General features: G+C 43.9%; 4 protein-coding genes, 3 long non-coding RNA genes, 1 other non-coding gene and 1 pseudogene across 27 annotated transcripts; 6 read left to right on the top strand and 3 right to left on the bottom strand.

Moving 5' to 3' along the window:
* Positions 1 to 201372: 201372 nt before the first annotated feature.
* On the bottom strand, positions 201373 to 222926 carry LOC136794455 (uncharacterized). The gene is made up of 3 exons (XR_010841222.1): positions 222852 to 222926; positions 207868 to 207967; positions 201373 to 201752 (listed from the first exon to the last, which is right to left on the bottom strand). It is a non-coding gene; the product is annotated as an uncharacterized lncRNA (long non-coding RNA).
* Positions 222927 to 242852: 19926 nt separating this feature from the next.
* Positions 242853 to 306171, bottom strand: IFTAP (intraflagellar transport associated protein). Of its 4 annotated transcripts, none has more exons than XM_067039400.1 (7): positions 305928 to 306171; positions 288925 to 289079; positions 267733 to 267887; positions 263917 to 263988; positions 262535 to 262595; positions 251109 to 251248; positions 242853 to 243090 (listed from the first exon to the last, which is right to left on the bottom strand). In XM_067039400.1, the coding sequence occupies exons 2-7, from the start codon at positions 289064 to 289066 to the stop codon at positions 242932 to 242934; spliced, it is 729 nt and encodes a 242-aa protein (XP_066895501.1). In that variant the 5' UTR covers positions 289067 to 289079; positions 305928 to 306171; the 3' UTR covers positions 242853 to 242931. The 4 variants fall into 4 exon arrangements, with proteins under 4 accessions (XP_066895501.1, XP_066895502.1, XP_058924197.1 ...); XM_067039401.1 differs by having other exon boundaries at positions 262529 to 262595; positions 306049 to 306171; XM_059068214.2 differs by having other exon boundaries at positions 306049 to 306171.
* LOC131760710 (U6 spliceosomal RNA) lies at positions 278379 to 278486 on the top strand. Its single transcript, XR_009336809.1, has one exon. It is a non-coding gene; the product is annotated as a U6 spliceosomal RNA (small nuclear RNA).
* A 342-nt stretch (positions 306172 to 306513) lies between the features above and the next one.
* RAG2 (recombination activating 2) lies at positions 306514 to 308097 on the top strand. The gene has a single exon (XM_059068211.1). The coding sequence runs from the start codon at positions 306514 to 306516 to the stop codon at positions 308095 to 308097; it is 1584 nt and encodes a 527-aa protein (XP_058924194.1).
* An 11325-nt stretch (positions 308098 to 319422) lies between these two features.
* LOC131759290 (proline-rich protein 5-like) lies at positions 319423 to 533511 on the bottom strand. 10 transcript variants are annotated; one of them, XM_067036994.1, is made up of 9 exons: positions 533286 to 533511; positions 448372 to 448659; positions 446615 to 446695; positions 432051 to 432099; positions 419548 to 419605; positions 414125 to 414216; positions 410321 to 410461; positions 406024 to 406150; positions 319423 to 322568 (listed from the first exon to the last, which is right to left on the bottom strand). In XM_067036994.1, the coding sequence occupies exons 2-9, from the start codon at positions 448533 to 448535 to the stop codon at positions 319423 to 319425; spliced, it is 3858 nt and encodes a 1285-aa protein (XP_066893095.1). In that variant the 5' UTR covers positions 448536 to 448659; positions 533286 to 533511. The 10 variants fall into 10 exon arrangements, with proteins under 10 accessions (XP_066893095.1, XP_066893094.1, XP_066893097.1 ...); XM_067036993.1 differs by lacking the exon at positions 533286 to 533511 and adding an exon at positions 467600 to 467793; XM_067036998.1 differs by lacking the exon at positions 319423 to 322568 and adding an exon at positions 395470 to 399058.
* TRAF6 (TNF receptor associated factor 6) lies at positions 351653 to 377352 on the top strand. Of its 8 annotated transcripts, none has more exons than XR_010841217.1 (9): positions 351653 to 351895; positions 355987 to 356193; positions 357594 to 357914; positions 361655 to 361805; positions 362726 to 362884; positions 364212 to 364283; positions 373984 to 374061; positions 375412 to 376445; positions 377092 to 377352. XR_010841217.1 is itself a non-coding variant. In XM_059068207.2 (9 exons), exons 3-9 carry the CDS (start codon positions 356159 to 356161, stop codon positions 376279 to 376281), a joined length of 1686 nt encoding a protein of 561 aa, XP_058924190.1. In that variant the 5' UTR covers positions 351685 to 351895; positions 353580 to 353636; positions 355987 to 356158; the 3' UTR covers positions 376282 to 376331. The 8 variants fall into 8 exon arrangements, 6 of the variants coding, with proteins under 6 accessions (XP_066893090.1, XP_058924190.1, XP_066893093.1 ...); XM_059068207.2 differs by lacking the exon at positions 377092 to 377352 and adding an exon at positions 353580 to 353636 and having other exon boundaries at positions 351685 to 351895; positions 375412 to 376331; XR_010841218.1 differs by lacking the exon at positions 355987 to 356193 and having other exon boundaries at positions 351681 to 351895.
* LOC136794454 (uncharacterized) lies at positions 389967 to 400598 on the top strand. The gene is made up of 3 exons (XR_010841221.1): positions 389967 to 390469; positions 399631 to 399765; positions 400313 to 400598. It is a non-coding gene; the product is annotated as an uncharacterized lncRNA (long non-coding RNA).
* LOC136794453 (uncharacterized) lies at positions 466825 to 472795 on the top strand. The gene is made up of 3 exons (XR_010841220.1): positions 466825 to 467261; positions 468433 to 468946; positions 471352 to 472795. It is a non-coding gene; the product is annotated as an uncharacterized lncRNA (long non-coding RNA).
* Positions 533512 to 539834: 6323 nt separating the features above from the next.
* Positions 539835 to 552806, top strand: LOC131759893 (COMM domain-containing protein 9-like; annotated as a pseudogene).
* The last annotated feature ends 23910 nt before the right edge of the window (positions 552807 to 576716 follow it).

The raw sequence follows: 576716 nt of genomic DNA, 5'->3' as shown, positions 1-576716 counted from the left end.
ATATTGCCTCCTCCCTCACCCCAAGACTCAAAGAAATTCCAAAGTACAACTCTGAGTTCTTTTGTATTTTATGTCAACAATTGGTGCATCACACAGCTATCTAAATATCACACTCTCACGGAAATTCAAATAAGAATCAAAAATGAAAGTTTGTCATTCCTAATGATACAATGTTCATTTCTCTAATATAAGTTGCCATTTCTGCCTCTTCCCATGATAAATTTTTGATATATAAGTAAAAATGACATTGCATAAAATGCAATATCAGACCAACAACTGCCACTTTCTCTGAAAAGTATCTGAGCTGGAGTGGCCACACTAATATCAGACAAAGTAGATTTTAAAACAAAAAAATTATTAAAGATAAGGAGAAATTTTATAATAATAAAAGGGTAATTCCATCAGGAAAACACAACATATATGCACCTAAGAACAGAGACACAAAATTCATGAAGCAAAACCTGACAGAACTGAAGAGACAAGCAGACAATTCAATAAACTTAGATGAAGAGTTTGAAACCCCACTTTCAATGATGAAGACAATAGACAGAAGATCAACAAAGAAAGGGGGGACTCAAGCAATGTGTTCATGTAATCAAGTGTTTTTGTAAAATTTGTAAAGATATATTTTAAGTGAAAATAATTTCAGATCATCGTCTCTTTGCATTCCGACTTCTTTCTGTCACATTCACTCTCATGTTGGGTGGCAATGCAGTCACTACATTTTGGGAACCTAAGGAAGAGTTAAATTTGAGATGCACTTAGTCTGAGTGGAACGTATTTATGTGGCTTACAGCTAGCACTAGCTTTCCCGGGTTGGAATGGCTTTCAGGAATATTCCCACTGTGCACTGTGCCAACTCACCCAGCACCATAAACACAAGTGTACAGGGGTACAGGTGGTATTGAAAAGTGAATCTGTCCTATAGCCCCTGGCACCAGAACTATGTATGTAGTGGATGAGAAACCAGGTTTGAAATGGGAAAGCCAGTACCTAGTCTGTGGAAAATTCTTCAAATCATCAAAAACATAAAGTTGTAAGCAGAGGAAACAGGGAAGTCCTCACCTTTCAGTGAAATATTTAATAATGTGGCATTTGCAATTATAAAAGTACCATACTTTATTTTTTTCCTTTTTGGTTGGAAGCATGGAAAATAGAATTTATCAGAATTCCTTTATTTTTAGGGTACAAACTTATAAATGGTGAGTGAAGCTGTGAATAAGTCATATATATGCATCACTACTACTAGTAATAAAAAACAAACTTCAATCAACCATGTTAAGACAAAGTATTGCAAAAATCATGTTTTCACATGAAGAAATGCTCAATGTATGCAGTTGAAAAGTATACATGAAAAATCATATTACATCTTAGTCCACTCACTGCCACAACAAAACACCATACGCTAGGTGGCTTAAACAAAAGAAACTTATTTCCCAAAGTTCTGGCGTCTGGGAATTCCAAGGTCAAGGTTCTGACAATGGCTTGTAGACGTTGCCATCTCACTGTGTGCTCACATGACCTATTCTTTGCGCACATGCTGGGGAGAGATCATGAGCTCTCTGGTGTCTCTTCTTAAAGGGCACCAATCCCACTATGAGGATTCACCCTCATTACCTCATTTAACCCTAATTACCTCCCAAAGGCTCCATCTCCAAGTACCATCACATTATGAGTGTTAAGGCTTCAACATATGAATTTGGGGGGGGGGGACACAAACATATCAAATGTGTGTACAATAATTAAATTATTATGCACTTAATGATATTTGACAGCTCTTTAATATTTGCAATTTATTGTGATTTATTTTCTCTTTTCAAATGTACATTCAATTTCACACTAATTTTGTTTTTATAATTTTGTATTCTTTCTCTCAAAGATGATACCAGCCCAACAAAATCTGGACCCTCTCTTGCCCTTAACATCACCTTCCTATACTCCATATACTACAGTTCTGTCATATCTAAAACTGCCCATCTTAAACACAACATCAGTCTCCCTGTCTAGCCAACCATGCATTTCTATCTATTCGCAAGATTCTAAATCACAAATCTCAAGAATAAGTCTGATGGAAGCAACCTAAATGTCCATCGACAGATGAATGGATAAGGAAGATGTGGTACATATATACAATGGAATATTACTCAGCCATAAAAAAGGACGAAATAATGCCATTTGCAGCAACATGGATGGATCTGGAGATTATCATACTAAATGAAATAAGCCAGACAGAGAAAGACAAACATCATATGATATCACTTATATGTGGAATCTAAAAAAAAAAGATACATATGAACCTATTTACAAAACAGAAATAGACTCAGACGGAAAACAAACTTATGGTTACCAAAGGGGAAAAGGAGGGGAAGGATACATTAGGAGTTTGGGATTAACATATACACACTACTATATATAAAATAAACAAGGACCTACTGTATAGCACAGAGAACTATACTCAATATTTTGTAATAACCCATAATGGAAAAGAATCTGAAAACGAATATATGTATATATAGCTGAGTCACTTTGCTGTACACCTGAAACATTGTAAATCAACTCTACTTCAATAAAAAATAAAATAAATAAATAAAAACAAAGCAACTACAAGAACAAGTCTAGTAAAAGCAGAAAGAAGTTGAATAAGCAAACACTATCACTCTTAGGGAGTGATAAGAAGGATAAATTAGGAGCAATTATTTGTTATTCAACATATACAACTTACTCCACTAAAAGTTTGCAAATGGTTGAGTTACAGTCACCATAGTTTACCCAGTACCACTATTTTCCTCCAACCCTCAGGCCCTGTGGCTGAGTTCAGCTTACTTTCACGCAGGGTTGATTCTTTCCCACTGGCCCTACACTCCACCATGGCAATTTGGCTTCCTTCAGGCGTCCTTCAGTCAATGAGTCATGCCTGTGTGGATCTGGATTCCAGGTGTCAACCTTGTTTGAATTATTACTTTCCAAAAAGTCTCCTTAGCTCCAAAGTGAGTCAGTCAATATCAATAAATTTGAAGAGGGGGTGAGAACCAGCCTCGCACTCCCAAGTTACAAACATAACACACGTAGAGAACACAGCTCACTTGGACTTCACCAGGGCTCACTACTATCAGTGGAGAGAATGGCCATATAAACACAGAGTGTGAAGCTTTATTCTCTCCCCGAGAGTCAGAGGCAGAGTGATTTCTTAACAAATGCTCCCGTTGTGGCGTACAAATGATATCGATCTCTATAGGTGGCACTAAAAGCTAGAGCGGCTTTATGGCATTTTTTAAACTTCCATCTCTAAATCCAAGCTGGCAGTTTGGTGTCAAATACAGCAGAAGCCCATTCAATAGATATCTCACCTAAACGGTGGAGGAAAATCCTGATTTATAGGAATCCAGGTAACCATGGCTCTCAGTGCACTGGAATATTTTGCTTGTTACTCTGTTTCAGAGAAAGTCTAATCACCAAAAAACCCCAAGACAATAAAACAAACAAAAAACCCCGAAAGTCTTGTGTGTGCAGCTAGCAGCCCTGCAAAAGTGTCCTTATAATGTTTGGGGATTGTTGATTGTCTGTCTCAATACTCTACCCTTTTTGCAACTGCACCATGTCCTATAACAGCTTGCCATCAGTCCACTATTTTTAACAACATTCTATTGCTTAAGGCAGGAAAATGAATGTGAACTTCTTAAAAGGAATTTCACCAAGGGCTGAAGTGGAAATGATTATGTAAATTAACCCTCCGTGGACCAGATAATCCAATTAGCAAGTGTCCACGTCCCCACCAGTCTTTTCACTCCTCTGCCTCCGAGGCACATTCCTGCCTCCAAGCTTCTGTAATCGTAATTGTATTTTTACATTGCAAAGTTACTAATTTTTGAGGTCTGCTCTGAAACCAAATTGAAGTCTTGAGATTCGGACAATAATCAACAGGGTTTGTATTACTATTCTGTGTCAATATTGTTCATGGTAGAGCCAAGAAGTATTATCTGGTTATATTTTCTTTCTTATGCTGCCTCTTATTTATCTTGATGTTTCTATCGACCTTTATTATTTTCTTGCATTGTTTACCTTTATTGAATTCCTAAGTTCTTCCATTTCTCTGGGATAATATCAAATCTCTTAAATACCCACTTGGAGTTTTTTGGTTTTTTACTCTACTTGGACTTCTATAAGTTTTCTGCATGATTACCAGGCTTAACTTCCCTTTATTATTTTCCCAAATCATTCTTTCTTCCTAGATCCTAAATCTGCATGATTCTTGTTTACATCTTCAGTTTTCTAAGATGTACACACAAGTGGTTTCCTTAAAAATGCTGTGTGTTGGTAAGAATGTAAACTGGTACAGTCACTGTGGAAAACAGTTTGGCGGTACCTCAAAAAATTAAAAATAGAATTATTGTATGGTCCAGCAATCCCATGTCTGGATATATGCCCAAAGGAAGTGAAATCAGTATCTCAAAGAGATATCTGCACTCCCATACTTGTTGCAGCATTATTCACAATAGCCAAGATATGGAAACAACCTAAGTGTCCAATGGTAGATGAATGGAATAATATTCTGCCATGAGAAAGAAGTCAGTTATCACAAAGTTAACATGCTTGTGTAACTGTCACCTAGAGCAAGAGATGAACCATTACAGCACCCCAGAAGCCCCCTATTGCTCCTCCCCAGCACTAACCTTCCCTCTTCACCAAAAGTAATTACTTGCTGACTTCTATCATCAGAGACAAGTAATTTTGTCTGCTTTTGAAATATAAAGGACTCATTCAGATTTGGTTTTGCATCTAGCTTCTTTCACTCGATGTCACCTTTGTGACAGCCATCATGTTGTAGCATATAGCAACAACATTATTCATTATTATCAAGCATCAGGATACATTCTATACCATTAGATGAATAGATCACAATCTATGTAGCCATTCTGTTAATGAACACTTGGATCTCTAGTTTGGTGCTATTAATAATGATGTTAATATGAATATTCTTTTACATATCTTTTGGTGCACATATGTATGCATTTCTGTTGGGTATATCCCTAGAAGTGGAAGTGCTTGGTTATAGAGTATATGAACGTTAAACTTGATTAGCTACTGGCAAAGAGTTTTTTTTTGTTTTTTGTTTTTTTTTTTTGTGGTACGCGGGCCTCTCACTGTTGTGGCCTCTCCCATTGCGGAGCACAGGCTCCGGACACGCAGGCTCAGTGGCCATGGCTCACGGGCCCAGCCTCTCCGCGGCACGTGGGATCTTCCCAGACCCGGGCACGAACCCGTGTTCCCTGCATCGGCAGGCGGATTCTCAACCACTGCGCCACCAGGGAAGCCCTGGCAAAGAGTTTTGAATGTGATTTTAGCAGGTTACGCTCTCACCAGCAGTATATGAGAGTGCCAGGTGTTTTACTTCATTACCAACACTAAGTATAATTAGTCTTTCTAAATTTAGCCTTTTTGGTGAGATTTCTTGAAGTGAAGCCCACCACATATGCTTCTCACCCATTTGTACATAAAAACATAGTTATGACTATAAAAGCATAAAAATGTGAGGGTTACTGAAAGTGGAATTTTAATGCATGTTTATTAGTTGCAAAGCCCTCTACCTCTCAACTCCTCATTAAACTCCATCTACTTCCACTTTAGAGTATTGTGGTAACAGAGCAAAATCAGAGACTAGTCAACTCAAGGAACCTGAGATTTTGAGGCCAGGTGATGCCCAGTGGAACCCCATGGAGATAGACTTATGTTGTCTTTCATGCTTGACTGTCACCAAGTCAACCCACATCCCTTCATGAGCAGCATCAGAGGAGTATTCTGATGTTAGATTTCTTAGGATGTATAATCTTTCACACTCACCAATATTTTAACACAAGATTTTAGAAGTCTAACCATTCTTTTTTTTCAATACTCACAAAATTTATACTCAAGATTGTATTTCTGAAGATCCTAGGTCACTTAAATTTTATATCCCAGAAAGTAAACACTAAAGTACTATCAAAGAGACATGAAACACTCTTGATCAAATAATTTGACGTGTGGCAAAAGAATTATAATTAAATTAGCTGGGAAAAGAGAAAGATTTTTTAAACTATCAGATAAACATGGAGCCAGTTGGGATCTTTTTCTATTGATAAATATCAACTCGCTAATTGAGACAATAAAGAAAAGAATAGAACGGTTTATAAAAATATTTTTTGAATAGTTCACTCTGAATCTACTTGAATTTTAAGACTTCTTGTGGTTAATAGCAGACCTATACTATGAATGTGTACAATGCATGAAAGAACCATAAGTCTTAAAAGAATCATTTCACTGATGGACAAAGTGATGGGCTATACTTGATGAGAGAGAGAAAATAGAATTTTTCTTTTTAATATACTACTGATGCTTACTTATTTCCATATTGGGCAATATCACTCTAAAATCTAAACTGACAAATATGCAAAACAAATTGTATGGGAATTTATCTCTCTGGTCATTATTTTCATTTTCACAGCACTATACAAATGTACAAGGTATTGGGATATAATTTCTCTCATTTGACTCTAAAGCCTATCTGTATGGCATGTGTTCACATTACTAATCTTGCTTTATAAAATTAAAAGGTTCAGAAAGGTTAAATGAAAAGTCAAAGCTATGCATATTATAACTGTAGTAGATGAAACTAAAGCCAAGTTTCTTTTCTCCAATTTAAGCATTCTTTCTTCTAAGCAATGTTGGCTTTCTACTGACAGACAAAAGCCAGTGACTATTTGGAAATGGCATTAGCCTATGAGTATGGACATTAGTTGCTGAGTTTACAAAGAGATTTGACACAATTTACAAAATATTTGATCCAGTTCTCTTTTTTTTCTATCTCTATTCTCTTTAGTCAAGACAGAAATATAAATAAAATGACAGATGAGTAAGAAGGTAACTCCATGCCAACTTTATTTTCTCCAACTACTAAAACTAGAACAGGTGAATTTAATGGTAAGCAAATGGGGGTAGGAGGTAGAGCCTTGGGTATGACTGTGACTTGAAAAATCACTTGGGGAGGAAACAAACGATACAGCCAATCAACCACTGGGATTCAAAGGTCATCAAGAGACGGTGAAATTTTGCTTGAACTGAACTAAAGTTCTGAATGGACTAGTTTTAGATTTTATATAAGCAGACTAGATTGAATGTGTTGGCGATGCTTGTATAACCTGTCATGCCAGCCATGGGTGAAATTTAAACTCTACAGGGAGTGGTAGATTCTTTAACACGATGGGGCTGGACATGAAATAGTTTCCTCTGAATCCTGCATTAGATTTCCCACGGCTAGTTGGTAGTTTGGCACATTACTTTGCGTAACCTCTACAGGGACTAACGTCCCTTCCAACTCACCTCACACACTGAGCAGTTCCCCTGCGCCGAAACCTTTCAGGAAGATAAATAATTGCAAATAATTGAATTCCCTTTCTCTCTCTCTGTCTCTCTCTGTCTCTCTCTGTCTCTCTCTCTCTCTCTCTCTCTCTCACACACACACACATACACACAAAGGCTTTTGTGTAATAAACATTTGTCCAGTGGAGAGGAGGTAGCAAGAGAGATGGTATATGCTGAAATATATTTACTGATATTCAATTAAATGAAAGAAACTAGATGCAGTCTAGCTGAGCATGCTATTTTAAAAGACTGACTTCTCTCCAAACGTTTGTCCACATAAATTGTCAAGCTTGTTGGACATAATCAACTTTCCAATTTCAATAAAAATAAGCACAGCTGATTCTGTTTTGACAACTTATCAATAAATAATATTCCTGTAAAAAACTTCTGCAGTTGGTAAAATAGACACAAGACTTCAAACTCCTGAAATATTGAGTCCCTTCTTAATCCTTTCATCATTTTTTCACCACTGTGATGGCAGAGACCATATCTACCTTATTCAAAACTGTAATCCCTGTGGCTAGTACATTGTAAATATTCACAAGGAAGGAATAAGGACAGTACATCCATGTCCATAAGGGGTGTGTACGTGTGTGAGAGACACATTTCAAGGATTTTCCACATCTTCTACTACTTTTCGTATCTCCCTATTCTATTTATATTCAATCAACTATAAAAACCAATCAGTAATAGAACACCTTTATGAAGGCAACTTCTCATAACAGTTTATGAAAAAAATCAACATAACAAGTAAATTATGTAATATGACCTTTTTTTTCCTATTGTATAAAGGCGACCTTAGCCATTTAATCCCGATTTCGTCAACTCTGCTTCTCCTCACCACCAGCATTTCTCTGTATCTCTACTACTATCATTTTTTCTTCCTTCAGCATCAGAGGGGACAATGACGCAACTTTTCTCAAAGGCAAATCTCTCCACTTCATCTCCTAAAGCTCCCCACAGACTTTACTTCATCAATAGACGCCCTCTGTCACCAGACTGTTGGTCTTTTATTCTTCACTCTGAATTTTTCCTTTGCAAACTCTTTCACTATTGGTTTAAATTCAGGGTTACAGTCGGATCCAAAAATACAAAGTCTCAATAGTTAATCTGTCTCTCCCCGCCCCCCTCTCTCTCTCTTCTCTGTATGTGTATGTTTGTGTTCTGAATGCTTCTCGGTCTTTCCTTTTCAGACATTTTCATTGTCCCTTGTACTACCAATATCAGAGGAAAAAAAAAATCCTCTTTCTTAATGACTGCAGAGAAAGTCCCAGGGAGAGCTCTTAATCTCCCAGCTGGAGTCATGTGCTTCTCTCTGAACCAGTACCTTTGGCCAAAAGACAGAATGCTCTAAGGGACTAGGTCTGAGCCACATGGAGATCGTGGAGTAGAAGCAAAGAGAGAAGAGGGAATTACCTACTGCCACAGCACGTGGGCAGAGGCCAAAATAGAGGTAATTCTGCAAAAGAAAATTATGAAGCACAGAAAAAAATAACAGCCATACAAGTGCAAATGTAATTAACTCTCTTCACATAAAACATTTTTTTTCCCCTTCAACGGTGTTTTCCTTTTAGGATAAGGGTCTCTCTTTTTATGACTCCAAGTTTCCAAATGAAGAATGTGGACGCTACTTCCCATGCCTCATCCACTCCCTTCTTTGCCCTTGAAAACTGGCCTCGAAACTTCTCCAACGTTGATGCTGCCCTCTCAAAAGTCACTACTGGTGCGTTCTCTTCACCTACTACCTCTGTACAGCGTTTGGCACAGCTTAGCATTCCCTTTGTAAGTTTCTTCCCTCTTAAAATTTCCAGGACACTCAAATAGCCTCCTCCATTCACCCCTAGTCTTCTGTTTCATCCCCTCACGGCAGACACGTCTGAGGCCGTGTCTCCATCCTTCCTCTCTTCATTCCTCTTAGTTTCACGATCTCATACGATCATGCCTTCAATTAACCTCTCCAGTGAATGACCTTAAACAGCTACGTCTCCAGCTCAAAACTCTAGCGCGCTTCTTCACGGTTCCAGCTGGATGGCCCACCAACAAAGCAAACTTAAAATGCTTACATCTGACTCCGAAATGTTCATGGTACCATCACTTTCCAAGCAACATGTTTGAAATCTCAAATGCTTCTGACTCTTCTCTCCATGTTCAGTCAGGTGCATTTCCTCCTGATCGATCCTCCTTTTTTCACCTCATATAGTTTCTGCTCCCACTGACACTACCAAGCAGAAGTCCTTATTCCCTGGCAATAACAGCTTGAGTGTTTTCCCTGCTCGGGGACCTCCCCCATTTCAATCAATTTTTAATTTTCACATCGAACATATCACTCCACCGCTCAAACACTTTTCATGACACGTGCTTTCCAGTGGTCCACATTTCGCTGTTAGGTAGAACCAATCTTTTAAAGGTTTGCATGCCTTGGAGATGCTTTTTTTTCTTCTGTTCTTCCTTCTCAACCCCTGACTAATATGAGGCAACAATCCAGGACAATTATGTCTGATATGTAGACCTAAACTTTTTTTCTTTAATTTATTTATTTTTGGCTGTGTTGGGTCTTCGTTTCCGTGTGAGGGTTTTCTCTAGTTGTGGCGAGCGGGGGCCACTCTTCATCGCGGTGCGCGGGCCTCTCACTGTCGCAGCCTCTCTTGTTGCAGAGCACAGGCTCCAGATATGCAAGTTCAGTAGTTGTGGCACATGGGTCTAGCTGCTCTGCGGCATGTGGGATCTTCCCAGACCAGGGCTCAAACCCGTGTCCTCTCCATTGGCAGGCAGATCCTCAACCACTGCGCCACCAGGGAAGCCCTAGACCTAAACTTTGCCTTAGTTGGGATAGCCCAAGTTAGAGACTGCAGGATGGGTGGGAGTGTAAAGTATAGAGTGTTTTGGCAAGATTTTTTAGGCACAGGTATGGAATCCTATTTTATAATTAGTTCATCTCTTAATTGTTTTTGAACCCAGAAAGCACAGAAAGGAGTATTACTTATTTTCCTTCTGAAAAATGCTAACATGGTAGACTCAGATGTTCATAAATTTTTTTCACAACAGCACCTACACATCAATGACCAAAGTAAAAAGTCTGAACATCTCTTGAAAATGGATGGAGCACAAAATTTGCCTGCCTACAATTAGATATATTCAAGCAACAAGGAACCTAAAAGCATTTAATTCCACTCCATCCTTTTACAGATGAAATGACTTACCCAACTTCAACTGTTCATAGACTACATGGTATCTAGAACCTAGATTTGCCTATTTAAAATCCAGAGTTTTCTTCACTTTACACCACACAGCTTTCCAAATGGTGGCGGTCTGCCTTAAAAAATTATATTCAATATTTTTAATAACCTATAAGGGAAAAGAATCTTTAAAAAATATATATATATAACTAAATCACTTTGTTGTACACCTAAAACTAACACAACATTGTAAATCAACTATACTTCAATCAAAAAAAAAAAGCATGTCCCCCATGAAACAATCAACAATGCAGCAAGATGAATTCCCTATAAATATAGCTAGATTACAGCATTCAAGAAATTGCACGTGAATGGAAAATATCTCTCTGACTCTTTCACAAAGACTCTATTGTCAAATTATCCTTTCTTGCATATAAGGAAAATGTTCAAGAATTAGTTCCTTAAAACAGGGATTTATCACTTTGGCAGCCCAAACCACTATGTAAAAGAAAGCCATAATTATTAAAATTATGTGTTTAAATTATTAATAATAATTAAAATTATTAAAGCCTATTATTTATTAAAATGATTGAAGCCTTCACAAAATGTTTTAACTCAGAATTGTATGACATCCAGAATATGCGTAAATAGTCCAATGCACATCATGTTCAAGTCTGTAATATTTAAGTAATGTTTCTCTTGGTATGAACTGGTATCTGTAATTGACTGGCCCACCCAAACAACATCTACAGTCTTTGAAGGAATGAGGAGAAAACAGATAAGTCTATTATGTCAGGATGAAATGCTTCTTGTAAAATGACAATTTGTTAGAAATTTAATCAAACTGAAAATGAGCCTAATATTGGGCTGGCATTTGTTCCCACAGAAACTGGCTGGGTAATGGTCCTGAAAGGTTTTCCATTAAATGTGGCTCTGCTGGTGCATTCAGGTTCTCTCAGGTGTGAGAAGCAGATAATGCCTGGCTGAGAATGAGAGAAAGGTAATGGAATCAGAAGGTATTTCCTTTGAAGGGATACACAAAGTTAGAACTTAAAAAGTATTATTGAATAGTTTCAGGCACAACTGGGAGATGATCCGACCACAGCCACAGTTCAGGAAATAGCACACCCTATGGATTCACCAGCTGGACTTTGGAGTTAACTGGACCTAGATTCAAGTCCCAGTACTGCCACCTATTGGTCCACAACACTGTGCGATTCAAGCTGTCAGAGCCTTTTAATTTCCTCCTCTGTAAAACAGTGTTAATAATATTGCTTACTTCAAAGGGCTATTAAAAGGTTCACTGATGTAATGCCTGTTAAGCCCTCAACGAAAGCCGGTGGCTATTATTCCATGATATAGCAAAACATTTCTTTTCCTGTGCCTCCAAAGTGATTATATATCCAGCCCCAATTGGCACCTATTGCTCCTTAAGTCCACTTTTTCTGATATTCTCTTAATGGGAGTTTGTATCAAGGCCTAGGGATGGATAAGGAGTGTCACCAATGCTGTTAATATGCCTAATGCCTGATATACTGCATAATCCTCAACCACCCCTGAATCACTGACAGTCAACTCTATAAGCTGAGCTCATCTGAGCTCACAGAAATCAGAAAACAGTCACACTGGAAGACAGTGTGGCCATCTAAGGAAAACTCCTCATTTTACAAGTGGGAATGGTAGACATACAGAAAATAGCAGGAAAAGAGAACCATGTCTCTGATGTTCTAGTTACCCCACTACAACTTCTAGAAAATGCATTGACTATGGCAGAGAATCATTATAACAATAGTAACAGCAGTAATAGTATACACAACACCTAGTTAATATTTTCTCTGTTCTAGGCATTATTCTAAGCATTTTGCATATATTAACACATTTAATTGTCACAACAACCCAACAATTAGTATTACTCTTATGTCAGTGTACCTTGGCGTTTAAAAACACAGAGAAGTGGGCTTCCCTGGTGGTGCAGTGGTTGAGAGTCCGCCTGCCGATGCAGGGGACGCGGGTTCGAGCCCCGGTCCGGGAGGATCCCACATGCCGCGGAGCGGCTGGGCCCGTGAGCCGTGGCCGCTGGGCCTGCGCGTCCGGAGCCTGTGCTCCACAACGAGAGAGGCCACAGCAGTGAGAGGCCTGCATACCGCAAAAAAAAAAAAAAAAAAAAAAAACACAGAGAAGTAACTTGCCCAGGGTCACATGTCTAGTAAGTGGTATGGAAGGAAAAGAGTATTTGTATTTGCTACCTATTATACACCAAGCATATGCTAAATTCTTTAAGAAATTTAAAGGGAACTAACAATTATTGAGCACTTACTATTAACCAGGCAGTCAGAAGTTTTCTGTTGGCCTCTTCTGAAGAGTAAGGATGGCCCTCTTTCTAGGGGCATGGCCTCAATAAACTCCTCAGTTTTACAAGGGACAAATCCTACCTCTTAAAACATCTGTAAGAGGAGTAGATTGGGATCTTCCCTTGCTGGTCCTTCCTCCTATTGTGAAAAATATAAATCAAATTGAAAACTCATTGGATGGGTGTGATGATGTCAGTTTGATTGGGCCATGGATGCCCAGATATTTGGTCAAACATTATTCTGGGTATGTCTGTGAGGGTGCTTCTGGATGAAAGTAACATTTGAATCAGAAGACTGAGTAAAGCAGATTTCCCACCCTCATGTGAGCGATCCAATTGGTTGAAGATCTGAATAGAACAAGAAGGTTGGCCCTCAGGTGGGTAAGAGGGAACTGCCTTGAGCTGGGCCATCATATTTTCCATGCCTTTGGACTCAAACTGAAATACTGACACTCTTTTTGGGAAGATTATTACACACCAGGAACTGTGTCGATGTTCTTTCCACATTATTATCTCATCTTCTTTTCTTCACAACTATCCTCAGAAGTGAACATTATCGCACCCAGTTACAAGTAAAAGAAACTGCAGCCTGCTGCGCTCAATTACGTGCTGATGTTCCTACAGCCAGTAAACGGCAGAGCCTGAAGTCTACCCCTACCTTCTCTGAGTTTCTATCTTCACGTGACCCACACAGTTTCCCAGGTACAGAGAAGACAAGAGCGGCAGTGAAACTTGGGGAGAGTTCCAACTAAAGTCTTGACCCCAAAGAAAACTTCTGTACTCATAAGTCTAGCCATTCGGACCCGACCCAGTGGCTCAGAACTATGTGTAAGCCCCCTGGGGAAAATGAGAGGTGCACCTTCCACAGTGAAAGGGAAGGTTCTGTTCACATGTTCTGATTATCGTCAGATTCCTGATGTCAGAGCCCCCCGGCCACCGCTGGCCCAGAAGGTCGTTGCTCTCCCTCTTCAGAGGCTTCAGGGAGCCCTACCCTCTCCCCAGCCTTTACCCCTCCCAGCCTCCCTACAGAAGCTCGCCAGGCTTCTCAACTTACTGTTGAGAAGCGTCTCAAGGTAGAGTGAGAAAATCCTGTCCAAGAATCTGCCCAAGAAAACTGTGAGGAGAGAGGGAACTTAGGGATCTGGGGAAAACTTTGGAGGCCCACTGGCCACAGAGCACACAAGAAACAGAAATGAATAACTGGGGTCACAGACAATTTAATTACTTATTTACGGCATTAACTGACTATTGAAAAACCTTATCTCTTCATGGAACCTCCCAGGAAAGCAGAACCGAAAGCATTCGTGCACTGCTTTTGATTTTGCTAATCCGAGTCAACTGGTCACTCCAGTCTCTTCTTTGCATACCCCTTCCTACCTGCCCCCTGTCCTTCTGCAAAGGGCAAGAAGATGTGTCCCAGGACACAGCTCCAAGTCTGCAAGATGACTCCTCCGTGCGACTGTCAAGATGATGTAGTGAATACAGAGTGAAAAGGGAAAAAAATCTCCATTGTTTTGCACAAAAATAAGCCGGTGCTTAATCTAATGCAAACGTAATTACTTTTACTTAAACAAAAGGGGGAAACAAATAAAAGGAAAAAAACGTAATGTTTATAGCAAAGGCCGTCTGCTTGGAAATGAACAATTATGTGGGCGTGAGATAGCCACCACACGCTTCCTCTAGGCTGCTGCTCTTTGGAAACAAGTCTGAAACGCATTTAAAGAAACAGAAACAGGAGCTATGAGTCCTAGCTCTCCTTTTCTTTTCTTTTTTCTTTTTTTTTTTTTTTACATCTTTATTGGAGTATAATTGCTTTACAATGGTGTGTTCGTTTCTGCTTTACAACAAAGTGAATCAGTTATACATATACGTATGTTCCCATATCTCCTCCCTCTTGCATCTCCCTCCCTCCCACCCTCCCTAGCCCACCCCTCTAGGTGGTCACAGAGCACTGAGCTGATCTCCCTGTGCCATGAGGCTGCTTCCCACTAGCGATCTATTTTACATTTGGTAGTGTGTATATGTCCCTGCCACTCTCTCACTTCGTCACAGCTTACCCTTCCCCCTCCCCATATCCTCAAGTCCATGCTCTAGTAGGTCTGTGTTTTATTCCCGTCCTACCCCTAGGCTCTTCATGACAATTTTTTTTCTTAGATTCCATATATATATGTGTTAGCATATGGTATTTGTTTTTCTCCTTCTGACTAGCTCTTATTTTCTTATTGTCAAGAGTTCCCATTTCAGGTCCCTGTCCTTGGTCGTTTCTTTAGTTTGAATAGTAATATAAGGTTGGCACTTTGGGAAATGGCATTAAGGTTGGGTGTCAGGAATGGGAACATTTAACATGTTTTTCTATTGACCTTTACATGGGTTGACCCCTTTGATAGTTCCAAACAGAGAGTGAGTCACAAGGAATACTCTTTGATTCATCCAACAGATATGTAAAGCCAAACCGCTCTGTGACAGGTGCTGTGAGGTGAGCAACGCGGAAATGAGGGCTGTCCTAAAGCAGACAATCTAGTGGGAAGAAACCACATGGAACAAATAATTCTGCAGATAAGTACAGAAAAGTACATGTTGCTCCGAGAGCGACACAGAAGCCTAAACTGCTAGCAGGGCAGTGAAGGAGGGTTGTCAGGAATAGCCCTCCAGTTATTCCTGGAGGCTCCAAGGAAAATTCCTCTTCCAAGCTTATTCCGGTTTTGAATAGAATTCAGTGCCTTGCAGAGCCTTGACACGTGGGTCCCTTCAGGTTCAAGGCAACAATAGCACAGGGGATCCTCATATTTCAAATCTCTGAATTCCCCTTCCACTACTATCCTGAGCAAGATCTCTGCTTCCAAAGTCTCACGTGATGACATTCAGCTCCCCAGGATAACCCAAGACGAATTGCTGTTTTCAGGTCAGCTGAGTACTAATCTGATTTACATCTACAGAGCCCCTGTGCCACGTAACTTAACATGTTCACAGAAGTAACACCAGGGGTAGGGGTGGGGGGGCAGGGTTCATTTGGACTAAAATTCTGCCTGTCACATGGAGTATTTATAATGCTATGTGACGAAACCTCTAAAACACCCTCCAACTAACAGATTTACTTCCTGAGGAAAGGGTATATGGGAACCAAAGTTTTGTCCTTTTAAGCTGCAATCTCACAATTGTAACTTCTCCCCTCTCTCCCACTCTCCTCCTTGAACCCCGGCTCAGCTGCTTTACAGCTGTGAGACTTCAGACAGGCTACTTGAATTTGCTGAGCTTCAGCCTTCCTATCTCTAAAATGGGGATGATAACAGCAGCACGAACGCAAAGGGTTGTTTCAAAGACTACATATAGGAAGTCAGGATAACATCTGGCAGCTATCAAAGCTTCAGCCAGTGCACACGCAATTCGAATTAGAAGGGGCAGAGTCAAGAGCCCTGGTCCGGAGGTCAGAGGTCGCAAATCCAACCCTGGCTGCCAAGAGTTAGCAGAACCGTCTGGGTGTCCACTCTAACATTCTCTGACTAGAATTGAGCTAGACCCCTGCCCAGCCTGGCTTCCTATCATATTCTGTTCTGTTTCCCACTTCACAGACTCTCTTCCTCTTAGTGACCATATTCTTAAGATCCTCTTCCCAGTGACTCTTTCATGACTCAATGCACTGACTCCACCCTCCACAAACTATTTTCCAGGCTCCAAACTCTGGATTGAAAGTAGACCCTGATCTTTGTTGGCCTCTGTTGGACGTGTCCTTGATTCCTCTTCCAGCAGATACCAACCTCCCCTCATCTGGTAGGAAATAGTGGAAAAGATTAACAAAGAGATGTGGAATCTTCATCTCCAAAGGTCCTCAAAACCTGTCCAAAGCAGGAGCAATCCAAGCAGGGAGGTCAGAAGCTAGAAACCATTAGGAAATCTCAGGAGAATTTATCTAGACAGCTAAGCTTAGATAAACAGCCTTTTGCAAACTAGGAATAATCATTGGCCACGCAGAGACAAACACCTGTAGAACTTTTTTTTTTTCTTGTTAGAATAATCAAAAGAATGAAAAGTTAGCCTGTAGCTGGCTTATATGCAATAACATGACCCAAGAGAAGGCTTTCCTGGCTCAGACCAATGTATGACTGCTCTCCAGTGGCCTGGGGACTACGGATATCAATTACACTCATCGGTCCTCTCTGTGTTAAAATGCAGGCCATCCTGCAGGGGGGACTGGGCTCAAAATCCATTGTCACTACATAAATTCAGCCCAGAATGAAACTGGTTGCATGAAAGTGGATTTGAACATTTCTTTCCAGGTGAGCTCTCCATCCAACCACACACGTCACTGAGATAAAAGCACAATCCTACACCGCTTTCTTTCGTGTCGTCAATAGCTAAAGTCAGGTAAGAAAATAGCCTCTTTAGACAAGTTCATTTTTTTGCAAGCAAGCCCTATATTCAGCCATTTCCAGTGCGGGCCCTCCTGAACCAGCATTCAAGACAAGAAATTCTCTTGTACCCTGTGACCCATCTTACTTTGGCAAGTCTCAGCTGAATGACCGAGTACACAAATGGTGTGTCTACTTTCTATTTTACGATACTCTTGCTTCTCCTGAGAGTCCACTAATAATGAATAGAAATGTAAAATTCTCCTTCTCTTCCCCTTCCCAAACCATCAAAGTAATTGGTGAGTTTCTATGTTGAACTGAACTCTTACTGGACCGGGAGAGCCCCCTGAGCTCCTGGTACTGTCTTATCAATTCATGCTGGATAGTTCAATTCAAAGCAGCAATTTTGTGGAAGTTTACATGAAATCCAGACTATGTAACTGCTCTGCTCAACAACTTTATCGGCTGGGTGTCTCTCCAGGATTACAGGGAAAGGACCTGGGATCCCAAATGCATCTCTGCATTGTTGTTAGCTACGGTTCAAGCAAAGCAATCAGATTGCATAAAGGAAAAAGGATGAGAAATCTAGCATCTGACCATGGCTTTGAAGGTACTAGACTCTGATTTTACTTCAAACTTTAATTTGAGCAATGAATAAAGAAACGATAGGGCTTCTACAGAGGTAAGAATTGAGAAAGTTAGCATCCTTTGTTCTACAAAAGATGAGGGCTAAAGAGAAAGATCACTGGAATATTCAAAAAACTTGGACATCTCAGAGAGAGTGAGGATCAACAAAGCCAGAAAAACAAAATAGAGGGACATGGGATTTTTCCACTGTTTTTGTTAATGTTGCAAAATTTATTTTATCTAAGTTAAAAGTAGTAGTAATGCTCTGCAGAACTAAGGGGTATTTATCTTATAATGACTAATTTTTTCTTCCTTCCTGATGAAAACCAGTGTTTCATTTTATATTGATATCATGCTCCATTGAACATTTTATTAGTAATAATTCACTATTTAAAATGTATAGATCAGTAATGAAAAATGGACCACTAGGCTTAAAAGAAATCCAACTTATTTAAAATGAAAGAAATCTCCCTTTTAATTATGGTAGAAGTTTCTCTATCCGGACATGTAAAACACTTTCCAAAGAGTCCTTGAGTTTTTCTTTTTATTTAGAACTGTTTCAGATTTATAAAATTATAGTGAATTTAGTAAGAGAGTTCCCATATAGCCTGCGCCCAGTTTTCCATATTATTCACCTCTGAGATTAGTACGGTAGATTTGTTATAATTAACGAACAAATATTAATAACATTGTTACACAGAATGGATATTTTATGCAAATTTCTTCAGCTTTTCCCCACTAATCTCCTTTTTTCTGTTCTAGGGCCCTATTCAGGAAATCACTTTCCATTTCGTTGTCACATCCTCGGGCTTCTCTTTGCTGTGATCATTTCTCACGGTCCTTATTTTTGATGACCTTGGCAGTTGTGAGGAGTACCGTCAGATATTTTATAGACTGTCCTTCAACTGGGATTTTTCTAATGTTTTCCTCATGGTCAGGGTGGGTTAGAACACTTTACGAAGAAGACCACAGAGGTGGAGTGCCATATGCTCATCACAGCATTTTAAACGTGTATATATTATCGATACGATTTTTCCTCTGTTACCTGGTTTGGAGTAGTGGTACTCAGGGTCCTCCACCAAAAGTTACTCATTCTTTCCCCCTTTGCACGCCGCGCTGTTTGGAAGCAAGTCACCGTGGGCAGCGCGCACTTCCGGAGCATGGAGTAATGCTCCACCTCCTTCGTGGCAGAATACACCTATGTAAATTATGGATATTTGCAATTCTTCTATATAGGACGTTTGTCTGTTCTCCCCCCCTTTTATTTATTTCTTCAATCATTTATTTATATTAGTGTGGACTCAGGGACATCTATTTTATGCTTTGGGTGATAATCCAACACTGATGTGTTTATTTTGTGGGTCACATCGCCCCAGCTTTGGCCACTGGATGCTCTTTCAGTTGTGGCTCCTGTGTCCCTTTGACATACTCCCGTCGTTGTGGCATTTTTTGTTGCTGTTGTTGCTTTGAGCACTTCTTTACTTTCTAGCACTAGAAGATGCTCCAAGCAGATCTTGTATATTTCCTACTCCAGTCCTAAAACCAGCCATTTCTCCAAGGAACTCTGGTCCTTTTTATTGGAGAAGGATATATTTTTTAATTTGAGGAAGTGCCCCTAAGGAAGAAGAAATGAAAGTACAATTCAAGTCAGCTGGGATTGATACGTAACAAAAATATTTTCTATTTTAAAAATACTTCAGAATGCTCAAAAGACATGAATTTGAGCCGCACAGCCACCCTAAGTAGATAGTATTACTCTACTTTGCCAATGAAGAAACTGAGACCGTGAGGCTTTGTGTGATTTTCCAAGGCCACAGAGTTAGTAACTGGTAAGTAAATCCAGAACAAACATGCAGATTTTCTAGCTTATAATTCAGTTCTTTGGTGTCACTCCAGTATATACAGGTGAACAAATATAGGTTCCTAAATGGTGTGGCCAAACTCCTATTTGGTAGCACTATCGACAAGGTTTTAAGGAACTTTTAAGTATTCAGAGAAAATTGCTAACCTCTGATGTCACAGAAACAAAAGATTTTCCTAATATACTTCTTGGTCAGCAACAAAATATTGGGCTGTCTGGAACCTGTGAGTGATTTGTTGCGTCATTTCAATGAATAGTTTCAGTAGACGACATCACTTCTAATAAAGCAATGGAACGCTTTTGTATCGTAGTTTGAACTAAACATCCCAATGTTTCACCATCCAATAACCAAAGAAATTCAGATTCTAAATCAAGACTCAAGTATCAGTCAATTTTCAGCCTTGACTGCTTTTATCAATGCTAAAAACATCCACCTGAAAAAACAGGTAGGAGAATTAATGTGGAAGTGAATTTGAAAATTTGAATATACTGTGTTATTAGCCAAATTGAAATGTTTAAAATCAACTGTCCTGAATCCTGGGGAATGAAATAGATTGTTTCTATCCGATGTCAGAGTAAAAGCAAGAGCTGATGGAGGAGAAACATCAAAAATGTAAGCTCGGGCTTCCCTGGTGGCGCGGTGGTTGAGAGTCCGCCTGCCGATGTAGGGGACGTGGGTTCGCGCCCCGGTCCGGGAGGATCCCACGTGCCGCGGAGCAACTAAGCCCGTGAGCCATGGCCGCTGAGCCTGCGCGTCCGGAGCCTGTGCTCCGCAATGGGAGAGGCCACAACAGTGAGAGGCCCGCTTACCGCAAAAAAAAAAAAAAAAAAAAAAAAGTAAGCTCTTCCATAACTCTTAGTGAGTTCTTTAAAGTGAACAAAAGTATCACCAGAAGAGAAGAAAAATATAAAAACCACCCAAATAAGCCATGGAGTCTCAAAGTGCCTTCATATTTATTAAATTTCCTCTTTGATTTAAAACCCATGTCAGGTCACATAGTCACTCTCTCCTCGACGCCCCCAGTTACATATCCGTCCCTAAGTGCAGACTTGCAATGCTTAGAAAAGGCCCGTGGTGGGCAACTCCCCAAATGCTTATCGAATGAATGAGTCCCCGTCCTCACCCCACAGTAGCAGCAAAGATTTTCCTAATTAGCCCGTCCCAAACTAATGACCTCTCTTTGCAACAACTGTGCTAGTTATGTTGGAAACAGATACTCATTTGATACTCCTTACATAGTGCTCTATATTGTTATTTTACCACGTGTATGTACCTTACTCTCCCATCAGATTGTAAGTTCCTTGAGGGCTAAAATTAGAATCTACAGCCTCCTTACCTATAAGTTGAGGATGATCATATCTATCCTACAAGCCTATCATGAGATAATGCACGTGAAACATTGATTCACAGAAGAGTAATTAACAAAGATAAATTGGTTAGTGGCTTGCATTTCCTCTCCAATTTTACTTTTTTGTATTCCTCCCTGTTCCTATTATAGTGTTTTGCACATGGTAGGGGCTGAATAAATATAGTCTGATGCACTATGAGTGCTTCAAGTTCAAGAAAAAGTTAACGTTGGCCAAAGATTAAAGGGCAAGGCTTAGGAATCAGCGGCTAACTTGAGGAAGCAGGATTTCTATTCTTAACGTTGGCTTCTGCAAATGCATTGAATATTGTGCTGTTGTCACTGCTCAAGACGTTTTAAAACAAACTGTAAATGCATAATAGTAATATGGTGCCTTTAAAGGTCATCATAAAGATAGACAGCATTTTCAATAATAGATGTTAAGAGGGGGGAAGCTGGGATTCTGTTCAAACAGAAATAGAAATGCTGCTTCTACTCAGGGTTAGATGGTTGGCGTCATTAAGCAGAGTTTGGATTTTATTTGACAAGCAAGGATGCTAAGAGATACTTTCAGCACCAGGTACTGATCTATAAGCTGCGAAGTGCTGACATTATATACGACAGCATAGAGCTGGCTGTCATTTCCTCTCCACGTTGTCTACCCCACTGGGTAAAGCCTTCTTGCTCAGTGGCTCCACCGCTGGAGAAAGTAGTGGGCCTGGATGGATAATTAGGATTTCATACCAAGAACTTAGGAATCACAATCAAATTTACTCCAATAATATATTGCCAATTTTGTATTCCCTGAAAACCTACTAAAAATGAATAATGTGATAAAGAAACTCTCACAAATGACAATCTCAGAAAAATCATGCTATTTATTTCTAAAAGATGTGGGGATGTATGTATATGTATAGCTGATTCACTTTGTTATAAAGCAGAAAGAACACACCATTGTAAAGCAGTTATACTCCAATAAAGATGTTAAAAAAAAAAAAACCAACAAAAAACCCTACTTTGGCAAAGTCATCGTCGAGGCTTAAGATAAAATGGTTGAGGGCCACTGTTCTAGAAGACACCACGAGAGGAGAAATAATGAAGAGGAAAGGTGGTATCGGAGAGAACAGTTAAAATGAAAGCAAACATACAGAATCTGCGAGATGTATTTAAATTTCAGAACCAAACTAGCTCCACAGCGGGAGCCGCTTTTCGTCTTCTGAGTTGACACAAACCTTTTGGGACCTCTGTGGCTTTGACTTTCCATTACTGGTGAACACGGCCACCCCCCTTCCCCCCTTACCCGAGCCTCTCAGGTGCAGTGCCAGGGACAAAGCGCTAGGCCACTCTGTGATCGCTTGACGCTTTTACTGCTCTCACTTCAAAACCGGCCAGATCGTGAGAGGTGAGTCTTGCAAGAAAAGGCTTCTCTCTCAGCACCAGTGTCTTTGCTGAGAGATGTAATACATCAAAGCAGAGAAGAGATGCAATCATGCAGGGAATGATTTCAAAAACTTTAATGAACCATATAAAATAAACTCATTTGAAGGTAATTTAACAACACCACTTTTACAATTAAAACTACTATTGTAGCATGCAAATGCAGAACATTAGTCCCAAGTCAGGATGGAAAATAAAGTGAAACTGAGGGATTTTTGAAACATGAATGCCATCTCAGTAATTTCTCATCACTCCACGGCGCTCTGAGGCAGCCTAATGAAAGAATGAATTGATTTAAACAACATTTTGTTAGAGCAATGGGGTTTGAGGAATTAAATTAACTTGATGGTTAGTTACAATAGATTGTCACTAAAATTAATTTCTATCCTCTCCTAAGTTTTATTTGGGTTATTTTTCCCCTATTTATTCCTAAAGTGTCAACCAAGGGCTTCAGCAATTAGTAGAATACTGCATCAGTCCTCTTCGATGTATTACCATTTGCTCAAAGATGTATATGTGAAGGCAAAATTATACTCTCTGGAAAAACAAACTGGATTCCAACAGCTACCCCCAGGAATTGCAGTAGCAGCTGAGTCTTCCTTTGAAGGGTCACAGGAATGACATGCCAACATGTGGACTAAGCCAAGACATCAATTCTCAGTCTTTTCTTTCACCATGCAACAAATGACAGATCACATTCACATAATGAAACGGAGCAGGACCCTATGGTCCTCACCTCCCCATGTACTCAGCCTGCCTTTTGTCTGTGGAAAAACTTTAGCCAAAGAATAAGTTTAATCAGAGAAGTGAGAAAATGCAGAAACAAAGGAAAACCGTCAAAGGAGGCCAAATAATAATAGTTTAGTCATTAAGCATAGCCAAGGACATTTAGTGCCGCCTTAAGGGCTATAGATAATATTCCGAGCCGCATCCTGTGAGCTGTTTTGCAGGTACCGAAGCCCCCGGCAGGTGGAGGAGGATGACTGCACGATGACCAAGTTGAACCCGTGACAGAAGCTGCCCCACTTCACACAATTCCGAGAACTGGCCTCAAAGAAATGGGAACAAACCCTGGAACTAAAGATTAACTGTACTTACAACAACCAAGATGACGCCAATCAGCCCACCACGTTACTGTTTTCACGAGTGTCAAGAACTGACTATACTGTTCTGCTTCCTCCCTTTGCCAATACAACCCCGAGACTCCCCTTTAAAAGACCCTGTCCCCTGAGCAGCAATCGGGAGTTGGTTCTCCAACAGGAGTCCACCCTCTCCCCCAGTTGCCGGCCTCCGAAATAGAGCAACATTTCCTTTCCTACCAACACTTGCCTCTTGAGAATTGGCTTTTGAGCAGTGAGCAGCTGGACCTGGGTTTGGTAACAATAACACAACCATGGCTGTGCCAGGTTACAGATCTCAGCATTGCTAAGACAGGGTGCAGATTACGGGCAATTCTCAATGCATAGGCATCTGCATACAAGTTTCTCTCCCACTCAGGAAAGTATATCAGAATGCTAGTAAGTAGAAGTGACATTATTACAGACATCACCTTATATAAGCTCAAAATTTTAAAAAGTAGGTCATAAAATTTGTACCTTAATGGTTACAAAAAAGAAAATGGGTTAAAAAATAATAGATATTAACATGCCAGATAACATGTCATTGACATGCACATTTTGTGCTGCAAAGTATTGCTCTTTTTATAACTTTAACTCTAGTTTTTTAATATTAGCCTCAGAATAGAATGCTAAAACCAGAGGCTCTTTCAATAAAAACAGTTTTATTGGTAACAATTTTTACCGTGATTGAGCAGTACTGAATAGCTTGTTCCAGGCACAGAATTTGCATCCTACACAAACTTTCCAAGATAATATTCCCCATTTTTTTTTTTTTTTTCAGTATGCGGGCCTCTCACTGTTGTGGCCTCTCCCCTTGCGGAGCACAGGCTCCGGACGCGCAGGCTCAGCGGCCACGGCTCACGGGCCCAGTCGCTCCGCGGCATGTGGGATCTTCCCGGACCGGGGCGCGAACCCGCGTCCCCTGCATCGGCAGGTGGATTCTCAACAACTGCGCCACCAGGGAAGCCCAATACTCCCCATTTTAAGGAGAAGAAAATTAGGGTTCAGACTTGCTCAAGATTCTACAACTGGAAAATGGTAACTAGGAATTGATCAAAGGTCTATGTCCACTGTGACTGGATAGTCAAATGTCACCAATGTCCAAGGTCCCATGAAAGGAAAAAAATCTAGACATGAATATGGTGTTTTCATTTTTTTCTCTCATGCAAGACTTCATGATCCAAAGCACCATTCTCTTTCAAAGAGTTCTCTTGGGAGGCTACCCACATACTTCCACCAGAATGCATTACCTTAACACTTGCCTCTATAAAGAAAACCTTCCTGTCCAATTTATGAGTCACATGTGAAAATATCTCATTTCCTCCAATCTTTCTATGATTATACAAACATAAGTTTAAAATGGTACCTCCATCTTGCTCACCCACCTAATCTCTGTAGAAATATTTCAATGAGGACTTACAACATGTCTCTAGCAAAGACAGTATCTCTAAAACATGCACATCACATCTGAGGAGACCATTCTGAAGGGCACAACAGATGTTCAAAATTTTAAATTCTAATATATCTATTCTTTATAGTCTGCTTTTAGAGCAGTTTTAGGTCTGCAGAAATACTGAGCAGGCGGTACAGAAAATTCCCATATACAGCCTTTCCCCAACACACAGCTTCCCTATTAGCAACAGCTGCATTAGTGCTGCACATTTGTTACAACCGATGAACCAATATTGATACATTATTATTAAATAAAGTGCATAGTTTACGTTGGGGTTCACTCTTTATATTGTACAGTTCTGTGGATTTTGACGAATGTATAGTGTCCTGTATTTGTTAGAATACGATACAGAATAATGTCACTACCCGAAAAATCCCCTGTGCTTCAGCTATTCTTCCCTCCCTCTCTACCCTCAAGTCCCTGGCAACTACTCATCATTTTACCATCTCCACAGTTTTGCATTTTCCACAATGTCATACAGTTGAAATCACACAGAAGTCTTTTCAGACTGGTTTCTTTCACTTAGCAACATTCATTTAAGTTTACTCCATGTCTTTTCATAGTTTTGGTATAACTATTTTTAATTCAGCAACATGTTAAAAGTACAAAGATGGCTATTCTCCACCTTACATCGACATTTCAAAAAAAGGGGGGCATAGGGAAAAAGACTGGAAAGGGGTTGGCTAAAATGCATTAGGATGGTGGGATTATGGTGTATGGTTTCTTTTGCTTATTTCCAGATTTTGGTTTCTGAAATTTTACGAAGAGATATTTCTTCCAACACTGTTCAAAAAAGCAAAGAAGAAAAGCAATCATATCTCTTTATTATTCTTTTCCACTTGTTTGACATTCTAGGTAAATGCTTTTCTCTCCCACTCCTTTCCCTATGTCTTTTTTTTCTTCAGCTGAGAGTTAAAACTCTATGTCTCTTTTGACTGAGATGGGAAGGCAAGAAGGAGGAGAATACAAAAAAGTCAAAGAGAGGACCTTCAAGACAGCAGAAGAGTAAGACATGGAGATCAACTTCCACCCCACAAATACATCAAAAATACATCTACATGTGGAACAACTCCTACAGAGCAACTACTGAATGCTGGCAGAAGACCTCAGACTTCCCCAAAGGCAAGAACGCCCCACTTATCTGGCTGTGTGGCTGACAGGACTTGGTGTTCCGGCCGGGTGTCAGGCCTGACCTTCGAGGTGCGAGAGCCGAGTTCAGGACATGGACCACCAGACACCTCCTGGTCCCACATAATATCAATCAGCAAGAGCTCTCCCAGAGATCTCCATCTCAACGCTAAGACCCAGCTCCACTCAATGACCAGCAAGCTCCAATGCTGGATATCCCATGCAAAACAAGTAGCAAGACAGAAACACAATCACACCTACTAGCAGAGAGGCTGCCTAAAATCATAATAAGTTCACAGACACCCCAAAAAACACCACCAGATTCAGTCCTGCCCACCAGAAAGACAAGATCCAGCCTCATCCACCAGAGCACAGGCACCAGTCCCCTCCACCAGGAAACCTACAAAAGCCACTGAACCAACCTCACCCACTGGGGGCAGACACCAAAAACAATGGGAAATACAAACATGCAGCCTGTGAAAAGGAGACCCCAAACACAGTAAGTTAAACAAAATGAAAAGACAGAGAAATACAAAGCAGATGAAGGAGCAAAGTAAAAACCCAACAGACCAAACAAATGAAGAGGAAATAGGCAGTCTACCTGAAAAAGAATTCAGAGTAATGATAGTAAAGATGATCCAAAATCTTGGAAATAGAATGGAGAAAATGGAAGAAATGTTTAATAAGGACCTAGAAGAACTAAAGAGCAAACAAACAATGATGAACAGAACAATAAATGAAATTTAAAATTCTCTAGAAGGAATCAATAGCAGAATAACTGAGGCAGAAGAACAGATAAGTGACCCGGAAGATAAAATAGTGGAAATAACTACGGCAGAGCAGAATAAAGAAAAAAGAATGAAGAGAATTGAGGACAGTCTCAGAGACCTCTGGGACAACATTAAATGCACCGACATTCAAATTTTAGGGGTCCCAGAAGAAGAAGAGAAAAAGAAAGGGTTGAGAAAATATTTGAAGAGATTATACTTGAAAACTTCCCTAATATGGGAAAGGAAAGAGTCAGTCAAGTGCAGGAAAAGCAGAGAATCCCATACAGGATAATTCCAAGGAGAAACATGCCAAGACACAAATCAATCAAACTATCAAAAATTAAATACAAAGAAAAAATGTTAAAAGTAGTGAGGGAAAAGCAACAATTAACATACAAGGGAATCCCCAAAAATTTAACAGCTGATCTTTCAGCAGAAACTCTGCAAGCCAGAAGGGAACGGCAGGACATATTTAAAGTGATGAAAGGGAAAAACCTACAACCAAGATTACTCTACCCAGCAAGGATCTCATTCAGATTACATGGAGAAATTAAAATCTTTACAGACAAGCAAAAGCTAGGAGAATTCAGCACCAAAAAACCAGCTTTACAACAAATGCTAAACGAATTTCTCTAGGCGGGAAACACAAAAGAAGGAAAAGACTTACAAAAACAAACCCAAAACAATTAAGAAAATGGTAATAGGAACATACATATCGATAATTACCTTAAATGTAAATGGATTAAATGCTCCAACCAAAACACAGACTGGCTGAATGGATACATAAACAAGACCCATATATATGCTGTCTACAAGAGACCCACTTCAGACCTAGGGACACATACAGACTGAAAGTGAGGGGATGGAAAATGATATTCTATGTAAATAGAAATCAAAACAAAGCTGGAGTAGCAATTCTCATATCAGACAAAATACACTTTAAAATAAACACTATTACAAGAGACAAAGAAGGACACTACATAATGATCAAGGGATAAATCCAAGAAGAAGATATAACAATTGTAAATATTTATGCACCCAACACAGGAGCACCTTAATACATAAGCAAATGCTAACGACCATGAAAGCGGAAATCGACAGTAACACAATCATAGTAGGGGACCTTAACACCCTACTTTCACCAATGGACAGATCATCCAAAATGAAAATAAATAAGGAAACACAAGCTTTAAATGACACATTAAACAAGATGGACTTAATTGATATTTATAGGACATTCCACTCAAGAACAACAGAATACACTTTCTTCTCAAGTGCTCATGGAACATTCTCCAGGATAGATCATATCTTGTGTCACAAATCAAGCCTTGGTAAATTTAAGAAAATTGAAATCATACCAAGAATCTTTTCTAACAACAATGCTATGAGACTAGATATCAATTACAGGGAAAAACTGTAAACAATACAAACACATGGAGGCTAAACAATATGTTACTAAATAACCAAGAGATCACTGAAGAAATCAAAGAGGAAATCAAAAGACACCTAGAAACAAATGACAATGAAAACACGACGACCCAAAACCTATGGGATGCAGCAAAAGCAGTTCGAAGAGGGAAGTTTATAGCAATACAATCCTACCTCAAGAAACAAGAAACACCTCAAATAAACAACCTAACCTTACACCTAAAGCAATTAGAGAAAGAAGAATAAATAAAAAACCCCAAAGTTAGCAGAAGGAAAGGAATCATAAAAATCTGATCAGAAATAAATGAAAAAAGAAATGAAGGAAACAATAGCAAAGATCAATAAAACTAAAAGCTGGTTCTTTGAGAAGAACCAGAAACAAAACTGATAAACCATTAGCCAGACTCGTCAAGAAAGAAAGAGAAAAGACTCAAATCAACAGAATTAGAAATGAAAAAGAAGTAACAACTGACACTGCAGAAATACAAAGGATCATGAGAGATTACTACAAGCAATTATATGCCAATAAAATGGACAACCTGAAAGAAATGGACAAATTCTTAGCAAAGCACAACCTTCCGAGACTGGACCAGGAAGAAATAGAAAATATAAACAGACCAGGCACAAGCACTGAAATTGAAACTGTGATTAAAAATCTCACAACAAACAAAAGCCCAGGACCAGATGCCTTCACAGACAAATTCTAGCAAACATTTAGAGAAGAGCTAACACCTAGCCTTCTCAAACTCTTCCAAAAGATAGCAGAGGGAGGAACACTCCCAAACTCATTCTATGAGGCCACCATCATCCTGATACCAAAACCAGACAAAGACATCACAAAGAAAGAAAACTACAGGCGAATATCACTGATGAATATAGATGCAAAACTCCTCAACAAAATACTAGCAAACAGAATCCAACAGCACATTAGAAGGATCATACACCATGATCAAGTGGGGTTTATCCCAGGAATGCACAGATTCTTCAATATATGCAAATCAATCAATGTGATACACCATATTAACAAACTGAAGGATTAAAAAAAAAAACCATATGATCTTCACAATAGATGCAGAAAAAGCTTTTGACAAAATTCAACACCCATTTATGATAAAAACCTTCCAGAAAGTGGGCATAGAGGGACCCTACCTCACCATAATAAAGGCCATATATGACAAACCCACAGCCAACATCATTCTCAATGGTGAAAAACTGAAACCATTTCTACCATGATCAGAAACAAGACAAGGTTGCCCACTCTCACCATTATTATTCAACATAGTTTTGGATATTTTAGCCACAGAAATCAAAGAAGAAAAATAAATAAAAGGAATACAAATTGGAAAAGAAGAAGTAAAACTGTCACTGTTTGCAGATGACATGATACTATACATAGAGAATCCTAAAGATGCTACCAGAAAACTAATAAATGGATTTGGTTAAGTATCAGGATACAAAATGCACAGAAATCTCTTGCATTCCTACACACTAACAATGAGAAATCTGAAACAGAAATTAAGGAAACACTCCCATTTACCACTGCAACTAAAAGAATAAAATACCTAGGAACAAACCTACCTAAGGAGACAAAAGACTTGTATACAGAAAATTATAAGACACTGATGAAATAAGTTAAAGATGATACAAACAGATGGAGAAATATACCATGTTCTTGGATTGGAAGAATCAACATTGTGAAAATGACTATAATACCCAAAGCAATCTACAGATTCAATGCAATCCCTATCAAACTACCAATGACATGTTTCACAGAAGTAGAACAAAAAGTTTCACAATTTGTATGGAAAAACAAAAGACCCCAAATAGCCAAAGCAATCTTGAGAAAGAAAAATGGAGCCAAAGGAATCAGGCTCCTGGATTTCAGACTATACTACAAAGCTGCAGTAATCAAGACAGTATGGTACTACACAAAAACAGAAATATAGATCAATGGAACAGGATAGAAAGCCCAGAGATAAACGCACACACATATGTTCAACTTATCTTCGATAAAGGAAACAAGAATATACAATGGAGAAAAGACAGCCTCTTGAATAAATGGTTCTGGGAAAACTGGACAGCTACATGTAAAAGAATGAAATTAGAACACTCCCTAACACCGTACACAAAAATAAACTCAAAATGGATTAAAGACCTAAATGTAAGGCCAAACACTACAAAACTCTTAGAGGGAAACACAGGGAGAGCACTCTGTGACATAAATCACAGCGACATCCTTTTCGAGCCATCTCCTAGAGAAATGGAAATAAAAACAAAAATAAACAAATGGGACCTAATGAAACTTAAAAGCTTTTGCACAGCAAAGGATACCATAAACAAGACCAAAAGACAACCCTCAGAATGGGAGAAAATATTTTCAAATGAAGCAACTGACAAAGGATTAATCTCCAAAATAACCTAATCCAAAAAATGGCAGAAGGCCTAAATAGACATTCCTCCAAAGAATATACACAGATTGCCAACAAACACATGAAAGGATGCTCAACATCACTAATCATTAGAGAAATGCAAATCAAAACTACAATGAGGTATCACCTCACACTGGTCAGAATGGCCATCATCAAAAAATCTACAAACAATAAATACTGGAGAGGGTGTGGAGAAAAGGGAACCCTCTTGCACTGTTGGTGGGAATGCAAATTGATACAGCCACTATGGAGAACAGTATGGAGGTTCCTTAAAAAACTAAAAATAGAATTACCATATGACCCAGCAATCCCACTACTGGGCATATACCCTGAGAAAACCATAATTCAAACAGAGTCATGTACCACAATGTTCATTGCAGCACTTTTTACAATAGCCAGGACATGGAAGCAACCTAAGTATCCATCAACAGATGAATGGATAAAGAAGATGTGGCACATATATACAACAGAATATTACTCAGACGTAAAAAGAAATGAAACTGAGTTATTTGTAGTGAGGTGGATGGACCTGGAGACTGCCATACAGAGTGAAGTAAGTCAGAAAGAGAAAAACAAATACCATATGCTAACACATATATATGGAATCTAAAAACAAAAATGGTTCTGATGAACCTAAGGGAAGGACAGGAATAAAGATGCAGACATAGAGAATGGACTTGAGGACACGGGGACGGGGAAGGGTAAGCTGGGACGAAGTGAGAGAGTGGCATGGACATATATACACTACCACATGTAAAACAGACAGCTAGTAGGAGGCAGCCGCATAGCACAGGAAGATCAGCTCGGTGCTCTGTGACCACCTGGAGGGGTGGGATAGGGAGGGTGGGAGGGAGACGCAAGAGGGAGGGGATATGGGGAGATATGTACACATATAGCTGATTCACTATGTTATACAGCAGAAGCTAACACAACTTTGTAAAGCAATTATACTTCAATAGAGATATTTTAAAAAACAACGTAAAGGAAAGGCGAATATTTGGGAAGAGTTGACGCTATTTCGGTTAAGCCCGTGAGTATTCATCGCCCCTTTGTGATTTATAAACACTCACGGCCAAAGAACACAAACTTCGTGGCAATGAATTAAACGTAACTTAGTCCTGCAGCAGCTCCTATTCCGGGAAAGTTACACGTCTGAGACCAAAGCAGGTGAAGCGAGGTTCTCATTACAGCTGCCGGGCACCGAGCCCCGTCTTAAGTGCGGACACCGTGCCAAGCTCTGTGCGTGCAGCCCTCCTCCGGGCACTCTTACGAGACAGACGGATGACAGACGAGGCTCCGCCCGCAAGGAAGCCGGGCTCAAACCCAGACCTGAGTCAAGAGCCTGCTCGCGTCTACTAAATACTGCCACGGGTCACCGTCTGTGAAATCCATACGCCTTCTTGTCCCCCATTTTCTTTTCTCCTCCACGGCGAAGGGTTATCATGCAGGAAAGCAGGGAGGGTGTCTGGGCTGAAGACCAGCATTTAGACCCTTCCCAGAGGTTCCCCTGCTAAACGGGGGAATTACGTAATTAATGCATTTTAAGAAGACTTTGGATGGATATCCTTCCAAATCCTGGTACAGTGTTCAGGGGTTCGGGGACGATTAAAATCTGAGCTCCAACTCTCCATTTCCCATGTGACTGTTCTTATCTTCAATTGCTTCACCTCTAAACCGCGGACCAAGCGAAAGGATTACTGAGTAAGAACCCACTCAAGCGGTCCTTCGGGCAGAGACAGAAATGTGAGGCTCAGAACATTTGGCACTGAGGGCCATTCCTGCCTTGGTTCCTGACCCCACTGCCTCGTGGAGTGACCTTGAGCAGACATCTTAACGCCTGTGTCTCCATTGCCTCATACACATGATATGGGTAATAATACTGCCTGGCCCTGGAAGTGGCTATGAGGATTACGATGAGTAACTATACAGCAAGAGTAATACGTTACTCTTCTTCAGGTTGGTTTTAGTGAGGCTGGTTCTCCAAGGACTTGGGGGAGGGGCATGTAATAATCAACACGAGGTGGAGTAACTCAGAGGCCGTGCCTACCATACGAGTCAAGGTCATTCTATTACAATGTTGGCATAGCTGCAAGGACAGGAGAGTTGCAGGCGATAACCAGGTATTCTAGAGTGAAGAAGGTCAAGGTCCTAGTGAGGAGAAGAGTATCTTACCCACAGTTGCCTTTAGGGTGCATATCCTAAGCTACATAGTTTAGCAGTGGCTGATTGCTGGGAGACCCTGACTTTGGCATAAGATAAACCCTGGATGAAATACTGGTCTCACCACTTAGCTGCGAATTCTTGAGAAATTTACTGGAAGTTTCTGAGCCTCTGATTCCTAATCTCTAAGGTAGGAATAATAAGACCTCCCTGGTGGAGTTGTTTCCAGGATCAAATTAAGAGAACTAACCCATGTAAATCACCTAGAAAATGACCGGCTGGCCCAGCGTAGGCACTTACTAGTTTTTTGCCTCTCTGTGAGGGCTAATTGTGCCCAGAGGAAAAGATAAAAGACCTACAAAGCTCCACAGATCATCCCCGGCAGGAAAAATAATGTCACCACAGTCCGTCTCCTCTGCTCATGTTGGGAGCAACCTCGAGGCATGTATTTAAGAAAGACACAGCAAGGAATTGGCCAGCCTTTGCCTCTGACCCTGCATGCTCTCTCTTGTACCATCGTATCAATCAGTCTTCTCGGCCTTTCTTTTCTAATTGGGATCCGCTTTTTCGCAACAGACTTCCATTACCCCACTTTCCCTGCACCATCTGTAAGTCAGGGGACCCAGGGAACAGGGACACTCTGAATTTTGGTTTTCATTTCTGGAGCCAACACTCCAGCGCCCCTCCTCTCCACACCGGGAGAAAACTTCCCCTTGGCTCAAGAAACTCAGCTCAGCTGAGTTCAGTTAAACCTGTTCATTGAACCCAGTTTTTTCATACTTAATTTGAAAGTGAAGGTGAAAGCAGTCCTGGGTCTGTGAGAATTGCCTGGTGGCCGCCTTCCCGCTGAAGCCTCACCCCGTCTGCTTGGGTTTCTGCTCAGGTTGTCTGCGTCTGGGCAACAAGGTCTAGTTGTGAACTGTAACCAGTGGTCGGGTGAGAACGACACTTTCACGGGTTTTTCTCAGTCTCTTCTTTCAATATTGTGCCCTGAATTCACTTCCTTCGTATTGTGTCAGAATCTCTTGATCCAAGACCAGTTTTCCCACCTGTTGCCAGGAACTGCTACCTTTCCTCCTTCAGATTAACACCTTCTTGGGGAATTCAAAACAGACTAAACTTGAATTTCTCCCAAACTCCTAAAATAATCTATTCAACCTCACACCCATTAGGATGGTTACTACCAAAAAAAGGAAAAAAATAACAAGTGTTTGTGAGGATATACAGCCCCTATAGAAAACAGTACGGAGCTTCCTCAAAAAATTCAAGATAAAATTACCATATGATCCAGCAATTCCATTTCTGGGTATACACCTAAGAGAATTTAAAGCAGAATCTTGAAGAGATGCTTATACACCCCGGTTCATACCAGCATTACTCACAATGGCCAAAAGATAGAAGCAATCCAAGTGTCCATCATGGATGAATGAATTTTTTAAATGTGGTACATACGTACAATGGAATATTATTCAGTATTAAAAGGAAAGAAATTCCAGCACATGCTATACCATGGGAGAAACCTGAGGACATTATAAGTTAAACAAGCCAGTCACAAAAAGATAAAAACTGTTAGGATTCTACTTGTATGAGGTACCTAGAGTAGTGAAATTCATAGAGTCAGAAAGTGGTTTCTGAGGACTGGGGGGAGAAGGGAGTGAGAGATTGTCGTTTAAGGGGTAATTTTAGTTTTGCAAGATGAGAAGAGTTCTAGAGATTGTAAAGAGTGTTAATGTACTTAATACTATTGAGCTGTACACTTAAAAATGGTTAAGATGGTAAATCTCACGTGCCTTTTACCACAATAAATTTTTAAACATTTTTTAAAGTAATCTATTCAACTTGCCAGCTGGTCACTTTTTCCCCTGTGCTAACCAGAGGTATTGCAGCCCCACCGAAGTGTAACTTGGTCTACCAGCTCACCTTGAGGGCGTTCCCACCAGGCCAAGCAGCTGGAGCCACAGTGAGTTTGACCCTCGAGAAGTAAAGTGCCACCGAAGATAGAAAAAAAATCGTGGAAGAATTCATGCTATTTGTGAGGTTAAAGAAGGTTAAAGAATGAGAACAAAGTCAGAAACCTTAAAAAAAGAACAGTGACATAGGGCTCACAAAAGGAATTAAGGGAGAATGAAGAAGGGGTTTTCAGACACACTCAGAAAGAGTGCGGGAAAGTGGGGTAATGGAAATCTGTTGCGAAAAAGCGTATCCTAATTAGAAAAGGCATAATTAATTGAGCACGCCTCCTCCTTCATTAGGAAGCCCATTTTTTCCTTGGAAATGGAAAAAAAAAAAATCAGTACAGAGAAAAGGTAGATTTTAAGGAGGGAGGGAAAAGTCATCATGAAAGATGAGGTGGCTGCCTTTGAAACAGGCTCAGCTCTGAGTATGCGGCGGAGGATCCCCAAGAGCACAGAGCAGCTTGGGGTCAGAACATGAGGGACAAGAGACACCGGAGGAAAGCAGCAGGGGTCCCCACTGGTTTCTCCATCCACACATCCAATTCTTCCACCGTGTGTTATTTAGCATCTACTACGTACAGTGTCTAAGGGCCTCACAACAGACATAAAGAGACACCATTCCCATGTTCAGGAAGTCCACAGTGTAGTGGGATAAGTAAGCTGGTAATCAACACAGGGCAGTGCACAAGCGCTGTAATCTCAGAGCATATTCACTCTTTTGTCGACACAGCATGACTGAGTGGAGATGAGGGGAAAGGTGGAAGGTGAAGAGTAAAGTCACCGAGTGGGTCCTGGAAAAAGTGTCCTATGTGCCATCTCCCTCGGTTCTCCGTGGAGGAGAGACTGGAAGGGTCAGATTTCAGGCAGCGGGAATGAAGCCATGAAAAAGCAGGTCCTGTTGGAGACCCACAGGAAATTCTGTATCGTTCTAGCACAGGCTAATTGAGAGAAAGAGGGAAGGGAGAGGGGAAGTATGCCAAGTGTCATCACTGTATTTGCCTTTTAGAAAGAATATTCTAAAGGTCATAAATTACTGACTAGAGGAGTTCATCAGGAATATTAAATCGAGGTATTAAAGTGCTGACAACCTGAACTAAGGCAGTGGTAGTGATAATGGAAAATAGATGCATTACAGGAACTAGAACTGATAGAACTTGCTGATCGCTTATTTGCCGAAAAAGTGTAGAATGACGCTGAGGGTTCTGATCTAGGAAACTGAATGGATGATGGTGACCCAGGAGTCAGAAAGACTGAAGGAGGAAGGGAGTCAGAGGACAAGTCTCACAGATGTGCGAAGAGCCAGCTTCCCAGAGGAAAAGCAAATGAGCTCAGTTCACCTGAAAGAATGCTGGGAGGAAAGGACTATAATGATTGCAAAAGATTATTTTTATTATTTTCATTTGACACATTAATAATCTGAATATGATGCAATATTTCAACTGCTTCCTTTAACTGAAGGTCAACAGTGCGGCACAGGAACAGCATCAACAAGAGCTCCATAAATTTTAATGAGCTTTAAAAATTAGCTAAATAAGTGTCAATTCCTCTCAACAGCTGGAACATTCCCTCCTAGGGTTGCTAACCATTCACAAGGTATTTCTGTGGGTAGACGCAGGCAAGCTGAGCTGGGAGAAGGCCCTTCTAAGACTGTCCCGGTGCGTACTCTGCCCCTAAAGCTGGCCAGAATCTAAAAGAAATCAGAAGGTATTAACGCCATACCTCAGACCAAGAAACCCCCTATAATGGGCAACAAGCAATCAAGAATATCAAGAAAAGACCCCTCAAATCTTTGGGGATTTACAGAAAGAGGCCAGAATCTCGATGCACCGTAAGATAACACAAACGTGTAGTTCCAAGGCTGTGATTTCACAAGTCACCCAGGCTATCTTCAGACAGGTTGCCACACAACCATCTAACCTCCATGTAATTATCTAGCAAAACAAGAACAGAGTAAGAAGCTGCATTTATTGAAGGTTTGCTGTGTACACAGACCTATGCTAAATGCTTAATATCTACTATCACAATTCATCCTCAAAACTACCAGCCTGTGAAGTGAATACATTATTGCCATTCCTATTTCCCTCAGCTGAGGGAAAGATGAGGAAACCAAGGCTCAAAGAAAAGCAATTTCCCCAAGGTTTCACTGTGGCACAGCCAAGATTCAAGCAGGATCTCTTTGCTGCCAAAAACCAGTTCTCTTAACCCCGATGTTAGAATGTCTTTACACCTATATCATTCCAGGCCCAATTTTGAAGTTTGTCAGGAAAACTCTAAAATATGTGCCAACTTTGCTCAGAAACTAATGAATCTGGTTCAGCTTTCTTTTTGGGTCCAAAGACTTGACCATTCATTAAGCCCACCCAGAGACAACCTGCCAATAAACTTAAAATCCCACGCATAATTTTACGCTTTGGTATTGAAGCTATAAAGACAGGTAGATAAATATTACTTGAAGTCCTACAACTTCCGCATATTAAATATTTCTGTAATGTTTCCTCTAGGCTCCTCTCGGCAGTGATGTGTTTTTTTTCTACCATTCCTACAATTTTTGCCACTTCAATCTGTTCTGAATACAATATTCTGTCGGTCAGAAGTGTCACTTCCTTTTACAACCAAGGTTTCGAACAATGATACTAAATAATATAAATGATATTATATTTGATGACTGTTTTATGCTTTCTGCAGCCTCTGCTGGGACAAGACACTTGGGCTTCTCCTGTAAATCTTGCAGGCTCCCAATCTGCTGCCACTATCAGGTTCTCTCCTGGAAACATAAATCTCTGCTTAAAACATTAACTTCTTCTTCACTTAATTTTTTTGCGGCTAAGGGTTTCCAGCTAACTTTATGGCCCTGGGATGATTAATTTTTAATGCCTTTCTTTCTTCTTTGATCAACCCCCTCCATTTTCAATTTGAATGCAATTGTACCTTTCTCAACAGCATTTGTCACTTGCTGGTTTGTATATTTCAGGGAGCCAGAGGTGGCTGATGCAGAGTGAAAGGCAGGCATTCCTGCAAAGAATAACTTTCATGTGACTCCTATTGATAGCAAACTCTCTGTCATCAGTAAATCTTCCAGTTCTGGGTCTTGGCAGGCAATGAATTCCCTGAGAGGGTTATCTTACTAAATCCTATCACTGTCATGCACAAGGTATGGGCCGAGTCACGTCATTCAAACTACTGAAACTTCATTGTGGAAAACAAATATCTCTTAAAAACATAGCTTAACTCCCTCTTGCCAGAGCACCGCAATCACAACTCGCTGCTGGGCAACCATCAACAGGAAGACACTGGAGCTCACCAAAAAAGATGCCCTACATCCAAAGACAAAGGAGAAGCCGCAATGAGACCATACGAGGGGTGCAATCACAATAAAATCAAATCCCATAACTGCTGGGTGGGTGACTCACAAACTGGAGAACACTTATACCACAGAAGCCCACCCACTGGAGTGAAGGTTCTGAGCCCCACGTCAGGCTTCCCAACCTGGGGGTCTGGCAATGGGAGGAGGAATTCCTAGAGAATCAGCCTTTGAAGCCTAGCAGAATTTGATTGCAGGACTTCAACAGGACTGGGGGAAACAGAGACTCCACTCTTGGGAGGGCACACACAAAGTAATGTATGCATCAGGTCCCAGGGGAAGGAGCAGTGACCCCATTGGAGACTGAATCAGACCTACCTGCTAGTGTTGGAGGGTCTCCTGCAGAGGCAGGGGGTGGCTGTGTCTCACCATGAGGACAAGGACACTGGCAGCAGAAGTTCTGGGAAGTACTCCTTGGCATGAGCCCTACCAGAGCCCACCATTAGCCCCACCAAATAGCCCCGGGAGGCTCCAGTGTTGGGGGCCTCAGGCCAAACAACCAACAGGGAGGGAATCCAGCCCCACCCATCAGCAGATAAGCAGATTAAAGTTTTACTGAGCTCTGCCCACCAGAGCAACACCCAGCTCTACCCACCACCAGTCCCTCCCATCAGGAAACTTGCACAAGCCTCTTAGATAGCCTGATCCACCAGAGGGCAGACAGCAGAAACAAGAAGAACTACAATCCTGCAGCCTGTGGAACAAAAACCACATTCACAGAAAATAGACAAGATGAAAAGGCACAGGGCTATGTACCAGATGAAGAAACAAGATAAAATCCCAGAAAAACAACTAAATGAAGTGGTGCTAGGCAACCTTCCAGAAAAAGAATTCAGAATAATGATAGTGAAGATGATCCAGGACCTTGGAAAAAGAATGGAGACAAAGATCGAAAAGATACAAGAAATGTTTAACAAAGACTTAGAAGAATTAAAAAACAAACAAACAGAGATGAACAATACAATAACTGAAATGAAAACTACACTAGAATGAATCAATAGAAGAATAACTGAGGCAGAAGAACGGTTAAGTGATCTGGAAGACAGAATGGTGGAATTCACTGCTTTGGAACAGAATAAAGAAAAAAGAATGAAAAGAAATGAATACAGCCTAAGAGACCTCTGGGACAACATTAAATGCAACAAAATTCACATTATAAGGGTCCCAGAAGGAGAAGAGAGAGAGAAAGGACCAGAGAAAATATTTGAAGAGTATAGTCAAAAACTTCCCTAACATGGGAAAGGAAATAACCACCCAAGTCCAGAAACTGCAGAGAGTCCCAGGCAGGGTAAACCCAAGGGGAAACATGCCAAGATACATAGTAATCAAACGGACAAAAATAAAAGATGAAGAAAAATTATTAAAAACAAGGGAAAAATGACAAACAATATACAAGGGAACTCCCATAAGGTTAACAGCTGATTTCTCAGCAGAAATTCTACAAGCCAGAAGGGAGTGGCATGATTTAAAGTGATGAAAAGAAAGAACCTACAACAAAGATTACTCTACCCAGCAAGGATCTCATTCAGATTCGATGGAGAAATCAAAAGCTGTACAGACAAGCAAAAGCTAAGAGAATTCAGCACCACCAAACCAGCTCTACAACAAATGCTAAAGGAACTTCTCTAAGTGGGAAACACAAGAGAAGAAAAGGACCTACAAAAACAAACACAAAACAATTAAGATAATGGTCATAGGAACATACATATCGATAATTACCTTAAACGTGAATGGATTAAAAGCTCCAACTAAAAGACACAGGCTCACTGAATGGATACAAAAACAAGACCCATATATATGCTGTCTACAAGAGACCCACTTCAGACCTAGGAACACATACAGTCTGAAAGTAAGGGGATGGAAAAAGATATTCCATGCAAATGGAAATCAAAACAAAGCTGGAATAGCAATTCTCATATCAGACAAAATAGACTTTCAAATAAACACTATTACAAGAGACAAGGAAGGACACTACATAATGATCAAGGGATCAATCCAAGAAAAATATATAACAATAATAAATATATATGCACCCAACATAGGAGCACCTCAATACATAAGGCAACTGCTAACAGCTTTAAAAGAGGAAATCGACAGTAACACAATAATAGTGGGAGACATTAACACCTCACGCCAATGAACAGATCATCCAAACAGAAAATTAATAAGCAAACACAAGCTTTAAATGACACAATAGACCTGATAGATTTAATTGATATTTATAGGACACTTCATCCAAAAACAGCAGATTACACTTTCTTCTCAAGTGCTCATGGAACATTCTCCAGGATAGATCACATCCTGGGACACGAATCAAACCTCAGTAAATTTAAGAAAACTGAAATCATATCAAGCACCTTTTCTGACCACAATGCTATGAGATTAGAAATCAATTACAGGGAAAAAAAACGTAAAAAACACAAACACATGGAGGCTAAACAATACGTTACTAAATAACCAAGGGTTCACTGAAGAAATCAAAAAATAGCTAGAGACAAATGACAATGAAATCACGATGATCCAAAACCTATGGGATGCAGCAAAAGCAGTTCTAAGGGGAAGTTTATAGCAATATAAGTCTGCCTCAAGAAACAAGAAAAATCTCAAATAAACAATCTAACCTTACACCTAAAGGAACTAGCGAAAGAAGAACAAGCAAAACCCAAAGTTAGCAGAAGGAAAGAAATCATGAAGATCAGAGGAGAAATAAATGAAATAGAAACAAAGAAAACAATAGCAAAGACCAATAAAACTAAAAGCTGGTTCTTTGAGAAGATAAATAAAATTGACAAACCATTAACCAGACTCATGAGGAAAAAGATGGAGAGGACTCAAATCAATAAAATTAGAAATGAAAAAGGAGAAGTTATAACAGACAGGGCAGAAATACAAAGCATCCTAAGAGAATACTACAAGCAACTCTATGCCAGTAAAATGGACAACTTGGAAGAAATGGAAAAATTCTTAGAAAGGTATAACCTTCCAAGACTGAACCAGGAAGAAATAGAAAATATGAACAGACCAATCACAAGTAATGAAATTGAAACTCTGATTAAAAATCTTCCAACAAACAAAAGTCCAGGACCAGATGGCTTCACAGGTGAATTCTATCAAACATTTAGAGAAGAGCTAACACCCATCCTTCTCAAACTCTTCCAAAAATTTGCGGAGGAAGAAACACTTCCAAACTCATTCTATGAGGCCACCATCACCCTGATACCAAAACCAAACAGAGATACTACAAAAAAAGAAAATTACAGACCAATATCACTCATGAATATAGATGCAAAAATCCTCAAAAAAATACTAGCAAATGGAATCTAACAACACATTAAGAGGATCATGCACCATGATGAAGTAGGATTTATCCCAGGGATGCAAGGATTCTTCATACACAGATCAATCAATGTGATACACCATATTAACAAACTGAAGACGAAAAACCATATGAGCATCTCAATAGATGCAGAAAAAGCTTTTGACAAAATTCAACACCCATTTATGATAAAAACCCTGCAGAAAGTAGGCAAAGAGGGAACCTACCTCAACATAATAAAGGTCATACATGACAAACCCACAGCAAACATCATTCTCAATGGTGAAAAACTGAAACCATTTCCTCTAAGATCAGGAACAAGACAAGGATGTCCACTCTCACCACTATTATTCAACATAGTTTTGCAAGTCCTAGCCACGGCAATCAGAGAAGAAAAAGAAATAAAAGGAATACAAATTGGAAAAGAAGGAGTAAAACTGTCACTGTTTGCAGATGACACGATACTACAAATAGCGAATCCTAAAGATGCCACCAAAAAACTACTAGAGCTAATCAATGAATTTGGTAAACTTGCAGGATACAAAATTAATGTACAGAAATCTCTTGCATTCCTATACAGTAATGATGAAAAATTGGAAAGAGAAATGAAGGAAACACTCCCATATACCACAGCAACAAAAAGAATAAAATACCTAGGAATAAACCTACCTAGGAAGAAAAAAGACCTGTATGCAGAAAACTATTAGACACTGATGAAAGAAATTAAAGATGATAGCAACAGATGGAGAGATATACCATGTTCCTGGATTGGAAGAATCAATATTGTGAAAATGACTATACTACCCAAAGCAATCTACAGATTCAATGCAATCCCTATCAAATTACCAAAGGCATTTTTCACAGAACTAGAACAAAAAAATCTTAAAATTTGTATGGAGACATAAAAGACCCTGAATAGCTAAAACAGTCTTTAGGGAAAAAAAATGGAGTAGGGAGGAATCAGACTACCTGACTTCACACTATACTACAAAGCTACAGTAATCAAGACAATATGGTACTGGCACAAAACCAGAATTATAGATCAGTGGAACAAGATAGAAAGCCCAGAGATAAACCTACGCACCTATGGTAATCTAATATATGACAAAGGAGGCAAGGATATACAACGGACAAAAGACAGTCTCTTCAATAAGTGGTGCTGGGAAAACTGGACAGCTACATGTTAAGGAATGAAATTAGAACACCCCTTAACACCATACACAAAAATAAACTCAAAATGGATTAGAGACCTAAATGTAAGACCAGACACTACAAAACTTTTAGAGGAAAATATAGGAAGAACACTCTTTGACATAAATCACAGCAAGATCTTTTTTGATCCACCTCCCAGAGTAATGGAAATAAAAAAAAAAAAAATGGGACCTAATGCACCTTAAAAGCTTTTGCAAAGCAAAGGAAACTAAAAACAAGAGGAAAGACAACCCTCAGAATGAGAGAAAATATTTGCAAACCAGTCAACGGACAAAGGATTAATCTCCAAAATATATAAACAGCTCATGCAGCTCAATATTAAAAAAACAAACAACCCAATCCAAAAATGGGCATAAGACCTAAATAGACATTTCTCCAAACAGGACATACAGATGGCCAAGAAGCACATGAAAAGCTGCTCAACATCACTAATTATTAGAGAAATGCAAATCAAAACTACAATGAGGTATCACCTCACACCAGTTAGAATGGGTATCATCAGAAAATCTACAAACAACAAATGCTGGAGAGGGTGTGAAGAAAAGGGAACCCTCTTGCACTGTTGGTGGGAATGGAAATTGATACAGCCACTATGCAGAACAGTATGTAGGTTCCTTAAAAAACTAAAAATAGAATTACCATAAGACCCAGCAATCCTACTACTGGGTATATACCCAGAGAAAACCATAAATCAAAAAGGGTCATGTACCACAATGTTCAGTGCAGCTCTATTTATAATAGCCAGGTCATGGAAGCAACCTATATGCCCATCCACAGACGAATGGATAAAGAAGATGTGGTACATTGGGCTTCCCTGGTGGCGCAGTGGTTGAGAGTCCGCCTGCCGATGCAGGAGACACGGGTTCGTGCCCTGGTCCGGGAAGATCCCACATGCCGCGGAGCGCCTGGGCCCGTGAGCCATGGCCGCTGAGCCTGCGCGTCTGCAGCCTGTGCTCCGCAATGGGAGAGGCCACAACAGTGAGAGGCCCGCATACTGCAAAAAAAAAAAAAAAAAAAAAAAAAGATGTGGTACATATATACAATGGAATATTACTCAGCCATAAAAAGGAACAAAATTGGGTCATTTGTAGAGACATGGATGGATCTAGAGACTGTCTTAAAGAGTGAAGTCAGAAAGAGAAAAACAAATATCATATATTAACGCAGATATGTCAAACCTAGAAAAATGGTACAGATGAACCTGTTTGCAAGGCAGAAATTGAGAAACAGATGTTGAGAACAAACGTATGGACACCAAGGGGGGAAAGCGGCAGGGGGTGTGTGGATGGTAGTGTGATGAATTGGGATATTGGGATTGACATACATACACTAATATGTATAAAATGGATAAATAAAAAGAACCTGCTCTATTAAAAAATAAATAAAATTCAAAAAAAAAACTTTAAAAGCAATTCATACCTTCTCCCACCCACCCACCCAAAAAACAAAACCGAAGAAACTGAGGATTTGTTTTGCAAGTCAAAAAGTCCCTGGCTTTTTTTTTTTTTTTTTTTTTTTTTGCGGTACACGGGCCTCTCACTGTTGTGGCCTCTCCCATTGCGGAGCACAGGCTCTGGACGTGCAGGCTCAGCGGCCATGGGATCTTCCCGGACCGGGGCACGAACCCGTGTCCTCTGCATTGGCATGTGGACTCCCAACCACTGCGCCACCAGGGAAGCCTGGCTTTTTCTATTCACAGTATACAGTCATTTAAATATTGTAGAACATTTAATGACATGGAAAAAATGTTCACTATATATCCGAAGAAAGCAGGTTACAAAACAGAGAGTAGAGCATAATTTTTAAAGGTATATTTATGCATAAAAAGACTGGGAAAATGAATAATGGTTCTCTCTAGGGATGATAGAAATGTTTATTTTTGTTCTTTGCTTCTCGGTGACTTCTGTTTTCTATATGATTATATATTGCTTTTGTAATAAAAGAATGAGTTATAATTTCAAACAGAAGTTCCTTGCATTTAGGGTAGTAATTGAAATTAAATAAAGAACCAGAGACCAAATCCTTGAAAGTGTGTAAAGGAGAAATGGGAGATGTTCAAAATAAACTCATAATAATATTTATCAATATATTGAGGGCACTGACAGGAGCATCCTATTCTTAACTCTCCGGGTTGTAGAAGTTTTATCCACATTTCACAAGAATGAAACCTGGGGCTCAGAACAGGTACATAAAGTGCCCGAGTCTGCACAGACGAGGCTCAAGGCTGACAAATCCCAGATTCTCATGAGTTCACAATGCACGCAGTTTTTACAGTGCCACACTGCTTGAACGGCAGGACATTTCTACACACAATTGAGCTATACCCCAGAGATTCATTTATTTGATACAGGAGACACATTCACTCCCAGCCCCAGTGCTAAATCAATAGCATGTTTCTAAACCATTTTTATTCTTACCTTTAAAAAATACATGTGCATGTGTAAAATAATATATTAACTCTTTCCATTACAATTTATGAGTGTGTCACAGTTTATGATGCATGTTTCACCTCCATTAATCTTCCTAACTATTTGATTTATTCACTAGTTAACTAAAATATCCTCAAACTACTTAAAATATTTAACAACCTGTTTAGAAAAATAAATCAATATATAAATCAAAAATGAAAACCTCTGCTCCTATTTTGTCTCTACATAAACTGAACTATATATATTTTAGAACCAGTTACCAAGTGATGTAAATTGTAACAAAAGTTGTTTACCTGATCAATAATTTCTCCCAATATTATAAATTGTTGATGCTACCCTTTGTTGGATGAGGTTGTCACTAGCTGTCACATAGGCTCCACCTGTTAGACACAGTTTGACAGAAAACCACAAACCCTTCTAAATTGATGAGAATTAGCCCACAAGTAGTCTTAGGTAGGAACATCTCTTACCATTAGCAATGTGTTGTTTATGGTGCTGGATCCTTTCTCAGCTTCCGCTAAAGTAACAGCAATTATATTCAAATTTTTGCTAGCTCTTATAATAATATCTAAATGTTTTCTGTCTTCAATGGCTCTGTAATCAGCTAAGTCACAGAATATATTTGGTGACTTGTATATTTTATTAGGCCAAATTTAAGACTTTCAACTTATGTGCTTGAACCCTATGTTACACTTGCTTCAAATAACATCAGTTTCTGCATCTGTAAAATGGGGATTATGACGGTTACTACAGTACCTAAATAAGTCACTATACATGATGCCTAGCAGAGGAGCCCCATTAAACGTTAGCTCTCATTTTTAGTAAAATGAATACAGTTGGTACCCATGCTAGGTGGGCATTCCATGGATTTTCAAAGATTGAGCTCACTGAATGAAAACGCAATTTATTCCTCACGGCTTCCGCCATCCCCACAGCCTCTCTCTTATCTCAGGAAGGGCCCAACGTGCAGGGGATCAGCAGCGCCTGGCCATTGTTACAATGTCCACTATTTCTGTCACCCACCCCACCTTCCCATTCTTCTAATCTCTCCAAATCTCTTACACCCCAAATCCCATAGATGTTTCCGTTATAAGCCAGAACACAAAGGTGGCTCCGGGGTTGGACACCCTCTGCTGCAGTGGTCCACAGCTCCGCCTGGGATCCGGCACAGGTGGCATTAGCTTGTCAAGGTGTGAGCACCTCTGCCAAGAGTTCTAGCTTCCCTACCAAGGTCTAAGCTTGCTCTGGCATGGAGGAAACACAGGAACAGAAGCCAAGGGACAGGAGCCATCAATAATAACAAATGAGCGGGAAAGACTGTGTTCCAATAAAACTTTATTTAGTGTGCCAACTCCTCGGCCCTAACAGAACGTCCAGCACACAACAGATGCCGGGGGGCGCCTCGTGAAGCAGGGTTCTTCTTTCCTTAATTTTGAAGGAAGAGCAGAATCCAGCTCTGTCAATAGATAGAGCTTCTACCCTTCCCCCGTACTAACTGAAACACAAAGCTTGAAGCGGAGGGGGTACACATTTGCGTAAGAGCAAAAAGACCTTCTAGGAAGTAAAGTGTCAAGACCTTTTGAACTTTCTTCAAGGTTCAAAGTTACTGAAACATCTAAATATTTGTGGGGAAGACAGAGGGTGTCCCTGATCAAGGCCTATTGGTAGGAAAGCTCTAACAAGCCCCTGATATAAAAGTCACCTTAAGTGTGAGGGGAGATATTGTTTCTGGATTTGCCAAAAAGCTTGTCCCAAACCATGTATTCTAGCAACATGTGTACTTATAACCCTCAGGCAATGCGTTGAGCTAACTGAAAAATCTGGCTGGAGAACGCGCTATCCTACTGAGTCAGTGTTGGCATGAGGTCCCCATATCTAAGCGTGACTCAGGAAGGATTGTTCTTCTAATCCCTTTTACGCAGTGTCACCATTTAGCTTCCCCTCAATCCCTATGGGCTGGGCCTTGCAAGAGCCAGCCTTCTTATGAAGCACCCGGCGTCAGTAGAAAAACAGGCCTTTGGAGAGACAGACAGAACTTGCACTTGACCATCTGGAATCAGTTAGCACCCCAGGCTTCTTAGACCCACCATGAGAAGAGCATCCTCAGAGGAAAAGACTTCATTTCTTGCTACTCTGAGCAGATGGGATACTGAACATTGCATATTGGTGCATCCCTGTGAAATGACATTTATTTGTCTTAACAGACTAATAACTGCGGGTTCCCTCAAATTACAAATTTATCAGTAAATTTCACATGAAAGGATGAATGAATGAAAGCTGGAACACATGCCCTGTACAGAAAACCTATGTCCAAAGAAGAATTCCACCTCTTTGGCTTCCAAAAGCTCTCAGTCAAATGTCTCTGAGAACTTCCTCTGACCTGACTTCCAGTTCATGCCTTGTATGATTTTTGTGTACCGTGATGTGAAATACATGGTAATCTGGTTACACAAAAATTGACACAAGCTAACAGCTTTTAAAAATTTCTTTTTCACCCTCGATGAGCACAGCTTCACAGTCCATACGTCCCTGCAATCCAAGTATCCCCACGAAAATACTTTTGGGCATAGCTCTCAGTCTCTTCCTCTGCAGCTGTCAGGACCAAAGCAGTGACAGGGTCACGTTGCATTCTGGTGTGTCTGTTGGGTGTAACCCACTCGTTTTGCTCAGTAGCCACTAAATCTGCCTGTCAGTCTTCACAGGTTTCTCTAGGGCACCCACCCCATCACCCTTCCAGCCTCCAAAATCCGGAAGAAATTTCACCAAGCTCTGTCAAAGGAAATCATATAAATATTAAAAAGCCTGAAGGGCTGATCAGAACAGACATTGATATTATAGGATTTGTAAATCGATTTATGAACTGTGTCATATACGGCATAGGAATCAAGAGGCAATAACCATTTTATGGGAGGAGATAATAAACCCGACAAATGCTCTCTAAGAGACCATTCTGATGCCAGAAAGTGATGCTGTCGCCTCCTCCAATAATGCTAATGCATTTCTAATTTTATTATTAACGTTGCCTTTTTAATAGCCCCCTCCAAAAAAAGAGTTTCTTTTTTTCTGACATTTCCAATATAGTCATTTACACAGCTGGATAAAAGTAACTTCTCTAAGAGCTGCACTATAATTTTGACATTCTGCAACCCAGAATCCCTGAAACCAGCATTTCCAGGGGCCTCAGCCTGTTTTTAATCACTGGTCTCCTTATTCCTGTTGGATGCTTTTTGCCATTTGAACACTCATCTATTTTTACAGAAAGCCATATAAAATGCCATTCTGTGACACAGCAGTCCAAGAGCTCCCGAGACAACATCAGAACATACAGGACAAACGTGTCATCACGCAAAGGGTGCTGTCTGGCCCAGTATCTCTGCCGCGGGCAAAATCATGCCTTCTTGGCAGCACGCTGTGAGCTTCCAGCAGTATCTCCTATCTCTGTTGGTGTTTTGACAGTTTCAGTATCTATCAGGGTAAATGTATACACGAGACTCAGACATTCACATAAGCTGTTTGACCTTGGGCAAGTCACCGCATCACTCAGAGGATGCAGGTAAGTTCTAAGGCTACTGATACCCGCCGTTCCATCTAACAGGATCTGGGCAGCATCTAATGAGGAAGCAGATATAAATTCATTTTATAAACTGTACAAAGAAAGCAAAATAATACAGTAGACAGAGTGGGAGCTCTGGAGCCAAACAATCTGGGTTAGAATCCTGACTGCCTGTTGTATAACCAAAATCTATTTACTTCATCTCTTTGAACCTCAGTCTCCTACCCCTACAAGGGGACAATAATAATTATCTTACAGGGTTCTTGTAAGCAACTGTGTTGTATAGTAGGTACATAATACATGAATATACATACACATATATATTTCAAGTGGGGTTTAAGGAGAAAGTAGATACAAACGTGTGTTCAAACCTCTATATTTAACCAAAAGTCTTTTGCATCCTTTTTCTAAGCTTGCCTTCATGATTTACCCATTTCTTGCTGATATAAATGGGATGACAGTGTCTCCTCCTTCATGGAAGATATGATCTCCTGGGGGCTCCATTGTACCGTAAGAAGCCTTTGTGTGAAATTGAAGAAGCAGCCCCTCTAGGTAGACACAGCCCGATGGAGGAAGAGCTTAGATTTCAGCTCCCACTAGCCACCTCAACCAGGGGTCTTGTGCAAGACACAACCAGAGCAACTATAAAAAATAATTCTGGGAACCATTACACTGTGTGATACCCTATGAAATCTCAGGGCAAGAGGCAAGACAGGACCTTCAAAAAATGAGAAAAATAATGTGCTTCCTACATCCACACAGTAACCCCTGAGTTTGCCTAGTTAATGTAACAAAATGTCACCCAAGCGAATGTAAACTTGTGCAGCCACTATGGAAAACATTATGGAGCTTCCTTAAAAAACTAAAAATAGAACTACTAGATGATCCAGCAATTCCACTCCTGGGCATATATCTGAAAAAAAAAAATCACTAATTCGAAAAATGCATGTACCCCAATGTTCATAGCGGCACTATTGATAATAGCCAAGACATGGAAGCAACCCAAGTGCCCACCAACAGATGACTGGGTTAAGAAGATGGGGTATGTGTGTGTATATATATATATTATATTATATATATATATACACACATATATAAATATATATTTTACTCAGCCATAAAACAATGAATTTCTGCCATCTGTAGCAATGTGGATGGACCTAGAGAATATTAGTGGAATAAATCAGACAAAGACAAATATGATATCACTTATTTGTGGAATATAAAAATAATACAAATGTATGTATATGCAAAATAGTAACAGACTCACAGATACAGAAAACAAATTTGTGGTTACCAAAGGGGAGGGGGAAGTAGGGGGGGACAAATTAGGGGTATGGGGTCAACAGATACAAACTACTATATATAAAATAGATAAGCAACAAGGATATACTGTATAGCACAGGGTATTATGCCCATTAAATTATAATAACCTATAATGGATTATAATCTGCAAAAATAATGGATCGCTAGGCTGTGCACCTAAAACTAACACAATACTTTAAATCAACTATATTTTAATTTTAAAAAAGGAAAGCAAACAAAATAAAAAGTCAACCCATAAGTCATTAAAATGAGCTTCCACTTTAATCATTTCCGAATGAAGAAGTCTTGAGCTCTCATCCAACATTCTGAAGAGCTCCTTGATTTCCTAACCAATCTTGTTTGAGTGCCTTAAAATAAATAATGCTTTATTTCTTAGAGGTATTAATTCATTGCTTCTCTAGTGAAGCTGCAAAAATTAAGCCATATTTAGGACCAAAGGGAGAGAAAAGATAAAGAGAGCCTGGATAGCAAGGTCCTCAACGTACGGAAACAATTCTTTTTTTTTTTTCTTCCGGTACGCGGGCCTCTCACCGCTGTGGCCTCTCCCGTTGCGGAGCACAGGCTCCGGACGCGCAGGCGCAGCGGCCACGGCTCACGGGCCCAGCCACCCCGCGGCACGTGGGATCTTCCCGGACCGGGGCACGAACCCGCGTCCCCTGCATCGGCAGGCGGACTCTCAACCACTGCGCCACCAGGGAAGCCCTGAAACAATTCTTTTTTTTAGCTTAGCTCAAAAAGAATATGCCACAACCTCAAGAACTTGGTTACAAGTGTGGTTCTAGGCCCTTAAGATATAAATAATAAATGTATATTCAAATATTAATAGTAATAATAAGAATAAATGTCACTTGTTTCTACATAGGGATTGCACTTAACAGATATCTTCATATCCATTTCTCATATAATTCTCCCAATAACCCTACAAAAAGGAAGAGGAGAAACATTACCCCCTTTTGTGATGAAAGACCAAGACTCAGAGAGGAAGAATGACTTGCCCACCACTACACATTGTCATTAGTGGATTTAACTAAAGACTTCTGACTCTCAGTACCATGCTCTTTGGGCCACGCCACGACACTTCTGTCATAGTCTAGATTCTTTCAGTTATATTAGCGAGTCTCCCAAATGCGCGTTTCCATTTGTTTAATGAATGAAGAGCAAGCTTGGAGTTCCCACTCAGAACCCACTCAGCATTCTCCTGCCTGTACACATCCGCTCCAACTCTCCTCTTCATACATCCACCAAAAGAAGTCAAGTCCAAACCAGAGGTCAAATAAAGGCTTTGCACGTCACCCTTCACACACTACACACCTGTACCAAAGCAATGACTCCACCGCCGAGCTGAGCAGCTGTCCCACAGAGGGAAACAATGATGAACTAGATGCTCTTTCTTTTGAAGAGGGCCAGGGAGTTCATCACATCAGGCCAAATGGACAGACAGGAATATTCTTTGAAGACGTCAAATAGATCTGAAGTGCTGAAAACAGCAACTCTTAAGGACTCTTCAAAGACTCCGAAGTGCTAGCCATTGTCACAACAGCATCCAACATGGGAAACATCTCATTAGGGGAACCTACTGTGAACTTGATAACACAATGTAATGCATAATTCATCTTTGGACCCAATCATGCTGACAGCTTTCGGATTTAGCTTTTTTGAATCGGTTTCTCTATCACATTCACGATGAATTATACTAAATAGTTCACAGTGTCCTGGCAAAGTCAATGTACCATTTAATGACTCAGCAGCTGGTGTCTGCATGTGGTGGAGGCTACTTCAATGTCACTCTGAGGAAGGGCTATTGTGGTTGTTCCCATTTTGCAGATGGACAATTTTACAGCAATAAATTAGCTACGGTTACTCAGCTAGTCTGAATACTGAATCTGGCTAACTTTGTCCAAGATCTAGCCAGGTAACACTGGCCAGTCATCTAATCTCTCTGAACCTGTTTATTCACCAATTATACTGAGAGTGTGTTAGATAATCTCCAAAGCATTTTCCAAAAATGTTATTTTTAATTTTCTGACTCTTCTCAAACCATAATTTGGAAAAGTGCTGGATACAAACACAAGTGGGTAAAAGCCATGGAACCTCAATCTAGACCAGCACTGTCCACTAGAAACTTTCTACAGTGATGAAATGCTCTATCACTCCAATATATGTCCAGTATAGTGGCCACTAGCCACCCATAGCTAGTAAATACTTGAAATGTTGCTAGTGAGACAAATAAAACTGAATTTTTATTTGATTTGATTATTAATTTAAATTAAAATTTAAATATCCCCATGCTGCCATCGTCTACAACGTTGGATAGCACAGGGCTAGACAAAGACACGCATTTCTATGGTAAGTCTCAGAGGACTGCAAAGAAGAGGAAGAAGAAATAAGAATTCCTGAAATACAAGGAACTACTTTCTTATAGTTTGGATATAGTTCAAAACTTTCCGTGGCAGAAGCACTGGACCAAGTGGCAGATTCCCACTCCATCCCTTTCATACAGGACTCTCTTGTTATTCCCAACAAGAAAGCTATGCATAACAGTTTCTTGGGTAAGATACCATCACACAGAGTCACCATATAATACTTCATTAAAATTGTGATACTTTTGACAGTGAAAGGTGTCGTTATGAGTAATGATGACAGGAAAATAGGTATATACCAAGACCATCCAAGACAGACCTGGACGTAGAGTCACCTAAATTCAGGAGATCCTGTAATTGCAGATTCTCTGGCACCCAGGACTCAAAGAGTCAAAGTCAGGGCTTATAATATCAGACTATGTTCTACAAAGTATTCTATAAAATGCAGCACCTGGGGTGCTTCTTAAAAACTCAGACTCCTAGGTCCCAGCTTAAATCTAGTAATCAAAATCTCTAGAGGCATAATTATTGAATTACTGAGTAATTCTGAATAACTGAGTAATCTGTATCACTGAAAACTGAGTTTCAGTAAAATCTAAATGACTAATTCTTGTACACACAAAAAAAACATCTAGAGAAAAATACCATCTAGAAATTCTAGCCAATGAAGTAAAATTGAATACCACCACGTGACAATGGGGTGGGGCACTGTTGTTTCCAATTTGTATTAACAACAACATCTGTGAACTGTCTTTGACAAGTATCATTCTTGAATTCTGTGTTGGAGTGTCCACGCTCAAAAACGTTCTAAGCAAGGGAGTGCCCTCTTTGATTCTCAATGTCTCCAGATCCTTCTAACTTCAGCCTCCCTGAGACTGATCACCTCAGGGAGGCTGAAAAAGCAAAAATGACTTATCCTTCCCTATATTTTGGGGATTGGGATAGAGAGAGAACTACGAAAACAAGAAAACCAACATAATTCAGAGAAAGGTAAGTGCCATGAAGAAAATTAAACAGACTAATGGGACATTAGACTATAAGACACATGAAGGCAGGAATTGCTAGTTGTCTAGTTCACTACTTTATACTTAGTGCCTAGGACAGTGCCTGAAATACAGCGGGCACTCAATAAATATTTGTCGTATGAACAGACATAGGGAGGGGCAGGAAAGAACTACTTTAAGTGGAGTACATAGGCTCCACTTAAAGTAGTGGGAGAACCTTTCAACTAAGATTTTTACATAAAGGATCCAGGCTGGGAAGACCACGGCAAAGAACTTGGCAGAGAAAACAGCAAGTACAAAGGCCCTGAGGTTACAACAGCTTGTTCTTTTCAATAAGCAGGACACAATCCTGCGGCTCAGCATGGTGACCGAGGGGAGCAGTGTTGGGTGAGGCCAGTGAGATAGGCTGGGACCAGGTCAGATAGGGCCTCGTGGAAGCCAGTGGTTTCAAAGCAAGGGAGTCATATAATATGGTTTATGATTTACAAGTTCTTTTAACTATTCCATAGAGAATGACCTGTGGTAGCTCAAGAGTAGAACTAGGTCCATCACTTAGGAGGCTATCAAAAGACTGCAGGTGCAAGATTATGGAGACTTAGACTAGGGTGGCAGGAGAGGAGATGGAGAAAAAGGGGAAGATGATAGATATATTTTGGAGGCAGAGCCAGCTGAAGTGGCTGGTGGTTTGGATGTGGGTGAGAAGGCAAAGAGAGAAACACAGGTAGATAATGTCTAGATTTCTGGTCTGAACAGAGAATATTTTCCACGCCACATTTCAGTGAGATCTGGTCTTTCCTATGCTTATGTGCTGAAGACCTGACTCTACACCAACACCTGGGTTAAAGGTGCCCTCTCTCTCAATCTCACCTCCGAAGAAACACAACGGAACCTTTGTCTTGAGTGTGGAAGGATCCATGCTGTCAAAGTCAGAAGGGCACTTCTCAGGTTTGGAAACCTATAGTCTCAGCGGAGAGACCTTTCTTCGGCCGTAACATGAGTTAAGGCAACAAGGTCTAACCAGCCTCACCCATGGGGATGTTCTCCCCAACTTAGCCAAGTGGGGGAATGGAATTTTAATTAGTAAAGTACCAGTTGCTAGATAAGTACCAGATAAGCAAGTAGGGAGCTGGTCATAATTTACAGGACAGAGTTGTCAGGATGGTGTAGATGGAATTCAGGACCCAGCACTGAGATCAAATGGAAAAGGTGTCCAAAGCCATAGTAAAGACTGAGAACCAAGAATCTGTAACTAAAGAAATGGACAAAGTGAAAGGATCCTAAAATATGAGGAGAAACCACAAGGGTGACCCAGGGCATTTTACCAGATGGCTTAAATTCTACCCAGGAGCTCACAGCTTTTGTCCCAGGCCTCAAAGGCACTCAAAACACCTGGCTGACCACCACGTTAGCAACAGAGAGTAGGGGATAAGGCAAGTGTTTTCTATCAATACCAAATTAATTACAGAAAACTGACTCTGCTTTTACATTGCTTATTTCATCACATAGTAGTATTTAAACCAACAGAAACGAATAAAATTGGATACTGCCAATATGTCACCTTTGTGTATGAAAAAGACTCTGCTGGTATTTGAAGGATGTTCCTACTGATAGCCTATTGTTGTAGCCTGAGATTAGAGGGGCAAGAAAATACGGCTTCTGATTATTACAGCCATGACAAAAAAGGCCTCCAGTCACACCTTATTAATTTACTGTGGAAGAGAATGTCACATTGACATTTCAAATTATTCTGTTGCTTTGTTCACAGGATTATTTTGAGCTTAAACTCATTGGGTTTCTAGCGTGACTATTTATCTGAGCTAATGACTCTAATCTCCGAATGTCTTGACCTGCACACAAGACTAAATTTTACTATTTATAAAAATGATTAACTGCCCGATCTTGGGATCAAACAGGTGTGGGTCTCCTTGGGCAAGTGATTTATCCTCTCAGTGCCTTTAGTTTCCTCATTTCTAATAAGGAAAATAATATTATCTCCCTTATATGGTTCTTGGGAGGACGATGTGTGATAATATAGGAAAGGCCTTAACAACTATACGAACAAAAGGCAACTCACAATAAAATAAATAATGACGATAATAATAGGGAACATTTTTAGCACCCCTAGGAGCCCGGCCTTTATCTATGTAATTTAAATATATTTACTAACTTAATTCTCACAGCAAGTTTGTGAACTAGACACTATAATTATTATCTCCATTTTACAGATGAGGAAACTGAGGATCTGAAGGTTAGATTATTTGCCAGGAGTCCAGCCCAGGTGGTCTGGCCTCAGGGCCTGTGCTCATGCACCCTGTTGCTTTGCATCTATCCCAATTTCTTGACAAAGCTCCCTTTCCGCATTTTGATCTCCAGCCCAAACTTCACGCTGAAATCCAAGGTCACACGTCCAATATCCAACTGCTTTCTCATCACTTCTCCCTCAAAGTCTCACAGACTCTCAGATGGAAGAGGCTCCAGCTCAGCAGTGTCGCGTGAGTTCCTCAGCCACTGCCCGAGCCCCGAGCCAGCCACTGTGGTGCTTGTGTTGCTTTATGCCAGTTTCATCCTTCCAGGAATGAGCAGTCACTCCTCCTACCGCTCTGTCCAACCACACCTCCACTTCATTAGTAAGTAATTATTGGCTCTGCCTCCAACATACTCAGTATTCACCACTTCTCACCACCCCCTCCACAGCACCCTGGCCTAAGCCACCATTATCTCTTGCCAGGATCACTGCTACAGCCTCCTGACGGGTCACTCCAAATCTGCCCCTGTGCCCCTGCATTCAGTACACAACCCAGTAGCCAGAGTCATCTCAGTAACTTCCAATGACTCCCGTCCCAACCCAGGTAAAAGTCAGAATTTGTATGAGACCCTACATAAAACTGTCCCTGCCGTCATCTCTGACCTCGTCCTTTGTTATTTTCCCTCTTTCACTCTGCTCCAGCCACACTGGCCCCTGCTGTTTCTGGAACACACCAGAACACCACAACCTCAGGGCCTTTGCACTTACTATTTCTTCTTCCTTGAATGCTGTTCTGCCAGATATTGACATGGTGCCTTCTTTCACTTCCAGGTCTCTAGTTACGGAAGCCTTTACCTCCTTCCTCCTTTGATCCTATTTTCCTCTCTTGCTTTATTTTTCTACATCATTTTTATCACCATCCAACACACTATGTATTTTGCTAATTTGTTTTGTTTATTACCTGTCCTTCCCACTAGAATGTAAGCTCTGTAGGCGCAAGGACTTTTATCTATTTTGCTCATTTCTGTATCTCCCATACCTAGACCATGCCAGGCACATAGGTGACGCTCAATATATATTTAATGAATAAATGATTAAGTCAGTTCCCTCCCCACGAGGAGCCAAACACATACAGCAACATGCCAAGTATAATACAATGAACTTCATAATGGCTTCCCTGTCCCAAGTAGCCTCTGAAGGTTTACACTTTTCTTCATGTCCAATCTTAGAGATTCATTTCTTTGTGGTAAGTCTTATTAATTTACAAATACTCATGAGAAGGACAAAGTAATAAGCTACTATCAGCCAACAGTATCTTAATATAAATTGGTTTGTATACTTTTCCCCACCTTGTGAATTACCTAAGGACACGTTTACATACAAGTAAAACCAAACTGCTAGGAAAATGAACTGATGTCCAATACCCTGATGTGGGGCATATGGAATGTGACAGAGGAGGGGGAGAAGCGCCAGCACAGGGAAGGCACTACAGGGAAAGACGAATTTCTCTTTCCTGCGTACGTGCCTCAGTCTGGTCCGGAACCTTCAGGAAGAGATCTTTAGTCACTGGCACTACTTCTCAGACTCAAATGAGTACCTTGGCTTTTTTTTTCTTTCTTTCTCTCTACTCTTTTGTTTTGCTACAAGACCCAAGAGTTCATATTCTCTCCCTGTCTCTGCAAGGCTACCCACACCTACTATACCTCTCAGTATTTCTCTATAACCCACAACTGAAAATGAAGCAGGACAACATCTCCCCAACTCCCCAGAGCACAGGCCTCTGCGAGTTTAGTCCCTTTGGCAGCCTGGCATTAGACGGATATTCTCAAACTCATTGCATATTACAGTAACACACAGAGTTTTAAAAAATACTATTTTTTTTCTTTATTCTGGGCTGAGACCAAGGAGTTGGTGAATTCCCCCAGGCGATTTGAAGGTGTAGCCACAGCTGAAAGTGACCAGGGTAGGAGAGGCAAGGTCTACATGGAGAAGATCTAGGTTCAAGGCCTGGGCTCCAGCTCTCACCAGACATGACATTAGCAAAGTCACTTCACCTTTCTGAATCAGATCCCTGATTAGAAAAATAACCACTCTTATTTCTTGGCATTATTGTAGAGATTAAATAAGATCATTACATGAAAGTGTTTTTACAGGGCCTCACTACTTTTGGGTATTCAAAGCGGAAGAAGGAGAAGTTAGATATCTCACTTGAATAAAGAAAACACACAGCAATCCAGGGGATTCCACAGCAAATGGCTCTTTTTCTAACAGCCCTGACAACACAAGGAGAGCATCTCTGCATCACGATGCGAGAGGAAGAACCCCTACAAAGGAGATGTTCTAACACAAATATCAGCTGATCTTGGAATTTTCAAAATGATTTATTCACTAAACCACACTTATACAATACTGATAAGAAAAAGAGAAAAAAAACCCTGAAATTCATAATCCAATCACCCACGGATCACCATTACTACTATCTTGATATTCTTCCAAACTTCAACACGTAAACATACAAAAATATGCCAGACAAAGATCATACATGTTATTCTTTAACATCCTTTATTTACTCAATATGACACAAATATCTTTTAACATCAATTAATACAGATCTTTCATCATTGTTCTAAAGGGCACATAGTAGCCAATCTCTGAGCATTTATCACTTAGGCTATTTCCAATTTTCCCTCTCATATAAACAATTTTGCAGTATAACCTTGTATGGATGTCACTATTCACTTGTCCAACTATTTTCAGAGAATAAATTCCAAGTAACAAAACTGCTCAAACAGAAGGCAAAAAAAAGAATTACATTATAGGGCTTTTTAATTACAATTTTTTAAAATTCAAGCAATTTATGCTAGCTGCTCACTAAAATCTATGTTCTCTTCTTCTACTTGGGCACACAGCCAGACCAAATTTCCCAGCCTCTCTTGAAGTACAACCGTGGGACTAAGTTTTAGCCAATGGAATGTATACTAAGTAATAGATGGCGAAGTGCCAGCCTGGCCCACTGAAACCTCTCATGCGATCCTCCTGTATCTCTCTTACCTCTTTTGCTGATGGATGACAATACCTGGGGCCTCTTTGGAAGTTTTGTGTTGAAGATGACAGAGCCTCCATCAGCCTGGATCCCTGAATAACCATCACAAACACTGCCCACCTCCTGTTACACTAGAACAAGCTTAGATGATTCACCTAAGCGAGAAAAAAACCTTCTGTGTTTGGGATATTATACCCCTTGAGGTTTATTTGTGACAGAAATTAGACCTCCCTAATAGGAAGACATACTGAACTGTATACCTTAAAGTAGCATATACTGCCACAACACAACCCTAATGTATGTGGCATTGGCTCAGCGGTCAAGGAGCTGAAAGTGGTGGAGAATTTTTTTAACATAGGCTCAAAAGATAGAGACCCATAATACACAGCGACGAGACATTTGGTGAAATGTCTATCTTGGAAGGCCCAGTGCCTTCCATGCTTTAGCTGTGGGGAAGTGGTTAGAAAACAGATAATAGAGTATGTCGGCCATTACTCATTGCATTTAGGAAGGATCTGCAAGAAATAGATGAGCTTGAAAAAGAACTGGTTGATTTTCACAGTTCTTGGGGTGACTGACTGCTAACACCTTTGAGTCCTCTTCTGCTTTTTCTGTGGTCACATGTGTACATACATATACTACAAATATTTATGGATGCATACATTACATTACAAAAAATGGGATCACACTATCTACATTGTCCTGAGATACTTTTAAAGAGATTGAGTATCCATTGTAAAAGGACATACGTTAATGTGGCTAGATAGCACTCTAGGCCTTTACTAAAATAACAATGATCCAGCTTCAGCTGACAAAAGCTATGAAACAAACATTAAAATGTTTACTCTCGGGCTTCCCTGGTGGCGCAGTGGTTGAGAGTCCGCCTGCCGATGCAGGGGACGCGGGTTCGTGCCCCGGTCCGGGAGGATCCCACGTGCCGCGGAGCGGCTGGGCCCGTGAGCCGTGGCCGCTGAGCCTGCGCGTCCGGAGCCTGTGCTCCGCAACGGGAGAGGCCACGGCAGTGAGAGGCCCGCGTACCGAAAAAAAAAAAAAAAAAAAAAAAAAAAAAAATATATATATATATATATATATATATTTACTCTTTTCATAAACACTTTGTTTGATAGCCAGCAAATGAGATATCCAGAAATAAGGGTATTTATCACTGCCCAGAAACATGTAGAAATAACAAACTTCTACCCCAGTAACTGAAAGTCAAATCCACAGCAGAACTCTACGTGTCCCTATAGAAAACAGAATAGCCTCCGTCTGGCCCTCTAGCATTTGTCTTCTGAGGGTATTTTTTCCAGTAAGTCCAGGAGATCAGTATAGACAAAAGCAAGCAGACTCTTTTCATTTAATACTGTGTGAGAAGCACAGGTGCTGGTGAACAGCTGATGCACTTCCCAGTGCTTTTCTTAGTTGTCCATCCACCGTACTTATAGGTATTTTCAGACATTTCTTACTATTTCAATTATTGTCTCAAAAGGTAGTACTTGCCCTGGGATTGTTGGAATAATGTCACATTACTGATGGCATCTCTGAGTTTAAGAAGACTTGGTACCATCTCCCAGTTTGTAAAGGTCACATCTGTTTTTGCTCAGTCACTATTATACATTTCCCTATACGCTCAGCGTAGCTCACAGCTCAGGATTCTCAAACTGTCCTTCACGTGCCGCTTCCCCGACCATTTCCTCTCACCCTCCTGTGCACGGCTCCGAGCAGACTGCCCCCTTCTTTGTTCTCCTAGCGTTCGGCACATGCCACAATCCAATAACTCCAATTCATCATGGCCACTGCCATCACATTTATGAAGAGCCTATGTGCTAGATGACATGTAATGCACTTTCTGTACCTTATTTCACTCAAATCTAATATTCTATTTTATAAGGAGGAGACTGAGACACAGTTTAGTAAACAGCTAGTGTCAGACCCAAGGTTCAAAGCCAGGCAGTCTAACCTAGGAAACCATATTCTAAAGAGTCAGTAATAATAGTTGGTTTCGCTGCCTCTTTCTCTTCTCTTCTTCAACAAATATTTATTGACCGCCTGTTGTGCGCCAGGCTCACTTTCATAGGAAATGAGCACCTTGAAGTAAGGGACTGTGTTTTCTTCATCTCAGGGTTTCCAGTGCTTAGGACCATGTCTGAAAGATAGTTGCTGCTGCAAAACTTGTGAGATGCATCATCAATACAACGACATGTAAGCATATTCTCTGCCCTGCTTCTATGCGGTCCAACAGGAAGACAGGAAAGCAGTAAATACCCTTCTGAAACAAAATGGAATAGACTGACATTTCCCTGCTACTAGAAATATATCAAAGAGAGGCTAGACCCCCGCAGGTTAGGAGTCTTGACCCCTTTAAATAGAACTAGAAGTACAAGTACAAACACTGCACCGTGGTATGTTCTAGAGTCTTCAGCATTCTGGTGGTTTGGTCCGTTCTAATTCTGTGCTGTATGTTTTTCCATTTTTTTTAATGGTCCAGAAAATATAGAGATCATTCCAGGTTCAGATGGAGAGATGAAAATTCATGGGGCAGGTGGGGATTGAGATGAATTCTTGGAGAATAAGTAGACTTTGAATCCAAGCCAAAAACTGGGCTCTTTCCAGGCTAGGGAAACAACAGTGGGTCCATGGAAACAGAAATGGTTATGGTGTCATGGCTGGTATGGAGACTAGCCTTACTAAAGTGAAAAAACGGAAATCGATAATGATGGAATCACAATGAGATGATGGTGATAGACACATGATGATGATGATGTCTGATAGACAGACAGACAGGTAGACAGACAAAGTAGGTTCTGACCCTTAGAGGGGAGCATAAAAGAGTAAAGTTGGAATCAAGCAGTTATTTTAGGGTTGTTAACAGAAAAAAATTACATTATAAAAGTGGTATATGAAGCATATTGGCCTGGCACCTGAAGTTCTGAAGTTCTAAGAAGAGCTCTCTTCTTATTCTTTCCTGTTCTTTTCTCTTTCTTGTGCTGGAGACAGACAACCTCAAGATGATTACAATTCAGGAAAAAGAGCCAGTAGAGAAACTGGCCACAAAAGTTAGGCTGCAACCATAACAGCACTCCTCCCACAACTGAGTCTTTAGGTTTTGCTCCCTAGCAGAGAACTACAGTCACTTGGGAGGTTTCTCTTTACCTGAGGCAGACCCTGCGTTGTGGGTAAACCCCCTTCCTAGCTCCTTTTGCCAATGTCCACCACCCTGACTCCCAGGCCTAGCACTTCCTAGACACTTAACCCGAGAATTGACGTCTACAACAGCCCACTCCACCCCTTGCTCCTAAGTGAAGACCTTGCACTGCGCTGTTCACAGACACTCACGCCCACGCGTGTCCTCAGACCTTACTGGCTGCCTACATGGCTATCGGCTTTCTCCAGGGCTTCACACACGCACGTGGAAGGAAACCAACTTTAACTTTCCTGCCCTTGTTAACGCTGACAGTCATTGGCTGGCTCAGATTTACCTCATACTCATAACTCGCCTCATAGACTCTTTTCATCAGCCAAGCCAATTAGCCCACCGTAACCCTGTGTCTGCTCTCTATGGCTCACCCCTGCTCTGAATTTCATCCTCATGTCCTAGCCTCTACTCTCTTAACCATTCTACACAGTCCAGTTTTCTTCAATTCCCTTGACCCACAGAAGTCTCTACTTCCTTTGAACTCTAAAAATTGTTTCTGCCGATTTCTTAGGCACTTAAATTTAAACTCATATCATTTCTTAACTGTTCTTGTGAGAATGTCATTTCCTACCAATTTCTTTCTATGAGGTAAAGACTTTGCTGGAAGCTTTTGTATCCTTCACAGTCCCAGGCACCTGTAGACGCTCAACAGATACTCCCAAGGTGAGTTTTTGATTACTGATTATTCACTTAGACCTCTGACGAGGTGGCGGCAGGGGAAGAGATTAGAAATGGGTAATTCGTCGTTTCTCCCATTGCATCATATGCTGCAGAATTTTAATTAGAGTGACTCTTGGCATTACATATGCCTATTCAGAACATCAGGATGCAGTTTGAGCTCAAGGGTTTGGTCTGCCTGAAACTGAAGGTAGGTGACTATATTATTCTAAAGCAACCATACGTTGGACCTCAAAATAACTATTTTTGCACTCTGCTCATTAGTGCTTACCAGAGCTAGCTGGGAAGACATAGCAGACCAGCACCAATCTGACAGTTCATTTTTCACTACTAGTTTCTTCATCTATTGCAAAACAAACAGTGATTTGCTAAACTGAATTTTCTCTCTCAGTGAAATACGCCTGGTAGTAGCAGAGTCTCTCTAAAGAAAACTATGTGTCTTCCAACCCTACAGAATACAGCACATCCACACTTATTGCACCCAGGAAAGGCAAAACAAAGATAGCTGTCATTTTTTTTTTAAGAAAACTGAAGTGCAGTAACCTATCTAAACCACAAAAATTTTTAAAGTCAGGAATCGACTATTAAAATTACAGAAGAATTGCTTGCTTTACAAAAGAACATGCTGCAAGGAGCAATCAAATTCCTGGTATTTATGAACTTAACAATCACTGTACTCACAATCGAACAAATAATATGCATATATTATAGCATGCAAATATATGCAAATATATGCATATACTGTATGTGTTACAGAGGTACAAGTTTGAGTCACACATGCTGAAGTGATCCTTATGTACCATCTGATTTCACTCTATGTCAGAAACACCTTTGTCACGTAGGTACTATAACACCCCCATTTAACAGGTGATAACAACATGCGAAGTACATATTTTCATGGCATTCATAAATTTGGGCATTCCTGAGGCTGCCTGCTCTGTCTCAATGCCAGTCTCATTCTCAGGAGTAAAGCATCTCAGACACAAACTTTCTCTAATGAAATTTTCCTTCTGTTGGGCTTTGGATCTGTAATAATTTTTAATTACTTGGATCTGTAATAATAATTCAGTTAGTTGATTCATGGTTGACTCCTCCTCCATCTACCAATTTGCACTTTCATTTTGAAAGCTGTGATTTCTTAATCTAGATGTTTAAAAGAAATAAAATTTGTAGACCAGGATTTCGTAATGTAACATCTACTCCTTGACTTTAAACTAGAACTCTCTGGAAGCTGAATTAACCTTTAGACCACTAGGGTGCAATTTAAGAAATTATTGCTCCAATTGCTCCAATGGTACCCCAGTGGAATAAAAGATTACACTAAGCCTACGCTTTATTAAATTGTACCTTGGAGTTCTGTACTATTGGATAGTACCCTTCAGGTACCACAATTCAGCCGTTTATTGTTGCTCTCTGTAGAATTACCGGCAATTACCTATTAGCATGAGCTTAGAAGCCAAACATTTTAAAACCAACCTTGAGGGAGAAAAAGAAAGAGGTTAATTCTGTTTGAATGAACACAAACATCGCTTCCCTAATTGGTCCTTATTAGGTAATATTTAATGACACTAGGCATAAGAGACTAATTTCTAAAAGTATGTTAACATTTTACATAAATAAAAATGACTAATTGGCAGGTTCAGACGGATGTTGTTTTGTGTTTCAGGCGCCTCAAGTCGATGATATCAATTTACTTCCTGAATTTCGGACTCCTTAGAATAAGCCTTGAATCCACACACGAACTCTGAGAACTTTCCACTAAGTACAATAGACTCTTGCTGTCCAATACGGCAGGCATTAACCACACGTGGTTATTCCAATTTAAATTTAAATTAATTAAAAATTAAGTAAGATTTAAAATTCCATACCTCAGTCACTCAAGACACTTCAAGGGTTCAATAGCCACATGTGGCTAATATTGAACAGCATAGATAGTTCCATCACTGCATAAAGTTCTCTTGACAGTACTGCTAATGTCTACAAGACACTTTTTACAGTAAATGCTAAAGTATTTATTTAATAATAAGGTAACAGTGAATTATATCTGTTTATTATCTGTTTAAGACAGAAGAATTTGTTGCTTGTTTTTGTTTTCGTGTGAACATTACATTTATTGTTTTATGCTTACACACACTCATTGCAACATTCAGCAAAAATATGTCCTAGCTTCCTACTGTAATAGGGGCGGGGCAGGCGTGACCAATAGCAGTCCCGCTCAGCCACTGGTCAGCGTCACAGTGGACCCCTCCCCCAAGCAAGCAACGTTTAGCGAGCGAGCAACTGTCAACCAGCAACCGCTGGTGGACCCGCTCAGCCATTGGTCGGCACTTCAGTGGGCCCCGCCCCCTCCCCTTCCTCTGTAGAAAAGGAGCCCAAAATTGGACTGTGGGAAGACGGTTTTTTGAGACACTAGTCTGCCTTCTTCTTCTTCTTCTCAGTCCACTAGCTTTCTGGTTAAAGTCATTATTCCTTGCCCCAACAACTTGTCTCATCTCCCAATTTACTGGCCTGTCATGCAGCAAGCAGAGCAAGCCTGAGCTGGGTAACACCACCCGTTCCTGGCTCTGTGTTTGGCATTGCAGATGCACGAGTTCAATCTAGTGGAGGAGAAATTCCAGTAACAAATAATTACAATCCAATGAAATAGGAGCTATAATAAAGGTACAGAAGTAAAAACCCCTAGGCTTTTGTGGGGAAAGGAGTGACATTTTAGCTGGATCTCAAGCAGGATTAGGGATCCCAAATCCCATAAGAAAAAGATAGTGGGTGTTCAGGATGGAGGAAAAAGTTCATACAAAGGCATGAAGATATTAAAGTATAAGATGTGTTTGAGGGCTAAAAGAGGCTAAAACACAGCATGAAATTAGTGGCAGAGGGCTAAATGGAAGGTAATGAGATTAGAATTGTGAGTTGGGGCCAAACAGGAAGCACGCCATGCTACGGAGGCCGGGCCTACTTTGCAGAGGCTATGCAATTAATGAAGGTTTTGGCATATAGCAGTTATGCCCTGAAAAAAAAAATTAAACTAGCTCGTTGCAAAGGATGGCCTAAAGAAAATAAAAATGACTAAATGCATATGAGACAATTTAAAGTTGGAAATTTACACCACACAGCAACTCAGCACCAGATGCCAAATAAAAATAATGTTCCTCTGTACATATTCACATTTATATAAACACATACAAACATTTATAAACATACTTATTGTTAATTAGACTTATTCTGGTGCTATTTTGCAATATATACAAATCGTTATGTTATACTCCTGAGACTGATATAATGTATATTGATTATACCGCAGTTTAACAAAAAACATACTTACAAATTACCAAAAATGAATATAATTGTAGAATGCTAATGAGGCTATATGGGTGTATTGGTATGTAACCCAGCCTCCAATTTGTTTGTAAATCTGAGGAAGCCCAGGGACACACACACACACACACACACACACACACACACACACACACACAAACACACACACAAACACACACACACACACAACACACAACACACACACACATCATTTATTAAGCTCTTACTCTATGTCAAGGCCTGTGTTAACTGCCATTCCCATACTTTCTCATTTTAACCCTTAGCAACTACCCAGGAGATGGGAACTGTTTTCCCCGTTTTAAAATTATGATCCAGACAGGTTGTATATCTTATCCTAAGTCAGACAACTAGGAAGAGATAGAGGCAGACACTGTAGTCAGGCATATACAATTTTTTTAAGCCTGTGCCTTTAACTTCTAGTCAATATTGCCTTTCAGGATCATATAACATACTTGATTTCATAGCGGTTCAGGTCCAGCATTCTTGAAATATGCTTATAGAATGACATGAAATACAAAGAAAACATTAAAGAAAAGCTTTGATAAAACGTGCTGCTCTAATACGCTCATCACACCTCAGTAATGGCTTAGAGATGCATACACTGGACAAGGCAATCATTTAAACACAGATATATCGTTGGAGGAAGAAGGATGGGCCCCAGTGACCTGACTTCAAGGTTCTCTTCTAACGGCTCTAACCAGAGGTGCAATAACGTAGGATAATATTAAGCAGAGTCCTCTTTGCACACGTTTACTTCCATCTTGTCTCACCACGAGGGTACAGATGCCTCTAAAGTAACTGTCTCAGCCACCCCATCACCTTGCCTTCAGAGGCTGATTACAAGAGAAGAAGTTCCACCTGGAACCCTAAAGAGGAAATCAGAAGTAAATGAGCTTTGTAGCCAGCCCATGCGAGAGAGCACAGAGGAAGAAAGCCAACTACCCCCTAAGAATACTCATATTAAATGGGCAGGAGAGGAAGAGGAGGCTGAAGCGGTGGTGAAGGAGGAGGGAGAAGAAGCATAGTTCAAGAGCAGTGTTGGTGGGGGTAGGAGACTGAAATCACCCGTCATTTCACTTCTCAGCTTGAGCAACTAAGGCAATCAACATTATTTTCTTCTACTGCAAAACAACTACACTGACAAATATCTTTAAAGCTTCACTCAATCATTGGCAGCACATTGATAATTATCTTGATTGGCGGCTTGCTTTCCTCAACAGCCCATTAATACGGAGGAAAAGGCCACCCCTCTCGAGAGTTCCCCTTGGCTGGAAGTGATGATACTGAAGTGAGGCCCAGAGTCCTGGAAGACATCCAGGTTGTCCCTGGTACGGATGGATTTCACGATGACCTCTAAGTCACAAAGCCATGCCCGCTTCTCCGTCTAGGCAACAGCCGTGGCATCACACAGACCCAAAGCACCGTCATTCCGTTCACTGTATTGCAAATCCATGGTGTCACAGGGCAGGAGGATGGAGAACTGGGGTCCTTCCACAGGTGCAGCTTAAGGATTGCAAACGTCGAAGAGTTTTACGACGGACTTGCCTGTCTTGGTCACACAGCACGGCCCTCCTTCCTTAGGCTGCACTAATCCCAGATCTATGTGAAGCTCAAGGCAATTCATCCACATTGATCAATCTTAACTCAAGTCTCGGGTAGAAGGGCAGGACACGTAAGAGCTGCCAGAGCTGAATGCGATGCAAACAGCAAAGACAAGCATCTGTGCCAGAGAGACACAGTAAGGAGGAGCACGATAATCAGCTCTGGCTTGAACAAACAAAAATTAATTACTGGGCTTCCCTGGTGGCGCAGTGGTTGAGAGTCCGCCTGCCGATGCAGGGGACACGGGTTCGTGCCCCGGTCCGGGAAGATCCCACGTGCCGCGGAGCGGCTGGGCCCGTGAGCCGTGGCCGCTGAGCCTGCGCGTCCGGAGCCTGTGCTCCGCAACGGAAGAGGCCACAACAGTGAGAGGCCCGCGTACCGCAAAAAAAAAAAAAAAAAAAAAAAAAAAAAAAAAAAAAAAAAAAAAAAAAAAAAAATTAATTACTACTATTATGTCATAGGCTTTCAAACGTGTGTAGATATACATGCGTATATGCATTTAAAATATAAAACTAATTTTACCTTTTAATTCTAAACATCATACACACATACACATAAACACATGTAAACACACACCAATTTTCTTTGAAATAGCAAATTCTCTTTCATAAATGAATTGGAATTGGATTAACCTCTTAGACCTAAAAGAGACCTCAAAGATCATCTGACTCATCTGTCTGCATTATATTATTTTACAAATGTAGTCATGTTTATAGAGGTCTTATTGTGTGCCACACAACAAAAGGAGGCATCTGAGGACTTAAAGGGAATATCTTAAGGTAAGTTACCTAGGGGAAAAAAATAAAAAATAAATTAGAACAGTTTTCTGGCTTCCCACTATAGTATTCTCTCTATTATATCATGCTATCCTGCTCAGTTAGGAAGCAATTACTTACAAGAAACAAAAAATCCTCCCTGGAGCAACTAACAAGCTTAACCAAGTCACCTCATTTAACAAAAATTCTCAAAGTAGGTGTTAGTTCACCAGCTTAACAATACCAGGGCTGATGGGATATTCACTTGACCTTTTCATCATGTATGTCTCTAGTCACAATACGGCTGCTGCATCTCCAGGCATTATAACCTCCTTTCAATGAAAAGAAGGAGTATGGGGAAAGGCAAAAGGCTCTTCTGCCTCTACTGCATTGGTCAGAACTATACTACAAGGCTAGTAACCTGCAAGAGAGATTGTGAAATGGAGTACTTAAAACCACTCACATTGCTGCCTCCAAAAAAATTAGGAATCTGTAAGCAAAGAATAAGGGGAGAATTAATAGTGTGTGGGCAGTTTATACTTTCTTCACACACACTGTCTGCCCAAGGAACTGTTTCACCCTTCTTAGAGCAGATGCAAGATTTCATCTAAATTTAATGGAAAGATTGAATCCAGTTCTTTACTTGCCATTACCTAGGATGGTGTGAAGAAGTATATCTTCCAGCCAGGCTGTGCTGCTTCCCACCTACCTCACTCAAAACCTTCCCTTCCTATTGTCCTGTGGCTATGGGTATGAGGATACAGTCTAACTCCTCTGTGCCCACACATCACCCATAACCTGGAGGGAGAACGGACAGATGAGCAACAGGTGAACTGTCCTCCACGACAAAAGGTGTTTAGCTTTTGCTTCAAATGAGAAGTATCAATAGTAGAGGTAATAAATTATAAAAATTTGAAAGAAATTTTTGAAAAAATACTATACTATCATATAGCACTTGTTTTCTCTCTCACATACACACATGCACAAACATGCACACACACAAATTAAAATAACCCTCCTACCAGCAAAAGGAGGAAAGTCTTAGTATGGATTTGGAGACTAAAACACCAATTAACTATAATTCTTTGACAGAGAGGTGACTTATTCGTCAAATAGCAATGATCTTTAAAAACAAGGATCATCAACTAGAGATCTGAGTTCATCCCTCTTTGTTTTAAAGTTAAAATATAATAGACAAGCAAAAACTATTTTATATAAACATAATTAGTCACTTAGCTTCTTTAGAGCACGGTTGGTTTGTTTATAAAATGAGAAGAGTGCAGCAGTTGGCCTCTAAAGCCCACTAGACACTGACCTACCCCACGCAGAAATCACTTCTTTATCAAGGCAGGGAGTTGCCCGTTCAATTTCTTTTTCCTGCCTCTAGTAACAGGGTGTCATTACTCAATAAGGGAGCTGACTTCTTCTAGGGTGATCAGTTACCCTGGTTTGCCTAGAACAATGAGGTTTTCCAGGATTCAAGACAGTTGGTTCTAAAACAGGGACTGTTCCAAGCAAACCACTGTACCATCCCACTTAAAGCATGTTGCCCCCTGCCCTGACCTCATTCCTTCCACCCAAGTCCTGCCTAAAAGGAGAGGAACAAGGGTGGAGCCCTGTATGTAATCAGACCCGATGACTAAAATGAATTCCTGGTTATTCAAAATGTCCTTCCGCAGGTTCAAAGTCTTCATTACTGCTTATTATGCGACATCTGTTTCTGAAGGGAAACTTTAAGAACGTAGCTCATAAGATGCACTTTGCTGGAACTTTTCTCTAGATTTTACCTCTTGCTACAAAGCAGCAAGCCACATTTAGACAGCTTCCATTCCCACGTCTCACAGTTGTACCCAGTGGCCACAAAACAGATGTATCCAACACGTTTGATTTGTTTTGTCATTTGGGGCACAAACTTAATTATGATAAACCAACCCAGTTCTTTCTCACCTACCCTCCTCCTCAAAGTGGATCACACTGATAAAGTGTGATTTAAGTATATTTTTCCGTAATTCTAATAATTGACCCAGGGATATTAAAACAATATTTTCCGGGCTTCCCTGGTGGCGCAGTGGTTGGGGGTCCGCCTGCCGATGCAGGGGACGCAGGTTCGTGCCCCGGTCCGGGAGGACCCCATATGCCACGGAGCGGCTGGGCCCGTGAGCCATGGCCGCTGAGCCTGCGCGTCCGGAGCCTGTGCCCCGCAATGGGGGAGGTCACAGCAGTGAGAGGCCCGCATACCACACACACACACACAAATAATAATAATAATAATAATATTTTCCTGTTCTACTTGTCATAACCTGTTGAGATAGCTTTCAAAATGTGCTACTGCAGGGAAAAAAGAAATTTTATACACATGCTCTTGCTGAAATTTTCTGGCTCTCTGCCTCCCAGAAGACCAATGCATGAAATATTTATTCAAAAATGGAAATATTAAGAAGTAAATGAATTTAAGCCACCCTAATTACTTTATGGGCGTTTCTCCGCTGCTTAAAGAAACACCAAGTTATCTTCAATTCTGCACAGGCCGTGTCAACCAGCACATCTTGCTGAAAAAGTGCAAAACTCCTCTCAGATAGCCAACTTGACTGATTCAATTCTACTTAAGAATTGTTCTCAGGATGAAGTAACTGGATTAGTGCTGCAGGAACAAAGTAAGAAGAGATAAAGAAGTTTCAACTACATGGGACCTGGGAGATCATTCATTCTTTCACTGAACAAATATTTATTTATTGAGCATCTACCGTGTGCTAAGTGCTGCTCTAAATGCTGTGAACAAAAGAGAGTTTCTACCCTTGCTGAGAGACAGACAACCACCCCTGTGATGGTCATGATAAGTAAATATGAAGAAAAACGGCAGGGTATTAATGACACATTTTCTTATATCCTAAAGGAGGAGTGTCTCTCGGAGAAAATGACATCTGAATTGTGAGCTAAGTTAGTTTGGGAGAGGAGCTAGGCCTGTCCCCTACTACCATCGTCTTTATATGTCCAGACAGTGGCTCTGAAAGCACAGACCCCAGACCAGCAGCATCAGCACCACCGGGGAACTTACTTAGAGAAGGCACATTCTCAGGCCTACTCAGGATCTACTGAAAATGAAGCTCTAGAGGTTTTCATTAATAATCTGTGTTTTAATAAGTTTTGCAGGTGATTCTGATGCTCAAGTCTGAGATCCACTGCTTTTGACAATCATCCTTTAAGGTCTCATTCAACTGCTCCCTTCTCCGGGAAACCCTCCAAGGTCTTCACGATTGAGAGTGATTCTTTCGTCCTCTGAAATCCTGCAACACATTACAGAAAACCATCCTGAGGCTCTCTGGCCCTCCTCTCTGTATTACACTCTACTCATGTGCCTGCAGTCCCTCCATTTGCTAGCCGTCAGCTCCCTTAAGGCAGGGGCCATGGGGTGGTAATGCAATATGTCAGTTTGACTGGGCCATGGGGTACCCAGATATCTGGCTAAACATTATGGGTGTGTCTGTGGGGGCGTATCTGGATGAGATTAGTATTTGAATCAGTGGGCTGAGCAAAGCATATTTTGCCCTCCTGTGGGCGGGCGTCATCCAATCAAAAATCGCTCAGGGCCTGAACGGAACAAAAAGATGAAGGAAGGGAGAATTCACTCTCTCTGCCTGACTGATTGAGCTGGGATATTGGTCTTCTGCTCTCACACTTGGACCAGGACTTATACCATCAGTTCCCCTAGTTCTCAGGCCTTTGGAATTGGACTAGGGCTACAATATTGCTTTCCTGGGTCTCCAGCTTGCAGATGACAGACTGTGAGACTTATCCTCCATAATCACATGAGTCAATTCCTTATATATACATATATATAGATAGATAGATAGATAGAGAGAGAGAGAGAGAGAGAGAGAGAATACATATATATAAGGAATACTCTATTATTTAGGCGGGCCCTAAATGTAATCAAAATGTCCTTAGGAGAGAGAAGCAGAGGGATATTTACTGCACACAGAGGAGGAGAAAGCAAATGTGACCACAGAAGCAGGAACTGCCTGCAGTGTCCACAAGCCAGGGAATGTCAGCAGCCGCTGAACGCTGAAAGAGGCAAAGGAACAGATTCTCCCCCAGAGCCTCCAGAGGGAGAATGGCCCTCCTCACATCTTGAGTTCTGCCCGGTGAATATGGGTTTCAGATTGCTGATTTTCAGGACTAAGAAAGAATAAATTTCTGTTGTTTTAAGCCACGACATGTGTGGTGGTTCGTGGCAGCCACAGGAAATTAATACAGATAATAACCGCTAACAGTTGGTGATGGCTTTTTAATGGGACATCTTGGCTTGGCTGCAGTCCTGTTATTCACCCAGACATTAATCTGGGTGCTGCTGTGAAGGGATTTTGCAGGAGTACTTAAAGTCTCTAATAGTTGACTTTAAGTAAAGCACAGTATCTTGAGTGAGTCTGTCCATGTATGTCAGCTGGAAGGATTTAAAAGCAGGACTGAGGCTTTCACTAGACAGAAGAAATCCTGCCTGTAGGCAGTGGCTTCAGACCGTGCGGGTGAAGCTCCAGACTGCCTGTGATCTTCCCTTCCTGACCCCATGGTCATGGTCCCTGGGGTCAAACCTGCCCGTGATTTCCGCCCGCCCTGGTTAAGTCCTGGCTGATACAGGCGCTAAGCATTTGTTCTGCAGCAGGCATTTTACATACATCGTATTATTAAATCTTCACAACAGTCCTGGGAGGTAAGCATGACCCATTATCCCATTTTATAAATGAGACCATCTACACCCAGGGGACCGAAGTGAATGACCCAGAAGGTCGCACAGCTCACAGGGGGGCAGGGTCTTCACCTGAACGCAGGCCGCCTGATTCCAGAGTCTCAGGTGCTCTGCCAAGTGCTTCCCACCGAACTGTGAATGAGTATGAGACAGAGTAGAAGAGGAACTGCCAGGAAATTTCCAGTGCTCTTAAACGGGTCAGGCTAAGAAGGGGAAACAGCAAAGTAATTTCTTTAAAATGAACAGGAGTCCCATTAATTTGGAACGTTCAAGGCAGACTTGGACTGTTTACTAAGTAATCTGAGAATGCCCCACCGGGCCGGGCTCAAAGCGCCCCGACCTGGCAGGGCCAGTCAGCTGACCCTCATCTCACTTCCTCTCTGAGGCAGCAACCGGAACCGGACAGATGCTCCAGACAGCAGGGGGCGAACAGCCCTGGTGATAAAACAGAGAAATTGAGGAGCCCTCCACCGGGTTTCCATATACTCTCTCATAGTCAGGAGAAATGGAAGAACTTTATCAGCATTCGCCCCAGGGTGCCAATTAAGTATGCTAAGAACAAGATTTTCAGATCTGGCATCTTGTAGCCGAAAAGAAATCTGCTCACCGCAAAAGAGACTACTCAGCCCCGTTGAGAAGCTGTTAAACAATGAAGTCGTTCTAACATTCTTCACTACAGAGAATTCAGCACAGGATGGTTCTACGTCAGTGGGGATAAGCCAGTGCGGATGAGGATGTCCTAAAGAACCAGAAGGACCTTATTACAAGGGAGTTGATTCTCTAAGCCAGTCTTGCCAGTGTAAAGAGCATGGGCTTGGGAATGCATCAGAGCAGGGTTCCAGACTCCGCTCATTAAACACATGACTTTGGTAAATTACTTACTTCTCCACAAGGAAAACAGGCTATTGGGTTCTTCATCATTATTGCATAATGCATGCTCATTTAATAAATTCAAACAATATAGAGAACAAAGAAAACCAGTAAAGTTCACTCAAAATCTCACTACCCAAAGAAAACTGACATTAACCTTTTGTTGGGCAAGTCAGCTAGCCTCTTTTTGCCTGGCTGTGCTCGTTGATAAAATGGAAAGAAATGCAAATAGAGTCTGTCTGCCTCAGACACTGGAGAGGAGATGCATGAAATAAATCAGGTAAAACGTTTAGCACAGGGCATAGCTAACGAGGCTCTCCCACTCTAGTGTGGGCAACGGCCGGCTCGTCAGGGTCTCTCTTGGTTTCAGCCCTGAATGTCCCACAGCCTGGGAAACCCCTCAGCCTTGGGCAATCCAGGATGGCTGGATGCCACAGGCCTAAAGGAAGAAAGGCAGGCGTGAAGTATCCTATTTGTTGCAGTCCGGACAGTGCTGAGGGAGTCCATGACAGCTGTTTTAACCAGGAGGCATCATCATACAGTTCCCCTTAGACTCATTTTTATTATCTAACACAGGGTCAGCTTGGACTGAATGGTGGAAACCTCAGAGCCAGTAGTCCAATATCAGAAAGGTATCATCCCAGAAGAGAATTGTCACTCATCCAGAAGCGGTTTTGATTTCCAGCAAATCGCGTTTCTCTTCTGCCTGCCTACACCTTCCAGTTGCAGGAACGCGCCGGAGAAACCCCCCGAACTCCCCTGAGCTCGAAGTTGCTCTCGACAAGCGGAAGGGAAGCCAAGCTCTGAGCGAAGAGGCCCCCTGTGGGCCGCTGGTCCCCAACACCTCGCCAGGCCGAAGGCCACCGATCTCCTGGCTCTGTTTCCTTTCAGCCTTCTGACTGCTCACATCCTTGGATGACGCTGGCTCTGCAGGACACAGTCTCATCATCACGGTATCAGCTCTGCCGTCCAGAGCTCAGCCTTGCTCTGACTTTGTCAGTGAAAGCCGCAGCAGAGCCTAGAAAGGTATTTTCTTAAGCAGACCCTTGGCCTGCTGGTCTCTGCTCACCTCCGGGCGCGTGTTCATCGCTGACGTGTTAGATGGCTCGCTTTCTGTGCTCCCAGTTTAAGAAACCACCCACTTGGGGCGCCCTGACAGATGTTCCCATGATATTTCCTTTGGCTACAACTCCTCCCGTCCGTTCTAGTTACCAACTCAGCTCTTCTGTCATCTAAACAAAGACCGGCCAACCTCTTGTGAGTTATGACCCGACACTTCCCTCTCTTCCCCCATTATCCTTCACTTGGCTTCTCTCGATTACTCTTCTCTGCGCTTGCCTGGAGATACTTAATTATCTTGCGTCTGGTGCATTCAAACCTTTGGACTAACAAGTGCTCTGAGCTGTTTCTTTCCTTCTGGGAAACCAACTGGAAAGCCACCCAGATGTGCTGCCCCAACTATATTTCAAATAAGCACCAGAAGAGCTGGGAAAGAGCCTCCAACCTTCAAGGACATCTGGAGTGCCAACTGAGTATCCTTGAGTTCGAGTAATAACACACACACACACCACACAGACTTCCACAACCTGGGGGTCCAAGTGACATTACATTAACAGTGACAATAAAAATTTCTCTGTGCTTGTCCTGGAGGATGCCTGATCGTGCAGAACCTCAGCCTCTGGCAAAGACCTCCAAACCCCATGAGCATTTCTGGGGGTCCATTTATAGGTGCACATGCAAATCAAGTCCGTACCCCAGGGCTTTTTCTGGGCACGCTGCCACCCCACCGCTATTTCTGTCTCCCCTTAGGTACTGTATTCTCCCAGCTGACAGCATCACTTACACTCTGGAACAGTCAAAACTGAGAAGTGGTCTGTGGCACAGGAGGGTGGGAAAATCGGCACTGCCGGGACCCTCGGACGGAGTGTAACATACAGTGGAGAGAGTATGAATGACACGTTGCAGGTTTTCCTCTCTCTTCCTCCAGCTCAGCTCCAAGGCCATGGGACTGAGCTGGGCACAGCCCCGAGGGAACAGCACCACATTCTACTCCCAATCACAACCCCCAGAGGCACCAATGACCACAACCACACAGGTGGGTCAAATGCGTCACGCCCAGGTATTTCTCCCCTTCAGTTCCCACGCTGGGTGTCCCTCAAGCAAACGGATCTCCATCAGCTGCCCTCATGTTCCACCCCCTCACCCCCACCTCACCCACCCCAGATCCCAGACTCCCAGGCATGCGTAAACCCCAGATGGGTTGACTTCCACACGTGTCTATTATTTTTAAACGATTCCTCTCAAATCCTGAGCACAGGTCCTAGACACTGGGGTGTCAAAAATGAAAGAGATGCAGTACTACTGTCAAAAGGATGCATATTCCTAGATTGTTTTCCATCATCTCAGATGTGTGAATCCCCGAAGTACAGCATAGGACAGACAAAGACAGACGTAACAAGCCCAGGCACTGGCGTGCTATGTGGCATGGGCCCGTGTGTTTGCTTTTGTGAGTTTTCCCTGGAAAATGTCCGGTCACAAGACCTACTGAAACTATTAGAAGAAATTGACCCTAATAATATGCAGAATTAACATAATAAGGGAAATGGCTGAAACAAATGGATCTTGACACCTCAGTAATGGCTTCTTCATAGGAAAAAATGAATTCAGGAGCAAATAATGGAAATTAATGAAGGTACCATAGACAGCGCCCTCCTCCTCCTCCTCCTCCTCCTCCTCCTCCTCCTCCTCCTCCTCCTCCTCCTCCTCCTCCCCCCTCCTCCTCCTCCCCCCCCTCCTCCCCCTCCTCCTCCTCCTCCTCCCCCCCCTCCCCCCTCTTCCTCCCCCTCCCCCTCCCCCTCCCCCTCCCCCTCCTCCTCCTCCTCCTCCAAGGGATGAGTTTCATAGGGGCTGTGCTGACTTAAGATGAGCAAGGGTTTCTACAGAGAATCCTGGGGCCGGATGCACAGTTTGAATGGGAGGCGCAGCCACAGAGGCTCACAGGCTATGAGCAGAGTCACTCCTCCAGGGAAGTGGTAAATTTCCACAGCCTTTATAGATCATTTGGCTGATATTTCGATACCAACAGTCTATGTCTTTAAAGGATATTTATAGCTTTAATGGCATTAAAGTGATTGAGTTCCCTGGGACTCCTGAACTTTTATCTGTTAGTGAAAAGTATAAATCACCTTGACACCAGATTAGCCTATGGAGGTGTTTTCCCTAGAAATCAATAGCTCATCCTCAGTTATCTCCAGCTCTGGAGACTCAGGCCCAGCAAAGCAGCATCAGCCCCCAAGTAGGAGCGAACACTTTTCAAGGAAACGGCAGAAGTCACGCAGGGTGTGCAGGGAGGTGTGATAAGTGGGGTTTTTATCATAACTTCCCTGGTCGGGAATGTGCCTCAGGCGGAATCTGGGTCACCAACTTGCGATTTTCCATCTCAGACTTGCAGACACCCAGCGTTACAGAACTAAAACGTCCCATTCTCCCAGCACCTCCTTTCCACTGCATACTTTATGGACTTCCACAGTGCACGGCACTATCCGACCTATGTGAGCGCACAGAACGTAAGCCCCGTGACGCGAGGGCTTGCATCTGTTCTGTTCACCAATGTATCCCAGGGCCTAAGGTGGTCCCTAGGACATGGCAGAGTCACTAAATACTTGTTGGGTGAAGGAAAGACAAGAATCACGGAATTTCAAGACTGAAAGGGAACTGCAAAGCCATCTGATGACCAAGCCCCTTTCTTTCACTTACTGACTCTGATAACAGAGGACAAGGAGGGTTACATAGGAAATAATTCAATAATTCAGGGATGCAACTGGGAATGGACACAAGGAAATCGGATCTCCATGCCCCAAGGGGAAGGGTAGAGGAGGCCTGAGGACATAAATGCTCAGCCCCGTCTCGGTCTTCCTAGGGGGTCCAGCTAGAGAAGACGCAAGAAGATTTACAATGCAGTATGTGCTCCACAGTTGGTCAGTCAGCTATTTATATTTATATATATATTATATATATTTTATATTTATATATTTTATATATATTATATATATAATTTATATTATATATATTATATTATATATTATATATATATTTATATATAACTTATCATATTCTCAGAGATAGTACTGATCACTTTCCAGATGCCAAGAACTGTATTGGGTACAAGGGATAAATAGTGAACAGGACAGACCCAACCCCTGCACTCATGGAGCTTACGGTCTCTCGGGGGAAACAGCCATCCAACAGAGCCTTACAATTACGTGAGTGCTGTTAAGAGGAAGTGTCAGGTACCACAGGAACACGTAAAAGGGCCACCTGGGCTACATGCAGAATCAGGAAAAGCCACCTGAGAAAGCACCACGTAAGCTCCCCCATAGCCCTTTAATGCTTAAGATGCGAAAGCAAGTCTGAAGATAAGAGCCAAAGGAATAGGAAAGAGTATGGAGTAGGAGGCCTTGGAACTGGATGTTGAACCTTCAGCTTACTCTGTGGCCTTGAGCAAGTCACTCCACGTCTCTAGTTTCTTCGTCTTATCTGTACTTTCAAATTTTGATATTTTACCATTTGTGGAAGAAGAAACCAGCTAGTCAGTGTCCAGAAACATTAGATCAGGTGTGATTCTTACCACAGGGAATATATGTGCTGGGGATGAATCACCTTGGTAGCTGGTGAGAGAAGCAAACAGGACCGATATGAGAAGGGGCCTGGGACTGGGAGGGAAGGGTGACTGGGCTGGATGGGGTTGAGAGTTTTGCCCGGAATGCCCCTGGGAAGGAATTGAAAGACACCTGAAGCAAACCATTCTGACAGTAAATAATACTGGCTGGTGTTTAGAACTTTGATGCCCACACCATCTCCTTTAATCCTCTAAAGAGCCTGTGAATTATGACTGCTTCTGCTTTGCAGTTAAGAAACTGAGATTCAAAAGCACAGAATCAGAATAGGGCAAAGCAGAACGTGTACGCAGGCCTCCCAGCTCTAAGCCGCTTTCTGGAGGGGGCTCTGGGAAAGTTGGGATCTCAGATGGCGCAGAGGGCACCTGAGGAGGAAAAGGTCACTGCCAGAGCCTTAGCCGAAACAGGCTAATGGGAAGCTGCCAGCGGTGGGCGCGGGAGCAGCAACTGTACTGTCGGCCACTCCCCACGCCCCCCAGTAAGGAAGGGAGGCTCCTCCTCCTTCACTCAACATAATGGGACTAGGACTGGAGGAAAGCCATTCTTACATTCATTCATTCACTCAACAAACATTCACTGGCCGTCTACTAGGTGGGATCCTAGTGCATCACTAAAAGAAAGCCCCTTCCCTCAAAGTGTGCGCAAGGTGGCTTAACGTAATGAATAATGGCGCGCTCCACCTCCGTGTGAGTCCTAGCGCCCCGATTTACCAATGTTGTGACTCTGAGTAAGGCTTCTAAACTCTCCGCCTCTATTTTCTCATCAGCAAAATGGGAAGGATGCCAGTACCTACTCCGCCGGCGCCTGGGGATGAGGTGGCTGATGCACAAAAACCACTTGATACTGTCCTGGCCCATTTGAAGGACTCAGTGAACGTGAACCATCATTGTTGGAACATAAGATGTGTCTTGAAGGAAAGGCAGAAGTTTGTCAGAGAAACAAGGAAGGTAACAGTGAGGCCAAAATATCTATAAATATAATTTATAGAGTCTCAGCAGGAGAAGGCTTGGGACATTCGAGGAATCACAGAGTGGAGTCCAGGGTACAAGTTTGGCAGCAAGAAGAGATGGAGCTGAGAAGGCGAGCAAGGCCCAGTCCATAAAGGACCTTTAAACCCCACGGAGGAATTTGGACTTTATCCCTGAGACACTTTAAGCAAGCCAATAACACGATCTGATTTGCATTTCACCAATACACTGTCGTCTTCTGTCGCAGGCCGGGTTTCCCAGGAAGGGGCTTTTCGCTGGAGGTTAGCTTGCAGGTGTTTACTAAGGAGCGCCCAGCGCCTTTGAAAAGGGCAGGACGGAGGCTGAGTTGAGCGGAGGGAAGAGTTGGGCTGCAAGGCCGTCCGTGCCAACGCGTTCCTGACCCTCAGGGGAATGAGGAACCGGAGCACCCTGCACAGTCGTACCAGGTTGGGGTGAGCGAGCCAAGACCTGACACCCTGTGCCAGACACTCACGGGACGTGGGCCACACTGGGTAAGGGGACTGACCTTGGGTGCCCCCTGCACCCGAGGCACCAAAGCGCTGACAGCTGAAGGACGTTGAGGATATCAATCCCGACAGCTGGGGCAACCAGACCCGCTTTCAAAGAGGATCTGGGCAGTGACACTCCATGTCTACCACACCTTGCTTATTAAAAACAAAGAGGAACAATAACATGCCAGGAAACCAGGAAACCGAGCCAGAGGCCTCAGATGCCCTGCCAGGAGTATACAGTCAGGCAACGCAGCCTGCACATGGGTTCACTGTACACACACACACACACACACACACACACCAGTGTCTAAGTATAAGGGATTCCTGGGAGAGAGCATCAATCATCCTTTTATTCTGACTAGGTAGATCCCGCAACTTTTCCTTCCTCTCTAGGGCTTCAGAGCCTTTCCAGCATAGACAAGTTTATTTATGATACTTGAATGATACCTGAAAAGAAAAAGAGCCCAGCCAGGGGAAAATGAGAAGCTCAGCTAGGGATCCTCAAGGCTCCTTCTTACTCTTTTTCCGGGCAGAAATCTTCATTTACAAAACTCCTACAGCTCAATCTGTCTTATGTTAGTTTTTCATTATCCCCATTTTTTTAAGCACACACATGCTTGGGACAGATCACCATTGTCTCTGATTCCTGTGCTCAGTTCGTGTGGATGTGAACTTGAGCTGCCTGACCCGTGGCAGTGAGTAAATGGGCACCTCCAGTTCTGAAGTTCCCTAAACTTTCCAGTACTAACTTACCCCATCAAGGGCGTCAAAGGGCCGGCACAGAGGATGACTTCTTTTTTTTTTTTTTTTTTTTTTTAATTTATTTTATTTATTTTATTTTTGGCTGAGTTAGGTCTTCGTTGCTGCACACAGGCTTTCTCTAGAAGCAGTGAGTGGGGGCTACTCTTCGTTGTGGTGCGCAGGCTTCTCATTGTGGTGGTTTCCTTGTTGTGGAGCACAGGCTCTAGGTGCACAGGCTTCAGCAGTTGTGCCTCGTGGGTTCTAGAGGCCAGGCTCAGCAGTTGTGGCACACGGGCTTAGTTGCTCCGTGGTAATGTGGGGTCTTCTCACCTGCATTGGCAGGTGGAGTCTTAACCACTGTGCCACCAGGGAAGCCCAGGGAGATGACTTCTTTTTTTTTTACAGTACGCGGGCCTCTCACTGCCGTGGGCTGTGGCCTCTCCCGCTGCGGAGCGCAGGCTCCGGACGCACAGGCTCAGCGGCCACGGCTCACGGGCCCAGCCGCTCCGCGGCACGTGGGATCCTCCCGGACCGGGTCACGAACCCGCGTCCCCTGCATCGGCCGGCGGACTCTCAACCACTGCGCCACCAGGGAAGCCCGGGATGACTTCTTAATGTTTCTATCTGTGTGATCTAGAAGCCTGAGCGTTCCTGGTTTCCTTTAAGCTTGCAGACTTTCTGGGATGAGCTAAATCACAAGAGGCGGGTCAGGAGAGTAACACGCAGCATCCACATCACATCGGAAACGACAAAAACAAGGGCCTCAGGAACCTGCAATGTGTGTTGAAGAGCTGGAAGGTGTTTGGGACCATATATCCCATTCCCTCATTTCTCAAAAAAGAAAAACACAAAGCTGAGAAGGTTTGAGTGAACTACCCAGATTGCTCAGTGAGTGTTACGGCAGAGCTGAGACACAAATCTCTTGGCACCCAGTCAGCACAAGGACCTTTCTCTACTCCACCTACGGGAGAACAAGAAGGGAGTACTGGGACATTTGCTGGAGTTGGAAATATTTCAAGGCACATTTAGGCAGGAAGTTATCAGAAATGTATTATAATCATACTTTTTTTTCTGACCATTTAGTTAGTAAGAACAATTGTTCTGTCTCCAAGGACCATAGAAAGCAATACAAAAAGCTTTTAAGAGATAAAATCATGTTTGCACGTCCTTAGACTAGTATATTTCTCTTAACTCAGCTTCTTCCTCCCAACCAATCCTCACTGGGGTCGGGTAGGGAGGTCAACTGGCTCCATGGGACTGATGTCCACGTTCCATATTATCCTTCAATGAAGACTCCATAGGGTGTGCTGATCCCCAGAAATAAGTATCCCAAAGGAGCATGAAAGTAATACATTTTAACATATGTCTTATTCCATATAATATGGTCCTTCAATGATGAAGGCTGCATGGGTTGTACTTGCTCAAGGAGAAATAGTGACAGCTTGCAAATGTTAGGACCTGACCTCAAAGAATAGTAGAATAAGACAATGATGACCTTATTTTCCAAACCAAAAATCACACCATGTCTAACAAAGAATGTTTTCCACTTCTGAGAATTAGGCTGAGAGATGTAGTTTAAATGCCAAAATATCAGCATTTCTGAGACATTAATAGTATATGGAAACAACAGGATGGAATACTTGATATCACGACCAGCCTGAAAAGTCAAACAATATCATATCCTAAAAGAACTTGCCTAAAATACAGTCTTGAGACCCACGGAGACTAAAAACAGGAGGGGTGGATGGATGGAGCAGTTTCTAAGAGCTCAAGGAGAGAACAAATGAATCTTGAGTATCCTTAGGTGCAGAGAGAGGGGAATAAAACAAATAAAACAAATACCATTTACCCAAATCAACTGATTCTTTTTTTAAAACCCTCTGGTTTAAAAAAAAAAAAATTGTGTCAAAAGATTTTGAGGTAAAGAAATCAAAATACCCCCTTGATTAACTATTTAAATGGAAGATTAATCCACATATATATTTTCTGTTATGCTCTCTTATTTACAAGCAACAGAGACTGACTATTACCCTAAAAATGGAGGGTGTTATTTATTAAAAATGAATATATATGGATTATTAGACCTCTCCTTCCATTTCAGCTTTAATTCTGGCAGCAACCAACATAAACCAACAGCTGTTTCAAGTTTCAAATTTAAATTCTCAGAAGAATATCTGATTCCCACCCTCCTCTTATCTTTTCACACCCGTTCATGTCATGGGTGGCTGACCCAAGTCTGGGTTTTTGCCCACCCTGGTCTCATAAATCATGTACCCGAGCGGTAATCTGGGCTTTTGCCAGTTTCAGTAAGAGGGACGAGCAATGTGAACGTGTCCCGCACACTCTTTTTTTTTTTTTTTTTTTTTTTTTTTTTGCGGTACGCGGGCCTCTCACTGTTGTGGCCTCTCCCGTTGCGGAGCACAGGCTCCGGATGCGCAGGCTCAGCGGCCATGGCTCACGGGCTCAGCCGCTCCGCGGCACGTGGGATCTTCCCGGACCAGGGCTCGAACCCGTATCCCCTGCATCGGCAGGCGGACTCCCAACCACTGCGCCACCAGGGAAGCCCCCGCACACTCTTAAGACCAAGTTATGGATGCCCAACCTTCAAGGAGAAGTTTGCAACTCTTGTTCCATTCCAGGTTCACCCAGCTGTTCCAGATGTACCCATACCTGTCTCCAGACGGCACCGTCCATTCAGAATGTCTTTCAGGAGACAGGAGCTGGCTGTACTTCCCTGCACCCTCAGGGGGCACCAAAGCACTTGCTCTGCGCCTGCAATAGCTGGGCTATGGCACCTCCTCTTGTGTGTCCTCTCGGATCTGCAAAACTCTCATCGAGCCCATTGGTCTGTCCACCCTCCTCGAGGAGGCCGCCTGTCGCAGAAGCTATTGGTGCCCGGCTCAAGGGATCTCGGCCCCTCCCAGATCCCACCTGTGGTCAATTCCCACACTGTCAGCGACATCCCGTGACTCGCTGCCAGAGGGACTTCCTGGCTGGGAAGCACGCTTAGCCCCACGTGGCGAGACAGGCCCAAGTGCCAAGGACTGGCCCCCCACCAGTGAGAGACAGGTATTGGTGGGTAAATATTTCAGTGTCCTCACCTCATTGGTGAAACGGTTCTGGGTTGTGTTCCACACAATCTCTCGGAGGATCCGCTGTGGGGCTGAGTTCCCATTGCCCACAGTGGGTGAATACACCCTTTATTAGCTTACTCCCCTGCCCCTCTCACTTCTGCCCCAGTCTTCCTGCTGGCACCCCTCAAAGAAACCATTTCCACCCAAATCCTTGTCACAGGGTCTGTTTTTGTGAAAACAGGACAAAGGTAATAGTCAAGGGACCGCGTCACCCACCACCCTCAATCTGCTGACGCCTCCCACGCCACCATCTTGCTCTGACATCTTGCTTTGAAAGATCCTGAACACGATCCAAGCTCCTAAACTCAGACCAGTCCTGTGAAGACAGTTCTCCCCAGAACTAGTCCCTCTCCTCAAATCTTGCGTTCGCTAACCTGGATACCACAGTGGTATTATACTTCATTTAGTCTTAACACTTCTAAGCTTCCCCCGAAAGAATGAAGTTGGCTGCATGTTCTACTCCCGGAAGCTCACTGGTTTCTCCTGCCAGATGCTTCTTGCCGTGAGCTCTTCCCCAAGATGTCATGATGTCAGCGGTACTAACTGATGTCACCTCCATGCTAAGGGCACATGGAAGACACATTTAGCTACGTAACAGCCACTGCCAGCACCCCTTGCTTTCCCCCTACCACAGAAACCGAAAACGGTGGGAACTTGTATTTACAGGCTCTCTTGCAGCTAAGGGTTCCAAGGAGCCTATTCTTGCAAATAGACATAAGGGGATTCCTGAGATAGCTTTTTCCTCCCCCATAAAAGAAAGGAGAATGACCCTCAATGAGTCCTCCTCCCTCTCTCTCTCTCTCTCTCTCTCTCTCTCTCTCTCTCTCTGTCTCTGTCTCCCCCCCACCCCGTGTGTGTGTGTGTGTGTGTGTGTGTGTGTGTGTGTGTGTCTCTCTCTTCCCACCCCATTGTGTGTGTGTGTGCATCACAGACGCACATGCAGGTACCCTCCTGTCTTATCCTCTGGACACAACAAATACAGAAGAGGTTTCTAGGGCTACAGAAGAAATCCTGTAACCATGAGAAATATGATAAGCCAAGAGAATTGCGAGATGTCAACTCAATACGCTGACATCATGGAGCTAAGGAATGAACACCAGGACTGCCTCACTCCAGGCTTCTTCTTGGCACGCAAGTGTCTTTTGGGTTCCTCCACTGTTGGTGGAGTTATACTTGCAGCCAAACTCTTCCCAACAGACACAGGGCAGAACAATGCAGAAGCTTACAGGATTCTCCCTCAGGCAACAGCTATTTATTAACTACCTAGTCTTTGATAGCATGATAGGAACGATAGGAATAGAGAACATGTATAAAACAAAGTCACCTCACAGGATTAGAGAAATCGTGGGGCTTCCCTGGTGGCGCAGTGGTTAAGAATCCGCCTGCCAATGCAGGGGACACGGGTTCGAGCCCCGGTCCGGGAAGATCCCACGTGCCGCGGAGCAGCTAAGCCCGTGCGCCACGACTACTGAGCCTGCGCTCTAGAGCCCGTGAGCCACAACTACTGAGCCCACGTGTCACAACTACTGAAGCCCGCGTGCCTAGAGCCCGTGCTCCACAACAAGAGAAGCCACCACAACGAGAAGCCCGCGCACCTCAACGAAGAGTAGCCCCCGCTCGCCGCCCCTAGAGAAAGCCCGCGCGGCAACGAGGACCCAACACAGCCAAAAATAAACAAAAAATAAATAAATTTATTTTTTTAAAAAAGAAATTGTGACAAAGAGGCTGCCAAGTGGTGGGACCAGCCGAATGTGCTGCTGCAGGGGCTCGCAGGAGGGGAGGCTGCTGTGGACCGTGGCGGGAGGGACAGGCTTCCTCAGCTCAGAGGCACATAGGATGTACGGAGATGGAGAAGAGAATTCCAAGCAAGGGAAGTCATGTAAGCAGTGATGCTTGACATAATTTTGTAAGACAGCGTGGGAAAAGCAAGTCAACCAATGGGGCTGCGACACCCGGCTGGCGTTGGATGTCATTGAGGCCCCGGCACTACCGTCGTGAACGCCAAGGCCGCAGCTGTGACCGTGTGCTGGCAGGGAAGGGAGGCGGGGGCGTTGTCTCAGAAGGCGGGGATCACAGGCAGGTGTGGCCCGTCTAAGGCAATAATAACAATAAAATGACCATTTACTGAACACTGGAGTTAGTCACTACTGTGACCGTTTTGCACAAATCATCTCATGTAACGCTCAGTACAATCTGACGGGTGGGAATTACATTACTGGTTATTGTGGATAAGAAAACTAGGGTTTCAAACACGTCTTTAAAAATTACGCTGCCAGGGAATTACCTGGTGGTCCAGTGGTTGGGACTCGGTGCTTTCATCGCCGAGGGCCCAGGTTCAATCCCTGGTTGGGGGGCTGGGGGGGAACTAGGATCCCACAGGCCTTGCAGTGAGGCCAAAAAAAAAAACCAAACTGAAAATAAATTACACTGCTACTAAGAGCCAGAAGCCAGTTTCAGACTCAGGCCACCGCTTGATTCTGATCTTAATTAGACCTGGGCTCGGTGCCCTGCGCATGCGCTTCCCCAGCCCTCTGTGCTCCATGTGTCACAGCCCCCGCCACACGGGCTCGCTGGCTTATCTCCGCCCCTAAGGTCGGGCAACCTGGGGACATGCACGGCGGCTCATTTACCCAACGAACCCCACGCGCCCCCAGCGCCTCGAGGGCCCCCGGACCGCAGCCGCTGTGGTCAACGTTTGCTGAAAGAAGGCAAGTCTTCACTCGTAGGTGCTGCGCTGAGAACGTCGTCAGGCCTAAGGCAGCGCGTCCCGGCAGGGGCGTGTGAAGCGAAGGCGTGCGTGGCTGGCTCCGGCCAGCTGGGCTGCGAAGGCTCCCTCCTCACCGCACAGCCTCCAGCCTCACCGCCAGCCCGGTCCCAGACCGAGAAAGGGGCTCTCACACAGCGGGCGCATGGCCGGGCCGCCGAGCACCGGCAGGACCCTCCCCAGAGCTCCGCGGGCTGCTTCACATCCGCGGGGGACCCACGGTGCAAAGGGCAAGGGGGGCCCAGAAGGGTCCGCGAGGAGACGGCCGAGCTGTAGGCTGCTCTCCATCGCCAGGGGCCAGCCGTAAACACAGGCAGCTTAAATCTCGTCCGGGGGACTGAAGTCAGAGGAAAGGGAAGATATTTAGCCAAGTATTCTTGGCTGGCAGTTGTCTTTGTTTTCCTCCAGCATTTTGAAGATATCAATCCGCTCTCTCCTGGCCTGCAAGGTTTCGGCTCAGAAATCCACTGATAACCAGATGGGAGTTCCCTTCTATGTGATGAATTTCTTTTCTCTTGCTGCTTTCAAAATGCTCTCTTTGACTTTCGATTATAATGTGTCTCAGTGAAGACCTCTTTGGGTTGAACCACTTTGAGGACCAATGAGCTTCATGTACCTGGATGTGCGTCTCTCTCTCCGGATTGGGAAATTGTCAGCCACTTCAGCGTTCTACCACTTTCTCCCGCTTCTCCTTCCAGAATTCGCTTAACACATAAATTGTTTTGTTTGTCTCCAATAATTCCCATACGCTTTCTTCATTTGTTTTTCCCTTTTTCTCCTCTGACTGCATAGTTTCAAATGACTTCTCTTCAGGTTCACAGGTTCTTCTGCTTGATCAATCCCACGTCGAGGCTCTCTATTGCATTTTTCACTTTATTCAACGTGTTCTTCAACTCCAGAATTTTGGTTTGGTCCTTTACGATGTCTATCTCTCTGTTGAACTTCTCATTTCATTCATGTATTATTCTCTTGACTTTACTGAGTTTTTTATCTGTGTTCTCTTGCAGCTTGCTAAGTTTCCTTAAAACAACGATTTTGAATTCTCTCTCAGGCAGTTCATAGATCTCCATTTCTTTGGGGTCAGTTGCTGGGAAGTTAAGGTGTTCCTTTGGTGGGTCATGTTTTCTTGATTCTTCCTGTTCCTTGACGTCTTTCATTACTGTCTTCACATTTAAAAAGCAGTCACCTCCTCCAGTCTTTCTGACCGGCTTTAGGAAAGAAATACTTTCACCAGCCAGCCTTCCTAGGGATTCTAAGTTTTTCTCAGCCCTTTTTTATGAATGCACCCAATCCACACTTCTTGTTCCCTCTTGCGGTATGGAGGGGAATTCTTAAGATTCTCTGCCTTCTCTTGATCCCACGAAACCAGGACAGGTGGTAAGAGCCTCTTGTTTGCTTTCCCTGGGGGAGGCCTTGACATGCTCAAGTTGCTTTCTCCCAATCCCACAGCATCAGGTCAGCTCTCTGTACTTGCTCACTAGCTGTCTGCAAAAGCTCACGCTCGCCGACCACGGAGGTGCACACGGGAGGCCGGCCATGGGATGATGTGTGGATGGTGTGCAGAACATTCAGGGTGCTCATGGGCCAGTTGTGTGTGTGTCGGTGGGGCGTCCAGAGGTGAGGCATTCCCAGTGGCTCATGGGCAGGCTTCCTGTGATCTGTAAAGTAGTTAGCAGGACCCATGTCCTTTGAATGAGCTCCAAGCCCTGGTTGCTGTGCTCAGAGCCTCTTCCAGCCCCCAAAGCATGCAGATAATCCCAGTACTCTGAACTGGGCAGGAAACTGGGCCTCTTGTACAGTACCCTACACAGCTGAGGAAGCCAGCCCCTCAGTCCCATGCTCTCACTTTCCCCTGTGGAAAACACATGGGTCAAAGGGGTCCCTCTTGGCACTTAGCTGCGCCCCCTTATGAAAGGGATGGCATGGCTAAAGTGAAACTGTTCTTTTTACCCTCCTCAATGCACCTATATTGCACTTTTTTGCTCCAACAGAGTACTGGAACTTTTCCCCTGGACTCCTGGACTTCCACAGTGCTACCCTCATCAACAGGTGACTGTGAAAACTGACGTTCTGTGGGTGCGGACGAAAGAAGAAAACTACCATTCTGCCATCTTGCTAATGTCACTCTCCCAGAATCACTCTTAAAGACCGAATGAGAAACCCACGAAACATGCTCTAAAGATGCAGATCTTTAGGGCGTAATTTGGCATAAAGCCAAGAGCCCAGACTTTGGAATTAACTCTACTGAGATCAAATCCTATCTCTGCCCTGTGTTAATGATATGACCTTAGATAAAATGCTTAGCCTTCATTACGCATTCAACAAATTTATTAATTATTATTATTATATACCAGGTATTCCTCTAGAAGAGCTTGGGACACTTGTAAAGGAAACAGGCAAAAACAAAATCCCTGCCCTCATGTGGCTCACATCTGGAGGGAGAGAAGGATAAGGAATGGATAATAAATTATATATTATGTTAGAAAGTGATAAGTGCTTTGGAGAAAAAGGAAAAGTGCTCAGGTAAGGGGAATCAGGAGCTGTGGTTTGAAATATGGTAGTCGGAGTGGGTCTTACTGAGAAGGTGACATGTGAGCAATGACCAGAAGGAGGTGAGGGAGTGAGCCATGTAATTATCAACTGAAACAGCATTACAGCTAAAGGAACAGCCAGTGCAAAACCCTGAGGTGCATTCCTGATAGCAAAGAGGCTGAAGTAGTTAGACTCAGAGGGAACAGAGTAAAAGAGATTAGATAAGTAATAGGGGTGGTTTCATATAGGGGCTTGTAGACTATTATAAGGTCAATGGAGAACGCTCACAGGGTCTCGTGTGGAGGAGTGACATGGTATGACTTATGTTGAATAGGTTAAGGGTGAAAACAGGAAAATCAGTTAAATTTTATTGTTGTAATCCAGTGAGAGAGGCTGGTAGTGAGGACCAAGGTGGCGGTAGTAGAGATGGTGAAAAACAATCCAATTCTGGGTGTATTTTGAGGGTATAACAACTAGATTTCCTGAAAGAGTGTACAGTGGGTGAGAGAGAAAGAGGAAAGTTAAGGATCTCCTCAAAATTTTTGACTGAACAACAGGAAGGATGCATTTACCACCCATGAAGATGGAAAGACTGAGTGCAGCAGGCTTAAATGGAAAGATAGGAGTTCAATTTTGCACGTGTTTATCTCAGCATTTCTCCTAGACATCCACACGGAGATGTTCAGTAGGCTGGAGTTCAACACACAGATCTGGATAGGGGATAGAAATTCAGAAGACTTTGTTTTATAAATGGTATAATGAAGCTGGATAAGACCACCAAGGGAGTGAGAGTAGAGAAAGAAAAAAACGGAAAAAGGAGTTCTAAGGGATTCTAATGGCAGTAGGTTTCGAAGAAGTGGCAAAACCGGTAGAGGCTGAGTTGGAGTAATCTGTGAGGCAAGAGGAAATTGAGCTGGCCTCCTGAGAGCCAGGTGAATACACTGGATCAAGCAGGGCAAAGTCAACGGACTAACGCTGCTGTTAGGCCAGTGAGTGGAGGGCTGAGAACTGAGCTTCGGGTTTAGGAGATCACTGGGTCAGAAGTCACTGGCGACTTTGACAAGTAGGATTGGTTTAAGAAAGAATGGATAGCGTGGATAGCTAGGGGGAAGCAGCCGCATGGCACAGGGAGATCAGCTAGGTGGTTTGTGACCACCTAGAGGGGTGGGATAGGGAGGGTGGGAGGGGGGCAGACACAAGAGGGAGGAGATATGGGAACATATGTATGTGTATAACTGATTCACTTTGTTGTAAAGCAGAAACTAACACACCATTGTAAAGCAATTATACTCCAATAAAGATGTTAAAAAAAAAACAAAAGAAAGAATGGAGGAAAATAAATTAATTAATTAAATGGAGAAACAACAAGGACCTACTGTGTAGCACAGGGAATTTTGCTCAGTATTCTGTAACAACTTCAATGCGAAAAGAATTTGAAAAAGAATAGATACGTGTATATGTATAACTGAATCACTCTGTTGTATACCTGAAACTAACACAACATTGTTAATCAACTATACTCTAATATAAAATAAAAAGTTAAAAAAAAAACAACAAAGAAAGGATGGAGGAGAGGTATTGGAGACAATGAGCATTTTTGATTTGCTGTTCAAGGAAACTGAGAAATCGGTGATAGTTAGAAAGGGCAATAGGATTAATATGGAAGAAATAAAGTATTTTTTAATAGTAGTGGGAATTACCCACTGAAGGAGACGCCCGATGATGGAGGAGACAGAGGAATTGCTATAGCGATATTCTTGGGTGGGCTGCAGGGAATAGGACCTAGTATACAAGTAGAAGTATTTGTTCTATAAAGGAACATGGATATTTAATCAATAGTGAGAGTGTTGGAGCAGAAAGTATGGAAAGATGCCGGTAAAGGCTAAATGGGGTTGTGATTATCTCCGAGTTTCCATTCCCTCATCCGTAACATGGCAGCATTAGTCAGGCTGCGGGGAGGCTTACCTGAAATAATTTTGTAAAGTGCTTAGAATACATCACGTAGTAGGGGTTCCGCGTGTGTGAATCAGTCAAGGTGAGGTCAGGAAAGCAGACGCCCCTCACTCTATGGAAGGATTTACATACAGGTTTTAAAGGGTTACCTGCTCACTGGAAGAGCTCAGTGACTGAAGGTCAGGGAAGTACCACTGGTGAGACTCAGTTTGGGCGCCGACGTGAGGAAGGCTGCTTCAAACATTACACGAGACCACCTTTCACGGCTGCAACCGCCTTAGAACACTTACTCTGCCTTCCAAACCTGACATGCGGTGTCACTCACTGCAGACCGATTTCACTGGCAGAATTATACAGAAAAAGGAGCCTGGGAATATCCTTCTTCGCATCAGGCAACCCAACATAATATTTACAGCCACGTGTACGATGAGCACACCATTTGAGGCTCCAGTCCCTCCGGGGCAATGAGAGGAAGTCTAATAGCTTCTCAAGCATTAAGCATACCTCTAACTTCTAACTTGGAGCTGATATACGTTTAAATTTTTTTAACCCCTCAACTGTAAACATTTGTCACTTTAGTCCTCTTAAGTAATGAATAAGCCCAAGTGTTATTCTCAGAATATGACACTTTGGCAATAGCTCCTATAGAGCAAATATTTTTATTTCTATACAGTGTTGAAACACGTATACAAAGAAAAACTAGTGTTGACACTGAAACAGCCAGTTACTTTGCCAGCAGAATAGATTTACTCAAAGTAGCAGAGAATTGCAGCTCAGGACAAGCATGCTGCAGTAAAAACGATGCAAATCTGGAGAAGCAAGGGAGAGGGACATCTTTTCACAGAGGAAAAGGGAAATTTGAGGGGAGCTGTCGTCAACAAGGAGTCCGCTGGCGGAAGCTGGAGGTTGGGACTCTAGCGGCTTTTCGTTGGCCGAGCTGTGCCAGTCTCTCATGGGCTGCACTGTTGTTGGGCAACGAGAACATCTCCCTTTCTCTTGCTGGGCTAGTCAAGTAATAACCTTCTTCCTGCTTGGGGCCTGCAGACGGCACTGAGTGGTGGGTTACGAGAGCGCCCACTGCCAGCCTCCTGACTCCGGCCTAAGTGAGGTTTCCTTTATTCATTTCTCACTAGCAACAGTCACTAATGATCGCAAGCCCTGAATACCCACTTTGGGTTCATCTTACCTTTACAAAAATTCAAGGCGGAAAAGAATTACCCTTTCTGCATCTATGAAGTTTCCATTATTGTTTTAAATAAATACTTTGGCTTTTCCTATATTCCCATCAACTAGTATCTCACCTGCCAGAGAATTTTCTGGTTTGGATGGCCCTGTGGATACTCTTGTTTGTATAAAACAAATGATAAAAGAGTTTAAAGATAATGGAAACCATAAGTCATCGGAATAGAAGTAGGGCGCAATATTTTTATTAGACAGATCAAGCTATAACATATGTATAAAACATACAGCACAGATTGTAACAGTTCAGAGGCTTTATGTGGTAAATAACATGGCTTTCATATGTAAAATAAATGTTCAATATCTTGATGTGAGTGGTACTTTAACTGATATACATGTTTTTAAAATTGTACATTTAAAATTAGCGCATTTTATGTACTTAAAATTAATAAAGTAATCCTTAGATTAAAGAGAATATAGATGGCAAAAAAAAGTTGTGGTCTTTTGACTAACAGTTATTAAGCAGTTACCATGTGACATGCACTGCCTTAGGCACTTTATATGCATTTTCTAATTTGAACTTCTCAGCTACTTTAAGGACTAAGTATTGCTGTATACTTTTTTTGATGAAGACACTGAGGCTCAGAATGTTAAAATCATTAACCCAGGCATCAACACTAATAAGTGAGAGGAGAGTTAGAACTCAAAACTACTACTGAGTCCAAAAACCACAATTTTCACCACCACACTATATATAATCTCAATTTCAGTGCCAGAAAAAGTCTGCCTGCATGCTTTCATCACAGAGAGAGATGTCTTTCCCTTTTCGACTTGATAGCCAGGAAGCTCGTGAACAAATTTAGTGCACAATGTCATTAACTCTAGCCTTTCCTATATGGTTTCTATCTTCTCTTTTTACTTCTATGATCTCCTCCATGTAAAACTGTATATATTTCTGCTGACAATTATTACATATCATTAAATAATACAAAAGAAATATGTAGACATGTCTTCATTTCTCTTATTACTGCTCTATTTTAAGACACCATCATTTAGAACAACAAGAGAACATCATAAGTGATGAGAAGAAAGAAGAGTTTCGTTTCAAGTTAAATGTAGTATTTAATTTATAAATTATTAATTTTCTGATTACTATGCATATTACCTATATGCATACCTAGAGTGTTGCCTTTTAAAAACTATTTCAGGATAAAAATATGCACACAGGAAATTCTGTGATAAATAATGCACGTTGATCGTAAGTACCCATTCTGAAAACCCGTTAAATACATTGATCCAATTTTAAAAGAGAATCTGCTATTGATGGAGCAAAGTGACTCAATACTTACAAGAATAATGAAAACAGATGCAAACCAAATGAGACTCCAGGCATCCCAAGGACCAATGGAAAAGATTAAAGAGTGAATGGTATAGTAAGAACTAGATTATTTCTGCTTATACTGCTGAGTTGGTGACTTAAGGACCACTGAATGAGCCATTCTGATGGAATTGGCTGGTTGCTAGGACAGCCTGCTGCAATCGTTAGCAAGTACATCTAGAGCAACTTTAATCAAAGGGTGCCTGAGTGCGTAAAAAATATACTCCTGGTGATTTGGGGAGTGATTATATCCCCATCCGTCACCGTCTGTTTTCTATCTGGATGTCAGTTTCGTAGTCTGGTGCACTGTCTCTACTTTCAAAATGTTCATGGTTCTCCAAGACTTCTTCCAGAACTGGGAGTCTAAGTCACACCTGCTTGCCCTGGTCAATATTCTGGAGTCTTGTGAAGCCTTGCCTTGTGACATAAGCCCTGGACAGTCTTTTTAATCCAACTGACTTTCAAGTAACACCCAACTTAAATTCCCCATCTCTAGGGCCCCCCCTCCTATTACTGCCTCACTAAATTTCCTGGGACCCCTGCTCTCTCTTCCTACCTGTGCTCATTACTTGCCTAGACCACAAACTATCACTATCGTGCTCCCTGCCCGCAGCTGGAACTTCGACAGTTAGCACCTGCAACTGGCCGAGATCCTCAAACTCGGATTCTGCTTGGGAATCAGCTCTAGGAACAGACCATACCTTCCCTGTCTCCTTTGGTCAGCCATGACCCCAGAGTCCTTAAATGTGACTCAAGTGTTTTGTAACTCAACATATGCATTTCATTTTAGGTATGCCTATGATGCATTTCTTCGTCTATTTTATGCAATTTCTATCATGTTCAATTTTCAGATGAACATTTAACTTTGTTTTTTGTTTTTTGTCTTGTTTTTTTCGGTACGCGGGCCTCTCACCATTATGGCCTCTCCCGTCGCGGAGCACAGGCTCCGGACGCGCAGGCGCAGCGGCCACGGCTCACGGGCCCAGCCGCTCCACGGCATGTGGGATCTTCCCAGACCGGGGCACGAACCCGCGTCCCCTGCGTCGGCAGGCAGCCTCCCAACCACGGCGCCACCAGGGAAGCCCTGAACATTTGACTGTTTTAACTGCTATAGTCCTGTGAGTCTTTTCGCCCTCAATGTGTCTTTCCTACCGACTGAAACAGTCATCGGAGTCCTCGTCGAAGAGTCCATGTTAGTCACAGTGTACAGATTTGAAGTGACGTGTCAACCCCTCCGGGTTACGAACCCACCTCTCCCTCTGAAAGCCCTGGGGACACTGCAAGTTTGCTTGGGTCCTGTATGGTTGGAGCTTGATTGTATTCTTTTCTCGTACAAACCTCCCTTGTAACTATTTCTCTCAAACTTGATCCCAGTTAGATCCAGTTACCATCTCAAAACAAACACATTATATGTCCCCTCAAAACTGTGCATGTTTCTGTCTCTGTATGTACATTTTCCCCCCAATTTAAAGGAGGCAGCATGCCAATTTAAAGCAAAATTGGAAAGGAGAAGATGCCCTAAGTGTTTTGGAGCTATTGCACTGATCCCTCCTTTTTATTCGGATGACTTAACCTAGAATCGCGGTTGTATCTTTGCTTCCTCCAGCACGAGGTGCAGAGTTCAGTCATCCCTCACTAGGTGAGGCTACTTGCATCTGGCTTGTAACACTACTCACACTGTTTTACAGTTCAGTCTGTGCTTTCTATTTCTTCACTCATTAAATTCTTAGGCCAACCCAGTGAGACTCTATACTGTTAGGGTTCCACAGAAGAATTCCCTTGTGAGCTCTGGACCCCCAAGGAAATACCGCTGTGAATGAGACTTTGCCACAGTCAACTGTACTGTCTCCTAACTTAGTTGCAGCTGTAGGCCTTAATTTTTAAAAACTGGATGATACAACTTGAGTATTGAATATGATACAGAAGCTTGAATTTGGGCACAGGTGCCATGCCGGAAATATCAGAGTATGTCTAGCCTTTAGCCATATGAGAAAGCATGATTGAGCTACTTGCACGTGAACGGAAACTGCCCTGAAAGCGCGGCAGATCTTCACAAAAGCCATGAGTATAATCAAGTTAGTGCCACTGCTGTTACACCTACTGCAACCAGCTGACAGAACTGAAGTGTGTCCCCTGGCTGGGCAAAGTCCACCCGATGCCTCGAACATCTGTAAGCTACCAAGGCACTGACATTTCTTAAGGCAGATTTCGCTAATGGAGCTACCTTTGCTCTTAACCATGGCAGTATATGCCAAGCACACCTCCCCTAAAGCAGTGTTAAGATAGAGTCAAAGCCTTCGTGAGTCACATCAGGCCACGGGGCAACAGCACCGCTGCCCTGTGCGTCCTTCTGGAGGACATTGCTGCCTCAGGGGCTCTAAGCATAGATGAATTCTATAAAATCTGGCGCCAACGTAAGGATTCACTGTGCAGGATACAAAATGGAGCTTTACTGCCTATGTGCTGATTAATTGGGATATATCATTCCATAATAAAATTCCAAGTCAAATTGGTCTTTAGAATGGCGATTCTTCAGTGGAAACCTGTCACGGCCCGAATGTTGTTTCCCCCCAAAAATTCATACGTTGAAATCCTAGTGCCCAGTATGATGGTATCGGGAGGTAGGGCCTTTGGGTGGTGCCTAGGTCACGAGGGGAGCCCTCGTGAATGGGATTTAGTGCCCTTATAAAAGAGACCCCACAGAGCTCCCTGGCCCCTTCCACCGTGTTAGGGAACAGAGAGAAGGGACCTTCTATGAACCAGGAAGCCCTCACTAAACGCCAGGACTGCTGATGCCACGATCCTGGACTTCCCAACCTCCAGAACTGTGAGAAATAAATGTTCCTTGTTTATAAGCTACCCAGACGATGCTATTTTATCATAACAGCCCGAGCAGACTAAGACAGAACATTAACACTATAAAATCTGGCACCAACTCAAGGATTCACTGCGCAGGGTACAAAATATCACTTTACTGCCTATGCACCGGCTAATTGGAATATATCATTCCAGAATAAAAATTCCAAGTCAAATTGTTCTTTAGAATGTTAGTTCTTCCTAACCACTACGAAATTAAAGCCTTGCTCTACTTTATCTGGAAAAGTGGTCCTCTCTGACAGAGAATGTGGCTTTGGGGGGACACACATGGATCAGTACGGGAGAAAAGGGGGCGTCTATAACCAACCCAACCGTCCAAATCAACCCTGGAAATTAAAACGGTGACCTTTGTGAAAATCATATTACCCTAAATCCAAGGTCCTATTGAGTCAGCTTTTCAAGTGCTACTGCTTTTACCTCAATAAACACTTAATGAGCATTCCAGACGGCACAACAGTCAGTGGAAAGGTTTATTTAAAAAAAACTCTTGGGGGCTTCCCTGGTGGCGCAGTGGTTGAGAGTCCGCCTGCCGATGCAGGGGACACGGGTTCGTGCCCCGGTCCGGGAGGATCCCACGTGCCGCGGAGCGGCTGGGCCCGTGAGCCATGGCCGCTGAGCCTGCGCGTCCGGAGCCTGTGCTCCACAACGAGAGAGGCCACAGCAGTGAGAGACCCGCCTAGCACAAAAAAAAAAAAAAAAAAAAACTCTTCACCCCAAAGGTTGCAGGTAAGATTTTCTCCGGAAACAGATACAGGGATGAGATTTGCATGCAGGAGGTTTGTTGGAACATATTAATGAGATCAACACCCTGGAGAACATAGGGAAAGCAAAACTGCGCCAGGGGAAAAGTCAAACTGTATGCAGTCACTACAAAGGCTTCAGTTGATCCCACAGGGAGCCAGGGAGCTGGGATGACCCCTTAAAATTGCTTCAAGTTGAGGCAAAGCATCCAAGCTTTTATAAATCATTATTCCCAGAAAGGAAGTCATTAAAAGCTGTCAATCACCAACACTTCAACAGCTGGGGAAAGAGATACCTCCCTCCCGAAACAGGGCAGGGGAGATCTGGGTGGCGCACCACACATCCACTACAGCCAACAATACAGACCAGTTTTTGTTTTGAAGGAGGGCCCGGCAATTTTTAAGCCACACGATTCAATCATTTGAACATTAAAGCGTCTATGAGACCCTAACATGAATCACTTAACTTAAAACTAGATAATAAAAGCTTTGCTGTAATTGTGACTAATTTTTTTTTCTGGAATAAAATTTCTCAAAATCACCCTCTAAAGAATATGGAAGCAGATTTATGACATAAGCAAAATTAACTAAGTGTGAAATCAATGGTACTATAAAGTAGAGTTTGACCAATTCTCCTCACATTCAGGATTCCCCAAGCAAGGCATACCCTTAAACATGTAGGGCAAAGTCTTTTTCACAGCATCCTGAAATCACAGCCCTGCTATTTGTCCTTCGGGAGAACAAATGACCAGGAAAATTAACACCCAACATCTGCCGAGAACTTATTATGTGTCTAGTAATGTTATAAGGGCTTCGCATGCACCATTGCCCCTAATCTTCAAAATAAACTACATGGGGTAGATACTGTTATTACTACCAAAATACAGAAAAGGAAACTAATTTACAGAAAAGTTAAGTAACATGCTCAAGGTCACACATATTATGTGTGGCACAGCCCAAATTCCATGTCATCAGACCCAAAGAAAATCCATAAACACAGTTGTTTTGGATATTCTCCATTTTCCCCTACAGACCCCCTCTCCACCCTGTTCTGTGTTCCAGGGGGTCGACCTCTAGGGACTTCACCAACTAAAGCTCTTTTGCCTTCTGGTTACCAGTTGAGTTGACTTAAAGGAGTTACCAGCAAGAGATCTGAGGGTCGGAGGAGATCAAGATCAAGGTGTGTAATCCCTGGTTTCCTCTCTGCTGGGCCACAGGTTGGCAGTGACTCCGTCCTCTACCAAATGTTTTTCCTACAGCTAGAGATAACACTGGCTCCAATAACCACACCCTGCCTTCCGGACTTCAGATCATTGTTGCTGTCTTCAAGACACCTCTCTGTCCCTTGTTCATTTCTGTTAACGCTGCCAGCAGCTTTGTAAAGAGATCCTTTGTTAAACTTGTCTCCTATGGCATTTGAGGGCTGCATATGCCTCCTTCTGGGGTCCTGGTAGATTCAGGACTGTAGCTAGCTATCCTATGCAGTGACGTGCTCTCCATCAGAAAGGACATGAGTCTCGTGGACAGTGTCTTATACAAGACACTGGTAAGTGCCCAAATCATATCTCCTCCCTCCTTCCAAGCATCCCTTGGCCTCTTTTTTTTTTTTTTTTTTTTTCCCAATAAGCATCAGTGCAAATAGGGTTTCTCAATCTCAACTCCATTGACATTTTGGATCAGAAAATCTTTTACTGTGGGTGGGGTCACGGGTGTCCTATGCATTGCAGCCTCTCTGATCTCTACCCAACAGATGCCAACAGCAATCTCCCCAATTGTGACAACAGAAAATGTCTTCAGATGGGGAGCAAAATGCCCTCAGTTGAAAACCATGACCTAGACTTAATGGGGCAAGAGCTGCAGGGGGTAAATACAAGAGTAACAAAAGAATGGAAGGAGGGAGGGAGGGAGGGAGGGAGGGAGGGGAAGGGGAGGGAGGGAAAATAAATCAAGTGATATTTCAAACAATATTCTTCTGCTCTGTCTCTGCCACTGGTGACGAACGTCCCTCACTAAAGGTGCCCACTTTCACTTACTTGTTACTCCCCCTTCCAAGAAGCTGGGCGCTCTGTTCTCACAGAGGATCTGTTTCTCCACCAACTTCCTCCTTCGTCACAATCACAACCTTCCCAGACAAGCCACTGCTATTTTCTAAACCACACTGCCTTGCCTGCAAATCAAAGGCGTTGGAAAAGGTCATCTCTAACCTTTCTCCCAACTCTGACAAGGTACAGCTCCAAAGAAACACTTTCCCTGCTCAGAAACATACCCCAGATGGTCATCTCTCCCCCTTGCATCTGTGGGAGCTAAAAAAGCCAACCACATAGGATTAAAATGACTTTCCTATGCATATAGCCACTATCATCTCATTTTATTTCCACACTTTTTTTTTTGCATTTTCTCAAAGATTTCAGGACTTATCTCTAGAATAAATACATCTTTGTCATATTGAAAAAAAACAAAGGCCTGACTTGAGTTGAAGGGTAAAGCAATACCAAGGAATCTGAATGGTTTATGCCTGACAATGGCTATTTGGACCATGTTCAAGGGCCCACGGTAGAAATCCTTCATCAGCACCACATTTCCGTTATTGCTGGTGTCAGGAAGGAAAGTGCTGCAAGCACTTGGGAGCTGAGGTTTCAACAGTTGTCAAATGCAATTACCTAGACTTTTTAGCTCCAAAGTTGATTGGAATGCTGTCTTCCACTTCTCATTCACCGGATTCATAGGAAAGGAAGCTGAGGGGTAGTTTATAAAAGAGATGCAGCAATAACAACAGCATCGTGTTTGAATTAGAGTGACACGAATGAGTTTGTAATACTTGGAAACCACATAACCCTGAGAGCACTAAAAGGTCTACTAGCGCTAATGAGGCCAGTAGCTGTGCTGTTCCAACGAGAAGGAATGAGGCGACGTACCTATGAATCACGACGCAGTATGCAATCCAAATACAGTTTTCAAACCACAGATAAAATGTTGGCTTGCAGCACTGTGTCTGGATGACGCACAGAGAAGATCATCAGACGCTAAATTTCACTCTTGAAAAGACGAGCACTAACCCGCTCTTGAGAACAAGTAAGAAATAGAGGACAGGTTTCCCCTCAGCGTCGTCCCGACACCTGCCACTCTGAAAACTGGCCGCCAGACGCCCTGATAATCGCTCTTCCCGATGGAACTTCCAGCCCCATCTCTTGCAGCAGAACTCCCGTTTCTGCTGTTTCCTAGATTGGAAGTGTCAGCTAGGTTTCCCGTTTCGTGGCTCTTTTAAAAGAAGGTGCAAGTCAGGAACTATTGGGGACATTAAGCTCCACTTAGAGCAGGGTTTTCCTGGGAGCCCATGCTCTGTGACGTGGGGACGAGAATTTGCCAGAGAAAAGTGCCGCTGCTATTGGCCGGCGACGTCGGAGACGGTGCCCTTCTCACTTAGGGTCTCGACTGGCCTCACCGTAAGGAAAATCAGCACAAGCTAACCCTGTAGAAACTCAAGAGCAGCCACAGAGCCACAGGTCCTGTTGCTAAGATGGTAAAATATAAAGGTGGAAAATGCAAACTTAAAAAAAGGCAAAGCAAGGAATTATAAAAATTCAGTCCCCCAATTTTTTTTCATTACTTCAACTCCATTAAACTGGAGGGTCAAAAGTCATACCCTGGTGGCCCCATAAGCCAAATTCAGAGAGCAGATGCATCCAAGTTAGTTTTGGTGAAGAGGAGGTTTGGAGAAGCTGAACTGGAATGCCTTTATAGGAGGGGCATGCACTCTCCTCTGCCCTCTGCCTCACTACTCCCTACTCATGCCACCCACGCCAGGTATTTTCATTTCACCAGCCCCTAGGGCGTGTATGTTTACAAGCTTGTCTGGTCAGGTTTCATAGTTGCACAAAATAAAATCTGTTGTGATAGGTTTAAGCAGGGGAAAAAATGTGTTCAAAGAATTTTTTCAAGAGGAAAAAGAAGCATTTGTTAAAGGATACTTGATAGTTCACAGACTAGCTGAGAGGGTGAGGGGCCCAGAATAAGGAGGCACTCAAGCAGGAACAGTGGTAACCACAGAGGAGGCTCCCCTCCCGACGCTGCCCCACGCAGCAGCAAGAGTGCTCAGAACGGCACCCGCGCTTCCCCAAAACGGCTGCTCCCACCATCGCTCTGGGTACCAGTCCGAGGCCCTTGTACTGCCACCGCCTCCCTTAGCTCACTTCCAACTGCAGTTCGGCTCACAGAACCAGTATCCCGTTGACATTTGGATGAAAACAAGGTAGACCTACCTATTCAATTATAAAATTACCAACAGAAAATGTTTCAGTCTCTGTAACTAGGTTTTAACTGTGCAAGTGAAAAAGAATGAAATAAATATTCCTTGTTTAATTTCATAAAACTTTTTCTCAAGCATTTAAGAATGACCATTTCATAAACTTATCTATGAAACAGAAACAGACTGTAAGACATAGAGAACAGACCTGTGGCTGCCAAGGGGGAGGGGGGAGGATGAATTGAGAGTTTGGAATTATCAGATGCAAACTCTTATATATAGAATGGATACACAACAAGGTTCTACTGTATAGCACAGGGAACTGTATTCAATATCTTGTGATAAAGCACAATGGAAAAGCTTATGGAAAAGAATGTATATATATGTAAAACTAAATCACTTCGCTGTACAGCAGAAATTAACACATTATAAATCACCTATACTCAATAAAGAAATTTTTTTTTAAAAAAGAATGAGCATTTCCCCACCTACTTCCAAAAATGTCACACATTAAAACATGAAGGCACGAAAACAATAAAACCACAAAAAAAGATTAAAAGAAAATTAAACAAGTGCCACATAATAAAATGTGGAACCAAAAAGAATATAGCAGGTAAGTTAGGCTAAGGATAGCTACTATAATTGATCATAAAATAGCTGTGTTTCCTCATAGGCAAAGCAATGTTACACGTTTCTTATTGTTTATTAAAAGAACATGTACCCAGTTCTCCAAGGGAATATTGCAATTTTCTCACTTTGATGTGAAAAGAATTAATCATAATAAAAGAACATTGAACAACAAAAACCGATGATGTAATTGATAATGATTTTACAAAATCTTACAGATATAGTTCTATTCATGATCATTCCTTATTTCAAAATTTAGGGAATAATTTTAAATTGTAGTTTTGTCAAGGCATTTCTATAGAGAGTCAGAGTAATAAATTCCAGTAGGTGGCCAACTGCTGGTGTACTCTGAAACCAATAAAGCCTAGAGAATCTGGTAAAATAAATGGTTCAACTGTCTCTAAGATGGTAATACAGACTGTCTCAGCAGGGCTTTTGTCAAGCAATGTGCGGACAGTCAAATCCGCATTGAGGTCCTTCCACGCAAAAGCCCAGTGCTGCTGACTGAGAGGAGATTCGGAAGCTCCAAAACGTAGACAGCATCACTAGTATTTCACTAAGGAAATTAAAACTATTAGCTTGTTTTCTGACTGAGATACAGGTAGTATATCACAGGAGGCAAAAGGGCAAAGTTTGGGTTTTTTTCATTGTTGTTTTTTTTTCCCAATCAGTAATTTTGAATTAGTTCAAATACTCGAATGAGCGTTTCATGAAACTAGCAGGGTTCTGCATGTAAATAATGGGAGAAAGAAGCGAACCTAGATCTCGGATGAAGAAGACTGAGTTTTAGTCTTAGTTCTCTTAGCTAAGCTGTGCAACGTTGGTGACGAAGTCCACCACCCCAGGCCACAAGACAAGGAAGCAAGGTCGTGGCTGAAACTGACCTTGTGGATGGGACACTATTAGCTATGTGTTGCTACGTAACAAATTACTCCAAAGCTTAGTGGCTTACAACATCATTTTATTCTGATAGCTTCTACAGGGTAAGCATCTGGGCACGGCCTTGCTGGTTCCCCGGGTTCCCCTGCCCCTGGGCTCTCACACAGCTGCAGCCAGTCATCTCAAAGCTTAAATGGGGATGAAAGAGCCCACCTCTGCTCACTCACGTTCCTGTTGGCAGGATACAGTCCCTTGGGGCCTGTTGAACTGAACTGAGGACTTCAGTCCCTCGTGGCATGTAGACCTCCACATGGGGTAGTTCACACCACAGGAGCTGACTTCACCAGGAGAGCAAGTGAAAGGAAAAGAAAGTGCTAGCAAGATGAAAGTAACAGGCTTTTGTAACCTCATCTCAGAGGGGACCTCCTATCACATTTGCTGCACTATTCTATGTGTTAAATGCAAGTAACTAGGCCCAGTACATACTCAAGGGGGAGGGGGATACCTAAGACATACATCATACATAGGAGTGCGTAATGCCTACGAGGTCAATGCCAGCAGACAGGCATCACCGGAGGCCATTCCAGAAGCTGTCAACCACAGACACACGTATGGGAGCCCGGGAGCTGCACCCAGAGAAAGTCAGGTTCTGAGATACAAGTTAGAGTCATGGCCTTCAAGAAAATTTAATGGGGAAAACCTTTTCAAAGAGAATATTTAAAACAAGCGAAAGCAGAATTACTTTCCTCGAAGCATTGTGTAAGGCCAGGAGATGATGGGCTCTGATCCTTTTCCCCTAATCCAGCTGCAGCACAGGCCCAGGGCTGGGCTCCCTTCCTCCTGACACTCAGGGGTTTGGGAACAGCGTGGCAACACGGACAATGTGCACTCGTCAGCCGCCCGATAAGGAGCCAGAAGAGGAAGCAAACAGCTGCTCTAATTGAAGACGGAAGCAAGCCAGAGAACCACAGGTCATTTCCCAGCCCCTGTGACAGGCAAATAATGATGAATTTACGACGTATTTTCAAAAACGGAAATGCAAATCAAGCATTTATTAAACACCTAAAATCTAGAATTACACCAAAAATAGTTTGGAAATCACTGAGGTCAGAAACCATGTAACAAGTAGAAGAATGAAGCCGTGTGTAGCCAAGAAACAGAGATCTAAGAAAGCGAGTGTCTTTCCAATAGGAGAAGCCAGCAAATAGGAAGGTAGATGAATGGAGTTTGTGTTGAAGTGGTGCATCGGGACCAGGCTGGAGTGGGAAGAGGTTGAAAAAACTAGATCAGAAGCTCATCTGACAGTCTCAGCCCAACTGCTGGGCTTGGCTTGTCTGGGAGAACATTCCTGAAGCAATGAAACCACAGGATGGAAGTAGGCTTTATTTGGGTAATCATATGTCCTGTTTGCCAGGGCCATCTGGTGTGCTTCTGTCCTTGTCGATAGACCTCTTTTTCATTCTCACAAGTGTCCCAGCTTGGATAATAAATTATCTCTAACTTTTGTGGACCTCAAGCTTAAATGACACCTACCTTTAAGGACTGGGTTCCTTAAACTCGCCTCACCCATTATTCTTCTTCCCCTTTAATTTCCTTTCAAGCTGGGCTTTTACCGTGATTAATTCTCTGCTCAGTGATACCTTGAATCCCTTCTTCTAAAACATTTTAAAATTTTCCATTTAGGATTGAGATATAGTTAGATAGGGTTATCATCTTTGAATTTAATGTAAACTTGAGCTTACCTGGCAATTGATATCAGCAGGATTTTGATGCATATGAAGGTGGCCAAGGGATAATTGGCTCTATATCACAAGGATTCAAGCTCCATAAGAAGAGAAGAAGATCACTGGATGAGACCCTGAAGAGAAACACCAAGAAATGTCTCTCAATAATGGCTTGTGATGTAGGCAAAAAAATGTTTATACTAAGATAACTGGGGAAAAGGTTTATTGACTAGGCCTTAGCCTATGTTCATTTCTGAAATCTGAGCTGGGGTAGCAACATTCCGACACCCTCTCTCATGATGCCAGTTTTCATCTCTTGTTCAATAAATACATTTTCCTGTGAATTTGTGAGCTAGTTGCTCTTGAGTTTGGAGATCCCAGGGAGGGAGGCTAATCCAAGACACAGCAGGGCTAATCATAGCTTCCAGTGCTGGCAACGGACATTGGACAAAGTGGTGAACTGCTCTGGGCCTCAGTTTGTTTCTTCATACGTAAAATGAAGGTCCTGAGCTAGGTGACCTGGATATTTCCTTTCATATCCAGTTCTAAATTTCTACGTTTGCAACAGTACATTTGATCAAATATTTTTGAACAGCTTCCTCATGCCGGGAACTGTGCAAGTGCTGGGACACACATAAACAACATTCTATCCTTTTGTGCAAAAGGAGCTTAGTTTGGTGGAGGAGATAAGTAATGGAATATTACAAAATTTGAAGTAAAGTTAGATCTCCAAAGAGGACACAGAGGGAGCAGCTCCCTTGACCTGGGAAAATCAGGTAAGATTCCATGAAGGAGAAAGCCCCAGACCTGAGTCTTTAGAGGCATGAAAGAGTCCACCTGGAGAAAAAAAAGGAGATGAAAAATACCCCAGACAGAGAAAGCAATGGTGAGCGAAGTCTCAGAGGCATAACCAGCACTTTAGATTGGGGGAAAACAAGCCACGGCAGTATTAGAAGTACTTAGAATCAGGCTGGGGTGCTACGTGGAGGCCCCCGTATCACGGATAAGTTTAGCTGCACAGTAAGGACTGTAGATGATGGCCTGTATTTAAGGATTTAAATTCTGGATTTCTCCTCCAGACAAGTGTCTCTTTAATGTTTAACAAGAGATCAGATAAATATTCTAGGGTCAATACAATGCTTAAAAATAGGTAATAGCTGACAGAAATACAGGGAACGACAGAGCTATCTAACAGGTACCATTTTAAAAATTAAACTTTCCCAATTTGAAATGAAGAAATATAAAATAGGAGAATTAGAAAACACTTAGAGGTTTGTTCAGCCCCACCCTTTCATTTCAGAGAAAAGGAAAGGAAGGCCTTGGGAAGGGAAGTCGTTCCCTCCAGGACAATGCACACCTCTTTTTGGCATGTCTGCACCTTCAATCCCATCAGGATTGTGATGGGAGTAAAAGCACTCTTATCTGGCTTAGTTGATACCTGCAGAGTCAGTTATTTGGAAAGGTAGGCTAATGAGAACTCTCCAAATATACACACATACCTTTGACATTTTATTTTAACTTAAAACATATAAATGTACATTCATTCCCAATGTTTCTATCTGACTCAAGATGCTCCTTTCAATATATGGATGCACAGATTACATTGTCTTCTTTATATCCGTAATGCATCATCTAAGACTTACTTACTTTGATTTTTTTAAGTAAAGCAAGAGGTTGAAGACACTTGCAAAGAAATCAAAGCATGGCATCATTAAAAAAAAATTTTTTTTTCTTATTAGTCATCCATCCATGTACTTCAGTGTATACATGTCAATCCCAATCTCCTAATTCATCACACCACCACCCCCAGACCCCAGCCACTTTCCCCGACATGGTCTCCATACATTTGTTCTCTACATCTGTGTCTCAATTTAGGCCCTGCAAACCGGTTCATCTGTACCATTTTTCTAGGTTCAACATATATGCGTTAATATTCCATATTTGTTTTTCTCTTTCTGACTTGCTTCACTCTGTATGACAGTCTCTAGATCCATCCACATCTCTACAAATGACCCAATTTCATTCCTTTTTATGGCTGAGTAATATTCCATTGTATATGTGTACCACATCTTCTTTATCCATTCACCTGTCGATGGGCATTTAGGTTGCTTCTATGACCTGGCTATTGTAAATAGTGCGGCAATGATCACTGGGGTGCATGTGTCTTTTTGAATTATGGTTTTCTCTGGGTATATGCCCAGTAGTTGGACTGCTGGGTCATATGGTAATTCATTTTTAGTTTTTTAAAGAACCACCATACTGTTCTCCATAGTGCCTGTATCAATTTACATTCCCACCAACAGTGCAAGAGGGTTCCCTTTTCTCCACACCCTCTCCAGCAGTTGTTGTTTGTAGATTTTCTGATGATGCCAATTCTAACTGGTGTAAGGTGATACCTCGTTATAGTTTTGATTTTCATTTCTCTAATAATTAGTGATGTTGAGCAGTTTTTCATGTGCCTCTTGTTCATCTGTATGTCTTCTTTGGAGAAATGTCTATTTAGGTCTTCTGCCCATTTTTGGATTGGGTTGTTTGTTTTCTTAATATTGAGCTGCATGAGCTGCTTATATATTTTGGAGATTAATCTTTTGTCCGTTGATTCATTTGCAAATATTTCTCCCATTCTGAGGGGTGTCTTTTCATCTTGTTTATGGTTTCCTTTGCTGTGCAAAAGCTTTTAAGTTTCATTAGGTCCCACTTGTTTATTTTTGTTTTTATTTCCATTACTGTAGGAGGTGGACCAAAAAGGATTTTGCTGTGATTTATGTCAGAGTGTTCTTCCTATGTTTTCCTCTAAGAGTTTTATAGTGTCCAGTCTTACATTTAGGTCTCTAATCCATTTTGAGTTTATTTTTGTATATGGTGTTAGGGAGTGCTCTAACTTCATTATTTTACATGTAGCTGTCCAGTTTTCCCAGAACCACTTATTGAAGACACTGTCTTCTCTCCATTGTATATCCTTGCCTCCTCTGTCATAGATTAGTTGACCATAGGTGCGTGGGTTTATCTCTGGGCTTTCTATCCTGTTCCATTGATCTATAATTCTGTTTTGGGGCCACTACCATATTGTCTTGATTACTGTAGCTTTGTAGTATAGTCTGAAGTCCGAGAGCCTGATACCTCCAGCTCCGTTTTTCTTTCTCAAGACTGATTTGGCTATTCGAGGTCTTTTGTGGTTCCATACCAATTGTGAAAATTTTTGTTCCAGTTCTGTTAAAAATGCCAGTGGTAGTTTGATAGGGATTGCATTGAATCTGTAGATTGCTTTGCGTAGTATAGTCATTTTTGACAATATTGATTCTTCCAATCCAAGAACATGGTATATCTCTCCATCTGTTGGTATCATCTTTAATTTCTTTCATCAGTGTCTTATAGTTTTCTGCATACAGGTCTTTTCTCTCCCTAGGTAGGTTTATTCCTAGGTATTTTTTTCTTTTTGTTGCAGTGGTAAATGGGAGTGTTTCCTTAATTTCTCTTTCAGATTTTTCATCATTAGTATATAGGAATGCAAGAGATTTCTGCGCATTAATTTTGTATCCTATGACTTTACCAAATTCATTGATTAGCTCTAGTAGTTCTCTGGAGGCATTTTTAGAATTCTCTATGTATAATATCATGTCTTCTGCAAACAATGACAGTTTTACTTATTCTTTTCAAATTTGTATTCCTTTTATTTCTTTTTCTTCTCTGATTGCCATGGTTGGACTTCCAAAACTATGTTGAATAATAGTGGTGAGAGTGGACATCCTTGTCTTGTTCCTGATCTTAGAGGAAATGGTTTCAGTTTCTCACCATTGAGAATGATGCTTACTGTGGGTTTGTCATATACGGCCTTCATTATGTTGAAGTAGGTTCCCTCTATGCCCGCTTTCTGGAGCGTTTTTATCATAAATGGGTGTTGAATTTTGTCAAAAGCTTTTTCTGCATCTACTGAGGTGATCATACAGTTTTTATTCTTCAATTTGTTTATATGGTGTATCACATTGATTGGTTTGCATATATTGAAGAATCCTTGCATCCCTGGGATAAATCTCACTTGAACATGGTGTATGATCCTTTTAATGTGCTGTTGGATTCTGTTTGCTAGTAGTTTGTTCAGGATTTTTGCATCTATATTCATGAGTGATATTGGCCTGTAATTTTCTTTTTTTGTAGTATCTCTGTTTGGTTTTGGTATCAGGGTGATGATGGCCTCATAGAATGAGTTTGGAAGTGTTCCTTCCTCCACAATTTTTTGGAAGAGTTTGACAAGGATGGGTGTTAGCTCTTCTCTAAATGTTTGATAGAATTCACCTATGAAGCCATCTGGTCCTGGGCTTTTGTTTGTTGGAAGATTTTTTTTTTTTTTTTTTTTTTTTTTTTTTTTGCGGTATGCGGGCCTCTCACTGCTGTGGCCTCTCCCGTTGCGGAGCACAGGCTCCGGACGCGCAGGCTCAGCGGCCATGGCTCACGGGCTTAGTTGCTCTGCGGCATGTGGGATCTTCCCGGACCAGGGCACGAACCCGCGTCTCCTGCATCGGCAGGCGGATTCTCAACCACTGCGCCACCAGGGAAGCCCTGTTGGAAGATTTTTAATCAGAGTTTCAATTTCATTACTTGTGATTGGTCTGTTCATATTTTCTATTTCTTCCTGGTTCAGTCTTGGAAGGTTATACTTTTCTAAGAATTTGTCCATTTCTTACAGGTTGTCCATTTTATTGGCATAGAGTCGCTTGTAGTAGTCTCTTAGGATGCTTTGTATTTCTGCCGTGTCTGTTGTAACTTCTTTTTCATCTCTATTTGTATTGATTTGAGTCCTCTCCCTCTTTTTCTTGATGAGTCTGGCTAATGGTTTATCAATTTTGTTTATCTTCTCAAAGAACCAGCTTTTAGTTTTATTGTTCTTTGCTATTGTTTTCCTTGTTTCTTGTTTCATTTATTTCTGCTCTGATCTTTATGATTTCTTTCCTTCTGCTAACTTTGGGGGGTTTTTGTTCTTCTTTCTCTAATTGCTTTAGGTGTAAGGTTACGTTATTTATTTTAAATTTTTATTGTTTTTTGAGGTAGGCTTTTATTGTTATGAACTTCACTCTTAGAACTGCTTTTCCTGCCTCCCATAGGTTTTGGATCATCGTGTTTTCATTGTCATTTGTCTCTAGGTATTTTTTTATTTCCTCTTTGATTTCTTCAGTGATCTCTTGGTTATTTAGTAACATATTGTTTAGCTTCCATGTTTTTGTGTTTTTTACCTTTTTTTTCCCCTGTAACTGATTTCTAATCTTATAGCATTGTGGTCAGAAAAGATGCTTGATATGATTTCAATTTTCTTAAATTTACTGAGGCTTGATTTAAGACCCAGGATGTGATCTATCCTGGAGAATGTTCCATGCGCACTTGAGAAGAAAGTGTAATCTGCTGTTTTGGGATGGAATGTCCTATAAATATCAACTAAATCTATCTGGTCTATTGTGTCATTTAAAGCTTGTGTTTCCTTATTAATTTTCTGTTTGGACGATCTGTCCATTGGTGTAAGTGAGGTGTTAAACTCCCCCACTATTACTGTGTTACTGTCGATTTCCTCTTTATAGCTGTTAGCAGTTGCCTTATGTATTGAGGTGCTCCTATGTTGGGTGCATAAATATTTACAATTGTTATATCTTCTTGGATTGATCCCTTGATCATTATGTAGTGTCCTACCTTGTCTCTTGTAACATTCTTTATTTTAAAGTGTATTTTGTCTGATATGAGAATTGCTACTCCAGCTTTCTTTTGATTTCCATTTGCATGGAATATTTTTTTCCATTCACTCACTTTCAGTCTGTATGTGTCCCTAGGTCTGAAGTGGGTCTCTTGTAGACAGCATATATATGGGTCTTGTTTTTGTATCCATTCAGCAAGCCTGTGTCTTTTGGTTGGAGCATTTAATCCATTCACATTTAAGGTAATTATCAATATGTAAGTTCCTATTACCATTTTCTTAATTGTTATGGGTTTATTTTTGTAGATCCTTTTCTTCTCTGTGTTTCCTACTTAGGGAAGGTCCTTTAGCATTTCTTGTAGAGATGATTTGGTGGTGCTGAATTCTCTTAGCTTTTGCTTGTATGTAAAGCTTTTGATTTCTCCATTGAATCTGAATGAGATCCTTGCCGGGTAGAGTAATCTTGGTTGGAGGTTCTTCCCTTTCATCATTTTAAGTATATCATGCCACTCCCTTCTGGGCTGTAAAGTTTCTGCTGAGAAATCAGCTGTTAATCTTATGGGAGTTCCCTTGTATGTTATTTGTTGTTTTTCCCTTGCTGCTTTCAATCATTTTTCTTTGTCTTTAATTTTTCCCAATTTGATTACTATGTGTCTCAGCATGTTTCTCCTTGGGTTTATCCTGTATGGGACTCTCTGTGCTTCCTGGACTTGGGTGACTATTTCCTTTCCCATGTTAGGGAAGTTTTCAACTATATTCTCCTCAAATATTTTCTCAGGTCCTTTCTCTCTCTCTTCTCCTTCTGTAACCCCTATAATGTGAAAATATTGTTGCCTTTAATGTTGTCCCAGAGGTCTCTTAGGCTGTCTTCATTTCTTTTCATTCTTTTTTCTTTATCCTTTTCCTCAGCAGTGAACTACACCATTCTGTCTTCCAGGTCACTTACCCATTCTTCTGCCTCAGTTATTCTGCTATTGATTCCTTCTAGTGTAGTTTCCATTTCAGTTATTGTATTGTTCATCTCTGTTTGTTTGTTCTTTAATTCTTCTAGGTCTTTGTTAAATATTTCTTGCATCTTCTCGATCTTTTCCTCCATTCTTTTTCTGAGGTCCTGGATTATCTTCACTGTCATTATTCTGAATTCTTTTTCTGGAAGGTTTCCTATCTCCACTTCACTTAGTTGTTTTTCTGGTGTTTTATTTTGTTCCTTCATCTGGTACATAGCCCTCTGCCTTTTCATCTTGTCTACCTTTCTGTGAATGTGGTTTTTGTTCCACAGGCTGCAGGATTGTAGTTCTTCTTGTTTCTGCTGAGAACAGAATAGGCTGGCTTGAAAACAGGCCTATACAGGATCTCTATCTTCTAAGAGCTGTCCTCTGACTCACTCCTGAGATGCTGACAGCCTGTGTCTCACTGGAAAGTGAAGTCCTTTTAAATTTTTATTGATTTTTTTCTAATCCCTTTAAGTGATCTTACATCTAACTCAACAGTTTTATTAATTTTTCATCAACTCATCTTTATTAATGATTTTCAAGTCATTCAGCTTGTTTTTCAGAGAAACAATAACTGTTCTTAAAAATCAGATTCTGTTGGTTTATATGATCTTAAGTTACATAATACAGTACAACTGTAAAGGCATAAACAAGTATGGAACTAAGAACGCTGAGTCTTGGTAATCCTATAACTCTGTTTCTGGGACCACTGGTGTGAGTGGGACGAGAGAGTGGTCTTGTAGCTACTAGTAGTTAGCAGCAGTACCTGGGAAGACTAGTTTACCTGATGTGACTGTCCTGATGTTTTTAAAAATTTGATTACTCAATATCATTCTTCTGATATGATGCAACTCTCCTTCTATCATCCAACTGAAAAGAGAAGCTATCTCCCCACATAGCCTGTGACTACAAAGAAAAAGAACTCTATACCTTACAGCAACCAGACACTGACTGATAAATAGAAGGAGGTTAAAAACAGGGATTTTTACTACAGAGAACTCACTGTTGATTCATTTCTTTCCTACAGCTTTTTTTCTTTTCTTTTCTTTTTTTAGGTAAACATCTTAGATTAGAAGTCATACTTTCTTCTGACAAAATTGGCACCATCTCAGTATCTCTGCTTTATTGAAACACAGTACTTTAAGTGATGGCTTGAAAAATGTAGATTTCCTATCTGTGTGAACAGCATATGCCCATGAAATGATAACTTCATTCCTTTTCTGAAGACTCCCCAGTCACTTCCCTTATAATTGGCAAAAGGAAAACATGCTGGGCTCCCCTTCAGCAGCAACAAACCCAAAAGAAGGCAACAGATGGCACATATCCTCCTGACTCTTAAAATCCATGTGCAACATTGAACGTCTCAGCTTCAAGGCAATATTGAAAAATGATATGTTTCTGTCAACAAGGGCAACAAGATAACAGAGCATGCTAGGATTAAGAGATAAGATGCTCAGGAGAGAGACTAATAGTGGGCAATTTAGCCTGAGAAAAAAAGACCAGCTTTGGGAAGGTTTGTCATCACAATCCCATAAATAAGTACTGACAATTCAAAATCCAAGCCAAAAGCAGAGGCTCTCTCAACAATATACTTTTTCATGTTGACAATAATTTAAGTTGAAAGAATCCTTATTTTCGGAAGTTCTGTCAAATAGCTCTAGGGCAGAAATCGGGTCTGGTTAGGCAATGTATGACAAATGTTAGGGGAAGCAATAGGTACAATTCTTGATTCTACTTTAAGGAAATTGATGAGAGGGATAAAACTATTTGTCAGAGATCCAGAGGATAACACAGCCCCTGGATTAGTTTAACCAACATCTTAGATATCTCCTAAATGCTAGTTTCTATGCTGATGTACTAGAAATACAGAGATGGAAAATAATAGCTAACTGTTTTGAATACTCACTATCCACTACATACTGAACTTCAGGCTTATCATGCACTACATTGTTTAATTCTTCTACCAACACTAGGGAATACGTACTATTATATCCATCTAACAGATGAGAAAAATGATACTTAAAGATTTTTTCAGGGTCAGAAAACTAGCAAGCAACAGAGCTTGAATTTGAACTCAAACAATGCTAAGCCAAAGAGTGGCTGGATAATCTCTATTAAATATCACTACCAAGACAAGGTCTTGCACTCAAAAGGTTGCTATGTACTGAGTAATGGATAAGTAGGATTTGGCTAGGTAGAGAGAACCAAGGAAGAGAATACCAGGCAAAGGCAACAGTAAATGTTTCAAAATGACATTTCCAAACTTTTCCAACTTTTTCCACTAGGACATGAATGGAGCTCATACTAAAGCCATGTGAACAATAAGGAAATCAAGGAACTCAGTGAAAAGTATGATGATTACATGCTTTAAATAAACTGATTAAGTTTCTAAGCACCTAACTAAATATACCCCTTCCCATCAGTTACTGTGGGGTACAATAGGCACCACTTTAGAGGTTGCACCATCCAAATTTTTCTTCTAGAGTTTCTTATCAGGGAAACTTCCATTCGGGAAGCAACAAGTTGAGACAGAAAGAGCAAATAACTAGGAGCCAAGTGACTAAAGACGTATGTTTCAGATCCGACTGTGTCATTTACATACTTTATAATGTTGGAGAAAGTCACATGACTTCTATGAACTGTGAGGTTTATCTACCTGTAAAATGAGATTCATGCATTCTTTCAACAAACGTGTATTATGGATCTGCTAAAACAGGGGTCCCCAACCCCTGGGCCGTGGACCACTACAGGTCCGCAGCCTGTTAGGAACTGGGCTGCAGAGCAGGAGGTGAGTGGCGGGTGGGCGAGCAAGTGAAGCTTCATCTGCCAGGGCCCATTGCTCCCCCTCACTTGCACTACCGCCTGAACGATCCCCCCCAACCCCTTCCGTGGAAAAACTGTCTTCCATGAAACAGGTCCCTGGTGCCAAAAAGGTTGGGAACTGCTGTGCTAAAAGGTCCTAAAGACACAACAGTCATTAAGACACCAACCTCTAAAAAGAAGCAATAACAGTGTCTATTGTCAACTGAAAAAAAAATACACAAACTTAAAGTTGAGAATTATGTGTTATTTGGCAGACAAAACTGAGGACTTAAGGCCAGGATGCAGTCTCTCAGAGAGCTCTGAGGGACTGCTCCAAACAGGTAAGGGAGGAGACAGGACATACAGGAGTTTTTGCAACAAAGACCAAGAAGTTGGAACTTCAAATGACTACTGTTAATTAAAGAAAACCAGATATCTCAAGTTAATGAACTTAGCACTTTTCTAGGTATGGAAAGATGCAAGAGTGTGGGCGCGTTGAAATCATTTCTTTGAAATGTACCTTAGTTATCTAGGGCCAGTATACTGTTCTTCCCCATCCTGAGTTCCCTCAGGGCTCACCATCAGGTGGTTGTAATGGCTTTGATGGCTGCAACATCCTCTGTTTACTGATAAAGCAGACAACATTTTTCATTCACACTATCCGAGAGAGTTATTATGAGGACCAAATGAGGTCAATGGAGCGTTGTCCAGGCATTCACAAATACTTGATATTTACTGAACCAGGTGATACAATACTGAATAACAGAGAAGGTCTCTACATTGATGAAACTCACATTGCAGTCAACAGGAAAATGAAAACAAGGTTATTTCAGAGGTAACAAATACTAAGAAGAGAATTTAACTAAAAACGAAAACCGTGTAATGCTTTAAGAGTGACTTAGAGGATGGGGTTGCTTTAAATAGATTGGTCAGGGGCTTCCCTGGTGGCGCAGTGGTTGAGAATCCGCCTGCCGATGCAGGGGATACGGGTTCGTGCCCCGGTCCGGGAAGATCCCACATGCCGCGGAGCAGCTGGGCCCATGAGCCATGGCCGCTGAGCCTGTGCATCCGGAGCCTGTGCCCCGCAACGGGAGAGGTCACAACAGTGAGAGGCCCGCATACCACAAAAAAAAAAAAAAAAAAAAAAAAAAAAAGCTAAATAGATTGGTCAGGAAAGGGCTCTGAGGAAGTGACATGTGAGCTGAGACCTAAGTGATGGAAAGGACGTGGCCATGGAAAGATCCAGAAGCTTCCAGTCTAGGCAAAGCAAGCAGTAAGTGCAAAGTCCCCAGGGCAAAAGTCACATTCCTAGAAACAGAAATAATGCCATTAGGGCTGAAGTGCAATGAAGAGGAGGAGGAAAGAAGCTGGGAGAGGATAAGAGAGGGAGACATGGAACCTACCCTACACAGCCTCATGATTGGAGAAAGGATGTGTATTATACTCAAGTGTAATGGACATCAGTGGAGGGCTCTGAGCAAGTGAGCAACATGATCCGATTTACACTTTTACATGAAAAGACACTCAACACCACTAATCATCAGGGAAATGCAAATCAAAACCACAGTGAGATATCACCTCACACCTGTCAGAACGGCTATCATCAAAAAGTCTACAAATAACAAATGTTGGGCGGAGTCAAGATGGCAGACTAAGAGGACATGGAATTTGTGTCTCTGCACAACTAGCACCTATCAGGCACTGGTGGGGGACCACAGACACCTTAGGGGATAGGAGGAACCCCCAGCAACTGGCTTGCGGGATCATGGTTCCCAGGCCAGAGGTCGGGCACGAGCTCCTCTGATGGGAGTTCTGAGTCCCAACTGCTGGACTAACAGAGAACCTCAGACTCCAGGGAATATTAATCAGAATGAAGCCTCCCAGAGGTCCTCATCTCAGTACCAAGACCCAGCTCTATCCAACTTGCTGCAAACTCCAGGGCTGGATGCCTCAGGCCAAACAACCAGTAAGACAGGAATACACCCCACCCATAAAAATTTTTAAAAAAATGACAAAAAATATGTTAAGGACGAAGGAGCAAGGTAAAAATCTACAAGACCAAATAAATGAAGACAAAATAGACAACCTACCTGAAACAGAATTCAGAATAATGATAGTAAAGATGATCCAAAATCTCAGAAACAGAATGGAGAAAATACAAGAAACATTTAACAAGGACCGAGAAGAACTAAAGAGCAAATAAACAGTGATGAACAACACAATACACGAAATTAAAAATACTCTACAAGGAATCAATAGCAGAATAACTGAGGGAGAAGAACAGATACATGACCTGGAAGATAAAATGGTGGAAATAGCTGCCAGGGAGCAGAATAAAGAAAAAAGAACGAAAAGAATTGAGGACAGTCTCAGAGACATCTGGGGAAAATTAAATGCATCAATATTCAAATTATAAGAGTCCCAAAAGAAGAAGAGAAAAATAAAGGGTCTCAGAAAATATTTGAAGAGATTATAGTCAAAAACTTCCTTAACATGGGAAAGGGAATAGTCAAGTCCAGGAAGCATAAAGAGTCCCATACAGGATAAACCCAAAGAGAAACATGGTGAGACACATATTAAACTATCAAAAATTAAATACAAAGAAACAATATTAAAGGCAGAAAGGGAAAAGCAAACATAACATACGAGGAAATCTCCATAAGGTTAACAGCTGATCTTTCAGCAGAAACTCTGCAAGCCAGAAGGGAGTGGCAGGACACATTGAAAGTGATGAAAGGGAAAAATCTACCACCAAGATTACTCTACGCAGCAAGGATTTCAATCAGATTCCATGGAAAAATTAAAACCTTTACAGACAAGCAAAAGTTACAGAGAATTCAGCACCACCAAACCAGGTTTATAACAAACGCTAAAGTAACTTCTCTAGGTGGGAAACACAAGAGAAGGAAAAGACTTACAAAAATAAACTCAAAACAATTCAGAAAATGGTAATAGGACCATACATATTGATAATTACCTTAAATGTAAATGGATTAAATGTTCCAACCAAACGACATACACTGGCTGAGTGGATACAAAAACAACACTGTATATATGCTGTCTAAAAGAGACCCGCTTCAGACCTAGGGACACTTACAGACTGAAAGTGAGGGGATGGAAAAAGATATTCCATGCAAATGGAAATCAAAACAAAGCTGGAGTAGCAATTCTCATATCAGACAAAATAGACTTTAAAATAAGCACTATTACAAGAGACAAAGAAGGACACTACACAACGATCAAGGGATCAATCCAAGAAGAAGATATAACAATGGGAAATATTTATGCACCCAAAAGGTAGCACCTCAATACATAAGGCAAATGCTAGCAGCCATTAAAGGGGAAATTGACAGTAACACAATAATATTAGGGGACTTTAACACCCCACTTTCACCAATGGACAGATCATCCAAAATGAAAATAAATAAGGAAACACAAGCTTTAAATGACACATTAAACAAGATGGACTTAATTGGTATTTATAGGACATTCCATCCAAAAACAACAGAATACACTTTCTCCTCAAGTGCTCATGGAATATTCTCCAGCATAGACCATATCTTGGGTCACAAATCAAGCCTTGGTAAATTTAAGAAAATTGAAATCATATCAAGAATCTTTTCCAACCACAATGCTATGAGACTAAATATCAATTACAGGAAAAAACTACAAAAAACACAAACACATGGAGGCTAAACAATATGTTACTAAATAACCAAGAGATCACTGAAGAAATCAAAGAGGAAATCAAGGGGCTTCCCTGGTGGCGCAGTGGTTGAGAGTCCGCCTGCCGATGCAGGGGACACGGGTTCGTGCCCTGATCCGGGAAGATCCCACATGCCACCAAGCGGTTGGGCCCGTGAGCCACAGCCGCTGAGCCTGTGTGTCCGGAGCCTGTGTTCCGCAACAGGAGAGGCCACAACAGTGAGAGGCCTATGTACCGCAAAAAAAAAAAAAAAAAAAAAAAAAAAAAAGAGGAAATCAAAAAATACCTAGATACAAATGACAATGAAAACACGACAACCCAAAACCTATGGGACACAGCAAAAGCAGTTCTAAGAGGGAAGTTTATAGCAAAACAATCTTACCTCAATAAACAAGAAAAATCTCAAATAAATAACATAACCTTACACCTAAAGCAATTAGAGAAAGAACAAAAACCCCTCAAAGTTAGCAGAAGGAAAGAAATCATAAAGATTAGATCAGAAATAAATGAAACAGAAATGAAGGAAACAATAGCAAAGATCAATAAAACTAAAAGCTGGTTCTGTGAGAAGATAAACAAAATTGATAAACCATTAGCCAGACTCATGAAGAAAAAAAGGGAGAAGACTCAAATCAATAGAATTAGAAATGAAGGAAAAATAACAAGTGACACTGCAGAAATACAAAGAATCATGAGGGATTACTACAAGCAAGTATATGCCCATGACATGGACAACCTGGAAGAAATGGACAAATTCTTAGAAAAGCACAACCTTCTGAGACTGACCAGGAAGAAATAGAAAATATAAACAGACCAATCAAAAGCATTGAAATTGAAACTGGGATTAAAAGTCTTCCAACAAACAAAAGCCCAGGACCAGATGGCTTCACAGGAGAATTCTAGGAAACATTCAGAGAAAAGCTAACACCTATCTTTCTCAAACTCTTCCAAAATATAGCAGGAACACTTCCAAACTCATTCTACAAGGCCATCATCACCCTGATACCAAAACCAGACAAAGATGTCACACAGAAAAGAAAACTACAGGCCAATATCACTGATGAAAATAGATGCAAAAATCCTCAACAAAATACTAGCAAACAGAATCCAACAGCATATTAAAAGGATCATACACCATGATCAAATGGGGTTTATCCCAGGAATGCACAGATTCTTCAATATATGCAAATCAATCAATGTGATACACCATATTAACAAATTGAAGGATAAAAAACATATGACAATCTCAACAGATGCAGAAAAAGCTTTTGACAAAATGCAACATCAATTTATGATAAAAACCCTCCAGAAAGAAGGCATAGAGGGAACCTACCTCAACATAATAAAGGCCACATATGACAAACCCACAGCCAACATTGTGCTCAATGGTGAAAAATTGAAACCATTTCCACCATGATTAGGAACAAGACAAGGTTGCCCACTCTCACCACTATTATTCAACTTAGTTTTGGCAGTTTTACCCACAGCAATCAGAGAAGAAAAAAAATAAAATGAATCCAAATTGGAAAAGAAGAAGTAAAACTGTCACTGTTTGCAGATGACATAATACTACACATAGAGAATCCTAAAGCTGCTACCAGAGAACTACTAGAGCTAATCAATGAATTTGGTAACGTAGCAGGATACAAAATTAATGCTCAGAAATCTCTTACATTCCTATACACTAACAATGAAAAAATCTGAAAGAGAAATTAAGGAAACACTCCCATTTACCATTACAACAAAAGGAATAAAATACCTAGGAATAAACCTACCTAAGGAGACAAAAGATCTGTATGCAGAAAACTGTAAGACACTGTTGACAGAAATTAAAGATGATACCAACAGATGGAGAGATATACCCACGTTCTTAGATTGGAAGAATCAACATTGTGAAAATGACTATACTACCCAAAGCAATCTACAGATTCAATGCATTCCTTATCAAACTACCAATGGCATATTTCACAGAACTAGGACAAAAAATTTCACAATTTGTATGGAAACACAACAGACCCCGAATAGCCAAAGCAATCTTGAGAAAGAAAAACAGACCTGGAGGAATCAGGCTCTCAGATTTCAGACTATACTACAAAGCTACAGTAATCAAGACAGTATGGTACTGGCACAAAAACAGAAATAGAGATCAATGGAACAGGATAAAACTCCCAGAGATAAACCCATGCACATATAGTCAGCGTATTTTTGATAAAGGAGGCAAGAATATACAATGGAGAAAAGACAGCATCTTCAGTAAGTGGTGCTGGGAAAACTGGACAGCTACATGTAAAAGAATGAAATTAGAACACTTCCTAACATCATACACTAAAATGAACTTAAAAAGGATTAAAGACCTAAATGTAAGACTAGACACTATAAAACTCTTACAGGAAAACATAGCCAGAACACTCTATGACTTAAATCACAGCAATATCCTTTTTGACCCACCTGCTAGAGAAATGGAAATAAAAACAAAAATAAACAAATGGGACCTAATGAAACTTAAAAGTTTTTTCACAGCAAAGGAAACCATAAACTAGATGAAAAGACAACCTTCAGAATGGGAGAAAATATTTTCCAATGAAGCAACTGACAAACGATTAATCTCCAAAATATGCAAGCAGCTCATGCAGCTCAATATCAAAAAAAGAAATAACCCAATCCAAAAACGGGCAGAAGACCTAAACAGCCATTTCTCCAAAGAAGATATACAGATTGCCAACAAACACGTGAAAGGATGCTCAATATCATTAATCATTAGAGAAATGCAAATCAAAACTACAATGAGGTATCACCTCACACCAGTCAGAATGGCCATCATCAAAAAATCTACAAACAGTAAATGCTGGAGAGGGTGTGGAGAAAAGGGAACCCTCTTGCACTGCTTGTGGGAATGTAAATTGATACATCCACTATGGTGAACAATATGGAGGTTCCCTAAAAAACTACAAATAGAACTACCATATGACCCAGCAATCCCACTACTGGGCATAAACCCTGAGAAAACTATGATCCAGAAACAGTCATGTACCAAAATGTTCATTACAGCTCTATTTACAATAGCCAGGACATGGAAGCAACCTAAATGTCCATCAACAGATGAATGGATAAAGAAGATGTGGCACATATATACAATGGAATATTACTCAGCCATAAAAAGAAATGAAACTGAGTTATTTGTAGTGAGGTGGATGGACCTGGAGTCTATCATACAGAGTGAAGTAAGTCAGAAGGAGAAAAACAAATACCATATGCTAACACATATATATGGAATCTAAGAAAAAAAAATGTCATGAAGAGACTAGGGGTAGGATGGGAATAAAACACAGACCTAGTAGAGCATGGACTTGAGGATATGGGGAGGGGGAAGGGTAAGCTTTGATGAAGTGAGAGAGTGGCAGGGACATACATACATTATCAAAAGTAGGGTGGATAGCTAGTGGGAAGCAGCCGCATGGCACAGGGAGATCAGCTAGGTGGTTTGTGACCACCTAGAGGGGTGGGATAGGGAGGGTGGGAGGGAGGGAGATGCAAGAGGGAAGAGATATGGGAACATATGTATATGTATAACTGATTCACTTTGTTGTGAAGCAGAAACTAACACACCATTGTAAAGCAGAAACTAACACACCATTGTAAAGCAATTATACTCCAATAAAGATGTTAAAAAAAAGATGTGACAGATAGATAGATAGATAGATAGATAGGTATGTAGGTAGGTAGATCGATCAATGGAATACTACTCAGTCATGAAAAGAATGAAATTTCGCCATTTGCAGGAAAATGGGTGGAGTTGGAGGGCACTATGCTAAGTGAAATAAGTCAGACAGAGAAAGATAAATACTGTATGATATCATATATGTGGAATCTAAAAAATACAACAAACTAGTGAATATAACAAAAAAAGCGGACACATAGATATCGAGACCAAGCTAGTGGTTACCAGTGGGGGGAATATAGGTGTGCAAGAGAGGGAGGTACAAACTATTGAGTGTAAGGCTCCAGGATGTACTGTACAACATGGGGAACATAACCAATGATTTTGTAATGGCTGTAAATGGAAAGTAATATTTAAAAATTGTATTAAAACAATTTTTTTTTAAATTCACTCTGGCTGCTAGGGAAATGGGAGAGGATGAGCAGCCAAAAGTACAAGCCAGCGTATAATCCAGGAAAGAGAAAATGGTGTCTCCGGCAGGGTAGGAACAGTGGAGATGGAGAGATGTGGATGATTCTGTCCATGTTTCGTGGAGAAAGCTAAGAGAAGCACTGATGATTTAGACATGAGGCAGGTGAGGGAAAAACATCCGATAATATCTGGCTTGGGGCTTTGGTGACTGGCTAGGCTGTGGTGCCATACGCTGAAATGGAGAACAGAGTTCTGCTTTCGCCACAGTAAGTTCAAAATACTTCTTCAACATCTTGAAGATATTTAAGTGAAGTATGCTACTCGGGGGCTCAGGAGAGAGGTGACAGCTGATTATACAAATTGGGGTGCTCTACACAAACAGAAAGTAGTACAACTACCTTCTTAGATAATTTCAGTGATAAGGAGAAAAACTGAGAAGAAATGTGGAGAAACGGAAGGCAGCCTGTCAATTTTAGTGAGGCTCTTAGATGATTAATTCAGTCATATACATCCTGGTCATGCACCGTTATTGTAATTGCTCTACTATTTAATGCTTTTATGTGTTTTTACTTATTTATACTCCTCTTAGTTCGAGAAAAATGAATTTAAGCCTACGCTGACAAAAATGTATCATATGCTAAGAACTGTCTGCATATTATAGCAGCATTTTGCCTGTTTTATATCTCATCCATAAAACAAAGTAATAATTAGCCACTTACTACTGGTTACAATGTTGTGGTTTGACCTTAAGCTTAGTCCAACTAATTATTGAGGAATTCATCAATTTAAATTGAATTAATCAATTTCATTTTAAAAAATTAACTTTGTGATTGAAACAACCTGTCATAAGAATAAAGAAAGAACTGCTACTTTCTGATGCTGCCTAACTCTACGCTTTTCTAACTGAGGTATGAATACCCCAGGGGATACGTAGTGAAGTGTTCCAAAGATTCCAGAAGTCATGCGATAAACATCTTCCAGAAGCTTTGTTTTTCCTTGATAATTTGGGCAAGAAAAAAATTTTTTTCTATTAAAACAAACACAGACATATTACTGAGTCCGGGAAGGTCAACTTTGCCGTTGGCTTCCAAAAATTATAGAATGGGTAGCAGGCCGCTTTCGACTATGCTACCAGGCCCCTGGGGGCACAAGTTCTCGGTACTTTGCTGCTAAGGTGACTCGGGCAGAAATGTTTGAGAAGTGCTGGCTTCATTTTCCACTGTGCCCTTTGGACGGTAGTTTTCTCTTAGCCTTGCAGAGAGACAGGGGAAATTCATTCAGATTTCTCCACAACACACCGCAAGAAGGAAGTTTCGCAAGTTGGAAAATTCCAAGTCTGAACATTGGAAACGGCTCAGGACTCTCAGCTTATCTCACAAGTGTGTCTTGTCATCAGAAGAGATAAAGGGAAGAGAGAGAAAACAGGCTCTGAGTTCTAGCCCTTTCCTCTAAGCCCATCCTTGCCCTTTACGCTATGCAGGTTTGCCCCTCATTATTATTTAGCAGCAGCCGTTCGACTTGCAAGTCAGCGAAGGCCGGGCATTTATGGAGAAGAGAAGCCCAGACACGCTTGGAACATCGCGCTGCTCTCAAGTGGCTTTGCAGGCTGAGCAGCGCACCTTCTCCGGGCCTATCCTTGCTCAGGGGCTCTTCCCCTCTTTACACACCAGAGTAAGGAAACAAACAGCAGTGTTAAAAGCGGAGCGAGTAGTAGAAGAAAGGATTAGCTTGCCTTTTCTCCAGGTATTTGAGAGATGAGCCCTCAGAGCCTGTTGCCTTTTTTCTACTCTGGGCTTCAGCAGGGCTGGAGGGAATGGAAATCTGCCTGAATTTCATTTCTTTTAAACAGAGTCCTACAAAGGCTATCTCATAGCCTTACCCCATGGACTCAAGCACAAATAGCAATGTCTTGGCCAGAAATCATAAAATGAAAAAGGCTACAGAGGACAGATGTTATCAAATAAAACAAAACAAAAAAACATTTAAAGACTTTTAAATAACAGTTTCCCATTCCCAAGTCACACTCTGTGGTTTTTGCTCAGTACACACAGCAGGCTGAAGTCTTATTTCCTGCAAAAAAAAATTGGCTCTGTGAGATCATTCTCTTTGAAGGTATTATTTTTTCTTGCTTTGGACCTGAGGTGCATACACTTGGATTAATCACAGTAAATATTGTCATTGGGCAATGCATGGTCTTCTTTTATTTTATTTTTATTTATTACTTAGAAATGGTATACAAATGTATATTTATATAGGGAGACAGTTTTATCACATATATATTCTTTTTTTTTTTTTTTTTTTTTTTTTGCGGTACACGGGCCTCTCACCGCTGTGACCTCTCCCGTTGCGGAGCACAGGCTCCGGACGCGCAGGCTCAGCGGCCACGGCTCACGGGCCCAGCCGCTCCGCGGCACGTGGGATCCTCCCGGACCGGGGCACGAACCCGCGTCCCCTGCATCGACAGGCGGACTCTCAACCACTGCGCCACCAGGGAAGCCCCCTCACATATATATTCTTAAATAATATATTGTTTAGTCTTGTTTCTAAACATTATAAGGATGCCATACTACCCATTATCTTCTGGAATTTGTGGTTTTACTCATCATACATTACCGCCATTCATTTAAATTGTTGCATATTGCTATAGTTCATTCATTTTTACTGCCATGTAATACTCTGTTGTAAATAAATCGTGATTTGTTTTTCCGTTTTTGTCTCAATAGTCATTACGTTGTTTCCAGGCTTTGTGATTAACAGAGCTACCATAAACAATCTCATAATAGATACTTTTTGCAGGACCGTGAGACTGATATAAGCCATCAGGCTTGCTCTTTATTTCATCCCAGGGGGACACTAAAGCAAAGGATTTACTCAACTAGTTTCATACTCTTCCCAAGAAAAAACATTCAGAGAGTAACTGGTATGTAAGTTCCTGTTTCACACTTACTAAACATAGACAAAAGGAAAATTCCATCTGGTTTTTAATTCAACTTACTGAAAAACAGAGGAAGTGGAATCTCCCAGACATGCCTCAACGTATATCATGAAGTCCGGCCCACAAGGTTACATTCATATTCAAAATGGATTATTGGTTCATGCAAATCAGCAACTTGAGAGTGACGAAATGTTAGTTCAGGGACAAACTGGATGATCTTACTTTGTGGTTTTATGCAAATAATATACAAAGAATAGACTTAAAGACCTACATGTGCTACACACACACACACACACACACGCACACCATACTCGTATATTGTCCAGGTGCAAATGCTTAACTGAGTATATTTCTTCTCTTTAAGTTTCTGTGTTTTTGTAAATTTGCTCTCAGATCACACTGGGTTGGAGGAGGTCAGTCAAGTCAGAGCGGTAGCAGCAGTAGTAACAGTGACAGTAGTAGTGACAGTGGTAGTAACTGTAGCACCAGCTAACATTTCATGAGCGTTTACTACTTCCCAGGTATTGTTCTAAGCGGTTCACATGTATCTACTAATTCAGTAACCAAGCCAGCCTCATGAAGTAGCACCCCAACTGCATTTGCAGATGAAGACACTGAGGCACGGAATGTTAAATGCATTCCCTCTGGTTGCACAGCTGGGAAATTACAGAGGTGGGGACTCTGCTTCCAAAGCACATGTTTCTAACTACTGTATCTGGATACCACGCAAGCAGTGTCACCGATTATACTCTGCAGATCTTAGTCCTCATACTGGACTAGACCATCCCTATGTCCATGGACAAGTCGTTCACCCTCTGTAGGCCTTAGTTTTCTCACCTAAAAAGTGACAGAAATGTTCTGCATGATCTTTTAATATCCTTTCAAGCTGTGTTAGTCTATGCATTTAAGACCCTGGTACAATTAACCTCTGATCATCAGTTCTTGCATTTGGACCTAACAAAATTAACCTTTTAATATTAGGAGTCATGTCAAAACGAGGCTGTGTAGTTGAATGTTGTCTTGGTCCATTCGGGCTGCTCTAACAAGATACCAGAGACTGGGTATCGCAGACCATCGCACTGGGCGTTAGGATTTCTGCATACGAATGTGGGGGGAACACAGATGTTCAGACCATAGCAAATGTCCGTGGGCACACTGCACTCACCATTATCACCACTCTTAAGAGCTAACAAACTCGCCGAGAGACACATATCACAAAGGACAATACACAGCTGAGGGCCAGAAAAAGGAAACCGGGGTGAAAACCTAAATTGGATAGCCCCTTCCTAGTGACAGAGTTACAGTTTAAGCACAATAGCTTCCAAAGAGATCGAGAAAGTGAGCCCCACGGTTGTAATATGTGTCTGGAGACCACCTTTCTAACCCGCCCGTAGCTGCTGGAAGCCATGTGACTTCTGTATGTAGTACAGTCGGTATTTAGAACTCAATTCCGTAGGCGTATTTACACATAGTAGCTGTTGAAAGCTCCTAGCTGTGGAATCCCAAAGCTTCAAACTGTATTTATGTGCAGGGCTCCTAATCCCTGGCCCCAGCTCTGCTCAAGTCTGTAGAAACACTTCGTCTCTGTAGACAAGTCCTTGTAAATCTCTCCTTGTCGAAGGATTTAGTTCATTGATTGTCAACCATGAGCTACTTCATAAAACAACTCACAGAGGAATAGAACCTTCTGCTTTGCCTTTGGCAGGAACTTGTTACACTGGATAACCTTTTAATGACTGTATTCCACTTTAACTTGGCTCCAGAGAGGGAAACTAAAAATAAAGAAAAGATCCTTCCTTAATGCTATGCTTTTTGCATGTTGCATCCACTGAAGCAAATTAGAAAAGATGGATAGAGGTTGCTTCTGCCTCTGGGATCCCAGGCCCTTCCAACATAAAAATGGGCCAGTTGCTCACTGAAGTGGTTATGTTTCAGGGCTAAAGGACCCACTGAAATACGCAAAGACAAAGTTTCTAAACTGAAAGTGATACCAAATCCACGTCAATGCTATTTTTAACACCTGTATCTGGCTGAGATGTTACTTTTTAATTCTCTGTTACATTTTGCAACACTTACCTTCATTTTAATAAATTGAAATTAACATTCAAGAGAAAGAATATTGGTTTAAGGGAGCACAGATGTATATGCCTGAGCCTTTTTTTTTTTTAATTTGTGGAGAATTTATGTCTACTCTATACTGAATTAGGAGATTTTAGGGAGAATATTCTCTCTTAGGAAAGCACTGACTGGATTCTACACAGAGTGGAGGTAAAGTATTTCACTTTGATATTAGTTAGAAGACAGAGTTTCTATGAAAGTCAAATCAGAGTTCTGAGAATTCTTGCAAGAAAGTCTCTTAAGATAGAGATTTGAGGTTCTGTAGCATGAAATAAATAGTTCCCACATTAATAATGCCAAAAATTCAAAATTCTAGATGCAAGTCACCTTGTGCCAGGGATACCTATGTGACATCTACAAACGCTTGGTCCTAGTTATAATGTGCAAATCTATGTTTAATTTGGACCAATCTATGAAGCAGAAGGCCTCGTCGCTTAACCTCCACTTGATGTGTTTTCTGTATTAAGCAGACCTCTCCACTCCTCCGGAAAACGTCGGCGCAGATGACCTCACTATGTCTGTAACGGAGGACCCATGGGCCCCTCTCCGGGCCCAATGCTCACTGCTGTTCCCACTGTTAGAGATGGATACGCACCGCACCAGGGGTCAGCTGCGTTCATCTCTGGACAGACTTCTTTTTCTTCTAAGGGTTTTATTTTTTCTTTAATTTCAGCTTTATTGTGGTAGAAATGACTTATAAAATGGTAAGATATTTGAAGTATACATCATGGTAATTTAATAAACATGTACATCTCCAAACCAATTTATGGTAGTTTGCATCTGTTAGCATTGTATAATTTAATTAAGGACAGTGTAAATTGATGGCATGAATTAAACAAGAAAGAGAGATGTTCCTATGAAAAGTAAATTGAATGTTTGGAAAGACTTGATAAAGTGGAGTCACAAAAAAAATTACTGATTGTTAAGATGCAAAATATACTAGAAAAGAGTCTACTGGCTCCCCCTGGACCCCCTCCCTGTATACACACACCACCAAGAAAATAACTGGGGGAGGAATCAACTAGGTCTCTGCACTCCATTCACTTCTCAAGTATTTTGAGCAGAGGTCAGCAAACTTTTTCTCTGAAGGGTCAGATAGTAAGTACTTTAGGCTTTGCAGGCCATAGCGTCTCTGTCACAACTACTCACTCTATCGCCATAGTGTGAAGGCAGCCATAGACAATGCCTAAATAATGGAGCGTGACTATGGTCCAATAATAGTTGATTTATGAACACAAAATTTGCATTTCATATCATTTTTATGTGTTTGAAAGTATTATTCTTCTTTTAATTTTTTTCAACCATTTAAAAAATATAAAATCCATTCTTAACTCAGGGCCATATGAAAACAGATGGCAAGCCAGCTTTAGCTCAGGCTACGATTTGCCAACCCCTGATCTCGGGTCCTCACTCCACTAAAGAGAAGCAACAACTCAAATCATAGAAGGTATGATTTATATAAGGAAGAAGATGTAGAACTTCATTCAGCCAACCCTATTCAAAGAACATGTCTTGACTCTATATCCAAATATTGGTGGACAACTGCACCCGTGAAGTTAACATAGAATGGTGAAGGTGCCTGTGTACCACTTGGAAGATTTCCTGTCTTGCCCCCATTTATAATTAATTGTTTGTATAAATATCTGTTTCATGGCTGTTTAAGCTCAGGCAGGCAGGGGCCATGTCTGTCAGTTTCACTGCGGGACCCTCAAGCATGGCCAAGCGTTCTCCTAGTAGTTGCTAGATAAGGATTTCATTCAATACATATGCATCAAGTAGTTATTAAGCAACTCCACATGAGACCCTCTTCCTGGTTCTGTGGACACAATTGTGAAGCAGACAGGCAGTGTCCTTGTTTTCATGGACTTATATTTGTCTGGAAGATACAGGCAACATACAATTAAACAAACATTCCTTCAATAAGTGAATGTTCAATCACCATACAAGCCAATATTTTAAAAATCAACAGCTCGCTATGAGACACTCTCTCCCAAAAATATCAACCAGACTTAATAGAAATTCTCTTCCCTGCCTATCACAGCATCTCGATATACCCTAAACATCCAAGTATTCAGTGGTCCTTCTTTTTCTGATGGAGCTAAGTCAATACCCCTAAAGAGAGAGAAATTACTACTATACCACTATGACTTCTGGAAGAAGCAGTGTTCTGAATGAAACACACATGTGGCTCAGCCCCTATGAGATGGCTGATAACGTCCCCCGCCCCACCCCACACCAGGATGCCCACACCCGAATCTCTGGAACCTGCGTAGATGCTACCCACTACGGCAAAAGCGACTTTGCAGATGTGATGATGGTTAAAGAACTTGAAATAGGGAGAGTATCCTGATTATCCAGGCGGACCCGATCTAATCATAGGAGCCTTCAACTAGAACTTTCCTCAGCTGAAGTCAGAGAGGTGCTACAGAGGAAAAGGCAGGAGAGATTTGAAGGACGAGAAGGTTCAACCTGTCACTGGTGGTTTAAAGATGGAGGGAGCGCAGCGAAGGCATGTGGGTGGCCTCTAAAAGCTGGGAAAGGACCTCAGCTGACAGCCAGTGAGGACACAAGCTCAGTCCGACAGAGAAGGAAGCACAATTCTGCCCGCCACCTGAGGGGGCAAGGAAACGGATCCTCTCCTAGCGCCTCCAGAAAGGAAGGCGGCCCTGCTAACAACCTGATTTCAGCCTTTCGGGTCTCTAAACAGGGGCACAGTCAAGTCTGCCAGACTTCTGTTCCACAGAAACTGTGAGATAAGAAATTTGGGGCGATCTGTTCCAGCACTGATATCAAATAAAAACAGGCTCTAAGAATGCCTTTGAACATCTCTGCTCTGTCTGTGGAGAAAGGTGTTTAGGCCAAGAACATCTAGTCTGCGGTGCCAGGTAATTCATTTAGTGATCTCTGCAATGATAGTATTCTTTAAAGAAACGTGTAATGCTGATTACCACCTAATTATTTCAAACAGGTTGTAATCAGGGGCAATATTTCTAGAACATGCAATACACCTAAAGTTACAAAGTCACTTGGATTATGTGAGCAAAGCAACCGGATGATAAACATCATCTTGCTGAATCAAGATTCTCACTTAGACTAATAATGGATTAAGCTGTATGTAAATCACATAGCCCGGTTACAACTTGTGTTTGACATTCTGTCTGCTTTCAGGAGATCAAAAGCATACTTTCCTGGAAGTAAAAAATGTCGGTCTTCTGCAGTTGGAGAACAACTCACTCTAATCGCCCCTGCTTCTGATAATACCTTGTCCCGTACATGACTACATGACTCTTCATTTATTGTTGAGCCTGCTTGTTTGATTTAATGTTATTTCAAGAAGGGGTTCAAAAAGAAAAGCCACTTTGTTGAGTGGAGGAGATGGAGGGTTTTTGTTTACTTTTTACCTGAGGATATCTTTTGAGGAGGGCTGCTTCTCTATTGGACCTCTTGTTTTTGTTTTTACCATCATAGACTCAGGGAGAACTAGCACAGTCAGTACTCCAAGTGTCCAGAGTCTGTAGGAAATGGGGGAGCGGAGAGAAACAGCAAGACTGGATTTGGTAGGTGGAAGATAACACGTGAAGGATGCTATGTGTGGCAGAACCGAAAGGGAAATGAAAAACCAAGGAATGCCACTCTGAGATCTAAAGTCTGGAGGGGACACAGAAGCTACCTTAAGGAAAAGGCTAGTTTGTTTTCCTGTCTGTTTGTTCGTTGAGGGGTATTTGTAGGGAGGGGGGACTCCCTCAGTGGAGGCTTTGAGTCTATAAAGGAAATGCTCAAAGCCTGGTCCCAAAGGGAGAGGGTGAGCTAGATCGACGCTGAACTACCCTATAAAACAACGGAAGAGCCAGGGCCTTTGCACAGCCGACTCTCTGCCTAGACTGTCTGGCCAGTGGTTTGCTGGTGTCCACTCTTTCAAGCTCACACAAACCAGTGGTTAGCATCTATTCCCAACTCTGTTCAGGGATATCACACTGGTAGTTTGGAATTGGCTGTGGAGGGAGTATTTACATCATGGAAATCTGCAACCCCTACAAATCGGTGCTCTCACTCTAGGAGAGCCAGTGGTTAAACGTTAACCAGAACTCCCACGTTATCGCAGAAATCTTCCTTTGGCCACGTCCGTGCTTTATTCAAGTTCATCTCAGATAACCTTGCCTAACCACCTGACAGGAAATAGCACATACACTACCCTGCTCTATCCTCACGGTTCTCAAAACCAGCTGCACACTAGAAACACCTGGAGAGCTTTACCATCTAGCAACGCCTCACTTTAGGCCACTCGGATCAGAGACCCGCAGGCAATCCTAACCGTGGGGGTTCTTTAAAGCTCCCCAGGAGATGCCGGCGTGAAGCCCAGGCCGAGAGTCACTGCTCTCTATGCCCTTATCCAGCTTGTCCTTCATAATGACTACAACCATCTGCAATGATATCTTTACGTGCTGCTCTCCTACTAACAGAACGCAGGTGGCTTGGGGGCAGGGCTATCGTCTGATTGGTCAACACTAAATCTCTTGAACCTAGGATTAGGCCTTACGCATAGGGGTCAACAGATAAGGATTTGAGGAAGGAAGGAAGGGAGGTGAAGGGAAAGGTGGGGAAGGGGAGGGGAAGGAAAGCAATAGTTCCTACGGCGAGCATCTCTGGGAGGGTATTGAGTTGCTAACCGATCTACTTCTTCTTCAGGCAATTGGAGGAAAGGGAGATTCTGACCCGAAAGAGAAACTGGCCTTACAACATAGGGGCAGGTTGGGGGCCCGAGGCCAGAGACACACCAGCGAAAGAGAAAACAGCTAATGGTCAAGGTGTGAAGTAACAGCCGACGGCCCAGTTTAAAAGCTCTTGTTCTGTGCTTGCACAAACCAGCTTTGTGTCAGGGCTCTTTGGGGACCCAAGGGAGGGGCGCTTTCCGCACCTGGGCAAAGCCGCGCAGGGAGGCACGGGAGTGCCGGGTTGGCCAACTCCAGAGGCGGTCCCCACCTCACAGCCGACGTGAACAGCACGGCCTGGGGTTGAGCACAGGCCGCACGGTTGCGCCCGCGGCCCGGGAAGAAGAAGAGCAACCTGGAAGATACATTGTGGAACAGGCGGGGGAACCAGAGCGGGGCTCGGGGCAAGAGTCCAGAGTAAGAGGCTGTAAGGGGCAGGGACAGATGCGCGCGCCTCCCAGGGATCCTCAGAAACAGCTGTGAAAGGACCTAGACTTCTTGCAGTCGTGTGAAATCGGGTGCTTTACTTAGATGTCACCGTAAGGGAAGAGTGTCTCCAGGAAGATGAGGGCCTTGCGGTACGTCTGCCTGTTGTGACCAAAGCCGGGCAAGCGCACAAGCAAGAGGTGACTGAGGCTCTGCACGCAGCCGTGCCCTGGGTACCGCTGCACACACTTCGGGTGAAGCGAGAAGATGCCCAAGCAATTGGAGGAGTTTAGCTTAGCAGAGTGACGGGTTTTTCCACTTGTTCTTCATTTTTTTAGCTTTTAAAAAAAAAATCTATTTCACTGAAGTATAGTTGATTTACAATGTTGTGTTAATTTCTGCTGTACAGCAAAGTGATTCAGTTACACATACATATACATTCTTTTTCATATTCTTTTCCATTGTGGCTTATCCCAGGATATTGACTATAGTTCCCTGGCCACACAGTAGGACCTCGTTGTTTATCCATTCTCTACATACTAGTTTGCATCTGCTGACCCCAGACTCCCCATTCACCCCTCCCCCACTCTCCCCGGCCTTGGCGAGTCTGCTCAGAAGAGTGAGATCTTAAAGGACTAGAAGGAGGCCAGTCGGGAGCAACAAGGATGAGCTCTCCGAATGGAAAAAATAACATTTTAAATCGAGCCCTCACCTAGCGGAAAGAAAGGGCTCCATTGCTAAACTGGAAAGAAAATGCCAAATGCTATATGGTTTGGACGGTTCCCAGGTTCTCAACAAAGCCGTTCGTGTGTCTTGAGAGCCAGAGACCCAGGCCAAGGTCTGTGGGCATCTGGGCAGTATCAGAGAGCAGGTCCGTACGAAGCGCTCGGAACCACAAGCTGAGGCTTGTGCTCAGACAGACAGTATGTCACCGAACACTTCTGTGTCCATTTTCCCATCTCACACGGTAGCCGTGAGACTCCAAGTGAACGTCCCGTGTGAATGGGAGATGCCCGCGGGGACCAAACCGGCGCGGCCTTAGGGGGAGCCGACAGAAGCAGGGCGCTCCGGGGAGGCTGCCCGCAGACGCGATGCTAAGGAAGGGGGAACAAGCCTGCCCGGCCTGGGGAAGCGAGAGAACATTCACGAGCGACCACGAACAAAGCAGAAGAGTGTGATCCAGGGCTTCCGGAGCCCGTTTTGTGTTTTTGCACCTGCCTCCTTCTTTACAGAATCTTTGGCCCTTTCCCCAGACAACCCTCGAAGGAAAAGCCCTTTTATCACACACTTGAGCTGACTGTCCAATCAATAGCTAGCGGCCTGAAGGTGCTCCCTGCCGTTCGAAGCAGAGGCCCGGCGCCCGACACGTGTCTGCGAAAGCTGAGCAGTCCGCAGTCATCTGGGGGGCTGGCGGGATGGCCGGCGCTGCCACGCGGGACGACACATGAAGGAACACGAGCCGCAGGCTGCCCTGGGTCCTGTCCACTCAGGCCGCCTAACGGGGCAGGGGGACCCCCCAGAAAGAGGGGTGCAAACGCTAGATTTCCAGGGACTGTAGAAGGACCCTCCCGTGGAGCAGGAAATGCATGCTACTGCGCCAGAAACACTATGGAGCAATGCCGCCAGGATAAGTGCCTCTGAAATAAACTTCCCTGTCATCCCAGAGAGAAAGACTCAGCTTTAAGTAACCACCACCCCAAAGAGTGAGAAAGCAGCCTCAGACAGACGAGTCCAAGTAAGAGCTTTCCCATCCCTTTCCCACTCTTCTCTTTCACCACTGAACTTGGGAGGAGTCAGTAACTAGCCAGCAAGCTGGGGCAAAAGCAGCTTCTGGAAGGTAGAAACAGAGCAAAGACACCCACCAGCTCGCTGGATCCCTGCCAGCCACCAGCCCAGAGAGCTGAGAGCCAACACTGAGAGCTGACATTCTCATTTCTGCGTTAAGCAATCTGGGAACCTGTTACCTCAGAGGAATAAAAGTCACAGGCATAAGGAGGCAGGGGAAGGCTTCCCCCCCCTCTGAACAAATTTCAAAGGGACTATGGGAGACCAAAAAAAAAAAAATCATAAAAAAATAAAATTGTAGGGGCTTCCCAGGTGGAGCAGTGGTTGAGAGCCTGCCTGCCAATGCAGGCGATACGGGTTCGTGCCCCGGTCCGGGAAGATCCCACGTGCCGCGGAGCGGCTGGGCCCGTGAGCCGTGGCCGCTGCGCCTGCGCGTCCGGAGCCTGCGCTCCGCAACGGGAGAGGCCACGACAGTGAGAGGCCCGCGTACTGCAAAATAAATAAATAAATTAATTAATTAATTAAAATAAAAGTGTAGTTGTGTTACAATATCATTTGTCTTGTTCAAAAGACCAATTACATAAAATTTGGGAAAGCCTGTGCCCTCCCCCAGAATTTCTTTCTGCAAAATGGGAAAGGGAATGCAATACACTTAAGGAATGATACTTTCCCTACCTACAACAAGAATTGTGGTTTGGGGATTATAACTATGTATTAGTGCCAAGTGACAAGGCTAGGAGTGATGCAAAAGTGATCTGGGAAAGGCAGATATTTAGAAACCTTGGCTTGCACTACAGAACCAGAGACGACAATCCTGGATGTGCTAAGGAAGAACGTGGCTCTTTAGCATCTCTAAGATACATGTGCAAGAAAGAAGTAGTCAAATGTAAAGTGAAAGAGAATTCTCTGTCAGGTCACACTAAAAAAATAGCAAGAAGTAATTTCCCAAGAGCTGCAGGATTTGGCATAAATGGATACACAATAAGAAAATTCTCCAGCTGGATTAGGAAGAAATTTTCAAACATGATTAAAACCAATGATCAAAACGGGAATGGGAAGGCCTCCCCCTCTTTCGAGGGGTAGAGAACGGCAGGGCATGATTTTTCAAAATGATACAGAGAAAGCTCTCAAGGGAAGACTAAAGCCAGAGGCTTCAAAGAGAAAAATCTATATCCCCTGCTGTAATATACTTAGTGAAGAACTAGAAGAGACAAAAATGGCAAAATTGGAGCTGGAATAGTGAAAATCAAAGAGCAAGTGAGAAGTTTGTATAAATAGAGTGATAACAGAAGAAGGAAGACTCAGAAACCAAAAGATACCACCTACAGGGTCTTAAAAGCAGCAGGACTGAAGGGAGAAAAGATGGATGGGGAGCTAGCGAGGAACAAAAGCCACAGGTGGGGGTAACACTCACAGGGAATGATAGGCTAGTTCTGAAGACAAGAAAAGGTAACCTACAAAGAACTCAAGAGGACACATAGATAAATGAGGCATGTTCATGATGTCAAGATGCTTTTAGGATCATACACCACAATCAAGTGGGGTTTATTCCAGGAATTCAAGGATTCTTCAACATATGCAAATCAATCAATGTGATACACCTATTAACAAACTGAAGGAGAAAAACCATATGATCATCTCAATAGATGCAGAGAAAGCTTTTGACAAAATTCAACACCCAATTATGATAAAAACCCTGCGAAAAGTAGGCATAGAAGGAACTTTCCTCAACATAATAAAGGCCACATATGACAAACCCACAGCCAACATCGTCCTCAATGGTGAAAAACTGAAACCATTTCCACTAAGATCAGGAACAAGACAAGGTTGCCCACTCTCACCATTCTTATTCAACATAGTTTTGGAAGTTTTAGCCACAGCAATCAGAGAAGAAAAAGAAATAAAAGGAATCCAAATCAGAAAAGAAGAAGTAAAGCTGTCACTGTTTGCAGATGACATGATACTATACATAGAGAATCCTAAAGATGCTACCAGAAAACTACTAGAGCTAATCAATGAATTTGCTAAAGTAGCAGGATACAAAATTAATGCTCAGAAATCTCTGGCATTCTTATACACTAATGATGAAAAATCTGAAAGTGAAATTAAGAAAACACTCCCATTTACCACTGCAATGAAAAGAATAAAATATCTAGGAATAAACTTACCTAAGGAGACAAAAGACCTGTATGCAGAAAATTATAAGACACTGATGAAAGAAATTAAAAATGATACAAATAGATGGAGAGATATACCATGTTCTTGGATTGGAAGAATCAATATTGTGAAAGTGACTCTACTACCCAAAGCAATCTACAGATTAAATGCAATCCCTATCAAACTACCACTGGCATTTTTTACAGAACTAGAACAAAAAATTTCACAATTTGTATGGAAACACAAAAGACCCTGAATAGCCAAAGCAATCTTGAGAAAGAAAAATGGAGCTGGAGGAATCAGGTTCCAGACTTCAGACTATACTACAAAGCTACAGTAATCAAGACAGTATGGTACTGGCACAAAAACAGAAATAGCGATCAATGCAACAGGATAGAAAGCCCAGAGATAAACCCACGCACATATGGTCACCTTATCTTTGATAAAGGAGGCAAAAATATAGAGTGGAGAAAAGACAGCCTCTTCAATAAGTGGTGCTGGGAAAATTGGACAACTACATGTAAAAGTATGAAATTAGAACACTCCCTAACACCATACACAAAAATAAACTCAAAATGGATTAAAAACCTAAATGTAAGGTTAGACTCTATCAAACTCTTAGAGGAAAACATAGGCAGAACACTCTATGACATAAATCACAGCAAGATCCTTTTTGACCTACCTCCTAGAGAAATGGAAATAAAAACAAAAATAAACATATGGGACCTAATGAAACTTCAAAGCTTTTGCACAACAAAGGAAACCATAAACAAGACCAAAAGACAACCCTCAGAATGGGAGAAAATATTTGCAAATGAAGCAATTGACAAAGGATTAATCTCCAAAATTTACAAGCAGCTCATGCAGCTTAATAACAAAAAAACAAACAACCCAATCCAAAAATGGGCAGAAGACCTAAATAGACATTTCTCCACAGAAGATATACAGATTGCCATCAAACACATGAAAGAATGCTCAACATCATTAATCATTAGAGAAATGCAAATCAAAACTACAACGATAGATCATCTCACACCGGTCAGAATGGCCATCATCAAAAAATCTACAAACAATAAATGCTGGAGAGGGTGTGGAGAAAAGGGAACCCTCTTGCACTGCTGGTGGGAATGTAAATTGATACAGCCACTATGGTGAACAATATGGAGGTTCCCTAAAAAACTACAAATAGAACTACCATATGACCCAGCAATCCCACTACTGGGCATAAACCCTGAGAAAACTATGATTCAGAAAGAGTCATGTACCAAAACGTTCATTGCAGCTCTATTTACAATAGTCAGGACATGGAAGCAACCTAAGTGTCCATCAACAGATGAATGGATAAAGAAGATGTGGCACATATATACAATGGAATATTACTGAGCCATAAAAAGGAAGGAAATTGAGTTATTTGTAGTGAGGTGGATGGACCTAGAGTCTGTCATACAGAGTGAAGTAAGTCAGAAAGAGAAAAACAAATACCATATGCTAACACATATATATGGAATCTAAGAAAGAAAATAAAAATTTTTTTTAAAAGGTCATGAAGAATCTAAGGGTAAGAAAGGAATAAAGACATAGACCTACTACAGCATGGACTTGCAGATATGGGGAGGGGGAAGGGTAAGCTGTGACAAAATGAGAGAGTGGCAGGGACATATATACACTACCAAACGTAAAATAGATAGCTAGTGGGAAGTAGCCGCACAGCACAGGGAGATCACTTAAGTGGTTTGTGACCAGCTAGAGGGGTGGGATAGGGACGGTGGGAGGGAGGGAGACAGAAGAGGGAAGAGATATGGGAACATATGTATAATTGATTCACTTTGTTATAAAGCAGAAACTAACATACCATTGTAAAGCAATTACACTCCAATAAAGATGTTAAAAAAAAAAAAAAAAAGCCTCAGTCCTATAAAAGAAAAGAAAAGGGAAAGGAAAGAAAAGAAAAAGGCTCAGACCCTTAAGCTCTTACTCCTTTGTTCCCCCCCATGGAAGGAGCTGGTGGGGTGATCTGGTTGCATATACTATCTCTCCAGAGAAGAGTAAAATTGGGATTTTTGTCTTAATAAAGTCCTCTATTGCAAGAAACATAAAGAGAACAATCAGGGCCTTTGCTCATGTGATCCCTTCTGCACCAGCCTCTTTCCTCCTCACGGCTGAGAACCTTAGAAGCCTTCTTGAGATACTCATCTCAGTTGGACTCCTACCTCACTTCCACTCTTGGTTTGTTTCCTTCATATCCTGCATCTTATTACCTTTTGTTTCAACCTAACTTGATTGCTGTGTAATTTAAATACAGTAAAATGTGCCCATTTTTTTAAAAAGATGCTTTTAATCTGGACATGAAGGTCTATATACAATTACCTTTAATAAAAATTGTGACCTGAAAATACAGGAACACAACGTGAGAAAATGTGAATTGAAAAAAGTAGCCTTTGAAATGATCCTTAAGATATACATGGTTTGGGTTGGAGCAGAATTTAGGTGGGAACACTTGGGTGAAAGGTGTTCTAGAAATGGGGAGCAGCATGGATAAGGCAGAAAACGGTGAGACAATTTTAAGAGGTCTAACGTAGTCTGAGCTATTGTCAAATGCAAAAGAGAAAAGGTTTTTCAGCCAGTTAATAATTAACAAATAGATGATAAATTAAGTAGGATGATCCCACTATTCAACTCGAGCAGAGTTCCTGAGTAACATGGACTAATCACTAAAATCTAACAGTGCATTGAAATCATCTACCAAGATCATACAAACACAAATTCCTGAAGCCCATCCAAGGGAGATTCTAATTCAATAATTTTAGGGTAAGATTTTTGAGGGGAGCCAGGTAACCTTTCACCATACTTCTGAATGGATAAAATATGAAAAGACAAACGCAACAAAACAAGAAGATGCTACTGTGGTAAATTAGGTCATTGCTCTCAATTCTTCACAGTCTCTTGTAATAAGACCTTGCAGTGCCCAAGAGTGGGCAGAGCATACTTCTCCACTCTACTGATATTGGGTTTGGCCAAAGGAATGTGGATAGAATGACAGTGTCTAGTTCAGAACAAAGGCCTTAAGAAGATGTCCTATCTTTTAAGCACCCGCCATAGACCATGAGAAGAATATGGCCATTGCTTCATTCTGGAAGAATATGGAGACAGGTGGAACAGACCTAAACCCAACCTGGAGCCAAAGTAGCCAACCAGCATCCTGAGGTAGAAATGCCCCAGCTGACCTGCAGGCCTATGAATAAGAAAAATAAATGCTTATTGTTATAAGTTACTGAGTTTGGACATAGTTTGTTATACCACGTTATTACAGCAATAGCTGACTAATACAATAATTAAATTCAAGGCTACGCTGCATCCTAAGCTAAATTCCCATCCCAAATTAATGCAGTTACTCTATTCAAAATAAGTAGCTCCCCAAATGTCCTACAGAAATCAAAAGGCAGTATAAAAACACTCCAATATCAGAAAACAAAAGGTCAAATAGGACCACTGTCCATTATCAAATCTATAAGACACTTAAATTCAAAAATTAAATTCTTCGCTTCTTATAAATTAAAGTCCTTAGGAATTCCAAAGGCCAAAAACATTAAAGCCTAAACTTCTTTCTGTTTAATCTCATCCAGATGTGTCTCAATATAGTTGCAATTCCTTCAGCAAATGCAGCCTGAGCTATCTTCCACTGGAATGGTGTACCTCCATAACAACTTCTGAAGTTGAATTTCATCAGTCTCAAGTTTTCATGAGTCCAAATTACATTCCCACATTAAACAGAACACAAGTCAATCTCAGCCCCTACCTCATACTCAAAATGACATTCCCAAAAGCATTCCTGGAGAAATCTAACCCCATGCTACTGTTGACAGAGACCAGAACAGAGCCGCAGAGGTATGTATCTAAGGTAAGGAGGGAAGGCCTAGATGATCCTTTGGTTTCAACCCTGGCAGGATGCCAGGGAGTCTATCATAGTCTGTAAATTTCTACATTTGACCCTACACTCAAGTATGAGAAACCTCACATTAATATATAAATCTTTAGATGTTGATTATTACCCTATTGTCACCACACATGGTGAGATGGTTTTCTCCCCTCAGAGAATAACATTGAGATATTCATGTCTTCTTGTAAAATTTAAGAATTTGCAACGATGTCAACCCCAATCACAAGATTTTCCTCTAGAGATGCTTTACTATCTTATTCAGTAGATTTAAGTCCTCTTCATTTCTATTTTCTCTTTGAGCCCTGTGTCCCAGCCACATCAGTGCTGAATTAGGAGTGAGCCCTGTTGAGAGAGTTAGCCTTGAGAACACTCTTTCAGTCCTGTGCCAAAGGTTTTGGAATTGTTTGAGCCAATAAAACCTGCCTCTTTATACCCGCATTAGTTTTCTGCTTGAGAATCACCTTTAACAGATTCCCTAACTAAAGTTGTCATAGATGGTTCTAGAAACCTGTGCCCCTAAAGGCTCAGAGAGAACCAAACCTCTGCCATCATTATTTTCAAAAGCCTAGCCTTTGCTTGGCCTTTTAATGCTAGGCCTTGAGTAACCATTTCAAAGGCAGAAGAATATTTTCATATGTCACATCTTTTCCTGCAGCAGTGGGATATGCCTCTGGTATTCTACTTACCTCTTTTATTTCCCTATTCCTTTAAGAAAACTCAACTGTGGTTTTTTTTTTTTTTTTTTTTTTTGGTGGTACGTGGGCCTCTCACTGCCGTGGCCTCTCCCGTTGCGGAGCACAGGCTCCGGACGCGCAGGCTCGGCGGCCACGGCTCACGGGCCCAGCCGCTCCACGGCACGTGGGATCTTCCCGGACCGGGGCACGAACCCACGTCCCCTGCATCGGCAGGCAGACTCTCAACCACTGCGCCACCAGGGAAGCCCTCAACTGTGTTTTTAACAGCTTATCTGCCTTCTTAGTTTGCTGCCTTTCCTTCTCCACTGAGCACGGGGCAACCACTCTGCCCGAAGAGAGATACCTTCCAAGTCTAAAGTACCATAGTTTGATCCAATTCATTTCAACTGGTTTAAGGGGTTTGGGACTTTAATCCTTTGAGGTACTAGATACTAGATAATGTATAATTCATGAACAGCCAACCAAAGGGTTGAGTACCCCTTAAGTTAAGAGGCAAGTGAAAAAGGCAAAATGACAGTAATGAAAACTTAGGAATTTTGAGACATTGATATGCTATGTGTGTGAAAGTGTTCTGGGCTTTGAGGGTGAGAACAGAATATTTAACAACTGTAACTATTTTTCAAACATTTGGGAATCGAATATAGTATGATATATCACGGTGCTTTGTAAAGTATTACGTCAGAATAAGGGACTCTTGGGAGTCATCACCATTTTATAAGATGCCATTAATGATTGTACAATCATTAGAGATGGAGAGATGTGGGTGGAAGTGCTAGCATCGAGGAAACTTTCTGGATGAGAGGCTGTCCTTCCCTGCAAGGTTGGTGAGAGTAAATTGGCATTCATTTTCATGTCCTAAGGCTTTGGCACACACAGGTACTTTGGCAAAGTTAGTCCAAGGTTTTTCCGCCCTGAAAAGGAAATGTCACCTGGTCCCTGCCACTGGCCTGAATTTAGTCAACAAAGAGCTGCCTCCTGGGTCCGGGATAGAGAAGAATAACGGTGGGGATCTGGGCTGTCAGAGCTCAAGGCCAAGTTAGATTCACCAGCTGCATCTATACAGGGGCCCTCCTAGTTGCCGCCAAGAATAAATCAGAGCCTCCGACTCCAGAGCTTCCAGGACGCGTGCGGTGGGGGCAGGAGAGAAGATGATACGGAAGAGTCACCATCACCCTCTCGGGCACCACGGGATTGGGGTTGGACCATCCCTACTAACCTGCGCAGCCAGGCCGCAGCGGGAGCCTGGCAAGGACCAGCACAGACACTGTTCGGGCAAACCCTCAGGGCGCTCTGCTGTCCCCGCTTTTTCGCGCTGGATGAGGCAAATACCTGCCAAGGGACGAGACGGCAGGATGAACGCCGGCAGGCCCTGGAGTGCTTGGAGACGATCCAGGGAGAACAAGTGCCCCTCTGCAAAGCTACAGAGCTAGAGTCCGGTAGAAAGGCACGGTTCGTCTCCAGGCACCTTGGTGGGCAAAAAGCTCAAAAGTGTGTCACAGAAAGGTAATGAGGCTGCCTAGGGGTCAGCAAATCCATCAGTCAGAACTGTGGTCCAGGGAGCAGCTGCCCTGGTACTGAGAACCTCGATTTTCCTTGTTCACTGGGGACAGGTGACTGATCTACGTCCAGACCGCAGCACACCTACGCTGCCCAGCCAGACAGCCTGTGTTCCCTGACAAGGAACACTGAGCAATGATGGGACACCTGCCTTGGGAAAGTCAGAGTCAGAGCGCCTTTATGATACAGCTCCTTCTGTTTCACTTTCCCAGTGCTGCATACACTCTCACCCAGGGCTCACCCACCTGGCAAATACTGATTAAGCTTCATAGAATTCTGTCCTAGAAGTATAAACAGAAGCTCTCACGTGCATTTGAAAACCTGCAGAAAAGGGATTTTTCTGGCATTCACCAAGAAATCACTGCCGGGGCTCTGTCCAAGCTCTTACGTTGTGCTACAGGACATGATCAATGAAGACGAAGTGGATTTTTCTGGCATAACACAGTAGCCTAGAAAAACCCGAATTCCAGTCCTGGCTCCAACACTAGTGGAGTAACCTTAGCTAAATGTCTTCACTCTCTAAGCCCTTGGAAAATGAGGACAGTAACATTTACTCTGCCCATTTCCTACCTCAACAATCTACAATAAAGATTAAATGGAAAGTTCTGTGGCCAAGAAGTTAGCTGTTACTTTTTTAAACTTTGAAACACACACAAATATTAATATTAGTGGAACTATGTGTCTTCCTATGCTACATCCAATTGGAAGAACTCAAAGGAGTATAAAAGGTGAGACCAAATTAGACCAGACCCTCCCTCAAAACTCTTGGCCCCGGGCTTCCCTGGTGGCGCAGTGGTTGAGAGTCCGCCTGCCGATGCAGGGGACACGGGTTCGTGCCCCGGTCCGGGAGGATCCCACATGCCGCGGAGCGGCTGGGCCCGTGAGCCATGGCCGCTGGGCCTGCGCGTCCGGAGCCTGTGCTCCGCAACCGGAGAGGCCACAACAGTGAGAGGCCCGCGTACAGCAAAAAGAAAAAAAAAAAAAAAAAAAAAAAAAAACTCTTGGCCCTGAGGTAGTTCCTATCAGTAATTAATGGAACAAATGCCCACAGAATCATTGGCATTTATTGTGGAGAGGGAGCTGAGAAACTCTCTAGTAAAAACAGTATAACGTAACAGAGGAGGGTTTGGATTTGGAGTCAGACCTCCTGGCTCTGCTCTTCACTGCCTTGAGCAAACACTGGGTCTTGTTAAATCTCAGCTCCCTGTCTCTAAAATTGCAATGATAACTGAACCTGGCACATGGGGTTACTTTGGAGGTAGACCAAGGTAAATGTTATATATAAAATGCCTAGAATACTGTGCTTAGCATTTAATAAATGCTCGATAAATGATGGCTATCGTTGTTTAATAGAGGCCAATTCTGTCATGCAGAGAAACGAAGTGGTTTATGCAAACAAGAACCTGAAGCCACAGCCAGTTCTTGCTCCAGGAGCCCACACAGAATTGCATGGTTTCTCTACGATTCGGGAAACCTGGAACAGCTTTGGCTCGGCTTCTGGACATCCTCACCTATCACTGGGAATGTTCATAACTTCCATGTTCAGTTATGTTTCAGCTCAGGTTCAGTGCTAAAAAAGTTTAACGTGAATAAAACTAAAGAAAAAACAAAAAAAACAGACCAAGGCAAATTCACAAGAGAAGGCCAGCTCATGATAGCATTACGGATCTTCCTTGCCATCAAAGAGGCATTTTCTGATGCCAATTTTACACCAGTCTTAAGCAATATTAAAATGCCAAGAAATAATTTATCTTGAATTTGATCTGTTGCATAGGTGTCTCTATAGATTAATTACTGAGTTTTCTTACGCACGTCTTGGCACTGTCCCTGTCAGTTCAGCTACAATAACTGGAGAAACATTTCATATAAGGGCACATAATATCTCCAAAGAGATCAGCTTCCTTCCCTCCGCTGGCATCACGGATCTTATGGTACTCAGGAAGCACCTCTGCTTTGCTTCTTCACAGATCTGACATAAGTGGAAGGTCTTCTCTGTGGCCGGGATGGTTTATGAAGTAAGCAGGGTAAAAGGCCTTTTTCCTCTGAAGAAGCTGGAGCTCAACTAAAAAGTGGAGCAAGGAACAGTCTTGTATCTAAGCCCTGGAGTTAGCCTGGCTTCTCCTGGTCTCTGTTTGCCAAAACAATACTTCTCTGATCGAAAGAGACTGTTCTCTCTTCCCATTATTCTCCATCAACCCTGTAAGTCTAGAGCCAACTGTCTCTCTCTCACTGGGTTTTAAAGCATCAATGCACTGGGAATTCAGTAATTCTGACGCAGATGCTGGCCAGGGGCTCCAATTTATTACTACAGCACTGCTTCACTCAGGAGCTGTCCCTTCGGCATGGATACCTGAAGAAGGACACGCTCGTGTTAAAATCCTCCCGCGGGGATGTTTCTCTCTGACGAGCCACTGCACTCACTATCTGCAAAATGTGTTTGGGGACACAACTGTTTCCTGGTGCATCCATTCTATTGTGATCTCACTCCGTTGTTTAATTTTTCTGTCATTTGTCTCGTGCTTGTCTCACTGTACCAACTGATTTCAAACTCCTTGAAATCAAATTATGTAACGTTGTTATCTGCATTGAGGGTCTTGACAGTGGTGTTCAGCCAAAGTACGTAGTGTATCTTCGCCTTTATCAGTCACCCAACTAAAATCACACACACACACACACACACACACACACACACACACACACACAATAACTCACTGTAACTGCCTACATACAGATTTTGCCCTCATGTGTTTCCTATATTGTAGAAGAGATTCGCATGAATAAGAATTATAACAGAGTCACAAATAGGTTTCTGCTGCTTGTACCCACACCCAGAAGCCATAACACCTTAAAGTCCCAGAGGGTAACAGAGAATGGTTAGCTCAAAAAAGGTGGGAAATTATGTTAACCACATCATAGTCGGTCCACAGGAAGAGGTAAATAATGCCCAAACCTACTGTGAAAAGGAACTTTCATAACATTTTTCTCTCTCCTCCAGACTTCTCCTAACACCTAGATGATCTTCCCAAGGGAACAACAGAGGCTTCCTGTGTGTGTAACTACCCATGAGCCTCAACTGATCGTGACGTATTTTAGACTCCTTAGCCACCAGGCTTCTTTGAAGGAGGTCAGTTTGCTGAAATTTTATATTAACCAGCAGGCTCGTGGAAATACCTAAGGAAAGATGCAGAGAATAGCAAAGCTACTATAATACAATTAGTTAGGACATCAGAAGAAAGATATTGAATATATGATCCCTCACAGCTATTCTCTCTTGAGAGCAAGGATGATGGACCCCTCCCTGAGAATTCTGCTCGAATGGGAAATCTTCACGTGGTTAAGGGGCACCCAGCCTATTAATGCACTTCAACATTTCAAACCATGTCTCTACTCTGATCCTTTGGTGGTTGCTGCCTAGATTGCTGTCCTGGGGATTCTCATAAAAAGATCAGGTTCGACAGGAGAGTGCTACAATAAATTAGCAATGCCTGCCACGAACAAAGATGGCCACGTCAGCATGGGTGTGAGGACGTTGTCAGCCCTAAAATAGATGTTCCACACGGGAACTATTATAAAGTGCCATGGGAAGTCTGAGGAGGGGCATTAAAAAATATTCCCGGGCTTTCCTGGTGGCGCAGCGGTTGAGAGTCCGCCTGCCGATGCAGGGGACGCGGGTTCGTGCCCCGGTCTGGGAGGATCCCACGTGCCGCGGAGCGGCGGGGCCCGTGGGCCGTGGCCGCTGGGCCTGCGCGTCCGGAGCCTGTGCTCCACAACGGGAGAGGCCGCAACAGTGAGAGGCCCGCGTACCACAAAAAAAAAAAAAAAAAAAAAAAAAAAAAATATTCCCAAAGGGGGATCATATTTGAGTTAGGCCTTAAAGAGGGACAGGATTTCAGCGTGTGAGCAAGAAGGGTGATGTGGGCAGCTGAAATACAATAGCGCGAGCAAAGGCACAGAAGCAGAGAAACAGCGCATGGTCTACCGCAGGAGGTGGGCTTAATAGATGCTGCTGAGCCAGGGTCCAGGCCAGCGACGTCCAGCAGAAATACAATGTGAGCCACGTGTATAATTTAAATGTTTCCAGTTGCCACAGTTTTGAAAAGTAAAACTTTTAAAATTTGTTTCTTTCCTCTCACAAGCACTCCATCGTGGACAAATCGTTAGAGAACTTGCAGCAAAATTCAAAAGGCTTTAGATTAATAAGAACGGTAGAACAACTGAATTATGCCAGCTTGCATGGCAGACCCAAGGGGAACCATAAACTATGTGATCAAAACAGTGTCATACAATGAAAAGAAATACAAGGAAATCCCGAGCGCTCTGGTTCTGATTGGACTTGCCGATAACAGGAGAGGAGATCAAAAGGAGAGGAGAGGAGGGTATCAGCGCTGCAGCCTTGCTCATCGGGAACATGACAATGGCCTGCTTGGCCCCTGTGTACAGGCAGAAGAAATATGGAATTCATGTTTTCTGGGAGGATCTGAGTTATTCCTTGTAAGCGAATTACATTGAGGAGATTTTACAGCTGTTCAGCTGGATTAAATCTTCCTTATCTTTATTTAGGGTTCATCGTTTTAAAAATAAATCTCTTTACATTACAATGGGACCTTTACAATGATGATTAGTATTACTTCCTATAGTCTTCTCCCCGAAGCTTCTCCCTGCTACCATCTCTCATACAAAAATGCACCAGATTTGAAACCCCATGAGAAAGCTGGTCAAACTTTAGAGATTATCAGGCAGTTAAAAATGCTACAATTCCGCAGCATGACGCTGCAGAAACAGCACACACTTCAGAGTTAGTGCAAATTAGGTCTGAACCCTGGTTCTGCCACTTGTTAGCTGTGAAAACTTGGCTGTTTCCTGAGCCTCACTCAGTCCCAGCTTCATGATTCCTAAAGTGGGCAGGATAATGCCTGTCTTTTAGAGTTTTTGTGAGGATTAACTGAGCTAATATATGTAAAGCCCCAATACAGGATGACGCTAAAAATTCTTAAAAATGAGTAGTTCATTCTTACACTCAGTGAATATATATTAGGCACCTACAATATGCTAAGCAATGTCCTGGGTGCTGCAGACACAGCCATGAAAAAGATAAAGGCTAACGAATGTTGTTTTACAGTATCAACAATAATAATTTCCCTTAGTATAAGCTCTCAATACACCAAGAAGATAATGTGAGAGTTCCGACCAGCATGCCTATGCTAAAACGGACATAGACCCTCTGAAGCCAGATGTTTTCCTTTGAGATCATCCTGTCCTGCTTCTTTGTGAGAGCTATGAGGAAACAGCTTCAGGAAATAAAATGGCACTGAAATCTGGGGGTACCAAGATGAGTAAGACTATAGTCTCTATACTGAATCCTGTAATGCCACACCAGCATCATAACAAATAGTAATTCTTAGTTTTACTATTGTGGCTTTCTCATTCGTTCATTCATTCATTCATTGAACATCCATTAAAGGACACTGTGGCGCTGTGGAACTGACGTACACAATCGGTTACAGCACTTGCACTCACAAAGTTTACGGTAAGAAGGGAATACGGATAGGTAAAGGAGGAATCACAATACCGCAGGACACGCATTATGACAAGAGAAGTAGAGGGCTCACGGAAACACACAGGAACAGCACTTAGCTCAGTATTCAGGGATCAGGGAAAGTCTCCGAGAAGAAGTCATGTCCAAACATGGTCTTGAAGGATAAGAATGATCAATGCAGAAGGAACGGCATGTGCAATGATGTGAAGCTGAAAGAGAACATGGAATTTCTGAAGAACTAAATTTAACTTGTTTGGAGTATTAGGTGCAAGGAAACAAGTGGTAAAAGATGAGTCCTGAAAAATAATCAGGGGTAAGATGATAAAGGACCTTGGAAGCCCTTAGAGAGTTTAGATTTGATCCTAACAAAACTCAAAAGATGCGGAAGGGGGCTTCCCTGGTGGCACAGTGGTTAAGAGTCCACCTGCCGATGAAGGGGACACGGGTTCGAGCCCTGGTCCGGGAGGATCCCACATGCCGCGGAGCAACTAGCCCGTGCGCCACAACTACTGAAGCCCACGCGCCTATAGCCCGCGCTCCGTAACAAGAGAAGCCACCACGATGAGAAGCCCGCACGCAGCAACGAAGACCCAGCACAACCAAAAATAAATAAATTTATTTTTTTAAAAAAGATGTGGAAGGAAATGATGATGATGATGGTGATGGTGACGGTGATGACAGGAGGTTAGGTGGCAGCAATTTGTCATTACAGGACAAATAAGTGGTAGTAGACGTGGCTGCAGCAATAGAATGAGCGTCTCTTGAGCATCGACAATGAGCCAGACTCTGTGATCGGCAATTCCTTAATCAATAGTCACAACTCCACTAGAGTAAGCAGATAACTTCACTCTGGCTGCTGTGTTAAGAATGGATTAGAAGAAGCCAAAACTGGAAGAAAGAAGACCAAGTAGGACATGGCTTGCCGCTGCCGCTGCCATCTTGAGTCGGGATGTTGTGCAGCCACTCTGTGCTAGAAACTCTGGTCTGAAGGTGCTGGGTTAGAGGCCTCTGCAGGCCGCACCCCGTGAGCCAGTGAAACTAGACCAAGCACAAAAGATAAGACCAGAAATAGTGGCCTGGAACCGAACCAGCAATATCTTCAAGGTCTGCCTGTATACAATTTGATGAGTTCGGACATATGCAAACACTCCTGAAACCATCACCACAATCAAGTACTGGAAGGTCAATGTCTTTGGGTTCTGTGGAAACAAGCAACCATTGGTCAGGACCTCAATTTTGCCAACAGATCCTGAAAAATACACTAGCCTACCCACAATTCCTGTTTCCTGTGTTGCTTCCCCAATCCTTTGAGGTTGACCTCTTCCAGGAAGCCTTCCTGACCACCCCTCCCCAGCAGGTGACTCCCTCTCCTGTATCTTGCGTCACAAAAGTTGTGTATACAGAATACACATCACAGATCCATCTCTGAGGGTGAGAAATTAGAAACAACATAAACGGCCATCAAGAAGGACATACTAAAATATGGTGGGAAGCTGACATGGAAATGACTCTTTGGGAAAGGGATTTTCAAAGTGGACTTTGCTCAAACTCAGCAAATAATTAACTTTTCATCCTCTCATAAAATTGAGACTGTGGCTGGTTCAAAGCCCAGGACCCCAGGCCTCAATTGAATTAACTCGGTTTTCCATGCTTGTGAAGATCGTTCCAAACCATAACATTTAGCAAGGGCGGCCCTTCCTGGCGGGAACGTAAGTGTCCATTGAGAGGAAGATCACAGACTCAGGACCCTGGCACACAAACTGGGCCTGAGTGGAACATGGGACACTCTCCAAAGGGGACAAAGCACTTTCTGTTTCCTACACTTTAAATTTCGATTTGAATACATCTCCACACAACGCTGTGTCTCCCACAGCAGAGAGAGCGGCCAGTCCCCTGGGCTCCCCGGCCGTGGAGCACACCTGGCTCTTTACTCCTGTGCCTTCTCATCTGCCACTTTCCTCACCTGGCATGGATGCTCTCGCCTCGCTTCTCTGCGTGACTGTCTACCCGTCACCTCCATTCAGACCTCATTTGCTCCGGTCCTCCTTAGCTCTTGCGCTTTGATTTTGGCTTCATTCACGTGCGCTCTACATATGCATTTGCACCCCTCACTTCCTGAAACGAAATGCATTTCTGCCAACTTCAGATAAGAAGTTGTTATGCACAGAGGAAGTCGGAAAGGTCAGCGACGGAAGTCATTCTCCAAAGCTGATTGAGTCAAACAAAGTAAGACAGTGTTCTATTATTTGTACGTCCAACAACTGTATATACAGAGGAGCTAAAACAACAATGACAACACATAAAACAAAGGGCTTGCAATTAAACCGCAAGTTCCCTGAGGGCAGAGAGCCATCTCCTCTTGGTGAAGATCTCCGCTTGCCTTTGCGCACTGCTGTGCATGACTGAAACAATAAATACTTGGTGGATAACACATTGTCTGCAAACCAAGAATAGCACATCTCCCATGCCTGAAACCTGGCACAACTTAAATTCGAAAATATGGCTTTAAGTAAGTTTAAATTCTTGAAAGCAAAAAAAAAGAATCAATTAGGAGGCTACCACAGAATTCAAATTCAAGATCATGGTGGTTTGGACTAGAGTCGGTAGTCTAGTCCAAATGGGAGACTTTTGAAAAGTACCTATGTCTAAGACTCAGGACCCTGTGGTTATGACTGAGAATATCAATTCTTACTGTTTGATGTAATCTAGAGAATTTAGGCGATTGTGCTTCATCTGTTTCAAATCCAGACCACACACGTTACATGTCCTTGTTGGTTAAATCTTTATAAGGAATGTTTTAAACTCTTTCTTTCTTATAACAGTCAAATTCAGAGATAAAAAGCGTTCTGTCTTTTCAGAGCTCTAGTCTGCAGGATTATGATCATTATACATTTTCCCATCAATGGGGAATAAGCAGAAAGAATTAGATGCTCCCACAGAGCCCCACAGACTGCAGTGAGGTTGACCTAAATCCTTCTTCAAGAATTCCAGCAAATATCTGGCCTCCAGAGCACTGCTCTAAAGAGGGATATTGAATTTGCCAATGTAATTGCTGTACTCAGTGGGTGATACTGCATAGGGTGCAATCGTAAAGCGACTTTAGTCTTTCTCCTACCCCCAGCTCAGCTCACTCTGAATCCCCTCCCCCAGCCCGGGACAGCAGTCAAACCAGCCCCAGGGCTTCCCAGTCCCCTAAGGTCAAGAACGATTTCACTTTAATAATTAAAACAGCTTATCCAATAAAACCACCAAAACTCAAAAAAAAAAAACTTCATTCGATATAAACTTTCTTCCCTCTCGCCGTCCCCAGCTTCAGGCTTGGCTGGCCACCGTCGCCCTGCTGCTCCCCACCGCTCCCCACACAGGGTGTTTCTAGAAATGGTTTCTGGCTTTCTGGCCACAGGCCCAGAGGGAAAGCGGGGGAGGAGGAAAGGGCACGGTAGACACAGTCTTTGTGGCAGGGACGGCTGTATCAATAATTCGGTGTTGGGCCCCCCAGGCTGTGGGGCTGGTTCTTCCACGGGGCAGTTTAACAGCTTTTCCAGAAATCCTCCAGCTAGGAGCCTTCGCACTGCTCTTCTCCGTCTGCCCGCTCCACAGGGACTCCATCTAACAGGGTCTTTCTGTCTTTCCAAGCAGTCCTTTTGAGAGGAAGCCCCCAGAGCTCACTTGCACACCCACAGGCTGGCTCCTTACTTCAAGCCAGGAAACCAGGCGTCTTTGACCCATGCACCTCACTCCCCGCCCAGCCAAGCTAGCAGCATCACCCAAATAATGTCCTCTCTGATCTCTCCTCAGTCGAAGTCTTACGCTTTCTAAAGTCCGGAGATCACCTGTCAAGCTTTGCAAGAGTTCCCCTTGAAGCCCCTCTCACTGAGCCTAAGGTGAAGAGAAGAAGCAGCCCCCGGCCTCCCCCAGCATGGCTGGGGGAAGGCAGAGCCCCGACAACTCTCTCCGACCTCTTATACGGGCTACAGGTGGACGGACGGTCGCTAGTGCTGGCAAAGCCCATGTCACAGTCTCACTGGCACGCCCTGCACGGAGAGGCCGTACTTCACTTCGGGTGGCATTTGACCTGGAACCTATTTGTGTTTTGCTCCCCCTGTAGGACCTCTGCCCAAAGTCTGAAATAGGAAGAGATGCACATCAGATCTGTTATTTTTAAAAAGACTAGGAACAATTACTAGGAATTCTGAGTATAATTATGTTCTCTCTGATCCTGCACCCTGAACAGCACCCCAGAAAAGAGCACATTCTATGTGAATGACAAAAAAGGTGACTGTGACCTCTGGCCGCTCCGGCCAGCTCTTCAGCGATGACCCGGGACCCTCCCCGCCACGTTCCCTAAATGTTTCTGTCCAGCTTTCCTGTTCCCTGACTCCTGATTCTGTCTCCCATTTGCATCCCACCCACTCACTTCGTACTTGTTGACTGATCTTGAATTCACTGACTTATCCCCTCAGTATACACACCAAGCAATTTAGCCAAGATTTACATTTGTCTGGAAAGAAATAACAGAATAATTGCTCTAAGCTCAGGGCCCACTTTACTCACAGTTACAGGAAAAGGTTATGTATTTAGTGGGACATGTGAGACCCTGTGAAAATATCTCCTTCACCTAGTATCTAAAAGTCTTATATTAAAGATTGATTTTATAAATGTGTCTTAATCACCTTGTCTTAAGACTCTTTCAAATTTACATAATACTGATGTGCATTTAGCCAGTAATACATTTAGGCACAAGTTTAAGAGGATCAAGATTTATTCCTTTTAGCCTATAGTTTCATTTTCAAAATTATATGCATATATTTGAAAATATTTCGGTCATTATGTAGTTGCAGAGTTGAATTTTTGACAAACAACAAACTTTTTTTTAGTATAAGTATACGCCAAATAGTGTGTGGAACATACTTATATAAAATATATGTATTTATTATTCATGCGAAATTAAGTTTTGCCGGGTATCCTCTATTTTAATTGGTAAATCTGGCAACCCTAGTCCCCAGACCTTTCAGTCTGACTGTGCATATAGTGGTCCTCAGATGAAATAAGCACCTTCTAAAATACATCGACAAGTTTCTAAATGGCAGTGATAGACTGGCATAGTAATACGTCAAAGACTGATTCCGTCTCAATTCTGAATCCAAGTGACTGCTGCCATCTTTCTTCTGGTCTCCCTAAGAAAGGAAAAGAAGTCTGACTCCCGATTAGCCAATGTGGGAAAAGAGTATCCCTACACATAGTCTTCGCTGTAATTCCATCTCAAGGCTTCCCAGAAAGATTCTAAAAACATACGGGGTCATCAAGAGTGTCTTTGGCTGCAAGTAACAGAAAATGTGACTTGAACTGGCTCAGATAATAAGGAGGTGCCAGAAAGCCTATAACTGGAAGCCCAGAAACATAATGATGCCATGAAACCCCACGCCCTCTCTACCTCTCTTCTCTCGTTTCCTCAATGTCCACTTCCTCAAAGGGCTGCCTCTCTCCATACAGCAACATGGTAGCCAGTGGCTGCTGCAGCTGCGTACCTCCCTGTCCACATCCAGCAGGAGAGAAAGAAAAGGCTCTCCCTCTGACGGGGCCAACTCAGAACATTCCGCGCCCACCCCCTTAGACCAGTAAGTGCCATCACGGAATGCCGTGGGTTAATCACCTTAGAAACCAGGGCTCCTCCCGGAGCAGGGAATGGGAAGGAGACGTAAACAAAAATGGGTAAACTTTAACAGGAGTTGGAGAGAATGAAAGGCAGCCAGTAGGGCTCACTCAAAACTATCATTAGTTCTTTAAGTTTTTATTCAAATAGGCCATTAATTTGATGAAAAAGTTGCCCTTAGTGTGTCTATAAGTAAACTCACTCTGGTTGGTTTGACAAACCCCCGTGAAGCAAAACCAGATGAATTAAGTCTGCCTTTGGGAAAATATACTAATAGCTATATTAGAAACGTAAGTAAACACTTCAAGAACTTAGTATGAAACACTTTTCCTCTGGGACTGAGCAACACAGACACGTTCAAAGTCATTCCTGAATCTTCCTCTTATGAAGGATAATAATAACGACACATTAAATTGAATAAATCCTACTAGAACTATTTCTACATTAATTTCATTTGGGTCTCATTATAACCTAGAGACAGTCCCATTTTTTCGACAAGGAAACTGAACCCCACCCTGATTTAGGGACCTGAAATTGGAACGAGAGTGCAGTCCATTTTGTCACACCTTCTTGCTGCACACAATGGAGGCCTGTGTCTTTTTATACTGACGCAAGAGCTCTGGTCTCTATGCAACTTCTGGGCTCAGCATGGCAATGAAGAATGAGGAAGTTGGGGGAGGGGGATACTTCTGGAAATGATGCTACCTGTTTTGTTTTTTCTTTATACAGAAGGTTCTTATTAGTTATCCATTTTATACACATCAGTGTGTACATGTCAATCCCAATCTCCCAATTCATCACACCACCACCATGCCTCCCCGCCGCTTCCCCCCCTGGGTGTCCATACGCTTGTTCTCTACATCTGTGTCTCAATTTCTGCCCTGCAAACCGGTTCATCTGTACCATTTTTCTAGGTTCCACATATATGTGTTAATACACGATATTTGTTTTTCTCTTTCTGACTTACTTCACTCTGTATGACAGTCTCTAGATTCATCCACATCTTTACAAATGACCCACTTTCATTCCTTTTTATGGCTGAGTAATATTCCATTGTATATATATACCACATCTTCTTTATCCATTCGTCTGTCAATGGGCATTTAGGTTCCTTCCATGACCTGGCTATTGTAAATAGTGCTGCAATGAACACTGGGGTGCATGTGTCTTTTCGAATTATGGTTTTCTCTGGGTATATGCCCAGTAGTGGGATTGCTGGGTCATATTCTAATTCTGTTTTTAGTTTTTTAAGGAAATCTCCATACTGTTCTCCATAGTGGCTGTTTAAGTTTACATTTCCACAAACAGTGCAAGAAGGTTCCCTTTTTTCCACACCCTCTCCAGTGAAATGCTGCTACATTTAAATTAAAAATCATTGTATTGGGGCTTCCCTGGTGGCGCAGTGGTTGGGAGTCCGCCTGCCGATGCAGAGGACGCGGGTTCGTGCCCTGGTCCGGGAGGATCCCACATGCCGCGGAGCGGCTGGGCCCGTGGGCCATGGCTGCTGGGCCTGCGCGTCCGGAGCCTGTGCTCCGCGGCGGGAGGGGCCACAGCAGTGAGAGGCCCGCATACCGCAAAAAAAAAAAAAAAAAAAAAAAAATCATTGTATTACATTTTTAGTAGCCTTTACATAACAGAATAATATGGGTGGGAATAAAGTCCATGAAAAGGAGTCCTATACAAAGTCTTTATGGCTAAGCCTCTTCTTTTCACCCACTGCCACTATATGAGTTATAAATATTTTTATTAAACATACAGACACACACGCATACACACAATTCACAAAGTCAACACTAAACTGGTTTAGGCAGAAGTATAAATGCATTGGCTCACAAAACTTAAAAGTCTAGGATGTCTCAACTTCAGGGTCTCCAAGAAAGTCACCAGTGCCTGGTAACTTGCCCTCTCCTGGCTCTGCTGTCCTACACATGGGCTTCAGTCGCAGGCTCCACTTGAGGATACAGCAGCTGCCGTCTCTTCCAGAAGGAAACCTCTGAATACCAACACCAACACAAAGGGGAGTGTGCTTCTCTGCCAGCACTCCCAGAATTCTCTCCTTGTTACCCCCCATCTCTGCAGCGGTCACTACAGATATAATGACTATAGAATACAGGTCTCTGATCAGGCATGCTGGAGTTAGATGCCTACCTATGGGGCCAGGGCTGCAGTCAACTCCATCCAAAGCATACAGATTACATAGTGAAGGGGAAGTGGTTACCTAGAAGAGAAACAGAGTCCTGTTTTGTTTTGTTTTTTAATCTTTTTTTACACTTTTAATAAACTTAATTTTTTTAGAGCAGTTTTGGGTTCAAAGCAAAATTGAGCAAAAAGTTCTGAGAATTCCCAAATACCCCCACCCCCACACGTGCACAAGCTTGCCAATGTTGGCTTCCGACACCACAGTGATCTATTTGTTGCAACTGATGAAGCTAGATTGACACATCACTATTACCCAAAGTCCAGAGTTTACGTTAGGGTTTACTCTTGGTATTGTACATTGACTGGGTTTTGACAAATGTACAATGACATGTATCTACCACTGTAGTTTCATACAGAATAATTTCATTGTCTTAAAAACCCTCTGTGCTCCAACTCACCCTTCATTCTAACTAGACACAATCATTTTACTGTCTCCATAGTTTTGCCTTTTCCAGAATAACATATTTGGAATCACACAGTACGTAACCTTTCAGATTGGCTTCTTCCATTTAGCTATATATGTTTATGTTTCCTCCATTTTTTTTTCATGGCTTGGTAACTTATATCTGTTTAACACTGAATAATATTTCATTCTCTGGATGAACTACCATTTGTTTATCCACTCACCTACTGAAGGACATCTTGGTTGCTTCCGAGTTTTGGCAATTATGCATAAAGTTGCCATAAATACCCATATGCAGGTTTTCGGGTGGACTTAAGTTTTTAGCTCCTTTGGGTAAATACCAAGGAGCACAACTGCAGGGTTGTATAGTAAGAGTATGTTTAGTTTTGTAAGAAACTGCCAAACTGTCTTTTTTTTAAAAAAAATAAATTTATTTATTTATTTTGGGGTGTGTTGGGTCTTCATTTCTGTGCGAGGGCTTTCTCCAGTTGCGGCGAGCGGGGACCACTCTTCATCGCGGTGCGCGGGCCTCTCACTATCGCGGCCTCTCTTGTTGCGGAGCACAGGCTCCAGACGCGCAGGCGCAGTAGTTGTGGCTCACGGGCCTAGTTGCTCCGCGGCATGTGGGATCTTCCCAGACCAGGGCTCGAACCCGTGTCCCTTGCATTGGCAGGTGGATTCCCAACCACTGCGCCACCAGGGAAGCCCCCAAACTGTCTTTTAAAGTGGCTGTATCATTTTGTATTTCCATTGGCAATAAATGAGAGTTCCTGTTTCTCCACATCCTGCCAGTATTTAGTGGTGTCAGTGTTTTGGACTTTGGCCACACTAATAGATATGTAGTGGTATCTCGTTTGTTTGTTTGTTTGTTTTTTGGTTTGGGTGTTTTTTTTTTTTAATTGGAGCATAGTTGATTTACAAAGCTGTGTTAGTTTCAGTACACAGCAAAGTGAATCAGCTATACATATACATATATTGATAGCCAGGACATGGAAGCAACCTAAATGTCCACCAGCAGAGGAATGTGGTACATATATACAATGGAATATTACTCAGCCATAAGAAAAGAACAAAATAATGCCATCTGCAGCAACATGGATGGACCTAGAGATTGTCATACTGAGTGAAGTAAGTCAGACACAGAAAGAGTAATATCATATATCACGTATATGTAGACTCTAAAAATAAGGGTACAAATGAACTTATTTACAAAACAGAGGTAGAGTCACAGGTGTAGGAAACAAACTTATGGTTACCAGGGGATGGGGGGCAAGGATAAATTGGGAGATTGGGACTGACATATACATACTACTATATATAAAATAGATAACGAATAAGAACCTGCTTTATAGCACAGGGAACTCTACTCAACACAGAGTCCTGTGTAAGAAGAAGGGTGATTAGATGCTGGGAGACAAAAATTAATGTATCTATTACATTCATCAGCAAAAACAAGAACTTATTCAACATCATGTTAAACTACATTGTACCACTGCCTACGTAGTGCCTTTTCTCAAGTCTTTAAAGAAACTCAATTAGCCATCTGGATTATTCCCTTTTGGGTAACATTTGCACGGTAATCTGACTCAGGCACAATAAGACACAAACCCTGAGGTTTGAGGTTATATTTTCATTCAAAGAAACCGACTTTGAATGTTGGTTTAATCTACATTGCCATTCTTTATCTGATGGCTTAAGGACAATTAACTGGCTGGAGGAGACAAAGAGAAGAAAGGATGAAGCCCCATGCTTCCTAAAGGTTATCAGCATGAAGCAGAGAAGGGCCCTGGTTTATGCTGAGTGTCAGAAACCTTTGTCTCTGAAGCTGAAAGGATCTCACTGACAGATACAAAATCTGATCATGGGGAGTTTGTAGAAGAACTTGAGCAGCAAGGAAAATCAAAAGCAGTGAAAATCAAGCCAGAAAAAACCCAAAACACTTTCAGAGCTGGTCACCACTTAAGAGTTATTCACAAAAGCTCTTTTGTCCTCTTAGAAGAACAAACCAACTCCATATTAAAAGACGTGGTTACAATCTCACCGGCAGCCGTCAAGTCTGGGACTCTGCAAACAGCAGTCACCGTGGAGACGTTTCAAGGGCCCTCACGTGAGCCTGCATCATTTCAGTTCATTCTCTAAATCTAAATTTTGGAAATTTGGGATCTAAATTTTCTCTTGCTGGGTAAATTGCCTTCTTTCTCACCTCTGTGTCTCTCCCTCTCCTTCACCCATACTTTCTGCCACAATATTTTTTAAAAGGAAAAATGAATCCCTACCCTCTGAGGTTTCAGGCTCTGGACTAGAGATTGAACCAAGGGGAAGAAAATGAAATTCTCAGGTAGACACTATTTATAATAATATAAAAAGAATCAACTGCCAAAGACTATATCTAACAAAAGATATGCAAGACTTCTACACAGAAAGCTACCAAATATTGTTAAGAGAAATTTAATAAGGCCTAAATAAACTGAGTGATATTCCAGGTTCGTAGTTTTGTATGACCCAATGTTGTAAATCTGGAAATTCTCTACAAATTGATGTGTAAATCTAAAGCAATCTCTATCAAAATCTAAATCTCAGCATCTTTATTTTTAAGAATTTTACAATGTAGTTTTTTAATTTACATAGTAAACAAAAGACCAAAAATATCCACGATAATGGCAAAAAGGAAGAACAAAGTTGGAAAATATATACTATGAGATGTTAAGACTTATCATCCCAAGACACTATAAGGCTGCAGTAATTAAAGTGTAAGTATAGGTACAAGCATAGAAAAATAGAATAATGGAACAGAATAGGGAAACAGACTCCAAGTCTACAAGCACTGAATTTATGATAAAGATAACTTCAAAACAGAGTAGAGAAAGAGTGGTCTTTTCAATAAACAATGCTACTAGGTCAGTTGGGTATCCATAAAGAAAAAAAGTAAGTTAGAATCATAATTCACACCATACAGACAATTCAACTGCAGACAGGCTGTAAATTGAATGTGAAAGATAAAATATACATCTTTTAAAAGAATATGAATATCTTTAAGACCTTGAGGGCTTCCCTGGTGGCGCAGTGGTTGAGAATCCGCCTGCCGATGCAGGAAACGCGGGTTCGTGCCCCGGTCCGGGAGGATCCCACATGCCGCGGAGCGACTGGGCTCGTGAGCCATGGCCGCTAGGCCTGCGCGTCCAGAGCCTGTGCTCCGCAACGGGAGAGGCCACAACAGTGAGAGGCCCGCATAACGCAAAAAAAAAAAAAAAAAAAAAAAGACCTTGAGATAAGCAAAATCTCTTAAACAGGACAAAAATACACTAACCATAAGAAAGAAATTAATAAATTGAATGCTGTTTAAATTAAGAAATTCTGCTCACTAAAAGATACCATTAAGACAGTAAAAAGTCAAGGCACAGAGAGGGAAGAAATATTTTAAAATATATATATATATACATATCCTACAAAAGACTCATATCTGCAATATATAACTAATGTTTGCAAGAAAAAGACAGATAACCCAATAGAAAAATGGACAAAAATAATTCAACAAGCACTTCACAGAAGGGTTTATCCAAAGAGCCAGTATATATGAAGAGATGCTCAACTTCATTAGTCATCCAAAAAAATGAGAATTAAAACCACAATATGGCTAAAGTGAAAATCACTGAAAATGCCAAGTGTTGGTAAGGATGTGGAGTATGCAGAACTCACACACTGCCAATGAGATGATACATTGATACAACCACCTAAAACAACTGAATATGTGCCTATCCTGTGATCCAGCAATTTCATCCCCACGTAGATAGCCAACAAAAGTGACTACACACGTTCACCAAAAGACATGGACAAGAGTCAGCATCATAAGAGCATGGTTCATTACTGCCCCAAACTAGCAAATACCCACATACCCGTCCAGAGCAGAATTCCTGCAGTGGAAAATTGTATTATGGTGTCAATTGTCAGTATAGCTATTATTTTCATGGGACTAGTGATGACTGAGCATAAGGGAGGTTTCAGGGATGCTAGTAAAATGTGTACTTTTGATGTGGGTGCTGATTACACTTATTATAATTATGAACATATAATTCTATGTTCACTTGGTAAAAATTCATTTACAATCTATGCACTTTTCCATATATAGTTATATTTCATAAAGAAGTTTCAAATACTGGGGATAAAGAGGGAAAGGATGAAAAGGGAGAAGTGCTTGCAAACGCTCAGGAAATAAGTTAATTGAAACAAGTCCAATATTGGTAACTCTTTTCTGCCAACGGGACATGGCTTTGTGTGACATGCCATGCCAGGCAGAGAGCAGCCCCATCTTGAGGCAGCTCAAACATCAGTACCGAGCTAGGACGATGCCCACAGATGCAGAATACCAGCATTCTCTCTCAGGGTTTGAGGAAGATACAAGAAAATGTTTTCCCGGTCTGGTAAAGAGGGCCATTCTGCTAACATGTTGTTTTTGGTTTAGCAGGCAGGTCCTATCTACTCAATTACCTCATCCAATCTCACGGTTTCAAAGGACATCTAAGTGCTGATGATTCCAAAATGTATAAACCCAACTCAGACCTCTCCACTGAACTTCAGAATCATATAGCTCGAATCATACAAAATTGTCATTTTGGGGCTTCCCTGGTGGCGCAGTGGTTGCGAGTCTGCCTGCCGATGCAGGGGACGCGGGCTCGTGCCCCGGTCCGGGAGGATCCCACGTGCCGCGGAGCGGCTGGGCCCGTGAGCCATGGCCGCTGAGCCTGCGCGTCCGGAGCCTGTGCTCCGCAACGGGAGAGGCCACAACAGTGAGAGGCCCGCGTACCACAAAAAAAAAAAAAAAAAAAAAAAAAATTGCCATTTTTTGTGGGGCTAAGAATGTGTGATTTCAGATAGCTCAACTTATAAACAAACTGCCTAATTTATATTTCTAATAAGCATCTCTAATATAAATTATCCAAAACCAAATCTTCCTCTCTTGCAGCTGCCCACCTCAATACACGGCAATCCTATTCTTCCTTCGCTCCAGCTAAAACCCTGCAGCCATCATTGACTCCCCTCTGTCTTTAAAACCACATACTGAATCTATCAACAAGTCAACCCTGCCGGGCCTGCCTTCGGAGTATACCCATAGTCAGACAGCTTCTCCCCACCTTCCAATGTCACCCTGGTCCAAGCCACCGTCTCTGATTGCACGACTTTCTGCAGTAGTTCACTCTGCGTGCTCCCTTCTCCCTCAAGCCGCACATTTAGTTCCTCCCAGCGGCCAGAGCCATCCTCCAAAATGTTAAATCCGATTGTATCACTCTTCTGCTTAAAATCCTCCAGTGGGGTCCCATCTCACTCAGAGTAAAGACCTAAGTCCTACAATTGCCCAAAAAGCCCTACATCATTGGCTTCTCCCATCACCTCTCCAGTTCAGACTGCTCCCACCCCTCGCCTTGTTCAGTCCACTCCAGACACCCTGGCCTCGTTGCTGTTCCTCCAACACGCCACACAGACTCCCACTCCAGGGCTACCTGCTGTTCCTGTTGCTGGAAACACTACCAGATATCCATACTACACTTACTCCTTCCTCTCCTGCAATTCTTTGCTTTTCACCGGGATCTTTCCTAATAACCACGTTTAAAATTCAAAAATTCCCCAACAGGCAGTTTTTAACCACTTCCCTGTTCTATGTTCCTTCACAGTACTTATCACCATCTGACATACTATGTATTTTACTTATCTGTTGTTTTATTAGAAACAAATTAGTATACGTTTCATGAAGACATGGATTTGTTTGTTTTGTTTTCAGCTGTGTTTCCAGTATGTGGAACAGTGCCTGGCACATAGAAGACAGAAATAAATATTCAGTAAATAAATATTCAGTAATGAAGGAAGGAAAGAATACATCAGGCACCCAGAATCCTTCCAGGTTTCCACTCCTCTCTCCCTAGAATATGTCCTTGTCCTCATGGCCCAAGATCACTGCTCAGTCTTTGACATCTCATCCACATTTTAAGGAGCAGGATTCAGGAAGGAGGAAGAAAGACATGCCCCCTTCATTTTAAGTAGACTTTCAGAAGTCCACACTTCATTTCTGTTTATATCCCATCATCCATAACCTAAGCCATGCTTTCCCAGCCTTGGCATTATTGACATTTTGGACCAGATAATTCTTTGCTATGGAGAGACTGTCCTGGTACTTTGTAGGATGTTTAGCAGCATCTCTGCTAGCATTCGACCAGATGCCAGTAGACATGCCCCTCTCCCCACCTCCAAGTTGTAACAAAATGTCTCCACACATTGCCAAATTTCCCAGGGAAAGAGCGATACCCCTGGTTGAGAACCACTGACTTAAACTGAAAGAGGTGGTACATATCACAATAGTAAATATCAGGTGGTAAATTTGGAATTCTGTATTTTGAGATATGACAGGAAAATGGATGTTTGGTAAGTATCTAGCAGTCTCTGTTGAGAAAAAAAAGTACTCCTCCCCAGAGGCAAGCACTGTTGTCACTGTTTGGAGACAATTTCAGAGATATTCAATGCATAAAAAATTGGCTTACTTAAATAAAGAGTAGCTTCTGTCATACTAAGCTATGCCTTGCTTTTTTTTCTCTTAACAAGGCCATTTTTTTCTGGGATAGGATATGGCCTTTCTACCTATGGATTCAAGCATTCTTTTATTTCTGAAAAGTTCTCTTAAGTTTTAAAATTTCAATTTTAAAAATTATATCTTTAAATATTTGTTCAGTTTCCTTATTTAACCATCATTAACACCAATTATGGGTATTTTAGACTTCCTGTGTCTGTCTTGCATATCTGTTACTTTTGTCCTAATCATTTTAAAAAGTTCATGGTACTTTACATTTCACTCTCCTATGCCTTATGTTCGCCAGTGTCTATCCATTACAGTGTTGCGTTCAATCCTTGGTCGAACTTACTTTTCTCCTCCATCTCTTCCCAGAGCTCTGTCAGGTCACAGAACATCTCTTTCTGGCACCTCACCTTTTTGATCCCTGTATTCTGGAGGCAATTACTTCCTTATGACACTTTTTATTAATGGTGATATGTTTGATTGTAATTTTTGTATCTTGAAGACAATATTTTTCTGGTGGATAGTCTTTATTGGCTATTAGTTGCTTCAATTCCTTTTCTGACTTCTTTCTTCTAGCGTCTTTATATACTGGTCCTGTGACCATTCTCTTTTTGCTGTTACTCATGAGTAAGATGATTCTTAACTCAATTAAATATTTACAGAAAATATCTCGGGGACTCGCCAAGGACTCTGAGCCAAACTAGAAAGAACCCCCTTTTTATATGAAGCTGTGGGTGGCATTAAATGGTTTTAGACTTTTCTCTCCCCCAGTCAGCAGTGACCCACGGCCGTCTGATCTTTTCAGAATACACATTGTCACTCTCCCACCCTGCCTCATTTGCAGTTTGCTTCCTGTCAGGATGTCTGGTCTGTGTAATTTCTCATTCAGTCCTGCCTGTCATCCTCTTTACCACTGAGGCCTAGCAAAGGCCCTGTAACGAGTCCTGACATATTCTCTGTTCCAAACATCTGCTCCCCTGACACGCAGCAAAGCCAATCTATCGACACTGGGTTGTGTTATTGCAAGGTGCCCACAATTGCCAAGGAAGGAGAACGGGTAGTTCGTGTTCAAGAGACCCAAACTCCCCAACAGCTTTCAGGGAAGGATTTTGTGTGTGTGTGTGTGTGTGTGTGTGTGTGTGTGTGTGTGTGGTACACGGGCCTCTCACTGTCGTGGCCTCTCCCGTTGCAGAGCACAGGCTCCGGACGCGCAGGCTCAGCGGCCACGGCTCACGGGCCCCACCGCTCCGCGGCACGTGGGATCCTCCCGGACCAGGGCGCGAACCCGCGTCCCCCGCATCGGCAGGCGGACTCTCAACCACTGCGCCACCGGGGAAGCCCTCAGGGAAGGATTTTTAAAGGCGACATTCGGGATAAGGACTGTAGGGTACCTGATCAGCTTGTGAACATTCTTCTAATTGTTTGGTGGTGAGATGACCGATGGTACTTGGGAGTCAACATTATCAACCTTACAGTTCCAACCAGTCTGGGGTCTGTGTGCTGATTATCAGCATGCAGTTTACTTCTTCCACCTGGTGGGGTTTTTAGTATCTGCAAAACAACTCAAGGATATGGCTCAGGATATTATCTGTAGCCCTTGAGGAGGCACTGAAGGTCCTTGAGTTTGTTTTACAGCTAAACTATTATTATTTTGTCCTGTTTGACTGTTTTCCTTTGTTTCTGCATTTTCTCACTTCCCTGATTAAATGTGCTCTTTGGAACTTGGGGAAGGCCTAGGAGGCTAAAGCTTCTCTATAAACAAAAGGAAGGGGACACAAGGGTCTGTTCCCAGGAGGCCCCACAGTGTCCTGCTCAGCTTCATTATATCAGAACTTCTCTATTATTGGAGATAGCAGTATAAACTGCTAAAAGATTACTTTTTCTGGACTTTGCAGCTGTTTGTGACCATATAATCAGGTTCTAGTGGATATCTTTTGGAGGGAATTCTGGAAAGTGTCTATTAAAAAATGACAGACAGCTGGAGAAAACTCTTGTTATCCTCCCTTCTACTGCCTGGAATATGAATGTGATGATTGAAGCTCCAGCAAACTCCTGGATCAAGAGGTACCATAAGGATGGAAGCCACACACCAGGAAAGTGGGACCAAAAAGCAGAAAACCTGATTTTTTATAACAGTGGAGTCACTACACTGGCTCTGGACGGCAAACCTCTAGACTTCTCGGATGTGTTATTTTGGTCGTTCTGTTAGATGCACTTGAATTTAATCCTAACTGAAACAACAAAGCTTTGTCCCTAAGGGTGTATTATTGACTTTGAAGAACTGCTCTGCAAGCCTTGTCTGAGATCAGCAGCCAAAGACGTCCTCTCTTGTTGGAATAACCACTATTTGACTTTCACTCCTTTCGACATCCCTTTCTCAGATATTATAGTTCGGAGTTATAAGTGTTTCCTAGTGCGCTTTAAGCTGGGATTTTCGTTTTCTCGATGTTGAGTATTCTCCTTTTTCCTTAAATGAAGGAGTAGACAGATGGAATGCTTCTCTGTTCTACTACTTTAAAACTGGAAGGAGGAGTTTTTTTTTTAGATAGAGAAGAAACGGTTTGCAAACAGCAAAAGGAAGCATGAAGGGCCCAGTCTCTACTTCGAGGCTCTAATTTGTGAGACATACAAGCTTCACACAAAACCTCTGAAGACAGGGTGAGATCATCAGAGGACAGCTAATTTCTTTTAGGGTAAAAATACAGCATTTAAAGTAGATGCTCAATGATAACCTAAGAGTTCCAAAGGCATAACAAAAGATTAAAAGGACAAGGGAGCGCTCTGGGCGGTCAGAATTATTAAGGGTCATTAAGGGTCGAGGTGACAATGGGTGAACTGGGAGATTGGGCTTTTCTGGTGACAGGAAAAAACGAGCAAGTATCCTAATAGCCTCCAGAGGAAGGCAGGTTCATCCTTTCATACTACATTGGAGGATGGAGATAGATATATATATCTATATTTACATATTTATTTATATAGAGATATAGATAAGCTATAGATACAGATATAAAACCTGGGTCCACGCACTCACGTACACAAAGAGCTACTGTCTTCGGAGGTCTTACCATCTCTTCAGAGCCTTGATGTCCGACACCTTCAGCCCCTCAAGTTCACGGACATCTTCCGCCCACTCCCTTCCATTCTATTCAAAGATACTTAATTGCATCAGTTTGATGGCACTTATGGAAAACAAACGCCTGGAAGCAAAGTATATTGTAGGCAGCTTCTGCTTTCCACCTCAACACAACCCCTCCTGAGACAAGGAAACGTAACATCTGGGGGAACTGGGGTGGGGGGAGTGAAAGGGGGAAATAGAAAAACACAAATTCTTATGTCAAATATCATCTTACTCCCAAAGCACTCTCCTGCTTTGATTCTCCACGCAAGGTAACCAGCCCCCTTTCTCGGCTGTGACTACAGCCAGATCCTGCTTTTCATGTCGGCAGAGTAGTGACGCCTTCTTGGAGAAAAGTAGGGGACCTCAGAACCTCTGCACCCCCAGACATCTCCCCCTGCTCCTGGCCCTTACGGACTCCTTTTAACCCTCATTCTTTGAGAGCAAGGTTTTTGTTTTGTTTTGTTTTTGCGGTACGCGGGCCTCTCACCGCTGCGGCCTCTCCCGTTGCGGGGCACAGGCTCCGGACGCGCAGGCCCAGCGGCCACGGCTCACGGGCCCAGCCGCTCCGCGGCACGTGGGATCCTCCCGGACCGGGGCACGAACCCGCGTCCCCTGCATCGGCAGGCGGACTCGCAACCACTGCGCCACCAGGGAAGCCCACTAAAGATTTTTTTAAAAAAATATTTACTTATTTATTTGGCTGCACCGGGTCTTAGTTGCGGCATGCGGGATCTAGTTCCCTGACAGGGATCGCACCCAGGCCCCCTGTATTGGGAGCGCAGAGCCTTAGCCACTGGACCACCAGGGAAGTCCCTCACTAATGATTTTTCTACTACAAATAAACAAATATTTGTAATATATTATTTCCTTCTCTTTTCAATTGCCCTTTTTACAGTGATCTTTTTGTATATCTTATGATGGACATACTAATTTGGAATAGTGGTTCACATATGTAATTCATAAATAAATACATATTCATATTTTAGGGGTGCACAGCAAAAATATTTTTACTGCTAAGAGGATGTGGCAAAAATATGGTGTTTTGGGATTTTTTTTTTTTTTTTTTTTTTGCGGTACGCGGGCCTCTCACTGTTGTGGCCTCTCCCGTTGCGGAGCACAGGCTCCGGACGCGCAGGCTCAGTGGCCACGGCTCACGGGCCCAGCCGCTCCGCGGCACGTGGGATCTTCCCGGACCGGGGCACGAACCCGCGTCCCCTGCATCGGCAGGCGGACTCTCAACCACTGCGCCACCAGGGAAGCCCTGAGAGGACCGTTTTTAAAATGCTTTTCAAGGAAAATCTTATCCACACCTTCAAAACAGGAAACATATAGAGTGCTGGTGCTCTGGCTGAAGCAGAGGCAGGGCCCCCGAGCTCTGTGTGCTCAGCCACCTCTTGGCACTGCCGTCTGGGCCTGACCCTCCCTGCCACACACTCACCTCCGCTAAAAACCCTGGACTGTGGTGACCAGCTCACCCCAGTTTGCCCAGGACTTTCTGGGTTTTAGCACTCAAAGTCCCGCATCTTGGGAAGCCCCTCGGTTCCATACAAACCAGGGTAGCTGGTCACCTAACCCTAAACACACCTCCGTGAGGGTTTAAAAATCCCCGATTTAGAAAAAGTCATTGCCCTTGTCACAACATAAGCATCTCTAATAAACGTAACATTTTAAGCCATGGCTGGTCATTGCCAGCGTAGTATGAATTAGTTCATCAGCTACTTTCCAAATGGCAGCCAGCTGAAGAACGGGATTTGATGGTGACAAGGATGGGTACGGCTGCCTCTTAAGCATGCCCCCGTTGACTTAAAAAAATACATATGCACAACGTGAGAGTTGCGAGTTAAGTTTTATGTGAGGCAAAGTGAGGACTGCAGCCCGGGAGACAGCGGTTCAGGTAACTCTGAGAAATTGCTCCCAGGAGGCGAGGAGAGGAGCCAGGAGATACAGGAGTTTTGCAGCAAAGAGCAGGTAATCGGAACGTCAGAAGATTACTGATTTTTGTTTTTTGTTTTTCTAACATCTTCACTGGAGTATAACTGCTTTACAATGGTGTGTTAGTTTCTGCTTTATTACTGGGCATATACCCTGAGAAAACCATAATTCAAAAAGAGTCACGTACCATGATGTTCATTGCAGCACTATTTGCAACAGCCAGGACATGGAAGCAACCTAAGTGTCCATCGACAGATGAATGGATAAAGAAGATGTGGCACATATATACAATGGAATATTACTCAGCCATAAAAGAAACGAAATTGAGTTATTTGTAGTGAGGTGGATGGACCTAGAGTCTGTCATAAAGATTATTGTTAATTAAAGAAAACCAAATGTCTCAAGTTAAGGAATTCGGTGCTTTTCTGTGTGTGGGAAGATGCCAGAGTCTGGGCTCAGTGAAATCATTCCTTTGAGATGCACCTCAGCTCTCTGGGGCCGGCGTCCTGTGTTGTCACGTCCTGAGTCGCCTCAGGGCTCACCGGCTCACGTTGGAGGGTTGCAATCATTGATGACTGTGCCATCCTGTGTTTATTTATATGGCAGGAAATATTCCATTTATAAATATTCCATGCCCTTTATAAGTATTCCATTGATCACCCTGTTGGTCTTGTCAAAGTCAAACTCACTCACCCAGTTTCCCACAGGGACACCCCAGTGGGACACCCCGAAGCTGCACCCCCTCCACGCCCGAGCAGTGCCCTCTCTCCCCATGTGAGGAAAGGTGCAGTCAGGGCTGCAGAACAGACTAGAACCAAGGACCCACGTGGGGAATCAAGCCTTGACTTCACTAGAATAACCCTGTAACCGAACCAACCATCCATAGAGAAGCCTGCATAATTGACCTGGAAAAGCCTTCAGGCACAAAGTCTCTCACAGCATTGGGAACCGAGGCCCCAGCACCCAGCAGCGAAGGGAGCCGTTCAGAGGTACCCAGATGATCCGCTTTGCTGGCAAGGATGTCCAGATGCTCATGCCGTTCATTAAGCCCCATTCTAATTCATCCGAGACCTTACTGAGACTGTCTCCCTGAGCCTCTAACACCTCTCCAGATCCAGGCTCCCTTTCCCTCCATGCAGAATGTGAGGGTCTGCTTTTCTTACTAAGTTTAACTGAAAGATGAGTGAACCGTGGTCTTTCATAAACAGGGAATTCCCTACCAGCAGACCGTGTAGAACAGAGGGGTGACAAGGAGGCAGCAGAGACATGACACAGCTTCGACAGTCCGCACAGTGATGAGAGGCTGGGTCCAGCCTGGACCACTTCAAAGCCAACCCATCAGACCTCAGACGCTGGATAAACTGAAAGCAGCACGTTGTGTTTGGAACAGCCGCGTTTGGCGTGGCAGCGACGGCACCGAGGAGAGACGGGCTGCGAGCGCGAGGGATGTAAGAGAGGAGCACCAGTCCGCAGGGGTAAAACCCAAGCGCTGTCCTCAAACCCCGGGCTTCCCACTCGCAAGCCAGGGCACCCTGTGCGCTACGAACGACTCACGGGTGCTCCCAGGAGTTAGAGCCCCTCTGTACTGGTCGGGGCTGGGGGGAGCTGGAGATGCCAGGCCAGCTGCCTCCAGCTGCGGGCAGCCGTCCGCACGCCCCCCGCGCGCTGTGGGGATATAACCACCCTTACCTGGGCCGCGTTCAACGATGTTGACATCGGCCTTAAAATGTTGGGAAGCGCGGATAGGAATCCAGTCCTGACCCCCATCTAACTCTGAAGCCGCACCTGCCTTCTCTTCTATCAGAACAAGTACCCTCAACACCCACTAAGCAACAGGGTACAGAGGAGGCGGGCTGCTCTAGGAATCACCGCGCCCATATCCTATCAGTCTAGGATATATTCGGGTGGCCCGTTTTTCAAAGGTTTGTTTTCAAAACTTGAACGCACTTGGGTGGATTTGAGTACGCCACTCTTACCCCAACGCTTCTAACCAAAACGCGTCTATAGCCTCCTCTTGTTTTTAGGGTAAACATCAAGTCTTTACCAGGACTTGCAGGGCCTTCCAGGGTATGGCTTCTTTGGGGCAGGAGTCTTAGCTGCTCATGACAGACCCACTCTAGCTGGACTCAGAGAACGTCTGGGAGAGACAGTCAGAAGGTTCCAGAGCTAGGACAACAGCCGGCCTCACCCAGACTGCTCCGCGACACTGTCCCTCCCGCAGACTGCCCTGTTCGCCCCCCCTTGCCGAGCACCGGCCACCAGAGTCTCCCCCACGGCTGCCCCTGAAAGCCGCCGCCGCCGCCACACTCCCCAGAGGAGGAGTTCAGCACGGCTCCTGCTGCCTCGCCTTGCTCTCTTCTGAAAAGAAGTTGCACTGGCGGGGAGCCCCTAATCGTCAGAGCTTACAACAGGGCTGTGCCCTGCCTGTAAGGGAAGTGGGGAAAAGAGTATTCTGGCGTCTGCTTTAGGAAGGCGGAGTGCATGGCGCGGGACATTCCCCAAGCGTAGCAAAGACAGCCAACGAGGGCAGACAGTTACAGATCTGACGGACACCCGTTTGCTCCACTGCTCGCCACTGCAGCTTCCTCTTCCCTGGTCCTTTCCACCCCAGCTACTTGGGCTTCTCTCAGTTACTCAAAATATCACCATACCTCCTTAGAGTAGAATAATCCCCCCTCCCAAGGATGTCCACACCCTAATCCTTGAAATCTGTGCACATGTTGTCTCACATGCTGAAAGGAAGTTCGTGGATGTAATGAAGGACCCTGAGACAGGGAGCGCATCCCCGATTGTTCAGGTGGGTCCAATGTAATCACAAGGGACGCAGGAACGTCAGAAGCAGAGGGGCTATAAGAAGAAGAAGTGATAATGGAAGCAGAGAGTGGAGGGCTGCAAGATGGGGCTGCGAGCTAAGAAGTGCAGCCGGCCTCTGGGAGCCGGAAGAGACAAGGAACACACTCTCCACCAGAACCTCCAGAAGGAACGCAGCCCCGCAGACACCTTCACGTTAGCCCCATGAAACCCGTTTCAGACTTCTTACCTCCACGGCTATAAGAGAATAAGCCTGTGCTGTTCTGAGTCATTAAGTTTGTGGAAATCTGTTACCACAGCCGTAAGAAATGACTGCAGTCCTGCCTTCGCACATGCTGTTTCTGCCTGGAACACCTACCCTCAGATCCTCCTGCTCCTTCGTATCTCAGCTCATGTATCCCTTTCTCGTAGAAACTGCCTCTAACCTCCCAGACTAGGTCAGTCCCCCTTGTATCTTTTCTTACAGCCCCATGAACTTGTACTTTATGGCACTTATGACAATTATAATTTTATGTTGGAGTTATTATTTAATTCTACTCTCACCAGACTGTAAGATACCTAAGAACAGGGGCATGTCTAGTTTTGCTCTCCACTGTGTCTCCATCACCTGGCACAATACCTGGCACACAACAGGCGCTCAAGCAGTATATGTTGAAAGAACGGATGGATCTCGCACATGCACAGTCCACCCTATAGCAGCAAAGCACTTTACATGGCTTAAGAAGCTGCTTATTCAGGAAAAAACCTAGACACGGCTTCTATACACGGCAGAGCAAGCACTCGACAAATAAACACGGCAGAGCAAGCACTCGATAAATAAACATGGCAGAGCAAGCACTCGATAAACGCTGAATCGATGGACAGGTGCATGGACGCGCGGATGGTTACACGGACCCACGGAAGAATGGACAGACGCCCTAATAACCATACACATATTTTTAAAACTTGCTGGAGGATTTATCTTACAGGAATAAAATGTTGATCAATAGTTGCCTGTATTACAAAATACACAGTCATGGGGATAAAGTGTACAGCACGGTGACCACAGTTCATAATTACAGTTAATACACAATTAATGGACTGCATAGTTGAAAGTGGGAGAGTGGATCTTGAAAGCTCTCATCATAAGAAAAAAATCTGCAACTACGTATGGCAATGGACGTTAACTAGAGTTACCGTGGATCATTTTGCAATACACGCAAATATCAAATCATTATATTGTACACCAGAAGCTAATATAATGTGATGTCAAATGTACTTCAGGGAAAAAGAGTAGATGCTACTCTTACACCATGACCCTTGGACGCTGACTGTTACTCCACTCCTTAATCGCACTCCCAGCCTGTCATTTGCTCACTGCATGCAGAAAACCTTTACTGAACTCCTACTATGTGGCAAGCCTCAGAGACACCGGAAAGAGCAAACCAAGGTAAAGAATCCCCTGCTCTTCCAGAGCTACGTGATTCGTGCTTCACTCCATTTAATGCTCACAGGCTCTGTAAAAGAGACCACTTCCTGCCTCTTGCATCAGGCTGACAGTCGGCCCAGCCTTTGTGGACCCTGCTCTGAGCTCTGTTTGGATGAAGGAAGGGGGATGTCGAGGATGTTATCAGTTGGCACTTTCCAAACACTGCTCTGACAGGGATGTGGAATCCTGACCTCCTTTGTCCAGGGGCATTGCCTTTGCCCGACAGAAGGGCTACTTTGCCACCTAGCCCTTCGGTGTCTGTATCACAGGATCCTGAGCCCTTTCTGGAAGCTTCCTCTAACCACCGGCAGCCACCTCTCTACAAAGCAGAGACACAGACACCGTCTCTTGTGCCCTTCCCGTTCCTCCGCCCCTCTTCCCATGCCCGTCTGTGCCTTCCCCAGTCCAGGCGCCTGCTCTATATCCCACTCCCAAGGGCCTGGACACTCAGGGAGTTTCCAAAACGGTGACGAATGATGGCACCCTAGGTGTCCGTCCTCTCAGGGTGATTTAAATTTTGTAAGATTTCCCCAAACATTAAGTTCTTCAAAGTTAGAAGAAATTAATGGCTAAGGATGAACATTTGCGCATGATGCCTGATGAAGAGACAAAACGTTTTATGTTAAAGGCAGAGAGTCTTGATCAGCGCCTCCAATCGCCGCCCAGAGCTGGGCCACAACCTCTGCGCACCGTTGCACTGCCTGCTGCCCTAAGGGAGCCGAAGCTGAGCCGCGGCAACGAAGAGAGAGGGGCCCAATGACGCGCACAGCCCGGAGCTTCGTTACTGAACGCTGTTTCGCTCGAGACGGCGAGATGCACGCAAGCGGAGGACGAGGCAACTTCGGAACAACTGCCCACGGCCGCATCCGGCACTGGCGGATTCTGCGAACAGCTGCCGCCTTAAGCTTTGCTGGCTCGGCCTGGCTGAGAGCTGGGGCGGAACAGACTGCCCGGATCCCAAGGCTGTCCTCCAAGCATCTGGAATGGCTTGTTTTCTTTTAGGATTTTTATATCTAGATATTGAAGATACAGTGTGAAAATGAGACTCTATCATGTTTTACAAAAGGCCAGAAAGAACGGCCCCATCGATCGAGAAATCATTCCCATTAGTCACTTTCTAGCCTATTGCCTCCAGCTTACACTAGGCTGCCAGCAGAGCTGTAGGACCACAATTAATAAAACATCGTTACAGACACAGGCTGCGACCACAAGGGGCACGATGAGGACTCACACAGAAGCACAGCACACACCCTGCCCCTCGGCGTCTCCAGGCTCCGGTGTGAGGAACCTCCCAGCTCTCAAAACTAATCCAGTGAGAATGTAAACCCGCTACTAGTTCATGTGGGTGAGGTCAGACCTCTCACGAGAGAGACCCAGAAGACACCAGCTGAATCTGATAAACCAGAAACAGCAGGCGGTGTAAAGAGCTTGGGCTCTGAAATCAGACTCAGAACCAGGTCTGAATTGGGCTTCTCCACTTACTAGCTGTGTGACCTTGGACGGACTACCTAAGTTCTCTGGGCCTTGGTTTTCCAATCACTAGAACAGGGATGATAATAGTGCTTTGTATAGCTGTGGCGAAGGTTAGAGAAAACGTGTTCAAAACACATATCCCAGTACCTGTCCCTTAATAAATGGTAGCAATTATTATTGGTAATCGTGAGTATTGGTAATCAATGAGCATAAATGTGCTCTTGCTCTCTCCCTCTCCCTCTCTCCACCCTCCCTCTTCTCTCTCTCCCTCCCTGAAGCTGTACCTACCACAGTCTTACTGCTATTTTTCCCTTCGGACGCCTACGTGACCAGTCAGTCTCTCACAACGAATCTATCAACTCAGGCCAGGCTCTGAGCAATAAACTAGGTCGTGTTGGAGACGCCATTACTGCTGTGGCCAGCGATAACTGATTTCAGCTTCTGCACATGAATTTGGACATTTTGTGTTCTGCTGCCATCAGGGACCCCTCCCTCCCTAATGGAGACGTCTGGGGGAAGTGGGAGGGAATCGCTACAGAGCAAGCACAGGACAAAACAGCTGGAAGTGGCCTCCCCAGCTGGCATCGTCCCGTACTATGACAGGTTTATGGCAGATTATGATGGCAGGAAGGGGACACGCAGGGACCGAGTGGCAGACAGCGCGTCCTCAGATGGAAGTTTCCGCAGGCTTCCAGCTCTAGCTACTCCCTTTAACCTGTATGTTCATAGTGGCTCCAGAGCACCCTTCCCGGGGACTCCCAGGGCCACAGATCACTGTCCGTCTGCCTGCCAAGTCCAGCTCCACAGAAGCACTTGGGAAAGACCAAGCAGCTAACGACAGCAGGGCAATCAAGGGGAAAAGACAGCTGGGCTGGGGGCCGAGGGGACCCTGCGCTCCCATCCCCCCACCACTTGAACTTCTGGCGAGTTCTTGTTTCCCTAAGGGTCGCAGTGTCCTGTCGGCGAGGAGGCTGACCTGTATCCCCCCCCCCTTCCTATCAGAGGGGTGTTGTCACGGCCGCTCGCCTTGCTTATATCTGTAGTTTCTACCTTCTCTACACTACATACATATCTTTGAGGAGAGAGAGATATAATTTCTGAGGTTTCCTCCGATTGTACTGCTCAGATCTTGTCCACCCCTGAACCAATCAGCAATGTGTGTGTGTATAGACAGAGAGATAGACAGACAGATAGATAGATAGATGATAGATAGATAGACGGATTTGAGAGGTTGTAAAATAATGACTAATATACTAAGCTCATATTAACCGGGCACCTCCAATGTGCCAATCACAGTGTTAAATGCTTTACGTTCATCAGCACATTTAATCCAGCCGACAACACTGAGAAAAGCTGACCGGACACACCTGCTGCGGGCCGCCCAGCATTCACTTCCCTCTGCCTCCCGGTAACAGTGCTCTGAGTTTCCCAAGAGAAAACAGGCCTCCTCGCCATCTTACCCCATGTGATTTTGTGGCATCGGCTTCAGCCCCAGCTCTGGAAGTAGATCTTGATTGGCTTCATCATCAGTACATGCCCCCTCCCCTCGCCACAGTGACTGGTTCAAGGGCAGACCACACCTGAGCAGTAGAGTCGGAAGAAACCTCAGGAATTTGCCAGGGATGGGGAGGTATGCTGTACTACCTCCCTGCAGGACTTGAACAACGCGAAGCATATGGTCTCATTATGTGAGGTAAGACATTCTGGACATGTAAGGGGATGTACTTCCATGATGAGAGCCAATGCTGAAGACGCAGAGCTGAGAAATAAAGAGTGAGAAAACCAGGGCTTTGAGATGCTAGATCAAACCTTGCCTGAAGCTACATTTACTCCTGGAATTTATTGTTTAAACAATCTAATTTGAACGTTTTGGTCACATTTCATGTGACCAAAAGCATCCTTATCAATGTAGGCAGGTGTTATTATTATCCCATTTTATACATTAGGAAACTAAGGCTCAATGGAGCTAAGCAAATTGCCCTAGGTCACATAGCAAGTACGTTACAGAAACGTCACCTGAACACAGGTCCATCTGGGTTCTCTGTCTTCAAAGAGATTAGTCTTATTCCCAAAACTGAGCAAAATTACCTGCACAGAAGAGGTACTTAATATTGTTTAAATGAATGAATGAAGAATTCCCCCTAAGGGAAACATCTACAAGGTGGAAGATAAGGACCACTGAACTAGGAACGAGGGAATCTAATTTCTCACCTGGAGTTCTTCACTTGCTAATTACGAGACCTTGAAAAAAAGTCATTTATAATTTCTTTCTGCTCCTCGTGTTAAACATGGCATAATGAGATGAGATCATCTTTACAGGATCTAAGGATTAGGATACCATTTAGGAAAATTCTGAAAACTCACATGGACTGTTAGTGACTTACAGAGTTTCCTTCATGTGGGTGAGTGGATTCCTCCAAAAACTTACCTAGCCTCTGGGTGACAGTATTAAACGCATATTTGTTTTTGTCTTCTTAATTATCTCTATTTTCTAAACTTTCTACACTGACTATGAATTAATTTTGTGGAACATAATTTTCTAAAGAATAAAGTAATGAGTGAAAAATTACACCCCTGACAAAATAGAATTGCCACAAGATATTCTGACAAAAGGGAGATTCTTCCAGCCTGGACATGTGAATTTGTGGTAGGGTGAATAATGCCCGCCAAATATGTCCATATCCTAATCCTTGAACCTCTAAATGTTACCTTTCCTGGCAAAAGGAATCTGCTGAAGTTATTAAGGATCTTGAGAGGGAGAGATTTTCTTGGATTATCTGGACAGGCCCAAAATAATCACAAGAGTCTTTATAAGAGGGACACAGGAGGAGCCAAAGTTAGAGGAAAAGATAGAAGCAGAGATGGGAGTGATGTGCTTTGAAGCTGGAGGAAGGGGCCACAAGTCAAGGAATGCTGGTGGCCACTAGAAGCTTAAAAAGGCCAGGAAATAGGTTCTCTTTCTCAGAGCTTCCAGAGGGAGCTGCCTTGACTCTAGCTCAGTGAAATAAATTTCAGACTTCTGACCTCTAGAACAGTAAGAAAGTACATTTTATTTTTAAATAAACATTTATTTATTTTAAAATAAATATTTATTTTTGAGTAAATGTTCTTTAAGCCACAAAGTTTGTGGTATGTGCTATGGCAGCCATCGAAAACTATTACATCACTCTAAAAGAGAAGACTAACTGAAAAAAAAAGATTTTCAGGCATATCTCAGAGACACTGTGGTTTTGGATCCAGACCAGGGCAACAAAGTGAGTCATAGGATTTGTTTTGGTTTCCCAGTGCATAAAGAAGCTATGTTAACACTACACTGTAGTCTAGTAAGTGTGCAATAGCATTAGGTCCAGAAAAAAACCAAGGCATAAACCATGGTTTTAAAAATAATGCTGTTGGAAAAATGGTGTCAACAGATTTGCTCGACTCAGGGTTGACACAAACCTTCCATTTGTCACAAAAGCAGTATCTGCAAAAGGCACAATAAAGTGAAACACAATGAAACGCAGCCTGCCACTGCTAGTTTCTGAATTCAGTAAAGAAGCAGCAGCTGAGACCTTCAACTATATAAAGGATGCAAAGGGCGATAAACATCACAGTTTTCATTCTCTCAGCAAAGCGGCGTGAGGAGGAATTGGGCCAAAACGAATCCAAGAAACCTCTGGATTGGACGTAAAGAGGAAAGTGCTACTAGTCCGAGGTGGTAAGCACTGGAAGGCATTTCCAAAGGCAACTGCTGTGCAGAAATCCCTAGATGGGCTTCCAGGAGGACAGTGCACAGCAATGCCGCAGTTACACAGGGATTAGTCAGACTTGCTGGAATGCAAGCTGATGCCCCTGGACACCCCGTGCGGTTAGAAGAGGCTACAAGGATTAGACTCCCGTTCAGGAGGGTTGGGGAGCCAGAGGCGCCAGTGGTTTCAGCAGATGTGTCTCTAGCACAGCGTGGAATTCAGCGGGCCTGGCTGGCTTCCGCTTGTGGACTGGAGGAGGAGCATCAGCTATGAGTAAATGTTCCACCTACCGGCACCAGGCGGACCTTAGGCTGGTTTGGACGTCTCAGTCTATCCACGTGTCAAAACCAAGCAGTTCAGTGTGAGCCCATAAACAACGTCCTATAATGGTCAAGCATATCAGCTTTGAGATCAGACAGTCCTGAATTTGAGTCTCAGTTCTGCCCCCCACTCACTGTGTGACCTTAAGCAACTTAACATATTTATGTGCTTCAATTTCCTCCCTAGCAAATACTAAGTATCTACCCCATTAGGTTCTTGCGAGGATTAAATGAGATATTACCTATGAAGGAGAATGCCTAGAAAATAGTAAACATTGAAGAGGGCTTCCCTGGTGGCGCAGCGGTTGAGAGTCCGCCTGCCGATGCAGAGGACACGGGTTCGTGCCCCGGTCCGGGAGGATCCCACATGCCGCGGAGCGACTGGGCCCGTGAGCCGTGGCCGCTGAGCCTGCGCGTCCGGAGCCTGTGCTCCGCCACGGGAGAGGCCGCGGCAGTGAGAGGCCCGCGTACCGCAAAAAAAAAAAGAAATCGTTATTATTTCTAGCCATGCAATCAGGACTGGCTGGGAGTCAGAGCAAGGTAATCAGACAAGAGTGGGGGGAGTGCCACGTTAAGGACCCAGAGGGGCAGAGGAATCCAAAAAGCCGAGAGAGAACCAGGAACCAGGAAGCATGTGAGTGAGCAGCAATTTTCAAGGCGCCAGCACCCTGTAAGGACTAGCATTTGAGGCACTCTGCAGTACCACCTACGGCTGCCCTTGCACCCTTGCCTTGGAAGGACAAGGTAGGGACCTAAGAGCAACGTGCTAAAGAGACGAAGTAGACCCCGTGCCTAACTGAGGCTGTTCGGAGGGCTTCCTAGGGGTTCTCATCTGCTTTGATCTCTTTACCAGGGACGGCAAGTGCTTGGCTTTCATGCCATCATTTCCTCTCCTCCACTCATTCCTTTAACAAATATTTATGTGCTGTGTGTAGGGCACGTCTAGGTGCTGGAGCCCAGCAGTAAATACAACAATATATTGGTTTACAATATAAACCAATCCCTGCCCTAACAGACTCTATAATCTAGTGCTCACGGCAGACATCACTAATCAATGAATGGCGCACTTTCCCACGGAGGCCCAAAGCCCTTCAGTCCTTCTCAATATGCTGTCCGTTTCTCCAAAGAGCCACTGCCAATCAGTCAGAGTTGGTACTAAAGATGAAAACTCACATTCCTGCTTCGAGCTTCTGTGGTTGCTGAAGAGACACACTGATCCCTTCATAAGAATAGGCCATTATTTGTCTCACAGCCTGGGGCTAACAGGGAAATGAAACCCCCAGAGCAACAAAAGCCAGCGTGCACATTTAGAATCTTATGAAATAATTGCTTTGACTACTATTACTGAAATGGTTGACTATTTTACTGAAGCATCCAGTTACTACGCTGAGCTAGGCTGAATTTATAGGTGGCTTACGTCATAATCCCAATTTTCTTGTATTATATTTATGATCTTCTCTCACATCATAGCTCCAGATTCAGCCTTCGTCCACTGTTTTTCATTCTTCCCAAATAGACACACACACACACACACACACACACACACACACACGCGCGCGCGCGCTCAGGGGCCTCAGCAGGGAGACAGAGAGAACAGGTGCACATGCACGTGCACAGCCGGCGGCCACACGATGTGGCAGGAAGTCAACCACGACACATGCTGGAGTCAGTGGGGCTGGTTTTCAGGCTCAGCTCTCCCGCTGGCTCACTATGTGGCGCTTTATTCATCTGAAAACTGTGAATAACAAAATTCGTATCATGGTAGCACCAGAGCCAGCTTACCCCACACGGTTCTTCCGCGACTCCAACACGATCATACGTTACGAGTCAAGACTTGCAGTAGCCCTCACTCACTCAGGCACTAGGAGGAAGCGTGCCGCCTCCCGGCTCCGCACTAAGCCAGGGGGACCAGGTGCCCAGGGCGTCCCCAGCAGAGAGCTCATTAGGGGTCTGTTTGCCTTACGGCCTCAGAGGGAAGGGACTGGCCCAGACAAAATGCACTTTAACATCCCTCTCAATCTATGACCTGGGAAGCAGCCTATGAACTGACAGAAAAGTAAGAGAGCAGCACGGTCATTGGACAGCAGACTATGAGAAATAAATCTGCGAGTCCCCTGGATCCATTTCCTAGTGAAACCAGCTCTCAAGCTCAGCCCCTCTAACACCAAATAGGAGTATGTTCTCCAGCCTCCATGTTAGAATATAATTCTGTTTCAGACAGGAGCGGGGAGGTAAGGAGTCAGGCCTGGGATCAGGGTCTCCTGATTCTCACACCCGGTCCGGACAGGCAAACCAGCCATTTGACTTTGTGCCTCTGCCTTACCTCTTCCCTCTCAGGCTTTAGTAAGAAACTGTTTTCCAGTTAGGCTAGAAGGCAAAATAGAGTAACAAAAAAATACAGTGGCCACTAGCTACCAGTGGCTACTTAAATTTAATTAATGTAAATTGAATGAAATTAGATATTGACCTTCTCAGTTGTATAGCTCTACAGCCATATGTGGTTAATCACTGGACAGCAGAGAGAGAGAACACTTACGTGTCCTACCAAGCAGCACTGGTCTACACCATCAAGTAGTGAATGGACCACATATACCATTCAACTGCTTCACAATGAGCTATATTATGTTTTTATTAGAAAAGTCTGTGGAAAATAAGAAAGGCTTTCCTATGGCAAAACAAAAGATATTACATAAAGGGAAGTGAAAATTTAGGAGAAAATATTCACAAAATAGATTAGGAGAGTAATATGCTTCATAAATTAACCTAAGTGGTGAACAAAGCATAACAATAGATAATTCAAGGTAAAGAAATTAAAATGACAACAAAAATGCATGAGGTGATTCTCAGAACATCAATAATTTTAAAATGAAAATAAAAACAATGAGATAAATTCAATTAAACCAGCAAGTTACAGAAGTTGTTTTGCCTGGTGATAACATTTTTGTAAAATAGTACATATGTATTGTATATATGATCATGCATATAAAATGTGAGATAGATTTTGAAATGGAAATTTTTTTCAAAAACAAAGGTCTAAAGTGTTATATAAATTTTCTTATATTCTTATTATTAATTGACATCATGCTTTCAAATGATGGCCTGGCTTTATTTTCCTCTATTTATCATCACTATTATTTCTATATTAAACCTCTTCCCTGCAGCCAATAAAATCAGAATGGACCAGTCGGCCCAAAGCAAGAAGCGTCTTCAAAAGAATGTGGGAGAGTTAATATGTATGAATGTTCTGCTGAGGTTTTTTTTCTTTTTTCTCTGGACCTCCACACCCCACCCAAATTGCACATGTTTATTTCTCTATGAGAACATATTATTAGTCGGTACTTGAACTTGCTTCAGAAAAATAGTAAATTTATTGACTCATGGAATTGATGAGTCCAAAAATGGGTCTCACTTCAGGCTCAGTTGGATCCAGGGGCTCAGATTATGTCATCAGGGTTTTTTCTCTCCCAGTCTCTCATTTCTGTTTTCTGTTGTGTATGTTGGCATAATTTTCTCCATCAAAGATCTTCCTGCACACAGTCAGGAGGATGACCACCGAAGCCCCATTTCCCAGCGTCCCGGTTGAGCAATCGCAATGCAGAGGGAGTTTTTGTCTCCTAATTTCCATAGATTAATTCTAGGAATAGAGTCCGATTGGTCCTGCTGTGTCTCATACCCACTCCCCAGACCACTCAATTTCCAGGGGAAGCTGTCCCGTCACACAACACCAGGGGGCAACCTTCACACTGAAATCTACGTCAGTGGTGGCATTTGGCATTTGACTAGAGTTGTGCTGCATGGTGGCCCTGCTCCCAAGGATAGGATATTATGAATGGATAGGCTTGTGTCACATGGTAGTCCTGAGTCCAGGAAGGCAGTGTCTGTTTTCAGAAAAAGCAAATGAAGGGAAAAGTGGAGTGCCAAAATAAACCCAGAGCCCACCTTGATTACCATCCCAGTGTGAGAAGAAATGAAAATTCCACACCAACCCTCCCTATACCTTCTCTGTGTACAAGGGTAGGGCGGGTGAGGGGTAAACACAGCACTCTTTAAGCCCTCAGAAGAAATCAGTATGTGTCTGCAAGGTATTGCAGTGAGGAGGGGTCTCCTCTTCTTTAAGGAAACAAGAACACCACCACACATACATACACACACACACACACACACACACACACACACACACACACACACACACGTTGGAAAACCTGCTGCAGGTCTGCTACAGAAATGACAAAATCTAGCCTACCTCCTAGAACACAACTAGCCTCTGCTTCAAAAGCCACTTTTCGTCCTGAGAACATCTTTTAAAAGAGCTAAAACTCTAGAAATACGGCCCCAGGACTGGCTCGTGTTTGCAGCATCTCCTCTTTTCTAGTTGCCAACTCTGGGGGCTCCTGGGTCTCGGGATGTGCCCTTGAGAACCTGTGCATGAATTCAGAGGCAGCAGGGCAGCGTGGCCCGCCTGGGTGCGCCCAACTCCCTCCAACCCAACCAACCAGCCTCGCGCTCCCCCCGGTGCACCCACAGCTGCCAGAGAAAGGGCAGCTGCCGGGCGGGGGCAGGCACCCTCCCTCGATCTGCTCTCTGTAGTAAACAATGTCTTTTCTTGGCTTCCCTTTTGCATGTTGTAGAAAAAAAAAAAAACCTGAAGTACTTTTTAAAAATTCAGATTCCTGGATCTCCTCTCATACTTTATGATACAAACATCTAGACACAAATGCCCAGGAATCTGTATTTATTTTTAGTCCACTAAATTGATTTTTCTGTCAAGGTTGAGAACCACTGTAATCACATCTTTGCTTGGCCCCTGTTTGAGACTCAGGCATTACGAACAGAAATTACATAAAATCCTCGAGCAGCTCTAAGCCAGGTCTCCCTCCATGGTCTCTTTTTTGACTTACGTCACTGCTTTCTGCTCAGGCCCATTTATACTCTTAAACATTATTGAGGACAACAAAAGAGCTTTTCTTTATGTGGGCTATACCTATCATGTTTAACACACTAGAAATTAAAATGGAAAAAATTTAAATATTTAATAAACTCTTTACCTGCTAACATAAATAATATAGGTTTATTTTTTAAAAAACTTATTTTCCAGAATCCAAAAAATTGGTGAGAAGAGTGACATTGTTTGACATTTTTATAAATCTCTTTAATGTATGGTTTAATAGAAGACAGCTGGGTTCTCATACTTGCCTTTGCATTTGGTCTGTTGCTATTATCACACATCATGCTGTCTCTGGAAAACTCCATCAAACACTCACGAGAGAATGAGAGAAAGAAAAGCAAATAATGGCTTAGTATTACTAGGAACATAATTTTGACTTCAAGGAGACCCCCTTGAAAGGGGTCTTCAGGGTCCCCCAGTGATCCACAGACCACATTTTGAGGACCCCTGTTCTGCATCACCACTTCTCCTACATTCCCTCCACCTTCACGTACAGGCTCATTTCTCTAATTTCAGCATTGGTATATTTCAATGACTTTTTATTTTTATGACTCTTCACCTTTTTTCCCTAATTGTGTGCATATGAAAATCAACAGCTTTAAGAAACAGAAATCCTGGCTTCCCTGGTGGCGCAGTGGTTGAGAGTCCGCCTGCCGATGCAGGGGACACGGGTTCATGCCCCAGTCCAGGAAGATTCCACATGCCACGGAGCGGCTGGGCCCGTGAGCCATGGCTGCTGAGCCTGTGCGTCCGGAGCCTGTGCTCCACAACGGGAGAGGCCCACATACTGCCAAAAAAAAAAAAGAAAGAAAGAAAAAAAAAGAAACAGAAATCCATTCAAGCTAGGTTAAACCAAGGGAGATTTATGGTAAAGATACAAGGGAATCTCACAAAACTCCATGTGGGAGGTACAGCTAGGTTCCCACTGTGTTTTCTTCCCAGACTCCGTGGCTCTGCACATAGGCCAGCTCTGCCCTCTTCATACTGGGGTCCACTTGCAAGGCTCCTACTCTCCCAAGGAAGTTTCAGGTTACCATGAGGTAAACTGATGCATCACTTTAAAGCTCCATGTAGGTAACTTCTTACTATCAAGTCTTGATTCTAAAATCCTAGGTGAGAAAGTCTGGTTGGCCAAGCGTGAAGACGTTAACAAGAGGGGGTGGTGGAGACAGACCTTCAAGATGGCGGAGGAGTGAGACGCGGAGATCACCTTCCTCCCCACAAATACATCAGAAATACATCTACATGTGGGACGACGCCTACAGCACACCTACTGAATGATGGCACAAGAACTCAGACCTCCCAAAAGGCAAGGAACTCCCCACATACCTGGGTGGGGCAAAAGAAAAAAGACTAAACAGAGACAAAAGAATAGGGACGGGCCCTGCACCAGTGGGAGGGAGCCGAGAAGGAGGAAAGGTGTCCACACACTAGAGGCCCCTTCGCGGGCGGAGACTGCGGGTGGCGGAGGGGGAAGCTCCGGAGCCGCGGAGGAGAGCGCGGCCACAGGGTGCGGAGGGCAAAGCGGAGAGATTCCCGCACAGAGGAAAGGTGCCGACCGGCACTCACCAGCCCGAGAGACTTCTCTGCTCACCCACTGGGATAGGAGGGGGCTGGGAGCTGAGGTTCGGGGTTCGGAGGTCTGATCCCAGGGAGACAACTGGGGTTGGCTGCGTGAACACAGCCTGAAGGGGGCTAGTGCTCCACAGCTAGATGGGAGGTGGTCGGGAAAAATGTCTGGACCTGCTTAAGAGGCAAGAGACCACTGTTTTGGGGTGCACGAGGAGAGGGGATTCAGAGCACCGCCTAAATGACCTCCAGAGAGGGGCGCGAGCCGCGGTTCTCAGCGCGGACCCCAGAGACGGGCATGAGATGCTAACGCTGCTGCTGCCGCCACCAAGACGCCTGTGTGCGAGCACAGGTCACTCTCCACACCGGCCCTCCCGGGAGCCTGTGCAGCCCGCCACTGCCGGGGTCCCGGGATCCAGGGACAACTTCCCCGGGAGAACGCGCGGCGCGCCTCAGGCTGGTGCAACGTCACGTTGGCCTCTGCTGCTGCAGGCTCGCCCCGCACTGTGTACCCCTCCCTCCCCCCGGCCTGAGTGAGCCAGAGCCCCCGAATCAGCTGCTCCTTTAACCCCGTCCCGTCTGGGCGGGAACAGACGCCCTCATGGAGAGGCCGGGCCAAATCCAAAGCTGAACCCCAGGAGCTGTGCGAACAAAGAAGAGAAAGGGAAATTTCTCCCAGCAGCCTTAGGAGCAGCGGATTAAATCTCCGCAATCACCCTGATGCACCCTGCATCTGTGGAATACCTGAATAGACAACAAATCATCCGAAAATTGAGGAGGTGGACTTTGGGAGGAACTGTAGACTTGGGGCTTGCTTTCTGCATCTAATTTCTTTCTGGTCTTATGTTAATCTGAGTTTAGTATTTAGAGTTTATTATCATTGGTAGATTTGTTTATTGATTTGCTTGCTCTCTTCCTTTCTTCTTCTTTTTAAATAACATTTTTTTTCTCTTTTTGTGAGTGGGTATGTGTATGCTTCTTTGTGTGATTTTGCCTGTATAGCTGTGTTTTACCATTTGTCCCAGGGTTCTGTCTGTCTGGTTTTTTTGTTTTTATTTTTTTTAGTATAGTTTTTACTGCTTGATATCACTGGTGGATTTGATTTTTGGTTTGGGTGCTCTCTTCTTTCTTTTTTCTTCTTCTTTTTAATTTTTTTAATTACTTTTTAATTTTTTTATTTTTAATAATTTTTTAATTTTCAAATTTTAATTATTTAATTTTTTTCTTTCTTTCTTTGTTTCTCCCTTTTCCTCTGAGCCATGTGGCTGACAGGGTCTAGGTGCTCCAGCTGGGTATCAGGCCTGAGCCTCTGAGGTGGGAGGGCCAACTTCAGGACATTGATCCACAGAGACTTCCCAGCTCCACATCACATCAAACAGTGAAAGCTCTCCCAGAGATCTCCATCTCAACGCTAAGACCCAGCTCCACTCAACAACCAGCAAGCTACAGTGCTGGACACCCTATGCCAAACAACTAGCAAGACAGGAACACAACCCCATCCATTAGCAGAGAGGCTGCCTAAAATCATAATAAGGTCACCAACACCCCAAAACACACTACTGGATGCGGTCCTGTGCACCAGAAAGACAAGATCCAGCGTCATCCACCAGAACATGGGCACCAGTCCCCTCCACCAGGAAGCCTACACAACCCACTGAACCAACCTTAGCCACTAGGGGCAGACACCAAAAAAAATGGGAACTACAAACCTGCAGCCTATGAAAAGTAGACCCCAAACACAGTAATTTAAGCAAAATGAGAAAACAGAGAAACACACAGCAGATGAAGGAGCAAGGTAAAAACCCACCAGACCAAACAAATGAAGAGGAAATAGGCAGTCTACCTGAAAAAAAATTCAGTGTAATGATAGTAAACATGATCCAAAATCTTGGAAATAGAATGGAGAAATTACAAGGAACGTTTAACAAGGTCCTAGAAGAACTAGAGAGCAAACAAACAGTGATGAGCAACAAAATAAATGAAATTAAAAAGTCTCTACAAGGAATCAATAGTGGAATAACTGAGGCAGAAGAACAGATAAGTGACCTGTAAGATAAAATAGTGGAAATAACTACTGCAAAGCAGAAAAAAGAAAAAAGAATGAAAAGACTTGAGGACAGTCTCAGAGACCTCTGGGACAACATTAAATGCACCAACATTCGAATTATAGGGGTCCCAGAAGAAGAGAAAAAGAAAGAGTTAAGAAAATATTTGAAGAGATTAGGGTTGAAAACATCCCTAATATGGGAAAGGAAATAGTCAATCAAGTCCAGGAAGCACAGAGAGTCCCATACAGGATAAATCCAAGGAGAAACATGCCAAGACACATATTAATCAAACTATCAAACATTAAATACAAAGAAAAAATACTAAAAGCAGCAAGGGAAAAAAACAAATACCATACAAGGGAATCCCCATAAGGTTAACAGCTGATCTTTCAGGAGAAACTCTGCAAGCCAGAAGGGAGTGGACCACATATTTAAAGTGATGAAAGGGAAAAACCTACAACCAAGATTACTCTACCCAGCAAGGATCTCATTCAGATTCAATGGAGAAATTAAAAACTTTACAGATAAGCAAAAGTTAAGAGAATTCAGCACCACCAAACCAGCTTTACAACAAATGCTAGAGGAACTTCTCTAGGCAGGAAACACAAGAGAAGGAAAGGGCCTACCAAAACAAACCGAAAACAATTAAGAAAATGGCAATAGGAACACACATATCGATAATTACCTTAAAGGTAATTGGATTAAATGCTCCAACCAAAAGACACAGACTGGCTGAATGGATACCAAAACAAGACCCATACATATGCTGTCTACAAGAGACCCACTTCAGACCTAGGGACACATACAGACTGAAAATAATAGGACGGAAAAAGATATTCCATGCAAATGGAAATCAAAAGAAAAATGGAGTAGCAATTCTCATATCTGACAAAATAGACTTTAAAATAAGGACTATTACAAGAGACAAAGAAGTACACTACATAATGATCAAGGGATCAATCCAAGAAGAAGATATAACAATTGTTAATATTTATGCACTCAACATAGGAGCACCTCAATATAATAAGGCAAATGCTAACAGCCATAAAAGGGGAAATCAAGAGTAATGCAATCATAGTAGGGGACTTTAACACCCCACTTTCACCAATGGACAGATCATCCAAAATGAAAATAAATAAGGAAACACAAGCTTTAAATGACACATTTAACAAGATGGACTTGATTGATATTTATAGGACATTCCATCCAAAAACAACAGAATACACTTTCTTCTCAAGTGCTCATGGAACATTCTCCAGGATAGACCATATCTTGGGTCACAAATCAAGCCCTGGTAAATTTAAGAAAACTGAAATTGTATCAAGTATCTTTTCCAAAAACAACACTATGAGACTAGATACCAATTACAGGAAAAAATCTGTAAAAACTACAAACACATGGAGGCTAAATAATACGCTAGTAAATAACCAAGAGATCACTGAAGAAATCAAAGAGGAACTCAAAAAAATACCTAGAAACAAATGACAATGAAAACACACAGACCCAAAACCTATAGGATGTGGCAAAAGCAGTTCTAAGAGGGAAGTTCATAGGAATAAAATCTTACCTCAAGAAACAAGAAAAATCTCAAATAAACAACCCAACCTCACACCTAAAGCAATTAGAGAAAGAAGAAAAAAAAAACTCAATTTAGCAGAAGGAAAGACATCATAAAGATCAGATCAGAAATAAATGAAAAAGAAGTGAAGGAAATGAGAGCAAAAATCAATAAAACTAAAAGCTGGTTCTTTGAGAAGATAAACAAAGTTGATAAGAAGATAAATAAAGTTGATAAACCATTAGCCAGACTCATCAAGAAAAAAAGGGAGAAGACTCAAATCAACAGAACTAGAAATGAAAAAGGAGAAGTAACAACTGACACTGCAGAAATACAAAAGATCATGAGAGATTAGTACAAGCAACTATATGCCAATAAAATGGACAACCTGGAAGAAATGGGAAAATTCTTAGAAAAGCACAACCTTCTGAGACTGAACCAGGAAGAAATAGAAAGTACAAACAGACCAATCACAAGTACTGAAATTGAGACTGTGATTAAAAATATTCCAACAAACAAAAGCCCAGGACCAGATGGCTTCACAGGTGAATTCTATCAAACATTTAGAGAACAGCTAACACCTACCCTTCTGAAACTCTTCCAAAATATAGCAGAGGGAGGAACATTCCCAAACTCATTCTACGAGGCCACCATTACCCTGATACCAAAACCAGACAAAGATGTCACACAAAAAAGAAAACTACAGGCCAGTATCACTGATGAACATAGACGCAAAAATCCTCAATAAAATACTAGCAGACAGAATCCAGCAGCACATTAAAAGGATCATACACCATGATCAAGTGGGGTTTATCCAAGGAATGCAAGGAGTCTTCAATATACACAAATCAATCAATGTGGTAAACCATATTAAGAAATTGAAGGAGAAAAGCCACATGATCATCTCAATAGATGCAGAAAAAGCTTTTGACAAAATTCAACACCCATTTATGATCAAAAAAAAAAACCCTCCAGCAAGTAGGCATAGAGGGAACTTACCTCAACATAATAAAGGCCATATATGACAAACCCACAGCCAACCTCGTTCTCAAAGGTGAAAAACTGAAACCATTTCCTCTAAGACCAGGAACAAGACAAAGTTGTCCACTCTCACCACCATTATTTAACATAGTTTTGGAAGTTTTAGCCACAGCAATCAGAGAAGAAAAAGAAATAAAAGGAATCCAAATCAGAAAAGAAGTAAAGCTGTCAGTGTTTGCAGAGGTCATGATACCATACATAGAGAATCCTAAAGATTTCACCAGAAAACTACTAGAGCTAACCAATGAATTTGCTAAAGTAGCAGGATACAAAATTAATGCACAGAAATCTCTTGCATTCCTATACACTAACAATGAAAAATCTGAAAGAGAAATTAAGGAAACACTCCCATTTACCATTGCAACAAAAAGAATAAAATACCTAGGAATAAACCTACCTAAGGAGACAAAAGACCTGTATGCAGAAAAAAATAAGACACTGATGAAATAAATTAAAGATGATACCAACAGATGGAGAGATATACCATGTTCTTGGATTGGAAGAATCAACATTGTGAAAAAGACTATACTACCCAAAGCAATCTACAGATTCAATGCAATCCCTATCAAACTACCAATGGCATTTTTCACAGAACTAGAACAAAAAATTTCACAATTGGTATGGAAACACAAAAGACTCCAAATAGCCAAAGCAATCTTGAGAAAGAAAAACAGAGCTGGAGGAATCAGGCTCCTGGACTTCAGACTATACTGCAAAGCTACAGTAATCAAGACAGTGTGGTACTGGCACAAAAACAGAAATAGAGATCAATGCAACAGGATAGAAAGCCCAGAGATAAACCCACACACATATGGTCACCTTATTTTTGACAAAGGTGGCAAGAATATACAATGGAGAAAAGACAGCCTATTCAGTGAGTGGTGCTGTGGAAACTGGACAGCTACACGTAAAAGAATGAAACTAGAACACTTCCTAACACCATACACAAAAATAAACTGAAAAAGGATTAAAGACCTAAATGTAAGGCCAGACACTATAAAGGAAAACATAGGCTGAACACTCTTTGACATAAATCACAGCAAGATCCTTTTTGACCCACCTCCTAGAGAAGTGGAAATAAAAACAAAATAAACAAATGGGACCTAATGAAACTTAAAAGCTTTTGCACAGCAAAGGAAACCATAAACAAGACAAAAAGACACCCCTCAGAATGGGAGAAAATATTTGCAAATGAAGCAACTAACAAAGGATTAATCTCCAAAATATACAAGCAGCTAATGCAGCTGCTCAATATCAAAAAACAAACAACCCAATCCAAAAATGGGCAGAAGACTTAAATAGAGATTTCTCCAGAGAAGATATACAGATTGCCCACAAACATGTGAAAGAATGCTCAACATCACTAATCATTAGAGAAGTGCAAATCAAAACTACAATGAGGTATCACCTCACACCAGTCAGAATGGCCATCATCAAAAAATTTACAAACAATAAATGCTGCAGAGGGTGTGGAGAAAAGGTAACCCTCCTACACTGTTGGTGGGATTTAAAACACTAAAAATAGAACTACCATACGACTCAGTAATCCCACTACTGGGCATATACCCTGAGAAAACCATAATTCAAAAAGAGTCATGTACCACAATGTTCATTGCAGCTCTGTTTACAGTAGCCAGGACATAGAGGCAACCTAAGTGTCCTTCGATAGATGAATGGATAAAAATGATGTGGCACATATATACAATGTAATATTTTTACTCAGCCATAAAAAGAAACGAAATTGAGTTATTTGTAGTGAGGTGGATGGATGTAGAGTCTGTCATACAGAATGAAGTAAGTCAGAAAGAGAAAAACAAATACTGTGTTCTAATACATATATATGGAATCTAAAAAAAAAAAAAAAAAAAAAAAAAAAAGTCCTGAAGAACCTAGGGGCAGGACAGGAATAAAGATGCAGATGTAGAGAAAGGACTTGGGGACACTGGGAGGGGGAAAGGTAAGCTGGGATGAAGTGAGAGAGTGGCATGGACATATATACACTATCAAACGTAAAATAGATAGCTAGTAGGAAGCAGCCACATAGCAGAGGGAGATCAGCTCGGTGCTCTGTGACCACCTAGAGGGGTGGGATAGGGAGGACGGGAGGGAGACGCAAGAGGGAAGATTTATGGGGATATATGTATACGTATAGCTGATTCACTTTGTTATAAAGCAGAAACTAGCACACCATTGTAAAGAAATTATACTCCAATAAAGATGTTAAAAAAAAAAAAGACGGAAGAGGGGTGGTGGAGCATCAGATGTTTTATTTATATCCATAGAGACAGAGTGTACATCAGGGACCACACAAGTAATCAAATAATAAAACTTGGTTCTCAACCCTGGCTGTTCAACCCTTGCCTAATTAAGTGAGATCATACGCCAGGGTTACTACTGCATTGGGCTGCCCCATTTAGCCTGTGTGGCTTCACATAGAACAGTATATGTGTGGTAGAGGTAGCAGGCATCCCTAGCACAGACTGTCAGCGCTGTTGGCTAGAAATATAACATGAACCACGTATGCAGTTTAGAATAGTCACATTCGAAAAGTAAAAGTAAACTGGGGAAATCAATTAACATATTTTAACACAATACATCCAATATATTATCTCCACATGTCATCAGTATAAAAAAGCAATAATAAGAAATTTTACATCCTTTTGTACTAATGTCTTCAAAATCAGTGTTTATAAAATACATTCTAATCGGTACATTAAATTTTCATCAGACATACTTGATCTATACTTAGGGTTCATAAAATTTATAGCTGCAATAGCAAATCCATGTACCCAAGTTGTTCCACACATACTTAGATCTTTTCGAGTAGCTGAATCAAGTATCCGTTTTTTACATTTTAATTAATTATAATTGAATTGAATTTAAAATTCCATTCTTCAGCTGCATTAGCCACATTTCAAGAGCTCAACAGCCACATATGACTCGGGGCTGCATTTCAGACACTGCAGGACTAGACTGAGAGCCAGAATCTGGTCTTTTCTACTCTTTTGTGCTTCCCACAGCACGGGTACCCAGTAACTACTGTTGATGGAAACTGTCGGATTTAGAATTGCTGAAATCTAATTGCTGAAGGACGCTTAGAGGTTACACATAAAATTTTGTTTAATTGCATCATTTTAAATGCATTAAAGAACCCTGTTAGTTAAAGGAATCCTATAATGACTTAATTCATTCATCAAATAAATCAGCTTTCCGTCATTCGTATTAAAAAAAAAAAAGATTTTCTTATATTAGGTTTATTTTAGGCAAGGCACAAAGCCAACTGAAGGCCATTCGACAAATGAGTAATCTGAGGAGCCGTAAGTCACATCCTCCACCCTCAGGAAGCTGAAGCGAGTTTTGCAGAAGTACTTGAAAACCTGAAACAAAGATGTGTGATTTCTGGTTCTGTTTGTCTGATACTGGCTGCATTTCAGCCCACTGCGAGAGGTGATGGAAATTGTGCGCGAAGGTTGGCTAAGCGAGCTAACAGCCTTGACCTCTTTCCAACAGATGGCACTGTAATCAAAGGGACTGCTCCATGACCCCACAAATCCAGTTTGTATAACCATTTCTGAAATCTGTGCTTATTATATGCCAAAGCTAGCCTATATGGACACAGCCCATTTGACTGAACAGAATTATGTAAAGCTTCCCTTTGTTCAATCAAATAAGCATTTGAATGTTTAGTGTTAGCCAGACAAGCTGTGCATTTCTTCATTCATTCATCAAACGCTTTTTGAGTGCTATCAAGTATCAGGTGCCATGACAGGGATCTAGAAACACAAGGAAAAGTAAAAATAGGTCCTTCCTGTAAGGAGTTCACAGCCTGTTAGGAAAGTTAGACATACACATAAATAACTGCAAAATAGTGAAATTCAGCACCGTGAAAGAGAGATACGATTCTGTGTCAGGAGGGTGGAGAAGAGGAGAACTGAGGAATGTTTTTTGTGTAGGGACACCCTTGCGATGGGTATAGAAAGCTGGATAGTTGCCACCAAACAAAGGCGGAGGGGGGCTGGGCAATGAGCACCCCTGAAATGGGAACTAGACACACAAGAGCCTCCTATGCGCCCCTTGCTTCCACTCTGGCCCATGGGCTGCCTGGCAGTCACACAGCTGTCCTCATGGTCCTTTTAAAATGTCAGGTTCCATCCCTCCCTGACCTCAAACTTCCAGCAGCTTCCTATCACAACTGGAATAAAATCCGAAGTCCTTGCCGCGGTCTGTAGACCTTACATGACAGATCCATGCTGTATCAGAGACCTCCCTTCCTTCAGTGTTCACCATTTCAGCCACACTAGCCTCCTTGATGTTCTTCAAACCTTCCAGGCAAGCTCCTTTGCAAACGCCTTTGCGAAGTGCCTTCTTAGACGATACTACATACACCAGCGCCCTCCTATCACTCTCTAGCCCGTTGCCCTGCTTTATTTCTCTACACAGCACTCAGGACTATGATACTATACATGTACTAGCTATTCACCTGTGTAATGTCTAACCGCGAGGGCAGGGGTCTGATCTGTTTTGTTCACAGCTGCATCATCAGTGCCTAGGAGAGGCCTGGCACAAGGTGGGCTCCCCAAAAGTATTTGTAGAATGAGTGAAGAATCAAATGAGCCGAGGAAAACTATGTATATTTCAAGAGATTGCAAGTATCCAGCACCGCTAGCCCACGGGGGAGGAAGGCAGGTAGGAACAGCTAGGAGTGGATGGGAGCTCAGTGACCAGGTCATGAAGGGCCCAGTACTACTGACTAAGGGATTTGGGCTGTGTTCTGAGGACGGTGGGGAGCCAGTGAAGCCCGTTAAGGAAGCGAATGACGCAATGAGATCTGCATGTTTAAAAGATGAGTCAGGCTGCCATGGGGTAGGATGGAGAGGTATGGGAGGCAAGAAGGATGTTTGGATACTTTTGCAATCATCTCAGTTTCCCTGTCTGTAAAATGGAGAGAACAACATCATCTGAGTTGCAGGCAACGTGATGACTAAGAGAGTTAAAGCACACGAAACACTTACCACGGTACCTGGCAATAGGAAGCTAACATTACCCATTCTCCATTACCATCAATATTAGGGAAGCTTGGAGACGTCCACAGGTGACTGACTGCTTGGAGGGGGGTGCCTTTAATCCTGATAGGATCTACAGAAAGAACTCATTTCTGGGAACAGAAAATAAATTCTATTTTGGGCAAGCTCAGTTTGAAATAGCTGTGGGATATCCAGTGAGATCTATGGTTGGCAGTCTGATATAAAGGTCCGAAGCTCAGAAGGGAAGTTTAAACCAAAGATAAAGATTCAGAGGAATCCTTTACTTTACAGGCAATTGACTTGGTCCCCTGGAAGCAAACTCTGAATCCAAAGTACTCAAAGTAAACCCACCAGAGTAAAAAGCCTCAACAATAAATCATCTTGTTGAGCTGAAAAGCAAAATACCATGACAGGAATTGACTCTAATTCTGAGCCTCTCAGTAACTCCTACGATGTTCACAAAGTCCCCCTCTGCATTTCTTCTGGGCACAGAGAGAAGAGCCTCACGTATGTACAGTTTTTCCCACGTCCGGCTCCAACTTCCTGTTTTCCAATGTACCCATACAAGAAAAGGCTGAATAAGCTCCAAAAGTCTAAATATTATAGCTGAGAGGCCTCTCAGTTTTGAAGACATTTTCCTCTGAGCTGAATGAATTCTAAAACTCACAGTATTCTACTCCTGCTTCAAGGATCGGAGGATTCGTGTGTGAAGTATGGTGTATGGTGCTGGGGTGGGGGGGGGTGTGACTCCACTGAGTCCCAGGGGCTTGAGGTTTAAGAAGACAAGGATGGAGGTGGCTCTGCAGCGGATGCAGAAAAAAAGGCTTGAGGTTCGAAGACAAACAATCGACTCCGGTGCCACTGAAAGGGCAGTGGAACTAGGCTCACGCGTGCATTCACTCACTCGTTAAACAAATAGCCGCGTAAAACCGAAAATATTCCTCTGCCACCTGCAGAGGAAGCCAGAGTGAACGAGACAGACGTGGTCCTTCGTGGGGCTTTGCGTCCCGTCTCCTGTCTCCTGGAATCCTTGCGGGTATCTAAAATGTAAGGCAAACCCTCTTAATTTTCATTCAGTCATTCGACAAAAATGTTTTGAGAGTGCAGTGTTGCCCTCTAGGGTTACAATGTTGACTAAGACTGCGCAATTACCGTTCAGTTTAAATGTCATGGTGAAGCAAACACAGTGTGAAAGTAGAGGCTGTAGGAAGGAGTCTGTGAGAGGATAAGCTTGTCCACGAATTCTTTGGCATTGCCCCCCACTCCCCTGAGAGATGTCTATGTCCTCCTCCCTTCAGTCTGGCCTGGTTCTGAGACTGTGTTGACCAGCAGACTGTGACAAAAGTGATGCCTCACCCAGCCTTTGAAGCGTAGTGGTAGCTCCTCTAGAATGCGCATGCTCTAGAATGCATATGCTCTAGAATGCGCATGCTCTAGAATGCACATGCTCTAGAATGCATATGCTCTAGAATGCGCATGCTCTAGAATGCACATGCTCTAGAATGCATGCTCTAGAATGCGCATGCTCTAGAATGCATATGCTCTAGAATGCATGCTCTAGAATGCGCATGCTCTAGGGAAAGCCAGCTGCCATGTAATGGGTCTGACTGTCCCTGAGGCTGCCGTGCCGTGAGAAAGCTCAAGCTGGCTGTGTAGAGAGGCTGTGGGAAGAGAGAGGCCCAGCGAGCTCTGGTTATTCAGCTGTTCCAGCCAGGTGACGACAACTGAGGAAAGAAGCTGTCTTGAATATTTCATGTTGGACGGTGCTATGGTCTGAACGTTTGTGTCTCCCCCAAATTCATATGTTGAAATTCTGTCCCCAGTATGATGGTATCAGGAAGTGGGGCCTTGGGGAGGAGGTCATGAGGGTGGAGCCCTCGTACATGGGATTAGTGTTCTTATAAAAGAGACCCCCACAGAGATCTCTCATCCCTTCCACCATGTCAGGACACGGTATGAAGGAGTCAGCTATGAACCAGGAAGAGGACCCTCTCCAGATCATACTGGCACCTGGATCTCAGACTTCTAGCCTCCAGCATTCTAAGAAATATATTTCTGTTGTCTATAAGCTTCCCAGTCTGTGGTATTTTGTTACAGAAGCCCAACTGACCCACGACAGATGGGAAAGGCCTCTCTGAAGAGGTGGCATTTAGTTTAAGACATAAATGATGAGAAGAGTTTTGTTATGCAAGGATCAAGGAGAAGAGCAATCCAGGCAGTGGAAAGGGATGTTCAAAGATCCAGAGTTGGGGAAATCCTTGGAGTGTTCCAGGAGCTGAGAGGCAGCCAGTGTGGCTGGAGCTTGGAGAGCAAGAGGGAGAGCTGAAGATTAGACCAGTGAGACGACAGGGACACAGCAGGAAGGCCGTTGGCCATGGCATGGTATCTGAATTGTGTTCTAAGTATAATGGGAAGGCCTTAAACAATTTCAAACACAAAAGCAACATGATCTATACAGATGGCCAAGAGGCACATGAAGAGATGGTCAACATCCCTAATTATTAGAGAAATGCAAATCAAACCTACAATGAGGTACCAGTATGGAGGGTCCGCAAAAAACTAAAAATAGAGTTGCCATATGATCCAGAAATCCTACAACTGGGCATATATCTGGAGAAAACTATAATTCAGAAATGATACATGCACCCTATGCTCACAGCAGCACTATTCACAATAGCCACGGAAGCAACCTAAGTGTCCATCGACAGATGAATGGATAAAGAAGATGTGGTACATATATATAGTGGAATACTACTCAGTCATATAAAAAGAATGAAATAATGCCATTTGCAGCAACATGGATGCAACTAGAGATTATCATACTAAGTGAATCAAGTCAGAAAGAGAAAGACAAACACCGTACAATATCACTTATATGTGGAATCTAAAATGTGACGAAAATGAACCTATCTACAAAGCAGAAACAGACTCACAGACACAGACAACAGACTTGTAGTTGCCAGGGGGGAGAGGGGTAGGAGAGGGATGGGTTGGGAGTTGGGAGTTAGCAGATGCAAACTATGATATATGGAATGGATAAACAACAAGGCCCCACTGTATAGCACAGGGGACTACATTCAAAATCCTGCAATAAACCGTATCGGAAAAGAATATGAAAAAGAATGTGTATATTCATATAACTGATCACTTTGCTACACAGCAGAAATTAACACAACATTGTAAATCAACTATACTTCAATAAAATATTTTCTTAAAAAAGCAATATGATCTGTATTAAAATCCTAAGAGGATCCCTGTTGCTGCTATGCCAGCTCTGTGAGTACCAGCTCCGTGACTTTGATCACTGCTCTAATTCAGCACTGAATACCTGGCACACAGAAGGTGCCAACTCCCCAGCGCCCCCCCACCAAAAAAATGTTAAATGAATGACTTAAGAATAGATTAGAGAGGGATAAGGGTAAACGCAGGGACATGAGCAAGGAAGTCACTGTAATAACCCAGGTGAAAGACACTGGGCAAGGCTGGAGGTAGACAGAAGAGAGAAGTGTTGAGAAACAGTCAGAGGTAGAAGAAATTAGACTCAAGTTCCAGCTCTGAGATGTATCAGTCATATGACCTTGAGAAAATCAAATTCCTCGAGCTCCTAATTCTTCACCAGTAAAATCTCAATATTAGAATCTCTAATTCACATTGGTGTTGTGAGACTATTATGAGAAAATATAAGGAAAGCACTTTGTCTAACTGCATTGCTGGCTTGTATGAGGAGGCATTACTATGATTATTGCATTTTTTTCCCTCTGACCTGATGGATTAGTCAGAAACATTGTCACTGGTTTTTACAGTATCTCCTAGTTTTCTAGAACAGTGAGTACAGGAGTCCAATCTGTCTGGTCTCCGAGGCTGACAAGATGCTTTCATGAGCCATTCTGCCTCCTGAAGCTCTTCATCAAGGTCATTAAGAAGCCAGACATCTTCTATACCAGAAGCTTCTTTCCCCTTAGAGCAGGAGTTCTCGAACTTGAGCGCGTACCGGGAGCTCCTGGAAACCTTTAACCTTGTTAAAATGCTGACTTCTGAGCCCCACCCCCAGAGCTTCTGATGCAACAGACCTGAGAAGAACACCAAGAATTCCCATTTCTCGCAAGTGCCCAGGTGAGGCTGATGCTGCTAATTTGGGGTCAGCTTTGAGAACTGCCTTGGCTGGGCGTGCAATCAATTTCCTTTTCTGATTGGACAGTCTCCTCTATTTCTCAGATGACAGTCTCACAAAAATTCAAGAACCAACCAGAAAGATTTCTTCCAAGTTCTTAATATGAGATCGAGCTATTCTTGTTTTAAACAAGGTAGGTTTTAAAAGCACGGAGCCAAGATGCCTTGTTTCAAAACTGTGTATCAGCTGCATGACTGGGGCCAAGTACCTACCCTCTAGGATCAACATGAGGATAAAGAATAATGCACACAAAGCACTTAGAGACGCAGCTGGTACCAAGTAAGCACTTGATAAATGCTAGCTGTGAGCATTATTATTCCAGAGTGTGACTCATGTAATTGGTTGTATTACGGTTTTCACACAAAACCCAGTAGAAAGTGCAGCTTCAAATTTGTAACCCACCTCTAGAAAATGTATAGGACAGCACAGCAAACATTTCGGGAACAAACATCACTCCCAGCTTCATCTAGCTTTCAACTTACGTTTTCTTAGGACTCAAATTCCCCCACTTCACTTTAACTTTATTGAATTATTATATGGGTCTCTGTATGCCACTTTAAATCCTTCCTTAAATCAAGTGGATCCCATGTATAACAAAAAAGTTCTCCATTCATTTATGCAGCCACTCCACGAATAATCAAGGTGTTTCAGGGTCAAGATTCCTATACCCCAATTTCTTCAGGTACTGTTTTCCATTTTCAAGCACCTTAAGCACACAGCAATAATGGTAAACCATATATGCAAACCACACATAAGAATACGGTTGTTTCACATGTACCCACCCAATCAACTTTCTGTCCTATTGTTTCTTGGAACGATACAGAGTGTGTTCTACAAAGTCAAGCTGCCGTCCAACTTTTGCTGCCTTTCTCCTATTAAGATATCATTGACCTTCCACTGATGGAACACTGTCTTTCGGTTGTTTTTGTGGCACTGACTCATCCAAGAAGCAGTTATTGAATGTCTAGCACATCACACATCGTACAGGGCATCAGGGAGGCGCGAGTGCTCAAGATTCCACCTGTCCTCAAGGAACTTAGAATCTGCTCTTTGTTCTCAATAAACTCACTCTTTTCTAAAATACTTCATGTCTGGAACGTCTTCTTCCAACCGCGCATGGACCACAACACACATGCCTGGACCCTTCCTGTCTGAGCTTCTCCTCTGATGCCCCATTACCATACCAAGTACCCTTGGACCAAGGTATAAGAGACTCAGATTCCCTGTTACTCTGCTGAACACCTTAGTATAAGGTTGGTTACACAATCCTGAACCCCACCTGGTTCCAGCCACTGAAAGCTAGATCTCTGCTTGTAGATGCCATTGCTGATGGACTCCCTGGTCTTGTTTACTTGATCATTTTTTAATTGATGAACACACTCCCTCAACAGGATTTCTCACAAGAAACAAGTCAGTTTTTACTCCTACTCCTCTAACCAGAGGAAGTTAAACCCAATCCAAGGAGCCCAAAGGAAACTGGTACTAAACCATCACTTCATCTTGTTCTTGCCCCCAACCAAAATTCATCCTTCTATTCCTACACCCACACTCACATCCACGATTTTGGGAACATCTGAGAACAGAAACAAATACTTGGAGGAAAGGATGGCGCCATCAGAGTAATAGCACATGATAGGTTTTGTATTGGCAAATTAAAAGGTTACTTGCCCTCAAAACCCCAGGGCTTCCACACACACCCCCAAGAACAGCATCAGGAGGTGAATTTTCACCAAATCCTTACTGAAATAAGAAAAGGAAAAAAAAAACGAGTTTTTGTGAAATTAAATTTGGTCAATTTAAATTTAGTTTGGGGATCTGTTTTGATTAGCTACTGTCACAAATATCTTGGTGGTTTATTGCAATAAAAATAGATTTCTTACTGAGCTGGTAATTAAGCTATCGTATCTCTTCTCAAAACCCACCTTTTATACTCAGTTTTATGATGCTGGAGCTGGAATTCAGCGAACCACACTATGCTTTGTTTCCTGGAGTTTCTACCAGTACGAGGTCCCAGAAGGGACCTGCAAGGCTGGAGGAGGAATAAGGGATGTGCTCCTTCCTGGGCCTATCTGGGGGGTTTGCTTGTTTTTTCATGTTTTTGTGGGTTGCTTTGTTTTGCTACACCCATCAATGTCACCTGAGCACCACTTCTTACCTGGCGGCAGCAGCTAGTTCTAGAAGCAGTTGGTTCCGGTTTCCAGTTTATTTCCTCTTTCCCAGAAGAAGCCTCATCAAGCTCCCAGAGATTATCAGTACCACACTGCAGGCCACTGTCCCCTCCTCAGAAGTCAGAGTTACAGCTCCACACTCGCTCACTCAGAATCCAGTGAAAATATTCCGAGTTGACAGTGGCCTTCCGCATGGCCATGTGGGCACTCCGGCTCCTGTTACCCTGTGACTCAGCCACTACCAAGGAACACGATCTTTCGCGGGAAACTTAGCACCTGCCCCCACACATGGAGGATGAGAGTGAGGAGGATTGTGGGGAATGAAAGTGAGGAGGATTGTGGGGGATGAGAGTGAGGAGGGTTGTGGGGGTTTTTACTGGCCAGGGCCGTGAGCGTGAGCCTCACTTCCGTCCTATCCCCAGGGCCCATGTAACTGCAAGGGACGCTGGGAACTGTAGTCCATCTGTGGCTTGTGCTGAATGCAGGGCAGTCACTGCCCCAATGTCCTTCCAACCCTTGGATGTTAAAAACGTCCTTTCTTTTTTATTGGGAGGAGTTATCCGCGCGCTCCCGGGACAGCAGGGCAGGTCCTGGCACTCGCTGGTAAAAAAGAACAAAATAATGCCATTTGCAGCAATGTGGATGGACCTAGAGATTGTCATACTGAGTGAAGTAAGTCAGACACAGAAAGACAAATATCGTATGATATCACTTATATGTGGAATCTAAAAAAAAGGGTACAAATGAACTTATTTGCAAAACAGAAGTAGAATCAGGGATGTAGAAAACAAACTTATGGTTACCAGGGGATGGGGGCAGGGGATAAATTGGGAGATTGAGATTGATATATACACAGTACTATATATGAAATAGATAACTAATAAGAACCTGCTCTATAGCACAGGGAACTCTACTCAATACTCTGTAATGGCCTATATGGGAAAAGAATCTAAGAAAAAAAAAAGAGTGAATATATGTATAACTGATTCACTTTGCTGTACACCTGAAACTAACACAACACTGTAAATCAACTATACTCCAATAAAATTTTTTTAATGTACTTTCATAACTTAGAGTAATAGTAGATAACAGGCTTTGTATTGGCAAAATAAAAGGTTACTTGCCCCCAAAACACCAGCGCTCAGTATGTCCTTGAAATTCAAAAGGCTGAGAACTGCTGTTCCTTGCTAACACAGGTGGTCTCAGATGCCATTTTCATGCTCACATCAAGTGATGTCCTGGATCTCTTTATGCTCATTTCCAAGTTACACTCTTTCCTCCTGAACACAGTGATGCATAAAACATCTCTCCCACTAATGCACAGAAAACCTATATAAGTCATCCTTGATTCCTAACATCATGTTACGATTGTTCTCTGGTGAACTAGCATATTACAGGCTCCAGATGAGTGTTAAAACTGGAACAGCATTGGCCAAATTCTTTGAGCTCCCTGGAAGAATTTTTCTGTTAAAAAAAAAAGAAGAAAGAAGAATTACATAGTTTAGAATAGTCTTTAAGTTAGTTTTGGTATTATCCTCTTTTCTACCTTTTGTTAAACTTAGTTTCCAGATAGTTGGTTAAGTTAATGTAATTACACTTGGCGCTTTCATGAAGCTTTGCAAACTATGAAATGTTTTGCATGAATCCCTACCTAACCATAAGTTACTGTTGAACATATCAGGTATAGGTCACTGTAAAAGTATAGGTCATCTGACCTTTAGAAGGCAACTCTGATTATGAGACCCTCTTAGGATATCATCCTCTTGCCTACAAAATAAAAATGTGTTTAGCCTTTGGTGCTATTTCTATTTTAAAAAATAACAATGAACTAAGTTTTCAAGGTGAATAGACAGAGCCCTTGTAATTAGTGTAGGAAGAATTTTTTAAACCTAAGTCAGGACTGTGGGAAGTAAAGAGGCAATTAATAGTCTCTCTCTTTCTTTATATTCATAACAAAAACATTTAAAAGGAGAAACATTATGCCAGCAGTGTTTTTTAAAGACAGCTACTATTTTTTTCTTTTTTTGTAACTCTTGCAAATCCAAGGTGAGCTAGACTGTGCCTGACAATTGGTAGACTATCTTAAGTTCCGATTGCCTCATGAACATCAAAACCAATGCATTGAAGACCTCGAGAAACCTACACCTCTTCCATTTTTCCTCTCCTATTCAAAGACACATCAACATCCACCAAGTCACCAGAGCTAGAAAACTTAGAATCATTCTTGGCAGCCTCCCGTGTGCTATTTCTATACACGTCTATCATTACATGCATGACATTGCATTGTATGTATTTATTATCATACGTGCCTCTCCTTCCAGCTACTGAAACATGGGAACCATTCTTTAATTTTTTTTTTTTTTTTATCTCTCATGCTTACTACAGTGCTGGCACAGAGTAACCACCAAGTAAGTGAACTTGAAATCTTCTACTTCCCGAGCTCTTTTTTTAAAAAATAAATTTTTTAAATTTATTTGTTTATTTATTTATTTATTTATGGCTGCGTTGGGTCTTCATTGCTGCACGTGGGCTTCCTCTAGTTTTGGCGAGCAGGAGCTACTCTTCGTTGCAGTGCACCAGCTTCCCGTTGCGGTGGCCTCTCTTGTTGCGGAGCACAGGCTCTAGGTGCGCAGGCTTCAGTAGTTGTGACACGCGGGCTCAGTAGTTGTGGCTCGCAGGCTCTGTAGTTGTGGCGCATGGGCTTAGTTGCTCCACGGCATGTGGGATCTTCCCGGAGCAGGGCTCAGACCCATATCCCCTGCGTTGACGGGTGGACGCTTAACCACTGCACCACCAGGGAAGCCCCCAAGCTCTTCATTTTTGGTCACTAAGTCCTGCCCATTGTTTCCCTGAAATGTCTCTTGAATCCATCCTCTCCCTTCACATTCAGACCCTTGTCACACTCTCACTTGAACTATCCAGAATCTTCTATCACCTGTTCCCTCTGAGTCCAGACTCACCCCGCCTCTATCTGCCCTCCAGACAGTTTCCACTTTATCTTTCCAGAATACAAGTCCAACCAAGCTATCCCTTTGCCTAACACTTTCAGTTATTCCCTAGCATCTAGACTATCTTAGCATGATTCTCAACACAGCCTACCCCACCACGTCTGTCTCCAGAAACTTGCCCCTGTGTGTCCTAAGCTCTAGTCATTCCAAACAACTGATCATTTAATCAACAAATACTCCTTTGGGCCTCTGTGGTTTCTTCTTTCTCCTCCTTCCATTTAAAATTCCTTTCTGAGAAAACATTTTTTGCCTCAGAAAACTCCTAATCATCCATCAACACCCAGATTAAGTGTCACTACTCTGAAGTCTAATTCTCCAAACTTCTCTAGTCCTCTTCCACTAAATTTTGTGCCACCTAGGAATAGGAACCATGTCTAAATTATTATTGTATGCCTCGTGTCCAATTCAGTTTCTGACACCATCAGCATCAACAAATCTTTATTAAGAATAATTGCCAGCCAGTAGCTAGGATCCTTCCGTCTTCTGAAATCCTAGTTGGTATCTTCACTTCTACAAAGGCTGGAGCCCTACTCTGCAGGATGACTCCCCCAAACGTGTTATTAGAGGACAAACTGGAAACCCTCCAGTATCTCTGCTCAAAGCCACAGACACGGTAACAGCCCTTTCTAAGTAGCTAAGGGAAGTAAATTTACTTCTCTGCAAAAACAAAAATTAAAAACTGCTGGTTTTATAAATCAGAGATGAAGTTAACACATACTCCGTTTTGGACTGATCTGCTTTCTTATGAAGATGGATTTGCTAAGAGAAAGGAAGGTGACAAACTTCGTGAGGCAGGTAAGAAGCAAACGCCAAGACTCTGTGAGGATGCAAGTGTGTGCAAAGAAGTGGGTCTTATGTCTCGAGAACAGTAGGAAGCCTCTGGACTATCTGACGCAGGGAGGGGACATGATCAATTTGGGGTTGCATAAGGGTGACCATGGTTGCCGTGAAAAATACTTTGAAGTGGGGTGAGAGGGGTGTGAGAGACCAGTGAGGAGGCCTTTGCCATTGTTTTTTGCGAAAAGTGATGGAAGTGAGGACTCTGAGAGCAGTGGGGCCAAAGAAAAGGGGGCAGAGTCAGCAGATATTTCGGGGCAAAATTACCAGGGCTTTGTAATGTTCGGACCGGGGTGGGAAGGAAGCAGCTAGTGAGCAAGAGGTCCCTGTTTTTCATAACTGAACGGAGGGAAGTAATATTCCCTGCGATCGACAGAAAGGAGCAGATTTGGGGAGGAAATAAGTGTCATTTTGGACACTTATGTTTGAAGTATTTTTGACACTGGGAGGATGGCAAGTAGACAGCTGGACATGCAGCTCTGGAGTTTAGAGGAGTGGTTTAGTCTATACTGTTGATTCCATTAAAAAATTGTTAAATAAAATAGTTTGATGAAATATCTCACTTTTCAACCCATAAAAGGTGATGCCCAGAGTAGCATAAGTAAAGCAAGAAAGATTTCTCCAGAATTCCGTTTCTACCAGTCACAGCTCCATCCTCCAGAAAAGACTGCATTCCCCACTTATTTTAGAAATGCTGTGGGACATGGTCTTGTTTTTACAAACCCTGCTAAATGACCGGCTGCCTTTGCCGCACTTGCCTGCCCGCCAAAGGATGGTCTTAAAATTTCAATCCTTTCTGATTTATATCGCCATCTACTGGCCACTTCCTTGATCTGCAGCCACATGGTCTTGAGCCCAGAGCAGACCTAACTAACCTGTAGTCACACACCCCAGTGTCTGCAGGGGCCATGTTTAAACTGAGTCACTGCCCAGCTCCATCCTGTTGTCATGTGGGAATAACCAATATTGCTGGAGTTAACAATATTTCAGAGAAACTGAAACTGTAAGCGTTTTTTTTCCTAATGAAATCTCTGTACTTCTAAATGTCTAGCTCAGATTTTTTTTTTTTAGAAGACCGCCTGGGCCAAGAAAAACCTCTTATAGTCCCCATTTGTTCCATGGACCATCAAGTTGTGACTTTTGGTCTCATGGGTGGCACGTGGATAGCATTCACGTATTCATTCATGACTCAGCCCTCACTGATACCCTTTCCTACTGAATCTGAATATGCATCCTCAGAATCTAGTTCAACACAATGCTCCAGAGAGATAACGTTCCAAATATTCAGATCTGCATATGAGTTCAAACCTACTTGCCACATCGATTCTAGTGGTAACCACAAAATAAATGCTATTCCACAGAAACAGGAGAACATCACAGAATGCCCCAAAGGCCCTCCCTTTGCCTCCTTTCAAGAGAAACTGCCCCGAAGCACACACACAAATGCCAGAATTCTTTTGGTGCCTATTTCTATTAGCAGGTATTGTGTTAGCTGAGTCTACAAACTATTCCCATTTCCTTTGCACCTTGCCTCTGCTTGGTGACCTTTTAAACAGCACTGTAGTTCAGTTGAATCAACATCTTTTTCTTTTTTCTATTCACTCTTGGCCTTCACCTCTCCTCTCAGCTTTTTTTTTTTTTTTTTTTTTTTTTTTAAATCTCAAAAGCATTTCCCTAAACACCTTGTTCCTGATTAAAAGCTGGACCTGGACACTTTTCTCTACATAATTCTCTAATGCAATGATAATTGATGGAAAAGCCTTTTCATACCCTGACCTCAGTACTCAAGGGCACTGGGAGAATCTGCACGCCCTTGTACTTCCTGCAAAGTGACTCACTTTGTTTTCACCTGAGTATAAATGAATTGAAGAAAGAATTCCCATTTATTCCAATTAGTAAAAAACAATCATTTTCCCATGTAAAATTAAAGCTTAGCAGGCACCTTTCCTTGGGAAGACATGAAGCTGAACACTTTTCACTTAAGCCAAACAAGAGCATTAGGAAGATATATTCCTTCAGAGCTGTACTCCTTCAGGGTCCTTGAATGCCAGCTGTTGGCTTACTTTTTAGCCAAAGTAAAAGATCTTTTTGCTGCTTTCTTGAAGGATCACCATTAAGAAAAGAACCAGCAGTTTCTCCATTACTGAGTTTCCTTTGTCAGGGGCAAAGGGAGGAGGAATTAGAGTCTCATATCTTGGAGAGTGGTTGTATTATTTGCTACAGCTGCCATAACAAACTGCCACAGGCTGGGTGGCATAAACAACAGAAGTTTATTTTCTCACAATTCTGGAGGCCAGAAGTTCAAGATCAAAGTATCAGAAGGCTTGGTCTCTCCTGAGGGCCTCTGTCTTGGGCTTGTAGATGGCCACCCTCTCTCTGTGTCTCCACGTGAACTTCCTTCAGTGTCTGTCTGTGTCCTAATCTCCTCCTATAAGGATGCCAGTTATATTAGATTAAGGGCCACCCAAATGATCTCATTCTAACTTACCTCTTTAAAAATCCTATCTCCAGGGCTTCCCTGGTGGCGCAGTGGTTGAGAGTCCGCCTGCCGATGCAGGGGACACAGGTTCGTGCCCCGGTCCGGGAGGATCCCACATGCCGCGAGCAGCTGGGCCCGTGAGCCATGGCCGCTGAGCCTGTGCTCCGCAACGGGAGAGGCCACGGCAGTGAGAGGCCTGCGTACCACAAAAAAATAAAATAAAATAAAAGATCCTATCTCCAAATGCAGTTATACTCTGAGGTAGTGGGGTTTAGGACTTCAACGTGTGAAATTCAGGGGAGACACAATGCAGCCCGTAAGGGTGGTCTTGAGGATAGTCTATATTGGAGCGGAGTTTAAGTGTTTAGTGACAAGTAATAGAAACTAATTCATGCCAGTGTGAGCAGATCATCATCATAATCATCAAAAGAAAAAAACGAAAGAAAAAACTCTGAGGCAGAAAAACAATCACGCCTCAAAAAGGAAGGAGCCAGAAACTGAAAACCTCTCCAGACACTCTCCCTCTCCTCCCTGCTCTCTCTGCAAACAGGCGTCTTCTCTCTCCACACACCTCCTTTCTCTTCTCCTCATTCCACAGGACAGAAAATGGTTCCCAGACCGCCAAGCTTCCCTAGGAAGGTCCTGCTGTTTATCCAGACTGGCTAGAAAAACGTCAGGCCCTATTTCCAGGGTGAGAATCTGATGGTCCCAGCTGAGGTCAGGTGCTCACCATGGTCCAATTGCTTATAACCATGGCGATGTGGTCACCTATTTCACACCTGACTCTTCTGGGCTCGCCGCTGTGAACTGGGGTGATTCCCAGAGGAAAGGGGGGTGGAGATACATGATCACTGGCCTCTGAATAGGGTAGATGTTCTAAAACTTGCCGCTGGGTGGATAAAGATACTTTTTCTGCGTGTCCCACTCTTTTTTTTGTCAGACCGTAGTACCTGTTTCTCTCCTGCTAGCTAGCCTAGCTAGATATTTCTCCTCTTGAAGCATAGACAATAGGTAACTATAGCAACTGGTGGTACAGGTAATTGCGATAAAACATTGCCCAGGGGTTAGAAAGCCATGGAGACAGTGATCGCTACATTCAACTGGGGCATTAGTTCACAGCTAAGGTGAGTTTCTCGTCTCCAGGACAATCAGTGTTTTTGCTTTTAAAATAAAGAAAAGTGTGTGTGCCACAATTCTGTCTGAAAGCTCAGGCACTGAAGTGGGCCCAGGAGATGCAATTTCAAACAAGGCTCACCGTTTCATCTTCCAGGTCCATGGCTTGCTTAGGTCTCCGGTACCTCTAACCTTCTTCTTTGTCATCTTGGCTTCAGCTGCCCACCACTTCCAGGAGCAGGCTGATGAGGAAAGACACTGGTTCAATAACATCACCCTTAGACCTGATAAGACACCATTCCCTTGGGACTTCCCTGGCAGTCCAGTGGTTAAGACTCCATGCTGCCACTGCAGGGGGCACAGGTTCGATTCCTAGTCGGGGAACTAAGATCCCACATGCCATACAGCACAGCCAAAATAAAATTTTTTTAGCAAATTTTAAAAAGACAGAATTCCCTCAGATGTGAACAGTTCACCCTCCAAAGTTCCAGCCAGTACGGCAGGCATCCCAGAACCTTTTGACTCAAAGTGATCTCGCTCTTCACTCACTCTCACCCGAATTCAAGGACACAAGGACAATATCCTTCACTCTCTCTGTTTTAAAGTACACACCGAATTGGAGTGACTCACGTGGGAATTGCTGGGATAAAGAAACAGACATAATCCAGGGTTTTATGGACTCGTGTCCTCTCCTGCCAGTCATTTGGGAGACAGCTGAGTGATAAACACATGTGTCCTGGAGCCAGGCTGCCTAGATTCAAAGCTCTGCTACTTACCAGCTCTACCTGAGACAAGTTATCGACCTCTCTGCGCCTCAGGTTCCTGACCATTAAATGAACCAATGTACGTAAAGTGCTTAGAGCTATGTAGTTTATTGCTATTATTAACACTACTGTTAAAGATCTGTCCTGAAGAGCCACCTCGGGTTGGTCTGTGACAAAATGTAAGGGGCGCTCTTCTCCACTCTTCAGTCAGGGCTCCCAGCTCTCCTGCCTCTTTTTATCGTCTCCTCCCCAGCACCCGAGCATCTGGAAGCCTCACGCAGACTTCCCCATCAGGGCCCACCCAGAACTCCCTCCTACAGCAGCCAGACTCTCAGAAAGTGCTGACTCTCTGAGAGAGAGGTAGTTCCCCCGTCTTTGCAAAGAATATCCTCAAGGTCTTCTGTTTCCTTTTGTAAGAGCTTTCTCTACTCTTTCTCCAGTAGCACCCATGCATCTATAGTTCATCGGGTTATACACCAATTTACTAATTAGCTTCTAAAGCTGTCCCCTGCCCTCCATACTCAATTCAACTGTCTGAGTTTGGACCCTCACCTGCACCTGTCATCTCTCACCTGCACCATGACATCAGCTTTCCTACTGGGTCACGTTACCAATTTTGTCTCCAATCTGCTGTCCGTAGTGCTAGCATAGGGCTTGTTCTAAAATTTTGATTTGACCACAGATTAAATATTTTCCCAGATTAGATTTTAAGGCTCCCTACTGCCAGGGAGGTATATTTCAAAGTTCTTTGTATGGCCCAGAAACCCCCTCCTGACCCCTACCCACGTTTTCAGTCTAATCTCCTATCACTGCACTTACCCATCACCTACACTTTAGCCACAGAAAGCCACACGCTATTGCCATTATGCTCTATGTATTCCTATGTGTGGTGTTGTTACTTACAGCTGGAGTAGCCCACATTTCCACCCATCCACCTGGCTAACTCTTACCCATTTTTCATGATTCAACTCAGCAGTTATCTCCTCTAAAAGCCTTCTATGGTTCCCCCCAGAAATAATCAATTACACTCTCCTAAATACAACATACATGAAAAAGCACTCTAAATATTAGTTTTCTAGACTCCCCTCACTCTTTAAATCACTTTATTGAGGTATAGTTAACATGTAAAAGTATAAGAAAATCTACAACTCAACAGCCAAATTTAAAAATGGGCAAAGGACCTGAATAGGCATTTCTCCAAAGATGACATAAACTTGGCCAAAGGAGTATGAAAACGTGCTCAACATCATTAATCATCAGGGAAATGCAAACCAAAACCCCAATGAAATACCACCTCAGACCTGTTAGGATAGATATTATTAAAAAAAAAAAAAAAAAAAAAAAAGAGGTAACAAGTGTTGGCATGGATATGGGGAAAAGGGAACCTTGGTACCCTACTGGTGGAAATGTAAAATGTTGCCGCCATTATGGAATACAGTGTGAAGGCTTCTCCCCCACTTTACTGTAAGCTCTTTGAGGTCAGGAATTACCTTGTATCGGTCTTAGTATTTCCCTCAGCACCAACCCCAGAAAAGGGTATGAGCTATAACAAACACTGGACAAGTGAAGGAATGAGGGAGGAAAGAGGGAGGTGTTATTCTTTACATACAGCAATAATAGTATTACAACCCTATTGACAGACTTTATCTTTTGGATACGTTTCCAAACACTGGGATGTGTCATAAAGATATATCCATATATTCTCATCCTTGTTACTCTGGAACTAATGATTACAGTATGGCCAAGAGAAAGGTTAGAGCATTCTCGGACTAGGGCCAAAGCCAACTGGCTCCACCCTTAAAGGAAATTCTGATCTTGGCCTCCTTATTAGCATTGCTCACTCACTCCCCAGCTGAGCCCAGAGCCTTGAATGAGGTCAGCTGGCAGCACAGGCCGGCGGTGGGATTGAGAAATAGAGCACAAATCTGCTCCAACCTGCAATGAAAGCGGAAAAGCACATGGGCTACATGTCAGTGGATGGAAATCTTTTCCTCCCTTCCTTCCTTCTTTTGATACACATTCGCAAATGTGGTGCTAGCGTAAACTTGAACCTGACAACTTTGGTGGTTGATTAAACTCTTCACTTTCACTCCCCTGCGAATCAACTACAAAAGCCTTCGACATGCACACCTCCTCAGAGAGGGTTTATCACTTAATTACTATAAAACAACCCCACAGGTTAATGCATATGCTTGATCTCAAAGGAGTAGCAGTCACCATTGTGTTTTTATATCAATTGCACAGTAAGAAACAAGGATAGAGAATTCAGGCCTAGAAAGATGACAAAAGGTCTGATTTAAGGGGATGTGCTTTCTTGGGACTCAAGAAACGCATCCTTGGCCTCCACTACCACTCCCCAACGCTTGACCTACCATTTTGCTATAATCTGAAATTGTATGACCAGAAATGTATTCCTTTGGGGTTTTTCCTATCAAAAGGCAAACATCGTGTAGGATGGATCACATATCAAACTGTGGTCAATCATTTATGCCTCAGATAAGTCTAGATAAATTTAGCCATTTTTCTAGGGCACTGGTGTTTATAGAGAATTGAAAGAAACTAGCTGGAGGCAATGGCCTGAGTCCTGGGGCAGGTCCACCACGAAGGGTGGAAAACAAGGCAAAACAGAAAGGAGGGTCGGACAAAGCAAGTTTCGTATCTGTACCTCCTGCTTGGCATTGATAACATTGTGGACAATTGTGTGGAAATAGGAGGTCGAGGAGTCTGACTGTAGCTGGCATCCTCTTCTGCAGGATTGAGTTACTGACATTTTCTGCCACTGATTTTGCGTCCCAAGCATCCCAAGAATGAGGCAGCATGAATTCCAGCTCAGGGTTTCCCTTTGTACAGTGTATATGCTTCTGATGAGCTCTGGGTAAGTAATTTTTTTGTAAGTCAAATCATAGTGGAGGTATTCCAGGGGAGAATTAGTGAGGAGATCATCTGGAACAGTGAAAATGTCTTGACTATTTTGTAGAAATGCTTGCTTTCCCACATCAGCCTTGCTTGCGAAGAAGTACACTTACAGTGTGTTTGCCTCTCTCTCTGGAAGGCAGAATGTTTAGAACTCTGTGACAACTACTGATTTAATTTACAAAATGCCTGTTCAGGTGGGCAAGGATCTGCAGGAGCGCCCTGATGATCTCATTATGCCTGTGTGGGGCGCATGACGTGAATACGATCATCCGCGAACTGCTAAAAGGTTGTGCTTCTGACAAGTTAGTAAAGGAATGAGCACTGAGTCTCCTCTCTTGGTAAACACGGAAGATGCCAAGAACGAGATAAGAGACTTCTTTCAGCTACAGGCTCTTATAGTGAGAACAACTGACAAAAAGCGTATTTGAACAAAAGCCTCGGTTGCATTGAAATAGTTCCTAGAAACTCAAGCAGAACGATGTGTATCATTGTGGTCAATGAAGTTAGACACTCAGCTTGCTTGCAACGTGGGTCAACAACCTAAAGGATGCCGTGAATAGAAAAGCACGCTCTGTGTCTCATAAACTTAACTGGGTTTGCACAAGATGATCCTTTCATTCAAGAAGGAAAATAATTGGCTTTTTAGGCAGTGCCTAGGGGACAAAGTGAAGTATATGCCCCCAAAGAACAAGGATGCCCACTGAAAAGCAAGCCAAATAAATCAACACCAAACAGGAGAAAGCAAAAAGTCTACCGAGTGCTTTCTGATGCATAATCAATGATATTGGCACAACGGAACCTTACCTTGACCCCAAAGAAACATTCTTCAAAGCTATGTGCATCCTTTTGCTTTGAATCCTTATTCAACAATCTGCTGATTGATAACTCAGCTCAATGCGTGGTAAAGGGGCCATCCAGGCACAGGCAGGAGTTCTCTCTTGTTGTAAATAATCACATTGGCATTCTAGTTTATCCATCAATCTCACGTGAATTGACTTAGTGAGTAGCCATCACTTTAAATCTGGTCAATTCTAAGTATACTGATAAGCCCAGTTTCTGTAGCCCCCCACACAGTAGTACATTTACACAGCTGCTGCTACGTAGCACCAAGAAGACTTTCTAGGGCTTCATCCTTTCCTTTGCCATTGATCTTTTCCCATTCTTTCACCATTGCTTAAAAGGTTAATTTCCCCTAATGGTTTGACTCATAGGCAGTATCTATACAATACCAAAAGAGCTAGTTGACCTCTTTGACTTGTCCAATGAAAAACCCAGCCATAATGGTTATCTGGCAGCACAGGCAGAGTTGCAAGGCTAGATTTGAGGTTAAGAAGAAAACCTGAGGTTAACATTTTTAGGGCGATAGACCCCTTTAGGAATCTGATAAAAGCTTTGGAGTTTGGGGTGGTCCATGCATCCCATCTACAGAGTGCTATTTAAGAAACCTGATCTCATGCAAACCCGTCATTTTGTCGATAGGGAAACTGAGGCTTTGTGAAGGGAAATGACTAACCCAAGGTTACACAACTAGTTACAGGCAGAAACAGAATTAGGTCTTTCACGTCTTCAGCCAACGTTCAACTGGCCAATTTTTTTTTCACTGCATAACAAGTCATATTGACCTCAACTAGACACAGCAATGATGTGAAAATTCTGCTTGGGCACCCACCTCTCCTGAGACAGGACGAAAGCTCCAACAAGACTCTTCCCCCGGCTGACCCCCATTCTCTCTCTCAGCCAAGCTGCACTGAGTCATGCAGCTCTTCAGTCTTTATTCCTATCTTTTAAAATGGGAGCTGAAAGAGGGAAACGGCTGACCAACCCAGTCTGGAGAAGATTCCAGAATTTATTAGTGCTCCCTCCCGCCACCGGAACTACATATGCAAACTTTGGGTTTGTCCAGTGACTTCAGTCAAACAAATGTGAGACCATGAAACGAGAATAGCCACTCTATCTGAATTCACTAGGCTGGTCAACGAAACAGATCATCTAAGGGACCCAGGAAGGCTTCTCCTAAAGCAATTTCTCTGTAAAATATTAACTAGCATTTCTATGATGTTTTATATTTCATAAAGTGCTTTCAGGTACATAAGTCAACTAAGGAAGGAAAAATAAAAAGGAGCGATGGATTAGCAAATCTTTAACATTACATGATTTATTCCCAAAACAACTCTGAAATAAAGATCTCTCTTTTTTAATTCGTAAGGAATCAGACTCAGAATGGCTAAGTATTTTGCATGAAGTCACGTAGTAACTAGCAGAGCCAGGACCCAAATCCTGACATCTGAGTACAATCTTACCTGCTAGATGACAAATTGAGGTTCTAAGAGGTTATGTGACTCCCTCTATTCATCCAGTGCCTGAGTTATGGTGTTTGTATTTGAACTCGCATCTCTGGATCCTAACGCAAGCCTTGCATTCCGTTGAGTTAATGTTTCTCAACATTCTCTGCAAAGCACCTAAATGAGAATCACGCAGCTGCCCGTCCTTTAGGAAAAATAGGTCTTGAGTAGGGATTCTCAAAATGCGGCGCTTGGACCGACAGCGGAGAACACTTGTTAGAAATGCAAGTTCTCAGGTACCACCCAGGCCCTACTGCATCAGACACTCTGGGGGTGGGGGCCGGGAATCTCTGTTTTAAGTGCTGCAGGTGACTCTGATGCTAAAATCAGAGAACCACTCACTGATCTAGCGGCATTCTTTCCCTTAACCCCTCCCTAAGACAACTCATTTTTACCTGGACCTTTTCTAGATCAAACAATTCTAACACATGTACCCTCACTTAAAAAGCACTGAAGCATATTCAGTACTTGATCTAAGTCCATCATACTTCGCAAGACTCCAAACCCTGTGGCATCTGATTCTACCGCATAATTTCACTTTAATCTTTTGTCCTCAAACACTCTCGGAAATCTGAGGAGTCAAGAATCTGCTGAAAATCAAGGACGTAGAGAACAGACTGGTGGTTGTCTCAGAGGAGGGGTTGGGGGAGGGATAGACTGGGAGGTTAGGGTTAGCAGATGGAAGCTTTTATATAGAGAATGGATAACAACAGTGTCCTACTGTATAGCATGGGGAACTATAATCAATATCCCATGATAAACCATAATGGAAAAGGATATTTTAAAAAAGAATGTATATATATGTATAACTGAACCACTTTGCTGTACAGCAGAAATTAATACAACATTGTAAATCAACTAACTTCGATTAAAAAAAAAAAAAAATCTGCTGAAAGAACTCAACCCTGAACGTGTCCTCGGAGACTGTTCCTAACGAAGAGGAAAAAGATGCCCAGCAATATCATTTGCTTAGGAACATTTCACAACTCTGAACGGAATTTTTAATGGAGATGCTTAGATTAGAAAATAGAGTTTCCTCCAAGAGTACCCACCAGGGTAGGTTGTAAGGCTTTGTTTCAAAGCTGAGCTTGGCGACATGACATTGATGTGTGGGCCTTTCACAGTTTACTTATGTTTTGGTGGGTGGTTTGTTTTATGACATTAAATGTTCTTCTCAAGCAGGTGTTGGCTGGATAGAATAAAACTAATTAGTTTGATCTTGGGGGAAACTGAGCCTATGTGACTGGATTTCAGACGGTCTCCACGTTTGTTACTTGCTCGAATTACAGAAGCAGTCTAACAAGGGGTGAAAATGTATTCCTTTTCCCAGAGTGTGCTGTATTTTATCACGGAAAATACAATCAGTGGTACCAAATGCAAGTATAATGTTCGCTGGTTAAACCAACACCATCCTGCATCTCCCAATTTATTGCTTAGCAATTGGATTTACCCGAGATGGGGCTGTGGGTTAAGCTTTCACGAGGAATGACGCAACACTGCCACCATGTGGTTCCCAGATGCAAATGGCCGGGACAGAAGTAACATTCATCCCCACTGAAATAGATGCACTGCTTCCTGGGCCTCCCAACAAGCTTAACCTTTGCATTTCAGCTCAGAATTCAGCTGGAAGAGGAAAGATAAGGCCTTCTTCCAGATGGACACAAAGTATTAATCAGAAAGGACAGTAGTAAAAAAACAAAAAAGTGCAGTAGTGCCTGGGTAATCAGGTAACCTTAGGAACCCCCATATTCACCTCTCCTTCAATTCATTCTGTTCTCTCCCCACTGTGTTCCTTTCTTGTTAGCAGCTATTATCTGACAGCAGCTTAATCAATTTCCACGCCATTCCTGAATCTCAGCTGCTGGCCATTTAATGGTGCCCCCGAGCTCAAAGCATGGGTCCCATCCCCGTTATGTTTCTCTAGGTTTCACAAAGCCCATGTCCAACCATTAGGACCCAACTCGTATCCTGATCTGTAAGAGGGGAAAGAAAGAAAGAGAAGGAAAAAGATGGGAGATTCAGGAAACTGACAATGATCACTCCAGCAGCTGGCTTGTCTGTTCTTGGACATTTCTTATCTCTTCATGTAGGAGTTTTTAGTTAGTATGAACATCAAAGACTCTCACAAACCATCTGTAACTTTAGGGAAAAAAAGAATTATTTTTCTAAATAAGTTAACGACCGATCTCAGGAAGCTTATTCGCCAAGAATGATCCTAAAACTTGCATTCGTGTACCTTTAGGGCTCCAGTATCATATGGTTACTTACAATCAGCCAACGAAAACTGAGCATGTACTACGTGCCAGGCATGTGTCATGTGTTACTGATAATACACAAAACAGACATGGCCCCAGCTCTCACGTCGCTCACCAGCCAGGAAGGAAAACATTTAATTTTTAAAATGACAGATGAGCTCTGTTCTATAAAGAAGTACAAAGTGTAACTGTTGGCTCCCCCTGAGAGGTTTTCTCACCTCTTCCAAAAGGAGGCAGGAAGGGTGTAGCAGAAGGAGCACAGGTCTTAAATCAGATCTAGGTTCCAGTTGAAACCTTCTCACCCACCAGCTGGGGACCTGGGTAGGACTCTTGAAGCTTAAGTTCTCTTTTTTTTTTTTTCGGTATGCGGGCCTCTCACTGTTGTGGCCTCTCCCTTTGCGGAGCACAGGCTCCGGACGCGCAGGCGCAGCGGCCATGGCTCACGGACTTAGTTGCTCCGCGGCACGTGGGATCTTCCCGGACCAGGGCACGAACCCGTGTCCCCTGCATCGGCAGGCGGACTCTCAACCACTGCGCCACCAGGGAAGCCCCTTGAAGCTTAAGTTCTCTTTTCAATAGAATCAATACATAAGTCTCTACTCCACGGGGCTAGTGAAAGGACTAAATGAGACATTGCACGAAAAGATGTGCAAGCTCTTGGCACAGGCAGGTAGCCCTCTACCCCTTTCAACCAGCGTAATTCTGATGAAGAAAAACCTGGTTGCCCCTGATTTTTACACTTTCCCCCTATCATTGATGGCCCTACCGCATACCAAGCCCTGGCTATAGGTCCTCCATGTCCATGCTATTGCTAATTCCAAGGTTAGGAGTAGAACTTTGCTTTTTAAATTTTATTTATTTATTTTGCGGTACGTGGGCCTCTCACTGTTGTGGCCTCTGCCGTTGCGGAGCACAGGCTCCGGACGCGCAGGCTCAGCGGCCATGGCTCACGGGCCCATCCGCCCCGCGGCACGTGGGATCTTCCCGGACCGGGGCACGAACCCGCGTCCCCTGCATCGGCAGGCGGACTCTCGATCACTGCGCCACCAGGGAAGCCCGAACTTTGTTTTTTTTTAAATGCTGCCTTCAAAACTAAATACACACACACAAACACACACACTCACACACGCAATTCTTGTCTGGAAACCTCATTATTTGCAGCGGTGATGAAGAATCTGTTTTGCTGCCATAGTATGGCTGACAGCTTTGGTGCTTTCTCATTTAAAAAGGTAAATTCAAAGTGGCTTTTATCTTTGTCCCTGGAGATGAACTGACATTTAATGCAAAGTGAGGCATTTGGGCTGACCATGTGAAGGCAGAGTAGGGGTATTTTCTAAGAGAATAAGCACATTTGCTTGTCTGCTCACATCTGCTGGCCAGCAGCTTTGGTCAAACCATGGCACTAGTTCTCGCAGCTCACTCTCACCTCACCCGAAGCAACTGGGAAGCCTTCCCCCCCGGCTTCCCTCCACCTTGGGAGGCACTGCTTCCTGCTGACGCCTATATCAACAGAGGTCTAACTTTGGAGCTTACAGAGAAAGCTAGGAAATGTTCATTCCTAGAGAATTGAAAGAAACATAAAACACACCCACACTGTAGCAGGATCAATACCCACTTACACTGTACTCAGATGTACAAAAACAAAGAGCCTTTTCTTCCTCTGGAATTGATCTGCTTCCCCTGAGGACCTTCACCAGGCTGATGGCAGGAGAACAAAAATGAATGGTTCGTCCAGCCTACTAATTTAGTCTTGTTGGGCATCCCGTCTCAGCTGGGATGGCTTGGATACCTGCTGTTTCAGAGTCTGCGCCTCCCTTTCCGCTTCTCCTCCGGAGAAGGTGGCACCTTAGAGCCTGAAAGGAAGGGTGTGGCTTTGTGACCCCGTGGGGGCAGAGGGGAGATGGCCGGGGTCCTTGAGATGTCAGCCAGCATCTGCTGCGGAGGGCCCGGGCTGAGTTGACCCCCGGACTGGAGCCCACTGAGTCGTGAACCTATGCTCTGGACATTCTGCTGGTGCCTCTGAGGGTCTGTTAGACTCGCCTGACCTCAGTTCCTGCCGGCACAGTGAACAGGGCCCTGAGACTTGGCCAGGAAGCACTGCCCTGCTGTCCTCCGCAACACTGGCTCCTCTGCCCACCAAAGCAGCCCAGGCTCCCCAGGCAGGCTCTGCAAAGTTCAGTGGCTGGCCCTGCGGACGTGAGGAAATCCTAGGTCCCTTTCAGTCATTTGAGAATTAAGGCTGGTTCCGAAGAACCAGGCCCTCCCAGGCCTAACCTGGCTGTGCTGACCTGTGTCTTCTGATGAAGCTGCCCACAGGTTCCTGCAAAGGCAGCCTGAGAAACAAATCTACACCCAGAATCCCAACTTACCTCTGGTTACACACACACACACACACACACACACACACACACACACACACACTCACTCTCTCTCTCTCTCTCTCTCTCTCTCTCTCTTCCCATCCCCAGGGCTCAGGACCAGAAGGAAGGAGATCTCACCCCTTCTTCACTTCCTGTCTCCCCTCCTCTTCTCCCCATCCCCCTATGCCAGAGGAGTAGACCATGGATTTTCCATTTCCTCTATAAATTCTCCTCCTTCTGGACATCAAGTCTTGTGCCCTACCTGTCCCAGGCAGGAGGAGGGGCCTCTACACTTGGGAAACGTTTATGCTTTGACCCACTGAGGCCTCTCGGTAAGCTGGGAGTGAGAGGAACTCCTATAAAAGGAGTCCTAGACTCCTCTTCCCCTCTGGAAAAATGTCTTATCTCACTGCAGAATCAAAAATACTACTTTAAATACCAAACCTGGAATATTAACTCCTTTTTTCCCTTTGCACCCCTCTTGTAACCTTTCTAAGAGGTAGGAGTATGCCTCAAGTAAACTAGGGAGAAGATTACGTGGAGGGAAGTGTAAAATAAAAAAACATTTCAAAATATCCCCCTGTTGTACTACCCCAGCTCTTCAGCTAAATTCTCCAGATCCTTACTGAATACCTGCTACATTCTCAGCATCTGAGAAAGTATACAGGAAGTACAGAAGAGACATAAGCCGTGGCCACCACCTCGGGGAACTTTCAGTCTAACGATGAGAGACTTGCGAATAATCAAAGGAAAGACCTGACTTGCACAAATGGGTGGTGAGGGCTATAAAGTACTCCAGCTGGCAGTTCAGAAGCCACTCTCGGGACTTCCCTGGTGGTCCAGTGGTAAAAAATCCACCTTCCAATACAGGGGACGCGGGTTCGATCCCTGGCTGGGGAACTAAGATCCCATCCCACATGCTGCGGGGCAACTAAGCCCGCGTACCTCAACTAGAGAGAGAAACCCCACACACCACACCTAGAGAGAAGCCTGCACGCTGCAACAAAAGATCTCACGTGCTGCAACTAAGACCCAACACAGCCAAAGATAAAACAAAATAAATAAATATTATTTTTTTAAAAAAACGAAGGCACCCTCCTGACCCTTGATTTTCCTTCTTCCTCTGGTATTGTGAGTTTCTTCTTCTTTTTCTTTTTTTAATCTCTCTGCTGCTTGAAAGAAAAGCACTGAAGCAGAGAGAAAGCAAGCAACCACTGCACACTAGTGTCTGCAGAAAACCCTATTGTCAGGAAGCATCAGTTCCCCAGGGGAACAGGGGAGTGGATGAGGACATCTATTGGGTCTCAATTCTGCATATGCAATTTGTGCCCATAATTATTTTAATTACTGCACAGGTCACATAAAGCTTGACCAAGCAAACAGCCACTAATTAAATGCTATGCAAAATGTCTCATTCCTGTGCTGGCTTCTATATGTGAAATATAGTCTACTGAAAAAGAAATCTCACATCAAGTGATTTTTACCTGTCTGCTCTACCTGACCTCTCTCTTAAGAGGTCAGTAAGACCTCTTAAGAGAATGGTGACATAGATTTCTTTTTAAGTCAACTTTCATAGAGAGAAGACTTAAAAGGACAGAACTAAATATTGCCAGTAATTACTCTGGATCATGTGTGTGTGTGTGTGTGTGTGTGTTTCTTTATGCTTTTAAGATTAACATCAACATTTAATAAGCCAAATAGAGCATGAAAAGAGTAACATTCAGAAATCGAAATCTTAGGCGATGCTGATACTGGTGTTGTAAGGGTAAATACAAATTAGAAATAAGAAAAAAAAGCAATTCACCCTGAGGCAAAGAAAATGGAAAGACACCTTCCTCCAACTCCCTTTTTTCTTTGAGCTTTTACCTTAAAACTCATCATTGTAAGCTCTTTCTCTGCTTCCTCAAAATGTATGTAAATCTTTTTAGAAGTTAAATAAGCTTCTTGCCAATTTTACAATCCAGGGATGTTTCCTCAAGGACCAGGGAGCCATCTCTTTAAAAAGTAATTATCAAGAAACATAGGGCTGTGATTTATGTCATAGAGTGTTCTGCCTATGTTTTCCTCTAAGAGTTTTATAGTGTCTGGCCTTACATTTAGGTCTTTAATCCATTTTGAGTTTATTTTTGTGTATGGTGTTAGGGAGTGTTCTAATTTCATTCTTTCTTTTTTTTTTTTTTTTTTTTTTTTTGCGGTACGCAGGCCTCTCACTGTTGTGGCCTCTCCCGTTGTGGAGCACCAGCTCCGGACGTACAGGCTCAGCGGCCATGGCTCACAGGCCCAGCCGCTCCGCGGCATTGGGATCCTCCCGGACCGGGACGCGAACCCATGTCCCCTGCATTGGCAGATGGACTCTCAACCACTGCGCCACAAGGGAAGCCCCTAATTTCATTCTTTTACATGTAGCTGTTCAGTTTTCCCAGCACCACTTATTGAAGAGGCTGTCTTTTCTCCATGGTATATTCTTGCCTCCTTTATCAAAAATAAGGTGACCATATGTGCGTGGGTTTATCTTTGGGCTTTCTATCCTGTTGCATTGATTTATATTTCTGTTTTTGTGCCAGTACCATACTGTCTTGATTACTGTAGCTTTGTAGTATAGTCTGAAGTCTGGAACCTGATTCCTCCAGCTCCATTTTTCTTTCTCAAGATTGCTTTGGCTATTTGGGGTCTTTTGTGTTTCCATACCAATTGTGAAAATTTTTGTTCTAGTTCTGTAAAAAATGCCATTGGTAGTTTGATAGGGATTGCACTGAATCTGTAGAGTGCTTTGGGTAGTAGAGTCATTTTCACAATGTTGATTGTTCCAATCCAAGAACATGGTATATCTCTCCATCTGTTTGTATCACCTTTAATTTCTTTCATCAGTGTCTTATAGTTTTCTGCATACAGGTCTTTTGTCTCCTTAGGTAGGTTTATTCCTAGGTATTTTATTCTTTTTGTTGCAGCGGTAAATGGGAGTGTTTCCTTAATTTTTCTTTCAGATTTTTATCATTAGTGTATAGGAATGCAAGATATACCCTGAGAAAACCATAATTCAAAAAGAGTCATGTACCACAATGTTCATAGTAACTCTATTTACAATAGTCAGGACATGGAAGCAACCTAAGTGTCCATCAACAGATGAATGGATAAAGAAGATGTGGCACATATACACAACGGAAGATTACTCAGCCATAAAAAGAAATGAAATTGAGTTATTTGTAGTGAGGTGGATGGACCTAGAGTCTGTCATACAGAGTGAAGTAAGTTAGAAAGAGAAAAACAAATACCGTATGCTAACACATATATATGGAATCTAAAAGAAAAAAAAAAAAAGTTTCTGAAGAACCTAGGGGCAGGACAGGAATAAAGACGCAGACATAGAGCATGGACCTGAGGACACAGGGATGGGGAAGGGTAAGCTGGGACGAAGTGAGAGAGTGGTATGGACATATATACACTACCAAATGTAAAATAGAGAGCTAGTGGGAAGCAGCCACATAGCACAGAGAGATCAGCTCGGTGCTCTGTGACCACCTAGAGGAGTGGGATAGGGAGGGAGGGAGGGAGACGCAAGAGGGAGGAGGTATGGGGATATATGTGTATGTATTGCTGATTCACTTTGTTATAAAGCAGAAACTAACACACCATTGTAAAGCAATTATACTCCAATAAAGATGTTTTTAAAAAAAAGAAAGAAAGAAAGATAGGACCCCTATCTCTCAGTTTCCTGAGATGACAGGAGCCTACCTTCTGGGATTCATGTTGCAAACTTACCTCCTGTCATGAAGATATGAGAAATTTACTTTTCCTTTGTGTAAAGGCAACTAGCAAACACAGATGGTTATCCCAACTACAAGGCAAAATTAAGGTGAACTACGTGTGGCAAATAGCGCTGTCAAGTCCTCTTACTTGAGTACTAGTTATCGTTTATCTTGAGAACGTGTATGGAACAGGTTGTATCCGCTTGGCTATACAAAATAGTGAGATTTCTTTCTGTTTTTGTAATCTCTTAATGGATTGCCTTCATTAATGGATGTGCATCACGTTCTGGTTTAATGCTCGTTCAGTTAATATAACTGTTTTTTTCTCTTCTATCTTTGTGGAGATGTTTTCTGGCTTGACAGGAGGTTTTGTATTTCCTATGTGTTTTTTTTCTTATACTCCAAACTTTCTGTATTGAATAATTAGTACATTTGTGATTTTTAAAATATCTTAATGTTGCACCATGGAATTAATATAAGAATTAAACCCATTTGAATGCTATTTAATTGTCTTGAATTGAAAAAAAAAACAAATAGCAATTAAACATCAGGAAGGAGGGTAATTCTAGAATATTCTGGATAATCTTTAACATGATTGATTAACTATTATAGACCTTGGTTTCTCCATCTAAAAAATGAGGATTATGTAACTCATGTATTAATCAATTACAGGTTTGGGAAGATGTTTAAACATCTTTCCAATATGTCCCAAAGTATAGTAAACCTCTGGTTTGATAACATACCTACAACTCCAGGCCCTCCTGTCATCTGTAAAAGTTTTCTTGGATGGAGTAAGTCTTCTTTTAAAACTATGGCTTCTGTTAAGAAAAAACAAAAACAGTTCAGGATTTTTCCAGTGATTTCCAAAGTAAGGATACAAAATGGTTTTTTTAAAAATGGGTGTCTTTGACATTGGTGTAAATTCATCCCCGTACCTTATCCACATTATCTATTCTATTTCTATCAGCAAAATATTCAGAGATTTGGTCACTGGGCATATTCAGTTTCTTTTTTTTTACACATGTATTTTAAATCCTAGATATAAATACTTCCTATACTTTTACTTACATTTATAGAATGCCACAGCAATGAATAATAGCCTCATAATAAAGATCTATAATACCTTCTATTGCATTAAATCTTTTATCAACCCTAAATTTGAATACCATCATGCTATAAGATAATTATGAGCAAACGAATAAAAGGCTATCTGGTATCTAAGTCCCTACATTAAAACTCACGGGTAGACCTATAGACTAACCATCATATATATCTTACAAGGTATATTTTGTTATTTACACCACTTAAGATTAATGTTAGCAATTTAGCATTGACCACTAATCATACAAGAAGCCCCCAGGGGCTTCCCTGGTGGCGCAGTGGTTGAGAGTCCGCCTGCCGATGCAGGGGACACAGGTTCGCGCCCCGGTCCGGGAAGATTCCACGTGCCGCGGGGTGGCTAGGCCCGTGAGCCATGGCCGCTGAGCCTGCGCGTCCGGAGCCTGTGCTCCGCAACGGGAGAGGCCACAACAGTGAGAGGCCCGCTTACCAAAAAAAAAAAAAAAAAGAAGCCCCCAGATTCCTAAGATCCCAAGACCTGAACAATTAAGAGCATAGATTTGAAATCAAACAGATCTGGCTGAACTGTGAACTAACACAGTGATCTTGGTTAAGTTATTTAACCTCTCTGAGAAGTTTCGCAGCTTAAAGTGAGCCACAATTAAATGAGATAATACCCTTAATAAAGTGTAGCCATTAGAGATTGTTACATAATTGCTCTGTCCAGCTCCATCCTTCCAAGTTCTTCTTTGTAGCTGCCAGTGTCTCAGCTTATGATCTTGGTAATTTCTTGTTATCGTTTTTTTAAAAGAGAAAGAAAACAGGAGAAGTTTGTAAAATTCTCTCACAAATTCTCATGCAACCAAAAACCAATAAAACTCAGGCTGACTTCCAAATAAAGGACAGAATTTTCAGTTTGTCCCTTTAAGAAAGCAGAGCTCTGAGTCCACCACCCAGCCAAAAATAAAATAAAAATACAACTGCAGCTCACTCCTATCAGGACGACTTAGAGCTTTCAACTCAATTTCTCATTCTATGGTACAAATCAGCATCACAACAGCATGTTTCAAATTAATTAAAAGACATTCCTTTCCATCCAATTTATAATCAAGGCAATTTACTTCCAAACATAATCAAGAAACTATGCAAAGGAAGATAAACCATATGAAGAACTTTTTCATATGTGAAGTTAATTGATTTTCATATCTTTTTTACTGCTTCAGATAAGGATTCTAAGAGACTGGGTTTTCCGAAATAGCTCAGCAGAGTTTTGAAAAACAGCTCTTCAAAGGAGATGACACTTTCCACCAAAAGGAGCGCCCAGGCTACAGGTGACAAGGGGGCACTTAGGGAATTTGTTACGGACCTGCAGCAGCTACATTCGGAGTTCCTGGGACTCTTGGCCAGAATTCCTTTGGATAGTCAGAAGAGGGCAAACAAAATGATGAAAACACGTTCTTTCAGTAAAGCTTGGAGCTGCGTATTTTAACAGGCCAGGTAGGGTTATGGGGAGAAAACTGCTGGCCATGTTTGCTCGTCTTGGATTCTCTGGGAAAACAAAGCAAAACTGTTCACCTACAATATCACTTCCATCAAGAGGATTGGTCCCCTCTATTGAAAGTCAAGTAAGAGCCTTATTGAGACAGCCGACACAGATGCCTCCATTGCAGATGCGGATTGTAAAAGCTTTCCCAGTGCCAGATCTCTGTGTTCGCATTACCATGGCCCCTTAAATTTACTCCCGAGTCCCTCCAGTGAAGCCCCCTCCGACACAGAAATATTGCAGAAGGGCAACATTATAGTCCCACGAGCAGTAAACACCCACGTTTGCCCAGTATCTTCACAATTAAGGATCCTTTTTTTTTTTTTTTTTTTTTGCGGTACGCGGGCCTCTCACTGTTGTGGCCTCTCCCGTTGCGGAGCACAGGCTCCGGACGCGCAGGCTCAGCGGCCACGGCTCACGGGCCCAGCCGCTCTGCGGCACGTGGGATCCTCCCGGACCGGGGCACGAACCCGCGTCCCCTGCATCGGCAGGCGGGCTCTCAACCACCGCGCCACCAGGGAAGCCCCAAGGATCCTTTCTATCATACCCTTCCCTGAACCTCCATGGAGTCGATGTATTGAAACATCATGCTAATAACTAATAATACGCTAATAGCGTTTATTAACAATCCTTTGGTCCTCATTTTTTTTTTAATTAATGAAGGACACAGAAAATGACAATGTAAATTCTGGTCAGCACCGGATTACCAACATAACCACAGTGAGTTGATATCATCCCAGCCAAAATCCAGTCAGGGTGGTTCAGAGCCCAGACTCTGGAGCCAGGACACCCAGGTTAGAATCCCAGCTCTGCCCCTTGTCAGCTGTGCAACTTTGGGCAAGTTATGCAACCTCTCTGTGCCTCAGTGGTCTCATCTGTAAACTTCTAGTAATAATAGTACCTATCCATAGGGTTGTTGGAGAGACTAAATGAGCTCAAATATTTAAAGAACTTATAATGGTGCCCAAAATATAGTAAATGCTAACTTATGCTAGCTCTAATTTTTAAACAGCTTTATTTCTAGAAATGACTCCAGGAAATACTTCTAGAAGTTTGTGTCCCTGGATGTCTGGATCTAAGTGAAGGACTTTACATTAAGGCCTTTTAAAATTTCATCTTGTTTTCATGTGGCCCACAATTCAGCCGTCACCGTAGAATTAATCATCGCTTTAATACCATCATTCTGCATCAGGTGAGGTGAAAATAAATAAAAATTATCTGTAATATACTAACTGTGTTAGTTACCCTAATGTTAATCATTTAAACTCTAGATCTTTAAAAATGACTATTTCTTCATTCATAAAGTGTCACTAGGACATACATGTTTCCATTTCCTTCACTCTATTTGGAGACTCAAGATGGAAGCATTTGTCTGATAAAGGCAAGCACTTCACAGGGGGCAGAGGGGAGATGATATAGGAAATAGAAGGGCAAGAAAAGTCAACTGGGGGAAATAAGTCAAAATGCCCTAAATGGACAACTCTATTACTATGCCCAGAAAAAATGAAGAATGCAATAATCTTAGCACAAGGAAATAACTCTGCGAATGTCAGTGGCCCAGTCTTTCCACGTGAAATGGATATAACCACCCAGAGGGTGAGAGAGTTGGGCTGTACAACCCCCATACCCGCTATCCCCAAGGCCACCAGCACCTGCGACACTTTTCCCAAGTGCTACCCTCTAGACAGACACCACCCTCACAGCCCAATCAGTTTCTAATACTGGCTCTGTAACCTTAAGAAGTTACTCTGTGGCTTGATTTCCTCATTTGTAAAATAGAGATAATATCTGTATCTACCTTATAGGGTTTTATAAGGATTAAATGAGTTAATGTGGGGAAAGCTCCTAGAACAGTGTCTGGCACAAATTGCTCCCTAAGTCTAAAATATTATCTTTATTTTAAAAAAACACAGGTTCCTAAACTTCTCCCCAGTCCTGATGAGTCAGAATCCGCAAACCTTTCCTCGGCGATTCTGACGTGGATCAGCTTTGAGAACTATGGATGGCCAACTTTATTATTTTAAGTGAGATTATCACTTAGTTATCTCATTGAAAATATCTCCAAATGAGTCAAAAGGTACAAACTCCCACTTGTAAAATAAATAAGTCATGGAGATGTCGCGTACAGCACAGTGACTATATTAATAATTTTTATTGTATATTTGAAAGTTGCTAAGACAACAGATCTTCAAACTTCACATCACAAGAAACAAAATCCTGGCTGTGTATGGTGATGGATGTTAATTTGTGGTGATTATTTCAAAATATGTACAAATATTGAGTTACTATGTTGTACACCTGAAACTAATATAATGTTATATGTCAATTATACCTCAATAAGAAAAAATTTAAAAACCACAACCCCAAGAAACAAGGCACTTAACAGGAGTAACAACAAAAAAAAAGAATCTCCAAGTGGCCCAGGAACAGAAATACGAGACAATCTGATGGATCTAGACTAGCAGTTCTCAGCTGGGTACGTTTCGCCCCACAGAGCAGGCTCGTGAATTCGGGCAGAACGTTTTGCTGGTCACAATTGGAAGGGGAATGCTACTGGCGTCCAGTGAGCGGAGGCCAGAGATGCTGCTCAGCTCCCCACGGTGCTCAGGGCGGCCTCCACAGCAAATGATTACCAGGCCCAAAATATCAACGGAGCTAAGAGTTGAGAAACCCTGATGGACCAGCGCTTCCCAAACTTTCCTGTGTATATGAACCACCTGGGGATGTTGTGAAAGTATGTGTTTTGACTCAGTAAATGTAGGGGGGACACCTGAGACTCTGCTTTTCTAACAAGTGTCACCAGGGAGCTTGTTAGAATCATTCCGGGCTCCACCCCAGGACTGTTGGATTATAATCCGTATTTTAACAATTTCCCTGAGGGATTTGCAGGCACATTCGAGTTTGAGAATTGCTCTAGAAAATCCAGTCAGATTCACGCTAATCCACAAGAGAGAAAGCTATTTTTTGGACCTATTGACAAAGAGGAAGACTGGACATGATTCTCTAGGCAATTTTTCAATATTTAAATAAAATGGAAACCTACAAGGATTTTATTAGATGACTTAATTAGATTTTATTATATTAAATAATAATCTATAATTATTTGTAAAAAATAATTTTATAATTATTGGATTATTCAGACATTCAAAGTAGGTCTCAGTGTTCCTTAATCAAAACACTTCAAAGCTTAGAAGTGTTCTGGGTAACAGGAAGGGCAGGGGAGGGTAGAGGAGGGACAGACGGGGAAGAGAGAGGAGGAAGGGAAGGGAGAAGGGAAAGAAGAAAGAAGGGAGAAAGGAGGAAATGAAGGAAAGAACAAGAGAGGGAGGGAGGAAGAAAAGAAAGAGAAAGAAGGGAAGCTTATAGAGAGGAAGAAAGGAAAGAAGGAAGGAAGGAAAAAGAAAAAAGACAGTGAGGTTTGGTAAACGCTCCATACAAGATTAAGCAAAATGCTCTTTCTTTACTGCAGTAATTCTCAGAGCCTTTAATGTTCTAATGTGCAATTTGAAATTCCAAAGGGAGGTATTGTCAACATTTGACCATAGAGGCTTTTTATTCTAGAGCATCTCAAGGCCTTGAGATTCTAACGAACTCACCTTTGGAAATGTTGGTCTACATAAACCATTTTCTTTCCTTGAGCTTTGAAAGGACTGCCATGCATACCATTTGCTTTCCTTGAGCTTTGAAAGCACTGCCCCACTCAATCTCTAGGGACTTTTGTATCCTTAGGAACCAAACTAGGCACTAACAGATTAAAATAGCAGGTACCATTTTAACCATCTTGCACATACCAGGCACTGTCCTAGACACTTGATATGCATTTTCTCTTGTCCTCACAACAAGTCTGCAAGGTAGGACTTAGCTCATTTTATACCTTAAGAAAATGACACGTAGAGAAGCTGAGAAATTTGCCCCAAACCATGCCTGCTGGTGAAGCCTGACGTGCTCACCCAGCTCCACTTACTGCAACGCTGTCTTCCCTGGCATGAGGGTTAGAAACCGAGTCTCTCACCAGATTCAAATCCTGGCCATAGACATCTGTTCTCCTTAGAGACCTGACTTCCTTTTTGCTAGTAACTGGCCAGGCATCTGTCTCGATTTCTAAGCCACATCTCCGTCATCCTCATCTTCTTGCCTTTAACATTTCTACTTGGCTCAGTGTCCTCTGCTGTGACCGACTTTCAGAGACACACCCACCTCCTTCTTTCCCACAAATGAGCCCCTGGGATGGAGACCCAGGCCCTGGAGCTCAGGCTCACTCAGCTCTCCCTGAGGCATTATGTCAGTGCTTCTAATTCCTTGCTTGGGAGGAAGTCCACCCAGCAGATGAAGGTATTCGCGGACCAACAGATCCTCTCTGGTGTCCTCCCTCCCGCATTCAGTACCGACTAGAAAGCTCTGGAGAGTTGGCCTGTGCTGTCACGTTGGAGAAACAGGGGGTCCTCACACTGGACTTGACTGAGCAGCCCGCCTCTTCACCCGACCCTCTGCGTTCATTACCCCTTCCCACGTCAGAGAACATCTGCCTACAACAACCCACTATGGAGTCGTTATTTTGTGCCAGGCGCCACGCTAAGTGTTCACATGTATCACCCCTTTTAACCGCACAACGCTGTGAAGCAGGCAGTATGACCCCCACTGGAAGAAAGATACATTAAACCGGCAGGGCTGACATTACTCACACGATCGCCCGACGAACGTGTGCTGAACTCAAACTCTGCTCCTCCTGACCCCCAAACTCATCCTCTTACCTGCTAAGCCCTGACGACCCTCAATAAAACAATTAAATGCTCGTAAAATCCTACCGGAAATGGACAAAGACGGGTTGCACACAAATCACCCCGGTTGCTTGGTTTCCTCGTGACGTTTTCTTGGCAAATATTTCCAACGACAGATGTGCAAACTCGGGAAAGCTGTTAGAGCACGTGGTTGTATTCTTCCAGCCCAGATTTACGACTAAACAGAACTTTGGTTTACGTCTAAACAAGAGGCTAAAAATGGGTTCCCAGGCTCCGGTTTTACAGAGATGTGGTTTTGTGAAGAAAGTTGATCCAAATCACAACACTGAAAAATGAGCCTTGTGCAAAACTACCCACCAGCTCGGCTTGGTTCGGGGTGGAAAAGATCAGCCAGTGCCCTTTATCCTTGGCTCCTGGACCGTACGAGACATTTTCCCCTCAGAACGTATCCTCTGGGTCTGAGTTACTTATCTGTAAAACGAGAGAATGGAACTAAACAGTCTCAGAAAGTACCTCCCAACCCCACATTTTACGGCTTTTCTGAGATGCAAACCAATTTCAAGTTGCCCCTTGGGAGCAGCTCATAGAGGCGAAACAGATACAATCGGCCCTGTTCACACATAGCTTTTCAATCATCTGCTGAAGCTCAGTTTCACGCTTCCACACAAAGCACACCCTGGGAACTCCTTCACTCGCTTCCCGTTTCAGCATTTCAGAGCTTACATACATCAAGAGAGTCCTGGACACCCCAGAGCCCACTTGTGATAGGAAGTAGCCAAAGCAAGAAAGAGCAAAATCCAGCTCTGTTTCCCCGCCAATACCTGACCTGTCACGTGACATCACCACACTTTTCTCCTCGGAAAGGCAATGACATTGTCTACTGTCCTCCATCAGTGCTTCTTAAACTGCTTGGGTGTGAAAACCCAGTTTCGTCTTTTTGTCTGATCATTTCCAATACATCTTAGAGAGCTATTTTATAAAACAGAATAAAAGTAAATTACCGGAAAAATGAAATGCTGCTTGGATGCCACAGCAATTTCAATTTGCTATAAAAGCTTCTAAATGTTGGCTCTTATTTCCCGACTTTTCTTGCCGTGGACTTGTAACAAACGGTTCACAGAACCACGTGGGACTACAGACCACACACAGAGAGGCGTTGCCCGAAATCCCTTTTCAATTCGATTCCAGACATTTATTAGGCAATGTCTAGGCCTATGCTAGGTGCAGTGGCCACCACTGATATTTAGATGACTGGCTTGAAACCTCTTTCAGATGCTGAGGTGAATGAGAATGAGGCCGGGCTATCGCAAAGTGACAGTGTAATTAAATAATCCACAGGTTTCAACTGGAAAAGAGGGAGAACAGCACTTGGCTTGAGAAGTATCACAAGTCAGAAAGATGACGTTTCACAAAGAATGAAACCTCCTACAATATCACAGGCTTATGTTTGGAAGTTCCAGACACATCTCAACCCCCCCATCAACGTGTTTTTCTTTACCCTAACTTTAACCCTCAGAGGTTGGAAGAGAAAACTGTGAAGCATAAACTTAGGATTCAGCCTCAAATCTTCTCATCCACTCAGCCTCCCCATATGTAACCCCTCACTGAGTCCCATCAACCCCATCTCCACTGTAGATCCTGAATCCATCCACTTCTCTCCACCTTCGGTATTGACACCCAAGCCACCAGCACCCCCCGCTTGGCTGACTGCAAAACGAGCCACACAGCGGGTCATCTTGCTTCATCTCCTGACCCCATCTCAACACCAGCAAGCAGAGTTGATCTCTGAAAATATAAAGCACGTCAAAGACTTCGGACACCACCTCCATGGCTTCCCGCGGCACAGAGTTTATTAAAATCCAACTCCCTACCGTGACCTCCAGTAGCATACAATCTCAGGACCCCCTACCTGCCTCAGTTATCTCCAGCAACCTTCACTTTCTCATTACAGCCCGGCCACGCAGCCTTTCCTTATGTTTCTCTGGTCGTCAGGCTTCTCCCACTTTAGGGTCTTGTCCTAGCTACGGGCTCAAAAAGGAACGCACTTTCTCGGGTCATCGCAAGCCTGCCTCCGTCTTGTCACCACGGTCTCCGCTTATCCGTAACCTCCTTAAGGAGGTTTTCCCTTTTCACCCAAATGCTCTCTTTCACTTCATCCAGGTTGGCGCCATCACAGCAGTTATCGGCGGTGCGCATTCTGTCTTTGCTGCTGCAGCTCCAGCGCGCTGGTGCCCTGCTTATCAGAGGCACTCAATAAATATCTATTGTCCGTAGGAAAACTTTCAGAGCCATCCAGGAGCTCGTTCTTAGTTGCCACCTAGTAGGAACAATAACAAATTCACTCCAAAAAGCAAAAGTACAACAAAAGAAGCTGAGGGATTTGTTGGCTGACTTACTTGGGATTTAATTACATGGAGGGTTTTGATGAAAAGAAGGAAAAACATTGTAGTACATTATGGTGCTAACGTGTGGCAGTTTTCATTGTTTACTCCTGTCTCCTTGGAGTATTATTAATGAGCCGACTATCTCGTATGTGATAATGTATTACAATGAGTTGTGTGGGGTTGTGGGTCAAGATAAAATAGCAGGAAAAAAAAATTTTTTTAATTAAAAAAAAAAAGAAAATAGCAGAGTCCAATTTAAGCACAATGACATTTGCTTGCTGAATGGCAGACTCATTTCACGCTTGCTTCTCTTCTTCTGCACTTCAGCTGTGCTCACCAGAGTTGAGCAGAGCCAGCCTCCCTCCCGTCCAGCGGGTGGGAGGAGGTAGATGAGCCAGCTGCTCAGCAATCGACTTTGACCTCTGAGAAAACAAGAATCAAGGTGGCCCCGCCAACGGCCACTCATCGCAAAGGCTCACCACCTTGCCTTTGAATGACAGAGGGATTCTTGACTGCCACCTCTGATCTTCTGAAAAGACGGGCAGGTATTCACCACCTGGTTACTCTCAGAGCAGCGCCTGGGCCAAAGCAGGGCACTGACCCCAGGGAGGTGGCGTTCTAGTTCAACAGACGACCTTCAAAAGACAGGCAGCCCCTCACGCCCACCTGCATTAACTGTCAGCTGCCCACAAGAGAGTACAGTGGTGGGAATGCCCTTCTTATCTCCGGCTTTCATCGCTGTGGTGGAGAGAAGCTGCTCTTGTGGGCTGGGAGGGATGGGTTTCAAGGGTTTCTTTGCCTCTGATGTCAACCCTTCACCACCGCAAGACGAACATGTGCCACCTGTGGTGTAGTGTCTGACGGGGGAGGGGCACGGGCAGGGACATACATACAGATACTGGCATGTGTCGCTGATGCCACATCATCCGGAAGAGCCGTCTCTCCCCAAAAGAACACAGGGCTCAACTTCTAGAAAGTAAGGTCTATTTACTTCTCCCCTTAGCTATGGAATGTCAGTAACTTATTTGAAGCAGTGAGTCTAGCTAGGGTAGTACTTGGTCACCACTGGGCTCCCCAGGATACTGTACTGACTTCTCTTTCCTGTGTCGAAACTAGCCTCTCTGTGATGTTACTAAGAATTTAGCCGTTCATTTTTCTTCTCCCACATCTCATCTAATATGATGGTGAACATGTGGTCAACACGCAGGTGATGCTTAGTGTTCTCTTAATACTTTCTACTTTGATTGATTATTGCTTAAAATGTAATGACTGTCAAATTTGGGGGAAATGAACAAGGGAGCACACTTTTAGCAAAATGTACTTCATTTCTCATTCTAAACTATGGTGATGGCATTGGACAGGTGATGTATTTGGTATACAGCATAGTAGAGCTTAATTTCACCATAATGAGAAGTGCTCACTTTGGGTACCATCTGTATAAAAGCCTTCGTGATCCTTGAAAATCGAGGACCCTAACTCAACAGGAGATAGTAGACTCATTTAGACCAACAAATACGGAAGCCATCAGGTAAGTGAAGAAGTTCTCCAGAAATACTCTGAACAGCACTTTACTCGGTCCCTGGCTTGTAAGAGACTCACATTTCCTTCTTGTTTTGAACACAGAAACACCTCAAGTCCAACACCCAAGCCCTCATCTGCAACTTGCACATATTCTTCTTGTTTCTCTTAAATGAAGGCCCCTTCTCCAGAGTTCTGGGCACCTGCACACCAGGAGCCAGGTGTTCAGCTGTTCAAACACGAAACATCCACCCACGTGTACCTGTCTCTGTTACACTTATCCTCGGTGGGATGGGGGAAGCAGAAACCGATGCTATAGGCAGAGCTCACAGGGCAGAACAATAACAGGAATAGAGCTGAAGAAACAAATGCTGCAGGTTTTTTCCCCAGGGAAAGGTTAGCAAACTCAATTTTAGCAAAACAAAAAGGTAACACAGACTGACCAAACTGTGGATTTCATTCACATTTGAAAATAAGTTGGATTCACTGCAAAATAATAAATATATAGACACATGAACTATGTATCATCTATAGACAGATAGATACAAAAAACATCGAGTCGTCAGAAGTCATTAGACTCAATACATCAATAACAGGATAACACTATAACCAAAGCGTTTAAAGAAAAGCATAAACTACTCTCCAGAAACTGAAGTCTCCTCAGGAATCAGCCGACCTTTATTTTTCAAGCTAAGTCCTCTATAAGTTCAAGACAATGACCTTCTGAAACCCAAAGGACTTAGGAAATCATTTTTGCAAAGACATCTGATACCATGGTTTTTTCCCCCAAAAATGCCCCGATATGTCTGTGATTCAAATACCTTCCAGGTTTTCCCATCTTTGTGGGTAAAAACGAGAAGAATTAGCAGTTTTCTCTGCATGGTTGTTAAACATCCTAATTACTTCATGCACCATTGCCACCACTTGCACATAAGCCATCCTTTGAAAATACTTTTTAACCTAAACTAAAATTCATGTTAATTTCTTCCGAGAATATAGCCAATATTAACACAATTTGGAGACTTATTGGATTTACTTTTTTAATCTTAACAGGGATGTCAATATTTTAATACACATAATGGAGATAATCTACTACCATCTGAAGTGGAACCAACAACAAAAATCTTCTTAGAAAGCCTGTACATTTTCATAGAGATGCAAAGTATTATAATTATTTATCATGTACCATAACCTTTATTACTGACTTGCCATTATTTTGATACTAAAATGTCTTCCTACATTCCTTCATGCAAAATTCACTTATATTAGAATCATATAGTTGGGTCTTTTTTTCCTCCCATTTTTGTACTGGATGGAATTACTTTTTCTGATTGTTCTCTCAATAGATCAACATTCTGGTGCAGCTTGTGCAGACATTTTGCATTTCATTTCTTTATCATAAATTCAATGGATTAACAAATCATGACATTAACTATTTGTTTCTAAAAACAAAATGTAACAAAAGAACCAGACAGTAGATAAACATTAGTTGAGTGAATAAATCTTAATGGGATCCATTTTTGTGGCACTCTTCCTGGATTTTGTAAGTAAATGAAGCCAGATAAGAACCATAATACGTAAGAGACAGTGCTTCCTAAAGATGCAAGAATGAATGAGATTTGGTGTTTGCCTTTGGAGTTGGTGAGGGGGGTGGGTTCCAGTGAGGGGGGGGACATGTACACAAGGCAGAGTGTGACAAGTAGCAACAGTGTTACAAAGTGATATCCAGGTTCTGGGGAAGATGAAATTATACCTGGTGCATCTTAAAGGATGAGGTGAAATTCACGGGGCAGAAATGAAGGGTGACCATCCAGAAAGGAAGAACAGTAAGAAAAGCATGAAGGTGGGAGGCAGCATTTGGGAACCACACGTAGTCGGTTTTGTCTGTATCATGGGGGTACAAGGGAATAGGGCCTTGGATGCTAAACTGAGAAGTTTTTAATAATCAGTAGGCAATGAGCAGCTAGTAGTAGTTTTGAAACAAGATACTAACATTAAGATGAATATGAAAACAATGTGTAAAACAAGCCAGAATGGAAAGAATAGAGGCATTTAGAGACTAAATGGGAAGTAGGAAGGCTTCCTGGAGGAGACAAGTAAAAATGAAGTCTTGAATAATGGCCAGGGGGGTACAGAGGAGAGATTGGAATGAAAGGTAGCGCAGAGGCCAAAATAATAGCCTCTGGCAACTAATGTGGTGCCATAAACAGAAATAGGAACGTCAGGAAGAGAAAAAGGAGCTGCTTTAGAGGATGGAGTGCCTAACACATGAATGCCTCATACATTCCAAAGGCAACCCAGCCAAAGACCCAGCACCTAATGCATCACTTCCCTCTCTCAGTGTTAGGGATCCTAGAACTTACCTGGCCTCCACTTGTTCACACCCGACGCTTTCTACAACATGCTGCGAACACCCAAGTCCCTCTTGGCATCTCCATCTCTTACGGCTCATTCATTCAGCATCAAGAACACAAGTGCTTCCCATCAACAGGCACCATGGATGAGACGCTACCTTCACTCTCTCAATTCTAATCGTCTAGCCCTGATGCAGCTCCGGCATGCTGTCCTGATCACTCTGGATGTGGTTTCTTGGTGTTTGTTTGCTTCTCATGGAATTGGCTTTACTATTTAGCAGATTTAAAAATAATACAAAATTCAAAAAAGAAACTAATACGCACCTTGCAATAAAAACGTGGAAGATAAAGTTGAGAAAAATCTCAGAAAACAGAGCAAAAGGAAAGAAAACAGAAGAGAGTACGAAAACATTGTAGTAGCATCTAAGAAGTTCAATATCCAAAAAGCGAACATTCTAGAAAGAAAGAAAAGAGGAAATGGAAGGAAGCAAGTCATCAAAAAATAATTCAAGACAATTTCCCAGAGCTAAGGATGTAGCTTTCCCATCTAAAAGGCTACTGAGTGCCCAGGACAAAAAATGAAAATAGACCTGTGTCAACACAGATCATCGTAAATTTTCAGAATACTGGGGATAACTAAATCACAGAAACTTCCAGAGAGAGAACAATATAGCCTGGCACACACATCCCTCCAGTGGATATCTTCCCCCAATAGAATACAGCCCTACCCCCTTTCCACCATCTCCCCCCGAATGTAAGTCAGATTATGTCTCTCCTCTGTTTAAAAACCTCTCATGGCTTACATGACACTCAAAATAATAAAGATGTAATGAAAGTGAGGGAATTAGGCTTTAAGACCACCTCTTAAATGTGATGACTCTTATGAACATTAACATTTTTGAATGAGTGGATAAAGGCTTCTGTTTAACAGGCAGCTACCAAAATGAAATTTTTCTCCTTCCTACCTCACTCTTTGTTTCCTTTTTCCCTTTCCAGTTTTCCTTTAGTCATCAGTCCACACTTTTTAATGTAGAATGTTGGCAATATCAGTATTGTATCACATGAATGGCTCCTCCATAGGGTTTTTAATGTTAAGAAGTCGTAACAAGGTTTCGAAAGAACAATTGAGAAGTGGGTCAAGTTTCCACGTGAGCCAAGAGTCTCTCAATTTTCCATGGAGTTATGGCAAGGAAAAGGAGGAACCGACTGGATGGAACAGTTCAAGCCAATCAGGTGAGGCTTCCCAAATTTGCATGGGCCACTGGATTGTTAGGAGTCTAAGTAAGAATATATACCAGAAGTGCTCAGTATATGTCTAACTAAACTGAATCAATGAAATGGACATCTGGGTTCTTCAAACTAATAAGCTCATACTTTAGGTGTGATTCATTCAGTAAATATTTATTGAACACCTACTTTATTGCAGGTCCTTTTCAGGTGTTGGGGACACAGCAGTAAAAAGACAGAGGAGGTCCACGCCCTCTTGCAGTTTCTGATCTAATGGGAGAGTCAGAGAAGACACAGACGAGGTAAGATAATGGGATAAACCAGGACAGAGTGAAGGTTGTAAGAACGGGATTAGATAGGGTGGTCAAGAGAGAGACTCCCGGGAGATACATTTCACCTGAGACCTGAATAATGAGAAGGACCCAGCTACACCAAGACTTGGGAAGACCAGTCAGAAAGAAGAGTGAGGGCTTCCCTGGTGGCGCAGTGGTTGAGAATCCGCCTGCTGATGCAGGAGACACGGGTTCGTGCCCTGGTCCGGGAAGATCCCACATGCCGCGGAGCAACTAAGCCCGTGAGCCATGGCCGCTAGGCCTGTGCGTCCGGAGCCTGTGCTCCACAACGGGAGAGGCCACAACAGTGAGAGGCCCGCATACCGCAAAAAAAAAAAAAAGAAAGAACAGTGAGAGCGAAGGTCCTAAGGTGGAAACCAGGTGGAGTGCTTGAAAAACAAAAAAGAATACGAACTGGTTAGAACATAATAAAAAACGAGGAAGAAGGTACAAGATGAGATTGGAGAGGTAAGTAGGGGCCGTAGGGTGTAAGGGCTGGGTAGGCCAGGGTGAAAAGTATCGATTTCTCTTCCACATATGGAGAAATATTTTTCTAGGAAATTCTAAGATTGTCTCTTTCATGTCATTTCCCATGCTATTGTACTCAAGTACCTTCGACCTCCAAGAAACAAGCCAATGAAATGAAAAATTTTGTTTGTCTTTTTCATATTTTAATTCATCCATCCAGTTACCTGGCACATAAGGAAAATTTATTCTTTTAAATGAGGGTACAGCTCTATCTCATTCACGGGAAAAGAAATTTCTTGATGGAGGAATCAAGGAAGTTCAATATCAGGCCTAAGTATTTTTTCTCCTTCTTGTGCAACTCCCCGTAAGATGGATCCTGAAGGAATACGAGTGCTTGGTGTGCCACCACACTGAACAAGCTAGGGCTGGTATTGCAGGCCTGGAGTGAAATTTTCTCCATTCCAGTTTGTTCGCGTTGTAACTGCTACATTATTTCAAGATACTCTTTTTTTCTTCCCTCCCATTTTGGTGTATACATGCAGGAGCTCCTCCTTAACTTCTACTCTTTCTTATCCTCAATGCCACTACCTAATCCGGGTAAGCATTATCTATGAATACAAGCTCAGGCTTCTTCGAAAGGCACTTGGTTAGGGTTTGCCAGCCAACGTAAAATAAACCATTCACATCGATTCAAGGGACCCAGAAAGCTGAAAGTCATACAGGAGTATTTGCTAGTTAGGGGAAGAGTAATGGTACAGTTGGGACAGAACTATTTCATTCAAAGGCCTTAAGGGACCCATTTTCCAGTGTCACTTTTGCTGTAATGCACAACTGCCCCAAAAAATGTAGGAATCAAAAATTTCCAAAGGGGGGGACTTCCCTGGTGGCACACTGGTGAAGAATCTGCCTGCCCATGCAGGGGACACGTGTTCGAGCCCTGGTCCGGGAACATCCCACATGCCGCGGAGCAACTAAGCCTGTGCGCCACAACTACAGAGCCTATGCTCTAGAGCCCACGAGCCACAGCTACTGAGCACACATGCCACAAGTACTGAAGCCCACGCACCTAAAGCCTGTGCTCCACAAGAGAAGCTGCCACAATGAGAAGCCTGCGCACCGCAACGAAGACCCAACGCACCCCAAAATAAATAAATGAATTACTTAAATTTATTTTTTAAAAAATTTCTGAAAGGAATGAAGCCAATAATACACCAACTCTACAGACAGAATGCTCTACAGTCACGTTCACCTGCCATCTACCCTGCCTAGTTAATGGAATACTCTGCCAAAGTGTAATTCTTTATGAATACTTAGTTTTGTTTCTTCTATTATAAAACTATTTAAGTCCATAGAATTAGGATGCTTAAAAATGGTGAAGTCTTTCTTCATCTAAAATACCAAAATGCTATGTGTATATATATTGAGTCAAAAGAGATCCTCTGGTCTTATGAACAATTATGTCACAATGCAGTTGGCTCCTCAAGTCAGCATGTGTGTATAGACTGCATGCTAAAATCTTGTTTTAACCTCACAGTTGCTCCCTCATCCCCTCATTGCATCAATCAAAAATCCTTGCTAGTTCTCCCTCCAAACCTCTAATCAAATCCATACTTTCCACATCCACTTACACTGTCTTAATTCTGGCTCTTATCTCCCACACAAACTATTCTAATAGCCTCCAATCAAAAAGTCCTACTGATTCTTCCTGGCCAGCCTCAAATGTCACCTCCTCTTTGAAGATTCTCCAGCTCTCCAAGGAATAATTCAATAATGCCAACTTGCTTTGCCCAGTAGCTCTTAGTACACATTACTCTTACCAAACTGATTACACTCTACTGCAGTGCTGTGAAATAAAAATACACAAGCCACATGTGTAATTTTAAATGTTCTAGTAGCCTCATTAAAAAGGTAAAAAGAAACTGGTAATTTTTAATAATATATTTTATTTAACCAGATAGACCCCAAATATTATCATTTCAACATGTAATCAATACAAAAATAAAACAAGATAGTCTATAATTTTTCATATTAATTCTTTGAAATCCAATGCGCATTTTACATTTATAGCATATTTTAGACACTAAGGTGTCATCGAAAATAAATGATCTGTTTTAATTTTATTTATTTATTTTTTTAATTTTAATTTTTATTTTAATTTTAATTTTTATTTTTTTTTGGTGGTACGCGGGCCTCTCACTGCTGTGGCCTCTCCCTTTGCGGAGCACAGGCTCCGGATGTGCAGGCTCAGCGTCCATGGCTCACGGGCCCAGCCGCTCTGCGGCATGTGGGATCTTCCCGGACCGGGGCACGAACCCGTGTCCCCTGCATCGGCAGGCGGACTCTCAACCACTGCACCACCAGGGAAGCCCTGATCTGTTTTTAGATGTCATAAAATTTGCAACTGAAAAAGTAGATTCACATACCCAAGTTGTTCCAAATGGACTTGAGAGTTTTATAATAGGTGCATCAAATATCAACTTTATATTTTAAATGAAAATAAAATTAACATTTAAAAATCAGTTCCTCAGTCACACTAGTGGGTAGTGGCTATGATGCTGGACAGTGCAGCTCTACCATAATTATCTGTTTATACATTTGTCTTCCCCACTATGTCAGACCATGTCTAATTTACTTGTATCCTCCCCATTGCCTAGCATAGGCTTGGCACATAAATAGTGTTTTGTGAAAGTCTTTTGACTAGACAAAGAAAAATAGATGTGGAAATCACCTGATTACAGCAATATTAAATCAAGAGCGTTTTTGTAAGGAATATAAATGGCAGTTTTTATGAATATATATACACACACACACAAACACAGGCCTGTATGAAAACTAATTAAGACTAAGTACATTTGAAATTGGTGCAGCTGGTATGGAAAACAGTATGGGGGTTCCTCAAAAAAAAAAGAAAAATAGAGTTGCCATATGATCCTGAAATCCCACTCCTGGGCATATATCTAGACAAAATTATGATTCAAAAAGATACATGCATCACAATGTTCACAGCAGCACCATTTACAATAGCCAAGATATGGAAACAGCCTAAATGTCTATCAACAGACGAATAGATAAAGACGATATGGTAGGGCACCCCTGGTGGTGCAGTGGTTGAGAGTCCGCCTGCCGATGCAGGGGACACGGGTTCGTGCCCCGGTCCGGAAAGATCCCACGTGCCATGGAGCAGCTGGGCCCGTGAGCCATGACCGCTGAGCCTGTGAGTCTGGAGCCTGTGCTCCACAACAGGAGAGGCCACAGCAGTGAGAGGCCCGCATACCGCGAAAAAAAAAAAAAAAAGAAGATATGGTATATATATACACACACACACACATATATATATAGTGGAATACTACTCAGCCATAAAAAAGAATGAAGTAATGTCATTTGCAGCAACATGGATGGACCTAGAGATTATGATACTAAGTGAACCAAGTCAGAAAGAGAAAGACAAATATCATATGGTATTACTTATATGTGGAATCTAATATATGACACAAATGAACTTATCTAGGAAACAGAAACAGACTCACAGACTTAGACAACAGATGTGTGGTTGCCAGGGTGTGGGGGGGCAGGGGAGGGATGGATGGGGAGTTTGCGATTAGCAGAGGCAAACTATTAGATACAGCAGCGGGTCCCCAACGATGTGGCACCAGGGACTGGTTTCGTGGAAGACAATTTTTCCACAGACTAGGACGGGGGGGGGGGTGGATGGTTTGGGGATGATTCAAGCACATTACGTTTATTGTGCCCTTTATTTCTGCTATTATTATACTGTAATATGTAATGAAATAATTATACAACTCACTGTAATACAGAGTCAGCGGGAGGCCTGAGCTTGCTGTCACTTGCCACTCACCGATAGGGTCTTGATACGAGTCTGCAGGCAATTGATTTACGACGGTCTCTGTGCAGTCAGGCCTCTCTGCTAACGATCATCTGTATCTGCAGCCACACCCCAGCGCCGGCGTCACCGCCTCAGCTCCTCCTCAGATCATCAGGCCTTGGATTCGCACAAGGAGCGCGCAACCGAGACCCCTCGCGTGCGCGGTTCACAGCAGGGTTCGCGCTCCCGTGAGGGTCCAGTGCCGCCGCTGATCCGACAGGCGGCGGAGCTCAGGCGGTCACGCAGCGACGGGAAGCGGCTGTAAACGCAGACGGAGCTTCGCCCGCCCGCCCGCCGCTCGCCGCCCGCTGCGCGGCCCGGATCCTAACAGGCCACGGACCGGTACCGGTGTGTGTGGCCCGGGGACTGGGGACCCCTGATATATAGAATGGATAAGCAAGGTCCTACCATACAGCACAGGGAACTATGTTCGATATCCTATAATAAACCACAATGGAAAAGAAAAACTAGAAATAAAATATATAGTCAAAGAAAAAAAAGACTAAGTACATTTGATTTGTTACTGATTCCTTCAATGATGAAAATTACTTCATACATACTATTCCCCCTTTGTCTGTGCCTGCACCACTTTTTCTCCTCCCTTCAAAGCATTCACGGGTATTTTACACAATCAGCACTTCCTAATAGTTTTTACATTCTCTAGTTGTCTTCTCTGTCTCTGCCTTGCCTTCTCAAACTATATTGTAAACTTCTGGAAATGGAGATCATTCCTTGTACTTTGTAACTTTCCTCACACATGGCTGGAGAGCAAGAACGAAGTGCAAGAATTTAACATATGACATATCATCAATTCTCAGATGCTTTCTTTTTCAGTCAAGTCTTTTCCCAACCAATTCTAGAAGCCCAACCTCTCAGCACTCACATCCATACCACTGTCTCTGGATAGCGGAGACCAGTGACCTATCACGTCATCGGTTCTTTGTGTTTTGCACGTTCAATTGCCCTTCCTCCCCAAGGGGGCGGGATGAAATGTCCAGTCTTTGTTACAATACCCCGCATGACCTAGTTTCCGTGCTCTCGTCACATGGACCCTTCTGTAGGCACTGCTTCCTGTCCCCATTAGCCCCCTCCATCTCCCCCTACCAGCCATGGATGCAGCCTCGTGGCAGAAGAGAACTCTGTAAGGGTAGAGCGCTCTTTGGTCTTTTTAGTCTCATCTCCCTACTGACAAATAACTCTGATAGATCAACGCACACACAAATTTCCACAAAAGGGATTATAGTAGGTATAGATTATATTCTAATGTTGCTCTAATAAGAACAAAATAAAAATAAACACGAAGACGTCTTGGTGGATCAGTCCCGGGGTTTCTCTGAGTCTGTGCTCTTTCTCTTTTGCTCGCATAGCTCTTTGATGGCATCTATCTCTGCAGGAGTGAACTTGGGGGTTAGCATCACAGCGTCATAATCAAATTCTTCATCAAGTGAGAAGGGCCGAACTTCATCTCCGACTATCTATAAAAGGTAACAAAGGAGGAAAATAACATATAATCATTGTAAATGAAGATAAAGTTGAAAACATAAACTCTCTATTAATATTTAATTAAACTTTTTTTAGACTTCAGCACTCTGAGCTGATTAAGCTGCTTTTAAGTAAAGGAATAAATTCAATTATTCAATTTGACCTAATTTAAGCCTCTTAATATGCCCCGTTTGTACCATCCTGCATCTGAATGAATATCATTAACTAATTCTGCCCACGGCAAGAATCAGAAAGCCTCTCTTGCACACATTCATTACATTTTTACCATTTTTAGTGTTAGGGCTACAGGCATATGGAAAAACTAAGAGTTATATTCAAATGTGAGAAAATATACCTTAAGATTTTGGTCAACCTTAAGGACACTTTTACCATTTACTGAAAAAGACCTGTAGCAAGAAAACATCATTTTCCAAGATAAAAATATTCTATGCTTAATATACTTACTTCTTCAGATAATACTTGGGCCAATAACAGCAGGAATTAAAACACATAGTAGCACCCTAAATTAAAAAGTCCAGGATCCTTTCTTCCTACCAAGAATTTTTAAAATATTACAGAATTTATCTGCAACTCAGAGTAGCTGCAAAGAGATGTAATAATTTTGTATCTACTTATTCATAATCTGTCAATTTTAAAGACTTCCTAAAGGAAGGTAGATTTTAAAAAGCATATTTTCCAATAAACAAGAGATTTAATGCCTTAAATCTCACTGTATCACCCCTTAAAAGGCCTCTCCCAAAGCAAATGGTGTGTGATACAATGAAATCACCCAGAACCTCTGTGTAGCTCTCTATTATGTATGGTGATGCTGAAATAATTGAAAAGGATGGCTTATGCAAGAATGAAAAAAATGCCCTGAAGCTATAATCAGCTTTCAATATTCTTGCATGGAAAATGATCTCGTTTAGTGGCTTTTGCAATGTTCTTGAAAACGGGAGTATCTAGCTCAGCAACTGTGTACTGTTACCAAAGGTGCAAAAAAAAACCCAAAACATGAAAAGTAGGTATCTCCTATCTGTTTAGCAAGTTGCGTCTTGTAGTTGGGTGTGCAGTGCTAACAGCAAACACCCAGCCATCTATCATCCTTTCTCGGTAAAACCAGCACGAGAACAAATTTCAGACTTGCTCACTTCCTCTTTGTTAGAAAGTGTCTGTGTGCTTTCCTGACAAAGGTAATGATGCGAGCTGCCACGGAGTGAGCCCCCACCACGCGCCAGCCCCAGTACTAGGAACCGTGCAGGCATTAGCAGTAATCTTCAAACAGCCCATCTTACAAAGCTCTCAAAGGTTAAGTAACTTGCCAAGGCTACACAGTTAGTCAGGAAGAGAAGCAAGATTTGAATCCCGGGCGACCTGTAGATAAAGCTTCACCTTCGCGACAAAAAACACCAGCAAAGATCGACCTTGAAGTTTTCACTAAGCCAAGACATAGCTCTTTGGGAGAAAAGATATTTTTTAAATAAGCTAAAAAATTCTCACAGCGTAACATAAAAAAATGCACTCGAGGATCCACATAATACCATGACTATCTTGAAAAGAGCAGCTGTACCCTGGAACAAATCAGTCTGCCGAGTGGCTAATCTGTCCATTTAGGTCACTTTCTGAAAATTAAATTTATCGTCACCACAAAGTGACAGTGGGGTAATATGGCTAAGACCAGATCAAATGAAGAAACACGTCCACAAGGACACAGTATATGCTCCTTTCCTGGAGAGAAGCATCCTTACCGTCTCTAAGCATCCAGCAGTAAGCGCTGAGGTTTGCAGGCCTGGTCCTGGCAGAGGACGAGAAAGAGCCCCCGCTCTGCCAGGGCTTCTGTCTGAAGGGGTGCTGGCTGCCCACGGACCCCTGGTCCACCAAGTTTCAGGCTGCCCATTGCACTAGGGCTTTGAACCCTATCCTGAGGCCTCTAAAACCTGCCTGGACCTTACTGGCCACTCTCCCTAGATGCAGTCACCTTGCCTTCACCCAGCTCCCGCTGAGGCTGAGAAGCGGGTTCAAATTAGACAAATCCCTTTGCTGAGCTAAAGCCCCAGCGAGACCATACCATCCTCTCGGCTCCCTCACACAGCCCGAGCAACCGCCACGTGCCCACCTCCCTGCCCTCTGTGTGTTCACTCCGTAAACGCTCCCGGAGTGCTTGATGTGAATTAGATACTGGGGACACAAGGACGAAGAGAAGCACAATCTGTGCCCACGAGGTTCTGTAACGTCGGGGAGAAGACGGAAGTAAATGAGTGATTTCATCATCACGCTCCCCGCTCCCCGACGGAGGGGCGCAAGAAGGGCTAAGGAAGCACAGAGGGCCAAGTGCTGAAGCTTAACTTACCCCCAACGGAGCCTGGCCACCCTCCGGAAAATCACACTCACCTCCCCACTCCTCACCCCACTCGGGACTCACCGTTTATCAGCCACCCAGACAGACCGAGGCCTGGACGTTGAACTTCCAGACTCTCTGACGAGGGCCGACTCCCGCGACCGAGTTACTCCCTTCTCCCAGACAGGCTCCGACCCACCACCTCCTCACTCCTCTCCCTTCCCCAGGGCCCCCGTACACCTTTCGGCCATAATACCCAACAGTGTGGGACTAGAGGTATAGAAATGTATCCTTAAGTGAAAAGTTTTTTATTCTCCTTTAAGTTCTTTCTCATACACTTACATTGTTCTCTATTGTGGAGCACGATCTCCTTCATCAGTCATTTGTTATTAACCGAAACGGCAACAAGGAGTGAGTTTCTAGCCAGCCAAAAAATATATGAGGCCAACACAAGAATTATTCATTTACAATACACTTAAAAATATAAAAATATACTTATAAATTGTCTTCATTTAGAAACTGAGTTATTAACAGCAGCTATCATTGTTAGATTAATTCCTTAGGCGATCAGTTAAATGCTGAAATGTAAAAGCAAGAAACCAAGAATAATAATAATTTCGTATCTGCAATCCCAAAATATGATACTCAAGACCTTTTAAAACACTTTGGGGGCATCACTGTCTCTCTACACTGCAAGATGGCCAGTACATCTCTGGATTAAAATGTCAGGGGAATAGTCTCCTGCAATCATTCAGATTTATTCCATTCTTTGCACAAATGTTTATTAAAATCTAGGCAGCGTGTAGGTGCTGAGGATATAAAGATGCAGACTTGTATGAAATCACAGAGAAATGAGATAGACACATCAACAGATCATCATAGTAAAATGTAGTCAGTATACACGGTATAGTTAGAAGGTGACAGGAGCAGAGAAGGAACACCTAACCCAGCCCAGGTAGGAAGGCATTGGGAAGGATTCAGGGGAGGCTTTCTGGAAGAGGTGCCGTCTAAGCAGAATCTTCAAGGGTAATATTATTTAACACGGTTGAGGGAAGACGAGCTTTGCAGACAAAAGCAGGTCTCGTGAACAGGCCGAGCCGGAAACACACAGAATTGCACATATGTGTACCTGCGAGTAGTTCAGTGTTGTCATAGCAGAAAATGTCAGGTACAGAGTGGCAAGAGACGAAGACGGTGCGAGATCGTGACAGGTCTTACATGCTATTTTTCCCAGAGGTGATCAACAGTCGCTGAAGGATTTTTTTTTTTTTTAATTTTTTAATTTTTTTTTTTTTTTTGGTACACGGACCTCTCACCGTTGTGGCCTCTCCCACTGCGGAGCACAGGCTCCGGACGCGCAGGCTCAGCGGCCACGGCTCACGGGCCCAGCCGCTCCGCAGCGCAGCATGCGGGATCCTCCCGGACCGGGGCACGAACCCGTGTCCCCTGCATCGGCAGGCGGATTCTCAACCACTGCGCCACCAGGGAAGCCCCAGCTGAAGGATTTTTTGAAAGCGGGTGGATACTTGGTATCTGTGCATTTCGAATAAATTCCTTCCTTCATTCAAGTGTTCACTGAGCACCTACAATGAGACACAGGCATGCAGAGAACAGCAGGAGACCCTGCCCTCTTGGAGGGCACATCAAGAAAGGTCACTCTGAAGACTGAGCAGGAGTCAGGAGACTAGCCAGGAGCCTGCTGAAGCAGTCCAGACAAGATCATGGGAACGGGGGGCATTGAGAGCGGATACTTTAAAATATAAAAAGTGAAAATAACAGCACCTGATGACTGATTTGGATATAAGAAGGGGAGAAGAGCAAGAATGCAGGGAGAGAAGCGGGTAAAGATAAGCTCAGTTTTTAACATGTTGATTGGAATGTACCTCGAGGAATCCAGATAGAATTGTCAACAGGCAATTGAACCCACAAACCTGAAGCTCAGCAAACGGTCTGAAGCTGGAGATACAGATTTGGAGACATAAGCACAAAAGGTAGTAGTAACCTAGAGATGAAAACAGATCCAAGTATGCAAGTGGCAAGAGCTGTAGGTTTAGCATGGAACCCTGAGGAATACCAACTCCTGAGGGAAGCATGGAGGGAAAACCCCCAAAGGAGGCCGGGAAAGAACACTCAGAAATACACAAGGAATCTGAGAAGAGCTGGGAAGAGAGAACCAGTGCACCATGAGTGTCAGGGAAAATCAATGGTAAAAAACACAGTAGAGAGTCCCATTAAAGGAAAGAGTGAAAAGTGTCCCTTGGGATGATTGGCAATGATGAAGTACCTTTATTCTGAATATGTCCCGGCAGGTGATTACACCAAGGGCATTTTGCAATGAACTGAATGAGGAGTGAGGGGAAAGGAAGCAGAGTCAACTAGAGGAGTCGAGTCTGTTGGTTTCTGGAGTCTGTATGAAAAGGGAGAAGAAAGACCAGACAATAGCCAAGAGGGGTCCAAGATAAAGGGAAGGTTGTTTTTTCTTTCTTTCTTTCATTTCGTTAAGGATGGGAGAGACTTAAACATGTTTACACATTGAGGGCAATGAACCAACAGAGAAGGAAAGAGACGATGACCCTAACCATCTTATTATACCAGAAAATCACTCCCGGTAGTGAGGAAAGTTTCCTGATTATCTGTTCATTCAACACTTATTGCATTTCTCCCGTATGCCAAGCACTGAACTCGGCACTAGTTCTGACTTTTTAGCATTTTAATTAAGTAACCTTATAGAGACACACACGAGTGAATGGAGGGTCTTCTAAGATAAGGGGCATGTATGGAATTCAAAGTGAACCCTGCTGTACACTGCAGTTCAGAACACATCACTGTGATCTTCAAAATGACAGCTCTTCAAATACTGTAAAGCTGCCGTTCTATTTATGCAGTTCAGCTGTTGGTTACTGTGGCACACTTTGGGAATTCTATTCTTTCAAGTTAGGTTCATTTTGAGGTTCTAAGATATAAGGGTCCAAGTTTTTTCGATTGCAAACTGAACTTCTGACTTATTTCAAAGAGCAGAATTCGTGCAGTGGAACACCAAATCCCCTGCTACTAAACAGAAAACAACTGTGAATTAAGTTATTAACTTGCTATTTTTGCCTAAGGAGCTGAGAGAAACGTGGATTTCAAGTGTCTAATTTCAAATCTAATTGAAATCTTTTTGTAGCCTCTCAGGGAATAGAATTTGTACACTATTAGAAAATTGCTAGTTTTCTTAAAATTGCTCACGTGATTTATTCTAAGAGGGAAACTATTACAGAAGGAATCATTTTCATTCATAGTACCACTAAATAAATACAACTAATAATGCTCAAATCAATAATAACAGCATTTAGCTGTAGGTTATCTTACACAGTAATATGGTAAATAAACTGTCTATACAGGTAAAAAATGTTAGAGTCCCATTTTGAATTGGAAAAACAGGCAATCTCCCTTTAAAATACTACAAAAGTTTCTTCAATGACCTCTTCTATATTTTGGGAAGTAGGACAAGAACTCACAATTTTTCCTCTTCTTAATGTGAATTCTTTTTGTTCAGTAAAGCTGTTCAAAACTTCCAAAATTCATCGAAACAGAGAAACCACGGCAAGAAGTTATTCACAAAGGGAAAGTGGAAGGCTCTTGAAAAATGTTTGACTGTAAGGGGGAAATGCACGTGTATAAAAGCAGTGATAAAATTAGGAAAAAAGTTACATGGGTCCAGAGTCCATATCAGGAAGTCACGGATTCTCATTAGACAATTCAGAGGAAGTCAGGACAGCCAGGATAAGTTTCATCTTTTGAGACTGACATCACAGAAAGCAACTACCATCTCTCACTCAAAACAGCCCGTTGGTGGGTCCTTACAGGACGTATGTGCTGCAAATTGGTGATTATGTTCTTTTAGCTGCATTGGGTATTTCAAAATGAGATTAATACTATTAAACCAAGGCAGAGTTGGTGTGGTATTGTGATTCTAGACAGTTCTGAAACATTTCTCTAACAAATAGCGGTTAGAAATTAAAATCCCACCCAAAATATTACTCTGGATATTTAAAAAGCAGCAAATTATTCATCTATGTCTCATTTTTGCCAACACAAAAATTGTTCATGTGATTTTGATTCGAACATTTAAAAATTTTCACATTCTCTGGGAAGAAATTTATACTCCTTTTAAAGATACAACAATACACAGGGTTTTAACTAGCATTTTACTGGCTATATGATTGATTCCAGAAATCATTCTTTTTTTTTTTTTTTAACCCATCAACTAACACCATTTTGTAACAATTTCTATAATGGTACTAGGTGCCATTGACCACTGGCTGGTCCAATAATTTGTATGGTCACAACTGAAGTCAAGAACATGAACAAGTCTTTAAAAGAAACTGATTCCTGCTAGAAATCACCTTGCGATTATAGTTTCTTAATACTCAGAGAAAGCAATCTGTAATTCAAAAAGCACGTTGAAAAGTGGCTATCTCCACAAGTTTACCTGGTAAACAATCTGGGGTTTAATATAAGTCTGCAAGCATCCTAGACAGACTTCTGTGATGTCAGTGAGCAAAAGTTCTACGAGAAAAGGGCAATTTAAAATTGCAATGTGTGGATTACTTCTGACTGAATGACTGCTTCCATAACATCAAGTGACAAGACTAGTACCCAAACAACTACATAATCACGAGACACCCTAGTGTTTTTATTAGGAAGCAATAACAAGTAATAAAGCCCTTAACAAACGTCTTGTGCCCGATCCCCTTTTATGCTAGAGTAATAAAGGGGGTAAAGCTCACTACCCAGCGCCATCAGCAGCCTTAGTTGGCACATGTTAAGTGTATGTAGCTGAGCTGCAAATGACGGTGAGAGATGGCTTTCAAGTTGCGCATTTGGGAGTGTTAACATGTAACAGATCCATCCTCCCGTGCTGGTGAAGCGCACGTCTAGATGACATTTCCCAGCGTCCGCAGTGACCAGATAGGAACGTGCGACGAAGTGGCTGCCAATGGAACGTGAGCAGAGATGAAGAGCCCCGAGCCCTTGGCCTTGGGGGAGCTTGCTGCCCCCATGCTCCCATCCCTTGCCCCTCCGCGTCGAACGGTGACCTGACTTGGAATATACAAGTGAGGACAATGTCCTGAGGTGCAGTGGAGATCCAGAGAGAAGGGACCTGGGCCCTGGTGACCCCAGGAAACAGAAGCACCTGCTCACTTTAAAGGCTCTCTACAGACTGTTACATGAGAGAAACGAACTTCTATCTCCTTTCAGCCACTGCTTTATTGTTGGGATTCCCTACTATAGCAGCCTGGCCATACCTTAACTAACGCACAATGTTTTTAGGACCTTGGAAACAATAATAAAAGGAAAAGTGGCCAGTGCAGACTAAAAGAGATAAGAAAACTTCCCATCCTTTCTCTTGCAGAGTCCCCAAGTAGCACCGTCCCTGTGGCATGGCGGACATCATGACACAAACACAGTTTCCACGTAAAAATATAATCGCTCTCTCTGTGTGTTCAAAAGGGATTATACACATTAGAGAGAGATGGCATTGAGAGGGACCCAATGAAGCAACCTGAACTGTAAGTCTTCCCAAATCTCAGAAAAACACAGAAGCGCACGGCTGTAGCGGCATTTCTCTGAAAGGACCAGTTACAAAATCAAGGCAATTTCAAGAGGACTGAATTCCCTGCGCGGTACCTCTTCCCTTGGTCTCTCTGCTCCGTTTCCAGCGGGCCTTGGCTTCACTCCGGCGCTCAGAGGCTGGGCCACGGAAGGCACGTAAGAAGGAACACTCACGCTCACGTCCTGCTCCACCTCTCCTGGAAGCAGCAGCAAATCTGCCGAATACAAAATGTTTCACTTGATCCCTTCACCGAGTCCACGATTGACCTAAGTCATCTAAAAGTCTACGATAGTCCAAAAAAATGAGCAAATATGCTCAAGTAGGTCCATTTCACAATGCCTGTCCTCACTCGGGAACTTGACTCAAGGGATTCTCCTTTCTATAAAATAGAAGTCGTCAGTGCATTCGTTTTTATTTTATAGTTTCAATGTTACAATCCATCCAAAAGGTCTGGGAGAAATGTTGTTCTGGGAATCACTTGATCACGCCTTTCACCCTCAACCCAATTCCTACTTCTACAGGAAAATAAGTCAAGAAGATGCTACTTTTGCCTCATTTTGCCATATTTTCCTGAGGGGGTGAAGAGAAAGAAAATGGAGTGCTGATTTCATCCTGTAACAATATGGCAATATTTCAAAAAAACATATTAAAAAACAATGATGCCAGAAGGAAGGAACTTTAACTTCCAGCAGAAAAATGAAATACTCTGTCATACTCAGAATGCATGGCCTACTTCTCAACACATGCAAACAACAACAACAATGCGTTTCTGGCTTGTTTAGCACAATCACAAGGATTCAAAAGCCAATCCTGGTTTTCTGATCGATCCATTAGAGGTGGACGTGTTTCCTTATTTTTGTACGTGTGACAGAACACGGATGCATCACAGACAACTGATGACCTTCCGCGGCTTTCTCTGAAGACAGAAAAGCAAACAGAAGCACAACAGGATCCCTCCTCCGTCTAAGTTTTCGCAGGACCAGAAGGGCTGCAACCAATAACCTGCAGCTGGCGCAAGATGCCGCTGCCTGCTATTCAAGGATGATCCTAATTAAGACACTAATTAAGTTCTCAGTGGAAGTGATTAATTAACAACAGGCATGCCTTGGTTGTTGCCAAGGGCAGCATGTATGGGGAGATAACTGAGCAGGTATTGATATTCAAAAGCTGAAACTTATTTGAAATATGTCTCTCACCACTACAGCTATCATCTTCACAAAAAGACATGATTACAAAATTCTTCAGACTTCAGCAACAGAGAACATGGCAAACAGCCTAGAAACTGAGCACGTGGGCAGGAGAATGATGAAGAAGGAAGTTCTACTATGATTAATTATTGAAATCATAGAATATGACCTGATTAATTAGAAGAAATAAAAACAATAATAATAGCTGGCATTTTACATTCATTCACTCAGCCAATCCTCTCGACAGCTCTGTTATTTCCTCTTTTACAGGCAATGAGCTCTAACACTGAGTCACCCCAGCCACCTCACTCAGGGCGCCACAGCTGCAGTCCGTCTGTGGAGCCCATGCTCCTAGCTCACGATGTCACATCATGAACTTACTGTTAAGTAAGCATTTTCATCACATATATCATTTAAAATCTATCAGACTGTACCTCCAAACTCAGGGCCAAGAAATGTCACTACGATAGCACATTAGCGTGATTAGTAAGTGTTCAGGGCATTTTACAATTTTATAACCAGAAGTAATATTTTTTTATATATATTTCTTTTCAAAAATTTTTTTAAATTAATCAATTAATTAATTTCTTTTGGCTGCTCTGGGTCTCTGCTGCTGCGCGCGGGCTTTCTCTAGTTGTTGCGGTGCGCGGGCTTCTCATTGCGGTGGCTTCTCCTGTTGCAGAGCGCGGGCTCTAGGCGCATGGGCTTCAGTAACTGCAGCATGTGGGCTCAGTAGTTGTGGCACACGGGCTTAGTTGCCCCACGGTATGTAAGATCTTACCGGACCAGGGATCGAACCCGTGTCCCCTGCACCGGCAGGCAGATTCTTAACCACTGCGCCACCAGGGAAGCCCCAGAGAAGTAATATTTTTAAATTCAATAAGGTTGGTGGAAAAACTGGCTTTCTAAGGTATCCCTTTATGAGTCCAAAGCTAATCTCCCTCACTGGTTAGGGGCCTGCCAACAAGAGAGGCAAGAAGAGAAAGGTTCAAGCCTCTTAATGTGAAAACCAATATCTACCATACCCATTGGCTGCCAGTGCAAACATCCCTTTGAATGTGAAATCAAAATCAATTCTGCTTTCAGAGCTATTTAAAATCTGACGGACAGTACTGTGCACCAAGAGGGACAACTCTGCAATTCCTCGGCTGAAACTCTTCACATCCCTCATATGTTTGCAAAGAAGGTAGAGTTTTCAACAAAAATGGTTTATTTCATAAGAATTCCACTGCCGTGGGTACAATTCTTTCAAAACAATATGACTCAGTACCCACTGCATTTCCCATTCCTGTCATTTGTTTCTCCAGTGTAAAATGCACAAACGCATAGCTGTTGGAGCCTAACCCGACACCTTATATGTAGTAAATTCTCAGCACATACTTGCAGAAAGGAAATTAATTTCCTGCATCTCAACTTTTAAACTGAACAGCAGGTATGAAGAGTCTACCTATCCATAGGACATTGTGAATGATGCAAAATATGTATAGTCCTTTCCCTCAAAAACTAAATTTTTTTTTACAGGAGTAGGATTTTTATACATAAAATCAGAGAATAATCAACACAAAAATTGAACTGCTTTAACTCTAAACAGGACAGATTTATAAAAGAGTGAAACCAATATGCACACGAACAGTCGGATAAGACACAAGTTACAAAGAAAGATACCTTATCTTTTAGCCATTTTATAATCACTGATGGGTTATTTAAATATTCATTCTCTCAGGGGGAAAATGATTGTATTCATTGATGGTGGGGAATGGAATTCCTGAAGTTCTCTGCAAAGCTTTCCCAACTGAAATCTTATCTTTAAGATACTTCATCTGACCTTATTGTTTCTAAAACAATTAGTTTCCTTCTTAGCTAAATACCACCATCTTGACTGATGTGCTTTGTAGAGTTAAGGCACCTCTGGAAAAACGAATCTTGATGTTGGATGGCAAGCCTGGTTGAAAGCATTTCAACCTCTTTCTCAACTACATGACAAGAATGTCCAACGTTTATAAACTATGTGTTTGTGCCATTTGTCTTTCTGTATTTAGCCAATGACCAGCAAGTCAAAGGTTATAATCATGTAATTTAATACAACATTAAAAAGTAAGCCATCAACCTGACATCTGATCATCTAGACAATAATAATTTTAGTCTGCCTGTCATATTTATAAAAATTAACCAATCCATTCCTTTGTTGCCACGTAGAAATGGCCAAAATTTCCTGAAATTTCGGGTGTTCCTCAAGACCAAAAAGGATACAGATAAGAAATGCACTCAGGCCTCCTCTGCACATAGCTTCCAGCTATGATAGTTTGTATCAGGTGGTTCTTGTTCTTAAAACTTTTTGAAGACCCCAAAGAGCTTTTGTTTATGGGAGTGACATCTATCAATATTTACCATATTAGAAATTAAAATTTCAAATATTTGCTTATTGAATCATTAAAATACAAATTTTCAAATATTTGATTATTGAATCATTAAAATAATACTATCATATATTAAAATAAGTATTTTTATTTTAAAAACCTCTTTTCCAAAAACAAAGAAAATAGAAGAGAAGCATTGTTTTACATTATCTGAATCTTTTAAATGTCTGTCTTAAACAGAAGAAAGCTGGATTCTATATTTGCTTCTGCATTGAATTTTTGGAATATGCTGTTTCAGTTGATGAAAATGAAGAAACTCTAGTCTCACACAGATATGTAGCTGGAAAGGGGAGGACTATTTTAATACTCTTTTTATATAACTGGGGATATTATTCTTTGATAAATACTAGATATTGACAAATGATAAAGTTTTTAAAATAATTTCAATGTGCAATATGAAACCATTTCAGTAAATTTTTCATACTCTTATGTTAAAATCCATTGGTCTATCTTACATGTTGAATGGATTGCGCTCCTGTGCATGATTTTGTAACATCATATATTGGTTATTTGGAAAATGGTGGTTCACTGTGTTATGCGGATCTTTCAAATGTTGACATATTTCACTATGCAATATAAAAATCACATTAGTTAACATTACCAATTTTATCAGAAAAGGCTTTAAATATTGGGAAGCTGTCAAGCTCACAGTACTGGATATAAGTTTTCCCAAAAATCCAATTTGCACTTGATCCATTGCCAATTTTATCATTGGCAATGAATACTGTCAGCTGTTGTCTTGTAGAGACGGGCCCACTTCATTCCTTTTTGAGAACTATACTTTGTCAGTCATTCTTTCAAGTAAAAACGTTGATCCATGAAAGAAAAAACAAAACAAGTTCAGCACACCACTCAATTGCGCAAGTATTTTTTCATGAAAAAGTGTTTTTCATTTTTTCCATGAAAAAATTTTCATGTATTTCATGTATATGTGAAATACAACTGTTATATTTCAGTATGCAGCAGAAGAGGTATACTCAAGAATCAAGGTTTAATAAAATTAATAATTTTTACCACTTCATCAAGGACATTTGCCATGGAAACTGGCGTTTGCTTTAACTACAAATTCAGGACAGTGAAGATTACAGTGACTACTAGTATAGTTTGGTGCTTCTACCTTGATTCACCCTAAGTTACTAGTATCTTTACCCATCATTGCTTTTGCAACATCGGTGCAAATGTTAACTTATTTGACCTTCAGACCTTGGGGTTTTCCAAGGAGCTCCCAGACCATATTTAATATGATTCTGACCCTCCCACCAAGAACATTAGAAAAGCTGAATAAATGATTAAAAAAATCAACTGCTTAAAGGCATTAGAGAGCTACCAGGGAAGCCCAGAACTTGAGGGGCCAAGATCCTGGAGAGAAGGAAAGTAGTAAAGTGAGTCTAAGAGTCTAAGCTGTTTTTCAACTTACGGCATTTACTGATTTGTAAGCAGAGGCTGAAAAACCAAGAAGTGAAGAAGAAATAGACTAAGAGTCTGAGAAGCTTAGCAGAACTACCAACAGGTTCACAGTGCTGTGAAGATAAAAAATAGAGTTCGGGATCTCCAAGAAGGAGGGGCTGTGATTTACCTTGAAGGGCTACACCCTAGCAGTAAGCAAGAACTAGAAGTAGAGCAGCCCTCATAAAGCCTGAAACCCAGTCACCAAATCAGCTCAATCCCATATTGGATTAAGATGACCTATGACTACTCTAACTGCTAGCAAAATGTTGAAGAGAAGCTTTTCTAAAACAAGAGTAAGATAATCATCCAGAGCCTATGTAATATTTTATATACAATGTTCAGCATTCAAACAAAAATTACCAGGTATACAAAGATACCAATCAAAAGGGAAAATTAATAATATAAATGGACTCACAGGACATCTCAGTTATTGGAATTATGAGACATGAACTTTAAAATAATTAATTAATATATTCCAATAAATATATTACAAAAATGGAGAATTTTGGCAGGGAACTAAAATCTATAAAAATACATATTCCAGACCTCTTGAAAACTATAATAACTGAAATACTGATGGCTTTAACAACATATTTGATACACTTCAAGAAAGGATTACTGAACAAGAACATAGATAGTAGAAAATATTTGGACTGAAGAAAGAAAGGAAATAAAAAAGGATGGAAAATGCAGGAAAGAGAATAAGTGATATGTGGGACATGGTGAAAAGTCTGGGAACAGGTAATATCTGAAGACATAAGAACTGAGAATTTCCTAACACTTACAAGAATCTACAAACCCCAAGCAGAACAAATACAAAGTTAACAATGCCAGGACATACTGAAATTACTGACAAACAAAAACAAAGGGAAAATCATAAAAGTAGTCAAATGAGGTAAAAAAACATATTACCTTCCAACATACAACCATCAGATTGACATTTGGTTTTTCGACAGTTTTCAACAGAGAAAAAATTAACACCATAACAGAATAGAATAACGTCTTAAAAATTCTAAAAACCTAGAATTGTCTACCCAGCAAAAATAGGGGGCAATGAAACAATAATATGATAATACTCGATTAATCCAAAATAGGCAAAAAATGAGTGAAGAACATATAACTGGCAGGACAAGTAGAAAACAAAATAGTAAGGTAAGAGATTTAAAGCCAAATATATCAGCAGCTACATTAAATGTAAATGGATTAAACACTCCAATTAAAAGATAAAGTTTTATTTGTGTGTGTGTGTGTGTGTGTGTGTGTGTGTGTACATGCATATGAATAAACCATATGCCACTTTCAAGAGACACATTAATGAAAACTTACTTTGAAAAAAAAATAACTGAAAAATAAATAAAAGTGGAAATGTAAACAGAGGAATATTACTGCCTATCCAAGGGGAAGGTCAGGAAGATCAGGGAAGAGCTACTTCATGGGAGGAGTTGGCATGTGACAGTAATAATAAATCATATCCCTCTACTTTAAATGCAGAAATAAAAGAAAAATCCATACAGGAGTCAAAAAGATGGCGATCAAAATATGAGCTTTATAACTAATAGAGCTGACTTTGAAAACAGAGCTTGTCCTGCAGTCACAATTTGCCCTCTTACTTATCAAACTTTCCTTCCAAGTCTAGACCTTGTACTATCCCACCTGACAGGGAGTCTGCACAGATGACATGAATCCAGCCAGGTATAAGGAGAACCTCTTCATATCCCTAGAGCCCTTAGAGTAGGGGCTCAGAGAGTGATACCTCCAGACATTTGTCTGGAGATGGTTCTCAGCTTCAATTGCATGTTAGAGTCACCTGGGAAGCTTTAAATACTGCCAAAGCCCAGGACACACACCAGACTACTGGGAAAGGATCTCCAAAGGCAGGATCCAGGTATTGTCGGGGTTTTTTTAAGCTCCTCAAGTGATTCCAATGTATCTCTCAGGTTGAAAACCACCATGTAAGGCAGACCTGGGCCCCTTTTAAAGTGTGTCTACTATAAGAAAGGTGACACAGGCACAGGGGAGGACATACACCTTCCAAACAGCATGAACCCAAAAGAAGAAACAAAATGTCTCATCCATACACATCAGTTTTTTTCCCTAATCTCTCCAATTAGATAATGCCTTCCTTTTCCCTTGGGGAGAAATAAATAGAGGAATTATTGAAAGGGTGGAATTATCATCACAATTCTGTTCTCTTCTCAGGAATGGAGTGGAAGCATTTGCCTTTGTGGTTGATATGGCTTTCAAGTTTGAATTTAATAGATGGATAAGTTTGCACATTAAAAAAAAAAATTGGAGGAACAGGGATAGAGGAACATTTCAAAGCAAGGATTTTTCCCTCTCAATGATCTTCTAAGCAATGAAAGAATGATTTTTAACAGTCCCAAGTGGAAAGTAATTGAAATGCCTAAACTCTACATTGGCTGAAATATGCCATCTTCTCCTAGCTCAGGACCTTTACATATACTGTTCTTATGTTGTTCCTATACTCTCTTACCCACCCCTCACCCAGTTAATAATTACTCATCCTTTAGATCTCAGGCTCTCAGCACCTTCTCTGATCCATGGACAAATTAAATTGCCCTGCCATATGCTCTCAAGAGATCTAGAGCATATGTAATTATATATTTGTGATGTGTCTGATTCTTCCAATAAACTATGAATATCCAAGGACAGGAACCAGATCTGTTTTATTCTTTATTTTATTCCAGGATCCAGTCACAGCTGTTAAATATCTTTGAATAACAGTCCAGGTCATTCATAGGCTACATAAAGCCTTAATGTTACAGATAAGGAAAGAAGTTTTTTTAAAAAAGAGGGAGAGAGAGAGAGAAAATGATGCCTTCATTAGAACTGGGAGTACTGGAGAGATTGAAAATGAAAATCAAATAAGGCTGCCAATCTTTGAGCAGGAATCAGTTGGCAATTTTCATCCAACACAATCAACCATAGCATAAGTATACCCACTGGTCAAGAAACTTGTATAAGACAGTATAATTCTGAAAACTAGGCCTCAGAAAAGTCTCTTTGACCTTCTGCACTCATCCAGAGAACATGCTGGGCCAACTGAGGGGGTAAAAGATAAAGACGACCCGAAGATTCTTCCTACTCCAATGGCCAAAGCATAATAACTAATACCTATTCCAAATAATAATCCTTCTGGGGAACAGTCTGGAGCATGACAGTAACTAACCCTCAGGTTAACTACCTTACCTCAAAGGAGGAAAAAATGGTTCATGTGACATCAAATAAACACAGGGCACCAAACTCTGTGGCCAAGGTTCCCTCCAACAACTGGTCAATAGCACAGCACCAAACTGTCTGCTTGGAAAAACTGTCTCCACCTGGGCTGCCAAAATAATCAGCCAAATATTGGGACAGAAACAAGCACCTGAATCTTGGAGAATATTTACGAAAATGAAAAAGGTGAACAAATAAAGTCAGTGGTAGAAAAACAATAAGCAACTCACTTCCTTGTTGCCCCAAGCAAATCTGTTGCTTAAACAATAACAACAGAATCTAATCAGTCAACCCCTCCGCTGCCAAATTATACAAGCAACGTGCCTGTTTAAAATGTCACGTTTCCCATCTGACATAAATACTCGCCTTCTGCTCCCCACTCCCGGAGCGTAATGCAAATCAGAAGCAATCTAAAATTCACCCTGGCATGACTATTTCTTTTTTCTTTCCTTTCAAATGACCCAGATTGTGCATTATGAAACGTGTGAAGCTTGGTGGTCTTTGTGGTAATTGGAATAGATCGCTGAAGCCTAGGTTGCTTCTTAGCCTTGGCTTTTCACATTATTTTACACCTGGGATGGTCCTGACTAGCTCATCCAAGTCCACTGAGACTTGGTTCAGCCTCAGTAAGCTTTTATACACACAAATGCAAAACTACCTGTTATCTGATTTCCAGAAAAATCATACTAGTGAGACCTTTTTTTGCAATTTTTTAAACAACAGAAACAGATCTGGTAAAAAAAAAAAAAAAAACACACAAAACTTAAAAGATGGTTAAAGAGGGATTTCCCTGGTGGTGCAGTGGTTGAGAATCCACCTGCCAATGCAGGGGACACAGGTTTGATCCCTGGTCCAGGAAGATCCCACATGCTGCAGAGCAACTAAGCCTGTGTGCCACAACTACTGAGCCTGCGCTCTAGAGTCCATGAGCCGCAACTACTGAGCCTGCACTCTAGAGCCCGTGAGCTACAACTACTGAGCCTGCCCGCCACAACTACTGAAGCCTGTGTGCTCTCGGGCCTGGGTGCCACAACTACTGAGCCTGCGTGCTGCAACTACTGGAGCCTGCACACCTAGAGCCCGTGCTGCGCAACAAGGGAAGCCACCGCAGTGAGAACCACATGCACCACAGAAAAGAGTAGCCCCTGCACGCCTCAACTAGAGAAAGACCCAACGCAGCCAAAAAAAAAAAAAGTTTAAAAGAAAACAATGTGAAAATAATGGAAAAGGTATGAAGACTAATTTAAAATATTGACACAACCAAAATCAGATTCGCTGGCTATGCAGGATTATGTTAGTATACAGACCTTCTCATTACTGGCAGAAAGCAAAAAGGTTAAACCATCACAAAAATGTTCAACCTGTGCACTTTTGCACCCTCCTATGAAATTAATTTTATGTTGCAAAGGTATACAGACTCCAAGTATCCTCCACAGATGAACTATACCAGAATCCCCTGGGGGTAGTGGTTAAAAATGCAGATCACTAGATGCCCCGAAAGACCTTCTGAATTAGACTCTTTCTTAGGAACAGGACCCAGGAATCTGTTCCCTTTCCCCAAATCACCCAAAACCCAGAAACAGTGTGCTTGCTCCACAAATTTGGCTTCCTCATAAATCCTCAGCAATCCCTTCTAATCCAATCAGAGCCTCTAAACTGCTCTAATGAAGAAATTCAGAACTGCCTAAGGCATTAAAGTTAAGAGAACTTCTGTGATTCTGCTAGATCTCTGATCTCCCTTGAACCAAGCAAGTACGGAAAAACATCTGCGAAGTCTAGAGTGCTTGAGTAACAGAGCCTTCAATGGGGTAGTGTGATGTTTGGAAGCAGAATAAAAATGTTAATTGCTTCCAATTACCAAAGCCTCTCAAATTCAAGCAAACAGAGAAGCCAAAGCAGAGGCTTATACAGTCAGTTTACAGACAGTGGTGGCCATCCCCCAACCAACTACACCCTGCATTTTTTTTTTTTTTTTTGCAGTACGCGGGCCTCTCATTGTTGTGGCCTCTCCGTCGTGGAGCACAGGCTCCGGATGTGCAGGCTCAGCGGCCACGGCTCACAGGCCCAGCCGCTCCGCGGCACGTGGGATCTTCCCGGACCGGGGCACGAACCCGTGACCCCTGCATCGGCAGGCGGACTCTCAACCACTGCGCCACCAGGGAAGCCCTACACCCTGCATTTTAACTCCTGTGTGATTATAAAGAAGCCCCCTTCCCCAACAATAATGACCATAATCGCTGTTTATGACCACCTAAGGGACTGTAAACAACAATCAAACACCAACAACCAAACCTCCATGGAAACTGTCCCTTCCCTAACATTCAACTAATTTTTTTTTTTTTTTTTTTTGTGGTACGTGGGCCTCTCACTGTTGCGGCCTCTCCCATTGCGGAGCAGAGGCTCCAGACGCACAGGCTCAGCGGCCATGGCTCACGGGCCCAGCACGAACCCGTGTCCCCTGCATCGGCAGGCGGACTCTCAACCACTGCGCCACCAGGGAAGCCCTCAACTAATTTTGAGATATTCTTGCATATTAAATTAGGAATGAGAGTTTTCAAAACAAGTAACTCAAATTTTGAACATATTTCAAAGCCCCTCTGAGCACCAAAGGATACCCAGGCTTACACAGAAACGTTAACCAAGAAAGGAAAAGGCCTCATCTACATAAACCTCACGGAAAGCCCCAGAAAAAACATTCACACTATATCTTTAGTTTTAATTGTTTGGTTTACATATTGATAAATATTTATAAAAGCAAAGATTTGGATTTTTTTTTTGTTTATTTTATGATCAATTCTCATAATTTTTATGATTTTTATGATCAACTGATATTTTAAGTAGCACTCAAAACTAATCTCAATTTACAACATGGTGCTTCTAAGAAATAAGGGTTTGACTTAAATGACTCTGAGACAATTATCCAAAAATCAATCACATGGTAAATGGGGGGGTGGGAGGAGGAACACCTTTTCTTCATTTAAGACCAAAGAGGTTACAACCTTCAACAAGTTTTGTATGACCTTTCAGCTGAAATCTTTATCATTGAAAAAAAGACTGCAGGACTCCAGTTTTTCCTATCTCAGGGGAAGTAGAGGTAAGGATTGCCCCCAAAAAAAGAAAGAAAGAAAAGCGAAGCTGTCTAAATTCTTATTTGTAGTTTCCAGAAAGAGGTCAGGCAGTGTAGAAAGGAAACAGAAAGCATACTCTTACTCATTTGGGGCTTAATCTCTTCATCCAAGTCCAAATCTTCTAAATCAAGGAAGTTGTCTACCTAGAAAAGGATTAACATCATCTTTATGCAAATTAGACCTAGAGAAAAAAATGCAATTAAGAATCAGTGAATCCATTTCCACAACACTCAAGTCAGCAAATGAATCCCCTTTTCTCATTAACTTTTGAGTCCCAGATAGAGATCTTTGTGTTCACTGTTTTTTCCCAGAGACATCTGAAAGAAGCACTAAATCTGGAAGTTGGCCTGGATTTCGTAGGCACCACAGTAAGATCTCTATACTGAAAGGGAAAAAACAGTCTGGGAAGTTTTTGAAAAGTTTTTGTTCCTGATTCTATCCCAGAATATATACCACCATCAAGACAGTCTGAAGCAATGTTTCTGTTTTTTGGTTTTGTTTTATTGCTTTTGTTCCTCAAGCAAATGATGGTGGTGGGTCTGGCTATTCTCACAAGTGTGCTTTAAACTCCAAAGACAGAGTAGAAACTAAAGAAAGCAGGGGAGAAGGTTCATTCAAGACGAAATCATCCTGCCCCAGGTAATCACAAGAGAGGTGAACAGGGCAAAAAATCAAGTGTTCTCTCTTTTGAGCAAATAAAACTGAAAATTACTTCAAAGGTAAAAAGCAGAGCAAATGACCTTTACAGACAGTAGCAGCATTTCAATGTTGCTTTCCACTGCAAGCTGACAATGAGACATTTTAGATTAACAAAATGGTAACACTTCAGACATGAACCAATTCATTTCAGGTGAATATCAAAGAGTGTGAATAAACAAATGATTTCACCACTAGAACGGAAGGCAGATCTAGTAAAGGCATGTTGTCAAAATGCCTTTTATGCTTATGACCTAAAACATGTACATAACAAAACACTGTAAAATTATAAATTTAGATCTCATCATTGGAATTCAAAACACAGCCTGGGTCTTTCTTCCCCACTCTCTACCTGTCAGACCATGGCTTGTAGCTTCCATTACTTGGAAGTACATAACTACAGTTATTTTTTGACTTCCAAGGGACAGCAAAAATTTATCTTCCATACGATGGTTTCAGTACTAAAACTTGAGAATCTGTTATATTGTCATTTATCTTAATTAATGGTATATGTTCAATGGGACGAGAGTCATGTGTCTCTATTGAAGCACCCCTTCCATTTGTAAAGCTTTGAGGAAAAAAGATCCAGAACCCAGCCAACCAAGGACAGTTTAAGATAATCAAACACCACTTTTTAAGGCATATAGACAAAATCTGATGAATTCTCCAAATTTGTATGACAGACAGCAAATGAGTCCTGTGAGGTTTTTATCATTTTTATGCTCCTTCTGGGTTTTGGCCATGGAATAAAATCGAATCATGCCTTACCTTCACCTTTCCTGCCCTATTCAGATCACCTTGAAAGGAACTGCCAACTTTTTGGCCTTCATCCATCACTATCTGGGAAAACAAACAAACAAACAAACAAACAACACTGAGGACATATTGATGGGAACATGAAACAACTGAAAATAAAGGCGCTGATCTTGTAGCCCTTCAGGCACTAAAATTCCCTTTCTGTTTTCTGTTAATTAGCTATGCATGACAAACCATGACACCTTAGTGACAGCAGATTCACTAAGTCATAGCAGGCATCAGGGAATAGGTTCCAGGAGGTCTGATTTCTACTTCTGTCTTCTAGACTCATCTACACTGTAACCCAGGGTAAATTACTTAACCTCAATTTTTTCACGTGTAAAATATGAACACTCTGCACCTTATTACCCCAGCTCCCATCCCATCCCAGTGAACCTCTGAAGGGCAAATCAGAGAATGCTAATACAACATTTTCAAGTTATTAGGAAAAAACACCGTGGAACAATTCTTTGCCTCTCACACGCTGGTTAAAGACTCAATAGAAAATGTAATTCCAATTGCCAGTAGACAGTGAATCCTCTAGAAAGAAAAGTTCTTGTCCCATAATCACCTCACCGGAAATAAGTTATAGAATAAAAGAATTATAGCCCTTCGCTGCATATAAACACACTTCTAACATGGAGATTTTTCTCCCTTGCATAAAACCATAATCTCATATACAATTCTGTCCACAATAACACAGGGAATACATGATGAGATAGAAAGTAGAAACTCAAATGGCTTAAAAAATAGAACCATTTCCACTAGGATTCCTTGATAGTTAAAAACCATAGCTAAAGAGAATGTGAATATAGTCTATGAAGTCTTGAAGATTAGGAAGAGAGCATCTAACATCTATTTATTGACCAAATCTTGGAAGAACCAAGATAACATATTCTACTTTAAGTCTGAAGGACATGAATCCAGGACAGGTAAAAGAAACTCTCATTTACACAGAGAATTATAAAAAGGAACTCTTTTGTCCCAGAGGACAAGCTAAAATAAAGACATAATTTCAAGAAAAATCTGTAGATGGCAGATCCTTAAGAGGTTTGTAACAAAAATTGGGGATAATTAAGTTACTATCATAAAAGTTGGCTGTTGAAGCACATTAAAACGATCATACACCATGATCAAGTGGGGTTTATTCCAGGAATGCAGAGATTCTTCAATATATGCAAATCAATCAACGTGATACACCATATCAACAAACTGAAGGAGAAAAACCACATGATCATCTCAACAGATACAGAGAAAGCTTTTGACAAAATTCAACACCCATTTATGATAACCTTGCAAAAAGCAGGTATAGAGGGAATTTTCCTCAACATAGTAAAGGCCATATATGACAAACCCACAAGCAACATCGTCCTCAATGGGGAAAAACTGAAACCATTTCCACTAAGATCAGGAACAAGACAAGGTTGCCCACTCTCACCACTCTTATTCAACAGTTTTGGAAGTTCTAGCCACAGCAATCAGAGAAGAAAAAGAAATAAAAGGAATCCAAATCAGAAAAGAAGAAGTAAAGCTGTCACTGTTCGCAGATGACATGATACAGTACATAGAGAATCCTAAAGATGCTACCAGAAAACTACTAGAGCTAATCAATGAATTTGGTAAAGTAGCACGATACAAAATTAATGCATAGAAATCTCTGGCATTCTTATACACTAATGATGAAAAATCTGAGAGTGAAATTAAGAAAACACCCCCATTTACCATTGCAACAAAAAGAATAAAATATCTAGGAATAAACCTACCTAAGGAGACAAAAGACGTGTATGCAGAAAATTATAAGACACTGATGAAAGAAATTAAACATGATACAAATAGATGGAGAAATATACCATGTTCTTGGATTGGAACAATCAACATTGTGAAAATGACTCTACTACCCAAAGCAATCTACAGATTAAATGCAATCCCTATCAAACTACCACTGGCATTTTTTACAGAACTAGAAGAAAAAATTTCACAATTTGTATGGAAACACAAAAGACCCCCGATAGCCAAAGCAATCTTGAGAACGAAAAATGGAGCTGGAGGAATCAGGCTCCCTGACTTCAGACTATACTACAAAGCTACAGTAATCAAGACAGTATGGTACTGGCACAAAAACAGAAATAGAGATCAATGGAACAGGATAGAAAGCCCAGAGATAAGCCCACACACATATGGTCACCTTATCTTTGATAAAGGAGGCAAAAATATACAGTGGAGAAAAGACAGCCTCTTCAATAAGTGGTGCTGGGAAAACTGGACAGCTACCTGTAAAAGTATGAAATTAGAACACTCCCTAACACCATACACAAAAATAAACTCAAAATGGGTTAAAGACCTAAATGTAAGTCCAGCCACTATCAAACGCTTAGAGGAAAACATAGGCAGAACACTCTATGACATAAATCACAGAAAGATCCTTTTTGACCCATCTCCTAGAGAAATGGAAATAAAAATAAACAAATGGGACCTAATGAAACTTCAAAGCTTTTTGCACAGCAAAGGATACCATAAACAAGACCAAAAGACAACCCTCAGAATGGGAGAAAATAGTTGCAAATGAGGCAACTGACAAAGGATTAATATCCAAAATTTATAAGCAACTCATGCAGCTCAATAACAAAAAAAACAAACAACTCAATCCAAAAACGGGCAGAAGACCTAAATAGACATTTCTCCAAAGAAGATATACAGATTGCCAACAAATATATGAAAGAATGCTCAACATCATTAATCATTAGAGAAATGCAAATCAAAACTACAATGAGATGTCATCTCACACCAGTCAGAATGGCCATCATCAAAAACTCTAGAAACAATAAATGCTGGAGAGGGTATGCAGAAAAGGGAACACTCTTGCACTGCTGGTGGGAATATAAATTCATACAGCCACTATGGAGAACAGTATGGAGGTTCCTTAAAAAACTACAAATAGAATTACCATATGACCCAGCAATCCCACTACTGGGCATATACCCTGAGAAAACCATAATTCAAAAAGAGTCATGTACCACAATGTTCATTGCAGCTCTGTTTACAGTAGCCAGGACATAGAGGCAACCTAAGTGTCCATCAACAGATTAATGGATAAAGAAGATGTGGCACATATATACAATGGAATATTACTCAGACATAAAAAGACTTCACTCTGTTATACAGAGTGAAGTAAGTCAGAAGGAGAAAAACAAATACCATATGCTAACACACATACATGGAATCTAAAAAAAAAAATGTCATGAAGAGCCTAGGGGTAGGACGGGAATAAAACGCAGACCTACTAGAGCATGGACTTGAGGATATAGGGAGGGGGAAGGGTAAGCTGTGACGAAGTGAGAGAGTGGCATGGACATATATACACTACCAAACGTAGGGTGGATAGCTAGTTGGGAGCAGCCGCATGGCACAGGGAGATCAGCTCGGTGGTTTGTGACCACCTAGAGGGGTGGGATAGGGAGGGTGGGAGGGAGGGAGACGCAAGAGGGAAGAGATATGGGAACATGTGTATATGTATAACTGATTCACTTTGTTGTAAAGCAGAAACTAACACACCATTGTAAAGCAATTATACTCCAATAAAGATGTTTTAAAAAAAAAAGTTGGCTGTTGAAATCATGAAATGTAATGATGATTTTCAGTAAAGTACCCCACAGGCACTCCTTCTAAAATTAGGAGTCTGAGTTACTGATCCAATAGCTGTCCGACGTTTCTTATTATGGTCTCTTTCATTTTTTTAAATTCGTGATGAATTTTTTCCCCTCTGTTTCTGTAAATGTGCGATGGTATTACCTGTTCCTCTTCTGAACACTGTGACGAAGTCCGAAGAAAGATGGCTTTATTGCTACGACGGTGATCGTTTGGTTCATTTCTCTGAGTAAGTTTTACTGAAGTAAAATTGTTTTCTGAAGAATTGGTTCCAAAGTCTCCTTTTTTGGTCACATTATCTGAAATGATAAATTACATAATATTAGAAAACACCCACCCCATCCAGTCTAGTTTATTTTGTGTTTATTGAGAATCTTTCTTCCAAACAAAAAAAATACTTTTCAAAAAAATCTACAAACCGAATGCTTGAAGCATTAAACACTCTTAACCTATAAAGTTATTTCTAAAAATGCATAGGAAGATAATACTATTTCATTCACTATTCAACAAACATTTATAAGTTTGCATCCAGCCCTGTTCTCAGCCATTGTTAAAAGGTCTATAAAGTATTTGCAAGACCCTTGGACATTACTGATCTCATTTTTTTTTTCTAAATTTGAGGGTTTTTTAAAAAAATATGGAGGCAATGTATGGATGATTTTAGAAAATTTGTAAAAGAAAAAGATTAAAATTAGAATATCACTCATAATCGTACAGGACAGAAAAGCTGCAACAAAATTTTTTCAGTGGCTATTTTTCTCATCTTTTATCTATTCACCCATAAACTTCTAAAAGTCAAAAGGAATTGTACTGTACATACCACATTTCAAGTCAACTTGAGAGCAATATTCTTTTCATACTATTGCATATTCTGCATAATTTTAATGATTATAGAGAATTCCACTGTATATATTTAACATAGTTTATTTAACCAATTCCTATTCTCAACTATTTAAAACTATAAACAATGAAAACGTTTGTGCTAAATCTTTGCACATTCACGATTATGTCCTTAGGATAAGGAAAGAGTCTAAGATTCATCCTAAATTAAGAGAATATTATAACATGATGCCATGAACAGAAATGTGGGGGACAAATTCAGATGAGAGAGAATTAACCTTTGTCCATGCTGCATTTGAGGTGCCAGTGGAAACTGTGAGGGAGACGTCCCAGCAGCAGCTGCAAATGTAGGCTAAAATGTGGGAGAGAGATCACAGCGATAGGTAAGAGCTGGTAGTCGATTCCACTGGGGCAGTGGTTTAAGCCATAAAATTACTTTCAATATTAGCAGCAATATTAAAATAAATAAGGGTTAACACTTACTTGAGGGTCAGACTGTCTTTTATTATGCATCTCATAAATCTCATTTAAGCCCCACAACAACCCTAGAGGTAGGTACTGTTAGTATCCCTATTTTACAGGTGAAGAAAGCAAGGCCTACAGAGAGATTAAATAATTTGTTCAAAGTTACACAGCTGGTAAGTAGCAGAGTGGGGGTGTGAACCCAGGCCTTCCTAATCCAGTACTCACTGCTGTGCAACTTAGGATAGTACAGTAAATGAAGGGAAAGGGCTCTTAGAGAATAGAAGCATAAAGCAGAAAAAATAAAAGAAATTTTAAAAGCCCAGAAAGGAGACAAAGAAGAAAAGTTTACAACAGGACAAGAAGAACCCAGCGTGCGTGGCACATACTAAAACTAGAACTCCCTTGCTGCAAATGACAAGAGCAAGACACAGGAATCGACTTCAAGGATCACTAGAAGGGTGACTAAGGGATTCCAAAGAGGCCAAGAGGCAGAAATCGAGCTACTGTCAGATTAGGGCATCCCGTTCCATCCCCTTATATTACTCCAGCATGGAAAGAGTCTGGACACATGGCTTTGTTTTACCTGTGAACAACCCGGGCAGGTATCTAACTGAAGGGTTTACAAAACAAAACAGCCTAACCCACCAAAGTGGCACGTTTGTTTCTCTTGAGCCTCTGGTTGCATGGCTTCAAAATCAGTAAAGATTCTTGCTGTTCTAATGATCTCGGCCTGGTGCCAGGCAGCCAGAATCCTCTGTTTGCTTCTGAATACCTCATCGTTCGTAGAATTAAGACTTGTAGGGGGGCTTCCCTGGTGGCACAGTGGCTAAGAATCCGCCTGCCAAAGCAGGAGGCACGGGTTCAGGCCCTGGTCTGGGAAGATCTCACATGCCGCAGAGCAACTAAGCCCGTGCACCACAACTACTGAGCCTGCGCCCTAGAGCCCATGAGCCACAACTACTGAAGCTCACGCGCCTAGAGCCTGTGCCCCGCGACAAGAGAAGCCACCGCCCTGAGAAGCCTGCTTGCCGCAACGAGAGAAAGCCCGCATGCAGCAACGAAGACCCAACGCAGCCAAATAAATAAACAAATAAATTTATTTAAAAAAAAAAAAAAAAGACGACTTGTAGGGATATCTATAGTACATGAACACAGAAATACTGTTGGAGAGCAGGGATAAGGTAGCCTAGCCTATAATACAGCATTAGCTCAATAAGCCAGAGAGGGAAAACACAAATATTTAATGCACTGCTTTTTCTTTCAAAGGGATTTATTAGCAAAGACCACCAGCTCAGGCCAGCTCTCCCTACTGCCTCCTGCACCAACACCCATGACTCCTAATTAGCTACTACTGGGATGGGTGAGCCCTGCCTTGTGCCCCAGCAAATCGCTGCAAACTCTGATATGAAGCACTCGCCTTGGCTGCTGGCGGTGGAGGGGCTGAGGGCCTGAGTAAGGAAGCTGATGGGAGGGCTTTACGAACACTGCTGGAGTAACCAGCACGGTGCCAGGCCACAGAAGTGAGGACAAAATGGTCTTAGGACTGAGCCTCCCTGACTTCTTCCTCTTTTACGGCCACAATTACGGCTGTAAAATCATCAGTCCTGGGGCAGAGACAAGCAGTGGCAGCAGCGTGGAGCAAGACAGGCGTGGAGACGCTTGGAAACAGGAGTGAGGAGGAATGAAAGGGTTCTTCAAACTTCATCAAAGTCAGAGGCAAGCAGACTTCCAGGGGCTCCCTGCCATCCCTCAGTGCCCTGTTCTAGTAAGAGGCGGCATAGTTTCAGTTCTCCTTGCTTATCCTTTAAGTCTAGCACAACCTAAACCTAGCGTTTCCTGAGAAAATACCGTGTACTCAGCACAACACTACCGTAATAATCTATTGATTTACATACTTGAAAAGCACAGTGATGTCTGGGAAGAACAGATGTTCTGTAAGAACAAGTTCTGTTTGTTCTTATAATCACTCGGTGTACTCCTCTGCCACTTCCAATAAAACACCAGGTTATTTGACAGATAACCAGATGAAACTGCTTCAAAATGAAGAGCAAAATGTAACGAAGTCCCAGCTTCTGATGCTGATGTTGGAATGATGGTTGAGGTCTCAGATCTAACACAATTTCTTGTTTACTCTTTCAAAACTTCGTCCTTTCATAAACATAAAGCTTTCGTTTTTAGAATATGTAAAGATTCAGAAAAGAACTTGTTCCCTCTCTGACTGAACCTACAGTTTAAGACTCCTTCCTAAACCTTGAAAGCAGTTTCACAAGAGTAAGTACTATTTCACTCCAAAGACCCCGAAGTGCTTCTTACAAACGCTTTTATCATTTTTTACAAAAACAGCAAAAAAAAAAAATCTCTTGGCAGCAGAAGATAGGAGAAAAGTTCTTTTTCAGTATGATGATGACAAAATGGCAGATACTGGCACAGCCCAGACGCGAAGTGGCCTAAAGCCTGATTCAAGCGCCAGAGTTATCCTGGTGGCCATCCAAACACGCCACCCACGTGTGCGTTTCATCTTCTTCTGTTTCTGCTTTTCATCAGGGTCCCTTTCTACCTTTTTATCTTATCCCTAATGTTCCTTGCTTTGAAACAAGTGCCAGACATAATACACTTTGGAAATCGAACAGCAATATTTCAGAGAACAAGTCGGTTACTGAGACCTGAAAGAGTGTTTCTTTGGGCATTTCTGAGTCAAAACTTCAATACACATGAAACAAAGGTTTTTTGCTAAAGGTTTCGTTATTCCGAAGCAATGGAATTTCAATTTTCTTTTGATACCAAACAGACAAGCTTCCAACAGATCTCCCTGACGAGGTCACCAACTGCACCTACAATGTCTAATTTCAGGCCAAAGAAAAAGGTTACACTCCCGCAAAAGGTTGAAACTATGGATGCCTTGATAAATTAAACACCAATCGTGAATTGATTGTACATCTTCCAGACGAAAGCGGTCAGTTTCAGAGAACTCGGTTTTGAAAGAAACTTTTTAAAAATTCAAATTCATCCATTCAAAGGCCAGACTAGTGTCCATGAGCTGAGAAGAAAGTTTACACTTACAGGAAAGTGCTCACAGATCAACACAACCAACATCAGAGTCACGAGCGAATTCTCCCAGCAACACCTGAGTGTCTGTTCTTCCGCACCATGGCCAACAGAAATACAAATCTAGAGCATGTTCTCAGCTGTGAAGAGATACTGCATATGTTGCTAAGGAGGAAAGAAAAATTCATGCAGGGGAAATTCTGTGCAACACTGGGTAGTCGCCAAAAGCCTCCTGCCAGGAGCACAGGGTTTAAGCAATCACGCTTATAACGAGACTGGGTACTCTGAAAGTCAGGGGGGTGATTTGCATATCATACTCCCAGCCGAAAGCAATGCTGCTCTGGACAATATTTGCTCTTCATTTGCCCAGCCAAACTACTTCACTCCACTGCTTCTTGATCACATACTCCTCGGTATACGGCCTCCCCTGGAGTGACAGTCATTAGGATTAAATAAGCAATTTAAAAACCAATCCATCATAAATCAGAATAAGTCCAAAGAAGCTAAATTCAGCAGACAAATGTTTTGCAGTGGTCTGAATTCCAACTGTTTTATGTTCTTCACTGGAGAGGGGAGAGGATTACCTTAGCTGGGCCCATCAGGAATAATTGCACTTTCCCCGAGGCTGGATGATAATTGACTCATTATTCATAGACATAGCTCTCCAGCTGCCAAGACACAAATGCACAACCCTAGCTCAGAAAAAAAAAAAAAAGTGTGTCAAAAGTCCAAGATGAGGGACACAATAGCAGTAAGTTGACATTTTTGAAATGTCCAGCGTTAGGCACTTACAGAGAGAAAAAAAAAAAGTGAGGAAAGTGTCAAGTTGCTGTAAGTTTATTTTCAGGGAGAAAATCTGGGTGGTAGTTGAGTTATGCAACTTATTCAACCCACAGGTTGTATCGTGGGCATCAAGTATGTGCAAAGTGACCCAAGATGGGTAAGACCCAGTCCCTGCGCTTACGGAGTCTACAAACTAAGAAGTTAAGCCAGGTATGCAAACCACCCAAATAGAACACAACTAACGCAGAGGATACAAGGGAGCCCAGAGTTAGAGAAGGGTGAAATCACAATTGGTTTGGGAGAATCACAGAAGGCTTCACATAGGAATGGGGAGTCAGAGCTGGGCTTTGAAAGATGGCTACGATCTCAGCAGGTGAGCCCTGTGAGGAGGTATCCCACAAAGGGAAAACTGCACAAACAAAGCTCCCAGTGCGGGCACATGTGGGGCCTGAGGAAGAACCACCGTGTACTCCAGGAAGGCAGGAGCACGAGTTCTGCGATGCATGGAAGGGCTGCTATTTGCAGGGCTTGACAAAAACTGTACTATACCAAGGCCCTTGGGAGTCATAACTAGAGCCGTGCTCTAAGATGAAATGGATGGAATGCAGCAGAGAGGTTCAGATACTTTCATACTAGAAAGTATGGCGCTACTGTGGCAATCCAGGTGAGAAGGGAGCCTCGGCGATGGATTTTTAAGAAAGGAGAAAAGAGCTCACAAAGTGGGTTCTTTTTGTGTTTCTAGAACAGAAATGAAGACACTATATCTCCAAGTGGTTATGTTTCCTCCCTCTAGATATCTCAGAATGTTCACCTTATCTTCCCATGGCCATCTGTATTATTCTTTTAATTTGGCAGGCCCCAGATAACTTAAACACAACAACAACAACTAAACCATCTCTGTGATGGTGGCAGTAGCTATTACAGCATGCTTGCAACCTGTTAAATGGATTACATGTTGGTGCAGAGAGGCCACACATATCATCCCATAAGGTAAATTCACCTTCCCCACTGCTTTAGTCAAGGCCACAGAAGGGAGCTGGTCCAGCGTGGGAGCAGATGCAGCGTGTTTGAGCACTGCTTCCCTGGGCTCCCAGAATGCCTAACAGGGTGACACCTGTTGGTGACACTGTCTACACAAAGTAGGATCTTGTTTCTTTTTTTATCACTGTCCTTATCTACTTAAACATTTCAAGCCTATGCACAAATGGTTTATTTTCTTTTTTTTTTTTCTGTACACGGGCCTCTCACTGTTGTGGCCTCTCCCATTGCAGAGCACAGGCTCCGGATGCGCAGACTCAGTAGCCATGGCTCACGGGCCCAGCCGCTCTGCAGCATGTGGGATCTTCCCCGACCAGGGCACGAACCCGTGTCCCCTGCATCGGCAGGTGGACTCTCAACCACTGCACCACCAGGGAAGCCCAGTTTATTTTCTTAATAGGAAATATTTATGACAAGCAGGATCCTCCTAGTTCTTCAGCCAAATCCAGAGTTACGAGGCCATATGCTCATCCAGTGAAGAACTCAGGTAAGGATCTAGGTATCCATGAATAGTAGCTCCACCTCTCCATAGCTTTAGTGAGGTATATTTATAGAATTCACTTAAGTGTACAATTCAATAATTTTTAATAAATATATAGAGTTGTCCAACCATCACCACAATTCCATTTTTAGATCATTTCCATCACCCCAAAAAGTCCCAGGTACTCATCTGTAGCCACTCCGCATTCCTACTGCCAACACAGGTAGCCACTGATCTACTGTTTATAGCTAAAGATATGCCTTTCCTAGACATTCCATATAAATACAGTCATATGATACATGGTCTTTTGTACCCGACTTCTCTACTTAGAATGACATCTTTGAGGGCCATCCATATTGTAGTATATATCAGTATTTCACTCCTTTTTACTGTCAAAAACTATTCCATTATCTGGATAGACCACATTTTGTTTCTCCATTCACCAGTTACTGGACATCTGGATTGTTTCCACATATGGTACCCCTTTGATTCTAATACTGAGTTTGATCCAAAGACCACCATCCCTCATCCAATTCCACGCGGTGCCACGACATGCTGAAATCAACACAAAGGCCAACCACAGAGTTCCAGCTTCCCCTCACACCCCAACAAGGGGAAAAATGCATATAGTAATTGAAGCTACAACTCTGATCATCTTATTGTCTCGTATGGTCACAGCCTTAGAAACATAATCCTGTCTTCTTCTTCAAATGTATCTGAAATCATCTGCAATTACCTCTCTTAATTGTCCGTGCTCTATCTCTTCCCACTAAAATGTAAGCCTCAGGAGAATAAGGACCTCTCCATCAGAAACTTACTCACAGTTCCTGAAAGGGAAAATGTTGTTTCCCCATTCCCAAGGACATGTGATGGTTAAGACGGAAAGGTAGACTGACACACCCAGTGAGCTCACTGTGTGCTTAGCACCATGCTAGGCTGGAAGACTAGGAATGGGGGAAGTTAAAGGACATGACTTCTGCCTAGGAGAAACAGAATCTATCCCCTTAAAACTTTTACTCACTCAAAGGCATAACATTCTGCCTATCTTTCAGCCAGCATTTCCATGTCTAAGAATTTATCCAAAAAAATAATTACATATGTGGGCAAAGATTTCACTACAAAGCCAAAAAAAAAAAAAAAAAAAAAAAAAAGTCTGATCTATTCCCCTGAAAACTTTTACTTAATCAAGGCCTTACATTTTTTCATATCTTTGAACCAGCATTTCCACGTGTAAAAATTTATCCAAAGGCCATAAATAAGAAGGGTGCAAAAATGTAGCTACCCAAAATTAATACGACTACTAACACAGCCAAAGTCATTACAAGGACCTACACGGCTACCCACGCCTCATCCACGCCCACCTCCACAGCCCCTGACCTCAGCTCCTCCTCCTCTCACCCCTGCTCAGGCCACTCTGGTCACTCTGGCCTCCGCGCTCTTCCTCAACCAGGCCAGGCACTGCTGCCACTAGGCCTCTGTACTAGTTGTTCCCTTGGCCTCAAATGCTTTTCCCTCAAGTCTCTGCAGGCTTAACTCCCTCTCTTCCTTCCAATCCGCATTCAGATTTTACCTTCCCGCGGAGGCCTGACCAAATCACCCTGCGTAAAATCGCACCCTTACACCCCCGCTACCGGCGCTCATGAGCCTAATACTCTGCTCTGTATTCCTTTTCTTTCCCAGAGAAATTACCATTTTCCAACACAGGTGTTTTTCTTATTTGTTGTGTTTACTGTGTGTTGTCTGTCTCCCCCTTACAGGATGCAAATTCCCTGAAGATAATGATCTTTGTCTCTTTTGTTCACTTGTGTGAACAGTATTTCGCACATACTAGGTGTTCAATGAGCATTAACTGTATGAATCAGGATGTGCAATATAACGTCATTTACAGAAGCAAAAAATTCGAAATGACCTGTGTTCAACAAAAAGGATGGCTAAATAAATAATGGCCTATCCATACGATTACACACAATGCAGTCATGAAAAATACTGTTAAATAACCAAATTTACTGACATGGAAAGATGTTCATAACATAATGTTATATGAAAGAGCAAGTTACAGACAGAATAAATAGTATGATCACACTGTTACAAAGTAATTATAATAAATTTGCTGAATATATAAATGAATGAAACTATTAGGTTGAGCCCTTACTATAATTCAGGAAGTATTAACATAAACAAACATCTATGTGTATGTGTGTTTTATAGATATATAATTATTTAATCCTAAGAATAAGCCTATGAAGTAGAGCTTGTTACATCCATTTTATTTTGTTTTGTTTTTTGTTTTTTGCAGTACGCGGGCCTCTCACTGCTGTGGCCTCTCCCGTTGCGGAGCACAGGCTCCGGACACACAGGCTCAGCGGCCATGGCTCACAGGCTCAGCCGCTCCGCGGCACGTGGGATCTTCCCGGACCAGGGCACGAACCCGTGTCCCCTGCACCGCCAGGCAGACTCTCAACCACTGCGCCACCAGGGAAGCCCTACATCCATTTTATAGATAATAAAACTGAAGCTCAGAGATATTAAATAACTTTCCTAAGACCACCTAATTTGGAAGTAGCAGAGCTTAGGTTCAAATCCTGGTTGTCACCAAGTGTATATTCTTAACTAATAATTGTATATATATATACAAATTAATCAACAGAAAAATTCAGGAAGGATATATAATACACCCATGGTTTATCTCTAAGACATAGGATTATGGCTTTATTAATTATATATAGGTTTGCCTACATGAAACAGATACCCTGAGTAACAATCAGTTAAACAAGATGGAAGTCTATTTCTCACTCATGCAATAGCACAGGTGTAGGCAATTCAGGGCTAATATGGTTGCTCTGCTCCACAAAGTCATCCTAGAACCCAGGCTCCTCCTATCTTTCTGCTTTGCCTTTCCTAGAACACGACCCTTCTCCACACAATTCAACATGAAGCACTGCCACACCCTTGCTCCAAGCAAGAGTAAGAAAGAGAGAGAAGCCTGGACATCTATCTCCCTCTGTTACTAGTGAAGGCGTGGTTTAAGCTACTATGTCAAGCAGGCATCAAAATAGAGCAGCTGAAATAAGAATTTTATTTCTCATGTAACAGTTTAGGGCAGGTAGACAGGCTCTGTTCCATGAGATGACCCAGGGATCCAGGCTGGTGGGGTGCTCTGCCACCCTCAGCACATGGCTTCCACCTTTGGGTCTAAGGAGTTGCTCTAATGACCGCCTAGTTCCTGCCAGGGGAAATGGAATTAAGAGTCCAGGGCACGTTTCTTAAGGATTTGACCCAGAAGTTACACGTATCAGCAGTTCCCCTCACCTCTTACTGGCACATACTTAGTCAAATGGCTATACCCAACTGCAAGGGAGAATGAGAAATGTTAATCTTCGTTCTGAATGACCACAGAGTAGTTAAAAATTTTACTGCTGCAGAAAGAGTATGTTTTTTGTTTTGCTGTATATGTGTATATGCATGTGTCTGGGTGCCTCTCTGTATTTTCTAATTTTCTTACCATGAACAAAAAAATAAATATGCATTTGTAGAGGTGAAAAGCATTTTCTTCAAACCCTCAATCCAGGGAGAACATATACATGCATCTCCTTCCTCCTTAAGAAGTCTTTCCTAGAAATACCAAAGAAAAATATACATATACATATATGATATTTTACATTTACATTTTTTAATATTTTGGACTCATGTTTCCTTTAAAATTTAACTTTGAAGTCCCTCTTTTAAATCATAGTTACCCCAATCATAAAATTTTACACCTGAGTAAATTTTTTAAACTTACAAAGTACCCTCATGTATGAAACACAGAGCAGAAAAGTTACCAAAAGCACAAAATTATTGGAGGGGCATTTCCTAGAAGTACGTGCAACAAGATGCCTTCATAGCCCAGGTGTTCTCCCAAGTCTCTTGCCTGTGTACTCGCTAATGGCAAGATACTCAGATACTCTTCTGGCAACAGCAGAAGTAGACAGATTTCCCTGTGATTGGGTAACTTTGGCCTGCAGACACATGCACTATAATCCTTCAGACTTGGGACAGAATATATGCTGAACCAGCGCCCACCCTAAAATTCTGTAAGCTATTATATCCTAGCCTCTGTATCAGAGATTAGCAAGATCAAAGTAAAACCATTGCTGTAGTGCTTTGCTTTGGTAACACGGATACTAAAATTGGAACAATACAGAGAAGATTAGCACGGCCCCTGCACAAACATGTCGCATAAATGGGTGAAGTGTTCCATATTTTTTGAAACTAGAGATTATCATACTAAGCGAAGTAAGTCAGAAAGAGAAAGACAAATACAATATGATATCATTTACAGGTGGAATGTAAAATATGGCGCAAATGAACCTATCTATGAAACAGAAACAGACTCACAGACATAGAGAACAGACTTGTGGTTGCCAAGGGGGAGGAGGGGTGAGGGAGGGATGGACTGGGAGTTTGGAGTCAGCAGACGCAAACTACTCTATAGAGAATGGATAAACAACAAGGTCCTACTGTATAGCACAGGGAACTATACTCAATATCCTGGGATAAACCATAATGGAAAAGAATATAAAAAGAACATATATATGTGTATAACTGAGTCACTTTGCTGTATAGCAGAAATTAACACAACATTGTAAATCAACTATATTTCAATTAAAAACTCATTCCTGTAACATGTCATGCTTTTTCACTGTCAAAGTATCTTTTAAATAATATGAAATGATGACATTAAACTAAAGTTACATTTAAAGTAAAGTAATTATTCTTACACTTTGGGTGAAGAGTGTGGACAATTTCATGAAAGTGATGGAACTTATTCCTAGAGAAATACTATATATACAAAAGCACAGAATTTGGATGAATTCATCCATCTTCCCATGCCCCGCCTTAATCTCATTTAGGGTGTTTCTCAAAGCTGGCCTGCAAGTCAAGCTTCCTGGCTGTGCACTAGAACTAGTCATTCAGAACTGGGGGACTGAGCCTCAGGAAGCTGCACTTTAATGAGCATCTCCCAGGCGATCTTTACATATACTTAAGGTAAGAGTCCCAAGTAAAGATTCCGTGGAGCCGAATCTAAAACTTTAGAATTAAAAAAAAGAAGTTCCTGATACTTCATCTTTGTCAAGGCACATAAATATACCTTTGCCTGAAGGTTATGCGTAGACATATAATTTAGTCCATCCACCAGAGGCCAGTGTAGGATTATTCTCTGCATTGTATAATGTTACACTATACAATACGCACTATACATAGATACTACACAATACATACTATACATAATTGGTTTTAACTACTTCAGTGAAGAGGTGTGGAAAACTATACTGAAATATATAAAATTTTATAAAAATATAAAATACTGTAGACAGTATTTTACATTTTTTATATTGTAAAATCAAGATTTCTGTAATATTTAACCTTGATGTTCCTCTTTTAAATAATAAATAGCCCCCAGAGTCATAACACTTGAGTAAATCTTTAAAACTTATCAAGGACCGGGCTTCCCCGGTGGCTCAGTGGTTGAGAGTCCGCCTGTCGATGCAGGGGACGCGGGTTCGTGCCCCGGTCCAGGAAGATCCCACATGCCGCGGAGCGGCTGGGCCCGTGAGCCATGGCCGCTGGGCCTGTGTGTCCGGAGCCTGTGCTCCGCAACGGGAGAGGCCACAACAGTGAGAGGCCCGCATACCGCAAAAAAACAAACAAACAAACAAACAAACAAAAAAAACTTATCAAGTACCTTCATGTATATTTCCTCTGAATCTCTCCATAACCATGAGACACCAAGCAGACAGAATTATCCCTGATTTATAGATTCAGAGATAGTAGCAGTAGTAGTGGCAGGACTGCAGTCTCAAAGAGTTAATAAATGCCTGGACGAGGTCTTCTGAATCCTACATTAGAATAGCATCCTTTCCGTTACACTGGTCCTGCCCCCAACAAAATAAGAAATATAAGGGCAGTATACTAAATTCTTCATAAAACTAAATTCCTCCAACCTAAGAAATTTCCCTTCACCTTGAGATCATGCCCTTCTGTCTGCCTACACAAAGATGCATCTACCCAAGACAACCTCTTCTATTCATATAGGTTGGAGAAAGCTGGAGTCATTTGCTCCTGTCTCCTTTATAAATAAATGCTTCCTAGAAGTTTTCAAACTTTATGAGGTAAAATAACCTCTTCTCTATAAATCTGTAATAATGTAGGACTCGTACATTGGCACATGAGAGCAATGCAAGAACAGACTTACATTATACATGTCTTTCACACTCCCTGGTTTTTTTCAGAGTGCTCCAAGACATCCCTTGAATATAAAAAGAGCTTGAAGTAAAAAAAAGAAGAAAACGTCTCTAAATCCGCTGTTCTAAGCATTCCTATTGCTCTGTTTTTAACTCGTATTAAGTGTTTATTCAATCTAAAATTGAGACTCGAAAACCAAAGGCAATATTCTGGATACTGTTTTATGCATTGCCTTACCAATCAACCTGAAACTGTACGTAGTCTACAAACATGTAGATTGCTGTTGTGCCTTCACACACCTAGAGCTCTTGGAACACCCAGAACACAGAAATAAGTAAGAACAACGTATTTCTGTCCCGTTCATCTTGTGTTCCCAGATTCTAGCTCGATGCCTGAATTGTAGCAGGAAATACAGTCAATACAGAAATGACCTCAACATTAGCAAGAACTGGATTGGCATTACATTTAGGGACTAAGCCCAATACCCCGGAATTAGATGACCGGCTATAAGTCACACAAAGCCTAATGTGGAGAAGGTGGGAAAAAAAGAGAAAATGGTACTTGATTCACAATCCCTTTTTTCTAATCAGGGATTCACACACTACAAAAACTAATACAGAGGCAGGCTAGGTCCAGAAAGAACATGAAAATGGTACAATGGTTCCTCACTGTGCTAAGGGAGCAATGGGCTGCAAAAAGAGTAAGCTAACTAGTGTTCACTTCCATCTATCCCACCTGGAATGAATCCAAATAGGAAGGAAAAAAAAGACACAAAAAAATCTCATACTAGACTGACTGTGGTTGGATTTTCATAGAAGGAAGATATGAGTTTGGTTAAAATAAAGTTTCCTGTTTGTATCCCTTTGGGTTTAGCTGACCATTTCAAAGAAAATATTATTGTTCTACGGCTGAAAGAACATTTTGCTAAAACCATCCAGATGTGACTATGTACCCATTCACTGAATCAAAGGACACAATCTTATGACCACCTCAGTTTCAAGTCCAGTAATTTACTCTTTTCCATCAAGTATAACAACATATTGACAATAAGTAAAAATTAAAGAAAAATGCATATGAAACAGATGTGCATGCACTTAATATTGTTTAAATTGGCTACTTAAAGGTTGATAGCAACCATCTTAAAAGTTTCTTTGGCTACCAGTAATTCTTTGCTTGTGTTTTGGAAAAGTTCAAAATTCCATTTGCCTAAGAAAGTTCACCTCTCCAATTTATATGTACATGTAAAATATACTATATAATATATATGTATATGTGTGTGTATTGAAAAGTTATAAAGAGAGAAATAAAATGATTCATTTATTTGGACATAAGTCAAATTTAAAACTTCACATAATATCTTATGTGTGTTTTACTGAGAAAACACACTAGAAAAGATATTTATTGAAAGAAAATATGTTAAAAACACTGCTGAAAATAAATGTAATGACTGTAATTCAAAATGTTGTAAATACTTAAATACATTTTCTTTCCTTATCCAATTACACCTAAACTACAGCAGAGAAAACAGATGACTAGCTATGGACCAAATATTCATGTGTAAAATGAATATGAATTGTAACAACTGTGGCTGAAGATTTATGGTAATATCTCTAAAACAAAATGGCTTGATCAGCTCAAAATCCATCATAATTTGAGAGGGGGAAATTTCCTTCTGCAACTGAACCAGCAGTTTTCTGTGTTTCATAATTTGTCAATTTGTTCCCTAAGTGAAGTGATTTAGTGATGACAAAATAAATAGAGAAACAAACGAAAATTGCTTAATGACAGTTTGCAGATGGTCCCCCAAAGAGAAAGAACAGGTTAAACAGCTGATGATGCTTCTTCCATAGGACTCTGCTATAAAGTAGTTCACTTCATCCAATACTTTTTTCTCCTTCAGTGTTCTACGTGATATTTGATGTTATGCTGTGATAAATAAGTCCGATTCAGATAGCTACTAAATGTATGATCAATAGAAAACCATGAGCTTTTTTCCTTCTCCTTTTAGTCTTTTCAGCAATACCAAAAAAAATCAATCAATCAATCAATAACTGCTTCCTTATTCTCTCCCCTGGGATGCCAGGTTAATTAGGTGGGGGTTTTTTTTTTTAATTGCCTAGTTGCTTTTATTACCAAGTCCTCATATGATGCCTTCTACAAATTTCTCTTGAATTTAACATCCCAGTGGTCTATGTCTTAAGTTAAAGCAAGTTTACTGCTACTTGCTGTGCTATTTTCAATAGTGCACTTTACTGTTAAACTCACATTTGCAAAAGTGCTTCCCGAGTTGCCTTTTTTTCTTAATGTGGCTAAGGTAAAAAAGGAAACAGAAAGACACTGCAAATGGCCTGTGAACTAAAAACACCGCTCAATATTCAGTAGGGAATTAAATGACTGATAACAACAGCCCAGAAGATGTGGCTTAAGTGCCACCTGGAAGCATAAAGCTGGTCAGTTGGTTTCCAGCTTCCTCTGGCAGGCAATCTGCCAGTTGCAAGGGTGTCAAAACAACGCTAAGCCCGCTGGTCTCTATCTAATACTTGACAGAAAACAACTGCAAAAGGCTGCACAGCGAGGATTATTTTTTGTTGTTGTGTTTTCTTTATGAGAGAAAGCTGTTTTTATGCTCTACTGAAATTCCCTTCTGCTCTGAAATTGGTAAGAGGGCCAGCTGCTTTCTCTATTTTTCTCTGTGGTATTTTTCTACAGCAGATTTTAAATTCATTCTTCAGATGGGGAAAAGACTCTTTGTCCCTCTTTGGAAGTTTAAAGATGCATTTCTAACGTTCAAATTCAAAATAGCTTTGGGGACCAAAATGATACGTCAACTTCGGTAACATGCTGTTTTATGTGCTGTCACCAGTTTCATTTTTAATTACATTTTTCAGAAGTTGTCAAGTGTGAGTGGTGATATTCCTTTGGCTGAAATGACAACTCAAAATTCACCAGTCCAGAAGTGTAAACCAAGTTCCAGCCCAAGATCCTGAGCTCTTGACAGAACACACACTCAGTAAGGGAAAAAATAAAAGGCTCCTGAAATGAGAACTTTGAACAAGTCACTTGGCCTCGGTGGGCCTCAGGATCTCCAGGCAAAACAGTTGTGACTCATCTTTGTTTCTTTTCCCTAATCCTCTGTCAGTCACCTGTTACCAAGTACTGTCACTCTCACTTGCACGGGCCCTAGTTCCTTTCCCTTTCCTCCTCCACGGCCCTAGCGGAGTCTGTTGCAACCATATATGCATTTCTGCTCAGCCTCCTAGCTAAGCTAGTCTCCCTGACTCTAGGTGCTTCTCTCCTTCTTTGCCTCTCTTTTTCAAAATCACTTGCAGTGTGTGTGTGTGTGTGTGTGTGTGTGTGTGTGTGTGTGTCTGTGTGTGTGTGTGTGTGTCTGTGTGTGTCTGTGTGTGTCTGTGTGTGTGTGTGTGTGTGTGTGTGTGTCTGTGTGTGTCTGTGTGTGTGTCTGTGTGTCTGTGTGTGTGTGTGTGTGTGTGTGTGTGTCTGTGTCTGTGTCTGTGTGTGTGTGTGTGTGTGTCTGTGTGTGTGTGTGTGTGTGTCTGTGTGTGTGTGTGTCTGTGTGTGTGTGTGTGTGTGTGTGTGTGTGTGTCTGTGTGTGTGTGTGTCTGTGTGTGTGTGTGTCTGTGTGTGTGTGTGTGTGTGTCTGTGTGTGTGTGTGTCTGTGTGTGTGTGTGTCTGTGTGTGTGTGTGTGTGTCTGTGTGTGTCTGTGTAGCTAGTGTAGCAAATCCAAACTCGGGGCATCATGACATCGGGGCACCCTTTGGCGGGCTCTTCTTACTGTGCCATTAAATGTGGCTGTTCTTTAGGGTTTGGTCTGAGGCCCTCCTATCTGTGTTTCTGACATCCTTCATTCTCTTGTTTTCTTTTTGTTTCATTTATTCAACAAATATTTATTAAGCATTGACTTATTCTACGTTACCAAACACTGTTTTAGACACTAGAGTAACAATGGTGAACAAAACCCCCAAGCAATCAGCCATCGTGGAGCTTGCACTCTGGAGCAGTACAAAGCGTTTTGGGGTAGCACATCCATTCCTATGGCTCACATTGTCCACATGCCAGTGAATCCCAGACCCTGGGAACTGCCTGATGCTGTACAGAAGGCAGAAAAGCAACATGGTTCAGGGTACGGGCTCTGGAGCCACAATGACTAGACCCATAACCCAATGCCATCGCTAACTAGTGACATGGCCTTAGGCAATTCCGTGAGGGCTGCCATAACAAAATACCACAGACTAGGTGGCTGAAACAACACAAATTTATTTTCCCACACTTCTGGAAGCTGGAAGTCTGAGGTCAAGGTGTAGGCAGGTCTGGTTTCTCCTGAGGCCCCTCACCTTAGCTTGCAAATGGCCGCCTTCTCGCTGTGCCCTCCTGTGGTGGTTTCTCTGGGGACAGGCATCCCTGGCGTCTCTTCTCATGAGGACACCAGTCATACGGAATTAGGACCCCACCTTTATGACCTCATTTAATCTTAATTACCTCTTCAAAGGCTCTGTCTCCAAATACAGTTGCCTTACGGGTTAGGGCTGCAACAGATAAATTTTGAAGGGACACAATTTAGTCTATAACAGCAATTTGCTTAAACTTAAGCCTTGGTTTCCTCATCTGTAAGTTGAGAATAATAAAAATTAAAATGAAAAAAAGAAATTCACTAGGTAATTACAAAGATTGAGATGATCCAGGTAAAGTGCTAAGCATAATACCTAGTACTTAACAAATGTTAGCTGCTTATCCATAAGAGAAGGTCAAACTTTCTCATGATTATTAAGATTATTAAAACCTAAGAAAAACTGAAACCTATTCAGAGGTTTTGAAACTAAGAGTTTGGGACGATCAAAGACTAGACCACCACCAGATTATAAAGCCACAGGCAAAGCCGTTTGTCCAGAACATTCAGACACACAATGTTCTACCTAAGGGGAATTTAATTCAAACATTAACAAGTGTGAAGGGAGAAAGGGAGACTGAGATGACAGGATTCTTTTTTCCAAATATAGGTTGAAAAAACAATAAAATGCTAAAAGCAGGAAGTATTGAAAGTGAAATGAGAATGGCATAAAGAAAACAAGAAACAAAATTACACATCAAAATCAGAAACAAGATCTTTGATCTCGACATAAGAAAATAGGTTAAAGTAGATAAATATGGCTGTTGAGTGAAAAGCTATTATTATGGGGTAATATAGAAACTGGTAAATCTGGATTCTAGGGAATCTGGATCCTAGGTATTTTAAGAATGAAATGCAAAGTCCTATTTAAGAGTTAATCATAAAATCACGGTAGATTCATTTCAATTTCCAAAGCATTTTAAGCTGAAGTTGGTAAAATTGGCAACCTTAATGGAAATTAATCATTTAACCTGAAGCACAAAATCATAACAATAATGGCGTGTGTGTATGTGTGTGTGTGTGTATGTGTATGTGTGTGTTATGTGTGTGTGTGAGACTATGAGTGCTTGAGAACACAAACTGTATCTTAATTGTTTTTGAATCCTTAGCATCTAAAACAAGAAACTCAGATCATAACAAGACACAGAGGATTACTGAATGAATAAATGAATGAATGCATTAACAGAAAATCAAGTATAATTATTTATATCTGTGTTTTTGTAACCTAAAAAAAGATGGAAACATAACAGATAAGGAGGAAGAAGCATTTTTTCCTTTAGACAAATAGTCTAGTATAAATTAATTATATTCACAAAGAAACTGAAATACCAAAGATTGAAAGTCAGCCTCTTATCATTATCCACAATAATGTCAAAAATATAATGTCTTCACTGATAATGAACAAAACCAAAATCTGCACGCTGATTTTCTAATACAAATCTTAAACTCGGTCTTACTTTCTTGAACTGATGACACTAATTGAGAATTCAATTATAAATGCTTAAAACTAATAAGTAATATGTCTCTTTAAACATTTTGACAAAACACTGGAGTTATCATCAACTATGCACTGTGATTATTAATATCAGCTGCTTTTTAAAAAAACTGCAAAACATGGTCAACATAAATGTACTACAGTTATAGTTATGGTACAATATTAACAGTTTCCAACTGTTTTCCAAGCATCTGAAGCAGTAATGTGAATTTCTTCAATAAGGCTATAGTTTAATTTTTTCCAGGGAAATATTTTTAATAGGATTACTGACCCCTTTAACACTCTTGGAAAGAAAATGAATCCCATAAACATTCTGGCATATAACTATTATAAAAATAAATAGAACAATCCGTGGAAATGGTAATGTACTTGAGATACTAAACTTACTAAAGAAATGTACATAAGCATATGTGGTGATAGCCAGTTTAACACAGAAAAGATTCCACTTCATATCAGCAAAACAACCAAAGACACTAAGACAAAAGAAGTGCTGGAAAGAAGGAGAAAACTTTGAAGAAACAGCTTTCATGTCTCCCGTCAAACAGAATAACAAACAGAACACACTGACTGATCAATTCTGCTGGCTATCATTCAACTCTTAGGCCTGCCCCTAAGTACTATTTGGTTTTTCAGAAGGTATTTAAATGTTTCTGGGGGAAGAAAGGACACTTACTGATTTAAGACATATTTTTCCACTCACAAATCTTTGCTGTAGGAGGAATTTTTTCAGGTCATTAGTTTATCATGTGAACTGGCGCCTAGGGACATTTTGAAAGGGAAAAAACTAGTGTGCTTGGAGATGCAGTTTATATGACTTGTGTCATCATTTATTTCAGCTCAGTTTGGGGCCTAAAACTGAACTCAAAATGAAGTCACCACATCTGCAACAGTTTCTCTCGGCATGGAATGAGCATACAGAAATTTGAAATTTGAAAAAAGAATAGACCCCTTATCCCCAAAACAAAAACAGCAAAAAACAAAAACAACCTCCTTAGAATATCCAAGTCCTTGCAAGAAGTTCTTAGTCTTTCAGAGTACAAAAATAAAGTCAGCCTTACGAATAAATTTCCAAAATAATTTGGATTATCAAAATGCCACTGGCATACCAAAATGCATTAATTCTGCCAGTTTTACCCTTGCTTCCACACCCTACCCCAGCCATTCATACGGCCATGTTTGGCTCTGGAAAACATGGAACTAAATCATCAGGCTCAGAGAAAGCAAGCACCTTCCTAAATCCATGTGCATAAACCAAAAGACGATTTGGCCATTATCAAGATTAATTTGATCCACATGTCATGCCAAAATAGATCATTCACAGCCCAAGTTAACAGGAATTTCCTAAATTTTCTGTTTCCCTTAAGTGTAAACAAAATAGATAATGATATTCCCACTACCTGGCACAATACAAGAATCAGGTTGGAATCACTTTTCCTTTTCTTCATTGTAACGACCCTTCTTTTACATTTCTTAAGGACACATGAACTATATGACTTCAAATCATGAAGTCAGGTCTCCTGAGATTGTCATGACCAGACACACATTGGACTCCGCTTAAGAGCTGAGTCAACAGTCTCCCAAATGTGGATCCCATGACCCAGAAAGGACCAAGGTTGAGAGCAAGAACTCAATGCCTACAGGAGCCACTTAAGTGAAGGAAGCAGGAAGGGTATACACAGGTTTTTCGAGCGTGTGAGAGCCAGAGGGTGTGTCAAACGAGGGAGGTCACATGGCAAGGGCTCCTGAACTCCAGCTGATCTTGCCATCAGGGAAATAAGGGGTACCCGATCTTCTCACTTAATCAGAATAAAAAAGCAAATCAAGATCTTTATGTAAAATTTCCCACTTCTAACTACCGGCTCAATAAAACAACAATACTGCACGAGGCGACCAAACACATCACGAGAAACACGCGGCACACGGGTCTGGTCTTCAGGGTTTTCGTTATCACTCCGGTCTAAAAGGTTGTTTCCACTCTACAGGAAACACAGCGTCAGCATCACCACCACCGCCACGACAACAATACTACTAACCCCTAGCCTTCACTGAGCATGTATGTGCCAGCCGCTATGCTAACAGTTTTACATGGATTATCTCAATCAACCTTCATCAGCCTTTAAGGTACTATGATTATCCCCTCTTTATTCTAAGACCTCCCCGCAAGGCAGAGAGTGGCTATGGCGTAACCCCAAAATGTGCAGTGTAACTCCACACCCTACACTGCGCTAGGTTTCTTCACTGTTTTCTATATGCTTTCAAAAACCTCCACTTTTTTGCACTTGTGTTTCTTCAAAAATAAAACGAAGGGATTATAGTAAATGATTTCTCAAGTCCTCTTTAGTTCTCAGATTCAATGGCTCTGACTCCATAATACAACTCTTGACTGGATAAAAATGTTAGTATTTACATGCATCAGCTGCAAACGCCCTGACCAGATCAAAGAGATAGAATGAATGAATGCTCACTCAATAGTCTTTCTGAAAAAGACAGCAAAGACATAAAACTATAAGAAAATTCATTGTCTCAACGGCTACAGAAAGTTGACTTCTCCATTTTACCTTTTGAAAGATGAGTGAAAGTGCTCAGAAATTCTTCATACGTTTGCTCGTGACAATTAACAAACTTATCCAAGGCGTCTTCCATATGCGGGTCTTCACCCATCACCTCCAATTCTGGTATCCGGCAGGCATTCCTCTTCATGAAGCCACTGTCTCTGTAAGACAAAGAAAAACATGAGCTACAGAGAGTTGTGCGGTACCAGCCTCTCCTAAAACTACTCCAGATGTCTAGGCAGAAGAATTCCAAGGCCCTAAAAGAACAAATCAAGATAGTTAGTAGAGCAATAAACCCTAGTTCAAGAGACCAGAGTTTTATTCCTATCTCAACTGCTGAACTGTTAACTATCACAATTTTATTTTTGCTTCAGTTCCTCACTTCCATCTTCTTAATTCACAGGAATATCATCACACAGTTACACGATTAGAAACCCAAAATCTTTCAAGGTAAGGTGAACTTCAAAGAATATGTCAAACAACCACCCTTCCAATGACAACAATAGTGGCTCATACTTACTAGTTCCTTTTCAGCACTTACCAGGTAACAGGTGCTGTTCCGAGCACTTTTATGTTAACTTCATAACAATTCTAGCTCAGATCACAGAGCCAGTAGGCAGAAGTGTCAGTTCTAGAAGTGTGATCCTAGAACCCATGCCCTTAAGTACTTCACTATGTTTCTCTCACCATTGCATGACGCACACAAACCCCTCCATACTATTGTACTATCGCTGCCAAACAGCTGACTTGTCTGTGCTTTAACACATCCAGACACTGGAAACTCTGCATGTTCCAAAGAAGCCTTTGGACAGCTCTGTTAAAGCCTCCTTCTAAGACTGAGCCTAAATCTGTCTCCCGGTACCCTAGCCCAGCGGGTCCTGAGTCCCGGGCTGGGACTGAATAACTTCAATCCCTTTTATCCGTGACATCCTTTCAGATATTTGAAGCAGCCTCTACTGTCCTTTCTCAATCTTCTCGTTTCATTCACTTAATTTCTTTTTCAAAACCCAGTTCAGAATCCAGTTTCTCTTTGAAAGCTTTAGCTTCCCATCTCCCAGCATCACAGGAAGAGCAAATCCCAGTTTCTGTGCCGCCTCTCTATACTGTGTCTACTGTTCCACTTATCAGACTGTATTGTAAATAGTTGTATACATCTCTGTGTCCTCTAGTAGACTTAGAGCCAGTGAAAGGGTCCATGTCTTTTCATAGCTCAGGAGGTGGCAGAGAGCTGGCAGTCCATCAGTCTTAAGCTAAAATTACGCATTTGAGCAGGGACTATAGTCAGATATTGCTAGAAGCTGACAAAAGACTCAACTAAACCTGCCCGATCACTGTATCTGTACCTTGTATGACATGGCTTTGGGTCCTTTCACCCTTTTGATCAATCTACCTGGAAAAGATTTCACACTGCCTGCATCCCTTTAAAATATGCCATCCAGAGACGAAGACAAGACTCCAGGTATGGTCTGGAGACAGTGAGATTGGACTAACTCTCACATTCCAAATGTTACACTCCTGCCTCATACCTGAAGATCACGTTCACATGCTAGTGGCCCCTTCACATTGTCAGCTCACTGACTACTTCGCTAACTAAATGCTTGTCAGCGAAGACACAATGCCTCAATCCCTGCGGAGTCTGAACTCTGTTTTTAGTTGTGATGTTTCATCTTGTTAAATTACATTCATTCTGTGTGAAATATGATTCTTACACAGCTTTGAGAAAAATGACTATCTGCAGAAAGCAGAATAATGACAGCCTAAGCACCCAGTGTAATTCATGGGGACGATGAAAAGGAGGGGTTCTCTGACACGGTATAGACACCATGGTTCTTCTATTTTGCCAAAACAAGAGTGAAAATCTGGTGTCTGTTATTAACTTTATTTATTTGGTATTTACCAAAAAGCTCAGAAAAAAAATAATAAAACAAAAATGTACTCATAAGATGATACCCAAAGTCACCTAGTGGCAAGACCTGACCTGAATTAATATGAAAGGGTTTATGACTTTTATTTATTCTAATTAAATAGTATAACTATTCATATGCTTCCCTGAAAAAATACTAATGGGCTTGTTTTTGAGGTGCTTTCCTGATCCCACTGGAGATTTTCTGTAATATGTGGCATTTGCCCTGATTACCTTTCTAAACTCCAAAAACTTCTGAATTCTGAAAGACATCTGACCCCAGGGGTTTTAAACTGGAATTGCGAAGCTACGAGAACCTCCCAAGATTGCTGTGAGGATTAAATGAATAGACACGGGGCCTCAAGAAATGTCAGCCGTGCCGATGATGATGATATAATGGGTCAGTCTTAGCACTCTGTCCTTTGTCTACATGAAGACATGTTTTGACTGTGACCCCTTTGACTCTGAAGGCAATAGTATTTTACCCAAAGATCAATCAAGAGAATTCGTGATGCATTACAACCCTAGATAAAACATGGTATCGTAGAAGTCCACGTGAAAATAAAAAGTGTAGCAATGTGCCAACCCAAAATGAAAGAAACTGTTTCAAGCTATTTGTACCTGAAAATTAGATCTAGGAAAAAGCACCAGTTACAGTTTATGCAAATTTACCTATAATACTGCCAGGCTTCAGCAACCCATAGTTTAATATGTTATGCTTGCAGTTGCTAGATAATAAATAATGATAAATTCAAAGGTGGCTATTATTTTACTATCAGTAGGACATGTACTTAATTACAAACACTTCTGCTCTTCCAGAAGTGCATCCCAGCAAGATTCCAACACTGTATTATTGTATTAATCTCTTTCTCAAGGCTTCTCAAGTAATCTACTTCTACAGGCAAAATATCAAACAGAAGCAGCCAGGTTGTATTTTATATTGCTGTAAATGCCTTCTTGTGGATGCTTTAAGGGTGATAATAGAAATTCCTTTAAACTTCCTTTGCAATTCTCAAATTGGTGTATTTTGAGTATTTAGCCTTAACACATCTCAGCTTTACTAAAAGGCAAACAATGAACAGGCTGCACACAGCACAAATTCAAAATCTTTCAATGCCTTTAATTGTATTCATGTGGTTACCAGAATACAGGAGAGGTTATGTTTTTACTGACTTTTTAAAGACTTTTGGAAAATCCAGTTTTACAAGCTGTCATTGTTTAGAGTTTAACAGATACCCAGCTTCAAATTTAGAACTTTCCTTATCTATAAAAATGTAAATAACCTCATGTTAAAAGTCCCCAGAGACTCTGACAGAGCAGATAATCATTTACCAGACAGTCAAGTGGTTTATGCAAATCCTAGTGGTTTTCTAGAAGGAAGCAATGCTTTTTCAGTTAACACTCACATTAGTTTGTGTTTTTACCATAAAGTATTTTTCTAAAAGAGAAAAAGGAAGAGAGCGAGAGACACAGGCTTGGATAACAGGATACTTTGTTTTGGTTTGGTGTTTTGTTTTAAGGCTTAAAGCTCCACATAAAAGACCCAGAGCATATTGTGATGATAACTGAGTGTCTAACAAGGCCCACTGGTAAATCAGAAATAACGCTCTCACAGTCACAGCCCCCAGTAGAACCACTGGGAGGGTGTATTGCTCTGCTTGGGCCGCTGAACTTCACAGGGAGCCCACAAGCTTCCTTACCAGCGCGGTTCTCTTCTTACCGCGTCACTGGAAGCTGGCAAGAAAGTCACATAACCTTCCCGGGGTCCCGCTTCTTGCTAACAAATAACGAAACGAACGACCACTCAAGCCGGTTAGCGTCACCGGCTCTCTGAAAGGGCATGTAACTAGATGAGGCTGGTACCGAACCCAAGTTTGACTGCTTACTGCTGGAAAGACCAATGCTTGAGAGACAGGTGTCGGTGGAAACGGAAAAGCTGCTTTATTCGGGAGCTGATGCCATGGCTAGAATCCCCCACTGTCGACCCTCCATTCCATCGCTATGGAACAGCAGGGACGGTCTGTCTTTTGTAATTTTTTCTAGGAGAGAGCAAAAGCAGTGGTTGCAACATTGTATTACGTACTCAGAGCCTCCCTGATGGCTTAGGAGTTTCAGTTTTTAATTGATCCTCCCCTGACATCAAGTTCAGGTCCACTTGGGGCCAGCTGGTTGAACCCACAGGACATTATCTTGACAGTTTGGGGTCATAAATCAAGGCACTGGTTTAAGATAACAATCAAGAAAAACATTAAGTTGGGCTTGTTCTTCCTTCGTTTGTACATCCCCTCACTTCCCTACTTAGCAGCTGTTTGAATCTGCTCTTTGGAACTCAGGGAAGATCTAGGAGACTGGAGCCTTTTTACAAACAAGAGGCAGGCGGAGGACATGGGGTGAGGAGGGGGGTGTCTGTCCCAGGAATGTCCCTGTAAAGGGTACCTGCTCCTTTACAGACAATATTATAAAATTTGGTTTGTGGAATTATCACCATTGCTGTAGCATATCTTTGATGCTTATCTTCAGATCCCTGCTTCATGACACTTAGCTAAACAAAACACAACTGTCAGAGACAGAGTGATAAGCCTTAAGAAACGAGTCACCCTGAGCTAGTGTCCTGTCAAAGTACATAACCTGCTTTCTAGCAGCACAGAAAGGTGTATGTCTGCAAAAAGGTTTGTTTGTGTTTTTTTAAATAGTGAGGTTTACCACTGATGCTTGAAAGTAATACATAATGACACATTTTTAAAGAGCTGTGCAGGGGCTATGAAAGCCCACATTCTCAAATTCTCATACCGCTTCTCAATAAGAAGCTCCTGCTGTGTGAAACGTAAGATGGGATATTTTCAAAAGAATTCACCTAGCCTGAGGAATGAAACCATCAACCTCGATGCTGCAAAGGCTACGTCTCCGTTTATACTTCGGAAAACGGACAAATCTCAGAAGATCAAATTGCACTGTAAGGGTACAGATTTACTGACACGACAGAAGAGACCCCGTGTGAACTGACGGCTTCTGCCTCGACTGCACACCTATTTTGCATCCTATAATATTTTTATGATGTTTGGTATGTCATTCAGATCATATTAAGGAGTAAGAAATCCAATGACAGAAACTGCCAAAGATTCTCAGAGTTGAGAGAGACCTAAAGGTCATCTAGTCCAACCACAGAGAACAAATAACGGGATCTGGAAAAGAAACTGTGAGTGAGGTTTCTGACGACTAGTGACCCTACTGGTGAGCAGTAGCATGTGGTTCTCATGTCATGAACAGTAATGAGATGCCCTTGCTTATGATTTTTAAGGCATACATGAAGTCTTCAGGAACGTAAACAAAAGGCAGCAATCTCACCCTGGCTGGACGTATCCATGCATCTGACTACAACCACATTCTGTACCCCAATAACATACAAAACATCTTGAGACAAAGCACACACACACACACACACACACACACACACACACACATGCATATATACCATTGTTCCAGACATCTACCAGTAGGAACAAGAAAACAAAGGAAAAGAGGAAGGCATAAATACAAAACACCTTACAAAACAGAAAAGGATCTAAACTCCTTTACAGTTTATCAGGATGAGATAAAGACATACATTTTAGCATCTAAGAATACACAGCATTCCAATTTATAAGCTTCTCCCAACAAGCCTTTTCTAATACGTTAAAAAGCATGGAATTCTCCAGTATCACCGAAAAAGGTGACAGTATAAGCCTCTGGACTTCCATATAAACTCCCCTAGGTACAAGCCTCTGCCGTGAATATTATGGAAAGCATTTGAGGGAGGCAGGAGAGGCTTAGGGCTGAATGTTGGTTACAGAGCTTTAGAAGACAGAAGTTGTGTATCGTCATCTGTACAGAGGTCTCAGAAGTATGCATGTCTTTGCTTTACTTTTTCCTTGACAAAAGATCTCACCTTAAGGAAAAGAGAAAGAGGAGACACCCAGGGAAAGTTTACCAAGAAATGTTGGAACTCAGGCATGTTGCTTGTTTTCCTCTTTCAGAAAGCTCTGGAGGATGGGAATAATAATAATCTATAAAATTACATGTTTAAGCAGAAACTTTCCTCTGGAAAAATTTGCTTCTCTTTCCTGATCATCCATCCAAGTTACTGCAATGGGGTTTCTTGAGGCTATCATTCATTAAGCCCTGTTGTTCATCAGCAGATTGTATAAAATCAACTTTATTTCCCCAAAATATACTCTTCCTCCAAGCTGTTTAAGTCAATCCAGAAACGCCTACACTGACTCACTGAGGCAGGTCAACTATTAGACTGTTTTCAACTACACAGTTATTAACTCCATTAAACAAAAATGCAAACAGTTAAGCATTCAGAACTGCCTCTCCCTGCTCACTCCTTATTGTTTTTTTAAAAAGCAAATTACCTGTGGACATGGACGCTGAAGGATATACCCATAAGACAAATTTCAGAAAATCTATTGTTTCTGAAAGCAGAAAGATACCTTTTCACTACCATTTTTTGTTTCTTAATTTGCTTTTTTGAAAAATTTAAGAGGCATGTGTAATCACAAGTCAACACCCTACCTTCATCCCCTAACAAAACTCCTACAAGCATATTAACTGACCTCTAGACTAGTACATTTTATCAAGAAAAATGTACAATACACATATTTCAATCTTATTCAAAACTGATCTCCTAGCCTCAGAAATGTGATCAACTACCTCAGTGAGTTACAGACAATAACAGTGAGTTTTTCAGTGAACATTTTTTCAAGGCCCCTGATAGAGCTGTGAATCTATAAGGCAGTAGAGTTTCTAAGTTAACTTTAGAGCTCTATAATCATGCAATAAGATTTCAATCATAAAAGATTTATTAGCGCAATTGTAATCCCACCTTCCCATGGGATGCAATGTCCCATTATTGCTCATTTTATCTGCACTGCATAACTACTGTGGCACAAAGGCATCTACTCTTAATTAAAATCATCCCTTTTTCTCCAGCTCCGGAGCCTGTCGGCCACATGCACAGGGCACAGCACTTTCATAAAACCAGAAAGCCTGCTTTAAAGCAACACCTGCACAGTTAGTTAGAAGCAGGTGTAGACCAACCAAACTAAATCAACTCTGCTTTTAGGAATTCATTTCCAAGTGTTTTGAAATGCCAGATCTTGCAAATAAAATTGACCTTTTCATTTGACATTCTCTTAAAAGAAATAAGATTTTAAAATGTATTTCTCAGCTATTTTTTATTCTAAATTCCTATGACCGTGGAATAATAAATGGGCCTTAAGAAGTAATACAGTGCTTCCCTAGCTTCCAATTTCTCTCAGCATTTTATTTGCAATTTTGTCTTGATGTACACCACATAACATACACACACACACACACACCAACATAAAAACAATTTCTTTTTGCCATCATGGTTCCTATACTCAAAGGTAGAAATTAACATACACAAATTCCCTCCTTCCCTAAGAATAAAAATTTTAAGTGCATTTTATTTCTAGTACAACATTGTAAAACACCTCTGAAATTTTGCTCCATTTTATTTTACAACTAAGTGTCCACCTTAAATCACAGAACATTCTGGTCAGGTGGCTGTATTTAATTCATTACTTTAAATAAAAAATGACAAGTCACTTGTCACATTCTTCTCGACAATCCATCATACTAACTGTAGATTGCTTCCTTCTATACGTTTCCTTTTCCTTCCTCTTTTCTCCTCTGGGCCAGTTTCAGTTGTGGCTTCTATCATGAGATTCATTCAACAAGCCAGACATCTCCCTTTCCCACACTATTTATATTATTTCCTGAAAAATCAGCCACTTACTAAAAAAGTAAAAATTGTCTATGCCTATTTGAATGCTACGAAAAGCTGCCACTGACCTCATTTCAAACACTTGCTAACCCATTGAGTAACAATGTCATTTAAGTTTTTTCTCCATGTATAAGCTGGGGATGGAAATGCTTGAGAGGTCACTGCATTTCTTAAGAAACTGTCATGAGTTCACAAAACTGTGCTCCTCCCCTGCCCACCTCAACCCACCAGGTACACACCCCTGCAGCTATGTTACCCTTTCAAGTTATTTAACTTTTCTGGCCTTAAGCAGTTTGAATGTAAGTATAAGGGGACTGGACTTGAAGATGTCTTCCATCTCTGACGTTCTATTTTTCTCCAATTATGCTTCCTTTTCATTCAATTACTATGTCAGTAAATCCCATTGCTAAGCTTTTTATCTCCTCTGTGGAATAAAAATTATTCTACTCTGTAATGACACTGACTTGTATTCTTTAATTGTCCACTGTCTTTGGATTTAAGGCACGAGAAATCCATATATTTCAGTAGAAATTTGACTCTGCCCCCATAATTGTGATTTCTTGGTGAACTTTTTTTTTTTTTTTTTTTTTTTTAATTAAACAGGTGCTCAGAAAGACAAACTTTTTTTTTTTTTTTTTGGTGGCACGTGGGCCTCTCACTGCTGTGGCCTCTCCCGTGGCGGAGCACAGGCTCCGGACGCGCAGGCTCAGCGGCCACGGCTCACGGGCCCAGCCGCCCCGCGGCACGTGGGATCCTCCCGGACCGGGGCACGAACCCGCGTCCCCTGCATCGGCAGGCGGACTCCCAACCGCTGCGCCACCAGGGAAGCCCTCTTGGTGAACTTTTAAGAACTTTTAAGAAAGGGTGAGCATAGGAAGAATGTAAAACATGTTCATCCACAATCAGAGAGTTGCTTCATCCACTATCATGCATGTTCCTTACGGGAAAGAGCTGAGTCTGTGATTTTTTTTTTCCTAATTCTCCGCATGACTTTATACATAGTGGATACTCAACAAATATTGTTCATGACTTCACATGTAGTTTCTGCGCTGAGGACTTTGGTAGACTGGGGGCTCTGAAGGAGATCACTGCGAGTCTAATGCTCTCCTAACGGGTGGCAAGGGCTCAGGGTTTAAAAATCCATTTCCAAATATTGTTGCTAATTTCCAGTCTCTTTAGGAGACAACTAACCCATTGAGCAAAAAACTGCCTGTTTTCTGGTGTTAGTAGAACGCAAAGGCTAAAACACTTACCTAAACCTACCCCTGGTTTCTAGGGTGCATTTCTTACTTTATATTTACTGTGGAGATCACCAATATGTCAATTTTATGAGAGCTGTCACTGATGCTGGAATTTCAAGTGCCATAATCATTACACAACACCATAAACAGGTTAGAGAAACAACCCAATACTCTTTTACAGACAAAGAAAAAAAAAAAATCATCATGGAAGTAACAGAAGAGATGAGGACACTTTTTTAAGGAATGGACCAACATTCCAAATGACAAGAATCAGCCAAACAACTGAGCTACTTGTCAGTTTTTTAAGTCAACCCTGAAAATATATACTAAAATTTGGCAAAAAATGAAAATCTTCACTTACACAAATATATTTATGTATATTTATATATATTTATATATTTATATTTATATATATTTACATTTACAGCACCATCATCATTACACAAGATCTGCTGAGTACACTCTTTATAACAGACAGTTTATATCCACTTATCCTCCCAGGAAGGCAGGTATCGTCCCTGTTTTAGAGATAAGGAAATTGAAGGTCAAAAAGGCCATTCAGCTAGTAAGTGGCAGAACTAAGACTCAACTCCAACTCTGTCTAACTCTGATCCCTGCATTCTATCATCTAAGGCACACAGAACCTGATTAAATGACCAATACTGAATGGTCAAATATATTTACTTAATGGAATTTTAGGCAACTATTAAAAATTTTGGAAATAAAATATACATTCCATAGTATATATGAAATAATGTTACATTAAAAAGATAAAACAAAATTTAAATACATTCTTATCATAACTAAGTAAAAATATGTATACCTTTGGATAAAAATTAGAATAGAGCAAAAGAAATGAAAAGTTTTATGGTCGGGAAATGGGCTTAATGAATGGTATACATTTTTCTTGATGTAACTGTTTTTAATGAATTGTTTAAAATTAGGTCAGCTACAGTAATCAAGACAGTGTGGTATTGGTGAAAGAATATACAAATAGATCAATGGAACAGAATACAGAACCCAGAAATAGGCCCACATAAGTGTACCTAACTGATCTTTGACCAAGGAGCAAAGGCAAAAAGACAGTCTTTTCAATGAAGGGTTCTGGAACAACTGGACATCCACATGCAAAAACAGGAATCTAGACACAGACTTTATACCCTTCACAAGAATTAACTCAGAGTGGATCACAGACCTAAGTGTTAACAACAAAAATTATAAAATTCCTATTAGATAACATAGAAGAAAACCTAGATGACCTTGGGTATGGCAATGACTTTTTAGATATAACAATAAAAGCACGATCCATCATGGAAATAAATGATAAGCTGAACTTCATCAAAATTAAAAACTTATGCTCTCCAAAAGACACTAACAGGACTTCCCTGGTGGCACAGTGCTTAAGAATCTGCCTGCCAATTCAGAGGACATGGGTTCGATCCCTGGTCCGGGAAGATCTCACATGCCACAGAGCAACTAAGCCCATGCACCACAACTCCTGAGCCTGTGCTCTAGAGCCCATGAGCCACAACTACTGAAGCCCACGTGCCACAACTACTGAAGCCCATGCACTCTAGGGCCCGCGTGCTGCAACTACTGAGCCTGTGTGCTGCAACTACTGAAGCCTGCGCGCCTAGAGCCCGTGCTCCACAACAAGAGAAACCACCACAAAGAGAAGCCTGCTACAACAAAGAGTAGCCCCCGCTCACCGCAACTAGAGAAAGCCCGTGCACAGCAATGAAGACCCAACGCAGCCAAATAAATAAATAAATAAAACTATTAAAAAATAAAATAACAAAAGACACTGACAAGAGAATGAAAAGAAAAGCCACAGGATAGGAGAGAATACTTGCAAAAGACACATCTGGTAAAGAACCGTTATCCAAAATATACATAGAACTCTTAAAATAATAAGAAGACAAACAACTTGATGAAAAAATGGACCAAATGCCTTACTAGACACCTCACTAAAGAAGACATAGAGATGACAAATAAGCAAATGAAAAGATGCTTCACATCATATGTCATTAGGAAAATGAAAATTAAAACAAGATAACTACTACACACCTGTTAGAATGGCCAAAATCCAGACCACTGACAACACCAACTGCTGGCTAAGATGTACAGCAACATGAACTCTCCTTTATCGGCGGTGGTTATGCAAAATCATACGGCCACTTCGGAAGACAGTTTGGAGGTTTCTAACCCAACTAAACATACTCTTACCATATGAATTATCAATAGTGCTCCTTGGTATTTACCCAAAGGAGTTGAAACCTTACGTCCACACAAAAACCTGCACATGGATGTTTACAGAAGCTTTATTCATAATTGCCAAAACCGGAAAGCAACCAAGATGTCCTTCAGTAGGAAAATACAACAGATAAACTGTGGAATATCCAGACAATGGAATATTATTCAGAGCTAAAAAGAAATGAGCTATCAAGTCATAAAAAGACTAGGAGGAAACTTAAATGTATATTACTAAGTGAAAGAAGCCAATCTGAAAACTATATGACATCCTGGAGTATGCAAAACTATGGAAACAGTAAGATCAGTGGTTACCGTGGATTGAGGGGAGGGAGCAAGAAATAGGTGTCGCACGGAAAATTTTTAGGGCAGTGAAATTATTCTGCATGATACTATAATAGTAGATACATGCCATTATACAGTTGTCCAAACCCATCGAACGTACAACACCAGGAGTGAATGTTAATGTAACTTTGGGTGATAATAACGTGTCAGTGTAGCTTCATCGATTGTAACAAATGTACCTCTGCTGGGAGATGTTGGTAATGAGGGAGGCTATGAGTGAGCGGGGGGCACAAAGGTATATGGGAAACTCTCTGTACCTTCCACACAATTTTACTGCGAACCTAAAACTGCTCTAAAAAGTTAGGTCTGTTTTTAAAAATTAAGTCAGCTTTTTCATCTGTTCCCAACCCTTTGGTTTATTCTTCCTTTGATTATGAAACTTTGGAGTGGGAATGGGGAGGCTGCTATCATAGCTTTAAGACCACTGTGGGATATTTTCCTTGGCTGAGCACTTCAAAGACATTATCTCATTTAGACTTTTTGCAACAATCTTTTGATGTAAATATTTCTATCCCCATTTCAGAGATGGGGAAAAAGAGGCTTAAGTATTAAGATGACTCCACCTGGAAAATGGCAAAGCTGGCAGAGAAAACCAGGTCAGCTTGACTCTAGAGCCAATTTTCTTAATCATTCCACTATACAATATTACACAGCAGTTCCCTGATACAAAGTTGGTGGTAGGCCTCCCATAATCAGAACTCCTTCTGCGCCTTTGCATTAAAGAAAATGAGACCATTGCGGCACAATTCACAGTCCAAACAACTGACATTCATATTAGTAGTCTCTGCTTTAGTAAAAATAATTTCCCATTTGAATCATATAGTATTTTTAAAATCATGTTAATTATTTAAACATTAAATATTAATGTTTAAATAATAAACATTAATGTTTATTAATTATATAAACATTAGTATATTATTTATTAAATGTTTAAATAATAAACATTTAATAAACATATTAAACATTCTAAAATGTTTGTAGTAAGTCAGGATTTTACCAGTTTGGGGGGTTTTTTGGTCTTTACAGATAATAGTAGATTATGTTTCCATTGTTCACCAGTAAGGAAACAGTTAAACCTTGAGGGTACACCCTGGTTGGATATCTCCCTTAACCATCTAAAGAAAAAAAAAAAAAGGTCACAGTCAGTTACTCCCGTTAGCTCAGCGCTCACTGGAACATCTGTAGGTACACATACATACATACTCTTTACCGCCACCCGTCTGCAGGCCACGGCCAGAGTGGGCAGTCGGTGAATCTTCCCCAAGCGCTGACATTCAATACGTGGTTTAGCGGCAAAGATTCAGAGAGGGGTGAGCAGCGCTCCTGGCCTTCAGGTAGGTCCAATAACTCCATTTCTACCAGAGCTAAAATATGGGAGCCTACGTTTGTCAACGATAAGGGAAAGATGCCCCCCTTCAGCAATACGTTAGTTCCCTGTGGACTGGGTGTCCAGATGGGGAAGGGATGATGTAGAATTTGGGAAGAGAGGGGCTTTCTGGTCTCAGGCTGCTGCAAGGATTTTATTCCTGTGGCATCACTGCTGAAATGTTAATCTTAGTGCATAAATGCTTCTCTGGCATAAGTGTCAGAAGGAAGACCTAATCCTGGTTTCATTGCCAGCAAAAAAATCAAATATTGTATGCCTCAAACCTGATTAACCGTGCAAGACAGTGCTAATTCGTACACTAAAAGACTGCAGTTACATGAGGTTACCTGCTATTTTGGAGCAATCAGGAAAATGGGCAACACTGATCAGCAAGATTTAATGCTTCCGAGTACAGGAGCTTTCTTTGGAAGGAAAAAAGTGTCAGTCCAGACACAGGGAACTACAAACCCAGACCTTACATCATTAGCCCTCTTCCACTGTTGTGGCCTCTCCTGTTGCGGAGCACAGGCTCAATGGCCATGGCTCACGGGCCCAGCCGCTCCGCGGCACGTGGGATCTTCCCGGACCGGGGCACGAACCCGTGTCCCCTGCATCGGCAGGCGGATTCTCAACCACTGTTCCACCAGGGAAGCCCCATTAGCCCTCTTTTGATTCTCAACTATGCCCTAGCTTCACAGTGAATAAGTGAAAATCTCCCTGCTGAGGAATGTTAGCATGGGGTTGGGAGACTTGTATAAATTTATTGGTCCTACATTTCTGACCTTTAAAAAGAATCTTTAATGTGTTGACTTTGAAACTTCTTTCAGTCAAAGAACTGTCTTTTTTTTCAAAATCTGCCTGTGTTTATCTGGCCTATTTTTAAAAAACCACTTCAGTAGATTTAGTTCTAGCGTCACCTTTTAAAAACTCATTTAAAAACCAAGATGTGATAAATAGAGTCATAGTAAAACCGTGGAAAATATACTATAGTCTATTCCTGTGAAGACAAATTTAAGTTAGTAAAGCAAAATTGCAAAAGCTAAACAAGTATGGCAAAATAATGTGAAAACACTTTCAATGTTCTTGTTCATCCTTTAAATACATAAGTCATCTGGCCATAGTTTAAAATGAATAATCTAAAAATTAAATACACAGATTCTTGAACTGTGTAACAAAAAGAGGTAATTCATCTTAACAGTAATCAACTTTACCACTATTTTTAGGGCCCTGAAATTATAAGGTGAGCCAAATAGCAGGGCACCAAAGGGAGAACAGGTCAGAAATCTTTGGGGACCCAAAATAAGCTACAAAAAAGGGTAGTATCCCTTATGTCTTGCCCAAGAAAATATTTCTGTTTAATCTACAATAACCGTGTTTTCACTTATGAGAAGGCAAAATCCCTACGAACTTTAAAATGAAGCCAATAGGCTACGATGAAAACATTTTATTTTATTTTATTTTATTTTTTTGCGGTACGCGGGCCTCTCACTGTCGTGGCCTCTCCCGTTGCGGAGCGCAGGCTCCGGACACCCAGGCTCAGCGGCCACGGCTCACGGGCCCAGCCGCTCCGCGGCACGTGGGATCCTCCCGGACCGGGGCACGAACCCGTGTCCCCTGCATCGGCAGGCGGGCTCTCAACCACTGCGCCACCAGGGAAGCCCCCAAAACATTTTATTTTTAATTTTCCATTGAAAAGCAAGTGTTCTTGTTGTATGGTCACCCCTTGGGATCTGGGACCCATTACCTCTGTAGAGCTTTTCTTTCTATCCAATAACGGTCTTCACAGGTGTTTACTTCACAGGTGTTTACAACAAGCAGGCTTTGGTGCTCCCTCAGCCCAAATGTGAGCAACTCTCTAAAAATCATCACAGGGCTTCCCCGGTGGCGCAGTGGTTGGGAGTCCGCCTGCCAATGCGGGGGACGCGGGTTCGTGCCCCGGTCCGGGAGGATCCCACGTGCCGCGGAGCGGCTGGGCCCGTGAGCCGTGGCCGCTGAGCCTGCGCGTCCGGAGCCTGTGCTCCGCAACGGGAGAGGCCGCAACAGTGAGAGGCCTGCGTACCGCAAAAAAAATAAATAAATAAAAATAAAATAAAATAAATAAATTTAAAAAATAAAAATCATCACACATCATGCTGAGTGTAATCACGTATGGTTTTCCTTTACTAAATTGAGCGCCAACAATATTTCCTTTCAGTTCCTATGGAGAGCATTTTCTTAGTTGCACAGATGCCTTCTCTCATGTATACCTGGATAGGCCACGAGTAAATAAAACACTTGCCCAGCTTATTTCATAAGCAAGGCAAGTTGCTGAACCTACAAACCACCGTGGTCTGAGGAAGAAAAAGGCTTGCTTTCATAACCTTAGTAATAATCCTTCTCATTCACCAGTTCCTCACTTGGTTTAATAACCCACAAGATGATTATTAAAATATCACACCTTGAGGAGTCTCCCAAGTAAGCTATAAGGAGAAGAGAATAATTAGCAATTAATCACACCTGATCTTCAAGGCAAAAAGCCCCACTAAGATCTCATTAGACTGACCATAAACTCCACACGGTCCAAAGAACCTTTGCAGGGGGAATAAAAATAAATTACAGCATCAATTGACATTTATTCAATACTTATTATGTGCCAGCACATATGATCACATATGTGCTATGTGATTTACATGTGTCATCCCATTTATTCTCAAAAATAACTCAATGAATAGGTACTAATATTATCCCCATTTTGCAGATAAAAAAAGAGACCAAAAACTTGCCCAAGATAGTTACACAGCAAATAACTTTGAGAGCCCAAATTTGGACTCAGACATTCCAACTTCAGAGTCTGCATATTTAATGAGGGGTTAGAGAAAGGGTAACAAGAAGAATGAAGTATTTCCTGTTATTTAAACTGAACCCACCACCAACTCCTCTGTTGTATATGTTTATCCAATTCTCACTAGTCTAAAAAATTATCACTCTACACCCACTGACCAGATTCCCAGATCATCTCCAACAATATAAACATCATCTGCCATGACTGGCAGGTAACTGTGCATTAACAACCTCACTTTTTATAAGTTCAAGCATAATTGTCACAGCTATGACCTACAGTGTACAAAGCCCTGTCCTAAGTGCTTTGCATGTATTAACTTACTAATCCCAACTTACATCAACCTGTAAGGTAGGTAAAATTATTACTTCATTTTACAGATAAGGAAACTGAGACACAGAGGTTAAATTACTTGCCCAAGGTCACACAGTAAGTGACAGAGCCAAGATTTGAATCCAGCCAGTCAGCCTTCAGAGTCCATAATCTTAGACACCGTTTTATACTGTTTTTGAAGCATATTAACAATTTACTCTTAAAAGTCAAGGAATCTGTGTTTTGTTTCCTTTAATCTTTAGTGCCTAGGACCTCACTCTGCAAACAGGGCGTGCATTTCCTATTAAGGCTCCTGACATCTCTCCAAGGTAAGTAATAATTTTTCTAAAAATTAAAATTTATCAAGCTTACTCCATCTAGTAAATACCTGTTTTAAAAAATCATACAAATATTACATTCTGAATAATTCTGGTACCTCTTTGCTTAATGCCTGCTTACAACAGAATTACTAATTACTTCCAAGGTTCTGGGGCTGGAAAGAGACATCTGAAATAACAGCCACTATTTTCTTATCCAAAAAGAGGCAGGAGTGGGGGCGAGGGGGGGGAGAAGGAGAGGTGTTTAGGAAACTTCTCTGCATCCCTAAAAGAACTCTAAAAACTGGAGCAAGAGCAGCTGAGAAAACAAATGGCCTTTGGCGTGGTTCCCGCTGAAATCTCATTACTGTCTTTCCATGACTAAATACAGGAGTGGTAAAAAGCCATTATCAGGTAAATTCCCCCCTGCACTCCAGGCATTCAGAGACTAAACTTTCGGTTCAGCAAAACAGCCATAATTTTTTATTCTCTGTGCCCCCGTCAAACCCCCGCCCCATTAACCTAAGGAGGCCCGGGGGTGCAATTTTGAGTCGAGCTCCAAAGCTCCAAAAAAGTCCGTGAGGACACCTGGGCCGGGAGTCTCTTTGGGCTGCGGTTTCCAGGCAACCCCGCTCTGGCCACAAGCAGCCCTGCTTCCTACTGGGTCACCTGTTAATAAGAGTCCCCAGGAGAGGCTCCAACAACACCCGGGCGGGGGTAGCCTGACGCCGCTCCCGGTGCCGCAGCTTTCCCGTAACCCGGATGTTGGGTCTGCGTCAGCCATTCTCACCTCTCCTTCCCTAGTTTTACGTCTTGGCTCCCATCTAGTCACTTCGCATTTTTGGCGTCTTTATTCAGACTCTTCTCGGGGAGCCACAGACACAAACTATCGTAGCCACATATCCCATAGAGAACGGATTCCTGGGAAATGTAGTTCTTTCTGCTGACAAGCGGTGACTCTTTAAGGGAAAAGGACTACAATTCCCAGAAGTCTAAGGGACGCTAGTCCATGTCTAAAACAGGTCCCAGCTTCTTGAATGGTATTAAGCTGGAAGGTTCTGTTTTTCTTTGCTTACCTAGCTGCCTGAATTTTTGCTATTTTGCGAATTCAGGCCACTACGAGCTTGTGGGACAGCTCTTTTCTTAACATGCTTCTTACGTGTGAGGGGATCTAAACAGTGATTTTATATGAAGGGAAGTAATAAGGCAAAAAAAATTTTGTAATTCTTTCAGGATCTATCCACGATCAGAAAATATGTCACTACAAATGGTAACAGTCGGTAATAACATAGCCTTAATTCAACCAGGCTTCTCATTAATGAATTTTGATGGGCAAGTTTTCTTCTTTGGCCAAAAAGGCTGGCCCAAAAGGTCCTGCCCCACTGGAGTTTTCCATTTTGATGTAAAGCATAACCATGTTAAACTGAAGCCTGCAGTTTTCTCTAATGATTCCTGCTACCTTCCTCCTCTTCGTTACCCAGCCACTTGCACATTCAAAGGCAACCTAGAGTCTGAAAAGCATCAGTACATCATCCATGGAGGGAAAACACCAAACAATGAGCTTTCAGATAAGATTTATATCATGTCTGTTTTTTGCAAGAACAACAAAAAAGTTACTTTTCGCTGCACAGAGAAAGACTTGGTAGGAGATGTTCCTGAAGGCAGGTATGGTCATTCCATTGATGTGGTGTATAGTCGCGGAAAAAGTGTGGGTGTTCTCTTTGGAGGACGGTCATACATACCTTCCGCCCAAAGAACCACAGAAAAATGGAACAGTGTAGCTGACTGCCTGCCCCATGTTTTCTTGGTGGATTTTGAATTTGGGTGCTCTACGTCATACATTCTTCCAGAACTTCAGGATGGGCTATCTTTTCACGTCTCCATTGCCAGAAATGATACCATTTATATTTTAGGAGGCCATTCACTTGCCAATAACATCCGCCCTGCCAGTCTATACAGAATAAGGGTTGATCTCCCTCTGGGTAGCCCAGCTGTGAACTGCACAGTCATGCCAGGAGGAATCTCTGTCTCCAGTGCAATCCTGACTCAAATAAGCAATGATGAATTTGTTATCATCGGTGGCTATCAGCTTGAAAATCAGAAAAGAATGGTCTGCAACGTCATCTCTTTCGAGGACAACAAGATGGAAATTCGTGAGATGGAAACCCCAGATTGGACCCCAGATATTAAGCACAGCAAGATATGGTTCGGAAGCAACATGGGAAATGGAACTATTTTCCTCGGCATACCAGGAGACAATAAACAGGTTGTTTCAGAAGCATTCTATTTCTATATGTTGAAATATGCTGAAGACGATGTGAATGAAGATCAGAAAACATTGACAAATAGTCAGACACCAACAGAAGACCCAGGGGACTCCACTCCCTTTGAAGACTCAGAAGAATTTTGTGTCAGTGCAGAAGCAAATAGTTTTGATGGTGATGATGAATTTGACACCTATAATGAAGATGATGAGGAAGATGAGTCTGAAACGGGCTATTGGATTACATGCTGCCCTACTTGTGATGTGGATATCAACACTTGGGTACCATTTTATTCAACTGAGCTCAACAAACCTGCCATGATTTACTGCTCTCATGGAGATGGGCATTGGGTCCATGCCCAGTGTATGGATCTGGCAGAAAGCACACTCATCCATCTGTCAGAAGGAAGCAACAAATATTACTGCAATGAGCATGTGGAGACAGCAAGAGCACTGCAAACCCCCAAAAGAGTTCTACCCTTAAAAAAGCCTCCACTGAAATCCCTCCACAAAAAGCGTTCTGGGAAAATTATTACTCCTGCCAAGAAATCCTTTCTTAGAAGGTTGTTTGATTAGTTCAACAAGAACCTTTCAGATTCAAATGCATCAAATTTTTAAACCTATTTTAAAGAATCATAACAATGATAAAATTTACATTCCTATTTTTGTTTATTGAAAATGTCTAATGTTTTCTTTTAGTTATATGAATGAAGTGCCAGGGAAAAGTGCTTATAATACAATTCTAACTACAGTCATTGTATTTAGATGTATACAGGACCTATAACCTATATTTTACTCAGTTATCTTAATGAGAATTTATGATCTGAATTTTTTATTCAAGGAATCTTAAACACAGAAGCAGTAATAATAATAATCAAGGTATGCTTATATCCCTTATAGGACTTTGATAACAAATAATCCATAGAGCAGTTAAAACAAATTTAACCAGTAAAGAAACTAACACTCAAAGCAATTAAATGAATTATTTTGTGAGCTATAGCAATTTGGTAGTTGACCAAAAATTAAAACTGAATCACTTGTATCCCACACAAATGTTCTTTGTACACCTCTAAGATGGCCACTCGACTATGCCCATGTACAGAAAACGCTATGAGGAGCTAGGTAGTTAGGTAGATAGATAGATAGATAGATAGGAAGAAATAAATAATCTCCATTGACATGAAGGAAGAGAAAAAGAATCTACATAGTTTGTTACATTTTATCGAACTATACGCATGCACTTTCTTCAAAGGATCCCCCCGCATCATATGGTCCAAAGATGATGAACCAAAGAGGCACTTGAACCAATTATTTGAGAGATTTAATGAAAACTGAAGTCCACTGCTTCTTAGCTCTCCGAAACAGGGCACTAAGAAAGAACCACCAAATAAATCTCATGGAGCGGTTATTTCCCCAAGTAATATTGATTACTTACCCAAATAATAAAAGTTTAGAGAATTTGATAAAGTTAACAGGTAGATGATTTTAAAAGAGAAAAAAGAAATGTATGTGTGTTTGAGTCTAGTTAATACGTGGAGTTTGCTGCCAATGAGTTATAAAATCAGTGAGCTTGCTAAGGTTCAATTAGGTACTTGCTAGAATTGAAATTAACAGGACTGTTAATTTTGAGCCTTCACAATATCAATAATTAGATAACCTTAGATACAAATGTCTTCCCTCCTAGAATATTTTTCTGGAAAAGCATTTCACTTTAGCCTAAGAGCTTAAACCATAGCCTCTGATTCATCAGTTTTCACTAAGAGTCCACAGTGTATAAGTTCTTATTGCCAAGTTTAGGGGAAATATGAACCATACAGGAGATGAAATCTGGAACAAAAGTTCTTCTGCTAATAGTTCCATGTTTCAGATACTGAAATTAATTTGAAAAAACCTAAATCACGTTCACTTTGTTTCGGTAATGTTGCTTTATGAGTATACCTTTTGAATAATTGCTTGTTGAATATACCTTTTGAATAACTTGCTGTATGATTGTTTTGATTTTTGTTGCTTCCATCACCTATATATAAAACTAATAAAATATGAAAATGTCTTCTGTTTATATTGATTTATTCCAATTATTAACATTTTTAGTTACCCAGTTGCAGGCAAAATGATGCTGTTTAATTTTCTCAGGAACTTCTCTGTTTTATTTTTTATCTGTTAGTAGAAAGTAGCACAAGTTGGAACTGAGATATCCCCCACAGAGTTCAAAAGGGTTATTCCCTCAAATACTGTATACGTTCTCTTATCTTGACTTGTCTTCAGTGACCAAGTGACTAAAAAATAATTACCCATATTTGTTTTGTAATCAGTGAGATCAACATATGGTAATCTGAGTGATTCAATTATAAACTCACTGGGTTCTACAGTCAAGCTCAGATCTCATTAGCATAGCTGTTTGTGTGTGTGTGTGTGTGTGTGTGTGTGTGTGTCAAGAGCAAGTACTTTGGTTTTACTTACCATAAATTTTTGTAAATATAGGTCTTTTAATTCATCTCACCAATGAGTCCACCAGATGTGATTTTAAGATAATAAGGTTTCTTTTCTACTAAGCACATATGCAAACTTTCAAATGAACCACATTAGAAGAGTATTCACTTATCCCAATGATATAATGCTTTTGCCGAAAACATTTCTAGGACTCACTTTTCAATCACTGTCAGAGCCTATGTTTCATTCCTTTGAAGAGACTCAATAGTTAGAGATGGATTTGGTTTCTGGAAACAGACAAATGTCCAAAATCTAGTAGAGTGTAACTCTCAGTGTTATTGGCACTTTAGGCCCAAAAATGAAGTCTCAGATAACAAAACGGGTTTTCTGATATGACTCACAAATAGGTACTAAAGGTAAGTCCCAAAACGCTTTACACGAGAATAATATCAATAAATAAGTATATGGCTTTCCAGGGTGACTATTGTAAGGGACCCCACTCATCTACAAGTACATATGAGTTCCGTGTGTTAGGAGGAGGGAACGCATAGTGGAGAAGGAGTAGTTAGTATCCGAAGGGTGAGGTGAAGCTCGTCACGTTTGAGGAACTGAAGGAACGTCAGCCGGAGGAGCACACGGTAAACAAGAGGCTCATGGGGGGCAAAAGCATGGGGGGGTGAGCAGGGCGGGGCCCCCAGTGTTTCATCAGTACAATTGCATTCCTATCACGTTCACCTGTCCCCTACTGCCTACCTCTCTGTTTTACTACTCCCTTCCCACTTTGTGCTCAGTCTCCAAAAATGTTGAACTGACACCATTTCTGGGGAGCAGCCCTAGTTGTTTCACGCGTACTCAGGGCCTTGGGGCAACCCATTCCTTCTGCGGGGCACACTTTCCCTCCTGCACTTTATAACCCCTGCCAATACCCTAGTCCATCTGGCCCGTTCCTATCCACTTTTTACACCCCTGGTCCTCCTCCAGGAAGCCTCCTCCAAACCCCATCACCCCCTTAATAGCTGTAATGCTTTCAAATCTCTGCTTATATACTCAGAGTTACAAGAAATAAACCTGTATTTTTCTATAAATCAACTCACATTAGATTATGCATCCCTTTTACTGTGTGTTGGAAATTTGGTTTTAATAAATTTGGAGTTCTCTGTGTTCACCCAACCTTTTCTCCGAGTTCCAGAAGAAATATAATGCTGAGGTGTCAGGAGTAGGAACGAGTGAGGGTGAAGTATCTGATACTTACGGTCATTGTCCCGGCCTCACTAGCTGCTTCTCAACATCCACACTCCCACCTGGCCTGAGGTTAGCTTGCAAGATGACTCCTGGGTTGCGAATCAGCCTTAACCACAAGGTATTATAAGATCTAGAATGTTCTCTCTCTCTCTCTCTCTCTCTCTGCCCCTTGCAGGTCCCTTCTGGGCTCACATGATGCGGAGATCTTTCTGCCCCTTCCTTTCCCAGCGTGGCCACAGTTCTCTCTGTGAGACCATCTAGGACTTGTCTATTTTCTGTACCACACCTGGGCACATCTTCCTGCTCCTGCACCTTTACTGGGTCACAGAACCTCTTCCCAAGTTTCTCTGGCTAAACCACTTCGTCACCATTTCACCTCTGAAAGTCACTTGCTCTTCCCACTCTGTTAGGAAAGTGAGATGTACCTTCGCTCTGCTCCTGACTTCCCCCAGCTTATCTGGGGTTTCTATTGTTCTCCCAACTCCACAGCTCAACCCACGGTATAGGATACTTTGTAGTTTCTATATACCTAGTAGTTAGCATAATGCCTGGCATACTGTAGGCACTTAAATTGTCATTGAAATGAATTGAATTAAATTCTTCAGTGAGTTGCATCTGTATTCCAGTATGGGCAGTCAGAGTGACTTATTCATTGCCTAGCTTAACACTGATATAGATATTTAGAGTAAAATAGAGTGAATAAATTATACTAACTGAATAAGCAAGAGATGTAAGAATAAATGGAACCAGCAAACCTCCGAATGACCCCATAGATAAGAATAAGAAAATAAGTTATGTCAGGATAATTGACACTGGCTGTGGTAACAAAAGAAATCCCAAACATCAGTAAATTGTCACAAAGTTTATTTCTCACTCAAGCAGGTTGCAATGCAGGTTTCCCTTATTAAGCTATCCATCTGAGTGGCGTTCCTCCAAGATGTGTCCCAGGGAATCGGGCTTTTTCTGTTTGGCAACTTTGCCATCTTCATCTTTATCTTGGATCCTGAAGACTTCAGATACAAGGAAAAGAAAGAACAAGGAGAAGACACACCCTTAGCAAATGTTTCAGCCTGCAAGTGATAGATTATTTCCTCTGACCTGCCACCGATTAAAAAAAACCATAAAACAAAAACTAGTTGTATGTCCCCACCTAGAGGCAAAGCGGCTGGGAAATGGGAAATATAGTTTAACTGTGTGCCCAGAAAAGGGAAATGGATGTGGTAGGCCTGAAGCCAATACCTGCTATGACATATATTTAAACAACCAGATGAAATAGTTGCAAGTACCTTGACGTAATAATGAAGGGTACTAACAGAGTCCTGTTCGAGTAGAAACAAAGCTCCATGCTCTGCAGACTCATTGCCCCTGTCTGTATTACCTTGTGCTTAGACTGTTTAAACAACCTCCTGACTTGGTCTCCCTGCCTCCACCATGGCCCCTCCAATCATCTGACTGTTCTGAGACCACAGAAATCATCCCCAAATGACATTACATAGGTGAAAACTTTCCTGTGATTCCCCATCTCCCACGAGGAAAAAAGATCCAAATGCCTCAGTATTATACATGAGATGATTCTCTAGGCTCATCTCTCCTCTCCCCTGTCTGATTTTGTACATGATTCCTCATCAAAGCTGAACTTCTTCCATCTGGAAAACCCTTTCCCCTGGTGAATGATTACCATCCTTCAAGATTTGATTCAGTCCTGAGGTTCTCAGTGAGGACTTCAGCCCAAGCAGAGCAAAGCACTCACGTTTGTAGCCAAGCCATCCCCCTTTCCCCACTGTTTATCTTCATAGCATTTATCCACTTACATGACATTGATATGCCTGCTTTCTCTATTTGGCAGTGGGCTCCTAGAAAGCAACTTTGTATCCTTAGTACCAAGCATGGTTTCTGTTACATTATAGTTGCTCTGAAAATGTTTGTTGAATTAAGCTCACTGTATACGAACTGAAATGTACTCACTTCTGCAGTTGTCTTTCTATCTTTCCAGTGTTTAATAAATGAAGGATGAGATATGGAAATAAATCTGTGTTCTAAATATCTTGATCAAACTATCACATCTCATAGAACTTGGGAACAAAACGTATGGTGAAATTCACAGAAAGAGATGAGGTGAGGTCTTGGGTTAAAATGATTCTCTTTTCTAGTGAAAAGAGTTCACACAAGATTAGAATGGATATCATGGTATATTTAGATAGAACAGGCAGTCATTCTAATCCACAGTGCCAAGAATTCCAAATTATTTATATGCCCCCAAATTCCATTCCAGTATAGAATATCGCTTTTTGTCTTGGAATTTACCATTTCCCAAACCTAATTCTGTCAGGAAACATCTAATATAGCCCACTTATCCCTAAGAGAACTAATATCTCATTCTGAAAGCCAGGAAGGAAAGGAAATTTCCGTGAGAAAGAAGGGAAAACGTCAGGGGAAGAAATGCTAACTTTATGAACAGGTGAGGCTGTCAAGTAGAGGATACTGCAGAATCTCCCTGCATCTTTTCCAGCCTAGAGCTGGACACAGTCACCTAACTAAGGGAGTGACACATATGAATTAGCAGGCAGTGTGTAACCAATGTCAAAAATGTTTGAAATAGCTACTCCGTCATTTAAATTTATATGCATAACCTTCTCAATCTTGGAAATCCTTTCACATTTAATACCCTCCAAAAGCATTTCACTTGTGTCCCTCTCCTGGCGTAGCATGGATTGCAACAGTTCCCTGACTCAAACTCCTCAATGGTTTCCCTTTGCACTTGGGGTAGGAGCCAAAGTCCTTACCAAGCCACAGAGTCCTACATGATGAGACACCTGCCTCATTCTCTAGACTCATGCAGCATCCTCTTCCTCTCTATCTGCTTCTGCCACACAGACCTTCCTTCAGTTCCTAAGCATCTCCAATCACTCTCCCACCTCAGTCTTCCATAGGCTAAGTTGGCCTAGGTCTGTCACCTCTCACCTGCCCTCCCCCCACTCATCCTACCAGTCTCCATGAAAGGTTCCTTCTTCCTAGACACTTCTCTGATTCCCCAGTCTAAATTCCATTGTCTTACTGTACTTTGATTGTACCTAGTACTTTTCCTTCATAACACATACTAGACTGTGGAGTCATGCATTTGTTAGGCTTATAGTTGATTCAATGACTACCTCCGCACGGTTCTTTGTGAGCAGAAACCATCCGTGTTCACCACTGTCTCTCTGGCGTGTGCCAAGCACACGTTGCCTTCTCATAGAAGACATCCTATAAATATTTGTTTTAAAATAGGCTGAAGTAGTTACAAAGGGTATTGGGAATGATATAAAAATTAGCTGGACCTTAAAGTGTGAGGAGATGCTTCGTTCTCAAATGCAGGGGGTAATGTTCAAATACTTGGTCCAAGGGTACAAACTTTCAGTTATGAGTAAGTCCTGAGGATCTAAGGTGCAGCTTGGTGACATATATTAATGACACTACTGCCTTGTACACTTAAAATTTGTTAAAAGCGTAGATCTTAGGTGTTCTCACCGCACGCACAAGAGGTAACTATGTGAGGCACTGGATGAGCTAATTAACTTGACTGTGAAAAGTATTTTACAATGTATATTTATATCAAATCATCACTTTAAATATATACAATTTTATCTGTCAATAATGCCTCAATAGAGCTGGGAAAAAAGTAGAACACGGCAAGGATGGTAGGAGTTTTTTTAAAACTCAGTGAAAGAAGAGGGGGCTGGAGCGGGTCCTGAAGGCTCCCCCGCTGTGCCAAAAGTTAACTTGTTAGTCGCTGGACCTGAGTGCCCGGGGGACGGGGAGGGGCTGCAAGAACAGGGCCTTTGGGGGACAGGCTACCTACCTACCAGCACAAACATATTTCGATATTAAAAAAAGTGGTATGGTTGCACGGAAGCAGCCCGGCTAAATCTGTGTTCTGAGTAGGAGAACACACTTTCTGGAAGTCTCCAGAAAGTGGCACTAAGTTACTGGAAATTTCACGGATGATGTGGAGATGACAGACTAGTATGAAGGTAAGATGGACAGAACTAGCTTGGACAGAAGAAGCTTGCCAAGACGTGGTTCTGCCATTTTCTGGCTGAGATAAGCTTCAGGGACCACGTGTATAACATGAAGAAAATAGTGGTACTGACTCCAAAAGGATCCAATGAGAAAACCATATGCAAAGTGTCCACCACACTGTTTGGGCAATGGTAGCTACCATTACTGTTGTTGTTGCTGCTGCTTTTGTTGTTATCACTAGGAAAAGAACTGGTCAGAAGGACCTGGGCTCTAGCTCACTTCTACCATTATCTGTGTGGCCCTGGACAAGTCAACTACTCTGCCCAAAATGTTGGTACATGAATGTGTGACTTTTCTTGGGAACAGGGTCATATTTCTATCAGGCTCTCAAAGGGGTTTAAATACAACTCATTTTCACATCCTACATTTACCTTAAGTATCTGGAACCAAATCATCTCTCCTATAGTGTATAAATTATACTCATTGTCACCATCCTGTTGCTTTTTATTATAAGATCACCAAATTGATTTTGTGTTTCCCTCAAAAAAAAAAAGTTACTTCATTTTTTTAAATGTTGCACTCAATATTATTATTTGAATACCAATCACAATACTCACTATTTTCAAATTTTAAACTTTTATTTCAAACACTGAAACATAAAGCTGTTAACAATAACCATAACATCGATAAGGAATGAAAATATTAAAATATAAAAATAAGTATTGAAACACATATTTTAATTGAAATCATTTGACATGAAAATACAGGTCCTTTGCATAAAATCATCAAATAAAACCATTGCATCCTGGTACCTGAATTTTTCCGAAAGCAAACACAAAAAAAAAGAAGAAGAAGAGTCTTGGAAGCCAGTAAACAAACTTTACAATTATTTGTATGAAAATAAAGTGAAGTGCAATTCCACAAAAAGAAAAATCTCACCAAAAACGAATGAGGTATATTTATGTAGATTACTATGGTTAAATGAAAAAAAAAATAGGGACAAAATACCCAGTCTTATTAAAAAACCTCTTAACGTTGAAAGAATAGTACCACCTCTCATACAATAACTGAAGACACATACATATCTGCAATCAAAAATCACTTGCATGTAAATGATTCATTCTCCCAACCACCACTGATGCTTACAAAGTCTACCTCCTAGCTGTGTGTAATCTGAATTCTGTTTGATCTAATGCGAGACCCACAAGCTCAACCAAAAAAGTCTTTATCTTCATCTATATTTTGTTTTTCTTTCTTTTTTTTTTTTTTTTTTTTTTTTTTTTTTTTTTTTTGTGGTATGCGGGCCTCTCACTGTTGTGGCCTCTCCCGTTGCGGAGCACAGGCTCCGGACGCGCAGGCTCAGCGGCCACGGCTCACGGGCTTAGTTGCTCCGCGGCATGTGGGATCTTCCTGGACCGGGACACGAACCCGTGTCTCCTGCATCGGCAGGCGGACTCTCAACCACTGCGCCACCAGGGAAGCCCCTTCATCTATATTTTGTGAAAACAAATTGAGGCAAAACTAAATTTCAGTTCACCTGGAAGGAAAAGACATCCTTTCCTCCTGCTCTTGCTTCTTGGTACATATTTATTAATCCCAAAGCACTTTTTGGCCTCATACCGACCGTTCATCAATTTTCATCAGCCATTATCACTGGTCCCTGCAGTGCACCTGAGTGGGTTGGCAGGAGAACTTGTAGAATCAGGTTTCATGGGAGAAAAATGCATTGCACTTCTCAAGTCTCACTCTATACTTAAAAAAAAAAAAAAAAAAAAAAGTTCCACTCAGTGTGGTGAATTTCCCTAGAGTGTGTGTCTGCATTTACAGTGGGCATTGTCAAAAATAAAGCGTGACTATAAAACCAGGGTCTAGTATATTACAGTCTCAACAGTGAGGGCAAAGACAGCCGTAGGCAGCATTTCTGCATACTGAAATGCCTGCAGCCAGGTGTTCCTGGGCTTTATCAAAATGCGATCTGATTAAGGGATTATTGGGAGGGTTGTGCTATAAATCATGCCGTCACTCACATGCATTCAGAATAGTTCCTAAATGCTAGAAAAGTTGAATTTAATATGAGAACGTATTTACATCGCCACCAATCGAGTAACAGAGTAGAAGTGGGAAAAAAAAAATCTACAAACCAGCTCCAGCATGCTTCCGGGTTTAAGATGATTACACGAATTTAGCCGTTTATTAGTGCAGAAACATGCTGTAAGGATTAAATGGGATGAAGGAAAGTCATGGCTTCAAAGCCCATTTGTTTACAAAATGCAAAACTTCAACATTTTCAAGAAAGAATAAAATTAAAATATGTATACCTTGCTGACAACTAAATTCCAAATGTCTTTGTAATTTATCTATTCTATATATAAAAAGCAAGAAAAACCGCTGTATCTTTTAAATGGAAAAATACCAGGTTCAATCCCTGTGAAAGCACCAAATGCATATACCATTCAGGATAATATCACTGGTGCACGGCTGACAACCAAATTACAAAGCTCTCCGGTATATACTCTGTATGAAGAGTGGCAATTAAGGCCAATAAAATCAAAGGAAGAAAAAAAACTAATTAACACTAACATATCATTATGACTCACTAGCATATAAAATCCCAGGCCTGCTCTAAACTGCCAGCAATTGGCAACTCCCAAATTTCTAAGGATACAGACAATAGTTTCCAACAACTGGGGCCACCAGAGGTTTGGGAGGCTTTGGGGGAATTTTGGCAATTCTTTCTTCTAGCAAAAGGCCCAAAGCACACCAAGGACTTAAAAGCCACCCATCCCTGGCCCCAAGATATGTAATCCCAAGATTTCAAACTAGAGTGATTAGTTGTAGATTCTAAACAAATCATATTACTGCCTTATTTTTAAAAAAGAAAAAAAACAGTGGTTGATTTTCGTGCTAGAAACAACGTGGAACTTGGAGACAAAAGGACTGAGTTCAAATTCCAGATCAGGTATGTACTATCCCTGTAACTTTGGGCAAGTCATTTACCTCTCCACCAAATGAGAATCGTAACAATGCCTACCCCACAGGGTTGTAGTGAGGAAACATGAGGCAAAATGAATGCGGAAATATTCTAAAAGCGGCAAAGAAAAAAAACCACCCTCTACAAATGTTAACTCTTCCACTGTACCACGAGCAGGCTCCATGTAAACTTAGCAGGTGCGTAAAGTACAAAGATATCCTGCTACAAAAATCTTAATACACTGAAAGTAAACCGATCATAAAAGAAAAAAATAACACATTGCAAAGGGAGAAACTCCATGAAAAGTGGATTTAGTAAAACTGACCCAGGTTTCAAATGAAGAAAACCTGGCAGAAATCTGTTTTCATACAGTAAACAAAACCAGATTCTAATAGCCTCTGTGGCTTTGAGATTGTATGGAAAAGCATTTGGAGAATCTACATTAATTAAAAGTAAAAACTAAAAATCATACCTGGCTACGGATAGCTAAGTAAACATGTATTATCACAAGATTCAGTAACCAACTGCAGCTAACAGTTTTATTCTCACTTTATAATTGAAAACTCCATGGTACCAGATGATCTCCTAAACTCCAAGAGTTACAACAGAGACATCATTTAAATCCAGAAAAGGACTGATTTTCCAAAAATATTCTGGATGTAGGGTATAGCTGCATAAGTGTACCAAATGACAAAATGCACCAGGAGCATTGCCAAGGTCATTGTGTCAAGATATTATTATTAGAGAGATCTGAAAAGCTTTCCTGAATCTTGTAGAATAAGCCAAAATGTGTGAAATGTATAAAATAAATAATTCTACAAAAATGATCAAGAGAACACATCTCACTATGAACTAGACTAACTGGGGAGGTGGTGGTAGATGGAAACCACAGTCAAATTCCTTCCCTGCCTTCACTGCCTGTCCTTTGACAACGTTGGCTTTGATTTTCACGTCACTCGGTCACACGTACACATATCTTTGTTCATCTCTGGCCCCCTGCAGTTACTCCTGTTCTCAGCTATTGAGCTTTCGAATAACTGATTTCTCCTGTTGCTTTTCTGAACTCCCTAAATGGCCCAAGCAATCAGCTCACCAGTTAGCCATTGCTGACATGGGTTCAGCATCTGTGGCCTCTCCAACCCACCACCCCTCGGGTGGTGAAGCCCCATACACGGGAGTGGAGGGTACCCGGGGAAGGTCACAGTGACACCCAGAGGAGAATTTACTTGCAAAAACCAGCGCCGAAGTGGCTGCCCTGCTTAAAATTCCATTGAATCTTGCGATTCTGGAGAGTCCTCTGGGTCTAACGCGTCCCCTAAGCCTCCCTGGGAGTTTACGGTAGGCCCTGAAGTTTTGGATGCGTTGTGAGCATTCATAAACCTCTGCAGGTATTTGGAGGTGTACAACCAGTGATGTTTCAAGACGTCTTCCATCTCGTAGCACTTGGACTGCCTGGCGTTCATCTTCCGGAAGCGCCTGAACAGTTTGTTCCCGGACTCGTTTCCCTCGCTCGCCCAGGCACCAATGGAGCCGTCCCTCTCGATAATTTCGGGCACGTGAGCCAGGGTCTTGTGAAAGTAGTTGGTGATTTTGCCCTCGTATCTGTACCTGAACGTAGTGCAGAGGAGCTCGGCAAAACGCTGTGAGTTGAAGCTGTACTGGCGGAGGGATGCAGGGCACTCCTTGGCGGGGCACGACGCGCGCCACACGGGTTTCATCTTCAGGTAAAGGTCCACGAGCTCCCGGAGGCCTTCGCGCCTCTCCTCGGAGGGAATTAACTCGCAAACCGCGGCCACCGTCTCCTTGGTCATGAGCTTCCGGGCGAAGTTGCCGTTCATCCTCATGACGGGCTTCAGCTTCCTCTTCTCGCGGAGGTGCTTGTCCAGGGCCGCCTGCCACCTCCTCCTCTCTTCTTTGGAGGCGCCGGGCTTCCTGTGCGCCTCCCCGATCTCCAGCTGGAAAAGCTTGTAGAACTCGGCTGCGTTGCCGATGTCGCAGTGCAGCGCGTCTATGGAAGGGACCGTCTCGATGAAGGCTTTGGCCGAGACCCCCTTCACCCGGCGCCGCAGCTCCTCCGCCGTCTCGTGGTACGGGTTGGAGCGCCAGACCTCGTAGCGCTGCAGATTGTCGGCGTGGCTCCGGGTGATGCAGTGGTAGACGAGGTTCTGCGAGGCTTCCAGGCGGGTGGCGTCGCAAAGGGTGCACACGTACACCGAGCCCGCAGCCTCGAGGCCTTCCACTTCCCGCACAAGCTTCTCATCGTAGCCGGTGCCCCTGAACACGAACGTGAACGTCCGGAGGACGCCTCCCAACTCAAGCCTTAATTTGCCCCTCTTCATGGCCTCCCTCTCGGCGACGACCGGGCTCAGGATGGCCGTCAGCGTCTCGTGGTCGGACTCATCCGCCAGCATGAGGCACAGGGGCTTGCAGCAGAGCTCGGAGTTAGGCCTGGCTTCCTCGAACACCGTCACGTCCCGTGAGCCGTGAGCGACGGTGATGTGCATGACGGTGAAGGAAAACCGAACCGCCTTTTCGGGCAGGGCCGGCCCCCCGCCGTGCTTCTCGCCCACGTCTCCCATGCCATCGCAAGACTCCTTGACCACGACGGTGAACGGGCCGCTCAGGTAGTCGTCAAGGCCTCGCTCCCTCATGCCCGCCAGGATGTCCTCCTCCATGTCCATCAGAGCGGACACCAAAGCTGAATCATAGCGGAAGCGCTTGGCCACGGCGTCCACCGGGTAATCGTCCACAGCCGAGGACAGCCCGGACAGCCCGTCGATGATGCCCACGTCGGTGCGGGAAGACACGTTCTGCAGCGGCGGCTCCCACTCGAAGGGGTGGTAGCCCGGCAGAAGGGCCTTCTCGGCACTCCGGAGGGCGTGCAGAGGCTGGAAAATCCGCCTCCCCGTGACGGCCTTCACAGTCCTGTACATCTTGTGGTACTGGCTGCAGCTGAGGAAGGTGTTCACACGGATGGCCAAGCAGACCGCCGGCTGCAGGCCCGAGCCGCGTCCCTGCATGACGGCCTCCAGCTCGTCGGCCTGCCTGTGCTCGTTCCTTGCCCTCAGAGCCAGCAGGAACAAGGTCAGGCACACCGACTTCACGTCCCCACCTTCCTCTTTGTCAGCGAAAGCCTTGACTTGCAGCTTGAGCTCCCTCAGACGGTGCTTCTGAGCCCTCCGGGTCAGGGACAGGAGATGCTGGCGGGGCCGGCCCCCTTTATTAATATGCACGAGAGTCTCACTCGATTCCTTGTGGCTCGAGACGTGGTGATTATATTTTTCCAAGCTGACCTCCTCATTGCACTCTTTGGCTGGACATTTCACCATGAGGGTATTCAAGATGCTCAGAAAAGACCTCACCGGGCTCTCCAGGTCACTAGAGAAGCAGGGGTACCGGCAAGAAGGACAATAGCTTCCCATGACTTTGAGGCATCTGAGAATGCAGATCCTGCAAAAGACGTGCTTGCAGCTGCTCTCTACAGGGTCCGCCAGAACGTGTTCACAAATCTGGCAGGAGATGGATTTCACAAAGTGCGCCGGGAAGTCCACCGCCAGGAGCCGGGTACTGAGATGTATCTTACTGCAGTTGGCGATCTTCTTCATCAGTTCCTTGCTGCTGATCCTGGCCTGAGCTCGCCTCTCGCGCCGACGGACCTCTCGAGCTCGGTCACTCCCAGTTCTGAGTTTTTTGCTGAGCTGTGCGCTTGGCCGATGACCCTTCCTCTTGAGTCCCTGACGGGCGACGTGGCAGATGCCACAGGACGCTGTGTGGGAGGACCATTCCGTGGTCGCATTCCTTGGGGAGTAAGCCCCACATGGGGCGCCGCTAAACTTCCTGTGCATGAAGCTCCAGCAGCTATGGCAGAACTCGGTGGGATGAATCGAGTCCACGTCGGCCTTCACGTCGATCCGGAAAACCTTGGCAATGAGGTCTGGCCAGGACGTGGCCTTCTTCTCCTTCTTTCGTAAAAGGACTTGGGTCTTACCATCCACAGGCCCGTGGACTGGGTATCTCCTGTTGTGCCCATCAGCTTTGAAAGGGTTCCCGCAGATGCGGCAGAGACGTCGCAGGTTGGCTTGGTGCACGGCTTTCTCTCTTGCTTTCCTGTCATCGTGGGATTTCTTCAGAAACTTTGGGTGGGGCTTCAATGCCAGTTGAGTCAGGGCTGGTGCCTGACCACCAGCCTTGTCCAGGACGGCCGGAGATTGTTCTAGAGAGGCTTTCCCCTCGGAGGAACCTTGCTTTTCCGCTTGAGCATTTTCAGGTGCCTTTTCAAAGGATCTCACCCTGAATAGCTTAAATTTCCATTCTGAAAATTTAGTATGTGGGTGCTGGATTTCATCTGGGGCGGAACTGAGTCCCAGGGTGGGTGGCAAAGAGACAGCCATGCTGGCTGAGGTACCTGGAAACAAGAAAAACAAGTCAGATTGGGAAGAAATTGCAATATCCCACTGATGTACCTTGGAAGGAATACAAAGGAGTACATTCACTTATTCACTTACTAAATCATCCAGAAAGATAACTATTAAGCCTCCTATTTTAACATACTGTGTTAGGTGCCGATCATGCAGCGGAGAAGAGAGTCGGTCCCTGTTCTGACAGTGAGGGTGGTCATTTATACCAGGTATCTAATCACAGGCAACACCACGGCTTATTTTACATATACATGTACAATCTTATTTTTTTAACTTATTATTTTTTATTGAGGTATAGTTGATGTACACTATTATATATGTACAATATTATTTCCCTTCCAGTGAAACCTTAAGGTCTTTGAGGACAGAATCCTTGAGTGATTTATCTCTGTCTCCCCAAGTTTCCTAGCACACATTATGTGCTCAATAATTATTTGCTGAATAAATGCAAAGAAAAGCTGTCTACTAAACCAAAGAAAAGTCATATTTGCTGCATTGTATCAGTCTCATTGCACTAGCTGAACAATATATTTCCAGCTTTTTAAAGCTGTCTCCTGGGAGGTTGGTTGTTGATTTCTTCCAAATAGAACATAAAAGGATGATAAAGCTACAAATCCAAAGAAACTAATTACTCAGCACGTGAAAGGATGAAGTGAATTTCGAGCTTTATGAACGCATGCTAATAATAAGTATCATGGATAGCAATTATGCTTACAATTTTAATTAGCGAACGCTGCTGTAAATTATAAGGTTGTTTCTCCATTAGGAACAAACCCCACAGAACTCTCTAAACCTGCAGCAAACCACAGTGTGCATGTGCAAAGATTCTGAAGAATTTTAAGATGAAAATTTCAAGTATTTTCCGATAAAATTACACAGGCCATCCTGAAAGTCATTACTGGGCACTGGTCATTAGCTCTATAGTTTATAATAAGAAGAGGTGGGAGTAATATTTTTCTTCTTCGAAAAACATTAGCAATCATACATTCCAGGAAACCCTAGCAATCTGGCTTGTGGTGTAGACATCACGGAGCAGCAGAAAAAAAGTCTAAAAATGCCATTTGAGTGTCTCTAGACCCAATTAGCCCAATATTCTCAAAATTCTTTAGTACACGTAACTGGGAAAACAGCAACTGTATTTTCAGACTATCATCTATATTTCTCATATTTGCCTGGGTCAATGCTCTTGACTTGCCAATTTTATCAAACAACGTTCCCCCCTCAATTAACTAACTAACCAAACTGATGATATTTCTCTAGTTATGTGATCAGGGAGACCAATCCTCAGATGAGCACACTTTGCCCAGAGGTGGGATTTGGGGGGTAAGGGTGGGAGAGGAAGCCACAGGGGTTGTCCTGACAGCTGCTAATAAAGCTTCCTGTCAGATCGCCCCTTCAAACCACTGAATTTTGTTGCATCTTGCATGCATTTTGCTTCAGAGGTTTATGTTTTTCATAAAAACTAAAAGCCAACGTCCAGTCTTTGTTGAAAAGGAAATCCTGTTACCTTGTTCTATATGCAGAACTGTGTGAGAACCAAACAGTTCCAAACCATTTCAAAGGTCTCATTAACATCAGTAGTATTCAATATTTCACCTGCAGCCCAACCCACACTTCAGAGTTGTTTACAGTTCTATTATGTTCCTGAATTCTGTCTCGGGTCAGGGCCGAGGACTTTCCGTGTCCCCTGCCCTCTGCCCCATTTCTTTGAACTCATTCCCAAGTGTCTTTTTTATTTCTTTAGGCTCTCCCTTCCCTGTCTTTTTCTGCACTAGTTCTTTGGAATTCCAAGATAATATTTTGAGGTCTTCTTAAAAAAAAATGCATGACCATCTTTAGAGCTACTCAAGTTAAATACTGAACGTTCACAATGAGTAAGTCTACCACAAGGCATGTTGGAAGGCTCCCTAGAACTGTCTCCCCTCCCTACCCACCCCTCTCCTGACTGGCACTGGCCTGAAATGTTGGGTCAAAATCTGCCAAAATACATTTGTGTAACTACTCCCACGGAAAGAGTAGCATCACCAAGCAGTTATTAGCCATTGACATCCAAATCAAATTTACTTATTAGATTGTTTTTCTACTTAATTGTTAAAAGTTTATCCAAACTAGAAGCAAGAGGGGGTGGGAGAAATGTGTTATTATTCTTATTTTTAGGGGAACATACACCAAGATGGTAATAGTGGTGATCTGTGAAAGCTGTAGACGTTTTATATTTTTTATCCTTATCTATGATTTTTACTTCCTCTGAAATAAACTTCTAGTACTTTTAGAAGATAGAACTTTTAATAACTAGTTCTAATAAGATATCGTTTATCTATCTGATTAGGAAAAATTAAAAATATTGATATTAATATAGGCATGGGGATTGCAGTTATCTTCCTACAGTCTTGGGAGAAGTGTAAATTGGTATAATATTTCTAGTGGAAATGTGGCAATGTCTTTAAATTTTTTTAATATATATTATCTTTTGTGCAATAAATTTGCTTTTAGAAAGTTATCCTATAGAAACATTCCCACAGGTTATCCCCACAGTGGTATTTATATGGAGAGAGATAGAGAGACAGAAAGAAAAAAATTAAAAATCTGTTTAAAAGATTTGTTTGTTACTTTGAAAAATAGAAAACAGCATAAGTGATAACCAATAGGGCATTATTAAATAAACTCTGGTCCAGATATACAATGGAAAACAACACAGAAATTTAAAATTTCTATATGCATTGACACATATGTGCAATTTCTACGTACATCAAGATACAGAAAGATGCCCACATGACAAAGCAGAGACCAGAACAACAATAGCAAGTATATTAAGACTTCATTTATGCATGTTTGTATATATCTGAAAATACAGAAAATCTGGAAGGATATGCACCAAAACGTTAAGAATGTTAACTCTCTAGAAAATAGAATTGGCACTGGTAAGGACATCTCTAATTTTCTATTTAATTCATTTTTATATCATTAGAATGATTCACAACAAATACAGATTATTTTTTAAATTTTTGAGATGTATTCACTTTAGGGAAAAAATGTTGTAAAGGCTAGATTTCTGTGCACCCATAGTCCCTTTTCTGTATTTCTTCCTGAATTTCCCCCCAGAAAAGTTTCAGATTTGGCTAAGTCTCAAATCTGACCACCATTCTTAGCTTATCTTTCTTTTCTGGTAAACACGTTGAAAGGGGACTGAAATATGGACCTGCAGACAACATGACGTTAGGACTATGAAAGAGTTATCTTGTCGTCATGGATTTTTTTTTTTTTTTTTTTTTGACACTCAGGAATCTTGCAAATGCTTGATCTCCTCTCCTCTAACAAAAGGTCTCAGCAGCGGACCAGCCTCAGGCTCTACAAGGCGGGGTAGCTGTTGCTGGCTCAGCCCTGTTCCCATGGGCTCTGCCCTCTCAGCACTGCCATCACCTGCTATCACAGCTACAGGGCTCCTTCTCCCTACTGGGCATGGATTCATTTTGACAGGCCGGTCTGGGATGGCTTGGCTGGGGCAGTAGCTGTCATTTGTATGAGTGCATCCTTAGTTCTGTCGGGAGCTAGAAGCACAGCAGCACCACCCCTGACTCCCAACCCAGCCCTACCCACTCAGACCCTACACACACACACCCTACGCACACACACTCTACACACACACACCCTACACACTCAGACCCTACACACACACACCCTACACACACACACCCTACACACTCAGACCCTACACACACACACCCTACACACACACTCTACACACTCAGACCCTACACACACACACCCTACGCACACACACCCTACACACACACACCCTACACACACACACCCTACACACTCAGACCCTACACACACACACCCTACACACACACTCTACACACTCAGACCCTACACACACACACCCTACGCACACACACCCTACACACACACACCCTACACACACACACCCTACACACTCAGACCCTACACACACGCACCCTACACACACACACCCTACACACTCAGACCCTACACACACACACCCTACACACACACACCCTACACACTCAGACCCTACACACACACACCCTACGCACACACACCCTACACACTCAGACCCTACACACACACACCCTACACACTCAGACCCTACACACACACACCCTACACACACACACCCTACACACTCAGAGCCTACACACACACACCCTACACACACACACCCTACACACTCAGACCCTACACACACACACCCTACGCACACACACCCTACACACTCAGACCCTACACACACACACCCTACACACTCAGACCCTACACACACACACCCTACACACACACACCCTACACACTCAGACCCTACACACACACACCCTACACACACACACCCTACACACTCAGACCCTACACACACACACCCTACGCACACACACCCTACACACTCAGACCCTACACACACACCCTACACACTCAGACCCTACACACACACACCCTACGCACACACACCCTACACACTCAGACCCTACACACACACACCCTACACACTCAGACCCTACACACACACACCCTACACACACACACCCTACACACTCAGACCCTACACACACACACCCTACACACACACACCCTACACACTCAGACCCTACACACACACACCCTACGCACACACACCCTACACACTCAGACCCTACACACACACACCCTACACACTCAGACCCTACACACACACACCCTACACACACACACCCTACACACTCAGACCCTACACACACACACCCTACACACACACACCCTACACACTCAGACCCTACACACACACACCCTACACACTCAGACCCTACACACACACACCCTACACACACACACCCTACACACTCAGACCCTACACACACACACCCTACGCACACACACCCTACACACTCAGACCCTACACACACACACCCTACACACACACACCCTACACACTCAGACCCTACACACACACACCCTACACACACACACCCTACACACTCAGACCCTACACACACACACCCTACACACACACACCCTACACACTCAGACCCTACACACACACACCCTACACACACACACCCTACACACTCAGACCCTACACACACACACCCTACGCACACACACCCTACACACTCAGACCCTACACACACACACCCTACACACTCAGACCCTACACACACACACCCTACACACACACACACCCTACGCACACACACCCTACACACTCAGACCCTACACACACACACCCTACACACACACACCCTACACACTCAGACCCTACACACACACACCCTACGCACACACACCCTACACACACACACAGACCCTACACACACACACCTACACACTCAGACCCTACAGACACACACAGACCCTACACACACACACCTACACACTCAGACCCTACGCACACACACTCTACACACACGCACCCTATGCACACACACCCTACACACTCAGACCCTACGCACACACACCCTAGCACACAGACCCTATGCACTCAGACCCTACACACACACACCCTACGCACACACACTCTACACACACGCACCCTATGCACACACACCCTACACACACACACCCTACGCACACACACCATACACACACACTACACAGACCCTACACACACACAGACCCTACACACACACACCCCTACACACACACACCCTACACACTCAGACCCCACACACATAAACGTACTGGTACGTGGTCCACAATCTCTCCTCTTAGCATCTTCAACGTGGTCCATACACAATGTTCAAGTGACTACTGTGTAGCCAAGAGTTACCCCTTATTGCCACTGTCCCACTCGTTTATTTGTTCATTCACAAATACTATTGTCTACTATTTGCCAAACACCAGCATCCAAAAGCTGAAAGCATCAAAAGACTTTTTATGTCTCAGGCATCCACAAAATGACCTGAAGATTCTGGTTCTTCCTCCAGGCAACTTCTTGCTTGAACCACTTCAGAAAGAGAAGTGCACGGTCACAGCCCATGTTCAGGAATCCCATTCAAGAACATAACCTCTGTGTAGGGTCTCTACAGTGGCAATTCTCAAAATTGCCATGTATCAGAATCACTAGGGAGCTTGTGTTTAAACAAAATATCATCAGGTCCCAGCGAGTCTGATTCTCCATCTGGGATGGAGTCCAGAAATCATATATTTTAACAAGCATTTCAGTGATCCTGCTACTAGGGGCCCACAGGTCATGCTTTGAGAAATACTGGTCTCCTGCTTACTCCGATCTAGTTCAGGAAATTCCTGGCAGTACTTGGCAAATACCTGAGCAAATATACATTTCCTCCAACCCCGGAATTTGTTTGCTCCTGATTATTTTTCTTGCCTGGACCAGCACGGTATTTTTTCCAAGTACCTCACACCTTTCCTTCTGCTGATTCATTTTACAAATCCATCCAAGAAGCACTCCTTAGGGAACTCCCTGGCAGTTCACTAGTTAGTACTCTGAGCTTCCAGTGCCGGGGGCTCATGTTCGATCCCTGGTAGGGGAACTAATATCCCAGGGTGTGGTGTGGACAAGGATCAAAGACACTCCTTAAACGCTTCCTTTGCCTACAGCACTCATTTACAGTCATTCGGATATTTTGCATCTTCTCTATGAACCTACAGTGTCTTCCTCAACTTGTTTTTTTGTTCCTTTCTTCTTTTCTTACATTAGAGAGAAAAACCAAACGTACGTCAGCTTCCCTTGCTGCCTCCTCTCATTCCCTGCAAGGGAAAAAGCCCAAGTACCTCTAAGTAGAAACATAAAAATGTAATAAATATTGTGACTCAAGGCGTGAAAAATATGAGTGTTACCTTGCTCAGAAGGCTGCCTGGACAAAGTGTTGGGATGTCTGCAATTTGGTTGGTATTACTTGATGTCAAAGAGAAGGCCGAGTGTCCTCCTGCTCTGAAAGTGCTCCTGTCTTTCAGAGCAGACTGCTGCAATATTTATCAGCCTCCACTGTCCTTCCCAGCCTCCCCCACCACACAGGGCTGACCACAGATGATGGCAGCCAATCACAGGCCAGGAGCCCCCAGCTCCAGCTGGCACCTGGCTCCTCAGGAAGCTTAGCTGGGGGCCCTGAGTGTAGAACCGCACATGGGTGTGTGCTGGAACCAGTTCACTCCCCAAGACTGTTTGGTTGGAAATGATCTTGTCAACATAATTTGGGGCTTCTGCCAGGGTTCTATAGCTCTGCGCCTCAGTTTCCTCAGCTGTAAGATGGAAATACGAACTCTATATACTTCAATGAGTCAATGAGGTTATACAGTGAGAGTTATTATAAGAAAATACTTGGAACAGTGTCTGCCTTTAGTAGGTACTCGTCAAATGCTAACTATATGATCGTTTTTATCATAATTTTGAAATGACCTACCTGGTCAGGTCTCAGTCAGGGAAGTTTGTGCTCCTTGTAACAAAATTACGTTTACATTACTAGAGTTTTGAAGTCACAGACCAGGTCTTGGATTTATTACTTAAACTTTATGAGGTTCCATCTCCTCATCTACAACCCAGGATTGATAATGTTAGCCCCTAGTTATACAGAGCAATAGGCCAAGCTTCCAAGTGCTTTACATATCACTTATTTTCCACAACAATTCTACGCATTTGATATTATTTTCTCCAAAGAAAAGCAACAGAAGTTTAGAGAAATGGAGAAACTTACCCACAGATACACTTCAATAAATAGTGAAGTGGGTTTCAAAGTGCATGTCCTTAACCACTTCGCTATTCTGTAAAAGGAGAACACTGAACGCCATTGGCACCGATAGTGTGAGGATGACTCGAAACTGAGTAATCAGTCTACCTAGCACGGTCTCTGTTTCAAGTCCCCTTTATAATTCCTGGACCAGCTTTATCCCTCAAGTGAGGGTGGCCTTGCTCTCATTTCATCTTCAGCAAAACTGTCAAAGAAGCAGGTGCAAGGATTTCTCTGTGCTGTGCTACCCTCTTTAGATACTTCTTGTACAGCCCCGCTATTTTTTACTCAGGCCTGTCCAATCACACAACAGTCCTGGGGGACACAGCTGCTGCTCACTAAGATAAAGAGTGAGCAGAAACCACTGCAATAATATGTGAGAGATGGCCTGTGGCTTCCAGGAGCTTCTCTTTGTTTGTACCCAAGGTTCATATGGCATCGTGAGGCTGGGCAGGTGGGAGCTGAGAAGTTCCTGAAGATGGAGCCCATGTTCAAATCAGCAGGAAGTAGGGTCTCTGGGATGTGGTTTTATGGGCCTTCATGTCCTCTTTGTACAAGGGGTCAGGCGGAGAGGCGTCGCAGGGTGGCTGGCGTGGAAGAAGATTCCCTTCCCACCCGTCCTGCCAAACCCTGCATCCCCACGGGACCCCCAGAAAGAAGAAGGGCCAGAGGTTCTTGCTTCGCCTTGAAGGAAACAGGAGAACAGTAATAGCTCACAGAATGGGAACAAAGCCTCAAGCCCCAGCTTCAGAGGATCAGGCTCCAGTTCCACAGACCCACTTAGAAGTTAAGTGACACTAGAGTGACCAACTGTCCCACTTTGCTTGGAACTTTCCTGGGTTCAGCCCTGAAAGTCCAAGGCAAACGGGGTCAGGGGGTCATCCTTCAACCCTAAGCCAGAGTTGGAAAATTTCTCCATCTCAAACATTCATAAATGGAGTCCTTTTCAATTTTTCTTAGGAAAGTTAGATGTTCAAAGAGACTCATTGAAGAATACACACCAGGCCATAGGGGCCAGGGGCATGGGTGTCAGACGAGATTAAACAAGAGCTTTATCTTTTTTTTATATCATATTTACCAAAAATTTCTGTACTGTTTAATTTTTTATCAGTCATATGTTCCTTTTAAAACAGAAAAAAGATACAAAATAAAATATTAATAATTAATTTAAAATGAAGCAAAATAAAATATTGGGTACATATGAAGAAACTCTTCTATTTCTTTATATTTGAAAGTCTGGATTTTTATACATCAGATTCTTCAAGAGCAGGATTTCCCATGTTTTCTTGTCCTTCCCCATTACACCTGGGGACCTCTTTCTCCCATCCATGTTGAAATCATGTCGTTGTCCCCTGTGCCCTGCTGAGAGATGACACCTCCATTGGATTACCAGGAAAACATGCTGAGCCTCTTTTCCTGGTCACTAAAATTCCACCCACTATTCTCGTTTGAAATCTTTTCCATGTGACAGACCCCACCTAGAGCAAACCCTGACTTCCATCATGAAACAGCAAAGTCAAAGCTGCCAAGATTTCCATGTTGTTCCAAGCAAATTAAAAATAAAATATGGCCGACAGATCTTGGCTAAATTTAGCAGTAGGAAAAGGGCAAACTAGAGTTTGGATGATTTGATGCCAGGTCCCAGTGTTGAGCAGAGCCCTCCCGGCTGAGTGACTAGCTGTGGTTAATCCTAGAAGTGCGGGCAGGGTCCGCACTTGCCCTGCTCCCTCTGGGCACACGCACTCTGCTGTCCCCCCCTTAACCTGTCTCTCCACCCAAGCCCCAAACCTGTAGGCAGGTTGCCTACACTTCTTCCCCTGGGCTCCCTGCAGGCCCTTTTAAAAGACCTTTTCAAATTCAATTTCCTCCCAGACAGCCTGGAACTCCAGTTGCTGATATCAATAGAAATCTGCTGCAGCTGTGGTCCGAGAGTGTGAACCCTGCACTTTGTGCTCTTATCATAATCCAGCAGATTCTGTTTACTGACACTGGGATTACATATATAAGCATGGGTCTACATATTTCCAGCTCACAAAACTCTTGTCTTCTAACATCACTGAATCGAATGCCAGAGCTAGAAGGGAATTTAGAGGTTACCTGACCCAAAGGATGTAGCTTAGAGGTGAGAAACAGGACCTGAAGGGCAAAGTGTCCTGTTCAATGTCACAGGAGGGAATTAGTAGCAAAAGTAGCATCCCAAGCAGGTCTCAGGAGTCCCAAGACAAGATTCTTCCCACTACAGTGAAAAGGGAGCAGCCCTCCCTCGCCCACCCCGGTGCCTTCTTGCTTCTCTTAGCCTGCAAAGGAACTCGACTTGGCATCACAGCGGAACCGTAACAGGTAATTGCTAGATCAGAGTCTTCAGGGATAAGGCAAACTTGCCACAGCACTGGTGGTAGAAAGCGAGCATCCCCACCCGCTCGTTTCTCCCCGGCTTCCCCAGTCTTGAAATTACTTTCTAATTAACTCAATGTGCATTATCCCTGTTAGTAAATTTTCTAATGTGTTATTAATTGCTGTCAACGTCAGCTGCAGCTCTTTCGCCACAAATTCAGGAGTGCCTTGGTGGGCTTTCTGCCGTTAGCTAAGTTGTTTTCTAAACAACTAGTGCCATCATGTGGGCAAAGGAAGGCTATATCATTGAGTTATCAAGAAAAGTCTCAGGAAGTCCCTGAACTAGTTCAGTAGTCAATACGTTTGGCTCTCTTCTCTCCTCCATTTATCCCAAACCTCTATCTTCCCTACCCAACCCTTCCACCATCACCTGCCTCTTTAGGAATCTCCCATAATTCCTATTGACTAGGAAACAACATCAGAAGCTGAGATGGTCAAAGTAACTTGCTCAGGACCCCAGACCTAGTTAACTCTAGTCTTCCACTAAAATCAAGGGTCTAACATGGAACTCACTATTTTGCTACTGCTAACTGGTCCCAGAAAATATGTAATAAATGCCTTCTCTCTATTCCTCAAACAAGTGAAGATGTAAGGAACATGTCTTCACGAGGGAGTCTGAGGAATGAGAAGTGATGTCCAGTGTTTCGGACTCTACTAGACATCCTTTCTAAACTGGAGACGTCTGTTCCATTTTCAGACCCCAAATATAGAAAGCCGTTTCTTTCCTCCTCATCTCATTCAGCTGTATAAGGTCTAAGAATGAGTTCAAACATCAATGTGGAATGAATTTGATCTAAATGTCTCAGGGTTAGAATTCAGGTTTTTAAAACAGGCTTTCTCGAGCCTAGAGTAAACATAATGGCCTGAAACGACTAATTGCAGGACAGCAACAGATATCTTTACAAAAAGCCAAACTGGGCAACTACCCCAAGCTCTACAGTTTTGGGGCTCCAGAAATTTCATAATTGTTTTTGGAGAGTGAGAAAGGAATACTTTTTTTTTTTTTTTTTTTGCGGTATGCGGACCTCCCATTGTTGTGGCCTCTCCCATTGCGGAGCACAGGCTCCGGACGCACAGGCTCAGCGGCCATGGCTCACGGGCTTAGTCGCTCCGCGGCATGTGGGATCTTCCTGGACCAGGGCATGAACCCGTGTCCCCTGCATCGGCAGGCGGACTCTCAACCACTGCGCCACCAGGGAAGCCCAGGAATACTTTTAAACAAAAGGGATTTAATAATTTAATTTGACTTGTGTTTCTATCTATAGTTACTATGAGGCTTAATTTTCTATCTAATGAGAACAATTGCTAAGTTTTTAATAAATTTTAATTAAAAACTATATTCCTTTTCAACTTATGAATAGTGGTTCTGGAAAGGCATAGGTAGAATCAGCTTCTAATTATATTTGTTCAAAAAACTGCCATTGAATTGTTGATAACAGGTTGATAAAAAAAAAAACTTGAAAAATTACTATGTGATTTAAACGTGTATCTTGTTATAAGTTTTTCCTGGGACATTCCTCCCTCTCAAAAAGAGTACAATTTTCAAATGTGGATAAAAGCACCCTTTACCACTATCATTACAGAAGAAGTCTGTATCTTTATTTCCACATCTGAAGATAGTATTACTAATATTAATACTTTATTTCAGTATATAAGTTTCTATTTAAAAAGTCTGGATTCTACTCTTTCTTGTCTACATGTCAGTTTTAAAAAGTAACTTTGGGGGGCTTCCCTGGTGGCGCAGTGGTTGAGAGTCCGCCTGCCGATGCAGGGGACGCGGGTTCGTGCCCCGGTCCGGGAGGATCCCACGTGCCGCGGGGCGGCTGGGCCCGTGAGCCATGGCCGCTGCGCCTGCGCGTCCGGAGCCTGTGCTCCGCAATGGGAGAGGCCACAACAGTGAGAGGCCCGCGTACCGCAAAAAAAAAAAAAAAAAAAAAAAAAAAAAAAGTAACTTTGGGGAATTCCCTGACTGTCCAGTGTGTAGGGCTCTGCACTTCCACTGCCTTGGGCCCCGCTTCGATCCCTTGTCAGGGAACTAAAATCCCACAAGCTGCACAACGCAGCCAAAAAAATAAAAAATTAAAATTAAAAAAAATAATAAATTTTTTAAATAATAAAGATAAAAAGTAACTTTGCTTTGTGACCAATAAGGGGAGACCAGTGAATTCAGCTTTAACTGAGATTGGCTGTTCCTTGTACTTCTTTCAAAGAAGAATTTACCTTCATTCTCCTCAAGCCCCCCTCAACATTTCCAGGATCTCCAATGCCCCCTTCAATCCGCCCAAATCACCAGCCATAACAAAAATACATGATTATCTCTGATATGTACATATTACCTATGTTATACTAGAAAAAAAAGGTTCTTAGTAACGTGATATCAGAAGAGTACTCAGACCTCCTCAGGGCTTTTGTGGCTTCTCTGTTCCTCATGGACCACAGACCATTATGTAGAGACTTGCATAAAGTTCCAGGAACCAACTCCAGGTTCCGGGGCCTTTTGGTCACCTGGATACACAGCTCCCTTTCTCCAGCCAAGCTATTCCTCTGGGTAGTAATCAATAATAACGTAGTCTAATGTTGAAGGAACTTGTGCTTTATGCCTATTCATCTAAAGGAAGGCTGAATTATGTTCTCCTCAATTCATATGCTGAAATCCGAACCCCGGTACCTCAAAATGTGACTGTTCCAAGACAGAGCCTTGAAAGGAGTGGCTAAGTCAAAGGAAGGTCATCAGAGTGATCCCCAATCCAATCCGACCGATGTCCTTACGAGAAGAAATTGGGACACACCGCGGCGTGTGCAAAGCACAGAGGAAAGGCCGCGTGAGTGCACAGCGAGGAGGTGGCCGTCTACAAGCCAAGGAGAGAGGCCTCAGAAGAATGCGAGCTGAAGACCCCTTGATATCTGACTTCCGGCCTCCAGATCTGTGAGAAAATAAATTTCTATTGTGGAAGCCACCCAGTCTGTGGTAGTTTGTTTCGGCAGCCTGAGAAGACTAAGAAAGTAGAGATCAGTCTCTCATCTTGTACACTCCTCTCACTCGTCCACTCAAGGAGGAAGAGCTCCTTCGGATGGTCAAGGCTGAGGGCGCTCACTGCACCTCAGTCTTCATGAGCAAATATGGCCCTCGTGGCCACTATTATCCGTATAATGTTGGGCTCTGGAGTGGGGTACCCCAGGCTTTGGAGTGACATAAACCTGGGTTTAAATTCTACCATCACCTCTTGCAAGCTGTGTGACCTTGGGCATATTTCTTAACCTCTCTGACTCCCTTTCCTCATTTAAAAATGGGAATAGTAATAGGTACGTGGTAATGTTCTCGGGAGAATTAAATGAGTTAATACATGTAAGCTGCTTAGCACATTGTTAAGCACAACGTTGCCTCAAGAACCCCCAATCCTCCCGCTCAAACCCACCCTCCCCACAACCTTTTTCATCAAAGGTAAATCCCCATTTCAAGGCAAACTCTTGAAGTCATACTTCATTTCTTTCTTTCTCTAAGTCCTCACATCCAATCAGTCACCACATTCTCATTCATTTTACTTCTCTGATCAATATCCTCCTGTTGTTCCCTGTCTTGGGTTAAAGTAAAACCCAAGGAGCTCACAAGGACTAGAAAGGAGCACTTCTTCTTCGACCCGATTCACTACAGCCACACTGGCCTCTGTGCTGGTCCTCGGAAAGTCCATATATGCTGCCACCTGCTATTCTCTCTGCCTGAAATGTTACATGAGACACTGCCATGTTAGGGCTCTCCAGAGAAGCAGAACCTATAAGAGGTACCTCTATCCTAGTTATCTAGGAGAGAAATTTATTATGAGAAATTGGCTCACATGATTGTGGAAACTGAGAAGTCCCATGATGTGTCATCTGTAAGCTAGAGACCCAGGAAAGCCAGTGGTGTAAGACCCAGTCCGAGGGCAGGAGAAAACTGACGTCCTACCTCAAACAGTGAGAGAGAGAGAAGGGGGCGGGAAGGGAGAGAAAGTGCTCAAATTCTCCCTTTCTCCACATTTCTGTTCGATTCAGGCCCTTAACAGATTCGATGGTGCAAGCCCGCCCACACTGAGGAGGGCAAATTGCTTTGCTCAGTCCACTGACTCAGATGTTTTTCTCATCCAGCTACATCCTCACAGACACACCTAAAAATCACGTTTAGGGCTTCCCTGGTGGCGCAGCGGTTGAGAGTCCGCCTGTCAATGCAGGGGACACGGGTTCGTGCCCCGGTCCAGGAAGATCCCACATGCCACGGAGCAACTAAGCCCGTGCGCCACAACTACTGAGCCTGAGCTCTAGAGCCTGCGAGCCACATCTACTGAGCCCGTGTGCTGCAACTACTGAAGCCCGCATGCCTACCGCCCGTGCTCTGCAATGAGAAGCCACTACAATGAGAAGCCCGCGCACCGCAACTAAGAGTAGCCCCCGCTCGCCGCAACTAGAGAAAGCCCGCACGCAACGACAGAGACCCAACACAGCGAAAAAAGAAATAAACAAAATAAATAAATTTTTAAAAATAAATAAATAACATTTAGTCAAATATCTGGGCACCTGTAATGCAGTCGAGTTGTCACGTAAAATTAACCATCACAGATGCCTTTGACTTCTAGGAACTTGCAGTCTAATGTGGAATTAAGATAAACAAACCTGGAATAAGTAGGTAGGGTAGATAGAGATAATGAGATAGAGAATCAAGAGTCAAGGGATACGAGATGTGCTTTCTGCTCTGTCACTATGGAGCTCTGCGACTTTGAGCCATTCACGTAGCCACTGGAGTGAGGATTTTCTCAGGTTTGTTTCTATAAAAATGGGTAACACCTACTTTCCAGCATCCCTGGGGGATCAAAGAATTAAATGAAAATGCCTGGCCCAAGAGTCTGACGCTTGGTAAGTACTTAATATTAAGTGCTACATAGAAGGAGGGGAGGGGAGACTAGAACCACCTCCCGGTAAGTTTGGGGAGCTGAGAGCACAGAGTAACCTCCCGGGTTGAGCCCGGGGCAATGAGCAAACTGCCACGGTTTCGCTGCTGCACGAGCGCAGGAGGTCATGCCGCAGAGCTGGATCAGAGGTCGGAGACAAGCCACGGGTTCTCTGATGCTGGAACAGCGAGAGGGACACAGACAGGTCAAGAGAGGACTTCACCACCACAAGCAGGAGAAGGCTGAGCTAGAGTCAGATGGCCAGTGATGAAAAAGAGTCACGCCTGCAGGTTCTGGGATGTGATCAAGACCACACCCGACAACCTGAGCAGACGTCAGCCAGGCCCCTACCCTCCATCTCCAGCCATGATGGCAGACATGTAGCAGCCACCAAGGAAGAAGGACAGAGAGAACAAGAGAGAAAGTCACGAGGACTGGCTAGTTTCATCTCAAATGACAGGGAAAACTAGGCATTGTTTTTTTTTTTTTCGGTACGCGGGCCTCTCACTGTTGTGGCCTCTCCCGTTGTGGAGCACAGGCTCCGGACGCGCAGGCTCAGCGGCCACGGCTCACGGGCCCAGCCGCTCCGCGGCACGTGGGATCCTCCCAGACCGGGGCACGAACCCACGTCCCCTGCATCGGCAGGCGGATTCTCAACCACTGCGCCACCAGGGAAGCCCTAGGCATTGTTTAGATTAATTTTCCTGCCTTTGGATTGAATGGGGGCTCCGAGTGGAAAGGCTGCTGGCTTCTGAAAATAAAGACATTCACTTATGTGCAACTGAACTTTGTAACTGCTCTGCACATGATTGTATATATAGTTTCCATTTTTTCATATTTTTCTACATTGAAGGTAAATAAAATTTACAACAATAATTATTTGATGGATCAATTAAAAGGGCAAAATCAAAAATATAATTTAAGGCCCCAAGTTCAACTGTTGACACCAGGCTCTATTGCCTTCACACGGCACCGCCAGCTCTTATGCCCCTTTGATATGACTGAAAGTACCAGGTTTCTCATGCCTCTTAATGCCATGAAGACCACACTCCCAAAGACTAATATGCTTTCTCCTAGCAAAGAGACCAGTGGAAGGGTGGCTGGCCAGAGACCCTCCCTGAGTGTCAGGCATTGCCATCGTGAAGGTCCAATACCAAGCTCCGGTTACTTCTGGAGCAGCCTCTTTTTCCTCTTGGGCATACTGGTCATAACAGGTGCCACTAGTCAATTATCTCGACTCTCCCAACTCAGCCTCTCAGTGAAACATTACAAAAGAGGCCTCAGTTTCTTCATTTGTAGAAGCAAAAGGGAGGGGATGGGATGCCAGCATCTTTATAATTTCACTCTGTACCACAGTCACGATTTTTGCCTTATCCAAATACCACCTGCACTATTATTTGTTTAATATTTGTCTTTAAAGGAAGTTACCTTGTTTACTTAAATCAACTTACTTAGAGAAGGATTTTATACGTTATCAAAGGTTTGTAGCAGAAATACAATGTAGGAAGGAAAATGCTCTCTCTGTTAGAAAGAAAGGCGAGTGAGTGTCAAGGTCTACTGGCATCAAATAGACACTGTTTCCTTCCCAAATTAAAAAGGATTGAAAGAAAATTGGAAAAGCAATTCAGCGTTAACCTGCACCCAATGTTACTATGTCTCCACCTGAAGTCATCTTGTGTGCTGCATAAACTCATCTCATGCACCGCGAGGAGACTTTGTGAAACTTTGTGAAACGTCAAAGGATGTGATGTCTGAGAGTCCCCCCGACTCTAAGAAGCTGAGACTTGTGTCTGTTACAAATCATTGCACACCTGTCACTGAGCGTCTGACTACGGGAAGTCAATTTGGGAACATGCCCAGTGGGTGGCAGGATTGAGACAGTGCTGTAGATGGAGACCTTTCTTAATATAGCTCCCGTTGTTTACAGATCTCAGCCTGCCGGGTGCAAAGCTCTTCCTCTTCATCTGCTGTTTGTCTACATCTGCCTCGAGGTCCCCGAGGAAAACAACAGACCAGCACATCACTTCATGTGGAAAGCAGACTGGGAGCTCCAAAATGCACACATGTGTTGGAAGAAGCCCCCAGTTCCCTCACTCCTCATGGAATCTGCCTTCACCATTTAAACATAGGAAACTGAAAGGATCGAGAAGATCCCTGTGTCCTGGATCCAATTCGAGGTTTTAAACTAATCAACCAAATCTTCAGCATTTTTAAGCATAAGTATTGTGTTAGAGATTAAAGAACTTAATAACCTGCTGCTTGCAAGCTAGGTTATTTGGGCAGATGATATTAAAGCTGTTGCTATTAACGAATGGAACAGATAGGGCATAACTGCTAAATTACATGCCAGAGACCATGAGAAATATACAGTTTCAGAGGAGATTGAGGGGAGGCCAAGGGGACCCTTCTTTGCCAATGCCTACTGAAAGTGCCCACAAAATCATCCAAAATGAGAGAAAATTTCAGCAGTACCAGATATAAGTGATAAAAATTAGACATATGCCAAGATCCCCAGAAGAAGTTTCTATAGATAAGCAGAATGACGGTAGGGTCTGTATTAGTTTGCTAGGGCTGCCATAACAAAATACAGACTGAGTGACTTAACCAGTAGAAATTTAGTTTGGACAGTTCTGGAGGCTGGAAGCCCAAGATCAAGGTGTCATCGGGACTGGTTTCTCCCAGAACCTCTCTCCTTGGCTTGCAGGCCACTTTCTTGCTGTGTCCCCACATGGTCTTTCCCCTGTGCTTACAAATCCCTGCTGCCTCTTCTACTTCTTAAAAGGACACCAGTCCAGTTGAATTAGGGTCCCTTCACATGATCCCATTTAACCATAATTACCCCTTTAAAGGCCCTATCTCCAAATATAGCCACATGGGCAGTTAGGGCTTCAACGTGTGAATTTGAGGGGGGGGTGGATATAATTCAGTCCATAACAGGGTTCCAATCCACTCTTCAATTTTTGCAGAGAAAATGGTCTGGAAAGAAAATAGGCCAGAAAGGGGGAGGGAGGGGAAGAGGAGAAAAGGGAGGAAAGGGAAAGCTCACTGAGGATTGACCCGAAGCCCCCTTCCTGACAGCCTCAGGGATACCTTCCAACTTGGAGATGGGAAGGGAGGCTGCCCTGCTGAACAGGGTTGCCCAAAGCAGAAAGGCAAAGATCAGGATAGAGAATCCGCTTAGAGAAGCAGCTGTTCCAGGTTTCTAGAAGCCAACTCCAAAGGCAAGAATAAAAATCCACAGGCAAGCAGCGGTGCACTAGCCAGGAAATCAGGCAGAGGGGACAGGTTAAGGAGCCCCTCAAAAAGCCTCTCCCTAAAACCCCTTTTGCCTAACCACAGCTTTAGAGGCATATAAAAGTTTTCTCAGTTCAATGATGGTGTATTTGTTTTACCATACTACAAATATGTTACAAAACTAAAAGGAGCCTGCAGAATATACAATAAGCCAGGAACCTATCCTTATTTGCCTTCTTATCCTGTCAAATAAGAACCCTTTATTCAAGTAAGAACAATTTTACTGAGTCTCTTTGCATTTGCATTGAAGAGCTTTAAGTTTGGAAAGAAAGCTACCATTGTTTTTTCTTACAGGGAGACCTCATTTTTATTGCACGTCACCTTATTGCACTTCACAGATGCTGCAGTTTTTCACAAATCGAAGGTTTGGGCAACCTTCCATTGAGCAAGTCTATCAGCGCCATTTTTCCAACAGCATTTGCTCACTTCTTGTCCCTGTCACAATTTGGTAGTACTCGCAATATTTCAAACGTTTTCATATTCGTTATGGAGGTCTGTGATCAGTGATCTTTGATGTTACTACCGTAATTGTTTTGGGGCCCCATGAACCACGCTCAAATGAGATAGTGAACTTAATTGATACATGCTGTGCGTATCTTGACTGCTCCATCAACCAGCTGTTCTCCCACCTCTCTCCCTCTCTTTGGGCCTCCTTATTCCCCGAGACAAGTATCAAAATTAGGCCAATCAATAACCTTGCAATGGCTTCTAAGTGTTCAAGTGAAAGGAAGGGTTGCATGTCTCTTACTGTAAATAAAAAACTAGAAATGATTAAACTTAGTGAGGAAGGCATGTCAAAAGCTGAGATAAGTCTAAAGCTAGGCCTTTTACATGAAACTGTTGGCCAAGTTGTGAATGCAAAAGAAAACTTCTTGAAGGAAATTAAAAGTGATACTCCAGTGAACGCACAAAGCAAAATAGCCTTATTGCTGATATGGAGAAAGTTTGAGTGGTCTGGATAGAAGATCAAACCAGCCACAACTTTCCTTTAAACCAAAGCCTAATCCACAGCAAGGCCCTAACTCTCTTCAATTCTCTGAAGGCTGAGAGAGGTGAGGAAGATCCAGAAGGAAGGTTTGAAGCTACCAGAGGTTGGTTGATGAGGTTTAAGAAAAGAAGCCATCTCCATAACGTAAAAGTGCAGGGTGAAGCAGCAAGTGCTGATGTAGAAGCTGACGCAAATTATCCAGAAGATCTAGCTAAGGTAAATAATTAAGGTGGCTACACTAAACAACAGATTTTCAAGGTAGACAAAACAGCCTTATATTAGAAGAAGATGCCATCTAAGACTTTCATAGCTAGAGCGGAAAAGTCAATGCTTGGCACCAAAGCTTCAAAGGATGGGCTTTTTCTGAAACAGAAGACAAATGGGAAAACATTTATTTATTTATGTCCCTATAAGGAATTGCCTCTGTTGAACAAGCAGTGTCCCTGATGAGAAGATAAACCAAGATAAGAAGGATGTGTAATGAAACTAACACCCAAGGAGAAGACATACAATGAATACATTGGATGCCATAGAGACAAATTTGCAACTTACTTATGTAGAAAACAAAGTGGAGAAAAACTCTGAGATCACATAGGAAGTGAATGCAGAGATGAAAATAATGAGGAAAAGGTTAGGGAAAGATATTATAGAATAAGTGAAATAGTGAAATGAAACCCACAGAATGGTGGGTGTTGCCCCAAAGATAATTGAATCCAGTCACATCACATGGAATAAAAGCATTACTCAAGACAGCATTGAATTTTCCAGCACTAAACAAAGCTTTAGCTCTAGGAGAGCTCATCACCATACTGTGTAAAAGATAATGAACAGAGAGATCTCTTCCAAAGTGTAGACTACTAAAATGTCAACACTTAAAGAATAATAAAGATCATGAAAATCTCCATTCATGGAAAAAAATTACCTTTGAAAAGGAAAAATTAAGAAATATGGTCAATATAAAATGAACTTCATTACGCCAGTTATGCTTTTTCCTTGATTTCTACTGTGGTTAGGATAACTCTTGCTTCCCTGCATTGGTTTATTTTTGTTTTTATTTTTAATTTACCATAGATGATGATGAAGATAGATAGATAGATAGATAAATAGGCAAACAGACTGACTCCATCCTTTTATCTATCTATGCTACTTTTCTTTTTAACTTATTTTTTAATGTGCTATAAAATATATTACACATACAGGAGAGTGCATAAAAACATTCATGTGTAAATCTCTTCCCCCTGAATTCAAATAGAACCTGTGACTTGATGTAAGCAAGGGAATATGGCAAAGGTGATAATTATGTCTTTGACGATGCTACATCATATAAGACTCTGACTTAGTAGCCCAGAGAGAGAAAATTTTCTTCCTTGCCGGTTGGAAGAAGTAAGCTTCCACATTGCAAGAGGGCCTATGGAGAATGTCACCAGACAGGGAAAGGCCGGCAGCCTCTCTTAACTGAGAGCAGGCCACCAGGCAATAGCCAGCAAGAAAACAGAGATCTCAATCCTATAACCTTGAGGATCTGAATTCTGCCAACAGCCTGAGCTTGAAGCAGATTTTTCCCCAGTCAAGTTTCTGATGAAATTGCAGCCCAGTGAAACTCTGGGTATAGCTAAGCCTTGCCTAAATTCCTAACATACAGAAACAATGAGATAATGCAATAACCAAGGGGTGAAAGCAGCCCTTGTTTCCATCAAAGAATGAATGGGTAAACAAAATGTGATATATACATACAATGGAATATTATTATGCAGCCTTAAAAAGGAAGGACATTTTGACATATGCTACAACATGGATGAATCTTGATTCAATAATGCTAAGTGAAATAAGTCAGACACACAAAACAAATACAGTATGATTCTAAATACTTATATGAGGTACTCAGAATAGTTAAATTTGGTTGAGGAGATTTAAATATGGTTGTATGTTAGATAATATTTATTGTACAAGTTAAATTTCTGAGTGTGATAATAGCGTTGGGGTTATATAGGAACCTATATAGCTGTCCTTGTTCTTAGTACACTGAATTATTTAGGGACAATATGATAATATGCAACTAGTTCTCAAGTAATTCATAAATAAATTTTTTTTAAACTCTCAAATAATTAAGGGAGGGGGGAGAAGGAGGGAAAAATGGAGTGAGCAGGGCTGCCAGCCAACGTGGAACATTCCTGAAAGATAAGCAAATAGGCAAGAGTGATGATGAGGGAAACAGCCTCCAGAATCAGTAGTTAGGAACTCTGTCCCATACTAAGAATCTTTAATGTCCTATTTGCCTAGACAGACACTATCTCCTTTTCTAGTCCTTTAGATAAATGCTGTAAACTTTTTATAAATCTTAAACATTTCACTGATCAGCTACTGTGACCTGTTTCAGTACCTTTAAATAGGCTTTTTCAAGTTTGCCAACTTATGTCTCCAAAGTATACGTTCCCCTCCTGTCTGGATGTCCTGGGATCTCATCTTCCCCAGTGGAATGTCAGTAAGCTGCTAGGCAATTCCTAAAGGTGGCTTTAGATTGTACTCGTTAAAGTGTTGTGACGTTGACAGATGCAGGGATTGGGGTGTAGTGGTCCCCAGGTCTGAGCAATAAGCAGAATGTAGTCATATAAATAGCAAGGCCGTGTTTAAAAGCTTTAAGTTAGTCATTTTTTTTTCCTTCACAGTGGTTTCTTCAGGAAAGTAGAACTGAGTTTCAAAAATGTAAGGGGACATTTTTTGTTTTATATTTTTTACCTTCTGTAATGAATATTTTATCTTGTATGTGAGTTTTACTTTCTTTTTAAAGTTATTGGGGTATGTGGTATACGTGTGTGTGTTCATTTGTTTTTTTAAAATAATACACTAACCTAGAATCCTAGGGAGAATGAGTAAGATACATACCAAGAACTAGATGGAACAAAAATTGACCGTCTTTCTGGGAAGTCATTTGAAACAGAAGTCATAAATATCCATAGCCTTTGACCTACCAATTTCCATTGAAGAAACCCCTCTTAAAGTTGTAGTTTGAAAAGTTCACTGACACATTATAAAAGCAAATACTATAATAGAAATAATCTGATATTCAAACTTAGAGGAATAGTTAATTTATTATAGAGGCAGGCATTTAGATAGGAAACTGCACATTTTCTAATATTATCTTGAGGCATTTTTAATTAATTCGGAAATGCTTGATGTAGGAAGTGAGGATAAATATAAACTATTTTATGGGCAACAGAACTGAAGCTGATGAATCGTTTCCAGTTTCCGATTGTGCTCCAATTTCTAATACTTTGTTTCCTCTTTGGAGTCTGTTATTTGGCACTTTCCTAATTTAGTTTTGAGGAATTTCCTATCAGAAAACAATGCCTCTCTGGTCATGGGCAAAATGATCTCTCGTTTATTGATTTCTAGTGTTGACCCTTTATATCCCCAGTTCACTGGTGAAGAAAACAAAAAATGCAAATGACCCTTAATAAATGCCATGAGAAGAACTTACCACCACCATCCTCAGGAAACCATTCTGGAAATCTTCCAATGTGCACATGTAGAATCTTCAAAGATCATTATTAGTTCAACAGAATTCTTACATGTTGTACCCCCTACAGAAACTCCTTCAGGAAAGCCTAGAGGATTAGCTATCACTCAGAACATGAAACTTACTTTGTTATATAAGAAAGTAGTCAGTCCCATGTTATTCATCAAAGCAATGTTTTATTTAGAAAATCCAGAAAGAAATATATTCTGGGGCTTCCCTGGTGGCGCAGTGATTGAGAATCCGCCTGCCGATGCAGGGGACGCGGGTTCGTGCCCCGGTCCGGGAAGATCCCACGTGCCGCGGAGCGGCGGGGCCCGTGAGCCATGGCCGCTGAGCCTGCGCGTCCGGAGCCTGTGCTCCGCAACGGGAGAGGCCACAACAGTGAGAGGCCCGCGTACCACAAAAAAAAAAAAAGAAATATATTCTGTTCTGGCAGAAACTGACGTGAAAGGATGATATTTTTGGTGGATGAAATGCTGAAAGTTCAATTTGAAACTGAAAATTGTTTTGTCCTAACCATCACAAGCCATTAACAACAGCACCATATGAAAAGGGCAAACGTGGGCAAAGGCTTCAGGAACCTGGAATGCGTCCTACTCTATGTGATGAAAAACTTAGAGTGACAGCATTAACCCCCAAAGCACACACACACCTTCCATTCCCTTTCATAGTAAAGCAGCTTTTAATTTACTTAGTTTTGTCATTGTAATAATCCTCATTTAGGCTGTTTCCAACCTATATATAAAAGAATCGTATATTCTCCCCAAAGCATTTTTATTGAGTTATTAGCAACAAACTACATATTCTATAAAAACAATATTATTAATTGGGACTGGCTTTCCCTCTCCCCACTTCTGTCTGCCCCACAAAAGACTATTTGACTCATACTGTATCTGAAAAAATGCTTGCACTGAAAGAGATTCAATTATGGAACATAATACTGTTGCATAAAAGACACATTATTTCAACTTCAGTTGTGGACAATTCAGGGAAACTAAACATTTATTTATTTAACTGTCTTTTGGGGAAATTATATTATAAAATCTAATGAGGAACACTGGAAATATATCTCCTGTTCTTCCCACGGAGCAAGCTCACACCACATTTCTGAACACTTCCTCTTTCGTGCCTCAGATTTTCTCTGCTTTCTGCTGCCTCTGCGAGAGTTTCTACACCTGGCAACAAGCAGGAACTCACACACAAGAGACTTTTGAACTCAAGAGGCTTCCTTAATGGTGATCCTCTATTTGTTTCAAAATATAAATAAGCCAAATGCTTAACTATACATTTCTGATCTTGTGTTCCAGTGCCATGATTAAGGTTTTTGTTTGTTTTGTTTTGCTTTTTAAGGATCCTAATGTCCTGAAAGGTTTAACATTCTTCCATTCAAACATCAGCCATGCAAAAATCTGACTGAGAAATTCATTCAACATGCAGATGTTGTGTAGAAGCAGAGTTAAGCAGGAATGTGGTAATGTTAAAGTATAATTTTCAAAAACTTCAACACAAGACTGCCACAGAAGTCAAGAATGAACACATTCTAAGATTTTATTCAGCCCATTAATTAATGAGAGAATTAGTAAGATGATAAAGCTGGTCCAAAGGAAGTTTGGAGAAACAGAGATATTAAAGTCAGTCAAAGGAATGCTGAAATTTACCAGCTTAATAGATACAAATTAGTTAATATCCCATAGTGCATTAACCTCAGGGGGTATGTTTTTTTACTGGACAGAAATCTATGAGTTAATGTATAACTTCAGTGCCTGGTCTCTAATCAAATAGTAAATAGCAAAGTCAAACAGGAGAATTCTCAGACATAGATAATTAATTATTAGGTGAACATGTTGAAAAACGACACTGTTGCCTTCCTCTTACTTTATTTCAGGTTTTGGATGATTTTTCTTCATAGTAATGCTTTTTAAAGTGTTTAGAAGAGACTGTACCAAGAGAAATCATAAGGTATTGTTTACCTTGGTGAAATACTCTGACCCTTAGCTCTGTAAGTTCAAAAGCTGATTTTCTTTCCACCCGGTGTGCCTATACACTAACTCAGCTCACAGCAAGCAAATCTACAAATCAGACAAAAGCAATTTGTTTTCATTAAAAATATGACTCATGAATAGATCAGATTCTTATATTCTATGGCTGGTACATTCCTTCCCCCAAGGAAAGCAGTCAATTGGGGCCACTGACCATCTCAATGTTGCTTGATGATCTCTGGTGAAACTAGCTAGGAAAACCTAGCTGCAAAGCAGTGGACATGTCCCCACCCTCCTCATTTTCCCAATGAAGGGTGGAAAAAGATCTCCTCCTTTCTCCAAAAGCAGGAAAAATGAGTATGGCCACAGAAAGTCTAGGTTCTTGCTTGGGGTCTGGGAAGAGGGCGGAGAGGAGCGGTGAGAGCTTTTACTCCTTGCCAGTGGGTTAGGGTTTACCAAAGAAAACTCTGCTATGGACAATATTGGGAAATTCTGCAGATTGCAAGGTAGGTTCCCCAACTAAGCTTCTGCCTCCTCGTGGCTCAGAGTCTGCTCTCAACATAGACAGTGAAATGAGCCAAGGGCGTAGTCCTAAATCCTGTTATTCGTGTCTGCAGTCTGCCCAGGAGCCCCCCATACACACCCACATGTCCACACACCTCACTCATCTTCCTTCATTGTCCATCTCCTTTATTTCTCGTCACCCATGCCCTCCTCTGCTCTGAGAACTTTCTCTTATTTTGGTGGAGTCGTGTGGGAGGAGAGAGACAGAAACAGTGCAGGAGGCCACCCTGAAACTTATTGTAGTCGGAGTATATTCCAAGACCGGAACCCTCTGTTGGGTAACCTTCCTTCCTGTGCGCCTCTGGCTTCACTCAGCTACTGTTAGTGACCATGAAATCATTCAATAAGTAAACTGCTTTTGCAACTCAACAAAAATGACATCAGGACATCTCCAAAACTCCTGCCTTTGAACACGGATAGCTAAGATTTTGATCCAGGACACTTCCTCCCCCAAACTGAATGTACATGGGACATGCCAGACTGGATCTCTTTGACCTTTTCTAGGTTCCATCATATCTAATGCCTCCTCTGACTGACTCAGTCTTTCTTGGTCTGAAATTTTATCCAAGGTTATAACATATTTACTTTCTTGCTCTTCCTGCTTCTGGCGCGAGAAAGTCTCTGACTCTAAAGTGCTTTTGTAAGATGATATATTCCATTGCATACTCTTAGGTTGGCATGTGTAAATTTTTTTATGATATGTTTAAATAATTGCAAAAGATGTAATTCTACCATACTGTATATTTTACAAGTCTGTACATATTTTTGGACAAAACTCTGCACATTTAGCTCATTCAAGTCTCATTCCATTTTGGGGGGAAATCTACTACACAACCTAGTTAATAACGCCAGTCCTCACTGACAAACCATTTCAACCAATCAGATTCACCAGCCATCAGTTTTCAGTCAAAATAAATCTAATAATATGCATCATGAAAACCATCTCATTTATGAATTTTAATTCTAAAATAGACATATCAGATATCCACATAGATGGGTGGATAGACAAATGGATGGATGTGAAAGAAAGAAAGGAAGGAAAGAAGGAAGGAAGGAAGGAAGGAAAGGAGAGAGAGAAATGATAGAGCACTGAGACTTGTTTTGAGTTTGTTACATAAATAAAATAAGATGGGATCACTTAGAATATTTCTTACTGAATCTGTCCTTGTTCATGAAGAAATTCTCCCTTGCCAGCTATGAGTTCTTTAATTGGTTCCTTTGGAACGCTGGAGACAAGCTCGCCTAGGAAGTCACATTCTGTCATTTTCACAACATCCTATTGGTTGTACCCTATTCATTGTGTAAGGGGATCACATATGGGCATAAATAGCGTCTTCAAGGCTGACTGCCACACAAACACATGATGGTTGTTCAATAAATATGGTTTGAACTAAAGAACTGTGTTCTACTTTTATCATTTAAAACTTAGAGAGCCGTCTTATTTCTAAATGGGGGAAAATCTCTCACCCTCCCACCCCTACCTGGGACAGCCTACAAGGTGAATCTTATTTCAGTTTTCAAATAGAGTGTGAAAAACAGCAACCCAGAAATGATACCGTGATGATATTTTTGCCCACTCTGAATACTTATATAGGACACTGGAAAATATTTTAAATTAGTGATATTTCAGGAAACCTAGGTACTGTGGTTGCTGTACGTATCAGATAACCCTACTGATCAGAATATTCGGTTCCTTCCACCTGTATAGAACTTCCTAGTTTACAAAGAGTTTTCACATGTATGATCTCATTTGAACTAATAAAGTCTCTGAGAAGGAGACAGGATGGATTTTATTCCAACTTTACAGTTGAGGATACTTGAGCAGGTCCAATTTTAATAAGAGGCAGAGCCAAGAGGAAAGCTTTGTTTTCTGATTCCTAGTCCAGTAGGGGTGTGAACGATCTATCGGAAGAGACTTTAAGGAGGAATTTGCATAGGGTGAGCTGGGCTGTGCTGCAGAAAAGACAGCCCTAACATTTCAATGGCTCGAAACAACAGAGATTCGCTTCCTGCTCATATAAGTCCTATGAAGGTGGATTGACTTTCCAAGGCAACTGCCCTCCGTACAGCAATTTAGCGATCCAGCCTCTTACAGTTGCCCCATGGTTGTCACGTGGGGAAGCGGGTCTTTCAATGAAAATCAAATGCTTTGGTCTTAAAATGACACATACCCCTTCCCCTGAACAGCCTGTGGGTCAGAACTAGTCATATGGTGCCGTCTGACTGCAAGGGGACAGGGTAGTGTAAGTCTCCTGTGTGCCCAGGGCATGGGTGAGCGCCAACACTCTCTACCAGTGTAAACAGGGAAGAATAAATAGGATCTGTAGAAGTAGGAGGAAGCCCCTCAAGGACACGTGTGAAAACGGTGAAATACACTCACAACACCTAATCTTTCTGAAAGCCCAGTGCTGGGTTCTCTCACGTACATTTTTATTAGTTGATGCTGACAACAGCCTGGAAGGTAAATATTATCCCCTAGTTTATGGTTTAGGGAACTGAAGTTCGTAGAAGTTACAAAACATGCCCCAGAGCACATATTAATACGTGGAGGAAAGTCTACCTCCCTTGTTCTTCTTTTTCTCCATCTCTCAGTTTTATATAATTATCTCTTCACCATCACATAGGGGATTTATTTTTACAGGGCCCTGGGAATCCGTGGGGAGGGATGCACAAGAACTGGCAATTCTACTGGCAATGTTTTATTTATTGAGCTGGGTGGTGAGCACACAGATGTGTGTATAATTCTTTTTATATCTTAACTATTTCAAAATACTTTAAAAAGGGGGGGGCACAGTGAGTTTGAAAACTTGTGACAGTTTCTTATCTTAAAAACATAAGTATTTTTCATGAATATCAGCAGCCAGAGAGCAGGAAATACAGTATTGTTAACATTTATTGAGCACATACTATGTCCTAGTTTTAAATAATTTATTAACATGTACTAACTTATGTTACCCTTCCAACAATGCTACCAATGAGATAGGTACTATCGTTAGCCTTATTTCAATGAGATGAAAAAATTTTAGTCAGATTAAGTAAATTATTTAAAGTCAAATAATTTATAAAGGGGAAAAACTAGATTGGAACGAAGCACTCCGGTTTCAGGACCTGTACATATGAGACCCAACACCCTGTAATACCTCCCCCAAGAGGTGAAGGATGAGTCAGATTTGCAGAGGTAGGCCAAAATCTTTCACACATATTCTTGTTACATTCCTTAGAGGTTTGCATGCAGTTAAACAGGGAATTAAAAATAGCTTTCTTGTGACGTTGACAGAAAAAGAGATGGTGTGTTTGGCAGCAGTTTCAAAGAAATATTTAAATATATGGGTTTGACTCCCTTGGACTGGTTGAAGGGGAAGGACCAGGTGATAACAGAGGGCTCTACGTATCATGTAAACTTCCTTGGCAAGGAGCGTGGAGTTAGGGAAGGAGTGAAGACTTTCCGAAGGTCAAGTAATCTCGCCGAGTTGGGGTTTTTCTCCTGCTTGGATTGCGAAACTATAAAAACACAGTTTGGGATTACTGCTGTTGCTGCTGTTCACTAGATCAGTTACTCCGGGACATATCTCACTTCTGGATTGCTGGGTAAGGAATTCCCAGGTGGGATTCGCACCCGAGAGAAGCGGAAGCGCAGCGGGAGAGCTCTAGATTGACAGCTGGACCTGCCCGCGCCTGCGCCGCAGCGCGCGCCAGTGGATGACTGCCGCCAGGGGGCGCCCATGCCCGGCTGGGACGCTCTGTCTCCTCCCCTGCCCGCTCCCCGCCCCTCGCTCCCCCGGGCGAGCAGAGAAGGCGGAAGTAGGGGCGTCCGCGGTTGGGGCTCGGGCTTGCGGGGGACGCAGTAGCAGCGGCCTTCGGGTCAAGAGACTGGCGTCCTGGCCCCCCTCGGCTTGGAGTGCGGTGCCTTTCTCTCCTGGCACCTTGGCTGAGTGGAGTCCTGCGACCGGGCCTAGTCGGCGGCCCAGCGGACCGGAGCGGTGAGTCTCCTTCTGACGGCTCCCGGCGGTGGCGGCCTCTCTCCCCACGGGCTGGGATGCCTCCTCCTCTCCTGTTTCTCACTTGGGGACGCCGCCCCTGGCCCCTAGCTTCCCACGGATTGGGGACGCCGCCTCCTCTCCCCTGGGTTCCCACAGGTTGGGGACGCCGCTCCCTGTCCCCTCACCTCTGCTTCGCTGGCCGGTTGGGACCACCTCCCCGGCTCACTCCATCCCCCAGCTGGAATCTCGCACCAACTTTCTCGGCCAGACTTCCCCACCCCGCGCATTCCCCTCCCAGAAAAGAAAATCGCCTCCTGTATTTTCCCGTCGCTCGGATGTTACCGGCTTAAAAAAATCCCTTTTAGGTTCTCAGCGACTCCCTCTATCACTGTCATGGGAGAGCTATTTTTGGGTTCCCTGTTGAACTCGGTAGACGTCCCAGGCAGCAAGTTTTTTTTTTTTAAAGAAAAGGTTCAGCTGACACGAATGTTTCCTCCCCCGCCCCTGCACGCGGCAGTTCTAGCGATTGTTCCAGACGCTGGGTTGATAAAGCTGTTCCTAGTATTTGGCTTCAGGGGAACTCCAGCTGAGTTAGGACTGTCTGGAACGTGAACTGAAAGCACCTACAAATTTTAGGCTCTTCATTCAACGTATAGTATTTGCGTGTTTTCTTTGGTTTCTCGGGAGTGTAAATCACTAAATGTCTTGATACACAGGTACAGAAACAAGAAAAACTTGACATTCTGAGTGTTGGCCTTGTGAACCTGGCCACTGGTATTTTATCCATTCCCCTGTGATTACTAGAGAAGGGAGAAGGGGCTTTTCTGATGTTGAGGCGGGAGTGGGGTGAGGACGCTGTGGCTTCTTTGGTGACTCAAGGAAGGAATGTGTCGCAGGCCCTTGTTGCCCATGTGATAATCAGAGTTTCAACCTGCGCGCACTATATACATCACAGTATTTAAGAATTGTAACTTGAAGTCTTTTATGTGACAAATTTGGATACGTGATGCTGATAAATATTTGGCCACTTAGATTTTGAAAGAAGTTATAATCTTTGCCTCCTGGAGGAGAACAAATCATGCCTAGGAAGGGGAATGTCCCCTCAAATTTGTGTTCAAAAATAAGGCATAGCAGTTGACTCTTTTGCAGCACCTTGGCCATTGCAGCCCTTTTGCAGGTTTTTGCAATTTTAAGAATAGATCTTAAGGATTTGGTAAATAGTTCTTGTTTCTAAAGCTAGTAGTAAATTAAAGGTAATTTCTCAGTGTTTTGTATTAAGTGGTTTTACTTTAAAACTTAAAATTGACCAGTTCAAGACATAATATACTGATTTCTTTAGCTTGGTACGTTTCTCTCATTAGCATCTGTTGATCTTAAAGGAACAGAGTTGTGTGTATTGCTGTACTCCCCCTCCCACAAGGTATTGAACAGTATACTCTTTGGAGCATAATATATAACCCCATACTAATAGGTGAATTTAAGCCATGATTTCTTATAAGGCTATTTTTGATATTCATTTTGCAGTCAAAATAAGTTGGCAGTGGTTACATCCCACAATATTTAATTAAGGCAGTGCTTATTGTACTAGATTCACGATTACAAAGAGGGAATTACAGTCATGAAGCTCTTAACGTACTAAGGAACCATTTAACCTTTGTGCTGTCTCTTCTATTAATTCATGTAGAAAGCCACATGAATTCTGAATGTTAGAATAGAAAAGAGACCAAAGAAATCTTTGAAGGTAAGAATATTTGTTTACTCTTATTTATTTTAGCTTATGTAAAGGCAAGCATACCTCTGTAGCATCTCATGAAGTGGATACCTAAGGCACCATATGAGTTTTAAAAAAAATACTAATAGAGCATAGTATTTTTTACACTGTTGCCAGATCATCATCATCTTCCTCTTTTTTTTTAAAAAATAAATTGATTTATTTATTTTTGCCTGCGTTGGGTCTTTGTTGCTGTGCAAGGGCTTTCTCTAGTTGCAGCCCGTGGGGGCTACTCTTCGTTGTGGTGCGCGGGCTTCTCATTGCGGTGGCTTCTCTTGTTGCCAAGCACGGGCTCTAGGTGCGCAAACTTCAGTAGTTGTGGCTCGCGAGCTAAATAGTTGTGGCTTGCAGGCTCTAGAGCGCAGGCTTAGTAGTTGTGGCCCATGGGCTTACTTGCTCTGCAGCATGTGGGATCTTCCCTGAAGAAGATCGCTCGAATCCGTGTCCCCTGCATTGGCAGGTGGATTCTCAACCACTGCGCCACCAGGGAAGCCCCCAGATCATCTTCTATAGCTGACTCTAAGCACTTTTGGGGTGGTTTTTTTTTTTTTTTTTGGTATTAATTAAAATAGTTACTCACTGTAGTTAAGAAAGTGATTTTCAATTAGGTCATCACAGTCCCTAAAAGTAAAGGGAAAAAATGTTTTCACTTGCCAAAAAGAAAGAGTAAACCTAAAAGTACTGAATGGCACTCAGAATACTGCTTTAGCTTAATTTTCCCTTTGCAGTGTAGTTACATGGGCCTACATACTGTAGACAGAGTGACTACCTAAACAAGTTTATTTGGAAGATGTAAAGCTTCTGTATTACTTCTTAAAGCATTAAAAATAATGGCATCTATATTTTTAAGAGTGCTCACTTGCATGTCTTGACACTGCATTCCTGCAGTGGAATTCCTTTTAAGGAACTGTGACTGATTGGACAGATTTTCTTAGTAACACATTTGCTATAAAAGGTCTCTAAATCTAAAGACCTTCAAGTCTTTTGGACTGGATAGCAAGAGGGCAGTGTATCAACTATCCAACAAACTGAATTTTAACTGGACATTTGGGCAGAAAAGGTAGACTTAGCTCAAGACTTTGGCTTTTGTCTCCTAGCTAGCATTTTGATATATGCTGTACAACCAAACAAATATTAATTTCTCAAAAGTGATTTTACTTTAAATAAAATGGTTAAAGTTTCAAAAGGTAACTATACCTGGAATTATCAAAGGTATATAAAATGTGTTCTGTCATACTCTGCTTTTGGGAGTGAGAATTATAAAGCCTTTGATATTGGATATCAAAACATATATTGGATAACCAGCATCTGTCAGAAACTATAAAAAGTTATAGGGGCTTCCCTAGTGGCGCAGTGGTTGAGAGTCCGCCTGCCGATGCAGGGAACGTGGGTTCGTGCCCCAGTCCGGGAAGATCCCACATGCCGCGGAGCCCGCGCGTCCGGAGCCTGTGCTCCGCAACGGGAGAGGCCCGCGTACGGAAAAAAAAAAAAAAAAAAAAAAAAAGTTATATACTTTTTGACCTAATAATTCTACTTCTAAGAAATTTAACTAAGGTAGTAATTGAACACAAAAATGTATATGGGAAGAAAAATAACAAAGGATATAAACCCTAGTATAGCATTACAGTGTTATCTATCAGCAGATTCGGAGGGTATAACAGGGGCCTTCCCGATCCTGGAGCACAGGTGCAATAAGTAGTGCTGCTCTTTGCCATTATCTTGCCATCCCTTCCTTCTTATCAGCTTGTACTGAGTCTTCCATGGGATTGTGCATTAGTTATAACAAGGCTTTGCAAACTGTTTTTGGCTTTTCAAAAATATTATCGAAACTAAAAAAGTAAAACAAAATGCCAGTTTTTCTTTACTGGTTTTTTGGAATTCTGTCAACCCAACCTGATAACACTGGACAGCTCATGTTTAACAGCAGCTGTGGTCAGTATCTTAGTCTAGTGTAATAAAAATAAATGGAAAGAAAATTTAAATTCAGCTTTATAGACAAAGTTATCAAAACATAGACAAACATAGGATAGTACAAATTGCACAGGCTCTGGGGTGAAGTAGTCTTGGGTTCTGATTCTAACTCTTTCTTATTAGTTGGGTAATCCTTGGCAAGTTACTTCGCCTTTTAAAGCTTCAGAGTTTCCACTTTGATAACTGGGGGGGGGGCAATAAAATTGTTAAATAAAATAACTCTTTAGAGCTACACATAATAACAACTCATTTTTACTTCCAGGCACAGTTCTAAGTGCTTTGCACATATTAACACATTTAATCCTCTCGGTAATTCTGAGGTGGATTCTTTTGTTACCCCCATTTACAGATGAGGAAACTGAAGCACAGAAAGGTTATATAGTTTGCCCAGGTCATACACCAAATGATGGAGACAAGAGTTAAACCCAGATCATCCGATTCCAGCATCTAAGCTCTTCACCACTTCATGATATGGCCTCTCCAGCCAGAACAGTGCTTCATCCTTTGTAGGTGATCATCAAATGCTACTCAAAATCTTTTTGAGAAGAAGAAAAAGGTATCTATAGTGGTAAGAAATAGAGGATTACTGTCTTAACCCACTATTTGACATGGTGGCAGCCAGGATTTTTATATAAAAATGAGACAGGCAGGGGATACATTGTCTACCATATTGGCTGGAGGCTTACATTCTATTTTCTAGAACCCTGGTTGACGCTTGAACAACATAGGTTTGAACTGCATGAGTCCACTTATACGTGGATTTTTTCCAATAAATACTACAGCACTACATTATCAGAGGTTGGTTGAATCAGTGGATATAGAACTACAGACACAGAGGGCAAACTGTAACGTTATATGTGGATTTTTGACTGCGTGGTTGTCAGCACCCCTAACCCCTGTGTTCAAGGGTCAACAGTATATCTGGCACATAGTGGGAATTTTCCTTATGTCTAATTACCTACAAGAGAGACCTGGTTAATTAGGCTGTGAATTGCTTTTAGACCTTAGCTTCTCACTTGTGAATTCTGGTAATGGTTTAGAATTTGAAAGCATCCCACCTACCATGAAAGCAATAGTTTTCCATAGGCAAACAAAACCTCACTTGTTTTTCCAGTCATTAGTAATGAAACATAGTCACTTGACGTGACTGAAGGCACGAGGACATACAGATACACTTTTTCAATTCCGTTCTTTCTGCGTAATAGAAATTGCCACACTGAATATTTGGAGGTACAGTTGACCCCTTGAACAGCACAGGTTTGAACTACACAGGTCCATTGAAACGCAGATTTTTTTTCAGTAAAGGATCTGTGGCTATTGACTCCAAGGATGTGGAACTTTGGGAACAGAGGGCCAACTCGGATTTTCTATTGCGTGGGGGTTGGCATCCCTAACACCTGCCTTGTTCGGGGCTCAGCTGTAGTCAGTAGAGTTTTAGATCTAGAAGGAGAAACTGAGATGCAAATGGTGAGTTGCCCCGAATCACATATCTAGGCGTTTCTCGTGATCATCTGCTCCCTGATGCATCGCTCGTCCTCCCACTGCCTGCTGGCTGTGCTGTGCTCTTCAGTTCTGGATACTTGAGGGAAGTTCAGCAGCATAGTTAAGTTCTTCACCAGCTGCCTAATGAACACCTGTTAGGTGAAAGAGCTCGTGCCGAGTACTGAGGAAATGAACATTCTTGAAACTCCAGTCGTAGAAAACAGATAATTATGCTAATGATTACAGGTGAGGTATGTTTCTTCTTTTAACCTTATATTCCATCCTTCTACTAGATCATGAACTCCTTAACTTGTAAAATAGTAGTCATGAAGCAAAGCTGAAAAAACTTTGAAAGTTTTCTGTAAATAATATTAACAGAGCTAATGTTTATCAACTAAAAGGTGGCTTGCAGAGATAGCTATGATATATGTGTGTGTGTATGTGAAGGCATTTTTTGTCTTGCTGTTTCTTCAGAGCAGTCGACAATCACGTTACTATGAGTCTGCTGCACTGTGAAAACAGCTGTGGGTCCGGCCAGTCTGAGAGCGACTGCTGTGCTGCCATGGCCGCCAGCTCCTGTGGGGCTGCAGCAAAAGATGACAGTGTGAGTGGAACTGCCAGCACAGTGACTCTTTCCAGCTCTTTTATGGAGGAGATCCAGGGGTATGACGTGGAATTTGACCCACCCCTGGAAAGCAAGTATGAGTGCCCCATCTGCTTGATGGCATTGCGGGAAGCGGTGCAGACACCATGCGGCCACAGGTTCTGCAAAGCCTGCATCATCAAGTCAATAAGGTACGTGAGCAAAAGAGTGAACCCGTAACAACCGAATAGAACATTATCACATAGAACACAGAGCATGCCAAGAATAGTCTTACACATAAAAAGCTACTTCAGGACAAAGAGCACTGGACAGAAAACTGAGAAATTTACATTCTTATTCCAGTTCCTGCTGTAGTATGAAAGGTAATTACTATGTCCTCCCCTCCTTTGACCCTGAGATAAATAAACAATAAGTAGTTACTCTGCTTACAGCAGTTGTATTGTAGACTAGGGTGTGTCTCTAAGCTTTAAGAAAATAATTTAAAATAATGTACCTTAAATGATGATCCGTACGATAATCTCAACCATACAGATAATGCTGACTTTATGAGTCATCATTATTCTCATTTTAGCCACATTAAATTTTGTCTGCTACCTGCTGCCTGTGGACAACTGTAAAATAACCAGTATTTTTAAAGAAAGTATTGATTGATGTCTCTGCCTTCATAATATATCCAAAATTCATCCCCTGCCTCACCCTGTTCTGAATCACCATCAGCTCTCTCACAGGACTCCCTACTTCCACCCTTGCCTTCTTCCAGGCTGTTCTCAATATAGCAGCCAGAGTGAACCTGGTAAAATAAGGTGATGTCATCTCTGCTCAGAGCATTGCAGCAGGTCATCTGGGAGTAAAAGCCAAAGCCCTTGTAAGGCCTTATATGATAGGTCCATAAATTTTCTGATCGTCACTCTATTAGGCTCCCCTCCCCTCTACCAATTCACTCTCTGCTGTTCCTTGAACTTGGCAGGCGTGCTCTTGGGGAGTTGGCCTCAGCTGTTCTCTCTGTGTCTGACCTCAGCTAACTGCTTAGTCAGTGCCCTTTGCCGCCTCCGGTGCGGCGCAGATCTCACCTTCTCGTAGGTACCGTGGCTCCCCTGTTTACACCACAGCGTGCCTCCCCCACCTCTCCCCACGCTCTCTCGCTCCCTTACCTGCCTTTCTTTTTTTCTTTAACACTTTTCGTATTTGAAAATACAGATAATTTGTGTGTTTATTGTCTGCTTGCTCACCTTAGAGTATAAGCTCCTTGAGAGCAGGGGTTGAGATCTATTTTAGTTCCTGATATTTCCTAAGTGCTGGGAATAGCACCTGATGCATAGTAGGTGCTCAGTAAATCATGATTGCACCACCTGAACGAAAGTATACGGGGTTTCCACAAATGACTAAAATTCATCTCCTAAGAAATAGATACATTTTATTATAATTCAAAAGTTAGATGGGACTATTTTTAGTTGACTGAGGAGTTCTATACAGGACAGAAAAATGGAAGAAGTGGGGGAATTTTAGGTTCTTCAACTAATAAGCGTCTAGTCATATTGGTGAAATCATTTTTAAGTAGGTTGGCTGGCTATTCACTCATCTTGTAAGTTTTTTTCTTTTGACTTTTAAATTAACTTTTTTTTTTTTTTCTTGTGGCATCTTTGTCTGGTTTGGTATCAGGGTAATGCTGGCCTCATAAAATGAGTTTGGAAGTGTTCCTTCCTCTTCTGTTTTTTAGAAGAGTTTGAGAAGGATTGGTATTAATTCTTCTTTAAATGTTTGATAGAATTCACAGGTGAAGCCATCTGGTTCTGGACTTTTGTTTGTTGGGAGGTTTTTGATTACTGATTCACTCTCCTTACTAGTAATGTAGTCTGTTCAGATTTTCTGTTTCTTTATGGTTCAGTCTTGGTAGGTTGTATGTTTCTGGGAATTTATCCATTTCTTTTAGGTTGTCAAATCTGTTGCCATATAATTGTTCATAGTAGTCTCTTTTGATCCTTTGTATCTGTGGTATCAGTTGTGATGTCTCCTCTTTCATTTCTGATTTTATTTGAGTCCTCTCTTTTTTTTTCTTGTTAGTCTCGCTAAACTTTTCTATAAAATTTGAATTTGTGGTAACTACATCCATACTTGGGAATTGGCTTAATTTAAGTTACAAGGGAACATGTGTCTTGTTTCAATTTGGGGGAAAAATATGTTACCCAGTGGTGACTTGGCAATCTCTTTAGGGTTGGTTTTCTCATCTTCCACCCTATTGGCACTTTGAGCCAGATATTTCTTTGTCATGGAAGAATGTCCTGGTGTTGTAGGATGCTTAACAGCATTCCTGGCCTCTGCTCACTGGACGGTGAAATAGCCCCACTTCCCCAGTTGTGAGACCCAAGAGTGTCTCCAGACGTTGCCAGATGTCCCCTGGGGTCAGAATTGCCCTAGTTGAGACCACTGGTTTAGGGTATACATGAGAGCAGTGTTAAAGGCTCACCTTTTTTTTTCTGTTTATAATGACTTTCAATTTATATTGTATTTAGGTAGAAATAGGACCATATTATGGATCGTTGATTTTCCTGTAGGTGGAGGTGTACAGAAAAACCCAAGTGTCACCCATGCCCAGGAAGGTAGCTAATCTTTAGCAGTTTTTGATAGCAATATATTCATGAAAGTAGTGGAACAGTGGTCTGAAAAGGAAGTAAAACCTACAAAAGGAAGTGTGAGGCTTTTTTTTTTTTTCCTATCTCCCTCTAAGCTAGAAATGACCACTTATTTCAACTTTAATGTTCTTAAAGGAATGGCTTGGAAATTTCTCATCGGTTATAGTCATTCAGAGAATCAAAAGGCAGCATCTCAATCCAATTCCATTTTCCTTTGCAGTGATTTCTAATGTGGTGGATAATGGTTTCCAGTTTACTTTGAAAGGTTGTTATTTTCTCTTAGATATCCATCACTTACGTTTGGGGAATATATTTCAATAAACTTGTTTACGTCCCTGGTTCTCAAAAAATATTCGACAGTAGACTAATAACATCATGCAGTGTGAGAGAGGCCCTATAAAGATTGACTATGTCAGTCACCTTTTGTAGTTCTAAGGCATTTGACAGCAGACTCCCATTTTCAGCACCTTGACGTGCACAAGAACCACCACTGTTGCTTTACACGTAGGAGGTGTGCAACAAATGTTTGAGTGATTGACGCTCTGTAGCCTATCTGACCTGCCACATTTCGTGAGTGAAGATTGAAACATCCCAAAAAGTTAAAGGGGAATGACAGACACCCAAGCTTCCTGGGGATGGTTTTTCCCATCGTAAGATGGAATAAACCATTGGGAAGCAGGACATAGAGGTCCTTTAACTCCTGATTGCATTATATGTACCCTAGACATAAAAATAAAGGAAACCTTTGTTGCCCGGGAGCCAGTGTTGATGGCTGTTCAACATAAACCTTAAAATGTGGCCTCGTGGGGCTACTTACTGCTAATTGGTTAATGTTTACTTATGACTAATAACTGTAGACACGTTATTAGTATATTCTGAGCAGCATATAATTCGTTACATCTCCCTAGTATGTTGAATAGCTGTTGATAGTCTAGGCCTGCTGGACTGCCAAAATTCCCATCCTTAACTTTCACTTCATTTGTGTTGTTCAAAATATGATTTTATTCAATTAATTTCTCATTTTGGGGTTGGAATCTATCCCACACTCTAAAATCCCATACTAGTTTTTGATAGATAATCCATATGGTGCTAGTTGTATCCATTTCATAAAAGAATGGTTCATAAACTGTCTATAAAAGGACAGTTTATTTTAGTGATGTTATACAATATAATGTGTTAATTTATTTTCTATAGGAAATAAGTGGAGAATTTGTATGTGGTGAATTAAAGTTGTGTGTATTTTCTAATGTGAATGTTTATTTAAATCTACCAAATATGTGTATTTCATTTGTTTCTTTTAGGGATGCAGGTCACAAATGTCCAGTTGACAATGAAATACTGCTGGAAAATCAACTATTTCCTGACAATTTTGCAAAACGAGAGATTCTTTCTCTGATGGTGAAATGTCCAAATGAAGGTTGTCTGCACAAGATGGAACTGAGGCATCTTGAGGTATTAAAAAGTTATTTTCTAGCTGTTAGCATATAGGCAGGGAAGTTCCTGGAGAATAGGGACTTTGCTGTGTCCGTCTGGATATTGCTAGTGCCTAGCATACAGTGATTGGTTAGCAGATTCTTCCTGAATTAATACCAACCCTTTCCCTTTCATTATTGACTATAAATATAAGTAGAAGCCAGAAATTTCTTTTTCCATCTACTCTGGCTTTGCCCCAGTGATGATAAAAAATAAATCAGTATTTTATAAGTTTTTTGGGTGAGTATTATCTGCAGTAAAACTGAAGAGCATTTTAAATACAAGTGTCACATTTTAATTCCATAGCTTCATTTTTCTCATTTTGAAATAAGCAGTAAGTCCCATGTAGCCATCATCTTAGTGCCATTGTCTTAGCACCCTCATACTTTTTTCTCTGGTTTTCTAAATTATTCATTTTATTATGAACTATAATATAGTTATCCTATAGCTTGAGATTAACTGAAGCCACGAGATAAAAGAATTTTCTTTTAAATTAATCCTTAGTGTGGTGGTTTTACAAGAAGTGAAATATTGCTTATGTTCTATTTGAAATTAAGCATTTAAAATATATTTGTAACTTGCCCCCTTTATTAGCTCCTTTTGGAAGAGCAGCCTTTCCAAAACTACTAAATTGATATTGAGAAAATCTGACTTCTTTCCAACTCTCTTCCCTAATTGGATACATGAACCTGAAAAGTCACGTCCTTTGTATAAACTTTCAGTTCACAACCATTCTTTGAAAAACAAACCCATTAAGGCCTTCATATTGTGGTTCTGTGGTGTGTACTAGACAAAGTAGGTTCAGTGGACAATTCTATAGAAGAGAACAGTATATTCTTCGAAGAGATTAGGTTTCTTAAGGATTGGCAAATACTAATTGATAATTTTTTTCATCATAGGATCATCAAGCACATTGTGAGTTTGCTCTTATGAATTGTCCCCAATGCCAACGTCCCTTCCAAAAATGCCAACTTAATATTCACATTGTCAAGGAGTGTCCAAGGAGACAGGTTTCTTGTGTAAACTGTGCTGTATCGATGGCATTTGAAGATAAAGAGGCATGTACTAACTTGGATTTGTTAATTCCACTATTTTTTTTTTTAATATACAGTGGAGGGCGTTAGCAGTAGATGAAGATGTTAATCCAGTTCTGAGTCTGTATTATAAGTTGTGAGAAGACTGATTTTTAAGAAAGCAAGTTCAATAAACCATTCTGGTAAATGAGTGTAGAGTTTATATTTTCATCTCTTTCTGAGAAAGCATTGTTTCTGCTGCTTACCACAGTAGTAGATCTACAAGTAACAAAAATTTTTAGGAAAGGTATATGCTGATCTATTTCCCTGTATGATATTTTAATGACCAGTCTTGGATTAGAGACAAATAAATAAAATAATTACTTTATAAGACTTATATTTTTCTCTTTAAAAAAGAGAATGAGTTGTTAAAACTTTTAGGAGATTAAATTAAATCCTACAAAGTGTGTTCCTTTGGTAATAATTCATCCAACACACATATGATGAATTCACTTTTCTGTACTTATGTTATACTTCAATTAAAACATTTATTTTTAAAAAGAAACTTCATGGCATTTGACAGCATCATGATCACAGAATATTTTTCCCGTATATAAACTGGGATGTAGAGAGATTAAGTAATTTTATATTAATATTATCAATGGCAAAGCTAGCACTGAGATCCTAGATCCTGGATCCATATCCTGTGTCCTTTGTACTAAAATAGTGTACATACAATTTATGTTCTTTTGTAACTATTAAGATACTTCCTTAAACTGTATTTCTTACAAATTTATCTTGTTAATTTTCCCTACTTTCTTATGAGATCAAGCATATTATGCTCGTTAAGTTGATGAATTATTCAAAACATGTCAGCTAACTTGCTAAAAAGTCTGAGGCATAATTAGAGCAAATTGGTGTCTTTTTAAACTTCAGTAAATGAAATGGACCTAACCAGAAGGGTTAATTATTTCTTAAATTTTTTGTATTCTAGAAAACAAGGCTCACCTTTCTGGGGCCTTTGAGAACATGGGCCTCCTGCCCTAATCATGCTTCTGTTCTTTACCCTCCTGATAAGAGTTTTAATTGAATCATGCTGCTGCTGGAAGGTTTTGGAAAGGTGTCTTTGGAGAATTATAATGTTGTTAAATGATGCCCAAACAGTTACAGATGCATCTTCTGTATACTATCACATTCTTTTAAAGAGCTGGAGGGTGAGATGAATCTCATTACTACACTGGCAAAGGGAGAGAAAATAACCTTTATAGATTATTCTCACAGTTTTGTTTTACACACATCAAAAAAAAATAGGTTGGTTTTACCTTTTCAGGTTTTCTCACTTTTTTTCTTATATTTCTTTAATAAAATTTAGATTCATGACCAGAACTGTCCTTTGGCAAATGTCATCTGTGAATACTGCAACACCATGCTCATCAGAGAACAGGTATAATGATTCCCTTTCATAAATCAGTATTTCCATAAATAGGTTAAAGAAGTGAATTAAGTTTTTAATTGAAAATTTAAATCAATAAGGCGAAATGAACACAGGTTGAAGAAGAATTAAAACTATGTGAATTTTAAATGCAAATCAGAATCACAATGAGGTATCACCTCACACACTATCATCAAAAAGTCTACAAATAACATTCTGGAGTGGGTGTGGGGAAAAGAGAACCCTCCTTCACTGTTGGTGGGAATGTACATTGGTGCAGCCACTATGGAAAACAGTATGGAGTTTCCTTAAAAAACTAATAATAGAACTACCATATGATCCAGCAATCTCACTCATGGGCATATATTCCCCAAAAGATGAAAACTCTTAATTTGAAAAGGTACACTGGGAATTCCCTGGTAGTCTGGTGGTTAGGACTCTGCGCTTTCACTGCCAAGGGCCCAGGTTCCTTTCCTGGTCTGGGAACTAAGATCCTGCAAGCTGCACGGCACGGCCAAAAAAAAAAAAAAAAAGAAAAGGTACATGCACCCCAGTGTTTATAGCAGCATTATTTATAATAGCCAAGACTTGGAAACAACTGATTGGTTTAAGAAGATGTGATATATATAGATAATAGAATATTACTCAGCTGTAAAAAAGAATGAAATACTTCCATTTGCAGCAACATGGATGGACCTAGAGAATATTATACTAAGTGAAGTAAGTCAAAGACAATTGCTTTATGTTACCACTTATATATGGAATCTAAAAAATACAAATGAATCTTATATACAAAACAAATAGATTCACAGACCTAGAAAACAAACTTAGGGTTACTAAAGGGGAAAGGGAAGTGGGGAGGGATAAATTAGTATAGATTAACAGATACCAACTACTATACATAAAATAGATAAGCAACAAGGATATACATAGCACAGTAGGGAACTATATTTAATACCTTGTAACAACCTATAATGGAAAGTAATCTGAAAAATATAAATATATACGTAGCTGAATCACTTTGCTATATACTTGAAACTAACACAATATTGTAAATCTATATTTCAATTTTAAGAAAACTATGAATTTTTTCAAATAAATTACTATAATGAATAATTTCAGAAAACAAAATACTCAGCCCTGAGTACTTAAAATTCCTAAGCCATTAACATAATACCTGTGTTTATGTATGTTCATAGAAGTTCCAAAGCCAAGTAATTTTTAGATAAAAATAATTTAAAATGCTCATTTAAACACCAAAAATTTTATAAGAAATATCAATACATCTTTAGACTCTGCGAAATAAGGATCTTAGGTATCCAGAAACCAGTTGGAAGAGTAAGAACAATGAAATAGAAGGAAACAAGTCTATTCTATAGCAGGATGTTATTTGTAGCCATGTCCCCAAGGCATGTTGGGACATTTTGAGATTTCCAGGATCTGTAACCCCTCTGTTCAGTTGACTGTAGACCACTGATGGGGCATCATCAGAAGTAGTAGTTATATTAGAAAACTATTCATTTTTTTTATTAATAGAGAAAGGAAAATTCCATCTGATTGCTATCTTCTGACATTTGGAGGGTTTACCCACAAAATATGAATATTAGTCACTAAATATTTATACCCTCATGAAATCTGCAAACCCAGAGATCATAATTGAATACCTTACTAAGTAGGAACAAGCAAAACCTGTCCCTCAACTAAACTTTTCCATTCATTTGTTAACAGAGTCCTTTAGGTTTTTTTCTAACAGGGCCTTAATTTGAAGGTGTAAGTAACTTTTTGCTTGTGAAGTCTCACCTCCCGGGTTTTTCTTTTTGCTCTGTTTTAATACTTAAACCACACAGCACATCTAAAATCCAGCAAAAGTAAAACTTAATGTAGGAAAAAACCCTAGGTTTAGAGTCAGAAAACCTAGATTTTAACACTGACTGTGCCACTAACTTGCCCACTGATCTCTGACGAGGAAGTGGACATTCTAGATCAGGGATCAGCAAACCAGCCCACCAGCCAAATCTGGCTGCTGCCTGCTTTTTAAAATAAGTTTTATTGGAACACAGCCATGCCCATGTGTTGTATGTGGCTGGTTTTGTGCCACAGTGGTAGAGCTGAGTACTTGGGACAGAGTCCATAGGGCTTACAAGGCTAAAAATATTTACTATATGACCCTTCACAAAAAATTTTGTTGACCACTATTCTAGATTATGTGAAATGAAGGATTGGATTAAATGGTCTCTGATGTTGTTTCTGCTTGAAATATCTATGATTACAGCTAAACTAAATTTCTAAAGGAAATTTAGTACCACTTTCAAAGAACATGATTCTACATAATGGATCCTGCCTTAAAGAATGTTTTTTAGAGTCCCCAAATCAAAGCCTGAGACCCTCTTTAAAACTTTTATTAAAGTGCTTAAAATATCTTCTAACATCTGAGTCTCCCCATTGTAGTCAAAGCATGCGCAGGTTAACAAAAAGTAAGAAGATTTATGAAAGGTGGTCATGAGGGAAAGACAGGATGCAGTCAGTGGCTCTAATGTATACAGTTTACTGAATAGGGATTCAGTGGCCTGGACCACAGTGAGAGTCTTAGTTGGGTCATGGTTGACATCAGAAGGTACTTTTTCTTTAAAATGCCGCTAGAGGGTGCCAGTTCCCCAGCAATAGGAATAAATTCATTTTCTTGAAATGAATTTTTAGTGATTTGGGGGCATGGTATGAGACGTTGATATTTCCTTTCTTTGTGACTTTTGGCAGTAAATATCATTTTTTTAAGTTGATAAAATACATTTTATGTTGATGCAAAGCCAGTCTAAATCAGGTAAGTCTAAATTATAAAATAAGCTTAACAGAGCTGCAAAACAACTTTTATATATATATATGCATTAGCCAATCTAAATTAATCCAGCCAGGTATTGCTTTGAAGAGGCCCTTAGATACCTGGAGTTAAATTGAAGATGAAGAAAAAATTGCTTAAGAACGTCATATTGGAGTTACTCTTCAAGACAGCTTTGTATTGGATTGGCCAAAAAATTTGTTTGGGTTTTCCATAAAATGTTTGGGAAAACCCGAACGAACTTTTTGGCTAACCCAATATGATGCCTGTGAATTCACCTCCTCCCAACAGTCTACAGCTACACATGGAACAACTTCCTCTTATAAAAACCTAAAGGCTGGCTGAGTAATAACTACACATTAGGCAAATAAGAAAATCACATCAAAGTGGGTAGGAAAGGTTAGGAAACAATCTCACCATATACCCACAAGCAGGAGGGAACTCAAACCCTGGAGCTTCTCCCTGAGGACTGAAGGGTCCAAACCCACTCCTCAGGCATTTCAACTTTTAAGACATACACTGGAGAGATAAGCTCCCCAAATATCTAGCTCTGAAAACCAACAGGGCTCATGTTCCTAGACCCACCAGACTCTAGTGATCTCGGAAGCTGCTCTTTTTTTTTTTTTTTTTTTTCTTTTTAACATCTTTATTGAAGTATAATTGCTTGCTTTACAATGGTGTGTTAGTTTCTGCTTTGTAACAAAGTGAACAAGCTATACATATACATATCTCCCCATATCTCCTCCCTCTTGCGTCTCCCTCCCACCTTCCCTATCCCGCCCCTCTAGGTGGTCACAAAGCAGCAAGCTCATCTCCCTGTGCTATGCAGCTGCTTCCCACTAGCTGTCTATTTTACATTTGGTAGTGTATATATGTCCATGCCACTCTCTTACTTTGTTCCAGCTTACCCTTCCCCCTCCCTGTGTCCTCAAGTCCATTCTCTGTGTCTGCATCTTTATTCCTGTCCTGCCCCTAGTCTCATCATGACAGTTTTTTTTCTTAGATTCCATATATATGTGTTAGCATACGGTATTTGTTTTTCTCCTTCTGACTTACTTCACTCTGTTTGACAGACTCCAGGTCTATCCACCTCATTACAAATAACTCAAATTTCATTTCTTTTTATGGCTGAGTAATATTCCATTGTATATATGTGCCACATCTTTATCCATTCATCTGTCAATGGACACAGGTAGCTTCCACATCCTGGGTATTGTAAATAGAGCTGCAGTGAACATTGTGGTACATGAGTCTTTCTGAATTATGGTTTTCTCAGGGTGTATGCCCAGTAGTGGGATTACTGGATCATATGGTAGTTCTATCTTTAGTTTTTCTTTTTTTTGCAGTACGTGGGCCTCTCACTGTTGTGGCCTCTCCTTTTGTGGCGCACAGGCTCCGGACGCACAGGCTCAGTGGCCATGGCTCACGGGCCCAGCTGCTCCGCAGCATGTGGGATCTTCCCAGACCGGGGCACGAACCCGTGTCCCCTGCCTCGGCAGGCGGATTCTCAACCACCGCGCCACCAGGGAAGCCCTATTTTTAGTTTTTTAAAGAACCTGCATACTGTTCTCCATAGTGGCTGTATCAATTTACATTCTCACCAACCGTGCAAGAGAGTTCCCTTTTCTCTGCACCCTCTCCAGCATTTATCGTTTCCAGATTTTTTGATGATGGCCATTCTGACAGGTGTGAGTTGATACCTCATTGTAGTTTTGATTTGCATTTTTCTAATGATTAGTGATGTTGAGCATCCTTTCATGTGTTTGTTGGCAGTCTGTATATCTTCTTTGGAGAAATGTCTATTTAGGTCTTCCACCCATTTTTGGATTGGGTTGTTTGTTTCTTTCATATTGAACTGCATGAGCTGCTTATAAATTTTGGAGATTAATCCTTTGTCAGTTGCTTCATTTTCAAGTATTTTCTCCCATTTTGATGGTTGTCTTTTCATCTTGTTTATGGTTTCCTTTGCTGTGCAAAAGCTTTGAAGTTTCATTAGGTCCCATTTGTTTATTTTTGTTTTTATTTCCATTTCTCTAGGAGGTGGGTCAAGAAGGATCTTGCTGTGATTTATGTCATAGAGTGTTCTGCCTATGTTTTCCTCTAAGAGTTTTATAGTGTCTGGCCTTACATTTAGGTCTTTAATCCATTTGGAATTTATTTTTGTGTATGGTGTTAGGGAGTGTTTTAATTTCATTCTTTTACATATAGCTGTCCAGGTTTCCCAGCATCACATTTTGAATAGGCTGTTTTTTCTCCGTTGTGTATTCTTGCCTCCTTTATCAAAAGTAAGGTGATCATGTGTGCGTGGGTTTATCTCTGGGCTTTCGATTCTGTTCCACTGTTGTATATTTCTGTTTTTGTGCCAGTACCATACGGTCTTGATTACTATAGCTTTGTAGTATAGTTTGAAGTCAGGGAACCTGATTCCTCCAGCTCCGATTTTCCTTCTCAAGATTACTTTGGCTCTTTGGGGTCTTTAGTGTATCCATACAAATAGTGAAATTTTTTGTTCTAGTTCTGTGAAAAATGCCATTGGTAGTTTGATAGGGATTACATTGAATCTGTAGATTGCTTTGGGTATTATAGTCATGTTCACAATGTTGATTCTTCCAATCCAAGTACATGGTATATCTCTCCATCTATTTGTATCATTTTTAATTTCTTTCATCAGTGTCTTATAGTTTTCTGCATACAGGTCTTTTATCTCCTTAGGTAGGTTTATTCCTAGGTATTTTATTCTTTTTGTTGCAGTGGTAAATGGGAGTGTTTCCTTAATTTCTCTTTCAGATTTTTCAGCATTAGTGTATGCAAATGCAAGAGATTTCGGTGCATTAATTTTGTATCCTGCTACTTTACCAAATTCATTGATTAGCTGTAGTAGTTTTCTGGTAGTATCTTTAGGATTCTCTGTGTATACTATCATGTCACCTGCAAACAGTGACAGCTTTACTTCTTCTTTTACGATTTGGATTCCTCTTATTTCTTTTTCTTCTCTGATTGCTTTGGCAAAACCCATAACTATGTTGAATAATAGTGGTGAGAATGGACAACCTTGTCTTGTTCTGGATCTTAGAGGGAGTGGTTTCAGTTTTTCCCCATTGAGAACACGATGTTGGCTGTGGGTTTGTCATATATGGCCTTTATAGTGTTGAGGGAGGTTCCCTCTATGCCTACTTTCTGGAGGGTTTTTATCATAAATGGGTGTTGAATTTTGTCAGAAGCTTCTTCTGCATTTATTGAAATGATTATATGGTTTTTATCCTTCTGTTTGTTATTATGGTTTATCACATTGATTGATTTGTGTATAATGAAGAATCCTTGCATTCCTGGGATAAACCACACTTGATTATGGTATATGGTCTTTTTAATGTGCTGTTGGATTCTGTTCGCTAGTATTTTGTTGAGAATTTTTGCATCTGTGTTCATCAGAGATATTGGCCTGTAGTTTCCTTTTTTGTGTGACATCTTTGTCTGGTTTTGGTATCAGGGTGACAGTGGCCTTATAGAATGAGTTTGGGAGTGTTCCTCCCTCTGCTATCTTTTGGAAGAGTTTGAGAAGGATAGGTGTTAGCTCTTCTCTAAATGTTTGATAGAATTCGCCTGTGAAGCCATCTGTTCCTGGGCTTTTGTTTGTTGGAAGAGTTTTAATCACAGTCTCAATTTCAGTACTTGTGATTGGTCTGTTTGTAATTTCTGGTTTTTTTGTGGTTCAGTCTTGGAATGTTGTGCTTTTCAAAGAATTTGTCCATTTCTTCCAGGTTGTCCATTTTATTGATATAGTTGCTTGTAGTAATCTCTCATGATGCTTTGTATTTCTGCAGTTTCAGTTGTTACTTCTCCTTTTTCATTTCTAATTCTATTGATTTGATTAGTCTCCTTTTTTTTTCTTGATGAGTCTGGCTAATGGTTTATCAATTTTGCTTATTTTCTCAAAGAACCAGCTTTTAGTTTTATTGATCTTTGCTATTGTTTCCTTCATTTCTTTTTCATTTATTTCTGAGCTGATTTTTATGATTTCTTTCCTTCTACTGGCTTTGGGGTTTTTTTGTTCTTCTTTCTCTAATTGCTTTAGGTGTAAGGTTAGGTTGTTTATTTGAGATGTTTCTTGAGGAAGGATTGTATTGCTATAAACTTCCCTCTCAGAACTGCTTTTGCTGCATCCCATAGGGTTTGGGTTGTCGTGTTTTCATTGTCATTTGTTTCTAGGTATTTTTTTATTTCCTCTTTGATTTCTTCAGTGATTTTATTAAATAGTGTACTGTTTAGCCTCCATGTGTTTGTATTTTTTACAGATTTTTTCCTATAATTGATATCTAGTCTCATAGTGTTGTGGTCAGAAAAGATACTTGATATGATTTCAGTTTTCTTAAATTTACCAAGGCTTGATTTGTGACCCAAGATAATGATCTATCCTGGAGAATGTTCCATGAACACTTGAGAAGAAAGTGTATTCTGTTGTTTTTGAATGGAATGTCCTATAAATATCAATTAAGTCCATCTTGTTTAATGTATCATTTAAAGCTTGTGTTTCCTTATTTATTTTCATTTTGGATGATCTGTCCATTGGTGAAAGTGGGGTGTTAAAATCCCCTACTAAGATTGTGTTACTGCCAGTTTCCTCTTTTATGGCTGTTAGAATTTGTCTTATGTATTGAGGTGCTCCTGTGTTGGGTGCATAAATATTTACAATTGTTATATCTTCTTCTTGGATTGATCCCTTGATCATTATGTAGTGTCCTTCTTTGTCTCTTGTAACAACAGTCTTTATTTTAAAGTCTATTTTGTCTGATACGAGAATTGCTGCTCCAGCTTTCTTTTGATTTCCATTTACATGGAATATCTTTTTCCCTCCCCTCACTTTCAGTCTGTATGTTTCCCTAGGTCTGAAGTGGGTCTCTTGTAGACAGCATATATACGGGTCTTCTTTTTGTATCCATTCAGCCAGTCTGTGTCTTTTGGTTGGAGTATTCAGTCCATTTACATTTAAGGTAGTTATCGATATGTATGTTCCTATTACCATTTTCTTAATTGTTTTGGGTTTGTTATTGTAGGTCTTTTCCTTCTCTTATGTTTCCTGCCTAGAGAAGTTCCTCTAGCATTTGTTGTAAAGCTGGTTTGGCGGTGCTGAATTCTCTTAGCTTTTGCTTGTCTGTAAAGGTTTTAATATCTCTGTCGAATCTGAATGAGATCCTTGCTGGGTAGAATAATCTTGTTTGTAGGTTTTTCCCTTTCATCACTTCAAATATGTCCTGCCACTCCCTTCTGGCTTGCAGAGTTTCTGCTGAAAGATCAGCTGTTAACCTTATGGGGATCCCCTTGTATGTTATTTGTTGTTTTTCCCTTGCTGCTTTTAATATTTTTTCTTTGTATTTAATTTTTGATAGTTTGATTAATATGTGTCTTGGTGTGTTTCTCCTTGGATTTATCCCGCCCATATGGGACTCTCTGTGCTTCCTGGACTTGATTAACTATTTCCTTTCCCATATTGGGGAAGTTTTCAACTATAATCTCTTCAAATATTTTCTCAGTCCCTTTCTCTTTCTCTGCTTTTTCTGGGACCCCTAAATTCGAATTTTGGTGTGTTTAATATTGTCCCAGACGTCTCTAAGACTATCCTCAATTCTTTTCATTCTTTTTTCTTTATTCTGCTCTGCAGTAGTTATTTCCACTATTTTATCTTCTAGGTCACTTATCCGTTCTTCTACCTCAATTATTCTGCTATTGATTCCTTCTAGAGAATTTTTAATTTCATTTATTGTGTTGTTCATCATTGTTTGTTTGCTCTTTAGTTCTTCTAGGTCTTTGTTAAATGTTTCTTATATTTTCTCCATTCTGTTTCCAAGATTTTGGATCATCTTTACTATCATTACTCTGAATTCTTTTTCAGGTAGACTGCCTATTTATTTCCTCTTCATTTGTTTGGTCTCGTGGGTTTTTACCTTGCTCCTTCATCTGCTGTGTGTTTCTCTGTCTTCTCATTTTGCTTAAATTACTGTGTTTGGGGTCTACTTTTCATAGGCTGCAGGTTTGTAGTTCCCATTTTTTTTGGTGTCTGCCCCCCGTGGCTAAGTTTGGTTTAGTGGGTTGTGTAGGCTTCCTGGTGGAGGGGGCTAGTGCCTATGTTCTGGTGGATGAGGCTAGATCGATCTTTCTGGTAGGCAGGACTGCGTCCAGGGGTGTGTTTTGGGCTGCCTGTGACCTTATTATGATTTTAGGCAGCCCCTCTGCTAATGGGTGGGATTGTGTTCCTGTCTTGCTAGTTGTTTGGCACGGGGTGTCCAGCACTGTAGCTTGCTGGTCATTGAGTGGAGCTGGGTCTTAGCATTAAGATGGAGATCCCTGGGAGAGCTTTTGCTGTTTGATGTGACGTGGAGCCGGGAGGTCTCTGGTGGTCCAGTGTCCTGAACTCGGCACTCGCACCTCAGAGACGCAGGCCTGACGCCCGGCCCGAGCAGCAAGACCCTGCCAGCCGCACAGAGGTTCTCCTGGGCACCAAGCTGATCCTCTCAAAGTCATTTTACACTGAATCAGGCTTTTTCAGATGTCAACTGGATCATCTCATTCTTCAGCTGCAGATATTTCAATGACATCTTATTGTTCCTAATTATTCTTTCCAGTGGTGGACCAACAGTGGGACAGGGAGAGTGGTTTGTCCAAGCTAAAATCCAGCTGGAGGATGTCCGTAAATATCATTTTAATCTTTGTGGGCTAACTGGTTTCTGTTGCAACTGTTCACTCGGCCATTGTAACAAAGTCAGCCACAGTTAGTTTATGGTTTTGTTAAGATGAAGTGTGACTCTTCATTTCAAGTGTGATCTTGTCAAACTAGACTATGATATGCAGGGGAAAACATTTTTCAACCTTTGTTTTGGTTTTCAGATGCCTAATCATTATGATCTAGACTGTCCTACAGCCCCAGTTCCATGCACATTCAGTACTTTTGGTTGCCATGAAAAGGTAAGGTGTTTTTTTTTCCTTTTAATTCTTGAATATAGATCAAGAAAATTAAGTTATATAGTGTAGTGGAGGATACCAGTGGGATTGGAGATGGCCAACACACATCGTTTATGTGGTCTTAAGCTCCAGGAAATTGGGACTCAGAATATTAATTTGGGGAAGTAGTTGGAGATGATAATGGGAGGTGTGATTGGGATCATACAGAGTGTACAGGAAAGAGAGGTAGAGCAGGAAAGGAGCCGTGAAGGAACAGGCTCAGACGTTGATGAAACAGGCAAGGAGAAGGTATTGTTATGATCTCCAAAATTAGTTTCAAGACATAGCGAACAGTTGTGTCCAATGTCTGAGAGGGAGCATTGTTTATGATAAGTTGATCTTTCTGGAGAGTGTGATTACACTTCGGCTTTTCCACTGTGCCTTTTTATCTGACTTTTTTACAGTAAGTATGTGTTTAATAATTTAAAAAATAAAATGAGCCAATAGTGTATACTATGGTTACACTTTGTGAGAAAATTCTGTGTTGTTTGTGTGCGTAGAGACAAAGACTTAAAGGAAATGTATCAAAATGTTAATGGTAGTTAGGTGAGATAATAGGTAACTTATTTTCTTTTTGATCATCTACACTTTCTATTTTTCTATAATACACATGAATTACCCTTACAATAAAAATTGTTATATGATTTTTTTTCATATAACAGACTATTCTTAATGATCTTAGAAGAGTATGAAGACAGGGAAGATTCCACTTTGCAACAGATTTGTAAAAATAAGTGAGGGATTGTCGGCAGGCAGTGCAGGTGGACTCCTCTTGGTCATAAAAGGAAAAGGGAAAAAATGGTATTAGCTAGAGGGAGATACAAGATCAATGGAGAGGTTTCCCCCTTTTTATAAACAGGGAAGACTTTACTAATTCTATTCTGAGGGTAAGGGTTAAGAGGAGAGAATGTTTGAAGATAAAGGAGAAAGGGGATAGCTGAGCAAAATCTCTGAGTTGTTGAAAAGAGGCAGGTGCCAGTTAGAGCCCAGGTGAAGCATTAATCTAGGACAAGAGGAGAGTCAGCTCTGAATCAGAAAAGAAGGACGCGTATAGATCCTGATACTTCTACAGGTGGCAGGGAGGTTTTTTCCTGAGTCCCTGAATGAGTATTCAGCAGATAGCCTCTCTGTTTTTCAGGGAATTAGGAGGCAAGATCATCTTACTGGATCGAGAATCTGATGAAGTCAAAGAAGGTTGTAGGGGATTGAGGGAAGTGATGACATGACTTAAAAACCTTTTATTTGGCTTGGCTAGGTCCCTTTCCTGGTGCTCACGTCTCTGTTCCTAACCTAAGGCCTGTGCTTGATTTTCAGATGCAGAGGAATCACTTGGCACGCCACCTGCAAGAGGATACCCAGTCGCACATGAGAATGATGGCCCAGGCTGTTCAGACTTTAAGCCTTGCGATAGCTCCCGCACCTCAGCGTGGCATGCTGCCATGTGATTCTGCCTCTCTGCCCCGGGTTTCCTCTGGGTGTCACTCAGAGGTCCAGAATTTCCAAGAAACCATTCAACAGTTAGAGGGTCGCCTTGTAAGACAAGACCATCAAATCCGGGAACTGACTGCGAAGATGGAAACTCAGAGCACGTATGTAAGTGAGCTAAAACGAACTATTCGAACCCTTGAGGACAAAGTTGCTGAAATAGAAGCACAGCAGTGCAATGGAATTTACATCTGGAAGATTGGCAACTTTGGGATGCACTTGAAATCTCAAGAAGAGGAGAAACCTGTTGTCATTCACAGCCCCGGATTCTACACAGGCAAACCCGGCTACAAACTATGCATGCGCCTGCACCTGCAGCTACCGACTGCGCAGCGCTGCGCCAACTACATATCCCTCTTTGTCCACACGATGCAAGGAGAGTATGACAGCCACCTCCCTTGGCCCTTCCAGGGTACGATACGCCTTACCATCCTTGATCAGTCGGAAGCATCTGTAAGGCAAAACCATGAAGAGATAATGGATGCCAAACCAGAGCTGCTTGCCTTCCAGAGACCCACAATCCCACGGAACCCCAAAGGGTTTGGCTATGTGACTTTTATGCATCTGGAAGCCCTAAGACAAAGAGCCTTCATCAAGGACGACACGTTATTAGTACGCTGTGAGGTCTCCACCCGCTTCGACATGGGCAGTCTTCGGAGGGAGGGTTTTCAGCCACGAAGTACTGACTTGGGGACATAGCATCCCCTCGTTTGTTTAAGAAACAAAAAAGAAAAAACATCTGGAGAAAACTTGCCCTGTTTTCAATAACATACAAACAAAAAAAGCAATGGGGAAGGTATTATACCCACCAGTGAATGTGGTTAGAGAGGTCACTTGCCACTTCCCTGTTAAAAATATCTGAAGCAGGGCTTCCCTGGTGGCGCAGTGGTTGAGAGTCCGCCTGCCGATGCAGGGGACGTGGGTTTGTGCCCCGGTCCGGGAAGATCCCACATGCTGCGGAGCAGCTGGGCCCGTGAGCCGTGGCTGCTGAGCCTGCATGTCCGGAGCCTGTGCTCTGCAATGGGAGAGGCCACAGCAGTGAGAGGCCCGCATGATGAAAAAAAAAAAAGAAAAAAATCTGAAGCAGTTTTCTCGGGAATGTACATGTTCCATGCCTTTTCAAAATTGTTACACTCAAAGTGCCTGTGGCCTACTGCAGCAGTTGGTTGTCTAGTAGGCTATCTCTCTGTTTTATTTTCATGGGCTCTTGCTCCAGGGGGGTTTATTGTCAAACCCAGGGTTGGAGTAGTAAAGCTCAAACCTTTTAATAATAATGGATGTTCCATAAAATTTCCACATATTTTTATTTTTATTTTTTTAATTTTTTTTTTTTTTGCGGTATGCGGGCCTCTCACTGCTGTGGCCTCACCCGTTGCGGGGCACAGGCTCCGGGGGCACAGGCTCCGGACGTGCAGGCTCAGTGGCCATGGCTCATGGGCCCAGCTGCTCCGCGGCACGAACCCGTGTCCCCTGCGTCGGCAGGTGGACTCTCGACCACGGCGCCACCAGGGAAGCCCTCCACGTATTTTTATAGTGTTAGATGCAATATATTAAACTTGAGAATCACTACCGCCTCGTGCTGGTGCCAGCAAGAAGAATTATTACTCTTGAGTTCTCATTTTATTCGACCTAGAGATTTTAGAGGACTGGAACCATAATCCTTGGAAAGTTTAAGTTCTCATTAACCCTGTTTTTTCTGCCTGCAGGGTTTCATTAAGGATGTTCAGGGACTAGTTTAAACCCTAAATATAACCTTACTTACTAAGTGTGGATGTGTTGTTTGTTGAATAATTCTTGTTTAATTGTTTCATTGTACCTCGCTTACTTACTTCCTTGAGGCACAAAGTAGCATCTTGTCCAGAGTTTAGAACTCTGAGAACCATGTGGAAACAAGCTGCTGGGTGTTATGCTATAAATCCCTTTTGTCGATTCCAGGCAGAGTGAATTCCACAGCCCTACCTATGTTCTCTGTTGCCTAATGGTTGTAGGACAAGGAGATGCACACACATATAATCACCAACATAAAAATTTAAAATGGCTCAACTAGTCAACCAATAGGGCAGCTCATTGGTGGTGAGAAAAGCTATTTGAGCCAGAAATTTTCAGCTCTTTTGAACACCTTCTGGTTTAGTTCAATTAATGGAAGAAAACTGCTGTCCTAAATGCAGAATTCCTTAATATTTGGGAGATCATTGGTGTACCTGAGAGGTCACCAACCCAAGGTTGGAAGTCATAGTGTTACATCAGGACTTGGCTGGAGTGGGTAGCTTTAGTCCAACAGTTCATACCTGAGGAGGATCATGTGGAATGTGTTGAAGTGGCCAGTTGTTCCGAACAGGGAGAGGTGGTTTTTGTGCCACTAGATATTTGTGAAAAGCCTATAGATACTGAAGATTATGGTGAAATGTAGTTCTCAGGGAGTCCCACAACTAGTACAGGCTCTTATAAAGCACCTGCGAGGGCCCATACACCGTGCTGTTTACACAAGATTGTTTACGGTTGCCCGAGTAGTCCTGCGACTCCAGAGAGGCCAAATAAGAGCCCCTGGCCGGTCTTCAAGGTCAGCCTTCATTTCAACAGGGAGCCAAGAGGCCGTGCCCAAGAACGGTCTCGGTTCCGGGCAGCCCCAGCAAGTGTCACTCTGACCTTTCCCTCTACTTTTCTTTCTCCTCTCCTTACCCACCCCACATCCAGGCTCCCGCTCTGGTAGGTTCATTCCATAAAGTGGAAAAAAAAAAAAAGGTCATACAGGGACCCTGTTCCCAGTGCCACCATCGGCGGCACCTACCCTTCACTAGCTCACAGTTTGCTTGCTGGCAGTTTGTGTTCCGTGGCTCCTGAGCTCTCCAACCAGCTCCTGAGGACCGCTGCGGCTCGACTCTCTAGGTGAGGAGCCCGGCACCGCCGCTGTTCCTGTGATTGTTTTCCAAAAACAAATAACTGTCGAGTTCCATGTAAAAAATAAATGGCAGTTACTCTTGTATAGAAAAAAAAAAAAGCCTGAAGGAAATAGACTAAACTCTTTTTGATGACTTATTTTCTTCTTTGTGCTTTCTTACATGTTTTACATTTTTTTACAATAAACATGTCCTTTTCTCGGAGAAAAAAATGTTGCCACAGAACATTCAACCCTAACAGAGAAGGAAATAGTATTTAAAAGCTTCCTGGTCAAATTTCTATTAAAAGCATGGCTGTGCATTAGGTACTGAGGTGAGCCATGTCCTGCTTTGGTTATGTTATTTTTTTCTACTAAATTGGAAGCCTTAATCCAAACAAGAACAGTTTTTTGCCTCACTTCAACTTTTAGCTTCAGGTTTCCCTGAAGGAGTTGGATTAGCTGTTTCTAAGGCCCATGCCAACCATAAAATTCTGTTTTAAGAAATGAAGTGCCAACCAGCAGGAAGTTGGCAATATTTACAAGAGGACTTTGCCAGTAGAAAAATTGCTTTATTTTTTTTGCTGACATAATACTTCAATTTAGTATCAATTTAGGGTCTCCTTTTAATTTGAACAATTTTTTTAAACCCCCAACATTTGGCATTTTGTAATAAACCTGCCACTTATTTTATACTGGTCGTTATTGTGAATATAGAATAAAAGTAATGGTCAAACTATCTTTCCACATAGAAACTTTTGGTGACTTCAACTCAGAATCAACTCTGAGCTGGAAAGTGGCTCTCTTCCCTTCATTTTTCAAACCTCCTGCCCCACTCTGAAACATGCTGGTTTCACCCAGTTGGCTAACAAGTGTTTGAGCTGTGTGTTTATGTTTTATTAACCTTTTAACATTTATCTTTGGACATTGCTTTTAGACATTGTTAAATTAAAAATGTTTTTTCTTTTCCCAGAGGTGTCCAACCCAATGTTGGATGAAACTTGCTACAGGTCATACCCTTTGTTATTGGAACAAAAGTCAGGATGTTGTGGTAGTTTGGTAGTTTTTTTTACTGTCCGTTAGCAGTTGCAGCAATGACAGTTTCTGGCTATACTACAAAATGATTAAACTTTTTTGGGGGGGAATAAAAATAGAATAGAAAAAAGTAAAATAGGATGAAAATTGAGGGGGTTTTCCCCTAAAGATGGACTAACATAGAGATGGTGAATGATCTCTAGCAATTAGTTTTTGTGGCAGGTATAAAATTATAAAATTGTCCCCCATTGCTGTTTTTATACCAGAAGTCTTAGATAGACTCAGAGCATGTTTATGAACTATGCATGCAGTTAGAGTACATTCTCATCAAAAAGGAGCAGTTGCTTGTCATTCCTTTATCCAGGGAATCCTCAAGTCTCTGGTGACCAGAAAACATTTTTAATTATTAGAGAGGTTTTTCTAACTTAAGGCTTTGAAATAGCTTTCTCTAATTCAGTTACTGCTGTTCTTGTTTTGCCTCAGTTAAATTCTACTCACTGTTTTATGAGAAATACCATCAGGTGTTTTTGTGATGCCTAGTTCCATAGAACCTAAGCAGTGCAGTGCCTTGAAATGAAAAAGAGACAATAAATAGTCATTTGTGGTTTTCCTTTGAAATACATTTTTTAAAAATTCCCGGGTGCATATATATGATAAGCTGTAGGTAGTTTCACAGTTGCTATTGTAGAGTCTGTAGAATGGAGTTGGCACTTCCAAATTCCTAGTATCCAAAAAGGTGATCTGATGAAATCAGATCAGATGCATCTCTGCAGATCATGATGTTCTGTCACAGCCCTCACTTTTCGTCAAAGGCAAACACCTGCAAGGAGACGCCCCGTTGCTTCGCCAAGATGCGGGTCTCTCAAAGGGAGAGCCTCCTTGATAGAGCTTCCCTGTCTCTGCCGACGAATTGCATTTATTCCAGCTTTCTCCCAGATAGATTTCAGGATACAAGCTAAATAGAGCGCCGCTGGGAAGAAGGGCAGATGTATTCCAAGAAAGCGATGCTGTCCGTGGCCCTGGGGGGAACGTCAGCTGTGAGCGTCAGGGGCAAGGTTCTGTCAATAGCTGAAACCCCAGACTTAGCACAGTGCCTGGCACATAGCACACACTCAAATATCAACAATGAACATGTAGTGAAAATACTGGTTGAGGTGCACCACTTTTTGGCAGGTTATTTGTCATGTAAGTTTTTGGTCATAAGGAATAAATGTTACTTTTATTTTGCTTTTTCCCCCAGCACTTTATTATGAAATTTTCCAAACATGCAGAGTTGTTGCAAGAATTGTACAATGGCCATCTACCACCTGGAATCCACAAATAGCATTTTGTTAACATTTGCCTTATCACTTCAGAGATGCTCCTTTTAATGAGACTTCTTATTGTTTTTTTTTTTTTTTTTTTTTTTGTTTGCGGTACGCGGGCCTCTCACTGCTGCGGCCTCACCCGTTGTGGAGCACAGGCTCCGGACGCGCAGGCTCAGCGGCCATGGCTCACGGGCCCAGCCGCTCCGCGGCACGTGGGATCTTCCCGGACCGGGGCACGAACCCGTGTCCCCTGCATCGGCAGGCGGACTCTCAACCACTGCGCCACCAGGGAAGCCCTAATGAGACTTCTTAAGGTTGGTTTCTCTTTAAAAATCGCACTGCTAAGGTAATTGAACACCTTTAACTGAGTTGTCTTAAGCTCCTCGGGGAAACATGATATTTGCATTATAGCTAAAGTTGTAGGCCTTACTTTAAGCTAGTTTTAAACTTGTAAATCTGTCATGCTGAATTTCAATCTTATTTATTTTGCCTGAAGGGATGTTTTTTATAATAGAATTATTTGAAAGTCCTTGATCAATTGTACAGAATATTCTAATGTTATTTCTACACTTGATTAATTATCCAATTAATTTCTCTGGTGAGAGTGCAATTTTGGCCCCATTTTGCTTATACAGCGTTCCAGGATTATGTTCCCAGAGGGCTTGAAGAGGCAGGGTAATTTAGCTTATAAACCAGTAAATTAGGAGCTAAGAGATTTAGATTTTATTCCTGACTGACCACAGGCAAATCACTTCTCTTCGTGTCCATTTATCTACTTGTAAAGTGGGGACTAGAATTTGAAATTTAGATATTATTAAGTAATGGGTAACATTTATTAATGCTTGGATCTATTAAGAAAGACAGTTTACTTAAAAAAGAAAGAAAGAAAAAATACACTGAATCCGGGGAGGCTCTCATAATTCTCTGACTGTCTGACAAGCTATGGAATGAACTCTAACTTTTGAAAAATTGAAGCATGGGAAATGGTCAAAGTGTCTTATCAAAAACCCGCTGTTGCTTAGAACTTACTATTGCCACAGAATTTGTGTTTTCCTAATCCGTCTGAACTCTGAAAATAATGTGTTTTGTCGGGGGGGGGAGGGTGGGCGGTGAATACAAAGATGGGAGGAGGCGGACATTCAACAGAGAAAGAAAATCAGCGTTCAGTTTAAGAACAGGTTGTGTGGCAGGGCCGGGCTTGACGCAGCCGTCCCGATTCACTGCCACACCCTCCTCTGCTCCCCCAGCATCGACCCACACCACACACAGCACCAGCCCTGCCCCTGCCAGCCCGGCCTCAGGTGGCCTCCATCAGGCCGATGCGGTGCAATTACGGGGTTGGCCAAGGGCTAAGCAGGGTCTCTGCTCCCATTTAGCAGATGAGTGTGCTCTGTTCTTTCTAAGCCCAGGTGATGAATGTAGATTCACGTTTATCTCCAAAGGCACTTAAGAGTTTTTACCTTAGATAGCATCTTAGTAGTGGTTGCAAAGATATGACCAAAACAGTGCTCCTTGATTGGGATCTTGTTGAATATTAATTTAGATGAAAACAAATGCCAGACCGGCACACCTAACCCCTCCCGCCTATTGTTATAATGCAGCTTATCGAGTGTGGAGACTGCTTATTCTGCACAGTCATTGGTTACAGTACTAGAATTTTCTTAAACGAAAGTAAATTGGTTGTGGTTACTTCATATCAGTTTTGGGGAACAATTTAAGTTTTGCTTATGATTTTCAGAGGCATAAGCAAGAAGTGACTCAGGTCAAGTTAGCCTTCCTTGTCTTGCAAAATAAGCTAAGTTAAGCTATTCTTGTATGACCAAACTGGTTGTGTCTGCGCAGGGAGTTTTCAAGTGTGGTCTTCATTTGTGTTTAACAACACGTCTGTCTTCTAGTCCATTCTTACGGATGTCTTTTACGCTGTTGTCACATTTTCAAAAGTACCTTTTGTAACTAAGGGACCAGCAGGAGTAGGATTACTTTATAAAGTGACAGTTGTAGCCTTGGCAGAAAATGATGCATAATCACAAAATGTTTGCTTGGTCTGGGTAGGGATTTGTACATTTTAATATAAAAGTGGGTCAGCAAGTCTGATCTTCACAGAATTTATACTGCTGAAAGATAAATAATAAAACTGCACTGAAAAGTAGGTCTCAAAATCCTGAAAAATAATCCTTCCCCTCCTTACCCCACCTTCCTACTGGCTGCTGTATCCTGACTGGCAGGGGTTGATTTAAAAAGAGTGAGCTTCTGTCTGAGGAGGTCTGGCCTCTTTGCCTCAATCCCAGGTTCCCTTCCCCCAGCTGGCCATGTCTCTTGAGGTGTCTGTCTAGCTGAAGTAGACGAAGACCCACCAAAAGTGCTAAAGATGGTAACTGCTCCTTCCCTTCTTTCTAGTTAGGAGCCTGGAAGTAAAATTGTTTCCAATCTAATCTGAAATTCCTTTGGAGCCATTGTGAAAGGAGGAAAGAAGGCAGGTTTATCAAATACAACTAGACCGACAGAACAGAAATCGACTGTTCATTAATGCTTTTAGGATCAGTTTTGCAATCTTTTTTTCCTCACTACCCACAGTAAATTAGATAGATAGAGATAAATGAATAAATAATGTGTACACCAACTCACCTGACACGGAAGTTTTCTGAAACACTTGATGTTACTACACCTGATCCGTTCTGACATTTTCTGTTCTTTCGTCACTTTTAAAATGTAGCCCCCAGAACACAAACGACTTTAACAGAATGCAGCTTGCCTCATGAGTCAAGATCTTAGGGTTTTAAATAGCCCAGAAGGCTAGAGGCCAAATTCATTCACACGCACACGCACACGCACACGCACGCACACACGCACACACGTGTCCACTGGGGTAGGCGGGGCCTTCCAGCCCGTGCCTTGCTCTTCTTCCATCCATCCCAACCCTGCAGCCTCGCCTCTCAGGGCCTGATCCTGATGCTCCTGCCTCTCTCTCCTCCTCTCAGCCTGAGGGAACCTCATGGTTCCGTAGAAGGAAAACTCCATTTCCTGTTTCTCCAAGATTCAGGTCCTGTTCTGCTTCTCTGCTCCTCTAAATTCTTCTATGGACTGAAGCCTTAGTAGAACAAAACCCAGAAAGATTTACAAAATCCTTAGTTGTTTCGTTTTGTTTTGCTTTTGCCATATACCTCCCTCCCCTGAGGCAAAGAGGTGGCATGCTACCTGAAAGAGGCAGGTGGGGTACAGGGAGAGGAGGGGAGGATTTCTTAATATCTCAAAGAGTTACTGGCAACACTGAGTGTCTTCTGAATCAGACTATGAGCTTTCCAGGAAAGGAATCAGATGGGAATCAGAGATCTCTAATACGATCCTGGCGTTTGTTAAAGGATAATTTTCAAAAGAGTCAAATTACGGTTCCCATACAGATAGCAAATGAGCATGTGTTAAAGTTTTTCTCGAACTCTTAATGAGGGAACCAGGCAGATGCTATAATGATCCAAATGAGAACCCAAAGAACAGACACGCGTAGAGACCAGGAATATTTACACGAATGTCCAAATGGAAGCAAAACCAGCTTCTTCCTTGGTGTGGGGCGCGGTGGGGGGGAAGTCAAGCTAATCTCTCCCCACGGGACATAATTTCCATTTGTAGAAACAAGAATCATTTTGCATTGCTCTCGGTTATCTACAGGACAGAGATGTAAAGTAGCTTCCTTAGAATGAGACTGATAACCCCGAAGGCTGTGCTTTGGACTAGACAATGCATAGCGTTCCAGCAACGCACAAAACGCCCCTGCACCCTGCACTAACAGCAATTCACTGCAGCGTGTGCACGATGACTAGCCACGTCTGTGGGGCCCATGCCTGCCTAGAACTGGACTAACTGGTGTGAGATGACAGCGGGTTCTAGCTTCTACAAAACTCCAAACTGGAAGACAGGCCTGAGTAGAGCAAAGCCAGCTGGAGCCTCATTTGGCAGTAGGGGGCAGCAGAGCTTCATCCCTAAAGCAAGCAACCTTCAGAAGGAAATCTGTAAAATAGGATTAGCCTGGAGTCCTTGCACTTTTAAGGAGTCCATAAATTCCCCTAGATTATATGCAGAAAGTTGTACTTTGTGGCTTTTTAGGGGAAGAGAGTCCTTAATTTTTTTCAAAGCACTTTCCCCCATCTTAGAAATTACACTCCCCAACTATCGTATTCACAGGTTGGTTGCCAAATTAGCTTCAAATTAGGAACACCTGAGGTATTATTAGGTCGACCCATACAAAAATCACCTATTTTGTAAGGTCGATAAAGAGTTGAGTATCAGCAATTTCTCAAGGTTCTTATGTATTCAGATTCCTGGTCACCCCCACTCCTCTGCCCCTGTTCCGATATAGCCAATGGATGGCTGAACATTTGAGATCAAGTGCCACCTCCAAGTTGAAGTTTAGGGAAATGGACTGTTGGACTCCAGCACATCCCAAGGCCTCAACCTTGAACCCCGGTCATCTTTGTCCTCACTGAACAGTGAGAATCAAGTCAGCATTAGTACCATCACCACCATGCAGTTCACTGGGGGCTTTCGCAAGGCGTCTGGTCCGAGGATCATCAGCCTCAGAACCTTCTGGGGTGCTTATTAAAATGCGTGTCATTGGGCCCTGGCCAAACCCCCAGAATTAGACTTTTTGAGTGGGGGGCTGGGGAATCTGCATTCTAAACAGGCTCTCCAGGTGACTCTTCACAGAAGGTGGAAGGAGAGTGTGATCTGAGGTCTACCAGCTAAATCAAAGTATAATTGTTAAGATGGTAAAATCATGGCTCTCATTCAAATATAGACTATGTCAAAGGTTTTGTTCAGCTCATTAATTTATGACGGAACCATTAGATGGTAAAGCTGATTCCAAGAGCATCTGGGTAAAAAGAGGTTAGATAATCTACCAGGAAAAGCATTTTCAAAACAAAAAAAGAATGTTAGAATAAAATGGCTAGGTTACAGAAGAAACTGGTTAACGTGTCGCAAGCTAATGAAGCCATAACCTTTGAGGTTATCTTTCCTACCAAATAGAAAAATACAAGTTAACATGTAACTTTGCAGTATCTGGGCTATGATCAAATAATAAATAGCAAAGTCAAACAGAGAAATATTCTCCCAGAAAATTAAATAATCCTCGGGCAACTTGTTAAATAGTTCCCCAGTGTGACTCTGAAAGGACATACAGCCCAACTTTTTGCCTTATTTTCAAGTTTCGGTTAATTCTTTTTTTGCAGTGAATAAAGACAGCAGAACATAGAACGTGTAGACTCCACACCTCTGGGTGAAAAAATTCAGGCTGGAGCAGATATATTCAAAAACAAGAACCAGTTAATTCAAGGGAGGAGAAAACTGACAGATACTCAGAATTCATGTGTAATCTCCTTGGATTTATTTTAGACACTAGCTACAGTCACTTCCTCCTGCTTGGAAAGTGATTTGTCATTTTTGTAGTTACTTGGCTTACAAACTAGTCATTCCCTAATAATTTCTCTTAGAAGTTTATCTTATAAGTTGGCTGAGGTTTTCAACGTTGTTCTTTTGTTTTTCATCTAAAAATTCAGGTGCTTAATTTTTTTAAACATCAGAAATATCCTCTGATTTTTATGAAACAGTTGTCCATCTGGGAGATTAAACTTTGACCATTAAGAAACATGAACTGAAATAGAAAAACCATGGGTCCCAACCCAACCTCAACATTTTCTCATAACTTTTTTTTTTTGCCTTGAGAGAGAGTTTAGGAATGAATCTCTTTGTTCTAGATAAACATCTGAAGTTCAGCAACTTCATTTCAGTTCAGTTCCTTCTACTAATTGCAAGTAAAATTAAAATTTGGTAGTTCTTGTAAAGTAAGTAGCCTTTCAACGGTTTATCTCCAAGTGAGATTACAGATTTTTTTCTTTTTTGTACTTTTCTGTATTTTTCCTTTTTCTAAACCATGCCTTTTTTATTAAATTAATTTTATTTTTAAAAACTCACTTCGTTGATCAAATTTGCCACTCTAAGTTATTGATAGATATAACAGCGTCTACCATTTATTGGCTCTTTAAATTTTGGAAAAAAAAGTTTTATTTTAAAATAACTTTATTGAGATATGTTTTACTTATCACAAACCCTACCAGTTTCTAGATATTTACACAGCAACATTCATAGCAGTATTATTCACAATAGTCAAAATATGGAAATAACACAAATGTCCATTAAGGGATTAATGAATAAACAAAATATGGTACATACATAACACTGGAATATTTCTCAGCCTTAAAAAGGAAGGACATTTTGACACATGCTACAACGTCGATGAACTTTGAAAACATTATCCTGAGCAAAATAAGCCAGTCACAGAAGGACAAAGATTGTATGATTCCACTTACATCAGGAGCCTAGAACAAATTCATAAAGAGAGAAAGTAGAGTGGTGGCTGCCAGGGGCTGGGGGAGGGAAATGGGGAATAATTGTTTAATGGGGACAGTTTCAGCCGGGGAAGATGAAAATGGTCCAGAGATGGATGCTGGTGATGGTTGTACAACAATGTGAAGGTACTTAATGCCACTGATCTATACACCTAAAAAAGATTAAAATAACACATTGTATGTATATGTTACCACAATTAAAAAAAAAGAAAAATGCAATTTCAGGTGTGCAGTTCAAATGACTTTTAGTAACTTTACCAAGCGGTGCAACCATCGTCATAAATCAGTTTTAGGGCATTTTCCTCCCTTTTGCAGTAAGACCCCTGGTGCCTGTGTATCGTTAATCCCCACTCCCATTCCCCACCCCAGGCAACCATTAATCTGCTTTCTGTCTCTATAAATGTGCCTTTTCTGGACATTTCATATAAATGGAATCATACAGTGTATGGTCTCCTGTGTCTGTCTCTTTCACTTAGCATGGCAGTTTTGAAGTCTGTCCATGATGTAGCCTGTGTCAGTAGTTTATTCCTTTTTTGTTGCCAAGTAGAACGTCACTGTGTGGATATATCTCGTTTTGTCTCACCATTCATCAATCAACAGGTGTTGTGGCTTCCAGTTTTGGGCCATTACACAGAAGGCTGCTAGGAACACCCATGATTTTACCTAACCCGGAGATAGCCTGGACCTTCTCTATGCCATCTGTATGCATGCATGTGTGTGTATGTAAGTATGTGTATATGTGTGTACATGCACATATATATATATATTTTTTTCTCTAATCTTGCAAGGTAGGCATAATTCGTTGCATTTTGTGGAAGAAAAGAGAGGTTAAGTAACTTGTCAAAGGTCACCAGCTAGTTTTGCTGGCCATAGAAAAAGGTCTGTCTGACTGCAGTGGAGCAGGACAGAGTAGAAAGAGATTGAAACGACAGATAGTGGCCCTGGTTTCCCTGTGGAGTTAATTCTCTTCCTGTGCTCACCAGCTCTCTGGGGGCAATTTGGGGGGCCAATCTCACACACTGGTGGGGAGCCTCAAGAGGGACTTTCCCTCCAGTGGAACAAGTTCCCTATGGAAAATCAGGGGCTTCGAGGGGCCACCCAGCAAGCTCTCACTTTTCTCAATGACTGTAATTTGGTTTCGTAATTCAGATTACATTTTCCAAAGAGTGGAAGAAGAGTTTATCATAGTGGTTAAAAGCAAGGCCTCTGGAGCTGAACTACCCTAGGGCCACATTCTGGTGTGGCCCCTTATTAGCTCTGTGGCCTTGGGCAAGTTACTTATCCTCTCTGTGCCTCAGCTTCCTTATGGGTAAAATGTGAATAATAATGTGTCTGCTTCACTGGGTAGTTACGAGGTTTAAATGAGACAATATAAAAAGAGCAAGGGTTACACTAGCACCAAGTCATAGTGAGCTCTGAGTAAGTATTAAATGTCGTTATGATAATTACTTGCTACAGAGTTAATTATCCTCCGGGGGGGGGGGGGTGTCCCAGAAGCTTGGAAGACACCTAGGGCCCCTATATCATCCTGGTTGTCTATCACCTGAGCACATTAGGCCCCAAACTTCAGCCTGTTTTCTCTGTAGGCTTTTCCAGTTGCACCTGCCCAGGAAGAAAGAGGACTGACAGCTGATGACAATACTCCCTGAGAGGAAGTGCCCCCTCGTAGCTCAAGGGCAGAGAGGCCTCAGCCCCAGGCTGCGCACTTTAGGAAACGCTCGGTTTCATGGTTTCCTTCAGGTTTCTCCCCCCCACCCTGATGATGGGCCCATTTGTTTCTCTCTCGCGCTCTGTAGAGGCTCCCAGCCCCTTCTGCATGAGCCCGCCACACGTCCTCCCCTCCAGGCATCTTAGCATTTGGGGGAAGGCCAGTGCTAGACAGGAGTTGGGAAGGATTATCTGGGGTTTTCCTGCTCTGGTTCCCACTACCCACATATGCATGGATTCAGAGACAAGTTTCTCCTTTTCCCTGAAAACTGCTGAACCTCCCCTTAAATTCCAAGGGAAGGATTTAACAGTTAAATTTGAAACCATGTGAGATGGCACTCCTTAGCAGCAGCCTATTGACTGAATCAAGGATGGATACATGGTTCTTGAACTAGACCAGATTCTTGAGAATTTGGACTGAGAAATTCAAAGGAGTCAGGCCGCAGTAGTCCATGAACTGGAAGGTCTCTGAACCTTTCAGGGATCATGTGCATAGAAGAGTAGAACATTGATACAGAAAAGTGTGTGTGTGAGTTGAACAGACTATCTTAGGATCTTAGGTCTTGAAGGGTTCGCAGTCCAGAATTCCAGGAATCCCCACAGAATTATCTTCCCCTTAGGTTACAATGTACTCCTGTGCTCTCAGGGGCCTCTCCAACTGGTTCAAGCGAGCATACCACAAGCAATATGGTACTTAGAAAGCAGAGCAGTGATTAAAATCTCTTTGGCAAGAGGTCAGATCAAATTAGATTTAAGTCTTGTCTCTGATTTTCTGGTTATGTGATCTTAGGAAAATTGCTCAATCCTCTGAGCTTCAATTTTCTCATCTAATGAGGATGATAAACTTTACTTAATAAAATTTCTCAGAGGATTACACAAAACAATGAATGTAAAATACTTAGGCTGGCATAAGTAGTGCATGGCATATAGTTGATGACCAATAAATGATAACTTATGTACTATAATATGTATCTTTCCTTTGAATTGACCTCTTATCATTATGAAAATTGCACGATTCTACATTAGCAAGGCCAAATTTCTTTTGCTAACATTTATGTGGTATATGCTTCCAACCTTTTCTTTTCAATCATTCTCTGTTCTAAGATTTAAAGTGTGTCTCTTATAAACAGCATATTGTTACTTTTTAATCTGGTCTCACCTCCGCCTCTTCGTTGGCGTGTTTAGTTCATTTACATGTGATGTAATTTCTGCTGTCATTGTAGTTTACTCTGCCATCTTGCTACTGGGCATGACCCTTACTCCCAGAATGTGGCCTTTCTTGGGCCTCAACCAAAAGCCTAGGATGTTTGCCAAAGCCCCTCCACTTTGGTGGGACTTGAACCTCTGTCTCCTCAGCATGCTGCAACAGCTGAAATCCGTTCCGCTCTCTAGGGTCCCATTTGCTGTTTTCTGCTGGGTTTCTTGGAGTTCTCACTGCGTGCTCAGCTTAGCAGTAAGCGCACAACTTGAGGGGACCTCGTGTGCAGACTTCCCGTTTAGTCCTCTCCATCACTCTCCCTTCAATTCCAGCTACTCTGGCCACGTGAACCTCTGATCTCAGCACAGTAAGACTGCTGCCCCCCACTCCCTTCAGTGCTTTGGGGACCAATCCTTTGGAAAAACCAGGCTGTAGGTGAAGTTCTGCCTCATTTGTCTCCCTTCTCTTAGGGATTTTATAGCAGTTCAGGTCCTGCCGGCACTGGGTCTCTCCAGTTCCTTTGAACAGTTGCTTTATATAGTTTATCCAGGTTTTATAATTATTTTGGCAAAAAGATTCATCTGATACAAGCCATTCCCCTATGGCCAAAACCAGAAGCCGTATGTTATTTCCACCTATTGAGCCCTTCTTCTCAAAACTGCCTTGGAGTGGGCAGCAGAAGTTTCTGTTGGCAGGCAATTGACTTGCTCCCAGTTCAGTTTACAGAGAATGGAATGACCTCATCACTTGGACCCCAGACAAAGCTATCTGAGATATATAAGTGATATCAGACTGAAGTTAGGTATTTGTTAAAAGTTATGTGTTCCTGAGAATATGAAAGAATTCAGGAGACTGTTAGGTTCAGGATATTTACATTGCTTAGTATTCTTCTCAAAGGTGATTAGACTTAGGCCAGAAAAAGCAAGGAAATTAAGAACCAACTTAATGAGTGACTTGGTGAGAAGGGCATACTTCTGAAGGTAGACTGAAGAAGTAGGCAGTTGTCTTATACTTCTTTTAGGTTGTTTTTTTTTTTTTTTTCTGTCCGCGGGCCTCTCACCGCTGCGGCCTCTCCCGTTGCGGAGCACAGGCTCCGGACGCGCAGGCGCAGCGGCCACGGCTCACGGGCCCCGCCGCTCCGCGGCACGTGGGATCCTCCCGGACCGGGGCGCGAACCCGTGTCCCCCGCATAGGCAGGCGGACTCCCAACCACTGCGCCACCAGGGAAGCCCTTCTTTCAGGTTTTAAAGTCGTTGACTAAACACTCATAAATAGCACCCAGTGTCTCTTGGGGATGCTGGCAAGAATCAAGTACAATTTGCTCCTAATTTCAAGCGTGCTGAGGAACAATCACCAAAATTACTTGAAATACTGCGGTTTCCTCAGGTGGAGGCGAGAAGCGTCACTCTGAACGCCTGCAGGCCTGAGGCCCACGTCCAGAGGGAATTTCTGGCAACGCGTAACCGTGGTAACGGGGATGGTTACTGTCTTCTCTGGCGGGCAGGTAGTTTTCAACCCTGGCTCATCAGTCTGGGTGTAGTCAGGGGCAAAAGCCACATGCGTCATTTTAACAGAGAGCATTTAATGGAAAGAAGTATCAATCAGGTATTGAACAAGTAAAATGGCAAGGGGTGGACACCGAGGAGTCACAGAAGTAAGTACAGGCGGCAACGACCAGCCTTAGAAGGAGGAGCTGGGGGTGGCTGAGTGTAAAGGGTTGGAGGGTGGCCGCTGAGAGCTGGGCTGCAGATGTCTGAGGGGGACCCGGCCAGTGGTGCTGCTGTCTCTGAGCAGGAATGTTGAGGCGGGTTCTTGGGGGGGGGGTGGAAACCTGCAAACTGGAGGTAGCTACTGCCACTGGACCCAACTGTGAGTGCAACGCTGACAGGGCAGGCGGCAGAGACTCCACCAGCCTCCCAGGCTTCCTCTAGCGGCCGAGCTAACAGGGACCCAGCTAACAATCAGACAGATGTGTGATGTGCAGGATCCCAGCCCCCAATATAGAAAAGTGTTGGAGCCGAGACAACAGCTTAACAAGCACCACACCAGGAAGATTGAGGCTTGGGTGGAGGAAGATTTGCAAGAGGCAAAACTATAGCTCTAATATTTGTATGTTAGAAAGCAAACTGCATAGTTGCTATTTTAGACACGTGATATTTAAGAGAATAAGGTCCGTTAGAATGACAGTTTTACAATTCCACTTTAAAATGTATAATTGAGTAATTAATTTAGACTTGCGATTTTTTTATGGTGGCCTCTAAGTTTAAGTAGAGTATGAAAACATTTAAAGTTTCCCTTATTTATAAGCTTAATTTATTAGTTTCTATAAGAATTTAGGATTGGGCAACATTTTGCATGCTGTCAGAAAAACTGAAGTACTTTTAAAAGAAATTAATATATTAAATTTATAAATGCATTTAACAGCGTCTCAAGTGCTGAGCTAAGCTTGTAAATAGGACCAAGCATTATGCAGAAGTCTCCTCCAAAGTTATCACTACAATCTGCTAGACTTATAAATAGAATGATAAAGTTTGTAGGATAATAAAATTAAAAGCCTGAAAAAGTTTAACTTGTATCTTAAATTGAATATTGATTCTAAAGACAAAATTATTAATTGTATTACTTATTAAATGATTACTAATTATTAAACTCATTAAAATAGTATTTTAAAGCCAAAATTAAACTCATTAATAAAAATATCCATTGAAACCTTTCCTACATAAGAAATCCACTTTCCTAGGCCCCCCTTCCCACTCTCTACTCTCAGGTTTTCTAGAAACAGCTAGAGAAGAGCAAGAGAGGCAGCTTTGTTTCTCTGCTTTTCCGGAAACCCTGAAACAGTCTCACCTTGCAGCAGGCAAAGGAGATTATGCCCCTGGCTTATCTGTTTTGCTTTCTCGTTTCCTAAAGCTGGGATACCCCATGGAAGAGATAGGGATGACCACTGAATTTGAGGTGAAAGAACCTGGGGTTGAGTCCCAGCTCCATTGCTTAAAGAACCCAAGCCTCAGTTTCCCCATCTGCAAAATGAGGGGACACCTGCCTGGCAAGGTTGCCGCAAGGATCAGCACGGCGCGGGTCACACCAGGGTGGCAGCACTGGAGCCTCCCCTGTGCTGGATCCTGAGGGCAGGGGGCTTAGTGTCGACAAGGAGGTTCTTGCCTGAGCGCAGGGGCCTAGGCCGCTCCCTCTTACTTTGTGGCAGGAGGGTTTCTTCAAGGAGACGGCCCTGCGACAAACAAGGGCTTTCTCTCTGCCTCAGGCACAAGGTCCAGGCTCCAAAGGAATTTCTCACCACAGACAGAAAGGGGAAAGGCCAAGAAAGAGGTGGCTGGCTCAGGAGCAAGGTAGCAGCCCTGTGGACAGGGGTGGCTGTCAACAGGGCCACGGCAGCCACTGGCTGGAGCAGGAGGGGGCAGGGATACAGGGAGGGACTCAGACCTGCCTCCAACCCCTGCCTTGCTCACAGGGTCACCTGGCCACGCAGCCTCAGTTGGAACATCCCTAGAGAGCATCATGGGGAAGGTCCACACGGAGGAAGAAAGGAAAGGGGGTGAAGGTGCTTTCTATAAATACCTGGGAGGGAGGGGGTAGAGGTCAGGATGATCACCACCCCATTAGTTCATTCAGTGCACAAGACTTGGATCCCTCTCTGTACTGCTAGGCTCCAGGCATGCAAACAGAAATCCTCCCCATCCTCACCTTCCTAGGACAGTACCTGAGAGTGTGTAGAGGCTTCTACCTGGATGCGGGAGAAGGAGTGGCACGGCGGAGCCTGTGGAGGTGGAAGGCAGCTTCCTGGGATAACGGAGAGTCGGGGCAACGAAGGAGGCAGGAACGGCAGGTGGGGATCAGCTTGGAAAGTCAAGTTCAGGCGTGTGGATTTTACTGGAAGCCAGGGAGAAGTTTTAAGCAGGGATTGCATTTTAGAAAGATCAGTTGGGGGGTGTCCATAGGGTGACATGGAATCTGGAGACCAATACAGGGGGTACCGAGTCATAGAAGTGCACTCAAGGGATGATGTGGGCCCGACAGGCATACGAGGTGGGAAATAAGATTTGAGTGAGGGACTCCAGAATCATGGTCACCATGGGAGTCTGGGCCAGTGGGTAGAAATCAGGCTTAAAGGCCCCTGGGCTAGGCGGGCCAGTCTCCCTGGAGACCAGCACCCACCCACTCGATGCAGCCTCATCTTCTCGGGGTCCCCAGCATACCAGGTGGCTGGCCTTTCTCCCACTGAGACATCAGCAGAGCGGGCAGGAGAGGCCTCGCCCACAGAAATCTTGAGATAAAGATTACCCAGGTGGGCCCAGAGGAATCACAAGCGTCTTTCAAAGTGGAAAAGGGAGGCAGAGTGGAGGCTGGCGTGAGGGATTCGCCTCATTGCCGCTGGTGCTGAAGACGAGGAGGCCACGGGGCAAGGAACACGGGTGGCCTCCAGAAGCAGGCCAAGGCGAGCAGTGGATTCTCCCTCAGGGCCTCCAGAAAGGAATGCAGCCCTGCCAACACCTTGACCTTTAGCTCAGTGCGACCCAGGGCAGACCTGCAGCCCACAGAACTGTGAGATTGTAAGCGTTCGCTGTTTTAAGCCTCTTATCCGTGGAAATTTATTTATTATGGCGGCGAGCGGGAAGAAGAGCAGGTTGTGAAGCCGGCTGCAACTTGAGAGAGACCTTCTCTAGCCGCCTGACCTAGGGTCACCTTCGCATCACCCTCCAGTCACTGCATTTTGCCATTTTATGTCATCCAGTGTTGCTCATTTTTTGAAATGCCCGTGTTGACCCGATTGCCAGCCTTTCCGCGTTCAAAGGTAAGCGCTCCAAGGAGCAGGCACACAGGTCATCCGTCCGTCGCTGCATCCCCAGCACCCGCAAGTGCCTGCGAAGCAGTGGCAGTTCCGCAGATATCTGGCCGGAAGACGAGAGGCCGCATGCGTGAATACAGGTGCTGCGCCGATGGCATGAAGCCCGCCAAGGCAGAGCGCTCAGCGCTCATCGTTCATACTTCCAGCCTCTGAAGGCACAACGCTCTCCTTGACCTCCTCCAGGATTTTCAGTCAGTTCAGGTCACACCTCTCTGAAGCCTCTTACAAAGCCTTCGGAGGTCTCGAGCTAACACTGCCGCCGCCCTCCCGGGAAAATACTCGGTTGGCCCAAAAGTTCGTTCGGGTTTTCCGCAGGCGCGCATGGAAAAGCCCGAACGAACTTTTTGGCCAACCCAATATACGTTGTTATATTATAAATTGCCTCTGCGAGATACACGTATATGTATAACTGATTCACTTTGCTGTACACCTGAAACCAACACAACATTGTAAATCAACTGTACTCCAATAAAAATTTTTAAAAATAAATAAATAGCCTCTGCCCAACAGAACCGAAGGGGCATATATGAGGAGATGGTTTACAAGTAAATACGGTAAGTGCTCCCTCCAGGTCAAACACTCAGGAAAGAGACCAAGCTGGCTGCAGAAGAGGCCTTGCCTTCTCAGACTTTGTTCGGTGTTTTCCAAGCTCCTTTGCAGACAGGCTGTTCCTCCAGGAAATGACTTGCCAATCCAGACAAGGATGGCAAGCCAAGCCCAGAGGAGACTGGCTGAGGTCAGGCTGCTGCCTAACCCTGGGGTGGGGGCAACAGGAAACGGAACATGGCGCCAGGGAAGGCAGGCTTCTCACACAGGGAGTGTGAGGACAGGAGGCAGAAAAGATCTAACGGACGCTCTCTGCGCTTGCAAATTCAATGAAGACACGCAGCCTGGGAACAGGGCAGCATGTACAAAATGATGTTTATTGAATCCATTTTGGAAACAGACAGCATGAAAGGTTTTTGGTTTCTGAGCCCACTCGGAGTTTAAGAGTTGCGATCATTTCCTGTCATTAAACCTCAGCCACCGGAAGATCCTAGCTTAAATAACGAAAATGAATCTTCATCTTGTGAAGGGGAGAAAAAGAGGTTAAAAACACTACGGTTGGACTTCCCTGGTGGCGCGGTGGTTAAGAATCCACCTGCCAATGCAGGGGACACTGGTTCAAGCCCTGGTCCGGGAAGATCCCACATGCCGCGGAGCAGCTAAGCCCGTGCACCACAGCTACTGAGGCGTGCCACAACTATTGAAACCAGCACACCTAGAGCCCGTGCTCCGCAACAGGAGAAGCCACCGCAATGAGAAGCCCGCACACCGCAACGAAGAGTAGCCCCCGCTTGCCACAACTAGAGAAAGCCTGCGCACCACAACTAGAGAAAGCCTGCGCACAGCAACAAAGACCCAACGCAGCCAAAAATAATAATAAAATTTTTTTAAAAAACAAAACAACAAACCTACGGTTGTTGCTCTTGCAACAGCTCTGATGGCTGGAATGCTCATAGACATCAGCACAATTTTTATACGTACAGTGTGAAATACTGTACAAATATCAGGTGTGTACATCAAAGGTAAAGTTGTAAACTGGCTAACATTCATTAGCAATTAAGCACACTGGGTCTGTACTGACACTCCCATTCTCAACCTAAGAGCTTACATATTTAACTGATGACTGATGTCCCCATCAGGGGAATTTAGTGTGGAAAAAGCAATTAAAGACGTATATATCATTCAGGTTGTAAACTAAAAAAAGCAAACCCAAGCATGACTAATTACTTGGCCTGGATCAATAAATACTAGTCCCAAGTGCTAAGTGTACCAATAAGGACAGAAGCCATCAGTTAAATAAATCATCATGTTGTTACCTACTGATACCTGTTAGTGAATTTGTGAACTTTATGCAACGCATACACAGATTATTTTTTGTTTGAAATTCTCAGAAGATCTCCTTTGGACATTTCTCTTGCATCAATCTCTTAAAAGGATGAAAACGAAACAACTTTTTGAACAAAATTTCCAAATCAAAAGCCATCAAAAGCATGACTCTAGTCATATTTCACATCTTCACCCAGAAGGGAAATGCTGTCAAGGCTTAGATGAGCTTAGAAGGTTTCCTCCTCTGTTAGCCGCTTAAACTGTCCTCATTCTCTCCCGGCCACCTCCTGCCATATTGGAAGCCAAACTGGCTCATGTCTCTGACATTTCATAAACAAAGTTTCCAAAGATTAACGGGATACCTAGAAGGTGCCAGAAGGGCCCAGGGGCCTCCTCTTTTTTTCTGGAGCTGTTATCAGTGGGGCCAACAGGCAAATACAAAAAGAACAGGGAGGTCAAAGGAGATAAAAAGCCCAGACCTGGATGGAGGGAGGAGTGCTGAGGATATATATAGCACAGTACCAAAGCCTGCTGCCCCAAAAAACATTTCAGGGCCCCACAGGTCATACATTCCAGGCACTTCTTTAATCACAGGGAATGGACATCTCTCCAAAAGGTCTTGACCACATCTTTCCCAGCTCCCTGCACTGTAGAGCACTGAGACATCCCATTTGCTAGAACTCTCTTCTCATGAGGCAAGCTGAGTCTCTATCTCAATGCAGCTTTTCCTATAAACCACAACACTCACCGACACAGGCCACACTGGATTCAAGTCCAGCTGCTTCCAGAGCTCTGTGGCCTCTGAGCCCTGCCCACCACGGATCACTTTCACCCTGGACCACTTCCAGTCTCCTTTCCTAGGGGGTTTGCTATTTTTTCAGTTTGAAGACACACCCCATTGGAAATGAGCGGTGCAAGATCCTACATGCAAATACTTGCAAGCCATTTATTTTTGAAACGATGCACATTTTAAAAATTCAAGTCAAATCCAGGAACAGACTGGTTGGTTGGTATCAGCTGGCCCCTTACCCACAATAGGAAAAGGGTCGGTTTCTGAAATGAGAAAGGGAGGAAGGCACCAGCTACTCCACCGGGAAGGTTAGTTCCTTGAGTTGGGGAGGAAGCCTGAGAGGGGAATGCTGGGGCTTAATCAAAGACGGGGTTCCTCCAGCACTGCGGCCCTCTTGGGCCAAAAGCCAAAGGCAGCACATAGAGTCTGGATATGGGTGAGGATGGACCCTCACCCACCAGTGGGGCCACTCTTTCCCAGTAATTCTGAAACTGAAATGAAAGCTGCACTCCCAGAGTCAGGCTTGGGAGGGGCTGCAGTCTACCTTTACTCCGCACAAGACGGAGAGAAGAGGTACCTCTCTATTGCCTCTTTTCACCCATCGGCCTCTGTATCACAAGGACCCTCAAGGGGAACTCCACACGCCAACACATCCTTGCTGGCTGTGTGTGGGGGCCGGACGACTTCCTGCTATAGGAACGCCAGGGGCGCTGCGATACGGGGCTTGGAGGGTCAGAGAGTCCAGTATCTGAGGGGAAAAGCCCAGAGAGGAGGATTCCAGTTGAGTCAGCAGGCAAGGCTGGAAGTCAGAAGGTGAACGTCGGGCAGCTGGATCTGTGTGGCCGCCCAGAGGCAGGCGGTCACGGTCACGACAATGGAGAGGCTCACGACGGGGACTCTCCCCAGGGCGCTCAGACTAGCCTGTACCCGGAAAGGCACGAGGCGGCATCGCCCAAAGGAAGGGCCCCCCTCGGCGAAGAAGCCGCCCCCGTCCTGGTGGCCGGGCGGGAGCTGGGAGGTCCCAGGGGCGGGCATTCAGCTGAGGGATGCACAGTTCAGCTCTGAGCCCTCCTGGCTGCCCGCTGCCACCCGCTCCGGCTCCTCGGGGCTGTCCGCGATGTTGGGCTCACTGGAGCACTGCCGGTGCGGCGGCGGGAAGCTGGCTGGCAGAAGCAGGCACTTGTCCTCGCCGCCAGGCTCCTCCCCCAAGCCCGAGTGCATCCTGCTGGCCATGGCCAGCAGCTGGAGGTCCGAGTGGGCATTGGCCACCGTGTGTCGCCGGACACTGCCACACTTCTCTAGGTAGGCCTCCCCGTCTTGCTCCGTCAGAGGGGTCAGGGCCATCTCGTTCAGGGGCCGGCTGACGGTGGTCATCGGGGAGGCGTAGTTCAACAGCGTGACCTTGGGCCGGGCCCTGGAGTGGCGCCTGGCTGCAAGAGAAAGAGCAGCGAAGGTCGTGATTGCAGAGGGGATGGTGGGAGTCAAAAACTCCTACTGGGGGCTTCCCCGGTGGCGCAGCGGTTGAGGGTCCGCCTGCCGATGCGGGGGACGCGGGTTCGTGCCCCGGTCCGGGAGGATCCCACGTGCTGCGGAGCGGCTGGGCCCGTGAGCCGTGGCCACTGCGCCTGCGCCCGTGAGCCGTGGCCGCTGCGCCTGCGCATCCGGAGCGGCTGGGCCCGTGAGCCGTGGCCGCTGCGCCTGCGCGTCCGGAGCCTGTGCTCCGCAACGCGAGAGGCCACGACAGTGAGAGGCCCGCGTACCGCAAAAAAAAAAAAAAAAAAAACCCAAAACCTCCTACTGAATTTGGGGGACGAGGGAGGTGGTGGGGCTCCACCTTCAGAGAGAGCTTCAGAAACTTTACTTGTTTATGCCTGATACTGCCCCCCACAGTAGGGGGTCACCGAGGACTTTCCACGATTGATTAGGTCCGAGGGAGTCTCCCCTGATTTCCCCGCTGCTGCCTGAGCTTCACTGGATTTGCTCTCAATTCCCTGTCAACCAGCCTCCTCTGAAGACCCGGGCACTGGCTGGACCAGCTGCCAGAAGAAGCCCTCGGCTCTATTCAGCATGACGTGCCCTCTGCGGTGTCAACAAAGGAAGTGGAAAAGGCCTCACAAGCTTCAGTCTGGAGGAACAGGTAAGCGGGGGGAGCTCGGCTATCAGAGCGAGGGCAGCCGGACGTCCTCCAGATCGTCCCGAAGCAGGACTGTCAACGCTCCCAGCAGGTCAGTGGTCTGAGCCCCGTGTTCTGTTCAAGTCCTTACTCGGGATTCAACCAGCCTTTCACAGCGCCAAAGGATGGGTGATGCTCCGTGGGTGGCCCCACTGAGGAAGACAGGGAGAGGGCTGGACAGGAATTACTATAAAACTGCTGCTTCTTGAATTCTTAGCACATTCTAGAAAATATGCTCAACCTAGACATGCTTTTGTCTTTTGAATCCTCCTTAAACTGAACCTAAGTTATGATCGTCTTCTCATCTGTAAGTGGGAGACAATATGAATATCAGAGAAGTAGTAACTAGCCTACGCTCACACGGAGAGAATGTAGTAAAGCTGGGATGCAAACAAGGGCTGTCTCGCTGCAGACCTCACTCTTGCAAGCTGCCCACACGAAGTACACATAGTGATAGCAGACTGAGCATCTCTTGGGAAGGACAAGCCAAGTACACGGGGTTCAAATCCAGGGAGAAGAGTCCAAAGGAGGAAGCACGTGAACCAGCAACACCCAGTCCTGAGGGCCTCTCATCTCCCGCCTTCACAAGGACCAGGCCAGTCCAGAGACCTACGGTGTGGCCGGAGTAGGGCCCGGGGTAAGCCTGCACCCCCAGGGGCCCAGGGAAGCCTCCTCTGCAGGCACTGTCCTCTTCTCCCGCTCAGGCACTGCGTCTGCATCACGAACGGGATGAAAGACCCCAGCGAGGCAGAGGAGGTGAGGATGGAGGGCTGAGGAACGGTGGGTTCTGGTCAAAGCCTTTTCTCCTTTTCTTTGGCCCTCTTCCTGGCAGTGCACACGTCTCCCAGCCTTCCAACCGCCCACCCCGTTGCATGTGTCCCTGCTTTCCCCAGCTCCCTCTTTCCTGAGACCCCAAAGACCCCTAACACATCCCTATCTCAGCAGGGGGTGCCATGGGGAGAAATGAGGAAGGGGTGACTGCCTGGTGCTCCCGCCACCCCGACAGGATCACAGAGGCAGAGGGGAAACTAGTCTCTAAAGGGAGAGCAGACAGTGCTCGCCGGTCACACGCTGGCCTTGGGGACACTCGGCCATGCTGCTCTAGTTGACTGTCAGCTCTTCCCATGGATCTGGAGGCCCTGATACATGCTCTCAGCACGTGCTCCTAGACGGGCATCACAGAGAGGCTGCCATGTCCATCTGCAAAGCTCTCAGCAGTTCCCATCACTGGGTGGTTTTCCACGTCCATATATGCACATATGTATTTACGTATGTGTGCATATGTATATACATACGTGTGTCTATATGTATACACACACACACACACACACACACATATATACACTCATAGGTATAAACAATGACAAGAGAATGAAATCCTAACCCTTAGGACTAAGTTCACCGAGACTACTGGCTCAGAGCCCCAAGGGAGCTGTTTGGTGCTAACAGCAATAACTGATGTTTCTCAAAACCAAATAATACACAGAATTCAGAGCTCACCGAGTGTGTCCCGTCTGCCGTCTCACTGTTGAGTCCCAATCTCCCTCTGAGACACTAGGACGGCTCTCATCATCCCCACTGCTCGGATGAGGGAGACTGAGACTTGGCCCAACCCGCTGAGGCTCTAGATGGCAGTGCCCAGACGTTCCCCGCTACCCACTCCTGCCCCTCGGGGCTCCGCCGCCAGCCCACTCTCTGAAGTCAGGTAACAGCAAACACGGACGGCCTCTAGTAGTGCCAGACAGAGGCTACGTCATCAGACGCACCCCCGGGACAAGTATACGCCAAGCTGTGTCCCCGGTGAGGTGAGACCCCGCTAGGGCCCCTTGGGAGGCTTTAAAACTGAAGAGTAGCGGCCTGGAGCTGATAGCGGCCTCCGCACGCTGTGGCTGCTTGCTCTTCTCCCTCTTTTTCTTATTTGCATCAGGGAAAGCTGGGCCCTGCCACCCGGACAAGGAAATTTCCATTAAGGGACTGACTAAGCTGTGGATCTCCCCTGGGGCCTAAACACTGGTCCCTCCCCTGCAAGGGGGCCCTTGGAGCAGGGAGAGGGGCTGGGCCCGGCCTCCTCCCGCCTGTTACATGGGGTGGGGTAGCGCGAGGGGAGCCTTTGTTCCCCCCTCACTCCCCGCTGAGCCCTGGCATTCATCCCCCCGCTCCGGAGCCAGACATGGCAGCTCCTTTCAAGCCCCCAGAGAGAAGCAAAGCCTGGAGGAGGCGGTCCTTTCACGGGGACTCAGTTCCCAGGCCTTTGATCTCCCAGGCTCGCCCGCTGGGCCCCACCGGTGCAGCCCCCATAAGGCAGGCATTGTGACCCCTGCCCACCACGTCCACGCCGGGCGTCCCTCTTCAGGCCCCGGCACCCGAAAGCCCATGAATGCCTACTGGCCACAGAGACGAGTTACAGTCGAGGAAAAGGGCCCTCGCCCTGAGGGAGGCCACAATGGGGAGACATGGGTGGGAGGCCAGGCTTCCATGTGGGAGAAACCGTGCCCCACCCAGGCCAGGGCAGCAGCCTGGAAACTTGGGAAACCAGAAGGGTAGAAACACGGGCCTGGCCTCTGACAAATCAGCCTGGTTGTTTTTGTTTTCTTGGTTTTTTTAAAGATTTCATTATCTTCCTTCTCATTCCCACACTGCATCTGCCCGAGAAAAGTGACAGCTTTGGCAGGGAGGACACACACACACACACACACACACACACACACACACACTCACACACACACACTCACACACACACACTCACACACACACTCACACACACACTCACACACTCACACTCACACACTCACACACACTCACACACACTCACACACACTCACACACACAGTCACACACACTCACACACACTCACACACACTCACACACACAGTCACACACACTCACACACACACTCACACTCACACACTCACACTCACACACTCACACTCACACACACACACTCACACACACACACACACTCGCTCCACCACGGCCTTGGACTCATCTTTTCTCTCTGAAGCGAGCCTTGCGCATCCGCAGGGTGAGGCTTAACTCTCAGACCCATCGGCCTGGCCGGCAGGAGAGGGCCTGCCCTTGAGTCCCCACATCAACCTGCGTGGGCACGTGGGTGCAGTGGGAAGCCCCCTGGAAAACCACTTCTCTGGCTCTGCTCACCTACCCCACGCGACCCGGGGAACGTCTCTTCCCAACGCCGAGTCTGAGGCCACGAGAGCAGTGATTGCATGCCAAGCCCTTGCTCAGGGCCTGGAAAGTGACGAGCATTTGATAAGGGGTGGCTTTGGAGACGACAGTCCCAGCTGCCCTCGACCCCTCCCACCGAGTCAGGCCCAGAGCGGATGTGGCAAAGCCCCGCCGAAGGCCCAGGGACCTCTCACGTCCACTGCATCTCCTCAGCCTTCACCCCAGCCGGTCGTCATAACAGGCAGCTGCCTCTTCAACAGGCAGGAGAAATGTCATTGCCTCCAGCTGACTGAGGCCCGGAGACTCCTCTCTTTATCTAGAAAGGGGTGTCCTCGATAAGGAAGGGCACCTTCGCGGACTTGTTAGCCTTTTGGTATCCAGGGGTTCGGGATGACATGTCGGCCTCAGGTACCTCTTGGGCTAAGGAGCGTGCGGACAAAGGATGTTGCCTGGCGCGTCAGTAAACAAAGCGGTTGTGGCCGTCAAGCCATCCGCCACAGAGGCTGCCCCCAGAGGGGACGCAGGACGGAGAAGAGCAGGACACTGGCCCCAGAGAGTTAAGGGGGGCATCAAAGGGATGATTGCAGTGAGCCCTGACTCTTGCATCTTCCCATATGCAGAAAAGCACTAAATTCACTGACTTGAGACGCCTGGTTTTCTTTAACAGTATTCTTCCAATGTTCTGACTACCTGGTCTTTGTTGCAAAAACTTCTACATATCCTGGCTCCTCCCTTACCTCCTTGGAACGGTCCCTCAGAGCTCTCTGAGAGGCTGTCTTCTGCACTTAAGTCCTCAGTTTGTCCGTCGACTAAAACGTAATTCTCAACTTTCAGGTTGTATATTTTTTTCAGTCAACAACTGAGAGGGAAGGACCAGCTCCTCCGCTGCCCCTCAGTGAAATCCGTCACCTCCGAGGAGTTGACGGGGTGGGTGAGGTGCGCGTGGAGTGTGGGGAAAAGCTGGCAAAGTGCAAAGAGCTCGAGGCTTTGGAAGCCTGTCTCCGATAGCCAAGCGACCTCGACCTTCATTTGCCTCCCCTGTGCGTGGGAAGGTGGTATCCAGCCCACCCGCACAGTGCGCAGGATGTGGTCTGTGTCCCGGGGTTTCCCCTGCCATCAGCCACTCTACAACTCTAAGGCCCTCTCAGTTCCTCCAAAGCTTCACCCTCCTGCTCCCCGCCCTCCTCCCCACAACTCCAAAACCCTCCCAAAGATCCTTCCCTTTGCCTGAGACAGTCTTCCTTTGCCGTTTACTCAGCTAACTTATATTCATCCTCCAGGTCCCATTGCAGATACCACTTCCTCCAGGGAGTCCTCCCTGATTTCCCAGTCCAGGTGAAGTCCTCCTGCCATGGGCCCTGGACTTCCCCACTCAGAGCACTCGTACACTGATGAGTCATCATCTATTGCTTGTGACTTCCTCACCAGACCCTGCATCCCAGAGGGCAGGGATGGGTCAGTTTTGTCACAGATACGCCTGCAGTGCCTCACAAGGTGCCAGGGACAGGGTCTCAGTACACATTTGCTGAAATAATAATATAATAAAAAAATAATCAAAAGAAGGTCATTTCCTTCCCTCTCTGCCCCTACAGTGACAACGCCCCAGAGAAAAGGACTGTCCTTGGTATAAGAATAAAACCTCAGGCCTTTGGTTTATAATTTGATGAAAGTATGTTTTAGTCTTATTATAGCCGAAAAGTTGAAGGTATCCCTTCTTAGAGCAAGTCCTCACTGAATAAACTTCCAAATCTATTCTTGTTCCCGGCTCTAGGCCCAGCAGATGGTGGGGTCCGCGCCACGGCCTGGCTAACCCGCTGGCATCTTGACACCTGCCCGAAAAACTCGGGGGCCAGTTGCCGGGCCAAAGCAGGAAGGTGGCGCCCAGGCCTCCTCACAGGGAGGGCAGGGGACTGTTTTCCTTCAGCCGGGTGGAATGAGGGAGGGAGGGAGAGAAGGAGGGAGTGTGGAGGACCAGGCTCGGGCCAGCACCCTCGGATCTGTGGTGGCTGTGGTTATACTGGTGTCTGCAGAGAAGCATAAAGGGGGCCTGAACGCTGCGGCCGGCCCTGCCTTTTTCCTGCAGTCCTGAGGCCCAGGAAGGGGCGGGAAGCCTGCTGGAGGCTGCTCCTCCCTGCTTTTCTTTGAAGCTCAGCTAGGTCTCCATTCAAGCAAGAAGAGGGGGCAAATGGTTCCAAATGTGGGGACTCCCTTTCCACCTCTGCACCTGTCTACGGGTGCTGGTCACTCCAGCCCCAGGTACAGACCCCGCCCATCCATCTAACATATATATTTTTTTGAGTGCTACTGTATGCCAGGCACCATTCTGGATGCTGGAGATAGAACCACAAAAGGTTCATGCATTTGGGGGATTTTCATTTCAGAGGGTAACTGAGCCATATCTTTTATGATATTCTGTAGCTGTTTTCCCATATGGTCTCACTGAGAGAAGGAACAGACCCAATTCATCTCTAGATTCGCCAGAGTGACTAGTACAGAGCCTGAATGCTAGCTTTACAGCCACTGAAAAAGGCCATAACGGGATCTGTCCCCCAGGCCAGGAGCCCCTGTCCTTGGTGTGAAGGCCCTGGCGGTAACTATAGAAATGCAGTGGGCAGCCAGCAGCTGTATCTCCAGCCACACACACAATGAGCTGGCTTTACATTCTGAGCTGCTTTCAAAGGGAAATTCGTAACTGGTGGTTTCTCCACTCCTGGGCGGATGGGGCGCAGTAAGGCAGTTTCTGGTATGAGATACAGGAAAATTAACATCACAGACACCGAAAAAGATCAAAGCCACCGATCAAAGATGCGGACCAACCAAGCGCCACCACGGACATATGGCAACAGTGCCTTGGGAGGAACTGCCAAGAGGGGAGGTTACTGAGACACAGGCCAGCGGGAAACATGAGCGACGGACACGCAGAGATTTGCACGACCCACGTGGGAAGCAAAGGGCTTGGCGTATAATCGGGGCTCGGGAAAACGTAGCTGGCACCACTGCCACGGAGGCTCCTGGCAGCTTGAGAGCCGTGCCCCTTACCCAGCGTGTACGTGGGGCCTGAGACGCCGCGGTCCTCGCTGATGCCGAGGAAAGGAGAAACCACCTGCTTCACCAGCTCCTCCAGCTGCAAATAACCCTCGCTCGGGCCTGTGGGCTCGTGAACACTCTGGAAATAAACACCCAAGAGAGACAAAGGTCAGTCAAAGTCACGATGGCCAGCGGATTCTGACTGCCCTCCTACTATGTTCAAGGCAGGCCGCACCCTTGTGGCTGAAAGGAAGGACAGCCAGGACTGAAGCCTCAGGCACTTGTCATGGGTGGCGGTGATGGTCGCTGCTGCACACGGAGGGCAGGGCGCCCGTGGCCTCTGCGGTTGGACCCCGCCCCGAAGCAGGGCCCTTGGGACCTGGCCCCACCCCAGCTCCAGGGCTGAGGTCTGAATGGTTCCCACCCTCACTGTCATAATGACTGTTTCACACCTGGCGCACAGGCGCAGAGGCCTTCCGACACCCTCATCGGCTGCCTTTTACACACGAGGAAAGTAAGACCCAGGGAGCTCATGTAAGTTGCCCAGGGAGACACAGCTGGAAAGTGGCAAAAACCTGGGTCTGGAACACACGCTGTCTGGCTCCAAGCCCCTCTTACTGCCCCTTGTTAACTAGCTAGAAAAGAAAGGGGGACAGAATATGGAGAAGTCCAGAGCAGTAGAAGAAAGGGAGTGTCACTGTGGAACTAGACACACATTTAGCACCAAGATGAAGGATCAGTGCAAAAGCCCAGCGCGACAGGGGTCCTCAGAGCCAAAAGGAGCCAGAAAGTCCCCAAGGTTCTCTAGAAAAGCAGCAAACTCCAAGGGGATTCAGTTTCTCACTGGAAAGGCCTGGAAGCCACATGCCCACGTTGAGGGGCCGCAAGGGAGCAGAGACAAGGCTCTGCGGGCGCTATGCTCATCCCAAAGCGTTGTCCCATCAAATCCGCAACACGGAATCGATTTTCTATCACCCTCACTTGAAAAGTGAAAACTCTCCACTGCACTGGAGTTTTGCAGGCTGGGCCATGAGGCGGGAGGGGCCAGTCCTACAGGCTGGAGATCGCGGGGTGAGGTGCAAGCCCCCAAGGAAACTGGCTGACGTGGTCCCTCGTGAGCTCCATCACCGGGAGAAGGAGGGGGCTGGGGGTGGTGGCAGGGAGGGGGAAGCTTAAAGAAACACAGAGGAGGCTGAGGAGGGTCTACGGTGCAGGGGACTTGGGAGTTAGGGCTGGGAAGGGCTTGGAAAAGAAATGAAGAGAAAATGCAAGTGGGGCTGCCTGGCGCTTGAAGGGGGTGACGAAGGGGAGACGACTCGGTGGTTTTTCACGCCCCCGGGTTCCGATACTGCTTAGCGGGAGCTGAAGCATTGGGAAAGGCCAGCAGCGGAAATAAGATGCTTCACACACAAATCTGCCCGAACGGGAGGGGAGCCTTATTCAGGCCCCCAGAGACCCACCCCACCCCCGGCCTCAAAAGTAGACCAGTTTCAGCCCCAAAACCACCTTGGTTGGGTTTCAGAGCCGAGGAGACTTTTTTTTCTCATTTTTTTAATGCCTTGATATTTCTCTTCTGCCTTCTCTCCCTAAGCCTCTCCCCCTCTACAATTCCTAAGCACTAAACAGAGAGGGAAGACAGAATAAGGAAGAGAGGAAGGAGGCGGCAAGAAAATGCTTAACTAACAAATGCATTGATTCGGAGCTGGATGGTTTTCTCCCTGGGCTGAGACCTTGACTTGCACACGGCCCTCTAGGAGGGAGCTGCCCTCAGCCCTTGGCCTGGCTGCTGGACAGCCTACGTATGTGCAAGGCCCAGTGCAAGAGGAAAACGTGCGGCTCCTGGTTCACACATCGTGAAGCGTTTCCCAATGGCGACAGGAGAGAATTAAACCAAGCACGGGGCCCTGCTGAGACTGGGGGCCCCGGGGGCCGGCCCGGCGGGGAGCACACCTGCTTGGCTTGGCAGGTCCCCGAGGAAGGGACCATTCTAGGATGGTCTCAGACCTGTCCGCCCCTGCCAGGGGGAAGCAGATCTCCACAGTGGTCAAAATCTCTGGTTCAGCCTCTTCCTGGACAGCCTAAGGACAGGAGCTCGTGGCCCACAGCAGGGAAGTTTGAACCCCTTGTATATTTTGGGGAGGGAGGGGTTTGTTCCGGGACATTTTGGAGAAGCACTGGAAAAGGGAGAGATGGCCTGAGAAATGGCTCTTTTCTCCTTATGAGTTAGGCAGGAAACAACCAGCCCCAGATCTCATGGCGCTGTGGAAAGTAGGGGCCCAGGGAGAGCAGAGCAATTCTAACTACCAGGGCCTAAATTTCCTGCAGCGGGAACGGTCCCAGGGCGGTACAACCTGCACGTTCCATTCAGATCCAGAAGCTGCCGCCCCTGCCTCCCAAGGAGCTGGACGTGGACTGGGGAAAACCTGCCTTTGTCACTGTCGCACTCCTGCCTCTGGCTTCCTAGCTCCCAGAGTGTAGAAGGACACGGACCAGGGAACCAGTCCCAGGAGGCCCTCGGGGAAATGCCAAATGTCCTGTGTGAAAGAGACCATCTCAGAAGCTCATGGGGCATCTCCAAGTACCCTGGGAGACTGCGGGAGGGGAGGCAGTGGTAGCCGGGAGAGGCTAGGTGGGAAGGTACAAAGAGCAAGAGCTGGAGAATGGGTGACAAATCCAGCTCTCTTACAAATCAGTACGTGACCTTGAGTTAGTTTGCCTACCTCTCTGAACCTTCATCTCATCTGTGAAATGGGAAAACAGAGACTGTTTCCTTGCCCGACTTCCCAGAATATAAATGGCAACGGAAGTGTGGAAGCCCAACTTTCCTTTCCTAACCTTCCTCTCCGAATCCCAAAGGCCTCCTTTTCTAGACTCCTTCTTCAGGACCCAAGCCCTATTTTATGCTTCCCAGACCTGAGCTGCATACGCATACTTTTCTATCCCCATTCCTTCTCCTTCCTTTTCATAAAAATACTTGACCTGGTATTCTAGCCAATGACAGCCCCCCTCGTTCTGTTAGGGAACTCTTCCTCCTCTCTGACCTCAGGAGAGGAGAAGAAGGCCCAGAACGACGGCCCAGCTAGAGAACCGGAAGAAAACCGCAGCTGGTGGGGAGGGAGAGATGGGGGGTTCCACAGCTGACGTTCCACCCCTACCGAGACGGCAGCCAGGGATCCTCACCAGCCTGACCAAGAATGAAACTCTCTTCCCTGAGCACGGGCTCAGAGCTGAGGCTGCGGCATCTGAACTTGGTACCGAGGTTGGAGAGGCACAGCAGCCACCTTTTGGGGGATGTCCTTAGGCCACAAGCCTTGTTTCTTGGAACTGTGCACCCCTATCCATAGAACTGGGCTCCCGGAGGCCATGACTATTCTATGTGATCCTACTGAAGGTCACAACCAATTGCGCAGAAGGGAGTCACGTAGCCCGAGCTGGGCCGATCGGTCTTTCCCCTGAGTGTGCACAGTTCTAAATCTCGCTACCTCGTGCTGCGGGACCTCAGGCAAACACACACACTTCCTGGGTTTCAGTCTCCTCATCTGTAACATGGCACTAACAATAGTGTCCAGCTCATAAGGTTTGGATTATTTGATTCAGAAAGCAACACGCTTCAAGTGCTCGGCCCATGCCTGGCAGGTAGCCGGGACCCAGCCAGGGTTAGCTCACCTTCCTATCGTTGCTTTAGAATAGGGATTAAGAGGTGCTAGGCAGCCACATGGCTCATCTCTTGGTGGAAACATGCAAGCCGTGGGATGCCACGTGTGTCGGTGAAAACCAAAGCACTGAATGCAACTCTGCAGGGGGGGGGGGGGGGAGAGAGAGGGAGGGAGGGAGGGAGGGAGGGATGGACCAAGTCCAAGAGGGTCAGGAGAGGCAGCGTCAGAGAGAAGCCAGGTGGACCAGATAGGAGTAGAGACCAGTAAGTGGAGAGAGGCTGGCAGCTTTGTGGCCTGACGTGGTCTCACTTGTGGCTGTAGCCCCTGAGGACCTTTCCTGTGGGTTCCTGGTCTGGCTTGAGCTGGGATGCAGTGGGTTCTGGTCGTAACTTACAAGTCGAGGCTCCCTGACATGACAGGATGGGGGAGAAGGGTGTCCACTCCTTGAAGGACGGGACAGAGCCGCTCTTGCCCCTGCCGGGATCCCAGCACAGCGCCAGGGACCTTGACGGTGCACAGTGGACACACAGCAAGTGGACAAATGAACTGGAACGCGAGCGATGACACTAAAGGACGCTAAACTGAGCCAGGTGCTCTGGCCACAGGGCCCTTTTTCCCCCGCAACCTGCGGCGCTGTCTCCGCCCGGCCTCACCTGCAGGATGAGCAACATCTGGACGACGGACGAGGGCAGCTGGGGCTGGGCCAGCAGCGGCAAGTCACGCAGCTGCACCTTCAGCAGGACCAGGTCACGGAAGCCCAGCAGGGAGATCTGGCGGATGGTCAGCTCCTGGCCCTGGCAGGAGAGAAGCAGCGTCGGGAGGTCAAGAGATCTGGCAGGATCTGCCACCAATCACGTGGGGGCCAGCAAAACAAATGGATGGCTGTGGGGGAACGAGGTGTCTACAAGGCCCGGCGGGCTGTCAAACAGTCAAAACAAGTGGCCCCAGTCCTTCAGAACAAAAGCTTCATTGACGATGAGGTGTGACTCGCTGATTCGAAAAGATCCATGCACCCCAGTGTCCATAGCACCATTATTTACAACAGCCAAGATGTGAACACAACCTAAACGTCATAGACAGATCACTGGATAAAGAAGGTGTGGTGTGTGTACATAAATACACACACACACACACACATGCACAAAGGAATACTACTCAGCCATAAAAAGGAATGAAATTTTGCCATTTGTAACAACTTGGATGAAACTGGAGGGTGTTACACTTAGTGAAATAAGTCAGACAGATAAAGACAAATGTTGTACCTTATCACTTATATGTGTAAATCTAAAACATAAAACAAACTAATGAATATAACAAAACAGAAATGGACTCATAGATACAGAGAACAAAGTAGTGGTTACCAGTGGGGAGAGGGAAGAGGGCAGGGGTAACACAGGGGTAGGGGATGGAGAGGTACAAACAACTAGGTATAAAATAAATAAGCTACCAGGATATATTGTACAGCACAGGGAATATAGCCAATATTTTATAATAACTTGAAATGGAGTATAATCTATAAAAACACTGAATCACTATGCTGTACTCTATTGTAAACTAGTATTGTAAATCAATTATACTTCAGATAAGGTGTCACTCAACCTGCCTGGATGACCCAACGGTGACGCAAGACACACACGGTGGGGGCTGTTGCTAGTGGCCAGGAAGGAGGAAGATGAGGAGAAATGAGAGGGAAGGTCAACAGCGCCTCCCTACAGCGAAGGCTGCTTCCTCGGCTTCACCCATCCAATGCTTGCTCGCCTATCATATGCCAGGCAAAGAAGGAAACAGAGGACCTGTTAGACTCTTCTGCAAATGCAAGAAACATAGGAAGAAAAATCACTGGGAAAGTAGAAGAAAGGGACTTGTTCAACCGTGTAGGCTGGGGGCAGAGGCTGAAAACAGTAACTAATCTTCGTTAAGAGCCGACGCTTACTAAGCTCTGACCATGCGCCAGCCTTGACTCTCAATATCCTAGATGTAATCCTCACGACCACCTCTGGGATAGATACTACTCTAAAAGCCGCTCCACGGATGAAAAGCCCTGCACCCAGAGTGACAGGAATTTACCCGAGATACAGCTGGATCTCAAACTTCAACTATTTGATTTTAGAGCTCCTAAAGTTTCCCAAAACAGAAAGGGAAAAGGAGGGCCCATTTCCTGGACTCTCCTTTGCACATATACGTACATACAGCACACAACAAAAATCTCCTTGGCAGAGGCGAGGTATCACTAGGGTATCATCCCGAAGACGACATAGCGTCCCATCCCTCAAGTTGACCAAGGTCTAAGGAAGTTTTGCACTTCCTGCAACCCCTTAGGGTTTCACAGAAACACGGGCAAGAGTGATTTTGCCATCCCCGCATATCCCCCTACCCTGGAGTCCCAAGAGATACACGCCCCCCACGCTTCACAGGCTCAGCTTAACCCCTCCTTGACTGCCTTCCCCAGCCACCTCCAATGTCAGTGCCCCCCCCCCTTTTCCCAAAGGTCCTACAGTTTCTGTTCTTTGCACCACAGCCCAGCACTCGGCACTGACTTTCCGTCTCATAGGTACCTGTGCCCGCGCTTCATCGCCAGGACTCCTTTCGCTTCACGAGACAGAAAAAGGCAGGCAGGGTTCCACAGCCGTGAACACAGCGGGCACACAAACGCCTTGTGCAGTGAGGAAGCAGGTCTCACACAGACACTTACACGGCGAGTGGTGAGGAGGACCCGCCGGACTAACAGACACCTCTGGGGGTGTTACCACCAGGAGTGAGAGTCCCTAACTCAGGGCTTCTCAAAGTGGGGCGTCTGGACCAGCGGCAGCACTTGGGAAACGGGGGAGGGGGGGGGCAGACAGGTGCAATAGCAACTCTGGCCACAGATCTTAGACTTTTTCAAGAGAAGCGGGACAGTATCATCCTCAGACTCATGCAACTGGGCTCCTGCCTGGATGTGAGGCTAAGAGGGCCCCCTCTTGGCCCTCCAATGACTGTATGGGGCCACGCCCACTCAGATCCCTCCCCCACCATCCTACATCCATTTGGGTATCCGCACCTTGGAGTTCCCTGCCCAAGTGGTCCTAAGGGGGACCTAGGTCTACACCCCCTCTCCAGTAGGGCTGCCAAAAGCAGAGGCTGTCCAGTGAAATTTGAATCGTTTTTTAGCATAAGTATATCCCCAATACTGCATTATTCAGTGTTTATCTGAAATTTAGCTCAGCATCCTGTATTTTGAGTTGCAAAATCTGGCAACCCTACCTCCCTGGTGTGTCTTCTTAAGGCCCACTGTTGGCCGAGGAGTGAGTATTGCAGTGAAGGGAGAAGTCTGTGGATACAGGGAGTGAACCATCCACATAAATGCTCCGAATCCTCCCCCAGGGGTGCAGGGTGGAGCTGAGGACGAGATGAAAGGAGTGTGATGCGGGCCAGACCCTTCTACTGGAATCGTTAGGGGCAAACCTGAACCGAGGACCAGACTCTGAAGGCATAACCTCCCAATTTTAAAATATGTGACATGCGTTTAAAAGAATTCCAACTTCCTGTAAAATACCACTCAGAGCAAACGAAGCACGTGGGCCCTTACCTCTGGTACAAGGTAACTCCCACCTTTGCTAATGGCTGTATTACTGCAGCGCCTGTGCCCGCACTTCAACAAACCTGATTAGATACGATGTCTTAACCGCAGTGGGAGAGGCGCTCATGAGCACATAGCAGCATAAGCGTATGACAGAGACATATATTTTGGAGAAGAATATTTATTGGTCCGTCTGCCTGAGCGGCTGTCCGTTCTGACCAGGCACTGACCAGTCCTGCTATGCGCCCCTTCAGGAAGGTGGAGGGAAACCAACGCATGTGGTAGAATGAGCTGAGCTCACAGAGTAAGAAGCATACTCGGTTTTACTCTCAATCCCTCATTCTGCAGGAGGTGAAACAGAGCTGTGCCTGGAAGCAGGAAATGAGTTTGCCCAAACCCAGCTACTGATTCCAGGTCCCCAGTTCTTTCTGCGACATCACGGGCCTTCTCGTATTCAGGAATCCCTTACTAAGGGCAAGGAACATTGTCCCTTTCCCTCAATTTGGGAGCCACAGAAAACAAGCCGGAAAATCGTGCTTCAAAGAAGGGGGTGGAGAAAAGAAAGAAAAGGAAAGAAAAAGTCTCCTTCCCCCATCTTCCCTACTTCTGAAAGGTAAGAAGAAACAAACCACTCCAAGAATATACAGACATACTCAGAACCAAGGGGGAAGAGAACGCCTACAAATTGCTGGGTATGCAGGCACTGTTGGTTGCTTGAGGTTAGATGCTGAGTATAGAACAGAGAGGCCTTCCAAAGATGTCCGAGGTCCTGAGCCAGCTCAGGCAGCACCCAATCCCCTGGTTTTCCCCCATTCGCTGGCAGGCCCCAGGGGGCAAAGGCCAAGGAATAAGACAGACTGCCCAGACCGGCAGGAGGACGTCCCCCAGTAAGACTGACCTGAACTGGATAGAATATTGCCTGCAGGGTGGGGAGAGTCTCAGTGAAGAAGTGGTCCCAGACTTCAGCCAGAACCTCAATGCGATTTTCACCTACATGAGGGCGAGAAGATGGGAGGGGAGAAAGAAAGAAAAGAACTTGGTCATTACTTGCAGGAGAGGCCAGGAGACAGTTCCACGTCAAATGGAGCATGGGACGGTCGTGAGAGGAAGCTCATTACCTACTTTTGACCCAGAAGTGTTACTACAGTAAACATGGGATTGGATGGGAAAACACGACCAAAAATATGCAAATATGCCTTCTCTCCCTTAATCCAGAAAAGGGAGCTGAATTTTGAAAAGCACTGCTATCGTCACGAGAATGGTTACAACATTATCAGGCCCTGTGCTAGATTATTGATCTATAAGCTATCTCATGAGTAGACACTATTACCCCATTTTACAGCTCAGACAGGCCAGGTATCTGGGCTCAAAGTCACACAGGCAGAAAGCCAAGCTGGGATTCCAGAAACCGTGATCTTGCCCATATAATCCAGAAAGATCATGTGCATGGTTATGAATTATTTTGTTTTTCATAATCACTAAGACACTGGCTTTTCGGTCTAGATTTGAGCTGTCACTTGAGAGAGACGGAAAGAAGGCTTAGAAACTATCACCTCCACCCACTGTAACCGGCAGGGCATTATTCTCTGAACAGTCACCTGCAAAACACGGGACCCACCTCCTGATGCTATGCCTACCCTCATCCCCCAGATCAGGAAGCCCGAGCCCTGGCCAAGCTCCAGCCCCAGGCTAGATGGACATAGGTCACCCAGTGCCACCAGAAGGCTGTTCCCCTAGGGACTTTGCACCTGCAGGAAAGGCAGGCGCTGGCCGAGCAGAGCCTGCACGGTGGCTGCTGTTTAATGACCTAGATAACAGAGCTGACTGGGCACTATCTCTGCTCAGCTGAGGCAGGGAAACTGGGTCAGCCAAGATTAGACCCTGAGAGGTGCATCTGGCAATGCACGGCCAGTTCCACTGAACTGATCTTGAAAGATTCATTCAGTGTTGTCCATCTATTAATTTAATGGACAACAAAAGCAGTGTCTGGGAAAGAAAACAGAACGAGGGCGTGACTAGCAGCTAGCAGGGCCAAAGCTGTGCAGATTTTGAAAGGTCAGAGTGAAATACACTGGAGAGAAATGCAAATCCACAGCACCCTGTACTTTCCCTCACTGTGTGCTAATTACGCATTGTTGGAATCGCTCATTTACTTCTTTCTCTGTCTCCTCCACTGGAATGGGAGTGAGGGCCCCAGCCCTGTCTGTCCTGCTCACCATTCTATTTCTAGCACTTAGCCAGACACATCAGTAAATCAACGTTTGGAAATCTTTAAATGAACGAATGGCAAGTATTAAGCGCATAGGTTTTTGCAGATACTAGGGCTGCTGAGTCAAAGGAGGTTACCTCTTAACCCAAATATGGGATAGGACAGAGCAGGACTTAATAGCGAGCTCCAACACTTTCCTTTGCTCTTAGATAAAGAAACCACAGCACAGACAACCTGGCTGGGGAGAGTCTGCTTCCTTCTTCTGTGTCTTCATCCTCTTCCGTGTTCCCCTTGTATGTGACTTTTATTTCAGCCCCTCACGCTCACCATGCCCCCTCCATGCCACAGGACCTTTGCACGTGCTAGTTCCTTTGGCTAGACTGTTCTCGCTCTCCTCTCTTGGCCTAACGTACATCTGTTTATCTTAGTATTTTCAACTCCAGCATTACTTCCACAAGAAAGTCTCCCCCACTGGCCAAATCCCCCTATTATGGATTGTATTCTTAGTACTTGTCCCAGTTTGGGGTTTTATATCTGATGGTGATTTGATTAATACCTGTCTCCACTACCAGGTAGTGAGGGCCTCGAGGACCTGTAATCCTATGAAGTTTTGTTCACCACTGTGTCCCCAGCACCTAGCAAAGTACCTGGTAAACAGTAGATCATCAGGGACTTCCCTGGCGGTGCAGTGGTTAAGAATCCGCCTGCCAATGCGGGGTATACGGGTTCGAGCCCTGGTCCGGAATGATCTCGCACGCCACAGGGCAACTAAGCCCGTGCGCCACAACTACTGAGCCTGCACTCTCGAGCCAGTGATCCACAACTACTGAGCCCGTATGCCACAACTACTGAAGCCTGTGCGCCTACAGCCCATGCTCTGCAACAAGAGAAGCCACTACAATGAGAAGCCCACTCACTGCAACAAAGAGTAGCCCCTGCTCGCCGCAACTAAAGAAAGCCCGCGCACAGCAATGAAGACCCAACGCAGCCAAAAAAAAAAACAAACAAACAAAAGTAGATAATAAATGTCTGAATGCATGCATCAATCACCATTCTCTTTTCAAAGGTAGGCTAGTTCACTGCAGGGAAGAGGTCAGGAAGTCAAGAGGATGCTCTGAAATGTTCGGGCATCCTGGTGCCTAAAACCAAGGTGAATCCCAACACCCGGAGAGTGTATCTCAAAGGAGAAAAGGCTATGCCAGCTCCTTTACCGATGGCCCTTATCCTAAGTCTTCCGCCATCACAAAGACAAGCAGAGGCCCTCCGGACTGGAAGGAAGTGACAGAGAAGCCTGCTCCTCGGGGCTGGTGCCTACTTGCTCCCCTTCCCCTCCAAGATGCAATACTCATCAGCAATGCAGGCATCCTTCAACCTGGCAGCAGGAAGGCGCCTCTCCTGGGAACCTGGCTCTAACCGCCCGCTGCAAACTTCAGAGAGGAGTGGAGGTTTTGGCAAGTGTTCGGAGAAGAACATCAGAGAGACACAGGCTAACAAAACAGAGTAACCCTGGGAAGAAAGAGTGAAAGGAAGGAGGTGACTCCATCTCCAAGAACAGCCCACAAGTCAAGGCCTTAGCCCCCTGCAAAGATGAAAGGGGTTTGGATGGGAGGTTCTAGATGACTGTCCTATAAAAACTGTCCTCTAGCTGCCATAGAAGTTTAGATCACCAGAGGTATATAGAATAGGTATGAGAAACTTCTTTAAAGCCAAGGTCACTAAAGCTCTAGAAAAGATTACGCAAAGTAACAAGGCATATTCTGTCCACGGAAGAGCACCATATAATGAGGGGCTACCTCTGTCCCTTCTGCAGCTGTCAGACAGAGTGGATGTGTACAAGCCGGGTCAATAAAGTGAAGGTTGATCAGTGATAGGATGCATCCAAAACTCTATTCTATAGCAAAAGAATCCTTTTATCCAAATAAAATCTTTCTTGGAGTTATAACACACAAAATGAAAAAGTAGAGATGTTCTGTTTAAAGATGTGAAAGACCCTTACAGGCTCCCACCTGCCCCTTCACTGTGCAGAAAGAACCTTGCCACCCAGACCCCAGGACAAGAAGGGACCCAGCAAGAACATCCCGGCCCACTGCTCTCTAGTCACGCTTTGGGGCAGAAACACAGAACCAACCGTGGACGCCCTTTGTTTATCCCGTCTAGCTCTGCGCCTGAGTCTGCACTCTGAACGTAGCTATGTTAAGTGTCACTTGGATGACAGACAGTCCACTTTCCCTTTTAAGGGTCCCTGACGCTCTGGTTTTGCTCAGCATCTCTTTCATGATTCTGGCCTTCCGCACTTCCAGGAGCACGGAATAACTCCAAATGACCTGCTACGATGTGGCCAAAGACCGGGCAGGCGGCCGCCTTCCACACTGGTGTACTAGCCTCACTCCGACATGCAAAAGGGCCACGAAGCTCTTGTCAAAGCCAGTCACTCAAAAATAAGGCCTCGGGTTACTGGTATCTCTTAAGGTTGAAAAAAATCTCAACGTAGTTGCATTTGAGGGAAACAAGGCTGCAGGTTCAGTCAATTCTTGAATAGACAGAGGTTCATTTCAAAGCTCTCATTTTCCAAAGGTTTGGTGAGCACTCACTGTGTGCTGGGACCTTCCAGTGTCAATGTCCCATTTTTCTTCCGACTTTGTCTTTCCAGGAGACACTTCACTGGACACAAGTGTCTCTCCCAGGGAAGGAGAAGAAAAAACGAATGACCTACTGCCTGATAAGTGTGAATCTAGAAGTAAACGTGACCTACAGATGGAGGGCTCTAGGCTGGAATAGGAAGAAAAAGAAGGAACCAGTTTGCTTACCTACTGTGTGCCAGGTATGGAGCTATGCCAGTTATACTCCCTACGATCCCTAGTCCCATTTTATCATTTTTTAAATTATTTTAAAAAACCAAGGCTCAGGGCTTCCCTGGTGGCGCAGTGGTTGAGAACCTGCCTGCCGATGCAGGGGACACGGGTTCGAGCCCTGGGAAGATCCCACGTGCCGCGGAGCAACTGGGCCCGTGAGCCACAATTACTGAGCCTGCGCGTCTGGAGCCCGTGAGCCACAACTACTGAGCACGCGTGCCACAAAGACCATGCTCCGCAACGAGAGGCCGCGATAGTGAGAGGCCCGCGCACCGCGATGAAGAGTGGCCCCCGCTTGCCACAACTGGAGAAAGCCCTCGCACAGAGACGGAGACCCAACACAGCCATAAATAAATAAATAATTAAAACAAACAAACAAACAAAAAAAAAACAAGGCTCAAAGAAACGAGAAGCTTGCCAAAAGTCACCCAAGAAGTAGGTGGTAAGCTGCATCGGGATCCACAGCGATGGGAGCTGAGATCAGCCTAGGTGGAGTCACGCGGTCCGCGGACCCTTGCGTTTGGCCACCTCCCAGATCCACTCAGTGCCTTTCTGTCCTGTCAGCTTGACTCTAACATCTTTTTTTTTTTTTTTTTTTTTTTGTTTGCGGTACGCGGGCCTCTCACCGCTGCGGCCTCTCCCGTTGTGGAGCACAGGCTCCGGACGCGCAGGCTCAGCGGCCACGGCTCACGGGCCCAGCCGCTCCGCGGCACGTGGGATCTTCCCGGACCGGGGCACGAACCCGCGTCCCCTGCACCGGCAGGCGGACTCTCAACCACTGCGCCACCAGGGAAGCCCGACTCTAACATCTTTTTAAGGCTGGGAAATGTTTCTCTGTTCATTAAATCACCCCTGTCCCTCAAGTGCGTTGGCCTCCCGCCATGCACCACCTCAAGCAACAGTATTATACAAAGCCCGAAAGGAAATAGCCTGGATCAAACCAGGGGGAACGGCGCGGCAGGATCTGCAGTGTAAGTTGTCCCTTCAAAGGAGACCACCAGCATGCATCCCATGAAAACCCCCCTTGACGGGGTCTCCAAAGAGGCCACCCTAATTCCCCCTCAGTTCCCCAAACCCAGTCTGACTTGCACTGCTGGGTGTGGCTGACTCAGGCGGAAATGCTGCCCGCTGGCTGGAGAAGGGGCAGCCGGGGCGGTGCACGCGCTTGCAGCCTGCCTCTCTCGGACAGAAGCGTTCCAGCTCTCCAGGCAGCAGAGGCTGAGTCAGAGGCCCGCCGGCCGGGGGCTGCCTTGTACTTGCCTTCACACAGCTTGATCTTCTCCTCCACAAACAGCAGTCCTTTTGCTAGAAGCTGGTTCTGCCGAAAGAGAACAAAGGACACAAGAGTTGGGCTATTTCACTGCGTGACAAAGCCAGATCCACTCCCCGGGGGCGAGGGCCCAGGGATCCAGGCTGAGGAAGCCTTCTATCCTCTAGGAAGGCCGAGGCTTCTGGAGGCGTCAGTGAGACAGCGCGAAGCAAAGGAAGGAGATGAGAGCCAAACCCAAGTGTCATCCCCGTCCCTCCCACCAGGGGATGGGCTGCCCCGAGCTTGGCTGAATTCTCTGGAAGGACTAGCGTAGACACCCAATGTCCTTCAAGCCCTTCATGTAAAACTCAGAAAAGGGAGCATGGAGGCAATGGGAAATTATGCAGAAATCATGGATTTTTTTAAATATAAATGATTTTTTACAAAAATAATAAATCTCTCACGCTAGCATGAAAGAGACTGCCCGCAAGATTTTAAGCAGCAGCGAGTGTGCGTCCGTCAGTGAGCGTGTGCGTGGGAAAGTTGTGGAAAGAGGGAGTAAGAGGAAGTCCCTTTGCAATTACAACTAACAATTGCTGAGTGTTTTGCATGTATCAGAGGGTTTATATTCTTCAGCTCATCTAATTCTGACCCTCCCAATAGTCCGGTCAAGTTGGTGCCATTACCCTGACTTTACTGATGGTCGGGGAAGAGGCTGGAACACAGGACACGGAGCTGGTCTTCCTAGCTCCACAAGCCATGTTCCGCCCGCTCTGCTTTGCTGCCTTCCAGCAAGTCCTCCCACCCAGACCCCCCCTTCCCTCAGAAGGCTACAGCTGGTCCCACACGACGCGGGCAGCCTCTCCAAAGGTCACAGAAGCTCAGAGAGTAAGGACGCCTCCCCACTCACCTCACATCTTTAGATTAGCAAAGGCCTCTGCTTATAGGGTAGGGGGCACACAGAGGTATATACCCTACCCCAAACCTAATGCATTTCTTAGCACTCTCTTTTATAAAACCCTAAAACCCTGTTACAGTGATGATGAGAGCATACACAGCAGAGAAGAAAGAACCTGGACATCAGACAGGGGTTCAAGTCCCAGCTCAGCTACTTTCTAGCTGTGTGATCTTGGACTTCATTTCCCTGAGTCACGAGTCCCTCATCTACAAAATGGCATCACAACAGCAATATCATAAAGTTCTTACAATAATTAATCATTATAAATACACACACACACACACACACAAACACACACGGTGTTTTATGTTCCCAGTAATTAGTGGAAACGGGTAGTGATGACAAGAGTTGCTCTTTTAGCCCAACTATCTTCACAAAAGGAGTAGGAGGTAGAGTCAGTAATGAATGGACCTACATCAACTATATTAAAGTATTTGATCAAAGGTACTATCACATTCCTGTGACTAATACATATACACCAAATTTTATAGATCCTATTAAAATTCACAAGCTATAACCTAATTTAAAAAGTAATTGGCCAGGGCTTCCCTGGTGGCGCAGTGGTTGAGAGTCCGCCTGCCGATGCAGGGGACGCGGGTTCGTGCCCCGGTCCGGGAAGATCCTACATGCCGTGGAGCGGCTGGGCCCGTGAGCCATGGCCGCTGAGCCTGCGCGTCCGGAGCCTGTGCTCCGCAACGGGAGAGGCCGCAACAGTGAGAGGCCCGCGTACCGCAAAAAAAAAAAAAAGTAATTGGCCACCATTTAGTTTCAAGATGGAACCCCAACTCAAAGTTCGAGTGACATCCTATAGGGGTCTACCAACTCTGTTAAAGGAAAAAAAAAATCAATTCCTTTACTAGGAATCATGGAACAGACAGGTACTTAAGTGAAACTCTGTGTTCTCTACCTTCTAGCCAAGCACACGCATCCCTGCAGCAAGAAAACACCACAGCACCAAACTGAAACGATCCAAATCAAGACTTTGTGCCAGCTGAGCTGGGCAGGAATGGATGGTGGAGGTGTTTCCAGATGGCAGTCACTCCCCCTGAATGGTTCTGAGCAAAAATCCCAATTGAGGTCTGAAGTGTCTGCCCGGGTCCCTTTCACTGGCCCAGATGAGGGCTCAGGGAGTCCCCTTGGCACTCCGCGCGAGGACTCCTGATGCACTGTGTCCTCTGTCACCACCTCTACTGCCAACACTGACCCCTCAGCCTTCGTCCAAAACATCTACAAACCCTCCTTAATTTCATGTTTTGGAGATGCGCCTACAAATGTAAGAGAGACTCCTCTCTACGATGCGGGCTTCATAATTTTGTTCCATCACTGTAATTATCTACATTTTAAAGGTATGGGGGGCTAACCCATACCACTGAGAGAAACAAAAGCCTAGTCCAGGTTACATCATGAGTTAATAATGGAAATTAATTCAAACCCTATATCCTATGTGTTAGGATTTTAGGTCCTTAGGAGTGAGGACCACTTACTTTAGTCCTCCTGGATCTCAGAACGGTGCCTAGAACATGGTAGAAGCTAATAAATATTGCGTATATATTGCCTGTTTTGATGCTACAGACCATTCTTTGGTTTTAAGAAATCAAGATAAGAGATAGAATATTTGTAAGAGGAGAGAAAGTGATATAGGTCCTTAAAATTCGAATACCCCTATGCATTTGTACATCTTGCTCTTATTTTACAAATGGCATTTATTTTCATTTGATAAAAACTACTTTGCATCTTAAGAGACAAACTTTAAAAAGCGGCCTAGGTTCTCCTTCCTCCTCTTTTCTATGTCTTCCCCCTTCAAAGAGACATTTGGGGCAAAAAAAATATTTTTTTTCAAGGAGAAGAAGTTATTTGTGTGCTGTGGAGAAATGGAAAACATTCATTTTAAAATTTCTCATGATACATGGCACAGAAATTCTGTAGCTTAGACCAAAATAACAGTAACAAAAACTTAAAAGGGGCCTTAAGAATCATCTAGTCATTCTCCCCTCTCCCCAGCCCTGTGGTCCAAATCAATCGGTCACATACACTTTCAATAATTTTTAGGTGGACATCTTTTCCAGGAAGCTAAAGCACCTTTCAAAAAAGCATCTTGAAAATGTTTACACCCCTCCACTTTGTAGATTTTGCTCTTCTTTTACAGTTGAATAAACTGCAGCTCGAAGTACGGTCTCCATCTTTTATTTGGCACGTGCTAAGTGAGTTAGGATCTTTGGCACCAGCCTGGCTCACAGCCCCGCTTCTCTGGAGAATCACCCGCCACCAGCGCAGTGGTGCTGTGCCCCATCTTGCACGCTCGAACCATTTGAACCCAGCCTGCATCTTCCGCTCAGCTGATTGGCTTGGTGCCTGCCCTCCATCCCACCTGGCTCTCAAACTGAGCCAATCATTGTCTCCCCTTGGAATCTGTACTCACACAGGCCCCCTATGCCCCAAAGGGCCCTGTAATCCTGAGGGCCTGGTGCTCTGAAGGGCCTCATGCTTGGGGTTTAATGCTCTGCACCTGCCATCCTCACTTCTTAATAGTTTTAGCTTTGAATCTGTGTTTTGGAAGTGAAGCCTGCTGGGGAAACGGAACACACCCCAGGGGCTCAGTCTCCGCTCACTCATGGTCCTGCCTTCTCCAGTCACCCCAGGAGGGGTTTTCAGGCCCTGTTGCTCTGTGGCACATTGGGGAGAGGCCTGGCGGTGGCAGCCCCTCCCTGCCCTGGGCTGGCAGAGCTCTGGCTTGAGTGCTCATGACTCAGCTGGGGGCCCCTCAACCACCCCTGAGCTATGTACCGAGAGCACGAAGGTTACAATCTCTTGGGGGCCCCCGTGTCCAGGACGGGTTGTGGCCACAGGTCCATGGGAAGGGGAGTGCCTTCCTCACCCCGGTGGGAGCCACATTTGCAATCTGCACTGGGCCCTGCCAATTACGAAGCCCACCCTGTCTGCTGGTCACTTCACCTAAGGACACGCCAACTGGACATCTGTGGGACTTAGAGGCTGCTGAGACCTAAAAAAAAGAAAGAAAAAAGAAAAGAAAACCAGCCTCGATTTAGGCAGCTATCTTGCATTGTTTGTCTTTCGAAGCGTCTGTTCCCTCTGGCCTCCCCTGCCAGTATTCCCAGCCCCAGACAAACGCCCGACTCTAGCAGGTGCTGAGAAAATGTATGGGAACAGAGTTGGAGAAGCTCCTGACTTGTCTCTTGTCCTATTCCCTGCCTGATGGCACCAACCGCATCCCCTCCCCAGCCCAAAGGCCTCAAGCCAAAAAACATTCTACGAGTTAACATTACAACTAGCTAACATTACTAGTTACATTCAATAGCAGCCACCTAGGAAATGGGCCCATCGTCAAGTAACGCAGCCCCCATAAATGAACTTGGATGGGGAATACACAGCACTCTAAGGAAGTGGCAGAGGATGTGGAAGTAAAAAATAGCTGACCTATCTGTTTCTATTAAGACATCGAAAATGGGCTGCCAACAGAAGAACAAGGCTCAAAGGAAAAACGCAAAAAACAAGGATGTCTGTGGAAAGGCATCCAAAACCATGCAGCCTTCAGCGGGTTGGAAAGACCGAGCTCATTCTGGGTAATCACAGAGGGTGGGCAGGACGAGGTGAGGAAGGCAGAGGAGAGGGTGGGCCGCTGTGGTCCAGGGCTTGTCAATGTCAACCACATGCATCTCCAGTCAAGCAGGCTCCTCCTCAACCCGGCCAGAAGGACTCAGGAAAATGGGGAACCAACGAGCTAGGGTGTGAGGAGGAGGATGCTATTCCCACACAAGGTAGGAATTCTGTAAATGCTTAAGGCTGCTAGCTACCTGTCGCTTCTAATGCTTTAGCAGTGATGATAATAATGAGAATACAAAGAATGACGGTGGAGTTTTTTATTGGTTTTTACTCTTTGTCAGGCACTGTATTATACCCTTCTCATGCATTATCTCACTTTACCTTTGCCACAAACCTATCCCCTTTATATAGATGAAGAAACTGAGGTTCAGAGAAGCAACTAGCAAATGTGAGACCAGAATTTGCACCCAGGTTGGCTGGAATCCAAAGCCCAAATCTTTCCTCCAGGATATTCCTCTGGTTTACTTCAACAATGATTTAAAAAATACTAAGGTGAACAGCTATCATTCATTCACTGCTCACTTTTTGTACAAAGCACTTGATGTACGTCATCTCATCTAGTAACTGCATCAACCTTTTGAAGTAGGTACTATGATTACAACTAGATTACCACTAAAAGACTGAGGTTCAGAGAGGTTAAGTAACATGCCCACAGTCACACAGCCAGTAAGCGTTCTAGCAAGGACTGGGATCCAGACCTTCCTGGCAGAAAGGCTGGTGCTTTTAGGCATCACACTCTTCTGCCCTATCAGTTGGAGAGGTTTTCAATGCCCTTGCCCACAAGGGAAAGTAGATGAGATCCATTCGGTTCAGATACTGGGGGCAGCTGGCTTGGCAATTTCAGGTCATGTAACTGGGTTCCACCAAAGCTTCCATCCAGCTGGGTCATTGCTGCTGCCCAATCCTGCTACTAGCTTCTCAACTTCCGCCTCTCCAAAAGCACTTTCCTGGGGTCTCCCTCTCCACTACCATACGTGATGCCTGGCAAGGCATACACCTGGCTCCCAGGTGGATGCTATTCCCAAATGAGACATTCTTTCCCAGCCCAGAGGTGTCTGGCAGCATGTCACTGCCTACTGAGAACTTGGATTAACCAATAATTCCATCCTAGGCATTTGTTTCCAGGGACAGCAATGTCTGCAAAAGTTGCTGTTGTTGGCACCAAGCCAGTGATGGAAATCACGGGCCACCTCCATTTTTTTCTCTTCTGTAACTTTGAAAATACAGCCATCATCTCTTAGGATGTCTACATTTCCTGTGAACCTGGATGCCTTCCTAGATAAGCAACAAAAAGTCTTATAAACACAACTCACCCCCAGGACCAGAGAGTTCTTAATAAACCAGTCCTGGGGTATGTGTGTGTGTGTGATGAGACCAGAGAGAAAGCCCCAGATGGGGAATGAAGAAAATTTGAAACTTGGTACAAGTTTAATCTTCATTTAGCACCATTTCACTGGTAAAAGGGTAAAATTCACTAAAAGGGTGAATTTGGGCTTTTTTCAAAGTTATTTTACAAGGAAGCAGGAAAATAGTCCCATGTCTGTTTTGCTGGATACTAAAAAAATAACGTAAAATAAAATTTAAAAGCACTGAAATTTCTCTTCTCTGGGGTTTTCAGGGAATATCTTCAGGACATTTTTAACATGTAAAGTATAATCCAAAAGATTTTCTTCTGTGGCCAGATGGCCTGGGTTTGATCTCCACCCTACCTTTTACTAGCTGTATGATTGTGGATAACCTTCCTTCACCCAGGTTCGGCTGCAGTATGTGCTTTTAAACGGTAATAATGAAATTTTCGTCATCAGCTGTCAGGAGGAACACATGACTTAGTGCAGGAAGGATGCTTAGAGCAGTTCTCAGACTTGACCGCACATGAGAATGACAGAGGACTTGCTAAAACACAGGCTGCTGGGCTGCAGTCCCCTCAGTTTCTGACTCAGTTCATCTGAGGTGGGGCCTGAGAATTTGCTTTTCTGACACATTCTCAGGTGATGCTGAAGATGCAGGTCCAGGGAGCACACTTTGAGAACCAACCACTCAGAACTGTTGAACAATGCGTGGCACATAAATGCTTGAAAATGTTAGCTGTTGTTATAAGGATGGTTATTTTTGTCTTCCTTATAGCTGTGAAACAGCCTCCAAGAAAGGTCGCCCGTGGCTTTCCTAGTCTAACAAATATTTCTCAGACCTCCCACCTCAGTCTTTACTTCTTGTGGCCACTGAGTTGCTGGATGTTTCCACTTTTCCAGCATCTACCCCTTCCTTCCATCCCTTCCCCCAATGGTTCCCTAAACCTGTCTCCTGCCATTTCCGGCCTAGTCTACTTGGAAGTCACCCAATTTCATCCATAATGGGTTCCTGAAAACACATACCCATGTGGACCTAGACACTTACATGATATCAGGGGGAGTTCTGTTCCCACAGAGCCAAAAAGGATCATAAAATCCCTAATTCCACCTCATTTTCAGAGCTACTCTTCAGGGGATATATTTGCAGCATTTGGTACCTACATGTTCCCTCCTTAACAACTGAATGTGTAATAACCTCAGTCCAATGAGGCTGAAGAGTTGCCATTTCAGCATACCCATTGACTTCCATCCTTCTCTCAATTATACTAAGATCTGTGGTTATCAATTTCAAGACTCATTTGTCCATTTATCTTCATAAAATTGCAGGAAATTCCAAGAAAAATATTCAAATAATTGCATAAAACTCAAATAATTGCCAAGGAGATTAAGTATGGCAAAGAGGGCAGGCTGAAGCATCCAGGGGTCCTCCTGGCAGCCCCCAGACTAGCACCTCTTCTCTGCCCTCTCAACAGCCAAGGGGAGCTTTAAGCCACCGCAATGTTCACACACTCCCCAAGGCCTCTCTTCCAAGCACTGGCCAAATCCAAGATGCAACTCGTAACGACCTTCTCACCTAAAGACATCATCCTCTCCCCTCTTGCTTGTCTTCTCACTGGAGCCCAGCTCCTCTTGTTCAAAGCCCCTCTGTATACTGGCCCCAATTTTTTTTTTGGGGGGTCCGCGGGTCTCTCATTGCTGTGGCCTCTCCCGTTGCGGAGCACAGGCTCCGGACGCGCAGGCTCAGCGGCCACGGCTCACGGGCCCAGCCACTCCGCGGCGCGTGGGATCTTCCCGGACCGGGGCACGAACCCGTGTCCCCTGCATCGGCAGGCGGACTCTCGACAACTGCGCCACCAGGGAAGCCCATACTGGCCCCAATTTTACCGTCAAAGCAGAGTATATGGGAATTGTGCCTTACTACCTTCTGCCCACCTAATTATCACTTTTCCCATTTGAGGAATCCCGTTTGTTTTAGAAGCCTTCCCATGTGGATTAAAGAAGATTATTATTTAATAATCTTAAAGATTATTAAGATAATCTTTAAGATTATTAAACTTAAATAATAAGATTATTATTAATAATAAAGATTAATAATCTTAAAGAATAGTAAAGATTATACTGGGCCTGTTTTTTGTTGTGGTGGTGGTGGTCCGCGGGCCTCTCACCGTTGTGGCCTCTCCCGTTGCGGAGCACAGGCTCCGGACGCGCAGGCTCAGCGGCCACGGCTCACGGGCCCAGCTGCTCCGTGGCACGTGGGATCCTCCCGGACCGGGGCACGAACCCGTGTCCCCTGCATCGGCAGGCGGACTCTCAACCACTGCGCCACCAGGGAAGCCCACTGGGCCTGTTTTTAAGCCTTTACCATCCACTCAGGGTTTCAGTTAACACGATGCTGTGTGTTCCCTACACGGATGCATCTACCTCCCTGCGCTTCAATTTCAAACTCCATGGTGACCAGGACGCTTCCGTGGGTCTCTCCTTCAGCTCCCTGCCACATGCCACACGGCCTTAACGAATCTTCTCTGATAATGAGGAGCTAAGGGGAAAGTGGCCTCTTGTAACTGCCCCCGGTACGAGCAGTAGATGGAAAGCTTTACATCAAACATTTACATCATCCTTTTGCCCTACTGACAAGTATGGTGGCCAGATTCCCCCTTTTCTTAGCTACTATCTTATTCAAAGCCACTGACTACACACTGAGTCTCTGTATCGATCGAAACTCTAGTTCCGCCAAAAATAATTTAACTTTCTGGGCTTGGGGAAAAGCTTTCGATAGACACAACGCAACCAGAAGGTGCAGAAGCACAGCAAGTGTGATCTGCCACGTCTCCCATCCCCAGGCCCCAGACCACCAAGGCACCTAATCGGTAAGAGAAAAATGCAGAGCATTTCCTGTCAGCCATTTCCAAAGATAAAAGGAACTAATTATCCCGCAGAGCCGCCTCTAGGATATAGAGTTCCTGTCGGAAACCCCAATTTTCCTTCCGGGTGCAATTCAAGACAGACGGAGGAAAAAGGAAAATCAGTACTGGAAATGTCGAAGATTATTCTGGCCGCTGTCTTATGGAAATCTGTCTGTGCTTTTGTCCATCAGACACAGCCTGTCTTCTCTTCGTGCAGACACAAGATAAGCGCCATCTTTCCGCCTGCTCTGCCCCTGCCCTCACCTCGGGTCATTTTCATTATTCTTCTCTGAAGACAATCTTTCTGTGAGTCTTTCTTCAAAGCTGCAAAATGAGAATGTTCACTTTCAAAAGCAGAGCCACCGTGATGGCTTTTACAAGTAGTAAAATCTCTGGGGTGGGGGGTCTGGGTCCCAGGAGACAGACCTCATTGCTGAGTCCAGATGTCCAGGCGGGTGCGGGGGGGCATCTCATCCTCCACACGGAGGAACCCACACATCACCTTCTCCAACAGCCACATCCATGGCATTTGGGTCTTACCGGTCCGCCCCCCTGGTCCTGTTCCTCACTTGTCCCCAGACCTTCCTCCCTCCTCCTTGCTGGAGGAATGTTCTTTCTGGAGCCCATTCTGACTTTCCCTCTTGAAACTACATCCGATAGCTTGAGTGTGAAGGCTAAGGTCACCTCTATCAGCCTTGCCTCCTGGATTTCCCTCTTCATCTGAAAAGCTCTTCTTGGTGTGGCTTTGAAACCAGCCCATTTTCAAGGGTGCCTGGCGAAGGACTCTCCAAACCTGAGTCTCTCTGGAACCACCTTCACCACTTGGTCACAGCCAGGGCCACATACACCATTATTCTTTGTATACTATTTTTCTTCAATCAGTCCACTTTTTAAGAACATAAATATGTTTATAAAAGAAACCACAGCAACACCATTTACCATAAATAGAATGTAACTCAAGGATCAACTCAATGCCAACAAAATGATGTTATGTAATCCTAATTAGACACTGCTTCTAGCTGAAGACAGTAATTTTGAAACCTGCTCTCTCTTCCTTAAACAAGAGAGATCACCAAGTCTTGCAGAAGTGTAACAGACACAGGGGCGCAAACCAAGACTCTCCCTGGCACGATCAGAAGTGCTAAAGGAAAATAAGGAAAGGAAACACTTACCACAAAGGCAAATGTTATTTAATACCATTGTGTGCAATTCCTAAAATCTCTCATGTATCTGTGGTGGACAACCCCTCCCTCTCTCCCAATAAAGTTTATTGAGCATCTACTGTGTGCTAGGTAATTTCTAGGGACTGGAGAACCAAACACATTTTTAAAAAGGCTCTGTGCCCACATGAGACTTAAAACCTACATTTTTTTTTTTTTGCGGTATGCGGGCCTCTCACTGTTGTGGCCTCTCCCGTTGCGGAGCACAGGCTCCGGACGCGCAGGCCTAGCGGCCATGGCTCACGGGCTTAGTTGCTCCGCGGCACGTGGGATCCTCCCGGACTGGGGCACGAACCCGTGTCTCCTGCATCAGCAGGTGGATTCTCAACCACTGCGCCACCAGGGAAGCCCAAAACCTACATTTTAATAAACAGTGTCTAGGATAGGCTTTTCTCCAGTCTAGCACCTTAAACTAAGGAAAAACCCAGATTCAAAACTGTGAAAACCAGTTCATACCCCACACCTCCAGAAAGAGACTCAATATTCACCAAGCAGTTTCTCTGATTAAGCACTCGATAAAAAATGGCATGTGGTTACCAGCTGTTAAGTGTCAGGCATACTTTGTAAGCAGCACTTACTGCCCCCAAAACCTCAGGGCTTTCCAGATAAATAAATCCCCACCCAAATGCCCTTCCCCAGCCATCCGAGGGGTAGCCCCCAAAGCCAAGACATGACTGACATTTCAAACTTGACTGAAACCGCACAGAACCCTGTCTATTTTAAATGTCAATGAGGAAGGCAGCTGGGTTGGCAGGTTTCACCAGAAGGGATTGAAAAACCACTTCTCTGTAGTTGGATTTAAAACTCAGTCACTAGAGACAGCAAGAGAAGAGAGTGAGGACAAGACTGACCTTTGAGTCAAGGGCAACTGAAATGATTCACATTTGTGACTAATTATCTCTTTTTTAATCTTTGTTTGTCTCTCCCTGGACAGGGGTTTTCTTTTAAGCAGCTGAGACATTTGACCTGATTGAATTCCAGGCTTCTGCTGGGTCTTGCTTTGTCCAGATTTAGAGTGGCCAAGTGGTCATTTTCTGGTGTGTGTGGGTGTGTGTGTGTGAGAGAGAGAGAAACAACCGACATTTGTCATTCTTTAAAAGTGCACATAAAAGTTTAAGCTTCCTGATTTATGGAAAGAAAACAGAAGGATGCCTGTGTTGTTTTTAAAAGTTAAAAACTCTTTAAACTGTCTTAAAAGTATGTTCACCTGGGATACAGAATAATATCACCAACCTGAAACCAATTTATTATGGATTTTTTATGTCACCTTCCCATTAAAAGGAATGGATTACACTTTAGAATAACAAATATGTATACAGTTGACCCTTGAACAACGCGAGGAGTTACGGGCACCAACCCTTCCGTGCAGTAGAGAGTCTGCATATAATTTATAGTTGACCCTCCGTATCTGAGGGTTTTTTGTATCCACAGATCCAACCAACCATGGATCCTGCAGTACTATAGTATTGACTATTGAAAAAATCTGTGTGGGCACTTCCCACCACGTGTCTTTGGATGGAGTCAGGAAGGCATCTCGAGTCAGTGGATTAGAAACCATCCTGACTGCACCTGGAATCCTGAACTCATCAGCTGCATAACAATGGTGTCTAGGCAGGAGGGATGTTAGCTTATCTGATTCAATTCTATCTTTAACAGAACAGACCGAGAGGCTTAGTGACAAAAAAGAACTTGGCTAAAGGGACATAGCATTACACTCACTTAGGTACCATACACGGAGTGGGAGGAAACAGCACTAGGAAAGCAGTTCTCAAAGCGTGGTTTGGGGTCCCCTGAGGGTTCACCCTGACCTTTTCCACATGGTCAAAACGATTTCCTTAACAACACTAAGCTGCTATTTGCCTTGCATCCTCTGTGAGTGTGCTGTCGAATTTTCCAGAGACTAGGTGCAATATTTTCCAGACGGGCAATATCACAATAGACTGACTATGAAGCAGATATGACGATCTGGTCTGCAGGCAGAGATCTGCAGACATATAAAACAATACCACTCTCCTATTTTTTTATTTTCAGAAGTTATTTTTCATAAAAATGCCGTTTATGCTAACATGTAGTAGGTTTATTATCTGAATGAATTAAGGCACACAGTAAATTTTCTCCGGCTTAATTTCTAATATGGTGAAAATACATAAAAATAACCCCAATAAATGATCATTTTTAAAAGCGTAAAGGGGTCCTTGAGACCAAAAAGCCTGAGAACCATTGTCTGAGACTATAGTCTGCATAAGAGCAGGGACCACGCTTGCCCTGGACGCCTCCACTGCCACTGCAGTGCAGTGCCCAGCACGTAGTAGGGCTGCACTGCAATGCCCAGCACATAGTAGGAACTTGGGATACATAATTTTGGATATTGAAGGCATGTCCAGGTGTACAGTATCGGTCCCGCCTTTAGATACATGTACCCATGTGCACAATATAACACATGCTCAGACCCACATGGCTTACCTGAAAATAGTCTGTAATGAACGATCCAAGTTCACTCTTCAGCAGCCGCCTGGAAAGAGAGAAAAACCGTCAAGCAGCCCTTGATGCTATAGCTCCTGGAGTTCCCGGATGCGCAGTGAATTGCCGTGCTCACCAGCGGCACAAGGGCCGAGGCCAGGCCTGAGCCGGAAGTGTGCTTTCCTAGGCCCTAGTAATACCCCACCCCCACCAAGGCCATTAGGGCATCGGGGCAGATGGAACTCCTAGAAGGCATCTGCTCCTTAGTTCACTTTTACAGATAAAGCATCTCAAGAGCGCAGCCACAGCAGATCCCAATTCTAACAGAGGTGGAGTCAGGCAGGGGCACCTGGATTCATGTGCAGCAAAAAATAAGGCAGAGAAAGGCCATGGTTTTGTAATTCCCCCTCATTTGCAGACTTTACGTTTTAAACTGCATTTTTCATACATTCTTCACCCAAGGATTGTACAGTGTGTGTGCGTGGTGGGGAGCAATTATTATCTCTTGTGTGTACAGATAAAGAAACTGAGGCTCAGAGAGGTCTTCCAAATAAGCCAGTGGCAGAGTTAAGACTCAAACCCAGACCTTCTGCAAATTCAACATCTCTTTGCATAACCCTACCCAGTCTCGCCTCCAAATCCATCGGAGACATCGAGCTTGGTGCCATGGTTTCAGTGGCCTTCCTGCCCGTCCCAGAGGGACTTAAAAGTCCTTCAAAGGAGAACAGATCGATTTTATTTATCCAGCACAAACATTTATTCAGCTGCTCTTTATGAGCCAGATGTTGTTCTAGCAGCAGGTTTGCAGAAGTGAACAAGACAGGCGAGGTCTCTGCTCTCAAGGAGCTTACATCCTGGGGGGGAGGGGTGTGGAGAGCTAGAAGGTTAATTGATACACTCCCGAGGTAAGTGCAAAGAGTCTTAAGTGCTTAAAAAATAAAAATAAAAAATGGCGGGCTTCCCCGGTAGCGCAGTGGTTGAGAGTCCGCCTGCCGATGCCGGGGACACGGGTTCGTGCCCCGGTCCGGGAGGACACCGCGTGCCGCGGAGCAGCTGGGCCCATGAGCCGTGGCCGCTGGGCCTGCGCGTCCGGAGCCTGTGCTCCGCGGCGGGAGAGGCCACAACAGTGAGAGGCCCGCGTACCGCAAAAAAAAAAAAAAAAGGTATTGGCACCAGACCTCCTTCTCCCCGAGAGAAATCATGGGACTATCCCTACTGCTCTTTCTTTAATTTGATCCAAATAAGGTGAGGAAGCTAAAACCAAGAATCCAAGGGAAAAAAGTCTTCAAGACTTCCAATAATTTCATTTACGCATCCCACCGGACACGGTTACTAAAGAGCAAACACTCAAGCTTCTGACAACACCTTGCCGGGTTTTAACTTCTCAAAAAATGCATTCTCACGTGTTGCTGTACGATAAAGAGGAAGTTACAAGAAGATGTCACAGTGTGCAGAAGAGAGACACAATAAGACTGAGTCACAAGAAGAAGAAACATCCGTGATCTAAATTTCTGCATCAGAAAGAGCCCTGGAAAGCTGAAAACTCACGCTGAGCAAGGAAGATACCTTCCTTTTGCCAGGATAGAAAATGTATCTGTGGTGGACACTGCATTTTGAGATCCAAGCTAACGGCAGGCTCTCAGAAGGCCACCCCGTCCACAGAACCCAGGGGTTCACCCAGATGTGCGTGGGTCTGACAGAGACAGGGAAGCCTTCATCTGTCACTGCGCCAAGAGCAGGTGGGTCACGGCTGGTCTTCGAGGCCAGAGGTATCGCTCAGACGGGACACAGAAATCAAGTGGGCAGCCCCAGAGGGAGGCCCTGAAACAGGAAGAGTCAGGGAGGCTGCTTCCGGCTGCTGGAAGGAGAAGCACCTCCCAACAAAGTCTTCATGGCCACTGGGAAGTCTCAAAACCATAGGTGAAGAAGCCAAGCTTCATCAAAAAGTGGAAAAACAAAGCCTCATAATGGGCTACTACTAACAGAGTTTCTTAAGCGTTATCTTGGGCACTTACAATGTTAAGGGGTCAACATGGTTCTGAGACTAAAATGCAGGCTATGGAATTGGTGTCCCGAGGAAGCCACGCTGGGAAGACACTGTGTGCATGTAGACGCTTCAGGCAAAAAGGAAAGAGAGACAGAGGTCGTCAGTACAGGTCAGCCTTCGGGGTCAAGAGCTGTGGAAGCCCGCTTGGAGCAAGGCGGAGGTGACCATCGTGAACTGGGGCTGGACGTGATCAGACAGGTGGCACCCCGGGAGCATCGTGATGCTCCACAACTGAGAAATCCAAGAGGTCTCCTCCCCTACCCATCAGGGAGGGCGGAAAGGCTGCAGGCTGCAGCGACGGGAACGGCACCTCACCCTTACGTTACCGCCGGGACTGCAGCACGCCCTGGCCAAGGCCAGAATTCGGCAGAGCATTACAGGAAGACAAAGCTTGAGGTAGAATTCAGCTAATAAAGGAGCAGAGATTAAAGAGTGAACTTGCTGCAACTGCCAAGACAAAGGCATAGCAAAAAGGACCCAGAAGCTGGCTGCAGCCATACCAGGGGCAGCAAGGTGGTGATGGATAAGAATAAAGAAGCAGGATATGAAGAGGTGCTCCCACTACACTGATAAGAGTGGTCCTCAGTCCTTTACGGGAAAGAACCAGACACAGGTGTGGCAATCTGCTTTCTCTGTGTTAAATGTAATAGACCATAACCAGGTATTGTACGAGAATTCCATGTGCAAAACCCTCTCTACGAGGTAGTGTTGTACAGAATTCTCAGAACAGAATAGACCAGAGTTGATCATTTAAGTCAACGTTCTATTGTCCTGGGTGAGTAAATCAGTAAGCTGCCCTGTTCCTTACAAAAGCCTGTCTTATTTCTGTCTGCACATGTTACGAGTTAGACAAGGTCAATACATACGTGTCCAGCGCTTCCGCTGCGGTGAAATATGGAATCAACGTAAATGTGCACCAATAAAGTACTCATAAAAACCCAGTTCATTCATACAATGAAGTTCTAAGTAGCCATTAAAAAAAAGGGAATAAGGAAGTGCTCTTAAGTAATGATATGAAAATATCTACGTTACGTTACGTCTAAAAGAAGCAAGATGCAGAACAGTGTGTATAATGCGTTACCGTGTGAAAAGGGAAGAGAAAATATACGTATTTTTAATTTACACGATAGCAACAAATTCACCTGTCAAATCTGCTCTAACTTGCTGTTCTGTCATAGCTATGATTTGGTTTCCAGGAGGCCCTTTGAACTGAAATATACAGTACCTTAATTTTTTTTTTCAGTACCTTGATTTTTAAACACACAAAGCACACATGCATTTTCAAAATTATATGTAAATGCACTGGGTTGTGTTTCCTCCTCTCCGTCTTCCCAAGTAGGAGGCTGGAGAAGGTGGAAGCTGTTACTGGAAATTAAGTAGGGCAACAAAACACTTTAGCAAACTTTATCCCCTGAAGTTGGGAAACGCTGTGCTAGAGACACCAAACCACCTCGTTAGACCCCAGTCTGTGGACCTTGTAGAAAGTGTCAAGTATTCCCAGCTGCTTTTCCACAAATATTCCTCATATATGCGTAAAGAAGCTCTGGGAGAATAGCCAATAAACTACTGTAATAAAGGTTATCTTTGGCAGGGGAGTAGGAGCTGGGTTTCTGGAGTACAAGGGAGGGAGATACTTCAATGTATATCTCCTTATATATGTAAATTTTTTGTACACTGTGAACACATCCTACTCAAAAACATCAAAAAACATTTTTTTAATTAACAATAACCACCATCAGGGTTACCGACAGACGGCTTGAGGCCGAGAAGGAATTGTGGGAGTGCGTTCCCACATCAAGGGCACAGTATCAGGAAGCAGACTGTCCTAGGGGAACAGAGAATCCCACAAGTCCTGAGAATCTGCCAGTGCAAACCCACCCCAGGCTGGTAACCCGAGAACTCAATGCAGAGAGAGGGGGGTGAGGAGAGGACAGAGCTGTCCCAGCCAAGCTGAGAACAGCCTGCCGCTGAGCCACAGTGCGAGATCCACCATCTATTTCTCTATTCTGTGTTGACTCTGCTTGCACTTGGTTTCCAAGGAAAGGGTACTTCTCAAAAACTCTACCCTGGTCTTAGCTGAACTGAGAGAAAGGGATTTTCTGCCCCTCTACCTTGAGGTACTATCTCCAGGGGGAACTCATCAGTAGCTTCCCTCCAAAACAGGAAAGGGTGACTGATAGAGCTTCGGGACCCCATGAGTTAATTCATCGAATCACAAGCGTTTACTGAAAACCTACTCTGTGTCAGATGTGGTGTGAGGCGCTAGGAGAGAAGGACGGAAGAGCTCAGACAATGACTCCCCCCCATCGGGACCTCTCTCTCAGGAGACGGGGGTACCATCTTGTCCAAAAAATGGAAAGTGTCAAGGCATTAGGGACACACAGACCTAAATTCACAGAGGGACCACTCACCCTATAACCTTCCTCACTACATTTGCCAGTTTAGCTTGTAAAGCACGAGAAAGAAGAGAAAAGCAGAAGAAAGACAACAGAATCAAAGAGCCCGTGCCTTGTGGTTTCCGAGATACGGAAGAGATGGAAATCCTGACCCCCAAAACCGAGGACATATGTTCCTCCTGGGCACAGAGGCACAGAACCCAGCAGCTTTCCTCCCACTTTTGCCATCCTTTCCTAGGGTCTCTTCCCAGGAAACAGGAAAGTAATTACATATTGGAGCAAATAATAATAATAAACAAAAAACAAATTGCTCCTAGGATGGAGCCTAGCTTTTTTTCCCAATTAAAGTTTACTGAGCACTTACTAAGTGCCAGGCACCACTGTCAACAACGTATATGTATTTCCTCATTTAAGTGCAAAACAAAACCGCTTTTTATACACAAGAAAATGGAACCACAGAGGTTACTGAGGAGGGCATGCAGCAAGCTCAGGATGGAGAGGAGGGAAGTCTCACTGAATGTGAGGGTCTGGAGGCAGCCGCCTGGGTCTGAAGCCTGTGGTCAGCAGTAACCTTTGCAAGGTAACTGTACACTTTAGTCCCTTGTACCTGTTTCCTCAACTGGAATTTGGGGATAGTAAGGGTAGCCACTCCACAGGATTATTGCAAGGGCTAAACGAATTAATCCTTGAACGGTGAGTTCCTAGAACAGCGCCCGGCATACAGCAAGGCTCGGCAAGTGTCACCACCACCACCACCATCAGCCATTGAGCTAGAAAGAGAAGGAGGTGGGGACCTGAGAGTAATGGGAAGTGAATGCTTATGTGGGACTCAACCCAAAAGGGAAATGGGGCGTGAAGTTCAGCCAGAAGCCAAAAGGGCGGTAATAAGGAGAAATGGGGAACCACTGACACGTTGATCTGTACTATCTCACCCCCTTTTCCTCCGGGCTGACTGGGTGAGACACCACCCCAGATGACAGGATTTCCTGCTACTGCACAGACCGTCATCTCACCCCGCACCATCTTGTCAACTCAACTTCCCACTTCTGTGGGCTTGAAGGCAAACGAGGCACAGCCCAAGCTGGATTCTAGCTGGTTACGAGGTCCAGGGAGGACCAGATGGCAGGCAGGGCACGGAGTGCCAGAAGCGATGTAGAGAAATCACCTTGGATGCGAGCCACCGTCCCTCTTGTGCACAGGGAAAGCCCCAAGGCAGCAAAATCCCAAAGGATAATGAAACAGCTTGGAGACAGGTGCCACCGGGCTAAAGTTTAGCCAGCACGAGTGGGAAAACCATATCAGTTGTGAAGTATTTCTGTGCCATTTAGCAATCAGGGGCTGCCGCAAGTACCCAGGCCTTTCGGTGGGATCTAGCCAGACGTCCCCACGGTCTGGGAACAGCAGGGGGCCTCGGCGTCCGGGGCCTGACGCTCTAGCTCGTCGGTCAGTGCGCGTCCAACCTGATCATCAAATCCTCCCGAGGTCACCCACCTCGCTTCTGCAATAGGACACGTTTCAAGGAGGTGGCGTCTTTTAAGCAGTAACACAGGGAGACATCCCTTTCCTCTGCTGGCCCATTCTACGGGGGCCCATCGGAGGTTGTGTGCATAACTCAGATAAAATTCTAGGATTCTCACACCTCTCTGTTTTCTGCACCCCAGTGGGTGGCTGTGGGGACAGTGAAAAAGATGGGGAAAACCGACAAAAAGCATTTCCAAGGTTCCTAATGACGTCACATGTACTATGCTAAGCAGGTGACACAAAGCATCCTGAATTCTCCGACAGCCTCTAAGGTAGGAATTCCTTTTGCAGATGAGGCGGCTGATACTCCGAGCCTTCCCTGAGGCCGTACGCCGGCCGATCCCAACTCCAACAGAGGCCCACCTGAGCATCAGGCGGCGGCACCGCCATCCCCACAGGGGCGGGCAGGTGAGGTGAGTGAGGGAAGCGGGCGGCCACAGACATGGGGCCGCAGCAAGCTCCACTGAAGCCAGCAGCCAGGCCTCCTCCCACTGACCGGGCTCCAGACGCAGCGTCGCCCGGTGGAGCCCTTCCAGAGAGGCCCGGATGTTTAGGTGGGATGTCCAGGTTTCCAGACACCGTGCAGGCCGACCACTTCGTGGGCCGACCCCGGAGATTTCTGCTTCGCTACGTCCCTCCCACTATTCTTCCTGCCCCCAGAGATGAGTCCGCTTCCCAACGGGAGCAGACACGAGGTATGGACACACAGCCGGCCAGAGCGACCCGGGCCAGAGAGAGAAGATGTCGCCTGCAGCCCTCCCAAACGAGGGTCCTCAGAAGACAGTGCCCCACACATCTGATCTGTCCATGAAGCTACATCCAGGAGCATCAGGCCTAAATCCGATACGGGCGTGGTGAGTTTTACAAGAGTTAACACACAGAGCCCGGCACGTGCTAAATACATGTCCTGCTGACGTCTGCTGTTCTTATTACGCCACCGAATCTTGACTCAGACTGCTCCCTTCTGCCAGCCTGTGGGCTCCATCCAGGCTCCCCTCCCCTCCCCTCCCCTCCCAGCTCTGTCCACAGCTGTGGGTCCCAGTACAGCCAACTCACAGAGCTGGAAGCATCTGAGGTGGAGCTCCCTTCCGGGCCTCAGGCAGCCACCCGACTCAGAACCAGGACGTTTCAACTCTGGCCGGTCAGAGACCGAGCTCAATTCTTGGAACCCCCTCTTTCCTTGAAAATCTCTGGGCTTTCCTTCATGACACCTCCCTCCCAACAAGAACAGAAGCAGGGTGGCTGGAGAGAGACGGAAAATGTGAGTTTCCTGCCTCAGGCCAGCTGCAGATAACTCATCTCTGGTTTCCGGAAACCTCGTCTCTGAGCATTTATTTCTGCTGAGAGAAAAAAAAAATCCCCCCCAGGAAGAAGGAGGGGTGAGAGGGTATGGAAGGAGTAGTGGTAAGATGTTTATATCCTCGCTTGCCCTTTCTACCCGATTCCCACCCGTTCCTCCTGCAGATTGCAAAGGGGGCGTGGCTTCCTTCCAAATTTAACCATGTGCCCAGTCCTCCTGCACTCTGGGTCCCGCCACCACCCCACTCAGAACATCGTATGATGACTGCCTAGTCAGTTCCCCTTCTCGCTCTGCCGGAAGTTCCCCAAGGGCAAGGACAACCCACCTCAATGGCTGCCCCAGAACCTGGCCCAGTACCTGGCAGAGTCCACAAATATTCACGGATTAAATGGAGAAAAGCATCAATGACCCCTCCCTCTACACATACCCCCCCCCACTCCCACCAGCCAACCAAAAAGTGAATGCACCTTTAAGAAACTACTTGCACAGGTTCTTATAAGAACCAGTGCAAATAAATCATGGCTTCCTCAGGCTTTCCTGATTTTCTGTCATCAGTGGAACAGTTGCCGAAAGGCATGTTTAGCAAGAGCATGCCTCTGTGTCAGAGTTTGGCCACTCTTGTTCCTGGGAAAGCTCATGAAACCCAAGCCTCTAACAGAGATTTGTGCCCACTGCCAAAACGCAGCCACGTTAGAATTGAGGCTGGAGAGGGGCGTTCAAAACCTCATCGATGCCCCACAGAGAATTTAAACCAAGAAGACGCTCAGGTCCAGCCCACACCAGTGCAGACGGACGCTCAGGGCAGGCAGAATAGTAGATTGTGATGATGAGGGATTTCACTAGAATGTGTCTATTCTGAGGGGTCATTTTCAATAGAAAAGATTCTGATTTATGGTCTTCATACTGACAGACCATGAACCCTGACTTTAATTTGGGGAAAACTGGCCACTTGATTGAGGTGTGACATTCCTGGTGAATTTGTTCTTAAAAGGTCTCCACACCTAAACAGACATTTCTCCAAAGAAGACACACAGATGACCAAGAAGCACATAAAAAGCTGCTCAACATCACTAATTATTAGAGAAATGCAAATCAAAACTACAAAGAGGTATCACCTCACACCAGTTAGAATTGGCATCATCAGAAAATCTACAAACAACAAATGCTGGAGAGGGTGGGGAGAAAAGGGAACCCTCTTGCACTGTTGGTGGGACTGTAAATTGATACAGCCACTATGGAGAACAGTAAGGAGGTTCCTTAAAAAACTAAAAATAGAATTACCATATGACCCAGCAATCCCACTACTGGTCATATACCCAGAGAAAACCATAATTCAAAAAGACACATGCACCCCAGTGTTCATTGCAGCACTATTTACAATAGCCAGGTCATGGAAGGAACCTAAATGCCCATCGACAGACGAATGGATAAAGAAGATGTGGTACATATATACAATGGAATATTACTCAGCCATAAAAAGGAACGAAATTGGGTCATTTGTTGAGATGTGGATGGATCTAGAGATTGTCATACAGAGTAAAGGAAGTCAGAAAGAAAAAAACAAATATCGTGTATTAACGCATGTATGTGGAACCTAGAAAAATGGTAGATGAACCGGTTTACAGGGCAGAAGTTGAGACACAGATGTAGAGAACAAATGTATGGACACCAAGCGGGAAAAGCGGCGGGGGTGTGTATGTGTGATGGATTGGACGATTGGGATTGACATTTATACCCTGACGTGGATAAAATGGATGACTAATGAGAACCTGCTGTATAAAAAGATAAATAAAATAAAATTCAAAAAAGAAAAAACTAATGAGGAAATAAATGCTAATGAGAACTGGGGTTAAGATCATGTGGAGTTAGATGACAAAAATCCTATATCCTGGCTTCTGCATCGGGAGGTAAACTGGTAAACTGTGAGCAAAAGTTGTTTTAAAATTAATATTTAAGAAAAAGCGTGTAATTTCAGACTGCTAATTTTACCATAATTACCATGCATTTTATCATAAATGTCTTTATATTTTAACCTGTTTATTATTTTTGTAAAAAATCTTTGAGTAAATTTGATGATCCAGAAATATGTGCAATTAACAGCAAAGGTGATAGTGAAGGACTCTTAGCTCCACCCATAGGGTGTGGACAATGTATCAATAGCATATTCTGTTACGTTCTTTCAACAGCTATATAAATACACCAGTGAGATTAGACCACCACTTCCAGGCTTGTGTTCAGAAGCATATCTGTTCTTGGCAATAATAATGGGTAGTGTGAGAACCACATTTCCATGGTTAGCTTGAGGAACACTATATAAGGAGTCGTCTTGTTTTCTAAAACACATAATATACACAAGCATATTGTATCCTTTAAGTTGCTAATTAACGTGGACACAAGTGCATGGAAAGGCATTATCTCTGTACCTCCGATAATTTTCATTTCAATAAAAATGCAAACTATGGCCGGACACTTTCCAGTCTTTTTTTCAAAAAAAAAAAAAGGTCTCCGCATCCTTCTCTTGATCTAGTAATGTGTTTTAGAAGTTGAACATCCTTCATCCAGAGTTCTTCCTCAGAGATACCCCAAGGTCTCTCTGCTTAAGTTGAAACTGAAGTTCATTTTTAAGACATGGAGACACGTCTTAGAAGAAAAGATCAATTGTTTGTAACGACCGCATTTCAGAACCCAGTTATATAAAACTTACCTTCCTGGTCATCCTTTGCATTGGCTAATATTTACACGAATTCACATTTCCCAGGGAACACACTAACTCCACAGTTAGAAAGATGGCCAGGGCTGGCTGGGGTGACCCGGGAAAGCTGATTTTGGCTTTGACATTGGACTTGGATAATCCATCAAAGTTTATTACTGTTTGGCTGGAGTAGAATGAAGAACTGAGAGAGTCATTTCCTCTTGTTCTTTCCTCTGCAGAGAGGAGAAACAGCTGGCTCTCCTTGTAAGAACTTAGCCTTACCCACACTTCCAGGCCAGCACATTCTTGGAAGGGCCTGTCCTGGACCTCTCTAGTTCAAAGTCAGCTCACCTCATCCAAACAGCTAGAGAACTTTGTATACAGTACTGTTTATGGGGCAATTCATCACACTGCCCTGTGCTCTCACGCATGGGACTCAGCCAGCATTGCTCACTTTACTATTGCTCAGTTTTCATGCTAGGAATAATAATCGCTAACATCTATTCGGCACCGGATCTTGTAATAATGACATTTTTAGCATTATCTCAGACCTCCCAACCACTATGATGTGCATGTCATTATTATCCCCGTTTCATAAAAGAGAAAACAGAGATTGATAAATGAAATAACTTGCCCATGTCACACAGCTGGTCTAATTTTGATCCCTAGTCTCTCTGAATCCAGAAGCGACTCTCTTAACAAGTTAAACAATCCTCTTGAATCTGGCAGGGATCTTCTTGTTGAGACGTGGATGGATCTAGAGATTGTCATACAGAGTGAAGTAGGTCAGAAAGAGAAAAACAAATATCGTGTATTAACGCATGTATGTGGAACCTAGAAAGATGGTACAGATGAACCGGTTTGCAGGGTAGAAGTTGAGACACAGATGTAGAGAACAAACGTATGGACACCAAGCGGGAAAAGCGGCGGGGGTGTGTGTGTGATGAATTGGACGATTGGGATTGACATTTATACCCTGACGTGGATAAAATGGGTGACTAATGAGAACCTGCTGTATAAAAAGATAAAATAAAATTCAAAAAAGAATAAAATGTGGATAAAATGTCATAACTGACTGAAAAATGGGCTTGAGATTAACAGCCTTCTCTCCTTTGGCATCCGTCTCTGTCCCTCACCCCACCTGGTCGGGCCTCAACGCTGGCTAGTTTGCCGTTGTGTTCTACGAACAGGTCCTTTCACAGAAAAAAGAGAGTGAAGAAAAACCAAAACCTGTCTATTTAAATGTAACGAGAGAGTAGTATGCCTGTTTTGGTGTTTTAATTACTGAAATAAAGGCAGCTGTGTTTATTCCCATGTTGGCTCTTGCAGACGTGGGTTCGCTTTCACTTGGGACGACCAGGTCATACATATGCCAGGGATGTGTTTCATGTTCTCAGTTATACTCTGAGTGTCTGTGCTGGGAAAGCCCATCTCCGTTCTAACCACCATCCTAAAGAAGGACAGAGGGTAGATGGTCCAGGACATGGTCATCGAAGCTCTGGCTTTTGACAGCTTTGAGTTATTCTGGGCTCAGTTCACATCTGGGCAATTAGTTTCAAACCCCAACCATATGTGTTTCTCACTAGCCTGAAAATTGCTCAAAACATAGAGAGGAACATCCAACAGCCCCGACTAAACCCAGTACTGGAAAGGAATGTTGGAGGAGTGCTGTGATCCTTGGAGGGGTGTTAAGAATCACAGCACATGGTAGAGATGGAGTCCCGGAGGCCTTGGGAAAGGAACGATGGCAGAAAGAAAGATCAAGACCATTGGCTTAACACTTCTTCCAGCCTAGAACCTCTCTCTCTGACACTACAATATAGTGCAAAGAGCACAGATTCCACTGCGGACTGAATTGTGTCCCCTCATCCCCCAAATTCATATGTTGAAGCCCTACACCCACAATGCGACACTATTTGGAGATGGGGCCTTTGGGAAGTAACTAGGTTCTGAGGAGGTCATGAAGGTAGGACCCTCACCACTCATGTTGGGATTAGCATCCTTATAAGAAGGGACACCAGAGAGCTTGCTCTCTCCCCACCGTGTGCACAAAGAGGCCTTGTGAGGACACAGCAAGATGGCGGCCAGGAAGAGAGCTCTCACCAGGAACCCAATCTGCCAGCACCTCGACCTTGGACTTCCCAGTTTCCAGAACAGTGAGAGATAAACGTCTATCATTTAAGCCTCCCCGTCTATGGTTACAAAAACCATTCGGCAGCCTGAGCAAACTAACATGGGTGTCTACGTCAGACAGGGGTTCACATCCTGACTCTATCGTTCATAGCTGCGTGACCTTGGACAAGCTATTTTTTTTTCTCTTGCCCATCATTTTGTGCATAAGCTATGCACTGAGAACAACGATTGTCTCTCAGGGTTGTGAGGAGGGCAGAATGTGATGTATGTTAAAGGTGCCTGGCACTTTTCCTGGCACCTCCATCCACGTCATTTCCCCTCTCCCCCGCTTGGGTGTCCTTAGTGCTAGAATCTGGGACACGGCACCCCATCAGCGATGCCGTCCCATGTATGCTGTGGCCGATCTCATAAATGGGCAGCCCGTTGGTCCAATTCAGCCCACAGATGTGTTTTGTTTGGCCTGTACCAATGTTTAGGGACATGTGGATTACTTATCAACGTTCAAAAGACAGAAAATTTCACATAAAAATCTCAATTTCTGGTTCTTCTTGAGAAATAAGATGGTATGTCACTGGACCTGCATTGTTCTGGGCGGTGGGGGGGATCCCCTTGGACAGAGGGTGAGCTCTCACCTCTACTCTCCAGGCCAGCTTCACCCACTTAGACCTGCCGGGTACCTGCGGGCTTCTGAGTGAGCAGCCCAGGCTTAACAGGGCTGTTGAAATCTAGTGTGGCCTGTATTTCTCCTAGCTGCCCACAAAGGTTTTAAGTACAATTTCAGGATCAGTCCCCTGATGTGAGGAACAATTAGCATGTTCCGGAGTCACCGTTTTATTTATTTATACGTCTATTGTGAGCTAAGGAACGTTCACGGAAAAGACCGAGATCTTAGTTCTTGGAGCAAAATTCAGCTCTTGCAAGCTGGGGTGTTGGCTGACCCAGCTTTGCCCTTGTCACTCAACATCTCAGGGCCTCAGTTTCCTCCTCTGTAAAAGGAGGACTTGGGTGAGATGATCTCTATTGTCTCTTTCCATATTTGTGTAATTATTAGGCGAAATTCAAGTGCCTGGGTAGAAATTTAACACAGCTCTGTTTGCTTCCAAGCTCTAAACGTTTTAATGAAAGCAGAGCTCTTAAAACACCTCACTGACCCTTAACACAGGTCTTAACTAAATGTAAACAAGACCTGAATAATGGCCTTTTTTAATGTTCTGCCCATTCCAGGGTTAGGTCTTCACCCTTGATGTTCTGCACTTAACCCACCCAAGAGGAATGAACACCAGGGCATTAAAAGACCTGATGTTCAACCTCCTGTCCCGGGAGACCTCGGGGCTCTGGGCCCTGCTTGCCTCTCTGCCCTCATTTCACCAAAACACAAACCCAACCGCACCACCACCCAACCTCCAAGTACTCTGTGCACGTGGGCCTTCGTTCAGTTCCTTGCTCATTGCTACCACTGGACCTTTGCACGTGCAGTTGCCCCCACCTGGAGCCCTCTTCATCTAGTTAATTCCCACCGATCCTTCAGATGACAGCACAAGTATCACATCGCCATTCCTGGCCTCCTTGGCAAGGTCAGGTCTTACTAACATACACCTTCATCCCATCAGCTGTGTTGTAGTAGCTGTCACAGGTGCATTATTACATTTTACATGTGTGCTCAGTTGAGTAATGATTATCTACTCAACTGACTGTAAATTCCAGGAGAGCAGGGGTCACATCTGTCTTTGCTCACTGTTGTCTTAACAGTGCCTGACTAACAGGGAGGCGCTCGTATATCTGATGAATGAATGAACAGGTAAGTAGTGGACACCTACCGGGAAGATTCTCGAAGACATTAAGCCCCTCAGGGACCACGTCTTACTGAGGGTTTCATCACCAAAACCTAACAGCAGTGACAGTGACGATGATGCTAAGAGCTCCAAGTACCAAATACTTGGTGTGTTCCAACCCTGTGCTTACAGACTCTTTATGTAGTAACTCAATAACTCACAAGAATCTTGTGCATTGGAAGTAGGTGCATTTCCTATCTCTGTTTCACAGAAGAGGAAACCAAGGCACACAGAAGTTGGCAAGCTACTCAGTAAAAGGAAGGACAGTCATGAAATCCTAAGCAGTCTGCTACCAGCTGCTAGGCCATCCTGGCCTCATACGGCACCTAACAATGAAACAGGGCACAAGACATGTTTATAGAATACATGGCAGCTACCAGATGTCAACCCTCTACCCCATGCACCCCAGTGACCCATACATACATTATATACATGGACAAATGGACAAGCCCTCTCTGGAGCAGAAGTCTAGACAGATAAGGGCCTCAGAACTTAACAGTTACAAGAGTCTCATTAAAACCAACAGAAGTGGCAATAGGAGCCAAGCAGAAAACAGAACTGAAGGTAAAGCTCCTGGGGTGGGGTAGCTCCTTCCACCCCAGCTCAGGCCCATGGTGGGAGGGTCCCGGCCTGGCCAGCCACATACCTGATGTTTTCGTTCAGTGTGTAGAGCTCATTGCTTTGCAAGCCGCCCCCTTTAAAGACATTGATCACGGCAGTCTGGACACTGCAGGGAAATAGAAACGACCCCTGGTGAGTGGATCTGTCTCCCCGGGGCCATTTCCACAAGCAGCTCGGAGCTGAAGGTGGGTGGAAGGCCCACGAAGCCTGTGGCACAAACACGGCCACGTTTCCTATCCCTGGAACCCGTGCCTTCCATCTGAGGGTCCTTGGAGAGGAAGGGAGACTGAGGCCAGGAGGGCCCCCAAGCAGGCCCTGTGCCCGCCGCACTTTCGCGCAGGCTGGCGGCCCTGCTGGGGAGCAGCCCTCGTGAAGGGCAGGCGGTGGGCTCTGCTCTCAGGAGGCGGCGTGGCCACCACCGCTGGGCCTGAGAGAGCCCCCAGGGGCTTTAACTGAAAGCAGGAGGTGACCCAGGTCCGGGGTTCTTTCGCCGAGGAGACCTGTCTTCACAGGGCGGCCTGGAGACCCAGGGCCAACAGGAAAGGATAATTCCTCGCCTTTTTTTAATTTAAAAAATTTTTCAAATATGGATTTTAATTGTCCTTGCCTTTTAATGGTACCTCTGGGAAGAACTCCAGAGGGGCTGGCCTCACTTCCCCTTCCACTCCCATTCCTGCCACTATCTAGGCAGAAGAGTTAAGCCGCTGAGGGGCCCAGGTAAGTCTTGACTCCACGTTCTCTGGAGCCCAGCCCAACATTTCAGCAAGGAGCGGATCACAAGCTTGTCTTTACCAAGGGTTCCAGGCCTTTTTAAATGAACGAGCCTCCATTTAACATCAAGACGTTTCGGACACGTCCTCCCTCCCCACCATAAGGGTTGGGCATTCACTGAAAAATATCCGTAATAATCCAAATGACAAAGAATTCCATAATGCTTTAAAATACTGATGCATTGATGTATCCAAAAAGGAACCACACAGATTTGAAAAACAGCTCAGAGAAGGGCGAGACATAGAACGGATTCAGTCTCTACTCGATGCTGGGTGCACAAAAGAGCAGCTGGACGCCTTGCAAAGGCTACGCGGCTCCTCTCCCAGCCACCTGTGGCTCCCAGGTACGGATGACCCCTGGTTTACGCTGCTTAGTTAGCTGCTCACAGATCCTGTCTTAGCTCTCCAAATAGGGAACAGGTGACTTGAGGTTACTTATGTGTTGCCACCCCGGGGTCCTCCTGCAATTGGCGTGTGACTAATGAGCATGAACTGCAACTGCAAGCTCCGGTCCAACCGTCCTAGGCTGGTTAACAGACTCCGAGAGCCCAGAGGCCCCCGGGGGTCCGCTTTCCTTCTGCTAAAACAAGGAGAGCTGGGGAGCAGGAGTGGGGGAGGGACAAGTTAGGCGTGTGGGATTCACAAACTCCTATGCATAAAATAAACACGCAACACGGATTGACTGTATAGCACAGGGAACGATATTCACTACCTTGGAATAACCTATAATGGAACGCAATCAGAAAAAAAATAACTGAGTCACCAAGCGGTGCACCTGAAACTAACGCAACATTGTAAATCAACGCTGCTTCAATAAAAAAAGAAAACAATACTTTTTAAAAAAGGAAAGCTAATGGAGACGGTTGCTGTAGGGAAAAGCACTCTCTTCCCCAATCACCCCTGTACTCGTGACCTTCTGGAGCTGAGATCTCAGGAGACGCTGCAGCTCAGCCAGCCCCTGGACCTGCTCTGGGGCCGGCAGTGCCCCTGTGCCCGCCCGTGCCTCCTGTACCTGTTCCAGGCCGAGTTGGAGCTCAGCTGCAGAGCCTGGCGGGCTGCCTGGAAGCGGGGCAGGTCGCTGAGCGCCGGGGAGCTCATGAAGCGCGGTCTGGGCCTGCGGAAAGAGCCCATCTTGGGGAACTCGACAGGCAGGCTGGGGGCGAAGCCGCGGGTCATAAGTCCAGGTGAGGGGACGGCTTCTCCTCTGGACCTGAAGAGTCCGAACGCCCACCCAGCGGGCTTCTCCCAGGACTGCTTTCTGGCCCTCAGGCTTTCTCAAAACCACAACGTGAGCCAACACCTGAAAAGAGAGGGCAGCTTTTGTTGAAAACGCCTAGGCTGGGCAGACCCCATCTGGGAGGGAGTTGGCCGGGGCTTCCTGGCCAAACTATCCTAAAAACAATTCCAGGACCCCACAGCACCATCTATACCCCGCAGGGCCCCATTCACACGTGTTTACAGGCCTCTTGTGAGTTGTAACAGTGTGGTCACTTCCCCAAATCAGAAGCCAACGACAGTGGGTCGCTTGACTGCGGTTCCCGGGCGTGCACATCAGAGTTCGGGTGCTGGCCGGGTTTCTGGAGACCCCACGATGCTGCGCGTTAAGAGGTGGCTTTTTAAAAAATGGAGAACACAAGAGCTCCTTGTCCTGGCACTGAAGACCGTCCACGACGTGCCCTGACCTCGGCGGCCCATGTGTATCGCTCAGTATTTGCCAAAGCGTCAGTGCCTCTTCACGCAGGCTCATCCCCTCACCCTCTCTCACCTGCTGCGCATTGGTTCATTCATTCCATCAGAACATACTTATTGGTTACTATTTATTAACCATGTGAGCTGTGGAGCATCCAAAGATTTCTAAGACCTAGTCCCTGCCTTCCAGAGGCTCATGGTGTATGGGAAGACGACTGGTCATGTATCTGTTTACACCATAGATAGTTACGGAGCACCTACTATGCTCCAGGCACTCGGGTACTGGGGATACAATGGTGGCCCTGGAGAACGTGGTCCCCGCCCCATGGAGCTTACAACTGGCAGGCAATGCTCCATGCCAGCCTGACTCCCTCCCGGGCTTCTGATTGTATCTACCGGTTCCCTTACCCAGCAGCCCCTCCCTCTCTTCCTCTCTGCTTGTCTAAATCTAATTTACCCAGGATACCGTCTCCCGGAACCCTTTAAGGCTTCATGGTTAATGGCAGTGACTTTGAGTGCATCTGGGTTTGAGTCTTAACAAGGCCACTCCCAAGCTGTGTGACTTGGAGCTCATTAAGTCTGAGAGTCCACAGCCGTTGGCGCCGCCAACTTCCCAGGGCCGATGAGAGAGGAAGTGAGACGGTGTGACATGCCCAGCCGAACAGCAGACCCAAGGCTCTCAAGCATCAGGTGTTTCTGTTCAGACTCACCTCCTTCTTTCCTCGGCACTTTGGAACCTGTCATTTCAGTCTTTTAATCTTCAGTGAGCCTCAGGTCCAAACCGACGACTTAAAGTGAGTTTTGAAACTGGTCAGAGGGAAGTTCGGAAGGAAGCGACCAAGGTCATAGTTACTTTCTCCTTCCAAGGCTTTACGGTTTTAGCCCAGAAGCATCCTCACTGGCACCTCTCTCACCAGCTTACTCTGCCGTGACCCCGAAAACAATGCCGCAAGAAAAAGACACTCCAGCCGTACATGCCAACTTTCAGGTTGGCAGGAGGCGTAGGTTCTGCAGGCCCAACTGCAGCGTCAGAAGAAGGAGGAACCCAGGTGCCTCCTTCGAATGCAACACGCTGCTCTGGTCAGAAGGGGAGTGAGGCTGCTAGATGGGCCCTGAGGCCATCCATCCAGAGGGTGTGGGCGGTGCTAGCACTGTCTGCAGACAATCGCCACCGTGACAGTGAACTGGTAAAACCAAGAGCCAAAAAAAGGAACGGCTCGGCCCACCCCTTACATTGTTTTTAAAGGAAAGCAGACTCGTGTCCCGTTTTCTTTTACAATCTCCTGCCCTTCCACCCATTCTCAGACTGAGCAAATAGTGACTAAACTTTACCAGTTAATGCTGGGGAAGTTGTAACAAGCGCGCTCAGTTTCAGAGGGTCTCAATACTTCCCCAGGTGCCCCTGGAAGGTGGAAAGATCTGTGTAAACCCGTGAGTGAGGCAAAGAAGTCATGCAACCACAGAAGTCCCTTAGGAGGAAGCCTGAAACTAGCCGGCTTTGGGATTTGATTTGGCCGGTAAAGGTCACACTGTTAAGAGAGGCTCTGTTTCACTGCCCTTCTTTAAATGGGCCTGCTAAGTGCGATTCATCTGTGTAATTAGGGGCTGTTAAGTCCTAAATTTCATGAACATCCTAAACTCCAGGTGATGCAGTCGCCTCCCACTCAGGGGTCCCTGCACAGGGAAGTAGAAAGGTGAGCAGAACAGATGGATCCGGGGTTCAGCTTCCGGCTCCCTGCCGAAACGCCACTTCTCCAGGAGGCTGGGCTCCTGTCCCCACCCCGGCCCCACCCGACTTCTCAGTTAGCACCTCCCACCAGGCCGCCTGCTCCAAGCCGCGCGTGCGTACCTCCAGCAAGACGGCTGGGCAGACCCGTGCACACACGCGACCTTCTTAACTACGGGTCATGTTCAGCCAAAGGGATGATGACCACAGCCCCCTCGGCCTCCACAGCCCCCTCGGCCTCCACAGCCCCCTCGGCCTCCACAGCCTCCACGGCCTCCACAGCCCCCTCGGCCTCCACAGCCCCCTCGGCCTCGCATGAGCCCCACGGTAACACACAAGGAGCACCTCTGACCCATTCGTCCCCGGCAAAACCTGCCGCCCTCAGATACAGACAATCCAAAGCTGTCCGGGTCTCTAGAATTCTCCCTTCTGGACGGAGCCAGGAGGACCCCCCAGAGCACGCAGAGGAAGCTGCTGGGCGTGTTGACAAGGGTGGTCTAAAGGGAAAAGCTGATACACCCCGCGTCCACCTGCTACAGCACTGGCTCCTCGGACATGGGTTTGTCCCGACCTCAAAAGGACAAATCAGAAAGTGACAAGACGGAGAGGGCTTTGGGGTGAAGCCAGTCCAGGCCCCCATTTACAGGTGACGCAAGTGAGGCCCAGAGAAACGTCCAATGCGTCTGAGGTAGGAGAGAGCCGGGACGGGCCAGAACTCAGGCTCCCTGACTCCCCCCTAGGCCATCTGTAAAGCCCTTGAAGACAGGCGTCAGGACTTGCTCACCTCTTCCCTCCAGCCGAAGCGCAGTGCTCAAGATAAAAATGAAGGCAAGGCGGCAGCTAGTGAGGCGCCCCGGCCTGCCCGACGTGATGACAAGCACCGTCACCAAAGGGAAACTTGCTCACTAGGGAACCCCTGGCAGCAGGGCTAATTCTGCCCCTTGACCTGCAAGTTAAGTCACACAGCTAAATAAGCAGCAAATCACTGACCGACAAATGGCCTAATTCTACAGCCCTTTCCCACGTTGCGTTTGCCAGGCTACCAAACGCAGCCAGAAAATCAGCATCGAAGCTACCGAGTTAGTCGGGAACATCTAGGCACGAGATTTCTCATCCAAATTCGAATCTCACGCCCAGGAGATAAACAGGCATGAGGAACTCTAAGACCACGTTTGATGCAGACAAGAGGAGCTCGAGGAGAGAAGATGGAAAGAGAAAGCACGAAAGCACGACTGCCTTACTTAGACACCCCACCCCTTACTGCCTGTGTGACCTTGGCAAGTTTCTCGACCTCTCTGAGGCTCCATTTCCCCCTGCAAGAGATGAGCTTGCTAGCATGACAACCTCAGGGTTGAATGAGGATAAAATGAGTACATATCTGTAAAGCGCTTAGCTAGAACAGCGCGGGGCAAACAGCAAACGCTTCACAAGTGCTTGTTAAATAAATAAAATAACTTGTTATTTCTAAATCTCCAAGCAATGACAGCAGTAGACACAGAGCAGCACTTCCTCTAGCTTACGGCGACCACACAAACATCTGGAAAATACTCCACTTGGGAGCAGGCCAGGCCTCGGGGCTCCCATGGCGGCCACAGTGTATTAGGGTCTTTGGTAACTCACGACGCTATTTATTGAGGCCTATGATGCCTCTCGACTCCTTTCCTGCAGAGTTCTTTCTGGGCTGCAGCGGGGGTGGGTGTTGGTCACAGAGTGAAGCAAGCTAAGAATTACCAGCCCTTTGGCCCAGCAGTTCCACTTCTAAGAATGCACCCTACAGACGTGGTCACGTGTCCCCAAAGACTGGCAGATATGCTCATTCTTTGCAGTAACGAAAAACTGGAAACTACCGAAACATCCACGCAAAGGGGACACGTTAAATCAAGTACGGCACCCCCTAAACGGACGAGTTAACATACCATTCAAATTAACGCGAATGCCTGTAGTTCTGAAGGACGCGGGGTCACTAGAAGCTTTGGAAGCAGACAAACCCTGGCATCGATGCCCATTCTACCACTCGCTGACTGTACGAGGCAGAAACACTGGCCCCCAAAGATATATTCACTTTTTAGTTCTTAGAACCTGTGACTATTACCTCGGGTGGCAAAAGATGTGACTAGGTCAAGGATCTTGAGAGAAGGAGCTTAGCCTGGATTATCCAGGTGGGCCCAGAAATACAGTGACATGTATCCTGATAAGAGGGCTGCAGGACATTGGAGACAGAAGAGGAGAAGACACAGATACACACAGACAAGATATGAAGGTGGAGTCAGAGACTGGAGGGATACAGCCACAAGCCAAGGAATGCTGGCAGCCACCAGAGGAAGCTGAGAGAGGAAAGAAGTAGATCCTCCCAACGCAGCTAGAAGTTGGTATACTGTGAAAAAAAGAAAAGGAGATTCACCCCTAGAGCCTCTGGAAGGAGTGTGACCCTGTGACACATGGATTCTGGACTTTCGACTCCAGAACCGTGAGAGAATACGCTTCTGATGCTTTAAGCCACCAAGGCTGTGGGAATTTGTCATTGCGGCCAACGAAAAGAGAATATACTCACTCTGTGTCCCTGGACCGCTCTAGACTGCAGTCTCTACAGCTGAACCACGGGAACTTGGAGAGTTGTGCTGCCGATGAGAAAGATTACCCACGAGGGGCTTGGCGTGCTTCCTGGAACTACGCAGGTGCTACCACGGGTGCAGGGGCGGTTCAGAGCAAAGGGGCCAGAGCCAGGCCCCACGTCACCACTTCCAGCCAAGGCAGGCGATTTAGGATTGGTGGGGGGCTGGATGAGATGATTCAAGTAAGGCTTAAAATAGTCTTGGTATGCAGCAAGTGCTTGATATACGCTACCTATTGTTTATTTTTATTACTGCCACCATCACTGCTGTATTAGCCTGCTCAGTCTGCTATAACCAAATACCACACATGGGATGGTTAAAGCAACAGAAATTTATTTGCTTGCAGTTCAGGAGATACAAGTTCAAGATCAAGGCGTCAGCAAGTTCGGTTTCTCCTGAGGCTTCTCTCCTTGGCTTGCAGATGGCCACCTTCTCCCTGTGTCCTCACGTGGCCTTTCCTCTCTGTATGTGCATCCCCTGGTGTCTCTTGGTGTGTCCAAATCTTCTCTTCTTATGAGGACACCAGTCAGATTGGATTAGGGCCCACTCTAACAAGCTCATTTTAACTCAATCACTTCTGTAAAGGCCCTATCTCCAAGTACCGTCACATTCGAAGGTACTAGGGGCTAGGTCTCAACATATGCATTTGGGGGGGACACACTTCAGCTACAACCACCACCATCATCATTGTCACCACCACAAATCCTTCTTTGCCTAAAGTCTCTGAGTTACAGAAGCCACAGCGGCTCAGTAGATATTCCCTTGTGAAGGACCGATGAGGTTATTAACATTTAGAAAAATGTGCTTCTAAGATGGTTTAAGGGGTTAAGTTTTGGGTGCTGGAAGCGTTCACTTCAGTAATCTGGAAGGCCGGGGTCCTGTGTCCACGAAGCAGGAGGCAGCTAGAGGGTTACTGGGTGCTGTCACTGGCCTTGCTCTCCCAGGCTCACTGCACAGGGGCCTCTTTGGAAACCTCTGTACTCACGATCCAGAATGTGTTTCTTGGAGAAAAAGAATGTGGTTTCTTGCCTTCTCCTCGCAGCTGCCAGGGCCAGGGTACGGGGAGGGGTGCAGCTTACGGGCCGGGCCAGCGGGCAGAAGAAGATGGTACACTCAGCGGAAAATGCAAATGAATTCTACTAAGGCTCCAACCCTCGACTCTGAAAAGGGAAACAGGACCATGGCACGACTTAAAATAAAGAAGTGGGTGGCTTATAATGACTCTGAGGCTTCCAGGAAAAAGCCATTCTGAGTGTAAATAACAAAGAAGTCAAAGAAGACCGGGTACTCAGTCTGATGTGGCCGCCCAGAAAATGGAAAACGAGGAGAAACCAGTTCCCAGGGAAACCAGACAGAAAGCCCATCTGACACGTCCCCCACCCCCACCCCCCAGGAGACCCTGCAGGCAGGAAGCCCCGCGTGGAGCTCCTTCCCTGGGACACAAACACAGAAATGACGAGGCAACGTCCTTAAGCAGCATCAGGATTTAGATGCTGTCACTTAACTTCACCCATCCATTCTCTAACTGTGGCCAGAGAGATCTTTATAATGATGAGAGAGCAGAGAATGATAGCACATTCGTTGAGGGCGGAGTAAGGTGCAGGCACTTGACATGCATTATCTCGGTGTTTCTAAAATAAATTTAGGGGATCTTGACCAAAAACCTTTAGTGATGTAGATTAGAACGGAAAATACCAGCTGCACTGCATTTGGGAGAAACGCGTACGTTATACGTGTCCTCGTACCGAGTCTAAATGTACCGGGATTTCCTGCCGTCTGTAACATTCAAAATGTCTGGAAAGCCCTGTGTGCCATCACCAACCCCATCTTACAGAGAAGGAAATGGAGGTGCCACTTAGGACAAGAACCCAGCAGCCCAGTGCCTGTGATGCTTACAGCCATGTTGCTTCAACGACTTCAAAGGCTCCCCACAGGTCTCAGAATAAATCCCCAAACCCCAACCTCACAGTCTCACCTCCCTTCACTCTGCATGCCAGCTCACTGACTTTCCTTCATTTCCTCTAATACCACCCACTCTTTCCTGCCCCAGGACCTTTGCACATGCCGTGCCCTCTGTGTGAAGTACTTTCCACCCACTTCTCCAGGCTCAAACCAGCACACCCTTTATTGTCTAAACTCCCTTTGCTCAGAAAGGCCCTCCTCCCCTTCCCCCATGATCAGGTCACATCACCCCCATAGAGCACCCTCCTCACCTCCTTTGTTGTCGTACCACAATCTACCTCAAAACGTCACTACAGAATTATTTCTTATTGTTTTTATGAGGTCCATAAGGTCAGGGACTATGTCTATCTTGTTCTCAGGTGCATCCCCAGAGCTTGGTATAGTGCAGGAATTCCACAGATACCTGATGAATGAGCAAATGAACCAGCCCCCTGAGAGGTACTATTGCTGGGAGACACAGAAACTATAAGCAAGTGTCAGCTGAGGATACCGACACCTCAAATTACATAGGGCTTTACAGCATGAAAACATCCTGGTATTGAAATCTGACAAACCTGGGTTCAAATCCAGCCTCTACGATTTATTAACTGGGTGACCTGGATAAATGGCTCAACCTCTCTGAACCTCAGTTTCCTCGTCTGTCAAATGACTGTGGTACTTACCTCGACGTTGTTAACATTAACTGAGACAGCCCAGACCATGGCCGGGCCCATAGTAGGGGTCCCCCAAATTGTAGCTAGTATTAAAATGTTTATCGAACACTGCTCTTCACGAAGCCCTCATGGGTCCCAAAAGGTGACACCCAGCCATGGTGCGGGGCAACAGCCACCCTCACGCCCTGTTGGAGGGACAACTGCCATGCAGAGCAATTGGACGAGGTCGACCAAAATAACAACGGCTGTACCCTCAGACGCGGCAAGTCTACTCCCGGTAATGTTATTCCAGGCACGTCAAGTGGCTTATGGAGCCAGGGTTTTTACTACAGCCTTCTTCATAACAGCAGTGGGTTGAGAAGACCCTAAATGCTCAGCAACAGAAGACTGATTATGTCAACTATGGTACCCCATACTCTGGAATCTAAGAAAGAAGGGGAGAGACGGGGATGCTCTCCAGGGGACACTCGGAGTGAAGCGTGTTGAAAAGCTAAACATAGAATCATTTGTACATTAGGCTCCCATCTCCATAAACAAGATGAAAAAGAGTATTTGCCTATTTCATTGCATGAGCATAAAGTATCTCTGAAAGGACAAACCAGGAACTGCTAACACAGGTTCTCCCCGGGAAAGGAGCTGGGTGGTAGGGATCCAGAGGGGAACACTCTTCTCTATAAAACCCTTTTGTACCTTTTGAATTTTGAAACATGAAGATGTATTACTTATTCAAATAAATAAGTGAAAACAACAACGACCGCCCCCTACTTCCCTCCCTTCTCCAAAAGTAAAACTCAGTAGAAGTGGTTTGATTTGCTCAGAGTCACTCAGCTATCGGGGGGAAGTCAGGATTCAAACTTCAAACTTGGCTCCTGATTCCCAGCGCTGCCCTCCATCCATAACCATCCACTCACTCATTCATTCAACGCAAATTTATTTATTCAGCACACTTACTCTATAAAAGGAGCTGCCTTGTTAGGCATACATGGGTCAGAAAACAAACCCTGGTAAGGAAAGAAGATGAAAGGAAGAACCAGTTTCTTTCCGTCTTTGCATCATGCATCACAAACAGCCCAGAGGGCTGAGCCCGGAACATCCCAGAGAGTGGGCAGGACCAACCCAGGCTAAAGGAGCCACAGCCATGCCATTGCTCGATCCAATCGGGTTTGTGCCGTCTCAGTATAAAAGCCCAGCAGTCCCAGATCTGAATTTTCAAAGAGAAGCCCCAAATCCAGACTTTTTAAAATGTTGAAATCACTTGATATGTAAGTATCGGCAACTAAGTCACCAGGCCGACTAACGCTTTGGGAGCCTCACATATAGGTTGGTGACCTTTATTTTATCCCATCGTAGCCACGACAACCAAACCTCCTCACACCTTTTACCCAGAGCCTAATGGGGGTGTAACGTAAGCCAGCACTACCCAGACACTGTGGCCTTGGGTAAGTCACTTCCCTTCCCTAGATCTATTGACTTCTCAGCTAATTAAGAGTTTGGCTTTGCCGATGGCCACGATAACCTCTCAGCATCACCAGCCATGCATTCAGTCCCTACCCCGTAAGCCACACAAAACTGGGTGCCTTTGACAGACCTGGAGGGGGGTCAGACCCTGACACTGTGCACACACAGAACCAGCCCTCGGCCGATGTGTCAGCTCCCACCTGCCCCATCATCTGGCTGACCAGCCTCTTTAACCAACCGGTTCTCTCTCTTATCTCACTCTTACCCGTCACCGATTCCTCGGTAGAGCCACCCCCATATCACATACACACCCAGGTATACTCTTCACCAGGGAGAGCCAGCAGAACCTGGGATTTCACTAAAAGAAACACACACCAAACAGAAGCCTCTAAGCCAACCTAGGAAACCAGATTTGAACTACCCAGCCTCCGTCCATGGGATGGAAACCAAGTCAGAAGTAGGTGTGTTTTTTTTTGTTTTTTTGTTTTTTTGTTTTTTGCGGTACGCGGGCCTCTCACTGCTGTGGCCTCTCCCGTCGCGGAGCACAGGCTCCGGACGCGCAGGCTCAGCGGCCACGGCTCACGGGCCCAGCCGCTCCGCGGCACGTGGGATCCTCCCGGACCGGGGCAGGAACCCGCGTCCCCTGCATCGGCAGGCGGACCCTCAACCACTGCGCCGCCAGGGAAGCCCAGAAGTAGGTTTTTAAGAGCAGTGGGACCATTTTGCAAATCAATTGCCTACCGCGCCGAGTTTACTATCGTTGCTCCTCCTAAGAATATACTAACCATCGTCAGAGGCTGGTCATGACGGTGGGATGGTGCCGAGCCCCTACGGGCATCTAATCCCCTTAGTTCACGTCCACCCGAAACCAACCTACAGGAAGTAGGTTTTGTTATTCCCACTTTGCAGAGGAAGAAACTGAAGCCTGGGAATTGACTTGCCCAAGGTCAGAGGGCTACTAAGTGGGACCAAAAGTCAAATCCCGCCTGATTCCAGGGCCTGAACTCGCAACGCTCTGTTTTAACAACAGTTCTGTCTGCCACACAGTCACCACCCGTGCCTTCCCTTCTCAACCATCAGCAACTGCTTCTTACCAGGTTCAGGCAGCCTGTATGCTCTGTCCCTTACAGGAAGGAAGAAGCTTCGTTTCTTCATGGTACCTTCAAGCGAGCTGAAGTCATCGTGTTTACTTGTTCACTGTCTGACTGGCCCTGAGAGCCCGTAAGTTCCTCAAAGACCTGTAAGACCTTGCTTGTCTCGTTGACTGCTGTATCCCGCTATGAGCACAGAGCTGGGTACATAAAAGGTGCCCAGTAGATAATTTTGAATGATGGGATGCAATGCGGACTTCCAAGCCAGCAGAAAGAGCAGCCCTCCCGTTTCTGGGGGACCGGAAAAAATGCCCCTCCTGCTGCCTGAACTGGGGTCCACCGAAGCATCGTTGGACCTGGGTCACGCGGGCACAGAGTCCTGGGTCTGCACGCTGGTCGGTGGATCCCACAAACACAGCAGAGGAAGGTGGCTGCTGCAGAGCACGGCACACCCGTTGGGATTAAGGACCAAACTTCGCAACTTTGAGGAGACAAAAGACAGCCGAGAGACAGACACTCCCACAAACAAGAAAATGTTAAGGGTCAAGTTTGGACTATGGAAAAGGCTCAACAGGAAGGATGAGGCAACCCTCTCAGCACTCCGCTGGAAACCGAGCGCGGGCAGAAGAGTCGGGGAGTCTGAATTTGTGCAAGAGTAAATATCGACACAAACAGGATGCAGGCGCATGTTTCTCTGTTTCAAAGCGTTGGCTAAATGTCCACAGGACCCAGAGCACTGGCAGTTCAGATCCGTCTAGAAGTAATTATTTCACCCACATCATCATCATCCCCCAGGCCTGCAAACCACGGTATAATCACCAGAAAAATCCCCTCCTGTGATACAAGTCAAGCAAAAGTGTGGGGAATAACCACACAACTTATCTACTCCTCTCTAAGCCCCACTTTGAGGAGGGAGTTTCTTGGAGTGCAAACTGTTTGGGTGTGGCCTATAAATGCCATCCAGAGCAATGCTGCAGTGCCTCCCAGATGATAAACCAAAAGACTAGACACCAGCGGTAGCCAAGACCGACCGTGATGTCAGCAGTTACACTGCTGACATGGAACATACATAAATCCCTGGGGGGTGACACAGCGGTCAGAAGCTACCGTCTGGCAGCCAGCAAGAGTTTCCAGTGTGGGGAAATGCGCTCTAGATTAACATGTGCGATTTATTAAAAATTAGCTTCACTCTCCCGCTGCAGAAACAGGATGGAGTGCTTTTTCGTAAGAAAAGGAGATGAAGGGAAAGGGCACTTCTTCCTATGTCATGGGGCCAAGTGTAAACAGCACTGGATAGAGAGTCAGAAGCCTGGAGGGGCTCTTGGGATCTGATCATTTCGGGGAGGTCATGAGTTCGATTCAAGTTCATGCAACCACCACATGTTAGAAGGTCCGCTGTGTGCCAGGATCTAAGTAGAGGAAGCCATATGGGGCAAAGAAGAATAAAGCATCTGCCCCCAAGGGGCTCGGGGGCTCACAGGAAATACTCAGAAGTAATGTTATAAATGCAAGCCGACACCGAGGGCTGTAACTGAACATGGACAGTTGAGACAAGATTGACGCAGAAATGTTAAATCACCTTCTCCAGTTACGAAGTAAAGTTAATGAAAGGTCAACCGAAAATACATGCTCTCCATTTTCTTGTCTGTTTCTCTAAAGAATATGGGCGCTGGTCACTGGAAAGGAAATTTGGAGAAGGAAAAGCAAGCTTTCATAGGTAAAGCTCAACGAGTATCCTTTTCTTTTTTTTTTCCATCTGTGACAGAAAAGGATGGGACAATATATCGCATTTTAATAAATAGCTAGTGAGTAGCCACTACCCAGGATGCAAAGATGTGCCAGATGTTGTCCTACCAGTAATAAAGAAAAGAGAAAAAAGGAATACTAGTTTGCTCACGATGAAAGAGAGACACAGGAAGGCCTAAAGCTGAGATGGCAAAGTCAGTGCCTACAGCGGCCGAGGCAGAAAACACAACCACGCTTAGAAGGCCAGGTGGGGACCATACCAAACTACAGAGAACATTCAGTCTTCTTTTTGTTTTTTTAAAGAAAAACTGGAAACCTGTGTTTATATGTCAAATCTCCCAATTTTTAAATACTGGAAAAAATAATCTTTTTTTTTTTTCAAAACACGACTCAAAGCAAACAAGACATTTCTGATGCCAAAGTTTGGCTCCCAGGCTGCCAGTTTTTGACTGCAGAAAAACACACACAGCTCCTAACTGCCGGCGCTGGAGGAATAATGAGGGAAAAGTGTGGAGGTCACTTAGGCAGACCTGTGGGAAGATGAATCCAGTCCTGGGAAAAATAAATAAAGTAACTGAACAAACAAAATCAAACTCCAGGGGCCTGTGGTATAACACTCACCACTGACATCTGCACAGCACTTTATACAGTCAGCCTTACATATCTGCAGGTTCTGAGCCCTCGGGGACAGAGGGCCGAATGTAAAGAACTTGAGCATCCTTCGATTTCGGTATAGGGAAGGGGGGAGAGGTCCTGGAACCAGTGCCCTGCCGATTCTGAGGGATGACTGTAGTTGCTAAAGCTCATTTTCATGTCATCTCAGTTGATCTTGTTCTCAACAAGCCTCGGAAGTAGGCATCATTATGACCTCTATTTTAGAAGGGAAGAGTTTCTGGTTCGGAGGCCAGAGGGGCAACTGGTCCCACCGCTACGGAAGGATAATAGCACCACGACTCAAGTCTGGGACTAGTACTTTTCCAGAATTTAAGAGAAGAACTCCAGACTATTGTATTTTCTAGACATCTTCCAGGTGATTCTGATGTACAACCAGGATTGACAACTCTGTTCTAGGGAGGACCAGTGTTCTCAGCCAGGCGTGATTTTGCCCTCCTCTCCTCCTGCAGGACACATTCGGCAATGTCTGGAGGTATTTTCTGGCTGCCATACTGGGGAGGTGTGAAGGGTAGTACAGGCATCTAGCAGGTGGAGGTCAGGGATGCTGTTAAACTTCCTACAATGCACAGGACGGCTCCCCACAACAAAGAATTGTCCAGCCCCAAGTGTCAATAGGGCCAAGGTTGAGAGACTCTGGTCCAGACTCTAGTGAGGGGCTACTTAACCAGCAACCTGAGAATCAGCAAAATCAGCATCACCTGGGAGCTTGCTAGTCTTTCAGGCCCCAACCCAGACCCCCTGAATCAGGTTCCGTGGCTTGACAAGATCCCCGGGTGATTCGTGTGCACTTGGAGGAGCACTGCTCTAAACCACACTTCCTTGGCTGTCACAGAATTTTAGAAGAGGAAGGAACCTTCGCGGAGACCAATCTCGTTATTCTGTAGAGAGGAGCACTGAGCAAACGGGCCCAGGGTCAGACAGCTTTGCCCACGGCACAGTCGGGGTCGGATTCCAGATCTCAAATGCCTGACCTGTGTTGTCTCCAGGACGCCAGTTAGGACCAACGCGTGCCCTCTTTGAACAACTCCCCCCTCTGCAAAAGTTGATTCCAACCTTTGGGGGTGTCTTGGGGGCTTTTCTGAAGCCTGAAAGGAATCAATGATCCTGTTGGTCAAGTTTTTTTTTGTTTTTTTTTTTTTTTTAAATTATCTCAGAACACTGCAAAGGATTACCATGTTCACCCACTACTTCTGCCTCCAGGTATTTTACAATGAAAGTGGCCATACAGCTGCGCAGCGGTAGACTCCAGCAGCCAGCAAGCTGCAGTGGAGTTCTCCAGAATGACAGTAGCCGCTGCCGTGGTCTCCCCCAAAGACATCTAGGGAATGATGCGGAACCCGTTCCAGAGGTGTATTTAGAGTTCAACAGCAAGCGTAAAAGGGTTTACACGGAGGGTTTACGCAGCTGAGGTCGTGAGCAGGTTGTAACAGGGTTTGAGGCAGCTTAGTTCAGAATAATACAGACACACGTCAGAGCCCTTGCTGGTTTTTTGCCCCCAGTCCTTGGGAAGAAGAGGAAAACAAATTCCTTCACGTGTTCTCCCAGGCTCAGCTTAAATGGACATATACTCTAGTTCCTGAATGGCCAAGGGAACCCCTAAGTGTCCCCTTAATCCTAGTATTTGCTAGAAACCTAACCCCCGTCACAGATGCCTTCAGCAAAACACAGAACTCGGCCTGTGTCCAAAAGAACCAGCAAAGTTGAAGGAAGTTCTGTAAGAAATGAGAGAAGCAAGAAACTGGAGGTGTTGCTGGTGTTTGGTGATCAGCTAAAGTGAAACCAGAACACTTATGAGTGCCTGAGAGAAATCTCATATTTACACCCTAAAATTGAGGTGAGGGAAAGAGAATGAAAGCTTCGAGGTAAATACGTGCTTTTTGTAACATATGGTTATATGCGAAATAAATTGTACGAATAATTATGAGAGGCTGCTTGGGCAGTAGCAGGGGTAGATGCTGACCTGGCTTTCCCATAGGCCATGGTCAAGAGGGAGAGAGATCTTTGGGTGAGTTCCACTGCTCTCCAGAACCCTTCTGGGCACAGTTCACCGTAAGCACAGCAGGGCTGGAAGAGGCGGAGGCAAGTGAGGCATGTCTTTCAGGGCCATGCTCTGGATGTCTCACTCGCCTCACCTTGGTCCCAGCCCCAAAGCACACCCACCACCCACTTGGATAAAGAACAGTCATATTTTTGACTCAAAGCTGCCACACAGAGTAAAGGTGGCTGACTTTCATTCTAAGCCTAACTTTTTACTACAGAGAAAAATAAGCGAGCCATACTCCACCCTGAAAGCCTACCGTAGGTGTCTCTACATTTCCGACAAAGACCTCGGTTAAGTGACTCGCTCGCCAGCCAGCCAGAGCCAGCTGAACCTGGCTATGAGCTTCTGCTTTTTAACCAAGCCAGTATACAATAATATCATTTATCATCCTGTTACAGAAATGTAATATTTTTTAAAGGGAGGAGGCAGAGAATGTCCTCCACATATTTGAAGAATATATACAAAGCCCCCAAACGTCCAGAATATGTTAAAGCTGCAACTATCAGAGGGCCAAAAAAAAAAGAGAAAGAAAGAAAAAAAGTCCGCTTAAATTTAATAGACCGTTTAAATTCCTAGTTGATGCTAATTAGAGAGCAAGCAGTATTTCTTTAAACCCCTGCTAGACAGAGCTTAATCCAATTTAGATAATCACTAACGTTCGCTTTTTTTTTTCTTCTTCCTCTTTCTCTCTCTCGCCTCTAAATGAAATCCAAGGATTGATCTACAAAGGCCATAAACTGGCAAAACGTAAGAAAAGAATAAAGAGAGAGATTGGGTGACTGTTACCTCAAAGAGCCAAGTCCAATTAAAATGGAAACAGGTCTCACGGACTCCCTAATTTATATCGACTATAACCTGGGGTTTCTAACAAGGCCTCTTCACAACAGAAGCCATGCCAAGGGAGGTGGCAGTACTTCCTCCCCCATTTTCCCCTCTCAGCACCTCGTCGGGCAGGCTGATCGCCAGGTCTTGCCCAGCAATGAGACAGCCATCCCCAGCCAGACCAATGCCAGTAATTCTTAAATTCACAATACCTTCTGGGCCTCTCTCCTTCTTCCATGGGATAACTACTGTCAGAATTATCCAGACTGTCCCTTTAGTTCCTCCATTGTTCACCCAACTCCTGTGCCCTCATTTTAGTGCTACCACACTGCTCTGATCCAGAAACTTCCATGTGAACAAGTAGGACCTTCTTGAGTACTTGGGACCCTGGGTTCTTCATGGAAGGCCTTCAAGGGTAGATATCAAAATGAACTAGAAAGAACAAGGGGCTTTAGTTAATAGCTGTGTGACATAAGGAAAGTAATTAACCTCTCTGAGCCTTCATTTTCACATCTTAAAATAGTGAAAAGAATAGCTACCTGCACAGCTGTTGGGAGGTTCAAATAACATTACCATGGCTGGACCTGGCTCACAGTTATTGCCCAGTAAATAAGTTGGCTCGTTTAACTGTACAAGTTTCAAGGTAAACCTTGCCTTGGATCTTCAGCCCCTGACAAAAGCGTAAATAACTCAAGTTCACCTCTGATGCCCCTTTATTGCTTTGTATCATCTATGCTCCCAGCCTCCTTCTTAGCTCCAAAGGGGAATCTTCCCTTGTGAAAGAGTGCCTCCAGCTTAACTGGGTACCACTGTCTCTGTTTCAAAATTACTAACCTCATACCACCATACAAAGCCCACAAAATATTTTATTCCCAACTTTCAGGAACTGAAATATTAATTCCCACTGACTTGTTCACCAATGATACTTTCTATAAGCATTGCTTTTAGCAAGCATTTACATTTAGCACATACAGAGGCAACTCTAGGGAATAAGCGTTCAATGATGAAAGCTAAACACAGCAGGGATCTTTCACAGGGTCTCACACTCTACTTCTCAAATCAATTCTGTACTGGTCTAGCTCTGCAAAAAAAAGACGAACATGAAAAAGGCTACAATTCAAGAAGATTTCATTATATTTTACCTTGTACAAGGGCAATACAAAAGGAATGACCACAGCGGATGATACACATGCACACCTACAGATTCCCTAAGGTAGAGAAATCATTAAGAAATCCACAAAGCGCTTACTGATTTCAATTTTCTACAGATGAATAGTTTAAATGTTGTACATACATTGTCGAAGAACGAATTGAAGATTATGACATTAGCTCTGGATTTCCAGCATGAAATTTTCGAATAGCAGTGGTGATAGTTTTCTAAAGACAAGACTGGGATTATTTTTTTCAGTTAATTGAGCCACTCTGTGATATTATGTGACATTTAAAGAAAAAAGCCACCAAGTTAATCCGCTATAAGATGATCTAATTAACAACTGAGGAGAGACATCTCCAGAACAGGCTGGCACTACAAGGCTGGAGTGACAGATCTGGAAGCCATTCTCAGCTCCACCCTGTGTGTGTTGCTTTGGACAAATTACTTAAGTTCTCTAAGCCTCGGTGGGCTTATCTGTGTAATGGGGATATGATAGTACCTATTTCATCATTGTTCTGGTGCAGATTATATAATATTATCAGAGTCTGTTAGTGCAAAGTTTCAGACATATTAAGACCACAATAGGCGCTTGCCCCCTCCCCTTTTTTAAAATACAGGGAACATTTTTGTAATGTTCAAACACAGATCATTATTGAAATTTCACCCATTTGAAATAAGTACACATCCATGACCCTCTGGATCTGAAAGAAACGAGGTCTCCTCGAGAAATGATTTTGTCTAAACTAAGCCCTTAAGAAAAGAACCCAGTCAAACAAGCCTATTTCTAACGCCTTTCTTTTTTACACTACTAATGGTTCTGGCTGTTAGAAGCTTCAGTAAAATACTGAAAGGGCAATCAATGGTTGGAGCTGAAAAAACCAAAGACAACTTCGCGGACTGACCAAGCATTGTTTCCCTTATCTGCTACATTCTACAGAAACACTCTGAACAGCACCCTTGGTCAGATTCTTGGGCTGAATGCAACCAGAGAAGACCGGCCAACCAGGTTCCACAGAGAGGAGAGCTGCACTTTCCGCAGTCGTACAAGGAACCTCATCAGGGGCTAAATTTAAAATGTGGCTAAATTAGTTTCTGCAAGCTCCACCTCTCCTCCTGACCCGCTTGCTGCTTCATGTTGTCAGTAACAGCGCCTCCCAGCCAGAGAGCAATTTACCAGAGCGCAGCACCCTAAAATATTGCAGCATGTAGGCCAGTGAAATGTCATGACTGCACCCATGGTGGTCACTGAAGGGAAGTGAAAAGGGCAGTGTCTGAGGCTTGATCAGCGAGCACCCTTTGATGGGGGAGGGGCAGGGGATGGAGACAATCTGGAGTTGGCGTCCTTGACTGCTTCGGTCCTTTGCAGTGGGTCATTTGGATTTGCAGGTATCGTCTGGGCAACAGGTCCAGAACTCTGCCCCAGCGGGGATGCCCGCAGACTCCGGCCCAGAACTATTTCCAAGCGAGTCTCCAGAGCAGACCTGCCGCTGGGCCGCCTCGCGTGAGCCTTCCGTCTTGTGGGGCGCATCGCAGTAATTGAAACCTTGCACTCCGCAGACTGTAGTGCGTCTATAAATACTCACCGCCTTACTGCTGACAAACAAAACGCGGGCTCCCGGCACCGCGGGGGAAGAGGCGGTGGCATGTGACCAGAGGCAGGTGGGTAGAACAAGGGGAAAACCCTGTTGCCGACCACAGAGGCACCCCACAGCCGATTCCTGAAGCACGGTTTGCAAGTAACACAACCCGGTCTGCCCTCGAACGGCCGCCCCTCGGGAAAGGGGCGGAAGGGGCGGAGGCTCCAGGGCGCCCCCTGTGCGCGCGGGGAGCTCTGCTCGCGCGCACAGTAGGCGCACAGCGGGAAGCCTCTCCAGAAGGAGGTCCGGCGGGAAAGGTGAAGCGGAAAGGGGTTGCCGCCGGCGAGGAGAGCCGCCCGGCCCGCCGGGTCTCCGCAAGCTGCGCCCGGGCCCGCCCCAGTCGGCAGAGCGCGCACGTCCAGCGGCGCTCGGGACAAAGCGGCTCACTTCTCTGGCCTCCCCTCCCACGCCTCTCTCCGGAAAAGGGGGGAATGGCAGGAAAAGATGGGGTGTTTCGGGGCGCCGCATCGCCCGCGCCCGAGTAGGGGCAGCTCTTTAGATTTGCCCCTCAGGCCAGAGAGGAGAACGAGAAGGACCGACAAGCAAACTTTCTTTTTCGATCTCCTGGCACAGCCTGCGTCCCAGGATCGGCGGCGTCCCGCGTTCCACCCCACAGCGGTCCCTCGCCCACCCTAAGGTGCGGACGCTGCGCGCGTTTCCCGCCCTCCCCCCGCGCCCCCCACGGTGGTCGCGAGCCCCTTCCTCTATACCCGCCTGCAGCGTCCGATTGGAGGATCCTTAACCACGCGGGGGTCCCCACCCGGTTGCCCCCAAATGTAACGCTTCCCCCAAGGCCCCTCCCCGTGCCCCGCCGTTTTGTGCCCGGCGATTTTGTTCTCAATCCCGTGCCACTGCTGAGCCTGACTCCAGCCCCTCCCGAGTCACCTCGAGTCACGCACACCCGCAGCTCGCCTCCGCCCCAGACTCCGCGCGCTCAGGGAAAAGTTTCCGGTCTTCCCGAGAAAGTTTGCTCACCCGAGAGCAGTGAACGACCTGGATGGCTCTCGCCGCCGCGCTCTGCTCAGCCGCCTTCTCTCTCTCCTCTCCCGGCTCTGCCCTCCGCGGGGTCCGGTCCAGACTCAAGTCCTCTCCGGCGCGAGTCCGCAAACGCGGCGGCAGCGGAGCTCCCGGGGCCGAGCTGGTGACACGTTTCCCTCCTCTCTCATCTTACGACCTCCTCCTCCCCCCCCTCCTCTTCCTCCTCCTCCCACTTTTCCTGTCCTGTGCTCATCGCTTCAGTTTCTCTCCAGCAGCCCCCATGCCAGCCCCACCTCGCCCTCCCCCACTTCTCCTCCCCAGCAGCAACTCTCACCTTGCTAGGGAGGGGGGCAGGGGAAAGGGGGCGCCTGCGCTTAGATCCAGTTCAACAATTTCAGGAAATCCAGCGCTTTAACTTGAAAAGCTGGGGAGGATGCAACAGGTCATGGGAGCTTGGCTCTGCGTTCCCCTCGCACAAGACGAGACTCCCCACCTACCTCCACCCCTACGAAGAGAAACTACCAAGAAGCCACGGGAGTGACGCTAGGGCCCACCAGAGGACTCGATCCTGGGGCTTTTGTCGTTGCTTTAAGGAGCAGTCCTGAGGCTGATTCCAGAAGAAGTTGTTTTAAGGGCATCAATGAAGATTTAATTCCAGTGAAGTCTCTCCCTTAGGTTTGCAAAACTCTCTTAAAATTCTCCAATTCTCTTTGCAACTGAAGGTTTAGTGAATTGGAGGGTACTTCAGAGTTTGAAACAGCAGAAAACCAACCAATCCCCAATTAAAAACAATGAAAATTTATTTTCAAAACTTTTTTTTTTTTTTGCAGGTGTTAAGAATTTGATGCAGCTGTTTTCTGGACTCACTGGCTTGCATAATTTCACCCTATGGCTGAGCAGGAAATACTTTACAAATGCTGCCTGTTCACACATCACACTTAGGCTCTGAAACCACAGTGACATTTGCTGAAAAAAGATGTCTTTTAATGTCAAAACTGAGAAAAAAAATCGTGTTTATTTTGATCACTGTGGCCTTACAAAACCGATGTAAGGTTGGCTGGTCAGAGTGTGTGCCCAAGGAGGGTTCCGTGAAGCTCTGGGTGCCCCCCGCCCCTTGTCCATTGATATCAGATAAAGCTAAAGTATTCTCAACAAACCCCAGGACGACAAAGAGACTTTAAACTTCATCCCAAGAATCACAGACAATGAAAGGCACCGGACAAAGCACGTGCTAGGAAAAGAAACGCTTGAGAGGGCAGTGGTCAGCGAGGAGACTTGGGAGATGCGTTGAAAAGCAGCGGTGTTGAGCATCTGAGAGCCAAAGCCTGGAGCCAGAAGGTCAAGGTTAGTCGACCATCATCTCTTACTAGTTGCATGATATTAGCCAACTAACCTACTTCACCGCTACCCCTTAGTGTGGTCCTATGAAAATGGGGATAAAAGTAGTAGCTAGCTCAGCGTTGTTATGAGGACTTAATGAATTTCATACAGAGAAAGTGCTTAGAATCTCTGCTGGGATTCAACAGATACTAAGCTATTATTATTACTATCATTATCCTGCAGGTCTGGGAGGTGGAAAGGGAGTCTTCGTTCAATGAAGCCTCCCCTATTCAGTCTATTTAAAATTGTAGCTCACGCCTCCCTCCCAATCCCCTTCATTCAACTCTACTCTTTCTTTTTTCCATTGTATCTATCACCTTGTAGCATTTTATGTGACTTACTTTTTTAAAAAATGTATTGTCTCTCCCACCACCTCTTGCTTCTGTGCTAGAACATCAGCTCTACAAGAACGTGGATTTGCTGTGATATTACTCAAGATCCTAGGAGAGTTCCTGGCATATAGTACCTCCCCAGTAAATATCGTATGAAAGAATACGTGAATAGATTTCATTTAGCAAATTTATGCCACGCTGACCGCATGTGGTGGGTTGGGCTCTGTGCAGTAAGAAAAAACTTAATCACCGGGCTCTCCGAGGATAAAGGTGGCTCCCTTTACACTCCCTGTAAAGATAAGTATTCACAATATAGGCGATGCCAGCTTGGTGGGGACGCCATAAAAGAATGTTCAAGGATTGGAAGGGAGGTTTAAAGAGGTTAAACTCTCTTCTAACCCTAAGGGTTGCTAATTTTGTGAACAGAATTTCCTTAAAATAAGAAGGAGCCAACATTTTGGTGCAAATCAGAGCTTTGCTCTAAGCTTTGCTCACCATTAATACCAATGTATTATACTTGTCACCACCCACATTTTCCTCAAAATTCTAACTAAATATCAGTGGAACATTGGCTTTTCTTATTAAGAAATAGAATTTTGTTAGAAGAAACCAATACAGATCATGCTACTTAAATATTCATTTATGGAGGAGGAAATTCTAGTTCTTTATTAGATATATCAGGTACACAGCTTACCATGGCTACAGCCTCTGAAATGGAAGTTGGCCCAATCAAGTTTCCTGCTGAAAGGGTAGGCCTTAGGCAGCCCCAGTGGTCACTGACCCAAATGCAGCCAAACTCTGTGATAAACTCCTCTGAGAAACTCTGGCCTGAAAAGGTACATTGGGCCAATCAGATTCCATTTCAGGAATGTGAAAACACACACACACACACACACACACACACACACACACACGTACCTAGCATCCAGAACAAAAGCTGAAAGGTCATGACTTTATCTGAACTCTAGTTTCTAAAAACTGTCTGTAGACTAACTAGTTATATATTAGATGTATACTGTTTGAACCACACGGTGTCAACGTTTTCTAAATTACTTGCCAACATGTAAAAAGCAGCAAACTTCATGCAGAAATATGGATTTTCAGCTTGCTTGAAAACTCTGGATGACCTGGCATTGTCCATGGTGCAGGCCTGCACAGCCAAAATTAGCTTCTTTCCTGTTAAACAGGGCATGCACTTTCCAGTTTGCCACAAGCCCAGCCACTCCCTACTGTCTACTTCTCTTGTTCCCAGCCTGTGTCACCCACTTCCCTGCCACCCAGATGCAGCTAGAAAAGGGCTGCTGGCATATAGTTGGAGAGGCAGGGGTGGGGGAGGGGGCCAGAGGTCTGAGTCGGCAGAAATTATGTAAGAGGATGGCATTAGTTCAAACCATTTTTCTCCCAGCAAGAGAACCCCTTCGTAAACAAACTTTGCATGGAATTGCAGAATTTGAACGCTACTGAGGTGAAGGAAGCTATGGGGTAGGGAGGGAGGCAGGTGGGCACAGGGGACAGCAGAGGCCCTCACTAGGGCTGCCTTGGGATCAAAGCCACCATCCAGTTCTTGCTCTTCCAGAGGTCTGTTGTTCCTGCTTTTCCTTTGTTCCCATGACAATGCCTACCCCTCCCAATCCATTAATCATTTCTACCTCCCAAAGCCTAATCAGACCAAGTTTAGGAAGGGTTAGATGACTTGTCTAAAATGATGCACAAACAAGGAAGAACAGAGCAAGGACCCTTAATGCCAGCTCAGGATTCTTGTTCTATACTATACTCCCTCTTGGTCTGATTCACTGCTTTCCTCTCTAAATAATAGTGAAAATTCCTTCAGTTTGCAGAAGCATAGCATGTAGTAGCTTAAGGGTCTGGTATATAATAGGTATGAAATAAATATCTGCTGAATTTAGGTGTTTAAGCTCTGATCTCCAGTTCAGACCTCCTTCCATGACACCTCAAGGTCTCATATCATATCGTATAAGTATTCCAATGAAGAAAAAAAATCATCACATCATTCCATAAGTTTTCCCCTCTTTACAGATAGAAAACTGGAGGCCCAGAAAATCCAAGATCCTTTGCTAATAGCTGGTACAGAGCTTGTGAGGAACACAGATAGGTGCCCAGGCATATGCAGTTTCGAACACATAGTTTTTCAGGTCCTTGGAGCTCAGGTCATAAAATAAGTTAATGTAGTTACTTATGATAAATGCCAATCTAGATACAGAACTTGCGTAAGCCCTCAATATATGTCCACAGCACTGCACCATCCATAAAAACAGGACCATTTGAAAAATAAGCTCAGCATCTGATCTAACACTGGGGTATAAAATCAGTGACCTTTGGTATATAGCAGGAGGACTTAACACACAAATGAAAAATCTGGCTCTCCTTCTGCCTTCTTTTTAACTTCCACAGTAAGAAAAACTGAAAACCTTGAAGTTTGTTTTCGGGAAGAATTTTGGATGATACAAAAAAAAAAAAATTGTTTTTGTTCGTTTCATTCTTTGTTTGATAGCAATGGGCTGTTTCTGGTATGTTGGCTTTTTTTCTATCAATTTTATCTTTTAGTATTGGGAAGTGCCTCTCCATTCTAAAGGGGTTGGTATTTAATTCAGTCTGAATGTGTTTTGAGAATAACTTGAATGAGCACATCTTAAAAGTGAAAAGAAGTTTAGCAATCCTACGTGAATTTTCCCCAGATAATCCAGATTTCAATTATTCCTTCCCACAATTCCAAGTCAGTCAGTTGGTCGACAAATATTGAACCATCACTTATTGGTGTCAGGTACTGGGGATGCCACAGTGAGCAAAAAAGACAAAGTCCCTGCCATCAAGAGGCAGAAAACAAACAATAAATGTGGAAACGAACACATAAAGGTAATTTCACATAATTTCAGGTACTGATCTGTGCTATGATGAGGATAAAATGGGGTATTAGAGTGATTGGAGGAAAGAAGAGAAATGTTTTATCTTTGGTTATCATGGATGGTCTCTCAGAGAAGGTAGCTTTGGAGTTGAGATTTAAATGACAAGAGGCAGCCATAGGAACAGAAGAATGTTCCAAACAGAAGAAAAGGTCAGTGTAGAGGCCTTGAGTCGAGAAGAAGCCTATCAAGTTAGAGGGATAAAAAGCAGGGCAGTATGGTTGAAGCCTAGCAAACAGGTCCAAGAAATAGATCAGGGTCAGGTCGTATGGGACCTGGTAAGTCATGGTAAGAGTTGGGTCACAGTGGGAAGTTATTGGAGGGTTTTAGGTAGGAAGTAATGTGGTCTGATTTCTGTATTCGAAAGATCCCTCTGGCTGATATGTGGTTCATAGACTAGGAAAAGGGCAAAACTGAGGGCTGGCAGTCCCTTTAAGGAGGTGACCACAGTAGACCAAAGAAGAGATGATGATGCTTGAATTCGTTTGAAGCAATAACGTTTGTAAAACATTATAGAATTAAAGATGATGAGACTTTCTGATAGATTGGATGCGGGAAGTAAAGACAACCATCGTGGGTGGTACTTCCATTTCTTTGTTAGCAATGGGGTGGATAGTGGTACCATTTACTGAGATGGCAAGGACAGGACGGAGAGCGAAGTTAGAAGGAGAATTACTAGTTCTGCTTTAGCCATGTTATATTTGAAATGCCTGAAGTGAGAGCCAAGCAGAGATGTTAAAGAGACATTGGAATATATGAGATGGCATTGAGGGCTGGAGAGAGAAATAGGAGACCTTTCAGTGTTTACAGATGGTACTGAAAACCAAGGAACTAGGTATGAAGCCGGGAAGAATAGAGGAGTCTAGTGAAAGAGGAGGAACCATTAGAATAGAGAGAAATTAGTTGCTAATGAGGCAGGGAAATCCAAGGGAGTGTGATATAGAAGCGCCGAGAAGATATTCCAAGGAGGAAGGATTGATCAAGTATGTCCAGTGCTGTCAAAATGTCGAGTAAAATGAAAACAGAGAATAACATTTCTTTGGCAAAATGTAGGTCATTGGTGACCTTGATACGGGTCCTTTCAGGGGAGTGGTATGGAAGGAAATTCCATCAGAGTGGGCTGGGAAGGGAAAGAGAATTGAAGAAATGGAGAAAGGGAATACTAACAACTTTTCGAAGAGTTTTGCTATGAAGGAGCAGAGAAATGGCGCTGTACCTGGAGGGCGCACGGTCAGAAGACAGTCTGCTGGTTTGATTGATGCTTTATTTTTAAATGGGTGATAAATAGCACGGCATGTTTTAAAGGCTGATGAGAATTATCCAGTAGAGAGGGAAATCGATTCATATCCCTGCACACATTTTGGTGGGAGGGGATAGGGAAATAAATGCTCTTGTTGAACACATTCTCCGAACGTGGCACCATTTAAACACATTTTAAACGCAGTAAATTGACATGTTGAGACTGTGAGGAAAAGATGTTAGGTGTGGAAGTAAGATACTGACGTGCACGGGGAAGGTTCTCGCATCAGAGCTTCTGCACTTCACAGCTGCCAAAACATCAGTCGCTTAGACCACAGTGCGAATGGGGTCTTTTAGAAGTTGTGCAATATGGCCGACTCAACCTTAAGATTGTTTGGGCTAGATCCTCTACCAACCAACCACTGGTGCAGACCCATGCCCAAATTTTCTTTGCAGATTTAAGAATCTGACTACATACATAACCCACTCACCACTGGCACCTCCAAAGATGCTGTCATTGCATTGCCCGATGCACCTCTCAGAAGGTCTTTGGCATCCAGAGGCAATGGAATACATTCACGGTAAACCATATACCCCAGTTTTCATGTCACAGTGTAACATCTGCACACACCCAATCCATCTCTGCACCTACAGGCAGAACTGAATTAGCAAAATTCCAAATAATCAAAGTTGTTCCAAAAATATTTTTTTATTTTCCTCCATCATTGTAGCAGGCATCTGAGAATGCCTGCCCAGACCATACTCCCTTCTCTAAGAGCCATCACACTCAGATTCCGCAGGATAGGGCAGCAGATCGTCCTGTGACTTGTGACAGGTGACCGGTCCTGGGAGTAGGCAGATGAGCAGTGCCTATATCAGACTGCCATCTAAAAATGCAAACTAAGGTGCCCAGATACCATATAAGTCAGCGTCATACCTCGCACAGCAGGAGCTGGCGCCGCGTCCTCCTACCTTCCTGGAAATGCTCACACCACTCTATGCCTTCCACATGAGAAGCCAGGGCTCAAGATCACCATTTATCCTCCAGACTGTCATCACCACATTTGGTCTTTCCATTCCCATTTCTGACCTGTCTCCCAGCCCTTCCCCATGCCCCAAAACCTTCTGTTGTGTGCTCTGGAACCTGTAATCCCTCATCAGCAAAATCCCCTTTACGTTCAACTTCTCTGAACATTTCATCAGGCTTTATGCCATAACCTTGTAGTTCTCAAACATTTTGGTCTCAGGGCTCTCAAAAAAGTATTCAGGACCCCCCAAAAAACTTTTGTTTCTGTGAGTTATATCTATCAGTACTTACTGGATTCGAAACACAATATTTAAATTAACTTATTAATTGAAAATCACTATAGTAAAACCATCACATATTTTATGAAAAATAACTTCACATACATGTATCTTTTTAAGTCACAGGAAGAATGACATTGTTTTACATTTCTGCAAATCTCTTCAACTTCCAGCTTAATGGAAGACAGCTGGATTCTCCTATCCACTCCTGCATTCAATCTGTTGTGTTATCACACATCACGTAGCCTCTGGAAAATTCCACTGTAGACTTGTGAGAGAATGAGAGCAAAAAGGCAAATAGTATCTTAGTGTTACTATGAAACTAGTTTTTGACTTATGGATCTCTGACAGGGTCGTGGAGACTCCCTGGGGTTCCTGAACTACACTTTGAGAATCACTGTTCTAAAGGAACACTGGCTCTCCCCTGAGGGCCTTCCCTCCTCCAAAGTCCTCTCAAATGGTGTTTTTTCTCCCGCACTCCTTGTATCACTGAATTTTGAGGGGGAGTAATTGTCTCCCTTGTGCCTTATGCCACTTCCAGACCATAGTCCCTCCCTAAAAATCCCATCAAACCATCAGATTGTTCTACCCACTTTCCCTCCTTGTTGTGGTCATTGCAATCTCTTGGGTTATCCTTCTCTTTCCTTGAAGCTTTAGCTCCCAGTTCAAGGTCACTCTCTTAGGTATTGCTCTTGGTGCTTTCAATGTCCGTTGAAGAATTATCTTAGGGATTTCAATATCCATAGATAGAATCCTTCCAGTATCCTCAACGCTCAGTTCCTTGACCGCTGCTCCAATGACCTTGTCCTTCACTCTACCACAGCCACTCACTCTCTTGGTCAGCCTTGACCTTGTCATTTCCTATTGCCTGCCACTCTCTCCCACTCTCTAACTTTCCACTTCTCTCCCTCTAGTTCCCTGACTCCCAGAATTCTTCAACTTCCCTGGGATATACTACCTTTTCATGGCTCTCAACCCCTCAGGTCCTCACTTCCCTCCTCATTCAGATTAGATTCCATTATTAACTTCTTCACATACACCCTAGACCCCCTTGCCCCTTTCTCGTTGCATTGCTTTGCTGAGCCAAGGTTGTGCAATCCAGTTCTCCTCTCCTCAGTGCCTACATCACTATAAACAGCTGGAGAAATGCAGGCAACCGCGTGTGCACACCCACCGCCCTCCTGGGCCCCGAATGCCACGCAGCACCCACACCAAATGCCTCTAGTCTTTCCACACTTCTACTGTCTCCCACATTCCAGAGTTTTCTTCCACATCCTTCACTCTCACCTGAGGACCTTCATTCCTTCTTTGCATGATAATATAAGAACGTCTAGTAACAGTTTCAATAATGCTTTGGACTGAATGATTATGTTCCCCCAAATTCATATGTTGAACCTCTAGTTCCCAATGCGATGGTATTTGGAGGTGGGGCCTTTGGGAGTTAATTAAGGTTAAATGAGGTCATGACGTTGCGGCCCTCATGAAAAAACTAATGAGAGAGAAAGAGACACAAAAGCCATATGTCTTTCTTTTCCTCTGTATTTCTCTGTCTCTCTCTCTCTCTCTCAAAAAAGAAAATCCATTGGGCTTCCTTGGTGGCGCAGTGGTTGAGAGTCCGCCTACCAATGCAGGGGACACGGGTTCGAGCCCCGGTCCAGGAGGATCCCACATGCCGCAGAGCAGCTGGGCCCGTGAGCCACAACTACTGAGCCTGCGCGTCTGGAGCCTGCGCTCCGCAACAAGAGAGGCCGCGGTAGTGAGAGGCCCGCGCACCGCGATGAAGAGTGGCCCCCGCTTGCCGCAACTAGAGAAAACCCTCGCACAGAAACGAAGACCCAACACAGACAAAACTAAAATAAATTTTTAAAAAAAATCCATGTGAACATACAGTAAGAAAGCAGCATCTGCAAGCTGTGAAGAGAGGCTTCACCAAGAATCAAAGCTGCTGGTACCTTGATCTTGAACTTCCCAGTCTCTACAACTGTGAGAAGATGGATGTCCGTTGTTTAAGCCCCCCAGTCTATATGGTATTTATTACAGCAGCCTGAGCTGACTGACACACGTACCACCGCTGCTGTGCCTATGCGCCTGCTAGACTCTGTAGCCATACTCCGCCTCCGTCCTATTGCTGGAGATGGAGCTGCCGGGGCCGAATCTGAGGCTAAACCCTCCATTGTGCAACTGGTCCCGTCCCCCCACATCTCCTAGCCGGGCGGTGGGGGGTACTCCACTCCCACCCTTCCAGTTTATGTAGAACAGACCAGCTTGAAAGATTTTTCCGTATTCATTGTCCCTAATATTTATTCTCTTTTTCTTTCTTTGACCCCCTCCAGTCAGGCTTTCATCTTCTCCATCCCGCTGAAACTACTCGTCAGCATTGCCCGTGATCTCCATGTCACATAGGAACTCAAACACTTGTTGAAGGAATGAATTCTCAGAGAGTGAGGATCTCCCAACAGAAAAGTCGCACGTGTGTGTGCGTGTGCACACACACACACACTCACACACAGATAGAGGGAGGAGGACAGAGAAAGAGAGAGAGAGAGAGAACTCTTCCTGGCCCCAGCTCCCACAAAGCCTGGCTTGGCCTTATGTCTCCGAGAGGCCTCTTTCATTTAAGAGTGGGGTATAGGTAAGGCTGTCCTTTGCAACACAGGAATCTTGACCAGAACAGTCATCTCTTCTAGTATTGATATAACCCAACTCTTGCCATCAAGAAATGCTTCCTTGTGGGGAAGAAGCCTAAACCTTGATTTAGACCTAGTAGCATTATTTCAGGGCGGTTCCTTAATCCATGAGAGTCTCAGTTGCAGACGCAATCTGGTTTTCAGGGATTTTATAAAGTCTAAATGAAGTTTATGAGAGTTATGTGAAATATTTGGCATAGTGCTTGGCACACTGCAGTACCTTTTTTTAGTAGCAATAGAAAAGTAACGAGGCCTCATATTCAAAACAGGAGATCTTGTGTGTTTATTGTCTATAATGTTTGTTTCCCTAATCCCAATTCCTTTATGATAAAGCCTAGTTGAGCTTGATTCCCAGTTTGATTCACATGTTTCAACCTTTCTTTATTCTCTAATGTTTATTGTTATTACTGCAGCACAAATATACTCTTGTATTAAAAAATACTGTTGAGTATAAAGGAGACTTCAACAAGTGGTCCAAAAATATGGAAATAAAATGGTAATCCTAAAACATGACCCTCACATGCTCACTTCAAAAATAGATAAAAATAAGGAGCAGAATCACATAAATATAACATAAGGACATAAGATAGTAGTCTTCATTGGTTATATACAAAGACAAATGGAATAAGTAGGAGTGTGTTTATGCTTATTCACTCCTGTTGGGGTAGGGGAAGGGAAAGGAAGAGGGGAGGATAAGAAAGGGAAGAGTGTGGAAGAAGAGAAAGAAAAAGACAGGGAGAGAGATGGTTTTGGCCAGTGAAAGAGCTCTGGCGAGGAGAGTCATCTAGGCTATAGTCAAGAGGCCTGATGAAAAAAATCCCTCAAGGCAATCTATCCCCCTTTCCTCAGAGTCAGTGCCCATCTCTCAAGTCTCTAACCACAAGTTCAGTGTCCTAGGTACCACGATGCAGCCACAAGGTGTATCCAATGCAAAGTAAGCTTCTGGGGATTGACTCATGCTAACTAGATTCTCCAGAGCCTGATGTATAAACTAACATACTAATTAATATGTAACCAGTAATTTTAGTTTCTAGGACTCTGCCTAGAATCACATTGATAAATTTTCTGTTTTTCCTGCATTAGTAGGAAATTTATTCACTTTCCATTTTAATCTAAGTCTTCCTGTGCACGATGGAATTCCCATTGTACCCTAAACATTGCATCCTATGCCACCCTCTTCCATCATCCCTCTCTTCTTCTTCCCTCCCTTCCTTCCTTCCTTCCCCCCACCCCCCCCAAATGTGGAATCTACAATAACAACAGTTACAACTGACATTAATATTAATTGCAGACATACGATGTACTGGCACTGTGTCAGGTGCTTTGCAAGCAGTATCTCACACCTCAGATGACACTATGACATGGGTGCTACTATTACCCCCATTTTACAGATGAAGAATTGAGGCTAAAATGAACACTTTAGTCCTTTCCCAAGGTCACCCAGCTTGTCAGAAGTAGAAATAACCACAAATTACAAGGTTTTCTTTCCCACTGTAAGTTCTTCCCTACCCTGAGTCATCTCGACCTCCCAATTTAGGGAGAGGAAGTTACAGAGCTGTTTGGGGAAGATAAATATTCTCATCCAAACCACCAACTGTAGGGAGGTTTTCTGCTGGACATGGGAAAGGAGGAGAATTCTGCAATAGGAGAAAGTGGGCAGTTGCAGGATGCCCTGTCCCTTTGGACAACTGTCCCTAGCAGCTGGGTCAAGGTGAGCCAGGCCAGCCCCTGGATGGCCGTGGCTCAGAGAGAACTCTCTCTTCATTCTCTGGCATGAAGTGGGGCAGCTCTGATCTGACATCACTCAACGTCTGTTCCACTTCTCCTAAGTATGGTACTCATGTTACCAGAGTTAGGGTGTTTCAGCCTGGCTTTCATCAGTGAAGTCTAACTTACGGCATTTCTCAAGCTCTCCTCTGAGGAAGAGTAAACCACAAGCTGTTGCTAGTGTTACTGGAAAAAGTTCTTCACTCAAATAATTTTTGGATATACCGTGCACACAATATCGTAACATGCATCTGTGTGTTAAGAACTTGGGGGCAGTCTGCAGGAAAGAAACATTCAGTAATGTAATTTCTTTTCATGGACTACTGTGAAGAGTTTAGGGATATAGTTTTCCACAGAACACCATTGGGAAAATGCTGTCCTAGATAGGAGAATTGCACGTCAGTCAAATTTGCTTTGAAGAGGTCCCAGGACTAAATAAGATCAACGGGAGTCCTTAACAGAGTCTACTCAGCCGACTTTGCTTTCAGTTTTTTAATTGCTTGAATGACTAATCTATGGATACTATCCAAAGTTACAGGGAAAATGTCTCCCTCCTTCACTTTCCACTGCAGAAACCAAATGAGTAACCTTCGCAATCATCCCCCCGACCTGCCCATGCATCTCATCTGGGCTGGAGAAAAGAATAAGAACCAGCCACCTCCTTCATGAGAAAGGCTGTTGAGACCCGATGGAGATGCGATCAAGGGCATTTGATCATAAATTAGCGCGAGCAGCCATATTTCCTGAGAGCACACCTGGTACGGGGCCCGGGCTAGGCCCCCAGCAGACAGTGGGTGACCTGTTTAATTGTACAGCCTGCCTCTGCCTGTGATGCCTCATGGGCCTGTCCGTCTGGGGAATACCCAGAACCTAGCACTGTGCCTCCACTGAGTAGACACTCAATAAATATTTATGAAAGGAAGGAAGAGTAGGAGGAAGGAAACAAATGGAGGTTTGGAGATGCTAACTTGCCCAGCATCACACCTCTAGCAAGCGGGAGAGCCAGGGTTTAAATGCCAAACCCCTGAGCTCTCCCACATCTGACGAACCGGCAAGCTTTTTGTTAACCAGCACACAACCAGCTTTGAGGAGCTGGTGTGAGGCTCTGGCCATGTGTGCTCTGTACATTAGCTTTGGCATTACTGTAGCTTATGCAATCAAAATTGCACCTTTTTTTTGGAGTGCCTGGTAATAACAGCTAAAATTTATTGAGCACTTACTATGTACCACTTACTACCCTGAGAACATGACACAGCTCATTGCCCATGACATCCTAAGAAGAAAGTACAATGATAAACCCATTTCACAGATGCGGAAACTGAGGAGCAGAGAGATTTAGATGACAATCTCTAATTAAGTGGTGGAGTCAGGATTTGAACTGAGGCAGTTTGACCCTCAAATCCCTGCTTTTAGCCTCTTTGCTACATCTATTCCTTCCGTCCAATGATAGACAATCCCAAGAGAAGGAAAAGACGGAGGCAAGTACCACCCACAGCTGGATAATTAAATATATTTATTTTATTAATTTAACCCTGAAAAATGTTTACATATTTCTAAGCACATCACCAGTATCGACTCATTTAATTCTTATAATACCGCAAAACTGTATGAGGCTGGTACTATTATTATTTCCATTTCATAGATGAGAAAACTGAGGCACAGAGAGTTTAGTAACTTGCCCAAAGTCACACAGCAAGTGGCAGAGCTGGGAGTCAAACCCAGGCCATCTGGATCCCTAGTCCTTAGGCTTAACCGCTACGGGGTGCTGCCCACTGGGAACATGCAGACACCTCATTTAAAAGTGAAATACCCTCCCAAGACCAGTGGCTAAAATGATCTCGAAGAGGAACTCAGAGCCATCTGCAGTCCTGGAAGTTAAATGGGGGCCAGGGAGCTTTAGATTTCCTGGCTGAAAATGTTCCTGCTCATCCTACTAGAAATTAATAGCCTATTGTTTTTTGCATTCCTGCAGGAGGGGTGGGCCATTCTCCCTGAGCCCCCGCTGTTTCTGGAAGAGCAAGCTCTCAGCCAGTGTCAACCAGGTAAAAGACTGATAGGTGAAGGGCCCAAATCTCTTTGTCGAGAGAACCCGGCAGAGATGGGTCTGCTCCTGCTTTTTCTGCTGGTCTAGGAGCTGGGACCCTTCCTCCTCTCTTTGCAGGAAACCTGCCTTGGGTCAGTTCACAGCCCCTCTGCACCTCTGACAGAGGGAGTTGGGGGAAGGAAAGGATGAAAGAAAAGATGTGAGTCAGGGTATTTGTTAGGAGAAGGGGCAAAATGTCTTCAGAGGAAGCATGAGAAGCTGCAAACACAGCATCTAAGAAATGACATTGAACTACTGGCAGTGAATCCTGCCGAGCTCAGTAAGCCTTCCCCCAGCTGTGCTGGACAGGCAAGAGCTCCGAGACAGGGTGGGAGTGATGTCTGTCCGGGCACAGGGCAGGGGCTCCATGAAAATGTGCTGAATAACTTGTAACATGAATATAAGCGAACAGCCCCTTAAAACTTTGGTTTTTCCTTTTCTCCGGTCCATAAATGTTTGCCTCCTTTTTCTGTTTGCCAGTATGACTGAAGGGATGCTATATATAGGCTGGACCCCAGCCTCATTCCCAGCCACTCTTTCTTTTCGCGCCCCCCAACCCTATGCCAAGTCACACTAAGCTGCTTGCATTCTTGGAAAGGCAGGACTGCATTCAGGTCAAGGGTTCAGGTGATGGAGACAAGCCAGACTTCAGCGCTCATCCGGCAACATACCATTGTGAACGTGGGCACATTACTTAACCTCTCAGGGCCTGGAGCACCCTGTTCTCCTGCCCCCCCTTATAAATACCCGCTTCCCCCCTCCAGGGGCCAGGGCAGGATTGCCTTCCCTTCCCCACCGGGCGGCCTGCCCAGCACTTTGCATACCCTCCCCTCAGCGTTGACCTCAGCGCGTTGCAGGGATCCGTCCACCTGCTTGGCTTGAGGCTGCTTTCTGAAACCTTTGATGCTAAAACTCTCAATTCTAATGACATTTATTATTTGGTCTAATTATAAATCCTGGTGCTGCTGTAAGGACAAATAGGGCCACCTGAAGTTCTGTCTGGGCGAGCCATTGATATAATCAATCAGTGCCTTGATCACATTGCCATGATGTTTTTATTTGGTCTAATTATAAAATATGTTTTAAAATATACAAGTTTATATAAAACGAAAGTCATCTTTAATCCTACCATTACCACTTGGTAAACTCCTATACAAAAATGTATAGAACCCAGTCGGGACCATTTTGTATATTCATTTATTCTTTCTTTCATTTATTCTCTCCACAAATGTTGCTGGTATCTCTTCTGCCAAGACCCAACAATAAGCAAGAGAGACAAAGGCCCTGCCCTCATGGAGCTGACATCTTATTGGGGGAAAGAGGCAAACATACACATTTTCACTCTTCACAACCATCCAATGCGTGAGAATGAGAGTGGAAAAGGCAAATCAAGTAAGATTATTATCCTCCTCATCGTCATCATTATTAGTATTATTAAAATAGTTTTGAACTCATGCACCCCACGAAGGGGTCTCAAGCAACTAAGACCATCTACATAATTGGCAGTGCAAACTGAAAATGGCTGAGGGGTGTGTGTGTGTCTCTTGTTCAAAAGTTACTTAGAATTTCAAGACAGCCACAGCACAGCATTAAACAGAGCACCGGCCCTTCTCATCAGGGGGCCCTGAATGACCGCACAGGTCCTGAGGGCTTCTTCAGAGGTTCCTGGACCACACTTTGAGAACTGCTACTGCAGAATATGAGCTGCATCTTGCATCAGGTGGCTGACTTAGGGCCACAAGTATACACCAAAACGCTATAGAGGTAGCAGTCTGCGTGTGTGTGTGTGTGTGTGTGTGTGTGTGTGTGTGAGCTTCTGGATCACCAGGCATAAGTGTTCTTGATCACTTGTGCACATTTTCCCCTTGTGTGCCTTCCACATAATCTGCCCTGTTCAGTCTATTACACACACACACACACACAGAGATCCACACACACACCCCTCTAGCTGAAAGTTTGCACCCCTTGTGTTCCAAATGGCGGCACACCCGATACTCAGATATTCATCATAGTTTCCTGTTTTGTGTTTCTATTGTGGTTGCAGGCTTTGATCAGCCGAACTGATGTCTATGGTCCCCATTTTCCTGTTTGGTGCCTAACACACAGTAGGCTCTCTATGCTTTTGCTGAGGTGAATTTTATAATTCCAGTGGCTGGGGGGAAATTCCACTTACTAAATGCCGTTAACAACTGACGGCTGACAACACAAATGCAGCAGCTGGTCCTCCCTCCCGAGAACCAGGCTCTTCGGGAGATCAGCAACCCCATGACCAGTGGGTGGACTTGTGCGTTCAAATGACGGTCCATCATTTTCCTGAAATAAGTGAGCAATATTACCTGATGTTCCTGAGGCTCAGATATGTATATAGCTAATAAAGGGCCTACGTTTTGATAGTATTTAGAAGGATGCCCTCAGATTCCTGGTAACAAATTAGTCTATTTTAATGAACATTATACGTGTTTATAAATAAAATACAGAGCCATTTACAATTCTGGTCAAATCACCTCTCTCTCCAGCACAGAGGGAGGGGACTGTGACCTCTCTCTCACTCTTAAGACAAAAATCACACAGTAGAGGTATTAATCCTTCACCTAAAATAGACCTTCTTCTACTCACATGAGAAGTTAGTGCTGCTGCAAGTGCAAAGGACCCAGGACCTTGAGTTCAAATCTGCCACTTTACAGACGGCTCAGAGATAAGAAGTGACTTCTTTGTCCAAGATCACAGAGCTATTTAATAGCAGCTCCGGGACACACACCCAACTCTCCAAACAGTTAGATAATGGACCATCCACACCAGAATAATGTGGGGTTTCAGGACAGTATGGGTCCAGATTACTGAAAATTTAACCACTGCTTCATCCGGGATCACTAACAAGTAAAGCCTGAAGTATCTTTTCCAAAGCCAGCTGGACGTCAAACCCTCCACTAGTGCCCTGAGTACCATCCCTTTCCCAACGTTCGTTTGAAACATCTTTCCTCCATTTTCAGCATCTTTGTCCTCTTCCCTTCCACTGGCCCCTTTTCCTTCCCTCCAATGTGTATTTATTGCCTTGGGGAGAAGAAAAAACAAGACTTCATAAGGTTAGCTGCTCCTCGTAATTATAATTCTATTTCTTTCTCGGTTGTTACTGCCAAACTCCCGGAGGTGATATATACATCGAGGCCTCCCTTTTCTCACCTCCCTTGACTCCTGTAAGCCCTTGCAGCCTGGCTGCCGTCCCAGCGCTTAACAGAAACCAAGGGTCAATGACGTGCTTGTCCTAAATCAAATGTCTTTGACTTGGTCCTAATTCTCCTTGACGTCACTGACCATGCTTCCCTAATAGTGATAGTCGTCGTGATAATACAGAAGCTTTTATACTTAAAAATAGGTCAGGTCTTAAAAAGCCATTTGTAAGTTCAGTGTTTAAAAGGGCTTTGGAGCCAGACGGCCTCGTTCATCTCTTGCTTTGCACCACTGACTAGCAGGGTGCCTTGTGCCGCAGCTTCCGTAGTGATAAACTGGGAACATAACAGTACGTAGCTCAGAGAGTTTGGGTGAAAGTCCACGGAGTACTTTTAGAACACTGTCTGGCACATATTACATGCTCAATAAATGTGAGTTGCTATTGTCGGTATAATATTTGTAAATCGAAGATGACCGAGAGGAGTTTACATTTGCAATATCCGTTCACATACCCACCAATGGAAGCACTGGTTGATGCTGTGACATTTCTGTTTCTCCTTGCTGCTGACATACATCTTTCTCGGGTATATTTCCTTGAAACAGATCAATTTGGAAATCTGTAGAGGCAATTGACACTCCTTCCCCAGATGGTCTCCGTAAGTAACTTAGAGATCTATGGGGTCCATACCCCAATCACCCCAGGTTCATTTTAATGAGGAACGGAGTCATATGAACTTTAAATTTATGAAACACCCAGGCTTGCAACAAAAATCTCCAAGTGGGCTTCCCTGGTGGCTCAGTGGTTAAGAGTCCGTCTGCCAATGCAGGGGACACGGGTTCGAGCCCTGGTCCGGGAAGATCCCACATGCCACGGAGCAACTAAGCTTGTGTGCCACAACTGCTGAGCCTGCGCTCTAGAGCCCGCGAGCCACAACCACCGAAGCCCGTGCACCTAGAGCCTGTGCTCCGCAACAAGAGAAGCCACCGCGATGAGAAGCCCACGCACCACAACCAAGAGTAGACCCCACTCTCCGCAACTAGAGAAAGCCCGCGTGCAGCAACGAAGACCCAATGCAGTCAAAAATAAATAAGATGAATCAATTTATTTTTTTTAAAAAATCCAAAAATCTCCAAGCAGTGCTTTCCACTTCCGCAAGCTAAGCCCCTGCATTTCCCATTGCCTAGCCGGCTCCTAAATGTGCATGAGGCTTCTGGGGTTGAGGCTCTGCTCCAGCCTCCTAACTGAGATTTTTCTTCTATTTTGCTCTTCATTTTTTTCTTGCTTCAGGCTGACAACTGTAGCGTACGTGACTCAACAGTTCCCACGTACTATGTGATCCCCTCTTTATTCTATGTGTTGATGATTTGATGCTGATGACAAGGATGGAGGATATTTCCTGAGCGCTTACTATGTGCCCAGCTCGGTTCTCAGCACTTTAAATGCACCATTGTCCCCACTTCCCCACTTCACCCCAAAGGCACATGTAGAATTCTTTTTCTCACTTTCAATTTTTAAAAATGGCTTCTACTTTCATTTCCGTTATGAGTGAATCTCGAAGTAACATGTTTAACACTCCCTGCTTTTGTGCATATAGGAAATAAAAGATTTAGTAAATATTCATAAGACACCTCAAAAACAAGGACACACACAACCAACAAGCCATAAATAAGGGACAATCAAAAGTCTGAAACTAAAGTAACTGCCCCGTTGACTCCCTCCTCTCTTTGGTGGCAGTGGATATGCTTTTGTCCAGAGCATGACTTTGTTCCTAAGTACAAAATAAGCTGAAAGATGATTAGAGAAGCTTCTGTAGGATTGTTGAGTGTTTACCAAGTCCCAGGCTCTGTGCTAAGAGCTTTACACGCATTATCTTCTTGAATCATCAAGATAATCATGAACTGAGTATCGTTAGCGTCTCCATTCTACAGATAAGGACACTGAGGTTAAGAAGATAATTTGCCCAAGTCATATTGGGCCAAGATTCAGACACAGGTGCATCTGCCTTCAAAGCCCATGCTCTCAGCAGCTCAATTCCTAGGCTGACTTCTGCAGCAGTATGTTCTCTAAGTTTTCCCAGAGAGAAAAAAAGACACCTGGCTGCCAATGTCTTTTCTGCTTTCTCTCCCTTCTCCCATTCCCCGTGGGACTTTTCAAGTCCTGGAGGAGATCATTCACTTTCACGTTATCACCAATCTTGACTATAAACATTTTTAAGTCATCTCATTCACTCGTATCTCTCTAAAGACTTCCATAACTCCTGGCGCGTAGTACATAACCAACATATATTTGTTGAATAATTGAACAAATCACCTTTCTAAAGGTGATTTGAAAAATGGTAATCATTTTATTCTTGAGAAATGATCTAAGAGCTTCAACCTTTAAGATTTTATGGGTTTTGGCCCTTGCGATGTTGGAGCTCATTGTATGCAAAGTATAGGTTCTCAACCCCGGGTGATTTCATACCCTCATCTCCACCATGCCAGGGACATTTAGCAGCGTCAGAAACATTTTTTTTTTTTTTTTTTTTTTGCGGTACGCGGGCCTCTCACTATTGTGGCCTCTCCCGTTGCGGAGCACAGGCTCCAGATGCGCAGGCTCAGCGGCCGTGGCTCACGGGCCCAGCCGCTCCGCGGCACGCGGGATCTTCCCGGACCGGGGCACGAACCCGTGTCCTCTGCATCGGCAGGCGGACTCTCAACCACTGCGCCAGCAGGGAAGCCCCAGTCAGAAACATTTTAAATTCTCACGACTGGTGGTGGGCGGAAGGGAAGAGGACGCCAATGGCATCTAGTGGTAAGGATGCCTTTAAACATCCTACAGTACACAGGAGAGTCGCCCATGGTAAAGAACATAATCTGGACCAAAATGTCAGTAGTGCTGAGGTTGAGAAACCTGATATAAGGGTTTGTTCTTCCTAAAGCTGGTGTCCTGGTGGCTGAGATGCGGCAGGGATGTATAAACCCTCTGTTTATCTGAGTGCCAAGTACCATAATCCAGGGTCAGTATTCCCCTCTTATTTGAATGGAAGGAACGGGGAAAAATTGCGGATCCCGCTTGAGGGTTCAGAGATGTAACTCCTGGTCCTAAAACCCGGAACTGACATGATTTAGTGCCATAAACAAGGGGCTGGGCCCAACTTCTCTTCTGTAAAAGGGGTGCGGATGGGGGTGGCCTCTTTTAACTCTAAAATCCTCAGGTTTTAACACATTTTGAAAGTTGAACTTTTCTTTCTTTTTTAACGTATCCTTCTGGTTCCACATCCAATCCCAGGTCAAGTTTTATGTTTACTCTTAAGACACGCCTGCAATTTTCTCCTTTCACTTCTCTGTACCCCCTCTTCCCCACCACACACAACCACTTCCTCTACCCAGACCGTCATTGTCACCACCTGGATTACAGCATGAAATTCCTAATCGACCTCCTTCTCTCCAGGCTAAATCCTCAAGAGATTCACGAGCTTGACCTGGAGGCCCCGTATCCCCTAATCTGTGACATAAGGCATGTTTTCTCCCCTCTTCATTTTCTCTCCACCTTCCTTGGAGAACAGCGGATGCTTCAGAATCCTTCTCCATGGAAGTTTCCCCCAAGTCAGCAGAATTGCCTCTTCTTTGCACACACTCTAGTAACCCTTTCTGTCTAAAAGCAGAGCATAAATTTCCCTGGAGAAGGGTGCCCTCCTGGTACCAATGAGAAAAGAACATTCTTATTAGCTGAGATGGGGAGTTGAGGCTAAAAGAGCCTGCACAAATAAACATTATTAAAACAACCCTTATCGTCCCATATATTCCCTAGTCACTTTCCGGTAATTTACCACCCCTAGAAGCCCAAACCCCTTTCCTTTGTCTAGTCACTTCTCCACAATTTATCCCCCTTTGTTAAAATGGTATCTAACCCCCAAATCTAAGTGCTTCTTGAGATTTCCACTTCTTTTCTATGAAGCCCCCCATGCCACATAAAAATATTAATATCAAATGAAATTTGTAGGCTTTTCTCCTGTTACTCTGTCATTTGTCAGCTTAATTCACAGTCCTGAGTCTCAGAACCTAAGAGGGTAGAGGAAAATTTTTTCTTCCCCTACAAAGGCAAAATTATTAGAAAAGTACTGACCACAGGTGTTTGTACACAATGATCACATTGAGGGGTACTGTCCATTGTCCCAATGGTGGGGGAGTGGGGAGGATCTTCTGTTTAGAAAATCGTGGTGACGAGCCTTTAGTTATAAAAAGTTATCTGGGGCTTCCCTGCTGGCGCAGTGGTTAAGAATCTGCCTGCCAGTGCAGGGGACACGGGTTCGAGCCCTGGTCTGGGAAGATCCCACATGCCACGGAGCAAATAAGCTTGTGTGCCACAACTGCTGAGCCTGCGCTCTAGAGACCGCGAGCCACAAGTACTGAAGCCTGCGTGCCTAGAGCCCGAGCTCCACAACAAGAGAAGCCACCGCCATGAGAAGCCCGCGCACCGCAACGAAGAGTAGCCCCCGCTCGCCACAACTAGAGAAAGCCCGTGCGCAGCAACAAAGACTCAAAGCAGCCAGAAATTAATTAATTAATTAATAATTAATGTTTTAAAAACTTATCTGGCTCTGAGTGGAATGGGGAAGCAGAAATAAGGGAAGCTAAAAGTGTTCTCCAGAATAAGGTAACAAGAATTCTCTGTTTTTCCCTTGAAGCCTGAGCCAAAGGGATATTGGAGGGGCTCAGGAGTCATATAACAGAAGAAAATGAAAGCAGTTGCTCTTCAGGGTGAAGGTGGGTACAGGCCCCGGCAACAGAGAAACTGACCAGGTCAAAGACAGAGATGACCTAGACGCTATGTTCAATAACATTGCTAGGTTATTTAGTAACTGGTTATCTAGTGGTTACTATGTGCTAGGCAAGGTTCTAAGCACCTTACAAGTATTAAGTCATTTAATCCTTATGGCAATTCCACTTGTATTATTTATTATCACTATTTTATAGACGAGGACACTGAGGCAAGTGTCCTGAGAAGTTACGTGACTTACTTCACATCACACGACTGGTAGGAGGCACCGCTGGAATTTGAACCTGGGCAGTCTGACGTGACGATCTGTGCTTTTAATGACTTTACTATCTTGCAGGTGCGTGTGCTTGCTCTGTGATGTAATTCTATCAGCTCAGAAAAATATGGGAAGTAAGGTTGAGAGAGAATGAAATCTACGCTCTTTAGCCTGGGGGCTGAGTGGTTCAGAGCGCTGAAAGCAGCCCCCAGCGTCCGCAAGGAGGGGCAAGAGGTAATGGAGGAAAAGCAGACGGCAGGAGGGCAAAGCCAGAGATGGTGCTGGGCTCTCTCCTCTGCTGAATCCTCTGTGGGGATGGGTAGGTCGCACAGTATTTTTTCTGGTTATGGGAGGAAAGGGTGAGACCAGTTCCATCTGGACCACCCCAAGACGCCTTAGGTAGAGCAGGGTTCCAAAAATGATGAGTTTAAAAAAAGTGGTAAGTTAACTTGCTTGTCCTTTGCCGCCCAGGAGAAAGCGTAGGTAGCTGCACACCACTCCACCCCCATCCCCACCATGACCTGCATTTCCTCCTCCTTCCTCCCCCCTCCAGGGGAAGAGTGGAGAGTTCCCTGCAGGATGTGGAGGTTTGGGGCCGGGATGGGGGAGGCGCTAATTATCCTCACCCACTACAAAGTGTGAGCATCACGGGATTCCGGAGAGAGAACAGAAGGCCCCTTGCCTTCCTGCCCCTGAACAATCGACCAGAAGGAAGTTGGGACACTCAGCCCCTGGATTTCCCTGCAGGAAACCCAGGCCCTATGAGGGCCTCCTGCTTCCCGTCCCTCTCTGCCCTGGTTCAGCTCCAGGTGAGCACGCTGCCTGTTTGGTAAACAGACAGAAAGGACCGAGTGCAATTCATACAGTTTGCTGTTGTTGTGAATTTTAACTTAGTTGCTTTTAGAAATAACAATTTTTAAAATCTCAACTTCATCAGAGAGGGATACAGTAAGTCCACTACATACGAACGAGTTCTATTCCAAGAGCATGTTCATAAGTCCAATTTGTTCATAAGTCCAACAAAGTTAGCCTAGGTACACAACACAAGCGGCTATATAGTACTGTACTCTAATAGGCTTATAATACTTTGCACACAAATAATACATAAAAAACAAACACAGAAATAAAGAAAACATTTTTAATGTTATAGTAGAGTATCTTGAAAAGCACAGTAGTCCAGTACTACAGCTGGCATACAGGGGCTGGCATCCAGTGAACAGGCAAGGGCTTCCCTGGTGGCGCAGAGGTTGAGAGTCCGCCTGCCGATGCAGGGGACGCAGGTTCGTGCCCCGGTCCGGGAAGATCCCACGTGCCGCGGAGCGGCTGGGCCCGCGAGCCGTGGCCGCTGAGCCTGCGCATCCGGAGCTTGTGCTCCACAACAGGAGAGGCCACAACAGTGAGAGGCCCGCGTACCGCAAAAAAAAAAAAAGAACAGGCAGGAAGAGTTACTGACTGAGGAGGGAGAGGAGGGGCGAGATGGTAGAGCTCAAGGCTCGTCAGCAATAGGAGGCGGAGGGCAAGCTGCAATTCCACTCATGCCTGACGTTGACGGCACAAGCTGTGGCTCCTTGCTGGAACCAGATGCACATTTGCATCTTTGAAAGTTCGCATCTTGAAGTTTTGCATGTAGGGGACTTACTGTACTAAATATTACTTCCATTTACCCTGAGCCTAGTGTGTGCTCATACTCAGCACTGAGAAAATAGGAGAGTCGGCCTCTTAATATACTTGAGTGGTACTTAATTACTAGAGCTACTTAATGACTTTCCTGAGGCTCATTTTTCCTCAGTACGGTGGGAACATCGATACCTACCTTACGGAGGTGTTGTGATATTAAATTTAAATTCTGTGTGAAGGCATCTAGCACCATATCTGACACACAGCAATCTCCTTGAATTTAGCATCTATGATGGGTTTTTCATTCATCTCTTATTAATAGTTATCCACTTGAAAATACATAAGACAAAGTCCCAACTCTCCAAGATCTCACTTTTGGTTGTGACACGTCCATCTGAAATGACTCATTCATGATACGAGGTACTAGGTGGGTGTAGCACTACCAATCCACACGGGCAGGGTAGAGAGGACGCCCCAAAGCCCTGAGGAGGCAGATACCTGTGCGGTCAGAAGAATCGGGCCTTGAGCTGGTTGAAGGAGGAGCAGGATTTGGTCCCAGGAAAGGGGAGGCGGGGAGCTCCCAGCCTCGGGTACCATGTCACCTTCCGTTTGTACCCTTCCTCTTGCTCTCCCAGTGCACATGCCCAGGGTCTTTCATACCTCATATGCCTGATTAAACAGGGACAACGGGTTCCAGGAAGTCTGTTGTATAGGTGAGAAACTGAGCCCCAGAGAAAGAAATGCAGCCAAGCCAATACCAGCCTTGTTTTGTCAAAGATCAGGAGGCAAAAAGTTAACGAAAGGTTAACACGGCTTCGGGAGTCAGCCGAAAGAACCGAGAGAGTCATCTGGCCGTTGTTGTGTGACGACCGCAATGATCAATGTCACGACAACAAACTATTAACATCTACTAAGCACTTATTCATTGTACCAGGCATCATGGAAAGTGCTAAATGCGTGTTGGCTTATTTCGTTCTCATAATGTCTATGAAATCGGTGGTGGTATTATTATTATTATTACCTTCTCTCCTTTACAGAGGAAAAATGAAGGCTTAGAGAGCTTCAGAAACTTGCCTCAAGGTTGCTGGGCTCTTAAGTGGCAGGGCCAGCCGCAAACCCAGGTCTGTCCACCCCGAAGCTCAGGCCCTGAGCTCAGACCCATAGAAATTGCCCCCCGAGTCCTGCCCAGACCAGCTTGTTCTGGGCTGTTTTAGAAAGGGGCCGCGTAAGGATCACCTAGTCTTTCCCCGGCCAGTAGCCCCTGTGGCTGAATTGTCCTCTGCTTGACGAGCGACGACGGGGCACAGGCTCTGGGGCTCGGGTGAGTGGCTCCTCTCTCCTCTCCACTGCGTCAGAGCAGCTGTCTATCCCCCACGCTACCCACCCTGCGCCAGGCTCAGCAGGCTCTTCTCCTCTCGAAGGGGCTCCCTGGTCCTCTGCCTTCCCGGTGTCGCCCTCAGCGCTCGTCTAGTTCGCCCGTGTCTCTGCCTTACGCTCCAGCACCCCAAGCTCGAAAGAGAGCCCTGGGTGTGGCTTGACCGATGCAAAGGACAGTGAGAGTGACCCTCTATTTATCGTCAGATCATGCTTTTGTAAGCAGCTTTTGGCAGGAAAGAGCTCTCTGCGGGAGGCACCCCCATGCTCTACTCACCTCCAGCCCTAGCACACCTTGCAAATCTTTTGCTCACACAATAAGTAGGTAATAGATGACCAGATCTCTTCCCCGGATTCCCCTTCAGCAATCTCGTGAACAAACTCTGTGAACAAGATAGCACCTAAAGAAAAATCACAAGAAGTCCACACAAACCTGCACACAGTGAGGGACGGCGATGTCGCTGACCCCTTTTTCAATGACTAACTGAGATGACTTCCCTTTTTCCCTTTAAAAATGTTCATGGCTGAGCAGAATCTTCCGAGATGGTTTTTGGGGGGCACTGACTCCACCATCTCCCCAGATTTGCCGACATCCTGGTTAAAAGCAACTTTTTACCAACATTTGTCTCTCTCTCTCGAGTACTGAGTTTTGAGTGGTGAGCAGCCAGACTTGATTCGGTAACACTTTCATTCTCAAACTGGGTTAGGTTCGGTTTTTTTTTTTTTTTTTTTTTTTTTTTTTTTTTTTTTTTTTTTTTAGCAATTACTGATTTCTCTGGAGCTTGTGGCTAACGAAAACCTCCTTAAGTCACAATTTTCCCATTCTACGGGCAGAAACACTCAGCTGTGCAGCTGAGAATTCCCAATCCTTAATTACATCATCTGCGGAATTCAAAAAAGAAATTACAAAATCTATACATCTGTTCCATCTCAAATCACACAAAACAGAAATGAATAAATTATCATGGCCGCCTCTTAGGTTCTTTTTTAAAACTGATGTTTTATAATATGGATGAATTATAATTTATTCTATCATTTCACTATTTGTGATATTATGATATAATAAGAAATACATATTTCATCTTTCTCCCTGGTTCCTGGCACAGGATTCCTAAAACCTTAGTAATTTCCTGCATAATAGGGGCAACAGGAGTGTCTTTTGTTATTTATAATAAGCCCCTGTCAACCAAACCTGAGCTAATGCTAATAAGGTGACCCTTGGTGGGTCCCTAGGTCATTTCAGATGGTGACCGGTTGCCAGAGGAACCAACCACGTGATTAAAGGGTTGGAACTTTCTACCATACCCCTACCTCCAGGGAGGGCGGGAGGTGGTGGTGGAGGGGGGCTGGGGATTGAGTTAATTACCAATGACCAGTGATTTAATGAATCATGCCTATGTAACGGAACCTTGTAAAACACGACATGGAGAGGTTTGGAGAGCATCTGGTTGGTAAGTGCATCCACGTGCTGGGAGGGTGGCACATCCCAAACTCCGTAAGGACAGAACCTCCTGTGTTCAGGATCCTTCCAGACCCCACTCTAAATATCTCTTCATCTGGCTGTTCATTTGTATCCTTTATAATATCCTTTATAATAAACTGGTAACCGTAAGTAAAGTGTTTCCACAGGTTCTGTGAGCCCTTATAGCAAATTATCAAACCTAAGGAGGGGGTCGTGGGAACCCCCAGTCTGTAGCCAGGTCAGACAGAAGCCTGGGTAATCTGGGAACCCACTACTCTCACTTGGCATCTGAAGTGAGGCAGGCAATTTTGTGGGGCTGAGCCCCTAACCTGTGCGTTGGGCTAACTCAGGGTAATTAGTGTCAAAATTGAATTGACTTGTGGGACACCCAGTTGGTGTCCACGGAGAACAGGAGAATTGCTTGGCGTGGAAAACCCACACGTTTGGGATCAAAACTGGAGTGGGGGTAAAAAACTGATCATAGCAGTTGTACCATTGATGAACTCTCAGATTGTTCACAGGTTTCTGCCGCTATAGTCAATGCTGTAATAAATGCCTGTTTTTTAGAATTACAGTGTGATCCAGCAATCCCAATCCAAGGCATCTATCCAGACAAACCTATAATTCAAAAAGACACGTGCACCTCTACGTTCATAGCAGCACTATTCACAATAGCCAAGACACGGAAACAACCTAAATGTCCATCGACAGATGAATGGATAAAGAAGATGTGGTACATATATACGATGGAATACTACTCAGCCATAAAAAGAATGAAATAATGCCATCTGCAGCAACATGAATGCAACTAGAGATTATCACACTAAATGAAGTAAGTCAGAAAGAGAAAGACAATACCATATGATATCATTCATATGTGGAATCTAAAATATGACACAAATGAACCTATCTATGAAACAGAAACAGAATCACAGACATAGAGAACAGAATGGTGGTTGCCAAGGGGGGTGGGTGGGGAAGGGATGGAGGTTAGGGTTAGCAGATGTGAGCTTTTATATATAGAATGGATAAACAACAAGGTCCTACTGTATGGCACAGAACTATATTCAATATCCTATGATAAACCATAATGGAAAAGAATACCAAAAAAAGAATGTGTACATTATATGCACATATATATATAACTGAATGTATATATATAAAACCAAATCATTTTGCTATACAGCAGTAATTAACACAACATTGTAAATCAACTATACTTCAATAAAAAATTTAAAAATTAAAAAAATGTCTATTTTAAAAATGCTCCAGAAGAAATGGGATGTAATGAACAGATCCACAGACGCAAACATGAAGCTCTCACTGTGCCAGTAAGCCTCTTCAAGCAGCAGTTCTAGTCAGGCTTGGGTGTTGCCAGGCTTACACGGGAGGAATTAAACTGTTAGAAAAGAGAGCACAGCTCCAAGCGGAAATTTTGTCCTGATAGATTCACCTGGATGCTTCCCAGCTTTCAGCTGTGCCAAAGAGCTTTCCCCTGAGCATCCAGTCTCTGCCACCTGAGCCACCCACGCCTCCTGCTAAGCCCTCCATCACCCAGGAGTTAGGCTGGGGCACCCCACCGTTCCATCCAGGCAGGGTTTTCTGCCACTTGTGGGGAAAGAGGTGCCTTTGAAACAGGGCAAAAGGAGTTCCGCTCTGGAGAGAGAGAGAGTGCCTCTGATCCTAGAGATGGAGGGAAGGTATACAGATTACTTGTTTCTAATCTTTTTGGGGTCATAGACTCTGAAAGCTATAGATCGTTCCTCCTGGGAAAACATATCTATTTTTCTGTAAGGATTCTGTGCAAATTCAGGGTATGAACCAACTTTCATGGCACGCAGTCCTCAGGTCAGCAACCCTGGCTCCAGGTACACTGCAATCATGTTCCTTACTGAGGCGTACCCAGCCCCTGTCATGACTTTGACACAGCGTCTTTCTCTGTGATTCATTAGCGCCTCCCTTCCTCGCACCGCCGACCTTGTGCCTGCCGTTCTGAAGGTCGTCCACAGGCTGGCTTGGCTGCCATGTGCCTCCCCCTTCCTCCGGCTATCCTGTTTGGGAAGATAAACCCACTTGCCAGCCCTCAGACACCTCTCGCTGGGCACAGAACGTCATCACCAATCCCACGGATCAGCACCATTCTTCGTGCCGTTGCTATTACACTGACCTGCTTTCCTAGCCTCGGCTGCAAGCCCGCACTGGAAAAACACTTTTCTTTCTAGCCTTTTGTCATTTGGATCAGTCTTCCAGAACCTTCCTGAAAGCTGTAAATCTTTCAACTAAACTAGATATCCTTCTCTGACCCCTGCCTGTAAATGTGATGACTTTGTTGTTGCTAAATGTTTACAAAGGAAGTTTGGCCACACACACAAAAATGCTGCAATTTTTATGTCAAATTCAATGACCAAGGAGGATCTCCGTTGCTATTTGTTTGTGCTGCCCCCTCCTGGTTAGAAAAGAAGCACTAAATAAACCTGACCTCTGGTTAGTCTTTTCTTACTGAAAATCCTCAGTTTTAATTTATCTTGATTTTTAATCAGAGTCTTAGAAAGTCAGACTGGTCTTTGTTATGTACAAAGGCAGGGTACACTGTGGTTTATTTTTTTTTTTAGTATAAATTAATGTAATTTATTTATTTATTTTTGGCTGCTTTGGGTCTTCGTTGCTGCGCACGGGCTTTCTCTAGTTGGGGAGAGCAGGGGCTGCTCTTTGTTGCGGTTCGCGGGCTTCTCATTGCGGTGGCTTCTCTCATCGTGGAGCACGGGCTCTGGGTGCTTGGGCTTCAGGAGTTGTGGCTCGCGGTCTCCAGAGCGCAGGCTCAGTAGTTGTGGCGCACAGGCTTAGTGATTCCGGGGCATGTGGGATCTTCCCGGACCAGGGCTCGAACCCGTGTCCCCTGCTCTGGCAGGCAGATTCTCAACCACTGCGTCAGCAGGGAACTCCCTCACGGTGTTCTATTTCAATCCTTAATAATGTCCATTAAATGTTCTTGCCTTTGATCCAGAAATTTCCTTTCCAGGAATCTGCCCTGAAGAAATAGCGAGAAATGTAAACAAGAGATTACCTTCAGAGATGGCCATCTTGTTATTGATGGTAGTAAAATACAGAAGGAGGTTAAATGTCCAACAACAGGTGGTATAACACAGCCATAGGGTAGAATATTATGTTCACCTTAAAATGATGTTAATGGAGGCTTCTTAGTGATATGAAGAAATATTTATAATATGTTAAGTAAAACAGGACACAAAACCATAAGCACTATACAATTGCAACTAAATATGCATAAAAAAAGAAATCTGGAAGTAAAACATCAAAGCTTAATCTGGTTTTCTCTGAGTAGTGGAAGTATGCTATTTTATACATTCATATGTTTTCCAGTTTTCCTGTGATTATGTGATATTTGTAAAATCAAGAAAAAAATTGGGGCTTCCCTGGTCGCGCAGTGGTTAAGAATCCACCTGCCAATGCAGGGGACATGGGTTCGAGCCCCGGTCCGGGAAGATCCCACGTGCCGCGGAGCGGCTGGGCCCGTGAGCCACAGCTTCTGAGCCCGCGCTCTAGAACCCATGCTCCACAACAAGAGAAGCCACCGCAATGAGAAGCCCACGCACCGCAACGAAGAGTAGCCCCTGCGCCACACATTTAGAGAAAGCCAGCACGCAGCAACAAAGACCCAAGGCAACCAAAAATAAAATAAATAAATAAAAATTAAAAAATTAAAACTAAAAAAAAAGAAAAAAATCACAAAACTTATATCTGCATTGTAGAAAGAGCATGGAGTTTAGAATCAAATGACCTAGATTTATATCCTGACTCTGTGTCCTTAGAGTGATTCAATCTCTCCAGATGTGTTTCCTCGGCAATAAGTGACGGTAACAATAATGCCTGCATCACAGAATTATTGTGAGACTTGAACCTGCGTCACACACCCTTGTCTTCCATTTGTTCCCCCCATATGTTTACCTTCCCACAACTTACCACCTACAAGTCCAAACACCTTTCCCTCTGTCTTGCCACTTCTCCACAATTTATCACCCTTTATTAAAATGGTATATAAGCTCCCAGGCCTAGCCACCCTGGGGGTTTTCACCTCTTTTCTATTAGGCCCTCCATGTGCATACGAAATAAACCTTTTCTCCTGTTCATCTTTTTGTCAGTTTAATTCACAGTTCCCAGATACTAAACCTAAGAAGATAGAGGAGAAGTTCTTTTTTTCCTCCCTTACACTACAAACACCTGCAAACCGTTATCAGTGAGCAGGAATAATGTAGTTCCTACAACCTGTGCTGTATGCTCCGTTGACGTCCCTTATGGCCATCTTTTTAGCTGCTCAGACCAACTACCACCTTGCGTGAAACGATCCCCAAGGCAGTTGAAACAATATTTCAGAGGTAGGATTGTAGAACCATTATAGCCAGCCTCAGACAACCAAGAAATTTTCCAAATAGTTAGACAGAGAGCCATTTGGGGGTAAAGACTTGAATTCTTATATATTTTTCACACAAGGGTGGGGGTATCAATAACAAAACATTTTACCCAATTTATAAATGTTGAATGCCACTCACTGATAGTAATTGAGTTTCTAGCATCCATTATACCTATCAACAGGCTACTAATTTCACCAGTGAAAATCTATTTCTGACACTTAGTTTGCTAACTGGTAAAACACTTGGTGTTTCTCAGAGGTAAAGATAGCTGAACCACTTAAAATGGTCTCCTCTGGAGTGATATTTTTCTGACTTAATTCTAATTGACGACCCATGGAGAGGAGACGCCTGATTAGAATGGTAGCTGCCCTGGGGTGTCACTTCAAACAGTGTACACAAATATCACAGGACCTATGCTGAAGTGTTTTAGAGTTAATCACACATATAAAACCTGTAAAGTAATAAAAGCCCTGAAACATGTAAGCACACCACAATTATGTGATTATTAAATCTGATGCAAAAATTCTAGGTAGCTCCATATTCTGAATTTTTCATTTCTTACATGTACTCCGTTACAGATTTTGAACTGTGAAACTGGAAAAAGGAAACCTCACTTAATATGGAGTCAAGGAGGCCAGAGAGGAGTTCTCATGCCTTACTACTTCTTTCTCTCTGCAGACCCCAATCAGGAAGAGACTCGCCGTGCATCTCCAACTGGAAGGTTACTGCTTTACAACCTCAGCAGGAGAAAAGAAGATTTTCTCCTGGCCTGGCAACAGCTCAGCCAATGAGAGACTGTCACAACTCAGCCAATGAAAAGCCACCACACTTTGCACTCCCTGTTTCCTCCAATAGACTCTTTGTTTGTAACAGCACCTCCCAACTTCCCCTTTTCTTCTATGAAGTAAGGGTCCACTCCTTTGTCTCTCAGGACTTGCCTTCGGTTTTTGCTAGAGCATGCTGGTCCCGATTTGCAATTCTCTACCATTCCTGAATAAACCCATTTTACTGGTAAAATACCTGGCTGTTTTATGTTTTAAGGTCAAACAGATTAAGGTTTTGTTCTTTCTATTTTTCCAGTGAATTTCTATTTTCCCATTCTTTTGTGAAATGTGGCCATGTTGAATGGGGCAAGAAGCCTGGATGGTAAAAGGTCTCCATTCAGAATCCCGAAAGGGAAGAGTCAGTGCTGATGCCCACGTTCCTAGGGCCACAAAGTTAACCTCCCACCCACACCCACTCCAGGGCTCACTGCACCTCAGGAATCCCATTAAAAGGCCTCCTTCCGTGTTCTGAGAGCTCTCCATTCAGGGTAGTTTTATCAGAGGAATTAAACCAGAAAGTATGCAGCTCAGATAACAGGATTAATTAACATTCTTCTCATTCTGCAGACAACCGGGAGGAGGGCCACCTATGTCTTGCCGGTCTTCCTAAGGTGGGCTGCCCACGGCTGGCCTGGGATTTCCTGCAGCTGGCTCTGCGGAATGCTAGCCTTCTCTAGGAACGGTGCGTTGTAAGAAAACTCCTCTCTGTTCCCATGGGGGCATTTTCCTCCTCCTGTCGGCCCCACTGGTTTTCAGCTTTGTATTTCCAGGTTGGTGTTGATAGATGGGACCTGGCGGCGTAAGAATGATTACGGCAATAAGAGCGGGCACTAACACTTAGGGAACCTTCCCTGCAGACCCCAAGGCATTCACGAACTCCACGTGGAGCGAGCCTTCACCGGAGGCTCTCAGCTCTCACCACCAGCCCACTTTGAGTCTGTGGCATCCTCCCCAAAGATCTGCCTCTAGCATGGCGTTTGTGAGCAGTGGCTCTTCCGCTGAACACCCAAGCAGAGGTGGACATGTGGTCTTCGAATCACAGGGTGTGCCACGCAGGGGTTACTTTAAGCATTTCCCAATAGCTGTCTCCTCTCACCACCATCCCCCAATTTCTCTCCTCTTCCACTTGTCTCTTCATTTCTCCTCTTTCTCTTCCCCACCCTCAGGCTCTATAATTCCCTCGATCTTGCAGAGCAGCAGCCCTCACCTTGCAAAACCCACCTGACATCTCAGGTCGGGAAAGCCAGTTCATCCCCAGAACCCAACTCCTTGGCCTCAAGCACCTCCCTCACGGGGAGGGGGTTCTCAGCACGTTCCGGACACGACATTATCTGATGTACTCCTCGGGACAGTCTTGGAAGAACTGGGTCTGTAGTCACTCCCATTTTAGCCAACGAGAAAAGGCTCCGAGGTTTATTTGCCCACAGTCACTCAGCCAGGTTCAGGATTAGGAAATCCAGAGCCGTGAGTGGTCTCACTGGCTCACCTTACTGTGACCACATGTCCCAGTCAGCCGTGGAGAGTTCCAGTTTAAGTCAGTGCTCTTCACTCTCCACAGTGCCCTGGTCCGCAATCTTATGATCGTCCTAACCGTGCCACAGACTCGTCTATCGTCGTATCCACGGCGCCCGGAAGCTGGAAGTGCTCAGCCATCGCCCACCTGAAACAGCCATACGGCCCCAGCCTCTGCCTCAGAGCATATGAAGAGGGCTCTGTTTCCCCGAGGCTGTCAGGCAGTTAGCCTATAAGCGAATCTCCCTCTGTGCTACAGGCTCCATTTATCTCTCTGCAGACTCTGCAGACCAGTGGGGCTCAGACAGCCTCGGTGACCATCGTAGACACCTTCACGAAGGCTGAGATGTTTGTTCAGCCTGGTATCATATTTCACCCCCACCTCCCTTGCTGGGAGACAATCAGGACTGAGATGGATTACACTTGTTTATGGGCTAACGTTTCAGCTGAGAGTTGGATGCAGGCTTGATAGAATTAATTAATTCTCTGTGTTCCAAGAAGGAAGGGAAAAGGAGGTAAGGGAAAACTCTCCACCACAGCTGGCTCTCAGATGGACCCGAAGACACTGGCAGGTGCTCAGTTTCTTTCGCTGCCCTGATTTCCTCTGGGCAAGGTTAGCTTTGTTCAGAGCAATACGGAAAAGCAGCCTTTCCCTGCTTACTCGTTATTTGTATAGGAAATCAGATCTGTGGGTTTGGATTTTCCATGTGTCACTTTTAGGCAGCATAGGGGCCAGGTCCCCTTCCCACCTCCCTCTCCCTTCAGAGCAGGGACACAATGGCTACGGGAGAGGTAGAAGGCAAAGGCAGTGGGGCTAGAACGCCTGGCTAAGAGTCCCAGCCCTCACACCATTACTAGTGTGGATCTTCATGTCCTCATCTGTAAAATGGGGATAGTGATAGTACCTCTCCCAAAGGTGACCGTGACAATGAAAGGTGAAGCCCTTAGAACAGTATCTGACATATAGTGCTACATACATATGCTATTTGCTGCTGGCTGGTAAGGAAAATGAATGTGGCTGAAGGTGTCTGGGTAATGGAGCGCGGGACACTTTGCCGTTTAGACAGAACATGCTCCATCTGAACGTGACAGCCTGAGCCTGTGGGCATACACACCCAGTGTTTCCAAAATCTTCCAGCTTTTCAAAAGAAGCCCCCAATCCAGATTTTGTGTGACGTCTTCTAATCTGTAAATGCTGACAGTGAATTTAAAAAACATTAAATGCTGGGCTGCACAGGACAAAACAAATCAGTGAGCCTGATCCAGCTGGAAGCCTCCAGACTGCAACCTCTCCTTACTTACTGCATGCTGTCACTGCAGAATGGAGGAGATCAAAGCCATGCAGCTTCCATGAAATACAGAGGTGGATGAATTGCTTTTATTGCATCCAGAGTAGGATTTGACAATCAAAAGGGAAGAGAGGGGACAGGGGTGAGCAGCTGAGACTCAGGTAGTGGAGTGCCCAGCCCGGCGGGGGGGGGGGGAATTCCATGGGGAAAAGGCATCCCAGCCTAGGCAAGCTTCCTGCTGGGACAGGGTGGCAGGCAAAGTCCAAATTATGGATGAATAGCCATAAATGATGCCACTAAATCTTCAAATCACAAGACCACCCTTACTTTCCAGTCACCTTCTTAATACACGATCAAGAGCCTGGGTTCAGGCATCAAGCTGCCTGGATGAGATTACATCCTGACTCAACCCCTTATCAGCTGTGTGACTTCGAACAATTAACTTCACCTCTCTGTGCCCCATTTTTATTTGTAAAAATTAATAGCCTATCTCATAGCTGTCATAAAAAACAAAGTGATATGTGTGAAGAGCTAGCACAGTGCCTAGCACATCATAATTAATAAATATTACTACAAATATAAGGAATAGTCACTTAAATAAATGTTAGCTTTTATTACTCACAAAGCAACAGAAATTTATGAAGCACTTAATGAGTCCAAGTTTTAAAACCAGACTTCCTGGGAAATATTAGGACTTTGAAGAGAAGCCCTGAGTCTTACTAAATCCCCAACAGGGAGCACAGTGTGGACCACGACGTGAGAGGCCAATGAATGTTCATGGAATAAAGGGCTCCTGTCCTCAGGGAATCTACAGAATAGGGGGTGGCGGAGGGGGACAAGACCTAAATGTGTAGAAAATTAACAATGAAAGATTTACACTACTCAAGTCATCAAAAGAAGGGCAATCTGGAGCAGAAGGGTGGGGTACCTGAAAGAATCAAATACGATTCCATTGCTGGAATGTTCCATCTCAGAGGAAATCATCTCAGGTTCAAGCAGTCAGGGGAAAGTCTCATGGAAACAGAGGTGCGGCTTGGACATGAAGCAAAAAGGCATTCCAAGAGGGCTGAGTCAATGGAGAGACGGTGATGAAGTACTAGGTGTGTTTCAGGGACAGTGAGCAAAGGAACTCGATGGGGACAGAGTGTTCAGAACAGCTAATAAGTGAAGGAAATCTGGAAAGCTGAATTGACACTTTATTGAAAAAGACCTTCAATGCCAGGCTATGATAGAGATTGCTGGATGTCTCTCTTTCTTCCTTTTAAACAGAATACCTAAAATATACTGCCTAAAACATACTGTACTTCTCAGCCTAACTGGTAGGTGGGTGCAGCCATGTGACTAAATTCTGATTTTAGTTAAGGCCAATGGGACTTAAGAGAAAGTCTTATGTGCAAATTCTGGGATGTTGACACAATGGCTGGAGCTTTAGCCGCCATCTTAGACCAGGAGGCAGAAAGCTAAGGCTCTTGGCTGAGGAAGGAAGGAAACAAGCACCCTGATAACTATATCAGCCTCAGATATTCTACCTCTGAAAGGTTACACAAGAGAGAAATAAACCTTACTGTTTAAGTCACTGTTATTTGGGGTCTATTTTAACCTGCAGCCAAACCTAATCCTGACTGATACACAAGCCAAAGACTGTATGCTTTATCCTGGGGCATCAAGCAACCATTGGAAATTTGTGAGCAGGCAAGTGACAAGATGAATATTTGGTGTGGAGGATACAACACAGAACAATCTGGAAGCAGCTGTGCAATAGAGATGAGAGGAGGGAGAATCCAGAGGCTGAGAGCTCAGGGAGGAGGTTAATGCAGTAATTTAGGCAAAATGAATAAATAAGTGTATTAGTTTGGGTTCTTCAGAGAAAAAGAATGAATAGAATTTATATATATTCTAATAACATTCTAACACAACTAATAGAATTATATATCTAATAAGGAATTGGCTCACACAGTTATGGAGGCTGAGAAATCCTCAGATCTGCAGTTGACAAGCTAGAAACCCAGGAGAGTCAATGGTACAGTTCCAGTACAAGTCCAAGTCCAAAGGCAGGAGAAGACCAATGTTCCAGCTCAAAGACAGGTTGAGAGAGGGAATTCCCTCTTACTCAGCCCTTTTTGTTCTATTCAGGCCTTCAACTGATTGGATGAGGGCCACTCACGTTAGGGAGGACAATCTGCTTTACTCAGTCTGCCGATTTGAATGTTAACCTCATCCAAAAATGAACCCCACGGACACACTCAGAGTAATGTTTGACCAAATATCTGGGTACGCTCTGCTCAGTCAAGTTGATGCATAAAATTAACCAACACAAATGACATGTGCTGAAACCTGTTTTGAGGGAAAATCATTCTAAAAACTGGGATAAAAAAGTAAAAAATACACAGTATAATGTTCTTTGATAATGTTGAAAAAAGTTGCTGCTTCTTAATCGATCTAACTAAAATCTCACCTTAGTGGTGCAGGCTGGACTTGAGAAAATCAAATAATATCATATAACATTTTAAAAGGAGGGCTCCTGAGTAAGACTGCTTGGGTTCAAATCCTGGCTGCTTCAGTTACCAGCTCTGCAACCTTTGGCAAGTTTTTTAATTCCTCTGTGCCTTGGTTTCTTCTTCATCTATATGACAGTGGAGATAATATCAATAGTTTACATGCTAGAGTTACTGTAAGCATTAAATGAGGAAGACACTGATTCATTCATGGGTTGTTATATTATACCTGCTATGTGCCCCACACTGTACTAGGTGCTGGGGATACAGGAATGGACAGAACAATCAAGAATGGTGTTGCTTATCTAGAAAGACAGTAAGTAAGTAATGAAATGAAATCATTTCTGCAGTGACAATTCCTATGTGGCTGAGAAAAGTATGGTCCATAGTATATATTGCTGGTGGCATGCAAGGAGATTTTACATGGAAAGCAGATGAACATTTTTAATTGTTTGTAATAGTTGTAGATGGACAATGCATCTTACAGAAGTACTTGCTTTTCTTTTTTTCTTATAAACTTGTTTATTTTATTTACTTATTTTTGGCTGCATTGGGTCTTTGTTGCTGCATGCGGGCTTTCGCTAGTTGCGGAGAACAGGGACTACTCTTTGTCGCGGTGCGCGGGTTTCTCATTGCGGTGGCTTTTCTTGTTGCAGAGCAAGGACTCTAGGCGTGTGGGCTTCAGTAGTTGCAGCATTGGGCTCAGTAGTTGTGGCTCGTGGGCTCTAGAGCACAGGCTCAGTAGTTGTGGAGCACGGGCTTAGTTGCTCTGCAGCATGTGGGATCTTCCCTGCCCAGGGATCGAACCCATGACCCCTGCATTGGCGGGTGGATTCTTAACCACTGTGCCACCAGGGGAGTCCAGAAATACTTGCTTTTTTATTGATGATAATGACGTTTATTCATTCAACAAATCTTGAGTACCGGAGACTTCCCTGGTGGTCCAGTGGTAAAGAATCCGCCTTCCAATGCAGGGGACTCGGGTTCGATCCCTGGTCGGGGAACTAAGATCCCACATGCCGCAGGGCAATGAAGCCCGCGTGCACCACAACTACTGAGCTCGCGCACCCTGGAGCCCGCACACCACAGCTAGAGAGGGAAAACCCGCACGCCACAACTAGAGAGAAGCCCGTGTGCTGCAAGAAAAAGATCCCACATGGCTCAACGAAGATCCCATGCTGCAATGAAGACCCGATGCAGCCAAAAATAATAAAGAAAACAAATTAAACAACAACAACAAAAAAAAAAACCTTGAGTACCTACCAAGCACTCTATTAGGCACTAAGGGAATATAGCAGAAAGCAAAACAAAAAAATCCTTGAACTGCTGGGGCCGCCGTTATAAATTTTCATTTACAATTAACTATGGTTTTCCTTTCTAAGTAAATTTAAGTTTGAAAAGTAGAATCCATCTTACTAAGTGAACAATACCTTGTTGGTGTGCAGATATGGCAAAAGATAGTGAAGGTGGTATAAAAGGAGCCACATCGGGTATGCACTGGGGTGAAGGCAGCTCAGTCAGCACTTACAGCAAGGAGTTCCCAGACCGGCGCTTTCACAAGAAGTGCTTGGCTCCAACCCCAATCCCAATCCCTCCTCTTTCTCTGTTTATATCTCCTCTTTTATTTATTTCTTTGACTGTGTTTTGAGGTGTATGCAAGATTAAATCAGAGTATTTCCATTTTGAAATTACAAGAAAACCCACTAATTGGATTAACTGGCAAAAGTTTGTAAATCAAGGAAACTTGGAATAGGAAAATATTTATAAAGAAAAGTGATGTTCACTTTTGCTAATTATCTAGTTGCCTTATGGAGAACCTGTTTTTCTGAATCTATTAATAACCTATAATTATCCTGTCAAAGCTTCCATTGAAGTAGACCATATCATACCTGCATTCTAAATAAATACCATGTACTTGAAAATAATTTGTCCCTCGGGTAGATCAACATGGTCTCGCCTCCCTAATTAAATGAACAACATAAACACGTCAAAGCACACTGCTGCCCCTCCCCCATTTCATTATTTTGAAAATAAGAGTAATCTTACCTTGATTATCTTTGATCAGAATGGGGGTGATTGTAGAGAGCAATGTTATGTGTCCACGGAAAACTATCATCCACCCTTGTGGGTTACCAGATTCTAGGTCTGTTCATTGTCTTTGAGCTTATTTCACCTCTTGTAAACTGGATCCGGCTATCTCACACATTTTGTCAGTAATTAATGTTTCCAGTTTTTCTCCCACCCTCTTGGCTTGGCATCGCTGAGAACTAAAATGTCCTTTTTCCAAAGCCCTGCATGCTGAACTGGACGACTTGACATAACTTCAAAAGATTTATCACCAGAACAGTGTGGGCCACTCAGAAAGTTCACCAGAACACTTGCATCTTCCATGTCACAGCAATGCTGTGACATTGCCACTACCATCATCAGGCTACCACCCAAAGACATTTTGAGCTCAACATTTAGAAATCTCAACTGGCTGCACTCTGGACCAGGAAGGAAAGAAAAGAAATGAAAAAAGAAAGAAGAGAAGAGAAGAGAAGAGGAGGGGAAGGGAGGGGAGGGGAGGGGAGGGGAGAGGAGAGGAGAGAAGAGAAGAGAAAAGAAGAGAGAAGGAAACTGGGTTTTGTAATCAGCTCCAACCATAAATCTTTGTTTTTCTTTTGTTTTCATAGAAATGAGCCTCATTAAATGCCTGATTGCTTGCACCATATAAAGGCCTAATTTTGGCCCTACTTCCCTCTGCACCATCACCTCCTAAAATGACACAAAACTTTAACTGGACTGATCTGTTCCCAGGACTGAGAGGCTGGCTCAGTGGAATACGGGCCAATCAGATAACTCAGCTCCTTATCTGTGAAACTTCTAGGGAAGTTTCATATGGGGTGAATGAAGGGATCTGGAATATACCATTGTGAAGAGACTTCGTTCTGAATTCCCCTTTATCTGCGTAAAAGCAGAAACTTCCCAAAGAATTAAACTGTCGTAAACCTCTGCGCCAGGAATTCACAACCAGGGAAGATTGACTCCTATCATTGGAGATGAGAAATTGACGCCAGAATAAGAAATTACCTAAATAGACATGATCACAAAACAATCATATCTCTCAAGTAATTCCTAAGGGCCCATTTATCTTTTCTAAAAGTCGTTTGTTTTTCCATAAACGCCCTTCTCCTCCTCGTTGTCCTCTATTAAGTTGGTTTATGAGCTCCATACTGTGTCTCCTTGAGTCACATTTTTCTGTGAATTCCCACATACATGTGGGAATAAAAATCTGCCTTTTCTCTTGCTAGTCTATCTTTTGTCAGATTAATTTGCAGAGCTCCAGACACTGAACATAAGAGTGTAGATGAGAAGTTTTTTCTCCCCAGCAGGTTAATTGAAACAGAGACCGACTGCCTTGCAGATGGTGTTAAATGGATAGCTACCCAGCTTATGATCATTCTTCTCTTTGCCTGCTGCCTCCAGCTGTGGGGCACAGAGCTGGAAAGCTCGCTAAGTAAATATAGAATGACTTTGGCTTACGTCTTAAAGAGTTCTTACCACCTCTATGTTTCCTCTCCTGTTGGCCTCTAGGGGAATTTACCCCAGAGAGGATAACAGGGTTTTATTTTTATTGCCCCTAACTAAAGCAAGGGTTTTTGGGGTTTTTTTTTTTTGGTGGTACGCGGGCCTCTCACTGTTGTGGCCTCCCCCGTTGCGGAGCACAGGCTCCGGACGCGCAGGCTCAGCGGCCACGGCTCACGGGCCCAGCCGCTCCGCGGCACGTGGGATCTTCCCGGACCGGGGCACGAACCCGTGTCCCCCGCATCGGCAGGCGGACTCTCAACCACTGCACCACCAGGGCAGCCCTAAGGCAAGGTTTTAACAATCACTTACCCTGACATTTAATTGGGTCCTTAAGGATGGTTTAGATTCTTTAAATAGTTAGTCTTTCCAGGGGACATTTAAAAAGTCATTTCAAGAGCTTAGCAACTTTAAGGGAAACAGTCTAATGGAGCCTTTGCCACTTACCTTCTGGTGGGGAGATAGGGGAGGGGGGAGCGTGTTACGGACCCCACAGGGGTGCAGTCAGTCAAATGAGGAATGGGGCCCAGATGAGGAATATAGGACAAGTGACTGACCAGAGACTTCAAGTAAATGGAATTTGGGGGAAAAAAGTGGGAAAGAGAGGAGAAGGGAAACTGTTAGTCATTAAAAGACACAGGAGATCAATCAAGTGCAATGTTGGTTTGGATCCTGATTCCAATAAAGCAAGTGTTAAAAATTTTTTTTTGAAAATAGGAGGAAACAGAATGGATTGTGTTAATTGTGTGTTATTGGTTTGGATTTGGGATTTTCTTATCCTTATCTACTGGAGATACATACTAAAGTATTTATGGACGAAAAGCTACAACATCTACAATTTATTTTATATCAGGAAAGAAAAAAATGATGCATGTTGGTGGGGGAGAGAGGACGCAGATTAAACAAGAACAGCAAAATGATGATGATTAAAGTTGGGTAATACGGACATGAGAGTTCACCATACTCTCTGATCTTTGCATGTTTGATATTTTAAATAATTAAAAGTAAAATAAAATGGCATACACCATTGCTGGCAGTGGAAATTAGTATAAACTTTTTGGAAAGCCATTTGGAATACATATCAAAAGTAATAAAAATGTTTACCTCGTAAAAACAAAAAATTGTCATTTTTGTGAACTTTGACAATTGACTCACAGGACTCCATCCTAAGGAAATAATCCCAGGCTGGCAATGGTAGACACTCAGAACCCTCAGCTTCAATTTACAGCTCAAGAGAATGGGAAGCGTATCAATTCCCTAAGACTTCTGTAACAAAGTACCACAAACTGGATTGCTTAAAATAACAGAAATGTAGTTTCTCAGGGTTCTGGAGGCTAGAAGTCTGAAATCAAGGTGTTCACATGGACATGCTCTCTCAGGGCTGTCGGGGAGAATCTGCCCATGTCTTTCTCAGCTTCTGGCACAGCTGCCATCCTTTAGTGTTCCTTGGCTCGTAGACCCACTGGCTTATGGCATCAACTGCAGTCTCTGCCTCCATACTTATATGGTGTTCTCCTCATGTGCCTCTGTTTCTCTCCTCTTCTTTTTTTCTGCCATTATTATTCCTATTTATTGATTTACTTATTTGTAGTATAGTTGATTTACAATGTTGTGTCAGTTTCAGGTATACAGCAAAGTGATTCAGATATATATATATCTTCTTTTTCAGATTCTTGTCTCTTATAGGTTATTACAAATTATTGAGTATAGTTCCCTGTGCTATCCAGTAGGTCCTTGTTGGTTATTTATGTTATATATAGCAGTGTGAATCTGACACATGCTTCTCTTCTAATGAGGACACCAGTCATAGTGGCGTAGGGCCCACTGTAACAGAGGATGACTTCATCTTAATTGCTTAAGCCTGTGATGAGGCCAGAGGTGCATGGTGGTGGGCTGTGGGCAATGAGTTGACTGTCATGTACCCAAAAGTCACATGGAGTTGAGAAAATTCCTCAAAAAAAACCCAAAAGCAATGGTATGACCAAAGTGTGCTAGGTGGATGAAAATAAAAGCTGCCACAGTTCACTCTAAACCATTATGTTAAATCATTCCATTTTCTGGGGTTATGTTTATTACTAGCTCATTTTGAGAGGTTCACCAAGAATTTATGTTGGGTATATTTTACTTTTCAAATATAGGTGCCCAAATTACTGGTAACACCAGCCTTAAAACTTTTCTAAGGTGAAATTGTCAGGTGCGTGAAACATTTCCTGACTCTTGAGAGAATCTCATGGATAAAACAGCTGTCTTAATCTCTGAGGCAAAGTCAGTGTACGTTCATTTCAAAGAATGTTTTTGGAATAATTATGAACTATAGTTATGCAACAATTAAAAATAGTTATTTTGAGGAGTCGTCTTGGAAGCTGAATTGTTATGGGCACAATTGTGTCCCCCCCAAACTCATATGTAGGAAACCTAACCCCCAGGACCTCAGAATGTGACTGTATTGGAAATACGGTCTTTAAAGAGGTAATTAAGGTAAAATGGTGTCTTAAGGTGGATCCTGATCTAATATAACTGGTGTCCTTATAAGAAGAGGAGATTAGGCCCAAACACACACAGGGGGAAGACCAGGTGAAGACACAAAGAGAAGGCAGCCACCTGTCAGCCAAGGAGCGAGCGAGGCCTCAGAAGAAACCAACCCTGCCAATGCCCTGATCTTGGATTTTTAGTGTCCAGAATTGGGAGGAAATAAATTTATGTTGTTTAAACCACCCAGTGTGTGGTCTTTGCTATGGAAGCCGTAGCAAACTAATACAGGGACTTAGAAACAACACAGAGGATCAAAACAGAGGTGGTGGACATGAGCTAGTGCTCTGCCCTTACCATTCAGTCCTAGCACAGATATCCTTGGAGCCTGCCTCTTCTGCGTCCTCGGTGTGCTGGGCGGACAGTCAGGCAGCTTCAGAGGTGGGTCAGATTGGGTTAAACACAGTAACCTCTGGGGGCACAATCTCTCTCAGGCATGAGTGAATGACCTCATCTGGGCAAATAAGGCTTGAAAAGACATTTGTTAGAGGCTTACGGGAAAGCAGCTTTCTTGCTCTTCTGAGAATGCCACTGGGAGAGACCTTTTCTCTTTCTGAAGGATGTGGAAGAGGAAGCACGTAACCCCTGGATCTACCGGCAACCATCTTATGGCCGTGATTTGAGATCGTTTTAACATGAAATAGTCCGCACAGAAGGCAGAGTGTAGTGAGAGGAAGAAAACAATCTTTGGTGACATTTTCGAGTGCTGTATTAAGCCTTAGATGACTTTGCAATTGCATGGGCCAATAAATGCCCTTTCTCATATAAATCTGTTATTTTTTTTTTTTTTTTTTTTTTTTTTTTTGCGGTATGCGGGCCTCTCACTGTTGTGGCCTCTCCCGTTGCGGAGCACAGGCTCCGGATGCACAGGCTCAGCGGCCATAGCTCACGGGCTTAGTTGCTCCGCGGCACGTGGGATCTTCCCGGACCAGGGCACGAACCCGTGTCTCCTGCATCGGCAGGCGGATTCTCAACCACTGCGCCACCAGGGAAGCCCATAAATCTGTTACTTTAACTGAAAGCATCCTACTATAGTGGTTAGAAAATCAAATTTAAAAAAAATAGGCATGGATTACTTTCACAAGTTGAGAGAAATAACTAAAAGCAACTGACAGCAAAACCCAAAGAATTACTTTTGAAAAATTCCATAATGAGAAAAGTAAAAAGCAGGAGGAATTTTCTATCAGGAACTTATTTCAAAAAACCGAATAAAATCATGATAAGCAAATATAATAAACAGTTACTCTTTACAGATGATCTACTATGTGCCAGGCTCTGTAGTAAGCACATCACATGCAGTAGCTCATTTAATCTACACAACACTCCTGTGAAGAGAATTCTACAAATATCCCCACTTTACAGATGAGGAAACAAAGATTCCAAGAGTTTAAATAACCTGCTCAATGGTACAGTAAAAAGGGCTAAAGAAGAACTGGTTCCAGCTAGTCTAACTCCAAAGCCCCACCTTGAACGAGTACACACACTGCCTTCCAATCATCCATCAATCGAATCCTTACACCACTTTCCAGGGTGGGACCCATAACAGATGAGGAAATTCATATTCACAGAAATGAAGTCACAGGAGGGAGCTCCCTCAGCTCATGATTATGCAAAAAAGGTGAACCAGAGGCTAACAGGCAAGATGACTGATATATGGAAAGAACCGCCCAAACGGGGCACTCGGCGAGCCCTTAAAGATTCCTGGCTCACCACCTTTTAGTACTTGATGAGCTAAGGCCCAGAGAGGTTTCATATCTTGCCCAGGGAAACACAGCATGTTAGTGGCAGAGGTACAACTGGGACACACTTCTTCTGTCAAGGAGAGCCATTTCCTAGGGCTTCCCTTGGTGGCACAGTGGTGGAGAGTCCGCCTGCCAATGTGGGGGACACGGGTTCGAGCCCTGGTCCGGGAAGATCCCATATGCCGCGGAGCAAACAAACAGCTACTGAGTCTGCGCTCTAGAGACCGTGAGCCACAAGTACTGAAGCCTGCGCGCCTAAAGCCCGTGCTCCACAACAAGAGAAGCCACCGCCGTGAGAAGCCCGCGCACCGCAACGAAGAGCAGCCCCCACTCGCCACAACTAGAGAAAGCCCGCTCGCAGAAACTCAAAGCAGCCAAAAATAAATAAATTTATTTTTTTAAAAAAAGGAGAGCTATTTTCTAACACACAAAAGTTCCTTTGATGAGCTGTGTGTACACGGCGCTTGCTAAATGTGCTTGATTCGGGGACTTTTCTCTGTCTTAATGGAGTAGATTGAGCCTCCAGGGCCTGTTCATCTGATTATAATCCCTTAATTTTCCCTATGAAAACAGCCCCTTCCCCCCACATGTGGTCTTGGAAGGGCTTGTAAATCTGCCTCCCTTAGAGATGTTACTTGAGCTAGAACAATGGGAATCTCTTTCCTGGGAATTTAAATTTTGGCTACCATTTATTTTAATAATAAATCTGTTTTTCCTTAAGGAATTCAGTCAGTTTGTATTGTTCACAAACCATGAACCTGGATTAGTTAAGGCTTTTTCAGTTACAAGTGTTAGAAAACCAAGCCAAATATGCTTGAGAAAAAAAGGGAATTTATTGTCGTAGATGCAGTATCTGCAAATTATTGCTCTTGGGCCAAACCCTGCCCACCACCTGACCTTGTAAATAATTTTATTGGAACTCAGTTATGCCCACTGGTTTATGTATTGTTTATGGCTTTTACACTGTAATAGCTGAGCTGAGTAGCTCTGACAGAAACCTTTCCTCTCTGGCCCCTTACAGCAAAAGTCTGGATGCTCTGGGTTCAGGAGAACTGAGGTGCCCCAAAGCTCCTTTCTGCTCCTAACAGACCCAACCCTTCTCTGGTAGTGAATCCTGGAAGGACTTGTTTGGGGGCAAGGTTCCTACGGTCATCTGTGTGAACTGCATTTATGTCTAATTATTCCCCAGCACAATACTGATTTTGCATTTCCTTTACAACGTCATATTAAATTTGTTGCAAGCCTTATTTGATCCCAACACTAAACTCTGCTCATGCATATTCTATCTTCATAACTAGTTGCTTGTGGAATATGGCCAACTGCTCATAATTTACACAAAATCAAAGGGAACTCTGGTCAGGAGCACTGGGCTATTAGCTTGTACCCCAAATTAATTTTTAATGTGTAGCTGATGAAAGGAAATGACTACAAAGCTAACAGCCCCAAAAGAAGTTACAAATTCCAAAAGTAAATATCAAGAGAGAACCATTAGGAAGTTTATGAATTGTGTAATGATTTAAAATTTCTAAAGCCAGAGCTATCAGCTTAAATTAATCAATTTCTGTCTTGACTAAAGCCTTTAGTAAAATAGCTTTGGGATTTCCTAAATACATCTGAACTTTGCAAATGTGAATTTTATACCAGGAAATGAGGCAAATATACCTTCCTGTCCTAATAGTTCAATTCAAGGCATAAGCTTTTAATAATAATAGCTACAGTTTCTTAAACTTTTAACTTGGACAAGTCTTTGTCTTTACGTGCATTAGTTGATTTTATCTTCCCAATAGCCATATGAAAAGGTACTATTATTATCCCTATTTTAAGAGGAAACTGGGCTTCCCTGGTGGCTCAGTCGTTGAGATTCCACCTGCCGATGCAGGGGACACGGGTTCGTGCCCCGGTCCGGGAGGGTCTCACATGCCGCGGAGCGGCTGGGCATGGCCGCTGAGCCTGTGCGTCCGGAGCCTGTGCTCCGCAACGGGAGAGGCCACAACGGTGAGAGGCCCGCGTACCGAGAAAAAAAAAAAAAAAAAGAGGAAACTAATGTGCAGAGTGATTAAGTAACTTACAACAAAAGTTCCCAAGGTCATCTAGATAGCCCTAACTGTTCCCTCGTCTGTGCTCTTAATGCCTCATATGCATCTTATAAAAAAGTTAACAATGCCCATTTTCCACTGAGAGAAATCCCATTTATGTTTTGTGAGCGCTCAGGCTATGATTTATTCAAAAAGCATACATTGCATTTCTATTAAACGCGAGGCACTGTTCCGTGTTTTGCAGGAATGATTTCACTTTGTCTTCACAACAGCCGCGTCAGTCCTATCATTATCTTTATTTCTTAGGTGACTAGCCTGAGATTCAGAGAGGTTGAGTACCTTGCCCGCCATCACAGAGCTGGTAAAGAACAGAGAGGTAGGTTTTCAATAAGGGAAATGGGCATTCGGATGTTTGCAAAGTGCTCTGAAGCCCCTTAAGGAGAGCGACATCTTGATCCATCTGATGAATCAAGTTGAGCACGTCGGGCTATAACGCTTTCGATTGGGTGCGCGGGTGCGCCGGAGCCAGGGCAGGGCCAAACGGCTCTGCTGATTTTAAAAGTAAAGAAGTTTAAGTTCCCAAGAGGCAGAGAGAGAACACCACTGGAGGCTGGTGTGGGGAAAAGGGCACCAAAGGAAACCCTCCAAACACAGCCAAGCAGGGACTTTGGAGGGAAGAAATCCTGAGAGGGAAGCAGTTGCTGCAATGGTGTGTGTGTGTGTGTGTGTGTGTGTGTGTGTGTGTGCGCGCGCGTGCATGCACACGTGTGTATGTATGTATGTATGCACTCAACATACATCCCTCATCCCCTCCTCAGACCTCGCCAGAATATTGTCAGTAAAGTCCACCTTGCTCACTGATGTGTGAGGAGATTCATTTAGGGTAACTTAGGTGCCAAGATCGGATTATTGCAAAGCAAAAACAGATACAGCACATGTGATACAAGAGCCCAAGCCCAAGGGGCCAAACGACATCCATGCAGGTTACACAGTCCTCTACAGGGAGCTCATTTCAGTTCCTTCTTGCCAACCACCTGATTCAACTGTACTCTTTAGTACCGAATTAAGTACTCTTTAGTATTAGGTACTACACAAGAAAAAAAAAAAAAAAGAGAGACTCCTTACAGGGTATTTGAGACCAAACTTCTATGTCACTTACTATGAAACAGGTACTTTACCAATTTTTATTTTTTGCATTTGCCCATTGACTTTATTTCAGGAATTAAGACACTCATAGTTATTCAAAGCTAAATAAACTAAACTTCAGACCAAGCTTCACAACTCTAAATCCCAATAGGTTAGCAATTTCCTGCATGAGTTTCCTCGAGGACCATTCATTTTCAGGATCTCCTCCTCTCACATTGCTTTTTTTTTTTAGTCATGACATAAACACCAATTATTAACTCATTTGTCCCTCACAATTATGGAAGAGAAACTGAGGCACAGAGAAGTTAAGCAACTGGGTCAAAACCACACAGCAGCTAGTAAGAAGCATGACTGGGACTTGAACTCAGACAATCCAGCTTCAGAGCCCAGGATCTGAATGACTACACTAAACCGCCCGGCACACTCTGCCTGGAGTACAGCGCATGGAGAATTCAGTAGTGACACTAATCGCAGGGCCCTCTCTCCTCCAATATCTGGTTCCTGAGCCATCCAGACTCTAGCTTGTATTCCCCCTTGGCTGGATTTAATTGGCAGTGCAGGCGAGGTCAGTGATGTGTGGCTGCTGCCGCCCCGATTCTGAGGCATTCATAAAGGAAAAGAGCCTGGGGGTGCGATGGGGCTCACAAGCCCCACGTCCGGTCCCCTGGCCTCTCCCTGCCCAGAGCACAGCCTTCTCGGTCTGATTACATCAGCACGGCAGGCTGGTCTGTCATTGGCTCACCTTCTGCTTCAAAAGGAGACAGCTTTGGGCCACACGACAAAGCAAAGCTTGTCTCTCACCAGAACCTGAGGACCAGGACAAAACTAACTCTGCTGTATTCAACGTTTCTAAACTCCGAATCACACTTAACTCTTTGAACCTTGGACACTGGTGTGGCTTAAAACTTCTTTCACAAAGTGGGGTTTAAAAAAAAAAAGTAACAATGTAAAGAGTGGGAAATTCCAATAACTTGGCTTCCGCTGCCTTTACTTTTTCTCCCGGGCCCCCTGCGCCGATCAAGATGAGGTCAACACAAACAAAAGTCCAAGTAAGTTTCTCGCCCAGGGTGGAGTCCCGGGTTTCTTGTTTCTTTCCCTGAGACTGAAAGAAGACGGAGAAAGATAAGCTGGTGCAGTTGAGAAATGGGAGGAGGGTTCTCCTATTAAGGGAACCATTAACTTTTAGAGTCATTTTCACAATAACAGTAAGCCATTTACTTTGCAATCATGCAGGGAATAAACGCCCGTAGGGTGTTCCGTGAGCACAGCGGCACGCCAGCATCTGGCGTTGCCTCTGGAATCCCAGCAGACACGTCGGCCAGCAGAGCGGCTTCTCCGGAGAGCCCCTTGGAAGTTGTACGGGAAAAGCAGCTGCGTCATCAGCCAGTGACGTCAGGAAGGGGCGGGTTGCCCTGACCACGCGAGGAGCTCTGGACTCTGGTCTGTCTTATATACAGAGTCAGGGCCTGTGGTCATGGCCGCAGAAAGAAATGACTAAACTAGTAAAAATAAACACCCAAAGTGACTGAGCATCTGTAATGGGCCAGGCGCTGTCCTGTGCACTCTGTACGCGACGCTGGGTAACAGTGAGCTGGGTGCTAGTGTTATTGCTGTTTAACAAGTGAGGAAGGGAGGACTTCTCAAGCCCACATAGCTAGTTAGTGGCAGAGCCAAGACTTGAACATGTTTTTTCTGATGCTAGAGCCCGTGCTCTTAACCATCACCATATGCTGACTCCCAGGTGGGTGGTCATGAAGGTGTGTGCCAACACATTGTGCATGGAAAGTGTCACCTGCTGTTTCAGTAAACAAAGAATGTGGTGGCCACCAGGCCACAAGCCACCGCAGCCACCCGTAACTGTGTGCCCTGAGGGGATGCAGGATGGAGAAGAGCAGGACACTGGCCCCAGAGAGTTAAGGGGGGCATCAAAGGGATGATTGCAGTGAGCCCTGACTCTTGCATCTTCCCATATGCAGAAAAGCACTAAACTCATTAATGTGAGATGTCTGGGTTTTCTTGTTTTTTTTAAAAATTAACAGTATTCTTCCGATGTTCTGACTACCTGGTCTTTGTTGCAAAACTTCTATATATCCTGGTTCCGCCCTCCCTCTTCAGAGCTGACCCTCAGAGCTCTCTGAGAGGCTGTCTTCTGTGCGTAAGTCCTCAGCAAGTCCACCAAAGAAAACATAATTCTTAAATTTTAGGTTCTGCATTTTTTTTTTTTTTCAGTTGACAAGATTCTACAGCACTCGGGCTGGCTTGGACCGCAGCAGTCATATTTCTGAGCCCCTACTCGGCGTCAAGCGCACCCAGTGGACTGGAGTGTTGGGGGCACAGCCGTGGCGTGACCAAGAGGTGGAGATGGTGCTTCTCCACCTCAGGCAGAGCACCCGCCCCACCCTCTGCTCTTCACTTGTACCTTCTCAACTTTTCAACCTACCCTTCTCCTTCTCCCTTTCCCAAAGTCAGGTGACTTACAGTGAGAGGCAAAGCAGCTATTTTAATCCATCCCCTCTATGTCTTCCCCTCTCTGAGTCATTCTCTAGATCTCTAGATATATACAGGTAATATATTTATGTACATGTTTCCCAAAATGGCACTCAGTGAAAAGTCTCCCCCCACCCAGGCCCCCACCCACTCTGTTCCCATCCCCAAGCTCTTCCTGTTAGTATTTTCTTGTGATTCCTCCCAAACTTACACGCACATATATATGTAAGACACTACAAACCTAGTAGTTATTACCCCCTCACTCCTGCCCATTGTCTTGGAGCTCTTGCCATCTGAAAACTTAGAGCATCTTCATTCTTTTTTATAGTTGCATAGTATTCCCTTTTATGGATATGTCATATTTACTCAAGCTTAACAGACATTCTGATGGTCAACAACTTTGGCTATTCATAAGTTGATACTTGGACTCCTTGTGTTCAGATCTCACTTGTTTACAACTCTGTGAAAAGGAGGGAGGGTGGTGGGCATCCCCAAATTCCGACATGGTCGACCACTACAATCTGTCAGAGCAAAGAAGCAAAACGCATCAGCAAGAGCCCCATTCTAAGAAGATCTTACTATGCCTGGAGAGACTGCCACGTCCACCTTTTCCCAAATATTCCATTGCCCCTCAGCCCAGAAAAAACCTGACATCTTGAACTAGGTACTCTCTACGTAGAACACTTTTCAACTGTAATTTCGGGGGGTGGGTTATTGATAGAATATAAAACTCAACCCAGCCTAGCCTACAACTCAGGAGAAGCCAAGCAGGGAGGCCTTTCCTTTGCCTCTCTGGCTGGACCAATTAGGGGCTGAGCAATAGTCCTCTCCACTAAGACATTCGTTTCCCCAGCCCTCCTTCATCCAAGCCCGAGATGCAGGCCTGCAGTTGTGAAAATATCTAGCACGTCAGTGCTAGATTTGTCACCAAGAAGTGGTATGTGTTTCTTCTCTTACCCCTTTAAGAGTTTTACTAAAAAACAGCTGTGCCAAGCAGCCACACCTTAGAATGGGACCAGCACTAAAATGATGAGAATTAGGACAGTTTGGATGCCCTTTAGTTTGTCCTAATATCCTTGCCTTCCCTAAACTCAGTCACTGCATTCTCAAGCTATCTCCTCTCTCCTCCCACCCTGTAGTGGATGCCGTTGGTGCCCTGCCCACATTCTCTTAGGTGGTACCATTTCGGGGCACACTGGCTTGGCTTTCCATGAGCAGCATCAGTATCTCTTTGCCCAAGGGCTTTCCCAGCTACCAGCGTCCACTCTGCGCATGTGCAGGGCAGGCTGGAAGGGCACAGCAATTAATATCACCACCACCACCACCACCACCACCCCAGCAGCCCTCAACCAATGACTGACCAAAGTTGTTATAAATAAATAACCCAGCTCCTTTGCCCCTCAGGTGGGAAAACTCAAAGGATTCTGTTTTATATTGTTTACAAGTATCCCCAGCAGGATTAAGCTCATTGTAATAACTCGCTTGCTAAGGTACCATTTACTGGACGTCTCTTGCCTATCTCACTTCCCCACTCCCTGCTGGTGCCTCCTTCTTTTGTCAAAGGAACTCCTGGTACTGGAATCCTTGTCTCAAGGTCTTCTTGGTACCAGAAGTGCTCCTAAGAAACAGAATCTCAGGATAGGATTCTGGGAGGTGGATCACTTGATGGCTAGATGGCAGCAAGGACCAATTGCTGGTGGTAGGTGAGGTGCTGGGTGCTGTAGCATCGAAGGACTAAGACTCTGGTTAGTGAATTGGGGTGTGACACAGGTGGAAGGGAATGCAATATCCAGCATTGGAGAGATATGGGAGTAAGCGTCATTGTAAAGACTGTGGAGCTGGTTGATTGATTGATTCGAGGTTGAGTTCAATAGGAGCACTGAAGGAAGAAAATGATGCAGTCCAATCATTCAACTAGCAACTCAAGTTATGACATAAAAGCCAGGAGTCCCTACAAGCTCCTAAAGAGAGCCTCATCTCCTGCAGCCAGAGAGCAGATTGTGCTTAAAATCAAGCACAGGACCTGATTGTGTGAACAGCAAAGTTGCAAAGCATGTTGAATTCATAGCCCCAGCAAGTCTCCTATACTAAAGTCAAAGCCCTGGTAGGGAAGAGGTACTGGAACTAACAATATATTACAAGTATGGATTTGCCTTTCCTGGTTGCACTGCCTCGTACAGCAATACTGTTCAAGGGCTCACAGGATGTCTGATTTATTGTCATGGGATCTTGCATAACATTGCCTTGCCAAGGGACTCTCTTGACAGCAAAGGAGACATTACAATAACCAAAAGATCTACTGGTCTCACTTTACACCACATCACCCAGAAGCTATTTGTCTAATATAAGATTAGAATAACCTCTTAAAAAGGCAGGGAAGATGCCAGCTTCAAGATGACACCTTGTGGGTTGGGGATGATTCAAAATGTAGCGCGTACTTTGAACCAATGATCATTATATGGTGCTGTGTCCCCAGTAACTAGGCTACACAGGTTTGGATACCAAGGAGTTTAAATAAGATTGGCTCCTCTTGCCATCATTCCCAATGATCCATTCAGAGAATTTGTACTTCTTATTCTTCTCACCTCAGGATCTGCCAGGTTCTGGTGCAGAGGTGCATCCCAGAACTTTGGCAGTGACTGTGTTGTAATTACAGCTGACTTGGTGAGTGTGCTTGAGTCTCTTCATCCCTTCAAGCTTAAAAGTGTTCCAAAACGCTCTCAAAACTCTTTAATTGTGGCTTTCAGTTTATAGTCAATGACAGAAATCTGGGAGGAAGAGAAGGCAGGGAAACATTTTGAGAGACTGAAATCATACACCACTACTACCACCACCATCATCACCATCATCACCACCACCACCATCATCACTATCACCACAACCATCACCACCATCACCACCACCACTATCACCACCACCATTATCACCACCATCACCACCACCACTATCACCACCACCATCACCATCATCACCACCACCACCATCATCACCACCACCACCATCACCACCACCATCACCACCACCACCACCACCATCACCACCACCACCATCACCACCACCACCATCACCACCACCACCACCACCATCACCACCACCATCACCATCATCACCACCACCACCATCATCACCACCACCACCATCACCATCACCACCACCACCACCAGCATCACCATCACCACCACCACCATCACCACCACCACCACCATCACAACCATCACCACCACCACCACTCTCACCACCACCATCACCATCACCACCACCACCATCACAACCACCACCACTATCACCACCACCATTATCACCACCATCACCACCACCATTATCACCACCATCACCACCACCACTATCACCACCACCATCACCATCATCACCACCACCACCATCATCACCACCACCACCATCACCATCACCACCAACACCATCAGCATCACCATCACCACCACCACCATCACCACCACCATCACCATCATCACCACCATCACCACCAATACCATCACCATCATGACCACCATCATCACCACCACCACCACCATCACCATCATCACCACCACCACCATCACCATCACCACCAACACCATCAGCATCAGCATCACCACCACCACCACCACCATCACAACCATCACCACCACCACCACTCTCACCACCACCATCACCATCACCACCACCACCACCACCGACATTTGTAGAGGAATTTCACTGTAAGTTGTTTTCAAACTGGGCTGTAGGAAACCCTAAGGACTCTGAGAAGGTAGCTGGCAGGTTCTGCCAACAATGAACGACATGGAGCCAAATAATGAGTATTTAAACTGACTGTGGTAGCCAGTTATCAATTTTATATATTGATTTTGAAAAAGAACTCCAATTGACCAAAAGTACAATTTGAAAACCATAACTCTACAGGATCATTTTATTTTTATAACCACTCCCAACTTGCAAGTGAGGAAAATGAGATTCAGAGAGTTTACATGACTTACCCAAAGTCACAGACTAGACACGAGCTGCACTTTGGTATAAAAACCACACCATGCCCAGTGCTCTTTCCCTTACAATTGTACTACATTTGAGCACTGATGATGAAACACGTGGTGTAGCAATTTATTGGCCGTGAAGATTGTTTTGGTGAGAATGGGTCAGAGAACACTTTATAGAAAGTTCTTAGAATTTGGGCTGTTCCAAGAAATTCACCAAAACATCTCCCTCCCTGAGTTATATTCGGCACTTGCTGTTGTGTGCCATGTGGCCTGTGGGATCCCTGTTCCCTGACCAGGGATCAAACCCATGCTCTTAGCAGTGAAAGCATGGAGTCCTAACCACTGGGCCACCAGGGAACTCTCCCAGGGGTTGCTTTAATGGGACATGTTCTCACATCTTCTCCTACAAGACTGCCAAATCATCCATACCCTTTGGGCGACACTCAGAAATATCACCTGTAGCAGTCCCCTATGGCTGCACCACTGCTGCAAAATAAAAACTTGTGACTTATGAAAACAAGCATTTATTTTTCTTATTCACAGGTCTGCAGATTGGCTAAGGTGACCCTGCTTCAATTTGGGTTTGGGTCTGTTCCATGTGACTAATCGTGGGATCTAGAGAGAAGGGGCACTGGCTATCCAAGTCATGCTCTTCTCAGAGTGGTTACAAGGGAAGCCAGACAGTGTAAGCATTATTTAAAGGCTCTGCTAGAGTCACAGCCACTCACATTCCATCCGCTAAAGCAAATCAATGGCCAAGCCCCGAGTCACTGGGGCAAGAAACATACTATGTCCCAAGCTCCAAGGGAGATGAGTGAAGATTTGCTGAATAAAACTCCAATCTATCACATTAGCTAAAAGCGTGATTCCCAGGAAGCGAGGTCAAGTACATTTTCCCAAAGCCCTCTAACTCTACAAACTGAAAATGTCTTATTAATCAAGTCAGTCCTGTAAGCTACCAAAAGGAGACCATTCCAAAGGGACCTTTCTTGAGAGACCCGAGGGGAATGTGAAACGGCGGTCTCCCGGACTAGAGATCACCGAGGTAGACAGTATCTAGTTAAACTGGGATATTTTAAAAACGCACTACTTCACTCCTCGTGATCTGCCCTAAATCAAGCTTTCAAGCCCCCCTTCAGAGAGCATGGGACCTCCAGGCAGGGAGAAGAGGCAGATGTGGGTGATTTATAAGCTTCACCCTAAATAATCAATGCCTAGCCATGGAAGTCTTGGCCAAGATACAGAACAGTGCAGTGGCCAGGAACAGAGACTCCTGAGTGTGACAACATAAGCTTGACCCCCTTCTTACGTGGATACTATGGGTTTCCCCACCCAACTCCTCAACATCCAACTCCCCTTCCGCCTTCCAAGAAGAATCTGAATTTTGCTCAGGGAACTCCCCTCCTCAGGGAACAATGACCCACTTCCAACTCAAACCTCAGACTAATTGACCTGGGGTAATTCTACTCCCTTTGCCAATGACTGGCAGGAGGATAGGTAATGACCAGGAATGGGCCGATGAGACAAACACTGTGCCTGTGGGGAGAGTTTGCTGGAAGGAAAACATTCCTTCACTGTAAGGAGCAAGCCCTAGAAAGAAGCTGACCCTCTCTTCTTTCCCTGAACCTTGTTATGTCGAGATGTCACTGCTAGAGCCCTCTGTCTTCCCAAAGATGGAAACAACCGGAAGACGGCAGAGCAGAGAGATGGAAAGAACACGTGTCCTGAGGACGTCACCGAACTGCTGAATCCACCTCCCATGAATCTGGCCCTAACCATGTCCTCGCTTTTCAATGAGATCATAAAAGATCCCAGTGCCTGACTCTTGACTACAGCTTAACCAGTATCTACCTCAGCCCCTGACCAGCACTGTGTCCTTGGGCAAGTCACTTAATTTCTCTGACTCAGTAACTATGGCACAGAATTGTAGTGAGGGTTAAACGACAACGAATATGAACAATCTGAAAACTTGCCGTGTCTGGTGCCTGGTAAGGGTGCAAATGACTCACAAGCAAGGTTTTTATTATAGTGTTTGGGGATACCATCCAGCAAGAAAGTGCAGGCCTGGGCTAATAACCGCAACTTCCGTAATTCTCAACGTTTACAGTTGTCGCCCTCTGGCTGTTTGTTCTAGAAAGTTACAAGAAAACCTGTCTTTAGGATGGGCTGGTAAATATAAGTTGTCCTACCTGAACCTCTGAAGACTGTACAGGGCAAAAGTCCCTCGGTGAAGAGTAAAAGGGGGATACTTCTATGTTTTATTTTTTAAACATTATGTAATTAATACATATTCTCCTTTTACTATGACAAAATGCAGGTAAGCAATATGGGAAAAAGGAAAGGAAATTCACATGTGATCCAGTCACCCAAAGGAAACCACTGTGAACACTGACGTATGCGTTCTTCCGAACTTCTTAGTGGTGACTTCTTTGAAAAGAAGAAGAAAAGAGAAAAACAGGAATCCTTCTTTGCTACTTCTGAGGGCGAATTGGTGAAGACATTTTTTGGAGAGCAACTTTGCAGAGTCTTTGAAAATGAAAAAAATTTTTTTTAATGCACCTACACTTTGGCTTGACAATTCTGCTTCTAGGAATCCATTCCCCAGAAACAACAAGAGTGGTGGATACTTGGATAGAGCTTATAGAACGCCAGGCACTGTTCTCCACATTTTTACGTTATCTCAGTTAATCCTCACAACCCATGAGGGAGATACTATATTTTTTATAACAGTTCAATTGAAATCCAATTCCCATACCATACTATTTGCCCACTTAAAGTGTACAACTCAATAGTTTTTAGTATATTCATAGGGTTGTGTAATAACCATCACCACAATTTCAGGACATTTTCATCACCCCCAAAAGAAACCCTCATTGGTAGTCCTTCCTCACTGCCTCAAGCCTTCAACCCCCTGGCAACCACGAATCTACTTTCTGTCTCTGTGGATTTGCTTATTCTGCACATTTCTTATAAATAAAATACAATATATGGTCTTTTTTGACTGGCTTCTTTCAGTTAGCGTAATGTTTTCAAGATTCATTCATATTGTAGCTTGTGTCAGAACTTTATATCTTGTTAATGGCAAATAATATTCTATTGTACGGATACACTGCATTGTGTTTATCCATTTATCAGGGGATGGGCATTTGGGTTGTTTCTCTCTTCTTGTTAATATGAATAAAGCTGCTATGAATATTTGTGTACAAGTTTTTGTGTGGACTTGTGTTACCACTTATCACGGGTATATACATCTGAGCGGAATTGTTGGGTCAAATGGAAATTCTAGGTTTAACCTTTCGAGGAGCTGCCAAACTTTCTTCTAAAGTGGCTGCATCATTTTACATTCCCACCAGCAGTGTACAAGGGTTCCAATTTCTTTATATCCTCACCAACCAACACTTGTTATTATCTGTCTTTTTGATTATAGGCATCTGAGTGGATATGAAGTGGCATCTCACCGTGGTAAATTTGCACTTCCTTGATGAGTAGCGAGAGGTACTATTATTATATTTATTTCATACATGAATAAACTGAGGCACAGAGAGGTTAATGATCTTACCCACGGTTACTTAGGAAGTGTACAGACTCTTGTGGACACAATCGTGTATGCAGAAGAAAGTTTGCTGCAGCACTGCTTGCTTGGAAAAAAAAATTAGAACCTGTATGTCTACCTGTAGGGGTTTATCCCTACAGAAAACCATTATCCAGCTTTCAAAGAATGAGGAAGGCCCATTTATTCTGACATGAAATAAACTCCAAGACATTTGTTGGTGAAAAGTCCAGTCACAGAATCATGTGTACAACATGAACCTACAGATACAGAACTACAAACATCGATATAGTGACAGATATAAATGATATAAATATAGATTGGAAGGCTACACACCAGGCTCCTTAGGAAGTGAACTCCAGAAGAGCAGGGATCTTTTCATTTTGTGCGCTGCTATATCATCAATGCCCAGAACTGGATGTAGCACATAGTAGCAGTTAAATAAATATTTGTGGTTAAATGAGCAATTCTTTTGGAGAGAGGAATGGAAGGAAGGAGTACACACAGAAGAGCTCACGTTTCACTCTGCAGGGCCATGTCCTCTGGGCATGAATTCATGTAGTAGTTGTATCATTTTTGACACAGGAAAAAAAAATAACCTGGATAAATATAGGTAGCAGTGCACGGGTGATCTCTGCTTCCTGTACCTTGACATGCAAAAGGCTCTCCTAATACTCTACCCTCAAACTGAAGAGGAAAATTGAAACCTCGAATGTAGCTGCTGTATTAATGAATATTAATGAATAAAAATTGTTTGGATGACTTAAAAAAATCAAAAATTAAAAAAAAATTTTTTAAACCTGGAATTCTTGGGGCCTTTAGCAAGAAAAAAAATAATGAGGCCTCCTGAGTGTTGGTATGGAACTGATACGCAGCCTCAGCGGCTTACTGGGATACACGAGGACCCTCGCGGGCTGCGGTGCCCCTCCCTTCAAGTGACTATGGCTCCCTCCCAGTGGGGCTCCATCTCTGGGGTTGGTCCCCTGCGGGGGACACTGGCTGCTCCTGCCCTGCTTGGTATCCCCAGCCTGGTCAATAAGCCGCTCTTCCAGTTTACAGGAATCCAGTGTCAAGATGCCAGCTGTGAATCTTGTTTTCATGCCTGAGAAGATCTTAAAAATCAATAAGCATTAGAAGGACACAGCCAAGTATTTTTCTTTCTACTGTTTTTCAATATTTGTTTAATTTGTCGTCCCTGTGAGCCCTCTGAAGAGTTCCAAGGATCAAGGGCTGCTGGTGAAACAGGCACGGGTATTCACATCATTCAAAGGTAACAGCGTGCTGGGTGGGTTAGGAGACAATTAGGAAAGGGACCAGGGGCTGTGGCCTAACTGTGCTGGTAAACTTAGGGTACAGGACTGACCTAGAGATTACAACAGTTGCAGATGACAAAATTCAAACAGTGAAAATGTCAAGTTGTACCAAAAAAGATGGCTAGCGGAGTCCAGGGCAAGAGAAATGTCAGTTGAACGTACTGCAGGCTTCTCCTCACAGATGAAGGGGATGTTAGGGATCTACTGACACCCTCTGCATTTACTATGAGAAGGCTATCTCTTCTCTAACTACGGGGCGTCCTCTGTATGTCGCGCGGCGCAGGCCAGGAGGGGGCAGGTCCTCGGTGGGGTAGGGTTTGGCACCATCTCGGACTCCCCCTGCACACAGCTGTTTAATCACCAAGTCTTGTTGATTTCCCTCCAAACTGACTCTCCTGTCCATTTTCTCCATCTCCACTGTTACTGTTTTCGTTCAAGTCACCATCACCACATGCCCGGGCGTGTGCGACCACTTCCGAAGCTGTCTTCCCGCTTTCCTCCAATTCCTCCTTCACACAGAGAGTGACAGGACCTGAGGGGTAGTACTGCCTAGTGGTTAAGAACACGGCCGCTGGGGACCAGGAGATCCCGGCTCCTCCAGGTTCCTCCGGATCTGTGGCCTTGGGCAGGTTACTGAACCCTACTGTGCCTCAGTTGGCCTCATCTCTAAAATAGAGACGCTATTTTTGTAGGTCCCTGGAGAGGGCACAGAAAGGCGCAGCGAACGAATGTAGACGAAGTGCTTAGAACGGTGCTGCCAGATGCTAACAGCCCAACACCCGTCAGGGACATCTTTCTGAAATGCAACCTCCTTGCTCACGCCGGTGTCAGGACAAAATCCAAGCCTTCCTACCATCCCACAGTTCTGCAGGACCAGCTCTCCTTTCCCATCTCACCTCTTGGTGACTCCCTGCTTCTCACTCTATACTCACATTCAATGTCTTTTTGTTCCGCTAGCAAAACAGACTACCAGGCCTTCACACATGTTATTACGTCCACCTGGGACACTCTCCGGTAAGTTCTTCCCAATCCCCGTTACCCATCGACAACTCATCTCTCAGGTCTTACATATTTTCTTTGGGAAGCCTCTCTCACCCATCAAATTCAAGTAGGGGCAACTATGGTGAACTGTTATCGGTTGTTGGGAATATATGAGAGTTCCTTGTACTCTTGTACTGTTCTTTTGGCTTTTGACTTTTCTGTGTGAAATCTTTCATTATAAAAATTTTAAAATATAGGGGCTTCCCTGGTGGCGCAGTGTTTGAGAATCTGCCTGCCAATGCAGGGGACATGGCTTCGAGCCCTGGTCTGGGAGGATCCCACATGCCACGGAGTAACTGGGCCGTGAGCCACAACTACTGAGCCTGCGTGTCTGGAACCTGTGCTCCGCAACAAGAGAGGCCGCGATAGTGAGAGGCCCGCGCACCGCGATGAAGGGTGGCCCCCGCTCGCCGCAACTGGAGAAAGCCCTCGCACAGAAACGAAGACCCAACACAGCACAAATAAACTAATTAATTAATAAACTCCTACCCCCAACATCTTCCTAAAAAAGAAAAAAGAAAAAATTAAAAAATATAAAGCAGCAAATGCGTTGATAGGAAGTAAGGATACTGTGGGAACACAAAGAAGGGCCCCTACTTGGATTTGATGCTCTCTTGTTTCAAGTACATTTCAGACATCATGACCTTTCAACTCTAAAGATTTCAACTTGCACCTTCGAAAAAGAAAAAAAGCTGAGGGCTATTCTCCAACCTAAACTATAATACCATAATAACACCTACAAAAAATGAGTCATTCTCTAATAACTGAATACTTTGTCTGTATCCAAGTTTCCCCAGCCCCTCCCTAATTCCCTTCTTCTGTCTTTCTGCTACATTGCATTTGAATCGCTCCTTTCCTTGGGCTGTGAGCTCCGAGAGCAATGGAATGTGTCCCTTTGCTGCCCTCACCCTGGCGCCCAGCCCTCAGGAGGTATTTGTTGAGAGAATAGAGTCCCAATTCCTCCTGCTAAGGTCTTCAGCCTCCTGCAGTCCCAGCCCAGCTTTCCCTCTCCACACACATGCACACGGATACAGATACACACACACACACACACACACACACACTCACTCAGCATGTCTTCAGTGGTCCAAGTCAGAAACCAGAGGGGCATTTCTAGAGGCTTTGGTTGACCTCACATGGCTCTCATATTCTCTCGGACCAAACCCCTTCCCCTTTTCATTCTGGAGGCAAAGGCTTCGGTTGGGCCCTTCATGCTGCCTTGCCCAGCTCCCAGAGTGCTGACCTCTCCACTGCTCCAATGCATCCCTGTCCTGCCTCTACAAGGCAAACCCACTTGGGGGCTTCTCTGTTTAAAGCCCTGTTGGGTTCCCACTTGGGTCCTCCCTCTCTAGCCTCAGGTGTAATCTCCCAGCTTCTCCCTTCTCCCTGGCCCTGCTGCTGCACCCTCGCCCTTGATCTCTGGCCATTCCAAGCCATCTGCTGGCCTCCAAGCACATGATGCTCTTCCATTCCCTCTGCCCGAAACACCCTCCTTCTAGCGTTCTGTCTTCCTCTGAGAACCCAGAGAGAAGTTTGGACTTCACTTTTTCCAGGGCCCATTCAATGACCCATCCCTTCCCGGCAGAGTGCCCGCAAAGGCCTTGGGCATAATAGTTGCTCATTAAATAACTGCTCAGTGGATGAACAGGAATATCATCCTCTCCTTCCTCCCTGGTCCACATCAGCTGCGGCCCCAGCCCATCCCAGTCCAGTCCCCTGGGCCCCCTATGCCACCCAGCCCAGCCCAGCCCAGCCCCTGGCTGCCTCCAATGGACCCTGGACACAGACTTAGCACGCAACTTCTGAACAGCTGCCAGACACATTTTTTCATCCTCCCTTTCCTAGGAAATTGTGCAAGGATGCACAATGGCAGGCCTGGACTTTTTATATTTAAAGAAAATAATTAAAAGTCTAAACAAAAAAAAGGTTTCTTAAAAATAAATTAGGAGTTTGGGATTAACCTGTACACACTACTATATATAAAATTGATAATTGACGAGGACCTACTGTATAGCACAGGGAATTCTACTCAGAGTATTGAGTAGAAAAGAATCTGAAAAAGAATGGATATATGTATATGTATAACTGAATCACTTCGCTGTATACCTGAAACTAATACAACATTGTAAATCAACTATACTCCAATACAAAATAAAATTTTTTAAAATCTTTATATTTTAAGGTCTCTGTTAGGTAGAGTACCTCCTAGGAGACAGAAGGTGAGATGATATGGCCCCTTCTGCCTCGAATAAGGTTTTCAGAACACAATATTGCTTTGATGCCCTTCTACAAAAAAAAATACATTCCACCCACGTCATGGTTCCACTGATTAAGTTATGCTGGGGGAGGGGCAAGGGTTTCAAGCAGAGCTCTTTTGGTACCTAGAGCTCATTTCACGCTGGACCTGTGAACCTTCCTGGTGCACTTGTCACCCCTGGCACCAGCCCCTGGGTTACAGCTGGAGCACAAACAAGGATTTCACCTTTTTATCTTTATAACTACTTAAAAGGAAATTTTTACCAGCACAGAACAAAATTCAGCAGGTAAAAGCTCTTAGAACCCGGCGTGGTGAAGGCCCAGAGAAGGGTTAGTAAAGTGGGTTAAAGCTGCAATATACACCCCGTTTTCTCTGCTAGCTGAACAATCTATCTTGGGTAAGTTCCCTAAGCTTTCTGAGCTGCAGATTCTTCTCCTTCAGCTGTACGTGGATAATGTTACCTTTCTCATAGGGATCTTTATGAAAATGAAATGAGATGCTGTATGTGTAGCGGGGTGAAAAAAATGATTTTAGACTGTTTCTGCTGAAGCCACAAGACAATGGATGATGCATTCCAAAGTGAGCTATGCCACCATCATGTAGGACTTGTGCAAGAAAACCCTCTCCCCCTTATCCGACCACCTCCAGCTGACAAAGAAGGGCTGGATGAGGAAAAAGTGGGAGAACAGAGGAGGAATTTTGGAGCGAGCAGTAGGTACCCTCCAAGTCCCAACTGCCCAGTCACTACTTCTCAGGAGTGATCTCAAAGGCGCTGTGCCCCTGGAGCTTGGATGTCATCAAGGGCTGGTGTCTAAATCATGCCTTAGAAACCAAGGGTGCAGGAGAGATGGGTGGCCAGCTGGAGGGGGGGGGTACTTTGGATTGTCCAGGGGAGAGGGGAGTTGAGTATTTTCTATAAGCCAGAGGTGTGCAACAGGCAACCTTGTGTGCGGTGTAGATCCTTTTAAAAGAACCACCAGGAAGAAACTTCCACAGAAAGAAAGTGACAGCTGGGAATTCCCTGGCAGTCCAGTGGTTAGGACTCAGCACAAGGGGGCCCAAGTTCAAACCCTGGTCGGGGAACTAGCATCCAAAAAAAGAAAAAAGAAAGAAGCTGACAGCATGTGTTATGGCTAAATTGTGTGCCCCCAAATTCATATGTTGAAGCCCTAATCCCCAGTACCTCAGAATGTAGCTATATTTGCTGATAGGGCTTTAAAGCGGTGATTAAGTTAAAATGAAGCCTGTAGAGTGGGCCCCAGTCCAATCTTTATAAGAAGAGGGATTTGGACACACAAAGAGACACCAGGGATGCACATACACAGAGCAAAGGCCACGTGAGGACACAGGGAGGAGATGCCGTCTACAGCCAAGGAGAGAGGCCTCGGGAGATACCAGCCCTCTTCACACCTTGATCTCGGACTCCTAGCCCTCAGAACTGTGAGGACATAAATTTGTTGTTTAAGCCACCTAGTTTGTGTTATTTGTTCTGGCAGCCCTAGCTGACTAATACAGACTGTTCAGATTCTGGGAAGCTAAGGAAAGAGTCTTAGGCACCTGCTTCAAGGGACAAGCAGTTTAGAAATCTCCACAGTTAAGGAAGGAGGGTGTTCTCTGAAGTAGCCACAAAATTGTACCAAGAGATAAAGAAGCAGGTTTCACACCCACCAGGCCCAGCCAGTGGGATGCCAGCTTCCCACAGTGTCAACCAGGTACGAACTTCCTGCTCCTCTCCCCACCAGGGGGCAGAATCCCCAGTCAGCCAGATGGAAGCACAAGGAGGGAAGCAAGAAACTGACCACAGACCCCCTTTCCCAGCTCCAGGCCCCACTGGGGGAGGATCCACTTGGAAGGAAGTTTGAAGGTCTGAATTGTTGCACAGACCTGAATGTATCAATTACTGACCTGAGACGGTGCTGGAACTAGAAAGGTAACCAGAAGAGTCAAGGACCTGCCCTAATTTTCATCCCAGGGCAAGGAAAGAGTGGGGCGTCACAAAAAAAATTCAGGGGCAGTGATAGACACAAATAAAGTTGGCTTCCTGACTATACCTGGTGACTCCTGCTTATTTAACATCTGTTCTCCTACATATGTGGCACCTTAGCCTGTCTCTGGCCAAGTAAGCAATGGCATTCACTGAGCAATTATTGTCATTCCAAATTCCTTCCCTGTCACCGTTGGACAATTCCATCTTCCTCAAGCTCGGCAAAAGCTAAGGACAACAGGCAAACCATTTAAGAGCTTCTGCATTACTGAACTGACAGCTCAAGTGCTGATGTTCTACAAAGCCAGGGTCAGAACACCACCCTCCAGACCTCATGACCCAGAGAAGGAAACTAACTCCAAAGCAGCCACAGGCCTGGGCAAGCTTTAGAGTCCCATAATGCTCCAGAGAAAACTGAGTTCAAATCCTGACTCTGCCACCTGACAGCTGTGTGACCCTGGGAAAGTTACTTAATATCTCTGTTACTTCAATTTCCTCATCTATAAAATGGAGATGATTAAAGTACCCATCCCACAGAGTTATTATGTGGGATAAATGAGGAAATAGATGCAAAACATTTAGGACCTTGCCTGACACGATAGTTAGCATTATACATACTTACACACAGTTAGCATTATAGGTCAGTGCCCCTCAGAGTGAAACCCTCCAATAACCTTGGTTTATTGTAAGGAACATTACACAAGATGCATGGTGATGCAAAGCACAGATTCTAGAACCAGACTGCCTGGGTTTGAATCAACCAAGAATGGAAAGCGCATTGTATAAGTGTTTGCTATAACTGCTAGCAGTACAGTCAGATACGTACAGTCATACATATACATAGACAACACATAGAATAAGAGCTTAATTCCGGCAGCTACTGTTAGAGAACTAGTCTTCTCAACAAACCCACATGGACCCTGAAGTTTCCAGTCACCCAAAGACATCAGAGGCATGGAATGGGGGTCAGACGGGAAGAGTGCTTCCCTACTTGGGAGGCGGCAGAACTTGACCTCAGTTGCTTTTGCTTCTTTATTTGTTTACCAGCAGACAGTGGCTCTCAAGCAAACAGGGTATCTTGAAAGCAGAAACCCATCCTCCTCGGGCCGGACCTCCAGCCCCCGCTCCCCGCCAGCAGCTCTCAGCCTCTCTCCTGTTACCTGGTCTGGTTCCTTCCTGCAGGGCAGGCCCCACCTGGAAGGGGAGAGACGAGGTACCACGGCCTTTCAGCCTCCCGAGGAGGTGACATTTCCACGGTGCCCAGCTGTCCTTGGGGCTGGCTCTCCACTCAGTTCCCACCGCCCTGGGCCCTGAGGACCCGCGCGGGAGCAGGCGGAAAAGATGAAAAGCTGACACCCTCGGCAGGAAATCATTGTTTAACTGATTCCAGGACTGAAAAAAACAAGTGTAACGTTGGAGAAAGGAGAGCAACGTGCCATTCAAGGCCATTGTTACAGCCTCCTCTCTGTGTACGGGGAAACAAAGAGGCCCTCTGTGTGTGAGAACAATGCTGTGTGTTACCAGCCACTTCTGTGTTTTTCCTGGGGACAGGAGGATGGGAAACGGGAAACGAGGCCACAGTGCCCTCCTGGGTCTGGTGCGCTCTGGACTTTGCTAACACAGCCACCAGGCCAGTCAGAGCTGGGAGAACAACTTCAGACTCCCAGCCCATGGTGTTCTGTGGTGGGGGCCAGGGACATCCTGTCAGGAGTGACCTGGGTCCATGCTAGTCTTCTGGGCATGGCGAATTGCCAAGTGCCCCTCCCCTCTCCCTCTCCTCTTCCCTTACCTGTTTTCAGAGACTCACCGCAAGTTCGAGCTGAAAAGAATCACAGCTATCATCTCTTCAAACACTCCAACTCTCAGCTTTAATGAGGGGGCACCTCGCCCAGACTGATGCCCGGCCACGTGGCATGTCAGCTGCAGTTGGTAAGGCCAGATGAATCGTTATGTGGTAGTATCCATGGGACCCCCTCACAGGCCAGACACTCCGTCATGATCAAGCTCACAAAATGAGGCTCCTGCCTTTAAATCCTGGTTCTGCCACTAATTACTCATAGATTGCGAGGTTTTTTTTCTCCGAGCCTTAGTTTTCCCACCTGTAAACTGGGATTATCCTTGGATTACTGTGGGGATTAAATGAGTTAATACATGTAAAATTCATAGAACATTACTTGGCCTGTAAAAATTGCTTAAGAAGCATGAATGACAAATTAGATGCTCATATTATACCTGCGATTTGCTTAGATTCATGAGGAGAGGGTATGGGGATGGCTGGAAACCCAGGATCTCGAATACCCAAATTCAGCCTTGCCACCTACTATGGTCTACATTTGCCCCATTAGGTCCCTCAGGGAAGCTAGGCAACCAATAAATACCCACTGAGCACCCGAGCCAGTGTTTGGGAGCAGCCAGGCCTCAGCTCCGGGCAACTGTGGCAGAGTGGAAAGGTGGCAATGGCACGGCCAGGCCTGGCAATCTTTAAAGCAACTCGGAAACCTGGATTTTTATGTCAGATTTCCCAATTTTGAAACAGTGTTTCCCAAGGCACGGTCAGTGCAAAGTGAGTCTTGAATCATGCAGCTTGTGATGCCTGGTCCGGACACACAGGGCATTCCCAAGCCAAGGCATGCCTGTCGTTTTCAGATCTACTGGCCTCTGTTTGCCTGCAGCCTCCGGTGAGCTGATCAGGCCACTTCACAGCCCTCCGTGAGGTGGAGCAGGCGGTGTAAGATCAAAAATGATGAGCAGCCCGGTCTCCCTGGATACCTGTCCTCACCTCAGTCCATGAAATGGGGGTGAGGAAAAGGGAAACCAGGGAAATGAGGGGGGCTCTCCCTCAAAGACCATGGTCCCGTGGCCTAATCCACCCACTGCTGGCATTCCTCTGATAAAGGGCAGACCGAGGGCTTAAGCCCCCATAATCTCCACCAGTCACCTCAAATGAACATAAATACAGGTCTAAGTGACCAAAAGTGCTTGCCGTGCAAACGCAACTTCAAAACAAGATTGCTTATAGTGAGATACCACTTCACACCCACTAGCATGGCTGTCATCCAAAAGACAGATGATAACAAGTGTTGGTGAGGATGTGGAAAATTGGAACCCACAGACATTGCTGATGGGAATGTAAAATGGTGCAGCCATGTTGGGAAACAGTCTGGCAAGTCTTCACAAAGTTAAACACAGAGTTACCATATGACCCAGCAATTGCACCCCTGGGTATATACCCCAAGAGATATGAAAACATAAATCTACACAAAAACTTGTTTGAGAGTGTTCACAGCAGCATTATTCACAATAGCCAAAAGGTAGAAACAACCCAAATATCCATCAAATGATGAATGGAGGGCTTCCCTGGTGGCGCAGTGGTTGAGAGTCCGCCTGCCGATGCAGGGGACGCGGGTTCGTGCCCCGGTCCGGGAAGATCCCACGTGCCGCGGAGCGGCTGGGCCCGTGAGCCGTGGCCGCTGAGCCTGCGCGTCCGGAGCCTGTGCTCCACAACGGGAGAGGCCACAACAGTGAGAGGACCGCGTACTACCAAAAAAAAAAAAAAAGATGAATGGATACGCAAAGTGTGGTGTATCCCCACAACGGAAATTATTCAACAGTCAAAAGGAATGACATACTGATACAAGCCATAAGAACATTAGGACAGCCCAGGAAAACATTAGGCTGAGTGGAAGAAATGAAGTAAAAGACCACATTTCATAAGATTCCACTTATATGAAATGTCCAGAATAGGCAAATCTATAGATATAGAAAGGAGATTAAAGGTTGCCTAGGGCTGGGTGTGGTGAAGAGAGTCGGCAGGATGGTAGCTAAAGGGTATAGTTTTTCTTTTGGGGGTGATAAAATATGTTCTAAAATTGGCTGTGGTTACGGTTGCATAACTCTGAATACACTAAAATCCACTGAATTGTTACACTGTAAGTGGGTAAATTGTATATGTGAATTACATCTCAATAAAGTCATTACCAAAGAAAGAACCTCAAAACTAAGATTGCTGCCCTTAATTATCTTCTATTAAAAAGAAAGTCTTGGGCTTCCCTGGTGGCGCAGTGGTTGAGAGTCCGCCTGCCGATGCAGGGGACACGGGTTCGTGCCCCGGTCCGGGAGGATCCCACATGCCGCGGAGCGGCTGGGCCCATGAGCCGTGGCCGCTGAGCCTGCGCGTCCGGAGCCTGTTTTCCGCAACGGGAGCGGCCGCGGCAGTGAGAGGCCCGCGTACCGCAAATTTTTAAAAAAAAGAAACTCTATCCATGTCACTCTCTTCACCATAGCCTCACTGGAGAAGACAGGACAAGAGCTCTAAAAGGATGGTTTCCTCAAAGGCACAGGGCTCAAACGAGGGTAACCCACTAGCTTGGTTTACCCAGGACTGTCCCACTGTTGGCACGGAAAGTCCCCTGTCCCAGGCAAACTGAGATGGTTGGTTGATCACCCCATTACTAACTCTTTCCCAGAGCACTGGACAGCTCTGCCCTTCAGTGCTGCCAATGGCTAGAACCACGTCTCCATATAAATAATCCATCCCCATTTGGGGTACAAGTCGTCCCTGAGCTCCCTCTAATGGTCAAACGTATTTTTATTATTGCTGCTCCTAACTTACAGATGAGGAAACTGAGGTTCAGCGATGAAATAATTCGCCAGAAGCACACAGGAGCCAGAAATTGAACCTCGATCTTTTTCCAAAGCCCAAGTTACGCCTTCCACTCATCATCTTGTCTCTTACCCTACCACTGGGTTGATGGTCCAAGAATATCATTAGATTTTTCTTGCCCCCTGGAGTAGGTAGTCAGACATCCAGACAGAAGAAGCATGAGTTTTCAGCCATAGCAAGACAAGGAGACATGAAGAGCTTGGTGGTTAACAGCACAGACTCTGGAACCGAACTGCTCAAGTTTGAACCTGGGCTCTGCCAAAATTTTAGCTGTGTGACCTTGGGCAAGTTACTTAACTTCTCTGTGCCTCAGTTTTCCCATATGTAAAATGGAAAAAATTATAGTACTGTGTGTGTGTGTGTGTGTGTGTGTGTGTGTGTGTGTATCACACAGGATTGTTATGGGAAGTAAGTAAATCATTAAGTGTAAGAGCCTTAAAATGGAGTATGGTATATTTATTAAATAAATCTATTTAATACATTTATCTAATAATACAAATTTATTAAATAAATGAAAGCAAGCACAGATCCATATACCCAGAATTGGAAAGAAATCAGACTAGGCCTAACAAAAACCAGGTAGTGAGACCAAATCATGGAAATTAACATTCTGTTCTGTTCTTTCCCGCGTAAATGTTTATGGCTGAGGGATTGCTGGAAGCTCTCCAGGCCATAGACAGACCTTTAGATGCAACGTGGGCAGTCCTAGAACAATGGGATGACCTGGTGCAGGGCTGCAGGCCCTGCCCGGCACTGATGGAGCCCAGGGTTTCCTCTCCTTTCATGCCTTCCCTCGAGGGCAAGGAGAGCCGGGTACCCTCCCACTGGGGCAGGTAGGTGTGATCAACATCATTTTTTTAATCAACATCAGCTTCAGTTGAAGTTCAAGAGGCTCAGAGAATTTTCAAGAATTTGTTCAAGATTAAGTTAATAACATGTAGAGTTACATGTGGGATTCGAACTTAGGTTGAATTCTAAAGCCCCTATGCATTTCTGCCTACATGAAATAGTTATTATTGCTCTGTAACAAATTACCTCAAAGCTTAGCAACTTAAAACCACGAACACTCATAATCACACAGTTTTTGAAGGCCAGAGAGCCAGGAGTGTTTTAGCTGGGTGGTTCTGCCTCAGAATCTCTCATGAGGTTGTAGTCAAGATGTTGGTTGGCCAAGGCTACTGTCATTTTCAAGGCTCTACCAGGGCTGGAGAATCTGCTTCCAAACTCAGTAATGGGGCTGTTGGCAGGCCTTAGTTTCTTGCTGGCTATTGGCCGGAGGCTTCAGCTTTTCACCGCATGGACCTCTCTAGAGGACTGTTCATAACATGGCAGCTTGTTTTCCCCGGAGCAAGAGATTCAAGAAAAAGAGAGCAGACGAAACAGAGTACCCAGAAGCTGCAGTTAACTAATTGAAAAAGTTAAACTAATTAGTTTATAACTAATCTTAGATGTGACATACCACCACTTCTGCCACCCGCTATTGGTCACAGATACTAATCCTGGCACACAAGGGAGGGGACGATACAAGGATGTGACTACCAGGAGGCCGGGGTCGCTGGGAGCCCTCTTGGAGGCTGGTGACCACTCTGCCCGCCTTTCCAAAGTAAGACAAGAAGGCACAGACCTGCAAATAATAAGGTAATATCCCTGCAGAAAAGCCACAGAAAGTAATTTTAGTCTAACCACTTTTGAGGGGTTTTTGTTTATTTAAGAAAACATTTACTTCAATCAAGGCACTGGGCTGGCCCTATGAATACAGGCAGGAGGAACCCTAGAGCTTACAGGGACTTACGGCAGAAAACAAGAATCAAGCCATGTGGTCCTGGAAGGAGAGAAGAGGGAGAGGCCACGAAAGAGAGCTGGGATCAGGACTCCAGGACAAGGTGGGTCTAAAATCTGCTAGTCCAGCTATGGGTTCATCCTCAGACAACCTGGGTTTATTTTCCTGGGGCTGGACAACATCCTCACAGAAAATGGGAGAGAGAAAAGAAGGAGGGGGAGGAGTAGGAGGCAGAAAAACAAATGACCAATTCCTGGACTCGCACGATTAGACATTCTTTCTCTAACTTGAATTTATCAGACTCTGTTTCAAGCCAAATTTTGCTAAGGAACTGGGTATGGAAAAAGAAAGAACCAACTAGATCCTAAAGATGCATAAGGGAAATGTCAGAGGCTGGGGTTAGAAGGCAGAGGAGATAGGTTCCTTAAAACCAAGTTCCAGGACTTTACAATTTGAGTTTGTTCCGAGGTAGGACCTCTGATCACTGGGCAAATCAGAGTCTTGCACCACCCACTCAAAACCATCCTTACATTCATTATAATTATCTTGTTGAAATAAATGAATTAAATCATTTCCATGAACTACCCCTCCCGTCCCCACTATAGGTGTAATAGGAACCTAGTTAGGTAATATCTTTCATTGGATTTCCTTTCTACTCCTTGTCTCGAACACTTCCTCACCTGCTCATTAAAACCGATCTCCCCTTGGACTAGAGAAAGTCATCAACACCCTTTCCTCATCTGGATAAGGTTAATAATACCAGCTCCTACCTACCCCAGAGACACAAAGGAAACTGTACACATGAAAATCAATTTTACATTCTTCAAGACAGGCGGGGTGTGGTGGGGGGGTAAATTCCAAGAATTGCAATGATGTGCACAGCTACTTTAATTCTAAGAGGCCAGGTACGAAGATCACTCCAGAACAGCTAAGGCGCTTGTCAAACCTGCAGATGCATTCCCCAAATTAGCCAGCCCACCCACGAGTCAAGAGAAAATCAGTTTCCCCTGCCCTGGTAAGTGGACAAGCCAAGCCAAGCCAATTTCCTCCCCTGAAAACCATCCAGCACCCGCGTCCTCCAAACCCCACGGTCCTAGAGTCTCCTCGCTGAGCTATCCAGCCTCCGCGCCCTACTCGGCTCCTCCCCATCCAGTAGTGCCAAGAGCCAGGCAGCTCCCGCCACCCTAAAGGACTACAGCCCCCGGCATGCTCCGCGCTGCTGTCGGAGTCTCCCGACCGCGCTTCTCTGCGTGCGTACCTAGGTCACGTGACTCGGGGAAGATGGCCGCGCTGACGGCGGAGGTCTTTGCAGCTCTCCAGAGCTTGCTGAAGGTAAATGAGATGGGTGGGGACAGCGCGAGGCAGGCCTTTGTCTCCGAGACTTTGCACAGAGCAGGAATTGGGAATAAAGGGACCCGGATTCGGAGCCATGACGCTTACCACTGCCTCTCACTGTGACTCCTAGCAGGTCGTTGCGCTTTTCCGAGCTTTTTGAAAGTATGAACAAGATTAATACCACTTTGACAGGATAGTGGGGAAACAAGACAATGGACCTGAAGGCGCTGTACAAATTTTCCCTACTAATAGTCTAATAGTCTCGGGGGCTGGCTTTCGGGGTTGGGGCGTTGGGGTTGTAATCTCTAGATCCGCGTTGCCAGTTCCCCATTTCATCTCGCAGCCCATCTGCGTTCTCCAGTTCTCTCTGCGTCCGCCCCCTGAGTCAAGTGTGCGTTCTATATTCTCCTGAGTCCTGGGTTTTTAAAATTTGCTTTGACCTGTGTGAGGGCCAAAACACTCTCCTGACAATCATTTGAAAAATTGTGAGGATGGAAGGGATGTACTTCATGTGGCTTTGTGGGAGACTGGGATTTTTTGCTTAATTTATGACTTTCTCTATAGAAGAAGCGGCGGCTTTATCTTCCTTCGTAGAACTTGTCACTAGATGACATTATGCGTCTGGTTGCCTGTTGTCTGCCTTTCTCACAAGAACGTGAGATCCACGCGTGACCTTGTTTTTTAAAAAACTCCAGACGAAGAGGGTTGAGTTAATTACACTCAGCAGTTCATGGCACAGCATCACCATTGGTCCGCGCAATGGTTCTTCTTTTGTTTTAACCACCTCCCCAGTGTTCACCTGCGTTCTCCAACCTCTGCGGGCATCTACTCTGTTATTCACAAATGTATGCGTAACAAGCGTATCCTCCACACCTGGCATACAGCATGTGCTCAATAAATAGCTGTTCTATGAATTAATAAATGTAGTAAAGCTGGGACTGGAAACCTAGAGCTCTCAACTCCCAACCCAGTGCCTTTTCACCCTTACTGTGGCTGCTCTACCCCCCACCTCCACCCCAATCCCTCTTCGTTCTATGGGCTTCACTTATAAAAATCATTACACACATACAAAAAAAGTGCCCAGATTATAAGTGCACCGTTTAATGATTTTTTTTACCACCACCGCAGTCAAACAATGAACTGTTACCAGGGTGGCAGAAGTCTCTCTGTTGTCCCTTCGTTATCTCCCTCACTCTGCTCCCCAACAGTAACCACTGTCTTTACTTCTCATATGTCAATTTAATATTGCTCACATTTGAATTTCACATAAATGGAATAATAGGGCATATTTGTGTGTGTGTCTGGCTTCTTTTGTTTGCCATTATGTAGCAGTAGTTCATTTGCATTCCTATTGTCCTATGTACTTTAAAAAAAAATACATAAACTATTAATTTTGAGATATAGGTTTACAGGCAGTTGCAAAAAACAATACAGAAAGATCCCATTTATCCATTACTCAGTTTCCCTCAATGGTAACATCTTGCAAAACTATAGTATGATATCACAACCAGGATATTGACATTGATAGTCAAGATTCAGAACATTTTCCATCACCACAGTGTTCTTCATGTTGCCCTTTTATAGCCACACCCCCTTCCCCTCTGCCCTCACCCCTTTCATAACCTCTGGTATTCACAATTTGTTCTTCATTTCTGTTATTTTGTCATTTGAAGAATGTTATATAAGTGAGGCACTTCCCCAGTGGCGCAGTGGTTAAGAATCCTCCTGCCAGTGCAGGGGGCACGGGTTCAATCCCTGGTCTGGGAAGATTCCACATGCTGCAGAGCACCTCAGCTCGTGCACCACAACTACACAGCCTGTGCTCTAGAGCCCGCGAGCCACAACTCCTGAGCCCACGTACCACAACTACTGAAGCCCGCTCACCTAGAGCCCGTGCTCCGCAACAAGAGAAGCCACCGCAATGAGAATCCCGTGGACCACAAGGAAGAGTAGACCCCTTTCCCCGCAACTAGAGAAAGTCCTCACACAGCAACGAAGACCCAACACAGCCAAAAACAAAAATAAATACTATAAAAAAAATCAGTTGTTTCTATACACAAACAATGAAACATTAAAAACAAATGTTATATAAGTGAAATCATACAATATGTAACCTCTTGGGACTGGCTTTTTTCATTGAGCCCAATTTTCTGGAGCCATGTTATGTGTTTTAATAGTTCTTTCCTTTTTATTGCTAAGTAGTATTCTATGGTATGACATCTTCATTGTTTCCAGTTTTTTGCTATTACAAATAAACCTGCTATAAACATTTGTATACAGATTTCTGTATGAACATAAGTCTTTATTTCTCTGAAATTAATGCCCAGGAGTATAGTTCTGGATCATTTGGTAGTTACATGTTTAGGGTTTTGTTGTTGTTTTTATGAAACTGCCAAACTGTTTTCCAGAGTGACTGTACTAGTTTACGTTCCCAACAGCAGTGCATGAATGGTCCAGTTTCTCCCCATCCTCGCCAGCATTTATTGGCATCACTATATTTTATTTGAGCTATTCTGATAGGTGTGTATTTATATCTCATTGTGGTATTAATTCAAAGTTCCCTAATGGGTAATGATGTTGGACATCTTTTCATGTGCTTATTTACCATCTGTATATATCTTCTTCAGCAGAATATTGCTTTATGTCTTTTGCTCATATTCTAATTTCATTGTTTGCTTTTTTACTTTTGCATTTCTTTATATATTCTAGATAGTGGTCCTTTGTCAGATATGTGGTTCGCACATATTCTTTGCTAGTATTTAACTGTCTTTTCATCCTCTTCACAAAGGTGTATTAATTTGCTAGGTGTTCTGTAACAAAGTACTACAGACTTGGTGGCTGACACAACAGAAATTTATTGTGTCCCAGTTTTGGAGGCCAGAAGTCTGAGATCAAGGTGTCAGCCAAGTTGGTTCCTTCTGAGGGCTTTGAGGGACAAATTGTTCTGTGCCTCTCTACTAACTTCTGGTGGTTTCTGGTGATATTTAGTGTATCTTGGCTTGTAGATCTCTGCATTGATCTTCATATGAAGTTCTCCCTGTTTGCATTTTTGTATCTGAATTACCCCTTTTAATTAGGACATCGGTCATATTGGATTAGGGTCCACCCTATGACCTTATCTTCACTATTTATATCTGCAATAATCCTATTTCTAAATGAGATCCCATTTTCAGATAGTGGGGGTTATGACTTCAATATATGACTTTTAGGGGGGACACAGTTCAACCCATAACAGGAGCTTTAGCAGAACAAAAAATGTTTTAATTTTGATGAAATACAGTTTTTCAAAAATTTTTCCTTTTATGAATTGTGATTTTTTTAATGTATTACACCTTTGGTGTAAAGTTTAAGAACTCTTTGTGAGGCCATAGCTCTCCAAATTTTCCCGTATTTTTATCTAAAAGTTTTATAGTTTACATTTGTATAACATTTTAAAAATATTTATTTATTTTATTTTTGGCTGCATTGGGTCTTCGTTGCTGCGCGCGGGCTTTCTCTAGTTGCGGCGAGCAGGGGCTACTCTTCGTTGCAATGTGTGGGCTTCTCGTGGTGGCTTCTCTTGTTAAGGAGCATGGGCTGTAGGCATGCGGTCTTCAGTAGTTGTGGCTTGCGGACTCTAGAGCGCAGGCTCAGTAGTTGTGGTGCACAGGCTTAGTTGCTCTGCGGCATGTGGCATCTTCCCAGACCAGGGCTCTAACCTGTGTCCCCTGCATTGGCAGGCGGATTCTTAACCACTGCGCCACCGGGGAAGTCCCTACATTTATATAACATTTAAGTCCATGATTGATTTTGCACTAATTTTGTATAAGGTGTGTGGAAAAGTTTGAGAATTTTTTTTTTTTTTTGGCCTGTGAATGTCCCCTTGTTCCAGTATCATTTGGTGAAAAGGGCTTTCTTTCCTCCATTGAATTGCTTTTGCGACTTTGTCAAGAATCAATTGGGCATATTACTGGGCCTACTTCAATGTTCTTTAGTTTGTTCCATTGATCTATTTGTTTATCCCTCTGAGAACACCATACAGTCTTGATTACCGTAGCTATATAGTAAGTCTTGAAATCAGATAGATGGATTCCTCCTACTTCATTCTTTATCAAGATTGTTTTAGCTATTCTAGTTTCTTTGCCTTCCTGTATAAACTTTAGAATGATCTTGGATATATCTAAAAAAAAAAACTTGCTGAGATTTTCATAGGAATTGAGTTAAATCTGTACATCATTTAGGAGCAAATTGACGTCTTAATGTGTTGGATCATCCAGTCCATGGTCATGATGTGTCTCCCCATTGATTTAGATCCTTGATTCTTTTATCTGTATTGTATAATTTTCAGTATACAAGTCCTGTACATGTTTTGTTAGATTTATATCTAAGTATTTTTCTCTTTTTTTTTGAGCAACTGCAAATGATATTGTACTTTTAATTCCAGTGTCCACATGTTCATTGCTAGTGTGTAGAAATACATCTGATTTTAGTAGGTGTATCTTGGATCTGCAAACTGCTGAACTCACTTATTCTAATAATTTTTTTGTACATTTCTTGGGACTTTCTCATAGACAGTCATGTCCCTGCAAATAGGGACAGTTTTATTTCTTCCTTTCTTATCTGCAGACCTTTTATTTCTTTCTCTTGCCTTATTTCAGTGGCTAGAATTTTCAGCACAATGTGGAATAACAGTGGTGAGAGCCCACATCCTTGCCTTGTTCCCAACTTCAGTCTTTCATCATTAAGTATGTTTTCTCTAGGTTTTTTGGTAGATGCTCTATGTCAAGTTATGGAAGTTCCCCTCTATTCCTAATTTTATGAGGGTTTTCATCAAGAAAGGATGTTGAATTTTGTCAGCTGCTCTTCTGCATTGATTGATATCCTATGATTTTCTCCTTGAGCCTGGTAATATGGTGGATCACATAGATTTTCAAATACTGAACTGGCCTAGCATCCCTGGAATAAATTCCACCTATAGTGAATAATCCTTTTTATATATTGCTGAATTCTATTTGTTAGTATGTTGTTAAGGATGTTTGCATCTATTTTTATGAGGGACATTGGTCTGTAGTTGTTTTTTTGTTTTGTTTTTTACAGTCTCTGTCTGATTTTGGTATCAGGGTAATCCTAGCTTTGTGAAATGAATTGGGAAGTGTTTCCCCCTTTTCTGTTTTCTAGAAGAGATTGTGTAGAATTAGTTAATTCTTTCTTTAAATGTGTATTAGAATTCTCCGGTGAAACCATCTGGGTCTGGTGATTCCTTTTCTGGGGGTTTTAAAATTACAAATTCAATTTCCTTAACAGTTATAGCACTACTCATGTTTTCAGTTTTATATGGGGAGAGTTATGGTAGTTTGTGTTTTTTGAGAAATTGATCCGTTTCATTTAAACTGTTGCATTTGTGTATATAGAGTTGCTTGCAGTTATTCTCTTATTTTCTTTTTGAAATCTGCAGGGTCTGTAGTGATATGCCCTACTTCATTCCTGATATTGGTAATTTGCCTCTCCTTTCTTTTTAATTTTGTCAGTCTTGCTTAAAGTGTGTTAATTTTATTGATATTTTCGAAGAACTAGTTCTTTGTTCCATTGATTTCTCCTCTTTGATGCTTTCAATTTCTTTCGTGTCTGCTCTTCCTTGTTTCCTTCCTTATTCCTTTGGATTTATTATGCTCTTGTTTTTCTAGGTTCTTGGGATGAGGACTTAGATTATTTATTTGAGACTTTTCCTCTTTTCTAATATATGCATTTAATGCTGTAAATTTCCCTCTCAGCACCATCTTGGCTGTATTCCCAAAATTTTGGTGGTGTTTTTCATTTTCATTCATTCAGTGTAATTTTTTTAACTTTCCTTTTTTAATCTGTGGATTATTTAGAAGTGTGTTGTTTAAGTTTCCAAATGTTTGGACATGTTCTTGTTATCTTATTGATTTCTAATGTGATTCCATTGTGATCACTGAGAACACACTGTATGATTTAGTTCTTTTAAGTTTGTTAAGGTTTGTTTTTTGGCTCAGAATATCATCTATCTCCGTATGTGTTCAGTGAGCTTTAGAAAAGAGTGTGTATTCTGTTGTTACTGGGTAGTGTTCCATAAATGTCAATTAGATTGATTGATGGTGTTGTGGAGTTCTTCTGTGTCCTTGTTAAATCCTGTCTAGTTGTTTTATCAGTTGTTGAAAGAGGGGTGTTGAAGACTCCAACTGTATTTATAGATTTGTCGATTTATCCTTTCAGTTCTGTGTTTGCTTCACATGTTTTGCAGCTCTCTTGCTGAGGGCATGCACATTCAGGATGTCTTCTGGTCGACAGAACCTTTTACCATTACGTAATGTCCCTCTCTGTCTCTGATAATTTTGTCTGCTGTGAAGTCTACTTTATCTGATATTAATGTAGCCACTCTTGCTTTCCTGATTAATGTTTGCATGATTTATCTTTTTCCATTCATTTCCTTTTAATCTGTCTCTATCATTATGTTTGAAGGGAGTTGCTTGTAGATAGCATTTAACTGAGTCATATTTTTTAATCCACTCAGCCAATTTCTGTCTTTTAATTGGTATATTTAGACCACTTACAGCCAATGTAATTATTGAAATATTAGAACTTAAGTTTGCCATTTTATTTTTTGTTTTCTATTTGTTTTTTTTGTTCTGTTTTGTTTTTTGTTTGTTTGTTTGTTTGTTTGCGGTATGTGGGCCTCTCACTGTTGTGGCCTCTCCCGTTGCGGAGCACAGGCTCCGGATGCGCAGGCTCAGGGGCCATGGCTCACGGGCCCAGCCGCTCTGCGGCACGTGGGATCTGCCCGGACCGGGGCACGAACCCGCGTCCCCTGCGTCGGCAGGCGGGCTCTCAACCACTGCGCCACCAGAGAAGCCCTCTATTTGTTCTTTTATTTATGTTTTGTTTCTTTACTTTTACTGCCTTCCTGTGGGTCATTTGATCAATTGAACATTTTTTGGAATTCCATTTTGATTTATCTGTAGTGTTTTAAAATTCATTTCTCTTTATAACTCTTATAGTGGTTGTTCAACTTATTACATTTATTTACTATAACATCACAATCTCAGTGACATCTTTTTACCAGTTAGAGTGAAGTCATCCCTTTATAGTCCTACCCTTATTTATAATATAATTGTCTTAAATATTTCCTCTATGTACATTTACAGCCACATCAGACAGTGGCTTTTCTTTTTGTTCATACATCCCAGACTTCGAGCTGAAGAAGAGGGCCACCCAGAACGCTAGTGGGTGAAAACAAACTCCAACAAATACTTGCTCTCTCTAGCCAAAGACCAAGAAAGGGACGGCTTAGGAAGACAGAAGACTTTTAGATAATAACTGCTCTACTCCACCAGAACACCAGTGACAAAACTGTGGCCCCGCTCCACTGTACGTCAACAAAGTCTGAGAGGGAACACCCCCATCAGGGCGGTGTCAGAGAAGGCCAAGTAGGGAGCTGGACCTCCATCCCCACGAGCTGGTAACAAGTTCCACCACCGCACGGTATTAGTGGAAACTCCTGGAGCCAGAACTCCCACCCCTGCCCAGTAGTTACAAGGAACCCCTACTTTTAGATGTGACCAGGAGCCAAGTAGCGGGGCTGGGCTTCTGTCTCCATTTGGTAGTAATGAAGCAACGACCCCCAGCCCCACCGTGCTCCCCCTACGGCCTGAGCATTGTCAGAGAGCCAGCTGAAATAGAAGATTGAAATAAGTTCCAGAGGCTCAGAACGTCACGTGGCCATGTCGTTCCTTTGTTGTGAGGTCCGTAGCAGGTGTGTCTTCTCTTCTCCCCTTTCAGAGTTGTCTTACATTTGTTTTTTATAAAGTGCCCAGGGAACGTAGTTGTGTTTAGCAGGAAAAATAGGGAAAAGTACATCTGTGTCATCTTCCCAGAAATCTAAGTTGTCCTGTGCACCTCTTAGGTGTCACACCATGACGGAGACAGTATTACGTTCTAAAAAAAATGTATTTTCAGAGTCTGAGTTCGTTGCTTGTTTTGTTTTTTTTCCATCTGTGAATTTATAGGCCTCCTCAAAAGATGTTGTCAGACAGCTGTGCCAAGAGAGCTTTTCCAGTTCAGCCCTTGGCTCGAAAAAGCTCTTGGATGTTAGGTGTTCCAGCTTGTCTGTGACCCAGGAGGAGGCAGAACAAGTAAGTGGGGTCAGAAATGACCTCTGGCCGCTGGCTTCTCGGCTCATTAGTCTCTTCCTTGACTTCCCAGTTGTTGCCGCGTCCAAGGGAATTTTTCCCCTGAAATGTCTGTTGACATTATAGCAAACTTAAAATAGATGCTTTTTTCTTTTTTAATGTTGGTGAACTTAAAAGCCATTGTCTTTGAACCTTCACTTCCTTATGATAAGTGAGGCGTGGATGGGAAAAGTATACCCAGAATCGGAGCTCCTGACCATTTCCTTTGCAGACTTGTCACCCAGACAGTATGGACAAAAGCCAAGCTTGCTCTGATTTTCTTTCCCAACCTGTAACTTAGCAGTGCTGATGAATTGTTGGCTGGATAGCTTAGGCAGACTTTTCAGGGATGGTTGGGCAGAAGCTCTGAGGCCTGAGTATGATTAGGGAGGATGTACTGCTGGACCTCACATGATCTCAGGTGGCCAAGAGGACAAGGATGGTTTTGTAGCACTCACAGCCTTATCTTTCCATGGCAACTATGTTTCCAAAACAGTAATGCATCCAAGCAGACCTATGTTGTTATTTTTTAATCTGGAGCTTGGCTCATTGAAGTGAAAGGCAGCAGCAAGGTTATGAAAGTGAGTTGGAGTCTTAGTTTGGGTTCCTCAAAAGTAGACCCCGAGGCAGCGGCTTGGCAGCTGGTAGTTACTTGGGAGGTGATTCCAGAAAGCACAAAGGAGGGAGTGAGGAAAATCAGACCGGGAACAGAGACAAGCCAGTGGAAGGATGTGTTAGGGAGCGGTCAGTGCTGTGGACGTCTGCAGTCGGGATCCTGTAAGAAACCACGTGGGTAAACGCCCCAGCACCGTCACCCCGGAAGGCAGGGAGGGCGGGGCGTTGCTCCACGCACCCCCGCCCTTCACTAGGAGAGGCTTAGTGCCCCCTCGCCTCTGGGTTGTGCTTTTCTGAGCTGAGCAACCTCCTGTGGCCTCCGGGGAAGTCCTAAAGCGCTCCAGGCTCTGCACCGCCTCACCAGGCTAGTGGGGTTCCGTGACCTGTCCTCCGCCGAGGCGATTCTGGCACTCTTTCCTGAAAATTTCCACCCAAACCTCAAAAACCTGCTGACAAAAATCATCCTAGAACACGTGTAAGTGCTTATTTCTTGGGAGTTTCTTGTAATGCTTGTATTTTTTATTCCTGTTCTGGAAAAAATATGCTTATTCTTGAAAAGCAAGCACAGGTAAAAGCAAAAAGAAGGAAACCATAATCCCACCACCCAGAGGATTAGTAGTGTTAATTCCTTAACGGGAAACCTTTTAAGACTGGTTTATTTTTTGCATTTACACCTAGAGGGATTGGTTTTGCTTTTGTTTTTAACGCAGTGGTATCATGCTGTTTCATAACTTGCTTGTTTTCATTTAATATTATTAACATTAATGATATTTCAGGTCGATAAATATTTACCTTCAATATCATTCCTAATGGGTAAATATATTCCATCACATGAAGAAATTGTGTGTAATCTAGTTCATAAATTCCTTAGGGTTGGACATTTAGGCTATTGGCAGTTTTCACTGCAGTGAACAATTTATTGTAGAACCTTTGCCCACATGGTGCTTCATTATTTCCTTACTGGTAAATGGTGGTATTGAGGCTTCGGCTTTTTCTTATCCAGTCTGCCGTTGGAAAGATTGCACCAACTACTCCTCCTCCAGGAGGGGACCTTGATGCGCCACTCTCCCGACACCATCACCAGCACCGAGGGTGTTTGTTTTGTTACTTTTTATTCCCAGTTTCACAAATGGCAAATGGTACCTCATTTCAGTTTATATGTCTTTGGTACTAGTGATGTCAAATATCGTTTTCATGTTATTGGTCATTTTTATTCTTTTGTGAATTTTCTGTACATTTTCTAGCTGGGCAAATCATTTTCTGTACATACAATTTAAGCAGAACTGATGAACTACTGGTTAGCAGCAGGCTTGAAGAGACCTCTCCGATAGTAATAACTGATAATGCTTACTTCCCAAGGGTTTTGTTGTTTATTTAGAAACTTTCTCTCGCGTGACCACAGTTTACTCTGACTCTGCTTGGCATCTCACTGTGGCGTGATTTGTGTAGCATCAGACGCGTCTGTTTAGATGTGTTTTGCGTAAGATGCCATACTTTGCGTAGTAGATGCTCAGTAAAAAGAGGATAAGTTGACCTTTTCTGTTTTGTCTCTGAGAACAATAGCACAGTTTCAGTGCATTCAGCCTTTTCTTGCTTTTCCTAAGCCATGAAAACTAACAGCACCTATGGCCTTAACATCACTCAGGTTTGTAAAACAAGCAAACAAAAAACTGCTCCTTGGAGGGAGGCATTTCTGTGGTCCTCTCCTGTCAGGAGGTGATTATACAAGATCACAGAAGAAGCAGAGGCCCAGGCCCATGGGCCTCATTATCAGAAGACTCAATTCGCATCCCTTTTCCATTATATTTTTCTTATCTTTCCCTCTTAAACAGATCTTCTTGGAGAGCTGAAGCCCAAACAAATCAGAGTGAGTACCAAGAAACCTGCCTCTTCCTCCTTCCCCCTCCTCCCCAGCTGCAGCCCTAAATCTACCAGCGTTTTTAACTAAAGTCAAAGTGAATTAACCTAATCCCAAACGGAATAGTGTTTGTTATGTATTTCTTTCTAATTCCACTTTTTAATTTTTTTCCTGGTTATAAACCTAATATAATAGAGGCATGTTGTTAAAAAACAAATATCCTAAGCAGAAAGTGAAGTACTTAAAATAACTGTATTTCCATTGGAAAACAAATTAACCATGATTGAAATTAGTGTGAAAGATTGCATAAAAGTGGGTGTTTGATCAACAGTCACTAGACTCACTCTGAGCCGGTCACAGTGCCACAGACTCTACCTGCATTAACTCATTTAGTCCTCCCAGCAACCCTGTGAGCTAGGCCGAGATCATCCCCATTTTACAGGTGAGCAAACAGAGGCTCAGAGGTTACACAGGTGGTAGAACCCACATTCAAGCCAAGTGTATGTGTCTCTCAAACAAAAGCTCTCTCCGCTATTCTCCAAGCTACACATTTCCTAAGACTCCAGCCACAGCCTCCTCTTCTCCACCTGCATCATTCCTCATTCTGTCCGGACATCTGGAGGGCTGGGTGTTCAGGCAGAAGCCTGGAGGTGCTGACCACCACGAATCCGCCCTAAGTGCAGGGGCCACGACCGGTGGTAAGGAAGGCCCAGGGCTTGCCGTGCGGTCTTGGGCCCTGTCTGTCTGTATCCCTCAGAGGCGTGCTGTGTGGATCACATGCATTACACACGTGCAGCCCTTGGAGCTGCCTGTCGTCGAGGAAAGGCTCAGTAATGCAGGAGGCGTGAGCGCTGAGCCGAGCTGTCCCCACACAGTCTCTCCGCTGCGCCTGGTCGACCTGGACTGGAGGGTGGACATCAAAACCTCCTCGGACAGCATCAACCGCGTGGCCGTCCCTGCCTGCCTGCTCCGGATGAAGGTACATCCACTGTCATGCTCACTAGAAGGAAAGGAGGGGCAGCAGGGACTCGGCGCCCCTGCGGGCCAGCAAAAATGCCAGACTCCAAGTTTTAGGGTCTCCAACCCCATAAATAGAAAAAATTTAGCACCCCCAAAATGCAGTGTTTATTTAGAAAGTGTATGCGTATTAACATAGTACAGTCATCATAAAACATATACCCAAACTAGAAACTTTAAAACAAGACAAACACAAAATATAAATTAACAGAATAATTTGCTGATGCCTAAAGGTTGTCTTAGACACTTACAGCGAGGTTTGGCTTTAACAATAGAAGCACGCACTCAGATTTCCAATTGCCTTCTTGAGAGTTTTGGTATACTTTTCCCAATTCTTGTCCAGTCGTAGGAGGCTGTTGCTATTTGTACTGTGCTGGCCAAGGGCTCCTATTAGCAGTTGGAGAAGTATCAGTTCTTCATCTTATTGTTCACATTCTTCATTGGTGTTATCTTCACTTCACAGTTATTTTCAGGAGTCTTTTTAAGCCACATACCCATTTTTAAGGGTTTGTTTAATTAAAACTAGGTAGCATAATGCTGTATTTACTTAACCACCAGACACCCAGAAACTCAAGAGCTGTAAGAAAATGAAAGAGTAAGCGTGCCTCTAACAACTAAGTTTTTAACTATTACTAAGGCTTACTTTAAAAAAAAAAAAAAGATACAAATACATATAACTAGAGGTTGTAATATTTTTCCTGCATCCCGGAGGATTCTTTCATACCCCCTAGAGCCCACAGCCTAAAGTACCAGCATGAACCCAGGATGTTTCCTCACTTGAGTGCTCAGAGAGAGTTGGGGGCAGGAGGGTGAGTGAGCCTGGCTTCTCCGACCCCTGCCCGGAGCCCCTGAGACAGCTCCCTCCCTTTCCCCGTTTGCCAAGGGACTCCAGGACTGCAACTCTCTGTGACCCTGAGCAAAGAGCCTCTCTTCCGAGCTTCACCACAACCGGGTAGGGCCTGCAGGTCGAAGAGAGGCAGCTCTGACTTTGGGGCAGTGTTCTCTTTTCAGATCCAGGAAGATCCCAGTCTGTGGGGAGCAGCCCTCCATGTCAGCTGTCACCGTGGAGCTGAGTAAGGAGACCCTGGACACGATGTTAGACGGGCTGGGCCGCATCCGGGACCAGCTCTCCGCTGTGGCCAGCAAGTGACACGGCCAGCCGGCCCCCAGCACACGCCGTCCTCGCAGCAGGCGGCGGTGGGGACGTGGGGGCTGCCATCCAGAAGGCGCGGTTGGACCAGGTGGAAGCAGCCAGGCCCCCGCGCTGCTTTTTCCTCTTTCTGAAGTTGGAGCAGAAGCTGCTGATCTCGCGAGGCTCCTGTGTGGGACTTAATGACCCCTGTGGCAGCAGGAGGGAGCGTGTGCTTGGTCGGCCGCCTCCGCCTGGCTGATTGGAAAATCCAGGCCCAAGTTGTGGCGCTCGCTCGTCTTAAGAAGTTCCTTTCGCTCTGGTGAGCTCGTTTCCAGCTCTGGAATGCACGCAGGGCGTCAGGCGGGCGACGCCAGCGGTTCTGCTTCTCTGTCAGAGAAGCCGGGTGGATCCCACAGGGCAGGGCCCCCTCTGCGAGCCTGCCCGCCCTGAGTCCAGGGCCTTCCCGAGCTCCCTCAGCCCTGCTGGACCACCTGGCAGCGTGGGAAGTCTGAAATGGGAACTCACTTCCTTCTCATTGGAGCCGGAGGCCCCTTCCTTGATGTAATGCAGCCACTCAGGGTGAAGAAGTAGGAGTGATTGGAAATAAAGAACAGTTCTAAAAACTTCATGATCCCGGTCACGCTTCTGCAGCTTCTGTCCTTAGCCTGAGTCGTTTCCTTAGGCCAGCGCTGCCTCTCATTTGTGAAGACGACCCCACCTTCCTCGTTCCTGGCTCAGCTCATCACCATGGGGTGACCTGAAACCGGGCCCGTGAACCGGCCCACCTTCCACGTGTCCGTCTGTCACGTGGAGCAGACGGAAGCGCGGCTGACAGCAGCAGGTGCTTGTCACGAGAGCTGTGATGAGAGCGCTCTTCGAGGAGTTTAACCAGACGGGATCGTCTGTCACGGGCCTGATGAGTCCTGGGCGCTCGGTGTAACGTGCTCCCCCTTCCTCCTCCAGGTCACCCAGCAGCAGGAGCCTGCTGCCCTGAGCGCTTTGTTTGGCGGCTTCTCGGGTGGTGTGTGTGGACGGGGTGGGAGGGTGGGTGGAGGAGGGACGACTTCGGTTAAGAGGATGCTCTTGAGCTCAGTTCCTGCCCACCCCAAGGTTTGTTTCGTTTTGTTTTAATTAAATGGGAATAATAATCGTACCTGCTCTACAGCGCTTCTGTGAAGATTAAGCGATATAATGTACCTAAAAGCACTTTGCACTGTTATGGCAAATAGGAAGGACTGGATAATGCTGGCTTTGGCTACTAATGGGAAGGAAAGTAGAAAGCTCTCTGCATTCATTGCTTCATCTACTGTAAAGGGGTTGGTGTGACTGTGAATGTTATTATCCTCCCTTTATCAGCAAGGGAATCAGCTCGTTGAGGTGAAGTCCCTGCTAGTAAATGGCCTCATCAGGACTTGGGCCCAGATTTCTCTACCACACAGGACTCTGCAAGGGACTTGGCATTCTGTGATTTTAGCTCCGTTTGGAAGATACTGGAACTGAAGTAGAGATGAGAAATCTTACTTCTCCCCCCCACCCCCCCAGTGAAACACTAGGGAAGTCAAGAAAAAAAAAAACCCAAGCTCCTCTCTGTCTGCCATCTCCTGGAAGCCGAGAGCTACCTACTGTCAAAATGGCAGTTCTTTACCTGTTTGGAGCCATAACCATTGAGAATCTGATGGGAGCCATGGATCCCTTCTGTAGGAAGTGAACACTCGATTTTTCACATTCAAGGACAAGCATTCATGGACCCTGGAGACCTAGCCACTATCTCCAGGTCAAGGGCCCCTGGTCTCACCCTCAGGTTGAGTTCAGCCTTGTGAGTTTCATCCCCCTCTCTTCTCCTTCCGCTCTCTGTGACCCACAGATGGAGATCTCCAAAAGCCCATTCACTGGGCTTCCCGTGGGATTCCGTAAGAAACTGACTAGAAGCAGGAAGCCTGGCGTAGGTGTCTGGACAGTTGAACATTCCTTTAGCCAGAGCCACATGAACAGCATCACCTGGACGCGTGACACATAGAGGGCATTCAAGAAACAATACTGATAGGTGTTTGCTACCCTTCCCCTCACGCGCTCGTTTAAGTGGCTGGTTTTCCTACTATTGGCAAGGATGGATGGTTTGTAGATCCCATGTTCATGGGTTGGCTTGACCCTATCTCAGAAACGGCCTCCTAGCTTCTACCTCAAATGAAGTTCCTTCATTCAGTGCTTGTCTGGTTTCCCAGCGGTACTTTGTGGAATGAGCAGCTGCCTGCAAACTTCTTTCCTTAGGGTGAGGCAAGGTTTGGGTGTCCAGACTCCATTCACGGAAGGGCGATGGTAGGTCTCGGTGGTGGCTGCTCTCGGCTGTCTAGCACTGTCCACCCACCCAGGCACAGGGGTGAGTGGATGGCTCGATGCTGACCGACGTCCGTGTCCCACAGAGATTGTCCCACGATTGTACCTGACTCGGACTGGGCCAAACTGGTCTTTCCCTGTGACTGTTCTGCTGGGATCGGCGGCGAAGACGGCCTCCTGCCTCTCGGCTCTGACCGTGAAGCCGGGGGTGCTCGGGCCCGCCTGCCCCACACGAAAGCCCACGTGCGCTAGGGGAGGCCAGCCCGGAGCGAAGCAGAACCCAGAGGTTGGGAGGAGGACAAGAAAGTCCAGTGTGGCTAATACCGGTCCCCGTTTTCCTCCCAGTGTGTCCATCAGGACGGCTCAGGTTTGAGTTAAAATGCACTGGGACTGATTTTTATCGGGAATGGTGAGACACGCAGGCACAAAAATGCTTATCATGAAGGAGTTTCTACTCACGTATCCGTAGAAGCAGGAGGCCTGGAACATCTTGCAGGTGCCCCATGGAGAGGGACCGGGGTTGGTCAGGAGGCGCAGAGGGCCAGGGCATAGCGTGGCCCAGAGCCTTCACTGGGGTTTTCGCAGGAAGGGCCGGGTGAGGCAGAGTGCGTACTCTGAGTAAGCGTAGGGTTGACCAGTTTGCATAATTTGGGCAGCTCTGGGCTACAGCTGTGGCCCCTGGCTGTCCAGTACCTGGTCCTGGGGGTGATTCAGGGCAGGGAGAATACTGGCTTGGGTGTGAGTTTGATAGAAGACATAGTTGGGGCTGTGGCTGTAGATCGGTTGGTTTGTGTATCGAAGGCGTGTTCTCACAGGAGCTGTTTGCTCTCTAGGAATTAGCTAGCCCTAGGAGATCAGTCTCTTCAGGATCAAGGCCCCAAATGCCGAAGCATCAAGAGTGCAGAAAATAAGAAAATGTAGTCGATGCAAGGTTATGCTATAGTAACAAAAAATCCCAAGATTGCAGTGGCTTTTACACAACAAAAGTTTATTTTTGCTACAACAGTCAGTGCAGGTTGGGGACAGAGGGACAAGTGGTCTGCTCACCATACTTATTAAGGGACCAAGGACAGGGAAGCGTCATCTCGACACGCGCCTCCCCTGTCCCCGAGGCAGGATGAGAGAATATGGTGGATCACAGGCTTGCACTTGAAGTTCTGCCCAGAAGGGACAGGCCAGTCACATGGTCACACCTGGCTTTAAAGAGGGCAGAGGTCGTCAGTCCTTCCACGTACCATGAAGGAAGAGAAATGGGATGTTTGCGATCATCTCTTATAACTACTGTCCCCTGACACCTGAACCGAAGACTTCTCTTTGCCTAAACTCATCTGTACTTACAAACAAAAGAATTGTGAGTAACAACACACATGCCGTCTTGGCACCTTTTCTCACGATAAACCTCATCACCTGTGTGGCAACATTTTCTCAAATATCTTACCGCCTGTTCACCTTACCTTCCTGAGGTCGGTGGAGCATCGTTCCCTGAGGATCTGTGCCTTTTCCTAAGAAGGTGTCAGCTCCTGAGGACAGGGGCAGGGCTGAGTTTGAACTCCAGTCTGGGTCTTTCAACTCAAAGGCTTGTGCTCTCTCATTCCTGCCTTGATCTTGGAAAAAGAAAACTTGGGTTCTTCACAGATAGCAGAACTTTACCCTTAATCTAGTGACATTCAGCTCCCTCCCTCATCAGTCCTGCCTTCCTTCCTGCTTTTGGTGATTTTCAGGTCCAAAGGCAGTGATCTGAGGACCAGACGTTTGGGTCTTTCCCACACACGCCGGTTCTCTAAACACACACGGTGGGCACCATGTCTAATGGTTGGTTGTTAGTCAAGCTCTGTGCTCTGGTATTTATAGATATCCAGGAAGTGAGTCCAGTATGGTACAGAGGGCTTTTCGTTATTTTGTTCAGTAGAGTGAGATGTTATCAGAAGTGAGAGAGGGTTTTTATTACATTTTTAAAATATTTTCACCTAGAAACCATTGGCTACCTGGCATTTTGAAAGTTTTCCAGTGGTTGGACATTTACAAGAACTATTTTGAACGTGTACCCACTGACTTCTAAATACTGATCATTCTTAAACATTCTTTCACCTGCATGATGCTGACTTTTGTACAACTTCTTGCTTTCTTTAGTGCTCACATTTCTGTGGTTTAGTTGTCCTTTTTACAACTACTTTAAGAAAGAAAAAAGATTTCTTAGGAGCATTTCCTGGTTGGTACCAGAGGACCCTAATCTCTGAGGGGAGAGAACCATTCTTTCATTTGAGGAAATGTCGAGAGCTCTGGAGAGCTGAGCTTCTACTAGCCCTGGGCTCTTGAGAAAGACTCTGATGGGCTTTCCCACCCCATCTGTAAGTGGAGATAAGATCTTAGGTAATGCATCTCATAGATGTATAGTAAACTACAAAGCAGACCCCCTAGGCTGAAGAAAGGGGCTGTCTTGGCTGTTGGTTTCAGTGTTGCATTGGCCATGTGACCTCAGACACATACCACACAGTGAAACACAATCCCGTCCCAACAGGTTAAATCATAAATGAATTGAGAGATGCTATGGAATATCAGAGCGCTCTGGGGTCCGTATAAATGTACACTGGACCCACAGCTCAGGAGACGGCCTCCGGTTAGGGTTTCAGCAACTCTGATAAAGCTCCTGCTCCAGGCAGGAGATGCCCCACCTTCTTCCACAGACTCACACAGGATTTGACCTGTTATCAGTAAATGACGGTGGAATTATATCACATTGATCAGAATGGCAGACTCGCGTAATTAACGTTGATTTGAATTGCTCTTCCTAACCCTACCTCAGCAGTGCCCCCTTTCACCCCAGCTCAGTTCATCCAAGTCCCTGCACAGGGACCTGTGGCAGCTGGGCCCAAACTCACCAACTGGGACCATTCTCCCCCGTTGCCACCACGCTTTCTGTCCTTGGATGACTTCAGATCTGTGGGCGTGGAGAGGCCCGCAGAGCAGTCTCCCAGCCAGGCTAGGTCGGCTCGCGTAGGAGGAGGAAGGGACAGGAGCCCTGGCGGGAGGGCGGGAGGGAGTCCGCTGGTCGGGTAAGAGTGGAGGGCAGAGCTCTGCGCTCCTGTCACTGTTACAGAGCTCAGGGAGCAGCGTTTCCAAGGGAAGGTGCTGAGTTCTCTCCAGCTGCTGCAGGGCCAGAAAAGGAGAGACTAGCCCTGGGCCTGAGCAGGATGGCAGCGCAAACATCAAGGCCTTGCTGCGCCCTCTCTCCAGAACGTCCTCCCTTATCCCGGCTTAGCTCCTCTTCATCCGCCTGGCTTCAGGAGCAGAGCCTAACGGGGCCCTAGCTCGTCAATTTAACCACCTGTCTTCTCTGCCTGTATTTCCCCCATCATTGGTCTTACCGCACTGCATCTTAACCGTCTAGGTATTTGCCTCTGACCCCGCTCCCCCCGCCCCCCCTCCTCTCCCCCCGCACTGTTCACACTGTATCCCCATCACCTAAGTGCACAGGTAAGAGGCAGCTCCTATTGGCACTGAGTTTCCCGCCACCAGCTGGAGTGGGGTTCTGTTCCCAGGGTTACTCCTGTGGAAGAGCTCGCTTGTCACTTGTTATACCCCCTTTGTTGACCCAAGATTCTTCTTAGGCCCCAAAGACACACCGCAGGGAAGTTTCCGCCCACGCCACACCTGCGCGCAGCTGCAGCTTCCCCACTATTCCCAGCAGATGGCGCAGTTGCCCTCCTTATCGCCCCACCGGGCTAACATGGGAAACAAAAGACCGGGAAAGAACGGGGAAGGTGCGGGTAGTGGGCAGGCCTCTCCTAGAACCCCGCGAGGGGAGAAGCTTCCTGCACTGGAAGCCCGCAGGCCCAGGCCCCCTCCCCCGGGAACCCTCCCCCTCAGGCCCAGAGCAACAAATGAGAGAGAAGGAGGGAGGTGGCGGCAGGGCGGGCCCGCCCTGGGAGCCCATTCAAGACTGTTCCCAGGGCCGAGGTCGGAAGCACCCACTGCCTTCTCATCGCTTCCAGCTTCCACCGCGGGCCGGTGGGTGCCGGAAATCCCAGCCCCGGGGCTGGAAGATACTATTCTTCCCAATAAGAGTAGTGTCAACGCCCACAAGGCCTTGTACTGCATAACTTTCTAGCTAAATCCGTGGGCAGCTGGTGGAGCCTGGATTCAAATTCAGGTCAGCTTGGAGGCAAGTCTCAGTTTCTTCAGCTCCAAAAACGAGAGATTCAGTTTAATTTTTCCTGACAATGCAGCTTGGAGGGGATTAATTATACATGAAGGTGTCTGAGAAATGGAAGCTGCCCAATCAGTGATGGTTAAACTTCCAACACGTTCAGATGCCTCTGCTGCGACAGGGCCTTCCGCGGGCTGCAAGACTCCTCCATCCTCTCCTGGGAGTGGGTGGGGGTGGCCAGTGGGGCGGCCAGGGGCCTCCGAATGCTGCCCCACCTCCAGCCTTGCCGTCCTCCTCCCCTGGCCTCCCAGCTTGCCTCCTTGCTGCAGGGGGCTTCTAAATGGAAATCTAACACCGACCCTCACTTAAAATACTGCAGTGCTGTCTGTATTCTTGGCATAAAGGCCAAACTCAGAAAAATGTCATTCGGTGTCCCTTGCAATCTGATTCCTCCCTACAGTTCAGGCTCATGAAACAAGACTGAGGAAATGGACTTCAATCGGAATAAACAGCGTGAGGTCCAGGGGCTGAAGGGAGTGGGCGCTGGGTGACGATTCCGGACAGCACTGGGCGCCAGGAAGGGAAGTCAGGACAGGGTGAGGAAGGAAGACACGAGAGGCCTTGGTGGCCAGCACTGTCCAGGCCTTGTTCTGTCTTTTTTCAAGGACAGAGACTGGTTGCCCAGCACCTGCGACACTGCCTGTCATCGGAGATGCTCAGTCAGTGTTTGTTGAATGCGTGCAGGCATGAATGAACGAGTGAATGAATGAATGCATGCGTGGCAGGGCACAGGGTCGACTGAGTGACGCTTCCTGTGTCCTACAGCCACTATGTTTTGCCTGTAATGGGCTATATCTCCTTCTCCCCCACCTGCCAGGCTAGCCCCCCACCCCTGCTGCCTTAGCTGGCCTTCAAGGCCGGAAGAGGCAGTGCTGGAGGACAGAGAGGCCAAGGAGAAGAGAGCTGGTTTCAGCCATGTAGCCTGGGCCTGCTCTGCCCGTGGCCTCTCTCAATGCTCCGTCCTGAACCTCACAGGAAGGTTCACCCTCCTTTCCCCCCGTGAACCCCTTGGTCAGCCAGGGGCATGGGTGTGGCTGCCCGGCCATCTGTTTCGGGACAGCCGTGTCCCCGCACAGATACCGCGTGTCCCGTGCTCCCCCTTCCATGGCGCACAGCCGGCTGCGGAAGACGTCTCATTGCCGCAGCCTCTTCCTGGTCTCTCTCGTGACCCCATTTCCCACAGCACTGGCCTTCCCTCCTCTCCGTAGGGTCGTTTCCCTTCAGTGTTCGCCAAAAGGAACTCCTCCCTCTGGTCGGCCTGCTCAGCCACCTGGCAGACAGAAACCCAGAGCGTTTGGGGAAGCAGGACCCTCTTCCCTTGGTCGGCTTGTTCAGCAGGGACGCGGCTTTTCCCACCATCCCCGTGGCCGCCGCTCCAGGTCCCCTCGTCATCAGCCTTGAACTGGGCTCGCCTCCCTGGTCTTGTCTTCCCCTAACCCGGCCCTCACAGTGCATTCCAGAAAGTAAATCTGATCTTGTTTTACCCTCCGAACCGGATCCCGCTTTTCCCAGGCTTCTCCATCTCAGCAAATACCAGCTCCAACCAGAAATGTGGGGGACATCACTGTCTCCTCCCTCTGCCCCCTTTCAACCCACTCGCAAGTCCTGTTGGTTCTACCTCTGAAACGTATTCACATTGATCCATGTCTCTTCATCTCTGCATTCACGGTACCGTCATTTCTCAGTAGCTCCTAAGCATGGTGACATCTGTCAGTTTGCCTCCTGATCTCATGTCACTTTCTTCATCACACCAACCATCAGTTCCAGGGGTCCTCGAAGCTCTTTCCTGCCACAGGGCCTTTGCAGGTGCTGCTCCCCCACCCCTGCCTGGAACACACTTTCCCCTGGTTTTCACAAGACGGGCTCCTTCTCATCTTTTAGGGCTCAGCAAGAAAGTCACTTCCTTAGAGGGACTTTCTCGGGCTTCTGTCTAAAGAGTATTCCTCCTTTTATTCTCAATCCCAGAATCCTGTTTATTTCCTTCCCACTCCCCAATATAAAGTCGTATTTATTTAATGAATTTAGGTGCATACTTATTTAATTTGTCATTGTCTTTCTCCCCACTAGAAAGTACTGTGAGGGTGAGAGGCTTGTCCGTCTCGTTCAGCACTATATCCCTAGAGCCCAGCACAGGCCTGCACAGAGTATATGCTCAATAGATATTTGTTAAATGAATGTAATAAACACATTAAAGATCCATCGTGTTACTGCCCTACTTTGGCCTGTCAATGCTTCTCCACTGCCCTCAGTATATGGGCCAAACTCCCTGGGCTCCGTTACGGTTTCCTTACCATCTCACTTAAGCTCACCCTTCCTGGCTTCCTCGTCAGGCCTATGGGGAATCAAGATGGAAACGGTTAAACCAGGATGTGTGCCATGTTGCAGACAAAGCACTGGCCTGGGAATGAAAATGATTTTCATGATCCTAGGCACTGCTTCAGTTCTATGAGGTCTAATGATTTCTTTTTTAACCATAATAAGGATTAAACTCTGGACCAAGAAACCAAAGGTACAACTTGAGATCAGCAGAGACTGCTCTCTCGCTGTCTCTCGTGGCTGGGAAGGGGTATGCAGATGGCCAACTCCCCAGTTCCGTCTCAGGCCAGGCAGCAAGAGAAGTCTCAAGTCCTGCAAGTCAGCAGACCTGGGAGCAGGGGCCACGTCCACTACTTCCCACTCCATCCCCAGCGCTTAGCACGGTACTTGGCGCATCGTATGTCCTGGGTGACGAGTTGAGTGAAAGCATGTGCACGGGGACCGGAGAGCCTGTCCCACGCACGTCATAACTAAGATGCAGCAAGACTGCAAAAAAGCCCCCAGGGGTCATGGTCCCTTTGAATGAGAAGCCTCTCTGGAGGGCAGGGAGGGGCTCTCTGGCCCACTTCCCCACCTCCCTGGCCCCATTAGACACCTTGACCGAGCCTCAGGCCCCCGGTGAAGGTCTCTTTCTGGCCCAACCTCTGCTCTGCTCCCCAGCCTGAAACACTTACCTGGCAGATTAAACTTAGCTCTGTTGGCTGCTGGCAAAGTGGCTCTGAGCCAAGGTGTCTTGCTCTAGCTTCCAAGCCCCGGCACCAGGCAGCTGCCAGGACTGAGGACGGCGTTTCTGAGTCTCCAGCTCGGCCCCCGAAGAAAACACTTCCTACGTGCCCGGTGTGTGGCTCTGGGTGTGGGCCTCCAGGCTCAGCCCTTACCATGGGTATAAGTCCAGCGTCTGCGGTGGGAGCGGGGTGGGGGGGAGGGGTGGCATTTTGGGCAGGAACTGGGGGTTTCTAGGTGCTTTTCCACAACACAGCCCTTGCAAGCAGCAAGAGCTTCGCCACAGCAAACTCAGAAACCGTTGTGTTTCTCATCAACCCATGGATCCACCGAGAGGACGGAGTGACCCCACTTCAATTCTGGGCATCAGACATCGCCACATAAAGCCTCTGGCAGGCATGTGCACGAAGCCGTCCTCAGCTCAGGAAACAGGCTCAGATGTGAAACAACCCACAGGAGGTCACAGGCTAAGTGCCTTCTGGCCCAAGGCGAGTGGCTTTCCATTTCCGGAAAAATTAAGGTGCAGGAATTTACAGTGTGAAGAAGGATCATCCCGGGAGACTAGAAGTCAAAATCAAGGAGAAGGTGTCCCCTGGGGGGTGGGAGTGAGGGTGCCAGGGATCTGAAGCTCCGAGCTCCAGGCTGCGTGTCCTGTCGCAGATGGACCCGAGGGTCAGGCGGACCTGTGTCATTAGGGGCAGCTGGGAAGAGAGGATGGAAGCCAAGAAGAACGGCCGGGGCTGGGGCTGGGGACCAATACCAAGAGGGCTATAGCTCCTGGAATCCGTGTTATTCCGGGCAGCAGAGGGAAGGTTGGGGGTGGGAGGAAAGTGGGAGGGGGCGGGAGATGTGCTGGCTCTGCGGGGAAGTTCTTTGGCTCCGGGGGAGGTTTTAAACCGGTGCTTTACGTTGAGGTGCCTTTGTGGGTTTCTCGGAAGCCTCCACCTGAGGTTCCTGTCACATAGGCGCATGTCTCCTCCAATAGCCGCCAGCACCCCTGCCAGGTGGCATCTCAAATACCGTTGCCCGAGTGAACGGACGTGTGTCTGGAGGGGAGGGCTCAGTCGGGGGCCTGCCGCCCCAGGGAGAACCGAGTCTCAGGTGGTCAGCGTCAGCCACCGAGAGACCCTTCCTCTTCTCGTCCTCTCCTCTAACACAGTGGTCCCCAGGGATGCTCCCCAGGGCGGCCATGTCGTCCTCAGCAGCCCCCCTGCTGCTCCCGCCTGCAGGAGGCCAAGCCCGGCCCACTGGTGGAGGGGGGTGAGGACGGGTTGGCAAGGAAGATGTTCCCAGGGGACCCGCACTTCCTTCAGGCATCCTCTGGGAACCAGGTCCCTCTGGACTTTGCTGCAGGTGCAAAGATCCCATGGGATCTCTGTGCTCCATCCAGACCAGGAGTTGAAGCCTCATGGATAACCGTCCCCAGGGCTGAGGCTGTCGGGGCCCAGAGGCTACCGTGGCACGGAACTCTGGTTCCCATGACACACATGTCCTGGCCTGATCCAAGGCTCTCCTCTTTTCTAACCTCCCAGAGCTTCTTGCTTCCAAGCCACTCATCCCTAAGGAAGGCCAGACATCGGCGGCCCAATCCTCCATGCCGCCAAGTCCCAGGGTGCTGGGGATGGGACTGTAGTCAGGGACTCTCCCCAACCCTTTTCTTTTCTGGACAGTGCAGGACCTGCCTCAATCAGCCTTCCTGTCCTCAGAGCCCTGCCTGTGCCATCAGCAGGCCAGGGGCCGTTGAGGTCCATCCCCTGGGTGTCGTAAGGAGAGAGAGGCTCCCTTCTCCTTAGCTCTGGGACTCCAACTGCTTGCTTAGCTTGGTGGGGATGAGGGCTGCAGATCGACCCAGAGGCAGACCCTGTGCAGGCAGACAGCCCCCCGGACTCAGCCCCAAACCTCAAAACCTAAGTGACCCGTCCTTCTCCTCTCCCCTTCCCCCCACCACACCAGTAGCACAGCAAGTTCTCTGTCCCAGAGACACAACACGGCTCCAAGCTGCTCAGTCCCTTCAGTGCCACCGTGGACACTAGTTCGGGAGGAGAACACCCCTCACAGGGCACTCCAAGCATTCCCCCTATCCCGCCTCCCTGCTTCTACCGTTGCCCCTGAGGTGCTCTCTTTACCTGGTAGCCAAGTCATCACCTTAAACCCATCAGGGGTCACCATTCCTGCACTCAAACCTGCCATGGGGCTCGGGGTTCGTCACGACAACAGCAGACCTTGTCCCAGCCTTGAAGGCCAAGCCCCCTCTCTGGAGGGCCCCTTGGCCTGTGTTCCCTCAGCCCCGGCCATGCTGACCCCCCAGATCTTCCTCTTTTTCTGCAGTTTTGCACCAGACCTTCCCTCTCCCCGGAATGCTCTCCCGCTAGATCCACGCGTGGCTGCTCAGGGCTCAGCCGAAACATGAGCTGCCCTGAGAGGCCTCCTGGACAGCCCGACGCAAGGCAGTGTTCTTTCCGTCCTGTGTCACACTTGCTGAAATGATCTTGTTTGGTGTTGTCTGTCTGCTCTCCCAGAAGCCACCCTCCAGGAGAGCCTGAACCTTTGTCATTTTCACTGCTGTGTCCCACCTTCTAGACCTTGAACTCCCTTCTCTGCAGAGTTCCACAGGAGCTGTTTCTTGGTCACATTCCTGAATCCTTTCAACAAACACCTTCGTACGCAGGAGGTCCAGCAACCCCTTAGTTTCTGGTACTTGAGTAAGACTCACGAATTAGAGCGCAGTTCCGGTCTCAGAGGGTGGAGAATCCTCTGCTGCTGATCGGCTCCTCTTGCCTTGGATGTGGAGCCCTTTGATTTCCTCTCCCTTCCCGCTCCCCGCCTCACTGCATCCACCTCCACGCCAGGCCCCTCAGCCCCAGTCTCACTTCCCTTGCCTCTCACCCATCAAAGGAAGGCAAGATCCGCTCAGGAACCCCTGAGCTTGTCTGAACTGAGCAACGGGAACTAGGGAAGGGAGACAAAGACGGAGAGCAGCGTGGGGGGTGGGGGGAGAGAACAAAGTCAGCCTAGGCGCTTGCCAGGGGGCTCTGAGGGTACCCACCTAGCTCAGGGACTCACAGCATCATGGACACAGCCTCCGTCAAGCTTGCCCCTGTGTGACCACACTCTCAACCGAGCTAGAGAGTCTGGGGGAAAGTCCTGGAAGGAAAGTGACATTTAACACCAGCTCTGCCTTGGAATTGTTGAGTCAGGGGCCACACATCTCTTTATTTCCTTGTTTCTTTATCTCGTCCCTAACTTCCTTCCCTGGAGGATTTGAGAAGGAAGAATAATAATAGCTCATCTTTTTGAGCATTTACTATGAGCCAGACACTATTCTGAGCCTTTTAGATGCTTAGAACGTTGAATTCACACATTAAGTATTCTAACAGCCTTGTGCAATAAGAACTATTATTCTTTCCATTTGTAACAGATGAGAAAACTGAGATCTGGGAAAGTTAAGTAACTCACCCAAGGTCACACAACCAGTAAAAATGAGAACCAGAATTTGCTCCAGGCAGCCTCATTCCAGACTTTCTGCTCTTTACACCCACCAGGTCTCTTAAGCAAGATGAACAAGCCACGTTAAATGTGACACCCACATTTAAGAATTCGTTATTTATCACCCCTTCCTCCCTGGCTCCCAGCATCTCTCTATGTCTCTGACAGTATTTCTTTTTTTTTTTTTAAAGATTTTTGTTGTTGTTGTTGATGTAGACCATTTTTTTAAAAGTCTTTATTGAATTTGTTACAATATTGCTTCCGTTTTATGTTTTGGTGTTTTGGTCTTGAGACATGTGGGATCTTAGCTCCCAACCAGGCATCAAGCCCTCACCTCCTGCATTGGAAAGTGAAGGCTTAACCACTGGACCACCAGGGAAGTCCCCATCTGATGGTATTTCTACCTCAGGGATACCAAGGGACCCAGGTGGGAGCCCGATGCCCAACACACAGCCACACAAATGGGTATTCAGGTAGATTCCATGCAGGAGAGCCACTGAGGAATGAGTGAAGGACAGTAAGATGGTGGAGGAGCTGGAGCTCCAAGCTAGAGCTCATTGATCATTCTAATAGTAATAAAAATAGCTAACATTTGTTGAGTGCTGATCACATGTCAGGCATCACTTGATGCTGTCCCAACTGGCATGTGGCCCCCACTGATCCTTGCCTCCCAATATTCTTACCCTTGTTGAGTTCCCTCCTACATTGATTCAGGACTGACCTGTGTGACCAGGAAATTTACATGATGGAAGTGACAGTGTGTGAAGGCATCACAGCTTCCTCTTTGATGTCTTGGATCACTGTGTGGAAAGGAGCTGAGGCTTCTGGACGACAGCCACATAAGTGCACCCTCTTGGAAATGGATCCTCCAGCCTAGAGCCTTCAGATGATGCAGTGTTGGCCAACATCTGACCGTACCCTCATGAGATACCTTGGGTGGGGACTGCCCGATGGAACACCCCTGAATTCCTGACTCATGGAAACTATAAGAGATAATAAAAAGTTCTTGTTCTCTGCAACTAAGTTTTGGCATAATTTGTTATGCAGCAATAGATAGCTAATACATTAACTCATTCAATCATCACAACAACTCTACAGATACTTAAATTACCTCACCCCAATGTTCATTGCAGCACTATTTACAATAGCCAGGACATGGAAGTAACCTAAATGTCCATCAAAAGATGAATAGGTAAAGAAGATGTGGTACATATATATACCATAGAATATTACTCAGCCATAAAAAGAGCAAAATAATGCCATTTGCAGCAACATGGATGGACCTAGAGATTGTCATAGTGAGTGAAGTAGGTCAGCAAAGACAAATATCATATGATATCACTTGTATGTGGAATCTAAAAAAGGGTACAAATGAACTTATCTACAAAACAGAAATAGAATTACAGATGTAGAAAACAGACTTATGGTTATCGGGGGTAAGTGGGAAGAGGGATAAACTGGAAGATTGGGATTGACATATACACACTACAGTATATAAAATAGGTAACTAATAGGAACCTGCTGTATAGCACAGGGAACTCTACTCAATACTCTGTAATGACCTATATAGGAAAAGAATCTAATAAAGAGTGGATATATGTATATGTATATGTATAACAGAGTCACTTTGCTGTACACCTGAAACTAACACAACATTGTAAATCAACCGTACTCCAACAAAAATTAAATAAATAAATAAATAACTTGAAGTTACACAGCTAGAAGGAGGTAAAGGCAGAGCTTCAGCCCGGGCACCCACCTCCATCTCCCACAGTTTGCCTGCTAGATGGTCACCTGATGGTGTCTTTATTGTGTAAAATGTTCTGGGAGATGTTGAGCAGACTACAAAGCCAGGCTCCCTAAACTTGGCCATTCCTCAATATCACCTTATTAAAAATAAAGACTCCCAGGGCTCTTCCTTAAATATTTTGACTCACTAGGTCTGGAATGGGACCTTCAGCTGACTTAACACCTGAATATCTCATGACTCACTAATCTTACCAGAACTTTTCAGGATATAATGATGGTTATATCATTATGCCCATTGGCTAGTCAGGGGAGGCTGCAGTAACTAGAAATCTCGGTGACGTTAACCCACCGAGGGTCATCTCTCCCTCCGATCTCAGTCTGATACTGGTTGGGTGGCCCTCCTCCATCTTGCACTATGCCACCTGGACCACGTGGCTTCTGAAATCACTGCTGCAAGTATGAGAGAGAAAGGAGTGATCACATGACATATGTATAAGGGCCAATCCTGGAAATAACTTCTATTACGCCCACCCACGTTCATGGGCTAGGAGCCAGTCACACGGTCCTGACATAACTGCAAGGGAGGCTGGGAAATGTGAAAAGCAAAGGAATATCTGGCGAACCACATGAACTCTCTGCCACACCCATGATTTGGCCTGTAATTATGTACTGTTTGAGTGTTTATATGTTCCTCTTGATCCCTCCATTAGATGTAACTTCTTGGAGGTCAAGAGCAACGTATATTTCCCCCCTATAGGGCTGAGCACTTAGATATTGCTAAATACCTTTTTGTGGATAAATCGGTGATACAAAACCTCTAAGGAAGTGAGTAGTGGCAGTGTAATGTAGGGTCTGATGGATCTGGGTGCAAATCTCTCTTGGCAATTTTCTGAGCCCCAATTATTTTGTCTGTAAAACAGGAATGATGATGACTGCCTTATGAAGTGACTGTGGGGACTGAATGAAGTAACTTAGACTGTAAATTACCTGCCACACTTCATGCAACATAGTACAGGCTCGAAATGGTAGCTATTATACTCTACGAAACAAGGGGCATTAAGAAGGATGAGATTTTGGGGGTCTGTGAGCCTCTCGAAATCACAGGCAAATGTTTCGTATATGCATAAATACACAGGGACATTTTCTTACTCACCTTTATTTATAAAAGCACCCATGTAATAACTCTCATTGGAAAATGTTTAAGTGTTACAGATCATAATAGCTAATGCATATTAAGTCATTCCTCTATGCTGGACACTGTTTTGAGTACTTTATATGCATAACTTTTTTAGTTCTCACAGAAACCCATGAGATAAGTACTGTCATGATCATCCCTACTTACTTACCTATTTTATTGATGAGGAAACTGATCTCAGAGAGACTAAGTCATCAAAGGTCCCACAGCCAAGTAAAAGTAGTTGAGTTGGTTTCAACTCAAACCCAGGCAGCCTGATCCCAGATCCCATATCCACTAGCATCATGGTTCTCAAAGAGTGGTACCCAGACCAGCAGCAACAGTATTACCTGGGAGCTTGTTAGAAATGCAAATTGGGGGGCTGTACCCCAGACCTACTGAATCAAACTCTATTTTTCAATGAATTCTTCCGCTGATACTGATACACCTGCAAGTTTGAGAGCCCTGTACCCTGAGAGTCTGACGCTTCTCCTTCCTTGCAGTGAGTCCTCCTGGAGCTACTGTAGTGCCTGCAGCTCACCAAATGACCAAAGTAATGCCGTCACCTGCTCCTAACTCCTGTTCAAAGCCCTTCTTCCAGCATCTGACATCAGAAGCATCAGAAGGAAAAACATCCACCCCAAATGGCAAATGCCCTGCTTTGTCCTACTGGGGTCACCTGTACCCCGAGCACTCCCCACACTGGACAATGCAGCCATTAGAGCCCCCACTGGTCAGAACTGAGCCAAAGCCCAATGCTCCCTGCATGCCAAGGCAGGCAGTGGCTGGCTGTATCCCGGAGACGCTATTTTGATCCTTGCCCCAAACCATGCGTCCCAAAAGAGTGTGCAGCAAACAGACTGCAGCTCAGGACTCTCCAGGCCGTGCACCCCAGCTGTTCCTGCCTCGGCAACCGGCCCTTCTTGTGCTCCTCTGATATCCAGATGGCAGCGGACGCGGCAGTAAAGGCAGCTCCAGGCAGGCAGCCTCAAAATGCCAGCGTGTTTTATCCTCTGCCCAGCCAAGGGAGGCTTTCGTGTTGATGCTGAAGTGTGTTAAATGATGTCATAGTGACAACCACCAAGAGCGAGCACTTCCTGTCAGGCGTCCTGTTTTCCAACCGCCCTTTGGTGGAGAAAGTGTTGTTATTATTCTGTTTCACGTGTCAGGAAACTGAGGCTTAGAGTGGTGAAGTAACATTACCCAAGGCCTCAAAGTTGTAAGTAGTAAAGACAGGACACAGACCTGGGTCTGCGGGATCCCCCCATTCCTGTATGTCTAACCACTGCACTAGACAGAACAAGCCAGCATGGCGCACTTGAACTTAGGACTGAGATGGCCGACAGGAGCTCTTCATGTGGCTACGACCCACCTCTCCAGCCTCCTGGAAGCGTCTCACAAAGGCCGCTAATGTTCACAGGTCCCGTCTTTGTTTAAAATTGTGATATTTTGTTGCCCATGACTTTTTTGCATTAAATGTGATTTTTTTTTCTTTTTTTTTTTTCTGTACGTGGGCCTCTCACTGTTGTGGCCTCTCCCGTGGCGGAGCACAGGCTCCGGACGCGCAGGCTCAGCGGCCGTGGCTCACGGACCCAGCCGCTCCGCGGCACGTGGGATCCTCCCGGACCGGGGCACGAACCCGCGTCCCCTGCATCGGCAGGCGGACTCTCAACCACTGCGCCACCAGGGAAGCCCTAAATGTGATTTTTTTAAAAATATCGCATTAAGATATTATTTATGTTGGTTATTGAGCTTTCTGGCAACTTTTTAAATTTTTTTATTTTATATTGAAGCATAGTTGATTAACAATGTTGTGTTAGTTTCAGGTTTACAGCAAAGTGATTCCGTTATACATATACATGTACCTATTCTTTTTCAAATTCTTTTCCCATTTAGGTTATTACAGAATACTGAGCAGCATTCCCTGTGCTTTACAGTAGGTCCTTGTTGGTTATCTACAGTATTTTAAATATCGCAGTGTGTACATGTCAGTCCCAAACTCCCAGTCTATCTCTCCCCCTGACCCTTCCCTCCTGGTAACCATAAGTTCATTCTCTGAGTCTGTGAGTCTGTTTCTATTTTGTAAATAAATTCATTTGCATCTTTTCTTTTAGATTCTGCATATAAGTGATATCATATGATATTTGTCTTTCTCTGCCTGACTTACTTCAACTTAGGATAATCTCTAGGTCCATCCATGTTGCTGCAAATGGCATTATTTCATTCTTTTTATGGCTGAGTAATATTCCATTGTATATATGTACCACTACTTCTTTATCCATTCGTCTGTCAATGGATATTTAGGTTGCTTCCATGTCTTGGCTATTGTAAACAGTGCTGTAATGAACACTGAGGTGCATGTATCCTTTCAAACCATGTTTTTCTGCAGATATATGCCCAGGAGTGGGATTGCTGGATCATATCATAGCTTATTTTTAGTTTCTTAAGGAACCTCCATATTGTTCTCCATATTGGCTGTAGCAATTTACGTTCCCACAAACAGTGTAGGAGGGTTCCCTTTTCTCCACACCCTCTCCAGCATTTATTGTTTGTAGATATTTTGATGACGGTCATTCTGAGGTGATATCTCATTGTAGTTTTGATTTGCATTTCTCTAATAATTAGTGATATTGAGCATCTTTTCATGTGCCTCTTAGCCATTTGTATGTCTTCTTTGGAGAGATGTCTGTTTAGGTCTTCTGCCCATTTTTTGATTGGGTTGTTTGTTTTTTTGATATTGAGCAGCATGAGCTGCTTGTAAATGTTGGAGACGAATCCCTTGTTGGTTGCATCGTTTGCAAATGTTTCCTCCCACTCTGTGGGTCTTGCTGGGAAAACTGGACAGCTACATATAAAGAAATGAAATTAGAACACTCCCTAACACCATACACAAAAATAAACTCAAAATGGATTAAAGACCCAAACGTAAGACTGGATACTATAAAACTCTTAGAGGAAGACATAGGCAGAGCACTCTTTGACATAAATTGCAGAAATATCTTTTCCAAGTCGTTTCCTAGAGTAATAAAAATAAAAATAAACAAATGGGACCTAATGAAACTCAAAAGCTTTTGCACAGCAAAAGAAACCATAAACAAAATGGCACCCTCTGAAATTTCGTGCCCAAGGCAAGTGTCCCACTCAACTCGAATCCTAGTTCCAGTCCTGTTGGGCCTTTCAAGGTAAAGGCTGACACACTGTGAATAAATTACCCCATGATTACAGATGGGGATGCTGAGGCTAGGGAGGGGGTGTAATTTACACAAGGTGACTCTGCAGGTGACTTGGGCTGGATTCAGTCCCAGGCTTCTCTGGCCCAGTGCCTCTGTTCTTCCCACCACTCCAAGCTGCCCCCGGAGCATATCCTCAGTTACTCAGGCGTGTAGCCCGCAGGAGGACTGGGTGCTTCTCAAACTGACTGCTCTCCTCTCAGAGCTGCCCACCGGAGACGGCCAGAAACCCACATCGGGACCCTCCTCTACCAAATGAGCATGACGTGGTCACAGACTCTGCAGGCCCACCAGGCACACCGGCCCTGCAACACGGAGGTAAAGAGAGGGAAGGGTTCTCAAATCAGAAAGGCCCAAGGGAGCCCCTTCAGCGGGGAGGGGGGCCCCCCTAAAGGTTCCGAGGCAGCAAAACCCCTCTGTCACCCACTCACCCAGCAGCCTGCGGAGGATGGAAACAATGACTCTTTTGTCTTTGGTTTCCTGGCTGGCTGGAAGCCATAGAGGAACTCTTTCAATAGGGATGCTTTCTTTGTCTCCTGTTTGAGGCCTCAGCTGGGTGTTTACTGTCCCCAGCGAGACAGCAAGTCTGGGGAAGAACAGGAAGATGCTTGGCCTCTGTCCCGTCCCTGGCAGGGTGAGTCAGTGTCCTGGCTCTCGCTGAGGGTCACAATATATTCTTTTTTTTTTTTTTTTTTTTTTTGCGGTATGCGGGCCTCTCACTGTTGTGGCCTCTCCCGTTGCGGAGCACAGGCTCCGGACACACAGGCTCAGCGGCCATGGCTCACGGGCTTAGTTGCTCCGCGGCATGTGGGATCTTCCCGGACCAGGGCACGAACCCGTGTCTCCTGCATCGGCAGGCGGATTCTCAACCACTGCGCCACCAGGGAAGCCCCACAATATATTCTTGTACAGATCCTCTTCCCATGTAAATTATTGCAGAGTGTTCGGGTGGCCTCCCTTGCTATAAGGTATTTCTGTTGGATATATGTATTTAATTTGTATTTGTACACATATGGTGACAGTAATCTTAAATTATCCATTCCCCCCGCCTTTCATTTTACATAAGCTTAGTTTGTTTTCTAAGTCTGTGAGTGTCTTTCTTTGTGGAAATATGTTCATTTGTGTCAGCTGTTAGATAACGCCTATAATTGATATCATACGATATGTCTTTTGCTTTCCGACTTAGCCTCACGTTCTGTGATGATCTCTAGGCTCACCTACGGTGCCTCAAAGAGCAGTGTTTCGTTGTTTTCCATGGCTAATAGTCCACTGTGTACACGGACCAGCTCTTCTTATGCGTTCATCTGTTGATGGACGTTTTGGTTGCTTCGGGGTCTTGGCTACTGTGAAAGTTCGTGGAGTGCAGCTTTTGCAGCCTGTGTCTTCTCGACTCTGGTCTTCTCAGGGGAGAGGCTCGGCCGTGGGTGTTCTGGATGGAATGGTGGCTCAATTTTTAATATCAAACGCCGCTCCTTGCTGTTCTCATTATTGGCTGTTACAACTATACATCTCCTCAGCAGCGAGAGGGAACAGAGTTCTCTAAAACCCCTTGAGCGTTTATTGTTTGTAGTCTTTTTCTGACGGTAGTTAACTCGTCTCAGTTGAAAGCTCTTTGTAAGTTAGAGGAGTCTGATCATTCCTGATGTTGAGCTTTTCTCCATTTTCCTTCTTGGATAAAGAGGGAGTAAAACTGACCTCTTCATACTATCTCTTTGACACATTTGCCTGTTTTGAATTTCTTTGGCCATTGCCAAGCTCAGGACACTTTTTGAGGGCAGGTGCCTTTTAGAGCCCTGAGTCCTTGTGAATGAATGTTAAGTGCCCCATAGCTATGCGTTGAAAGCCGCTCTTGCGGGAAACGGCCACAAGGAGGCAGCATTTCTCCATTTCCAACTCTGGGTTTTTCGGCCACAGAGGCTTCCTGGAAATGGTGTTACTAGGCTGCAAATTAGAGTGCAGTGTGCCAGGGCAAACCCCCAAGAGCTTATATCTCCTTACTTCTTGTGTGTGTTTTTTTTTCAAATTTAATTGTTATCTATTATCACAGCAAATTGGATGAAAATGTTGTGTGTGTTCTAGGTGTACAGCATCTGGTTCATTATATGTATGTATCGATCTATTCATCTTTGGATCCTTTCCCGTGGAGGTTATTACAGAGTGTTGAGTCGACCTCTCTTGGTATTCCTTAGGTATTTTGTGATTATGTATTTCATATGTATCAGTACATGTCTGTAAACCCCCATATCCACATTCGTACATTCCTTACACCTTTCCACGTGGTTAAACATAGTTGGTTTTCTGAATGTACGCACGGCCTTCTCTTGGAAACGATTTCCTGGGTATCAGTTTTTAGGTAACAACTATAAGCGATGTCATAGGATATCTATGTTTCGGTTTCTTTCGTACTTCCTTTTGGGTGATTATCTCTAGATCCTGCTGTGGTGGTGCCAGCGGCACTGTTCCGTGCTTTTCCGTGGCCAATATTCCATTGTGTACACGGGCCCCTTCTTCTTGGTGCATTGTTCTGTTGATGGACATTTGGGTATCTTCCAAGTCTTGGCTATGGTACCTGTTGCTGCCGTGCAGGATGGCCAGCCTGTGACTTTTTGATTTTGTTAGCTCAATTTTTACCTTTAAACGCACCTCCATTGTGTTCTCACTACTAGCTGTTACCAGGTTACATCCCAGCGGCAGCTAGAGGGCACAGAGTTCTCTGCAACACCTTCAGCTTTTACTCTTTGTAGACGTTGTGGCCGATGATCATTCTGACGACTGTGGGTGAACGTTTTTGTCGACTGGATTTGCATGGCTTTATTAATTCCTGATGTGGAGGATTTTTCCGTGCCCTTTTATTTATGGCAAGTAAAAGAAAGAAAGAGAAGACAAAATGTGCGTACATTATGCCTCTCGAAGTTGTCATTTTGAAATGCGCGCATCTTTTGAGGCTTTTCCTCGTTTTACGACCCAAGGATTGGTTTTGAGGGCAGGTGTCATTTATAGGCCTGCAATGATTTTGAATATCAAGTGACCATCAGCGCTGGGTTGAAAGCTGCCGTTTCGAGAAACGGCCACAAGGCGGCAGCAGCTCTCCTTTCCCACACCCGGTTACTAGGGCGACAGAGCCTCCGTGGAAGTCGGGTTCTAGGTTGTCAGTTAGAATGGAATGTGCCAGGAAAAAGCCCCTTAAATTTGTGTCTCACCGCTTCTTGTTCGTTTTTTAAGTTAATGTTTATTTTTTCTCACAGCAAGTTTGATTACAATGTCTCGCTTGTTGTCGGTGTGAAAGATGTGGCTCCTTTACACATAAACATGTATCTAGTCTTCTTTGGATCCTTTTCCCATGTAGCTTATGACACAATGTTGAGTACCCTCCTCATAGTGTTGCGTAGCTTTTTGGTGATTATGGCTGTTACCTGTGTTTGTATATCTCTCGTAAACCCAATTTCCTAAAGTATACAATCCTCACACCTGCCCATGGGTGAACCATAAATCTGTTTGTTGCATCTGTCGTTGCCTTTCTCTGTGGAAATATGTTCAGGTAACACCCATAGGTGATATCGTAGGATATGTATCTTTCGCTTTGTGACTTGCTGCAAGTTGCGTGACTAACTCTAGACTCACCTACGGTGCTGCTAATGGCATTGTTTCAATTTTTCCTTGGCTAATATTCCATCTGTACAGGTCCCTGTTCTTGCCTGTCCGCTCATCTGTTGATGGGCTTTTTGGTTGCTTCCATGTCTTGGCTATTGTAATACGGCTGCAATGCAGATTTGCCTGCCTGTGTCTTTCCAATTCTGCCTTCTTAGGTTATAGGCCCAGGCGTGGGCCTGCTGGATCATATCGCAACTCAGTGTTTACCTTGTAAAGGCACCTCCATTCTGTTCTCATTAGTGGCTCTTACCGGGTTAAGCCCCACTTAACGTAGAGGGTATGCACTTCTCCACAACCCCTTCAGCATTCATTGTTGGTAGTTCTGTTGCTGATGGTTCTTCTGACTGGTGTGGGCTGCTACCTCTGTGGTTGGATTTGCAAGCGTCTCATAAACCCTTGAAATTGAGCTTTCAGGGATGTCCTTTGTTTCTTCAAACTGTGTGTATAGCTTACCTCATCCCATGGTTTTCTTGAAGTTATGTGTCACATTTTGAAATATTTTGGCCAGTACCTCCCTCAAGACATTTTGAGGGCAGGTTTCATTGCCAGCCCTCCAGGACTTGTGCACACGAAGTGACCATTAGCACGGGTTTTCAAGCTGCCGTTGCAGGTAACGGCCAGAGGGCTGCAGCATTTCGGCGTTTCCCACTCCGGTAACTAGTGAAACAGACCTTCCTGCCAGTGGTGTTCCTCGGTTATCAATTACAGTGGAATGTGTCTGGAGAAATCCCCCAAAGCTGATGTCTCCTTACTTATGTCTGTTTTTAAGATGGAATTTCTACTTTTCACTGGAGTACGAGTCCATTGTGTACATGGACCACTTCTTCTTTCTGCCTTCCTCTGTTGATGGACATTTTCATTGCTTCCAAGTGTTGGCTGTGGTAAACATTGCTGGATTGCAGGATTGCCAGCCCGTGTCTTTTGGATTCTCGTCCTCTCAGGTGATAGACCCAGCAGCGGGTATGCTTGATTGAACGGTCGCTCAATGTTGACCCTTTCCAGGCAACTCCACTGTGTTTCCCTTAGGGGCTCTTACCACATCCCACTTAGAACCGAGTGTACGCATTTCTTCACCACCCCTTCAGCATTGCTTGTTTGCAGAATTTTGGCTGGTGGCCATTCTGAGTGGTGTGCCCTGATAGGTTTTTGTAACGTG

The sequence above is a fragment of the Kogia breviceps genome, chromosome 7, assembly GCF_026419965.1.
Source record: "Kogia breviceps isolate mKogBre1 chromosome 7, mKogBre1 haplotype 1, whole genome shotgun sequence".
NCBI lineage: Eukaryota > Metazoa > Chordata > Mammalia > Artiodactyla > Physeteridae > Kogia > Kogia breviceps.
The sequence above is the reverse complement of the archived record's forward strand: the minus strand, read 5'-3'. Positions and strand labels throughout refer to the sequence as shown.

Bases quoted from the DNA above. Each gene is read 5' to 3' on its own strand.
- LOC131759290 (XM_067036994.1), bottom strand. From the start codon at position 448,535: ATGACCCGCGGCTTCGCCCCCAGCCTGCCTGTCGAGTTCCCCAAGATG. The intron at 432,100-446,614 runs GTATGTGGCTGG...CTCTCTTTCCAG, and splicing joins ACACTGAACGAAAACATCAG to GCGGCTGCTGAAGAGTGAAC. The intron at 406,151-410,320 runs GTGAGGCCGGGC...GTTTATTTCCAG, and splicing joins AGATGTTGCTCATCCTGCAG to AGTGTTCACGAGCCCACAGG.
- TRAF6 (XM_059068207.2), top strand. From the start codon at position 356,159: ATGCTACTCAAAATCTTTTTGAGAAGAAGAAAAAG. The intron at 357,915-361,654 runs GTACGTGAGCAA...TGTTTCTTTTAG, and splicing joins TGCATCATCAAGTCAATAAG to GGATGCAGGTCACAAATGTC. The intron at 374,062-375,411 runs GTAAGGTGTTTT...CTTGATTTTCAG, and splicing joins CTTTTGGTTGCCATGAAAAG to ATGCAGAGGAATCACTTGGC.
- RAG2 (XM_059068211.1), top strand. From the start codon at position 306,514: ATGTCACTACAAATGGTAACAGTCGGTAATAACATAGCCTTAATTCAA.
- IFTAP (XM_067039401.1), bottom strand. From the start codon at position 289,066: ATGAAGAGGAATGCCTGCCGGATACCAGAATTGGAGGTGATGGGTGAA. The intron at 263,989-267,732 runs GTAATACCATCG...TTGTTTTCCCAG, and splicing joins AGTGTTCAGAAGAGGAACAG to ATAGTGATGGATGAAGGCCA. The intron at 243,091-251,108 runs GTACCGCGCAGG...TACCTTTTATAG, and splicing joins CAGAGAGACCAAGGGAAGAG to ATAGTCGGAGATGAAGTTCG.